This window comes from Balaenoptera borealis, assembly GCF_965194805.1.
Source record: "Balaenoptera borealis genome assembly, chromosome: 11".
Taxonomy (NCBI): domain Eukaryota; kingdom Metazoa; phylum Chordata; class Mammalia; order Artiodactyla; family Balaenopteridae; genus Balaenoptera; species Balaenoptera borealis.
The window spans coordinates 64,709,598-65,283,274 of record NC_138868.1 but is presented as its reverse complement, the minus strand read 5'-3'; the positions used below and the strand labels follow the sequence as shown (position 1 = coordinate 65,283,274).

The window sequence follows — 573,677 nt, the reverse complement described above, 5'->3', positions numbered from 1 at the left end:
GCCATGACATCCACGTGCTAGCCAGGAAGACCAGCCAAAGAGGAAGAGAGGACATACTTCCTCTCTTTAAGAAAACCTCCCAGGAAACCTATGCAAACCACTTCTCCTTACAACTCATTGCCCAAATCTTAGTCACATGGCCACACTTAGTTGCAAGAGAGGCTGGGAAATGTAATCTTTTTTTATTGGTTGAACAAATGCCCAGATAATATTTCAGGTTTTATTACCAAGTGAAATGAAAAGAACAGATACTGGGGGCAACCAGAAGTGTCTGCCGTAGTCCTATGCCTCTGGCTGCCCAAACATCTGGGCACATCCTTTTTCCCCAGATAAACATACCCTCTCCTTCTCAAGGGGAAGAACCTAAATTTCCATCCATTTACCCCATCTTGTTCAACATCCGGGATCTTCCGTAGGATCAAATACAGCTTTCATGTTCAAGTTATCTCCCTCGTTAACATACCCAATATACAATGGTAGGATAGGAACAAGATAATCACAATTAAAAAACAAAAATCTCCAAATCAAAATATGAGAGGATCAGAAACACAGCATAAACTTTTCCACAGAAATTACAGGAATAGTAATGCGTGCATAATGATAAGCATAATGTTTACCGTGTGGCACAGCAAATACATACCAAGAAATAAGGAAATTTTTTAATTAAAATTAAAAGCATGCAATTTCTTTTAATTAACTGTTAAGTGGAGACTTGAAGCATAAAGATATTTGAGAAGAACACAGTTATTGTTGTCACAGGTGCCAAAAGTGACAGTGCTAAAGAGTTGGATGGTGGAAGGGGCAATTTCAGGCAAACTCTCAGCTCTCGGATTCAAACAATGGAAAGGGTACTCTCTATCTTGACTGGTGCTGCTATAGAGATTCCAGAACAGGGAGGCATTAATAAATTCTCAGGGAGGATGATGTGTGCTTTAGGATTAAAACAAAAAAAAATGCAAAAGGAGCAGTTTGCAATAAATCAGTAGTTTACATTTGTAAATTCCTTTATATGGTATTATAAGATATATAAGGCTGTTACTCAGAAGAAAGTTTTCTCATAATGTTGCCAATAATTTTAAGGGTAAAGTTACACATTGTAACTACTTGGGCCATTTATTCCTTTTTTTAAAAAATAAATTTATTTATTTTTATTTTTGTTTATTTTTGGCTGTGTTGGGTCTTTGTTGCTGCGCGCGTGCTTTCTCTAGTTGCAGCGAGCAGGGGCTACTCTTCGTTGCGGTGCACAGGCTTCTCATTGTGGTGGCTTCTCTTGTTGCAGAGCATGGGCTCTAGGCATGCAGGCTTCAGTAGCTGCAGCACAAGGGCTCAGTAGTTGTGGCTCGCGGGCTCTAGAGCGCAGGCTCAGTAGTTGTGGCGCACAGGCTTAGTTGCTCCGTGGCATGTGGGATCTTCCCAGACCAAGGCTCGAACCCATGTCCCCTGCACTGGCAGGCAGATTCCCAACCACTGCGCCACCAGGGAAGCCCTGGGTCGTTTATTCTTTTAGGTTGTATATGACCAGTAGCTTGACTGGATACTCTCTTGGGCCTTCATTGTTGCTTCTTTTCCATTAAAAAAAAAAAAAAAAGGCTTTAGGGTTCATCAACAAGGTGAACAAGACTTTCTTCAAAGAAGATACACAGTGAATGAAGGAAACTAATATGGCAATCTGTGGCTGAATTCAAAGGCTTTGAATACATGCCAAGCTGAAAATTGTTGCTCTTGCAAGATTCTGGCTTTCAAGATGTCTTTGAAGAAGAATGGAAGAGCTCTTTAGAGCTCATGCAGAGGATTTAACCACACTAAATTGTTCAGCTTTACATGTATTCATTGTAGAAATGCATATCAAGGATAGTGTAATGACAAAGCATGGCTCAAACTAAGTATGATACTGTGGTACCTCCTAATTCCAGCAACATTCAGGTACACTTTCTCTTTGTTGATACTAGGCAAGCTTTTCAAAATAGCTACATACGATTTTGACTTTCTACCAATTTTGGTTGCAAAACCTCACATTTTTCTTCACATCATTTTATTTAAAATATTATATTCAGTTTTTAAGATGCAAATATAAATTTTTGCCCATATAAATGTTGAAAGCTGCTATATTGAGAGATACTTAGGCTCTTTCAGTCCAAGCAGGTATTGCTTCTACCAATACAGTTTTTTTTTTAATTTGGGGTATTCTCGTATATCAAACTCTAACCACTCCATTTTTTAAAAGCCACGCTCACTTTCTTTGAGAGTGTCAATCTTTTTGAGACAGACACTTTCCATCTTGAGCTGAGAGTCAGGAAGCTATTGGAAAATGCCCTTAAAGTATTTAGAAGCCTTCTTATCAAGCTGAGAAGATCTAGAAAGAACATTCTTAAATCTTTCTACAGTCTTAAAAAGTCTTACAGCTGCACCCTTGCTTTAACCTTTGCCTTAAAGCAATTCCTAACCTTTTACCATCTGGACAGGCTAGGAATAAACAACAGCTTGATTTTTCAACCCGAAGAGCCTAGGTTCTTTATATTTCCGCTAAATTCTGCCTAAAAAGTGAATAGTGCTTTCATCTCATCTCTCTCTGTGTCTTATCACACCTAGTTTAAAAAAAAAAAAAAAAATTAGTTGGTACTTTCAACATTCTGCCTGGAAATTTCCTTAACCAAATGTATCAATTTGTTGGAGATGTGTTCTATATTCCACAGTTCAGCAGGCAACAGTGTTGCCAAACTTTCCTCCACTACATAACAGGTACATAGCAGGGATCCCTTTTTCTCTAGGCTCTCATACCTATTTCCTCACTGTCCTTCAGGCCTTCAGGAATTCCGCAAAATGGCTCTCAACTCACCTTATGAAATATTCAGATACACTGCATAGAATTCCCAGTGTCTGTATCAATTTGATGATGTTATCAGTACTTGGAGAGGAGGGTTAGGACACCATTCTCCCCACCTCAAACTTCTACCACTCCCATCACAGAATTTGAAAGGAAAAGATTTATGATTGTTCTTTGAGAGGAAAATACATAAACTACATATAATAGATAGGAGTAGATATATAAAAAGGAAGGCTTCAGAGGCCAGACCAATCTATCTAAAAAATTAGAATGCAATAATATGCCTAAAAAGTAAAGTTAATAGGATTATAAGAAAATAAAAAGGAGAGCCACTGAGGCAACTCAGGTATATGCCAAGGGGAGTGGAAACTGCAGTCCAGGGACCTCAGGTATTCCCCAGGGACCCACTGACAAAATATCTTTACTATGAAATGGATTCACAAGCTCTGTTGGAAGGATAGCATTAAACATTTGATCCATCTAATTAATGCTCTTTTTCTGATAACACGTGCACCAGACAAATTTTTATTATGGTTTGACTTTCCATGCAGGTCTGTCTTGAAAGAATGGGCTTGATCATGGTAACACGGATATCCTAGTTTGAATGAGAGGGCTTTTTACCCCCTCCCTTTCATTAAATGAATTGGCATTTTAATTTTTTTTTTTTAATTTATTTATTTATTTATATTTTATTCTTGGCTGTGTTGGGTCTTCGTCTCTGTGCAAGAGCCTTCTCCAGTTGCGGCAAGCGGGGGCCACTCTTCATCGCGGTGCGCGGGCCTCCCACTATCGCGGCCCCTCTCGTTGTGGAGCACAGGCTCCAGACGCGCAGGCTCAGTAGTTGTGGCTCACGGGCCTAGTTGCTCCGCAGCATGTGAGATCCTCCCAGACCAGGGCTCGAACCCGTGTCCCCTGCATTGGCAGGCAGATTCTCAACCACTGCGCCACCAGGGAAGCCCGGCATTTTAATTTTTACATTCATTTATAAGCTTGTTTTGGGTCACTTAGCCTATGAAACGCAGAGCCTCCATTGGTGGGCTGACAAAACCAGGTTTCTGACCTTGGCAGTTTGTGGGTGATGAATACTGTAGTAGCCTAAAAACGTTAGGCTATGCTGTGATACCAAATACACCCCTAAATCTTAAGGGCTTAGATTAAGAAAGGTTTCTTTTGTGCTCACACAAAGTCCAAAGCAGGTTGGCCAGCACTTCAGGGCAACTTTCCTCCAAGTAGTGATTCAAGGTTAAAGTTTCCTCTATCTTTGAAAAAAAAGAAGTTCCTCTATCTTTACTGGGCTTTCAGTGGTCACTTTTTTTTTTTTTGCTTGTTTGATTTTTTTGTGCATAATTTTTAGTTGTTGTATATAGTAATGTGCAAAAGTATTTAAGTGTACAGCTTGATGAATTTTTACCTTTGCCTTCACTCCTAAGACAACTATCCTAAAAAAGAGTATTTCCATCATGCCAGAAGGCTCTTTCGTGCCCCTTTGCAGTTAATACACCTGCAAAGAGAGGTAACCACAATTCTGACTTATATCATCATAGCTTTTTTTCTGCCTTTTCCTGAAGTTTACATTAATGGAAGCATACATTAATATTTTTTGACATCTGGCTTCTTTCACTCAAGATTTTGTGCATGTTGCTGTGTGTAGCTATATTTCATTATTTTTTATCATTGTATAATATTCTATTATATGAACACAGGACAATTTTTCCATTCCAGGACATTTGGGTTGTTGTAAGTCTGGGGCTGTTATGACTAAACCCACTACGAACATTCTTTCACTTGTCTTTCTGTAGCATATGCTTTTGTTTCTCTTGGGACTATACCTGGGTGTGGAATTGCTAGGTCATGGGGAAGTTGTATGTTTAGCTTTAGTGGATACTCGTTTTTATTTTTAAGGGCCAGGACTCAAAGTGGTTTATGCCACTTCTGCTTGCATCCCATTTCCAGAACCTAGTTACCTGCCCCCAACCTAACTTCAAGGGAGGATGGGAAATGTAGTCTTCCTGTGGGACCAGAAAAGGAAGATTGAAACGAGATTTGTTAAGTATCTACCCCTGTCTCTGCCAAAACACACAAACACCTGTGAGACAACAGGCTAACCTTCTCAGCTGATTCTCCTTCACCCTTGTAGACTGCACGACCCTCCTTCTCAAATGAATATGTGTGCAGCTCTACAGCTTGTTTTAAATGAACCAAAGCAAGCTGATCATCCTCACTGACTGCAATGGACTGAATGTTTGTGTTCCCCCAAACTTATATGTTGAAATCCTAACTCCCAATGTGATGGTATTTGGAGGTGGAGGCCTCTGGAGGTGATTAGACCATGATGTGGAGCCCTCACTAAAGGGATTAGTCCCTTATAAAAGAGCCTCCAGAGAGCTCTCTCTCCTTTGGCCTTGTGAGAACATAGCCAGAAGGTGCCAGCTATGAACCAGGAAGCGGGTCTTCAACAGACACGGAATCACCTGGTGCCTTCATCTTGGACTTCCCAGCCTCCAGAACTGGGAGAAATAAATGTTTGTTATTTAAGCCACCCAGTCCATGGTATTTAGTTATAGCAGCCCAAACAGACTAGGACACTTACATTTAAATTTTTAATAAAACTCTCTCTCATTGTAAACTCCTTGAAGGTAAGATCTTCTGATTCTTATTTGTTATTTTCTGTACCATTTAGCACAGTGCCTTGCACATAGAACATATGTAATAAAATATTGAATGAATAAATAAAGATGTGGTGGGAGAGAAACTGTAAAGCACTGTATGTTCTCCTTAAAGAAGAAAGCAAGACAAATATTTACAACTTATTTTTTATTCATTTGTTTGTTTGTTTTTGGTTTACCTCCTTAACTCCCTTGTTAAACTCTCCATTCCTTGGAGGCAGAATCTATGTCCTAATTGTCATCTTTATGACACCCTCAGAACCTAGCATACTAGTCTGAAACTGCATATTATGAGGGAACAAGTAACTGATTCCCCTATAGAATTTTTGGTTGGTTTATCACCCCAGTCTATATAGTTTCTAGAAGGGGCATTTTACACTTTTTAAATTTGGGGACAATATTAGCCTGACCTTAAGCTTCTGGTCCTCTCAAACTATCCATAAGCTTCATAATTTTGCAATATTTACAAGTTAATATAGTTCCACGATATGAAATTTACTTAAGCCTGTACATTTCAATTCATGGAAAATAGCTAAATTCGTATTGTCTTCTCACACACCTTGGGCTTCAATGATCCTTAATTTTATTCTTTCTAATAAATGATAATTTTTTTTTTTTGGCTGCTTTGGGTCTTTGTTGCTGCATGTGGGCTTTCTCTAGTTGTGCCTAGCAGGGGCTACTCATTGCGGTGCGCGGGCTTCTCATTGCGGTGGCTTCTCTTTGTTGTGGAGCACGGGCTCTAGGTGTGCGGGCTTCAGTAGTTGCAGCGTGCAGCCTCAGTAGTCGTGGCTCGCGGGCTCTAGCGCGCAGGCTCAGTAGTTGTGGCGCACGGGCTTAGTTGCTCCGCGGCATGTAGGATCTTCCTGGACCAGGGCTCGAACCCGTGTCCCCTGCATTGGCAGGCGAATTCTTAACCACTGAGCCACCAGGGAAGTCCCCAGTGATAATTATTATTGATAGAAAATGTAAAGCAAAAGAAGAGTTAATCACTTTGTATTCTGCTTATCATCCACTTAGATTACAGTATTTTCCCCCAAGCACAGAGCCTACTCCTTCCCCTATGAGGCTAAACAGAGCTACAGTGTCCTATTTGTTGACCATAATGAGACTCAAACAATTGTTCATTCTGGGATTTAGCTACATCCTCAGAGTTCTTACTGCTACTTGTGTGTGTCCTTCCTTAATAAGGTGCCTCTTTTTCTAACTTTTCACAAGTTCTTTGAAAATCTATGCATGACATGTAGCACCAGCATTTTATTTCTCTTTGTGAAGATTCTACTGCTGTTCTTTAAACAATATTTTTTGAATCTCTGGTACTTAAAAACCTGCACGTGCTTTGAAGGCAGGAATCATTTCCTGTTATTTCTTTGTGTGTCAGATGTGCTCATAGTAGGTTGTCAGCATAATCTTTTAAAATAAATGCTTATCTCTCTGCAATTGATATTATTGTTTGTCTCTCCGCAATTGCTATTACCCATTTACAAAATGGAGCTATGTGTGTTTTTGCTTAAAGTGATTTAGAGAATTAATACATATCAAATGCATTAAGTTCTTAAAAACGGCAATATCCTCCATAACAGATGTAGTGTCTTTAGTGCCTAACCCAATATTTAGCACATAGGCACACTCAAGTATTTGCTGTAAAACACAATTTAAAATATACCTTTATAGCTAAACTTCTATAGTTAGCACTCTATAGTTATACTCTCATTTGAAGATGCAAGTGATGGACCATTTAGATATTTTTTTCTCTCTAAACTTTTCAATGTCTGTTTTACTAAAAGCCTTAAGTGCATGTCTAAACCTACCCAATAATTATATTCTTACATATTACAAATATTACAGATTCTAAGATGAACTGCAGATACTTCTTATTAAGGATCTTATCACTGCCACTGCACAAATCAGTGCTCCATGATGGTTAGAATTAAGTCCAAAGGCAGAGGTTTTCCTCATTAAAATTACCTTAAGAAAGATACAATTTTCTGCAAGAATTTATTTAATAGTCTGCTCTTTTTTTTTTTTTTAATTTATTTATTTTATTTATTTTATTTTTAGCTGTATTGGGTCTTCGTTGCTGCACCGGCTTTCTCTAGTTGTGGCGAGCAGGGGCTACTCTTCATTGTGGTGCGCGGGCTTCTCATTGCGGTGGCTTCTCTTGTTGTGGAGCATGGGCTCCAGTAGTTGTGGCTCTCGGGCCCTAGAGCACAGGCTCAGTAGTTGTGGCACGCGGGCTTAGTTGCTCCGCGGCATGTGGGATCTTCCTGGACCAGGGCTCGAACCCGTGTCTCCTGCATTGGTAGGCGGATTCTTAACCACTGCGCCACCAGGGAAGCCCTAATAGTCTGCTCTTAATAGAATAAGACCTAACTGAATAGTTGAGTTCCTTCCTTACTAAATCTCTTTGGATTAGTTTGTGATCAATTTTTTTTTGATTTATTGATTTTTATTTTTTATTAAGATATAACTGACATATGGCATTTTATTAGTTTTAGGTGTACAACAGAATAATTTGATAAATGCATATACTGTGAAATGATCACCACAATAAGTCTAGTTCACATCCATCACCACATAGAGTTACAAATTGTTTTCTTGTGACGAGAACTTATACAATCTACTCTTAGCAACTTTCAAATATACAACACAGCATTGTTAACTATAGTCACCATGCTGTACATTACATCCCAGAACTTATTTGTCTTATAACTGGAAGTCTGTATTTTTTGACCACCTTCACCCATTTTTCCCTCCTCCCCACCCCACCTCCCACCTCTGGCAATGACACGTGATCAATTTTTGAAAAGTATTTTCCAAGTGGTCCGAAGGACAAAGCCATCTGTCACAGGCGCTCAAAGTCATTCTTATTTTCTGTCTTTTTGTTTAAAAATTCACAACAAATTCTCTCCATTTGGTGTCTATTCTCATGTTTCAAGATTCCTTCCCTTAAAATACTGCCTCTCATGTACTTGTAGTCTGACTATAAATTAGCAATATTTTCAGAAGTAATTTCAGCAGGATCTATGAAACATTTTAAATACACATATTCTTTGACCCAAGAACTCTAATTCTAGGGCTCTATTCTCTAGAAATACTGACAAAAAATTCTCCAAGCATTATTTATAAGAGAAAAAATATTAAAACTATCTAAATGTCCATATCCAGGACATGTTAAATGAACATTGATACATCTATATTGTGGAATGTGGATAGTATAATGAGTAAGGTAGATCTGCGTGTACCAATATTCATGGATGTGCATGACATTCCATTGAATGGGGGAAAAAACCCACAAACTATTTTATATAGAGTGAGCTCATTGTTTAAAGAATAAAAAGTATCTTGTATATTTACATTTGTGTACGTGTTTCTACTGGCATTGAAAAAGGTATAGGAGAATACACAACAAATAAAGGGATCAGGACAGAGCTCTTTCACTTTTTATGTTTTATGCTACTGTATTATTTAATTTTTTCCCACTTAGTATATATTATACTTGCATTCCAACACTTCCTTCTGGATTATTTTTTTTTCTTGATACAGTTTATTTTAGGTCATGAGTGCTAATTGTTCTAAATCTTTACATGTCCAAACAAGGCTTTATTTTATTTTCACTCTACTCAAACTACTGATAATCTGGTTATAAATAAAACTGTAGATTCACAGTAAATTTTCCCTCAGTATTTAAAAAATATTTCTCCATTGTTTGCTTGCATAGAATTTTTCTAATCAGATATCCAGGGTTATTTGAATCTTCTTGCTTTGTAGTTCAGCTTTCTACTCTGGTAGTTTATAGGGTTTTCTCCTTATTGCTGATATTTTACCATATGTTTCAGTCATGTTTCTTTATTTCATTTTTTGTATTATTCTGCTAGAATTTAGTGAACTATTAATCTGAAGTATCATGTCTTTATTTTCAGGTCTAGAAAATTAAAGAATCACATTTCCTCTGTTCTTGGGAAATCTCCTGGAAATTCTATGAGACCAGAGTTTTTTAACCTGAGCTCTGTGGATAGAATTCAGGGGAGTCCATGAAACTGGATGAAAAAACTATTACATTTTAATTTTCACTAGCCTCTAACTGAAATATATTACTTTCCACAATTTGCATATTGGCAAAAAACCACAGTAGTATTGGCAGTATCTGTGACATTATCACCAACTGAAATCACAGATATTTTCATGTTATATTACAATTATGGTAGATATTTCAAAAATGATAATAAGCTGGCTGTAACATCTCATTATTCAATTTGTTAATATGTTAACACATGACAAAATTTTAACATTTTGATAACCGCATTTCAATATACTTGATATCTTACATAATTTTATATATTTTATTTTATGCATTTGAAGGTATTAATCTGAGAAGGTACTATGGTCTGAATGTTTGTGTCCCCCCAAAATTCATATGTTGAAATTCTAATGCGCAATATGATGGTATTAGGAGGTGGGGACTTTGAGAGTTGCTTAGGTCATGAGGATGGAGTCTTCATAAATGGGATTAGTGCCTTTATAATAGAGGCCCCAGAGAGCTCTCTCAGCCCTTCCACCATGTGAGGGCATAGCAAGAATACTGGCTATGGACCAGGAAGATGACCCTCACCAGAACCTGACCATGGCAGCACCTTGATCGTGGACTACTCAGCCTCCAGAACTGTGAGAAATAAATTTCTGTTGTCATAAGCTACCCAGTCTGTGGTATTTTGCTATAGCAGCCCAACTGGACTTAAGTCAGAAGGGATTCCATAGTCTTCACTAAGCTTGCTGAAGAGAGATCCATGGCACAAAACATTTTAAAAACACCTGCATTAGATTGATGATAAAATCTCTGTAACCTCAGTACCTCTTATCTTTTCTCTCAGTTTCAATTTTTTTCTATCTCTTCATCTCTTCGGTTAGATTAGAGAGAACCAGAAGGCCCCCAGTCAGGGCAGTATGTGACAAAGAGCAAGAGCTTTGAGGTGGCGGGAGCCTCAGCTCACCGCTCTGGTTTCCCATGTGATTACGGCTTCTAATCCTAAGAAAGTTCCTTCTTTGTTTTTGAATGTTTATTAACCTATTTTTTATCAGTCCTGCAATTATGGTGATGGAGGGTGAGATGACCAGTATGCAATCCGTCTGCATCTTAAAGCTGGGATGCATGTATTAATTTTGCATTTAGAAAAAGAAGGAAAAGATGCAGTGCTACATTCTTTCCCCTTCTATTAATCGTTTTTGTTTTTTACCATATATAATATTGTAATAATAAACCCTTACAAGGCTATTTTACAAGTGAGAAAACTGAAGTTGATACAGGATAATCATTGATTCAAAGTCAGGTAACTCATTAATAACAGGGCTGAGTCTAAAACTCAGGTTGTGGTTTCCTCTCTAGTGCTTACTCTTTTGAGCTTTCTTGGGGGAGTGCTTCCTTTCCAGGAGCTAATGGTGCTGATATTATAAACCACAATCTAGAAAAATCACTGTGTTGTTTATTTGTTATTGTACATGTGGTTCTCTCTGCCAAAGATAGTTTTAGTCAATAGGATCAACTAATATTTTAGAACATTTGATGTGTGCCAGGTGCTGAGCTGGGCTCCAGGCATACAATGAACAAGATTAATCCCAAACACACAGAATTTATAGTCAGTGTATTAAGAAGGCTAGACATCAAACAAACATTGAATTCTTCTCCCCTTCTTTGGTGACCTTCTACTCATCTTTCAGGAACAGATACAAATGCATCTGCTCTGTGAAGCTTTCTGGGCAGTTAGTTGTCCTTCTCTGTGCTTCTACAATGCATAATTCACCCCTGTGTTATCAACTGAGAACAGGCTTTTTATTTTAACACTTTAGTTAACAATGTTTCCTGCCACTTCACTCACCTCTATCCCCCAACTGGGTGGTAAAGAACTCAAGGGCAAGCTTCCTCATTTATCTTGATAGCAACTTCAGGACTAGCACAGTGCCTGGCACATAGGCGATAAATACTTGAATGAATGGAACTGACACCGAGAGGAAAGAATGGGAAGTTCTGTATGACTCCTTTCTATATACTGTATGTCCACTTGTGGTTTTGAAATTAAAAATGGCATTCCCTATTGATGATTTTTAGCTTTATGATTGGCAAAAATCCATTTTTCTTGTTTGGGCTAGTGGCCAATACAAATGGAAATAGACGTAAGCTCTTGCCAGCTGTTGTTAATTATACTTTAAGCCTATTCAGAAATATTGAGAAAATCCACCTTTTGCTTCAATTTATCTGAGTTGACAATCTCCACAACCTAAATCCACTAAAATCCACACCTCCAAACTCATTTAATTCTGCATGACCTATGACTATAGAAATTGAATCCCTAGAGTCTCAATTTCACAATTTGGCTAACTCTAATTCTTTAACCTTTATAAAATTCTTTTTGAATGACTGTTGACAAGCCGGGTATCTAAGGTTCAAGAAAAAGAAATCAAAATTAGTTCCATACTTATGTGGCAAGGAAAAGGCTGTGGCCCCTGGGAGGAGGAAGCAATTTCTCTTCTACCCTTACCTTAGAGATTGACTCTAAGCTTGACTACCTTAGAGTGAGACACTTGGGAAAAGCCACAATCTCTAGGGGTAGACAGGCACATGATGCTTGTAACCAGAGCCCTGTCAAAAATGGCCTGAGATTTTTGAAGGCTGGGGTGGGGAGAGTGGCTTGAACGTTGTAATTTCCGATCTTCAAGCAGTTTTTTTTTTCTTTTTAAAATTTATTTATTTTTTTATTTATATTTATTTATTTTTTTATTTATATTTATTTATTCATTTTTGGCTGTGTTGGGTCTTCATTGCTGCACACGGGCTCTCTCTAGTTGCAGCGAGCGGGGGCTACTCTTCGTTGCGGTGTGCAGGCTTCTCATTGCAGTGGCTTCTCTTGTTGCAGAGCACGGGCTCTAGGTTTGCAGGCTTTAATAGTTGCGGCTTGCGGGCTCTAGAGCGCAGGCTCAGTAGTTGCGGCACACGGGCTTAGTTGCTCTGCGGCATGTGGGATCTTCCTGGACCAGGGCTCGAACCTGTGTCCCCTGCATTGGCAGGCAGATTCTTAACCACTGCGCCACCAGGGAAGTCCCCTCTTCAAGCAGTTTTTCAAGGGTAGTTTTGGTTTAGGGGAAATGATCTAACTGGACAAGATGAGATATACTAATACTAAACCAGACCATTTTCTGGAATGGAAGTTTGACAACTCCAACTCCAGAGACCTAACCTTTTCTGCATCATAATGTCAAAAGTTGCCTTTGTTATGGGTGGAGCTACATCTCTGGAGTTTAAGATGCCTTTGGAGAAATAGTTTCTTTAAGGTGCGGGTATAGATTCCCTTAGCCAGTATGGGATTGTTTATGTTCGTAGAGATGCTTGTGCTTCCTGTTTAAACAGCTTCTCACAGGAGATGGGGAGTGAGCACTTTAGGACTACAGGGAAGCTACAGTTCTGGGTTTTTACTTCATGTGGATAAAATGCCACAAAAAGATACTGGACTGGTCCAGGCTTAGTACAAATAGACAGGCCTGTGATTACCTCACAGGTGGTAATACTCAAACACAGACATGGGGAATGTCGTCTATCGGATATTTTGCTTTTATGTGATGATCTCACAGAGACCATAGGAGCAGACCTGACCCCGTGAGTTGGGGAGGGCTGAAGTTTCCTCAGAGGAAGTGGACAGGAAATGGGGGTAGGAGGGGCAAACTTGAGGCTAGAAAGACTGCAGGGAGAAATGTGGTCTTCTTCTGGGGCCTCTGGAGATTGGGGCCTGAACTTTCAGTAGGGTGAACTCACTTGAGGTCACTCCCAAAGGGAGAAGATAAGCAGCCCCTGCCAGAGAGCCCAAGCCTGGGAACTAGGCAACAAGGCACCTCCACGGCCCTAAGACAGCCAGGGCTTTGCCTGTGGACTCTGAGAGCCTTCAGAACTCATAGCCATTTAGCAATTTGTCGGTTTTATCATTCCTTTCTCTTATCCTTAAACGTTTAATCAAATTTTACTAAGTGTTGCAGCCTAGTCCTGGTCAGGCTATGGGAAATTAAATGAAGGGTCTGTGTCCACCTCTGGGAACATTTAGTAAAAGGAGGAAAAGCCTTCCCTTGAGGCCAGCATGGCTGTGGTGGCTTCAGTCGCGGGGTTGCAGGAGGTGAGAGGTGACAGTGGGGGAGCTGTGATGAACAATCTGGAACCGCATCGGTGGCCAGGGCAGTATGGATTTGTGGAACACGTGAGCCACTGGCAAGTGCAAAGACCTCTGTGTGGAGAGGAGCCGCATAAAAGATGAGACTGCCTGTCATCAGATATGATGAAGTTTAAGCCACAGTAATTTGGCCATTACAAGGTAAACCTGACCTCATTTTTAAAAAATTATTTTATTTTATTTTATTTATTTTTGGCTGTGTTGGGTCTTCATTGCTGCTTGTGGGCTTTCTCTAGTTGCGGCAAGTGGGGGCTACTCTGTATTGCGGTGCACGTGCTTCTCATTGTGGTGGCTTCTCTTGATGCGGAGCATGGGCTCTAGGCGCTCGGGCTTCAGTAGTTGTGGCACACGGGCTTAGTTGCTCCGTGGCATGTGGGACTTTCCCGGACCAGGGCTCGAACCCATGTCCCCTGCATTGGCAGGCAGATTCTTAACCACTGCACCACCAGGGAAGTCCCAGAACTAACATTCTTGATCACTGCTCTCTCCTTCTTGAGATTCTTTAATACATTTCTTCCATTATTTTTCTTTTTATATTTTCTTTCCATCTATATGATTCCTCCTTTCTGTATTCTTCTCTGGATCCTCTTCCTTTGTCCACCCCTTAGATTTGTGGTTTTCTGAGAGTCTTTGTCATTGTGTCTGATTATAATCATGACTGTTCATTATCTTTTTTTTTTAATTAATTAATTAATTTATTTATGGCTGTGTTGGGTCTTAGTTTCTGTGTGAGGGCTTTCTCCAGTTGCGGCAAGCGAAGGCCACTCTTCATCACGGTGCGGGGACCTCTCACTATCGCGTCCTCTCTTGTTGCGGAGCACAGGCTCCAGACGCGCAGGCTCAGTAATTGTGGCTCACGGGCCCAGCCGCTCCGTGGCATGTGGGATCTTCCCAGACCAGGGCTTGAACCTGTGTCCCCTACATTGGCAGGCAGATTCTTAACCACTGCACCACCGGGGAAGTCCCTGAACTAACATTCTTGATCACTGCTCTCTCCTTCTTGAGATTCTTTAATCCATTTCTTCCATTATTTTTCTTTTTATATTGTCGTTCCATCTATATGATTCTTCCTTTCTGTATTCTTCTCTGGATCCTCTTCCTTTGTCCACCCCTTAGATTTGTGGTTTTCTGAGAGTCTTTGTCATTGTATCTGATTATAATCATGACTGTTCATTATCTTTTGAATAGCCTTTCTATAGTAGGGGAATTCCCATATTTATATAGTAAATTTTACAATGTAGTAGTCAGTCTCCTTTGCAACAAGGATGCAGGCACACAATTTTGGTACCATCAATCAGCTCATACCACATGAGAGTTAATTAGAAACCCAGTATCTTTTAGTTATCACCCTCCAGGTTCCCCATCTTCTCAAGCTCTAAGCAACAACTAATCTACTTTCTATCTCTATAGATTTACCTATTCTGTATATTTCATATGAATGGAATCATAAAATATGTGATCTTTGGCAACTGGCTTCTTTCACTTAGCATAATGTTTTCAAGGTTCATCCATGTTGTAGCATATATCATACTTCATTCCTTTTTATGATCAAATACTATTCCATTGTGTGGATACATCATGTTTTATTTATTCATTCATCAGTTGATGGACATTTGGGTTGTGGCAGCTTCTATTATTACAAATTCTACTTTATTTTAGAGATGAAGAATCTGAATCTCGGGGAAGTAACTTGACCAAGGTGAGACAGCTAGAAAGTGGCATAACTGAGATGCACACAAACCCTGGTGTATCTGATGCTTTCATTCTTATCTTAACCACTACACCATTGTCTCTTACCATGCTATACAGCCTTGTGAGCTTACACAAAAGACGATGGGGACAGACCAATAAAATTCCCATTGTAAATCTTTTTCAGAGCATGACTGAAATTTCATCCCGAAAATCAAGAAGGTGAAATTATCCAAGAAATTTTTGAGAAATAAGAATTTTTTTTTTGGCCGTGCTATGTGGCTTGTGGGACCTTAGTTCCCTGACCAGGGATTGAACCCATGCCACCTGTAGTGGAAATGCAGAGTCCTAACTACTGGATCGCCAGGGAATTACCAAGAAATTTTTTAAAATAGCAAAATATAACTTAACTTTATCAGATTTTAAATCAATATGTCTATGATAATTAAATATTAATAACCAACACTTACATAGCACTTACTGTAAGCGTCTAAGAACAGTTCTAACTGCTTTACATATATTAACTGATTAAATCGTCACAGCAACTATTTGTGTGTATTAGTGTCTACACTTTGCAGGTGAGAAAATCAAGATGCTGGGAATTTAAGTAACGTGCCCCACATTATAGAGCTGGTGGGTGGTAGAGATAGTATTTGAAATCAGGCAGTCTGACTCTGGATTTGGGGTTCTTAATCACTACCCTCATAAGCCAGACAAACAAACATAACAAACTAACTAATATAATCAAAGAAAACAAAGAAAAGAATGATTATCAAATATGTATGGGGTAAACTGTTTAAGTTTAAAAGTAACAGAAGATAACACAATGTTAAAAAGCAATACATCGAAGTACAAAAAATAATTTCTCTGTACCCAAGACAAACCAAAATCAAATGGAAAACAACAAATAGGAAGAAAGTATTCCCAGTGTATATGGAAGATAAGAATTAATTCACATGAAAACTAATAAGAAAAATAGTACAGAACCAAATAGAGAGGTAGAAAAAGGACATAAATATATTATGTCCAAAAAACAAACAAAAAAAAACTTGAGAAACATGTTTAACCTCATTAAATGAAAGAAATGCAAGTTAAACCCATGTTGATTTTTTTTTCCTATCAAATAAGAAAAATATACAATATTGAAGGAGAACATTTAGTCTTGGCAATGGTGTAATAAACAGGTATTCTCAAACATTGGTGGTAGAAGTGTAAATTAGTAGAGCCCTTCTGTCAAATCATCTTGCAAGATAAACCAAGAACCTTAAAAATTCATATTATTTGATTCCTCTCCTGGGAATCCAGGCTAAGGAAATAAGTGTAAATTTAGAAAAGGCTTTAAGTTCATTGACATTCAATTGACATTCATAACAATTCAGATAAAAAATATTGGAAACCATCTAAATACCTAACAATGAGGAAATAGTTAAATAAATTGTTCAATGTATACACGTTATGTGGCCATTGAAACTTTATTCACCTAATTATGTAGAGGTTTGGGGAAATATTCCTGTTATACTTTTACATGCAAAAAAAAAAAAAAAAAGGCAGAATACAAATTTATATTGATTACAAAATGTATATGATGGAAGATGGCAGAGTAGAAGGACATGTGCTCACTCCCTCTTGCGAGAGCACCGGAATCACAACTAACTGCTGAACAATCATTGATAGGAAGACACTGAAACTCACCATAAAATATACCCCACATCCAAAGACAGAGGAGAAGCTGCAGTGAGATGGTAGGAGGGGTGCAATCACAATACAATCAAATCCCATAATCACCAGGTGGGTGACTCACAAATTGGAGAACAATTATACCACAGAAGTCCACCCACTGGAGTGAAGGTTCTGAGCCCCACATCAGGCTTCCCAACCTGGGGGTCCGGCAACAAGAGGAAGAGTTCCCAGAGAATCAGACTCTGAAGGCCAGTGGGATTTGATTGCAGGACTTCGACAGGACTGGGGGAAACACAGACTCCACTCTTGGAAGGCACACACAAAGTAGTGTGCACATTGGGACCCAGGGGGAAGGAGACTGAACCACACCTACCTACTAGTGTTGGAGGGTCTCCTGCAGAGGCAGGGGTGGGGAGTGGGGTTGGCTGTGGCTCACCATGGGGACAAGGACACTGGAAGCAGAAGTTCTGGGAAGTACTCCTTGGTATGAGCCCTTCCGGAATCTGACATTAGCCCCAGCAAAGAGCCTGTAGCCTCCAGTGCTGGGTTACCTCAGGCCAAACAACCAATGGGGAAAGAACTCAGCCCCACCCATCAGCAGACAAGCTGATTAAAGTTTTACTGAGCTCTGCCCACCAGAGTAACACCCAGCTCTACCCACCACCAGTCCCTCCCATCAGGAAGCTTGCACAAGCTTCTTAGATAGCCTCATCCACCAGAGGGCAGACAGTAGAAGCAAGAAGAACTAGAGTCCTGCAGCCTGTAGCACAAAAACCACATTCACAGAAAGATAGACAAAATGAAAAGGCAGGGAACTATGTACCAGATGAAGGAACAAGATAAAACCAGAGAAAAACAACTAAATGAAGTGGAGATAGGCAACCTTCCAGAAAAAAATTCAGAATAATGATAGTGAAGATAATCCAGGACCTCGGAAAAAGAATGGAGGCAAAGATCGAGAAGATGCAAGAAATGTTTAACAAAGACCTAGAAGAATTAAAGAACAAACACCTAGGAGAACTAAAGAACAAACAAACAGAGATGAACAGTACAATAACTGAAATGAAAAATACACTACAAGGAATCAGTAGCAGAATAACAGAGGCAGAAGAATGGATAAGTGACCTGGAAGACAGAATGGTGGCATTCACTGCCATGTAACCAAATAAAGAAAAAAGAATGAAAACAAATGAAGACAGCCTAAGAGACCTCTGGGATAACATTAAACGCACCAACATTCCCATTATAGGGGTCCCAGAAGGAGAAGAGAGAGAGAAAGACCCGAGAAAATATTTGAGGAGATTATAGTCAAAAATTTCCCTAACATGGGAAAGAGCCACCCAAGTCCAGGAAGCGCAGAGAGTCCCAGGCAGGATAAACCCAAGGAGAAACACGCTGAGACACATAGTAATCAAATTGACAAAAACTAAAAACAAATAAAAATTATTAAAAGCAGCAAGGGAAAAAAGACAAATAACATATAAGGGAACTCCCATAAGGTTAACAGCTGATTTCTCAGCAGAAACACTAAAGCCAGAAGGGAGTGGCATGATATATTTAAAGTGATAAAAGGGAAGAACCTACGACCAAGATTACTCTAGGTGGCACAGATCTCATTCAGATCTGACAGAGAAATCAAAAGCTTTACAGACAAGCAAGAGCTAAGAGAATTCAGCACCACCAAACCAACTCAACAACAAATGCTAAAGGAACTTCGCTAAGTGGGAAACACAAGAGAAGAAAAAGACCTACAAAAACAAACCCAAAACAACTAAGAAAATGGTAATAGGAACATACATATTGATAATTACCTTAAATGTGAATGGATTAAATGCTCCAACCAAAAGACACAGGCTCTCTGAATGGATACAAAAACAAGACACACATATATGCTGTCTACAAGAGACCCACATCAGACCTAGGGACACATACAGACTGAAAGTGAGGGGATGGAAAAAGATACTCCATGCAAATGGAAATCAAAAGAAAGCAGGAGTAGCAATACTCATATCAGATAAAATAGACTTTAAAATAAAGAATGTTACAAGAGACAAGGAAGGACACTACATAATGATCAAGGGATCAATCCAAGAAGAAGATATAACAATTATAAATATATATGCACGCAACATAGGCACACCTCAATACATAAGGCAAATGCTAACAGCTATAAAAGACGAAATAGACAGTAACCAATAATAGTGGGGGACTTTAACACCTCACTTACACCAATGGACAGATCATCCAGACAGAAAATTAATAGGGAAACACAAGCTTTAAATGCCACAATAGACCACACAGATTTAATTGATATTTATAGGACATTCCATCCAAAAACAGCAGATTTCACTTTCCTCTCAAGTGCACACAGAACATTCTCCAGGATAGATCACATCTTGGGTCACAAATCAAGCCTCAGTAAATTTAAGAAAATTGAAATCATATCAAGCATCTTTTCTGACCACAACACTATGAGATTAGAAATAACTTACAGGGAAAAAGAACATAAAAAAGACAAACAGATGGAGGCTAAACAATACATTACTAAATAACCAAGAGATCACTGAAGAAATCAAAGAGGAAATCAAAAAATACCTAGAGACAAATGACAATGAAAACATGATGATCCAAAACCTATGGGATGCAGCAAAAGCAGTTCTAAGAGGGAAGTTTATAGCAATATAATCCTACATGAAGAAGCAAGAAAAATCTCAAATAAACAATTTAACCTTACACCTAAAGGAACTAGAGAAAGAAGAACAAACAAAACCCAAAGTTAGTAGAAGGAAAAAAATCATAAAGATCAGAACAGAAATAAATGAAATAGAAACAATAGCAAAGATCAATAAAACTGAAAGCTGGTTCTTTGAGAAGATAACCAAAATTGATAACCATTAGCCAGACTCATCAAGAAAAAGAGGGAGAGGACTCAAATCAATAAAATTAGAAATGAAAAGGGAGAAGTTACAACAGACACCGCAGAAATACAAAGCATCCTAAGAGGCTATTACAAGCAACAGTATGCCGATATAATGGACAACCTGAAAGAAATGGACAAATTCTTAGGCAGGTATAACCTTCCAAGACTGAACCAGGAAGAAATAGAAAATATGAACAGACCAATCACAAGTAATGAAATTGAAACTGTGATTAAAAATCTTCCAACAAACAAAAGTCCAGGACCAGATGGCTTCACAGGTGAATTCTATCAAACATTTAGAGAAGAGCTAACACCCATTCTTCTCAAACTCTTCCAAAAAATTGCAGAGGGAGGAATGCTCCCAAACTCATTCTGTGAGGCCACCGTCACCCTGATACCAAACCCAGACAAAGATACTACAAAAAAAGAAAATTACAGACCAACAACACTGATGAATATAGATGCAAAAATCCTCAACAAAATACTAGCAAACAGAATGCAACAACACATTAAAAGGATCATACACCATGATCAAGTGGGATTTATCCCAGAGATGCAAGGATTCTTCAATATATGCAAATCAATCAATGTGATACACCATATTAACAAATTGAAGAATAAAAACCATATGATCATCTCAATAGATGCAGAAAAAGCTTTTGACAAAATTCAACACCCATTTATGATAAAAACTCTCCAGAAAGTGGGCATAGAGGGAACCTACATCAACATCATAAAGGCCATATATGACAACCCACAGCAAACATCATCCTCAATGGTGAAAGACTGAAAACATTTCCTCTGAGATCAGGAGCAAGACACAGATGTTCACTCTCACCACTATTATTCAACAGAGTTTTGGAAGTCCTAGCCATGGCAATCAGAGAAGAAAAAGAAATAAAAGGAATACAAATTGGAAAGAAGAAGTAAAACTGTCACTGTTTGCAGATGACATGATACTATACATAGAGAATACTAAAGATGCCACCAGAAAACTACTAGAGCTACTCAATGAATTTGGTAAAGTTGCAGGATACAAAATTAATGCACAGAAATCTCTTGCATTCCTATACACTAACAAGAAAAGATCAGAAAGAGAAATTAAGGAAACAATCCCATTCACCATTGCAACAAAAAGAATAAAATACCCAGGAATAAACCTACCTAAAGAGGTAAAAGACCAGTACTCAGAAAACTGTAAGACACTGATGAAGGAAATGAAAGATGACACAAACAGATGGAGGGATACACCATGTTCTTGGATTGGAAGAATCAATATTGTGAAAATGACTATACTACCCAAAGCAATCTACAGATTCACATGCAATCCCTATCAAATTACCAATGGCATTTTTTACAGAACTAGAACAAAAAATCTTAAAATCTGTAAGGAGACAAAAAAGACCCCAAATAGCCAAAGCAATCTTGAGGGAAAAAAACAGAGCTGACTTCAGACTATACTACAAAGCTACAGTAATCAAGACAGTATGGTACTGGCACAAAAACAGAAATACGGATCAATGGAACAGGATAGAAAGGCCAGAGATAAACCCACACACCTATGGTCAACTAATCTATGACAAAGGAGGCAAGGATATACAATGGAGAAAAGACAGTCTCTTCAATAAGTGGTGCTGGGAAAACTGGACAGCTACATGTAAAAGAATGAAATTAGAACACTCGCTAACACTATACACAAAAATAAACTCAAAATGGATTAAAGACCTAAGTGTAAGACTGGACAGTATAAAGCTCTTAGAGGAAAACATGGGAAGAACACTCTTTGACATAAATCACAGCAAGGTCTTTATGACCTACCTTGTAGAGTAATGGAAATAAAAACAAAAATAAGCAAATGGGACCTAATGAAACTTAAAAGCTTTTGCACAGTAAAGGAAACTGTAAATAAGACGAAAAGACAACACTAAGAATGGGAGAAAATATTTGCAAACGAATCAACACACAAAGGATTAATCTCCAAAATATATAAACAGCTCATGCAGCTCAATATTAAAAAAACTAACAACCCCATCAAAAAATGGGCAGAAGACCTAAATAGACATTTCTGCAAAGAAGACATACAGATGGCCAAGAGGCACATGAAGAGCTGCTCAACATCACTAATTATTAGAGAAATGCAAATCAAAACTACAGTGAGGTATCATCTCATACCAGTCAGAATGGCCATCATCAGAAAATCTACAAACAACAAATGCTGGAGAGGGTGTGGAGAAAAAAGGAACCCTCTTGCACTGTTGGTGGGAATGTAAATTGATACAGCCACTATGGAGAACAGTATGGAGGTTCCTTAAAAAACTAAAAATAGAATTACCATATGACCCGGCAATCCCACTACTGGGCATATACCCAGAGCAAACCATAATTCAAAAAGACACATGCACCCCAATGTTCATTGCAGCACTATTTACAATAGCCAGGTTGTGGAAGCAACCTAAATGCCCATCGACAGACAAATGAATAAAGAAGATGTAGTACATATATACAATGGAATATTACTCAGCCATAAAAAGAAACGAAATTGGGTCATTTGTAGAGACGTGGATGGACCTAGAGACTGTCATACGGAGTGAAGTAAGTCAGAAAGAGAAAAACAAATATTGTATATTAACGCATATATGTGGATCCTAGAAAAATGGTACAGATGAACCGGTTTTCAAGGGAGAAATAGAGACATAGATGTAGAGAACAAATGTATGGACACCAAGGGGGGAAAGCGGGGGTGGGGTCGTGGTGGATTGAATTGGGAGATTGGGATTGACATGTATACACCGATATGTATAAAACAGATAACTAATAAGAACCTGCTGTATTAAATAAATAAATAAATAAATAAAATTCAAAAAAACAAAAAAATTTAAAAATAAAACAGTGAAGTTGTAAAAAAGAAGTATATGATGACAACTCTTAAAGAAATAACCTACCGAAAGGCTAAAGAGAAACATATCAAATATGCTAAACTGTTAAGGAATTTTTTTCTTTGCATATTTTGTTATTTGCCAAATTTTCTTTGAGCACTGATTACTTTTACGATGGTTAAAAAAAAAAAACAAAAAACCTTTGCTTTTAAAAAACAGTTAATGGCTTGTGTTATATGTGTTAAGTTGACTGATCCCAATTACTCCCGTCTCTCACTGGCACAGCTATCTGACCCAGGGGAGTGATGTGCATATATCTCTTTGAAGAGTCAGCTCTGGAGATAAGCCTCCATTGACTTGTGGGCCTGCTGATTTGCTAGCAATGCCAGATAAGGAATTTTAAACACCGAAGGAAACTTCAGAGCCACTGGCTGGTTCTCATCAGGAGAGCCCAATCAGTACAGCTTTTGTTTCCTCTGGTCAGTGGCCCTGAGAGAAAGTGAGATTACACTGTAGCTTTTGCACTCTGTCCAGGGCGCCAGGCTTCGCCACTTACAGAGCTGAGGTGGGCTGCAGAGGAATGCTGGAGAGACAGAGGAAAACGACACCCGGTGGTGAAGGATGAAGATAAGATCTCCAAACAAAGAAGCTCGTTCTGGTTAACAGTTTCCAAAGTCTGAGAAACAAACAGAAACCTCTAGGGAAGAGGAAATCAAATGTGGCTAGGAATTCCCTGGCCTGATCCGTGAGAAGGGTTAGGGGCCTTTGGAATTCTTACTCCTGTTCTCATTCTTTCACTGACCAGTAACTAATTGAGCACATAGGATAAGCTGGATGTGGCTCCTCATAGGTTTTACTTACAGACATCAAACAAGAGATAAACAGGCAGACAGGCAATTAGGCCCAGTGTATAGGATGCTATGGGTGTGATATCAGGGGCATCTTCAAATATTGAGGAAGGCTTTTTGGAGGAAAGTTGACTCTAAAGTAACATCTTAGGAGTTAGCCTGATGAAGGTGAATAGGGATGAGGAAGAAGGTTCTTGCGGGCTAGGGAAATGGCTAAGACTTGCAGGCAAGAGAGATAGAGAGCATTTGAAGAAGCTTAAGACATCTGGAATGGAAGATGGGAAGAGGGGAAGTGGTTTCTTCCTGTTCCCCTTAGACTGAGTTATGGAGAAAGGTGAGAGGACAAAGAAAAATAGATTTGCGAAAGCCTTCCTCTTCTTCATTTCAAAACTTTGCCCTTTTTATTAGTCCCAGACTACGCTGCTATTAGCTCTCTTAACCCTTGTGCTGTTGTTTCAAGGTTGCAGAGGAAATGTAGGGACGGAGGCAGCCCAAGGTTGAAGTCTGAGATCCATACAGAGGCTGCTGCCATCACACAGAAATGAGACTGAGCAGCTAGGACAAAGGTGATCCACATTGCCCTTAAACACGACAGCTGCAGTCATTTTCAGTTCCAAGAGGCCAGTGGTGGGGTGGAGATGTCATTCAGTCATTCTGCATATGTTGAGTGCACAGTGGGTATCCACTGATGTAATTCACAGACTCATTGGGGAGGTAATACATGCAAACATGAGTGATTTGTATATTTACTTTTTATAAGACAATAGTGGAGTGGGGAGTACAACAAACTTTTATTGAGTCCTTATTATGTGTTAGGCACTATGTGAAGTGCTAGGGAGTAAAAATGAAAAAAAAAAAACAAACAAACAAACCTCTCCTAAAGTAGATCAGGGTCTAGTAGACCCTGATCTACTAGCCCATGTATAAAGTGGGAAATGAGCCTTGAAATGCACTTTAAATGTTTCATTACCTTGTGAGCCTGTTGAGATAGATCCATTGGCTCTCTGTCCTTTTGTACAACATATTTAAGGGCTGAGTTGAATAACAGGTGAACTTATGAAGGGGGTTTGGGAAAAGTTTTTGCGTTCCTGATAAAATGGGGACTAATATGGCTGGCCCTACGTTTCCCTCTGAGTTCTATCTTGAATGTGGATATGATATCTGGAGTTGATGCAGCCATCTTTCAATCATGAGATGATAAGCATAAGGCTAAAGGCCAACTTCCTAAGGAGAGTGATGCAGAAAAAGAGACTATTCCTTGATGTCAATCACTTAGATGCTGAATCGATGCCAGCACCAGCTACTGGACTACTAAACCCCTAATTTGTTAAACCACTCAGGTTAGATTTTCTGCGTTTTGCAGCTAAATCGATCCTTAAGAAATTTCACAGGCTTATTGTGAATATGAGATTAATATGCAAATCATTTAATAGATGCTCAATAAACGATGTTTCTCTTCATGTTTCATTTCACAGAAAGTTGATACCATTCCTTTTGTGATCAGCAGACATTTGCAAACAAAATGCTAACATTTTGCACAAGCTCCTTTCAAGAATATGTCACCTAGAATGGAATATTTTTCAGCACCATTTTTAGTTTCACTCTAATTTTAAGTTTCTAAGGCCTCAGAAAGAGTAGGAAAGGGAAGGACTGAGAAGAATATCTAGTTTAGCAGGAGCCTGAGTATGAAAATATCCCAGGGAATTGTCAAACAAACTGGAGCAACAAACTCTCCCTGGTAACAATTAATGAAAGTATCCTTTTTCATTCCCTTCCTCTGTTGCTTGCCAAGGTTCCTCATACCTGCCTGCCTCTGACTTCAGATGTGAAGATAAGAAGCACACAGGGTGCTCTGCACAACGAGACCCTCAGTAGATGCTATTCTATTTTCCCTGCCTCTCTTTTCCCTGCCTTGCACTCTCACGGTCTGGGCTTATTAAAGAATCAGATCCAGTGTGCAAGGCAGCCCCAAGAAGAAGGCACTCTAAGCCTGAAGGAGGAGAAGACAGAGAATGATTAGTCCAGGGATTGGGAGCAACAAGGAACAAAGGTTTAGAAATGTTCAGAGTCAGGCAGTTCAGAAGCAAATTTCTGAGAAGCAGGTTTCTGGGAATCTCTCTCTCTCTGTCTTAAAATAGTGCCGTGTGTGTGTGTGTGTGTGTGTGTGTGTGTGTATGTGTGTGTGTGTGTGTGAGCTTAAGGTACCCATGCAGAGACAGACAGTATCCAATAAATGTTTTTGAAAGTATGGATCAATGGGTGGGTGGATAGATAGATGAATCATTAGAGAAAGGAACGGATATTGTGAACATTGAGCAGCAGTGGTCTGGCTGGCTCTTGGTTTGGCAAGCTCTGTGAAAACTTTTCAAATTCCCTGTTGCAACTAAATTCTATTATAAGGTGAAAGCAGCCACAGACAATATGTAAAGGACCTCAGAAGGATGTTTCCCAGTAAAACCTTACTTATAGAATCAGGTGGTGATTCAGATTAGGCCCACAGATCGTAGTTTGCCCATCCTTGCTCTGGACTACGTCCACATCTGGGAATGCCTCCCAGACCTGCAGTAGCCATTCTGCTACCTGCCTGAGGATGGAGATGGACAGGTGCAGATAAAGAACCTTGGTTATTTGGCAAAGCCTCTATCCTGATGCACCTGAAACCCATCCTCACTCTGTGCTTCTTATCTTGTGAGGCAGGTGGTTTTTGTTTTTATTATGTTCATTTGAGTGGACTTTTTTCTTACTTGTAACCAAGAGCAACCTAGCTGCCCTATTTCCCTAAGAGGAAAACTCCCCCTTGTCTATTTCCCTCACTAGGTTGTGAAATAGTAAATGTACTCAAGGCTGGTAGTGGTAGGAGAAAGAAGGAAAAAAAGAAGAAGAAGAGGAGGAAGAAGAAGAGGAAGAAGAAGAGGAAGAAGAAGAGGAAGAAGGAGAAGAAGAAGGAGAAGAAGAAGGAGAAGGAGAAGAAGAAGGAGAAGAAGAAGGAGGAGAAGAAGAAGGAGGAGAAGAAGAAGGAGGAGGAGGAGAAGAAGAAGGAGAAGAAGAAGAAATGTCTCCTTACTGAAGACTTCCCAGAGCAAGAATTCACTTCAATTTAGTCGATTTTAAAATCCTTTAGGAATTACTATACTGCTAAATACCCTGAACTATCACTGATTTGTTAGACCCTTGTTTAGAGAGATGTAAAGATGATTGGAATATAGCTCCTGCTCTTGTTTAGTGGGCTGACTTCACTGAACCACTCATTTTTACTGTCCTTCATTTGTCTCTTATTGTTTCATATGTGTAAATTTTATTTCTATCAATTTAGAGAGAAGTTCTTTTATGGCAGGAAACTTTTTATAAACCTCACAGAATTGTGCACTTAACAGGTATACAGTATATGCATTATTAACTCAATTTTTTTTAAAAAAATGTTTTCAACTTACTGCATTTTCTTTTTTCAGCTTTTTTTTTTTTTTTTTTTAATTTATTTATGGCTGTGCTGGGTCTTCGTTTCTGTGCGAGGGCTTTCTCTAGTTGCGGCGAGCGGGGGCCACTCTTCATCGCGGTGCGCGGGCCTCTCACTGTCGCGGCCTCTCAGGTTGCGGAGCACAATCTCCAGACGCGCAGGCTCAGTAGTTGTGGCTCACGGGCCTAGTTGCTCCGCGGCATGTGGGATCTTCCCAGACCAGGGCTCGAACCTGTGTCCCCTGCATTGGCAGGCAGATTCTCAACCACTGCGCCACCAGGGAAGCCCAACTCAATTTTTAAAGGGTATTTTCATGAACATATTACAGAGTAAGAACAATTTGGGGTTATTTTAAATGGCTCTAGTCTGATTTAAACTACCTATTGCAAAAAAAAAAAAAATTGTAATGAGTCTATCTGGGAAATTTTTTTTTTAATTGAAGTATAGTTGATTTACAATGTTGTTTTAGTTTCTGGTATACAGCAAAATGATTCAGTTACACATATATACATACATATTCTTTATCAGGTTCTTTTCCATTATAGTTTGTTACAAGATATTTAATATAGTTCCTTGTGCTATCCAATAGGACCTTATTGTTTATCTATTTTATATATAGTAGTTTGTATCTGCTAATCCCAGACTCCTAGTTTATCCCTCCTCCCCTTTCTCCTTCAGTAACCACAGGTTTGTTTTCTATGTCTGTGAGTCTGTTTCTGTTTTGTAAATAAGTTCCTCTGTATCATTTTTTAGATTCCAAATAAAAGTGATAGCATATGATATTTGTCTTTGTCTGACTTACTTTACTAAGTATGATAATGTCTAGGTCCAACCATGTTGCTGCAAATGGCATTATTTTATATTCTTACAGCTGAGTGATGGAAATGTTTTTTAAAGTCAGTTAATTTTGAACTATTTATTCATTCTTTCTCGAAGGGGAATATTTCCCCTACAGCGAAACTTGTATGGTATGAACTTGTACCACGGAAGCCCACTTGTCCAGCATGTGGTTGTTACAATTAACATATCCCAATATGCACAGGTTTACCATTCTTTTTCTGAAATTCACAAGACATTTATTGTTATGTACGAATATTGGAGGTTGGCCTGTAACTTTGGGGCAGTTTTCAAATACAGTTGGGTAAAATACATAAGAATAGTAAGTAACGAGATGAAACTAGGTTATTATGGGAAGCAAAGAAAAAAGAGAAAAGGTCAGTCTAGTTTAGACTTGCCTTAATTACAGCCTATATGCACTGAAATGTGGTAATTTGATCCTAGTTGATTAATGGGGTAATCCCTTTTTTGTACTAGTAAATAGCCCCAAATTGCCTTTTGTATGAATTATGTTACAAGAAATGTGTAATTCTATAAGAGAAATTGGTTAAACAAAAGAGGTAGAATTTTAAAGGTGGTGTTAAAAAAAACAAAACACCATGGGTTTTTTGTTTTGTTTTTTTTCTGAGATTCCTACAAACTCTAAGCACCTTTTAAAAAATTACAGATTTATTTTCTTGGCTGTGCAAATAATATGTGCACACTGTAGAAAGTACAAAGAAGAAACTAAAATTATGCATAAGCTCATAAGCAAAGATAACCAGTTCTTTCTCTCTCTCTCTCTAGATGTGTATTTTTTACAAGCCATCCAGGCAATTCTGATGCTCACTAAAGTTTGAGAACCACTGTCTTATGGGATCAACAATCTGCAGAACATCCTTTGGGAAACAATTTGCAAAATTGCCTTTCTGATGAGTATCTATATTTCCTGAAAGGAAGACGCAAATTGCTGGCTGCCTCTGTTCCCTCAAGGGTAAAACAGGGATATTAGCTGCCTCCCAGGTTAAGATTAAATATAATAATTAGTAAAAGTGTTTTGTAAACTATTAAGTGGTGAGGTGATACATAGATATTATTCTTATGGTGACCTTGAGTTTAAGCTGAAAGATTTCTATTACTTAGCTCTGGGGAAACCCAAATGGAATGTGGGCACAGATGGTTCTTAACTTTCACATATTCAACTTTTTTTTTTAGTAAATTTATTTATTTTATTTATTTATTTTTGGCTGCGTTGGGTCTTTGTTGCTGCGTGTGGGCTTTCTCTACTTGCAGTGAGCGGGGGCTACTCTTTGTTGTGGTGCCTGGGCTTCTCATTATGGTGGCTTCTCTTGTTGCGGAGCGCGGGCTCTAGGCGTGTGGGCTTCAGTAGTTGTGGCACACGGGCTCAGTAGTTGTGGCTCGCGGGCTCTAGAGCACAGGCTCAGTAGTTGTGGTGCACGGGCTTAGTTGCTCCGCGGCATGTGGGATCTTCCTGGACCAGGGATCGAACCCGTGTCCCCTGCATTGGCAGGCAGATTCTTAACCACTGCACCACAAGGAAAGTCCCACATATTCAACTTTTATACAACCCAATTTTCACACATGACACATGCCACCCCTAAAATGCCTTTCCCACACCAAATCTGGAATATCCTACACTTGCAGTTTAATGAGCAATTTGACGTATCCCATGGCTGCACCACCTGCCGACCCAAAGCTCTGTTTTGGCAAGCTCACCTCTTTTTATATTTCGCAGCTTTTGTGCCTATTTTATTGCATCTAGCCATTATCATTTACAAAGAAAACAAGAGAGAAACAGTAAGAGACACAGTCCTCAGCCATGTTTAGTTTCTATTACATTTCTTTGGCAGTCTTAGTCTGTGATTGTACGTATTTTTGTTTTATGCATGTGATAGCCTCTCAAATGTTCCTAGCTTCCCAAGTTCATATTTTTTCAAGTCCTCCTCTGCTCATTGAATTAGCTTTGCTTCCTCTGGTCAGTTTGTTCTCTTTGCTCCTTCTTTGTCTTGATGCTGGTGATCCTCAGATACCTGGTCATTCCTAGTTGTCTGTTCATATTTATATGACTTTTAGGTGCCTGGTATGGGCTGCCTCTGCAGCTGCTCATGTTCCTTTTCCCCAACAGACTTCTCGCCTAAGAGGGAGAGCGGCTGTGATCTTCGTGTAAGTGGGCAGGGCTTTGACCAAGAGATTCCGCTCTAGGGACTTAGCTGTCAGGCAGACAGACAGGCTAAAACCCCTTACCCTCTCCACTCCCACCTCCCCCTCATTGCCAGACGAGAAGGACTTTATTTTGACATTGGAGGATGTCAAAGAATTTTTCTCCTAAGCAAAGATGACTTAAGCTTTTTTTTTAATTCCTTCTGAGTCCATTTTGGAATTTTCAATTTACCTCTCTCAGCCCTCTCCCCCCACACATCCTATCCCTCCCCAGATAGGAAGTTAACATTATTTGCAGGAATATTCTACTGGGACTTTAACTCAGGGTCTAAGGCTGCTGCTGTTGCTGGCTGCTCAGTGGTGGCGGGGATGGGTGGTGGTGGGGTGAGGGACATGACTTTGCTGCTTTGGATGCAGGTCTGTGATTAGTTATCTGGATAATTAATTATGCAAATTATCTTGTAATTAATTATTCAGATAATTATCACAGGGCCCCTACTGCTCTTGACTTATAGTCACCCTTACTCTGAGCTGAGAGTTTCTTTCAATCTTATCTTTCTTTCTGAGCCAATCTATTTTTTACAGATTTTTCTACAATAGTAGTTCTCCAAGTATAGTATCTGAACAAACAGCATCAGCACAACCTGAGAACTTGTCAGAAATGCGAATTGTTTATCTATAATACTGCTGATGAGAATTTGGTTGTTTCTAGATTTTTGACTCTTATAAATAAAGCTGCTGTGAAATTCGTGTACAGGTGTTTCTGTGGACATATCTTTTCATTTCTATTGGGCAAGTACCTAGAAGTAGAATTGTAAGACAAATCCAATCTGATGTAATCCCAAAATTCTTCCTAACTATGATCTGCTAACAGTACAGTGTTATGGATTTATTCTTTTTATGGTTGCCAGATAAAATACAGTAAGTCCAAAATATTACATTTGGGACATATTTATACTAAAAAATTATTCACTGTTTATCTGAAATATAAATTTAACTGGGTGTTCTTTTTTTTGTTTTTTGTTTTTTTGCTAAATGTGCCAACCCTAATTCCTTTTTATTATCATTTATGTTATTTTAAGGGCTTCCGAAGGTGGGAGAAACAAGATTACCTTGTATAATTATTCCACCATCTTAATCCAAGATAAAAATTTGGCGGAAACTAAATAGCCTCATAATCCACTTACCAGTTGCCTCATTCCTCTGCAAAATAAACTTCCCAAGCCAGTGAAAATTACCATCAGACAGTCTTCCTTCCTAACCCTAAACCAATATCTTATGTCTACAAAATATCATTTCAAATAGGCTCAGAGCAGAATTTGAGATAAGCAATTACTTTAGATAAGAAATTTTATTTTCTGTATTTAATGTTTAATTTGTGTTTTGACCATTTTAAATAATCATACATATATATACATATATATGTTTATATGTATATATATAGTCTAACACTCAGATTTCTATTTTTAAACCAAGATTAAAACACTTATATACTAGGAACTCTATAATTTTTTTCATTCTTGGGGATAAAATTCCTCACATAGCATGTAAGTCTATTGCTTGATTTTTATATATTAAACTTTTCATATAAGTTTTCAGAAACTCGTTAAACACAAAAATGGAACTGACTCCAAAAAGACGTAATGGGCAGAAAAAAGTTTTAGGTGTAACCATGAGACCCTTCGGCTAGAAAAATAAATATCTAGGTGTCCTATTAGCTTTCCGGCAAGCTTAACCAATTTTGTTACCCAACGGTAAGTTTTTACTAAAGAGTCCTAGCGTAGTTAATTCTCTCTTAGCAGTTATGGATGTCATGAGATTACTATACATTCTGCATATGAATATTTTGGACTTGCATTTCTTTGTCCTATAATTTTTAAAATGTGGCTCCTTTTACCCCACTGTTTTGGTACAATCTCTTGTGGTGAGTTGGTGGCAGGACACCACCCTGGCTTTGAGGCTTCTGGCAGAACATCATTCTTGTAGGGCTGTGGTTGCTACTAAGTTATTGCTGAGGAATCCTGTCCGAGGCCTATCCCCAGTTTGGGTTTTGCCTATGCATTGAACACTGTTGGTGGTTTTAGTGCCTCCATTGTTCCTATTTGAATCAAATGAAAACTCCTGTGAAACAGGATTTCCGGAGGTAGTAGGAAAAGACCCAGGTCCAATAATGCCCAGGTTGCTCTGCACAGATTGGATTTACTTCTGTTTAATTCAGCCATTCTCTAGAGAGGCAAGAAAAATTCTACTTCTAAATTTTTTTTTTTCACATCTGGTAGAAACATCAACGATAATAATAATAATAATCAACATTTACCATATATCGGCTTAAGTACTAGTCTACGAACTTAATATGTGTTACTTGATTGATAAGAGTCATAATCATAAACAGTATAATTTAGCAAACCTTGTCTATAAGGTGGGTGCTTTACCTACATTATTCAATCTTCACAACTTTTTGCGAGAGGTATTCAGAAACAAGGAAGTTGAGGCACTAGCAAGTTAAGAAGCACGTCCAAGATTAGACAGGTGGTAAATCATAGAATTGGGATTTAAACCCAGACCCTCAAGCCTTCTTCATGTAATGCAGTTGAATCAATTTTTATTCTTTTTTCAAAAAATAAATTTATTTATTTATTTATTTTTGGCTGCGTTGGGTCTTCGTCGCTGCACACAGGCTTTCTCTAGTTGCGGTGAGCGGGGGCTACTTTTCGTTGCAGTGCGCAGGCTTTTCTTGTTGCGGAGCACAGGCTCTAGGTGTGTGGGCTTCAGTAGTTGTGGTTCGTGGGGTCTGGAGCGCAGGCTCAGTAGTTGTGGTGCACGGGCTTAGTTGCTCCGCGGCATGTGGGATCTTCACGGACCAGGGCTCGAACCCATGTTCCCTGCATTGGCAGGCGGATTCTTAACCACTGTGCTACCAGGCAAGTCCCCAATTTTTATTCTTAAAAGTATGGTCACTTATCTTATTTAACTTTGACCAGAACTCCTGTGGAAAGAAAAGAAAATACTATTATCTCCATAATGTTAAAGTAAAATGAGATATAAGAAGTTAAATAGTTTGCCCCACTTCCCATATTAATGGTAAAGTTAGCCTAGAGTGCCCACTTTCTGGCCGTTTAAGGCAATGCCTTTTCTACTATCCACCTACCCTATGACTGGGTGAGGTTACGTTAAGAAAATATATGTTTAAGTCCTTCCACTCAAAGCAAACCTTAGAGGGTCATCATCCTTGAATTCTTAGTTCCCACATAGTCATTGTTTATACCTAGTCTAAACCTGTTAAATATCTAAGAATCCAGAGAGCCTTAGTTTGTGCCAACAAACATTGATTTTTCAAAGGTAGAGACCTCTACAGTTTTACTCTCCAAACCACACTTCCCAATAAAAATGATCTTCCACAAGTTCCAAAGTAAACGCCAGGCCTGGATCCCAGGCCGTGAGTTCTATGAGAGGGCGTCATCTACAACCCACCGGAAATTTGGCAGGTTGTTTAGACAACCCGTCTCCATCAAGCTGCCTTCGATGGCAAAGCCAGATGAGCTTCTTTGCACCAGTTGACCTTCTCTACTCATCTCTGCAGGGCTCTCCTCTTCTTTTACCCTAACCCTCCAGGTCAGATCTCCCTGTACAAATGCTCCTCCTTACCAAGAAGATACGTTGGCTCAAATGATCCGATAAATATGCTGGTCATTTTTCTGGGCAAATCAATGCTGTGTCACTTCAGGTCTCTACAAAATGCCCTCCAACTGCTTGACAGCCCTATCCACTTACAATCAGAGTTCTTAAAACCTAGATGCAGGTTGAGCCCAGATTCTAATTTCAAATCTCTGTTGGCTCTCACTTGGGGTATGTCCTGTCTTCCATCTCCAGCTGGCCCACTATCATGCCCTTTCCTCTGGAACGAAGACTTCCCCACATTCATCTCCACGTTCCTCACACTTGGAAGAGTGGAATTTATAGCGTGCTAACTCAGCCTTGTCTCAAAGAGCAAGCAAAGGGGAACTGGGTTCAGGGTTTGCCTGCTAGGCAGGAAGTAGTCAAAGCTCCAGTTTTTGAACTTTTCGCCCATTTTTTCCTCCTTTCCCTTTTGAAAGACTTGCCTTCTAGAGGTCTCTGCTTAACTTTTTAAGCACCCAGCACTTGATCACTGCCTGGTTAAGGTTCAGCAAAAAAAAAAAAAAAAAAAAAAAAACCCTAATGAAAGTTTTTCAATCAGATTCTTTCCCTGTTTCAAGCTACTCCCCAGCAGTCCAGTGGGAAGTTTTTTTTTTTTAATTTAATTTTATTTATTTTTTTATACAGCAGGTTCTTATTAGTCATCAATTTTATACACATCAGTGTATACATGGCAATCCCAATCTCCCAGTTCATTCCCCCACCGCCCACCACCACCACTTTCCCCCCTTGGTGTCCATACGTTTGTTATATTGGAGTACAGTTGATTAACAGTGTATTAGTTTCAGGTGTACAGCAAAGTGATTCAGTTATCCATATACATGTATCTATTCTTTTTCAAATTCTTTTCCCAGTGGGAAGTATTTTTGAAAGATGCATTAACTCTTCTAGGCCACTAGGGTGTCATTAGGTAAATCACTGCCTATAAAATGACCTGCGAAATTATGTAAACTTCCAGTCAATTGCATTAAATTGCAGTGTGGATGCCCCTGAGCGTTCTCATGATTTTTAAGAGTTCCTGAAAGTGACATATACAAAGAGAGGACCTCATCACGTCAGTGTCCCCTCAGTCATTTCTTGTTTTACAGAAAGCAGACACCTGGACTCATTTTCTCATTCATTCAACAAACATTCTTTGCGTCCCTGCTCAGAGCCAAGTATGAGTTAGGTGTGGAGGGTACACCAGGTAAACACAAAATAACAAAAATCCCTGCCTTCAAAGAGTCCCAGGGCCTGAGGAGGGACTTAAGCCTCAAGTTGCATTTCTATTTCTGGTGTCTTGACTCGTCCTGAGAACTCCTGGAGGCTGTGAAAGTATTGCCCTTCTCTTCTCATTTAATCTCTCACCCCAACCACAGTGAGGTGGAAATAGAGACAGATCAGGTGCAAATTCCCCTTCCCTCCTAGAGTTCGTCATATCTTAACCTCTAGTCATCTCAGTTACCTTGTTCATAAAATAGTCAGTAATATTTAATGTCTCCTTCGCAGAGTTGCTGAAATTATTAAGAATAATATAAGTAAAGTACCTGGCAGACAGCGATTGTTTGATAAACAATGGTAGCTATTTTAATAAGAAATGGAAGGTGATACAGTAGTTGCCCAATAAGTTAACTGTAGCTATCACTATGGTAGTTCTTTGTCTTTAAGCCAAAACTCAAAGAGCTGATATATCAAGGTGAGGGTTAATGGATGTGGAGGATTATTTTCCCTGGCACCTGTCTCATCCTGTATCATGCAAACCTTGTTTGTGTAAACCTTTCTGTTCTGTCCTAAGGAGCTCAGGGTGTGTCTACTCACGCTGGCCAAGTTCTACCTGCTGAAGCTTCCTGGGCAGCCAGGGGTCAAGCAGTTGGCAAAGGCAGGCCAGCCAGCTGCTGTGAAGTGATACTTCTGAAGGAAATCCTGGATCGGTCCTGCAAGGGAGTTGCAAACTGCCCGGGGTTAATCCAGGCTGCTCACCAGTGCCTCAGCTGCTCGCCCACTCTCTGCCGGGCAGCTGGGCAAGAACTCCAGGACGGCCACTCCCCACCACCCAGGATGGCCAGAGGGAACGGTGGGGATTCCTCATCGGTACATGCTCTCTTTCCCAGAAAAGGGATTAAGCGTGCCCTGACAAAGTTTACCCTTCCATCAGTCTTTCTTGGGGAGTGAAGTGGGAGAGAAAAGGGACCTGAGAAGTCCATTCCCCCAATCCCCTAAAAACCCCTGCAAGGTGCTCCATTCTGCCATCAAACACTGGATCTGAGCAAGCAATCTACTGGCATCAAATGTGCCTGTGTTCTTGATAAAATGAGGAAAATAATGCCAACCTTAGCGGGTTGTTATAAGTACTAAATGAGAGATCACACGTGAAAGCAACTTACCCAACTGCCTGGCACATGGTAAGTACATAATACATGCTAGTTTTCCCTTTTCTGAATAATTTTGTAAGGAGGTATTGCATAATGTGAGGAAAAAAACCCATAAGTCTCTATCAGAACCCTCTCATTGTAGGTGATCAAAACCTGACTCAAACTAGATTAGGAAAAAAAAAAAAAAAAAAAGGAATCCATTGGCTCATGGAACTAACAGGCATGGCTAGGTTAGAGGCTCAAATGAAGTTTTCAGGGCTCTGTTTGTCTTTCTCTACACTTAGCTGGCTCTGCTTGGCTCTGCTTCTTTGTGCTGTTGGTCTCATACTCTCACAGGATCTCTCCATGTGGAAAGCAAGACAGCCATGGGAATCAGGATACAAAAGGACAAGGCACACACACTCTCTCCCGGTTTCCATGTATTAAATCTCATGACAGGACTTTGGCCGTTTGTGGGTCACATGCCCATGTCTTAGACCAGGAGTCAACAAACTATGGCCCATGAGCCAAATCCAGCCTGTCTCCTGCTTTTGGACAGTAGGCAAGCTAAGAATAGTTTTGTCATTTTTTTTAAATGTTTATTTAATTAATTTATTTATTTTTATTTTTGGCTGCATCGGGTTTCCATCGTGGCATGTAAGATCTTCGTTGGGGCATGCGGGCTTCTCTCTAGTTGTGGCCTGCGGGTTTTCTCTCTCTAGTTGAGACACATGGGCTCCAGAGCGTGTGGGCTCTGTAGCTGTGGTGTGGTGCGTGGGCTTAGTTGCCCCGTGGCATGTGGGATCTTATTTCCCCGACCAGGGATCGAACCCACGCCTCCTGCATTGGAAGGTGGATTCTTTACCACTGGACCACCAGGGAAGTCCCAGTTTTGTCATTTTTAAATGGTTGGAAAAAAAGGAGGATAGTATTTTTACAGCTGAAAATTATATGAAATTCAAATTTCAGTCTCCATAAATTTCAGTTTTATTGGACACACCACATCCATTCATTTATGAATTGTGTTTTCTGCTATCACAGTAGAATTGAGTAGTGGTGACAGAGACCTTATATCTCACAAAGCCTAAAATATTTCTATCTGTTCTTTATAGAAAAATTTTGCTGACCCTGCCCTAGACCAATCATGGTAAACATGAACATAAGACACTCTGATTGACCAGATCTGAGTCATGTGTCCACCCCAGTAGCTTGGAGACAGGTAAGGTATGGGTCTACTCTAGCAAAACAATGGTGGGTAGGATGGTTTGCCCTGGAAGGAAGGGTACTCGGGAAAAGAAACAACAGGTATCCATAACAGTGTCAGATTAATATAAGTTTGGAAATCTTTTACTTAACTTCTTAGGACTTCAGTTTTTTTAATCTAGAGTGAAGTAGATAAGCTTTGCCCTTTGGGAGGGTAGTAATGATGTTGGCTAATATTCATTGAGCATTTACTCTGGGCTAATACTAAGTACTTTATGTATGTTGTCTCATGGAGGAAACCAAAGCTTAGAGAGGATACACAGATTGCCCAGAGTTACGTGGTGAAGCAGGGCCAGGGCTTTGATGGGAAGCCATGTCTGTCCACCTGGAGGGCCCAGGCACATAACCACTATACCGCACTGCCTCCTATTCAAGAGGATGAAGGGAGATGAGATATCATATAGGCTGAGCAGAGAGCCTGATATACTGTGGGCACTCAGTTAAGATTAATTTCTTTTCTCCCTCTTTCCTGACTTTTCCCATTCACATTACGGAGATATAAATGAGCAAGGAATCCGTATGTACCATTCAAGTGTCCTGTTGCCTCTATCTTTTAAGTTAAAAAAAAAAGAAACCAAACCCCTCCCCTGCAAAAAAACTCCCTTTAATCAGTCTTGCTGTCAAAAAGGCAGAGTAAAAATAGTAAAAGTTCAGATAAGGGCAGTGAAAATAATTTGCAGCATGCATTGCAGAAGAGCATGGCATAAGAAGAGGAATTCCAAACCCTGGGATAATTTCATTTGAAAAGGAAAGCTCCCAGAGGCACAATGTTTACAGTATAATAAGCTGACGACAGGTATAGGAAAGACTAATCAGGACCTGGTATTTACTTTTCCCCCCAAATACAAGAACCAGACTGTTTCACGCATTGTATAATAGCCGTGTCACCTTCCACTTTGGAACACTATCAAAGTGAGCTTTACCCTCCCTTCCTACGGACTGTGGAGCCAAACCACACCTCCAGTCCCAATCAGTACACAAGACACTGCACTCTACACGTACTATTCAGAATCTGGAGGTTTCTAGCTGGAAGGTGTGTTGGGGCCACGTTATAGAGAAAGCTGAAGCCCAGTTAGGTGAAATAGTTTGTCCAAACTTGCACGGTGAACTCATGGCACATCTAGATTTAACTTGGCCTTGAGGTCAGAGAAACTGGATTGAGATCCTGGCTAGACCTAAATGACCTTTCTGAGACTCAGTATCCCCATTTTTAACCATTTTTAACATAGTTGAAGAATCAAATAATAAAAGTGGCCTAATTCTCGGTTCAGGGTATTGGGTATTGTGGCTTAATTCTCAGTTCAGTGCTTTCTTTCCCTAAGTCATTCTGCTCCTTGGATCGCCCAGCAGAGGAAAAAAGTGCAATGCTGGATTGTTGGAAAAAAAAAATTGGAAGATGCCGCACCACCCCCTCTTTACTTCCCCTTACCAACAATAAAGTACAAACTTCAAAAGAAACAAACTTGAAAATGGTGAATGCTGGACTCAGAGACCTTTCCTGGAGTGGAACCCTGTGGTCAGATATTGGCCAGGGCAATCCTTGAGCAACTTGGTTGCCATCCAAGTCTGTTTTCAGTGGGGAATAAAGTTCATGTTTTGGAGGCGGTATCCTTGACTTTTTTATCCTGTTATTCAAATATTTCCTAATAATCTTCAGCATTTACACACTCAAGAGACCTTGAAGGAAAAGGATGCAGGACTCCAATCTTTTTTCCTTCCTTTTGCTAATGAATAGCTGTTTTCTTTCTGAATTCACTGGCCCTATCATCCTATTTTTTTTTTTTTTCATTCAAGTAACCTTACAAGACAGAGGTCAAATAGCAAATGGAAAACTGTAAATTACCAATTTCTGGTTTGGGCTTAATGCTATGTGTGCCTTTTCAACGTGGAAAATCTAAGTAGAGAGGAATTGACGTTTTAGCAAATATATACATAATGCATAAATTAGTTGGAATAAGTGTGGGTGTTTCTGGTGCCACCTGTTGGTCACACTGTGAGATTGAACGATACACAGTATTGTTGGTCATGAAAACAAATATAAAATGGAATTTATGCTGTAGCTGTCACAGTTATGTATTTCAGCAGGCTGGCTGAATGTTGAAATAGGGTGACTGTTGCTTGAACATTATCTTTACTCACAGCTACTTGGAAGTGCAGGACTGTTTTGCTGTTGGTTTATTCACCAACTAAATGTGTAGAGAGGAATATATAATGAAGCATAATCTCTGGGAACTCCGAGATTAATGAACCAATACTCCGATTCAAATGATTTTTGTGTCTTGTGGTTCAGAACTGGTGTTGGTGCCCTGCCCAGATCCCTTTTACCAGCCAGCGCACCCACGCAGTTTCCCTGAGCTACTGGGAGAGTTGGCTAATACAATTCACAGCTACTCCCTTCTCTGGAGAAGTGCCCTTGGCTAAGAGCGAGCCACCTTGAGCAAATGGGAGCCACCTCGACCAGGAAGCTACGTACACAGGCACACAGACATGTGGCCTCCACGGCCAGTGGCCAAAAAATGACTGTTATGGGCATGCAAAGGGCCAGCCCTCCTAGCTTTAAGGCGAGATGAACCCTCTGGTGCAACTTGTGTTCCAGAGCTCCCCATGGGATCAAGCCAAAGCTAGACTCCAGCTGAAGCCAAATTCTTGTTTAGCCCTTTTCCCCTGTCATAACTGTTTCTCTCCTTCTGCTTGAAAACACGCAGTAAATCACTTGAAACCAACACATCTCAGGCTCTGCTTCTAAGGAACCTGACCTATAGCAAGAACTATCCCATGGAAAAATGTGTGTGTGTAATGATAAAATTCATGAGAGCAAAACAGGCCTTTGGGTCTGTGAATGTGGTTTTCCCAACATGTTTGGGAAGAAACACCGAACACAGCAGCCCTTCTCCATAGGCAGCAAAGCCCAGACGGAAGGACAGCAGCAGTGATACTGCACTGTGGGACAAAAGACCTGGGTGATGATATAAAATATATCCTTGCAATGGCACTATGCCTGAGTTTTCTCAGAAATGCGTTTAGTTTCAAAATAGTACGTCCATGCTGGCATTAGACCTAGTGCTCCCAGGGGCAATGAAAAATAACCCGGAATTGGAGGACTTGAGGCTTTACACATTTCTATATCTGCTGGAGGAACCAGACCTTATTGGCTTGTGCCAAAGGAGCACTTTGGGGAAAGGAAAAAACTCTGCCAGAGGACAATTTTGGAAATCTCAGAAGAATTGTTGGTTGATTTAATTGGGTTTTAGTTGTAGAAGTTCCAGCTGGTTCTCCAGAAGTGGCAATGCCAAGTAAGAAGTGGGGAGCTTTGGGGCTAGTCAGGCCTGGGTTTGAATTCTCCTCGACTTATTAACTCAGTTTCCTCATCTACAAAATGGGGATCATAATATTTATCTCCCCAAATTGTGGAGAGGTTAGATTTAGTGTCATTTCAGCACCTGGTATATAATGGTCAGTGAATAAAGGGTAAGTATTTTTTTGTACTCAAGCTGTAGCATCTACTGAGCAGTCTAACCTCTGTCACTAATAAACGCAATATTTTTAGTTTATTTATTCAGCGTGTTTCCAACCCAGTGGGAAAAAAAGATGCTGTTTATTTAGGGCCTTATTAGGGACCCCCTAAAAAGCTATTTTAATTTTTAAAAATTAACCCTCAGGTGACTGAGATCATCACTTGGAGAAAGCCAAGGGAAGGGTCTCATATAATGAAAGGCCATCCTGTATGGTTGAGAAGATTGTATACAGTGTACAAAGGCACCCCACTGTGGGCAAGTAGGGCTACAATCTAGCTTTCCTTCTCTCACCAAGCCATGAACCCCTTGGGCAGGGTCCACCTAGAGGGGATAATTTACTAATTCTCACAGAAAGTGGGTTGGAAGCAGCCCTGACATTGTTCATGCCCTTTGTCAGGGTTAAGGTCCCTCTTGTGAGTGGAAGGGACCATGAGCACCTCCTGAAGACAGTACCAAAGCATCATACTCTCTAGACTCAACCTCTTCCCACCTACATGCCCTGTGCTCAAAGATAAAGCCTACCAGTGACATTTGGGCCACAGTGATTAGCTGGCAGGGGTTACCTCAAAATAGGGTGCCTAGTTCGGACATTTCTCTATTAGTAATACTCAAGGTAAGGTCTGAAAAATTACTGAAGCCATCACTTGGGGTTCTTGATGGAAGATATTATTGCCTGAGCCATACACCTGACCTTCTAGATTCTAGACTGGCTAGAGGTTAAATTAGGGAACAGCTGTTGAAATAATATTAATAATTTCTTCACAGGCTTACTGACCATAAAGAAGGCTTTCTTGGTCAAGGATTCCCTTCATTCACAAAGTCTACATAGGAGTCATGGTGAAGAGTTGAATGTTCCTTGGAGAGGCTCTTCCTCTTGGAAGAAGCCCAGAGATACTGACAGCCATAGACTTCCTTTCCCTTGATAACCCCCTTCCACTCCACATCCCATTCCCCCAGCATGTACACAAAATTATCTCTCATGAGATTCCTCTTTCTCTCTCCCTTTCTCATTTATGGTCTATGATGTGTAGAAAAACACATCTTTCAGCAGGCAGAGGCAGCTAGGTGATGGTTATCTGTCCTTAAAATTCTTGTTTATCCTTCAGAATCACATTTAGCATTTTATAATGCTCTTCCTAGAGCCCTGGGTTACCCAAGCCCTTCCAAGTAACTTAAGTCTGCCCTTGGTGGAAATCCTGACAGTCAGGGAATGTTCACATGATGGGTTATAAAGTTAATGATGTCTTCAATATAACATAGGCCTTAAATAATAGTAGTTAATATTTAAACACCTTAACATAAGGTTTGCCAATCAAAGAACCAAATTGAACTGTCCTATAACCAACAACTATACCATGGGGTATACATCTAGAGTTGTGTCAAGTCACTTTACCCAGTTCCTAGGTAATTACTTCCAAGTGGGCTTCAATGTCACTGAAGAACAAATCCATGAAAAGATATAATCTAAGAAAGATTCAACACCTGTGCTAGGAGCTAGGGATAAAGATAAAGTAAACATGGTCTCAATATTCAAGAAATTCATAATCTAGGGAGTTCCCTGGCGTTCCAGTGGTTACGACTTGGTGCTTTCACTGCTGTGGCTCTGGGTTCAATCCCTGTTCAGGGAAATAAGATCCCACAAGGCTCATGGTGCAGCCAAAAGTAATTAATAATAATAATTATAATAATAATAGAAATTCACAGTCTAGTAGAATAATGACTATGGAAGCACCCTGTGACAAAAAGACTATACCAATTAAGGGATTACCATTATTAAGAAGAGAGTCTTGTACTATAATTTAGATGCTGAGAGGAAAATAAATATTTACTAACCACCATTAAATTTTCACAACAATCCTACTGGTTTGATTGCTGGATCAGTTATAGTGCCTTCATGGGCAAAAAATAAGAAAGAAACCCAACTAAAAGTGGCTTCCACAAGAAGAAAAATGTATTATCTCACTTAACCATAAGTTTAGCCATAAGGACTACTGGGGTTGATTAATTCAGTAGCTCAATCATATCTGTAAGAACCCAAGTTCTTTTCATCTTTCTGTTCTGTCATTGTATTAGGGCTCTTCAGAAAAATAGAACCAACAGAATATATATACATATATCAGATTGGGTATGGAACCTGACTAGTCCCAAGATCTGCAGGGTGAGTTGGCAAGCTAGAGACCCAGGAGAGTTGTTGGTGTAGTTACAATCTGAAGTCTAGCAGGCTCAAGACCCAGGAAGAGCCAATAGTTCAGTTCTAGTCTGAAAGGAGGAAGAAAATTGATCTCCCAGATCAAAGGCAGTAAGGCAAGAGGAATTTTCTCATTTCAGGGGAGGGTCAGCCTTCTTATTCTATTTAGACCTACAACTGACTGGATGAGGTCCACCCACATTAGGGAGGGCAATCTGCTTTACTCAGTCTATTGACTTAAATGTTAAACTGATTCAAAAATATCCTCACAGAAACACCCAGAATAATGTTTAACCAAATATCTGGGCACCCTGTGGTCCAGTCAAGTTGACACAGAGAATTAACCACATATTCATCATCAGCATTTGGTCTTCACTCTTCTGGGTAGCAAAATGGCAGCAACAGTTCCAGCCATCACATCCTCACTCAACATCCAAAAGCTGGAGTAAGAAGAGGCAGATGTTTTTGCTATACCCTTTCTAAGAGTTAGGAAAAACATCCCCAAAGATGAGCCCTCCATACCTACCCCTCATTTGTACTTCCATCTCATTGGCTAGAATTATGTCATATGCCCATTCCTAAGCCAATCACTTGCAAGGGGAGAGATTTACCCCCATGCCCTAGGACCAGGAAAGGGCTCGCTCGTCTTCCTCTGAAGCACTTGACAGTCTAATACATTGTTGTTAGAAAGGAAAAAAAGGTTTGGATGGGGCAAGTAGGGGTTGGGGGTAGCTACTGGCTAAACAACTAACAAACAGTGTCTGCCATAATTTCTATTATGCCATTTTAAAGATATGGACACTGAGGCTCAGAAAGGTTGAATTGATCAGCACCACCCAGCTAGAACTATCAAGTTAAAATTTCCAATCAGATTTCTCTGACTCTAATTTGCTTGCTCTATTTATAGGTCTAACTGTAGACAGACCTATCTCTGCCCCATACTGTAACCTTGAGCAAGTGCCTTAATCCCTCCAAATCTTCTGTCACTGATAAGTAGACACAACAGTAGTCCTGACCTTTTAGAGTATCATATTAACTTAGATCATGTATGCAAAGCACTTTAGCTGTTATTTATTGCCACTGCATAGTAAAAAGAACACACACTGTACAACTCCAGGAGGCACTATTCACCTAGCATATAAGACAAATTATGCCCCTGGAATTTCACCATAGCATCACACTTACTAAGAGGTATAGAAAACTTACCTCTAGAATGAGGAGTGGAGAATTCTTGGATTTAAGTACGACAACACAGGCAAGTTTTAACTCAGTGCCACAACAAACAGGTGAAGGAAAGACAACAGAATTTTCCAAGCCTAATGGTAAGAACCTTTATATATGTGTGCCTTATATTCTCACAAAAGCCCTAGGATGATAAAGAAATTTTGTTATTGCTTTTGTTTTTCCTGTAGAGAGTTACTATGGTAGGGCTTAATTCTAAAAAGGAAACAGAATTTCCTGATTTCCTTGCTGGAAGATATTGTCAGTCAGTCAACACCCTTTCCAGGGGGCTCATTGTGTCCCTCGTATTCTAAGTGCCAGGGCTTCAGCATGATGTAGGAGGTACTGGGCTGCAAAGTCAGAAGGTCTGGGTTCTAGCTTTGCTCTGTGTCCAGCTAGCAATATCAAAGGGAACAGTCAATGATCATGTACTTTTCTCTCTGTATCCACATTTATCCGTAAATAGGGTGACAAGGTAGACTCATTGGTCTCTAAGGTATCTTCCAGTTCTGACATTCTCTGAGCCACTCCCACCACTCTGGCCTCGTGGGGATGCTGCAAGTCAGACTTCATTAGCAGGGATATCTCAGCTCGCCCCTCAAGAGAGGCTTAAACAGTCACAGAAGCAGAAACGAGGAAGCCATTCAACACAGCTCTTCTTCTTTTTTTTTTTTTTTTTTTTTTATAGCTACTTTATTTATTTATTTTATTTTTTTTTTATTTTTGGCTGTGTTGGGTCTTCGATTCATGCGAGGGCTTTCTCTAGTTGAGGCAAGTGGGGGCCACTCTTCATCGCGGTGCAGGGACCGCTCTTCATCGCGGTGCGCGGGCCTTTCACTATCGCGGCCCCTCCCGTCGCGGGGCACAGGCTCCAGACGCGCAGGCTCAGTAGTTGTGGCTCACGGGCCCAGCTGCTCCGTGGCATGTGGGATCTTCCCAGACCAGGGCTCGAACCCGTGTCCCCTGCATTAGCAGGCAGATTCTCAACCACTGCGCCACCAGGGAAGCCCAACACAGCTCTTCTGAAACACAATGTATGGACAAGGAGGAAGGAGAGATGGGTCGGCTGAGGTAGAGGAGTGATTGGCTTCTCTGAAGGGCAGGCAGGTGAGGCAAGTCTAGTCATCCGCAGTGCATGAGTGGTCACGTGTGGCAGTGCTACTGAGAACGAGAAAGGGCCTGGTTTACAGAACAATCTATGACCTTGCTCCCCGTATATGCAGTCTGAAGCCTCGGGTCTGAGTAATGGGTCTGCTGCTGTTTACCCATAACCTGGTTTCCACAGCAATCCTGGTTTCTCCAGTAAGGAGGTGGAAGGAAGATGGTGTGGTGTGATGTGATGGGAGGAGTCCTGGAAGCAGGGTAAAGGATATCTAGTTTTAGCCCCATCTTGGACAAGCCATCTGCACCCATTGGGTCTCAGATTCTTTATCTGTTGAGTTCTGCAGAAGATGATCTGGAAGGTTCCTTCCAGGTCTCTGGTGATCTAACAGATGTTATCAACTGCTACTGTTTCTTTGCATGTATCTGAAAATTGTTTTCTTAAAATGTATCTCTTCTTGTTTTATCTTTATTTTTATTATTTTTTATTATTATTATTATTTTTGGCTGTGCCCTGCGGCATGTGGGATCTTAGTTCCCTGACTAGGGATCGAACCAGTGCCCACTGCAGTGGAAGCGCAGAGTCTGAACCACCAGGGAAATCCTCTGTCTCTTCTTGTTTTAGAACAGAAATGGTATAGTTTCTTGAAGGCAAAAGAGATAATGAAGAAAAACTGGGGCAGGGAGGTCGAAAATTCAGTCACATTCTTGAAACTGAAAAATTGAGGGCTATTGAAAGAAAATCAGATAAAAATGCAGGCATCTGTAAATTCCCAGGATGTGATACATGAGAGATCCTTAATGTCTGTCCTATTTGGGGGAGCAATTCCAATTACCTTATCAGTGCCCACAGGAAGGACTCGTAAATGGTTAACTGATTAACTTTAGTATCAATATAACAACTAGGCAAGGAGGTAGGTGATTATAAAAGTTTCCTTGCAGTTCTAATATCTGGATACATTTTGCACCCAGAGGACACTTGTGGAGGCAACAAAGCCTCAAAAGTAGGATGCATAACGGTCAGGTGAACCTGTGTTGGAATAATATCAACTAAGCTATTTACTGCGGGACCCCAGGCAAGTTTTTAATCTCGCAGGCACTGTGTTTCCTCATCTGTAAAATGGAGCGAATAACAGTAGGTACCATCCAGGTTTGTTCACTTAACAAATATTTACTGAGCATCTACTAGGCACCAGGGATATGTTAGTGAATAACACAGTTAAGACCCTGTCCTCATGGAGATTCTTTCTAGTTAGGAGAGAGACAAAGTTGATAAATAAGAAAGTAAATAACCAAGACAGTGATAGGCATCAATAAGTGCTGTGAAGGAAATAAAACAGAGGAAGGAGTGAGTGACTGAAGGGAAGGGTGAGAGACATGAGTGTTCAGGGCAGACCTCGCAGAGGAAATGACATTTATCAGGAAGGAGCAGCCATGGGAAGCTGGGGGAGAGTGGCTTTCTAGGCTGAGGAGACAGCAAAGCCTCTATGGCAGGAACTAGCCGGGTATGTTTTAGGAATAGAAGGAAGGTCGCTGTAGCTGGAGTGCGTTGAGCAAGGCAGAGGGTGTGACCGAAGCGGAGGGGAGATGGGGCCAGATCTTATGGGACTTTGTAGGCCTGATACATTTTAATCCAACAGCAATGGGAAACCACTGACAGGCTTTCAGCAGGAGAGGAAGCTGATGGTGGAAGCTGATGTGTAAAGACGGCCCTGTTTGCTGTATAGAGAGGAGACTGCCAATGAGCAGGCCTGTTAAGAGTCAGTTGTGAATGAGGGGTGATAAGGGCTGGGCGGTTGTTGTTGGTGGAGACGGACAGAAGTATCGATAATGCAATACTTTAGGATATATTCTGGAGGGCAAGTGGATTAAATGAGGTCATCTAGGCTTCCCTGGTGGCACAGTGGTTGAGAATCTGCCTGCTAATGCAGGGGACACGGGTTCGAGCCCTGGTCTGGGAAGATCCCACATGCCGCGGAGCAACTAGGCCCGTGAGCCACAACTACTGAGACTGCGCATCTGTAGCCTGTGCTCCGCAACAAGAGAGGCCACGATAGTGAGAGGCCCGTGCACCGCGAGGAAGAGTGGCCGCCGCTTGCCACAACTAGAGAAAGCCCTTGCACAGAAACGAAGACCCAACACAGCCAAAAATAAATAAATTAATTAATTAATTAAAAAAAAATAGAAAGCCCTTAAAACATTTCATTTGGAGACAAATCAGTAAGCAAATTAAAAAAAAAAAAAAATGAGGTCATCTATGTAAAACACCAAGCACCGTGCCCGATATGAAGGGGCTCAATCAAGTGCTTGGATAGATAATAGGATCTGGTGTAGCAGGCCTGTTGCAATTCCATAAGTCAAACAGGAATTTGGCAAATACTTAGGTCACAGAGCAGGTTAGCAAGCTGGTTCAACCACTCATTTATTATGTGCCACTTGGGCAAGTCACATTTGGGACCTCAGTTTCCCCATTCAGAAATGAGGAGTGGACCAGGTGAGTTCTAAGGCAGCTGCTAGAGCTTACGTCCTATGAGTCTTTTTTTATAGGATGTATCAGTCAGGGTTTGATCGAAGAAGCAGAGTCACTTTGGGTAAGGTAGAATCAAGAATTTATAAAAAGCATCAGACCTCACAAAACTGTGGAAGCCAGTGCAGTACTCTGCAAGGGTACTGGGCCTGAAGTCAGTACAGATCAACCAGGCCTGCAGTCAAGAAGGAAAGCTGGGCAAAAAGTTTGGGAAGTTGAGGGCACACTGGAACCACAGGGACAAACTGGATCCTGTGTCTGTCTCTAACCACCTCTAATCTTGAGGATGCAGGTGACCTGCAAAAGCTCGAGCCCTTGGCCACAGAATTACTCAAGCACCTGGCCCAGGACTCAGAGAAGCTGAAGGACATAGCGCAGGTCCAGATCCTGCCAGCAAGTGAGCCAGCAGTTAGGGACAACATCCATAAACTGCCACCGTACCTGGCACCCAACACTGACTTTCAGAGCATAAAGCGCTGCTTCACTTCCACCTCCCCAGTCTCGGGCTAATTTCTCTTGTGGCCAATCCCAATCTAGAACCATGCAAGAAAGGGAATTCTGGAAAATGTAGTTCTACTGTAGCTAAATGGACACAGTACAAAGCTACCAGAGTCACTCTCTGTCAACTTGGCAGTCACACACCCTTCTTTTAACCATACTTAACTTCTTATTTATTTATTTATTTGGTTGCACCTGGTCTTAGTTGCCACACGTGGGCTCCTTAGTGGCAGCGTGCGAACTCTTAGTTGTGGCATGCATGTGGGATCTAGTTCCCTGACCAGGGATCGAACCCGGGGCCCCTGCATTGGCAGCACAGAGTCTTATCCACTGCGCTACCAGGGAAGTCCCCATAGTTAACTTTTTTTTTTTTTAATTAATTAATTTATTTATATTTTTTTATTTTTGGCTGTGTTGGGTCTTCATTTCTGTGAGAGGGCTTTCTCCAGTTGCGGCGAGCGGGGGCCACTCTTCATCACGGTGCGCGGGGCTCTCACCATCGTGGCCTCTCCCGTTGCGGAGCACAGGCTCCAGATGCGCAGGCTCAGTAGTTGTGGCTCACGGGCTCAGTCGCTCCGCGGCATGTGGGATCTTCCCAGACCAGGGCTCGAACCCGTGTCCCCTGCATTGGCAGGCGGATTCTCAACCACTGCGCCACCAGGGAAGCCCAACCTCTTCTTCTTAAAAAAATTTATTTATTTATTTATTTTTGGTTGTGTTGGGTCTTCGTTGCTGCGTGCAGGCTTCATCTAGTTGCGGTGAGCGGGGGCTACTCTTTGTTGCGATGCGCGGTTTTCTCATTGCAGTGGCTTCTCTTGTTGCAGAGCATGGGCTCTAGGTGCACCGGCTTCAGTAGTTGTGGCTTGCGGGCTCTAGAGCGCAGGCTCAGTAGCTGTGGTGCACAGGCTTAGTTGCTCCGAGGCACGTGGGATCTAGTTCCCTGACCAGGGCTCAAACCCATGTCCCCTTCATTGGCAGGTGGATTCTTAACCACTGCTCCACCAGGGAAGCCCTTTAACTTCTAAATAAAAATAGCAAAATCATGCTTCTACTTAACATGACCCAACTGTCCCCCATGCAACTGAAAACATAACCCCATCTAAAGCCCCTTTATTCATCTTTGGGTAGTCATTCTTTCTCTAGCAGAGTCACACTCTCTTTTGATTATTTTGTTACTTACTTCTGTTGCGGTTATATGTTGCTGAATAACAAACCAACCTAAACCTATAGGCATTGCAAAAGACTGAATGTTTGTGTCCTCTCAAAATTCATATGTTGAAATCCCAATCCCCAATGTGTTCGTATTGGAAATGGGGATTTTGGGAGGTGACTGGGTCATGAGGGCAGGCACGAATGGGTTTAATGTCCTTATAAAAGAGACCCCAGAGAGCTCCCTTGTCCCTTTTGCTATGTGAGGACACAGCGAAAAGGCATCCATCTATGAACCAGGAGGTGGACCCTTACCACTGAATCCACTGGTGCCTTGATCTTAGACTCAGTATCCAGAGCCGGGAGAAATAAGTATCTGCTTATAAGACACCCAGTCTGTGGTATTTTGTTACAGCAGCTCAAATGGACTAAGATAGGCATAAAACAACAACCATGGATTTAGTGTGTCAGGAATTTGGAAAAGCACAGCAAGGATGGTTCTTCTATGCTCCACAATGTCTGGGCCGGGATGACTCAAACAGCTGAGGGTGAGAACAACTGGGGCCAGAGAATCCATTTCCAAGATGGCTTCTTCATTCACATTTCTGGCACTTGGCCTGGGATGGCTGAAGGACAGGATTATCTGGGACCATCAACTGGAAAGTCTATATGTGGCCTCTCCTGCATGGTGGTATCAAGGTAGTTGGACATTACAAGGCTGCTCACAGCTCTAAAATGAATTTCCCAGTAAATAAGGTAGAAACTGCAAGGCCTTTTATGACGTAGCTTTGGAAGTCACCTAGTGTCACTTACTCCATACTCTATTGGTTGAAGGAGTCACAGCCCCTTCCAGATTCAAGGAAAGGGAACATATACTTTGCCCTTTAATGGGAAGAATGTCGAAGAAATTGAGGCTGTTTTAAAACCACCACCTGGAACGCTGTCTAGTCTAGTTCTTGCTTATCCATAGCAGGTGGCTAGTTCACCCTTTGGTAATTATTTAACACCACTTTTATTCCTGTTCATATCTCACCTGTATCAAACGATGAGAGTGATGCCTGTGAGAATATTATTACAGGTGCCTTCTATTCTATGCTTCCCAAGGGCTCTTGGAAATTTACATATGCCTCATAGCTAAGCTCACATTCTAATTTTTCTACAAATGTATCATTTACAGGTGATCCCCTGACTTATAATTCCTTGGCTTGAGATCCCTGCTGACAGCCTGTGTTGTAGCATGTATGATTCCTAATGGCTTTAGCTGACAATAATGAAATGAGTGGTCAACTAGCCAATGAACAGTGATAAGAAAATGTCTTCAGCTGATTTATGAAGTAGAGAAACAGGCTTCTGAATCAAACAACAATTTGGTCAAGACACTTTTCTACCTTAAAAGACTTAGGAATTGGCACAATAAAATAGAAAAGGAAGATAAATGATTGGCAAAACAACCAAGTTCAGAGGAAAGCTGAAAGCTGTTTTGCAGGAGTGGCTTATAGAATAGACTTGACCATCATTCTGGGACCAGTTAGGTTGTATTTTGGTTGTCGCCTATACCCAGCACATAATAAAGGCTCTCTTTTTCTGAAGAACTAGAGCACTTATAGCCTGAACCATTCATTTATTTTATTTTTTTAAAATTTATTTATTTATTTATTTATTTATTTATTTATTGTTGGCTGCGTTGGGTCTTTGTTGTTGCGCGCGGGCTTTCTCTAGTTACGGCGAGCGGGGGCTACTCTTCCTTGCAGTGCGCAGGCTTCTCATTGCGGTGGCTTCTCTTGTTGCAGAGCATGGGCTCTAGGTGCACGGGCTTCAAGAGTTGCGGCACACAGGCTCAGTAGTTGTGGCTTACGGGCTCTAGAGCGCCGGCTCCGTAGTTGTGATGCATGGGCTTAGTTGCTCCGTGGCATGTGGGATCTTCACGGACCAGGGCTCGAACCCGTGTCCCCTGCACTGGGAGGCGGATTCTTAACCACTGTGCCACCAGGGGAGTCCCCCATTCATTTATTTATTCAACAAATATCTATTGAGAGCCTTCGTTGGGTCAGGTAGTGTTTTTCTTTGCTGTTCAGCACAGCCTCTGACCTCAGAGGATTGTGAAGGAGACTGAAAAAAACAAAACTAAAAAACAGAAACAAAGAAACCAAACGTATAATACAGTAAGAGAGCTCAAGAAAAAGCACTTAACTATAAACAAGCTTGTTTCACTCTTGGTCTCATGTCTTAATCTCCTCCAATATGACTATAAGGTCCTTGAAGGCAGGGACCTCCTTTTATATCTGCATACCACTCAGTACTCAGCTCAGTGACATGTCCACAATGGTTATTTGGACTAAACATCATTAAACATTTGCTAATGGCTTGACTGATAAATACTGAAATGAAACGAGGTTGTGTAGGTATAAAATGTTTGCATTACTTTTTGTCTCCTGCAAAGGTTATTGGTTGCCCATCTGTGCATTAAACCATCACCACCAACAAGTAAGAGTGTCCTCTGTACCATTTTATGCTTGGAAAGAGGAACAACAGGGCTTTGATTCCTTGATACCCAAGAGTTCTATGGTGACTTGATTCTTCTCTGCTAGCTAATGGTGCAACTGTGATAAGAAGGGGATTTGGCTCTGCCATTACTTAACCACTTGGGGCCTCTGATTCCTCAACTTTGAGCAAGATTAGTGTTCCCTTCTGCTTTATTCAGTACACATGTTCTTGTTTTATAATTAGTTCGGGTGCAGGGTAAGATGCAGCACCTAGACTGTCCATAAACCCATGGGATGGGGCATTGGCCTCTCCCTGTGTTTCCGTTGTCCCACCGTAAATTCCCAGTCCTTATGAGGTTTTAGTCGCAGTGAATTTTCCCCTCAAAAACCAAACAGGATAATAATGAACCACTTTCTTGCATTTTCTATCAAGACAGTTCTTTGTGAGTTTTAAATGTTCTGTTCAGATTCAAAGAAGCTGGTTTCTTCATGAGTGGTTGGAATAAGACTTTTCTTGGAAGCTATTGAATATGGATTAGTTGGATTGTTTCGCAGGAAATAAAAAGCAGGCTCTAGGGTGACTACTTCAGCACTTAATTGGGTTAGCAAAGAACTGCAAATGAGAGGTTTCCCTTAGGAGGGAAAGGATGTTTACAGGCCCCCCACCCCACCCCCCTAGGTGGTGGATTTTAACCTAAACGTTAGTCTTCAAATGCAGCCTTTAATTTAGGAACCATTACAAGAATCTATGAGAGCAGAAAATGTCAGGTTGAAAAATTAACACATCACAGGAGTTAATTAGAACCCAGCCTCTCATTAGATGCAAATGGAGAGCCCTCCAACTGCCCAACAGCCCGCTGAAGTCATGTTTGTTGCCGCTCCAAAGTGGCTGCATCCTTATTACTCAGGGAGTGGACTAAGAAGCTGCCCAGGCACTCAGGCCAGAGCCACTAGGGACCCATGGCCTGCCCTTTAGGTTAACAGAAGGTCTATTCCCAAGTCCCTACCTTCTACTCCTCTCCTAAACGCTCTGCGTGTCACAGGGTGGATAGCCTTCTGCCTGGAACTCCCTTGGGGAAGTGTTTTCTGCAACAAAGACAAACATGCCATGCCTGTCACCAGGCGCAGATTGTCGACTGTGTAAACCACTCTGTGAGAGGGAGGCTGAGGAGCTCCAGGCCATTCAGACTTAGTTCTAAGTCGTGGTCTTTGTTTTCTTTCCACATTCAGACTGAAATGTGATTCCCCTGGCTTTCTTTTTTGGAAAATACCTGCGATGAGTTCCATGCCGGGAAAGAAAAGCTGTTGACAGGAAAAGCTTCTGATGGGCAAGGGGCTTTTTCAAGTGCTCTCAAAGGAGACAGTCGCTTCAAGCAGGCTGAGGCAGGGATGCCCGGGCTCTAGGAATAAGAGGTCCAGATCACAAAAGTATCGTCTTTAACTACGGATTAGGCCAAGTGTCAAGCAGCTTCCTCTGTAAGAGCAGTGCCATGCACACAGACTTCTGGGCCAGGCAGATATGCATCTGAGTCCTTCTCTGTCACTTACTCTGTGTTCTTGGGCAAACTGCTTAACCTCTCGGAACATCAGTTTTCTCAGGCTGTTGTGTGAAATAAATGACATAATGCATGTAAAGTGTGTAAAACAGTATCTGGCACAAAGCAAAGGTTCTGTATGAGTTACTTGTTATTGACTTAATGGTATTCCTTCACCCAACACCAGTGGGTTCCCTCTGTGTGCCAGGCCCTGTGCGAGGGACAGCTCCTGCTCCTTGACCTCACGGACTCCATTGTTTAATAAACCATGTACACATATCTTTAGCACAAAGCAAGCTCCCCTCCCCTCCCCGCAAGTGCCGTAGGAGAAGTGCCAATCGCACATAGCTCTGCTTTGTCCAGTAGCTCAGAATTCTGCTGATCATCCCCCTTTGGGCAGCCCTCCAAACTCAGCTACCTCTACCTTCAATTTACCCACAATTCTCTCTGTGTGCACTTACACATCGAGTTACAGTTGTCATTTTTTTTTTTTAATTTATTTTTGGCTGTGTTGAGTCTTCGTTTCTGTGTGAGGGCTTTCTCTAGTTGTGGCAAGTGGGGGCCACTCTTCATCGCGGTGCGCGGGCCTCTCACTATCGCGGCCTCTCTTGTTGCGGAGCACAGGCTCCAGACGCGCAGGCTCAGTAGTTGTGGCTCACGGGCCTAGTTGCTCCGCGGCATGTGGGATCTTCCCAGACCAGGGCTCGAACCCGTGTTCCCCGCATTAGCGGGCAGATTCTCAACCACTGCGCCACCAGGGAAGACCCCTACAGTTGTCTTTTTATTCTTTGTCTCCTCCTGTGAGTTCCTACAGGGTGAGAATCATCTATTCATTTGATTCATTCATCTAATCATTTATTCATCTCTGTAGGCCAATGGTCTCAAGCATTACTCCGCAGAGATGAATGGGCACCACATGAGTGGTACAGAGCTCCTTCCAACTTGCATCCAGCCTCTGCCATATGCCAGACTTAGCTGAAATGGGAGGTTATAAACACACATTAAAACTTGGTCCCTGTCATCAAGTGCCTGGAAAACAGTGCTATAAGTGTTGGGCCAAAATACCTCAGGAAGAGAGTAGAAAGCTCTTAACCCAGATCCTCAGACCTGGGCTGCAGAAGATGTCCCACAACAAGAACAAAAACCAAGTTATTCGGCGCTTAGGATGTGTCAGTGCGCTCAACGATTTACACGCATTATCTCATTTAACTCAGAACAACTGTGTGGGGGGAGATATGAACTTCCTTATTTTACAGATGGCCAGTCTGAGGCTCCGAGAGGCACACTGGCTTGACCACAGTCCTGCAACGAGTAAATGGCTTAGGAATCCACCTGCTGAGGGTTTCCCTGGCCCGACTGGAAAGTGGAGAGTGTGGGCTAGCACAAAGCTCCGTCCAAGGAGGGGCGGGTGGGGAGAAGGGCTGGGAGTGAGAGGGAAAAGTTGGATCGAAAAACGGCTGGCATGAGCCCCAGGGCTCCCGCAGAAGCAGAATAAGTCAGAAAGAGATGCAGGCTGCAGGGGAGGGATGCCCGGGAGGCTGGGGAAGGGGAGCCCCGGCGGTTGTGCGCCTTCTCAGCCCCCCATGCACAGGTCAGGCTTCTCCCCTCCTGCCCTCTCACCCTCCCAACCTTATTTAGAAACCGTGTCCCCGAGACAGGAAGGGCGGCGGGCCGAGAAGCACGGAGCGTCCCGGTCTCATTTCCTTTCGAATCCCCCTGTGGAATTTCATTTCATACGGTGAGGAAATCGGAGCGCGAGACCGTTGGCTGGTCGGCTGCTCCGGGGCGCCTCCCCCATTCGCGGCTGGAGACAGACAGCTCCCGGGTGCAGGTCAGGCCGAGGCTGGGGGCGGGGAGAGGGGGGCGGCCTCCAACCCAAGCAAGTTCGGAGTGAAAATAGCTGCGAGCTCACGCTGTACCAGGCACGGTGCTTAAGCATTTTACGCGTTATCTCTAATCCTCCCAAGTCTCTTTACGGATGAGGAAACTGACGCCGAGAGGCTGAGCAATTTGCTCAAGGTCACACAGCCGGATTTAAAGCCACAATCTTTGTAAATCCAAATCCCGTGTTCTTTGTATACGTTTCTCTGCTTGATGGGGAAGTGGCCACGGGCTGAGGTGACAGCTGGAAGAAAAAAAGGAAAAGGGAGCCGACTCCTCTGGGAGCGCTTCTCACCTGGGACAGAAGGGGCAGGCTGGCCCGGCTGGAGCGTCTCGGCTCCATCCCCGCCTGGCCCCCGAGCGCCGAGAACCGGGTGGGAGGAAAGTGAGAGCCGGGAAGCGGGGCGGAGCGCTACGGGACGGGAGGGAGGGGCGGAGGAGGGGGGCGGGCGGGCGGGAGCCTGACCCTGCCCAGGGCAGAGCGGCCCCGCCCCTCGCTGGCCACGGCGCCCGGCCATTGGAGAGGGGCGCTGTCCGTCCCGTCCCGCCACCGCCCAGCAAACCTCCAGCGCCTCGGAGGGCTCGGGTGGTGAGAGCGGTGCGGCGCTGCGTGCTGGCGGGCTTCGCGGAGACGCTGAGCGGCCGCGGCCGGCGCCGGGTTGGGGGCTCGCCGCCTGTGGCCATGACCCTCGCAGTCTGTCCTTCGGCCCCGGCCGGGGGCGTCTAATACCCCATACAGTCGCGCGCAGCTGCTGGAGAGCCCGGCCGCTGCCCCCTCGTCGCCCTTGGCGCCTTATCACACTTCCTTTCCCGGAGCTGGGAGCAGCGCGGGCAGCCGGCTCCCCCGTGCAAACTGGGGGTGTCTGCTGGAGCAGCCTTCGCCACCGCCGCCGCTGCCCCCCGGCTCTGGCCATGGCCTGGCGGGGCGCAGGGCCGCGCGTCCTGGGGGCCCCCGGGGGCGTCGGTCTCAGCCTGCGGCTGCTGCTACTCTTGCTGCTGCTCCTGAGGCCGGCGCGGGGCTTCGGGGACGAGGAGGAGCGGCGCTGCGACCCCATCCGCATCTCTATGTGCCAGAACCTGGGCTACAACGTGACCAAGATGCCCAACCTGGTGGGGCACGAGCTGCAGACGGACGCCGAGCTGCAGCTGACAACTTTCACGCCGCTCATCCAGTACGGCTGCTCCAGCCAGCTGCAGGTGGGCGCCCCTACCCCGGGCGGGACCCCTTGGGCCGGGACGCCCCAAACTAACTCCGTGGAGCCCTTGCCAAGTCAAGCCCCCTGCCCCCTTCCTAAGTCTGAAGGGTATTAACTATCCTGGAGAAGTGGTTTCCATTCCCACCCCCACTTTTCTGTCCCTTCTCAGGGACTGGAAGCCAAAACATTGTGTAAGTCATCTGGCCTGCGAAAGAACCCACTCTTACACCCCGCCCTTCCGTTTTTCTCCCCTGCCCACCCGTGTCTGGCCAAGCCCCTAACCCCAGTGGAGCTGAGAGTTATCTTTGCCAAGGATTCTGGCCGCCGCTGCTCGGTGGGCGAGTCCCAGGCAGGGCAGCCAGCTGCAGCTAAGACTTGGAAGGAGAGATAAGGAGACGGGAACTTCTCCTCCCTCACCGACCTCCTTTCTCCCCCCATATTTTTTGGGTGTGTTATTAAATGAAACACCCCTGCCCCGTTTCTGCAGAATGGCCCCTCGCGTCGTCCTGCATGATTTTAGAGGTCATGCAGTAAGGAATGGCTGCGATGGCTTGAGTTCCTTCTTAGCCTCAGGGTTAAGGGCAGGTTTAGTACTTGGAAGGGGAGAAGATATCACTTGGGAAAAAGGCGTTAGTATGGTCAAGCTCCAGAAGGTAGTTTGTGTATTGGAAGTTTTTTTGGTTTTTTTTTTTTTTTTTTGCAGTCATTAAAAATGTTAAAGCTTATGTAATAATATAGATAATGTTCATCCTACCATAAAAAGTGAAGAATTTGCATATGCAGGGTGATTATATAATCTTATAACAACAACCAGTTCATTTAAAAAAAAAAAAAAAGAACCGAAAGGAAATTTTTAAAAATGTTAACACTGGTTGTGTTTTGATTGGTGAGGCTATGAGTGATTTTTAGAAGTTTAGAAAAGAGAGAAGTTGGGGGAAATAGAGGATAGTTAGCCAGGCTAAAAGCCTTAGAAATCTGTGGTTCTGGTTGTAACTTTTGAGAGATAAGAAACAGGCAGGCAGCTGACTTACTAGGTGCATGTTTTTACATAGGTCATTTGGAAAGTTGGATTGTGGTTTCAGAAAGATGGTTGGGATTAGACCTGTTGCTGGTAAAATGTCCCTTTGGAAGTTTCAGGACTTTAGAACTAGGTTATAAAAACTTGAGAGAATGATTCTCTAGCTCTCAGTTTGGAAACAGCACATATCCTGACATCAGTGACAATTTTGTTGGCGAAACAGCTTTTGCAGGGATATATATTTTTAATTACATGTATCCTGGGGAGGCAGCCAAGCTGTTTTGAAGGACAGGACTGGATCCCTTTACATGCTGGAAAATAGTTACTTGTAACTCTAGACTTCATAGACAACATCTGTAAGGAGCCAAGCAGACTGTTTATCAATGCTGGAGGAATTGAGGACAGCAACTGGACTCTCCCCTGCTGGTATTGCAGTTTCAGGGACTGAACATTTATATTTTCCTATTGTGCTTCATTATTATTCTTTGAGGAAACCTGGCCAAACAAACCCCTGGTATCCAGAGGCTTCAACCTGCATCCCATCCTTGGATTTAACAGTATCTCAGTGAGGACATTTTCTCTTTCAATATGAGACTGGTTAAAAAAATAATTTTAGGGGATAAAATAGAGAAAGGAGAGAATATTAACATGAGAGAAGCCGTATCTACTTTTTTTTTTTACATTTATTTTTACGGTGATAAAGAAATGGGGGTAAAAATAAATCACCCCATCACCCAAAGGACTGAGTCATTTGATTAGTCTGTCCAGCTCTTTCAAATAGTAGCTGAAAGGGGAGGGAGACTCAAAGTCAGCTTTTTAAGGTTTATTTCCCTAAGTGTTGTGCAAAAAGGGATTATGTAATTCTTCGAGTCCCTTTTATATATTTATTTATCTATGTTCTCCTGGAAAGGATTACTAGACCCAAAAGAAAAAAAGTGTGCAAGTGATGGATTATTAGGCACATTTGTTTGAGGTCAGAGTCAACAGACACCCCGTAGACTGATTTAAAAGTAGATGCATACTTTGCCCAGAAGCATTCAAGTCAGTTTTGTGCAAGCCTTTGGTCAAACTTCCAAGTCATTGTTTTCTTTGCTCGTTTCATGACTTTTCCAGTTCTTCCTTTGTTCCGTGTATGTGCCCATGTGCACAGAGAAGGTCAATATCCCCATCGGCCCCTGCGGCGGGATGTGTCTTTCGGTCAAGAGACGTTGCGAGCCTGTCCTGAAGGAATTTGGATTTGCCTGGCCGGAGAGCCTGAACTGCAGCAAATTCCCACCACAGAATGACCACAACCACATGTGCATGGAAGGACCAGGTGATGAGGAGGTGCCCTTACCTCACAAAACCCCCATCCAGCCTGGGGAAGAGTGCCATTCCGTGGGAACCAACTCTGATCAGTACATCTGGGTGAAGAGGAGCCTGAACTGCGTTCTCAAGTGCGGCTATGATGCTGGCTTATACAGCCGCTCGGCCAAGGAGTTCACCGATATCTGGATGGCCGTGTGGGCCAGCCTGTGCTTCATCTCCACCGCCTTCACTGTGCTGACCTTCCTGATCGATTCTGCCAGGTTTTCCTACCCGGAGCGCCCCATCATATTTCTCAGTATGTGCTATAATATTTATAGCATTGCTTATATTGTCAGGCTGACTGTAGGCCGGGAAAGGATATCCTGCGATTTTGAAGAGGCAGCAGAACCTGTTCTCATCCAAGAAGGACTTAAGAACACAGGATGTGCAATCATTTTCTTGCTGATGTACTTTTTTGGAATGGCCAGTTCCATCTGGTGGGTTATTCTGACACTCACTTGGTTTTTGGCAGCGGGACTCAAATGGGGTCATGAAGCCATTGAAATGCACAGCTCTTATTTCCACATTGCAGCCTGGGCTATCCCTGCAGTGAAAACCATTGTCATCTTGATTATGAGACTGGTGGATGCAGATGAATTGACTGGCCTGTGCTACGTGGGGAACCAAAACCTTGATGCCCTCACGGGCTTTGTGGTGGCTCCCCTCTTCACTTACTTGGTGATTGGAACCTTGTTCATTGCTGCAGGCTTGGTGGCCTTGTTCAAAATTCGGTCGAATCTTCAAAAGGATGGGACAAAGACAGACAAGTTGGAAAGGCTGATGGTCAAGATTGGGGTCTTCTCAGTCCTGTACACGGTGCCTGCAACCTGTGTGATTGCCTGTTATTTCTATGAAATCTCCAACTGGGCGCTCTTCCGGTATTCCGCAGATGACTCCAATATGGCGGTTGAGATGTTGAAAATTTTTATGTCTTTGCTGGTAGGCATCACTTCAGGCATGTGGATTTGGTCTGCCAAAACTCTTCACACGTGGCAGAAGTGTTCCAACAGATTGGTGAATTCTGGGAAGGTAAAGAGAGAAAAAAGAGGGAATGGTTGGGTGAAGCCTGGGAGAGGCAATGAAACTGTGGTATAAGGCTAGCCAGCCTCCACGCTTTCCAGATTTTGAAGGGGGCATGCCAGCATTGCAGTGCAAATGCTACTAAAAGCTTCATGCAGTGAATCTCAGTTTGAACAAGCTAGCAACACTTAAGTGACCCCCATAACCCTCCACCACTCTCCCCCATCTTCCCCCAGCATCATAAAAACTAATGATTTTGCTGCGGACTTTGGAATGATCCAAAATGGAAAAGCCGGTTAGAGGCTTTCAAAGCTGTGAAAAATCAAAACATTGATCACTTTAGCAGGTCGCAGCTTGGAGCGTGGAGGTCCTGCCTAGATTCCAGGAGGTCCAGGGCGATGCTGCTTTTCCCTGCAGGGTGGGATTTGAGCTGTGAGTAGGCAACTTGCAGGGAGAAAGATTAACTTTTTTAACCCTTTAAAAATTTTAAATACTAACTGGGTCTTTCAGATAGCAAAGCGATCTATAAACACTGGAAACGCTGGGTTCAGAGAAGTGTTACAAGAGTTTTATAGTTTGGCTGGTCTAACATAAACATTTTCTGTGGTGTACTGTCTGCTGTTTAGAACTTTGTGGATTGCTCTCCCAAGAGGTGGTGTCAGAATCTTTCAGTGCCTTTGTCATAAAACAGAATTGTTTGAATCAAACAAAAGTACTGTACAAACACACATAAGGTATCCAGTGGATTTTTCTTCTCTCTCTTCCTCTTAAATTTCAACAGCTCTGTCCTAGGCTGCTGCTGTTTTCTCCATTTTACGTTAATGACTCAAAAACAGGTATTTTTATAGGAATTTTTGCACTGCAGCATGCCTAATGAGGGGGAAAGGAAGGGTGATTCACTTTCTTGACAATCACTTAATTCAGAGGAAAATGATATTTACCAACTCGACTTACCTTACCCACCCCAGAGACCGACTGCATTGAGCAACGGGGACTTAATATATTTTACTTTGTGTGATTGCATCTATGCAGACGCCAGTCTGGAAGAGCTAAAATGTTAAGTTTCTTGGCAACTTTGCATTCACACAGATTAGCTATGTAATTTGTGTGTGTCAATTACAATTAAAAGCACATTCTTGGACCATGACATAATAGTTACTCAGCTGACTTTAAAGCTATGGTCAGCTTGCATTCTCAGAATGATAGTGCCTTTTTTTCCCTTTAGCATAAGAATGTTATCAGAGTCTGGTCTACTTACCACAATGGAGACTTTTTCAATTTTGTAAAAGGAGCTAAGGACAGCTAATCCAACTACTTGGTGCATAATTATTTCCTAGTAATTGGCAAGGGCTCCATATAAGATTTCCTTGGAGGCAGTGTGGCCTGGAGTATTTATATGGTGCTTAATGAATCTCCAGAATGCCAGCCAGGAGCTTGATTGGTTCGTAGGGAATAAAGTGTAGACCATATGAAATGAACTGCAAACTCTAACAGCACAGGTCTTAATTGCCTTTTGCAGAGGTATCCAGAGCTTTTAAAATTTATGCTTTATGTTCCTCGCAAGGGGGTACCCCCTAGCAGACTCTCAAAAGCTGCAATTCTTTTAAAATTGTAACTGGCCTTTCTCCTAACCCGCCTGAGGCCTTCTAATCACCAGATCTCTGGGACAAATTAATGACGATGTCACAGGTTGCTGTCCTTGAAGTTCATACCTGTCTTTGCTTCAGCAACTACCTTGCGATGACTCATTTATTTATTTATTCATGCTCCTCCCCCCTTTAAAACAGGTAGGAAAGCTCTTTTATCACATTTCTTTGTGGAAAAGTATTTCCAGGGACTCAAAATTCCAAATAGGAGTTCAGATTCTGGAAATAAGCATGTCTTTTTTTTTTGTTTGAGCTTTATGCCCCCTGGTTTGACATTTTCCTTTCTTCTTTCTCTGTTGTGGTGTGGTTCTTGAGCTGTCTGAGATGAAGATGCACGTAAGGTCTGTTGCATGTTTTGGAAGGCAGAGTCTTGGGGCTTTGGACACAGATGCTAAGTGGGCACCGGTGGCCCCTGCTGTGTGTGCTGAGCCTGAGTACCTTGGCTGGACTCTGGGTCAGGGCTCCAGGAGCATGAGAAATGATCCCCAGAAGGACCAGTTGAACTCCATCTGAGACTGCATCGCCTATGAAATGTAAAATGTGAACGCCCCGTGCTGCTTGCAGATGGTTCCCATAGCTGGCCGGGGCCCTGGAGCATGCACCCAGGGGCAGAGCCTGCCCTTACTCACGCTCCGCTCCAGTGTCTTGGGAGTTGTGCGGAGACTCTGGCCCAGGAAAGGAAAGAAGGACCAGGCAGGGGATTGTAATGCAGTTCTCTTTGTAATGTTTCAGTGATCGTGTGACCGACGCAGCACCTAGCAGAGGGCCCGGCATGGAGAGGGTGCTCAAGACATTTATGAATAGTAACAAATAAGTAACAAGAAGAGTACTTGGGTGAACCTGGACCCCCAAGTTTTGGAGCTTTCTGGGTTGTAACGTGTCTCTTCCATAAATCTCTTGCCTTCACAGGAGAAATATATATTTGATCAGAAGTCGTCATCGGTGCAGAATAGATGAGTAGCCTTGGCAATGTCACAGGCTTATAGGCCGTTCCTTTCACATTCCAGACGATGGAGAGTGTTTACGGTTTTAAGAAAAGAGCTTTGTGGCCGAAGAGTTAGATATCAGTTACCTTGAAACGAATCCATCACCTGTTAAGTTGGTATTGGTTTTAAACAAGTTAATTATCAGCACATTAATTGAGTGCTAACTGTGTGTAAAGCCCTGTGTTAGGCACCTTAGGGGATGTCAGGGAGGGTCAGCTCTGTTCTTCTAACCGACCTGCACTGGGATGCCCCTGGGTCTGCTGAACTTGGCCATTGGTTTCAGGAAGGGGCAGGGGCTACTGAATTGCCATCTGTTCCACTGTCACCATCCCATAAACCTCTTCCTGGGTCTTTCTCCCTTTAACACATCACTTATCCCTTCCCAGGATTCCCTGCAAATCGATTCACAGGGGTTTTGCCAGAAAGCATCAGCTCTGTTTCATGACAGTCTCCGTGGAAATCTCCTAGGAAGATCACAAACATTGGTTACAAGGACATGAACTCCCACAGCTACTATGGCTTCGGGAGCAGGCAGTTTAGGGCTTGGGGTGTTCTGGTGACTCGTACAGGTGAATTTGAGGACAGCATCTTGCTAGGGAAAAGGTTAGCGTTCTTTTTCTTTCTCGGAAATCTAGGATAAGTAGGTATAATTATAGCTTCCTACAAAATCCCTTGGCCTCAACAGGGACCAAGGGCACCTCTGTCCAGCCTCCTCTCTGGCAAACTCCTTTCTCCTCCTTCATAAAGGCCACACCTCAGGGCAGAGGAACATGGCAATAGTGGAACTGGCCAGGACCGCCTGATGGAGCTACTTGGTTGATTCATATCCTTTTTCCTCTATGGAGACCCGTTTCCTGATCTCTGAGACTGCTTCTGATCTGGCAGCTTACTCAGGGACCTGGAACAGGAGAAGCGGTGACACTTTTTATTTCCCTGAGATGCTCTCTGACTTTGCTTTCCCCTGGCCCTCCCTCCCCTGCATCCTCCAAACCTGGAACCTGGGAAACTTCTGTATCTAGGTTCTGAATTGTGATGTTACCAGCACCCCCAGCTCCGTCCTCTCTGGCCCCCCTCAGCCCCCTGGTCACGGAATTCAGTGTTAGGAACCAAGCTGAGGCCTGAGGGTGTAAAGAGAAACTCGACAGCCTCAGCCCTGGAAGGCAGACTCAACTTAAGATTTCACCAGGATGGTGCAAGCCTCGGCTTCTAGCAAGGTGGCCACAACCGCAGTTAGGGGACAGGGCTGTGGAGCCCAGGCTCTGGAAGGAGCCCCCAGAATCGATCTGTTATACATCCTGCATTTCATTCTGTGATGGAGGAGTTTGGAGAGAGTTGCTATTCCAGCCCAAGATGTCGAGTCATTGGACTCTGATGGTTCTTTTTGTTCCTTTATTATACTTGGGTTCAGAGTCCCCGTCTGGGTTTGTATTATATCTGGCAAAGGACCTGGGTTCTCATTTTTCTTCTGGGCCTAGGCTGTAGATCTTGGAAACTCCTAGGAGAGCATTTTGCTCCTACCAAGGATCAGATACCAGAGCCTTAAATAATGGATTTTGTTTGGCTGCGGCCTGGTTTGAGCTGTCTGCTGCTGCCTCTTGCCATGCACATGTGCAGTGACGGCCCACTGGGTGTTACCTGGAGGGAAGTGAACCCCGGATCTCCCCAGTAGGCCTCTTCTCCTTGGTACACCCAGTTGCCTATTCCTGATTTGCCTTGTTTCCCTTCTTCTTTGCATCAGCAGATTCCCAGTATTCACCCAGGCAACTTGTAGAGGGCCTGCTTGGGGTCCTATGAGCCGCGTCCTCCAAGCTTTTGTAGCTCCCTGATCGCCTACAATATTCAGTACATGACCACTGTCATCCCAGAAGGCTTCCGGGGAGGGGGCGGGAGCCCCTGCCCCATGGAGGCTGGGTCCATCTGCTCTCCCAGGTGTGCACCTTCCCCCATCCTGCTGAGGGCTCGGGCTGGTATGGCTGAGGGTTTGGGGAGGGGAGGCTGCTTTCCAGGTGTCTCCCCGTGGGGCATCTAGGTGGTCCTGAATTTTTTCCTACCTCACAGGGATGTTGTGAGACTTTAGAAGGAAGGAGGACAAAGGCCCCTTGAGCTCTTTGTAGGAAAGTCAGAATAAATATCAGGTGTGATCTATGCAGAGATGAAATTCGGCCTGCTGGTGAGGCAGACACGCTCGTGCTCTGCGGCTGTTCTCGGGCTCCCGTGCCACCCAAGCTCCGGCCACCTCGTGGCCTACCTGAGGGACTTTCAGATGTTCGACATAGAGGTACCAGGCAGACCCCTCCTACATGCCCTGAACGAATTGCTGAACGTCAGAGGAAATGGACCCTGCTTTTGAGGATGTACAAACGTATGTCTGCATTGATGTCTGTACTGTAAATTTCTAATTTATCACTGTACAAAAATAAATAAATAAATAAACTTTGCTATTTAATTTTTGTATCAAAGGAAAATAAAGTTTTGTTTAGTAGCTGGTGTGTGATTTGGCCTATTCCTGCAGATGTCTGAAAGCCCCTGGGAAGCATGCTTACCCAGCAGTGAGAAATAGAGAATTGGGTTTGCAGGGCAGAGGGAGAGCCTCTTTCTGAGAGCCTCGTTGTCTTTTTTTTTTTTTGCTGGTGCTATTTTCCCCCCCTGGGATTTCTCTTGGGTCAGCAAACCTCCGAGATCCAAAGTCAACAGACTTTATCACTACTGTGGTCCTCAGTAACACTCAAGTGGTCACATGATGCTTCGGATGTGACTATGGTTCTCAAGCTGTCACCCCATGACACCCCTTTTTGGCATTTCCAATACATGTAACCATTTTTACACACCTTCCCAGTCCCTTTGACTTAATCTGGCAGCCTGAAAAAAGTTTCCCTATCACTGCTAGAGCTTCAGGCCTCTTAAAAAGGGGAAAGAGAGCTTTTTCTTTTAACTTCAGATTTTCATTAAAAGATTTTTTTATTTTTCTGGTTACAAAATTGTTCTGTTTCGTGTAATAGACATGGGAATACGTTGTATCAGTCAGCCAGGAAAATGACTTCTTTAGCTAAATTTATAAGTTGGGTGGTCTGTGTCTCCATATCCAGAAAAGTCATCAGACAAAGCAAATTCAAGGCCATTAGCAGGACCCTGTCATGGGAGCAAGTAATATTAGGGACCACACAGACAAGGGGTAGGGCAGTCACTGCCATTGGAGACGGCTGCTGATGTCCCAGAGGAGAACATCAGCCCTCTTGGTTTGCCTTTCAATTGCTTTCCACCCCTTGGTCTCACCTGAATACCACCCTGTTTTGGTGTGAGTAAAAAGCCCAGGGAGCAAGAATCTGCAATGCTCTTCTCCTTCGCTGTAGATCGCTATTGTATTTTTTATCAAACCATACCTGAAGGGAGGCATGTAATTGAAATTCTCTTCCCTGTAAGACAGGCTGTGTTTCTCATTTCATTACCTACTCATTATGTAGTTATGACATTAAGGAAAATTCAACACAAGCTGGAATGAATTCATAATCCATTGCACTTGTAGAAACACTTTCCGTATAGAAAATATTTTTATTTACACGATTTCATTTTTTGCTTATGGCACCTCTCAGGTAAGCAGTGCAGGCACTACTTTGCTTTCGAGATAACTGAAACTTTTGCCGGGAGTACCTCTGTGGGTGACTAGCCTGTGGGCTAGCCTTGTTCTCTCATGCCTAGCCCAGGGTTTTGTTTTCGTTCTGCATTCAGTTGTGGGTTGAATCGTGTCTGCCCCAAAGACACGCTGAAGTCCTAACCCCCTTTACCTGTGAATGTGAATTTATTTGGAAGTAGGGTCTTTGCGGACATAATCAAGATGAGCTCCTACTAGATGAGTGTGGGGCTAATGCAATAACTGGTGTCCTTATAACAAGAGGGGAATTTGAACACAGACACAGGAGAATGCCATGGGAAGGCAGAGGCGGAGATTAGAGTGATACAGCTACAGGGCAAGAAATACCAAGGATTGCCAGCCACCACCTGAAGCCAGGAGCGGCATGGAAGATTCTTCCTCAGAGCCTCCAATAGGAGCCAACCTTGCCAAAACCTGGGTTTGGACTTCTATCCTCCAGAATTGTGTGAGAATAAATTCCTGTGTCTTAAGCCACCCAGTTTGTTTCGGTAGCCCTAGGAAACTAACACGCTCTATTCCTCTGATTTTTTTTTTGCTGCAAATAGTTCACTGAGAATGGGTAAATGTTTTGGCAGGCAACTCAATAATGAGACCTGGCCATGAGCTTCTGTTGTTTAAGGATTATGTAGCATAATCACTCTTGTAAGTTTCTTTATCTGTAAGCTGGACACCTCCAGAATAAACCCCAGGACCCTGGACACTCAACTGATCTGAACTGGTCTTAGCTGCTCTCCCGTCCACCCACCCCGATAGGAGCTCCATACGCAGGGCTGGGACCTTGACTGGAATGTGGCCTAAGGGTTTTTTAGCATTTCTGTCCTGAGAACTGATTTTTTCTCTTTCCCGTTTTAGCTTTCACATGCAATCATAATTTTAAAGTTGAGCAGACTCTTGACTAAAGAGGTCAGCCTTGGCCTCCTGTCTTCAGAGTTTCTGTGAACAGAAATAAACCACACTCGGAGAAGGGCGTTGTCCTCTGCTCAGTTTTCCTTCACCATGCAGCTGGGGTGTAGGACTGGGAACATCTCGCTAAATGTTTTGAAAATGTTGGACCTGCAAAGGTTTAGTCCAAAAAGTTTTCAGAATGGACCTTGGTCCCACCTGAAATTCCCAGAATCACCCTGTCCTTTTCCTTAGGCAGAGAACCCACGGATTCATCTGTTCTCACAGCAGAGGATTCCAACTTCTCAAACCCCCAGGGAGAGAGAATAAAAGGTAAGATTTATTACATTTCACATCAACGGCCTGATTTTCATCAGCCTCCCACATGGTTTCCTATAAGCACCCGATCTGGTGTTCACCCAAGAACGTGCTTAATCTCATAGATAGCCCACATTATCAATGCCTTTCTCTTTAAGAGATTAAATGATTGGCTATCTAAATTTTCCAAGATGCTGAAGGATTGCATCATTTCACTTGATATGAGGTGAATGTAGAGTATAAAGCACTGAGATGGGATTGATAAGTCACAGAGACTGTCCTAGTTCCATCGTTTTCCTTACTCTCCCTTGCCTTTCCACATGTGTTTCCCTTTGCCTGCAATGCCCCTTCCCTCTTTCTTCAACTAGGCTGTTTCTATTCTTCTTTAACGTTGAAATCTTAGGTCATGTCTCCTGGGAAGACGCCCCTGACCCTCCTGCTTGCCACTTCCTGCCTCTCTTTTTTTCTTATCATAGGTAAATTTTAGCCTCTGTGCTTTCAATTCTGGGAGCCTTCATTGAGCTGTTGGTAATAGACTATTCATGTGTCTGTCTCCCTACTAGACCAAGCACCCTGACAATGACTCTGAGCACCCAAAGGTGCCCATCTGTGGGTCCTCAAGGCCTGGCATGAGTTTCTGAAATATCTATGGAGAGAATAAGGAAGGGAGGATAGAAGGACAGGAGGGTTTTAGCTTGTTAGGCCGGGAAACTGTGGAGCTTTGGTGACAAATGTGGCCAGCATAGGAAAGAAACCAAAGGTCCAACAAGAGGCCTCACCTAGGCAGGACTTTCTGGAAAGATGCTTGGGCAGTAGCCGCAGAAAATACTGTAGTCTCAAAGATGGTTTTGAGACTGATCACCTACCTACTCACCGTGTTGCTTATTGTTAAGCTGTCTCTCTTCCCCCTTTTTTCTCCTCTCCCCCCAACAAATATTTGCTGACCGCCTACTATATGTAGAATACTGGGGTGGGCTGTGGAAGGGAGAGACGGAGTGATTGTAGAAAACCACAAAGACAAGGTCCAACTCAGAGTCCAAAAGTGCAGATGACGAAACAGAGAAAGAATTCATCTGTTATTAACAAGCTTAAATCTCCAAACCTGGAAAAACAAATCCTCTATTGCTTAGTAAATATTTGTGGAATAGCTGAATGAGGGTCCAGCATGTGTCAGCCTGGGAGGGTACACCAAGATAAATAAGGCACAACCTTTTCCCTCCAGAAGTTCATGACAACAAACCACATGCCTCAGTACCTGGTAAAGGATCTGTACCCACTAAGAGATCAGTGCTACTATTCCTATCACATTTATTAGGTAATTTCTTCCTAATCTGAGTCCCAGGGCCTTGTTGGTTTAGTTTGGGTAGAACAGCTTCTGAGTACTGAGTGCAATGGGAAAACGTTTTCTAACCCATTCTCATCCCATTTGATCCCCGGAAGGACACGTCTGCTTCAACAGGTAAATGTGCAGGGAGGGTGCAGGAATAGGAAAAAGGAAAGGGCAGATCCCAGCAAGCATGACTTTTCTAAATCTTTGTCTGCTACTCAAAACCACCCTCTGTTCAAAATGTAAAAAATAAAAATTAGGGACTTCCCTGGCGGTCCAGTGGTTAAGACTCTGTGCTTCCACTGCAGGAGGTGCTGGTTCGATCCCTGGTGGGGGAACTAAGATCATGCATGCCGTGCCCCATGGCCAAAATAAAATAAAATAATAAAAATTACAACTTACTCGCGAGGTGCCATTGGAGGCATTTAGTCATGAGATCGGCTGCCTCCATCTGAATATCTTTGCTGGCACACGTGATTTATGATACTTGCACCCAGTAGGTGTGTGTGTAGGCGTGTCTGCCCTGTGCCCTCTGAGACCCACTCTCTTGCTTCTCTCATGTCATAATTCTATAAATCCAAAGAGACTACTCTATAGAAATCAAGAGAAGTGCACATTCCACCCTTATCTCCTCATTCGCCCAGAGTGGAAGGAAGAAATGTGTGAATGAACTTGGCTGAGAGGGACGCCCCTGGTGGCGCAGTGGTTAAGAATACACCTGCCAGTGCAGGGGACACGGGTTCGAGCCCTGGTCCGGGAAGATCCCACATGCTGCGGAGCGACTGAGCCCGTGTGCTACAACTACTGAGCCTGCATGCCACAACTGCTGGAGTCACGCCCCTAGAGCCCGCGCATCGCAACAAAGAGTAGCCCCTGCTCTCTGCAACTAGAGAAAGCCCCGTGCGCAGCAATGAAGACCCAACACAGACCAAAAAAAAAAAAAAAAGATAGAAAAAACTTGGCTGAGAGGTGCCTGTGGGGCGGTGCAGGCGGTGAGTTGTTCAGTGTAACTGGAGCCTGAGATTCTTGGAGTGGGAGTGTGGGTGGGCTGAGGCTGAGTTACGAAAGGCCTTGGAGCTTGTCCTGTCTCCTGCGCTGGGCACAGGGGAGGTGGCAAAAGTTTGAGGGCAAGGGAGGCTCACACGCACTGTGGTGTTTTACAAAGCTCGCCCTGGCTGCCGCAGGGGCCGTGGGCTGGAGACAAGGCGGGGCTGGGGAGGGCAGGCAGACCAGTTTCAGAGACCATGAAGACCTGAATGAAGGGGGTAGCAGAGAGCTGCTGGAAAGGAGGGGGCGATTTTCAGGGAAACCACAACAAGCTGCGTCCTCCTTCGCACAGTTCAATGAGCCGAATCTGTGTTTTCTAAACGGCCTGTGTTTCAGAGGCCTGGAGCTTTCTGTTTGCTCTGCACACCTGCTCTAGCACACTCCCTGCGTTGCAAGTTCCAGATAAATAACAACCTCACCGAAGGGCTGTGGCAGATTGCGCCCTGGGGAGCTGGGGTTTCCCGGGTGAGACTGTCTCCCTCCAAGTCTGCAGGTCAGCATGACACCATTTGTTGGTGGCTGGAAGGGACAGGGTCCTGGGGAGGACAGCATAGTGCTTAGTTGTTTGTGTAGTGCTAAGGGGTCCCACCACCTCTTTTGGACTCAGAGTTCCCTGTCAAGACATACCTCCTAGAATAGCTGATACAAATTCCATAGTAAGCGCTTCATTTCGTACAAACTTAATCCCACTCACGTCTCCCATCTGATAGATTTTATTTCTTGACACAGTTTTCTCTGTGGGTTACTGTGATCAGTAAAAGTCTGGACTGCCCAACCAGATCCACGGCAGAAGATACCACGAGCACACACATTTTCCCTAGTCCTCTTCCTTTTAAATCAGAAATTCTGTATAACATTTTCCATAAGTGAAAGAGAGAACCACTTCCTAGCTTTTTTTTTTTTTGGTCCTTTTTTTTTTTTTTTTAAACAACAGACCTTCCTTTTGGATTTACATCAGCATTTAGCTAACTTCCTGAACACTTCACCCATTTCCTGAACTTATTCTGAGGAAGGAAAAACATCCTCCTTCAGAAATAAATGCAAATAATCGCAGAGATTATTTTTATTAAATAAATAGTGTAAATGCAATGGAATTTCCTGTGCGATGGACGTTTACCGTGGATATTTCAACAAAAATCTATTTGTTGTGATCCTGTAGGGACTATCTTATTTGCAGGTAGTCTGAGGAATTACAACCATTATGTAGCTACTCAAGAGATAAATTCTGAACATTTGCAAGTTTTGCTGTTGTTAAAAATATTTTTTCTTTTTTACTCAAATATCTGAACCCTAGGGGGAATGGTTTTCTTTAGGTCAGCAGTTTTGAAGATTTGTCTTCTTAAAAACAGGGGTCTCCTGACATCTAGTGGTAAATACGGGAAGGACAGCTTCAGAGCAGAGATTAACTTCATAGAGTGTCTCAGTGATCAGCATTTTCTGTCTATGCATTAGTTTGGGAGAAAACACACCTGTTCCAAGGACTTCTTTTTTTTTTTTTTTTTTTTTTTTAGTATTTACTTATTTATTTATTTGGCTGCGCCGGGTCTTAGTTGCAGCATGCGGGATCTAGTTCCCCCACCAGGGATCGAACCCGTGCCCCCTGCAGTGGAAGCTCGGAGTCTTAACCACTGGACCGCCAGGGAAGTCCCCTCTTCTCTTGATTAATATTTCTTCAGAGCCAGCCCACCACCTAGGACTAAACTGGTTTAATTTACAAATAAATGAAAAATGTGAGACTTTGCAGAGAGAAACACATCAATATATCCAGCTGGGGTCAGGTTCCCTTCAATTTTTTTTTTTTTTTTAATGAAAGCAATTTCTCTGCATTTGTAAGAAGGCCGATTTGGTCATCTTTTTGTGGAGAAGAATGGTACTTTTCTGGTGAGTAAATCTCACTGACACCTTAGAGATGTGTTTTAGGCTAACTGCCCCTGTCTTTTATGAAGGCTTTATAGGGCCCTTCCTTTGTTCTCCAGTGTTGGGCAGCGGCTGATTTTTAGAGACAGAGGTGATCGGGATGTGAGAAAAGCTTTTCACCCCGCATCTTGACCTCCACCCCATCCGGCAGAAGGCCGTCCGGGACAGGTGGATATCTGGCTTCTTGCACCATCTCCAGGAAGAGACTCCTTCATCCATCACCCAGGTTGACATTCTTCCGTAGGTCCAACCCCTTAGTGTGATATCCAAGGCCTCCAGAATTGGACCCCTTCCCCTCTCCTCCAGTCTCACTTCCTGCCTCTTCTTCAGACACAACGTATGTTCTAGCCAATTCTAGCTCCCTGTGTATCTCACGCTGTCTGAGTCTTTTCTGCCTTTGCATATGCGGATCCCCTCAGCCAGGAGATTCTGTCCCTCCATGGCTCTGGGCTCACTCCTCAAGACCCTGTGTAAGTGTTTTCTCTCCTGGGAGCCTCGAATGATCCAACCTGGCAGACATAGTGCACCCGGTATGTCACCTCTCAAACACCTATAGTTGCCTGTGTTATCTTACATTTTTTTGTCTGTGTGTGTGTCTCCCCTAGACGTCTGTGATCTTCTCAAGGACAAGAGCTGTCCTGGTGCCCAAGTCCCTGGCTTGTCCAGGCACTCTGCAAACGTTCACTGATGTCCTCACATCAGCCGTCTGTGGGGTTAGACTGTCCCACTGGGCTGCAGTGTTTTGATAGGAGCAAATTGGGGGGGCTGGGGCGTGCAGCTAGTTCAAGGGTAGAGTTGGCAATCAGCGGAGTAGGTCTTTGAAAATGTACAGAACCATTTATTATCCCCAAATGACCTCAACCTTCACCCCCTGAGAAATACGATGGTTTCACAAAAATGATCTCTAAGTTTCTGTCTGGGCCCAGCATTGTAGGTTTCTATAACTGGGGGATCTGTGATGGGTTTTGTAAAAATCTGGGGTCAATGAAGGAAGTCTATAATTGCATGCAAACTGTTTTTATGTACACATGTCTCTTTTGGGAGGGAAATGGTCCAAACTTTCATAGATGGGTCTATGATCACGAAAGATTAAACGTCACTGATTAAGAATTGTTCACCCAAAGGATGTTCATAATCTCTATTGTCTCAGTAGGAGCTGACACCTTCTTGCGTGCTTCAGGAGAGAGGCTTATAAACCAGCAGCCCTGTTGCTTTTTGCCCACTGTCCTTCATTAGGGAACCTACAGGTCTGGTCTGCGATTTAAAAAGAGAGGCTAAGGGGCTTTTGGCTGTGTTTCATTTTGTGTTGTATTAATGTCCCCCCTCCTTAGGTTCTAAAGGTAGGTGAGAGTGTAGTTAGAACCCTTGTCAGCCCAAGATTATGTACCTTTCCCCACATAAAAAATTCTTCCTGCTCTGGGAAATCTATGACACAGCGCCCACAAATTCTGCCCGCATGGTCCACGCTGAACCCTCTGGGTAATGTCAGGTAACCTGCACATGACGCATGATTATAAAACGTTCTGCCACTGTGGGCTGGGCCTGCAAATTGCTATGATGCTTTTGCTCCTGGATGGGAGATGCCATCTGTAAAGTGAATTGTGGCTGGCGGGGCAGGCTTCATGGGTGTGTGACCTGGGCAGTCTTTCAGGGCCCCATGCTTTGTTTAATGCTCTACTGTTGCTGTCTTGAAGTTCTTAATAATTTTTTGAAGAAAAACCTCTGTATTTTTACTTTTCACTTGGTCCTGCAAATTATGTTGCGGGTCCTGAGTGGCTGCACCTACTTGAAGGAGCAGCATTCAGTGGAAAGGGCATGAGCTTTGGAGTTGGCAGTTGGGGTTCAAATCCCAGTTCTGCAATTTCCCAGCTGTGTGAGTATGAGTAGGTTACTTAACCTCTCTGAGCTTCAGTGTTCTTATATCTAAAATGGTGACCATAATATCTGACTTTTATAATTGTTGAGATCATTAAACAGTACGTTCGATATAGTGATTGGCAATGGTTGATAACGATGACAATGATTTGAAGTTAACTAGTTAAGGAAGAATAAAATACATGAATGTGAAAAGGAGATCAAAACAAAACAAACAAATAAAGCCATACACACAGACTTTTAGAGGTGGGAAGAATCCTAAAGATGAGCTCCTAGGTTGAGTTGTTTTGACCTTTGTCCCTCCATAGCACTTTGTACATAATGTCATTTGAGCACTTAAAAATATTATGTTATTATTATTTTCCTTTATTATACATATTTTCCCCATTAAACTTTGAGACCTCTCCCGCCGCCCGAGACCTGGGACTGTGTCTATCCTTTAAAAAAAACTTTTCACTTGGCCTGTCACAAAGTAGATGTTTAATAGATATTTGTTGAAAGAATAAACTAGTTCGTTATTTTACTTTATGGTTGAGAAGCTGAGGCCCAGAGAAGTTAAGTGAGCTACGCAGGCTCACAAAGCTTGTCCTTGGCGAAGCCAGAACTGGAATCCCTTCTGTTTGTTTTGAAAGGATTGCCTGGGGGCCCCATGTGGACCCAGGCTTCTGAGCTACTAGGCACTGTCTTTATTGCTTGCTGAGTTGCAATGATCGGATTACCTGGGAAATGTTTGAGCCTTTTGTGTAAGTGTATATTTATTTATTTGGAGTCAAAAATCAGAGGGGAAGACCAACCACTGGAGCTGGAATATCCTTGTGTCTATCCCAGAGAACTTCTGGAGAAAGCAATCTATCAGATCACCTTTACTGCGCTCACAATCCTGGGACAGCTCAGGTTCCCCTCTCTCCTTCCCCAGATCCTCCCATTCATGAGATTATCTTCTGTGGTGCTGATGTCCTGGATGTGATTGATTACCCACCACTATCTTGGGGACCCGAGAGTGACCTTCTGGGTGCCTTTGTAAGGAACCAGCTTGGAAAAAACAAAAACAAAAACTTGAAGGCATCCTCCGGTTGGCCTGAGATAAGGGGACCTCAGAGTCATCTTTCATTAGCCTGGCAAAACAATCTAAACAATAAAAAAATCCATAAGAAAATATTCTCCTTCCAGGGACTTGAAAGATACTCCTCATTTCACCCACCCTGTCAACATGATACCACCCCTATGTAAGAAAAACAAATGTGTGTGTGACAGGAGGAGAGGAAGGGAGGAAAGAAGAGAAGAAAAGGTTAACAGAGAAAAGGAGGAGGTGGGAGGGGGAGGGTGGAGACGAGGAATGCCAGGAAAAAGATGAAGAATTAAAGACAGAGGGAGAGACTGAACATATTTGGAAAGAGATGCGGGACTAATATTTACCGGAATAATCCCAGGAGGTTAAATCAAACCATCAGGATGAATCAATCCAAGTCACCTTGTTAAGCTCACTTGGTGTAACGATAATTCTTGGGCTGGGGAGGAAGCGGTGGGATACTGCGGAAAGATCTGGGTTTGAGTTTTGGCTCGGATGATAATTTGTTATGTGAACAGGGATACGTCATTTCAGGTCCTGGACCTCAGTTTTCTCATCCAGAAGTGGGGGAAACAGATGAAGTGAGACATACGAAAGTAATTTGAGAAAATAGAGTGTGACACAAGCAAACACGGTCCTGAATTTACAGTCAAGCTGGATCCATTCCACTTAAATCAAAACAGGCTTGGACGCGCCCCCAGCTCTGCTCTTCATGGGCTTGAGAAAGTTTTCTACCTCGTGCTTCTTAAATAAATAAATACATGATCCAATGAGCTCGCTACATCATTATGCTCAGGTGAACTCATTCCAAATCATGGGTACAATTCTGAAATCATAATAAAAAGAGAAAAAAGACACATGGCTTACCCATCAGCTTTCAACACATTTATTACAGTGGAATGGGCACATCTTGTGAGGAATGAGATCTGATGCGAGCTCTGCCACTCAAGTGCTGTGTGGCCACCCACAAATTTCTCAGTCTCATCCAACTTCACTCTTTCCACTTCTGATGCGGAAACACCTCCCTCCCAGTGTTGTCAGCACAAGGACAACGCTTAGCACAGCTCCTGGCATCTGTTAGCGCCTCTGCCTGTATTGACCATCACTGTACCTTCAGTTCTAGCACAGACTAGATGGGAAATACGTGGTACTTTTCCTTCTCCCTTTCTCTTTTTCAGTCCTCTTACCTCATCCCCGCTCCCACTTACTCAGGTGTATTTCCATGGACCCCAAAGTAAAGTCTTGGATCTGAGTATCTGAGATACTGCTAGACAACATCTCTGCAAAGGCTTCAGACAGGAAATGAAACCACTATTTTATGACTGTGTATCTGTCTTCGGTGTCAGCAATGAAAACAGATTCTAGATAGCTTATTTGGAAGGGAATTTATTGGGGGGATATTGGAGGATGGAGAGAATTAGGCTTAGAAACTGGTGGAAATTAGGGGAGATCCTTGTGCTGGGAAGAAAGTAGTGGGGGAGAGTGAAAAGGTCTAAATATGAGTTTTGGCTGGGTTGGTAATGTGTTGTGTGAACACGGACACGTCATTTCACATCCTAGGCCTCAGTTTTCCCATCCAGAAGTGGAGAGTCAGAGGGTGAGGCCAAAGGTGTCACAGCAGTGGTGCCCTGGCAGGAGTGGTTTGGTCAGCGTGCCGGTTCTGCTACTTCCGAACAGTGACTTCCAGCTTTCTCCACGGACAGCAACCAACCACATCCGTGTTCTTGTATTGCTTCCCTGAGTCTCCCAGTTCAACGGAAGACCACCAGTGGGGCTGAGCCCAAGTCAGTTGCCCATCCTCAGATTTTGCCAGGGCCAGTGTGTGTGTGTGTGTGTGTGTGTGTGTGTGTGTGTGTATGCGTGTGTGTGTATGGGTGTGTATGTGCGTGAGATCCTGCCTACTTTTTTTTTTTTTTTAATGTCTTTATTGGAGTATAATTGCTTTACAATGGTGTGTTAGTTTCTGCTTTATAACAAAGTGAATCAGTTATACATATACATGTGTTCCCATAGCTCTTCCCTCTGGCGTCTCCCTCCCTCCCACCCTCCCTATCCCACCCCTCTAGGTGGTCACAAAGCACTGAGCTGATCTCCCTGTGCTATGGAGCTGCTTCCCACTAGCTATCTATTTTACATTTGGTAGTGTGTATATGTCCATGCCACTCTCTCACCCTGTCACATCTTACCCCTCCCCCTCCCCATATCCTCAAGTCCACTCTCTAGTAGGTCTGTGTCTTTATTCCTGTCTTGCCCCTAGGTTCTTCATGACCTTTTCTTTCTTTTTCCCTTAGATTCCATATATATGTGTTAGCATACTGTATTTGTTTTTCTCTTTCTGACTTACTTCACTCTGTATGACAGACTCTAACTCCATCCACCTCACTACAAATACCTCCATTTCATTTCTTTTTATGGCTGAGTAATATTCCATTGTATATATGTGCCACATCTTCTTTATACATTCATCCGACGATGGACGCTTAGGTTGCTTCCATGTCCTGGCTATTGTAAATAGAGCTGCAATGAACATTTTGGTACATGACTCTTTTTGAATTATGGTTTTCTCAGGGTGTATGCCCAGTAGTGGGATTGCTGGGTTGTATGGTAGTTCTATTTTTAGTTTTTTAAGGAACCTCCATACTGTTCTCCATAGTGGCTGTATCAATTTACATTCCCACCAACAGTGCAAGAGTGTTCCCTTTTCTCCACACCCTCTCCAGCATTTATTGTTTCTGGATTTTTTAATGATGGCCATTCTGACCGGTGTGAGATATCTCCTTGTAGTTTTGATTTGCATTTCTCTAATGATTAATGATGTTGAGCATTCTTTCATGTGTCTGTTGGCAATCTGTATATCTTCTTTGGAGAAATGTCTATGTAGGTCTTCTGCTCATTTTTGGATTGGGTTGTTTGTTTTTTTGTTATTGAGCTGCATGAGCTGCTTGTAAATCTTGGAGATTAATCCTTTGTCAGTTGCTTCATTTGCAAATACTTTCTCCCATTCTGAGGGTTGTCTTTTGGTCTTGTTTATGGTTTCCTTTGCTGTGCAAAAGCTTTTAAGTTTCATTAGGTCCCATTTGTTTATTTGTGTTTTTATTTCCATTCCTCTAGGAGGTGGGTCAAAAAGGATCTTGCTGTGATTTATGTCATAGAGTGTTCTGCCTATGTTTTCCTCTAAGAGTTTGATAGTGTCTGGCCTTACATTTAGGTCTTTAATCCATTCTGAGTTTATTTTTGTGTATGGTGTTAGGGAGTGTTCTAATTTCATACTTTTACATGTAGCTGTCCAGTTTTCCCAGCACCACTTATTGAAGAGGCTGTCTTTTCTCCACTGTATATGCTTGCCTCCTTTATCAAAGATAAGGTGACCATATGTGCGTGGGTTTATCTCTGGGCTTTCTATCCTGTCCCATTGATCTATGTTTCTGTTTTTGTGTCAGTACCAAACTCTGCCTACTTTTTAAAAATTTAATTTAATTTTTATTTTTGGCCACGTTAGGTCTTCGTTGCTGCGCATGGGCTTCTCATTATGGTGGCTTCTCTTGTTGCGGAGCACAGGCTCTAGGCGTGCGGGCTTCAGTAGTTGTGGCGCACGGGCTTCAGTAGTCGTGGCTTGCGGACTCCAGAGCGCAGGCCCAGAAGTTGTGGCGCACGGGCTTAGCTGCTCCACGGCATGTGGGATCTTCCCGGACCAGGGCCCGAACCCGTGTCCCCTGCACTGGCAGGCGGACTCCCAACCACTGCGCCACCAGGGAAGCCCCCCTGCCTACTTTTGATGTGGACGATGGGTCCTACCTCCCACCAAGAGAAACCACAACAAAGATCGATCCTTAGAAAGAGAGAGGGACTGGCTGACAGATACTAGATAATAAAAATACGACACATGTCCACTGCAGCTCAGAAGAGGATCTTCGGTCATCTTCCAGAGGTCATGGAGTCTAAGGCCCCGCTTCGTGCAGGGACAAAGGGCCCAAGTACAGCACTGAGGCGTTTAGCATCCATTGGTGTGAATAGGGAGGGCCCCGCTGTGTCTGCTCACTCAAAGTGGTTTTGAAAAAAAAAAAAAAACATTAAATGAAAATGAATAATTAGGGATTTATTAACAGTGAATAAAAAGCACATATAAAAAAGTTGAATTCAGTTAAATGGTGAGAGACCAGCTATTCAGATGGCTTTTGACTGATTTCCGCACAGCTGTTTCTCCAAACCTGTCTACATGCAGAGGCAGATGCTTCAAGCAGGCACGTGTGTTTCCCACACACTCTCAGCTCTCAACAAGCTCTCCTGAATGCTGGGTGGCCGTGTCACCGATTGTTATGGTCCCTGCCTCAGGAACTGACTGCTTCCTTCTTTCTGTATCTTTCAAGCCCTAATTATTCAAAAAAAAATAAAGACTCAAGCCCAGCAGCTGAATGCATTTTTTGTTTGGGAAAGTCCAGTTTTCAATAGAAAACTACCCCCGGCAAAAGCAGTTCCTCCCCCCACCTTTTTTTTTGCCCCAAGAACAAGTATTCTGATGAATCTCAGTAGCCATTGGATCCATTTCCTACCAAAAGGTGACAAACCAACGAGAAAATAATGATTAATCACTCCCCCAGCCCTTCATTGCAAATAAACAGGACTACCTTGGGCAATTCAGATGGTCAACAATCACCTCCAAAATTTGGTATGGATTTAGACTAAATCCTCACTTTTGCACAGGGCTTCACAGTTTATATAGAGCTTTATGGCTTGCATGGAGCTTTGTAGTTTGCCCTCTTATACACATTATTTTATTTGATCCCCATGCTAGGCCACTGGGCAAGCATCACCTTTCTCCTTGATTATTGTAAACACCTCTTCCCTTTCTCAATGTCCACTCTTTCCTTTTTCTTTTAAATTACGGTATACTTAACATATTATAAAAAGCACAAGTCTCAGTTGTTCACTTTGACAAGTTTTGACAGTTTTACACTGTGTAACTGCCAAGTACAAAAAGATATAAAACATTTCCAGCGCCCAGAACATTTCCTCATTTTTCTTTCCAGTCAATTTCCCTCTCCCCGCAGCAACTACTTTCTGATTTCTATCACTATACTTTTTTTTGTACATGGATTTCATTTCATGTCAATGGAATCATACAGTATATGCATTTCTGTGTCTGCTTTTTTTCATGGATTTAAAAATGATCCATGTTGTGTGTAACAGGAGTTCCTTTCTTTGTATTGCCAAGTGGTATTCCATTGTATAAATGTATCACACTTTGCTTATGAAATCATCTTCTGACAGAAGTTTGTGGAGTTTGAGGGGCACAATTTTTGCTTTTATAAATAACGGCTGCTATAAAAATTCTTGTACAAATACTTTTGCAAACATATGTTTTCATTTAACTTGGATAAATACCTAAGAATGAAATTGCCAGGTCATAGGGTAGATGTATGTTTAACTTTATAAAAAAAGCACCAAATAGTTCTCCAAAGCGGTTTGTTAGATATATGAGTTGTCAACATCCACTGGGCTTCCTCTGGTCATTTGTCCTCATAGACTCCAGAGCAGTCTATTCAAAACATAACCTTGATCCCATCACTTTCCTGCTGAAACCGTTTCAATGGCTTTCCACTGCCCTTCGGATAGAGTCCAAAGTTTTAAACAGAGCCTGCATAACTTGGCCCCTAACTTTGCATCAGCTACTGCTTCCCCAGTATCCCTGCCCCGTTGTATCTGCATTCCAGTCTGCTGAATATGTTTCCACTCCTCGCCTGTGAAGCTCTTGCTCTCCCCAGGGGTTTGTACATGGGGTCCCTTTTCCTGGATGGCCCTTGTTCATCTACTGGCCCCTCTGCCTATTTATCCTTCAAGTTTCAACTTACGACTTACTTCCTCAGGGACTTCCTCAGCAGACTAGGTCAGGTCACACGTTACCTGCTTCTGGAGCACCCTGGCCCTCGCCTTCTTAACATTCATTGTAGTGTTGTTATTTTTAAATTATGCATATTTATTTCAATTTCTGAATAGGTTATACATTCATGTGGTTCAAAAATTCTCAAAAGATATTAGGTGAAAGGTTTTATTCCTACCAGTGTTCCCTTTTGCCTGGTTTCCCACCTACCTTAAAAACAAATAATAACCCCTTACATTGGTTTTTAAATCTTTTCCAGAAATTTTAAAAAATGCCTATACAAAATTTTACACACATATACACTATACTAATTATTAGTATTACTCTTACTAATATTATTATATAATTTTATTATATTAGTTTGTAACTAACACTATTTGTACAACTATACTATCATTAGTATTACATTAATACACTCTATATACCATCCTGCACTTTGCTTTTTCCTCTTAGCAATATGTCTTGGCCATTTTCCTTGTCAGAACTTAGAAAGCTTCCTCATTCTTTGTCACTTATGCCCAGTGTTTCACTCTATGGCTGATCTAGGCCTATACTGATGGCCATTTCCGTTAGTTTTAATCTTTTGCTATTACAAACAATGCTGCAGTGATAACAATCATATACATATGTTACTTTTTGTGAAAGTGAGACTATCCAAAGGATAATTTCTTAGGAACAGATTGCCGGTACAAAGGGCATACAAGTTTGTATTTGAACAAATTTTGGCAAATTGCCTTCCATGAGGTTGTACCACTTTATACTCCCACCCACAGTGTATCAGAAAACTTGTTTCCCTTGACCTCATATGTGTTGCAGAACATTTGGATATTTGGCAATCTGAGAATAGAAAAATATTATCTTGGCATAGTTCCTTTTAGTTTGCATTTCTTACTTGAGAAACTAAGCATCTGGTAGGATTTGTTGTGTTTTTAATTACATAGCACAGTGACGGGCATGTGGTAGATATCCAATAGATCTATTGATACAATAAAAAACATATGTATTATATATTAATACATATACGATGTATTGTATGCCAACTATACAGGCCTTATTTATTAATGTATATTTAGCATATGTATTATACACAGATATATATAATGGTTAAATGGATGAAAAACTGAATGATAATCAAAGAGCTTAAGATAAAGTGATTTAGGACACACAGCTCATAAGTGGGGATTTTCTGGCATCAAGTACACTATGATTTCTATCAGCCCGTGCAGCCCCACATTTCTAGGGTGGTCCAGAAGGAGAAAGGAAAAGGAGAGGACACCAAGGGGCAGAAGGTAAAATCTTAGCTCTGTCTTGCTCTCAGTATTGCTGTTGAAATCATTTACATGATGCCAAGTGTACCACTTAATGCCAACTGGAGAATACCCAGCTCAGGGCCAGCTTCCGGGCTCCCATCACTCTGTGTTCGGTTAGGAGCGTGGTGGTGAGGGTCTATCAGACCTGGGCATGAATCTCAGCTCTGAGAGCAGCTTCTCCTAAGATGCAACTTTCTGCTGGTGAAGAGGCGACGACAACAGAAACCTCGAGGCTTCTGCTCGTCCCCAGTTCTCTTCCTCCAACAACTTTCCTCCCTGTCAGTACCCTGCGACTCCAGGCCCCCGGCAGAGCTGATTGGACCCAGCGTGGACTGGCCCAAGTTAGGTCCTTCAGAATCTCAAGAGAATTTGGGCATAGAGGCCAGAGGCTCTGTTAATTCTTGCTCTGGGAAGGGGGGTGAGGCCATGACGGGGCAGCCCTCTTTTTTTTTTTTTTATAAATTTATTTATTTTTGGCCTGTGTTGGGTTTTCGTTGCTGCGCGCGGGCTTTCTCTAGTTGCGGAGAGCAGGGGCTACTCTTCGTTGCGGTGCGCAGGCTTCTCATTGCGGTGGCTTCTCTTGTTGCAGAGCACGGACTTCAGTAGATGCGGCATGCGGGCTCAGTAGTTGTGGCTCGCGGGCTCTAGAGCGCAGGCTCAGTAGTTGTGGCGCACGGGCTTAGTTGCTTCGCGGCATGTGGGATCTTCCCGGACCAGGGCTCGAACCCAAGTCGCCTGCACTGGCAGGTGAATTCTTAACCACTGCGCCACCAGGCAAGTCCAAGGGGTGGCCCTCTTTGACTGCATGTAGGAATTTGACGGGGCCCAGGCAGTGGCCTCCCCTTCCTTTGCCCCACTTCAGAGCCAGATAAGGGATGGGCGAGGTTATGGCAGAGGAAGAGTTACACATCTGCCTTTTGTAGATGAACTTGGCTCAGTGTGGCAGTGCGGAACCCCATAGTGAGACAGACCGTGTAGGCAACCCTGAGCAGTCAGAGACCACCCCATGTAGATGCAGGAAGGGAGGTTGGGAGCTTTCTGAGGGCCTCCAAAGAAGAAAGGGGAGGGGAAAGGGCTGATCGATGAATTCCTGGTCCTTTCCCCAGATTCATCAATCAAAGGCTGGAGTCTAACCCTAATGGGGGCCCTTGTGCTTAGGCAGACGGTGGGTCACCCTAACATGGAGGTGCAGGGCTGAGACAAGGTGCTCATTGGAGAGGCAGCTTCCACTGTCTGGGCACTGACTGCCCAGCTTCTGCTTCTCGTCTCTTCTGAAACCCAGTCACACTTCTTGGTCTTAAGTTCTCTCAGACGCATGACGTTCTTTATAATGGTGTGTCCCCCTTTATTCAAATTCTTTCATGTGGGTCCTGTTACTGGTGCCCAACACCCTTTAATAAGGCTCTAAGTCACACAATTGTTGTGAGGTTTAAATAGAGAAATGACTATTGGGCATCTAACATGGTGGACTCAATATATATATTTTTTGATGGGGGAGGGGATGGGGCAAAGCTCTGAGCCAGTCAGTCAACTCGTTTCCAGTTTGAACATGACACCAAATGAACCCCAAAGTCTTCAAATGTCTACTTGAAGGTCAAAGAGCCCCCCAAAGTTGTATATTTGCTGTGAAAACATTGTTGAAGTCATGTCCGTCACAGGCTGGGGAGACAGTGTCGGGTAGTAGCTGGAGCCAGACATACTTGGGTAGCAATTTAGGCTCCAACACCTACTATCTGGGAGGCTTACAAAAGTCATCACCTCTCTGAGTCTGAATTTTCTCAATCATAGAAGACAAACCTAATTTGTGTGGTTGCTATAAGCACTAAATATGCCCCTGTACACAGTGAATGCTCGGTGAATGGTAGATACGTATTATTGCAATATTCTCAGTATTCCCAAGAAGAGTCAGCAGGACCCTTCTTTCTGATGATAAGAGCTACCTGCCTGGGCTTCCCTGGTGGCGCAGCGGTTGAGAATCTGCCTGCCAATGCAGGGGACACGGGTTCGAGCCCTGGTCTGGGAAGATCCCACATGCCGCGGAGCAACTAGGCCCGTGAGCCACAATTACTGAGCCTGCGCGTCTGGAGCCTGTGCTCCGCAACAAGAGAGGCTGCAACAGTGAGAGGCCCGCGCACCGCGATGAAGAGTGGCCCCCGCTTGCCGCAACTAGAGAAAGCCCCCGCGCAGAAACGAAGACCCAACACAGCCAAAAATAAAATATAAATAAATAAAAATTAAAAAAAAAAAAAAAAAAAAAGAGCTACCTGCCTGATTATGCTTCCCTTTTACCCTAGAGTCCAGAATCAAATGTACAACTTAGTCATGGCAACCCTGTTACCATTAAGGTTGTGATATTATAACCTTTTTCTAGCTCTTGATTTTCTACTTCTGAAGCTTATCAACCAATGAGAAGAACTTATCAACCTGACCAGACCAGGGCATGTGTATGTATGTGTGTACACACACATGCACAAGCTTCGAACAGCTATTTTTCAAGGCAATTCCCACTTGGGTAATCCCCTGCCAAGAGAAAATCTAAATCACTTTTCAGTCCAGCATCCAGGGGCTCTGCAAATCAGTCCAAGATAAATTTAATCTTGGTCTACATAACAGAAACTGGGCAGCCCGCCAGCTAACTTTTGTTTTGTGTTTTAAGACATATTAAGAGAAATGCAACGTGCTCTTTGTCAAATGTTGTCTATGGTGATCAAGCACGGCCCCACTGGGCTAAGGTGTAGCCCTGGCAAAGGACTGGGGTAGCTTGGTGGGTTGGGCTAAGGGAGGACCTTTGAGGGGTCAACTCCCCTGGGTAACTTAAAGGCTGCAGAAACCTCTAAGGAGGGAAAAAGTAAGAGCGTCAGCATTCAGGATGTTGCTTCTAAAAGTGTGGCAGTTCAGAAACTCCTAAGGGTGGAGCGGGGAGTTGAGGGTGAGAGGGAAGCAGGGAGAGGAGGTGCGACCAGTTCACAAAAGGGAGTTTGAACCTTCCCCTAGAGGCTGTGGGAGCCCTTGGACCAATTTAAACAATGACACTGTCTTGCCCACTCTTCAACTCAGCACTATTGAACTGGGAGTCAGGAGATTTCTCATTATCATGTAATTACTATAACAATACTTGGAGGTAGACTTTATTACTTTTCTTTTCCAGTTGAGTAAACTGAGACTCAGAAAGTAACTAAATTGCCTAGGATTACCAGGCTAGGTGGAGCCAACACTTGAAGTCCAAGAGCCTTCAGCACCACTCATTGAATTTTCCAGTTTGGCTCCAAGGCAAGGACAATATCTTAATTATGCATCTTTCTTTTCCCTACCCCTCCCTGCCTGGTCCCAGCTCTCCCAAATTTAGTCGACTTTGGGAGGTTGAAAAGTCAAACAGGACCTCGCCTTTTTTTTTTTTTTTTTTTCCCCTCCAGCAGGCCCTGGGAATGGCTGTAGGAGCTGGCAAAATAAGTGCACTTTGAGGCCAGAGACCCTTTTCTCCCCTTCGGAGCACATTCCCTTTTCCTGTTCCGTCTCTGAGAGAGGAATTTTGCCCGTGGGAGCTGTCTCAGGTGCCAAATGCTCCCCCTGACCTTTCCGTGCCTCCCTAACACATTCCTGCATTTAAATCAGAGCTGGTCAATGTTTCATTCCCTGCTACCCTCCCAGCCGTATCTTCTGAAGCTGGTGAACGATTAACCTCCAACAGCTCTTGATCTTCCTCCTGAGAAGCCTCCGAACACTTTACTACTGGGTGTCAATGATCTACCAAACCTCTCCAGTCTCTGAGGAGCCCATTGCATACATTTTTATAATGATTCTGATGATATACGATTCTTCCAAACAAGTAAATACATCTTAGGGGACAACTGAGCCAAAACACCCACATTAACTCTTGAATCACATTTTCTTGAAATTTATTGAAAATTGAAAATTACTGAAAATCATTACAAAGAACCAGAGAAGACGGGCGAAGATTCTAGCTTAGCTCTGCCACTTATGTCCTTAGCCAAATCTCTTCACTTACGCAGGTTTTCTCTTCCTCACTTATCAAATGAGGAGAATCATTCTTTTCTCTTACATTTAGTATACAGATCAAACATCAATGTAAAACAGTTTGGTTCCTAGTAGAAATATAATAAGTATTCTTACTTAAGAAGAAGCTGTAGCCTAAAGTTTGTAAAGGCATAGACTTCTGGAACTGGAAAGCACCTGATAGAGCTTGTGCATCTTTTACAAGTGAGGGAGCTGGAAGGGAGAAGTCAGAACTGTATTCATCAATCTCTCAGTCAGTCCGTGGTCTATAGTCTAGTTCAGCTCTGTCTAGTAGATATACAATATATAAGCCATACATGTAATTTTAAAAGTTTTAGTAATCACATCTAAAAAGTAGAAGGAATTGAGACTTCCCTGGTGGTCCAGTGGTTAAGACTCCGTGCTTCCACTGCATGGGGCACGGGTTCATTCCCTGGTCAGGGAACTAAGATCCTGCATGCTGTGAGGCATGGCCAAAAAAAAAAAAAAAAAAAAGTAGAAGGAATTGACACAACATGGCAAATCAACTATACTTCAATTAAAAAAAATTTTTTTAAAGTAGAAGGAAACAGGTGAAATTAATAACATATTTAATTTAACCCAATATATGCAATATATTTTTCATGTAGTCAACATAAAAGTTATAAACAAATTATTTTATATTTGTTGTACTAAATCTTCACAATCTGGTGTCTATTTTACACTTAGAGCACTGTTAAACGGACTAGCCACACTTCAAGTGCTCAGTAGTCACATGTGGCTAGTGGCTACCATATTGGACAGCACAGCACATATCTAGTTCAATATGTCAGCAAACATTTTGTGTGCCTGTTACTTTCCAGGCACTCTACTGATGCAGGGATATGAGGGTAAACAAACGCAGGAGAGGACCAGGTGGACAGCCTTGGAAACCACAAACCATAACCCAAGGCTGGGAGCCCTTCCTCAGCTAGGCTGCTGGATTATGCATGTGTATGTTTGGTTGAGCAAGTCAAGAAGAAAATTCTCCAGGGACCATATCTGTATCTCAAGGGCATTTTCCTCTCCTTGGGTATCAGCGATAGCAAAGTTTTTGTACCAGAGTTGCTATTATGTCCTAGGCATTGTACTCTGTACTCAATGGGTATTGTCTGATTTACTCCTCAGAGTGACTGTGTGGGGATATTATTTTGCCCATTTTAAAGAAGAGGAAGTAAAGGCTCAGAGAAGCTGAGTAAGTTGTCCAAGGGTCATACAGCTTATCAGAGGCAAGAGCTGTGACTCAATCTCAGAAAGGAGGCATGTTTAACTTGGTCAGTGTCACCCACGGAGAAGTGAGCAAGATGAATATTCCTTGGCCATTACTATTTTGGACTATTTAGAAACGTTCCTAAAGTTTCCTGAATAAAGTGACTGGAGGTTTATTTTAATAACAACTTTCCATCCCTGATGGCCAAAGTTCCCGCTGCTTGAAGGCTGTTTTCAACTCCTGCTCACACAGGAATTGTATGAGCTAGTAAAAAGTACCCAGAACGTGAATACCCACCAAGCTGGAACATGGGCTGCTGCAGCTCCAGTATTTCCTGAAAGAGTATCCACTGCCATAAGGGCCACAGATGAATAAGTTTATGAACCTGGAATAATCAAGGAGAATGAAATGTTCTGCTCGAGATCATCAGTGTGATTTCATGGGGACATCTCCCCCTAGAGGAGAATAGACAGTGTGTGTGTGTTGGGGGGAAATTAGTTACTAGAAAAAGGTGATACTTTGCATTAAGAAACAATTCAAAATTATATCACATCCTGAAACACAGAGCATATGACACCCTGTGAGACTCACCTGGCTGAACTTGAACTGGATTGACTACAGGATTAGGAAAAAAAAAAAAAATCAAAACCACAAGTTTATTCTGTTATTTGAAATGATTTTGTTTACTTATATTTCATTCACTCAGCAAATACTTTCTGAGTACCCACTAGGTGCTGGATCTGCATATATAGCAGGGAGGGTGGGAGGCAGACATATGAAAAATGCCAGGGGAGGCCACTTGACCCTCAGGTAGCCTTTAAGCTGAGCTGAGAAGTCTAGATTTCAGAGCTCAGGTTTGCATTTGCAAATCTAGGAGCTGATTCATGATGCTTAAAACCATGGGAATAATTCCCCAGATAGAAAAAAGAATAGAAGGTCCAGGACTGAGCACCAAGAAATAGTGACATTTCACGTTGGGTGGAATAGGAGGAGCTGAGAAGGGAGCCCGGGAAGGAGCAGACTGTGAACTTGGAGCATTCCTAGGAGCGTGGGTCTCACAGAAGCCGAGAGAGAGAGTGCTTCAGGAAGGAGAGGGTGCATTACTGTGCCACGTGCAGCTCGGAGGGAAATAAGATGATAACAACAGCAGGAGTAAAAAGGGTCATTTGGATGAGGTGTCATGGTGGCATTGGTTAGTCGCTGAGGGGTGGTGCTGAGACCGGGTCGGGTGAAGGGTGACTAGGAAATGCAGATATGAGGACAGAGCATGAAATTTGCTCTTTCGGAACATCCAAAATATGAAGCTGAGAAATTGAGTGATATGTGGAAGGGGAAGTGGTTGGGTCAAGAAAGTACTGGTTTTGATTTGTAGATAGAACCTGCCCATAGTCACCCTGTTCTTTCTTCTGGAGTTCCTCTGCAGGCAGATCTCTACTCATTCTGTAAGATCCAGATTTAAGTGTCCCGTCCTCTGTCAAACATTCGTTCCGGGGCCAGTTAGATGTCTGTCCTAGGTCCCCAGGCCACGCTGTGTATACTCTGTCTGCCTTAAGGCTTATTTCAGAAATTAGGAGGAGCCCTGGAAAACCATTAAATCTCAGCTCCTGCCCTGTGAGATGTTCCCAGGTCCCTCTCTAGAGCTGCACTGCCAGCCCCACAAGACACCTGGGGGTGAAACTCTCACATTCACATCAAGTTTCACACTTCACCACAGAAGCACAGGCCTTCACCCGTTGGGGGAGTGTGCCAGGGAGGGGGGTCTTGGCTGTCTGCGGATGAAATGCCCTAGGCTATAGGCTAGAAAACTGAACCGAAACCAAGGGGTACCACAAGGTGTCACTGTTGATCCTCAGTTAAACAAAAACTGTTTAGGGCAGGGACTTGGAAAAACACTTCAAAAACACTTATTCTGCAGATGAAGAAACTGAGGCACGGAGAGGTGACACGATTTAACAAAGATCATGTAGCCAGTTAGTGGCAGAGCAATTATGAGAATCCAAGTCCCTTAACTTTTGAACCATCATGACCACCTTCCCCCACTGCTCTTGGGCAGCGCTTAGAAGGGAGGACCAAGCTGTCTCTACAATCATTCACTCAAGACCGTAGCTCTGGATTGGAAATAGAATAGAGAAAAATGGAGGGGAAAAAAAGAACGGAAAAAACAAACCTTTAGCATTCACTTTCCCCATGTACCTTATGCAAAGTGTTCAGCTTAGATGCCACGGCCCACAATGAGAGTGTGGCACGCAGGGCCCCCATCTGTGACATGGTTTGAATAGCTGAATAGAAAAGTATCAGGTAATGGGTTTCATCCTTTTTATGGCTTCGACTTAAAAAGAGTCTGGTTCCCAAGGAAAACAAGAAGCCAAGTTGCTTCAGCAAAGAATTGGCTGAAACCTAAGTAGGAACCAGATAAAAACATTTGGCGGATAGAAGAATGAGGATAAATTTCTGGGCCCTTTGTTCGGGGAACGGGGCGCTATGGGGCAGGAGATCCTTTGTGAGCCAGTGACCTCTAGACCAGGCATTTATCCCGGTGTCTGAAAAGAACAAGGTAGCAGAGGAGTCTTGGGAGAGGGACTTTGTCCTCACCCACCAGGTGTCTCATGAGGTCTCCCCTGCTCCTTGGCCTGACTTCCATCAGCCCTTTCTTCTCCCCTTGTGGTTTCTACTGGAGTCTCCTTTTATTGCCTCCCAGTCACGTTTTTTAAAAAGTTAAGGTAATAAAATTAACGTGAGCTCATTTCAAAAATTCAGATACCAAGTAGCAGAAAGAAGAAAATAAAAAGATCTGTAATCCCTCCATTCAGAAATCATTGCTGTTAACCTATTGTCTGTAAGTCAGGCAGTTTGCTTGTGGAGCACCTGCCGTGTGTCCAAGGCGCTGGGTTTAGAGCCGGGAAACAACACACACCAATCCCGGCTCTGCCAGAGCCTCCATTATAGTTGGGGAGGCAGACAATCAACTTTAAAAAAAAGTAAAATACTTAGTGTCAGAGTCTGGTAAGTGCTATGAGGACAGAGAAACGAGAGAAGGGGATGGGGATTTTATTGGTGGTGAGGTGGCGACTTAAAATGGGATATTCTGAAGGTGCCGTCTGAACAAGGACCTGAAGCAGATGAGGGAGCAAACCATATGGACACCTGGGGAAAGGCTCCTTCCTTCCCATCCATTTCCTGTGCATATGTAATAATGCAATTATAGCATAAGTAATATCTGACTACCACCTTGATGCTAAAAACATAAACAATATGGAAACATATAGATGACGAGAGAACCACTTTCTCACCACCCATCACCTCCTCCTCCCTCCAATAAACACATTGGCCATGGTGTGTTCCCTACTGAACTTGGTCTCTGCATTTGTATTCATTTCTGTGTAACCCACCCATGCACTTAGCTTCATTTTATTTACTCCATAAATGAGATTATCCTTTGTGAAGGTGATGTCTTTTTTTTTTCTTAATTTATTTATTTATTTTTGGCTGTGTTGGGTCTCCGTTTCTGTGCGAGGGCTTTCTCTAGTTGCGGCGAGCGGGGGCCACTCTTCATCGCGGTGCGCGGGCCTCTCACCGTCGCAGCCTCTCTTGTTGCGGAGCACAGGCTCCAGACGCGCAGGCTCAGTAGTTGTGGCTCACGGGCCCAGTTGCTCCGCGGCATGTGGGATCTTCCCAGACCAGGGCTCGAACCCATGTCCCCTGCATTGGCAGGCAGACTCTCAACCACTGCACCACCAGGGAAGCCCAGGTGATGCCTTTTTATTTTCCACAGACAGTTTCTTCTAAATGTTTTCTATACTTCAGAAATATAGGAGAGCTATGGGCTTCATATAAAAATGAAATAGGTACATTTCACTGCTAAGTGTGGTTGGATGTTTCACTTCCTCCCATGGGCTATTAATCTAGGATTCATTGCATTATATTATAATAATTTGTTTCTGCCTCTGTCTCTTCTATTGGACAGTGAGTTATTTGTGGTCAGGGATTGGGTCTTCTCCCTGAACTTCCAGTGCCTGGTACAGTGCCTAGCACATGGTGGGTATTCTGTAAATGAATGGGCAGTTAATTACACTTTCCTACGTGACCCTAGAAAGCTTCCAACATTGGATGGGATACGCGCTGAGATCAATGTCATGGTCTTTCCTGATGGGAATCATTTATTCTCCATTGAAAAATCTGTGTCACTATTGGATATAGCCATTATTGGATGGCAGCCAGGACGCCTGGGGTCAAGTCCTTCAAATCAAATAGTCCAATGTTAGCTATGAGAGCTACCTTTCACTACTCTTGCTGAAAGGAAATGAACATTTAATGAGTGAACAAATGTGCTAAGCACTTGACAAAACACTGCTCATTCAAGGCACAAAAGAACTCAGTAAAGTAGATACTATTTTGGAGATGTGAGGAAACCAAGAATCAAAGAGATTAATATGGATATTACGTGGGTGCATTCATATACCACCATGCAGATTTATCTCACCATTTCCCCACATTTATTTTAGATTTTTTTTCCAGAAATAAACCATTGTGTATAAATATACCCTGGAGGACCATGTTCACAAATTTAATTGCCAAGCCTGGATGGAACATTTTAAAAGCCACTTATGCAACTTTGTCACTTAGCAGACTTTAATTGATCTTAGGCACTGGGCTAGGCCCTATGCATACAGAAAGGATTGAAGCATGGTCCCAGCCCCGAAAGAAACTCCCTTTCCAGAGGGAGTGGCGTGGTAGATACGAAAGCTTTTACAGTTGAGAAACTGAGGCTCAGGGAGGGCTGGTGACTCTTCCAAGGGACAAAGCCAGGTTTAGAGCCCAGGGGTCAAATGAAACTGACCTCTTAGAGCCCTGGGAGACCCCTACAGCACGTCCCTGCCCACTTGCAGCAGGGCGGCCCCTGAGTGGAGGAGTCTCCTCTCGGAGGGATGCCAGCCACACAAGAGAGCTGGTCTGACACAACCAAGCAGGATCCGTGAGAAACACTCATGGCTGTTTTTTTCTGTCTCCACTAAACAACTTTTTGCTGCAAAGAATAAAATTCTTGTCTGGTGACACACACTTCCTGTCAGGATGAGGCACACCCAGCCAGTGGAAACCACCCAAATCAAACGAAGAAAAATCCTTTTAATTCCTCTAGGTGCACATTTTTGGGTTGCACTGGATTGTTGCCATTTTCCCAGGGGCTATGCCAGTGGTGGGTTTGAGGAACAGCAAATTAGAACAATACACTAATAAGGGTAATAACCACAGTGACATTAAATCATCCACCATGTAATATCTCCAATTAAATTCCCATGTTCTATAAATCAATTCATTCTCATAGAACACTCAGAAACTGACAAAAATCTGTGTGCTTTTTTAAAAATTAATTAATTAATTAATTAATTAATTTATTTATTTTTGGCTGTGTTGTGTCTTCGTTTCTGTGCGAGGGCTTTCTCCAGTTGCGGCAAGCGGGGGCCACTCTTCATCACAGTGCGCGGGCCTCTCACTATCGCGGCCTCTCCCGTTGCGGAGCACAAGCTCCAGATGCGCAGGCTCAGTAATTGTGGCTCACGGGCCTAGTTGCTCCGCGGCATGTGGGATCTTCCCAGACCAGGGCTCGAACCCGTGTCCCCTGCATTAGCAGGCAGATTCTCAACCACTGCGCCACCAGAGAAGCCCTGTGTGCTTTTTTGATAAAAACAAAACCCAAATCTATATTTTCTCAGTTCAAACAACCACTGTTAACATTTTGATGTGTATAGTTCCTTTTTAAAAATAATATTTATGTACATTTTACATCCTGCTCTGTTCACATAACTTTATATGGTAAATATGTCCCCATTAATTATGTTCTTTAACACATAATTGTAAATGATATGTAACATTCTGCTATGCAGTTGCCCTGTGATTTAGGTGGTTAATCTATTTTTGGACATTTACATCCCCACCTAATTTTTGGTTATTATATTATTACAACTCTAAGCAGATTCTTGCCTTATTAAGAGGCACCACTGACTTCCCTGGTGGCACAGTGGTTAAGAATCCCCCTCCCAATGCAGGCAACGAGGGTTCGAGCCCTGGTTCGGGAAGATCCCACATGCCGTGCACGGAGCAACTAAGCCCATGCGCCACAACTACTGAGCCCACACACCTAGATCCCATGCTCCACAACATGAGAAGCCACCGCAACAAAGAGTAGCCCCAATTTCCACTAAGATCAGGAACAAGACAAGGTTGCACACTCTCACCACTATTATTCAACATAGTTTTGGAAGTTTTAGCCACAGCAATCGGAGAAGAAAAAGAAATAAAAGGAATCCAAATTGGAAAAGAAGAAGTAAAGCTGTCACTGTTTGCAGAAGACATGATACTATACATAGAGAATCCTAAAGATGCTATCAGAAAGCTACTAGAGCTAATCAATGAATTTGGTAAAGTAGCAGGATACAAAATTAATGCACAGAAATCTTTTGCATTCCTATACACTAAAGATGAAAAATCTGAAAGTGAAATTAAGAAAACACTCCCATTTACCATTGCAACAAAAAGAATAAAATAACTAGGAATAAACCTACCTAAGGAGACAAAAGACCTGTATGCAGAAAATTATAAGACACTGATGAAAGAAACTGAAGATGATACAAATAGATGGAGAGATATACCATGTTCTTGGATTGGAAGAATCAACATTTTGAAAATGACTATACTACCCAAAGCAATCTACAGATTCAACACAATCCCTATCAAACTACCACTGGCATTTTTCACAGAACTAGAACAAAAAATTTCACAATTTGTATGGAAACACAAAAGACCCCAAATAGCCAAAGCAATCCTGAGAAAGTAAAACGGAGCTGTAGGAATCAGGCTCCCTGACTTCAGACTATACTACAAAGCAAAGCTACAGTAATCAAGACAGTACGGTACTGGCACTAAAACAGAAATATAGATCAATGGGACAGGATAGAAAGACCAGAGATAAACCCACGCACCTATGGTCACCTTATCTTTGATAAAGGAAGCAAGAATATAAGTGGAGAAAAGACAGCCTCTTCAATAAGTGGTGCTGGGAAAACTGGACAGATACATGTAAAAGAATGAAATTAGAACACTCCCTAACACCATACACAAAAATAAACTCAAAATGGATCAAAGACCTAAATGTAAGGCCAGACACTATCAAACTCTTAGAGGAAAACATAGGCAGAACACTCTATGACATAAATCACAGCAAGATCCTTTTTGACCCACCTCCTAGAGGAATGGAAATAAAAACACAAAGAAACAAATGGGTCCTAATGAAACTTAAAATCTTTTGCACAGCAAAGGAAACCATAAACAAGACCAAAAGACAACCCTCAGAATGGGAGAAAATATTTGCAAATTGAAGCAACTGACAAAGGATTAATCTCCAAAATTTACAAGTAGCTCATGCAGCTCAATATCAAAAAAAACAAACAACCCAATCCAAAAATGGGCAGAAGACCTAAATAGACATTTCTCCAAAGAAGGTATACAGATTGCCAACAAACACATGAAAGGATGCTCAACATCATTAATCATTAGAGAAATGCAAATCAAAACTACAAGGAGATATCATCTCACACCGGTCAGAATGGCCATCATCAAAAAATCTACAAACAATAAATGCTGGAGAGGGTGTGGAGAAAAGGGAACACTCTTGCACTGTTGGTGGGAATGTAAATTGATACAGCCACTATGGAGAACAGTATGGAGGTTCCTTAAAAAAATAAAAATAGAGCTACCGTACGACCCAGCAATCCCACTACTGGCATATACCCTGAGAAAACCATAATTCAAAAAGAGTCGTGTACCACAATGTTCATTGCAGCTCTATTTGCAATAGCCAGGACATGGAAGCAACCTAAGTGTCCATCAACAGATGAATGTATAAAGAAGATGTGGCACATATATACAATGGAATATTACTCAGCCATAAAAAGAAACAAAATTGAGTTATTTGTAGTGAGGTGGATGGACCTAGAGTCTGTCATACAGAGTGAAGTCAGTCAGAAAGAGAAAAACAAATACTGTATGCTAACACATATATATGGAATCTAAGAAGAAAAAAAAAAGGTCATGAAGAACCTAGGGGCAAGACGGGAATAAAGACGCAGACCTACTAGAGAATGGACTTGAGGATATGGGGAGGGGGAAGTGTAAGCTGGGACAAAGTGAGAGAGTGGCATGGACATATATACACTACCAAATGTAAAATAGATAGCTAGTGGGAAGCAGCTCTATAGCACAGGGAGATCAGCTCAGTGCTTTTTGACCACCTAGAGGGGTGGGATAGGGAGGGTGGGAGGGAGGGAGACGCAAGAGGGAAGAGATATGGGGATATATGTATATGTATAACTGATTCACTTTCTTATAAAGCAGAAGCTAACACACTATTGTAAAGCAATTATACTCCAATAAAGATGTCAAAAAAAAAAAAAAAAAGAGTAGCCCCCGCTCGCCACAACTAGAGAAAGCCCGCGCGCAGCAACAAGGACCCAATGCAGCCAAAAACAAACAAATAAATAAATAAATAAATTTATTAAAAAAAAAAAAAAAAGAGTCACCACTGGTCTCTTTTCTTACATTATCTCATTTCCTCATCTTAAGCCTCCAGGGTAGGCATCACAGTGTTTTAGAAATGAAGGGACTGGGATTCAAAGAGGGTAAGGAACTGTCCCGAGGTCAGAGCCAGGTTTGGAACCCAGGTCCCTCTAACGCCTGAGCCAGACCTACCCATTATCACACCTTGGGTGTGCTGGGCTCTGTCTTCGCGATGTTGAGTTTTCTGTCTTCACAGAGCATCAATGCCTGGGATGAAAGAGTGTTCTTGTACTCTCCTCTGCCCAAACTCTTAATCCTGGTCTCACTCCTTTCATGTTCCCATGGATACCCTGGTCCCTTAGTAAGACTGAAGCCTTTCCAATGAAACACTCTCCATTCGAAAGTTCCCAGGCAGCTGGGCTGCTGCGATTGATGGTTCCCAACTGCTGCGCCATATGTTCTTGCCCTCCTTGCTCTCAGCTGTTCTCAGATAGGCCGGCTGCGAGGTTAATCACGTCTCACATTATAAAACTGAATCCTGATACACTCACGAAAGCCCTCATGGTTATTTGTGCCGCATTCAGATTCCCATTTATATTCGCAACGATTTCCAAGATCTGAGGTGACCTCAACAACTCAGCACATTTTAAACAGAACACTAAACTTAAAAGAAAATACGTGGAGCTCAAACCTCTCTTTTCATTCCAGACTTGTATATCCAACAGTCTAATCGACACCGTTTCTCAGGTGTTTTGAAACTTACTCTATTCAAATCAGAATTCTTGATGTTTTCCTCTCAGACCTGTCTCTGGTAGGCATGTGGGCTGTCTGGCCAGTAACCATTCGTTGCCTCCTTCTACTTCACAGAACCTTGATTTTGTTCAGGGACAATGTGCCCAGACCAAGGGTTGAACCGACATGGGTCTAAGCCCATCATAGCAATCTCAGCCCTGGGTGTTCCTGCTCCTGGCCTCCAGCAAGGGTGGGCAGTGGGATCGAAAGGAAGTCTGCTAGAGAATTTCTAGGTGTACATATTCACTGAGATAAAAGAGAGGTTGCATTAGACATTTCTCATGCAGCACTTCAAGTCATCTTGGATCACTGCTTACTTACTCTAGTCATCTCTGTGGAGATCAGTTACTTGCAAAATTCTACCAGCTTCCCACTGGTGCAACTTGGGCCTACAGCTGAGTGTCTCTTGCTTTCTTCCCTGGGGCTCCCCATCTATGCAACCACCACCCCAATCGAAGATGCCAATCATCTCTCACTTGAACTACTTCAACAGCTTCCTAATTGATCTCCTCTCTCCAACTCCTGCCCCCTCCCCAATATAATTCTCCACATCACAGCCAGAGTGAGCTTTTAAAAATACAATGGGAATCATACTAGTTCCCTGCTTCAAAACTTTCAAGGAATCTGCATTATATATATATTTTTTTTTTTTTTTAATTTTTAAACTTTTATTCTTTTTTCATTTTTTTATTTTTTTATTTTCTTGTTTTTTAATCCTTTATTACAAACCCTTGTGTCGAGGGCTGACTTTCAATAGATCGCAGCGAGGGAGCTGCTCTGCTACGTACGAAACCCCGACCCAGAAGCAGGTCGTCTACGAATGGTTTAGCACCAGGTTCCCCACGAATGCATTATATTTTGAGTAAAATCCAAACTCCTTACCATGGCCTTCAAGACTTTGCATGATCTGGCCATCTTTCCATGTTGCCAGACTTTGCTTATCTCAATTTGCCCTTGTCCAAATTGTCCCCTAGGTCTTACATGTTTGGAATCTTCACAATGCAGATCCTTCTGCCTGGTATACTCTTCCCCTATTGCTCCCCATGGCTGGATCCTTTTTGTCAGCCAGATGTCAGTTTTAATGTCTACCTTCTTACAGAGGACTTCCTTACCACCCAGGGTTAAGCAATTCCCCATTATTCTTTTTTTAAAATTAATTAATTAATTAATTAATTATTTGGCTGCGTTGGGCACGCGCAACGTCTTAGTTGCGGCACGCGGGCTCTTCGATGCAGCGCGAGGGCTTCTCTCTAGTTGTGGCGCGGGCTCCAGACTGCTAGGGCTCAGTAGTTGCGACGTGTGGGCTTAGTTGTCCTGCAGCATGTGGGATCTTAGTTCTCCGACCAGGGATTGAACCCACGTCCCCTGCATTGGAAGGCGGATTCTTAACCACTGGAAAACCAGGGAAGTCCCTCCCCATTATTCTTTGTACCACATCTTGTTTGTTTTCTCCATAGCAAGGCACAAAATCTAATGCCTTATGCATTAAGCTTATAGTTAAGTTGTTATTACATATTTATTTTTTTTTTTTCACACTTTAATTGCTTATCTCCCTGATCAGGTTAGAATCTTTTCTAGCAAAGGCCAAGATTTTACTCTCCACTATATATTCAGGTCCTTGTACATTGCCTGCCTTAGAATATCTGCTCAATAAATATTTATTGAGTGAATGAATAAACTGTGATAACAACAGTATCAGTTGCCATTGAATGAGGTCCTTGCTTGCGTGTTCAAATCTTGGTTCTGTCACTTATTAGCTCTGTGAGCTTAGGCAAGTATTTTAACCTCTCTGTACCACAGCTTTCTCATCTTAAGTGGGGATAATAATAGTACCTAGTTGAGTTGTCAAAATAATTAAATTATTTGTTATTATTATACATGTGAAAACTTAGAATAGTGCCTGGCAAGTAGTAAGAATTATGTAAATGCTTAGCTGGTCTTGTTGTTGTTATTATTATTATCTCTGCCAAGAAATTGAGGCTCAGGAAGACTAGAGTCATATAGCTAGTAATTGGCAGCCTGGGATCCCAACCAACTAGAGGTGCGAGTTAACAAAGACACCTCCACGTATTGCAGCATTGGTTGTACAGTGGTGAGCATAGCTGCCTTCCAAAGATACCTACTTTAGTGTAGGTGAAATTATGAAATCTTTTGAGGGGAAAGTTATTGGTGGACATTACTGGAAGTGCCTGCCACCATTGCAATCTCTTTGCCAATTGTTTGCTTCTAAATGCTTTTGAAAGCGTAACCAGATGGCAATTTTTTCAAGGATATTCACATAAAAAAGGGAACCAAAAATGGCTTAATATAATTACACTTTAAAAAAAATTAGGTGGTGCATGATTGTAAACTTTGTGTGTGGACAAAGATCACAGGAAAACAAGTGGAATGCTTCGAAGGCATCTATAGATGCAGAACAATCTGCGCTTCCTCACTTCCCGTTCACTTTTTAACCCTCTCCAATCTGGCTTCTCCAACCTCCACTGAAACTGCTCCACAAAGGTCACTGGTGACTTTCCAACTACCAAGTCCAATAGGAGCTTTCTGGACCTCAGCTTACTGGATTAATTTGAGTTATTCGATGTTATTAACAAACAACAACTCTCAGCTCTCAGTATCACCACTACCACTTTCCTGATTCTCCAACATCTCCTACTCTTCTTAGCCACTTTGCTGCCCATCACTCTCTGCATCTTCCCCAGGGTTCAACTTCTGGTCCCCTTCCCTTCTCGAACTTCCCACTCTCTCCTGAGAAAATACCATCCAAGATCATCGCATCAACTCTCACCACAGCCTGCATTCCCTAACCAGAAACTCTTGACATTTTAGTTCAGACTCAAAAGCTGGCCATTTTCCTGAAGAGTTGGGATTTTAGAGTCTGGAACTCTCAAATACAAACTTTCCTTTTCACCTAAATGCTGCTGCTATGAACTCTCATCCCCTTTCCCTGGGCATTTTACCACAGCATCCTGACTTATCTCCCTATCCCTAGTCTCACCTCCAATCCATTCCCAACACTCCTGTAGAGTGCTTTCTAAAACGTGGAAATCTGAGGTTCCACTTCTGATAATGGTAGAGTTGCTCCTGTAGATATTTCCCATAAGTAACAAATATAAGCTATAGAAAAAAATATAAAAGCTTCCCCGTGATTACGAGGAGGCAATTAAAGAGGAACCAAAGCTGACATGGTGGACAAGGGTCACGCTTGGAAGAAAGAAATGTCATGTGTGAGTTTTGCATTTTTTATGGATTTTTACCTGAGGAAAAACTCCAGTTAGTACTCAGCAGGACAGCTAAAACTCAGATAGAAGCATTCAGTCTTACTAGTTAGAAGAACCAGAGGAAAGCATTCAGTAACCCTAGCCGCTGTAAATTGGCGGGTGTGGAGGTGGGGTGGGAGGGGTGGGGGGATGAGGGGAGATCTAAGAAAGGAGAAAGCAACTTCAGAACTCACCATATAGTGATCCATATTGGTCACTCTTGGATCCTGTTACTTCTAAAACAACATTATTTTTATTTCCTATTACAAAATAATGCATAGGACATTTAGAAGATATAGGAGAGCAAAGGTAAAAATAATTCATTATTCAGTAATTACTCACTGAGCACCAATTATGTGCCAAGGATCATCCTTGGTACTGGGAACACAGCCTTAAAAAAAAAAAAAATCTTTGCACTTACTCTAGTAGGTGAGTCGCACAAGAGGAAAATAAACAAATAGATGTGTAATCTAATACCCAAGGTGGGAATTTTAAAAAAAAGTCAGTGTTTCTGGACAAAACAGAACAAGAGAGAGAATATTTAGAATGCTAAAAGTGGGTACTTACAGGAAATCTTTTTTTTTCATTGAAAAAGTTTTACCTCATTCTAGATACTTTAGAAATGACTTTCAAGTAGCAAAGTTTAAAGATATGAATATTTTTCTGGGTTTCCCTGGTGGTGCAGTGGTTAAGAATCCGCCTGCCAATGCAGGGGACACGGGTTCGAGCCGTGGTCCGGGAAGATCCCACATGCCGTGGAGCAACTAAGCCCGCGAGCCACAACTGCTGAGCCCATGTGCCACAACTACTGAAGCCTGCGTGCCTAGAGCCCATGCTCCGCAACAAGAGAAGACACCGCAATGAGAAGCCCACACACTGCAACGAAGAGTAGCCCCCACTCGCCACAACTAGAGAAAGCCCACGTGCAGCAACAAAGACCCAATGCAGCCAAAAATAAATAAATTAAATAAATAAATTTAAAAAATAATATATAAATATCTTTCATTTAGGCACTTTATTTATAGTTAAATATGTCTTATTTTTTAACCAGTAAAAGGCTAAAATATATCCTATGTAGGTTCAATCTATGGCTGGATCTCTCTATGGAGTGAAACAATTTTTGATCAATTTTTTAAAACCCTGAATTGACTCACTGTTTTGGTGTTATTTAGATACAGTATGAATTTACATCTCTGTCATGTGGAGACAGCACAAGGTATTATTACAATCAGAGAAGAGCTGTCATGAAAAGTGGTCTTCCATCATCTGTCATCTCCCTTTAGCCTAATGAGATACTGCCATTATCTCCTGATGAAATATTGTTCTGCAAAACCTTGTCCTGTCATGCAATTCCTGCAGATCTTACAGGGGCAATCTGAGCTCAAGTGATATTAATTACTATTCCATCACTCCATTTATCTCTCAGTAATCATGTATTTTAATGATCTTCTTTATTTCCTGTGGGTTGTATAGAAGTTACCTTGGAGACTAATTCAAAACAGTCAAATTTGTCCCTTCAAGGGCTTGAGGAAGATAGAATAAATAGATCATTTACCCAGGGGTCTGGAAATAAGTATTTTAATTGTTCTAAAAATATTTTAAAAGATTATGCATGAAAAATTACAATAATTGAGGAACCACTTGGTATGGTAGTGGTGCACGTGGCTGACATGGAAATGACCGGTAGGCATGTCTGAGGAGCTCAGTCCACGCAACATAGATGGCATGAATCAGGACAGGTGATGGCAGTTACCTTGTAAAACAAGAAGCTGGGATTCTTGTTTGCTTATGTTTTGGTGGATAGCACATCTTTTACATTTTTTAACTGTAATTGTGCAAATTGACATTAGACATTCATCCCTTCATCCATATAATAGATAAGAACAGAGAAAGAGTGAGAGAGAGAGAGAAGGAGGAGGAGGGGGAGGAAGAGGAGGAAATATATCTAAAAGATTCTGGAGCTGGATCAAACGGTAGCAAGAAAGGCTGTTTTGAAGATGAGGTATCTATACTTTGGAAATATCATTCATTCATCGAGGCAGGTGAGGTCTCAGACAGCTCAGTGAGTAATCTTCCTCTGTGCTGCTGTTCTCCGTATCTTGGCAATAAGGAGACAGAGACTTGAAACGGTTACATAGCTTGCTCACTCTACTCAGAGGTAGAACCAGAATTTCCATACTGTTTTCCCAGAATCCACAGTCCAAGCTCTTAACAACTATTATATACATCTTTTATCCTTGGAGAAAAGGGAAGAAATTTCCAACTCAAGCCTGAAAGCATAACGGGGTTGAGAGAAACAGTTTGGAATTAGTTAAGATCAGAAAAAAATAAGCGCCAATCTGTGCTTTGATGTTATTCTGTTTTGGGTAGTTTACTGTCTTTGTAGAAAAAACATAGGTAGTGGCATCATGTGCACTAATCTTTTTCTCCTTAGTCATTCATATCTGGAGGTAGTTTAATAGCTGGGCCTATGACACCAGGTCTGTTACCTGCCATCTGGTGGCAGCTAGCCAATTTATCCAATTTCTTTAATATTTCACAGAGGGCGTGGGCTGAGGGGAGGTAAGTGAACCTGAACTGGCTGGAGGTTGGATGAAGACTCTTATCCAAGTAGCCAAAGGTGGGAATGAGATAGCCTGAGTTACAGTAGTTAGGGAGTGGAAAATTGAGTACAGATGCCTTGTGTTAAGGGAGAGAAGACTCCAGCTGGGAGATATTGTCAAAGGTCAGGACACAGACTGAGTGTAAACAGAGCAGGAGAAGTTGGGAGTAAAGAGAGGGGATTCTGGGGATTGTGGAGTATGTCTCCACAGGGTCTGAGCACAGGTGGGTCAGGTTAAAGGTACAGCATCTTCTTAAATGGATACTGGGAGGGGCAGCTTCATCTCAGTGAAAGAAAACTCCGCAAATCGCGTAGACACACTCTCGTTCATCTGTTATTCAAGTAAACCTTAACTGATGATCTACTCTGTGCTCAGCACTGTTCTGGGCTCCAGGTAAACAAGGATCAGGAACATCCGGTTTCTGGCCTGGAAGGAGCCCCCAGTCCTGGTTCAGAAGAGGGAGACAGACATGAGTCGTGAGTTTCTCTCTTTATCTGCTTTTCCCTGGAAGTGTCCTGGTTTTCATAAATGACCATGGCTTGACATGCTATGCCTTTATAATAATATTTTACAATCAGTGGAAAACCAGAGGAATGCCTGGAAATTGCCTTTAGTTATGGGAACAGCTGGGCTTCTCGGGATAACACGGGCAAACTGCACCATGTGGGCAAGGGTCTGCGGGACCCAGGTTTCTCTGGAGGTGCAGCTGCTTCTCTTTCAAATATCAGCTTCATATTCTGACGTTTTGGCTTTTACATGAGTGACTGTGTGACCAGGTACCTGAGTGACCAGTTCTCCAGGAGACTTTTGATTAGGGGCTTCCTGGTTTTAGAAAATGGCCCTTATTTTTCTCAAAGTTCTTTATAAATTTTCAGACCGGTAACCTCCCTTGACCGTAGTTCCTTGGCTGGAAGGAGAAGACAGTCTACCAACCTACCATTTTGCCTTCAATTCAATTTCGTGACAAGCACTTATTTAAGGACGCTTTTTTTTTTTTTAAGGAATTCCTTTATTTTTATTATTTATTTATATCTTCATTTATTTTTGGCTGTGTTGGGTCTTCATTTCTGTGCAAAGGCTCTCTCCAGTTGCAGCAAGTGGGGGCCACTCTTCATCTTGGTGTGCGGGCCTCTCACTATCGCGGCCTCTCTTGTTGCGGAGCACAGGCTCCAGACACGCAGGCTCAGTAATTGTGGCTCACGGGCCTAGTTGCTCAGCGGCATGTGGGATCCTCCCAGACCAGGGCGCGAACCCGTGTCCCCTGCATTGGCAGGCAGATTCTCAGCCACTGCGCCACCAGGGGAGCCCGACAAGCACTTTTAATAATTGGATATTATGTTGTGAGCTGATTTTGGTCAGAAGCCACATTTACCCTTTCTGCGCCAGCTGCAGGAGCAGATAATCTGGTAGTTCTCATCAAGGTAGCCATTCACTGATTCTCCAAATGTTTGTCACACAGCAGTCTGAGCCAGGAGCTGTGCTATATTCATGGCATACAATACCCATAAAATAGATGTGGTCAGTACCCCCATCTATGAGGGGTGCGGTGACAGACATTAAACAAATAACTCCACAAATTTTAATAAGTGCCAATAAGGAAGAGACTGGGTTACCGTGAGTGTAAAAAGGGGCTGAGCTAATTGGATTAAGAGACAGGGAAGGCCCCTTTAAGAAAGAGACAATAATGCTGAGATTTGAAGGAGTGGGCACTAGTCAGCCAAAGAGTCCGGGGAAGAGATTCCAGGCAGAGGGAACAGCACGTGCGCAGACTATAAGCTGGAAAGAAGAGGGTGTCACCTACAAACGGGTCAGCCGGAAAATGCAGCCGTGGCATAGTCGTGCTGGGAAAGAGAGACACAAAACGAGCACGTCCAGGTGGCTCAGAACCAGACCCTGCAGGGCCTCGTAGCCTCTGCTGAAGAGTGTGAGTTTCATTCTTCTGGTGACATGGGAAGTTACAGAAGGGTGGTAAGCAGGGAAGGAGGGTGATCTGTTGACATTAAAAAATACCTGTGAATTCTTTGTGTAGAATGGATCAGATATACATTTAAGAAAAACATGTGACACAGCCCGAGTCATTGTGTGCCTGGCTTACCTGCATGGTGTCCTGGGCCAGTTGCTTTTCCAAGCTCTAGGGCCAGGTGGGCACGGGAAGCTGGGCATCACCTGGACACATACAGATCACTTTCTCCACCTGCCTGCCCTACCAAGGGTCCTGCCTGGGAGGCAGAATGTGGCTTCCAGACCCCGAGACAAAGTACAAAGTGTCTGTGTAGCAGCAGAGGAAGGCTTTGAGGGGGAAACAATAAATCAAGTTTTAAAGCTCTCACCAACTTAAGATCAAGATTCCAGTCTTAGGTTGATTTTCAGTGAACGGAATACATTTGGCTATAAGTGTCTCAGGAAACATGTCCTTAGGCCCCACTGATTTAGAAACATCTCTATTTTCAAAGTGGTGTTTAGTCAGTCCCTTCCCTTTTCTAGCTCAATTTCCTTGTTTTCTCCCTCACAGACCATGCATTCTTTGGTTATCTGATTTTCCTTTGTAATTTTTTTTTAAAGACAAGTAAAAACATCTCGATAAATCGGGTCTTTTTAGTGTTACTTGTCATTAGTTTCCCCTCCCAATTTACTTCATGGCTGATGCCTCCCTTGGGGTAATATTTTTTCTTGACTTGCTTGTTCTCCCTCAACTCCCCATCAGTGGGGACTGCGGTTGGGGTAGGAGTCAGCAGGGCCAGGGTTTGTTCAAGTAGGTGGGAGTTGAAGGGTGAGAGACAAATGCCTCCCAACTTCACACGGAAACCTGGTGACCACTCAGCTGGGACTTAGGTGTGTACTTTGTCTGCCGGGTGTGCCTGGAAGTGGAGTGATGCCCTGGAACATGTGTGATGTAGTGGTCAGGGTACCCGGGTTTGATTTCTTATCACTTCCTAGTTAATAACTCTGGGCCACAAAGAAGTTAATGGATGCGTGCCTGTTACCACCAGACAATGTGCATAAATGTTCCCAGACACTCAGAGAGGTGGGCACTGTTTTCTCCATTCAGAGGTAAGGAGATGAGGGTTCAGAGAAGTTAAGTAAAACACCCAAAGACACACAGCTGGTAAGCTTCAATTTTTCAATCTGTTAAAGGAGGATAACATTGGATGATAAAGCCTAGGGGAGCAAATTACACACTGTGAAACTTCCATGAAGACATGCAGCCTTACGTGGCTGATGAAAGCCTCCGTGAATACATTTGAGGGGTCTTTAGAATGGGCCTTGGATCTCACCCGTTTCTAGGAAGTTGTCTTGTTAAACACAAAAAATTGTGCTCTCCTTTGAGACAGCTGCCTCTGGCCCATTTCTCCCAGTCTCAGTCACCCCACTCCCCACCCAAATTCTGCATTTCCCCCCAGACCTACTCTTAGGAGCCCCAATCCCTCCCCATAAGCAGGTCTCTCTGCCTGGTAAGTCTCTGCCTGCCCCATCTCCCGCTGCTGAGGAACTCAGATTCTTTCTCCTGATCTCAGCATATAATGTCACGTCCTCAGTATGACATATCTATCTCCCACACAAGACTTAGGCCCCTAGGACAGGGACCCATGAGGGAACGACAGCAGAGGGATATAGATCCAAAAGGTGCTCAGCTCCATTTGCTTTTTCTCCAGATAACATGGAAAAGGGGCCCATAGCTACGGTCAGGATGGAATTCCCAATGGGACTCTTTTTCCTCATGATTACATTCAATGGAAAATGGAGTCTGTGGGACTCTGATCTCCAATAAAATCTCTCTCTCTATACCTCTCTCTATATCTTTACATATAGATATCTATGTACATACATAGATATTAATATTTGGTACCCTTACAACATCAGATTGGTCTTAATGAGTCATGGCAGCTTCCTCAATTTTTTTAATATTATACTTCATGAAGGAAATTAAAAAGAATAAGTCAGTTGCTCCATCTGGTTCTAGGGGACTTCTTCATTATTATCTTTTTTAACATCCATGGAAACAGAGGTGAAAACCCTTCTCCTCCTCCTCATTGCACTATTGACATTATAAACATTGACCTAAATTATAACCATTAGGTTCCCATTGAAATGAAAATTCTGCCCTGGGGTTTAAATTCCTAAGTTACTGTGTAAGATGAGCCCCCATTAAAGTCTTCTAAAAAGAAAAACAGAGATTTGGTGTTAAAACATCTTCAAATAAACTGTGGGGAGCTTTACTTATAATTTTATAGCACTTATCACAGTCTGATCTGAGCAGAGTGTAGGTCTGTCTCCCTCTACTAAGGAGAGAGCTCCTTGAGAACAAGGAATTTACCTGATTCATGTTGACATTTGACACGTAATTGAGAGCCCATAAGAGGCACTCAATAAATGCTGGTTGAACAGAAAGGAAAAAGACATGCTGAGAGCAAAAGAGTAAGGTAAAGCCATTCTGGTCTTTTTCTACTTTGATGATGATGATGATGGTGGTGATGATAGCAAGAGTTATCTTTGACTGAGTTGTTTCCTATGTGCCAGTCACAGTGTCAAGCACCTTACATGCAATGTACATGTACAATTTTAACTCTATAATCCTATGAGGTACCCATTTTTCCTATTAAGTAGTTGAGGGCCCAGGGTCATTAACTAAAGCAACAAAGGTTACCTGCCTTAGAGGTGACATTTCCTACATCTCACTTCAAGTCTTTCTGCATGCTTTTAACCACTGTGCTGTCTTTCCAAACGAGCCAACATTTCTTGTCTTTTCATGCAAACAGTTGGGTCAGGTATTAGAAAACATTTCATATGTTTTTATTTCAGTTAGTTTGCAAAGCAACACCACTAGGGCTTGAATAGGGTAAAAGATGGGCTGAAGTTAAAGATACACACATGTATAGGATGTATAGGATAATGTTTGCTAACCCCGAAGGGTTGAAGGGAATTAAAAGTTTTCAGTGTACCAATTTGAGGCGGAAAAGTGTTAGCATGTTACGAGGAATTTCCCTTCCTCTGAGCCATTAGGTTTTTGCCAAGGCTGTAGGGTAGATGCTTCGTTAGTAGAAGACGAATTTGATCAAGTAAGACATCTTCTCAATCCCTGCGTAAGATTAGTCTGAGTAGGAATCACTTGGTAACAATTTGGAATGGAGTGATAGAAGAACATAGCTTTGTCTGGGTTGAGCCTAGAAATGGGTGACAGATGTTGATGAGCGACTGAACAGATGTTTGGGGGAGAATTACAAAAAGCGTTTCTATCACACAGGATCTAAACCTTAACCTTTCTGGCTGATGCTGAAAGGAGAGCTTGTTTATGAAACACGCTCTTGCAAAACTGTTTGGCGGATTGTGACAAAGATGAATGACCGGATCCTATAATTTAAATTTGAGAATAAGGTAAATGGGGGTCCTTGTTTGTGTGCGTGTGTATATGTGTTTTCTTTGACAAGGGTCAATGCCTTATTAAAGGATAGGAATAGGAGGGCCAAGTAAGTAATTTCCCTCTGACTTCTCCATTTTTCTACCCCCACTGGAAGGAATGAGCAGAATTTGATACTATACCTTAAGGCGCAACAAAATTATTAAAATACCATCACTTATATCCATTCTGAAATATTTGCCCTATTAACTACATTTGGAAAAAATATTTTCTGTACAAACTTAATTGATAGTTTTAATTGGGGTCTCTGAGAAAGTTTTTTTTTTTTTAAACAAGGACAGTTGTTTTTATTTTATTTTACTTTTTAAATTTTTGGCTGCGTTGGGTCTTTGTTGCTGCGTGCGGGCTTTCCTCTAGTTGTTTCGAGCAGGAGCTACTCTTCGTTGCGGTGCGCGGGCTTCTCACTGAGGTGGCTTCTCTTGTTGCGGAGCACGGGCTCTAGGCGCGGGGGCTTCAGTAGTTGCAGCATGTGGGCTCAATAGTTGTGGCTCGCGGGCTGTAGAGCGCAGGCTCAGTAGTTGTGGCGCACCGGCTTAGTTGCTCTGCAGCATGTGGGATCTTCCCGGACCAGGGATCGAACCTGTGTCCCCTGCATTGGCAGGCGGATTCTTAACCACTGCACCACCAGGGAAGTCCTTGAAGTTTTAAAGAGTCTAAAAAGATCCTTTATCCAAAGTAAATAAGAAACAAAGGTAGAGTTTAAAAATTGTAGAGCTATTACAATAAACCAATCCCCACCTCCCCACCTTACCCACTTCACAGAAAGATAAACTGTTAGTTGTGTTATACAAATTATTGTGATACTTCCTGATAATTTGCCTGAAATGACTGATGGACGAAACAGAGGCATTTATTAATTCATCTTTGTATGTAGCCTATAACTGACATAATATGACTTTTGTTCTGCTAACTGTAGCTATATCTATATAATAATATCATAAATTTGGTTGAAAAAGATGAATGCAGTCAAAAATCCAAATACTCTCAGTTTAGTGTTAAAAAATAATAAATGCATCGAATTTATGATAGACACTGGACATACAATAGCCTTATATGTCACAATAACCATGCAAAGTAAATTTATTATCCCCATTTAATGGATGAGAAAGTAGACGCCCAGATAAGTTAAGTGACTTGCCCAAGGTCATATATGCTAGGAAGTAGCAGGACCAGGATTTGTACCTTTGTCTGTGGTATTCAAAATACTTTCCAATATGCTAGACTCTCCTGGGTAGAACAGACACTGAACTCTTTAATGAAATCTTGTGTGTTACTGTATATCAAAACAGAATCTGATTTAAAGCCATGATTTTCAAACTCAGGATCCGAAGTCTCACTTTTTTAAAAGTCATAACCAGTTTTATGAACTTGTACACATTTATCAATTCTAGTACCTACCCAACAAATTATTAACACACAGAAACATGCATCATGAGAAGCAAGAAATATCACCCATGCTTTCTGTGTATTAGCAACTTGTCACTTCTGAGCAATGGTGCTCCCTTCCATGACGTCTGTGACCAGTCATTTTCTGCATTCATCCTGAGTGCAAGATGGAAGGAGTACTGTTCAAAGAACACTGTTAACTCTCTGCCCTGTTGAAAGGGGAAGGGAAACACTAGACTCTTGCTCATACTAAAGAGAGAACAATAGGGAGGAAGGTGATAAATGAGAAGGATGTCAGCTTTGGGCAAGGCAGTATACTAGAAGTGGTGAGAGTTAGAAAGATAAATGAGATACTTAGAGCCTGCAGGAGAGATGAGACACATGCACAAATAGTCAGTGATGAGGAAAAAGAGCATATGTCAAGGGATATGGGAGTTAAGGGGAGAATGAGATTTTTAACCCTGAGGATTAGGCAAGGCTATATGGAGGGATTTGCTGCATTGGGAGCTTTCTAGTTCAAAAAGACCAGTGAAGGTTAGTCCTTCCTTCCTTCAGCCTGACTTTCCCTTCCTGTTCCTAGTCTACTTCTTCCTTTCATCGCCAAAGTTCTCAAAAGATGTTCTGTCTTCATTTCATTATTATTTACTAGTCCTTAAACCCATGATCCAGGCCACGTGGAATAAAGCCTACTTTGGCCAGCCTCCCTTGCAGCAAGGAATGGGCACATGAGTAAGGTCTGGCCAACAGAATATGATTGGAAGTGATGGGTGCGACTTCTAGGTTATACCCTTAAAGGAAAGGGGTACAATTTTCCCTCCGCCGCTTCCTGTTGATGGGAATGTGGTTGTGACATGGGTGAACTGTCGTAGTCCATGCAGATGAAAGTGTCACCCTAGGGATGGAGGAAGAATAAGTCAGATAGAAGGAGCAGGTCCCCTGGCACTGGGAACTGCCACAGTAGTTCTAGAATACTTGTTCTCATGTCATTATGTAAGAGAGTATTAGGAAAACTGTGAAAGGTTTTGGAGTGAGCAAGGAAAAGATTCGTGGGTGTCCTGAGGAGCTTACCCAGCCAGGTTATCTCTACCATTCATCGTCTTTGAAGTATTTTATAACTTTGTAACTTGTGCGTAAATGACAGCAGTGCAAATGATTATTTCTGTTCCATATGCAAACAAATTCTGTCTAGTGGAGGTACAATGGGTTCCCCTCTTTCTTGCTCCCCCGCTCCTGCCCCATGGAAAAAGCCAGTTTTACATCTATTTGTAAATTCATTCCAGCATTCGTGATTGACCTACATAAGTGTGATACTTTGAATTCTCTTTTGAACTGGTAGTAACGTCTTCCTGTTTCTTTCCTTACTTAATGAGTTAAAATCTTTGACATGTATTCATTTTATATTGGCATGAGAGTTGAAATTTTATCTTTTATTTAAAAAAATTATTCTTTAACAAGCGGAATAAACTTCTATTTTGTTTAAGCCACTGCTACATTGGGTCTTTGTTATAATGATCAAACCTCTATCCCAACTAACAGCTCCCACAATCTTATTTCCTTGCAAGTTAGCATTGATTTTTTTCCCTCTTTTCATTTGTGTCTATTTAATGAGGATCCAGCATTGACTCTTTTTTTTTTTTAAACATCTTTATTGAAGTATAATTGCTTTACAATGGTGTGTTAATTTCTGCTTTATAACAGAGTGAATCAGTTATACATATACACATGTTCCCATATCTCTTCCCTCTTGCATCTCCCTGCCTCCCACCCTCCCTATCCCACCCCTCTAGGTGGTCACAAAGCACCGAGCTGATCTCCCTGTGCTACCAGCATTGACTCTTAATCACTAAATCAAATATCTTTTCTCAGTCAACATTCATCCTCAATGAGAGAAAAAGTAGAACTGTGTTTTTTTCCAGCTGTAGGTGACAACCCATCAATGGGTCATAGAAGCGATTTAGTGGGTCACAATCAGCATTAACAGAAAATAATCTATTATTATTTTACATCTGTAAAATATTATCTGTACATCACACATGGTACAGATATTTTGTGAAGCTCTGGATTCAGATACATATATGTATGATGTTCCTGCTGTTATAACAAAAGACCAAAAACCAGGTGGCTTAAAACAAATTTATTCTCTCACAGTTCTGGAGGCTAGAAGTCTGAAATCAAGGTGTCCAGGGCCATGCTCTCTCAGAAAGCTCTAAGGGAGAATCCTTTCTAGACTCTTCAGCTTCTGGAGACTCTTGATGTTCTTTAGCTTGTAGTAGCATCGCTTCAATCTCTGCTTCCATCTTCACATCACCTCCTCTGTGTGTCCTTTTCTATCTCTTATAAGGACACATTCATTGGATTTAGGGTCCATTGTAATCCAGGATGATCTCATCTTGATGCTTACCTATATTACATCTGCAAAGACCCTATCTCCAAATAAATGGGAGACACTATTCAACCCACTATATATATATATATATATATATATATATATAATATATATGTATATATGAATGAATATTCTTGATCACTTTATAAAATGTTTTTCTTATGGGAAGGGGTTTAAAAGTTTAAAGGATAGGACTAGAAGACCCCCACTACCTCTTCCACTCTGACTCCAGAGAAGCATTTATCATTGTTAGCCAGCCCTTCCCATTTGCAGTAATAATAGTAATAATTAATTAGCATAAAATTTTTCTAGGTAGTTTTATATGCGATATATCATTTCAATCTCATAACACCCTAGGAAGTGAATTTTAATAACATCACTGTTTTGAAGATTATCATGTAGCCAGAAAGTGAAGGAGCCAGGATTCAATTCCAAACCCATGCTTTTCCACTACTTGTTTCTTTGGAAACTCACATCTCCCTTGGCTTCCACATTGGCATCGATGGCTTCCAGAGGCATCAATCTGTCTCTGACCTGACTCCATTTTTCTGGCTTCTATTTTCTTTTTCCCATCTCCTAATATTGTCACCCTATCAACTTCTGACTGTCGCCTGCTTCCTCCCAATCTCACTGGCTTCCTTGCTTTCTACTTACAGGGATGGAGAGGCTTAATGTTATCTGTAGGCAGAATGGAAGGAGCCAGTAGAGAGCAAAGCTTGAAGAGAGATGAAGGAGAGAGAATGACTGATGAAACGAGGCTCCAGAAAGATGACCAAGTGCCAGGAGGAGGAATTCTTTGTGGGAAACAGGATGGACACCTCTTCCTCTGAGACATTTGGTCATCGTGACAGGGTAGTGACAGCAGTAGAAGCAGGGGGTCCGTGTCCCTTTAATTGGAATAAGTTCTCCAGTTTCTGGCCATGAGCCTTGAAGTGAAAGGTGAGGCCTTGCCATGTGGATGAGATGTTCCATTTTACAGATCAGGCCAAGCCCCGCCTGGGAAAATAAGGAAGTAGTGCAGAATGTTTGGTGACATTGTTTAAGAAAGAAATGTGGGAAAGCACAAAAAGAAAAGCAGAAACACCCAACACCCAGAAGCCTTCCTCTCTTGTCACCTCACTAGCTGAGGTGACTCCCAGAGACTTAGAGAACAGGTCAGGAATCCAGGTTGGCTGTGTCCTTTGGCCTGGAGGAGCAGTCGACAACTACAGGAGCCTGAACCAGCTGCCATCTTCCCCAGATGATTAATGAGGTATCCTGCGGCAAATGAGGGCGACGCAAGCTTCCACAGCTCGTTTCTTCAAATCAGGACCTTTTAAATAAGAATGCATTGTTGCGGGAGCAATAAAACCATCAGAATGTGGCTCTGGCTTCTTTCCATCTTATTAGGGTTGAGGTAATTATCCAGGTAATTCTGGAAAAATAAACGTCATTGCCTGAATTACTCAGATAATTACCTCAATGTTCCAATTCGGTCCAGTGGTGGAGGGCCAGCTGTAAATGTCTCGCGGGCCTCAAATAGTCTGATAACTGAAAACAGACTTGGTAATTTCGGAGCCAGGGTGAAACAGTGAAAGGGGTTGAGCTCAAATAATTAGAAAACCTGGGTGTTTTAGACCAAGCTCTGCAGCAATGACCTGCTTATTCCCGGCTAATTTACCTCCCTGAGTCTAAGGCCATTTTAAGGAGGGTAAACTATAAATTGCTAGCCAGTACAGTTTAAGCAATTATTATTAATAATATTTTTTGTTGGTGGTGTTATCAATTGACGTAAACTTTTGTTCTGGCATAAAACTGGATAAAAAAAATGGTGCTTTATGCAAAAGTATGAGATTCCAGGGCAATGCTTTTCAACGTTAGCTGCCCATGGGATTCATCTGAGTAGCTTTTAAAAAACAGAGGATTTCCTAACCCCAGCCCAGACCAATTAATCTGAATCTCTGGAGTGGGGACCTTGACACTGGTTATTTTTTAAAAGCTCTCCAGCTGATTCTAAGGGGCAGAACCACTGCATGCCAGAGAAAGATTCAAAGAGGGGAGGCAGATTTCTGTCACTGGAGGGTCGTATCCAGGGTTGAAGGTGTCTGATGGATAAGCCTCAGAGTAACAGGTGAAGCCATCTGGCTGTTCAGCCGGTTCCCCAGAGTTCTAGGCAGAAAGGGCCCCAAATGCCCTCAACCCTGGGTGTCCAAGTGTCCTGGTCTGAACAGCGAGGGAGGAGCTCGCTGCACCTGTGAGCTCTCATCCGCCACTCCTGAGCAAAAGCAGGAGGGGTCAGCGGTGTCCACTCTCCACACCAGAGCTTGTTTGAGTAACTGAAGGACTTGTCAAAGCCACGAAACCACAGCTAGTTATTAATGGAGATGGGCAGAAAACATCATTTCCACCTATTTTGAATCCTTTAAAACTTTCCTTCCCAAGGATTAGGACCAGACACAATCCCCTCCACGAGTTACCAGGTCTTTCTAAGGTACAACAGTGCATCACACCAATGGTCATTAAAAATAACGAGACCGTAACTGCTAAAAGACGTTACTTCATCCTGGTGGCAAATGTTTCCCAAGTGCAAACCTGCCATCTGTTAGGCAGTACTGGGGACTAGAAAACTCCTCCTTCTGAAGCAATGCAGTTGGATCCTCTGGCTAAAAGCATCTGTTTGGTAACTCTGCTGTCAGCGCGAAGCTACCTTCTCGGTTTGGTTTCAAATGGCAAGGTGTCAGAGCCTGAGGAGAGAATTCCTGTGGTCTAGACACAAATGCTACCAGGGCTTACAGATGGGGCTCTCCTTTACATCTTAGGGGGAACACAGCTCAGAAATGACGGCGTCATCTCTCAGCAATCTCTCAGGAATGGTCAACAATCTCTCTGAACACAGCAAAAAAATCTTTTTCCTCCACTGAACCTAAGCTGCCTTCCCCACACACATGCTGCTCCTACAGGGTTTTATGACACGTGAATTCAAAAGACCATTTCTTTTGCCCCATGACAAGCTTTTCAAAGGGTGAAGTGCTTGGGTTTACAGTAATTCCCCCGGTTGTTGAAATATGGAAAACACCAAGTGCCCCTGATCTATTACAGGACAACGCAGTGATTATTCCTCAAGGAGTGCTCTCCACACCTTGGAGAAAAGCAAGTAAAAGCATGTGTCTTTTCTTCCCCTTAGAAAATAGTCTCGTCTCTCAAAATTCTCCATGACTGCAGAGAGCCCCATTACCCTTCAAGGCCCTGTTCAAATGTCACCTCCTCTGTGAAGCCTTCCAGGATCTTCCCGGGCAGAATTAACCACACCTTCTGTGGCAGCTCAGTCTTTCTAGTAACCGGACACTCAGCTGCTTTTTATAACAGTTAGTTGTTTAGTATGTGTGCTGCGTCCTTTCCACTCCCACCTCCATTCCCAGTAGGACAGATTGTGAGCTCCTCGAAGACAGGGATCATGTAGGGAGGTGCCCAGTAAATACTATGCGGGGAATTCAATTTGATTCCTGATTCAGGATCTTTTGTTGTTATTGTTTATTTGTTTTGTTTTTACAGTGGGTGTCAGGGCTATTTGACTTTTCCAGGCGCTTCCGTAAAGTTGTGTTCCAAGTCCTCTGCAGGGAGTATTTCTTGAACATTCTTATCTGCTCCCTCATATTTGCCTCTGGTGCTATGAAATCTTCCTTCTAGAACAGCCCTGGGTTTTCTCGCAGAAATTTCCTGTTTCTGGTTTCTTTTCCTGACTGTTTTTTGTCCCCTTCTGGTTGTTTCCCATTGGCTGTTTCCCATCTTGGACAGAGCTGCCACTTACTTGTAGTTCACTACCAATCCAGCCTGGTCTTGCACTTTGCTTGAACAAACCCAATCTCCATCTGCCATGTGCTTCCTCCAGATAATTGCATTTGGATAAAATCTCTAGAAAGATTACTTAAAAGAAAATAGGATAGCCTAATAAGGATGAGCACAGTTTGTTTGTTTTTTTTAGGAAAAATAATAATGTTTTATTTGTCTTTGCTAGATTCCATAAATTATCCCCAACTTCGCACCACAAAATTAATTTCTGTCCTTGGATTAGAACTTGGGAGTTTTAAACGAGGAGATTTTTTTCATGAAAAATAGCATTTTTAATAACTGACTTAAAAAATGATTTTAGAACAGCACCCATAAGAACATAAACACGGGCATTATAATTAATCTACAGCTGGACCAAGAAATAAACAACTGTACAGGGAACTGATTGTGCAAATAAGTACATTCTATTAAGAGGCCAGACAGATAGTTACATGTGGGTTTAACTACCAAGGCACTGTAGGAAAAGCACATTGTCAGTAATAACCAGAAAAAAAGTCATAAAAATTTGTAACTACTGAAAACAACTCAGTTTGATGAACATAAATTGAATGAAGGACCAAGCATCCTATTTTTTAAAGGACACTATGTAAGGATTTGTTAAGAGAAATGGGACTTAGTCACTCAGGGGCCAGACTTGTCTCCGAGGCAGGCAGAGCTGCGCTCTACCCTCTACCAGCTGTGTGACTGACCTCTCACTGGCTTAATCACTCTTAGACTCTATTTTTTCAAAAATATTTATTTATTTATTTATTTGGTTGCATCAGGTCTTAGTTGCGGCATGTGGGATCTTCATTGGGGCATGCGAGATCTTTCGCTGCGGCGTGTGGGCTTCTCTCTACTTGTGGTGCATGGGCTTTAGAGCGCACAGGCTCAGTAGTTGTGGCCCACCGGCTCTAGGGCACGCAGGCTTAGTTGCCCTGCGGCATGTGGGATCTTAGTTCCCCGACCAGGGGTCGAACCTGCGTCCCCTGTATTGGAAGGCGGATTCTTAACCACTGGACCACCAGGGAAGTCCCTCTGAGACTCTATTGACTTGTGTGGAAAATGGGAAAAATAATAAAGCTTGGATGAGCACAGTTTTGTAGTCAATCATACCTGGATTTGAATCCATCTTTAATTTTAATATGGAGTAATCTTGGGTGAGTTATTTAACTTCTCTGAAGTTCGATGTCTTCATCTGTAAAATGGGGGTAGCAATAGTACCTACTTTTTTTGGTAGTTAATAATAATCTCATTGTTTGACTACTTGCTCTCTGTCAGGCCTCGGGCAAAGCACTTTATATGGACTCTTTCATTTAATCCCCACAGCAGAATTGTTGCAGATTAGGTTCTTTGAGAAGGAGATTCTGAGGTGGAGATTAGCTGCAGGAAGTTTATTAGGGAATAATTTAGGGATTAACACCTGTGGAGAGGAGGGACGCATGCAGGATTGGGAAAAGGGAAAAGCTGAGCTGCAATATAGTCTTTTTTTAAAATTTTATTTTATTTATTTAGTTTTGGCCGTGTTGGGTCTTCGTTGCTGCATGCGGGCTTTCTCTAGTTGCAGCGAGTGGGGGCTACTCTTTGATGCAGTGCGCAGGCTTCTCATTGTGGTGACTTCTCTTGTTCCAGAGCACGGACTCTAGGCACGCGCGCTTCAGTAGTTGTGGCACGCGGGCTCAGTAGTTGTGGCGCACAAGCTTAGTTGCTCCGCAGCATGTGGGATCTTCCTGGACCAGGGGTCGAACCTGTGTCCCCTGCACTGGCAGGCGGATTCTTAACCACTGCACCAGCAGGGAAGCCCTGCAATATAGTCTTAAAGGCTTCAGCCAATCTTATAGGACAGCTTGAAGCTGGGATGGCCCTTCAGAATTGTCTTGAAATACAGGAAGGGAGCTGGGGTTTCCTGAACTGACCTGTTATTGGAAGAAGATTATCCCCCTCTCCCAAGGGAATGTGACCTGGGATGAGACAGCTCTTTCCAGCTGAGGGCAATTTTTGGAAAACTGTCACTGTGAAGTGACACTGTCAAAAATATCTATTACACAGATTGATTAACACTTAAACACTTAGCACAATGCCTGTCAAAGAGTAAGTACTCAATAAATTTTAGCTGCTATCATCATCATCATCATCATAATCATCATTCACCACCAGATATCCCATACCCACCATCTTGCCAGGAAGAATATAATAAATTGCTCTGCTTTCAGAGAGGAACCAATGGCATTTTCTGAATTCTTCCCTTAAAATAATCTGTGACCTCTCAGAAGCATGATAGAGCTAATGCATATGTCAATGGAAAAGATTCTTTTTTTAAAATTGAAATATAGTTCATTTACAATATTGTTTTAGTTTCAGGTATATAGCAAAGTGATTCAGTTATATATACATGCATTTTTTTCAGATTCTTTCCCATTATAGGTTATTACAAGATATTGAATATAGTTCCCTGTGCTATAGAGTAGATCCTTGTTGCTTATCTATTTTATATATGGTAGTGTGTATCTGTTAATCCCATACTCCTAATTTATCCCTCTCCCCCTTCTGTTTCCCCTTTGGTAACCATAAGTTTGTTTCCTATGTCTGTGAGTCTTTCTGTTTTGTAAATAAGTTCATTTGTATTATTTTTTAGATTCCACATATAAATGATTTGTCTTTCTCTGACTTATTTCACTTAGTATGATATTCTCTAGGTCCATCCATGTTGCTGCAAATGGCAATATTTCATTTTTTTTATGGTGGAGTAATATTCCATTGTATATATATACCACATTTTCTTTATCCATTCATCTGTTGATGGACACTTATGTTACTTCCATGTCTTGGCTATTGTAAATAGTGCTGCTATGAATATTGGGATGCATGTATCTTTTCAAATTAGAGTTTTTGTCTTTTCCAGATATATGCCCAGGAGTGGGATTGCTGAATCATATGGTAGCTCCATTTTAGTTTTTTAAAGGAAACTCCATACTGTATTCCATATTGGTAGAAAAGATTCTTTTGTATTAGTCAGTGTTCTCCAGATAAACAGAATCTGTTTATATATCTGTTTATACACATATAACAGATATATAAACATATAACATATGTTATATATAACATATAAAAACATATAAAAACATATAACATGTTATATATAACATATATAACACATGTATCTGTTTATACATATATCTCCAGATAAACAGACATCTGTTTATACATATATACACATATATCTGTTTATACATATGTCTATATATATATATATATATATATATATATATATATATATAAACAGAGAGAAATTTATTTTAAGGAATTATGGAGACTGACAAGTACAAAATCTGCATGGTAGGCCGGCAGACTGAAGACCCAGGGAAGAGTCAGTGTCATAGTTCAAGTCCAGATGCTGTCTGCTGGCAACATTCCTTGCTCAGGAAAGGTCAGTGTTGTTCTATTAAGGCCTTCAACTGATTGGACTAGGCCCATCCACATTATGGAGGGCAATCTACTTTACTCAAAGTCCACTGATTTAAATATCAATCACATCCAAAAAATACACAGAAACATCCAGAGGATGTTAACCAAATATCTGGGCACCATGGCCCAGCCAAGTTGACACATCAAATTAACCTCACAGGAAGTGGGTAGCAGATTTCACCCCTAATTTATAGAATCAGAATTAGACAAAGAGGGTTTTATGGTGTGTATAACATTATTCAGTGACAGTGCCAGAATAGGTTTCAGGTCTCTGTGCTTTGCTTTTGTTAATTTTGCCTGTAAAGTACTTGGGATGTAGTAGTTAAGTCAGTAGCATTCTTGAGTCACTGGTGGTGAAAGAAATTTAATGCTGTTATATAGTATATGGCAGTGTACTGGGAGATTCAATCACTGAACACCTGGTTTGGGCCAAGATGTACTCTAGCACTGGAAATACAGAGCTAAATTAAATATGTGCTCTGCCTTCAAGAAACTGTTTTCTAATTGGAACACAAACATCACAATGAGCACAATACTATAAAATAATTATTTTACTGGAGATGTAGATGCAGTATATTTTGAGCATAGGAGAAGCACCTAAGTTGTTCTAGGGGAACAGGGAATGCTCTCCAGGAGAGGCAGATCTGAACTGAGACTTGAAAGATGCCAGTTGGTAGAATGCCAAGTAGGGAGGAGATCACTGGGGAAGGTAACAGTATTTATGGTCTTGGAAGTGTGACAGATACAGCACATGTTCAATAATTTATACCTGCTCTGGGTGGATAGAGGAAGATGTGATGGTTTAGTGGGAGATGAAGCTGGTTAGGGAGGCAGGGGCCATACCTTGAAGCCTGTATGTCATACAAAGTAATGTAGAGATTATTCTACTGGGAATGAGGCTTTGAGCAGGGAACTGATGTGATTAAATTTGAGTGTAAGGATATTTTGTTGGCAATGTGGAGGGTGAGTGAAAAGTGTTGAAGACTAGAGGGTAAGAGATGATAGTTAAATAGTCAAGGAGAGAGAAGATGAAAGGACCTAGTCTAGAATAACATTGGTGTAGATGAAAACAGAGAACATGATATATGCCAAAATTTGGTGGTGGGGGGGGATTGAGAAGCAATAAGACTAGATGATTTATTTATTGGCTATAGTCATAAGAGAGAGGTGAATGACTCCAGGATTTGTCTCGTCTACAACAAGAAAATTAAGGAATGTAGGATGAGAAGGAAGGTGAGGTAGAAAAGGAAAACAAAAAAAAAGTTAGTTTAATTTTGATTGCTAAATTTGAGGTACTTAAAATTCATAAATATGTGGAAAGTAAACAACACACTCCTAAATAACCAATAGATAGAAGAAGAAACTCCTAAATAACCAATAGATAGAAGAAGAAACTCACACTCAAACTGACATTTGTGTCAGGTTTTTTTTAAACTGACACAAATGTTTGAAACAGGTTTATTTCCAATAGTCACAACCTAGAAATAACCTAAAGACCCATAAAGAGATGGATGAGTAAATCAACAGTGGCATATCCAAAGATAAGAATATTACTCAGAAAAAAAAAAAGAAGAGATGAGTTACCCATGTCTCAAAGTAATTACAGAACATGAAGGAAATCAGAAAAAAATAAACAGTTTATTATTCCAATCATATAAATACAAAAAGATGCAAAGGTTATCTATTGTAAGGGAAAGTAAACCAATGGTTACCTGGAGAAGTGGGAAAGGGAAGAAGAGATTATAAAAAGACATGAAGTAAATGACAGATATGGTCATTATCAGGACTAGCATGATGTTTTCAGAGGTTCATACCTATGTCAAAACTTATCAAACTGGGCTTCCCTGGTGGCGCAGTGGTTGAGAGTCTGCCTGCCAATGCAGGGGACACGGGTTCGAGCCCTGGTCTGGGAAGATCCCACATGCCGCGGAGCAACTAGGCCTGTGAGCCACAACTACTGAGCCTGCGCGTCTGGAGCTTGTGCTCTGCAACAAGAGAGGCCACGACAATGAGAGGCCCGCGCACCACGATGAAGAGTGGCCCCCGCTCGCTGCAACTAGAGAAAGCCCACGCACAGAAACGAAGACCCAACATGCCAAAAATAAATAAATAAATAAATAAATAAATAAATAAATAAATAAATAAATAAAAATTTTTAAAAAAAGGTTAAAAATTGACAAATCTTTACAAAATGCCCATCAACAGACGAATGGATAAAGAAGTTGTGGTACATATATACAATGGAATATTACTCAGCCATAAAAAGGAACGAAATTGAGTCATTTGTTGAGACGTGGATGGATCTAGAGACTGTCATACAGAGTGAAGTAAGTCAGAAAGAGAAAAACAAATATCATATATTAACGCATGTATGTGGAACCTAGAAAAATGGTACAGATGAGCCGGTTTGCAGGGCAGAAGTTGAGACACAGATGTAGAGAATGGACATATGGACACCAAGGGGGGAAAACTGCAGTGGGGTGGGGATGGTGGTGTGCTGAATTGGGCGATTGGGATTGACATGTATACACTGATGTATATAAAATTGATGCCTAATAAGAACCTGCAGTATAAAAAAAACAAACAAAACAACTAATACTAAACTTTCATTGGGTTATTTGTATGGAAATATGTTAATATAAATGTTTCAGACATTACATGAAATTTCTAAAAATCTTATATGTTCTGGTATAATGTTATAAGTCATAATCCTAGTTATTACTTTAAAATGTATATCTCAGAAATAACTAATTTTCTTATCAACTGCATTATTATGAACTTTCATCAAATCTTTAACTGTGGTCATTTTTAAGTCTTTTGTCATTTACAGACAGTTCTGGGTGTACTCTGATGCTTTTGCAAATATGTCCCTATAAAAGGGTTTCATCTACAAGAAATTCATGGAAAAGACTCTGACAAGTACAGGTTTCTGGTAACTGACTGTACTGCTGAACTGAATGAATAAGCATTTTCAGAACTCTAATGAAAAACTGATGAACTCATAAAAGTGCTAACAAAAGATCAAGATGAAAAAAAAATTAATTACATGGGACTGAGTGAACTGATGAGGATGAGTATAATTTTTGTGACTTTCTGTCTGAATTAAAAAAAAAAAATCCCACAAGGACTCAGAGGCAAAGAATATACAAATCAATTTTCACTGCAAAGTAAAGGAGCTGTTACAATGGAGGATTACTGGACTGAATATCAATATTATGACATAGTATGAGTGTGTTTCATGTTTGGTAATTGCAATCATTGTTGCTTTTGTTGTGGTCATCCATGTACAATGCTTGGTGTCAGTCTATTTATCTCTTGTAAAAATAAAATACAGTGTGTGTGTGTGAAAAAAAACAAAAAAAACACAAACTTATCAAACTGTACACTTTGAGGGAGTCTACACTCCCTCTACTCAAACTGTACACTCTAAGGGAAATTAGAAGACACTGTGAGATAAATGAAAATGAAAACACAACATACCAAAACTTATGGGACGCACTAAAGCAATGCTCAGAGGGAAATTTATAGCTGTAAACACCTATATTTAAAAAAAGGAAAATCTCAAATCAATAATGGAAACCTCCATCTTAAGAATAAATTTAACAAAATGTGCAGACTTGCACAAAGTTACAAATCATTGTTGAAAGAAAGTTTAAAAGTCCTAAATACATGGAAAGACATTTTTTGTTCATAAATTGGACATTTTAATATTGTTAATATTGATAATACTCCACAAAATGATCTACAGATTCAGTGCAATAACTGTCAAAATCCCAACATCTTTTTTTTTTTTTTTTGTAGAAATGGACAAGCTGGTCCAAAATTTCACATAGAATCGCAAGGAATCTCACCTAGCCAAAACAATTTTTTTCTTTTCTTGAAAAAATAAAATTGGAGAAAGCACACTTCCCAGTTTTAAAATAGCACAAGGCTACAGTAATCAAGACAGTAAGATATTGGCACAGGGTTAGGCATATAGATCAGTGGAATAAAATTGAGAGTCCAGAGATAAACTGTTACTTTTATGGTAAATTGATTTTTGACAATGATGCCAAGATAATTCAACAGGAGAAAAACAGTCTTTCCAATAAATGGTGCTGGGACAACTAGATATTCACATGAAAATAATGAAGTTGAACACTTCCCCTACCTCACGCTATGTACAAAAATTAATTCAGGACTTCCCTGGTGGCGCAGTGGTTAAGAATCCGCCTGCCAATGCAGGGGACGAAGGTTCGAGTCCTGGTCTGGTAAGATCCCACATGCCGCGGAGCTACTAAACCCGCATGCCACAACTACTGAAGCCCGCGCACCAACAGCCTGTGCTCTGCAACAAGAAAAGCCACTGCAATGAGAAGCACGTGCACCGCAATGAAGAGTAGCCCCGCTTGCCACAACTAGAGAAAGCCTGCACACAGCAACGAAGACCCAAAAATAAATGAATAAATTTATTTAAAAAATTAATTCAAAATGGATCAAAGTTCTAAATGTAAGAGTTGTATGCTATAAAAATCTTAGAAAAAAGCAGAGGCTTAAATCTTCATGTTCTTGGATTAGGCAATGGATTTTTAGGTATGACACCAAAACAAAAGCAAAAAAGAAAAAGAAGAAAGGTAAAGTGGACTTCATTCATACTAAAAAACTTCTGTGCTTCAAAGGATAGTATCAAGAAAGTGAAAAGACAACCAATAGAATGGAAGAAAAGATTTGTAAATCATATATGATATATAAATCCATACCCCAAATCCAGAATATATGAAGAACTCTTACAACTCAACACTGTAAAGGCAAATAACCTACCTTAAAAATGGCCACAGGATTTGAGTAGACATTTGTCCAAAGATATACATATGACAAGCACATGAAAAGATGCTCAGTATCATTAATCATTAGTGGTGTTAGCAGGTCTTTTGTAGCGCCTCATCCAAGAAACATCACCTTTCCCTTTACACTCCTCCAATTTTCCAGCAATTTTGTAATCTCAAACTGTATATTTAGACTCTTGTGGAAATAGAGTGTATTTTTTCTTAACCTAATTTTTCTTAACTGAACACTGAAAAAACATATGATTAAGGATAGAGAAGCCTCAGTAGTAATATGCTCATAAAATATTTGTGTTTAAAATGAATCCAGAGCCTTTGCACAGGTAAAGAATTAGAACTTTTTGAGATGAAGGGGATTGGAAGAACCGGAACTGTGTAAGGAGAAGGGAAGGGTGTGCACACTGGATCCCACCAGAATGGGGACCTTTCCTTTCCTTTAGCCTCCCGCTAAGGCTTCCTCTGGCACTGTGAGGAGAGCTGGGGATTAGAGAAAAGACAGATGTTGTCCTTGACCTCTAGGAGCTTACAGTGCTGTGGGGGAGACAAACTTGAACACAGATGATAGAGTAAAATGGATAAGGTTATGACTGGGGAGTAAATGAAGTACTGGGAGAGCTAGACACGCGTACTGCGCACTGTCCTGAACCAACACACGGGCGGCCGTCTTGGCGTGATTGCAACTGGTTGATTGCAATCGGCATGGGTGAGCCCACTGCTCTGAGGTGTCCTGATCACTGACGTGGCAAAAATGATTGTTTGGCCAAGGCTCAGATATGCAGGCGTGGAAGAGAGGTTATACAACTCCTTTTTTCAGACGGAGCCTCTTCAGGTTGGACTTTGGGTGATAAGACTGAAGCAGGTGTTCAATATCCCATGCCCCTGGGAATTCTTCCATATCTAACCCTGTTTGTTTTCTTCTTTTAACTGATATCCTTAGAAATCAGGACTTTCGTTTTTACTAGATCCTTTTGCATGTTGCCCATAGGTTGCTTTGCAATGGATCTTAAACTGCCTTGTTTTTATTTCATCAAAATGTATACTCTTACAGACCACTGCCTTTCAATCACTAACATGCATAGGAGTCACCTGGGGGTCCTGTTAACTGTAAATTCTAATTAAGTAGGTCTGGGATGAGGCCTGAGAGTCTGCTCTTCTAACAAGCTCCCAGGTGATGCTGGTTCTTCCTGTCTGTGGGCCACATGTTGCTTGTGAGCCAAGACCAATCTTTAATATTTTAACATTTACAAAGCACTTTAGTACCTACCATCTTAAGCAATATTTAAAATAACCCTGTGAGGTAGGGAGGGGGTGGTTATTATTATTCCCATTGTATCGATAAGAGATGTAAACTGAGCACATGCTGGCTAGCCAGAGGAATCTAGAAAGCACCCTACCTGGAACTCAGCCTCAGACTGTCTGATTCCTTCATAGCAGATATGGTACCCCCTTAATCAGCTGTGATCGCTGGTGACAAGAACCGTGCCTTGATCATCACTGTGTCCTCTGAAGTTTCTAATGTGACGTTTGGTAGATGGCAAGCATTTGATGATGGTTTATTCCACAATTCATTTTAATCTCCCAGTAGCAACTATGCAATGTTCTGGCTGCTTTGTTTCCTATGTATTATCATAATCCTCACACTAACTCTCTCAGAGTTATGATCTGCACTGTACAGTGGAGAAACTGAGGCTCAGAAGTAGAGTGACTTGCCGAAGACAGAAGTGGGGAAAAAAAAGGAGTTTAAATCCGTGCGTGCCTTCTAAAGGGGCCCATGGTGTTTCATTTTATTTTTAGTTATGAAGGTGTGCATGTATCATACAGTGAAGAAATGCTTCTCCATCAACTCTTTATTACTGATATCCAGGTTGTCAAAAATCTTTAGAAACTTGATCATGAGAATGAGAGTTGATCCGCCCAAGACCTTTGAAGATGAGCAGAGCCGTTGCCATTTTCCTGCTGCACATCCTCACAGCTGTTGCAACCTCTATTGGCAGCTTTACTCCAAGTGACAGAGAATGATTGATGGAGCTGGAGGTCTCTGTCTATAAAGGAAATACGCTTGTTCCGATGTCCCTGCTATGTCATGCAGTTGCTTACATTTTTAACCAAAGATTTAGTCAAGAAATAGTGCAGACAGAGCCCTGTTTGTGCTCCCCGAACAAAGTCTGAATAGATATTGGGAAAAGAATTTTATGCCATGGACTCAGTAAGTATTTGACTTTTTTTTACTTTGTGAATGAGCCAAAGTTCCTTACAGAGGAGGGTCTGAAGATGAGTTTTCTTTTCTTAAAAAATCTTAATTAATTAATTCATTCATTCATTTAGCTGCGTTGGGTCTTCATTGCTGCACGCGGGCTTTCTCTAGTTGTGGCAAGCGGGGGCCACTCTTCGTTGCAGTGCGCGGGCTTCTCACTGCGGTGGCTTCTCTTGTTGCAGAGCACGAGATCTAGGCGCGCGGGCTTCAGTAGTTGTGGCACGTGGGCTCTGTAGTTGTGGCTCACAGGCTCTAGAGCACAGGCTCAGCAGCTGTGGCGCATGGGCTTAGTTGCTCCGCGGCATGTGGGATCTTCTTGGAGCAGGGCTCGAACCCGTGTCCCCTGCATTGGCAGACGGATTCTTAACCACTGTGCCACCAGGGGAGTCCCCGAAGATGAGTTTTTGAAAATGACATTCTCATCCTGGTCAACTCATTAGTGTGGCCTGTTAAAAACATGACTGTAAATTTTTTCACATCAAAAGGTGAGGTCTAGGTCCCCTGTCCTTGAATCTGGGTGGCTTGTGACTGCTTTGACCAGTAGAATACAGCAGAAGGGAGGCTGTATGACTTCTGAGGCTAAGTCATAAAAGGCCATGCAGTTTCTGCCTTATTTACATGATCAATCCTGCTTGGAGCCCAAGCCACCAGGTAAAAAGTCCAACTACCCTGAGGCAGCCATGATGTGAGGAACTCAAGCCATGTGAAGACATGTATAGGCATTCTGGTTGACAGTCCCAGCTGGGTCCAGCCTTCAAGTCATCCCAGCCTGGGTACCAGACACATGAGTGAAGAAGCCTCCGGATGACTCAGTTCTCCAGCCACATGTGCATCCTTTGCTATTTGCATCCCAGATGAGGCCTCAGACATTGTGGAGCAGAGATAAGCTATCCTCCCTATTCTATGTCCTAAATCATGACCCGTGGAATCCACAAGCATAATAAAATGGTTTTTGTATTATACCACAGAGTTGGGGGTGGTTTGTTATACGTCAGAAGATAACTACAGCAATCAGTCAGAACTCTTCGGGTTGCAAGTGATAAAAGCACAACTCAAATTAGCTTAGGAAAAAGAGAATCTGATGGAAGGATACTAGAGTATGGTGGTAGCCATGAGCGTGTGCCTTGCAGATCACCTGTGGGAGCGTGATTGACCCATGGTCCCAGCAGCTGCACGCCGAGATCCATCACTGTGTTCACACTGAGTCCAAGCTCCTCACAAGCTTAAGGGTGCCGGATTTAGCAGATAAAAATATGGGATGCCCATTCAAGATTTGGACATATGTATATTAAAAATAACTCTTTGTATCTGAAATTCAAGTTTAACTGGGTGTCCCATATGAATTGGGCACCCCTACACAAGCTGTGTAGTGACTGGATGTGTGGGATTCTGTGGTGGGCTGTTCTTGGGAGACACAGGACCCCTCTGATTGGTGACTTTGGCTCAAGGATTCTCCATCAGACTTGCTGAACTTCCTTAGAGCTACACTGCAGTCCAAGACTAGCCCCCCCCTGCTTTTCTCTTCACAAAGTTTAGACTTGCATCTTGGTCTGATGAGGAGGTCTCCCAGTATCCTCTATCTCCCTCCACATTTTCCCTCACAGGCGTCTTCCCTAATCAGTGCCTTGCACTTCTAATCTCATTTCAGAACTTACTTCTCATAGGACTCGAAATAACACAGGAAACTTGCATGAATGAAAGAAGTTTGAGTAACCAAATCACAGGCAGAGCTGTGATGTAGCTGAGCGCCAGGAACCTGAAAGCCTCCATTTCCCTTTCTAGTGCTCTCTTCTGCTTCTCTCCGTCCATCCATTCATTCTTTCTCTCCACAGACCGGCTTCCTTCATGGAAACTCCCAAGTTCCACATCCTATAACTTTCACCATCAGAGAGATGTTTACTCTCTTCCTTGCTTTTAGTTCAAAAAACTGAGGGAAGGGCTCTGATTGGCCTGGCTTGGGTTAGGTGCCCACCTCTGAATCTATCAACGATGGCCAGGTGTGGGGTCTGTAAGAACAGAGATTCCTGTGCAAATCACATGGTTGCAATTGGGGGAAGAACTATTCCCCCAAAGAGAGGATTGGATAGACAATATCATAGGTGAGTGTCCACTTTACCCCCTGATCTACTGCGTAATGTCAGCCAAACTTACTGGGATACGTAAAACTCCAGAGTTCACTAATGGTTGATTGAATCGATTAAATGTTGGGAACTGAATTTCCACAATGTACCATGGAGAATGTGTGGTAGAGGCTTTAGGTATATTATTTCTTTATAATCTTTGTAACAGACCCAGGAGGTAGAGTTATTATTCCTTTCTTACAGATAATATTCTGAAGCTCAGAATATTAAGTAACTTACTCAAGGTCATTCACTTAGTAAACAGCCAGGAGCTAGGATTTAAAACCAGATCTTGATTTCCCCAGGTCTTTCCACTACTCTCAGCTGGTTGTTCAGTATTAATTGGAGCCAGTAAAGGGGTAATTGTATTTTCACCTTTACAAAACATTGCTTTGGTGTGGTATGTGCATAACTTCAATTTTTATTTTCTTGTGTGAAAAATTACTTTTTTCATTCCATTTTAAAAATTTAAGAATATTTGAATGAACTTACTATGTGCTCTGCCACTGTCTGTAAGAAAGACAAACAGGAATGAAACTGGTCTCTGGCACTGACCCAGGGTCACAGAGCTAGGAAGAGTTCAGAAGCAAAGGACATTTTATACCCTTGAATAGAAAAATCATTCAGGTAGATGCTTCCAAAGACTCAAATGTTTTATCAAATACACCAAATGCTTTATTTTGGACCCACCATTTAATAATTAATTCTTAATAAAATGATTTAAATAAGAATCCTTATATTAACTTTGATTTGGTATAAAAAAAAACAGCTGGTCTCTGGGCTCAAAGGCGCTTAACAGTCTAAGATGAGGGTAGACAGTGGGCATGGTGTATAGACATGTTTATAAATAAAACAATGAGAGGGACTTCATTGGTGGCACAGTGGTTGGGAATCCGCCTGCCAATGCAGGGGACACAGGTTTGAGCCCTGGTGCGGGAAGATCCCACATGCCATGGAGCAACTAAGCCCGTGCACCACAACTACTGAGCCCACGAGCCACAACTACTGAAGCCTGTGTGCCTAGAGCCCAGGCTCCGCAACAAGAGAAGCCACCGCAATGAGAAGCCCGCGCATCACAATGAAGAGTAGCCCCCGCTCGTGCCTCAACTAGAGGAAGCCCACACACAGCAACAAAGACCCAATGCAGCCAAAAATAAATAAATAAAAAATGAGAGGATATTAGGGTCAGGAGTGTGCTAAGTGTGGGATGGACATCAAACTCTCCATTGTTCCTGTTGAACCACTTGGTTTTCCAGAACTTTAAACAACTCAGAAAAATGATATTTATATTTGGAAAATATTTTCTGGTTTTTACACATGGCCCAGGATACTATCCATTATGTTCCATTCTCTGAACACTACTTAAACATTTGCAAAAGAATGGATAATAATAACACACCATATAGGATTTACTCTATTACCTTGCTTGATGCTTTACATAGTTATCACATGATCGCATTTAATCCCTATAGGGGTCCGGCTGGGTAGAGGAAGCCCAAACAGGAAACATAAGTCTTGTCAAGTAGAGGAAACAGATATTGGTGTTTGGGCTTCTGAGGTGGCTGGAATGTATGGGGCAGGGTCCTGGAGAGGAGGACACTGCAGAAAAGGAGCTTTAGAAATATGCATGGAGAATCTCTTGGGTCTTTGCCTGAATACCAGTTTGCTTTTGTGCAGGATAAGACTCCAGAAGGCCTGGCAGAGAAAAATACCTGAGGGGCAGAGAGCTGAACAGAGACTCCAGAGGTCACACAGTGCTTGTGTGACCTCTGGACATGTTGGACTTTCAACCATTCTGAGAGAAGTGATGTCATGAAAACTCAGGGAATTTAGTTGAGACATCAAGAGGCCATGTTTTAGGAATAAGGATTGCATCCTGTAGTTAGGTCAACTCCAGACAGATTCTAACAAAATGCAAAACCAAGTCTCAGCAGGATCAAGATGATCTGCTAGTAACTTAACCGCCTGCTGACACAAAACTCCACACTCTTTAAAGGAAAATACAGTAAGTCCCTTACAAACGAATGAGTTCCGAGAGCGTGTTTGTAAGTCCAATTTGTTCGTAAGTTCAACAAAGTTAGCCTAGGTAACCAACTAACACAGTCGGCTATATAGTACTGTACTGTAATAGGTTTATAATACTTTTCACACATATAATACATGACAAACAAACAAACACAAAAGATAAAGAAAACATTTTTAATCTTACAGTACATGGGAATGTAAATTGATACAGCTACTATGGAAAACAATATGGAGGTTCCTTAAAAAACTAAAAAATAGAATTACCATATGACCCAGCAATCACACTACCAGGCATACACCCTGAGAAAACCATAATTCAAAAAAACACGTGCACCCCAGTGTTCATAGCAGCACTGTTTACAATAGCCAGGTCATGGAAGCAACCTAAATGCCCATCGACAGACAAATGGGTAAAGAAGATGTGGTGCATATATACAATGGAATATTACTCAGCCATAAAAAGGAATGAAACTGAGACGTGGATGGACCTAGAGAGTGTCATACAGAGTGAAGTAAGTCAGAAAGAGAAAAGCAAATACCCTATAAAAACACATACATGTGTAATCTAGAAAAATGGTATAGATGAACTTATTTGCAAAGCAGAAATAGAGACATAGACTTAGAGAACAAATGTATGGATACCAAGGGGGAAAGGGGTGGGGAGGGAGGAATTGGGAGACTGAGATTGACACATATACATTATTGATACTATGTGCTAAAATAGATAACTGATGGGAACATACTATATAGCACAGGGAACTCTACCTAATGCACTGTGGTAACCTAAATGGGAGGGAAGTCCAAAAGGGAGGGGATATCTGTATGTGTATGGCTGATTCATTTTGTTGCGCAGTGGAGGCTAACACAACATTGTAAAGCAACCGTACTCCAATAAAAATTAATAAAAAAATCTTACAGTACAGTACCTTGAAAAGTACAGTAGTGCAGTACAACAGCTGGCATACAGGGTCTGGCATCGAGTGAACAGGCAAGAAGAGTTACTGACTGGAGGAGGGAGAGGAGGTGGGAGATGGTAGAACTGAGGGATCATCAGCAATAGGAGACGGAGGGCAAGCTGCAATTTCACTCACACCTGATGTCAATGTCACAGGTTCTGGTTCCTTGCTGGATTCAATTCTATCTACTCCCCTGGAAAAACGATCCAGTGATGTCTGGGAAGTAGCTCTTTTTTTCTCTTTATAGATGACACTGTAGCACTGGATTGCATTCTGAATGGCTGCTGCAACCTTCATGTACCGTTCTACATTTGAGACCCGTGCTTCAAAAACTAACAGTGCCTCCTCAGATAAAGCAAATCCCTTTGCCATTTCCTTCATCGTGATGCTCTTTGGTTCTTCAGTTACTTCTTCCTCTTGTCTCTCTTTGTCCTTTCTCTGGGCCTCCAATTCCACCAGGTCTTCATTAGTAAGCTCCATGTTCGCATCTTTGAAAGTTTGCAACTTGAAGGTTCGTATGTATATTACTTACTGTAATATAATCTGGACTGTCTATAATTTAGCAGCTAGGTGAATGTCCACCGTAGCCCCTGATCTACTGTGCAATGTCAGCCGAACTTTTCTAGTCCTCAGTCAAATGACAATTTTTAAGGTCCCTCCAGTTCCAATTTCTAAAATTAAAGATATGGTCACAGCTTTCTTTCCTTAGGACCAGCTAGTTAACCATGCCACTGCTTAGGCTTCAGGCTTCAGAATCTGTACACGGAAAAAGGAACTTGATTCCTGTAAACACTTTCTTCCGTTATTCACCTATTAAAGAGCTACTTTATTATTGACGACTGTCCAAGAAACGGGACAGGTGAAATTGACACAGGTGGGATAATTTGGGAAAGACCTTTAGCTCCGGTGTTTTTTCCCCTTCTTTGTAAAAAATCCATCATCTCTGCAGAGCCAAGGCACGGGTGAAGACTTGTCAGCAGGACGGGGATGCTCTGGCCATCCGAGCCCGCCCTCTGCTGGTTAGATGAAGCCATATCAGGCTGGGTGGAAACAACTAGGGTGGGGAGCAGGGAATCATTTGAATTTTGCCCTTTTCATATTTTTAAATCCTTTGATACTCCTCCCCGGGGCTCCTATAGTCTCTCTTAGGACCTCACCATACGTATATGTATATGATGTATATGTATATGTATACATATGTGTATAGAGAGAGAAACGGGGGAGGGAGGGGAAAGGAGGGAGAGGATGGGAGAGATGGGAAGAGAGGGGGAAATTGAGAGAGAGGGAGAAAATAAGGAGGGAGGGAAGGAAAAAATGAGGGGAGGCAGAGAGGTGGAGGGGAGGGAGAGAGAGAAGGAGGGGGAAGAGAGTAAGAGGAAGAGAATGAAAGAGAAAGCAAAGGAAGTGAGTTTTATAGAGAATGGGTATATGCTTCTCTTTTTTGACAAGCTCTAGTGGTTGGAAAAGAGGGACTCCAGGGCTAGGCGGGTCATTCACTTTTTGGTCGCTGATTTTTTTCCTTCAGTGTTGGAGGCGAAAGCCCAGGGCCAGAGTCAGAGAACTTGGATTCTGTCCCTGCCCTGAGGCTTACTGGCCAAGTGACCTTAAACAAGTCAATTGACCTCTCTGAGCACCGTTCACTCATTAATTCAGCATTCAATATTTATTGAAGACTTACTATGTTCCAAACCCTGAGTTAGGCTCTGGGGGAATATAAAGATGAAAGAGATGTGGCCCTTGTCTTCAAAGGGCCCACAGTCCGGTGGGGGAACCAGGGCTTATTTCACAGTGGCCAGTCAGGCAGGTGCTGAGCAAACATCCAGGAGACTCTTGGACCCCAGTCCTGGAGACAAATGCGGTTCATGGCAGTGAGCACTGTGATAGTATGAGTCTGTTGAGGCAGCTAAACCTCCACTTCCCAGAGGGGTTGCAGAAATTAGTCCAGTTGTGTGACCTTGGGCAAGTCATTTAACTTCTCTGAGCCTCTCTCTTTCTCCCACTTCACAGAATAGTCAAGCCCTGTCTTTTGAGGCCCTCAGGGACAATGCCGGCTCTTCCATTAGCACTCACCATGGTAGATTTCAGTGGCTGTCTGCCTCTCTCACTGGCCTCTGAGCAACGTGAAGGCAGGGCCATGTCGGTCTTATTCGCAGCTGTGTCCCCTGCTCCTAATGCAGTGTGTAGCACTTAGTAGGTGCTCAGTTAATGTTTGATGAAGGATTGAATATATGGCTGAGATGGGAAGCGGGAAATGGCTTCACTGGACGCCATGTGTTATGGCTGCTGCTCTCACATCAGCAGGAGTCTAAGGTCCCATCACGGCACTCGAATTTCCTTCGCGGTAATACCTGCCATTTATTGAACGCCTCTCACGTTCCAGGCAATGTTCTGTCAAATCTGATACATTTGTTCGTCTACTTTTCTCCGCGTAATAATCGTCTGCAGTAGCTGACATTATGTCTGTTTTACATTCCAGATGAATTTCAGAGCAATTTTAAAAACTTGTCCAAAGTCATACAGCTGAGAAATGACAGCAGGATTCCAACCCAGGTGTCCTGACTCCAAAGCGTTTTGCTTCCCTCTGTACAAGCTGTGTCCAGGGCTCTCAGAGCTAGCTGGATCCAGAGAGTACAAATGTGGCAGCTGCCAGGAGCTCCGCGGCACGGCACACAAAGACCTGTCGCCAGAGGGCGCTCAAGGGCGCTCCCTTGGCTGCCCTGGAGTCAGTGGGGACTGAGGAGCAGTCTTGGCAGTGTCTGCGACCACGACGGTACTAATGAGCTGGGGAGTGCCAGCGCCTGCTGTGGCTGGATGCTCACTTCTCCCGTTGGCATCAGTCAAGCCTCCTTATGTGGATGACTGTCATCTCTCACTTTTCCAACCACGTCTACAAACCCCTCTATGTCCTTAACCACTGAGGGTGGATCATTGCACTGCACCACCCAGAGGCTATCAGTGCATCCCGTGTAGAATGGAAGCCAGAAGGATGAGAAGCACAGTTTTTTTTCCTCTCATTCAAGGAACCCACCCAGATCCCACGCCAGTTAGGGAATTGGCAGGACCTCTTCTACTCTGCTCATCCCGCAGGGTGGCCGAGATTTGTCCCTCCCCCCCCCCCATTCATGATTCCATGAGAGTCTCTGGGGTGCCTCTTTCTTCACATCCTCTCCCACAGCCTCCTGTGATCTCAGACTTCTCTGCTCAGCCTCCCACTCTCCTCTCCTCACCCCACCAGGCCTCACCAGGCCTCACTTCTTTTCCTCTTTGGTCTTTAGCTCAAGTTGTCATTCATTACATACTGTGGAGCTGTAGGAGGGTCCCTGGGGTCAAGGAGGTGCTGAGACGAATAGTTTCTTAGCATAACTCCTCAGAGTTGTACTGAACCGGCCTCTGCTTTTCCGTACCTCACGTTGCATTGTAAAAACCTCCCTGTGTTTTCATAGCTGGGTGTGAAGGGCCTCAGAAGGAAGATGGTTATGTTCTATGACCCCAGGAGAGAACTAGGGGGAAAATAAACATCCTGCCATCCATTTATCAAACCCCTCCTCTGTATATACACTCTAGAAAGATGATAAAGGCAAGGCCTTGTCCTTATGATACTCTCTGCTCCTAAGACACTGGGGACCTGATCTAGGGGACAGTTGTAAACCCCAGTTCCCATGGAAGTCAGCCTTGATAGAGCCTAAATGTCAGGGGCAAGGCATTGTGAGAGCACAGAGGAAGGAGAGAATAGTTCTGAGAGCAGCTTGGGGAGGCTTTAAGGAGAAGGAGGCTTCGTGCCAGGCCTTCAAAGATGAAGGTGATTTTATCACAGAGAAGTTGTGGGGAAGGGGGTGTGAATGAAGTAAACAGAGGCGTAGAAACTTGCGAGTGCATGTGGAAACATCTCTGCTCTGGCAACAAGGGCAAATTAGATACGCTGGCTCTGTATCTGCCACACCACTGATGTACTGGGTCTCCTTCTCTAGGGCACCAATGACCATGGGTGTCTTGCTCATTCCTAAAAGACCAGAACTCAATTTTAGTTTGTAGTAGCAGTAGTTCTAAAAATAGAACTACCACATGACTCAGCAATTCCACTCCTGGGTATATATCTGAAAAAAAAACCAACAACACTTATTTGAAAAGATATAGGCACCCCAATGTTCATAGCAGCATTATTTACAATTGCCAAGATATGGAAGTAACCTAAGTGTTCCTCAACAGATGAATGGATAAAGAGGATGTGGTAAATGTATACAGTGGAATATTACTCAGCCATAGAAAAGAATGAAATTTTGCTATTTGCAGCAACGTGGACGGACCATGAGGGCATTATGCTCAGTGAAATAAGTCAGACAGAGAAAGACAAATACTGTGTGATATCACTTGCATGTGGAATCTAAAAAATACAACAAACTAGTGAATATAACAAAAGAGAAACAGACACAGATATAGAGAACAAATCAGTGGTTATCAGTGGGGAGAGGGGAGGAGGGTGGGGCAACATAGGGGTAGGGGATTAAGAGGTATAAACAATTAGGTATAAAATAAGCTACAAGGATATACAAGGATGTTGTACATCCTTGAATTTTGCCCTTTTCATATTTTTAAATCCAAGGATGTTGTACAAGGATATATTGTACAACATGGGGAATATAGCCAATATTTTATAATAACTATAAATGGAGAATAACCTTTAAAAATTGTGAATCACTGTATTTTACACCTGTAACTTACATAATATTGTAGAGCAACTATACTGCAATTAAAAAAAAAAAGACCAGAACTCAATGCAGTGTCTGCCATATAGAAGGTGCTCAATAAATATGAGTTGAAGGGCTTACTAATGAATGAATGGATGGATTTTAAACAAATGAATTTAGTTGTAGGGCAATATTGCTTAAATGTGCAGGGAATTCATTATGCAATTGTAACAGCCCAGTCTCTCCTAATCTCATCCCATACCTGCATGCACTAACCCTGACTCCGTTCTTCCCACTGACCACAGCTCCCATTCCTGTACTGAGAGCACTGTGGCCACTTTGTTCACATTTCCTTGGTCATATGCTTCTCTGGACAATTTGCTACTTTGAGAGGCTGGATCCCACCCCTTTGGGGCTCTGTTCTTAAATGCAAGAGAAAGGCATAGAAAAACATCAGACTGGTTCTCAACCTTTGGAATATTCCTGCTCAATTTAGATCTAGGAAGCCATGCAAGAGGTGAGGAGAAAAGGCTTCTCTCTTGTTCCAACAGCGTGGAACATGACTCCCAGACATCCTCGTCTGTAAAACGGAAGAAGTGATGCTTGTTGACCAAGTTTCCAGCCATGACTGTGGTTATTCAACACCATGTGGATTTCTGTAAGAAGCATTTGTGACTTCAATTCAAAGGACTATTGTAATCCATTGACTTTTTCCATTTGTCCCACGCACGGAAAATGAATTTGCAATCAGCAGTCTTCTCAGCCTGACACTGCTTTTTTCACTGAACGTGAGAACACCGTGGCATCACTTGGTGGGTGGGAGGAGGTACCTGAGCTGCCAGCGCTATTCATGGAGTCCTTCTGAGGCAGGAGATTGATGGGCCCCCGGCTGAACAGTTTCTCACCTGTGGACAGAAACTCCATAAAAGCAGGATGATGGAGGAGGCTGGGCCCTGCCCAGATAAGAGATAAAAGACCACATATTCCTCATTCTCAAAATCAAGGAGACCTCCCCTACTACATATGCGCAGAAAGGCTCCTTGGAGGCAAAAACAGAGGGGATGCCACCCCATAGTAAGTGATGTCAACTACCCACAGCCCTCTTCGCTAGAATCCATCTTGGCTAAGAGATGCGCACACACACAGGGGAGGACCCTGAGATATACCAAATACGGACTCAGAATCAGGCAAAGCAAGATGATCGGTCAAAGGAAACCCGGAAGAAATGCCCCATAAAAGTGATTCAAACTACCACGAGGGCGCGACTCTTTCTCTGAGCCCGCCCGTGTGTCTATCCACACATGCTGTACTCTTTTCTCCCTAATAAACACATTATGTGCTTCACTACTTTCCGTCTCTATGTGGAAATTCATTTCTACGCAACTAATGGGCCAGGGCGTTGTCACTGGCCACTGGTCCCTGGTCGTCTAGTGGCTAGGATTTGGTGCTCTCACTGCTGTGACCCCACCTCAATCTCTGGCTGGGAACCGAAGCCCAGCTTCAAGCCGCTGCAGGCCAAGGCCACCTGAGATCACTTCGTGGGACCCAAACCAGGAATTGGCTACCTAAGTAGAAACTGCCAACAAGTGGATGAGTGGAGACTTGCTAATTGATGGCCAGAGAGAGTCTGACTATATCCTGAGCTTTGTAAAACAGCCCACCACCTCCCTGCTGCTGCTTTGTCTGCCTGTCTTCTGGTAAAGAAAGGCTATAATGGCATATGGATGGAGGTCCAGGCAGGGAGCCATCCTGCCTCAAAGCATTTGCAGTTAGCATTTCCATCACTACACTCACAGAACTTGCTTAAACATCAGAATGACAATGACGAGGGCCCCTTATTTATTGTTATGCACTTTGCATGCATTATCTGCAAGCCACACCATAACTCTAGGAGGTAAGTGATGTAGTCATTCCTGCAAGAGGACACTGACACTCAGAGAAGATAAGTAACTTGGCCAAGACCATAATAAAGAGTGAAGTTGGAAATCGAATCTCACATCTGTCTGGCTTCAAAGCCTCTGGCCTCCTCACTGCACCATGATGCCTCCTTAGAGCAGGAGGGTCAGGTCCAAGATAAAAAATATCCACCGAGCCCCTGCTACTTCCCTTGTGTGGGAGACAGACTAAATGCTCTGTCCCCTTCCACCACCACTAAAGATGGTCACGTCCTGATCCCTGGAACCCTTGGATATCCTACCTTACGTGGAAAAAGCGAATTTACAAATGTGATTATGTTAAGGACCTTGAGATGGGAAGATTATCCTGGCTTATCTGGGTGAGCCCAATGTAATCACAAGAGTTCTTATAAGAGGGAGGCAGGAGGGTCCGTGTGAAAGAAGGCAATGTGATGACGGAAGCAGATCAGAGAGACTGGAAGATGCTAGGCTGCTGGCTTTGAAGATGAAAAGCAGGGCCGTTAGCCAAAGAATGAGGCCAGCCTCTAGAAGCTGGAAAAGGTAAGGGAATGGATTCTCCCCTAGAGCCTCTAGAAATAACACAGCATTACGGACACCTGGATTTAGTCTATAATACCCATTTTTGGACTTCTGATCTGCAGAACTGTAAGATAAGAAATTTGTGTTGTATAAGTCACTAAGTTTGTGATAATTTGTTACAGCAGCAATACGAAACTAATACACCCTGGAAGATATGACAAATTGTCAGATGACCCCTTTAGGGTCACTGCTGGGCAGGAGCCACCGTGAGAGCTGGTGATTATGAAAGGCAGCCCTGGACAGAACGATGACATTGACCAGCATTTGTGGCACCACCTGCCACGCTTCTCAGGCATAGCTGCATGACACTTCCTCTGGGTTATGGCTTCAGCCCCTCTGCTGCTCAGCTTTCAGGAGCTCCCTGTGTTAGGCTTGGCTCCCTCCGGTGACCCTGCTGCTGCATCAAGGAGTGAGCCTGTTGCAGCTGCCTGGTTTCCAGCCTTAGCCCTGCCACTCACTCTGTCCCCACCTTTGCCAGGCCCCGTGTCAGGCCAGCCACACCAGGCATTGGAGAAAAAAAAATCCAGCTAAAATAATCACCGTTACAGGCTGTGTAGTATGTGTAATGGCTGCAGTCACAGACTCAAGGCCAGACTTTTAATGTCTTAACCTTGGTGATCTCATCTGTAAAATGAGGATGGGAACACGTCCCTCATGGAGCTGTTGTGGGGGAAATTCAGATGACTTATGCCAAATACACAGCACAGCGTGAGGCACTGAGTCAATTCCCCCTCAGTGACAGCTGTATTGTTATGATTATACATTTTAAACATGAGTCATGGACATGAGCTCCAAAGCGACCTCGGGTTTAACGTCCAGGCAGGTATTTGGAAAGCACGTGATTCCTTGGTGTCAGGCACTGCAATATGAATTACAATGCAAGCTTGACTCCATAATCCAGAACTGAACTTGGATTTTAATTCTTCTGCCCACAGCTGGTGGCTTTATCTTTCTTCCTTTTGTGTTAATCATTAGGAAGTCAAAATTTTAAAAATATTTGGGAGGGATTGCTGAAGTATTTGAAGTCTATGAGGGGATTCTGTAGAAGAGAAAACAGGTCTAGGAAAATCTGGTAAGTGGAAAATCAAGAGAGAAAGGACTCAGTGTTGTAGGCATTTGAGCTGCTCTGGGAGACTCGAAATTCTGAAAGTTAGGATTCTGCCATATGAGAAATGTGACCTGTGACCTTCGATATTCAAAGCTCCCCAGGTGTCCCCTTTCTGAGGCAGCGTGCATGGTGGGCTGAGTTACCCCGATCCTTTCTACTTCCTGGCTTCCCATCCTGACTCCAGGCTAACCGATCAGGAAGCCTCCCATTGGCTTCTATGAGCACCTGGTGCATTTCCTGTATCCTGCTGGGTACTATGAGAGTACCAGGATGTTTGAAGCCAAAATTCTCTCCTCTAGAAGCTCCTGATCTAGGGAAGAAAAGGTTATAGGAAGGGAGGAGAGTTTAAAAGCATCAAAAGAGACATCACAAGGCATACTCTTAACAACATTTGTTGGGCGCTTACTAGCATTTATTAAACATCCACTCTGGCCCAGGCATGTTACCCCCATGACTTATTTTTTAAATTTATTCCTTTTTAAATTGAAGTATAGTTGATTTACAATGTTGTGTTAGGTTCTGCTGTACAGCAAAGTGATTCAGTTATACATATATATAAATATTCTTTTTCATATTCTTTTCCATTATGGTTTATTATAGGATATTGAATATAGTTCCCTCTGCTATACAGTAGGACCTTGTTGTTTATCTATTTTATTTATAGTAGTGTGTATCTGCTAATCCCAAACTCCTAATTTATCCCTCCCCCACTCCCTTCCTCCTTTGATAACCATAAGTTTGTTTTCTATGTCTGTGAATCTGTTTCTGTTTCATAAATAAGTTCACTTCTGTCATAATTTAGATTCCACATATAAGTCATATCGTATGGTATTTGTCTTTCTCTGACTTCACTTAGTATGATAATCTCTAGGTCCATCCTTGTTGTTTTATCTATTTTTTAAAAATGGTATTTGTGTAGTTTTTGTTTTTATTTATTTATTTTATTTTTTTGACTGCATTGGGTCTTTGTTGCTGTGCGCGGGCTTTCTCTAGTTGTGGTGAGCGGGGGTTACTCTTCCTTGTGGTGCGTGGGCTTCTCACTGCGGTGGCTTCTCTTGTTGCGGAGCACGGGCTCTAGGCGTGCGGGCCTCAGTAATTATGGCACGCAGGCTCAGTAGTTGTGGCTCACAGGCACTAGAGTGCCGGCTCAGTAGTTGTGGTGCACGGGCTTAGCTGCTCTGTGGCATGTGGGATCTTCCCGGACCAGGGATGGAACCCGTGTCCCCTGCATTGGCAGGTGGATTCTTAACCACTGCACCACCAGGGGAGTCCCCTTGTTGCTTTAAATGTCATTATTTCATTCTTTTTTATAACTAATATTCGATCATGTACATATACTGCATCTTCTATATCCATTCATCCGTCAATGGACACTTTGGTTGCTTCCATGTCTTGGTTATTGTAAATAGTGCTGCTATGAACATTCCCCCCATGACCTATTTATCTCACATATTTGCTCTCTGCCCATGGGCCATAACGAGTAAGTGATGGAACCAGAATCTGGAACCTGGTTGTCTGATTTCGGATTCTGTGCTAATGCCACATGCCAGCCACTAGGATTAAGTACGAATACACGGAACAGAGAGTGTATGCTCTTGGAATTCAGAGGGAGAGACAGACAGTTGTGATCTGAAGAGGTCAGTGAAGACTTCATGGAGCCCATGGTTTTAGTTGAGCCTGGAAGGATGGCTAGAATTTAGATAGATGGAGAGGAGGGCGATGAGGAAAGGCATGAATAACAGATATTCACCAGATTTAACAGAGTACCTGCTATATTCTAGGTGCTGGTCTAGGTGCTTGAATAGAGCCATGAGCAAAACAGACCCATATCTTTGCCATTGTGGGGTTTATATCCCAGTGGGAGGAGAAAGATAAGAAAGTAAAAGCACAACAAGTAAATGTTATAGCATAATATAAGGTGATAAGTGCAATAGAAAAAGGGAGAGGGAGGGAAGTGTGTGTTTCCTATGGTTGCTGTAACAAAGTATCACAAAACTGGGCTCTTAAAATAACATACATGTGATCTCCTATAGTTTTAGAGGTCAGAAGTCAGATATCAGTCAAATTTCACTGGGCTATAAAGTCAAGATGTTAAGAAATCTGGTTCCCTTTGGAGGCTCTGAGTGGAGAATCTGTTTCCTTGCTTTTTACAGCTTCTAGTGGCTGCCTGTATTCCTTGGCTTGTGGCCCCTTCCTCCATCTTCAAAGTGCATGATTCCCATCTCTGCTTCTATCATCACATTGCCTTCTTCTGACTCCCTGCCTCCCTCTTTATAAGGACTCCCGTCATTACGTCAGGCCCACAGAGATAGTCCAGGATAATATCCCCACCTAGAAACCCTTAACTTAATCACATTTGCAAAGCCCCTTTTGCCATCTGAGCTAACATTTACAGCTTTCAGGAATTAGGATGTGGACATATTGGGGGGTCATTATTCAGCACAGGAGTAAGGGGAGTTAAGCATGAAGAAGAAGTCGGATGGTCAGGATAGGTTTTTAGGATGGAATCCTTAGGAACAGAGCCTGAGACAGGAATTTAGGCGCACATGATGTATTTCAGGAGAATCCTATAAAGCGGGGAGTGAAGCAGGACAGGAAGAAGACAGCCAAGCAAGGATGGTCACATGATCTCGTCTCGGCTTGACCCACAGGGAGTGGCCTCTGGAGCATACACTGCACTGTAGACCACAGATCTGTCCTCTCTGGAGGCAAGAGACCTGCCCCTATTATTTTTAACTTTTTATTTTGTGATTATTTCAAATTTGCAGAAAAGTTGCAAGAATAGTACAGAGAGCTCCCACATATCCTTTAATCAGATTCATCAATTTAATTTTTTTTCTATATTTTAATATTTTCTTTCTTTCTCTGTCTCTAAACACACACACACACACATGCACACACTTTATTTTTTCCAAACCATTTGAAAGCAGTTGCTGTGTATGCTGCCCTCAACATTGTTCCTAAGAACAATGATATTCTCTTACATAACTGCAGTGCAGTTATCAGATTCAGGAAACAACATTTATACAACACTCTCTACAGTTTATATTCCATTTATATAAGCGAATCTATAGTTTATACTCCAACAATGTCAGTTGTCCCAATAGTATCATTTATAGCATTTCTCTCCCTCCAGTCCAGGATCTAGTATTGCATTTACTTGTCTCTTTAGTGTCTTTTAATATAAGAAAATTCTTCAGGGACTTCCCCGGTGGCGCAGTGGTTAAGACTCTGTGCTCCCAATGCAGGGGTTCCAGGTTTGATCCCTGGTCAGGGAACTATATCCCACATGCATGCCGCAACTAAGGAGCCCATGAGCCGCAACTAAGACCCGGCGCAACCAAATAAATAAATTAAATAAATATTTAAAAACAAATTCCTCAGCCTCTCTTTGTCTGTCTTGATACTGACATTTTTAAAGAATACAGTCCAGTTATTTTACAGAAGTGTTTTCAATCAGAGTTTGTCTAGTGTTTTCTTAGGCTTAGGTTCAGATTAGGAATCCCCTGCTGGCTTTCCTAGGTCACATGCTCTTCCTGGGTGTCCCACCTGGACGCACACACTCCCTGGCCGTCCCACACTGTGAGGTTCATGTTGGGGGCCTGGTCACAACGTTGTGCAGCGTCTCCACTGTATGATTATTATTTTTTTCTCTTGCAACTAATAAGCAATATGTGGGGAGCCATTTTGTAACCAGACAAATATTTTGTGTGTCATGAAACTTTTACTTATAGATTTAGAATCTATGGATGATCTTGCTTGAAATATACTATGATGTTGTAAAATGGTGATTTTTTTTTTCCTACTTCACCCCGCCTTCCACGTTGATCAATTGGCACTCAGCTTATGCTACAAGAAAGCACTCTTTTCTCCTATGTTTACTAATTGATTTGTTTGCTTATTATCTACTTATTATTAGCATGAGCTCATAGATTCCCGTTTTTAGTCAATGAATTATAAGCCCTTACTGTCTTTAGTTCTTGCGCTCCTCAAAGTGTCCCGGATTCGGTAGTTTGAGGACCATAATAAATGAGAGTAAAGGCTGTGATCCCTGTGCCTTTTTGGTCTGCTCCTATTATTATTTTGAACACATCCTTACTTTCTGGCCTCACAAGATATTCCAGGCTATCTTGTACTTTCCCTACCTTTGGAGTTTCTCCTTACACATGCATGGCTTAGAGTTGAGTAACAGATTCAAGGCAATCTTATACAGATTTGTACTTTTTTCCTGAGATCTTCGGGTTTTTTTGAAAAAAACCCCCAAAACCCAGATACATGTATGCTTTATTTTCCCTTATTACTTACACCAAAAGTAGTATACTACATATACCCTTGTGCCTTTTGCTCTTTTCACTTTAAAATATATCATGGAAATGATGACGTATCAGCTGATAGAATACTTCAGTGGGTCTTCCTCTACACTTCATCCAATGTTCTGGTACTTTGTCCCATAATTCCAGCCACTTCAGCCTCCATGATCTCTGTCTCTTCAATTCAGCATGACGGCCCTGCTTTATTTAGGCTTCCCATCAGGCACGATGGTCTGAAAGAGGCATGACAGCAGGGCTCATCTCATCTGTTTCCCTTTTTTTAGGGGTCACATGCCTTGTACCTATTACCCAATGTCTTACAACAGTTGGTTCATACACTGTGTCCAGGTTTCTGGTTGTTTATGGTGGGAGTTCAAGTCCATCCCCAGTTAACTCAGCATGGGGAACATGCCCAGGAAGAAATTTTGCATATACAATAGATTTTGCTCAACCGAATGAGGGTACCTTCTTCCAAACGAGCACTTTTTTGGACATATCCAGAATGCTGGGGACAAAATTTCTAAAAGCTTTCACATATTCTCTAACAACTTTAATATTATCCATTGCTTTAAGACCAGTCTTAGCTCAGATTCCTAACCTCTACTTGCCTCGTCCTTCCCGATCTGAATTTAACTGCCCAGCGTTTGTGGCCCTTATCCCCATTTCCTGGTGCCTGTCCTATTCCACCGGTCCTGATTTCTCTTTTAGCTCTGGTCTCTGCCCTGCTTAGCTTTTGAGGTTTCCTGTTCAGATCAGGGTTTCTCTATACTGTAGCACTTTTAGACCATCTTGCACTTATTAACTCATTTCAACCTTCTAATAAGCTCATGGGGCAGATATTGCTGTTTCCCTCACTTTACAGGTGAGGGGACCGAGGTACAGGGAGGTTGGTAAGTTGCCTATGATCACACAACCTGAAAGTGGCAGAGCTGGCATCCAAACCCAGGTAGTTTTCCTCCAGAATTCATGCTCTCGACCCTGTTTACATCATCTCTCAGCCCCAGAGGCATAGTGCTAGGCCCTGGGCTTTGGAGTGAAATGGACCTGCTTTAAATTTTAGTTTTGTTATTTAGCAGTTATGTAACTTTGGACAAATATCTTAGGCTCACTCAGCAAGCTTTAAGTTCCCCATTCATAAATCAGAGAAGATAATAGCTTCTAACATAGAGTGTTGCAGAGAGGTTTAAATTATACATTTTATAATGATATATAGTGATGTATATATATGTAATGATACCATTATACAGTGATCTATATCTATAACTATCATTAGTAAAATGCTTGGCAACAGCGTGCTCTTAATAAAATGCAGCTACCATTACCTCAGAGTCGCAGATTAAATCTGATTCTTACTTAGTGGTTCTGTAATTACTACCCTCCACCCCTAAACATACACAAAGGCCCCAGTTTAGGTATTGCTACACTTCATGCCAACACCTATCTCATTGTCTGGCACCAACTGGGCACTCCGTCAACACTTGGTGAACGTATTAATGAAGAGACAGATGAGTGATTTAGTGCTGGCCGTGCAGATTATGAGAGCTTTCTCATGGTTGACATCCTTGGCCATCCGGCTGGGAGTCAGCAGATGGGCGAACCTGGTCCTCTCAGAGGACGAGCAGGGGGGAGAGTGAGACCTCGTGCTATTGACAATGCACTCATTGTCTTTCACGGTCAAAGGACTTACCCAAGCTCTTGTTTACTCTGTTGGGTTGGATGTCCTCCAAGCAGTGATCACACAGGCATCTCAGCCAGTGTTTGGGGTTTGTTTTCTCCCCATGGGACACAATCGCTGTGGACTCAGTTTGCTAGCTTCGGTGTTAGACAGTCTTCAAAGTCGCAAGGGAAATCCCAGCTCCATTTTTCTTCCAAGGACTTTCTGGGTCCCTGCCATGGTACTCGAAGGCCGTTTCTCAAATAGTCATTTGGCCGCTTCTTGCTTTTCACTGCACATAAAATCACTAGAATTATGAGTTCACATAGCTGGGTTAGAACACTATTCTGCTACCCACTGGCTGTGTCAACTAGGGTGAGTTCCTGAAGTGCTCTGCGTCTCTGTTCCCTCATCTGTGAAATAGAGGTTGTAAAGGTTAAGTGATATACATGTGCAGTGTTTAGCACAATACCTGGCTGTATGAGTCAGTGTTCTCCAGAGAAGTAGAGCCACTAGGATATGTACATTACATAGAAAGAGACTGTTATGAGGGATTGGCTCATGTGATACGGAGGCTGAGAAGTCCCTCGGTCTGCTCTCTGCAAGCTGGAGGTCCAGGGAAGCCGCTGGTGTCATTCCAGTCCTAACCCAAGTCCTAAAAACGTATGTCCAGCTCAAGCAGAGATCACATTAATCCTTCCTCTGACTTTTTGGTCTATTGGGTTGGGTTGGTAACATCTTATGGAAAAACCCAAATGAACTTTTTGGCCAACCCAATATTTAGGGTTTGATTTAGGATCAAAGGATTGGATGATGCCCACCTGCACTGGTGAGGGAGATCTTCTTTACTCAGTCTACCCATTCAAATGCTAATCTCTTCTAGAAACAGACACACCTAGAAATAATGTTATACCAGCTATCTGGGCATCCCTTAGCCCAATCAAGTTGGCACATAAAATTAACCATCACATTGGCCATAAGTGATATTGAAGGTTAGAGTGCTTATGTCCCACTTTTTTAAGTGGGGTGAGTTAGCAAGGATTTTTCCATTTAAATACTGAGGGCTCTAAGATTTTTATCTCCTTACAGGGGTTGCTGCTTAAGATGGCCTGTCCTGCCCTCCACTCCCAGAAAAGTCCCTGGCATTGACAATCCTGCCTTGTTAGGGCCAAATGACCTACTTTTACTGTCCTGAATGTCAGAATTTTTAGCCACAACTCCTCAAATTCTGAAACATCCCCACTCACTCTCCTCATCATCAAGTTATATCATGAGAAGCATTAGGACTTGCTGAGTCTTTGCTCTCTTGCAATTGTGGATATGGAAGCCTCTGGGGGAGAATTCTTGGACACAAAGAGAAGTATTCACCATGTCCCCAGCCTCCAGCAAGAGGGTGTCCACTTTCTTACAAGAACCATTATTATCGTTATTATTGTTATTATCACTTATAGTAACAAACAGGTCCAATTCCCCTCTAAAAGTGCTTCAGAGCACTTTTTCTAGGAGCAAGGATATTCTCTATTAACATAAGTAAACTAACTTTGCTACAATGCTATAAATTATAGTCATTCAAATTTCATCAATTGACCTGATAATGTCCATTATGACTATTCCCCTCCCCCCACCATTGTGAGACACCAATCCAAGATTATGCATGGCCTTTAGCTGTCACTTCTTTAGCCTCCTTTAATCTGGAGGTTACACAGAGCTGATGATCAGTCCCTTTGCTCTTTCCACTACAGCCCTACTTCCTTGCTCTCAGTCATGGAGAAAGAACTCAGAGAAATAAATCATCCTGTGCAGCACCCTTTTGGGTATTGCAGTGGGGCTGCTATTTAGGTGCTGGATTAATGCCAGTGCCTATGAGGTGTCTGAATGGCCAGGGCACTGGGTGCTAGAGCTAAGAAAAGTAAATTATGGATTTGCCATACCTATTTGAGAACAAACCCATATCTTAGCAGCTCATTTCTTTTGACTTGGCAAAAGATATAGACTGCCACCGCCAGCAGCAGCCATGCCAAAGCCAAGTTTTAAAAATCTTTCTCTCTCTCAACTTCTTCCCCTCCTTCGTCCCTCCCTTCCTTTTTAAAAAAGTGATCTGAGCTCAAAAATCATCTTATAAATATTTTAACTGAATAACAAAACCAAGTGATTCTCTGAAGTGAGCTCATAGTTGGGCTGGTTCCACCAGTCAGGGCCTGTTTTCAACAATTGCAGAACCCAGGTTTCCTCATTTTTGGTAGCTGGTATCAAACATATTAATTTATTATTTATTTATTATTTTTATTTTTGGCTGTGTTGGGTCTTCGTTTCTGTGTGAGGGCTTTCTCCAGTTGCGGCGAGTGGGGGCCACTCTTCATCGCGGTGCGCGGGCCTCTCATTGTCGCGGCCTCTCTTGTTGCGGAGCACAGGCTCCAGACGCTCAGGCTCAGTAGTTGTGGCTCACGGGCCCAGTTGCTCCGCAGCATGTGGGATCTTCCCAGACCAGGGCTCGAACCCGTGTCCCCTGCATTGGCAGGCAGATTCTCAACCACTGCGCCACCAGGGAAGCCCCTCAAACATATTAAAATGCACATACAAACATGTAAGTTTTAAAAAATTTATTTGATTATTTACTTCCATCCTCCAGTTCCTCTCCTTGTTTAAAGAATTGAGGTAACATTAGTTTATAACATTATATAAGTTTCATATGTATGTTTTAACTTCTATATACACTACTGCATGTTCACCACCAAAAGTTTATTTTCCATCTGTCACCATACAGTTGACCCCCTTTAACCATTTTGCTATCCCCCCACCTCTCATCCTTTCTGATAATCACTAACCTGTTCTCTGTATCTTTGTGTTTGTTTTTGTTTGGTTGTTTATTTATTTATTGCACATATGAATGAAAGCGTGCAATGTTTGTCTTCTCCGTCCAACTTATTTCACTTAGCATAACACCCTCAAGGTCCATGTTGTTATAAAAGGCAAGATTTCATGAGTTTTATGGCTGAGTAGTATTCCATCGTATATATAGTCCACATCTTTATCCACTCATCTGTCGATAGACACTGAGATTGTTTCCATATCTTGGCTATTGTAAATGATGTAGTGATGAAAGTAGGGGTGCATATATATGTTTCAATTAGTGTTTTTGTATTCTTCAGATAAATACCCAGAAGTTGAGTAGCTGGATCATATGGTATTTCTACTTAATTTTTTGAGGCTCTCCATACTGTTTTCCATAGTGGCTGCACCAATTTACAATCTCACCAACAATGCACAAGGATTCTCTTTTCTCCACATCCTCTCCAACATTTGTTATCTCTTGCCTTTTTGTTAATAGCTATTTTAGTGGGGATGAAGTGATAGCTCACTGTGGTTTTCACTTTCATTTCCTTAATAATTAGTGCTATTGAACATCTTTTCATGTGCCTGTTGGTCATCTACATGTCTTCTTTGGAAAAATGTCTATCCAGATCCTCTGCCCATTTTTAAATCATGTTGTTCGTTTTTTGCTGTTGTTTAGTTGTATGAGTTCTTTATATATTTTAGATATTAACCTTTCATTGAATATATGATTTGCAAGTATCTTCTCTCATTCAGCAGGTTGTCTTTCCATTTTGTTGATGTTTTCCTTTGCTGTGCAGAGGCTTTTCAGTTTGATGTAGTCCCACTTGTTTATTTTTGCTTTTGTTTCTCTTGCCAGAAGACACATATCCTGAAAGATATCGCTAAGATCAATACCAAAGAGCATACCACATACGTTTTCTTCTAGTAGTTTTATGGTTTCAGGTCTTACATTCAAGCCTTTAATCCATTTTGAGTTGATTTTGGTGTATGGTGTAAGATAGTGGGCTAGTTTCATTCTTTTGCATGTAGCAGTCCAGTTTTCCCAACACCATTTATTGAAGAGACTATCCTTGTACATTCTTTATTCCTTTGTGGTAAATTAGTTGTCCATATATGTGTGGGTTTATTTCTGGGCTCTTTGATTATGTTCCATTGATCTACGTGTCTGTTTTCCTGCCAATACCATGTTGTTTTGATTACTATAGCTTTGTAGTATAATTTGAAATCAGGGAGTGTGATGCCTCCAGCTTTGTCCTTTTTCTCAGGATTGCTTTCGGCTATTTGAGGTCTTTTGTGGTTTCATATAAATTTAGGATTTTTGGTTCTGTTTCTGTGGAAATTGTCATTGGGGTTTTGATAGGCTTTGTGTTGAATCTGTAGATTGCTTTAAATAATATGGACATTTTTACAATGTTAAGTCTTCCAATCCATGAACACAGAATATCTTTCCATTCCTCTGTGTCTTCTTCAATTTCTTTAAACAATGTTTTATAGTTTTTAGCATATAGGTCTTTTGCCTCCTTGGTTAAATTTATGCCTAGACATTTTATTCTTTGTTGCAATTGTAAATGGGATTGCTTTCTTAATTTCTCTCGTCACTAGTTCATTGTTAGTGTACAGAAATGCAATAGATTTTTGCATATTGCTTTTGTATTTTGACAATTTACTGTATTTATTATTTCTAACAGTTTTTTTTATGGAGTCTTTAGGGTTTTCTGTATATAAAATCATGTCATCTGCAAATAGTGACAGTTTTGCTTCTTCCTTTCCAGTTTCAATGCCTTTTATTTTTATTTCTTGCCTAATTGCTCTGACTAGAACTTCGAATACTATGTTGAATAAGCGTGGCAAGAGTGGGCATCCTTGTCTTGTTCCTGATCTTATAGGAAAATCTTGCAGTTTTTCACCATTGAGTATGATGTTATCTGTGGGTTTGTCATATATGACCTTCATTATGTTGAGGTATGTTCCTTCTATTTTGATTGAGAATTTTTTTCAAAAATGGGTATTGAATCTTGCCAAATTCTTCTTCTGCATCTATTGAGATGATCATATGGTTTTGCCTTTCATTTTGTTAATGTGATGTATTATGTTGATTGATTTGTGGATGTTGAACCATCCTTACATCCCTGGAATAAATCCCACTTGATTCTGTATGATTCTTTTAATGTGTTATTGTATTCAGTTTGTTAATATTCTGTTGAGGATTTTTGCATCTATGTTCATCAGAGATACTGGCCTGCAATTTTTTTGTGCATGTTGTACTTAAGTCCATCTGGTTTAATGCTTCATTTAAGGCTGCTGTTTTCTTGTTGACTTTCTTTCTGGATGATCTATCCATTGATGTAAGTTGGGTGTTAAAGTCCCCTACTATTATTGTGTTGCTGTCAATTTCTCCCTTTAAGTCTGTTAATAATTGCTTTATATATTTTGGTGCTCCTATGTTGGTGCATATATATTAATAACTATATTAATAACTGATATCTTCTTATGAATTGTCCCTTTATCATTATATAATGTCCATCTCGTCTCTTGTCACTTTTTTTGGCTTGAAGTCTATTTGTCTGATATGAGTATGGCTACACCCACTTTCTTTTGGCTGCCATTTGCCTGGAGTATCATCTTCTATCCTTTCACTTTGAGTCTGTGTTTATCGTTAGAGCTGAGGTGAATCTCCTGGAGGTTGCATACAGTTGGCTCTTGTTTTTTTAATCCATTCAGCCACTCTGTCTTTTGATTGGTGAATTCAAAGCATTTATATTTAGGGTGATTATTGCTAAATGAGAGCTTAGTATGGCCATTTTATATTTTGTTTTTTGGTTGCTCTATATCTCCATTGTTTATTTTTTTTTTAAATTTATTTATTTATTTATTTATTTATGGCTGCGTTGGGTCTTCATTGTTGCGCACAGGCTTTCTCTAGTTGCGGTGAGCAGGGGCTACTCTTCATTGCAGCGTGCTGGTTTCTCATTGCAGTGGCTTCTCTTGTTGCGGAGCACAGTCTCTAGGTGCATGGGCTTCAGTGGTTGTGGCATGCAGGCTCAGTAGTTATGGCTTGTGAGCTTTAGAGTGCAGGCTCAGTAGTTGTGGTGCACGGTCTTTGTTGCTCTGTGGCATGTGGGATCTTCCTGGACCAGGGCTTGAACCCGTGTCCCCTGCATTGGCAGGCAGATTCTTAACCACTACACCACCAGGGAAGTCCCCTCCATTGTTTCTTTTTCCTGTGTTTCTGTTTGCCATTTTTGTTTGGTATTTTTCTATGATGTTTTTCTCTGTTTCCCCTTTTTTATGTTTCATGTCTCTGCTCTAGTTTTATGTTTTGTGGTTCCCATGAGGTTTGTATAAAATGTCTCATAGATAAAATAGTCCTTTTTCTGCTGATAACATCTTATCTTCATTTGTCTATATGGGTTCCATCCTTTTCCCCTTCTTTTTGTATTTTTTGTTGTCTCAAATTATCCCTTTTTATGTTGTGAGTTTGTTAGCAAATTGAAGTAGCTATAGCTATTTTTACTGCTTTTCCGTTTTTAACCTTTATGCTATAATTTAGTGCTTAATAACCTATTCTTATATGGAGTTGCAATTTTCTGATTCTGTCTATTTATCACATTTCTCAAAGTTTTGTGTACCTTTGCCTTTTTGTTTCAAGTAGAAGAGCTCCTTTCAACATTTCTTATAAGGCAGGTCTAGTGGTGAACTCTCTCAACTTTCACTTGTTAGGGAGATCTTTTATTTCTCCTTCATATGTGAAGGATAACTTTGCTGGATAGAGTATTCTTGGCTGACACTGTTTATCTTTCAATATTCTGAGCATGTCATTCTATTCCTTCCTGGCCTGTAGAGTTTCTGCTGAGAAATCTGCTGATAGCCTAGTGGGGGTTCCTGGGTTACCATGTTTGTTTTTTTTCCCCCTGGTTGCCTTTAAAATCTTTCTTTGTCATTGACTTCTGACAGTTTTAATATAATGTGTCTTACATTGAGGTAATTAGGTGTTCTCTTAACTTCATGGGCTTCTTTATCCAGTTCCTACCTTGAGTTTGGGAAATTCTCAGCTATTATTCCTTTCTTTCTTGGCCGAGCCACGCAGCTTGCAGGATCTCAGTTCCCCAACCAGGGATTGAACCTGGGTCACGGCAGTGAAAGTGCTGAATCCTAACCACTATTACTTCTTTAAATAAACTGTCTGCTCCCTTCTCCCTCTCTTCTTCTGCTGGCGTTTTCCTTATCTTGTCCTCCCTAATGGAGTCAGATACTTCTCTTAGAATTTCTTCTTCTTCTTCTTTTTTTTTTAGATCTTAGTTCTTTCTTCTCTTCTACCTGTATCATATCTTTGAGCTTGCTAATTCTTTCTTCCATACTGTCTGCTCTATTTGCAATGTTTTCTAATGCATTTTTCATCCAATTTATTGAATTCTTCAGTTCCAGAATTTCTGTTTGATTTTTTTTTAGAATTTCAATCTCTTTGGTAAACTATTCTTTCTGTTCATTAATTTTATTCCTGAGTTCATTGAACTGTCTTTCTGAGTTTTCTTGTAGCTTGTTGAGTTTCTTCATGACAGCTATTTTGAATTCTTTATCAGGTAAGTCAAAACATTCCACGACTTTAAATTTGGTTTCTAGAGAACTGTCATTTTCTTTCTGTGACATCACATCACTGGTGTTTTTCATGGTCCTTGAGGAGTTGCTTCTTTGCTGGCACATTTGAAGTAATGAACACCTGTCTTCTTTAGGTAAAGCTTTTTATCTTGATTCTAACAATTCAACAGTTAGTAATTAGAGGTCTTTCGTTTGTTTTTCAGTGGTGCTATAGCACAAGTTTTTGGTTCCTTTTACATGAGTTGCCTCTGGCTAGATTTGAAAATGGGCACTTTCCACCCTCCACCACCTCTGTCAGAGTGGTCAGCCTCATTGTCACTGCTTGTTGTGTCTGGAATTGCTGCTGCCTTGCTGCTGCCGTGGTTGCTGCCACAGGGGTTGCAGGTTGTTGTGTTCACCAGCACCACTGCTGTGGGTGATGGCAGCTGGAGTTGTGTGTGCCACCTCCCCTGGTACTGTATGTAGGTTTTTTGAAAGTCTTTTTATAATTATGCTTTTGAAATTACTTGGTTATGTTACTTATTTACTTTAGGATTGCTTGTAATATCTGGGAAATCTTTGCCTTATAAATCACACAGTTCACTTGTTTACATTTTTAAGGGATTGACATATACACACTACTATGTATAAAATAGATAACTAATAAGAACCTACTGTATAGCACAGGGAACTCTACTCAATACTCTGTAATAATCTATATGGGAAAAGAATCTAAAAAAAGAGTGGAGAAATGTATATGTATAACTGCTTCACTTTGCTGTACAGCAGAAACTAACACAACATTGTAAATCAACTATACTCCAATAAAAATTAATTTTAAAAAAAGTTTTATGAAAGAAAAATCTAAGTCAAATAAAGTCTGTCACAGCTCAAGTGTGGGACCTTGTTGATGTAGGGTGGCGTCTAAATTAAGTTAAGCAGTGAGAAGGTTGGGTTCAATTCCTAACTCAACCATTGAGCTTAGCAGCCTGGAGCAAATGATTTAACTTCTTTAGCTGGCAGTTTTTTCACCTGTAAAATGCGTATAATAGCAACTGCTTTACCGGCCTCCTGGGGCTTCTGGGGGGTTCATGAGATCATGAATATGTGTTTTATGAACCATGAAGAGCAATATATAGTTGTAAGAAAATATGATTATGAAAGTGATGACCAGGGCTGTTATGAGAAGGGAGCAAAAGAGGTGTTAAATTGTAAAGGATTCTATAAAATCCAGATACCAAGTTATGAAAATTAATGAATAGACTCAAAGAAAGGGAAGGCTTTATTTTTTAATTTTTTTTAAATTTTAAAATATTTATTTATTTATTTATGGCTGTGTTGGGTCTTCGTTTCTGTGCGAGGGCTTTCTCTAGTTGCGGCAAGTGGGGGCCACTCTTCATCGCGGTGCGCGGGCCTCTCATTGTCGCGGCCTCTCTTGTTGCGGAGCACAGGTTCCAGACGCGCAGGCTCAGTAGTTGTGGCTCACGGGCCTAATTGCTCCACGGCATGTGGGATCTTCCCAGACCAGGGCTCGAACCCGTGTCCCCTGCATTGGCAGGCAGATTTTCAACCACTGTGCCACCAGGGAAACCCTATTTTAAGGAATAAAGAGTGATAGAGACATAACCCTTTCCCCCATTTCAATAAATGTAAAGAATGACCCGTATGTGGGAGTATAAAATCAGGACATCGTTTATGATTTAACAGCCTTCCTAGAATCTCCTAAAGCAAATATTTAGATTCCAGATTCGATGACGCCATGGAGCTGTTACTCCTCGAAGAATTTGCACCACAATTCACAGAGACTGGAGAGGCTCGCACTTTCTCCTGTTTTGGAGACTCAGTGATGCCGATCTGTTTGCAGAGTTGTTCTGTTCATGTAGACATTTAGGTGGAATCTCAGCCCCATTTGCTCATGCCCTCAGAGGGAAGTGATGGCTTCCCACTACCTTGCTCGGCAGAGAGGCTCCTTTCTGGGTTGATTGCGTGAGTGGTACTTTGATCACAAACAGGGTTGAGGAGCCACATATAGTCAGATCAGCATCCTGACAGGGCTGGCGCCCAAGTCTCTGCCTCAGTCCATTGCTCATACTGAGCACCCACTGGTTCAATGTAGGAGTTGGGAGGGGAGATGCGGTAGAAAAAGGTGAGATTAAATCACAATGAAGTAAATAATCCAAGCACCTCTAAAATAGGGTCAGATAGCCACACGTGGTCCTTTGCCATAGCTCAGGGCGTCTCGTGGGCTTAAGCACTCCCGAGAGGAGAGTGGGTTCCTTCATAGTTTCAGAGCTAATATTCCCCCCACCCCAGCCCACTGTTCTCAATTCCCCCTCTTTTCTCTTGGACAAGGGTCCTCTTCAGCTTCACCCTCCCTTCCCCAAAGCCCCCTGCTCGGAATTCTCAGTGTAACTTTGTGAGTGAGCTTTGCTCCATTAAAATGAATCGGAGTGTGGTTTTTTTCTTCAAAATCTTTAAAAACCATTTTACTTGAAAACATTCATTGGTACTCTGACTTATTGACTCAAACCAATTATTGGCTTTTGGCTCATTAACGAAGGTTGTTTGAAGTCATGATGTGTGTGCACTGAGTTTCCTGGTTCTGGACTAATTGGCCAGGACCCAGCGTTCTGCAGAGGGTCAGGTCCATGACACGGGCCGGGCCTCACCCTTCTCATGCTATTTGGATGGTGGTCAAGTGGCTGAGCCAGCGAGTCACAGCCCCAGTTGCCCAGCAGGAGCCAGGAAGTCTGGGACTGACTGAGGCCCCTAGGGCCGGCTTGTTTATGTGGGTGAGAGGAAGGGGGCTCCCGCCCAGCAGCATTCAACGGGCTTCATTGGCATTTTCAAGGCACAGCGTTGCCTGTAAGTCATTTTCATATCCTTAGGCTAGCTGGCACCACTCCACTGGGATGTTGGCAAAGGGAAGAGAGTGAGGGGTGGACAAGTAAAAACATGGTACCATGGTACAAAGAGGAAAAGCAAGAGTACAAACTTGAAGGAAGGATTTCACCACCATCGGCGTCAATAGCGTCTTGATCATCACTGAGTGTTTGGGCCACTTTGCACATTGTACACTTTTCATTTCAAGATTCTGTCTTTGGAGGTTTCTCTGGGCAAAAGCAAAAAAGTGTGGAAGGGACAAAATGAAAAACACACAAAGCAGCCTATTAGTATCTGAGAAATAGTCATAAGTTGAATAAACCACTAGGGGGCGACCCAAGAATGAGCAAACGTTAGCCCAGTTGGCCAGGGAAAGTTCACTTGGGGAGAGAGGATTTTTTTTTTAGTATGTTTTTCAAAGCTTGAAGAAATCTGAGATCGTTTAGTATGAATCTGCAGACCAAGGTTGTATTTCAAACTGTCGTTTATTTTGGGAGGCTCTTTTCTGAGCTAGAGAGAAAGGTCTTCCTAAATGGTCAGAAACATTTATTAAATAAGAGTTGTTCAGAATCATGTTATCGGGATACATGTATATGTATAGCTGATTCACTTTGTTATACAGCAGAAACTAACACACCATTGTAAAGCAATTATACTCCAATAAAGATGCAAAAAAAAAGAAAGAATCATGTTATCATCACAAACAACAGAATTAGAATCACAGTGTATCTTAAAAACTTGAATCTCTCCTCTGAGGCATTTCAGAAACTTCTGAATGTTGGCCATTTTAAATAGATTTTAATGAAAGATATACATATAATTTGACAAGCATGTAAAAAAAACAGAATACTTCATTCACATATAAAATGAATGGAATCATGCATGATTTGTATTACACTTTTACTGATGTTACACGTTCTTAGGTATGTAATGCAGCTTTGCAGATAGGTCCACTTATTTTTTTTCTAGTGCATCTTCTTTCCAGATAACTCAGTATATGCTAACCAGTTGCTCACGGGGACTAAATTGATGCTTCATCAAAGATCAAACATCTTTTGCTCTGTGCTGCATTCCCTGAAGCCCCCTCCCCCAACCAAGGAGGTATGCTAAGTTGCTACATTCCCAGTAGTTCCATGACACCTTGCTATAAGTAGAACAAGTGCATGAGCTCTGGAGGCAGAGCTAGGATATGAATCCTAATTTTAAATGTGTGTTTTTGTCAAGTTAACTTCTCTGTGCCTGGATTTTCCCATCTCTGAAATGGAGATAAAATCAATGCCTCTTTCATAGGTTTGTAGTGGGAAGTAAATGAATTAATCTATGTAAAACACTTAGAAAAGTGTCTACACATAGGAGGTATTCAATAAATGCTTGTTGATTTCATGAATGAATGGCCTGATACTGGCCTCAATCCAATATAAATTCTTTTTGTTTTTTTTTAATTAATTAATTATTTATTTATTTTTGTCTGTGTTGGGTCTTCGTTTCTGTGCGAGGGCTTTCTCCAGTTGTGGCAAGTGGGGGCCACTCTTCATCGCAGTGCGCGGGCTTCTCACTGTCACGGCCTCTCCCGTTGCGGAGCACAGGCTCCAGATGCACAGGCTCAGTAGTTGTGGCTCATGGGCTTAGTTGCTCCGCGGCATGTGGGATCTTCCCAGACCAGGGCTCGAACCCGTGTCCCCTGCATTGGCAGGCAGATTCTTAACCACTGCGCCACCAGGGAAGCCCCAATATAAATTCTTTATAAGAGCAAATTCATGAGGAAATTGTAAGATCCTTGGATGGGTTTTCACTGGCTATAAAAAGTCAACAAGCTGATGGCAAAAAGGAGAGTTGAATGGTGAATACCCTCTACCAAAGGAACCCTAACTGATGTTCAGGTCTACCAGATAAGCCTCTTTGTTTCACCTCTACAACATGGTGACAATCAGTGAGCCAGAAATATAGGGCACTTTAATAAAAGTATAGAGTTTGTTTTAAAAATGCTGGCCAACCACTTAGAAAAGTTTGATCTGCAATCACAGGATTTCTTACTTTGTTTTTTATCTTTTCAATTGTAACCATCTAAAGAGCTTAAAATTTGACAAATCACCAGCTTGACTCTCTAGGCAGATTGATAACATTTCAAAAGAAAGAAAAGGTTTTTAAAATGGCATCTAAAACAAACACTATGTAAAAGGGTTATGGAGCTCTAGAGTCAAGAAAAACATAATTCAATACACTATAAATTAAAAAGAAAATGTCTAGTGAAACAGAGCTCACAGTTAGAAGGTCATTTAAAAAATGAAATCAAAGGCTCTTTCTTACTCCAAAGAGCTATATTTTCAACAAAAATGAGCCATTTGAAAAAATATGGACTGAAAAGAAATCTGATTACAATGTTAATGTCTGGATGTATAGACTCAAGTGTAATCATAATTATGTTTTATCCTTTCACACAGTGAGTATTATAAATAACTGGATTTCAAGTCAAATTATTTTTTATGAGTGACTCTCCATAACATTTTACCATTTTAAGTCCTCAGAAGAATGCAAATGAAGAGAATGTGGGACATTAAACAACTTGAAGAACTTAATGAGGCATAAAGAAGCTGATCAAAAAAAAGGGGGGAAATTGAATGAATTCTTCCTGATACTATGTTAGAGTCAATCAACAAACACATTTTCCCCATGAGGATAGGAAAAAAAATGGTGGCATTCCTGGGGGATCTTCTAAATCTGGTCTAGCAAACATCCTGGAGTGATTAAATGTGTCAATGCTAAAGGACAATGTCTTTATGTCCAAGCAAGGCTTATCCATGGAGGATATTAGTCATGCCTGAGTTATACTGGTTTACCAAACATGGCATTTTCCATCAGGAAACTGCATGCAGAGCAGTATTAAAAACTCCCAGAAAAGAAAGGCACTAACCAGGCAGGACGATCTAACTCAAAGATTTATTAAAATGTGAGGGGAACATTCAATTAGCTCAATTTACAAAGTGGCAATTCCATTTCACTGACACCAAGATATTCTTGTAGACAGGGTAGTGACTGAGCCTTACCTCTCTGGGGGGGCAGAGCAAGAGTCAGGACTACAGTGACCTCAAGAGGAGAAGACACAGGTACACCTTGAGCACAGGGATGTGTCTCATCTGTCTCTGCAACTCCAGTGTCAGCACAGTGACTGGCACCAAGAAGGGCTTCTTGCTGAATGAATAACTGAATGGCTGAATAATTGAAGAGAGGCGGGAAGGGCAACCTAGGCAGAGGAGGAGAGCTTGGGCAATGGGAGAGGCTTGAAAACACAGTTGCATTCAGTACAACTTGCTGGAGGCCAGGTTGTATGATTGCGGAGCAATGGAGGATAAACGTGACCACCATATTGATGGATGGTAAATCCACGGCTAAGAAAACTAAACTTTATCCTCTAGTGGCCACAGTCTAGTCAACAAGACACATAGGCGAGGGGCCTAACCAGGTCTTTGCTTTAGAACATGCCTTGGGCAGCTGTGAGTGAGCAGGGAGGAGATGGTTTGGAGTCTTCTATGACTGCTTAAAGAAGAGAGGGTAAGGGCCAGAATCAGGGCAGTGGTGGAGGAGTTGGACAGAAGGAGATGGACAGCACATCTAAAAGACAGATTGCCTGATTACATGTGAGATGTGGGAGAGGAAGAAGGCTCTGGGCCACAGGCCAAGTCATGACAGACATCCATTCATTTTCTCGCCATATATTTCTTAAGTTAGACCATGGGCTAGACAATGGAAGATACAGGGAAGAATAGGAGTCAGCCACGGCTCTTACAAGGCTCAGAGTCTAGAGACAGACACATAAATAACAATAGCAACGTAATATCTCCTAGAACAGGATAGAATACATAGAAGACTTTTATTCTGGGATACATTTGGACACAAGGAATAGCCAAGCCCAAGTAATCCTGAGTCATGGTGTTACAGGTTATATAAAGCCACCAGGATTGTTTCAATCATTCGTTTGAAAAACATTATGTATTGAGAACCCATGTGCCAGCCACTGGTCTAAGTGTGGGGATACAACAGACAAAAATCCCTGTCTTCACAAAATTATATTCTTACTAGTGGGGGACAAACAAGAGAAATTAATACAGAGTATGTGAGATATTGATTAGTGCTAAGCAGAGACATTAAAGCAGGGAAGGGAAGTCACACCTGTCTGAGGCGGGGGCTGCGGAGAGTTGACCTCTTAGAGAAGATGGTCAGGGGAGGCCTTCCTGAGAAGACAGCTCAGTTGACGGCAAGGCTGAGCTGCGGTTCCCAAGGCTGTTGCTCCAGTTTCACTCGTGCTCTCTGTTTATTTCATTTTCCGAGATTCTCCTCATTCTCTCCAATGCAAACAACTCAGTCTTGCTGCACTGGATTGGAACTCAACCTTCTCAGAACTGTCCTCACTCTTTATGAAAGAGAGTGCCTTAGTCCTTTTAAAGTCTGAAGATGAGAGACAGTGATAAATCAAGACTAAGAGAGCACTTGGTATTTTTACACACTTGATACACACACACACACCACACCAAAGAGTCACGCTATTAACTATAGTCACCATATTCTTCATAACATCCCTATGACTTATTTATTTTATAGTGGAAGTTTATACTTTTTAACCCCTTCACCCATTTCACCTCCTGAACGGAGCAAGTTTGATCCTGCCAGGGGCCCTTGCACTCCAGCTCCCTCAGCCTAGAATATTTTCTCCCCAGATCTTCAATGGGCAGCTCACAGTTGGGTATAGCAAGCCTGTGAGTTTCTCATGGGTAATGCCAGCCTGGAAGAATATGGCTGGACTTGGGATATTTTGCTGGTTAACCACTTGAGAGGCCTGTCTTCCGGGTAAGAGTGTCCCGGCAGCAGGAGGCAGAGGGTTACATCACCAGAGGTAAGAGCTAAGGGAGATGGAAGAGCTGGTATTATCTAAGAAGCAGCAACCACTGAGGAGAGGATCAGATGTTTGCCCTTTTCCTCTTCTTCTGTTCTACCCCAGCCCACTGGAGGAGTAGGAGCCCAGAGAGAGAGGATCTTTAAATCAGAGAGGAGGGTTTTAAGTTTTAAATGGAAGTGCATTGAGATTTATTCACCAAAAGGAAGCAGGCAACTATGGAATCAGTCAGCTCAACTCCAGGGCCGTCGTCCCCCTCAACACCAGTCTGTTGCCCCTAGCTCTCAGTCTTATTTACTCCTGTTCTGGAAGCTGGTTTATTCCCTTCTCTGGGGAAACAGAAGACTAAAAACAGATGGGTTGTTCATCTGCTAGAAATTGTTTGTGTTTACCACCTATGGACTCTAGACCCCATCCCACTGGAAGGATTTTTTTTTTTTTTAAACATCTTTATTGAAGTATAATTGCCTTACAATGGTGTGTTAGCTTCTGCTTTATAACAAAGTGAATCAGTTATACATATACAATATGTTCCCATATCTCTTCCCTCTTGCATCTCCCTCCCTCCCACCCTCCCCATCCCACCCCTCTAGGTGGTCACAAAGCACCGGGCTGATCTCCCCGTGCTATGTGGCTGCTTCCCACTAGCTATCTATTTTACATTTGGTAGTGTATATATGTCCATGACACTCTCTCACCCTGTCACATCTCACCCCACCACCTCCCCATTTTGGAAGGATTTTTAAATGCCCTTCCCCTACCAGAGGCCCTCAGAATGTTGATCCAGGCAAAGAAGGCATGCAGCCCCACTGCAGTTCCTAGGTTCACGAAGATGGCTGTTGGTCTGCATTCCATACGGTGCTTTGCAGGGTTTACCAGTTTAGGTGACCAGACATGCTGGATTTCCCAGTACCTACTGGTGGTGTGCCTGCTGCCCTAGCCTCATTATTAATAGAATTCCCTTTCAGTCAGTCTCAAAAAAGTATGATAAATTAAGTGGCCACTCTACCAAATATTCATAAAAATCAGTGGAGGGAGGCAACTTCAAGGCACCCTTGAGCTGGTTCATGACAAGGACTAAGAAAAAGGACAGACATGAGCAGTTGAACTCAGAGAAAGCAGGAAGGAAAGCCAGGCTAGTGCAGGGACTGTCCCCTAGCCTCCTTGGCCGCGAGCTCTGACCAGCCGTGAGAGAGGAAATGCTGAGGACTGCTGTCCAAATTGTTTCGGACACTCTGGATAACTGCCACTTACCCTTCAGCTAGCACAGGGTGGACAGACCAGAGTCTTTATTCAAGGCTTGTCATCCTTGACAAGTTCGAAACTAAAGACTCCCGGGGGTGTTAGAGAGACATCATTAAACATTGACCCAGGTGTCACCGCGGGCTCGTCCTCCCACTGAGTAGGTAGAATGAGTCACAAAGAGTGAAGACAATGATCTTGGGGTTCTGCTTTACTTAACAGGTTTTAAAAAAAAAATCCATTTTCTGGTCCAAAAAAGGTAAAGAGAGAACACAGGTACAACTCTGCCACTGGCCAGTTCATATTTCTGTATCTCTTTTAGCCCTATTTCCCCTCCCCCTGCTTTTTTTGGACTAGCTCCTTTCTGAAATTCAAAACTTTGAATAGTCTACGGAAAATATGTGTCCCCATTTCTGCCACAACCTTCTGATTCTCAACAACAAATGATGTTTCAAGTTTCTTCTCTCCTGTTTCACCTTCTGAACATTTCCAAATCTGGATACGGGGTTCTGGTGAACCCAAAAGGCACCGGTACCTGACACCACTCGGGACTCATACTTTCTGCAGCGCCACCTAGACCAAAAGGCTGTTACAGCAATCCCCAAAATGTATTCATTAGAACACTAAATCACTCATAGGTATTATATGAGAAAACAAGGTTTCCGTGATCAAAGATGCTTATTGAAATGCAGATTTTAAAACATGTCTCTTTATTACAGGACTTCTTAGAGCTTTTAATGTGCAAACATGCAAGTGAAGCCCCAATAAAGAGAGGGAATATTGTGAAGCAACCCCCTCCTCCTTGATGATGGTGCCATTTTTATTTTTGGTAGAAAATCTGGAAGGATAAGCGTTTAAGGCACACACTTTGGGAAACATTGTTCTACTAGCCCTACTAGGAGTATATCCTTACAATGTACAACTAATATATGTAAAGCACTAATTATATTAATAATATTGCAAGAGCCTTTTCTTTATTTCAACTTCCATGATATTTCAATATGATGCTTCTTTCTATTACCACTGAAAAGGTGGATACGTTGAACTATTATATAGTCTTCTTTTACAATTCTATGAATTATGCTGTATATAGACTGTGGGTAATATTCTTAGTAAATCACATCTACTTGTGAACTAAATATTGTATTATTTTGACTTTGTGCCATTGCCCACCCTTGTTGAGTTTCAACATTGCAAAAAATCAAAATCAAGAAATCAATGTGCTTCATAAAAGGAGCATCTATCAATATATTTTTTTAAAATCAGTTCTGGTCTAGGTGTCCAGCAACCTTCCTTTAGCACCAAGCAAGAGCAAAAACAAACAAAACCCCCAAATACCAGACATAGAGATGGAGACCCCCCTTCTTCCTCAGGCTAGATTCCTGTTAGATTCCAAAGCATATTGTAGTGGAAATCCGAAGGTTCCTGGTGGCCTTGCATCTCTGCTATGCACAGTATTTCTTATGTGATTTGAGGAACGCACTATGGTTGTAGTTTCTTGAGTGCTTTATCAGGATTATTCTTCTGAAGAGCTCGAGGAACATAAGCCAAAAGTCACCCGGAGAAGGTTTAAGCATCAGTGCTGTATTTCAGTGTCCTCACAAATAAATAGTCACAATGCAGGCTGGAAATGTCAGGGGTGCATGCACACCACATATCTGCCTTGTAATTGATTTGCTTTTTTTTCTCTACTGATACATTTAGAAAGAAGTGCTCGGGCTGAGAGGCATAGAATAAAAACATAAAATGAGTCCAAATCTTTTCCTTATATACTGTGATGATCATATTGATAAAACATTCATAAAGACATTTATTGAAGGGGTGATTCTGATCCATTTTGCATTCCCAATTTTCATTTTTTACTCTTGTACTTGATTATGGGTGTCTGTAGCCTGGAGAATTCTAGTAAAAGAGGCCCTTTTAAAGCTAGTAAAAAAAAAAAAAGCCATATTGGTTTTTCTTAAAGCATTTTCCAAATATTTTTACTATAAAATAAGTAAGAGAGAAAACTTTCCAAATTGCACAAGTCCACAGCTTCCTGAAAGCGCACTGAAAACTATGCAGAATAATTTTGATTAGGCTGGATGACTGTGCCAGTCTCCAAACAAGTGGTTATTCTGTTGTGACATCTGCCAAGCAATGTGTCCATTGTGCTCTGGAATTTAATTCATTTTAAATTACTCCATCCAAATGATAAAACATGAGATGTTCTACACTCCAGGGGTAAAATACAATGATTGTTTTTAGTGTGACCACAACTGTTAGCTGGGAAGCAATACAGCCTGTTCTAATTAGGCCCTGATTATTGTCTTCTGGAAAGCAGCTAGTTCAAGAAATGTGAGTGAAATCCTGTTAAATGGAAGGATTGGCATAAACAATCTTGCTTACTCTGGTGTGACTACAAAGCTGGCAGAGCCACATGCAAAGGCTTCCCAGAAAGTACAGCAACAGTCTTCAGAAAAGAAACTATTTCAAAACTGAAAGATGCTTGGGGTACTTACTATAGGATACAGTTTAATATGTGTACCAGTATAATCAACAAATTATTTTACTGATCCAGGACTTCTGTGCAAATGCCCCCAAATCCAAAATATTATAACTGCCTGTCTAAAAAGTATTGTGAAAGTTCCTAAGAGTTGTATGTGGTGGGGAACACTGCCATCTGGAAACATTAATGATTAGGCACTAAAAAAAACAAAACAAAGCAAGTTGAACCTCAGGAGAAAATACACACATACACACACATAAGAATTTATGTCTCCCATATGCCATGTATTTAATATAAGCTTTGGAAACAAGTTCAGATGAAATAAAAATCAAAGTTCTCAAAAGGTGAAAGATTAACTTAATCACTAAATCTTCCCTATTGACCCAAACATCAGTATGTTTTTTATTTCTATGCAAAAGTATGCCTTCAAACTGCTTAAATGATATATGATACACAAACCAGTTTTCAAATAATACAGCCAGTCATCTTGCAATTTAAAAAAATTAGGTGAAAGATATTATAACACATTTCTCACACACACACACACACACACACACACCCCAGTGACAAAATTTGGCCTCTCCTAAAATAGAAGACCATTAAGAGCGGCCAGAAAGGAACACCGTGTCACCCCTCCCTACAATCCAGGTAGTTTCCTTTAATCCAATAGCAAATCTGGGCATATTTGAGAGGGGTGATTCTAACAGCCACGTTGAAATCTTGTGGAGAACCGTTCATGTCTACCCACTGGTGCCCGGAAAAGATGCCAATAATTTTTCGCTCCCACTTCTGCTGCTGTCTCTTCCACATCCTCACGTAGACCCCGGACCCGCTGGCCCCGGGCTGGGCGTCACACTGCTGGTACAGCAGGTCATAGGTCTCATCTTTGACATCACAGAAGCGGTATACCAAGTTACCTGGTCGGTCATTGTCATAACCGGAGAAGTGGATTCTGCCCCCTGGCAGCTGCTTGGCGGGAGGGCTTACCCCAATCTTCATGAACTTTCTTTTGTGGGGTTTTTTGAGTTCCAGGAGGGCATAGTCATAATCCATGCCAATGTCATTGGCATTGCCCTTGATCCAACCCTTGGGCACATGGGTGCGCTTCACCCGGATCCACTGAAATTTCATCTTCTCGGGCACGGCTGAGCTCGAGTCGTTGGCCCCTCGACCACCATCTTTAAACTTGGGCTTCAGGAAGCCCACTCGAAGTTTCTGGGTTCCTTTCACGTAGGTTTTCCCATCGTGTATGCAGTGGGCAGCCGTGAGGACGTGCTTCTCCGCCACCAGGGTGCCGGTGCAGCCTGTTGATAACTTCACCGATGTTGAGAATGGGTAGTTGAGCAGGAAGTCCTTCCCAAAAATGCTGAATCTGCTGTCGTAGCCATAAATCTGCCGCTTCCTTCGAGACTTTCCCGAAGACTCACCCGCACCACTTCTGAGGACATAGATGCCCACCTGTGTCTCGGTGCGGCTGCCGTTGGCATAGAGGGTTTCATAGGACAGGTACTGCTTGGCCTCTTCATAAGTGGGCAGTGGACTTCCCTTATGACACTGCGGGCCACACGAGGAGGACACTTCCAATTTGGCTTCGGCCCCAAAGTGTGGCTTGGCCAAGTTTAAGGTGGATTGGGGTAAGACCACGGGGAGGCGGTAGGCAGGCCAGGTGGGTTTCCAGTGGGCGCCGTAGGGGCTCACCTGCCCATCAGCACAGAGGAGGACGAGGAGGAGGCGGAGGAGCCCTGGAGTCCCCGCCATGCTGAGCACCACCCTGCAGGAACAAAGACAAGCAGGTCAGGAGGGCGAGGGGCTGAGCGCTCCTTTGCTGGGGAGGCAGCCTGGGGGCATGCCTGTCATTGTTTTAAGACTGTGAACCCTGTTCATTAATCGGGGTGTGGAGAGGAATCCCTAGGTAATGGTCTCACTCACAAGGCAAGGGCTTGACCTTGTTTGTTCCTGTGGCTGGGTGCCCAAAATGAAATTGGGTATTCCTTCCCCTTGATGTTTAAGATGCCCCTAAGGACGGCCTGCTGCAGGGCAGGTGCATGGAGTCGTTAATACACAGATGAATTGCTTGACCAGCCCTGATAGCCATATAATTTTGAGCCTTCTTTGTGCTTGATTCTATACTTTCATCCTCTCTTACCTTCCTGGTCCCCCTGCCTTTCTTTCCTTCTTTCCTCTCAATCTCATTACAGCACGTACTTGCTCATCTCGAGGGTAAATTTAAATTACACAGTTTATTGAGTGACTAAGGCATCAAGGAGGGATGGGTCCACAGTGTCACACTTACTGGGACTCTGATTGCTTTTAAATCGTGAGTGATTGAGAAGAGGGCATGAGACTTTTTTTGTTTTGCTTTGCTTTGAATTTAGAACAACCTTAACTATTATAAGTTTAGTTTCAGAGTAACCAGGCCTCTGACAAACCAAATATTCCTTCATCCTTTGGATTTTGTTGTATACTACCAGGGTCTCTGTCAAAGATCTAAAGCTCTAATATTGCATCAAGTATCACACTATGACTATTTTCTATTCCTATTTCAAGTAACTATTGGTTACTTTTTCAGGTCTGTGCATCTGTGTTCCCAGCTAGCCTAAATGCCTTGAACTTGGGCCTATGCTAGCAACTCAACAAAGATTTATTGAAGGGATAGTTTGTATTTATGAAGAGTGAATGAATGAATGATTAGTGTGGCTCAAAATATATATATTTTTTAAATTGGGGTATAGTTGCTTTACAATGTTGTGTTCGTTTCTACCGTACAGCAAAGTGAATCAGTTATACATATACATATATCCCCTCCTTTTTGGATTTCCTTCCCATTTAGGTCACCACAGAGCACTGAGTAGAGTTCCCTGTGATATACAGTAGGCTCTCATTAGTTACCTATTTTATGCATAGTATCAATAGTGTATATATGTCAATCCCAATCTCCCAGTTCATTCCACCCCCCCCCCTTGGTATCCATACATTTGTTCTCTACATCTGTGAAAAAATATTTGAATGATGCATGCTGAGTGCTAACGACAGAGATGCACGTGGATGATGTGGTAGCTCAGAGAAAGGGCGTGGAATCCAGTTGTGGGGAGAAGAAGAACAGGGGAGGCATCCCGGGGCAGGTAATGCTTGAGATGGGTGTTAAAGCTGAACAGAAATTAGCTAAGACAGAGTGAAGGGGACACTTAGAAAGAGGGAAAAACAGTCTGTGCAAGGGCAAGGAGACAGGCAACAGTACAAGTCACTTCAGTAACACACTAAGCTCAGCAAGGGTGGAACAGAGGACATGGTGGAAGCAGCAGGCAAGAGCCAGGTTATGCAGGGCTGTGTATACTAGATGAAGGAGTTTGGATTTTATCCTGAAAGGTATGTTTAAAGACCCAGAACCATCATCCCACAAGAGAAACAACAACAACAAAGATGATTGGAAGTACTCTTACAAATATTGAAGCATCAGTTGGCTCAGACTGGCTCCGAATCTTCTGTTCAAGAGAAGCTGACTAGCAGGTAGGTTAATTCATTCACAATCAAGGACCCCGAAACAAGGACAAGGAGGGGTTAGGTCTTAAGAAGCTAGTGGGACATAGTGGGAGTGGGAGTCAGGAGGAAACTGTTTCACTATTCTCACGCTTCCTCTTTGAGAATACAGAGCTGCTAGCAACTTTTGGGTGCCTTTTGCTTTCTTTTACATAAAACTGGAAAATCCCATTGATCTGATCTAGTCCAGCTGAGCATGCCTAGCCGTCCTCCCAATATGCACACACTATGTTTTCCAGTATGTGCTTGCCCCACCTGCCTCTGGGATCTGTTTTGCTTGACTCTCTCTGATTCCACTTCTGTCAAGTGCGTGGCTGGAAAAGAAAGAAATGAAGTCCTGGAAAAGCCAATTCCTTGGGACTTCCTGATTCCTTGAAACTGTTTCTCTCCATTTTTCCAAATAGGAAGGGTCCCTGGGCCCTTTGGCATGGAGGAAATATATCTAATTATTTCTCTAAATCCTTGAAATCGTGGGGGTCATGTGTATGTGCATGTTTGCGTGCATGTGCATGTTTGTTTGTGCTGGTTGAGGGTATTGCCAGGACTAAAGGTTCTAAATGGATGAGGGAGGGGATGCTAATGCAGGTAGAGTCCTCTTCCCTAAGGGGGACTTTGGGGATGGATTAGGTGTGGTGAGGAAAACACTTCAGGAGACTTCAGGGGATGGTTCTCTCTGATTATTCCCATCTCCTGGCCGAGGACCCAGCCCTTGGACATACCTAGGGCTTGGACAGCCTTTTCTCTGTATAAGTTGCTGTGTAGGTGACGAAATGCTCCCGACACCAGAATCCCTGCCAAGTGTGATATGTACTAGGAGGAATCATGTATTTCCCACAGGGCTTCATCTTGGACCCCTACATACCACCCCCTCCTCACTTTGACTATAACATGGAGAACATTAACGCCTGTTAACACTGAGCAACAGATGTGTTAAGCCAAGTTTACTTCAGCTTATCTTTTTTTCCTTATAAATTTATTTATTTATTTATTTATTTCTGGCTGTGTTGGGTCTTCGTTGCTGCCCGCGGGCTTTCACTAGTCGTGGCGATTGGGGGGCTACTCATTGTTATGATGCACGGGCTTCTCATTGCGGTGGCTTCTCTTGTTGCAGAGCACGGGCTCTAGAACAGAGACTCAGTAGTTGTGGCACACGGGCTTAGTTGCTCCGCAGCATGTGGGATCTTCCTGGACCGGGGCTCGAACCCATGTCCCCTGCATTGGCAGGCAGATTCTTAACCACTGTGCCACCAGGGAAGCCCCCTGGATGGATTTTTAAAAGTGTATTTGAACTAGTTTCAGACTCGTTCCTACCATTCTCTTCCCTGACACCCCAGTCAATAGACAATGTCAACGGTTGGACAAATGGATAAAGCTAAAGACACGTGTCATTGGCACAGTCCTACAGAGTGCAAATTATTTACTGCAGTAAATAATTTGCACTCTGTACTCCTAGGATCCAATTAACATACAAGTTTCAGATTTAGGATTTCAAAAGGCATGTTCTAGTTGATAATATGAGCAGATTTTAACTGTCATGTTCTTCCTGCCCCTTGAAAATATCTACAACTTATGATAATATATAAGATCATACTATCTCATCTCCTCCTCTCTCTCTCCCAAGAATAATATTTTGAAAACAGGAATACTTGGCAGCTTGGATCTCTGGATTCTGTGTGTTCTTTCTTAAGATAAGCTGAAGTAGGGACTTCCCTGGTGGTGCAGTGGTTAAGAATCCGCCTGCCAATGCAGGGGACGCGGGTTCAAGCCCTGGCCTGGGAAGATCCCACATGCCGTGGAGCAGCTAAGCCCGTGCGCCACAACTACTGAGCCTGCGCTCTAGAGCCCATTTGCCACAAGTACTGAGCCCGCGCGCCTAGAGCCCGCGCTCCACAACAAGAGAGGCCACCACGATGAGAAGCCCGGGCACCATAACGAAGAGTAGCCCCCGCTCGCCAGAACTACAGAAAGCCCGCGCCCAGCAATGAAGACCCAACACAGCCAAAAATAAATAAATAAATAAATAACATTGTTAATGTACTAAAATTGCAAAAAAAAACCAACAAAAAGCCATCCATCTAGGAACCTTGTCTTAATGAATTAACCCCCTCTCAGGCAAAACTGATTCTAATTTCATCTTTCCAAGTGCTTTCCCTGTATAGTAAAGCCCTGTTTAAAAAATACTTTCCAAGACGTTGAAGCATGCCTCATTTCACATGTGTCACCACGGCATACCTTTTTGAAAAATGTCTGCCTTTCAAAAAGTAAACACTGTTTTTAGAAACCAGTTAGTGGGTGTGGAGACACAGGAACAAGTCTTTTCTGGGGTATGGGTGTTGGCTCTCACTGGCCACAGCTTCACTCCAGCCTCTCAACACACAGAATCGAATTTGTTCTTCAGCAAAATGAGGGCTGACTCTGCCAAGGGCCTCCCGGACCACTTACAGATCACAGGATGCTGTTAGAGGGCACTAAAGAGCCTACTGCAGACTATGGCTAGAATATTAATACTCTAGACGAATAGCATCTAATCTAATCCAGAGCCTTCACAACTGAAATTCTGGGCAGTCAGCCAGTTTAGGAGAAGCCAGCCATCTATAAGTAAAACTGCTAAACCAACAGGGCAGGGTAAAGCTCTAATCCCTTAAAAATAAACTTTTCAGGGCTTCCCTGGTGGCGCAGTGGTTGAGAGTCTGCCTGCTAATGCAGGGGACACGTGTTCGAGCCCTGGTCTGGGAGGATCCCACATGCCGTGGAGCGGCTGGGTCCGTGAGCCACAATTACTGAGCCTGTGCGTCTGGAGCCTGTGCTCCGCAACAAGAGATGCCGCGATAGTGAGAGGCCCGCGCATCGCGATGAAGAGTGGCCCCCGCTCGCCACAACTAGAGAAAGCCCTCGCACAGAAACGAAGACCCAGCACAGCCATAAATAAATAAATAAATAAATAAATAAAAAAGAATAAAAATAAAAAATAAACTTTTCAGATACCTCAAAAACACTAATTCTCTTAGTTTGAAGCATCGCTTATAAGTTCCCTATATTATTATTTCAACTCTATTCATTACTTTGTGTGGTAAGACCTTATTCTGAGAAGATTTTATATCTTCATTAAAGTTTCTAGGGCTTCCCTGGTGGTGCAGTGGTTAAGAATCCGCCTGTCAATGCAGGGGGCATGGGTTCGAGCCCTGGTCCAGGAAGATCCCACATGCCGTGGAGTAGCTAAGCCCATGCACCACAACTACTGAAGTCTGCGCGCCTACAGTCCATGATCCACAACAAAAGAAGCCACCACAATGAGAAGCCTGTGTACCTCAACAAAGAGTAGCCCCCGCTCGCCACAACTAGAGAAAGCCCACGCGTAGCAGCAAAGACCTAACACCGCCAAAAATAAATAAATAAATTTAAAATAAATAAATAAAGTTTCTATCTAACTCTGGAAGCTACAAAACTGTATTTTAAAAAAAAACAACTTTAATTCAGATTTAGAAATTAATGCAGGTCAAATTATTCCAAATTGATTTGGTTTTTAAATACCTGATCAGAAATTGGAAGAGAAAGTTGTATGTTCTCAGGTCCCCACCTGGGTTTAAACTGACAACTGTATTAAAGTTACAAGCTTCATAAGTTACTCACTCCTTTACCAAATGTGTGTTTAGGGTGATTTAGAAATTGTTATGAACAATGATCTCTTAGTCTTCTAGCTCTGGTCTTTCCAGGTCCAAGATTCTCTCATTTTATAATTTTCCAGGGTCACAAAAGTCCAGGTCAGGCAGTATGTTGTTTATAGACAGCGTCTGCACTGTCATTTACTGCTCAGGAGCTTTTACTCAAAGAATTGTGGAAGGCGGAGGCACAAGGGGAAAGGAAAAGAAGGCGGAGGCACAAGGGGAAAGGAAAAGGAAAATTTATCATGCTAATCTCTTGCCTGTCTGGATGGCAAGGTTTCCCTTATCTGTTTGCAAAGGAAACAAAGACCTCCAGCAGAGGGCAGCTTTCAAGAATGGAGTAGAGGATGGCTAGGTGAGAAAGCTCTTAGGAAAGTCTTGGGGCAGAGAGGAGGAGGGGGACACACCCTACTCCAGCTCAGGGCCCTTGCTAAGGCATTCACACCTTGCCCTGACCCCTTCCCCATTAATAAAACACTTTAAAATTAGGTTGGTGGCTTTGCATTAATTTCCCAATTCACCTGATACTAGAATAATTCCCCAGGAGACAATTATTGTTTCCATTTTTATAAACTCTTGGTAAGCCTTAGCTATGCCCATTTAAGTTTATTTAAACATAAACACTCTAGGATGAAAACAGTCATAATTTCACTACTGGAAAGGTAACTAATGGGTCACATAATTTTTAATTCTCTCCTGCCTTTAAATGAATCATTTTATCCTTATAGAACTGTCTGGAAAACTCACACCTTAAAAAAGGAATGCACATTTCCAAACCTTATCCTTATTATTAACCAACAAGGACCTACTGTAGAGCACAGGGAACTCTGCTCAATATTATGTAACAACCTAAATGGGAAAAGAATTTGAAAAAGAATGGATACATGTATAACTGAATCACTTTGCTGTACACCTGAAACTATCACAACATTGTTAATCGACTATACTCCAATATCAAATAAAAAGTTAAAAAATAAATTAATTAATTACAAAAAATCTGGACAAAAAAATTCAGGTCTACAACATTTCATTTCTAGGAATAAGCCTTTACTGGATAAGGAGTCCTTAGATACATAATTACCTTTTAAAGTTCCCAACTAAGTATTTTCATGCATCACTTCACCTAAATGACAAAGCCGAATGGAAAATGAAGGTAAGCAAATATTTTCTCACCATGCTTAGTAATATGGAAACAGTATTCCTTTTCCAGCTCTGTATATCTGACTCACAAGAGGGTTACACTTTCCATGTTCCATCACTCAACATGAGCCGCTGTCCCTCTGTCCACTGTCTGAAAATATTTATACCTTATGAAGATGCTGCCACTTCATAAGCCCACTAATAACCTTACAGTGAAGGGACATTGCACATTATCAGATGTGTAGACAACAATCACTGCTTGGAGACTAGCACTGAGATGGCTCTCTGCCAGTTCTACACCTTGAAAACTGCAACAACACAGGTCTCCTCAAGGGGGCAAGTGTTTGGGATAATGGTTTAACTCCTATAGCAAAGAAGCGCTGGCAGGGAAAATCTAATCCTCAGGATATAAGTTCTCTGTTGTACAACGTCTGAATTCCTGTGACCACTATAAACAGTAATGACAGAAAGAAACAGCAGGGAAGTTTGTGAGGATAAAAGTTTTGGACACCATTTGGAAGGATGGCAAAGGGTTTTTCCATGGACTCTCTGGCCAGGGATACTGAACAGTGAAACCATGCTAATTCCTAAAGCAAATAGCTAAAAATGAACAAAGCTCTGGGAATACTCTGCAGCCAGGCATGCTCTCATTTTCCTGACGCACAGAACCTGTTAAAGGGAAACAAACCTAATCACATAATGGTTTAAGAATTATAGTCTTGTACAGGAAAGAAATGCAGGGTATTTACAAGCCCAGCTACCCTAAACATAATCTTGTGGTCAAACGAAGTTTAACTTCTTCTCTATCAGATTTTAGGCAAAATGAACTACCCTAGTGAGCCTGGGACAAACCTGGCAGCAGAACAAGAGCAGAGTATAAAACTGTCAATGGTGAGACCATGAGAAACGAATTCCCTGGAGTTGGGGGTGGGGGAGGGGAGTTAGGCATGAATAATGGCTGGTGGATTAAATCCTAAGAGATCTATGAGAAAAGATGTGCAGGAGAACCTGAGACTCTTAAACACTGCAGACAGGGGCCAGAAGTGTTCTCAGACCCACTAATGGGCACTTTGGCACTTATACTACAGACAGAAAAATGCACCCACATTCACCATCTACCTGAATAAGTTGTCACTGTTACAAAAATGAGATCCATATTAGTTACCTTGGAAGAATGCTTCCTTTCCAGTTCAGGCAATGGAAAGGATGACAAGTTATCTCTTGACTTTAAGTGGCAAAAATACAAGTGAAACAATCTATTCAAATGCAGACGGTGTGCATATGATCACAAACACTTTCACAAGTACATATAGTGGCTTGTGTGGCAGTTTCTAAGCTTCTTTTCCCCACTCCACCTCCAATCAACTCCTGTCTGACAGACTTCTTAAGAGATGCAGTTATAAGGTCTATTTTAAATGCTCTTATGCACAGGTATGATTCTGAGACAAGTGCAATAAATAGCCTGATATTAATTTGGAATTCAGCTTTTGGCCACAGCTGACTTCAAACCATAAATTCAACTCCTTACCACAGGGCCTCGTCAAAATGATTCTGGCATTGGCCTACCTGCTCCTGAGGAGGGCACAGGGACCCCTCAAGTTCAGTTTCAGAAGCTAAGAGAAGGCAACCCTAAGCCAACACCGATCCTGAACAACCAGGAGCTTTCCACCAGCCAGGGGCTGTTTCTGAAGTCTCATGGATGTCACCCAAAAGGGAATTAAACAAACAGGCTTTTTATCAGCCACTTTCTCATGAGATGTTCGAAAGCAAACCTAATCTGTATTCCGGAGGGGAGTGGTGGTTTTCCTTCATCTAAATAATTCTTCTCCTTCCTCTTTTAAAACATTTTTGAAACTTTTTTCAAACTGTTTTTTTAAACGTTAACTAGTGATGAATGTCCACAGGCCCAGGAAGAAATATTTGCTTCCAGCAACTGTTGATAGTTCACGGACAGTAGTTTCTAGGGATGCGCAGGGTTATCAATCAAGGCACCAGAGAAAAGAGCCTCTTTGCTGCAGTCTCCTTGCTTGCTAAGGTTTGTTCACAATCACATGCCCAGGATTTAAAAATTAATGTTCAGATCTTGTTGGAATACGTATGTGCAAAACTCAAGGGAAAAAGTGAGGGTGTGCGTGTGTGTGTGTGTCTGTGTGTGCATGTAGGAGGTGCCGGTGTTGTCATCTTCCAGCCGGAGGACAGCGTGCCCAGAGCGGGCTCTTTCTTTACTCCCACCCAGCATCCGAGATGGTAGTTGCAAAACTTTCCTTCCCCACCCGATCCACGGGTGACACCGCGTGAATCCAAATGCCCTGCAGCTCCTGAGTCTCCGCGGAGCTCCCCCAGGCCGCCGGTCCCACCCCTCGAGCCCCGAGGGTAGCCCAGGCGAGGTCTCCGGTGCCGCCCCCCCCGCAGCCACGCAGCCCGCGGTCCCCCCGCCTCGCGCCCACCGACCCTTTGTTCCACGGCCCCCGCCGGGCCGGCGTCTTCACTCACCCGCGCCGGGTCGCCCGCCCGGGCCCCGGCTCGCCGCGCCGCTCAGACAGGTGTGGGGGCCGGGAGGGCGCGCGCAGCTCCCATGCCGGCTCGGCGGCGCGACTGAGTGCGAGCGGGCGGGCGGGCAAGCAGTGCCGGCGGCTGCCGGTTCCGCCCCCCGCGCCTCCCGAGCCCGCCCGCCCCGCCTCCGGCCTCGGGGAAGCCGCGCGGCCGCCCCCCGCCCCACCCCGCCCCGCACGCGGCCCGCGCCCCCGCCCCTCGCCGCCCGCCGCCTGTCCGAGCCGGGCGCGCAGTCGGGAGGACCCGCGGCCTTGCGGCCCCGCGCAGGTGGCCCCGGCGCCGCTCGCCTGTCCCGGCCTCTCCGCGCCAGCCCGCGCCGGCTCTCGGAGAAGGGCCCGCCCTGCCCGGGGACCCACGCAACCCTTCCTGAGCGAGCCTGCGGCCTTCGCTGCAAAGACCAGGGGCCCCTAAAGTCGACAGCCTAGATCTGGGGCCGCGGGCCACACCTGGTGCGCGAAAAGCCCCTCCGCAAGTTTCAAGAGTTGGAGAGAAACCTGTGCGCTTCCCACCCCACATGCGCTTTGAGAGTTTCCAAAGTTTTGAGGTGATGCCCGAGTTCCTTCCCGCTTCACCCAGTCTCTCGGGGGCCTCCAGGGGGCGGAAACCCGCAATCCGGTGGCAGGACCGCCAATGCTTTGCGTCCTCTGCAGCAGCACCCAGTGCGGTGCATGGGGCCCGGAGCAGGGCAGGGACTTGGCAGCTTCCAGGAACCGGCTGGGTGGGGAGCCCACCGGCCTCAGCTCTCTATCCGGTACCAGCGGGTGGAGCCACCTCCACACCCAGTGGGCAAGGGGCCCACAGAAGGGGCAAAGAAGGTACAGATTACGTCTCTTTGACAGGTAAGGCCGGGGAGGTTTTTCTCGGCTCAATGACTTGTCCCAATGCACTGAGGCCGCATTTTTTTTTTCTGTGAAGCCCTTTAGCCTGCCTGTCTCCCACCAAAGTCTGCTCTCGAAAAGAGAGGGCCTAACAGGCTGTTTCACACCAACGTGTTAATGACAGACCAAGGTGCTTGTGTTTGCCATCGATTTTAAATAGGAAAGCCCCAACACGTGTCACTGTGTGGTGATTCTTAAATACGAGGGCACTATTTTAAGGGCAAAATTTTCTTAAACCAGCCCACTCCTGGCTTAAATTATTTTCTTTTAAAACGTTGCATTACTATAAACATAAAACGAGATATAAACTTGCGTTATAGCTTTTGAACAACTCTGGAATAAAACCAAAACAAATTTATAAGTTAAATATAAAATTCCCCTCCCAGAACTGTAAAATTTAAATTACTAATGTTTACTCAACTACTACTAGCAACATGTGGTACTGACTGCTCAGGTGTGAGTACATTTGAGCTCTGCGAGGCTCTACCACCCTTACGGCGTGGGAAGTGCCCTGTATGGACTCAGTTTTCTCACCTCTTTCCTCCCTTCCAGGTAACACACCTCCTCTGCTCACACCCTATGTTATTGTAATAGTTGGCTTTCATTTGACTCTGATACATCATTAGAGATTAACTTTGTGCTCTTCCTTTCTTATTAGCATAATGAGTAAAGTGGTAAGAGCTGGTGGCAAGGCATAGCTAACACAGGCACTGAGATCACAAGGCAGTACTTGGTATCAGATGGTTATCCCAATGATCCAGAATGTGTTTATATTCATTTTTTAAATCATAACTGTGAAAAAAATAAATTGTGGATCTCCAGCTTCCATTTGGAGAAACACCATTAAAAGTCAAATACCTAACTTAATAGAGAAGCCGGGGGCGGAATTAGAAGGAGGGGAAGAAGGGAGAGACTTCCCAAAGCACCTATTACATGCAAGGCATTGTGTTAGGCACCAAAATAAAGAGATGGCCACGGGAAGACAGTCCGGCAACATAATTAAGAGTATGCCAGTGGCATTCAACTATGTGAGTACTATTCCAGGCTCTGCCTCTTATTAGTTGTGTAGCTTTTGGCTTGACCTTTCTGTGCCTCAGTTTTCTCCTCAGTAAAATGGCGACTACTTCATAGCAATGTTTGAAGAATTGAATGAATTAATACACATAAAACACTTAGCACATGGCCTGACACAACAGTAAGCCCTTAATATATATTAGCTATTGTTATATCTGTTATGTAAAAAGAACGTGCCTTCTCTCTGCTTTGGAGCACCATCCTTCAGGACTACCTCAACCTACTTTGACATTCATTGCTCATTTGTCCTGGTGGTTTTTGAAATTAGTGTCACCAATTTAGGGAAGTAGAATCTTGGAGAACAAGATGATTTTATTCCCATCATTCAGAGAGAGCAACTGAGGCACAGAAGGACCCACTGTGCCCTCTCCTAGCTCCACTCGCAGAGCCAGCCTCAGGCCTATTGCCCCTACCCAGACAGGAGCTCCAACTACAGATGACCTGCAGAACTGTGGGTTTGTACAAGCTCCACCCACTTCTCTTATTTCCTGGAGCTGTCAGTAGTAAAACGAGAGGATGCTATCTGGCTCTAAGGTTGTCACTGCGATTGCCATAAGGATAGCAACAACGACGGATCTGTAGAGAACTTTGACGTCAAAGAGAAATGCCCTGTGTAGCAGGTGTCCTCATGCTGAGCCTAGATATTTGTTTTTTTTTTTTGGTATTTGCCCCACTCGGCTACCTGAAAAAAAAAAATACCACCAGAAAAACCAGGACCCTCACTGCTTAAGAACTCAGTTCAACTCCATAATCGTAATTCTCAAATACTTTTCATGAGTATGGCACTTGAGTTGTTAAAAACTCATTCAGGGCAAGGCCCACACATTTAGTGAGTGCTCACTCTGTATAAGGTGACTGTACAGGGGCTGTGAGAAAGAAAACAAATATCCCTCATCTCAAGGAATTTATGCTTTGGGTAGAAACGAAACAAAGTCAAATACAGGAGAAAGTGAGATGTAGGCTTTATCAGGCTACAGCTAGAGAGCATGGAAGGGGGAATTGTTAATTCCCACTCTGGCAGGTGCTAAAGTCTCCCATGAGGTGGTAGAATTTGAGCTGAAACTCAGAGGATGAAGACTTGAGCAAAGCTTCAACAAGCATCTTGTTGGGTTCCTCCACTGTGTAAAAATGAGGGCAATCTGTGGGTGAATGAAGAGGGCAGAACTAGGATGGGATTGTAATAATTATAGCTGTGTTTGTTGAATGCATATTATGTGCCAGGTAGTGTGGAATATACTTTATTACATGTGAGACTGAGGTTCAAAGTGGTTAAATGGGATAGCCAGTGCTGTACCACTAAGAAACACGGCTGTGAGTTCTGCCCAGTCTGTCCTACTCTTTCAGCAGGCTCCGCTGTGTTATATTGCTTCCCAGACCTGCCTTTTCTTGTGCTAACAATCAGGAGGTTGAATCAGTGGCTGCTGTCGCTTGAGCTCAAAATATCCTTTTGATTCTATCTTGCTTTTGTTCCAGTTATGCAATCACTTAGTAATGACCTGTTACATGGCCTCAGTGCGGGAGACAAGATGGGACTGAAAGATAATTGGAAACCTAGGGTGTGGCAGGGAGGGGGAAGACCCAACGTCAACTCTATATAAACTGCTAAACTCAATTTTAGTGCTGATTTTCTTTTAATTGAAGTATAGTTGATTTACAACGTTGTGTTAGTTTCAGGTGTTCAGAGCAGTGATTCAGTAATACATATATATCTATTCTTTTTCAGATTCTTTTCCATTATAGGTTATTACAAGATACTGAGTATAGTTTCCTGTGCTATACAGTAGGACCTTGTTGTTTATCTATTTTATATATTAAATATAGTAGCGTGTATACGTTAATCCCAAACTCCTAATTTATCCCTCCCCTTAGTGCTTATGTTTCACGAGGCCGAGATCCACATGCAGCTTCAACAATTTGCCAGTTTGAAAGGTGTCAGTGAGGATTATTTCTAAGGAGATAAATTTACATATTTAAAAATCATTTCCATCTGGTTTCTTATTTCTGTGGTGATAACATGGCTCTAGGAGTTCACTCAGTAAGTGGAGGTTTCTAGCTCCGTGTAGTGAGTGGAAAGAGAAATGGAGTGAGAGACAACACAGGGTTGGGAGAGAGGCATTCTCAACCTGTCTGGGTGACTTTGGATAAATCACCTCACTTAACCTGGATTTCTCATCTGTAAAAAGAGAGCCTAGGTGACCTGCTCTTACAGTCTTTGAGTCTACAACATTGTAATTCTTATGGAAGGATGATCCACATATATTTTTATCTTTGGGCACCCAGCATGTGGTCCTAGGGTAGCAAAGCATGTGGAACTCTGGAGTCTGACTGGCTTGGACTCAATTTAGAATTCATTTAGTTGCTGGGTGATCCTGGGCAAGTTATGTGACTTGCTGCGCCTCACTTTCCTCTTCTGTACAGTGGAGCTTATTTCAGGCTGTTGTAAGGACTCAGTGAGATAATCAGTACAAAGCACATAGTACAGGGCCAGCACAAAATAAATTCTGAATTGGTATTACCTATTATTATTATTATTATTACTACTGTTCCTCTAAATGCTTAATAAATGTTTTTAAATTTGTTGAATGAGTGAATGAATCAAATTGTTATAGCATCAATGCTAAAAAGTTTAATCCAGGCTTTCCAAGAAAAAACTATCTCAAGACTTTTGTTCAACCCCAAGTCATAGGTTTGGTTTGTAGACAACAAAGAGTTTCCTAGTCCAGTCATCCCTTGGTATCCATGGAGGATTGGTTCTGGGACCGATGCAGATACCAAAGTCCAAGGATGCTCAAGTTCCTAATGGCACAGTATTTGCATATAACCTACAAACATCCTCCATATACTTTAAATCACCTCTAGGTTACTTATAATACCTAATATAGTATAAATGCTATGTAAATAGTTGCTGGTGTGGCAAATTCAAGTTTTGCTTTTTGGAACTTTATGGATTTATTTTTTTCAAATATTTTTTCATCCATGGTTAGGTGAATCTTTGGAGCTCATGGATACAGAGGGCTGCCTGTACTGAATTTAGGAAGAGTTACAGATTCAAATGGGAGCCAGGGTTAGGTTTTTGTCTCCTCTTCCAGTCTCCCTATGGCACCATCAGTTCATTTATTCAACGAACATCTACTGAACGCTAACATTATCAGGTCTATATATTTGTCAGTGTTTTAAGGGCAAAACCAGATTTTTCTCTCATGATGGTGGGATTTAAAATCTTGCATGGTAAAAAATAAAACCACAACAAACTCCTATAATTTAAGAAAAAGAAAAAGCTAACAAAAAGAGCCACTAAAAATAATCTTTATAGCACTTAATAAAACAAAATAAATGTATTTGTATTGCACTTAAAACTTTTTAAAAAATTCCTGTTTTTGTTACGTATAGATTACTCATTTTTAAGTATTTGGAAATATAAGTAATCAGTACACTATGAATATAAATATGTAAAGTTATAATATATAAAACCTTAAAATATAAAGTAGTTGTAGAGTTAAATTGTCACATTGGTACATATGGTAGCCTAAAAAGAAAAAAAACAAAAAAAAGCTGCACAGCAAAGGAAAGCTTTACTCTAATCCTACTTAAAAGAATATAGCAATCTAAAATTATTAGGAAGAAAAACAGGCTTTGGCAATTTCCTGTATACTATGGGCACTATTCTAAACTGAAAAATTGGAAACATTTTGAAATAATTGTGTGTTTCTCATTTTCTGTGTTCAAATTCAAAAAGTCTCCGGAGGCCAGTGCTGGACTTCTCTGATGTCCCCTAACTTGCATACCGGATCTCATGATCAAGAACAAAAGAGAAAAAAGATTTTTTTTTTCTTCCTTTAACTCAAGGAGAAGCAGCAGAGCTGCTGGCCTTGAAATAGACTTTAATAACCTTTTGATAGTCTCTTTACATTTACGTTATTAAAATTTCTCCCAAATCTCTATAACTTTAAAAGGCATTTTTGGAAAATCCTTTTGTTTTTAATTAATATTCATATTTATCCATATATATTGGATTCTTTCTTTTCTGTCTTATAAGGAGTAATCTTTTATGCAGTTAAGTATGGCGTCTGGATATTCAAATTCAGTGTCCTTGCATGAGGTTTCTCCTTTTACCTGGCAAATTCTACTCGTCCTTTAAGCTTAAACATCAGCTCTTTTCTGAAGGCTTCCAAACCCTTCATTGCTAGATAAGGAGTTCATTCTCTGTGTTTTCAGAGAATTGTATTGAAATTATAGCTTACATTGTAACTATATATTTTCATTTCATGTTCAACCTCAAGCAGTCCAGAGCTTCTTTTTTTTTTTCTTAAAGATCGTTATACGGTCTTTCTTTCCTCCCTCCCTCCCTTCCTCCCTCTCTCCCTCCCTTCCTCCCTCTCTCCCTCCCTCTCTCCCTCTCTCCCTCCCTTCCTTCCTTCCTTCCTTCCTTCCTTCCTTCCTTCCTTCCTTCCTTCCGGCTGTGTGGGCTCTTCATTGCTGTGCGCGGGCTTCTCTACTTGTGGCCTGAGGGCTTAGCTGCGGTATCTGGGAACTTAGTTCCCCGACCAGGGATTGAACCCGGGCCCCCTGCATTGGGAGCACGGAGTCTTAACCACTGGACCACCAGGGAAGTCCCGGTCCAGAGCTTCTGATGAGTGGGAACTCTGTCTTGTTCTTCTTGTCGCTATGGTTTCCCTCTGTAGTCTAACAGAGCCTGGCTCAGGATAAAGGCTCCATTAATTTTTACTTAATAAACGATTGAATGATGAATGAGTAAAATTCTTTTTTTTTAAAATTTATTTATTTAATTTATTTATTTTTGGCTGTGTTGGGTCTTCGTTGCTGGACGTGGGCTTTCTCTAGTTGTGGTGAGCGGGGGCTACTCTTCGTTGCGGTGCGCGGGCTTCTCATTGCGGTGGCTTCTCTTGTTGCAGAGCACAGACTCTAGGCGCATGGGCTTCAGTAGTTGTGGCTCGCGAGCTCAGTAGTTGTGGCTCGCAGGCTCAGTAGTTGTGGCACACGGGCTTAGTTGCTCCACGGCATGTGGGATCTTCCTGGACCAGGGCTCGAACCCGTGTCCCCTGCATTGGCGGGTGGCTTCTTAAGCACTGCGCCACCAGGGAAGCCCCTTTTTTTTCAATATGGTAGTAACATGTCATAGAACAGTGGAGTTCTGTAGGATACAGTTTGTGAAAAACCATCCACAAGCTTACCCCCACTTCCAGGAGTAAACCACCTCTGTTCCCAACATGTGGTTTGTGCTTTTTTGCCTCATTGCCTTTGCTTGTATTTGAAACTCTTTCCTTCATATCCACTTGTCTCAATTCTACTTTTTAAAAAAATTGAAGTATAGTCGATTTACAATACTGTGTTAGTTTTAGGTGTACAGCATAGTGATTTGGTATTTTTACAGATTATACTCCATTACAGGTTATACAAGATAATGGGTATAATTCCATGTGCTATCTAGTAAATCCTCGTTGCTTATCTATTTTATGTATAATAGTTTGTACCTGTTAATCCCATACCCCTAATTTGTCCCTCCTCCCTTCCCTCTCCCCTTTGGTAACCACTAGTTTGTTTTCTAAATCTCCTTCTATACATTTTTAAAACGCCTAACACTATGTCACATCCTCTACAAAGTATTTTTTTAATTGGTCTTTGATTTCCCATAACACTTTCTACAACTTTCTCATGGCTCTAATAATTTTATTTCTTTTATTATCAGTTTACCTCTCTTCTCCCCTACCACTGAATACTATGGGTTTGAATCTCTGGTCTGCATCTCTTTTGCTGGTGTGTCAGTCGGGATCTTGACAGAAACCCAATTTGCCCTTGATTGGTTCAGATGAGGAGATTTTATTGAAGTGGCTACTTATGGAGGTGAGGACAGGGTGGAGGGAACAAGCAAGGACAGAGCACCCAGTGTCTAGCAACAGGCGGAAACCATCACTGCTCTTGGGATGGGAAGTAGAGGGAGGGAAGGCTGTAGCAGAGCTGGGTGAGTGACCGCCCAGGTCCGGGACCTGCTGCCAGGAGCCATGTGTCTATGGAGCAATGCAGCTGCTGCAGGAAGAAGGGGGTGAGTGGGAAAGAAACACCCTGACCTCTTCTTCTCCTACCCTCTGATCTCTGGAGGCTGCCAAAGTCAGCTCACAAGGGAGCTGGGCTGTGCTGTCCGTAAGGCTCAGCCTCCTGGGCACGGGGCAGGGCAGGGAAGGGTGGAGAATTGCTGAGAGGCAGACAGAGAATAACCAGCACACTGGGAGAGGCTCCGTTTCCTCATCTGCAAGATAGGGTCGTGACAGTACCCTCCTCCCAGGGTTATAGTGAGGATTAAATTAGGAAATGCATCAAAATACTTCTCAACATATGTGGTACCTGATTCTACTCATTAACTACTTCTTCTTATTATTTACAATAACAATTCTTTGGATACTCCTAGTGTAAAAGCTAATTGAGGAAGGTATCATGTGTTGGTTATTTTGTAGCCCTTACACATCCAGCCCAAAACACTGTTGTAACATGGCCCAAAATAGATGGCATTTTACAGGTGATGGGGAGGCCTTTTTTTTTTTTTTATTTTTAAATTTTATTTTATTTATTTTTTTATACAGCAGGTTCTTATTAGTTATCCATTTTATACATATTAGTGTATATATGTCAATCCCAGTCTCCCAGTTGGGGAGGCCTTTTGGACAGGGGTAACAGGGAAGATTGTTTGGCTGTTTGGACGGACATCATCAGCCAATCTGACCTTGAAAACAGACAACAATGAGATAAATTTGAGACTTATTTTTAGTTTTCAGCAGATTTTTTTGGGCACTTCTTAAACCTAGTCCGAGGCCTCTAGTTTTTCTTTACCTCAGTAGAGGGGAGAGTTACTGAAAAACAAGCCAGCTCACCAGGACTGGCATTCCATAGCCATCCCTGGGAATGGTGGTGATTCCTCATATTTTGAAAGCAAAGTAAGGATGACCAGCCCAGGGTTTAATGCAGGAAGGTTTGTATCTATGGAAGCCATTTGCTTCCTGCTCTTTCAGACCAGTAACCTGGTTTATTTCAAACACAGGATCAAGTGGCTCCTGCTCCCCTTGGTACACACATTAGGGAAACCACAAGAATAGTCTTCCGTGTTCTTTTCACTTCAAAGCCTGCAGAACGCCTTGGAAAGCCAACTGACTCTCCACCTGAGACCAGAAAGGCCGATTCAAGAGAAAGTCCTTTCATAGGAGCTGGGGGTGGGGTGGGGTGTGAGGTGGGACTCACCCACACGGAGGCAAGTGGGTGTCGGAGCGGGTGACTGCAGCTTGTGCTCTTGGGGGAAGGGCGTGTTCGCAGGGTGGCAGAGCCATGAAGGTCACTCTGGGAGGAGCTTCCAGTACTGACACCAGCAGCTGCAGGTGGGGACTCTCTGCAGGGAGGAGTGACTTTATCCGGGTTTCCAGCAGACTAAAATTAGGGAGGACACTTAGCTCCTAGATCTTGTGGGATCTGTAAGTAGTTGCTCACATTATTGTCCCTGTGCCTGAAAAATCAAGACCCAAGCCAGAAATGTTAAGAAATGGCTCTAAAGCCGCTCCACTCACCAGCCTCACGCTGCCCTCGTGGTCCCAAGTGTGGGTCCTCTGGCTTTTCCTAGAGCACACGAGCGTTTTATCTCTTTACTCAAGGCTGGCTGAGGGCCTGTTTGGACAACTGTGTGCATCCAGAGCGAGGCCTTACTCGCCACATAAGCAGTCGGTTCACTCCATTAAACAGAGGGGTAATAGGTAGCAGAGTAGTTTGGGGATTATGCTGTCAATAAAAATTAGCTCCTCCTTTAAAACTCTGACGCCCTCCAATCTGCTTCTGACACTCATCTTTAGGTCATTATTGTCTCTTATAAAAATTTTAAGAGAGGCTTCCCTGGCGGTCCAGTGGTTAAGACTTCATCTTCCAATGCAGGGGGTGCAGGTTCGATCCCTGGTCGGGGAGCTAAGATCCCACAGGCTTTGTGGCCAAAAAAACCAAAACATAAAACAGAAGCAATATTGTAACAAATTCAATAAAGACTTAAAAAAATTTTTTTTAAATAGAAATTTTAAGAAAGGTAGAGTGTTTCCAAGTTGCTACAATGAACAATACAGTTTCCATTAAGAAGATCTTAGAAATAAGAGTCATATAATAAATCTCAAGAAACAGATTTGAAAGTTGACCTATATAATATAGTCTTTGTAACTGTGGCAAAAACAAAGCAAAATAAAAACAAACAAAAAATTGGCTCTTCTTAGCAATGTGACACCATCCCAAGATGACATGATATTTTTTGTTTTAATGTTGAAATGAAAAAGGCACTTGGCTTCAATCCAGGAAGACCCAGAAGGCCCAGCCCTGTGCTAAACCATTATGACCTCATGGTTGTATAAACTGCATATTGGTAAAGTGAGGTTATCCAAACTATCTTCTCTTTCAGAACAAGAGATGGCAATGTCTCTCTTTTTTTTTTTTAAACAATGCAATAAAATCAAACTATTTAATGCTTAAACCACTTCCTGCAGGAAAACTAAGAACAAATAAATGACAAGTCTTTGATTTGTTAGACCACTCTGAAAAGTTGATTGCTAACTTCAAGGCAAATTCCAGTCCTGGTAGCAGCCCTCCAGTCTCAGCTCCAATCATAATTTTATTATCAACACTTTCATTCCCTGCCCCATGATCCCAAATATTCAGGGAATTGAAGTTCACTCAGAGGTTGAGTATTCTTGATCTGAGCTTGTTAGGAATCAACCTTTGTATTTACTCTAAGACCTGCCTGACTAGAGTAGAAAGCATGAGTGAACCAATAAAATTGTTTTGTGTAAATTTAGAGTTTAAAAAGTTTTTTTTTTTGGTAAAAGTATTTATAGCATTGGTATAAAGTTCATTTTCACAATAATGGCTATTTATCATCTACCAGGTACCAGACACTTCCCACTACTTATTGTATTGGACCAAATAGCTCTGAGCAGTAGGAACACGTATCCTTCCTTTTACTGATAAGAACTCAAGGCTCTAAATAGTTCAGTAAAATTCCCAGTTTGAAGTGTTGGAGAGGGGATTCAAACCCAAGACTCTCTACCCCAAATCCATGTATCATAAAGTTTCCCATATTGTTTCTGTTAGAATGGTTTCAGATACAAGTAATGGAAACCCCTGACTTACGCTGGCTTAAATGACAATAAGGAAGTTGATTATCACACGTGTCAAGAAGTTCAAGGGGTAGGGTGATTTCAGGTAAGGGGAACTCAAGGCTCCAGCTCTGCTTCTCTTGGCTCTGCAATTACCATATCCAATTACATCCAGAGGGAAAAAAAGAGGAGCTTCTCTTCCTATGTCTCTCTCTTAGGAGCAAGACAGTAATACCACTTCCCAGACCTCTCTTCATATCACTGAGGTGGGGATTCAGTGGTCATTAAGTCCTTTGCTAAATCAGTCATGGGCAAGGGAAGAAGGTATCTGTTAGACTAAGGTAAGTAGCACAGAATAATTGGAAGAGCTCTGGACTAAGGCTCAGAAACCTTGGGTTTTAGTCCTAATTCTGTCATCTACTTGATTGTGGAAACTTGCTAGTTGCTGAGCCTCTCTGAGGCCTTACCTTTTCCTTATTGGTAGAACAGGGCTGATAATTCCTGTTCTACTGATCTCACAGGGTTGTAAAACAGGAATGAAGTAATATCTGTAGAAGTATTTTGTAAACTGTGCCACATGATATAAAACCATGTCATGGCTTCTATTAACATGGTTCAGAGAGAACTTCTGGTCGTGAGATACTTTTTCAGTTACACCCATGTGGTTCTTGATCATCATCAAGATGATAATTTAGAATTTTTAAGGTTTTGCCAAAGATTATCTGGATTTTACTTTTGTGTTAGAAAATTAACAGTGCAAAAATAGGGGGAAAGTGTGAAATTTAGTACTTAAGAAAGCCAATTTCCAAGCATCCTCGTAACTCCAATAGTATCTGTTTATATATGGATAGGTTGTTTATAAGTTATTTTTTATACTCATCAAAAAGCAAGTTTCCTAAGAATCTATTAAACAACCTTTCTCATTCCTTCCTTTATATCAATTCAATAAACATATATGGGGAGAGGGGATGGGATGCACACATAAGAGAATCCAAAACAGACTCTGTCTGAAGGAGAGTAATTACCTACAAGGGAAGAAGCCTGGAGAGCAGACTAGACAGAACATATCCACAAGTAGCTATAACAAAATGTAGAAAGATAAGAGGAAGTGATAGGTAAAGTCCCAAGGTGTGAAGAGATAAAGGGCTGTAAGAATTCAGAAGGTTCCCAGCTGTGGGGTTAGGGAAGGCCTCAGGACAAGGCTTCATTTGACCTGGGAGTTGGAAGATTTGGACATGGGAAGAGCTCGTTCACCTTGGCTCTACATCAAACTTGCTCTGAACTTGAATACTCAACCAGAATGCAATAATCCTTGAGTATAAATTATATGAGAGATACAGCAGAAAATAGTAGTTGGAAAGGTAAAGATTGCAGCTAGATTATAGAGGGGTTGGAATACCAGTCTAAGGAATTTGAACTTTATTCAGTAGGTGTGAGATAATAGAAAAAATGTATACATTGGTCTCTGCCCCTGGTTTCTAGCACTGAGCTTCTCAAACCCATGTAATTTCCTAAGTGATAAGAGCATTAGGAGCGTCTAGTTCTAATACTTGGTCTTTGATCCCGGTTCCTGATGCAGGGCTTCTGAACCCTTATAATTTCCTGAGTGTTAGGAGTGTCTTTTGTTCTAATGAGCTGACTTTGGTTGGGGTCCTGGATGGCTTGTGGATGGGGGCTGGTCACCAGAAACAACAAGCCAGGACTAGAAGCTTGGAGTTTTCAGCCCTGCCCCCATTCTCTGAAGGGAGAAGGACTGGAAATGGAGTTAATAATTGCTCACTGTCACGTGAGGAAGCCTCCATAAAATTGCAAAAGTGTGGGGCTCATAGAGCTTCCAGATTGGTGAACATCTGCATGTACTGGGAGGTTGACACACCTCACCTCCAGGAGAACAGAAGCTCCTGTGCTCAGGTCCCTCCCAGGCCTCGCCCTATGTATCTCTTGATCTGGCTGTTCATGTGTGTCCTTTACTGTATCCTTTAATAAACTGGTAAACATAAGTAAGTGCTCCCCTGAGTTCTGTGAGCCACTCTAGCAAATTAATTGAACCCAAGGAGAGGGTCACGGGACCCTCCAATTTGTAGCTAAATTGGACAGAAGTTGTAGGTAACCTGAGGAACTACTGCTTGCAATTGGCATCTGAAGTGGGAGGGGGGCAGTCTTGTGGGACTGACACCTGTGGGATCTGACACTATTTCCAGGTAGATAGTGTCAGAACTGAATTAAACTGTAGGACACCCAGCTGGTATTATGGAAAATTCCTTGGTGTGGGGAAAACCCCTCCACATATTTGGTGACAGGAAGTGAGGTATTCTTTGTGAGTAGTAAAGGAGACACACAAGAGGGAAAGACTGTAGGTTTTTTAATTCAGGGGGCAATGGGGGTCAGTGAAAGTTTTGGAGCAGTAGAGTGAGTGCCTTCATGATATCTGTGCTTTACGAGGATTAAGTGGGCAGCTTCTGGGAAGCTAGATAGGAGGGGAGAAAGTGGAGGCTGAGAGACAAAACTCAGAATTTGCATGTTCAAGTTAGAGGTCATGAGAATTTGAACTAGATTATGGGCATTGGCCTGGAGATAAGCCAATAGATATGAGATATTTTGGATGGAGAAACCATAGGTCTTGGTAATTGATATAAAGACCAGTTGGGAAAGGGGGAGTCAGGAGTCTTTTATTTGAAGATGACAAAATGTCAATGCCAACGTCTAAATAAAGAAGTGAATTTGGGATTGACATGTACACACTGTTATATTTAAAAGAGATAACCAGCAAGGACCTACTGTATAGCACAAGGAGCTCTGCTCAATATTATGTAACAAATTTTTATGGAAAAGAATTTGGAAAAGAATAGATACATGTATATGTATAACTGAATCACTTTGCTGTACACCGGAAACTAACACAACATTGTTAATCAACTATACTCCAATATAAAATAAAAAGTTAAAAAAAAAAAAGTAAATTTACCTGTTCACTTAACTGAAAAGTCCTGAAAACAGGTGTAGCCTCAGGAGCTGTTGAATCCCAGGTCTCAAATGATATCATCAAGACTTGGGCTTCTCTACCACTTAGTTTTTCTTCTGTGCTGGTTGATAAGGCAACCCCCAGAAGCTACTAATTTATATTTTTGGAGGATTAAGTCCAGTGGAAGAGAGAGCTTGTCTCCCCATCAGTTCCAACAAACATCCCAGATCTGGTTTCCATTGCACATTTCTGAAGCAGTCCCTCTGGCTGCAAGAGATGATTGCTGACTGGCTTAGACCTATATGTGGTCTTTTATTTTCTATTGTAATTTTGATAATTTGTCCACGAAGACAACCTAACTCTAAGCCATTATGAGACATTTCCCTGTGACCAAAATGAGATCTCACTCTGAGGAATTCTTGCTAACTGAAAGACACTGCTTCAGAAGAGTGATGGCTGTTTCTCATTCAATTACATCAACTGCAATAATTTTTTGAGGCAAGTTTCTTGAGGACCTGGTACCTATCTGAACTCATAAAATGAATAAAACCTAGACCATTTCTAGGGCAGTCTTCAAATTGGGCAGTGCAAATGCTACATAGGTGCCAGAAAGATTTCACCTCTGGGAAAAAGGTGAGTGTCGTCTGAGAGGGCTCAACAAAGGAGTAACTATTGATCTAAGTCTTGTAGCAAGTATAAGCTTTGCTTCAGCGCCATCTAGGCAGGGCACTGAATGCCAAGGAGATGTTGACAAGTCATTTGGATTCCATTTGAAATGGGGTAGTGGCTCTAGAAATAGCATGCGGCCATCTGCCTGATCTGAGCAGTCTTCTCTTTACACAGTATGTGTGATGTCTAAACCGTGTTTTTAAATTAGAATTTTACAAAGTGTTTAAGTACACTAGGAAAGCCAACTCCTTTCAGAGAACCGTATGGAGATTCCTTTGGTGAAGAAAAGAATCATGCTGTGAAGTGAATCCCTCAATCTGAAAGTGCCTCTCTTTCCCCTTGATGTGATGGGTATACATCCATTTTCACATACTGGATTTGCTTTAAAACCAGGTACATGCACGTCAACTGCAATAAGGAAAAATCTTAAATTCCATTAGAGGACTTTTAAATTGGGGGTCTGTTTTTATGAAGGAGAAAACATCAATTTGAAAAGTGTCAAAGGCTCAAATGCAGCCTGAATCAAGTTGTTACCGACAATCACACTGCTGGCGACACATTTTCAAACATATGGCTGAGCTGCTCTTTCAGCTTTCCCGAATGATCATCATCCCACGGATGCAAATTGCCATAACATGTAATTTGGAATGAGATCAAAAGTTTGAAAATTAGGAAAGACAATCTGGGTGGAACACTTGATTTTTGATTTTGCAAAGCAGACCAGAGCACTGGTCTAGCCTGAGCTGGTCGTCCGGCAGGCAATCAACAGATCCTGCCATCAACAGGCCCTCCGAGGCTGAGGGCTTGCTGCAATATGGCAGCTGGACTTGCAAAGCCCAGGGATCCTCTTGGCCCTTAGTAGGCTCTTAAGAGCCATCCTGAAACAAGCACAGGTGTTCACAACAACACTGAGAGGAGACCCAGGTTGGGAGAGAATCACTTTTACCTCAATTCTGCAGCTTTCTAACTGGGGATTGGGAAGCCTGGAGGCAGCTAGAGGAAAAAGAAGATGATTTAGGAGACCTGTATTCCCTGTTTTTATTTGAGTGCTTCTCCACCCTCCCCCTGACCAAGAAATAAAAGGAGGGGCCAGAGAAGGGAGCTTGCATTTGGTGATCTGTACTTCGCAAATTCCTGGCATATAGTATACACTCAGTAATGACAATCTGTTGAAAAAATGAGTGGATGAATGAGTGATTGGATGAATTAATAGTAGACTATGAAAAGTCCCCTCTTTGTGGCTTTTCTGGGAGTGGGCTACACTTGAGCTTTCCTTAGGACCAGGATGGAGACTGTCCTTTCGGTTATTGATTGGCTGGGAGACAAGGAGTTATGCAGAAAACGAACTCATCTTAAATCTTTACAGGATCCGGGCAACTCCTTTCCAAACTTATTGGGAAATGTTTCAAACTCTATTTCCCACAGAAAATAAATTCTGGGAAAAGAATTCAGAAGCCAAACCAAGTAAACAAACAAACAAAAAAAGCCCAACCCTCTGTTGAATGTACAACACTCGAAAAACATTTAAAGTTAGGGAAATTGTTAGTGACTTAACAACAGAAAACTAGAGAAACTGTTTAAGGTCTGATGCCAAAATGACTTCCCTTCTCTGCACAAGACCCCCCCACTCAACCGCCCCCATCTATGTCTATACCTGTTAAAAGGCGAGGCTTTGGAGGATGTTAGATGCTGGAGGAAAACTCGAGGTACAGCTTGGAAAACTCAGGCTGATTTCAGACCTCCACGAATCCGCTGGTGGGTAATCAAGAGATAACCAGGATAACGCCTTCTCTTCTTTTCCCATCACCAAATGTCTTTATTTTTATGGAGGTTCAGGTTCATAACTTCTAGTCCGAACATCAGGAATCAAAAAATTTTGAAGAAAGGAAAAAATAGGAGGAAAAAGACAGAGAATGAGTCTGACCCATAGTGAAAGACCTTAATTGGAAGCATGGGGAAGAACATTACAAAGCAAGCCTTGGTTGTGTGTGTGTGTGTGTGTGTGTGTGTGTGTGTGTGTGTGTGTGTGTGTGTGTGTGAAAGAGATTGAAGTTGAAATTGAAAATGAATTTTTGAAGGCCTCATCCATTCTGGTTCAGCTAGAACTCGTAGGAGGGACTCTCATCCTTTTGGAAATGGGTGACTCAATGGTTACTGTCCATGAAGTCCCTCTGTCTTTGCTCTGAAAGCTTGTTTGCTTTAGTGGCTTAATAACGTGAGGGCCTGAACCTGGCATCCATGGACTTCTTTCCCATTGAGTCTTCAGGGCTCCTCACCAGGTGCTGGGAGTTTATGAGCTGTGCTTCTCTTATATCCAGAAAGCCAGTTGGTGACTCAGTTGGCCTCTCCACTTCCCAACTCCAGGAGCAGTGCCACCTGCTGTGTCCCTAGGGGTTCTGGTGACCAACGAACAACGCTTCCCAGTTCTCTTGTCCTTATTATCCTCAAAGATGCACACATGGGCTGTTTCCATTTTAAGAGTTTTAGTGCTAATCACTCCTACAGTGTTTCTTGCTGTTCAGGGGAACTGCATGAGAATTACCAGGATTATATGTTTAAAGCTGCCAAAACTGTTCTAATAATATTCTTTTTCTTGACCTCAGTGCAGGGCGCATAGATACATTCAGTGTGTGAAAATTCAGCAAGCTGTACACTTAGGTACACTTTTCTGGTTGTATATTGCATTCCGGTAGACATGTTTTTAAAAACCACCTGAACCAAATGAATCAGAATCTCAGGTTCGAGGCCTGAGAATATGCATTCTTACCAAACTCCTCAGGTGACTCAAGTTTCAGGGCCTTTGCACTAAGCAGAAATAAACAAAAGATTCCAAATATTCAAAACCATTGTACCAGTGCTCGTTGTGGTGTTTGCGGGCCTACTTCATTACTCATTCATGAACATCTATTCCATAATGCATTGTGTCAGGCCCAGGATCACAGCAGTTCAGTGATGGACCATGTTCCTGCCCTCATGCTGCTGAGGAACCACTGAGCTCACCTAGACACCATCCCTGGAGGAACTCCCAGCCTCCTAGAGGAGATAATGGGCCAATAGTTAGGATGCAGGCCGGTTAGTGCTAGAGAGAGGGAAAGCGCAGGATGATCTGTGAGCCCTCAGAGCCACCAACCATATCCCACTCATTGGCAACTGTACCCAGACTTCTGGCTTCTACTTCCAATCCTAGAAGGATGCTCCCTGATATTCTCCCCTCCCATAGGGGAGGCTTCCTTTCCCTGTCCTGAGGGATGGACCCACCTCCCAGCACTTGGGACTACAGGCCAGGCAGGGAGGAATAAGAGGTGCCAGGAGAGGCCTTATAGAATATTAGTATGGTTTAGAGCATGGAGTGTAGAGCCAGAGTCCCTTGGTTCAAATCCCAGCCCAGGTGTTTACTAGTTGTGAGAGTGATTACTATAGTACCTAACTAGTGCTGTCATCTACTTCTAGGTGTGGTTATTGTGGAGAGTAAATAAATTCATATCTGTGTATTTCTTAGATCAGTGCCTGGTATACAGTTAGTGCTGTATAAATGTTGTTATATGATCCTTATTGGTGTTGTTGTTATTATTTAATCTACCATCAAATCTCAAGTAGATAAATTACATTCCTGAGAACCTCCAGACAGGGTGACACCCATCTCAGTGGGATCAGGCTGCCTTCTGGAATGATCCCCTTGAGGCAGTCCCTCCCAGCTTGGAGAGCAAATAAGCCAAATAGAAAAATACTTAATTCAAACAAAACAAAAGCACAATGATGACTGAACATGAGGAGGAAGGGAAAAATACTGGTCACAGCCATGTAAGGGCCCTTCCCACAGGCTACATCATCATGCTGGAGTGGAGGCCGCTTTCTTGCACCCCTGTCTATGCAACTGTTAACGTTACTCAGGGAAATAATTCACAACAACAAGAATCATGCAGTGTATTTGCTCCAAGACCTTCACTGGACACCCATAAGGACTGTTTCCTTCTCTCCCTCACCACCTGAAGGAAGTTACTAGAAGTACCTTCTGTTACTGTCCATATTTCATTGATGGGAAAACTGAGGCACATCCAGAGTCATTAAGCTATTGGCTCCAGATCACAAAGGTAGTGAAGAGTAAAGCCAGGCTTTGCATCTTGGCTCTCAACTCCTAGTCAAGTGTGTACCACGAGAGAACCAGACAAGCAATCCCTGGCCATGTATGAAGCGAGGCATGAAGAGGTTCAGGAAAAGGGCAGAGCTAAGGACCTGGAAGCAACATGGCAATATAATTCAGCAATTAAGAGTATGAGCTTTGGAATTGGACAAGTCTGGGTTTGAATCCTGGCTCTGTCAGTTTTATGGACTGAATGTTTTTATCCCTCCCCCCTCCAAGTTCATATGTTGAAGCCCCAACCTCCAGTATGGCTTTATTTGGAGATGGGGCCTCTAAGGAAGTAATTAAGATTAAACGAGGTCATAAAGATGGGGCCCTGATCTAATAGGATTAGTGTCTTTAGAATAGACACCAGAGAGCTCACTCCCTCTCTCCATGCACATATAGGAGAAGGGCCATGTGAGGACATAATAAGAAGGCAGCTGTCTGCAAGCTAGGAAGAGATGCCTCACCAGAAACCGAATCAGCTGGAATAAATTTCCGTTGAGTGTTCAGCCACCCAGTCTATGATATTTTGTTATGGCAGCCCAAGCTGACTCATACAGTTGCTACTAGCTGTGTGACTGAGCAAATAATTCTCCTGAAACTCCTTTTCCTCATCTGTCAAATGAAAATAATAGTAATCCTACCTCATAAGATTGTTATGGTGATTAAATGAGATAATGCATTCGAAGAACATAGCCAGAGGACGAGCACATGTATGTTAAAAACTCATTCATTCACCCTGTTTATTTAACAGATGTTGATTGTGTGTGTGCTTTCTGCCAAGCGTTGTTCTAGGTGCTGGAAATCCAGGAATGACCAAGAGAAGTAAGGTCCCTGCACTCATGAAGCTCACACTCTAGTTGGGGAGACAGATGATAAATGAGGAAACAATTAAGATAATTGTGGGTTGTAATAAATGTCATGAAGGAAATAATCAGGTAATAAGATAGAAAGCAATCTGAGGAGGCCACCTAAGATATGGTTGTCAGGGAAGTTCTCTCTGAATAAGATGTTTGAGTTGAGACCAAAAGAATGAGAATGTGCCAATCATCTGAGGAGCTGGTGGACAAGCATTCCAGGCAAAGAAAACAAGTGCAAAAGCCAGTGGGTGGAAAGGGCAGAGTGCTCCAAAGAAAGGAAGGCAAAGTGGCTGTGCTCTGTGAATAAAATGCCCTGGGATTGTGGAGACAGGCAGGGGCCAGAGTTTGCAACACCTTGTGGTTTTTTCTATGAGTAATGAATTGCTATCAACTGATTCATTTGGGGGAATGACATGTTCTGATACGGGTTTTTTTGGAGACATATCTCTGGCTGGTGTGTAGAGGATGGATTACAAGGGTTATGAGCAGAAGCAGTGAAGCTTGTCAGGTGACTATTAAACCAGTTTAGGGTAGAGATGATAGTGACTTAGATTAGAGATGGAGAGGAGAGTTCAGATGCCAGATTACGATGGAAGAATTGGCAAGTATTCATGATAGGCTTGAAGTAGCATGGGGAAAAGGGAGGAACAAAGGATGACTAGTAGGTTTTTGCTTGGTGCTGTTAGCTGATGGGTGGGTGGGAGGAAGACTGGGGAAAGACCAGGTTTGGAGTCTCAGCGATCTCCAGAGGTTGGCAGATTACACTTTGAGAACTGCTGATGTAGGGGACAACAGGAGTGCAGTCCTTCAGAGGACCAGAGGGAATGCGGGGGAACGCACAGGTAAAGGGGTTGAACGTTGACAGGAAAGTGACAGTTCTTCCATTTTCATAAGTGAGGAGGCGAGAAGATTGGTATACATTTTTTTTAATTTAATTTTTTAAATTGAGGTATAGTTGATTTACAGTGCTGTGCCAATTTCTGCTATGCAGCAGAGTGACTTAGTTATATGCATATATACATTCTTTTTTATATTCTTTTCCATTATGCTTTATCCCAGGATATTGAATATAGTTCCCTGTGCTGTACAGTAGGACCTTGTTGTTTATCCATTCTACATATAATAGTTTGCATCTTCTAATCCCAAACTCCCAGTCCATCCCTCCCCAACCCCCCTCTCCCTTGGTAACTACAAGTCTGTTCTCTATGTCTGCGAGTCTGTTTCTGTTTTGTAGATACGTTCATTTGTGTCATATTTTAGATTCCACATATAAGTGATATCATATGGTATTTGTCTTTCTCTTTCTGACTTACTTCACTTAGTATGATAATCTCTAGTTGCATCCATATTGCTGCAGATGGCATTATGTCATTTTTTATTGTATATCCATAAATATACATTATGAATATAATGTATATATCCATTCATCTCTTTATCCATTCTTTATCCATTCATCTCTCAATGGACATTTAGGTTGTTTCCCTGTCTTAGCTATTGTGAATAGTGCTGCTATGAACATAGGGGTGCATGTATCTTTTTGAATTATAGTTTTGTCCAGATGTATGCCCAGGAGAGGGTTCCCTTTTCTCCATACTTTCTCCAGCATTTGTTATTTGTAGACTTTTTTTTTTTTTAATTTATTTTTTTTTAAATTTATTTATTCATTTTTGGCTGCATTGGCTCCTCATTGCTGCGTGCGGGATCCCTCTAGTTGCGGTGAGCAGGCTTCTCATTGCGGTGGCCTCTCCCGCCGTGGAGCACGGGCTCCAGGCACGCGGGCCTCAGCAGCCGTGGCTCGCAGGCTCAGCCGCTCCGTGGCATGTGGGATCCTCCCGGACCAGGGCTCGAACCCGTGTCCCCTGCACCGGCAGGCGGACTCCCAACCACTGCACCACCAGGGAAGTCCCAATTGTAGACTTTTTAATGATGGCCATTCTGACCAGTGTGAGGTGGTACCTCATTGTAGTTGTTTTTTTTTTTTTTTTAATTTACTTATTTTTGGCTGCATTGGGTCTCCGTTGTGGTGCACGGGCTTCTCATCGCCGTGGCTTCTCTTTGTTGTGGAGCATGGGCCTTAGGGCACGCAGGCTTCAGTAGTTGTGGCTCACGGGCTTAGTTGCTTTGTGGCATGTGGGATCTTCCCGGACCAGGGCTCGAACCCTTGTCCCCTGGTTGGGCAGGCGGATTCTTAACCACTATGCCACCAGGGAAGTCCCCTCATTGTAGTTTTGATTTGCATTTCTCTAATAATTTGCCATGTTGAGCATCTTTTCACGTGCCTGTTGGCCATCTGTATGTCTTCTTTGGAGAAACATCTATTTAGGTCTTCTGCCTGTTTTTAGATTGGGTTGTTTGTTTTTCTGTTGTTGAGTTGTATGAGCTGTTTGTATATTTTGGAAATTAAGCCCTTCTCGGTCACATCATTTGCAAACATTTTCTCCAATTCCGTAGGTTGTCTTTTCTTTCTTTTTTTTTTTTTTATGGTTTTGGTATGCATTTTATTGGAAGTGATTTGAGGCAGTTCCTCTCTGATAACATGTATTTTCTCAATGAAGTATAAGTCAAGGTCTTCAGCTGAGAGGGAAAAGTGGTAAGAATGGATATGGGAAGTTTAAGGAGAATGAAAAATGTGTGAGCCAGTTGACTTGGAGAGTGGGAAGTGGATTTGCTGGAGAAGCACAGTAAGTTTTCCAGACAGTGCTCATTTGAGGTTTGTGAGCATGAATTTAAAAAGAAACAGATTGGCTTTGTTTTGTGCTTTTTTCTCCGGGAATATTCACCTGTTTGGGTGCAGGCACAGAAAAGCTGAGAAATTGGCTCACTGACTGCTGAGGTTTATAGGTGAGTATGATGGAGAGAGGGGGGGGCGGAGAGAGAAGGAGTAGACTTGAGCAAAGGAGTTGAGGGTGACTGTTGCCAGGGAGTGGCTGTTTAAACTGGGTAAAAAGAATGTGATGGAGAGAAGGATAGAAAGAAAGTGATGGGGTCAGTAGACTGCAAGTTTTGATAAAGCGTTGTCAGGGAGTGGGCTATTTGAAATCAGGGTGTCGCTACCACCGATGGCAAGGTCTAGGGTGTGACCGTGGGAGTGGATGTTTGTGGTTGAGAAGGTGAGAAAAGCAAGGAACAGAGAGGCCAGGGGTTTGGATAGTCCATTTATAGGCATGTTGAAAGCATCCAGAAGATGACAGAGGTAGAATAAGACCTAGAACCCATAACCAAAGCCTTCAATTAAGGAAGGGGGGTGAGTGACTGGTGACTGGAGGGGCAGACAGTTGACAACTACAAGGCATTTGTGTGAGCTGAAGGCAGGAACTTTAAAGGAGCTGCAGTTTCTGAGAGAGGAAGCGGAAGAAATGGTCTGAACTGGAGCATGTGCAAAGAGAATGCTCACCCCACCTCCGAGCACTGAGATGCACTTGGTGTGAGGGAGAACAGGGCCTTGAGAGGCTGTAGGGGAAGCAGTGTCTCGGGGAAAAGCCAGGTTTCAACAAGGCCGGGAGATGAGAGAGGGGTCAGAGTGAAACCGTGCAACCCAGATGGGGACTTTATTGATTGATTGATTGATTGATTGCTGTGTTGGGTCTTCCTTTCTGTGCGAGGGCTTTCTCTAGTTGCGGCGAGCGGGGGGCCACTCTTCATCGCGGTGCGCGGGCCTCTCACTATCGCGGCCTCTCTTGTTGCGGAGCACAGGCTCCAGACGCGCAGGCTCAGTAGTTGTGGCTCACGGGCCCAGTTGCTCCGTGGCATGTAGGATCTTCCCAGACCAGGGCTCGAACCCGTGTCCCCTGCATTGGCAGGCAGATTCTCAACCACTGCGCCGCCAGGGAAGCCCCAAGATGGGGACTTTTAATTGAGATCACACACCTGGTCTCAGGACTTGCTGAAGCTCAGGTTCTTGATGTCTCCTCACAGAAAGAATTCAGTGAGAGACAAAGTGATAGGTAAGAAGTGGATTTATTTAGAGAGAAACACACTCTGCGGTCAGAGTGTGTGCCATCTCAGAAGGCGAGAGGCCCCGAAATATGGGGTGGTTAGTTTTTATGGACTGGGTAATTTTATAGGCTAATGAGTGGGAAGATTATTACAACTATTTTGGGGAAGGGGCGGAGATTTCCATGAATTGGGCCACCGCCCACTTTTTGATCTTTGATGGTCGGCCTTGGAACTGTCGTGGTGCTGGTGGGTGTGTCACTTAGCATGCTAATGTATTACAATGAGCGTATAATGAGGCTCACTGGAAGTCAAATTTTCTGTCATCTTGGACCTAGTTGATTCTAACCAGTTTTTATCATGTCCTATGGCTATGTCATTCTTTTAAAGATTGTGCCCTGCCCCCTTTCCTTCTGTTTCAAGAGCAATGAGGACACAGGGAAGTTTGTTGATCACAGGTCTCTTTCCAGAGGGCTCTAGAAAAGGGTTTGGGAGGAAACTGAGGGGTGAAGGATTGGATTGGATGATGAAAAATATGCAGCAGGAGTCTTGAACTTCTGTGAGCTCCTGAGATGACCTGAAGACACTTCTCCCTGTGAACCTCAGTGGGGCAGCAAGAGAGAGAGACATGAAGGCAAACCTCTTTTAGGTCAGCCTGGTATTATTAGGTACAGTTACCATCACCCAGTTCATCTCCCTGCCTCTGGGCATAGCTAAATATAGACTGTCCTACTTTTTAAAGTGCCCCAGGAGAAAGTAATTTTTTATAATTTCTCTCAGTAATTCATGCCTTGGTTTAATGCTCAATAACAAGTGTACTACCTGACACATAGTCGGTGCCCAATCAATATTGTTTGAATTAATTGAGTGAATTCACAGTATCAAGATCTTCCTTTTACGTCTTTTAATTTACTCACGCTGTAGTGCTAGCCCATTGCACTACTTTGACACAATGGATCCACAATTAATGTCCCCATTTTATAATTTCCATTGTCACAGATAAACTGTTCTATATCATCTGTTACTCAGATGTTGATTCTATTCAATACTATTTAGTTGTGTTGTATCTGTATCCCGGATCTCCTTAGCTAGGTTTAAATTCCCTCAGTATATATGGACCAGTTTGCTAATTCTCTTCTCTATAGTATCTACTCTAGTGGAGGCAAAGAGTCAATATTTAGTAGGTGCTTTTTGAAAAAATGAATACATTCTCTAATTAATTCTTGAAATAATAAATACTTATTTGAAAATTCGTGCATCTTCCTAGACAGCCACTGACATGTCCTGTGAACTAACACCTAACATAACATCCAGATTGCCTGGGTACCAATTGTAGCTGTGTCCCTTACTAACTGTGTAACCCTGGACAAGGTACTTAATATTTCTGTACCTCAAGTGTCCTTGTCTGTAAAATGAAGACTGTTAACTAATCACATATTTGTTTTGATGAATAAGTTAATATGTGTAAAATGCTTAGAGTAATGCCTGGTACGTAGTAAGCACTCAGAAAATGTTGTTATTGGGCTTCCCTGGTGGCACAGTGGTTAAGAATCCACCTGCCAATGCAGGGGACACGGGTTCGAGCCCTGGTCTGGGAAGATCACACATGCCGCGGAGCGACTAAGCCCGTGCACCACAACTACTGAGCCTGCGCTCTGGAGCCCACGAGCCACAACTGCTGAGCCGCGTGCCTAGAGCCCGTGCTCCGCAACAAGAGAAGACACCACAGTGAGAGGCCCGCGCACCGCTACAAAGAGTAGCCCCCGCTCGCCGCAACCAGAGAAAGCCCGTGAGCAGCAACGAAGACCCAATGCAGCCAAAAATAAATAAATAAATAAATAAATAAATTAATTAATTAATTAAAAAAATGTTGTTATTGTTATTACTAGGCATGTAGTTCATATACATGGAATACTTTAATAAATGATAAATAACTCAGGCTGGATCACCAATAAATATCAAATGGTCTCTTTAATAGACTCTATTGTGGCTAAACACATAGGCATACCCTCTATAAATAAAATCTGATTAAATGCTTCACTTTTCAGGTAATTAAAACAGGACCATATGAGTGAAATCAGCATAAAAAAAGCAATGCTCTCACTTTATGAAAAGGAGAAATGTGAAAAATACCTAGTAACCTAAGTTGAAGCATCCTGAAATAAGGTCAGGGATTGCTGAAAACTGAGGGAGTCCATAGCATGAGGCTGACGGCTTTGAGAAAATGTTTGTTATATAGAATTATGGAGACAGAAAATGCTGCATTAAGTCCAATTCTACAGATGAAGAAATAGCCAAAATAATGGAAAGCACCATTATACAGATTATTATTTGCTTCCGTTCACAAGGAACCCAGAGCCGAGGAGAATTAGGAGGTAATAAAAACACTGTTATAACTTTTGATGGAAAGCAGGCTGGGAGCCCTTAGCAAACAGGAACTCCGCAGAATCTGCAGAGCTAGATGCATGTTCCCAGGGGTATTAGAAGTGGGTATTTGCATTAATGTGTGTAAAGAAAAACTAAGATAGTTCTAGAGGTCAGAATCAGAAAGGTGATTTATATTCAAGGTGGAATGTAGCTCCTCTTTCATCAAGTAGTAAAATTAATGAAACAACTATGAAATTTAGAAGGTAAACCCAGAGACCTTAAGGAAAAAGCATAATAATCAAAAAAATTCAATAAAGTTTCTTCTTCTTTTTTGAAAGAAAGTGTATCACACCAAAGAACTTGCTTTAAAAATACTGCGTTCCTAAATAAGCAAAGGAAGACATTATTACGCATTTCATGTATCTGTTTTTACAGTATTAGGTAATCCATAAGCTACCTTTAGGAGCATTTCAATTTAAAAGTCCTTTGGTTTTCTGGGTGATGGGATTAAATGTGATGTTCAATTTCTTTCTTAACAGTTGTGTTATTTTTGAGACAAAAAAGTAAATAAAAATTCACTTATAAAAAGTCATGCTTGGACTTCCCTGGTGGCGCAGTGGTTAAGAATCCGGCTGCCAATGCAGGGGACACGGGTTTGAGCCCTGGTCCGGGAAGATCCCACATGCCGCGGAGCAACTAAGCCCGTGTGCCACAACTACTGAGCCTGTGCTCTAGAGCCCGCAAGCCACAACTACTGAGGCCATGTGCCACAACTGCTGAAGCCTGCGTGCCTAGAGCCCATGCTCTGCAACAAGAGAAGCCACCGCAATGAGAAGCCCGCGCACCACAACGAAAAGTAGCCCCTGCTCGCCACAACTAGAGAAAGCCCGCGTGCAGCAATGAAGACCCAACGCAGCCAAAAATAAATAAATAAAAAATAAATTAAAAAAAAAAAAGTCATGCTGATTAAAAATTGACCAAAAGACCTTAAACAAAAGGGAGCGTGAGCCAGTTTGCCTGTGTTGGGAGGGAAGGTGGGACCCAGAGACTTAAGGAGCCGGCGTCAGAATTTGTTTCCTTCCTCATTTGTGTGTGTGTTCTAGAGAAGTCAGAGTGACACAAATGTAATTTGCAGCTGACCCAGCACTGAGAGGTGTGGCACGTATAATCAAGACAGAGAAGCAACCGAAATCTGACTCAGAGGTGCTAGAAATACTGCCTTGCAGTAATTTTAGAAAAGAGAGAGCAAGCCTGAGACTACACAACATTGAATTCGTCAGCATTGACTGGAACTAGCTGTGGTGTGGTGGAAAGAACACTTGAAGTGTTTTTGCAGTCAGGGATCCTGAGCTTAAATCTAATTGTGTCTCTCAGGGACTGTGTGAACTCAAGCATTTCAACTCCCTGGGCTTTAATTTTCTCATCTTTAAAATGAGGATAATAAAACCTGCCTCAAAGTGTGGCTGTGAGCATGAGCTGCTTTTGCAGGGCTGTAGGGATATCCGCTGTGATGACGCAAAAGTGGTATTTATGCAAAACATCATAAGTCAGTGGAAAGCGACACAAATTTAAAATCAGGCAGACCTGAATTCACCGAAAGTCAAATCATAGCTTTCCTTCTTTGCAGCTGTTGGACGTCGGGCAAATTTGTTTCACTGAGACACCTATAAAAAGGTATATATCTATCTACCCCATAGTGTTCTTAGAAGAATTAAATTCAATAATTAATGTGCATAGGGCCTGACACAAAAAAGCTCCACGCATCTCTGATTTCTCCTTCTGCTGCCTCTTTTCTGCCTCTAGCCAGAGAAAGGTCTCTGCTTTTGAAGCCTCATGAAATTAAATTTGGTCCACCCCGATAATTCAGGATAATCTCCCCATTTCCTTCTCAGGTGCCAGGCATTAGGATGTGGACAGTTTTGGTGTGGGCATTCTCCCTAAAGCTATACTTTCATGTGCCAGGTACTTTGCTAAATGCTTTCCATGTATTATCTCATTGAATTACCTCAATAACTCTATGCAGTTTATTTCTGTCAGTCACTCTATAAGGAAACTGAGACTCACAGATGCTAATCAGCTTGCCCAAAGTCACACAGTTAGGAAATATAAGAGGCGGAATTTGAATGTAGGTCCTCGGAGTTCAGAGCTCATACTCCTGTAGAGGACAAATGTCTAGAAGGAAAAGGCATCAAGTTGTAGGGCCTTGAGATGCATGGGCCTTTTTTGTGTGCAGCAATGCTCCATGTAATCATGTGAGGAGAAAATATGTAAAATATAAATTCTCTGTGGAAGATCAAGTGGTATTTGGAAAGCCTGGGTTACAAATACTTATGGGTAACAGAAGGCAGATTAAAATTTTAATGGGACATTGACTTGGTCTCAAGAAATTGTGTTCTTGGAAGGAATCCAATGTGGTCTGTCAAGGCACAGTATAGAACTGTGACCATAGACTACATAAAAACACAAACAGTTATTAGGCCGGATTCTGGGAGGTCTCCAGAGGATGTGATGAAGCCTGAGGGTCAATCTTAGTTCAGTTAATATCTACACTAGTGATCTTGGAACATGGGATCTTCATCCTTTTTTAATGAAATTCACTGGAGATAACAAAATGACTGGAGTTACAGTCACCAGAAAGAACAGAAGAAAAGTTGACAGGAAACATTTCCCATTAAACGTGGGTGGGAGGCGTGGGGGGAGGAAGAAAGGAATGCAAAACATAGATAGTCACTAAGATAAGGAGGTCTGGATGGAGCCACCATGATTTAAGAGGCCTACAATAGACAGAAAGGGGAGACAGGAAATTATATTGAAAGTGAAATATGGTAGCTGGCTTGAAAACTGTTTCCCAAATGTGCAAAATTCCAAATGTCACAAACTTCAGCGCTTTGGGGGCACAGCTGGAGGGAGGCCCCTGGTCATGCACTGAGCTGGCTTCCTGGGTACCAGAGAGCTAGGAGTGGTTTGGGAGAAGCAGAGGCAGAGCAGGCTGGGAGAGGGTTGGGAGAACAGGTTAGAAAAGGGATGAATATGTGTCACAAAGAGCAGCTGTACTTCCTCTTAACTTGCCTGCCCACCCTCCCCTTTAGTTAAGTTATTCTGGGCTGGCCCAAAGGGCAGTGTTAAGTGGCCTCTGTGTTTCTCCCTGAAGAATCTCTCAGGGTCTCCCATATCTTCATGAAGTCATTGTATGTGTTAGGTTGGCTGGTAATTACTGGGTTACTTGATTCTCCTTCTCCAAACCGTGAGCGCCATAAGGTCACTTGATGAAAACACAGGATAGGAAACCATCCCAGAGATGGCTGTTAATCTTTTTGGGAGTCTTAAAATTTGATAAAAGCTATGGTTTTTTCTTCCTAGAAAAATGCACAATCAGGCAAACATTTGCATACAACTCCAGGGGCTTTATGAAGCCTCTGGGTCACTTTGGAACCCCCAGGAAATCTCCTGATCTATATCCTCCAGGTTAAGAACCTCTGGTTATAGCAATGGCAAATGCTTGACTCCAGCTATAGTCTTTACCACCTCCCACTTCAGCCCCGGCCCCTCCCCCCCAGTGCCTTAGTGCATTGGTAAACATCGCTAATTGATCTCACATTCTCCTGCAGATCCTGGTTGTGGTTAGCTAAACATATTGTGGTAATCATTTCATGTGGTAATAAATGTGAATTAAACCATCATGCTGTACGCCTTAATCTTATACAGTGATGTATGTCAATTATTTCTCAATAAAACTGGAAAAAAGAAAGCACTCTCTTAGAAATAAATGTATGTTTATTCAATAGTCACAAGAAGTCAAGTGATTTTCCTAAAAGACGCTTCCACTCATTTTTATATTATTTTCCATTATATGTGAAATACATCACCTCTTCCTGACCAAAACAAACAAACTACAAACCCCAAACCACCTCAACCTAGTACTCCCAATTTTCCACCAATTTTTCTGAATTGGCATCCGAGTTCAATCCTGGAAATGAGAAAAGAAGATAAGGAGAAAGGCTCATTGAAGTCTAAGAGGATTTTCGAGGTGGAAGGAGTGAGAAAAGGCTGAATAGGATGAGGATGGAGAAAAGGATTATTGGAATAGGCAATTAAATGTTTGGTGACCTAGGAGAGGGCAGTTTAAGGAGAGCTGTGGGGTTGGAGCCAGATCACAGCGGATTAAGTTGATGGGTTTCTTTGACTGTATTCTAAAGAATACGTTCAAATGTGTTCTAACTGTATTTCCTTGAATGTTTTCTAAATAATCAGTCATATGCATAGGGATAGATGTACAAGGATGTTAACTATGGTCTTATTAAAATAGTACTGGTACAAATTGGAAACCATCTAAAGGCCAAATATTAACGAATTTGGTTAATTTGATTTTAATGCATCCATATGGTGGAATAATATTATATTAGTAAGGATTCTTTATTTTAAGTAACAGAAACCTGAATCAAACTAGTTCAAAGTTCAAGCAAAGAAAGGTAAGAGGAATTTATTGGCTCATGCAGTTGAAGAGCCCAGAAATTGCCTGGCCTTAGGCAGGTCTGGAACCAAATGCTCAGATGATGTCCTCTGATTTTAAGATCGATCTCTCTCTCCACTCCCCGCCCCACACCACCATGTTTCTCTCCTTTACTCTGGAATGGCTTCATTTTTACACAGGATCTCTCTTCATGATGAGAAGGATGGCCTCCTGTGGTTCCAGCATTTCCAGAGCTCACCATCTCCACAAGAGAGAACCTTTCCTGGTCTCCGCATCCAGGCCAGGCCCCTCCCCCAAGAATCTTACCAACTCCATTTGCATCGCTTGCCCATCCTTCAACTGCTGTGCGCAAAGGCGTGGAGTACTGTGATTGGTCAGCCCGGAGCACATGTACCTTCCTTCACAAACCCACCAGAATCACGTGCTGTGGGGGAAAGGCGTCTTCCAAAAGGAAGGAAGATGGAATTGACCAGAAAAGAGGTACCATTATAATTGTGAACTTGTTTTTTTTTTTTTTTAATTAATAGACTTTTTTTTTTTTAAGTATTTATTTATTTATTTATGGCTGTGTTGGGTCTTCGTTTCTATGCGACGGCTTTCTCTCGTTGTGGCAAGCGGGGGCCACTCTTCATCGCGGTGCGCGGGCCTCTCACTATCGCGGCCTCTCTTGTTGCGGAGCACAGGCTCCAGACGCGCAGGCTCAGTAATTGTGGCTCACGGGCCCAGCCGCTCTGCGGCACGCGGCATCTTCCCAGACCAGGGCTCGAACCTGTGTCCCCTGCATTGGCAGGCAGATTCTCAACCACTGCGCCACCAGGGAAGCCCTGAACTTATTTTTTTAAAAAGACTGTGTAGATCTACCTTTATGGGCATGGAGGCTTTGGGTGATGGGGAAACGCTGAGGTTTCATCAGACCTCTGCTGTTCCCTGTGCCGGAAATCCCCCCACCTATCACTCCAACCCTTCCCATGTTTCTGGGCTACTGACTACGTGGGGTGGGTAGAATAATGCCCCCCTTCCCCAAAGAAGTCCAAGCACTAATCCCTGGAGCCTGCGAATATGTTACCTTATATGGCAAAAAGGATTTAGCGGGTGTAATTAAGTTAAGAATCTTGAGATGGGAGATGATCCTGGATTATCTGGGCGAGCTCCGTGAAAAGACGCTCCAAGTACACTGTGAAATAAGAAAAGCAAGTTACAGAGCACAACATAGAATATGATTTTATCTTTAAAATCTGTTTAACTTTACTTACATAGATGCATAGGAAAAAGTTTGGAAGATGTACTCCAGATAATAATAGAGTTATTTCCGAGGTGTTGTGATAGTAGATTTTTTTTTCCTTTTTGCTTCCATACAGTTTCTTACTATTCTGCCATGAACATTGATTACTTATGTAATTCCAAGCCATAAGAGGTGAAGGAGAGGAAGCAACCATTAAAGAGAAAGGTGGGATGGTGTTTTGAATGAAGCACATAGAAAAAAAAAGTTGCTCGTTTATCCATTTATGTATGTATTTGTGTGGGGAACACTGGAGCCTCTTTTTAAGCTGAGGTGGTGGGCCTGGGGGAGCTGAAGAAGAAGATGCAGGAACCAGGAGAAGATCTGGGGGAGTCGGATCTCTAGGACTGGTTGGGGAGGAGTACCTCCTCAAGCCCAGGGCGCGGGTGTCCCTGAGCGGCCCGGAGGAGGGAGGAGAGGTTGGGAAGAAACATAGAGGTTTTTAATGGGAGAAGAAGGAAGTCAAGGACCTCAGTCTTCCAAGCAAAGAAGGAGCCGTGGGCAAGGGGGCTGGAGTGGGTTGCGGGGGCTTAAGAAAAATGGAAGCAGTTGGAAGAAAATGTGGTCTGAGGAACGTGATAGGAGTCAGCCAGCATCAGTGAGGCTTTCTGAGTGGCCTCAGAGCCACGGAGATTAGATAACAGGGTTCGTAGTCATGCTAAGCATAGCAGTGGCCTGACTTTTTCCTGTGACATGGAGCAACCTGGGAATAGAGAGCAAAGCCAGCAGAGAGAAAAGAGTGCTTGGCTGCATGGGAGGCTTTGGATTCTGGGGTCCAGGGTTCCCCGTCGGACCTCAGGGACTCCCACTGAGCTTCCTAATTCAGTTAATTGATTAGGAATCCGCTGCACTGCTCTGCCATGTGCCCCTTGTGCCACCATGTGGTTGCCATGGATCTCTCAGGCCTCATAGAGATGAATCCAGGAGCTCCACTGAGAGTATCTGAGAGGCCAAAACAAAAACAAAAACCATGAGAGTGTGACAAAGGACATAGACAAATGGTGCCATTGAGCTGTTGGGAGCAAAGGAGGGGGTGAGCTGAGGAGAGAAAGCGAGAGGGGACAGGCTAGTTTCCAAACCAGAGGTACAGTCCGGGTCACCTTTATAGGATGAGTAAGAGTGAGCCAGGCAAAGTAAGGGGGAAGGGCATCCCAGAACGGGGGAACTGCAGGAGCAAAGGCATGGAGGCCTGAGGCTGTGTGGTATGTACAGACAGACACATGCGAGTGAGTGTCTTTGCAGGGTCAAGTAGAACGGAGGGCCTGGTGGGAGATGGGGCTGGAGAGGTGGGCCAGGACCTCACCCAGAGGAAAAGAGGCCTCTGAAGGAGCTTGAGAGAACAGGATCAGAGAAATAGCAAAAGGAGAGAATACAGTCTCCTAAGTCAGGTTAGCCAGGAGGTTATTAGAAAAAAGAATGACTGACAGTGTTGGGTATCCTAAAGGTTCCCAATGAGACAATTTCAAAAATCTCACCAACAGACTTGGCAATTAGGAGGTCCCATGTGACTTTTGCCAAATAAGTTTTTATGGGCCAGTGAGAACTGAAGACAGACCACAGAGGACTGGAAGGTAAGGGAGAAAGTAAAAAGAGAATCTGGAAACTTTGGCTCAGTTAGAAAAGAAAAAAAAGATAAAAGCAAGAATGGATCAGAATTTCAAGAGAGACTATGTGTGTTTAAGGAAGGGAAAGATTCTAACATAGAGGCTGTCAGGTGAGGGACAGGTTTACATTTTAAGAAAGAAAAGATAAATTGTATGGAGCCCTCGAGATGGGAGGGGGTGGGTTTGGGTAGGAGGGGCAAGGAGAGCTGATCTTGTCTAATCGCCTCTATCGTCTTTATGAAGTATGCAGCATGGCGATCTGCTGAAAATGAGGAGTGAGGAAAATGGTGGAGTTAGAAAGAGGAGGTTACATGAAAGGGCCGTTGGAGAGGAGCTCAGGACTTGTGTGGGCTGCAGAAGGTACATGAGGTCATGCATGGACGATGCACTGCTCAGGGCCTGGGTAGTAAAGGCCCTAAACAAATGGTGAAAATTATCCATGTTCGAGGTGAATCTTGAGGAACATATTCAGAGCCTAACTAATCTCAAAGGGACGAAGTCCTGGGTCGGGGCAGCGATGGGTCTGAAGGTCAAACACCTACAGTGCAGGGGGGGTGGGGAGGGGGAGGGGGAGGGTGCGAGGGTGGGGAAGGAGGGGAAGGGGGGACTGGAAGGCAGATGTCTAAAGCAAAGAGTTTCTTAGTAGTTTGTATATTGCTCTCCAGCATCTGGGTGTTGAGATTTGGAAAGAAGAGCTAGTTCTACAAAGTAAGGAGAAATCGGGAATTCGGAGGCCATGTTATAATTCCAGAGGCAGAACTAACTCTGCTATCATAGTCTGAGCCTTTTGCTGCAGTGACTGCAAGTTAAGAAAGATTAAACTGATAAAGTGCAATCTGAGATGATGTGGTTCAAAATAGAAAAAATGATTCCATGACTGGGATTGGTTGGTTCAATCTATTTGTTATCTTTTCCCCATTTTCCTAAATAAATGTTTACTCAGTGTCCTAGTAGGTTCTCAAAGTCAACAGAAACAAAGTTTGGCATAGATTTTGTTGGCATGTCCCTGATTTTGTTGGTATTGGCAGGTATGGGCAGCATGTGCAAGTATTGTTTTGCTTTGTTTGCTTGTATAAACATGGTTGAGGTCAAGAGTACCTGCTCTTCTGTTGCACTAATGGGATTTGATCCCAGCTACCCCTGACTAAACACCATCACATCACTCTCCAAGCCTCAGTTTTCTCATCTGTAAAATGTGGATAATATCAGTATCCATTTCCAAGGGTGATCAATAAATGTTTATCCTTACTATTATTGTTAGCCTGACTTGCCTTAACTCCTTTTTAATGCCCTCTCACCTGCTAAGCTGCTCCATTGGCCCATGAGCCACAATCAGGTGTGGTCCCAGAAGATAAGGCAGCCATGTTGTTTTTACAATATGACAAGTTACCTAGTTCTGTGGGATGACAAATAGAGCCATTCAGACACAATGCCTTTCGAAGAAAAGCAGCTATGCGGGTCTCAGTTAGTAGCATCAGTGTCATAGGAGGAAAAAGCACAGCCCCTCCTGGGTTAGAGGTAAGGGAGGCCATGTGAAGCCAGATGAACCCAGCAAAAATCTCCCAAGTCCCAAGTCCAAGCCAGGCTGCAGGATTACTCTCTCTACAGTGTTGGGAATCGGACTGTTCTAGGCAAGGGCTGAGTAAGAATATCGCTCGTGATATGGACCGCTCTCTAGGAGCAGATAGAAATAACAATTATTTATTCATTCTTTTATTTACTCATTTATTTGTTTATTCAATCATTCACTTTTCAGCACTCACTGGGCATCCACTATGTGGCAGAAACTGCTTTCATGCTGAGGTACAGAGATAAATCTAATATTCTTGAGGCCAAGCACATGACAGTTCTAAAGGCTGCTGGCCATTTTGAAAAATGTCTGCGTTCGAGACATTATACTAAGGACTCAGCATATTTTATTTCAGTGCCCCTTGCCTCTTAGATCTTTACACATGCTGTTCCCTCCTCTCTTTCTGGACTAAACAGGTCTTCAGAACTCAGTTGAGCTGCCATTTTTTTCCCAAGAAATCTTCTTTGACTACCCCTACCCCCAAGTCAAGTTAGGTGTCCTTCTTAAGTGTTTCCCAAGCATCCTGGATGCCTCCAGTGGGCTTACCGTGCTATATAAATGAATCCTCTCTTTGTTGATCTATATCTACCTCTAGATTGGAAGATCCATGAGGGCAAAGAGTCTCATTTGTCTGGTCTACCACTGTATTCCACCAGGCCACCCAGCACACAGAAATCTCTTGGTAAATATATTTAGAGTAAATACATGCTGATACTCACAAATGAAGTAAGCATTATTACTTTACAAATAAAGAAAGTGAAGTTTGTTGTCAAATAATTTTCCCAAACTTAAAGAGCACTGTATAGGTAGAGGTTGGAACTGAACAAATCCATAGTGTTAAATTCCAGCTGTGTACTGCTAGAAGGTTCTGAGGCTGCAGTCTGCCCTCTTTGAATATTGGAGTCTTAGGAAAAGGAAGAGAAAAGTTAAAAAAAACATATTATCCCCAAACTCAGACTTTTCCCCTAAAGAATCAGAAAAATTTTTTTAATTGAATAGGGACTAACTTTTTAAAAAGTATCAGTGTTATTTAATGCTATATCTTTAAGCCACTTAAAAATCATCTCACATACTACCCGTTGTGTATCTCGCATGCTGGTCTAAGGCAGTAGATTTTACTCCCTACTCTGGGAGCCCTGGGTTCTTCTGGGGTGGAGAGTGACTGTGTCAATATGGGGAAGTAGCTAAGCAGGTAGGGCTCTGAGGCTGCACACGTAAGTTAGAGCAGCTCTGCTCTTATTCAGGGCTGTGAATCATTTCATTTTTTAAAGGGTTACCCTGCTAGAAAAGAAATATCTTGAAAACCACCAGCCTACTCACTAATAGTGTCCACTTACTTACTATACACCTACTATGGGCCAGTCCTTTACATACTTTAAAGCACCGGTCCCCAACCTTTTTGGCACCAGGGACTGGTTTCGTGGAAGACAATTTTTCCATAGACGGGGGGTCTGGGGGGAGATGGTTCAGGCGGTAATGCCAGCGATGGGGAGCAGCAGATGAAGCTTCACGCGCTCACCCACCACTCACCTCCTGCTGTGCGGCCCGGTTCCTAACAGGGGATTGGGGACCCCTGCTTTCAATTTCTCTCTACAAAGTAGCTGTTGTGAATGGATGAGGCAGTTGATACTCTGAGAGATTCAGGAACCTATCCAAAGTCTTCTGGCTGATAAGTGGCAGGACTGTCATTCCAACGTAGTCTATCTGCTCTTTTTCTGTTTTTGTATCCTGCTTTGGAATCCTTTCCATTCAACACATTATTTATTGAGATTCTACTACTTCATAAGCACTTGTTAGGTTCTGGGGTTAGAAACTCACAGTCTATTGGAAGTGAAAAGCATGTGAATAAATATCTACACAAAGCGTTTTGGATGCTATTCTCCAGTGAGACATGGAGTGAAGAGTGGTCAGATCTACCTGGTGGAGTGAGAGAGTGGTCATTTAGGTTTCTTAAAGGTGGTAATGCTGCAGGCTCGGTGACAAGTAGGAGTGCTGGAGAGATGACATTGGAGAGTTGGGGAGGCCAGATTTTAATGGGCTTTGTGTGTCATCCATACAAAGACTTAGAGCCCTGTGGTCTGGGACTTGCATCATTTAATTGATTTATAGTCCCCTACTACTTAGTTGTTTTGAAAATTGCAGTCTTAGCTAAAAAAATCTCTGTGGAAGAGATTTGTTGCCATTTTAGAAGGAAAATGGAAAGACAGCTGAAGAAAGAAAGTTATTTGGAGGAGTAGCCCCTCTCCCACCAAGGAGTATGGACTTTAGATATTGGGGATCAGTGAAGGATTACAATGCTAATTTATCACACTGTGGCTCTGAAATCACCTAGGGCCTCCTTGACCTACAAGATCCAGCTAAACTCGCCTCACAACTCCAATTTCACAGCCTGTCTCTCGCAGCACTTGTTCCCCGAGGACTTATTCTCTCATGGCCCATTTGTCTCTAGATTTTGTCTTCCTCCAACCCTGTGTTGCACCAAGGATGACCCCAACCAGACACGAAAGTCAATATCCAAAAGAATTCACTCACACCAAAGCACAAATGAGCATTGTAGATTTTACTAAAGATTTCTAAGGGGAGTTAGAGGAAGAATTTACAGCAGTCACACCAAAGTCCACTTTGAGACATTCTTGTTCTTTCCAAATTCCTCCTTCATGCAGTAACCAGCCCAGGGCACCTTTCCTCATTTCCTGGATTACCTGTTGAAACTTCAAATTCTTCTATTACTGAAAAGTGCATCTGTTACCCCAGCCCAGGAACAGACCTGGACTCAGATCCAGGGATTAAGATAAATTTCAAACCCCAAATATTTATAAAAGCTTTTCCACGCTATATCCCACAGCCTTCAGGCCAAAATACAGTGTTCTTCATAAGAGAAATCCTGGTGCATAATTTTTCCTATCTGGTTATAAAAGGATTAAGATAACAGTAGACTCTTTGATCCAAAAGTGTAAAGCTATACCATTGTTTGTACGGGGCAATCTCCCTTGAAGAATGAATCATCCCGTCAATCCTGGGGGGAAAAATATGTGTCAGAACCAAGCTTAGAAAGGTAGGGGGAGAGAATCTCTTTTGATCTTGTCAATGGAAAGAGTCGAGATGTTTAAGAGAAGATCCTAGGTGGTGGCCGTCAATACGGCATCACCCATGGGCAACAGGGGGGAGCTTTGAAGTGAGGACTTAGGCAAAGGCTCTGGGAAGTGATGTCAGCCCTTTGGATAGCTAGCTCATTGCCATTCATGGAACCTGTGTGAAATGAGAAGAGGTAAAATCCCTGAGACCTATCCAGTTCAAGTGGAATCAGAGCCTGTGCTTTGGAAGTTGCATCATTTAAATGATTTATACTCTCTGTTTTCCCCATTTGCTCTTCCCTAACATTCAGCTGTTTTTGAATGTTCCAGTCTTAGCTGAAGAATCTGTGAAAGTGACTCATTGCCATTTTAAGGGGAAAATAGAAAGATGTTTGAAGAAAGATAGAAAGATGTTGGGAGAGCAGCACCTTTCCTGCCCAGGAAGGTGGGGAGCCATTGAAGAATGGAGACAGTGGGCTTCCCTGGTGGTGCAGTGGTTAAGAATCTGCCTGCCAATGCAGGGGACACGGGTTCGAGCCCTGGTCCGGGAAGATCCCACATGCCGCGGAGCAACAAAGCCTGTGTGCCACAACTACTGAGCCTGTGCTCTAGAGCCTGCGAGCCACAACTACTGAGCCCATGTGCCACAACTACTGAAGCCCATGCGCCTAGAGCCCGTGCTCTGCAACAAGAGAAGCCACGACAATAAGCCACGCACCGCAACGAAGAGTAGCCCCCGCTCGCCGCAAGTAGAGAAAGCCCGCGCACAGCAATGAAGACCTAACACAGCCAAAAATAAAAACAAATAATTTAAAAAAATAAAGAATGGAGACAGCAAGCAAATTGAGAAAATCCATAGAGGAAGAGAATGCTCGGAACCCAGAGGGACAGAAGAAGAGTTTCTAGGTCCAACTACCATCCTCCACCTGGAGATTCTCCTTCCAGGCTAAATTTTGGAGGATTTGAGTTTTATTATATTGGGAGAATGTAACAGTAAATTTCTTTATCAAAATATGGTTGCTACAGCTGGGCCAAGCTCCCTCCTATTTCTGACCCATAGTAAAGATAGGCCTTCATGTCAGTGAAGTTCTGGAAACTTGTGTGCCCAACACTCACCTTCAACCCCAGCCATATACCTGCTGCCTCAAGGTCTGCCTGAGGACGGGGATGGGAGAAGGATGTTGAGATGCATCCTCTAGCTCAGAGGTTTCAAAATAATTTTTTCTAGCATTGGAATTCTGTCCTGAGTAAAATTTTACTTTCAACCCCAAAATAGAAAACATAAAATTAGATTGCTCTGGTTGAATTGCAACAGGGGGTTGTGATCCCATCCCTTATGCTGCTGCCCCCTTCCCCAACTCATGCCAATACTCCAAGTTTCCTCCTGGGAACTCTAGAGATTGAAGGAGTTCAGTATGAGGGCCACCCCTCTAGACCGTCATCTTCAAAGCCCTCGCCTCATGAGTCTGGCAATTGCATGTGGATAAAAGTTCATCTCAGTCCATTTGAGTATCCCCACTTTTCCCTGGAAACACTTGTATGTGCTATAGGGGAGGTACAGAGTGCATTTGATCCATGAGGTTATGTACCTGTGCTGGCATCTGCTGAGGTATCCAACAGCTCTTTGGGTTGTCAATCATCTATCCACACAGGTTGCCTTTGAATCATTCTTCATTCACACCTGAAAGCTTGTTTTGAGTCTGTGGCAGTCTTGGCCTCTCAGGAATGATTCTACAACTCCAGTGCCACAGAAGGACACAGGAAACTGAGTCTTTCTACAGCCTACACATAACAAGCAATCATTTCTTCTCAAACACCTTTCAAGATTTCTGGGCACGAGTTTTCTTTCTTCCTGAAGCCAACGAGCATCCTATTGGGGTATTTGGGGCTTCAGAACAGAACACCCAACAGAGAATAACTTAAAACATAAGACTATATGTTACTTACCGTAACAAGAAGTCTGGAAGTGACAGGGAGTAAAAGGATTGACTTATTTCAGCAATGTAACAAAGTAATCAAGGACCCAGGTACTTTCCACTTCTCCCTGTGTCATCCTCAGCATGTAGACGGCCATCTTCAGGCTTGTTGCATGGTTGGAGGTGACTGTCACTGTCTCAGACATCACCTCCTCACACAACTGTTCCAAAGGCAGGAAAAAAGCCTCCTATATCTTTATTTATTTTTTAAATTGGAAAGTGTAACAGACAAAACAGATTGTCAAATAAGGAGATGATTTTATTCAAGCTATTGCAATAGGGAGAATGTTCATGAATGAAAAAGTTCTCTAGGAAAGGGAAGGGGGCCTGGGATTTTAATAAAGGCAGGTCAACAAGGGGGTCATCCACAGTCTTACAAGAGTCACGAAGAAGGATAGAGTTGGGTCTTCTTTTAGTACATGGGAGAGCATTGCTGGTAGCTGTTTCTTGGAACACAAAAGAGAGGAGGGATTTCAGAGAACAAAGGTGTAGGGGAATTTCTTAGCCAGCTCTGCTTTCTGAGAACACAGGGCTCAGGTAAAGTTCAACATTGTCAGTCTGCCCTTTTGTTCAAAATGAATGAATATCACTTGTCACTGAACAACTCAGAGGTAATTTATAAACCCCTGAATGGAGTGAAGCAGGGTCTGAGAAATAGTCTCTCGAGGACGTTTTGTTGCCTCTATTCTTCCAAAACCAGTTCAACCATCTGCAGAGAAGTGGTGGCAAAGGTTGGTTATTTTAGAGTCCTGGAGATCAGGCATCTTAAAAGAAGTATGCTTAAAATGAAAAAAGGGAAACAGTAACATAAAAAGTTGTATTAAAGTAAAGAACCAGGAGTTGAACTCTAAGGGTAACCAGTCCAGTGGATTCCAACAGGCCAGTGGAGGAAAACATCCAGTTATGCAGCACAGCTCCTTGAGTTTCTTGAAGCTCTTGAGCTAGGATGTCAATGCTCTTGGTTGTGTTGTTGTCCACAGTCAAGGTTACCCCTCATATAAGGGCATGCGTGACCCAAGTATTTCATCGGCCTTACTTAGTAATCCAGACAGTGGCTTGTCCAGAGAGGATTCGGGCTCATGCATGGTCTGCTGCAATGGTGAGTCCTTCGAGCTTTATATCAAGCCGTAGAGCTTCAGCTTCCAGGCCTTCTTCAGGTCCTGGGGAAAATGGCCAGCTGCAAGGCAACCGAGAGTCCCAGGAAGGATACGGACAGTCAGGCTATAGTTCTCAGTAATGCCACCAGGCAGAAGCCAGATAAATTGGAAAAGTTAGTTTGGAAGGTTGTAGCCAGATATTGAAGGAATCTGGAAGACTGAAAAATTGGGGAAAATTGACAATTTGGGCAAGGTAACAGGATCTGGTTCAGTTTGCAGCTTAGGTACCAAAACTGGTTTCTCTAAGCGGAAGAAGGAAGTCAATTAATCTCTACCTGACAAGACAGAGTTTGCGTATTCATCATCTACAATTTATAGAGAGGTGTAAAATAGCTCAAAGACAATGAAAATCTCATAAATAAACCCAACAAATGTAGCCAGCTCTGACCGCAATTAAATCCCCTTTCAGGAACCTTCTACAGTTTTCTATAGCTCTTGCACACCCTTTATTACAACTTCTCAAAGTGGTAAAAACAGAAACACATTCATTAACAGACCCAAATATGTACATATACCCTCTCCATAGCATATAAAGGTAGGAAGCAAAAGTATACAATCTTAAATTATACTTAGTGACACTTTTTCAGTATTGTATCTCCTTAGAAATGATCTTAGTATCTAATATCTATTAATTAACTCAGTTTAGTATCAGTCCAAGGTTTTAAGTTACCTAAAGATCTTGGAAATTATCTTCAAGCTGATGTAATTTCAATTACTGTTGAAATAAAGTTTGTCAGAATAATGATCCGAAATGGTTAAACAAAAATTAAAATTTTTTAAAATTCTATATATTTAGTAGCAGTAATGCTAACCTGCTCTATCAGTAACTCTGGATAAGCTTAGGAAGAAGATACTTATGTAAAGTAAAAAACGTATGTTTGTATCATGCTTAACTTTAGCTCAGAGAAAACAGAGCTATTTTATTAAACTGAAATTATTGACCTAGTCTTGTCTGCCAAAGATTCACCTACATCTTGAGAACTTGAATTTTAAAAAAATTCTGAGTTTGTTTCTATAAGAATACCTTTTCTTTTCCACATTGAAAGTATTTCAGGCTCACTTTCCTTTATTCTTGAGAATTTTAGGAATATTCAGTTTATATATGAGCTTTTTTGTCTCTAAGCCAGTCAGAATACAATGAGCTCCTTTAAGATATTTTATAATATAATTTGGGAATACCACCCAGAGATGGGAAAATACTACACAATCAGATAATGAGAGGTTTTCTGAGGCCTTTCTGAATTAGACATATAAACATACAGAGAGAGAGAGCCACTTACAACTTCAATTCTAAATTTCAGCCATAGGTTAAACGTGGTCCTCCTTTTTATTCTCAGTCTTCTTTCCCATATTGCACTTTGAAGTTCTCCCCTTCCTCAAAGCTCATTCTAAATGCACCTCTCCCTTGAAGCCTTACCTTAACCCTCAGGAGGGTGGAATTTATTCCACAAGCATTGCTCCTCTCTGATCACTTGAATCAATCAACCTGAAAATGCAGTTATTTATGTATATTCCTCATCTTCTCTTTAAATCCAAACTCAGGGATGGCAGAGACTAGATTATCTTTCTTTCAACAAGCATTTATTTTACACCTACTGTGTTTCAGGCACTGTACTAGATATCTTTTAGGCAATGAGTGACAAAAAAGTGGGATCCCTGCTTTCATGGGGCTTCCAGTTTGGAATTTGATATACTTTTGTATTCTCTTTTTGTATTCTTTGCAGCATTTGCAGTGGTTTGTTGAATAAATTAATAAATGAATGTCTTCAGGCTTAGATTCACCCTGATACTGAAAGGGAAGAAAAAAAAATTTTTTTTTTTGAGGACCTATTGTGTACCCTGAGCTCTTAGGTACTTTGAACAAATTATCTACTTTAATCCTACTAGTATCCAGAATCTGAGCTGAGTGCTTTATATACATATTTCTAATCTTTACAGCAACCTTGTAAGGTAGATGATTTTACAAAGGAAAAAACTGAGGCTTAGTGAGGTTATCCCACTTGCCCTGAGTCATGATGCTAGTAGGTGTCATTATAGGGATTTGAACCCAGGTCTGTCTGACTCCAAAGCCCCGAGTCAGACTGCTGAGTATAGTTAAACTGCCTTGGAGAAAACTTAGGTCATATATCCCAGAGACAAGTCACAGGTAAGTCTCGACTTAGGGAGCCTGTGCACCTCGGGCACTGAATGGCAGGCTGGACCACACCAGTGACTTGAAGGCCCTTTCAGCCCTCCAAGTGAGAGCCAAGGTCAGCAAGTGGTGGCATGCTTTGTGCAGGTGGGGCTGAGGTTCCCAGGGGGCAGAGGGCTCTCTCACCTGGAATCGCACTCAGCCAGGCAGTCAGGAGTCAGGGGCTACCCGGGAACAAGAGCTGTTCATGCCTGAAACCCACTCCTCCCACTGAGGCCAAAAGTCACATTCCTTGCTTTAAGATCAGTACTCGGAGCCGGAGCCGGACCTTTCACGGAAGAGATGCTGTATGTGAATGAGCTCAGTGATAACCAGTACCAAACGCATTTTAACCCCTTGTTTGCAACAAGTGACTACAGTCAGTCTAACCCATGTAATGTTGGGAAGGAGGGGAATAAGGGTTGCTGCCTTGACTTGAGGGATGCAGCAGCTCCCTCACCTCCTGCAGAAAACCAGGAGCAGTAGCAAGAGCAGAGAGCTTTTAGGACACATTTACTGTGTGTTAGGGGCTTTACAGACATAATCACATTTATGTACCACAGTTGCCTTATGAGGTGGGCACGGTTATTTTCCTTGTCAAATTACCAGCGAGGAAACAGGCACAGAGAGATTTAAGTCTCTTGACCTATATCACAAGTCACTGGAAGCAGCAGGATTTGAAACCAGATTGTTTTGAGTCCAAAGACGGTGCCTTTAACCACTACATGATATGGCACCTCCAGGCAAAAATACCACAGAGGATTATTATGATAACGGCCACCCATGAATCATACTTCATGTGTCCATACCACTTTGCAACTTGTCATTGTTGCCTCTCTCATCAAGAGGTGGAATCTATTGCTCCACCCTTTTTAAAATTTTTCTTTTTAAATCTGGGCTAATCCTGTGACTTGCTTTGATCAATAATTATGGCTGAAGTGATCCAGAGCCTAGACCTCAGGAGGCTTTGCAGCTTACACTCTTACCACTCTTACCCTCTTGGAATTTTGAGACTGCCATGTTAGGAGAAAGTCCAGGCTATCTTCCTGGAGCATGAGATGTCGTGTGGAGCAGAACGAAGGCTCCCCAGCCCACAGCCAGCCCAGTTGGCAGTTGAGTAAACCCTTTTGGATGTTCCAGTTTCAGCTGGCTCCCCCTGCCTGCAGCTGCACCTGTGAGCCCAGGTGAAACCAGTAGGACCTCCCAGTCAATCCACCGAATCAGAAATCAGAAACCATTGTTTTAAGCCACTAGATTTTGAGGTGATTTATAATGTAGCAATATGTAACTGAAATAGGTAGGTTTTAAATTCATTGTCTATCTTGGACTCCCTGCTTTTTGGCAATCTAGGGTTACATGATAGGGAATGATGGGAAATTTGAGCTAGAGGAATGGCAGACAGCATCTAATTAAACCCTTTTATTTATTTATTTTTTATGTTATCATTATTTATAAATTACAAACAAGGCATATTGATCATCACTTGAATATGTTGTTTTTTGACATTTTATGTAATCTGTGAATTATATAGTCAGCCTTTGATAATGTCTGAAAAAAGTGTTTCTTTTTTTAAAAAAAATTTTATTTATTTATTTATTTATTTTTTTGGCTGTGTTGGGTCTTTGTTTCTGTGCGAGGGCTTTCTCTAGTTGCGGCGAGTGGGGGCCACTCTTCATCGTGGTGCGCGGGCCTCTCACCTTCGCGGCCTCTCTTGTTGCGGAGCACAGGCTCCAGACGCGCAGGCTCAGTAATTGTGGCTCACGGGTCCAGTTGCTCCGCGGCATGTGGGCTCTTCCCAGACCAGGGCTCGAACCCATGTCCCCTGCGTTGGCAGGCAGATTCTCAACCACTGCGCCAACAGGGAAGCCCCAACAGAGTTTCTTTAATTAAAGTTTTCAGATGAATTTTCTTGCATTTTGCTATGGCCTTGCTGCTTTTGTCCTGTGTCTTTTTTTTTAATTAATTAATTAAAGATCTTTATTGGAGTATAATTGCTTTACAATGGTGTGTTAGTTTCTGCTTTATAACAAAGTGAATCAGCTATACATATATATATATATATATATATATCCCCATCTCTCCTCCCTCTTGCGTCTCCCTCTCACCCTCCTTATCTCACCACTCTAGGTGGTCACAAAGCACTGAGCTGATCTCCCTGTGCTATGGAGCTGCTTCCCACTAGCTATCTATTTTATATTAGGTAGTGTATATATGTCCATGCCACTCTCTCACTTCATCCCAACTTACCCTTCCCCCTCCCCATGTCCTCAAGTCCAGTCTCTACTTCTGCATCTTTATTCCTGTCCTGCCCCTAGGTTCAACCCTTTTATTTTATAGAGGAAGAAACTGAGACCCAGAGAGGAGAAGTGACTTGTCCCAAATCACAGTTTTTACAGCCTGAGTCAAGACTAAACCTGTCTTCAGAGCCCCACGTCTAGAATTCTCTTTGCTACACGGCACTGCCCAACTACACTGCAGTAAGAGAGTGTAAAAGCTATTTCTGACTAATTTCAAGGATAAACACTAAAACCTGTTTATAGTACATAGCCTTAAATTTATAGTCTTCAATTGTTGTGACATCCATGCAAAGAGATCCATATGCCAAGTACCCATAAAATGCCAGGAAGGAAGCAATTACTGGAAACAAGACAGTGAATTGTCATAACTGAGTATATATATTGTCTCTGGTGGATCTGTGCATTTACGGATGTGCCAGCTCCCTGGTAGACCAGTTGTTCTCACCTTGGCTGCACCTTGGAATCTTCTGAGGAGTTTTAAAGACCATCTGAGGTTGGCCCGGGCATCAAGAGTTTTAAAATTGGCCCAGGGTGAATCTAGTGAGCAGCTGGGGCTGAGAACCCCTGCTCTGGACCGTGAATTCCTGGAGGGGCAGAATTTTTATCTTTGCACCCCTCTGGAGTGCCATGCCAGAGAACAATTGTTGATTGAAACTGGGGACACATGGCTGAAAGTACTTACAGAGAGCATCTATGGCAGAGTGGAAATTACATGGGCTTTGACGTCAAAAATATGTCTTTGCCTCTCAATTTTGCTATTTAGTAGCTGTGTAACCTTGGATACAACAGGATGTCTGAGCCATCTATAAAACGGATATAAAGATGATACTGACTTCCCAGGGATGTTATGAAATTCAGCTGAGATTATTTAGCTTTAAACACTCCTTGATAACAATAAAGACCTTGTTAAGTATTGTTATTTCTATTCAGAAAGGAAATAGAGAAGCTTTTTTTTTTTTAAATGGCAAAAGCAATGAAAGATGATTATAAGAATTTAAGCAATATGGAGAGTTATTTTAAAAAATCAAGTACAAATTACCTATAATTCCTCTATAAGTACACTTAAGCATTTTGTTATTTCTCCTTCCACATGTTTTTCTTGCTGTCTCTATGTGTGCCTGCACACATTCAAACACATGCACAAAAACATGATTGAAAAAATACAGGACTGTATTGTGTCCATTTTCCTTGTTAATAACTTGAGTTCTTCATATCCATGAATAGCAGTTGTGATGTTTTTCTAACCTAGGGATTTGAAAGCAATTGAAGGAGGTACTATGGCTATGATGAAACGGAAACGAGCAAAGCCAGCGCAAATTTGCAGAAAAATTACACATTTGGGGTGCCTAATGATTGCTGAAAATTATTTGCAAGGTTCCATTGTGGCTTACCCATTTTCTCCCCTGAAAAGACTGACGTTTCCCACAAAAGCTTGGGAATTGACATAGATGGTCCTTACCCAAGAGCCTTAGTCACAGCCCCCAAATCCTTTTGGCCAGCAACCTTTATTTACACATGGCTTCAAAGGTAGTGAGGAAGGGAATGGAAGGAAGAACAAAAGTGCTTATTCAAGTAACTATTAATTTGAGGAAAGCAAGTTTCATACCCGAGCCAACCTAGAGTTGATTCAAAAGTCAACAGTTAAAAGAGCCAGAGCAAACACACAGGTCAAATCTCTGAGGGTGATACTGTCTGGCAAGGGATCCAGCTTTGGGAAGGACATGAAGACGACTGAACCCTTTCTGGCTCAAGCCTCCTTTTTTTTCTGGACATAATTCCTTATAGCATCAGAGCCTCCATGCGCCTGTTGGCTGGGGGTCTTGCGCATAAGGAGGCTGTGTTTACAGAATCAATGAGAAACAGAGGAAGGGTGTCTGTAAATCTAAACAAGAGGCCCCTTTTAAGGATGCTCCGAGTACGGGCATGAGTGTGAGTGTGGCATCATCAAAATAAGGCCTTTGCCAGAGTGATGTCTTGTTCTGCCCAGGAACCACTGCTCAGAACAGCCTTGGAATTTTTCTTTGCAAATTTTCTTTAGAGGCCCACAAGGAAAATCTATTTCATTTTTTTATAGTACCTTCTGATTTTTTTTTTTGGTATGTGGACTTGTTTAGAATAAAAAGAACTAGATTTGGAGTTGGAGAAACCTGTGTTATTAATTCCAGTTAATCTATTTACTAGCTGTGTGTCCTTGGATAAGTCACATATCCTCTATATTTCTTGATTTCCTTATCCATAAAGAGGGAAGCATGATCCTTAACCTATCTCCCATCATTTATCACATGGGAAATTACCATGATGCAGTGGTAGCCTCTAAGGTCACTACCAGGCAAACTGGTACACCCTACCAGAGGTCATGGAATAGAAAGACTCGCTAACCAAATTAGGATGTTGAATCATGTGGATTATAAAATCAATGTAAAACACATAGTGGAAGTAAGAGGAAAGAGATGAGCACTCTGAGGTAGGGTGTGATCAGGGTGGAAGGACACACCGAATCCTGGGGTAGGCAATGTTCATTTGCCCTGTCTCTTTCTCTGACACATCAGCCTTCCCCGCTGGTGGTTTGGTTACAGGACCAGAGTTGAGATTTGAGCTAAGGGGCTCGCAAACGGAAAGTGCCCTGGCCAAGAACACACACTTAAACTATTGGAGAGATAGGACAAGTACACCAGGCTAATAGCTGTAGCTTGCAGCTCACCTGCTAAGCAGCCATGAGTTTCAGCCATGAGCTTGCAGAGGACACATGAGCCAGAATGGGTGTCAATCAGTGTGTGACTGAATTATGGTCTCACGAATATTGATTGCTCATGTATATGTAGTACACCCAGAATATTAGTTCCTCATAGGACTCATGCAGATTTATATATCACTTATATTCCCTTAAATGTAGTGTATAAGTACCTCATGAATATTTAGTGCCTCATAAGTATTAGATATCTCTTGATCCTTCCATCCCTTTCTATCTATGTTAAATATACAAATGCCATATTTTCTAACATATTTTATGAATTTCACTTATCTCATTTTTTTTTTCTCTGTTGCAGAATTGAGTATTTTCAAACCAAACAACAAATACACATTACAACATTCTGTCAGAAGTCTCAAGTGAGAAAACACCTTGTAAGATGTAAAGTCCTACATAATTTTAAGGGATTATTATTATTCCTGTTATTTTGATTATGGCCATTTATAAAAATCAAATCTATCTTCAAAGTGTAAAGAGGAAGCAGTTTAACCCAATGACTAAGAGCTGTGAACTCTGCTAATAACTGGCTTTGCTCGTCTTTGGGAAATTGTATTACCTCCCTGAGACTGTTTTCTCATCTGTAAAATGGGAATAACAATAGCAACTTCATAAGGCTCTTGTGAAAATCAAATGAGATAATGTGTGGAAAACACTTAGGAAATTGCTTGACCCACAAGAATGATGATACCTAACTTTGATTGAATGCTGGCTCTATGCCAAGCACTCACGGACTATATGATTATATAAGTATGATTATCATGCCCATTTTACAGATGAGGATTTTTTTAAAATAAATTTATTAATTTTAAAAAAATTATTTATTTATTTATTTATTTATGGCTGTGTTGGGTCTTCGTTTCTGTGCAAGGGCTTTCTCTAGTTGTGGCAAGTGGGGGCCACTCTTCATCGCGGTGCTCAGGCCTCTCATTATCGCGGCCTCTCTTGTTGTGGAGCACAGGCTCCAGACGCGCAGGCTCAGTAATTGTGGCTCATGGGCCCAATTGCTCCCTGGCATGTGGGATCTTCCCAGACCAGGGCTCGAACCCGTGTCCCCTGCATTGGCAGGCAGACTCTCAACCACTGCGCCAACAGGGAAGCCCCTATTTATTTTTTATTTATTTATTTTTGTCTGTGTTGGGTCTTCCTTGCTGCGCGCGGGCTTTCTCTAGTTGCGGGGAGCGGGGACTACTCTTTGTTGCGGCGCGCGGGCTTCTCATTGCGGTGGCTTTTCTTGTTGCGGAGCATGGGCTCTAGGCTGGCGGGCTTCAGTAGTTGTGGCACGCGGGCTCAGTACTCGTGGCTCGTGGGCTTAGTTGCTCCACAGCATGTGGGATCTTCCAAGACCAGGGATTGAACCCGTGTCCCCTGCATTGGCAGGCAGATTCTTAAGCACTGTGCGACCAGGGAAGTCCCACAGATGAGGATTTTTAAGACAAAACCAGAATTCAAATCCAGGCAATCTGACTACAAGCCCACACTCTTTACCATTGTGCAACACTAACTCTTAACGCAGCAAGTATTCAATACATGTCTCGTCAACATATTAGTAAGATTGTCCACTAGAGCAGATACTCAGTATCACGTGCCACTGGTGATGATATTTTGAATTGACTCTCTCAATGGCAATTCTACCTTCCATCTAGTTAGAGAAGTTGGAAAACTATACATGACATTTTCTAGAATACTTTGCAGCTGGGGTTATAAATGTAAATTGTGCTTTGCGATCAGATGCATTTGTGAATAACGTGGAAGGCAGAAAGAAGTGAGGGGAAGCCACCCTCCTGCTGCTAAGGCTGCAGGCAAACAAGGTGTGGTGGACAGACTGTCAGGTGGCCCCGTGATCCCTCCTCCTGGCATTCACACCCTTGTGTAATCCTCTCCCCTGCAGTGTGGGTGGTGGGACCTGTAACTTGCTTCCAACCAATAGGATGTGGCAAGGTGATGGGATTACATGTACATGATTATGTTGTATGAGATTGTAGCATCCATCTTGCTAGGAGATGCTCTCTCTCTTACTGGCTTTGAAGAAGCTAGTGGCCATGTGGTAAGGGGTTGAGGATGCCCTCTGCCTAATACTAATTGGTGAGAAGCTGAGGCCCTGCAAAAAACTGAATGCCGTCAACAATCATGTGAGCTTGGAAGCGGTTCCTTCCCCAGGCAGGACTCAGATGAGACTGTAGCCCCAGTTGACATCATGATGGCAGCTTCATGAGACACTGAGTCAGAGGATCCATGTAAGCTATGCCTGGGTTCCTGACCTACAGTAACTATGATATAATAAATGTGTGTTTTCAGCCCCTAGGTTTGTGGTAAAATTGTCATGCAGCAATAGAAAACTAATACATGAGGTTACAAATCCTGGAGATGATTTGGCCATTGTGGCAGCACATGTGATGGCAGCAGCCTCCTGACGTGAGCATGGCAGCTATGGTGGATGGATGCCCTTGAACTCAGTAGTCCAGTGCTGGGTTCTTGACATCCACTCTTCCAGCCTTTTTGGCAATTTTATTTCCCTAATTCCTTGCGTTAAATCACTTTCTTTTTGAATTACCCAAAATGATTTCTATTTTCTGTACAGAATCTGAGTTCATATCATCACCCCGCTTCAAAATCATGGCCTAACTATCCCAATATTTAATTCTTTCATCACCCAAAAAACATTTTAGGGGAGAACAGAATAGTTTCCTTTCAAAACGTCAAGGGAGAAAGGAAGTGATAATCATTGAGCAAGTGTAAGCTTTGAATAGCCACAACAACCCTTAAAGGAAGATTATGTTAATCTCATTTTATGGAGGAGAAAACTGGAGTTCAGACCCTACATGACTACCTACTGTGAATAGCACACCTGGGATGTAATTCTTGGTCGAATGGACACCAGACTGCACATTCTTTCTGCTGAATCATGTTGTTAAGAATATCCTGGGCTCCTGTATGTCCTTTCACTCATTCATTCCTCAAATTTCTATTGCATATCTATTGTGTGTTGAGTGCTGTGCTAAGCCCGGGGTGCATACAGGGCCTTACCTGGTGGAGCTCACAATCCACTGGGGCAGGTCAATGAGAAAATAGACTATTATAAAGCAGTGCATCAAGTCCCATGATGGAGTCCAGCTCAGAATGCTGAGGGGATAGTGAGGAGGGCCATCAAATGACCTGACTTGGGTCAGAGCCCCAGGAGGAAGGGACAGTGGCCTGGAATAGCCTTCCTTGCAGGCTCTTCATGGGTCACCGACACAGCTGTGGGAACCCCACAGCAATGGTGCCAGGCAGGGACACTGGCAGAAAGGTTCATATGACTTGGTGAGACCTCAGGCAGCCTTGACCGGACACAGAGCTGACCCTGGCGGCGCTCTGTCCCCGTTACTGAGCCACAGTGCGGTCCCTGGAGACCCCATGCTTGTTCTCCAAGGCTGACTGGCTGTCAAGCTCCAGCCAGCCACAGGCTTGTTTCATTTAGTTGTTTGCTTTTTGGAACAAATGTACTTCCCATTAATCGTGGTTTTCAAAAATTAAATTAAAAGCCTTTGATTGAGTCTAAAGATAGATCTGGCTCACTTTCATCAAAGCTTACCCAGCTGTCCTGTCAGGAGAGAAAACAAGGTTTGAGAGTTTAAATCTCAGACAGACCTTAGATTAGTTCGGATGCCAAAATATCTCAGCTCTAAGAGCCCATGGGCAATTTTTCTGAACCCTTATGAGGCTCAATTTCCTCATCAGAAAAATAGATTAACAGTGGTTCCTACCTGAGAGTGTGACTGTTTATGCGGGGACTAAATAAACTAATGCGAATGTTCTGGTCCCTGGTGTGCTGGTCCTTGACGATGTCCCTTCCGTGTCCTTCCCCTGCTTGACTCTGCATGGTGTGGACTGCGCCTGCATTTCCCAGCTCCCGTACCAGCTGGCTCCTCTCTGGGTGTAGTCAATGGGAGGTGCTGATGGGAGATTATAAGGTGGGAGGAAGGGAGAAGAGGGGGTATTTCTCCTCCCTCCCTCTTGGGGTAAAACCTCCAGAGCAGTTGTTTCGCCTTTGCAGCAGCTTCCTGCAGGCATGTCCACCATGGTTGGGGTTCAGCAGGTGGGCCCAGTACCTCGGCTTGGGGGACGTGAGCTCCTCCCTTCCTCCTCTCAGTTGAAGGTGCCAGCAGCTTCCTGCTGAGGTTAACCCCTGGACTGCTGCGTCACCCCTATGGTCTCTCCCATCTTCCATCTTCTCCATAGCCACTTCCTGGTATTAGATTCTCTCTGTTTTAAATACTCAGGGAGGTTCTGTTTTCTGGTTGGACACTGACTGCTGCGGTGAGTGACATGCACTTGTGCCACGGGGTCTGTTTTCTCAAGGAATGATTAGGCAAGATACGAGGTGAAAGGAGAGGGAGCAAAGCTTAAAACACAGAAAAGGTTGGTTATAGATGATGGGGTGTCTTCACTCAACGTCTGGTGAATAGGTGTTCAATAAACGTGGCGGTGATAGGAGGGTCGTTCCCTTTCTGCTTACGGAGAGTATAGTGAGAAGCATGCCTTTGACTGGAAGAGAAGGGCAGAAAGATCTGCCACTTCTGTTGGCACTTGGAGGCCCCCCCAGTGCCCTGGAGCCTGGTTCTCAGTGCTGGGAAGAGCTGGCCTGGCTTCTCAGCACCCAGGCTGTCACCCTGGGGTTGCTTGGAAGAACTGATGCCCCTGATGAGGAACGGATTTTTCCAGCCCCACCATCAGGGGTGAGAGCGCCTCTCACCCTAAGAACAGAGGGAGAATGTTTCAAGAATATTTGCCACAGCTATTCAACTAAGATTTTATTTTCACATTCCTGCTGCTGGCTTCCCGGCCCTGCACCAATCTGTTGTTTATGTCCGAGGGCCACTTTACTTTCATTCCCAACACAACACGAGTCAGAGGTATCCGGAATGGGCCCCATGCAGAGGCAGAAAGAGTTTGACACAGTCTGTGGCACCGGGAAGGAGACCAGACAGTCACTGGACTGAGCTCACTGGAGGGAGGACAGGAGGCGAGTGTCATGCCAGGACGATTACTGGCACACTGGGAATGAGGGGATACAAACACGGTCCTGTGATACAGGCTGTGAAATTAGCTTCCTTCTCTGGTACCCTAATACCACTAATTGCCTGAGCCATGACTGTGCCAGGCACCTCGCATACACTATTGCTAATCCTCACAACCACCCTGTGAGGCAGAGTTATGAAGTCCAGTTGACAGATGGTGACACTGAGGCTCAGAGAGGTTAAGTGATTTGTGTAAAGCTGCACAGCTGGTCAGTGTCAGAATTGGGATTCAGAGCCACATCTTTCAGGTTCCAAACTCTGCATTATTTCAGCAATTCTGTGCTGCCTCCCTGACATCTTTGTGGCAGAAGTTTAAGAATACTGTGGGCTGCCACACCACATATTCCGCAGCTGCCTTCACCAAATGCCTGCTTGGATCCCAGTTGGCAAAACAAGAGGGAGAATGCCTCTGAGCCCAGTGGAATCCACTGCAATCAATCCCCAGGGTCTCTCCTGCAACTCTGAAGCTAAACAGCAGCCGTTACCTGGGAAACCAGAAGCCATCTGAGAGGGCAGGGGCGCTAGAGAGGGAAGGTTCACTTGGATACACCTCCCATCACCCTGAGATTAAGGGACATAAAAAGAGATGACGGCTGTGAGTTCCTCAGTGGCTGGCATGAGAACCAGGCTTTTGTTTTGCAGACCAGTTACCGCTTGTAGGGAGTAACCACTAAACCAAGAGAAGCCTAAATAACAAAGCAACAGCCAGAGATTACCTATTAAATGAACCTTGTTCCCAATCTTATGTCTATGATCTGACCCTCCCAGGCGTTACCAAGGCAATCACGTTTACGTGTAATACCCAAGTCTCTAGGGCACTGAGCCTCAACCTGTTTGAAGGTAGGAGGAACAGTCTTTGACAGAAACCCCTCGGAAACATCTCTGAGAAGCCCCAGGGATGCTTACTGTATCCAAGAATCAGAGCTGATGGTTGTTTGCCAAACATTGCAGCTGCTACCCAAGGCGGGATGCTGCCACCCGCCTCGTGAGTTAGTACTTCTCCCCTTCACGGCGCCCCTCCTGACCCTGCTTATTGGAGGATTCCACCCATTCTTTCAAGTCCTAGCTCCCAATTCTGCCTCAGGAATGTTTTTCAGGACCACCCTCACCCTACTAGTCACTCCGTGGCCTTGAATTCCCCACACCTGAGCACGTGCTTGTTTTGTTATTCTGTGTGTGGACGACCAAGTTGTGTCTCACATAATATGGGATGCAGAGCTGTGTACATAGGTTCCTGATGAATGAATGTGTCCAGATACCCATGACATAAACTCCAAAAACGTTCAATGTGGACATACACACCATTCAGTCTTGTATTTATTTAGAGCCACTGCCCAAGCACCTTTAGCCAGGCCCTGCAGATACAAAATGGACCGAATGCGGCCCTTGTCTCAGGGGTTTGTGTGTTCCAACTTGTTTAGATCCCTCCTACTGTCTGATTTTTTTGCGGGGGAAGGGAGTATATTGGCACTTTTTTTCTGCCCCCAAATAAATGATAAATAATTATCTAACTCTGCAAGCAAATAGCAAATTTCGGAGGAAGAGAAATCATCAATGAAAACACAAATCCTTCGTAAATAACATAATGTTTATCCAGTTATAGCACACTTACTACATTCTGGGCCATTTAGAAACAACATCGCACTCATTCCTCCATGCAGCTCTTCAAGTGCACTATTATTTCTGCTTTAATGATGGAAAAAAAGGAAGCAAGTGGCTTGCTCAAGATCCCTTTAAATGTGATCCCAGGTTTCAAACCCAGGTTTGTGTAGTAAGCAAGGCTGTGTCCTCAGCTGCTGTTCTATGTCACTGCCCCGTCCCTGACAGTCCTTCTGTGTCCAGGGTCACAGGTAATGAAATGAACAGTGATGAGTCACTGAGAGCAGGCAGCAGACCTGAGGTGATTGATGAATTTGTTATCAGTAAGTGGGGTCGGAGCTTACAGAACAGCGTTAGAATCTATTGCGCAAAACCCCCAGCTCTCAGGGAGCCATGCAAAAAGCCAAGGCACTTCATTGTTCTCAGAGCAGAGTTTGGTGTCTCGACCTGCCTTCACACCTGTTTACTCTGGGGCCTTCTCTCCTTCAAGGGTGTCTCTCTAGAGGCAGTCCAGAGAATTCAGATTTAAAAAGATTGTCCCCAGGGCTTGTTTGCCTGACTCACTGTGTGCTTTCTCACTGGTGAGTCACCAATCTGTGACTCAGTTTTCACATCCTACTCAGGGCTCAGAGTTTGGCTGTTGGGATCCTGGGGATGGATTTACATGGAGGTGACATAAGGTTAGTGATGTGCTGGTGAGCCAGGGATCCTGGGCTCTGCTTCTTTCCTTTTGCTCATAGGAGCACCTTTTAACCTGTCAGAGACGCTCATGGAGGGGCCAAGACCAAGGTCACTGAAGTGGCCTCACCAGTGAGGTCAACTTCCATTTCTGATGCTGCTGTGTGAACTCCAAGTGTGGACCCTCCACTCGGTGGGTGGCCTACTGTGACAATGGTCTGTCAGCGTGAGACAACACCCCGTAGAGGAAGAAATCCTCCGCGTGAAGAAACATGGATTCACTTCATACCTGTTCTTTCTCAACTACGCTGTTCAAAAAACTTCAGTTTTTAATCCAGTCTACAACCCGACCCCATAGTTCCTCCAGGTAGACTCTAGGATAGAAAGAATTCACCTGGGTTGTGTGCAAGGAGCTCAGAAAGTTAGGTGATGAGGAGCATCTTGGAAATAACTGGGTCTTCAAGAGGTCCCTGCCTCCGCATCCAAGCAGGCCATTGCTTGGTTGAGCATTCTTGGAGATGCCGTACCCAGAACAGGCTGCTACAGTGATGGGACATTAACAAGATGTTGGAAGGGGATTCTTGCCACTGGTTCACCTGAGACCCCACTATGATGAACATGAAGATTCAAACATGAGTATGATAACACAGCACAGGATGCAGATTTTCCAGGGGAAGGGCTCAGGTATCTTCACTCTTCATCCAGCTCAAGGACAGGGAAGAGGGTCAGAGAGAGTGGAACAGGGAGACGATTAGAGAAGGGATTCCTTTGGGGGCAGCTGTTCCCGCTCTCTCCCTTCAGGGCAGGGGTGCAGGTGCTGCAGGAGAACACCAAAAACTATTCCTTACAGAGGGGAGACGCAGAGAACCAGTGCCCTAGTCATGCCCAAGAAAGCCAGCCGTGACTGGCACCTGGCTCCTTACCCCAAGAGGTAGAGGATGAGAGAGGGATGACTTGCTATATAGGTTCAGGAGCCAGAAGAGAGTGCTGTGGGGCTTTGGACTGAACCCCCAGGGTTTTTCAGGGTAAGAGATGCAGTTGTTTCCTGTGCACAAGATGTGGGCCATACCAAACAGAGAACAGTTGAGTGGTTGGGTCGTTTAGATCTTGTCTGAAAGAGCCTTCGGGAAGGGATTTTGGCAGGAAGACAAGATGTGCTGCTTCCCAGTGCCTCAAGTGCCTTCAGGAACGGAATCGCATCTGTCAGGGTCAAGGGAACTAGAGGACAGAGGTCTCAGAAGGGGATCTTGGAAGAACCCATGGCATGACCCCAGGAGAAGAGTCCTGCTCTGGCCCAACCAGGGCTGCTTTCTTTGGCCAAAGGCCAGGCTCAAATCAAAGCTGTCCTGTCTCTTTACCTTTCCTCTTGCTCATGGCTTTGACCTGAAACAGCAGAGAGGGAGAGTGGGGTGGGGAAGAACCAGGACAGGGGGAGTCAGTGATAAAGCTTCATTTCTAATGTGCCGTGAGTCATGCTTGTTCAACATACTAGTTACACAAACCAGAAAAGGTGTTACCTGTTTTTTGTTTATTTTTGTAATTAATAATAAACATCTTCACCTTTCTCTTGGAGCCTGCCCACATCCCTACCTTCCATTCCTTCTCTCTGTATCTCATAATATTTTGTATAAGCCTCTGTGATAGCACACCACCTTGTACTATAACTGATTATTTACCAGTATCCATCATATAAAAGATGCATTCTTTGTGGGAAGCAACTGTATCTTATTCATAGCAATAGTCCCTGTAAAGCAGCATTGTGATGTGGTACGGTTGGTTTGCAGTCAATTCTTGTTAAGTGAATGATGAAATGAATGTAAGTATGCTGATAGAAAGAACTTGGCAAAAGGGAGATTATTTAGATCTTTTGGACCTCCTCAAATCTCACCAGCTGGGCTGTGCCCATTGTTTCTACTTGTAGCTCCAATCATGTTCCCTGAAGACCCGGGTAGCTCTGTGCCCATTTGGATTTTTGAGGGAAATCCCAATTATCCCCATAAGACAGAATGTCCCTAAGGAGGGATGGAGATGTTGAAGAGAGCAAGATCTCCATCAGGGAAAATAAAGAATGGGAGTTGAGCCACGCCTGCCTGATTTCAACAGAACCCTCTGTTGTACAGGGAACAGAGGAGAAATTGTTCGTCCACATCTCATTGCTCATGGAAATATTCCGACTGCAAAGTCAGTGTCAGCTTTGATTTCCTGCCCCGGGAGGAGGCTTGGTCAAAAGGCATAAAGCTGGCCTGTGAAGAGTCAGAGGAATTGTGAGTTTGGGTGAGAGGAGACCCTCACACTCCATCTCTGTTTGGTGGTGGAAGTTCTAGCACTGGGGTGGTCAAGCCAGCCCAGCCCAGCCCAGCCCTCGCCTTAGGCTCTTCTGAGAACTCCAGCCCAGCTTGGAAGCACCACAAGATCACAGGCGGAAGTGTGAAGGTCAGACCAGGCCTGAGGGTCAGTGTCCCGGTCCTGCGCTTGCTTCCTTGAAAGGAACGAGCACAGAGAGGGTCTGGAGTGATGGGAATCTGAGGAGCCGAGGGCTGGAGAACCAGAGGCAGACTTCACCCAACCATTCCGGGTCCCCTTAAAGAGGACACCAACTAAAATAACCTGGGAAAGGCACTTACAGAGCAAAAGCACAGCCAGTTGCTGTCTCAAAGCTAATTTTAAGAATGTCCTTTTCTGTTGAAATTTCATCACCATGACTCATCGCACCACAGGCCAAGATTCTGAAGCTCTGAGTCAGACTGGGCCCTGAGAGCCAAAGCTCAATGGGAGTTTTACCTAAATAAAGCCTGCAAGTGGGCCTGCTGTGATAGATGCCTTAGAAATTTGCGAATTCAGCAGTGCACACACCCTTGCCCCTCTGCCGTTCACGCAGTTGCCCACAAGTTCCTGGGGCTGTCGGTGTGCAAGGCGTCTCTTAGGTGTGAGATCTTTCTTTTGCTTGAATCTTCAGTTAGTTTGTTTCCATATCTTCTCTGCCAATGTGGTTCCTTTTCTATAATCTGGTCAGTGCTACTATTGGTGCTTTTCTGATACTTGTAGCCAGAACAGGTGTGATGATTAAGCACAAATTCCAGAAAGGATCCAGGGTCCCCTTCTCTAAATGCCAATCAAAGGGAATGGCATTTAAATTGGGATTTTTGAAAGTCAGAGCTGGAAGGGGCCTCAGGTCGTGTCATCCACCCTCCGTGTCATTATATAGACACCCAAGTAATCCAGGACTCAGAGATGCCAACAACTTGCCCAAGGTGACACAGCCAGTTAGGAAGAGAATCCAGACTAGAAGCCAGGGTCTGCTCACATCTTTTTTAAAAATTTATTTATTTATTTATTTATGGCTGTGTTGGGTCTTCGTTTCTGTGCGAGAGCTTTCTCTAGTTGTGGCAAGTGGGGACCACTCTTCATCGCGGTGCGCGGGCCTCTCACTATCGCGGCCTCTCTTGTTGCGGAGCACAGGCTCCAGATGCGCAGGCTCAGTAATTGTGGCTCACGGGCCTAGTTGCTCCGCGGCATGTGGGATCTTCCCAGACCAGGGCTCGAACCCGTGTCCCCTGCATTGGCAGGCAGATTCCCAACCACTGTGCCACCAGGGAAGCCCTCTGCTCACATCTTAATCTCTTGACTGAACTGTCTCTGCTTTTATTTACTCTGTATCCCGATAAAGTCCTAGACTCTACAAAGCCCGCATCTGGGCGCTGGGGGAGGAGAGGACGTATAGGAAAGAGGAGGCAATGTTCAGGGCTGACCACCTGCCTTGGTGTCCCTCGAGCTCCAGGCCAGTGACCTGAGAAGATGCTGGCCGTAACCATGGTGGCAGGAGGCCTGGAGAGCAGCCCTGGAGGGGAAGCTGGGACTGGTCGGGAGTGGGCCGGAGGCAGAGACCCAGTCTTTACTCAGGGATGGTGGCAGCGGAAGGTTAACCAAAGCAACAGAGACATGAAACTCGGCCTCGGGAAACTTTGGCTTCTCGGCTGTCCTTGGGACACACACGGCGGGTGTCGCCCTTATTGAGAATGAGGGGGTGGGGGGCATGTAGTCAGGCGGAGTGAGAACAGCTTTGACATCAGGCTGTTGAAGTCAGAATTTTGGGGGCTGCGGCAGAAGGAAGGATTATTATGAGGCTCCAAAGACCTCTCAGGAACCCAGCAGTGCAGCCAAGACTCCTGGGGCCTCAAGTCAGGGCTCTGTCAGGAACCCAGCCTCCGTTCCCTTTGGCTCTGTGTCCCTGCCCTGACCTCTTCCTCTCTTTCTGTCTCTCCATGTCTCTTTCTGTATCTCTCTGCTTTTACACTCACTTTCTCTTGACATCTCTGCTTCTTTCTGTGTGTCTGTTCCATCTTCCCCGCTCTCTGCCTGTAGTTCTGCTCACTAAAGTTCGCATGTGACCCAGAATTGTCGCCCCTGTATTAAGTGCATCTCACCAATCTTCAGCTCAGCTTCCATAGCTCAGTGGCTGTGATTTTTCTAGATTCTAAAATCATAAGAAAGGAGCCAGATGGGCCCAGATCACATTTTAAAGCCCGGCTACACAAGCCATAGGCTGCTGGCCACCCCCTGAATTAGCTGCCCTTGTGTCAGATGTCCAAGCCTTATGTGATCAGCTGTGGCCACAAGTGCGGGGTCTCTAGGCTGCAGTCAATCAGCAGGGAGTGAGAGAGAATAGACTATGGAAGGTTCTTGACCTGAAGAGGATCTATCTATACATTCCAGCTGTGTCATTTCCAGGACATGTGACTTTGACCAAGGCTTCATACTTCTCTGAACCTTAGTTCAGAGGGAAATAATACCTACCTACTTCCCAAGGTTGTTAGGAAGACCAGATAAATATGATATGTAATCAAGCCATGCCAGGCACATGGCAAATACCCAATAAATTGTTGCTATTATCAACTAGTATTGATTTAAGAGAGCCAGAGTCTTGGGTATGCACAGGACATTCTGGCCTGTGGCCTTTTGAACTTCTCCCTCTTTTGTCTTTCTCCATTTGGAATTTTTTTTCTTTCCCCTCTTGATGTTTGTTAATTTCTCCCTTATTGTCAGTGCTGTAACCCAATGCTTGAGGATTTCACAACAGGGTGCACTGGAGCCAATGTTTTCCATTTGGATATGACTTACATGCTCTGCCTTGCTGTTGTCAATAACATTAAAGGGGTGGAAGGTGTGGTTTACTGTACTGAATAACGCTGTGATCTGTTTTTTAGAAAATTGCTCCAACAAAGGAATGAAGTTGTCTATGACGACACTGCTGGCTTTTACAACATAAATATGAAGCTCTGTGTTGTCGTTTGGCACACTCCCAAAATTTCCCTCTAGAAGCTCAGGCCAAGTTGAGAGTCAACTCCAGAATGCAGAGGTATATTTAACAAAAAGCAAAAATTACTCCGGATGCCAGAAATTGTTATAAACAAATACTTTGCCAAACATACACAGCCTTCTCTCTCTCCCCATCAGTCCCCTGTCTGTACACATTGCAGAGTCATTGCCTGGAAAGCTGAATGGGTAAACTGTGTTCTGGAGAATATCAGTGTAAAGGCTGGTCTGGGCGGGGAGGTAGGTTACTGGAGTCTTGGGAAGTTAGGGACAAATGGGGGAAGGGGCCAACAGATGGAGACCAAGTCCTAACAGCCATGGTGAAGGCAGGCCTGTTCTAGGTTAGAGCAGGGAGATGTGTTGCAAAAACAGAGGGGGAGGGACTTCCCTGGTGGCGCAGTGGTTAAGAATCCGCCTTCCAACGTAGGGGACGTGGGCCGATCCTTGGTCAGGGAAGTAGAGCCCGCGTGTATGCCGTAACTAAGAGTTCGCATGCCACAACTAAGGAGCCCACGAGCCGTAACTAAGGAGCACATGTGCCACAACTAAAGGAGCCTGAGAGCCACAATTAAGGAGCGCCCCTGCCGCAACTAAGACCCGGCGCAACCAAAATAAATAAATAAAAATTTAAAAAAACCCCCAAGAAACAAAGGGAGAATCTGTGGTGAAAACTAGGTCATTCCAAAAATTTCAGTAAAACCTCCAGGACCTGGGCTGACTTCATGAGCATGTGAGCTGTGAGGCTGCACAGGGTCCCACACTCAAAAGGGTCCCATGCTTGCCTCAGTGCTCTGCTGTTGATGTATTGAAATGCCTAAGATTTTTTTTTTTCCTGGCCGAACAGCATGGCATGCGGGATCTTAATTCCCCAACTAGGGATTGAACCCGTGCCCCCTGCAGTGGAAGTGTGGAGTCTTAACCACTGGACAGCCAGGGAAATCCCTGAAATTCTTAAGAATTTTTGAACATGAGACCCTATATTTCAACTTTGCACTGGGCCTTGAAAATTATGTTGCTGGTCCTGGCCAGGGAGGATTGAACCAAAGACTCATTTCCAGAAATACAAGCTGGCAAGAAGAACAAGGGAAGGATGAAGTGGTGACACCCCCCCCCCCCCCCCCCCCGGTTATCAGGGCAGGGAGCAGGGGCAGTCGTCAAGTGATTTTAGAACCTCATGGAACCAGGCAGAGGTCAGTGACCCAGCTTGAATAGACGAGGACCGTGGCAGCAACTGATACCCCAGTAGGGCTATGTCTTGAAGTGTGCCACGGGTGATAAGGCGCACAAAGCACTGGGCTTAGTCAGGAGAGGTGCCTGGGTATCAGGTGTCAATCCTTATCCAATCAAGTGTGGCCACAGCAGGATCTCCTGACCACAGCCAATCAACAGAGAGGAAGAGTAGTACAGGCAAAGGAGAGCTCTCCACAGACAGACCTACATGTGGATGCCAGCTTTGCCACGTACAGGTGTTGTGACTTCGGGCAAGGCTCCTTACCTCTCTGAGCCTTAGTTTCTTCACCTGTGAAATGAGGGAAACAATACCTATTCACAGCTGATGAGAAGATTAGATGAGATACAGTATATAAAGTTTCTACCACTTTGCCTGCACATGTAAATAATCAACAGTTGCTGTTATAGCCTACTGTTAATTTAAGAGAACCAGAGTTAAGAAAAGTAGGTTCTAATCCCACTGGCTGTGACCTTGGGCAAACCACTTTACATGTCTGAATCTCAGTTTCCTCATAAGTAACAGGGAAATAAAAAACCCAACACCTGAGGCAGTGCCTTGCACATAGTAGGTACTCACTAAATACATATTAAGTGTCCCGCCACACTGCAATAAAAGATAAGAGCTATTTGCAAAGCTGCAAAGGGCTTTGCAACTGTATTATCTTTTTGTTGACTTTAGAAAATCAGATTTATTACTTTTGGGGGTTGGGATCAAATAAGGTTGAGATCACCTCACTCTCAAAATAAAATAACTTTCTGAGTGCTTGCCTGCTTTGGGATTTGGGTCAATCTTTTGTTACGGGCATCAGCACATAGCTAACTAATCCAAATGTAACCGAACTGGGCTGGGAGTCTTTGCATTGCTTTTTTCCCCCAAGTTTTTCTTTCTAAAATAACAAGGAAATGCTATTATCACATGGGTTACCACAAAGCAAAAAGTATAATCAATGACAAGACATTCAATCTGCATGCACCTATATCAAATGGATTCAGAGAATGTCATTCCTATTCATTACAGCTCATGAAGCATGAAGAGTATTTATAGAGGATGAAAAGTCTCATTCATTAGCCTCAGAGATGCCAAGAGGGGAAATGACTTATGTACAAATGACACAAAGCACATATTTTTCTTGTTCTGAGTTTACATATCCCATATGGGATCAAAGGAAACCCAGTGTCACCATACTAAGCGCCTTAGATGAGAAGAGTTTCGGGCTTCAAGGATAGAATAACAACCTGAACACTGAGAGGCCAAAGGTCAGCTTCACCAAACTGGAGTGACCTTGAGATTGAAAGGATTCTTAAGGCATTACATACTTTCTGCCTCAAACGATGGAATAATATGATTAAAAATTGCTACTAAGGCCTATCTGGCTAAGTCTCCACCAAAAATCTGTGTTCTTCCTTTCATTGTATAGAGTTGTAGCTTTGCAATCAGGGGCTAAGTTTCCCTGGCCTCTAGCACTGTGTGACTGTGTCGATAAGTTCTGAACGATGGAATGTACTGGAAGTGTGTATATATCTTCTTTGGAGAACTATGCATATAAATCCTTGGCCCATTACTATTTGGATTATTTGTCATTTTCTTGTTGAGTGTAATAGTTCTTTATATATTCTGGTAATAGTTCTATATATATATTACTCTTCCCTTATCAGATATATGATATATGATATGTATATGATTTGCAAATATTTTCTCCAATTCTGTGGGATACTTTCTTGATAGTATCCTGTGAAGCACAAAGTTTTTAATTGATAAAGTCCATTTTTTCTATTTTTTTCTTTGTTGTTTGTGCTTTTGGTGCCATAGGTAAGAAACAATTGCCTAATTCAGGGTTACAAAGATGTACACCTATGTTTTCTTCTAAGACTTTCATAATTTTGACTCTTACATTTTCAACTTTGAGCCATTTGAGTTTATTTTTGTATATGGTGTGAGGTAGGAGTCCAAGTTTATTTTGCATGTGGATACCTGGTTGTTCCAGCACCATTTGTTGAAAAGGCTATTCTTTCCTTATTGAGTATTTTGGTACCTTTGTCAAAATCAATTAATCAGGTTTATTTCTGGACTCTCAATTCTATTTAATTGATCTGTATATCTACCTTATGACAGTCCGTGCCATCTTGATTGCTATAGCTTTGCAGTAAGTTCTGAAATCAGGAGTGTGAGTCCTTCAACTTTATTCTTCAAGATTGCTTTGCCTTTTCTGGATCCTGGCATTTCCATTTGAATATTAGGATCAGTTTGTCAATTTCTGTAAAAAAGAACAGCTAGGATTTTATTTTTTTAGAATTGTGTTGACTCTGTAAATCAGTTTGGAGAGTACTGACATTTTAACAATATAAAGTCTTCCAATACATGAACATGGGATGTCTTTACATTTATTTACACCTTTTTAAAATTCTTTAAACAGTTTTGTAGTTTTTAGTGCATATTTCTTCCACTTTTAAAATTAAATTTATTCCTAAGTAGCAATATTTTATTCTTTTTGATGCTATTATAAATGGAATTGTTCTCTTAATTTAATTTTCAGATCATTCATTGCTGGTATTTAGAAATACAATAGATTTTTGTATGTTGATCTTGTAACCCGAAACCTTGCCTGTACTTGTTTATTGTTTCTAATAGGGTTTTTTTTTTTTGTAGTTTCCTCAGGATTTTCTATAACCAAGTTCATTTTATTATGAATGAAGATAGTTTTACTTCTTCCTTTCTAATCTGGATGCCCTTTATTTGTTTTCCTTGCTTAATTATCATGGCTAGAACTTCTAGTGCAACATTGAATGAAAGTGGCAAGATTGGACATCCTTGTCTTGTTCTTGTTCTTAGAGAGAAAGATTTCAGTCTTTCATTATTAAGTCTGATGGTAGCTGTGGGATTTTCATAAGATGTCCATCATCAGGCTGAGGAAGTTCCCTTCTATTTTCAGTTTGTTGAATATTTTTTCATGAAAGGATGTTGGGTTTTCACAAGTGCTCTTTCTGCATCGATGAAATGCACACATGGTGTTTGGTCTTTATTCTATTAATATGATGCATGACATTGTTCAATTTTTGTATGTTGAACCAAACTTGGATTTTTGGGATAAATACCAGTTGGTCATGGTTTATGATGTCCTTTATATATCTCTGGATTCAGTTTGCTAATATTTTGTTAAGGATTCTTGCATCTATATTCGTAAGGGATATTGGTTGGTAATTTTCTTTTCTTGTGATACCTTTGGTTTTGATATCATAGAATAAGTCAAGTGTCTCCTATTTTTTTGTAAGAGTTTGTGAAGGATTTGTATTAATTCTTCTTTAAAGAAGTTTTGGCACAAATGAATCTATTCTGTTTGGACTTTTCTTTGATTACTATATCAACCTCTTTATTTGATATAGGTCTATTAAGATTTTTTTTTGTTTTTGAGTCAGTAGTTTGTGGCTTTCTGGGAGTTTGTTCATTTTATCAAAGGTTATCTAATTTGTTGGCATACAAAATGTGTTGCTCATAATATTGCCTTATTATCCTTTCTCTTTCCGTAAGGTTGGTAGTGATAGTCCCTCTTCCATTACTACTTTATTGATTTGGATTCTCTCTCTCTCTCTCTCCTTCTCTCCCTCCTTAGTCAATCTAGCGAAAGCCTTATCAATTTTATTAATCATTCCAAACAAACATTTTTTGGTTTTGTTGATTTTCTATTAGTTTTCTACTCTCTATTTAATTTGTTTCCACTCTGATATTTATTATTCCCTTGTTTTAGGTATAATTTGTTCTTCATTTTCTAGTTTCTTAAGGTAGAGTTTAGGCTATTGACTTGAGGTCTTTCTTCTTTTTTTAATATAGGAATTTACAGCCTTCACAAATTCTTGCAGCAGCCTTATAGAGGCATAAGATTACCCCCATTTTCAATGTAGAAACTGAAAGTTAAAGGGGTTAAATAACTTGTTTAAGGCTATACAGCTGGTCAGTAGCAGAGTTGGAATTATAATGTCAATCCTCTAAATGGGAAATGAGGATTAGAATTCAAACTCACCATACTTTCCTCTCTGCCACATTGCTTCTAGAAGCATTCAAATATTCCCAGAGAATTGTAGCACTCACATTTATGCCAGACTGTCTTATACTATTCTGTAATCATTGTAACCATTGTGTGTGTATGTGTGTGTTTGACAGTCTCTGTAATCAGTGTACGTGTGTGTGCTTGTATGCGTGTGTGTGTGTTTGACAGTCTCTGTAATCAGTGTATGTGTGTGTGTTTGTATGCGTGTGTTTTGAAAGCTCAAGGAAAACACATCTTCCTTGAGGGTAGCAAGTATTCTGTGAACTTCTGTATATGTAGCATTCAGAACAGTAGTTTAACATTTGTATACAGTACTAGAGTCTACCCAGTACCTCTTCTCATCTATCGTGCTATTTTACATTCACCAAAATCCTATAGGCAGGTGATACTCCAGGACCCAGAAGCTCAGAATTGTTAGTATGGCCCAGGTCACAGTATTACTAATAAGTGTATTACAGACATAAAATGACGTGCCTGATTCCAGATTTTGTGCTCTTTCTGTTTTACATATTTATTGCTATGGTGAAATGGATTAGGTGAAATGGAGTGCTTTAAAAATAGAGTTTCATTCATTTATTCATATATTCCAAAGATATTTATTGAGCCTCTGTTCTGTGTCAGGCATTGTGCAAAACACTGATGAGAAGTGGTGAGCAAAATTAGATGTAGTCCTTTTACCTGTGGGAGGGACAGATATTAATCAAGTGGTTACACAAATACACGTAAAATTAGAATTGTGATAAATGGTAGAAGGTGGACTTGCATCATTATGAGTAAATAATGAGGTGATCTGACTAGTAAGATAGGTCAGGCGAGGCTTCTCTGGGAAGTACTACTTCACTGAGATCTGAAGTTAACAGGAGCTAAATGAAGAACAAGTAAAGAGCATTCCACACAGAAATAATAGTCTGTGCAAATGTCCTGTGGCAGCCTCAGCTCTCTGAGAAATCTAAGGATTTTGTTTACTCCATTTAAAACGTATTAGTCAAAACAATATGATACCCATAGAGGAATTTTAACAAACTTTGCTCTGTGGGTATTGTATTGATTTGCAAGGCCCAGCAAACATTTGTTTACCAGACATTTGCTTTTCCATTTCCATGTAAATTGCCTTCCTCCCTAACATCCTCTTTCGTCTTTAGCTGAAGATGATATTTCAGGTGAGGGTTTCAGCCATTTGGGTGGGTTACTCAGTTTTCCTGGGTTTCTCCCATGTATACATGTTATTAAACTTTTGTTTGATTTTCCCCTTTAAAAAAAAAATGATATATCGCAACTGAACAGGAAAACGATGCAGTGTAAAAAAAAGACAAGTTAACCCTAGCTTCTTCAAGCCCTAATTTATCTACCTCTTTGCTTATAAGCATCCACATCAGAAGATAAAGAAGAGAACAAAAAAAGAAGTGATATTACTGTATATACGTAAACCCATGCAATTGATCAAGAAGCGTGTTTGTTGAGTATTTCAGGGAACTGAGGATGCTGGTCTCTTCTTTGGATTGGTTGTTAGTCCTCAGAAGAATAAGTATCATCATTCCTTTGGGGGCCCGTGAGGCCTATGAACCTGTAGGAGCCTTTAGAGCCACGAGGGCAGTCCGCAAGGTCTTCTTTCCGGGCAGAGTAAGCTGCTTTGCTCTAGGGTGTCAGGCACGTTCCCACACGTATTCATGCATTAATCAATTCAAGTTCTGGATTAAAGGCAGTGAATCACTTTGAGGATTGACTGTGGTGTTGGTGCTTGCAGGAGTTTAAACGGCCAATTTGGAATCCAACACCGTGTTGAATTTAGAGGGAAAAATATTCACATATGAGAAGCATGTTTCTCCCTCCCACCGAAGCAGGATTAATCATTATTAACAAGGAGGACATCTGTGGTGACTGGGAGGGAAGGAATGTCTGGGAGAAATTGTGATTTGCTAATTTACTTATTACCTGCACTTCTCTTTGATTTCCTTCTTTGTCTAGGAATTTTGTTTGGCATTGTGTGTGCTTAGCCATTTTGTCATGCGTCAAAGACACTACAGATCCAAGCACTGATGGGAACTGATGCTACACAGAAGCCTAAGAAACAGGTCCTTCCTTGTAAGGAGTGGCCAGCAGAGAATCTGATCCCAAGAAGTGCTTAATAAATATCTATTGAAATGAATAGGACTGGATAAAATTAAATGTGCTCATTGTTTGGGGGAGAGTAAAGAGTAAAAAAAAAGAAAGTAGTTATCCTATAATAGAGCAGCTTTTTTTCCCTTAGAGGTGCAGGGTTATATAGAGATTAAGCGTTCTAGATTTAGAGAGATTGACATGAAATCCAGGCTTAAATCCTAGCTCTGTCAATAATCACCAGTGTGACTTTGAGCAAACTGCTTAATAGCTATGTGTCAGTTTCCTCATCTGTCCAATGAGATTAAGGCTAGTGCTGACCTCAAAGTGTTAAAAAATTATAAGAGATAATATATGTAAAGCATTTAGTAAGATGCGTGATACTTATGTTCAATATTAAGGACATTTTGAGTTGCAAAGGATTCACAAGGGCTCAAGGAACACAGAAAAATGGAAGAGTAGGACGTTCTCCATTTGAGTGGCTGAAGATCAGGATGTGATTTGGAGTGGACATGAGGACGGATGGATGGATTGGTAGCAGGATAATGGCAGCACAGGAGAGGGGTTAGCCCAGGGTCTGTTGTTCCATCTGGCCTCAGCAGAAGCTGCTTGCATGTCCTACTGGCTTTCGTGTCATCCATAGGGTGGGTAGGGTGTGGCAAGGGACTGATGTGAAGACCTACCTTTCTTTACATTTCTGCACAACCCAACATGCATGATTCTGGCACAGTGAAGCATCAACACGCCAGGGTTTGGGGATTTGAGGAGGGAAGCAGGATAGTCAGGGAAGGCACTGGCAGTGGTGGAGACATTCAGGTGTCTTGGAGCAATGGACATCAGCAAGGAGGTTAACGCAGTAGGGCAATTTTGGACTTGTTCTTAAGTTCTGGTGAGATCTAGGGACTCCACCAAATAAGAGGGATCTTTGAGAAAGAGTTGAGATCCTGCAGGTGGGGCTGTGAGCTTGCAAAACTTGGGTACTAGTGAGAATTTATTCATTCTCTCAGCTTGGTGGGACTTTTGAAGACATTCGGGTTATACTAAATTTTAAGTATTCACAATTATTTCTTCCCTTTAAAGGTTTTGCTGTGAATTTTCATCATCTTATTCACCACTTTCAGTGATAATTCCAGAAGGAAGAAAACTAAATGTCTGTCGGGGAGGACAAACTTTTCCTCTTCCAACTTGGGTCCAGTGATTGGGGCCTGCAAATTAACTGACCATAGGCAAATTAACAGGAGAAAAGACAAGGTTTATTTACAGGGGGTTAATTGCAGCTGTATTTTTGGGAGGCTCTGCTGTAGTTAGATATGAGGCATTCAAATAAGATTTCTTTCTGCGTCTTTTTAGCTCAAATGTTTTCACTTTAAAATAATCTTTATACTAACTCTGGGGTCTGAGAAGTTCCCTACATGGCTTACCAGGTATTGTGCTAAATTTAGTCACATACTCTTACTTTTCAGGTTATTCTATGAGATGCCTCTTTTTTACAAACAAACCAAAAATTGGAGGATCACATAGGTCAAATGACTTACCCACTATTTATTCAAACGATGATGAATGATATTCGGTGTGTGACACGCTCCCATGAGTTACACATTTCTTGCCTACTATCTATGACACGACCCCTGTCTTTTTCTTCTTTCTTTTTGGCCACGCCTCGCAGCACGCGGGATCTTATTTCCCCAACCAAGGATCGAACCCAAGCTCCCTGCGTTGGAAGCACAGAGTCTTAACCACTGGACTGTCAGGGAAGTCCTGACAACCCGTCTCTTTTGACTGAAGAAAGCATATTAGTAAACAATGTGTGACAGTGATGTTATTATAAGGAGACACTTATATCCACTGTAATGTATTTTTAAAGAAAATAACTAGCAAACATTATTTACCTACTTATTATTTCTAATAGATGACTGGTGATGATTTCCACAGACCACAATCCACTTCTACGTCATAATACCTCAACTGAGAATGCTGCCCTGCCCTGTGCCCCTTCCCAAGGTGTGTAGTAAAATGCTGAGACCCACTAGGTTATCCACCCCATGATCTTGACCAAACTCCCAGGTACTGTTTGGAAAACATCCTCCACAGCCAGTGGACTGATGCCTTTGTCAACTGATGCCATGTTCACGTTTCAGGCCCAGGGGTGGGTGGGCTCCCACAGTGGATGGCTCATGGCTACCTTGATTGATGAATCCTCTCTGAGCAAAGGTCCTTAAAAGTCAGTTAAGTTAAAAAAACCCAACTCTCCATACATTACTGCCCAGAGTACAAGAGAAATAGATTTAATGTGTACATCATCCAATTTATTTCTGCCATAGAGCTATCCCAAGGAAAAGAATGCACTGCCTAAAAATGTGTGTTCTCAACCCTGGGATTTCCCTTTCTGGGTTCCTTTATCCTCACAGTGAGTGAGGAGCAGTGTAGAGTCTTCCTCCAATTTTCTCTTCAGTTTCCCACTCCTCACTCTCTTGGTCTCTTTCTCCCTCCCATCTTTTCTGAAAACATAGAAGAAATGTATCCATCATTGCATGTAATACACAAATCTATTCTTGCCACCTTATGTGTCTGTTGCCCAACTAAAGGAAAACACCTTGAAGGCAAACACTGTAATTTTCATCTCTACCTTCAGTATGCAATAGTATTCAAGAATAAATTATGCTGAATAAATAACCAAAATAGCTTTCTTTCCTCGTTGTATGAACAATCTCTCATTGCAGGCAAGGGCTTATTTATAAGTCATATAGTAATAATAGCAGACGTATATTAAGAACTAACCATTTGCCGAGCACTGATCTAAGGGTTTTTTATACATTGAGGAATCCTGGATTCCCAAGCCTCATACATGTCAGCCAAATTCTAGTTAATCTTGTCTATGAGAAAAGATGTGGAGGTTACGGGAAGCATGGGGGAGTTAACCACATCTGTTATCAAGCAACTTCAACCTTGACATGGAAGTCTGAAGGAAAAAAATGCCCAAGTATTTTATTTAAAATAAAAATTGTATATATTTAAGATAGATATACAACATGATGACTTGATATACATATATACAGTAAGGTAATTACTACAATCAAGCTAATTAACATATGTATATATGTGTGTGTGTATGTATGTATACTTATATACATACACATACACTCCTCACATAGTTACTGTTTTTCTGTGTGTGGTGAAAGCACCTAATATCTACTCTAAGCATATTTCCAGTATCCAACACAGTGTTATTAACTATAGTTATCATGCTGTACCTTAGATTTCTAGACTTATTCATCTGACATAACTGTAACTTTGTACTCTTTGACCAACATCTCCCCATTTTCCCCTACCCCCTTACCCCACCCCTGGCAGCAACGATTCTATACTCTGTTTCTCTATTTGATCTTTTTTTTTTAAAGATTCCATATATAAGTGAGATCACACAATATTTGTCTTTCTCTGTCTGCTTATTTCACTTAGTATGATGTCCTCCAGTTTCACCCATGTTGTTGTAAATGACGGGATTTCCTTCTTTCTCATGGCTGAATAATATCCCCTGGTATATATAGACCACATCTTTATTCACTCATCCATCGATGCCCAAGCATTTTTTTTTTTTATAAATGTATTTATTTATTTTGGGCTGCATTGTTTTTTCGTTTTTTTTAAAAAATTAATTAATTAATTTATTTTTGGCTGTGTTGGGTCTTCGTTTCTGTGCGAGGGCTTTCTCTAGTTGCGGCAAGCGGGAGTCACACTTCATCGCGGTGCGCGGGCCTCTCACTATCGCGGCCTCTCTTGTTGTGGAGCACAGGCTCCAGACACGCAGGCTCAGTAGTTGCGGCTCACGGGCCTAGTCGCTCCGCGGCATGTGGGACCCTCCCAGACCAGGGCTCGAACCCTTGTCCCCTGCACTGGCAGGCAGACTCTCAACTACTGCGCCACCAGGGAAGCCCAAGCATGTTTTTAAGAGTCTTGCTTCACTGCTGAGATCTGATTGCCTTGTTCTAGGAAGACATTTCAATTCTACAGATTCTGTGATCTCCCTCACTGTCTCCCCCATGAATTGATGAGATATTGAACCAATAAAGAGGCTTTAGTATCTAAATCAAACACATGGCAAAGCATGTCTTATGAATGGTTTTAACTCATCTGAACTTCACAGCACCCTCATGAGGCAAATACTATCATTATCCCCATTTTACAAGTAAGAGAACAAGAAGCAAAGAGGTGTTATTACTTGCTCAAGGATACAAATCCGTAATTTCAGACGCTGTGCTTTTAACCACATTACACTTTTTAACCCATTGCACTTCCAAGTTGGTTCCACTTTTCCAACATACGTTGCAAAAATAACTGCCTACTAGAATGATTAAGCAAAGGATTGTTATTATTATGTTTCTCAGGCAGATGATAGTGTTATGCCCAAAATCCTTAAAAATTTTAACTCTCATCAAAAATCTTGCTTTAGAAAGTACAGTGGGTATCATAGAATGTGCAACATTAAGAGTGAACCCTAATGTCAACTATGGACTCTGGGTGATAATCATGTGTCAGTGTAAGTTCATTGATTGTAACGAATGTACCCCTCTGGTGGGAGATGTTGATAGAGTGGCTAGAGGTATGGGGGAGGGGACGTATAGGCAATATCTGCATCTTCCCCTCAGTTTTGCTATTAATTTAAAACTGCTCTAAAAAATAAAGTATTTTTTAAAGTGAAAAAAAAAAAAAAGAAAGTACAGTGGGTATAATAATGGGTTCTCCAAAGAGAGACCAAGCTCTGACCACAACAGTTGATCCCTTTAGTTTTCCCATCCTTTTCCTTTCCCATGGTTTCTCTTCAGCCCCATCAGGAGCTCAAGTCCTGTGACGGCTCCTCAAGGCTTCACTCTTGTTTAGATCAGACCTGGACCCCCAGAGCGAATCACTAGCAGCGCTCTTGCTGTCCCCTCCGCATCCCAAAAGGCTTATCATTTTGCTGTCCGCATCTTCATAAACCCCAAGCTTCAGCTTGCTCCTATGTTTCACCTTCTCGGCTCTCCACCTAGCTCTCGAAGTGCTACTGGAGAGAAGCCCTTGACCACGCCGGTTGGTGCTATGATAGATCCACAGCCTCTGAACTTGGCTGGGCCTCAGTATCACTCTGCAGTGCTTTCCTGTGTTCCTGCTTTCTCACAAGGAATATCCAAACTCCACTCTGAAGTTTCTAGTTCTGTTCTTACTTAGTTGGGTGACTTGGACAAATCATTTAAAAGCTTTATATTTTACTGTCTTCATCTGTAAGAAGATTGGTTTCGATCAATATTTTTCAAACTTCATTCAAATGCATGAACGTGGTATGTCCTTTCTATTATTTGGGTTTTCCTTTGATTACCGTCTTACATTGTGTATTTAAAGATTTCTAAGTGAGCAGTTCAGTAAAATGCAGATTTTCTGCAATATTTTTTGTTTTCAGTGTATCACTATTGCACAGTTTCCATTAAATTCCCATAAATTTTCATTTGTTTCAAAGTATTTTGTATTTTTTGATACTATTGTAAATGTACATTGCAAAACATATGTTTGAATTTTATCTTCCAACTGTTTGTTGCTAATATATAGAAATACAATTAATTTTTGTATATCGACTCTGTGGCCTTGCTAAATTTACCTATTCTAGTAGGTTTTTGCAGTTTCCTTAGTCTTTGTGTTTTCTTTTCTTTCTTTTTTTTAGAACTAGATGCATTTTACTGAACAGCTCACTTAGAAATCCTTAAATATACAACTTAAGATGGTATACTTTTTTTTTTTTTTTTTTTATGGCTGTGTTGGGTCTTCGTTTCTGTGCGAGGGCTTTCTCTAGTTGTGGCAAGTGGGGGCCACTCTTCATCGCGGTGCGCGGGCCTCTCACTATCGCGGCCTCTCTTGTTGCGGAGCACAGGCTCCAGACGCGCAGGCTCAGTAGTTGTGGCTCACGGGCCTAGTTGCTCCGCGGCATGTGGGATCCTCCCAGACCAGGGCTCGAACCCGTGTCCCCTGCATTGGCAGGCAGATTCTCAACCACTGCGCCACCAGGGAAGCCCCTATAAGTTGGGTTTTAAAAGACACTTCCACCACTTCATCACTCAGGAACTAATGAAACCCCGTACAATACCAGTTAGTTTGAGTTTTTTTGGGTTTTTTTTGAGAGTTATGTTTTATTCAGCAGGGAATTTTTAAGACTTCAAGCCTGGGAGGCAGCATCTCAAGTAACCCTGAGAGAACTGCTCCGAAGAGGCAAGCGGGGGGCTAGGATATATAGGAGTTTTGTAACAAAGGGCATGTAGTCGGGAACATCAAAAGATTACTGTTAATTAAAGAAAACCAGATATGTCAAGCTAAGGAATTTAGTACTTTTCTATGTATGGGAAAGATGCGAGAGTCTGCGCTCACTGAAATCATTCCTTTGACGTGCATCTCAGCTCTCTGGGGCCAGTATCTTGTGTTTTCACATGCTGAGTTTCCTCAGGGCTCACCGTAGGGAGTGGCTGCAGTCTGATGGCTGCTAGATGGCAGGTTTTCTTTCCCTCCTGAGTTTCCTCAGGGCTCACCAGCTCATTAGTCTGAGTTCTGATGTGTGCAGTTTTCTCTTCTAGAATTGTCCAAGTTACCTCCTCTGTTGGTGGAGTACCCGTCCTTGCCACTTGCCAGTCTGAGATGCTGTTTCTTGCCTTCAGTACGCTGCACTGTGACGGTGGCCAGCTGGGTCTTCACCTTTCATTTGGGGATTGGCCTGTCTCACACCCACTGTCAGCCTCGAGAGCTGGTTGGGGTGTATCCTCTGGCCCAGCCAGTGCTCTGCACCATGCTTCACCCTCTGGTAGTCATGGAAAAGAAGAGTGTGATGGAAAGAGCAATTTCAGTGGCTGGGAGTGGAGATGAAAAAGAATCTGGCCTTGGGCAGAAATAAGTTCCTAAAACTTACTGTGCAAACTATTAACCTCTAGGATGCAGAGTCCAATGGCTTGTTTTCACCAGTTTTGACATCACTTATCACGTAGGTGGGGTAGGGGTGGAGGTGAGAATTGTGTTACATGGAAAATCACAATAGAAGGGGTCACAGTAGTAAAGCAGCCATTTTTATTTGATCCCACATCTTTGCAATTCTCTTCGTTGCTCAGTAATTGGAAGCTAAGGTAACCTAAACGCTATACACATGCATTCATAACATTGTTTGTTTTAAGATATGAAAGTATATTCAGGACTTTCATGGATCTTAATTGTTGTTCACCTGTATTAAAAGCTGGTTCTTCTTCATGCCTTTGCATGGTTTTTGATCTTTCACTGTTGTATTTCCTCCTCTGCAGAATCTACTATACTCTATCATAATTGTCCATCTACTACAAGACTGTGAGTTCTGAGAGCACGTTTTGCCTGACATGGTCACAGGTTATCCCTGTATCCAGCATTGCTTAGGACTTCCTAGGTAAACATGTTGTCAATGAATAAAGACAGTTTTTTGGGTGGTTTTTTTTTTTTTTTAACATCTTTACTGGAGTATAATTGCTTTTCAATGGTGTGTTAGTTTCTGTTGTATAACAAAGTGAATCAGCTATACATACACATATATCCCCATATCCCCTCCCTCTTGCGTCTCCCTCCCACCCTCCCTATCCCACCCCTCTAGGTGGTCACAAAGCACAGAGCTGATCTCCCTGTGCTGTGCGGCTGCTTCCCACTAGCTATCTATTTTACATTTGGTAGTGTATATATGTCAGTGCCACTCTCTCACTTCGTCCCAGCTTACCTTTTCCTCTCCCCGTGTCCTCAAGTCCATTCTCTACGTCTGCGTCTTTATTCCTGTCCTGCCCCTAGGTTCTTCAGAACCATCTTTTCTTTTTTTAGATTCCATATATATATATGTGTTAGCATACAGTATTTGTTTTTCTCTTTCTGACTGACTTCACTCTGTATGACAGACTCTAGGTCCATCCACCTCACTACAAATAACTCAATTTCTTTTCTTTTTATGGCAGAGTAATATTCCGTTGTATATATGTGCCACATCCTCTTTATCCATTCATCTTTCAATGGACACTTAGGTTGCTTCCATGTCCTGGCTATTGTAAATAGTGCTGCAGTGGACATTGGGGTGCATGTGTCTTTTTGAATTACGGTTTTCTCAGTGTATATGCCCAGTATGGAATTGCTGGGTCATATGGTAGTTCTATTTTTAATTTTTTCAGGAACCTCTATACTGTTCTCCATAGTGGCTGTATCAATTTACATTCCCACCAACAGTGCGAGAGGGTTCCCTTTTCTCCACACCCTCTCCAACATTTATTGTTTGTAGAGTTTTTGATGATGCCCATTCTGACTGGTGTAAGGTGATCCCTCATTGTAGTTTTGATTTACATTTCCCTAATGATTAGTGATGTTGACCATCCTTTCATGTGTTTGTTGGCAATCTGTATATCTTCTTTGGAGAAATGTCTATTTAGGTCTTCTGACCATTTTTGGAATGGAGTTGTTTGTTTTTTTGATATTAAGCTGCATGAGCTGCTTGTAAATTTTGGATATTAATCCTTTGTCAGTTACTTCGTTTGCAAATATTTTCTCCCATTCTGAGGGTTTTCGTCTTGTTTATGGTTTCCTTTGCTGTGCAAAAGCTTTTAAGTTTCATTAGGTCCCATTTGTTGATTTTTGTTTTGATTTCCATTTCTCTAGGAAGTGGGTCAAAAAGGATCTTGCTGTGATTTGTGTCATAGAGTGTTCTGCCTATGTTTTCCTCCAAGAGTTTTATACTGTCTGGCCTTACATTTAGGTCTTTGATCCATTTTGAGTTTATTTTTGTGTATGTTGTTAGGGAGTGTTCTAATTTCATTCTTTTACATGTAGCTGTCCAGTTTTCCCAGCACCACTTATTGAAGAGGCTGTCTTTTCTCCATTGTATATTCTTGCCTCCTTTATCAAAGATGAGGTGACCATACATGCGTGGGTTTATCTCTGGGCTTTCTATTCTGTTCTATTGATCTATATTTCTGTTTTGTGCCAGTACCATACTGTCTTGATTCCTGTAGCTTTGTAGTATAGTCTGAAGTCAGGGAGCCTGATTCCTCCAGCTCCGTTTTTCTTTCTCAAGATTGCTTTGGCTCTTCAGGGTCTTTTGTGTTTCCATACAAATTGTGAAATTTTTTGTTCTAGTTCTGTGAAAAATGCCAGTGGTAGTTTGATAAGGATTGCATTGACTCTGTAGATTGCTTTGGGTAGTACAGTCATTTTCACAATGTTGATTCTTCCAATCCAAGAACATGATATTTCTCTCCATCTGTTTCTATCATTTTAAATTTCTTTCATCAGTGTCTTATAGTTTTCTGCATACAGGTCTTTTGTCTCCTTAGGTAGGTTTATTCCTAGGTATTTTATTCTTTTTGTTGCAATGGTAAATGGGAGTGTTTCCTTAATTTCTCTTTCAGATTTTTCATCATTAGTGTATAGGAATGCAAGAGATTTCTGTGCATTAATTTTGTATCCTGCTACTTTACCAAATTCACTGATTAGCTCTAGTAGTTTAGGATTATCTATGTATAGTATCATGTCATCTGCAAACAGTGACAATTTTACTTCTTCCTTTCCAATTTGCATTCCTTTTATTTCTTTTGTTTTTCTGATTGCTGTGGCTAAAACTTCCAAAACTGTGTTGAATAATAGCAGTGAGAGTGGGCAAACTTGTATTGACAGTTTTTTTACAACTATTTTTTAATTGAAATATAGTTAATTTACCACGTTGTATTAGTTTCAGACATACAGCAAAGTGAGTCAGTTATACATATATATATCTATTCTTTTTCATATTCTTTTCTATTATTAGTTATTATAAGATATTGAATATATTTCCCTGTGCTATACATTAGGCTATATCTATTTTATATATAGTAGTGTGTAATATTAATCCCAAACTCCTGATTTATCTTCTCCCCCCTACTACCCCCAGTCATTATCCCCCTTGGTAACCATAAGTTTGTTTTCTATGTCTGTGACTCTATTTTGAATAAAGATAGTTTTACTTTGTTCTTTCCAATCTTCACGACTTTTATTTTTTTCTTGCCTTATGACACTGGCTAGTACCTTCTGAACAATGCTGAATAGAGGTGGTAAGAGCAGACAAGACAGCCTTACTTTGTCTTTCATTGCAGGGAGAAAACACTCAGCATTTTATCATTAATAATTACGTTAAATGTAGGTTTTCTCATAGATGCCTTTTATTATATTCAGGTAGTTCCTCTTTCTATTTTGCTAAGTATTTTAAAAATAAATGGGTGCTGAATTTTGTCAGCTGTCTTTTGGCATTCGTTACCTTGGCCACATAGTTTTTCTCCTTTATTTTCTTAATATGTTAATTATATTGATTGATTTTTGAAGTTGAACTATCCTTGCACTTCTGAGATAAACCCCATTTGGTCACAATGTATTACCATTTTTATACATTGCTGTGTCTTATTTGGGAATATTTTGTTAGAAATATTTTCACCTATGTTCATGAGCGATACTGATTTTCTGATTTTTTTAATGTAAGATCTTTTTGATATCAAGCCTGCCATGAATGGTTAGTTACTAAGCATTTAATGATGCTTAACTATATTAGGTCTGTCTAGTTGCAAGTAACAAAAAGTAACTTGAGCTAGCTTAGGCAGCTAGCTCAGATTCCAAGGTCAGACATGAGACAGGTAACCTAGCCTCTGGAAGGAACTGGAAGCACAAGCCACTGAGCCCTCTACCTCCCTGTCACTCTCCCTATTCCTCTGCTTCATTCCTCCCACTTTGCAGACTTTCTGTCTCTGCTTCTCTGATTCATATGGCAATTCCTAAGCTTATTAATAATAAATAAATAAACAAATACGTACATAAGGCCTAGAAAGGTTCAGGAACTTCTTTCATGCATCACTAGTCAAATGCATGCACAGTTATAAGGTAATAAACTAGTCTTAGTCTGAGAAAAAGGAACAATGATTGAATCAATGGATCAAAGCAAAAATTTCATTAGTAGAGCTACACTCACTAAGTACATACTATATGTTAGACCTTAGGTAAGCTTCATCTTATAAGATCTTGACCACACCCTTATGGATAGAAAGTTGTATTATCTCCACAGATGAAGAAAGTGAGGCTTAGGTGAAATAAGTTTACAGAGTCCTCTCTGAATGATAAATTTCAGAGTCAGTATTGCTGCATCTAAATGCATTGCAGGCCTCTGGGTGGGACACAAATCCTTTGAAACAAAAAAGAAGAAAGCAGAATGTAAAAACTATTAACCTTCATATTGTGTATGAGTTTGTATTTATTGCATTCATGCCAATATAAAGATGATTGCCAGCAATATGCTACAGGAAGATTTTTATCTAACAGTGCTCCTGTATAGTCAAAATGATAAGATCAGTATACATTACAGTAAAGAAGCTTTTGTATTCTCAATAGCCAACTGAGCACTGCTCTAGCAGAAGAATGTCAGAAAGAAAAAGGAAAATAACTTTGGTGCTAAAGAGGAATTTTAAATTAGAAAAATAAAAAACAGCCAATAACAATAATTACTGCTTTATCAAGAATTTACTAAGTGCTAGGTGCTCTGCTACATGCTTTACTTTTATTGGTTTATTTGCTAGTCACAACAACCCAAAAAGTAGGTATTATTAGCCCCACTTAGAGATTGAAAAACTGAGTTTCAGGAACTTTCCCAGGAATCACAGCAAGAAAGCAGCCGATCCAAGATTCTAGCTTGTGTGGTGGCAGAAGTTACAAGAACACCGATGGGCTCTTTGCTTTTGGATTGGTTATGGCCCATTCATTATGGTTATTTTGAAAAAACAAAACAAAACATTGGCACTTTCTCAGAATTCCTTGCTGTCCTCCAGAATACGACAACATTGTGAATCCAGAAGCTCTGAGATGCTCTCATTAGCTCTCAACCCTAGAAATTGCTGCATTTCCTTGACCACAGAAAAAAACAGCTTCTCTAGCCTAGAGGCCCAGGGCTCATAACCTTTTCCAGTTTTCTAGAAGTGCTGAAGACTAGAATGTAAATAGTCCTTCAGTGTGAAACAGAGCAGGGCAAATACAAGCATCCACAGGCTGGAATGTTGGCTCAACACACAGATCTCTAACAGCAAACACAGCAAAGCAAACAAGGTGCTGAGACGAGGAGAAGGAGATGGGTCTGAGGAAAGTCTGCCAATCACACCCAGATATTCATCCGCCTGAACCTCCGGTTCCCTGGAGAGGGGCAGGTTGGAACCCGGGAAACCCAGCTTTGCCTCCTTCCAGCCCTTGCTGCACTGATTTTGGCCTAGCCTACAATTTGAGCAGCGAAAGCCACTTGGAGAGGCCTTTGTTTGGTCATATTACAATTTGGCATCCAAGATGAAAACATCTAAAATGTTGACATTGATCCTGGGTGGGTTAAAAAAAAAAAAGACGAATATCAAATCAAAGCGCTCCTAACTGCTGAGGTCCACAGGCAACGCTCAGAGTAACTTGCTCTAGACTAGTGAAAACTCAGACTACTGAAACCTGGACAAATGGAAACTTGGGGACTCTTTGCCCAGGGGGCTTCCTTGGGTAAAGTCTGCCTCCAATAAAGGCTCTGAGATAGGGGGGAGGAAATCCTCTCCCCTCATTCACCAACACACATTACCTCCGTGACCTTCACACCCACCTAAGCTAATAAATGTGTTAATGCACAGATAGCTTCTTCAATGATTGTTCATTAATTGCACTAAAATTTTGAGGGTAGCTGGTTGATCATTGAGTTAGAACCCTCAATCCTCATGGTTTTCTGTTTGCTAAAACAGGAAAACATCACCCATGAATAGGTCAAATGCATTGGTAGGCAAGTCTGGAAAAAGCCTTTCAGGTGAATGGCCAATATTACAAAAAGGCAAATTCTGTAGGATACAACGAGACAAGGTGAAGATTAATATACAGAGCACTTTCCCCCAGTTCTGTCTGTCTGTCTGTCTGTCTGTCTGTCTGTCTTGAGAAGTAATGAGTCTCCAGGAAAAGGGTAGCAACATATTGTAGAGGGAGCCAAGCCGATGATAAGGTTCCGTGTATCCTGCCAGGTCAGGAAAACTGAGATCCAGTGTTTCTAAATCATTCCGAAATCTTTCTTGAGCTTCCTCTATATTCCAGGCACAGTGCTGGGTGCTGATAGCATAAAAATGAAGACAAAGTCCCTTCAGAAGCATAGGGATGGCTGGGGAGACCAACACAAAAATAGACCATTTAGATCGGGAGAGGTGGTGCTGCATCAGAGTTTATGTGCAGAGCACTATGGGAACCCAGTGCAGGGGGCTGCTTGGGTGCAGGCAAGGGAAGGAGTCAAGAAATGCTTCCTGGGGATGATGTCTGAGCTGAATCTCAAAGAGTGCATAGGAGAGGGCCGAGTGGAGATGTAGGGTTGAGGGCATGATACATAGTGTGGTCTTGCCAGATCCCACAGTGGGAGCTGGGGAGGATCTGGAAATGAAGCCAGAGAGAGAAAGGCAGGGGACTGGTAATACAGTAATATGAGTATCCCCATCCGCAGATGAGGGGAGTGATGCTTAGAGAGGGAAGATCCAGTGCCCACGATTTAAAGTCACACAGTCCTAAATTCAAGTCTCAAGTTGGCAACTTACTCATCGAGTGAACATCTAAGTTGTTTATCTTCTGAGTCCCGGTTTCCTGATCTGCAAACTAGAAATAAAGACAACACCCAGCCAATGGGGTGCTGTGAGGATTAAATGAGGCATGCAAAGCCCGTAACATGGTCTCAGCACATTGTAAGCACTCGATAGTGATAGATAATGATAGAAATGAACTTTTAGAAAATGTATAAATTTGCTCAAGATTGCACAGTAAATGGCAAAATGTGGATCTGAACCCACTGGTAGTGAACACCCAGGGTGACCGTGGGAATGACCTGCCCTGGATGCCAGCAAGGGGTGTGTGCAAGCTCCACAGAGAATTTTAAAACTATCATAAAACTGAATAAGCCATTGGTCTGCTTTCCATTATTGTCAAGCGTAGAGAATTCCAAACATTGTCAGTGATAAAATACTCCTCCCTCCAATGTTTTCTGTTGCTCTAAGAATTTCTAAACAATTGCTGCTTGGTTACAGTTGAGTTTTAATAATACCTATGAACGCCACGTGGTCCTCCGGCACACACTGTAAGCTAGAAACCCATCCTCCCCCGCATCCCATTCATCAGAACATAGTTTTCAAATGATCGCTCTGGCCACTTTGTTTCCCTGTTTTGTTAAACATTCCAAATGATTACACAGGGTGACAGAATTGAAGCGACTCAAGTTCCGTGTCTTTGCCTTTCAGTCACTGTGCTAACGTTGTTTATTCTGAATCTAATGTTTCAGCGAGGGAATATGTACTCTCACGGGGATGGGAGACATCAACCAAACCCAAAGTGTGCTTGAATGATTGTCAACTGTCAGGAAACTACGTAGACAAAATGTTTATTAAAGAATAAGGAATAAAAATGGGCTGATCTAAAGCTATTTACTGCAAATAATTTTTTCATACAGAAGAGAGTGTTAAAAAGTTATCTGCTCCGGATTTCATACCTGAGGGTACCAGCTCTGCAAGTCTGTCAGGCTCTAACACTTCTGCCCGTGTTTCTCCTCTTCTATCCTGACTGCTCTAGGGCTCTGACCGTCCCCATATCTCTCCTTCTTCGTTCTGGAACCCAGGCACTCCTATCAGAGGAGTTAGTTACTCAGGTTCAGTTGTGTCCCTCTGAGGCTTCACTGAAATGCAAACTCATCATTTGAGATGGGCAACACCTTAGTGCTGAGCAGCCAGGAATGCTCAGTGGGGTGGGTGCCCTCTGGGATAGAGAGCTCTAGATGAGGCATTAAACTAGGGGATGCTGAGGTGGGGGAGAGAGCTGGGGTTCAGAAGGAGGGAGCTGATCACCTGAGGGTGACATGGAGAAGATGGATGACCCAAGTGGGGAGACACCCCAGTTGAGTGAGGTGGCTCACAGGAAGGCAGCATCAACAATGGAGTTTTTCTACTTTACAGTTTTGACCAAAGCAGAGGCGTATAAATTTGCTCTTTGTTTTCTGCTGGGTTGGAGGAATTCCAAAAAAATCCCCAAAGCCTTGGAACTAATTACAGCAGATGATGGGCACTCTTGTAAACACACGAGGAGAAGACAAGGACAGCATGCTTTTGAAAAGAGAATTTGAGTCAAGTAGCCAAAAGCCTGAGAGTGACAAGATTGCAGTAGGTAGGTCTATAAACCCTCCTTGTCGAAAGCCTTTGTGTGCCTGTTCCTCCAAGTCATTGGATTTTAGCAAGTTTCACTGCTGAAAGATCACTGCAGAGTTTACAGACGTGATCTACAGAATGACAGTGTGCTCTTGAGATGGCCAAAGCCACCAGCTCTTTTCACTATCTCGTGACATGAAAGTTAAGTCCATCAGTTACCTTGTATTTGTGGGGCATTTACTTTGCCTCAGGCAATTTGTTTGACTGGGGATACAGTTATGAATGAGAAGAATTCATAAGTGATAGAGACTGTCCTTCTTTGGAAGGACAGTCCCTATCCTCACTGGAATTAGAGTCTAGCAGTGGTGACACCTTAAATTATCATACATACAATAGCAAATAATTTCAAGAGAGTGAAGTGCTGTGAAGGAGAAATACAGGATGCCATGGGAGTGTATGGTGCGGTGAGGGTCAGAGAAGCCTTATCTGACCACCCCATGATTAGATAGGACAAAAGCAGAATGGGTTGGACGAATTCAGCCATGGCAAATCTTAGTGGGAAATCAAGAGTAATGCTAATGCTAGGAGTAACATGGTGGGATTTCATTGAAATCCCTGACTTTTGCCAAGGGTAGCTATGGGAATCTTTCTGGCACACTCAGAATAAGATATATTTAAGAGTGACTTACACTCACATGACTTTATTTTGGGGAAATCAACATTTCTGGATAGAAAATACATTTCCAAATTGCACACAGGCAACTAATCCACTTATAGCAGCATATGTGGTAGAAAACCCAACACAGGCCAAAATACCCTCAGTGAGGACTAGATAAAATTGGTGCTAGCTTAGGAGCACTAGGACAAGCCAAAAGCACTTGTAGTGAAAAGAGACACAGTGAAGCAAAGCACTTAGCAAAAGGGAAGTTTTTCAAGGAGGAAGGGAAAGGATGCAGCCTGGGTCAACAATTTAACATTTGAAAAATGGATACAACAAACTCAACAAATAATTAGACAGTATGTTAGAGACAAAGATGGGCAAGAGTTTGCACCAGAATTCAAGAACTGTTAAATAGATTCATTCATATGGAAACAGAGTTTCCATTTGAACTTCTACATGAAGTTGGCGGGGATTTTAGCAGCAAAAGCACAGGGAATAAATCTATGAGAAGCCAATGGTTTCCCTAATGTGTGGCAAATTACAAATGGTGAATGCCCTTTACATAGGTCCTCTTTCACTGCCAAGACTCCTCATCTAAATAAAAATAAGAGATATTCAGTGGTACAGTTGGAGTGGGATATAGAAAGTTTATTTATTTTTGGCTGCGTTGGGTCTTCGTTGCTACGCACGGGCTTTCTCTAGTTGCGGCGAGCGGGGGCTACGCTTCGTTGCGGTGAGTGGGCTTCTCATTGCAGTGGCTTCTCGTGTTGCGGAGCACAGGCTCTAGGCTTGTGGGCTCCAGTAGTTGTGACACGCGTGCTCAGTAGCTGTGGTGCGCAGGCTCTAGAGCGCAGGCTCAGTAGTTGTGGTGCACGGGCTTAGTTGCTCCGCAGCATGTGGGATCTTCCCGGACCAGGGCTCGAACCCGTGTCCCCTGCACTGGCAGGTGGATTCTTAACTATTGCACCACCAGAGAAGTCCCTAGAAAGTTTATTAAATTTGATTGAGTGTTGCACCTAAATTGAAGATGGACCTTACTCGGAGGAGAGAGTGGTAGCTGTATCTCCAGAAACACTCATATCCATTGTGCTGATCCTTCTTATTGCTTTTCGTGGTCTGGAATGATTTTATTTATTATTTTACTTTTATTGTAAAAGTCTCCCCACTCTAGTGTATATAGTTTATGAGGTCCAAGACCATGCTTGTCTAGGTCACAGATACAGTTCCAGATCTCACAGTCCTTGGCGAGAGGAGGCAGTGACATAAACATCTAAGGAATGAATGGATGATGTGACATCAAGATTGGGACATAATGAACAGGCAGATGTGATCAGGCAGTGAAGGAAGCACATTCCAGGTCAGTGATCAGAGTGGACGGCAGTCCACATTGCTCCAACTGGAGAAACCTCTTATACTGAACAAGACGCACACTGCAATTCTAAGACTAAACAGGAGATGAATAAAACATGCCGATGCTTCACTCTTCCAGAATACAGGCTGAACCTTATAGAAAACTAAAAAAAAAAATCAGGAGTTTAATTTTCAACATGATGAGTTTGGGATTATCTATTTTCCATCCAGGTGACTTTATTAAAGTAGGCAGTTGGACATACAAGTGTGGAGTTCAGGAGAGAAATTGAGGCTGGGACTAAAATTTGAGAAGATAGATATTCATTTACCTGAACTGTAAAGTGTGGGAAAGTAGCAGTGGAATATAGGGCTGGAAAGGTAGGTTGGGGAGAGCATGTTAAAGGATTTAAAAGAGAAAGATACATTCTAAGCCTTGAGGAAGATGATGATAATGATGATGACTTATGTACCTGCTAGACCAGAGTAGATATGAGGGTTAGCACTTAGGGATGGGAACAAGTGCTTAAGTCATGTGCCTTCAGAGGTGGTATGTCCAAACCTAAGGGCTCCCAGATGCCTACATGTATCCCAGCTCCCTTCCACTGAGCCCCTCCCCCCAAAGGAAAACAAAAGGGAGCATCAACAGGTGAAGATGATGACATAGTGACCAGACTCCCTGCAGGGTCTATCTCCTGCTTTGAAGGAACTGAATGTGAAATTAATCATGTAAAGAAACAGCAGGTGATCTTAAGAGGAGTATTTTGATATTGTGATGTAATAAGAATGATATATTTGATCTTCTTCCCTGGTTCCTGACATAAAGCTCCTAAAACCCTTGGGATTTTCTGAGTGACAGGGGTGAGAAGAGCATATTTTGTTATTTATTGTAAGCCCGGCTCAAGCCTACCTGACTTTATGCTAAGGAGATGACTCTGGAGAGAGGGAGCTGATTGCCAGGGAAACCAGCCATGTGATTAGAGGGTTAGAACTTTCAGCCCTAAGCCTCACTACCCCCACCTCTGGGGTTAAGAGAGACGCTGGGGATTCATTTAATCACCAAGGGCCAGTGATTTAATCCATCATACCTGTGTAATGGAACCTCCATAAAAACCCTAAATGAAGAGGTTTGGAGAGTTTCTGGGTTAGTGAACACATAGGGGTGCTGGGAGGGTGGTATGCCCAGACAGGGTATGAAAGCTCTGCACTTCTTTCCACATACCTTGCCCTATGCATCTCTTAGATTTGGCTGTTTCTAAGTTGTAGCCTTTAATAATAAACTGGTAATAATAAGTAAACTGTTTCCCCAAGTTGACTTCTATGAGGTCGTTCTAGCAAATTATCAAACCTGAGGAGAGGGCTGTGGATACTCCCAATGTATAGCCAGTTGGTCAGGAGTGCCATAAGTCCAGACTTGGGATGAGCATCTGAAGTGTGGGCAGTCTTGTGAGACTAAGCCCTTAACCTATGGAGTCTGCATTAACTCCTGGTAGTTAGTGTCTGAGTTAAATCAAATCATTGGGCACCCAGTTGATGTCCAGAGAGTTGAAGGACTGGTTGCTGGCATGGCAAAAACCCCACACATTTGGTGTCAGAAGTGTGCTGTGAGTAGAGAAATAGTTTTTCTCTTAGGTATATAAACTTGTTCTCTCAACTAGGAGCAAGGACGTATAAGGCCCTGCTACCATTCTGTATGCTTCCTGCTATGACCAGATACCAAGGGGTATGAATAAATCAAGCATTAGAGTTTAGGGATTTCTTTGCCTCAGCCATGGGTCAGAGGCTGAATTGGGGCAGCCAAGCCACCAAAAATCCTCTGCAGTGGTAGTAGCACCTGTAGAGCAGCAGCAATAAAGGGCCCTGCTGCCTTAGGAGAGCCTGCTAACATGAGTCTTTATTAAGCCCTTGCTGAATGCCAAATCCTTGCTAAAAGCTTTATATACAGTATCCCATTTAAATCCTATAACAAACGTTTTCTGGTGGCAGAGCCAGTAGATACACATCAAGTTACACTTATGACTCCATGATTCTAAATGGAGAGCTATAAATTTCAACTTTATGAAGACAAAATTTTTTCATTAAAAAAACTTCTGTGCTTAAGTTCAGTTGGCAAAATCTAACCCTGCCGCTGATTTGTAGTTTGATCCATAACCCTAGAATTTGCTGAAGTGCTCCCTAAGGCTATGGAACAAAGAAATATGCATTTGAAAGCTTCAGTGAAATAATTAATTGCAACTTTAAAGATGCACAAATGTTATTTCATGATTTTTGGCCTGCTTCCTCTTTATGTGTGGGGTAGGGAAGGATGGCATGTTTTTCTTTTTCAATTATTTAGGAGTGTTAATGAGTCTCTCTTTGACTCCATATGTTACACCACTGAAAAACTGGTCCTTAGTTTAGTAGCATTTGGAACTGTGTGAGCAGCATTTCTTCTCACGAACTATCTCCTCTCTCGTGTATGACAGAAGAGTTAGGAGAGAAGAATCCCGTTGCTTTGCCAGCTTGTCTCATTACAGGACAAAGGCATCTCTGTTGCAGGCTTTTGATGTTTTAGAAAGATCTAGAAGTTTTTAAGCCAGTCTCCAGGAGAACCCATAAGGTTGCAAGTAGTATGTATTTGTTATGTATGTGCATTTTTCTAGGATGGGCCCATAGTTTTCAACTGAGTCTCAAAGATGTTCTTGACCTTACCAAAATTAAGATCACTACTACAGAAAGTTCTAGAGACATAACTAACTAAATACATGGAACAATAGAGAGACTCTTTATAGCTGGATGTATTATAGTACAGTTGTCCTCGGTATCCACAGATGATTGGTTCCAGGACCCCACAGATACCAAAATCTGTGGATGCTCAAGTCCCTTATATAAAATGATGTCATACAGTCAGCCCTTCACATCCACGGGCCCACGCATACACGGTTCATCCTACTGTGGATAATTCGATTCAAGGACGGTTGTATCTGATGCAGAACCTGGTATATGGAGGGCTGACGATAATTCTATGTAAATTAGTGCTGTAAAAGAGTATAAAAAAAGTTATCTGGTCCATGTTTGTGAGTCACATTTTTTTTTCTCTCTGAGATTCTCCAAGTTCAGCCCTTTGTCATTGATATTCTATCTATGCCTTTAATAGTATATGATAATTCTGCCTTTTGTTGCTGAGATATAGTGTAGAGGTGGTATTTTGATTTTTTTCTCCCAATAGAGAGAATGGTCTTGTTCTAACACGATCACTCTCACCTGGCAGTTCCCCTGGAATATCAGAAAGCAGTTATTAGATAGTCGATGATGTTAAATGATGCGTGTGTGCATGAAAGCTTATGGGTGTACACGCAATAGTTAATGTTGAAAAAAAAAATGCCTCTAATTTAACATTCAGTATGTAACCCATATAAGTTTCAACAGCCTAGTGACTCTTTCCATGGTTTCACATTCAAAGAAATTTGGTCCTACATCCATAATAATCGAAGAGAAATGTAAATTTGTATTGAAGTCTCTCAGCACCGAATAGAAAATAATCAAAAGCAAAAATTATTTGATATTCTTTGTTTCCCATCTCATGTCATTTTATCATCTCTCATGCGTGGAACCTGCTCCAAAGTATTTCTCCTCCCCTACTCCAAGCTCTAAAATTTCCCCCAATTCAGTGCATTTAAACTCTGATAGATCCATTCCTCTATCTTAATTCTATGTTATGGAGGTCAATTTAACCTCTCTGGTTTCTTTCTTTTGCCTGTTTTGTCATAACTCCAACTGTTCTCCCTTCCCCCTCCCCTAAAAAAGCTGATCCAGCAAGCAAGAGCCCTTTCTGGGGAGGTGAGGAATAAAGGAAGGAAAAAAATTTATATTTACAACTTAAATCATTTCTTTTGTCTCTGACACCAGTATAAAGGAAAACACCACACTCATCTGAGATCTAAACATAACTTCAATTTGGGATTGTAGCCTTTTTTTTTTTTTTTTTTTAGAATGACCCATCTTATGTAAACATAAATAACATAGTTTTTTTTTTTTTAACTTTGGGTTTTTAATTTATTTATTTATTTATTTATGGCTGTGTTGGGTCTTCGTCTCTGTGCAAGGGCTTTCTCTAGTTGTGGCAAGCGGGGGCCACTCTTCATCGTGGTGCGTGGGCCTCTCACTATCGCGGCCCCTCTCGTTGCCGAGCACAGGCTCCAGATGCGCAGGCTCAGTAATTGTGGCTCACGGGCCTAGTTGCTCCGTGGCACGTGGGATCTTCCCAGACCAGGGCTCGAACCCGTGTCCCCCGCACCAGCAGGCAGACTCTCAACCACTGCGCCACCAGGGAAGCCCGGGATTGTAGCCTTCTTAATTAACATGTCCAATTAAACCGTTCACACCTGATTAATTTGATAAAAAGAACTGTTCATACATATTAGTTAATACATAGTTGCTTTTTAGCCTCAGCAAGTTCATTCACTGTATGTAATACACATACACACACACACACACACACGCCTTCACCCATTTAATATTTAGCTTTTCGTTTTAATTGAACCAGTCTTTCACTCTAAGGGCCCTGGTTGAGAGCTCTGTCCAAGAAGGAAGAGCTTTAAACCAGGCAAATGGAAAATTGATTTGCATAAAAGCATCTCTTCATGAGTGAAAGTCTGGCTTATTCTAAATCCTGTAAGTACGTAGCCTCTCTTTCTTTCACCATTAAAACCTGGAAAACAAATCTTCAGGGGAAACATCCTGATGAGACACGTGGAGTGAGGGACATGGGTAACTGTAAGTGTAAACCTTTCTTTGTTGTTCCCACAGCAAGGGAACCCTATAGGCAGCTGACATGAGGCTGTGGATGTGCACACATGGATTTCACATGTGCCAGACCAGAGTCCCGGAAGCCAGAAATCCCAGGAATGATCGCTGCTGAAACCTGCCTGGGTTTCAAAAGCACAGGTCCATCAAACCTGCACGTATCTCTCTGAAAATTTCCATCAGTAGTAAAAAAAACTTGAACTTGAGAACTCAACAAGTGGCTTTGGGTGGTTGCATTACAAGTTTCCCATTTGGGACAGGAAGTTTATCTTGCGGGGAAGAATTGTCCCCCATTTCAAGGAAATCTACAGTCAGTCAACCGTGATAGGGAGCACCCAGGGAGAGAACCTGGGACCACGGAAGAAGCACCAGACTGGGAGTTGGGAGAGCTCTTTTCCTGGCTCTGTCATCAATGACTTGTGTGACTTTGGCTTTGAGGATGCCTTCCAGGTCTAATATTCTCTGATATGAGCACCTTCATAATCCATGATTCGGAAACAATGTGCACATGCAACTGTGTAAGAGACTGAACAATAAAGACAGTTCTGGCTCTGAGCCTTGGGCTCGTTATTTGTAAAATGAGTAGGGAGCAGAGCAGGGAGCAAAACTATCTCCCAAGTCCAGCTCAAATGTGTGACTGTTTTCACAAAGAAAACACTGTGACAAAGGCCCTGTATAAAGAAACATTTTTAAAAAAAGCCCTGCCCACAAGAGGGTTCCCATCTACCTAATGAGAGAAAATATATCTTCTCGTGTTTTTTTGTTTTTGTGTTTTTAAAAATTTATTTATTTTTATTTTTGGCTGTGTTGGGTCTTCGTTTCTGTGCGAGGGCTTTCTCTAGTTGCGGCGAGCGGGGGCCACTCTTCATCGCGGTGCGCGGGCCTCTCACCATCGCGGCCTCTGTTGTTGCAGAGCACAGGTTCCAGACGCGCAGGCTCAGTAGTTGTGGCTCACAGGCCCAGTTGGTCCGCGGCATGTGGGATCTTCCCAGACCAGGGCTCGAACCCGTGTCCCCTGCATTGGCAGGCAGATTCTCAACCACTGGGCCACCAGGGAAGCCCCCCTTCTCTTGTTAACTAGAATGGAACACTCCATATATATGTGTGTGTATATTGGTATATGTATATATACCAATCAAACCACTTATGAACAAGAATTTGACAATATGTCAAATTCTAATATATGTCATTATTAGCAACTATTTGATTGTTTGAAACAGGCTTTTAGAAATAATAGCAGTGTATTAAAAAGTGCTAAATGTGTAACATGGAGAATAGTGTGGAAGATGGTAATCCTGCATTCTTTTCCTGGCTCCCAGCCCTACTGTGCATTCGGGCCTCCCTAACTTTTACAGGTGTGAATCCCAGTTCTCTTGTTTTCAATAGCTCCCAGCACCGTGATCAATCTCCCTGGTTTAGGGAAATGTAAAATGCCGTGGCAGTGGTTCTCTGTCTTCGTAACGTGCACTCCTGTTGTTTGTCTTGAAGTTACCTTGGTCCCTTTGCCTTGTACGTCATTCATTCATTCATCAGAGAAGCTAAGCCCCTTGTTAGGCACTGGGGTGCACAGGAAAGTATATCTCATCTTAAGCGTCACTTCCTCAGGGAGGCCAAATTACCTGATCCCTCCGTGTAGGGTCCCACAGCTCCTGTATCTCTCTTGAAGCCTATCAAAGTTGTTGCACGTATCAAGAATTTGGTCTTTTTTTTATTGCTGAGCAGTGTTGCATGGTATGAATGCCCCAGAATGTGTTCAGCCATTCACTCCTTGAAAGATGTTTGGCTTGTTTTTAGTTTTTTTGCTATTATGAATAAAGCTGCTGTGAACTTGTGTGTACAGGTTTTTGTGTGAACATGAGTTTTCACTTCTCTGGGGTAGAATGACCAAGAGCGCAATTACTAGGTTGTATGGCAAGTGCATGTTTAGTTTTGTAAGCAACTGCCAAACTGCTTTCAAGAGTAGATGTACCTTTGTACATTGCCACCATCAGTGTGTGAAATCCAAGCTCTCTGCATCCTAGCCAGCCTTTGGTATATTCATGCTTTTTGTTTTAGCTGTTTTCATAGGTTTGTAGTGATATCTTATTGTAGTTTAATTGACGTTTCTCCAAGGGCTAATAATGTTGAAAATCTTTTCATGTGCTTTTTTTTTTGCCATCTGTATTCCTCTGTAGTGAAATACTGTTTATGCCTTTTTCCACTGTATAACTGGATTGTTTGAGTCATTTTACTGTTGAGTTTTAAAAGGTTTTTTAATATATTGTAAATATAAGATCTCTGTCAGAGAGACATTTTGCAAATATTTTCTTCCGGTCTCTAGCTGTCTTATCACCCTCTATTAAGAAGGTCTTTCACAGAATGAGGTTTTTAATTTTGATGAAGTCCAACTTAGTAGTATTTTCTTCTATGAATTATGCTTTTGAGAACATGTCTAATAACTCCTCACCTAGCCCTAGGTCCTGAAGATGTTCTTCTAAAAGTTTTGTAGGTTGAGTTTGTAGGTTGTATTTTACATTTAAATCTCTGATCCATTTTTGAATTAATGGTTATATATGATGTAAAGTTTAGGTCAAGTTTCTTTTTTTTTTTTTTTCTTTTTGCCTAAGGATGTCCAGTTACCAAACAATTTGTTGAAAATACTATCATATTTCCTCCAGAGTTGTTTTGCACTAGCAATTAACATTTTTTTAAAAAATTGAAGTATATTTGATCTACAATGTGTTAGTTTCAGGTGTACAGCAAAGTGGTTCAGCTATCTGTCTATCTATGTATGATAATCTTTTTCAGATTCATTGCAATTATAGGTTATTACAAGATATTGAATATTGTTCCCTGTGCTACACAGTAGGTCCTTGTTGTTTATTTTATTTTTTAAAATAAACTTATTTATTTATTTATTTTTGGCTGCATTGGGTCTTCGTTGCTGCGCATGGGCTTTCTCTAGTTGTGGCGAGCAGGGGCTACTCTTCGTTGCGGTGCGTGGGCTTCTCATGGCGGTGGCTTCTCTTGTTGCAGAGCACGGGCTCTAGGTGCGCTGGCTTCAGTAGTTGTGGCACACGGGCTCAGTAGTTGTGGCACACGGGCTTAGTTGCTCCGCGGCATGTGGGACCTTCCGGGACCAGGGATCGAACCGCGTTCCCTGCATTGGCAGGCGGATTCTTAACCACTGCGCCACCAGGGAAGTCCTATCTATTTTATATATATTAGTGTGTATCTGTTAATCCCAGACTCCTAATTTATCCCTCCCCCTTTCCACATATTTAAAAATTGACTTTCATGAAAGCTGTGGTTCATGGCCTTATGGAGCTGAAAATCTCCAGAGGGAAACAGTAAATAATAACAGCACCTTAAGAGAAAAGCTAGAACAGGGTGTGCATGGGTTGCTGGGGAAGCAGGAAGGCTGTGCTCCAGTGACTGACTTCCATCCATTTCCCTGCCTCCACACCTCCCTGTGACTGAGCCCCTGGGGCCCTGAAGTCTGCTTACAGACCTTCCTGGACTAGAATAGTCAGGTCTAACCAACTGCATTGGAACAAAGGCCCCAGAACTCTGCTCCCAGGTTTTCACCCCAGATCTCTGCTACCTCCCTTAGCCACTTGACTCAACTCTCATTCTAGGTCTACTGCAGTCTTGGCCATCCATGTTACCTGAGATGCTGTATTCCAATGTATGAAACCCCTTGTCTCTCCCCAGTTTTGTTTGGGGTTGCCTACCCGGACCAAAGATATCAGGATAGAGAGAAAGGATATCAGGAAAGCAGAGAACTGTATATTCTCCAATGAACTGGTGCTGTGCAGGTAACCAGTCAGGTATATGTACTCTGACTCCAGATTAAAGAGGTGGTGGACAGAGAGAGGAAAGGGGTGTTTCTTGCTAGACTGACTGCCTATTCTGTTTGAGCTCATTGGCCCTCAGTGTGTAAAAAATAAATTAATACAACCAGAATAGCAACAAAAGTAATCCATTGTGTGGCCTAAACTCTCTGGAGTGTTGGCCCCTTAGTTAATTACATTAACCACAGAATGGCTCCACTCTCCCCAGCAGACAGTTTGTTAGGAACTGGTCACATTGAGCTATCTCTGCTTAACTATTTAGGGCTTGATCTGTGAATCGAGGTCTTTGAAGAAAGCTCATGCTTGCAAAAACAACTAATAGGGGTCTTGGCATGGGGGTGCTTTTCTTCTATGGCCATAGTGACAGCTAAAAGCCAAGGGATAATTTTTTTCTTGCTGGAAATGTGATTAATCAATTAAGGGCTGGAACACTGGCCTCTTTCATCACTCAGATGCCCAGGATGCTAATCAACCAGAGTCATCCTATTTCCATGGCAAACCTGGCATGTAGTCAGGACTTAAAAGGAAAAATTCTAAACAGGGCCTGTTAGTACTAGAGAACTTTTCCTTTTTATAAGATCTATTAGTGAAGTTCTCCTGCCTTGAGATATGTGCTAATTAGTCATAAACCAAAGAGATAATCCCTGTTAAGCTAGTACTAGCTGCTATAACACATAAACTCCAAAATATTAGTAGCTTAGCAAAATGTGAAAGTTCAAAGGGGTTTTCCATCTTAGTGGTTGGTTCTGTTCCAAGTAATAATTAAAGATCCCAAGATTCCTCTAGCTTGGAGCTCCTCCATCTTCAAAACATGGGCTCCAAGATCATTGACTTGGGAGGAAGAGCACAGAGGATGGCAGTTAGGTGTTCTTATGGGCCAGGCCTGCAAGTAGTTCAGATCATTTCTGTTCACATTCCATTGCCTAGAACTTGATCTTATGGCCACACTAACTTCGGTGCCTGGGAAATGTAGTAAAACCCTGTGCCCAGGAAGAAGAGGAAACAGGTTTGCCATACTCCCTGAAGTCACTGCATGTCAGTGATCTAAAACCAGTGATTTGCAAAATATTTGGAGACCTTCCAAGGTATATGGTCCTATCTAGTGTAGCGTGCTGAATATAATGATAATGCTGATGATGAGAGTAAGGTTGTTGATGCATCAAAGAGGTCCTGATCAGCCAATGAACTCACCACCAAAACTTTGTCAGTTGTCTTGCTTCTTTAAATCTGTATATAAGTGGGTGTGTAAATTGGCAAAATCCTTCCTTTACCATTGAAATAAATTAATGGTAAGCAGTCATCAGCATAACCCTCATATCTTTGCCCAGAATTAATACACTGTCCATGAGTTAATCAATTCTTTGCCTAGAGAGGAAATATAATGTAGTGGCTATAAACATGGCTTGGAATTATACCTGGGTTCAAATTTTGTCATATGCTAGCTGGATTAATTAACACTCTAACTGAAAGTAACAAATATAAACTTGAGCTAGTTTATGCTAAAAAGGGGAATTTATTATAAAGGTATAAGGGTATCGTATGGAAATCATGGGTAGAAATACAGCTAGAGCTCAAGAAGAGATGGAAATTAGGAACTGGAGGGCTACCATGACTCTGTTTCTCATCTCTGCTTCTCTCTTTGCAGCAGCTTCATCCTAATTTTCTCTGCTTCCTATGCTTCTCTAAACATATTATTGGAATCTGCCTCCCCAAGGCTGTCAAGTCGATGTGTTCCAGCCACAAGCAGGGACTTGTGGTCTCTGAATTGCGATTTCAAATTTCTAGGAGAAAGAATCTGATTAGCTCAGCTTTGGGTCACATGTTCATTGCTGGTCCCAATCAAAAATGACAAGGGAGGCAAGATTCTGTCCAAAAAAAGTTTCCAGAGGCCAGCTCCTGTAGATGTGGGCTCAGTTCCACAGGGAGTGAGAGAGACAGAGAGATTGTGAGAAAGAGAGAGAGACTGTGAGAGAGAGAGAACTCTGCTAACAAATGTCTCACCTCTCAGCCTGATTCCTCATCTGTAAGATGGAGATAACACCACCTAACCCAAAGGGTTATTCTGAGGATTGAGGACTGTATTCTGAGGTCTGTATATAAATTCTAGCACGGTACCTTTCACAAAGAAACTGTTCAATAAATAATGAATGGATGGATGTATATAAAGTAACAATACATCACTCCATTTATCGAGCCTACAAGCATCAAGGCATACATCTGGATAAATACATAGAAATTCTGATATGAAGGTTATTGAGTTTCAATTTTATGTGACTATATTTTTTATTCTGCAGTCCTGAAAACCAAAGATCATTATGCATAAACAATGAAAATATTAGGATCTTGAACCCTAATATAGATCTGTGGACTTCCCAAATTCCACATCTAAGCTTTTTTTTTTTTTCTTCTTAACACCTTTATTAGAGTATAATTGCTTTACAATGGTGTGTTAGTTTCTGCTTTATAACAAAGTGAATCAGCTATACATACATATATCCCCATAGCTCCTCCCTCTTGCGTCTCCCTCCCACCCTCCCCATCCCACCCTCTAGGTGGTCACAAAGCACCAAGCTGATCTCCCTGTGCTATGCGGCTGCTTCCCACTAGCTATCTATTTTACATCTGGTAGTATATATAAGTCCATGCCACTCTCTCACTTCATCCCAGCTTACCTTTTCCCCTCCCCGTGACCTCAAGTCAATTCTCTATGTCTGCATCTTTATTCCTGTCCTGCCCCTAGGTTCTTCAGAACCATCTATTTTTTTTTTTTTTTAGATTCCATATATATATGTGTTAGCATACAGTATTTGTTGTTCTCTTTCTGACTTACTTCACTCTGTATGACAGACTCTAGGTCCATCCACCTCACTACAAATAATAATTTATTTGTAATAATAATAATAATTTCGTTTCTTTTTATGGCTGAGTAATATTCCATTGTACATATGTGCCACATCTTCTTTATCCATTCATCTGTTGATGGACACATAGGTTGCTTCCATGTCCTGGCTATTGTAAACAGAGCTGCAATGAACATTGTGGTACCTGACTCTTTTTGAATTATGGTTTCCCAGGGTATATGCCCAGTAGTGGGATTGCTGAGTCGTATGGTAGTTCTATTTTTAGTTTTTTAAGCAACTGCCATACTGTTCTCAATAGCGGCTGTATCAATTTACATTCCCACCAACAGTGCAAGAGGGTTCCCTTTTCTCCACACCCTCTCCAGAATTTATTGTTTATAGATTTTTTGATGATGGCCATTCTGACTGGTGTGAGGTGATCGATCCCTCATTGTAGTTTTGATTTGCATTTCTCTACTGATTAGTGATGCTGAGCATTCTTTCATGTGTTTGTTGACAATCTGTATCTCTTCTTTGGAGAAATGTCTATTTAGGTCTTCTGCCCATTTTTGGATTGGGTTGTTTGTTTTTTTGATATTGAGCTGCATGGGCTGCTTGTAAATTTCGGAGATTAATCCTTTGTCAGTTGCTTCGTTTGCAAATATTTTCTCCCATTTTGAGGGTTGTCTTTTCATCTTGTTTATGGTTTCCTTTGCTGTGCAAAAGTTTCATTTTAAGTTTCATTAGGTCTCATTTGTTGATTTTTGTTTTGATTTCCATTTCTCTAGGAAGTGGGTCAAAAAGGATCTTGCTGTGATTTATGTCATAGAATGTTCTGCCTATGTTTTCCTCCAAGAGTTTTATAGTGTCTGGCCTTACATTTAGGTCTTTGATCCATTTTGAGTTTATTTTTGTGTATGGTGTTAGGGAGTGTTCTAATTTCATTCTTTTGCATGTAGCTGTCCAGTTTTCCCAGCACCACTTCTTGAAGAGGCTGTCTTTTCTCCATTGTATATTCTGCCCTCGTTTATCAAAGATAAGGTGACCATATGTGTGTGGGTTTATCTCTGGGCTTTCTATCCTGTTCCATTGATCTATATTTCTGTTTTTGTGCCAGTACCATACTGTCTTGATTCCTGTACCTTTGTAATATAGTCTGAAGTCAGGGAGCCTGATTCCTCCAGCTCTGTTTTTCTTTCTCAAGATTGCTTTGGCTCTTCGGGGTCTTTTGTGTTTCCATACAAACTGTGAAATTTTTTGTTCTAGTTCTGTGAAAAATGCCACTGGTAGTTTGATAGGGATTGCATTGACTCTGTAGATTGCTTTGGGTAGTAGAGTCATTTTCACAATGTTGATTCTTCCAATCCAAGAACATGGTATATCTCTCCATCTATTTCTATCATCTTTAATTTCTTTCATCAGTGTCTTATAGTTTTCTGCATACAGGTCTTTTGTCTCCTTAGGTAGGTTTATTCCTATGTATTTTATTCTTTTTGTTGCAGTGGTAAATGGGACTGTTTCCTTAATTTCTTTCAGATTTTTCATCATTAGTGTATAGGAATGCAAGAGATTTCTGTGCATTAATTTTGTATCCTGCAACTTTATCAAATTCATTGATTAGCTCTAGTAGTTTTCTGGTAGAGTCTTTAGGATTCTCTATGTATAGTATCATGTCATCTGCAAACAGTGACCATTTTACTTCTGCTTTTCTGATTTGGATTCCTTTTAGTTCTTTTTCTTCTCTGATTGCTGTGGCTAAAACTTCCAAAACTATATTGAATAACAGTGGTGAGAGTGGGCAACCTTGTCTTGTTCCTGAACTTAGTGGAAATGGTTTCAGTTTTTCACCATTGAGAACGATGTTGGCTGTGGGTTTGTCATATATGGCCCTTATTGTGTTGAGGTAAGGTCCCTCTATGCCTACTTTCTGGAGGGTTTTTATCATAAATGGGTGTTGAATTTTGTCAAAAGCTTTTTCTGCATCTATTCAGATGATCATGGATTTTATCCTTCAATTTGTTAATATGGTATATCACACTGATTGATTTACGTATATTGAAGAATCCTTGCATTCCTGGGATAAACCCCACTTGATCACGGTGTATGATCCTTTTAAGGTACTGTTGGATTCTGCTTGCTAGCATTTTGTTGAGGATTTTTGCATCTATGTTCATCAGTGACATTGGCCTGTTGTTTTCATTCTTTGTGACATCTTTGTCTGGTTTTGGTATTAGGGTGATGGTGGCCTCATAGAATGAGTTTGGGAGTGTTCCTCCCTCTGCTATATTTTGGAAGAGTTTGAGAAGGATAGGTGTTAGCTCTTCTGTAAATGTTTGATAGAATTCGCCTGTGAAGCTGTCTGGTCCTGGGCTTTTGTTTGTTGGAAGATTTTAAATCACAGTCTCAATTTCAGTGCTTGTTATTGGTCTGTTTATATTTTCTATTTCTTCCTGGTTCACTCTCGGAAGGTTGTGCTTTTAATTTGTCCATTTCTTCCAGGTTGTCCATTTTATTGGCATATAGTTGCTTGTAGTAATCTCTCATGATCCTTTGTATTTCTGCAGTGTCAGTTGTTACTTCTCCATTTTCATTTCTAATTCTATTGATTTGAGTCTTCTCCCTTTTTTTCTTGATGAGTCTGGCTAATGGTTTATCAATTTTGTTTATCTTCTCAAAGAACCAGCTTTTAGTTTTATTGATCTTTACTATTGTTTCCTTCATTTCTTTTTCATTTATTTCTGATCTGATCTTTATGATTTCTTTCCTTCTGCTAACTTTGGGGTTTTTTTGTTCTTCTTTCTCTAATTGCTTTAGGTGTAAGGTTAGATTGTTTATTTGAGATGTTTACTGTTTCTTGAGGTAGGATTGTATTGCTATAAACTTCCCTCTTAGAACTGCCTTTGCTGCATCCCATAGGTTTGGGGTCATTGTGTTTCACTGTCATTTGTTTCTAGGTATTTTTTGATTTCCTCTTTGATTTTTTTCAGTGATCTCTTGGTTATTAAGTAGTGTATTGTTTAGCCTCCATGTGTTTGTATTTTTTACATATTTTTTCCTGTAATTGATATCTAGTCTCATAGCACTGTAGTCAGAAAAGATACATGATACAATTTCAATATTCTTAAATTTACCAAGGCTTGATTTGTGACCCAGGATATGACCTATCCTGGAGAATGTTCCATGCGCACTTGAGAAGAAAGTGTATTCTGTTGTTTTTGGATGGAATGTCCTTTAGATATCAATTAAGTCCATCTTGTTTAATGTATCATTTAAAGCTTGTGTTTCCTTATTTATTTTCATTTTGGATGATCTGTCCATTGGTGAAAGTGGGGTGTTAAAGTCCCCTACTATGATTGTGTTACTGTCGATTTCCCCTTTTATGGCTGTTAGCATTTGCCTTATGTACTGAGGTGCTCCTATGTTGGTTGCATAAATATTTACAATTGTTATATCTTCTTCTTGGATTGATCCCTTGATCATTATGTAGTATCCTTCTTTGTCTCTTGTAATAGTCTTTCTTTTAAAGTCTGTATTTTCTGATATGAGAATTGCTACTCCAGCTTTCTTTTTATTTTCATTTGCATGGAATATCTTTTTCCATCCCCTCACTTTCAGTCTGTATGTGTCCCTAGGTCTGCAGTGGGTCTCTTTTAGACAGCATATATACGGGTCTTGTTTTTGTGTCCATTCAGCTAGTCTATGTCTTTTGGTTGGAGCATTTAATCCATTTATATTTAAGGTAATTATCGATATGTATGTTCCTATTACCATTTTCTTAAGTGTTTTGGGTTTGTTATTGTACGTCTTTTCCTTCTCTTGTGTTTCCTGCCTAGAGAAGTTCCGTTAGCATTTGTTGTAAAGCTGGTTTGGTGGTGCTGAATTCTCTTAGCTTTCGCTTGTCTGTAAAGGTTTTAATTTCTCCGTCGAATCTGAATGAGATCCTTGCTGGGTAGAGTAATATTGGTTGTAGTTTTTTCCCTTTCATCACTTTCAATATGTCCTGCCACTCCCTTCTGGCTTGTAGAGTTTCTGCTGAAAGACCAACTGTTAACCTTATGGGGATTCCCTTGTATGTTATTTGTTGTTTTTCCCTTGCTGCTTTTAATATTTTTTCATTGTATTTAATTTTTGATAGTTTGATTAATATGTGTCTTGGCGTGTTTTTCCTTGGATTTATACTCTGTGGGACTCTCTGTGCTTCCTGGACTTGATTAACTCTTTACTTTCCCATATTAGGGAAGTTTTCAACTATAATCTCTTCAAATATTTTCTCAGTCCCTTTCTTTTTCTCTTCTTCTTCTGGGACCTCTATAATTTGAATGTTGGTGCATTTAATGTTGTCCCAGAGGTCTCTGAGACTGTCCTCAATTCTTTTCATTCTTTTTTCTTTATTCTGCTCTGTGGTAGTTATTTCCACTAATTTATCTTCCAGGTCACTTATCCATTTTTCTGCCTCAGTTATTCTCCTATTGATTCCTTCTAGAGAATTTTTAATTTCATTTATGGTGTTGTTCATAATTGTTTGTTTGCTCTTTAGTTCTTCTAGGTCCTTGTTAAACGTTTCTTTTATTTTCTCCATTCTACTTCCAAGAATTTGAATCATCTTTACTATCATTTCTCTGAATTCTTTTTCAGATAGACTGCCTACTTCCTCTTCATTTGTATGGTCTGGTGGGTTTTTACCTTGCTCCTTCATCTGCTGTGTGTTTCTCTGTCTTCTCATTTTGCTTAACTTACTGTGTTTGGGGTCTCCTTTTCACAGGCTGCAAGTTCGTAGTTCCCGTTGTTTTTGGTGTCTACCCCCAGTGGCTAAGGTTGGTTCAGTGGGTTATGTAGGCTTCCTGGTGGAGGGGACTACTGCCTGTGTTCTGAGGGATGAGGCTGGATCTTGTCTTTCTGGTGGGCAGGACCGCGTTTGGTGGTGTGTTTTGGGGTGTCTCTGACCTTATTATGATTTTAGGCAGCCTCTCTGCTAATGGGTGGGGTTGTGTTCCTGTCTTGCTAGTTGTTTGGCATAGGGTGTCCAGCACTGTAGCTTGCTGGTCATTGAGTGGAGCTGGGTCTTAGTGTTGAGGTGGAGATCTCTGGGAGAGCTTTTTCCATTTGATTATTACGTGGAGCTGGGAGGTCTCTGGTGGACCAATGTTCTGAACTCGGCTCTCCCACCTCAGAAGAACAGGCCTGACACCTGGCCGGAGCACCAAGACCCTGTCAGCCACACAGCTCAGAAGAAAATGGAGAAAAAAAGAAAAATGAAAGAAAAAAATAAAACAGAATAAAATAAAGTTATTAAAATAGAAAATAATTATTAAAAAAATTAAATAGTAATAAAAAAAGGAAAGAAAGAAGACAGCAAACAAACCAAAAAACTAATCCACCAATGATAACAAGCACTAAAAACTATAATAAAAAAAAAACAATGGACAGACAGAACTGTAGGACAAATGGTAAAAGCAAAGCTATACAGATAAAATCACACACAGAAGCATATGCATACACACTCACAAGAAAGAGAAAAAGGGAAAATATATATATATATTGTTGCTCCCAAAGTCCACCTTCTCAATTTGGGATGATTCTTTATCTATTCAGGTATTCCACAGATGCAGGGTACATCAAGCTGATTGTGGAGATTTAATCTGCTGCTCCTGAGGCTGCTGGTAGAGATTTCCCTTTCTCTTCTTTGTTCGCACAGCTTCTGGGGTTCAGCTTTGGATTTGGCCCCACCTCTGCGTGTAGGTTGCCTGAGGGCGTCTGTTCCCTGCCCAGACAGGACGGGGTTAAAGGAGCAGCTGATTCGGGGGCTCTGGCTCACTCAGGCCGGGGGGAGGGAGGGGTACAGATGCGGGGTGATCCTGCGGCGGCAGAGGCCCACGTGATGTTGCAACAGCCTGAGGCACGCCGTGCGTTCTCCCGGGGAAGTTGTCCCTGGGTCACAGGACCCTGGCAGTGGCGGGCTGCAGAGGCTCCCTGGAGGGGTGGTGTGGATGGTGACCTGTGCTCGCACACAGGCTTCTTGGTGGCGGCAGCAGCAGCCTTAGCGTCTCATGCCTGTCTCTGGGGTCCGCGCTGATAGCCGTGGCTTGCGCCCGTCTCTGGAGCTTGTTTAGGCGGCGCTCTGAATCCCCTCTCCTCGCGCACCTGAAACGATGGTCTCTTGCCTCTTAGGCAGGTCCAGACTTTTTCCCTGGACTCCCTCCTGGTTAGCTGTGGTGCACTAGTACCCTTCAGGCTGTGTTCATGCCACCAACCCCAGTCCTCTCCCTGCAATCCGACCGAAGCCCGAGCCTCAGCTCCCAGCCCCCGCCCGCCCCGGCGGGTGAGCAGACAAGCCTCTCGGGCTGGTGAGTGCTGGTCAGCACCGATCCTCTGTGCGGGAATCTCTCCGCTTTGCCCTCCGCACCCCTGTGGCTGCGTTCTCCTCCGTGGCTCCGAAGCTTCCCCCCTCTGCCACCCGCAGTCTCTGCCCACGAAGGGGCTTCCTAGTGTGTGGAAACCTTTCCTCCTTCACAGCTCCCTCCCACTGGTGCAGGTCCCGTCCCTATTCTTTTGTTTCTGTTTTTTCTTTTTTCTTTTGCCCTACCCAGGTACGTGGGGAGTTTCTTGCCTTTTGGGAGGTCTGAGGTCTTCTGCCAGCGTTCAGTAGGTGTTCTGTAGGAGTTGTTCCACATGTAGATGTATTTCTGATGTATTTGTGGGGAGTAAGGTGATCACCACGTCTTACTCTTCCGCCATCTTGAAGGTCTCCCCACATCTAAGCTTTTAAACAAGAATTTATGGAAGTGCAAATAAGCCTGTTACAATAGGAAACTATTATTGCTAACCGACATGATTTACTGTGCAATGATCAAGCAGATGGAGGTTTTATAAAAACAATTCATTCCCATGCTTCCAACCTGTCACTTAGTTGCAAGTTTATGCCCAGGGGCTGTCTTTACCACCATCTTTATTACTCTGATCTTCCATGAAATCAAAACAGAGTTAGCAGTGAAACTCTTCCAAATCCTACGCTGAACCTAATTTGGCTAACACTGTGGAGGGCCTAGGTTTTGATCTCACTGCCACTGTCACGCACAGGCTTCACTATTTTTCTCCAGGGTCAAAGAAATGGCTCCCATCTGTTATCCTTTTTCCATTCCACTGCCACAAACCTTCCCAGGCTGCCCTCTACAGAAAGAATAACCTTGAAACTCCTCAGCTGGTCATTCCTGGACCTTTACAATCTGATCCCAGAATATTTTCTTATAGAATTTCTCATCACTTTTCACTCAATTCCAATAGCCTCCTTTCCATTTTCTAAACACTCTTCAATGTTTGGACCTGATTGTTCTGTTCATGCCTAACTTCTCACTGGAATATCCTACCTACAAATTCTCTGTTTATTTAAGTTTCATCCATCTCAACTCAAACCTCAACCTCTCCACAAGCCTTTCCATAATCTCTTCAGGTAGTAATTCCTCTCCTCACCTGTCCAGACACTCATTACACACTGTGGCAAATCAGTTATTTGTATCAGTTCTTAAACTATTAAAATATTGAAACTAAAAACTTACCGTAAAAATTTAAATTTCATTCTACATTCATTGATAAGTTGGTATTTCAGTAAAATTCTGCATACCAATAACAAAATCTTGGTATGTTTTGTTGGGGGGTACAAGTCAATAAGACTTTGGACTACAACTTCTAAAGGTGAATTGCAAACGAACGTTAGACTGGTGTTGGATTTCTCATTTGCAACATCTAGTAGCTAGTAGAACAAAGTTCACAGACAATTTAGGCAAAATGATTATAATCTAGGAATCCTACAGATGTGATTGTTTAGTACAAGAGTACAAAATTTCTTAGCCATGCAGTGATTAAAAAGGTATATCACCTGTATTAATCTAAATCTTGGTTGGAACTAACAGAAGCTCAACTAAACTATTTCCATGTCCATTGGCAGACTTCAGTCTTGGATCAGTGATGTCATCTGGGCTCTGTTTCACCACCTCTTGGTTTTACCATCTCTCTATACATAGCAGCAGGAGGCCACCAACACCTTGACTCCCATTCTATAAGTTTAGAAATCCTCAAAGAGAAAGTGATGCTCTCTGATGCATCTTGAAGAAAGAGCCCAGGATTTGGGTCATATGCCGTTTCCTGGGAAGTTGAAGAGTTAGGTAGAGTTGGGTAGGGCCTTACCCAAATAAATGAAATGGATTTGTCACAGGGAAGCAGGGCTCTGAAACTATAAGAAGGGAAAAGGGATGCTGGGTAAACAAAAACCACAGTGGTCCACCATGTACAATTATGTACAACTCGTGTACAATTACTAAGGAAATTACTCTAGAAATATTCAAGACAGCTGAATATCAAATAACACCAAAAATGAGGAAAGAATAAGCAAAAAGAAATAATTCATCTATTAAAATTTTATAGCAGTTAATTCTAAGTAGTTTTTGGTAAAATATAATTGGGAACTGATCCTTGATACAGAGAGACATCCATAAGGAAAAACTTATTTGTAGCCTTGAAATAAATTGTAATTTATTTCAAGAAATTTTAAGCTATTTTTGGGTGGAGAGCTAATGAAATGGGGAAATAAAAAGCATATTCCAGGTTTCATTTTAGTTAGAGTAGGGGGAATAAGAGTAGGGAAGCTAAAGCATATAAACACTCTACTTTTGGTTGGGACAATAATATATATTTTTATCGATAAAGAAATATAGGTTTAATATGACTAAAAATAGAAAGGTAACCGTTATCAGAAAAAAACATAGTGAAACTCCCATATTAAATAACAGAGAAAAGAGGAAAGTTTTAAAACTTAAACTAGCAGAAAGAAGAAAATAAAGAAGTGGCAGCAAAATGTAGTAAATAGCATGTGTAAAATATAATGGAAAAAATAAAACTAAACATATAAATTACAATAATAAATTTAATAAATGAAATTATCCCATCAAATGACAGAGGGTCACAAATTGGGAGAAAAGTTAAAATCTGGCCATCCAGCTGTTTATAAGAAACCAAAGAAAACAAAAATGCCCTCAAAATGATTTTTAAAATAGTTAACTAATATGGCATGGGAACTAACCAGTCAGAACAGATATTTGTTATAAGCAATTGATAATTGAGCATCTGTGAATACCAACTTCCTATTAGCCCTGTCAGAGAAACACTGAAAAATGTACAAGACATAAAAAAACTAAACAACAACAAGGAGACAAAATTAATACTAAATAAAGTGGAATTCAGAGTAAAATATTCAATAAGACAGAAAAGGATATTTTTTTTTTAATATTTATTTATTTATTTATTTATTTATGGCGTGTTGGGTCTCCGTTTCTGTGCGAGGGCTTTCTCTAGTTGTGGCAAGCAGGGGCCACTCCTCATCGCGGTGCGTGGGCCTCTCACTATCGTGGCCTCTCTTGTTGCGGAGCACAGGCTCCAGATGTGCAGGCTCAGTAATTGTGGCTCACGGGCCCAGTTGCTCCGCGGCATGTGGGATCCTCCCAGACCAGGGCTCGAACCCGTGTCCCCTGCATTGGCAGGCGGATTCTCAACCACTGCGCCACCAGGGAAGCCCAGAAAAGGATATTTTGAATGGTAAAAGGAATATATCTCTGCTATAAACTCTTATGTGCCAAACAAAATAAGAGTGAACTGCATAAGATAAAAACTTTTATAAATGGAAGAATTTGATAAAACCACAATTAAAACCATGTTTGGGTTCTTTTCAATATGGAACTATTTGATTACTATGAATAAATCATCTATGAACATGCAAGTAAATATATTTGTGGACATATGTTTTTATTTATCATGGATAAATACAGAGTGGGATCGCTTGGTCATATAATAAGCATATGTTTAACTTTATAAGAAACTGTCCAACTGTTTCCCAAAGTGGTTGTACATTTTGTATTCCCACCAGCAATGTATGAATTCCTTTGTTCCTCTTCTTCACCAACACTTTGTATTGTCAGTGGTTTTTATTTTAGCCATTCTAGTGAGTGTAGTAATAACATGAGGTTTTTATAAAGATTAAGATAATATCCTAAAGCATTTAATCCTGTATCTGGCAAAATAAGCACTCAATAAATATTAACTATTAAAAGTATCATGTAGGGGACTTCCCTGGTGGCACAGTGATTAAGAATCCGCCTGCCAATGCAGGGGACATGGGTTCGAGCCCTGGTCTGGGAAGATCCCACATACCACAGAGCAACTAAGCCCATGAGCCACAACTGCTGAGCCTGCATGCCACAACTACTGAAGCCCGCACACCTAGAGCCTGTGCTCCACAACAAGAGAAGCCACCACAATGAGAAGCCGGCACACGGCAATAAAGAGTAGCCCCCGCTCGCCGCAACTAGAGAAAGCCCACGTGCAGCAACGAAGACCCAATGCAGCCAAAAATAAATAAATACATTAATTAATTAATTAATTAATTTAAAAAAGTATCATGTAGCAGAAAAGGGATTAATAGGCATACAATAAAAAGAATGACTATAAATTATTAAGAAAAGGATCAGAAAACTATGAATCAATGAAACAAATAGTTTACAGAAAAGGAATTATAACTAGACAATAAAAATATAAAAGATTCGCACCCTCACTATTGGTCAGGAAAGTAAAAATTAAGACAATAATGAAGTATTATTGTTTCCCACTTGATTAACAAAAATAGTGAAACTGATAGCATCAGTGTTTTGTGAGTGTGCAAAAAAGGACATGTTTGTATACCAGTGATGAGAATATAAATTGCTATAACTCTGAGGAGACTAATTGGGCAGCATCTATTAAAATTTTTAATGTAGATATATTTTAAACTGGCATTTCCACTTCTAGGGTTTTTGTCATTCAATGATAAAAGCATGAGAATATGATAATGCAGTTTATAATATAAATAATGAAAAATCTCCTAGTCACTCATTAATGGTATAGAATGGAGTAATAAATTATATCCAACCTTACTAGGGACTACTATGCAACTATGAAAGGAAAAATATAGGTCTATATATGTTGTCTGGGGAATTTTATATGATATATAGTTAAGCAAGTCACAGAGCAACATTTATGGTGTGATCTCGTTAACAGGAATGACCTGCATGGACTACAAACTCAGATATGCAAAAAGTATATAATTGTCTTTATTTTTCTGTGACTGAGCTTAAGTTCTATCTTAAGTCTCTCTTCTACCTGATGAGATGATGAAAACGGAATCACATTCAATGTAGTATTTCTACCCCCCTCCTCTTCTTTTTTTTTCCCTGTGGGTTTAAGGAGATCCATGCCTTAAAGTATGTGATTGGGGCAGGCACAGGACAATGGTCCTTGGTCATTATCTGCTACTGTGTCCTTCCCTCTAGACTACCAGGTCCCTTGGTAGTCTTGGGTCTGCCAGCAACTAGTGCCACCTCCACACTGATTGCAGCACAAGGGAAAACATTCTGCTGCTCTCAAAGGAACGTGGAGGGGCATACAGACTCTGTGCATGTGCCACAGTCCTATGCTACGTTGCTTTGCCTTTGAGGCATTTACTCATTCCAAAGCAGTGAGATGTGAAAAGATATGAGCAGAAAACAAGCAGAAAGCAGCAGCTGAGCAGAGCCTTTACAGTCTTAGGGAGACAGCATTCAAAAATTAGCGTTTAAGTTTATCATGTGCTATAGACTGAACGTTTGTATCCCCCCAAAATTCGTATGTTGATACCCTAATCCGCTGTGTGATGGTATTTGGAGCTGGCGCTTTGGGGCAGTAATTAGGACATGAAGGTGGAGGTTTCGTGATGGGATCAGTGCCCTTATAAGAAGAGACATGAGAGAGTTTGCTCTCTCTCTCTGCCATGAGAGGTTTCAATGAGAAGATGGCCATCTGTCAACCAGGGAGAGGGCCTTCACCCTTCTGGCACCCTGATCTTGGACTTCCAGCCTCCAGAACTGTGAGAAATAAATGTTTGTTGTTTAAGCCACCCAGTCTATGGTATATTTGTTATAGCAGCCCGAACTAAGACACCAAAGCATGCAGCACTTGAGAGGCCAAGAACCTCTCAGGAAGGAAAGTGCAGAGAAGTGAGTCCTTGAGGCATTTGCCAAGTCCTGAGTGGTCCCCAAGTAGAAAGCAGTTGATAGGAGGCTGAGAAGCCTAGATGAGCTTGCCCTAGTGGCTGACTACTTGAAAGACAAAAATTAAAGTTCAAGGCCCTCTAAGGAAGAGGGACACCAGTAGATACTCCAGATCTTCAGCTGGGGCTCCACAGGGCTATACTCTAGACACAGGGCTGAACTAGAAACAGCACAGCTCTTTTTAAAAAGATGAAATTAGGAATTTGTTGGTTTTCTTTCTTTTAGACCCTTAGCCCAAGAATTTGTATGTTTTCTGTTGTGGTCAAAATTCACCTTGAAAGCGTTCTTCTAAGTCTATTGTTTAGACTGTATAGACAAGAACCATATTCGTTTGATTCTCTTTTCATTTGTGTTGTAATGACTTTACCCTGTGGATAACCAGTGTCAAAGGCGAGTTTGAACAGAAGAAGGGCACCGGGTTTAAAGAAGAAAAATTGATTGCACAAAAATATAAATTTTTATATAAAAATATAAATCTCAGTATAAATTATATTGAGACAATAAAACCTACTATGCAAAGCTGTTGGTAGACTAGAGGTAATGAATATGAATTGCCTAGCACACAGTAGGGCTGCAATACATTATACCCTTATAATTTCTTTAAAGTTTATTTCTATGAGACTAAAGTTAAGAAGTGTTCCTTCCAAGCTCAGCCAAGTGTGTGTTTCGATAGACAGGACACTATAATTGACTCTAAGCTTTTCCCTTTAATAGCTCCTATTTGACATTTTGGATAGTCAGCTATGATCAATGTTTTTCTGGAACCAGAACCTTTGAAGTTACAGCAATGTTGAATACAACTGAAATTTGGTAAAAGAATCAGAGAGGCTTAGAATAAGAGTTCCTCATTCTCACTTTAGCCTCCCTGGAACCTTAGGGCTTTTAGACAGTAAGCTGAAGTTTTAAAAGCTATTTTCAGAATTAAATAAAGCTTTGCAGAAAGAGCAAGCTTGCCACACCAGCTAAAATAAAAGGTCAAGTTTCTTCAGGCTGCAATATTACCACCCCTGCATTAATGCTGCTTAGCTCATGCTCACCAGTAGCTTTGATCGCTTGTTGATGACATCACTGGAATTTCTAGGATGCAATCAATCGGTGGGTGACATGTCTTTACAGCCACATATTTGGTGATTTCAGTAGTCCAACGGAACACATCCAGTACAGGCATGACCTTGGACACAAGTATAGTGCAACAGCTGGAGTTAGGCCACTGACTGCTGAGTTAACTTTTCCCTCATTATTATAATTAGTGCCACAACCATGACAGTGACTCATGTGATTATGCAATTCATAATACTAAATTAAAATGACATTATTGATAGTTACACAATAACTGCCCAAGCAAAAAGCACTGATTGAATAGATGGATTTTTTTCTTAATAAATATTGTTTACTTGGGAGATGCACCTTTTCAAAAGGTGGCATTCATAGAAGGGAGAAAGGAGGTCTTTGGGGATCAAGATTTGGGAAATCACCCGCTTGAAGTGCAGACTGTGACCTTGAGTGGTGGGAGTTCAGAGAGGAAAGATGTACTAAGCAAGTACTAAGCAAATCTTGGAGACTTACGAACCAGGCCTTTCAAAATATCTGTGATTTAGACATTGATGAGTAAAAAGTGTTTCAGGAGGAGGGAACTGCTTGAACAAAAGCAAGAAGGCCCTTCAAAGTGCAAGGTGAGAGAGAGAGCACTTCTAGAGCAATCCAGAGCCGTAATCCTCAGTCAGCCAGTAAGACAGACCAGCATCAATGCATCCCTGATATTCCTGCCTCAGAGGAGGAACTCCACAACATTTTCCAGTATACACTTTTCTGACGAATCTAAATTGCTAATTATTAATGCCAAAGCAAGTAAAAGAGTATATCTATTTCCTATTCTGCGTCTTATGCCTATTTGTATGACAGCTACTATCAATACTTTGGGCTGTTAATAGTGTAAGCTATACCTACAACAAAACCAATAAAAAGAAACAAAAATAATATGCAGCTTGTTTATATATCATTTCTTTTTCTACATCACACACATTTGTTAGCTTTTAAACACTCTGTCACCAAAGCACTGATGTGTATATTTGCTCCAAGAAATAAACAAGCTGTACTCCCATTGTGATTGATAAACTGGGGTTAAATATATCCAGTGTTAAGATTTGGTTTTAGTCCTAAGCTTTAGTTTCTTCCTAAGCGTTTATAATATTCTAAAAACCAAGTAACTGTTTTAATCTTGTAAAGAGGACACCGTTTCCTATGATTTCTAAGCATAGAAAACATGCACTGCATTCCATTGTGGCAACCAAGGAAGTTGAGTCATTTTATGCTCATCTTTCCTGTTTTACTGATTTTGGCATTTGGGTGGTTTTGGCTTGTTGGGACTCGCCGCATACTGGCCCTAAGAGTCAGACAGGATCATGAGCAAATCTGCTTCAGGCTCCCCAAGGAACCAAGACTGTCTGGAAGAGGCTCTGCGGGACAGGATCCCAGGCACTGTCAGGGCGTCCAGGGCAGAGGCAGCCGGGAATTTTCATATGTCTGCGTGATGTTTCACTACTGACAAAAATGAGTCAAGATGATCCACGCTTGGCATGGGTTATTGCATGAAATTGCAGTGAGTCATATGCATAGGAAAGCTTATTCCAAGTCATTATTTCCTATACTGAATAATCCATTTTATTGCCCTGGTATCATGATCTAGTATTAATTAATGAAACCCGAGTTAGATAATAGCCTCCACTTTCTTCCTAATGATTAATAAATTAAAACCCGCTAGGGTGACATGTCTATACAATAGAGACCCAGACAGGGTAGTTACAGAACTCTGGCTTTCTAGTTCAGGTGTGTCATCTAATTAGGGAGCATTCTTTGTTTTGGCTAAAATTGTCTATCAGAGTGATGGTATTTGGTCCATGAGCTACATGCTAGATGCCTGTGCTCCAGAGTTGCTTCGTCTCTGAACTCTGTATTACCTTCTTCTCTTGTCAGTTCTTTCTCTTACTAAATTCTGTCTGCCCTCCAACCGCTTTCCCATCCTCAACCTCAACTATCACTTAAGGTAAAGACAAGGAGAATAGGTTGATTATACCAAAACTCAGAGAATAGTGGTAACTGGACAACTGATATTTCCAGTTACCTCAGGATTAAATGGATCCTTGTGGGTTTTCACATTTTACTGAAATGAATTCAACCACCTTTTTTGTTTTTGCCTTAACATTTTTGAAAGTCATTAAACTGAACATGAATTCTAACTTTGCAGACCAGTAACTATTGAGGTAGAAGTAGGAGGATATTGGGCAGAATGTGATTGAGTCCAGGCTTACCATGTAATTTTTTCCTTACTGACTTTGATATTTTCTTATTTTGTTGGTGTTTCTCTTTCTCTAAGAAGTCCAGGACTGCAAAAATAACTAAATGAAAGCTTCTGAGTGTTGACCTTATAGCTGACTGAATACTAGAACTGTGGTCTCCACTGGCTTACCACAGAGCTCTACCCTGTCCCAAAGTTCCTGTTCATGCAATCCCAGAACGCCAGTTTGCCAATGTGTGCATGATGCAAAACGATGAGTGAAACCTAACACATGAGTAACAAAGTCAACATCACAAAGATTGCAACAAACTGAAAACAGCTGAAATAAATAAAATTACAGTTAAAAGCCATGAAAGAACAGAGAGGTATTTAGGTTAGAAATTTTCCGTAATCTCAAAAAAACCAATTGTTCAAGTAGACAATTGCCTTTTTAGCTGTTCATCTGACCTTGAGGTTTCCCTTAATAGCAACTCAGTCTAGCCAGCATGGTGGCAAAGCTCTTACAAATTTCAAGTGATATGAGGCTGCATTATTAGAATTTTGATGGATGGGGTAGGTACTTTCCTGATCAGTCCATATCTGGAGTTGGTGGTCAGGTAGGTGGGTAAGAAATCTGCTAATAAGAGAACTGCTTGTTCTCATTCTTCCTGCTTCAGTGATTGATGTTTAGTACAATGTTATAGCTTGGGTTTCCATGGATATTTGTCCCAAACAAATAGTCTCTTCTTAATATGATGGTTACTGAGAACGTATATTAGCACACCCCACCTCTAAATTTTACTTTTCTTATTTAAAAAAAACTCAGAGACCTTATAATAGAAAAGCATAAACTACTTTTTAATTAATTTTTATTGGAGTATAGTTGCTTAACAGTGCTGTGCTAGCCCCTCTCGTGCAGCAAAGTGAACCAGCCACATGTATACATATATCCACTCCCTTCCAGATTTCCCTCCCATCTAGGTCACCACAGAGCACTGAGTAGAGTTCCCTGTGCTATACAGTAGGTTCTCATTAGTCATCTATTTTATACATAGTAGTGTATATATTGTCAATCCCAATCTCCCAATTCATCCCACCTCCCCTTCCCCGCTTCGTAACCATAAATTTGTTCTCTACATCTGTGACTCTATTTCTGCTTTGCTAAAAAGTTCATCTTTACCATTTTTCTAGATTCCATATATAAGTGATATTTTACGATATTTGTTTTTCTGACTTAACTTCACTCTGTATGACAATCTTTAGGTCCATCCATGCCTCTGCAAATGGCACTGTTTTGTTCCTTTGTATAGCTGAGTAATATTCCATTGCATAGATGTACCACATCTTTTTTATCCATTCCTCTGTCAATGGACATTTGAGTTAGAAAAGCATAAACTATTAACTAATATTAGTGTAACCACTTTATTGAATATGCTGATTTCAGTGAAGTATAACAGGAAACGCCCATTTTATCCCTTCCCATCAGGACCTTTGGTTCTATTTGGTCAGGTCTCCTTTTCATGACCCTTGAGAAAGTCTCAGACAGATCTCAAAACTTCAAAGTTACCTTGAGGTAATGAAAGTTTAGTAAAGTACAATTTAAAATTTCAACCTCATGTTCACTTCAAAGATTCTCCTCCCAGCTTGGGCCTGTTTCACATGCAGTGGGAAATCTCTGGGGAAGGAAAAGGCATATATAGTCTATTCTTCCCTCCTCTTCCCCCTCACCTTGAAATTTCTGGTCTCTACCTGGTTGGAGGAGGAAAGGGGGACAAGGAATGTAGTGAGTTGAATTGTTACCTCAAAGATGATATATCCATGTCCTGATCCCCAGATCCTGTGATTATGAACTTATTTGGAAAAGGGATCTTTGCAGATATAATTAAGTTAAGGATCTTAAAATGAGATTATCCTGGGTTATCCAAGTGGGTTCTAAATCCAATGACATGTCCTTATCAGAAACACAGGGAGAGAAGAGGAAGAGGCAGTATGACCATAAAGTCAGATAAGAGTGATGCAGCCACAAGCCAAGGAACACCTGGAGCCATCTGAAGCTGGAAGGGTCAAGGAATGGATTGCCCCCTTAGAACCTCTGGAGGGACCCCAGCCCTGCTGACACCTTGATTTCAGACTTCTGGCCTCTGGAATTGTGAGAGAATACATTCCTATTGTTTTAAGCCACCAAGTTTATAGTAATGTATTATGGCAGCCCTATGAAACTAATACAAGGAGCGAAAGCCTTTATATTAAGAGTGTATTCTTTGTAGTTCTCTCATGGTTGCTGAAGCCCTCTGTGTGGCAAGTGTCCCAAAGCTGGCTGTGTCATTAGACACAAGAGCAAGTTTTCTTGGATGCCCTTACGGGAACCTGACTTAGGTGAAGAGCTCCCTGGCTGACCTCCCACGACTTTCTGCCCAGTTCCTGACCAGGGTGGTAAACCTTACAGCCTCTTACAGCTACAGTCCCCTCCCTTGAACAGGCCACCCTCAGGGGTGTTATACCCTCAAATGACTCAGGCCCAGCTACTTTTTGTTGTATCTCTTCGGCCTTCAAGAATCTCCACTCATCCTGGTCAGTGTGAAGAGTGGAGATCACCCCACCATGCAACTGGTCTCTCTCCTCTCCCACCATCACTGACTGCTTTGGTCAGCCTCTGGCTACAGAATTTCCCACCTCCTGGGGCCACAGCTCAGGCTCTCTCATGAGCCACCGAAGCGGGCTGCTCAGTAAGCCTCTAGCCAGAGACTGAGATGCTAGCCCGCCCTCTTAGAGCAGCACTCATCTCCAGGTGTGGTCCCCTGGGAGGCTTCTTTCTTTGTCTACCAACAACAAGAAAGGAGCCCTGGGCTCTCATCTTCTGCCAACGGGGGTGATAGCTGGAGGATCCATTTGGATCCTTAGAGCACTCCTGGAGGCCATGTCTAATGGTTCCTTGGTTTCTTTACAGAATGAGGGGTACCACCTATTGCCCTTAGGTTGGGGCTTTAGCTGAAATCCTGACATAATAAGAAAAATCCCATTCAATATCCTGTTGTACAATATATAGGACAGTAAGCAAGATTTAAGAAATGTAAACATATTGTTCCAATTTGATATCTTCTCTACTAATTCTCATCTGTTATCAATCAATTCTTATTCTATCCAGGATTTTCATTTTTTTGGCTTGGTTAGAGCTAGTTGGAACTTGTGATTAGATCAAACATCCCTGACTTAGAGTCTGTTAATTGCCATGAATTTTCTCTCTGTGATAGCTCCAGTGCTCAGCATGTGGATTATGTATGAATCCAGTCTCTCACTTTCTTCTTATAAAGGAGACATTTTCTTTCTGAAACATGAGGCTTGATAAAAGCTGAAAAATAAGGCTGCTGAATGTCATCATTCTTTTTCATCATAAGGAATGGTCTTCTTCCTCAAAGGGGAAGGTTTTCTCCGTTTCATTAGAAATCCCTCTGCAGGGATGCTAAGTGTCTTCTCGCATCCAGAAAGCCCTTCGCAGAGAGCAAAGTTTCTATTCTTGGCACCATCACTGATTTATTATAAAACCTAGATGATCTCTAAGGTCCCTTCCAATGTGAGAATTATGTAATTTCATGTACTCTGTAATTACCAGGAGTTTTAGAAAGCTCCCAGCTCCACTTTGATAATTCTCCTGACTTGTAAAGAAATTCCAATTCCTCCCTTCATTTCTGTCACACATCTTGTTAAAGCAAATATTTTTAAGGACATGTGGCAGGGCATCTCGACTGGGTGAGAGCTTGGATTTGGAGGCTGTTCTGTTGAATTTACACAGCTCCTATTGGAGGTCAGTCCTCTGTATGCTCCAGACAGACAAACGTCTTAAATGTGACAGGATGCTCGGAACATTTAAATCACTGTCTGGGCACATTGCTGATTTGCATGTGGCCTTGGAGTCTCATGAAGAAAAACTTGAGCCTAATTACAACTGATTGATATACGTGTGTATTAAACCCGGTGGACCTACCGAAGCTTGAATATAGATAGGGAAAATGCCTTTCCTCCAGAAAAACTTAAACAGTTTCCAGGATAGGCTGGCCAGGAGGAAGCAGAGGTTCAGAGTACATATGAGGCTGTCCTGGAATCCACTTTGCCCCATCTCCCCCCAGGACCATCTGTGCGCCCTGAGAAGGGGAGAGATGTAATGACCAAATCTGTCGAGGTCCAGGGATCTGCACTCTTCCAAGGGAGTGGTAAATCTGAAAGAATCGTGTTGAGAGGTGTCCTAGACCTTCATCTCAACCTTCCCCTGCCACCACCGAGAGAGCTAGACTCTAGAAGACTCTCCAGCAGAAGAGAAAACGTGGGGAACCACAGAAATGCAGGGACAGGTAGAAATAGCAGAGTTTCAAGCAGTACCAGCCAAGAAAGCAGCTTCAGAAGTTACAGTGGTCAGTGTCACTCGCCAGGGATCTGAGCAGAGTTGCAGCAGTGCTGGGGACTGGAACAGATGGCCACAGCCCAGTGGGCAGAAGGGAAGCAGCAGAGCCATGCGTGTAATTCAAATTATAAAACCTGCCTCTCTGCTGGGCAGAATCCTAGATATGCACAAAGTTGGAGTGAGCTGAGGCCTTGGCATTTGATAGGTGGAGGGACGTAGATCTAGCAAACTAAAGGCTAGTGGTGCAAGTGACCTTACCTGCAACGTGAGATGGGGGAGCCCAGGAGACATTCAACATCCATTTAAATGGTATCTAAAAGCTTTATACTGTGTGTGTGTGTGTGTGTGTGTATTTTCTATGATAATTAAAATACAGCTAAAACTCACTGAACATTCAGCCTCTACTCTGGGTATTACCCACCTTGGAGATATACCAGTATTTCACATTGATTCTTTGAAAGCTGGATCTTTGAAAATTTAGTCAAGTGCAATTTAACCAATGTTTATTTAGCAATTATGATATACCCAGAATTGTTCTGTGGGAACACAGAGGAAGCATTGAAATAGCAATAATTACTATTTATTGCAGATTTACTGTGTACCAGGTATTTAATCCTCACAACCATTTTATGAGTTAAATACTGTTACTGTCATCCTCATTTTATAGATAAGAAAATTGAGGTTCAGAAAGATCTAGTAAATCTCCCGAGATCACACAGCTAGTGAGTATCCAAACCCAGATGTATCAGCCTCCAAAGAGAAAGCTTTCAGCTACTATACAAAGAAGTTGAAATTTATATTGGCAAAAATCTGAGACAACAGCCTGAAACGGTGACCATGGTTTCTATCCCTTATTTTACTGTGCAAATTAAAGTGTTAAATAACATGTTGTTGGAGCTCAAATCTCAAAACCTGCTTTGAAACAGCAGGGTCAAGCCTGCAAAAACATAAAACGAAGTGGAGCTAATTCCGATGGCTGAAAAGCAAAAAGGTGTCTCTCCTGTCCATATCACTTGGATGCTGCTGGATCAGTCTCCACTGTACCCTTTGTAAGCCAGTCTTTTAGATTTGAAACCAAGCCCCAAATTCAAGCTGAGGAGAACTAAATCTGCCTGCTCTGAGAAGCACGCATTTTCCTGATAATGAGTGGCTTGCGGGGAATAATTGGTATGACCTGGAGGGAGAAACACTGACCTTTTGGTCAGAATCCACATTTGGTTTCACAGCCCAGTGAATGCTTGCTCTGTGGGCTGCCTGATGACACAGATAACATCCAGTGCAATAATAAACCATACAAGTTGAAGCTCTAACCTGTGAATCCACAAAGGAAACAAATTACATCTCTTCGGGGAAAGGCTCAGTGAATTCAGCAGGGGTATTTAAGGCTGAATAAGACCTGAGGGGAGGGGTCGAGTGGTTAAGTCTTGTGAGAAGGGAAAACAAAAGCCAACTGAAGCGATAAGAGCTGAAGAGAACCTTATCACTGTTCACTAGGAATTGACTAGGTTTGTCAATCTCACTAATTATATACATAAAGGAAACATACTTGAAAAACACTGAAAGCAAAAATAAGCCAAACTCTAGTGAGATCCTTAAGATTCCTCCAGAAAGCTGAGGATTTTTGTCCCACTGAGAAATAAGACTGTCAACAGGGAAAACCATTTTCCCCCCCATTATGGAAGTATGTCCGGACTGTTGCAAAGTCAACGAGGAAGCAGGAGGCTATGCTCATTACAGTTTAACAAGCTCAGAGCCGAAGATGGGAAGGAGCTGAGCTGGTGAATCAGGGGTCAGCGGGTGCAGGGGATGCTGAATGGGCCAGATGGGCGAATCACACCGCGGACAAAGAGCCCGCCCCTCACCCCGCTGAGCCACCGCCCTGACCTCCGAACAAACACCCAGGGCAGAAATTTGTTCCCCTTTATCAGCTGCTTAGCCTAGCAGCTGCTGCCATGAATTTCTGTTTCCGCATCTTGCCTTTTTCAAACAGTTGCCTTTTGGTCTAACTTTTTTTTTTTTTTAACATCTTTATTGGAGTATAATTGCTTTACAATGGTGTGTTAGTTTCTGCTTTATAGCAAAGTGAATCAGCTGTACATATACATATATTCCCATATCTCCTCCCTCTTGCATCTTTGTCTAACTTTTGTGTGAGGTCGAGGGGCTGGGAGCAGAAGGGAAGGATGGCCTGCTGGCTGTCAGAGAACTGAGTGATTGAATAGAGTGTTTCAAGAGGGGCAGAAAATAGATTTTTAAAAGCAACCTCTGAGAAACCCAGAGACCTAGAGAATACACAAGAAGTGCTGGTTATTCGTTCTCTCCCTGGTCACCCTGATCAAGAGCATTTTCCTCTTGGCATTCTTGCTGCGGGACGGAAGCGGGGGCATGTATGAAATGGATTATAAATTGTTTGTGCCTAAACCAGCCATGAAAATAAAGGCTGGCCTGTAGGTCAGGCCAGGAAGGGAAGTGAGCCTGTTCAGGATTAGTGCAGAACTAGATGAGAATCACGCAAGGAGTCTGATGAGAAAAAAATGCAGTATGTTATATCCTTCTATCTGGAAGCAGTTATGTTTGGTACAACAATTGCTTGAACAGAAGGCTGAATGAGTTTATAAATAATGATTTCAGAGTGTTTTGTGATAACAGTACGCAGCCGTAACTGGATCTGGCAGCCACCTCTATTAGAAATGTGGTTAGTTCAAAGATATTCTTCTCTTGTTAAAATTAGCTATCACAAAATTATGGCACTGCAACAGAGGAATAGAGAAATAGAATGCAATGCAATAGAAAAATAAGAAATGCAATAGAAAAATTATTTTTCTAATGCAATGCAATAGAAAAATAAGAAACATGTTTTCTTCTGCTACCCAACAAAATTACTCTTTCATTTCTCCTTGTGACTTTTTCAGAATGTCAGAGGACTGTTTATTCCCACTTAAGGGACTGGGGGAGGGTGGCAGGGAGGTGGAGAGAGGGATAAGAAGAGAAGGAGAATCCGTTACCCTGGAAACAGCTCCAAAGGAGGGAGTCAGAGGGATCAGATGCAGAGGCTCTGTGGTCCCTCTATGCCACATTGTCCTTCCCTATTCAGGTGTATCAAATTCAGTTCCATGGGCATTTAGTGTACCCACCCTTGTGCTAGTTGTCATGTAGGATGCAACGGTGAGAGTGACATTGAGGATGATGATTGGAGATCAGATGATCGCTATCCATTTAGTGTTTGCCCACCAGGCCAGGCTAAGCATTTCCCAAATGTAAGCCCTTCGTGTCCCGGTCACCACCATGGCCTCTGGAACCTGGGTTTAAATCCTGGCCCACTTCAGTGAGTTATTTGACCTCTCCAGGTCTTATGTCCTCATCTGTAAAATGGAGATAATAATTGTACCAGTCAAGAAAACTCTAGTAGGTGTAGCTCAACAGAAAGAATTTAATAGAAAGAACTGGTTTCACAGGTGTTAGAGGGCTGAATGAGAAGGAAGGGCAACCACAGAGAGTAACCGTAGGAAGCAGCTCCCATTTCTAAGGCTGGAGAAAAGGGAAGAGGCTGGGACCATCAGAAGCTGGACCCATGGAGGAAGTGACCCACTGCTAAGTTTTCAGCAGCCTGGTGAGGCTGGTTCTAGAGCGTGGAAGAGGCTGGGACCAATGGTTGATGGTGGGTGAAAGGCTGTGGCTGGAGGGGATACTGAAAGGAAATAATGGCAAGCAAACAGAAAGGAGGACATCTCCCCTCTCCAGCCTCAGTCTCCCCCTACTGCCCCCTATTGACAGGAATTAATAGAAAACCCGCTGCTCCCAAAGAACTGGTTTGCAGAGTACCAACTCCAGCCATAAACCAGAGTGTAGAAAGGTAGATCTGGAGCCGAGGTAGATAGCTCACTAACCAGCTCAGTATTTCATAGAAACACAAAAAGAGTATTACTCATATTATTAACTATTAACTATTAAGTGAGTTTAATATTTATAAACTCCTAGAACCGTGCCTGGCATGTGGTAAGTGCATTACAATGAGCTTTAAAAAAAACAGATGACTACATTGCTCCACCAAAAACCAATGTGGGAAATAATATTAGAATACCAATTTCTAATCCAGGAAAATGATACGGTTTAAAGAGGTCACATAAAATGCCCAAGGTCACACAAGCTGGTCACTGGTGAAGTCAGGACTATCTGAATGAAAAGCTGTTGCTTTTACTTCTGGGAGCCTCCTTTGAGGCTCAGAGAAAAAGGGCACATAAATAAATCACTTCCCAGTGAGACGGACTATAAAAGTGCAAGAGGAGAGGCACAGATAAAGTTTGGGGAGCACGTGGGAGAAAGGCGAGCTGCTGCAGGTTGAGGAATCTGAGAAGACTTGCCGGAGGATGTGGTGTTTGAGTGAAGCTGAAGGGCAGGGCTTCAACTGGCAGGTGTTGGGAGCAGAAGAAACTGCTTGAGCAAAGACCCAGAACACAGGGCATGTATGCGGAGTGGCGAGTATGAGGACAAGGGGGAAATAAATGTTCTTCACCATCCTCTTTCGGTGTAAACAACAGAGTTGAAGTGTCTCCAAATATTCCTAGCAGCAATGTGAATTAAAGAGTTCACCACATTCATAACATGTTGCGTAGAATATTATACGTGTGTGAAGCAATGGGATTAGCTGAAAAATAATTATTTTAATGCACCTCCATTTTTAAAAACACATAGGGAGGCTCATTAAAATCTGCTTACAAGAGACAAGTGGTCTTGTTTCAAGGCAGTCAACTGAACTAAAACCCTAATTTGAAGCTGCTTTCCTGCCCTTTTACCAACGTACCAAATTTGGTTTCAACAAGTCCACTTTTTAGAAGGGTATGCACAAATTTGATTCATACCTGTTTTATTTAGTGCAACAAACTGAGGGCATTCTTGGTGCCAGGTACTGTCCCAGGTCCTGGAGATGCAAAGAATTGTAGATGGTGGTTCCAGTCCTCAAGGAACCCAATCTAGTAGTGCAACAGATACATGTGCAAATCTCTGCAATCACAATGATAGAGCAAAGGTACTAAATGCAAGGGGAATATGGGAACTCTGGCCAGGGAGGATGGGAATGGGATTCCTTTCCTGCCACCCCGGGAAGTAGCATTACAACCATAGCAGAAGTCAGTAAATAGGATGTGAAGGCAGAGAGACCAAGACAAATTATGGAGACTCATCAGTTCTATCTAGTGCTGGACCAGACCACAGGGCTGGCTTGCTAAGGAAGTCAGAGTAGTATGGAGCTGAAGAAGTTCTGCAATATTTCCATGGCTCTGAACCTGGCCTCTGTAATCCTATGTTGAGGTCTAAAAGTAAGGAATGTGCCAGGAAACCAGGGATGGAAACCACACCTGCCAATAATAATAGTTAACAGTTTCTGAGCATCCACTCTACGCCAAACACTTTCATATAAAATGAGTGTTATATCCAGACTGGTAGTTACTAGTCCCCAGGAATCATTCTCCCCTTCCTCCTTTTAGTAGTAGACTCCCCTATTGAGCTTTAGCAGAGGGTATATATGCCTTTCCTGCTGGAGAAAATACTTCCAGGCTTCCTTGTAGCTGCTGTGACTGTGTGACAGGTTTCACCAGCAGAACGTGAGTAGGTGTAATGTGTGCCACTTCCGCATCATTTCCCTAAAGGAGTGCCCTCCACTTCCTCTTCTCCCTTTCCGCTGGCTGGGATGCTCTTGTGGTGGTATTCGTGCTTCCATGGAGAGAAGCCCAACACCCTGGAGAAAGAACCTGGGTCTGTAGAACACAGCAGCCCTCTCCTCTTGTCACTGCCTTCTGCTGCTCCAGCTGGTGAACCTGCCTTCAGCACCTTTCCTTAACTTGGCCAAAGATCAAACACATGCGAAAGAAAAACAATATGGTTAGATTTACATCTGGGTTAAGAGAATATAGGCCACAGGTGAGAGAATCTTAGATGTAAGCTGTATGCGCTCTAGTGAATAGATTGTATAAAAATTATATTGGCTTATTTGGGAACCTTTGATTACATCCTGGTTTCTAGTTAAGTTTCAAATGACTGAGGTTACCTATTAAATGTGCTCCAGGTGAGACAACGGTCGTTGTATCGAGGAAGGGCAGACTATTCAAAAGTTCTGGATGATTTGTTATGTGTCAGGTACCAAAGATGGAAGCACACACATACATACACACAGGCACACACACACACACACACAGTCTACCCTCAAGATGTTTGTCAACTGGTGGGAAGTTTGGCAGATATAGAAACAGCATTGAGAGGAAAAGTATCAGTTAATACTCTTGGTTGTAAGCAACCAAAAATCTGACTCAAGCTGGTTTAAGAAAAAAAAAGGATCATTTATGTGTTTATGTAAGTGTACAGTCCAAGAGTAAACCAGACTTCAGGCATTTAAACCCTACTGAACTGGAATCTTTGTGGCAGGGGCCTGGAAATCTGTATCTTGGTCCTCATCCCATCCCCCCACCTGGTAATTTCAATTCTGTTTTGGAAAGTAATGTTTTATATAGATAATTGAGCAGCGCATTGAAGATTGGACTGGAAAGGGGAGAGAGTGAAGGAGGAGATGATTGTTTCTGAGGGAGAGGAGAGAATCCTGAATCCAGGCAGGGGCAGCCCCTAGTGCCACAATACCTGCTTTGTACCTAGAACAAAGCCGGAGTGCACATTCTGAAGGCTGCTTGCACGGGAGGTTTGAAGGGGAATGAGTAGAGGACCATGTCATTTGTCCAGCAGTCTGAGGGTTCACAATCCTTATGAAAGCGGCTGTCACTTCCGTTCCTTCACCCAACTACTATTTATTGTGCAACTATGCACGAGGCACCGAGCTAGATGTGAGGATACAGGTTTATAGGCAAAGAGCCTTTCCTCATGAAGCTTACATTCTAGGGGAAGACAGACAATAAACAATTAGAAAAACGAGCTAACTACTGGCTGTGTTAAGTTTTAAGAATGGAAAAAGATCCTTCACTACTTAGTCCCTAGTGGAGGCTGATGTTGGATGGAGTGGAGGAAAGGCCTTCGAGTTGACAACTTAGTGGAGACTTGAGAGCATGAGCATTCCAAACAGAGGCCATAGCAAGTGCAAAGGCCCTGAGGTGAGAGGGAATTGGATGGGGTGGAAACACAGGAAGGAGCAAGTGTGGCCAGAGCTCAGTGAGAGGGAGACTGGAGTGGGATAAGCCTGAAGAAGTTGGCAGCAGCCAGCCTACAGGATAACCTGTGGGCACCAAAAAGAGTCTGGATTTTATTCCACACACAATGAAAGGTTCGTGTTAAAAGGAATTTCCTGGCTACTGTGTGGAAAAAGGGTAAAATTAAAATTAAATTCAGGGCTAGATGGACTCCAAGGTTCTTACCTGGTCCCAACAATTCATGTCAGGCTCCGTGGGGTCCCCAGGAGCCTGCTTAGTAACTGGGGACCCTATATCAGCGATGTCTGATAGAACTTTCTGCAAAGATGGAAATGTTCCATATTTGCGCTATCCAGTCCCAAAGCTACTATGTGCAAGTGGCTCTTGAGCACGTGATATGTGGCTAGTGTGACTGAGGAACTAGAGTTTAAATATTATTCCATTCAAAGTAATTTGTTTAAAGGTATGGAGCCACGTGTGGCTAATGGCTGTTGCACTCGACAGCACAACGCAACACAACACAGCGCTGGGTGCCTGAGGGTTTCTACCCGTTATCCAGAAGCCAGGGCCTTCTCCAAATGGTGAGACTGTAAGAGGGTACCTTGATCCCTAAATGCTAAGCCCCCTCTGTGCGTACGGCTTGTCAAGACGGACAGGCTCAGGGAGTATCCTACGCTTCATTTTGTCACCGGGGAGGCAAATGCACACGGCTGTGAGGCGCTCCTCGCGCGCCCTCAGGGGAGGCCCCGCACTGAGAACAAGGTTTCGGGACCGCTCTTTCCAGAACGCACCAGCCTCGCGCTCTCGCGGCCGCCGGCGCGGTCCAGCCATTGGAAGGAGAGGTATAACGGCCCCGCTGCGTCTCGCCCCGCCTGCCCCGGAGCCCGGCCGCGTAGACATCAGCTCCGGGCGCAGCGCAGGTAGGCTGGGGAAGCAGGGGACCTAGGCGAGCCACCGAGCGGGGCTGGAGGTTCGGGGATCCCTCGGCGCGCAGTCGCCTCTTCTCCTCTTCGGGGATGGGGGCGTGGGTGGCGCGGGCTGTGGCCCGCACCAGACCGCTTCCTGAGGTTGCTTTCGCTTCGCCGGGGGCTTGGCGAGGCCTGTGCACCGCAAGCGAGAAGAGAGAGCCGCGCAGGTGGCCGCGCGGGAGGGGCGGGGGGCTGGCGCCTTAAACCCTGCGGGATCCCTGCCCTCTCCTGGAGCACGCGTCCCTGGCACTGGCTCGGTGCCCCGCGGCGCGCGTGGATCCTGGCTGGCCGGAAGGCGCCCCTGACCTTGGTGTCTCCCCGTGCCAGGTCTGCGCAAGGGCCATGGGCGCTGCGCTGGGCACGGGCGCGCGGCTGGCTCTCCTACCCGGCCGGGCCTGCAGCGCTGTCCGGCACTGGGAGCCCCCCGCGCCCGCCCGAGGCTGCCACTCCAAGGCCGGCCCGGCGCGCCCGGTGCCCCTGAAGAAGCGCGGATACGATGTCACCAGGAACCCGCATCTCAACAAGGTAAAAGTCTGGGAGGGTAGGATGGCCCAAAGCCACTATTCTGCGGCCCGCGGGATGGGCGCCCCGCCCCCTGGGCCCGGGGAGGATCCTTCCAGAGGCCCTTCCAGCGGCTTTACATTTTTGCCTTGGGGAGGCTTGGTGTAACTCGGTTTGGCTTTTTTACCACACCTCTTCTGCGTGGAAAGAGGTAATCAGTACTGCAGGAAGCCTAATTTCTTTCGTAAGAACAAATATAGGCTGGGTTAAGGTCCTCATGGCCAGTCTGACTTGAGGTCAGATCTCCCCTTGATGCTTGCTGATTCTGTTGATCTTGGGCAGTTCATTTAACCTCTGTCAGTCCAAGTTAACCTGTCTGTAAAAGCGAAACAGTTGTCTCGGGAGTGTTGTGAGATTTAAAGAGAAAATGGAGGTAGCGTTCTTAGCACAGTACCTGACATCCAGTGAGAACAAACGTCAGCTAAGGTTATAATTATTCTGAGAAAAAGATTTTTAATTTGAGCAGGGGCAAGAAAGTCTAGAATTATGGAACGTTTAGACCTTGAAAGGGCATCACAGATCCTAATTCAAACCTCTCCTTTTACAAATGAGAAAACAAGACAAAGGGAACTTGCCCAAGGTCACCAGCTAGTTAGTTCTGGCTCTGCCACTGGAATCCGGGTCTGGACCTCTGGTGCTTGGGTCAAGTTCAGCCCACTGCTAACACAGTGCTTAGGCGCGCATACACTTGTTTCTGGGAGTAGAGTTTAGTATCATTGGTGTTAAAACCAAGAGACCTGGATTTGAGGCCTGTCTCTCAACACCTCCTTGAGTTAGCTTGGGCATCTCCTTTAATTTCTCTGAGGTTCAACTTTCTCCTGTTTAAAGTGGATATTATGACAGACCCACCATTCCTACCACATTCTGTTATTGTGACAATCAAATGAATTACTGAACTTGAAATCAAATTTTAAACTATATAAAGTGCTTGGTAAATAAGTAATTACTACAAAATAAAAGTTTGAATAATTTCTTGGAGTCAGGATTGTGAAATTCAATGGAATTGTGGAAAAGGTGTTTTTGAGAAATAGGAACAATTATATAGATACTAGGTATTGTGATTATTTCCTGCAGAATTAACAGAAGCTAAGAAAGAAAATTTTCTCTCAACCTCCATCTATCACACTACAATCCCTGCTTCCCCCCAGAGAACCTAAATCCTTTGTATATTACTACTTTGGGATAGGTAAGGTGTTTTATGAATTTAAATTTACTTTGGTAGCAAGTGTTAGAAAACTCAGCTCAAACGGGCTTAGCAAATAAGAGATTTCTTTAGCTAAATATCTAGAGGAAGGAAGGGTTTGACCCAGCAGTCCAGATGGCATCCCTAAGGATGCAGGTTCTCTCTGGCTCCCTGCTCTGCTTTTGCAAGGTCAGCTGCATCCTCAGTCTCCATCCAGTAGAGCCTCTCACCCGGATTCTGCCACAGTCCCCCATCTCCTTTTTTCATACCACACCATCCAGGGATAGAAAGACATTTTCTTCTGGTAGCTCCTGTGGAAGAGAAAGGACACTTTCTCTGGAGCCTCAGAAAAAGAGTCTTTCTGTCTCATGGACTCTGATTGGATTCCCTTCCATCCCCAAACCGGTCACCATAACTTAAGTAAGTCAGGGCTCACCCCTGGATTTAAAGAGAGAGTTTAGGTTAGGCGCACCCATACCAACTGGCTTAGAATAAAGGGGATATGGCTCCCCACCCCGTCCCCCAGTAAATCTGTGTATTTTCATTAGAGGGAGGAGGGATAGATGCTGGAAAGCAAAATAATAAATTCCCACTACTGACTGTGATGGTTTGAACAATCATTGCTTTAGAAATACTGGCATATTACAGTTAGCACTTAATGCTTTATGAATAGTTAAAAAAAATAAAAGAAGGACTTGAATGTCTCATTTTTTTTTTTTTTAGCCCTAGGTTTATAGTTCCCTAAAAGCACTCTTGCCCCTTGCCCTTGTTCTTGATGTAATTTTTTTCCTCCTAAATAATATAAATGGGACATTTTCCATAAATCTAAGGGACTGACCTTTTCATGATGTTAAAGATTTTTTTATATATCCCTGAAGTCAGCTGACGCTGGTCTGGGGTGAGCAGGGTATCTGGAGTGCTGCTGAGAGAGGCTGTTGGCCTCCCGCATTCGCCCTTGGGGAGGGAGGGGGACAATGGAGGGAGCAGCACTGCCTAGGAGCCGCCCCTCACTCCCCACTGGGGTGCCACCCTCTCGCTGTCCTGCTGATCTCCAGCGCTCAGAGAGTCTCCAGGGAAGGCTTGGCGCTTGGCACTTTCCATCAGCCAGATGGGGAGACTTGCTGAGTTAAACAGAACAACTGAGGTTATCACTGAGAAAACAAGAGAAGGGCAGCTTTGAAAGGGACCAGTACTTAGTGGGTGGGTCTGTGGGTGGATTTTTTTCTGCTAGACTCTGAGCTCCTCCAGGGCAGGGACCGAGTTTCTTGCATTTGTGGCTGGCACTGGGTAGTTCCTGAAGGGTGTTACAAGGGCATGAACATGAAAGCTGACATTACATTCTTCGAGCATGTTCTCTGGGTTTGCCTCCCGCTTTTGACAGATCAGGAGAGGCATTTAAGTTGAAGCTTGAGGGCAGAGGGTCATCAGGAGATGGAATTCTCTGAGAGAAGAAGAGCTACTGAACAGGCCAACCATCACTGCTGGTGTGCAGTCAGGGTCTGGTCCCTGCTCTGCCATAATCTCGCCGTGCGATCTGTGCTGAATCTCATTAGCCTCTCTGCCCATGTCACACCACTGCTGTGAGGATCACAGGGGTGAAATCATTTTGAAAACTGTACGGCACTAAATATTAGATGATCGTGTTGACAAGTTCCAGAATCAGGGTTGGAAGCTCCCTTAGATATGACCTAGTCTGGAATTGTTGGACGTGAAATTAGCTTGGGTCTAACCAGCATTTTTATGTTAAAGAAATGGGTTAGAATAGAATGAAAAAATAGTAAATGTATTAAACTTAATAAAGATAAGTATTATACCAAGTCACCATGTGAAATACCAGTTTTCGCTGTGGATTGTCATTAAAAAAAAAAAAAAGTTTTTGAAAACCATTGTTCTCATCCAGCCTCTCATTTTCAGATGTAGAGGCAGGCTGAGAAAGTCAAGTGATACCACAGAGATTGTCATTTGTTGCAGAAGTAGGCAGAGGAAGCCCACCTCCAGATTTTCAGTCCACTGAATCAAACAATGACAATTCTCATTCATATCTGCTTTGACTGATTCAGGCATATTCAGAACGATGACAGAACTGGAACTGGATGATTCCAAGTTCCCTACAGGAGTCTAGATTTTCTGATTGATGCAAATTCAGCAATACATCAATTTCAACTTCCCTTTTTAAAAAAAACAAACAAAACTAATATTGTACCTTTCTTCTAAAATTTACATAATGACCTCTTCTGTTATCCATGTAGATTGTGGCAACAGAGTAAATCTTTGATTACATATTACAAGACATCAGACATATTTTACTTACATTAAACAGGCAATTATCAACCCCATTTTATAGAGTATCTTCATAGGACGAATCATCCCCATCCTATTCATGTAGTAGCAAGTGAGCCATCAAAACGTTGCTGGCCCCAGCTTATCTCTGGCCTCTTTTGGGAAGGGATGTTCTATTCCCACTCCCCAAACTAGACTTGAGTCCCCTCCCATTTGTCTGCTCACTCCATGTTTCTTTCCTTTTGGCACTGCGCACCCTCTTGTCATGGCTGGTTGGTTTGTCTTCCACACTAGATCCTGAGCACCTTGAGGACAGAGACTGTCTTGTCACACAATATTCTCTACGCCTGACTTGAGATGCTCAGTAAATATTTGCTCTTTGAATGATCTCAATCGAGTCCTAACCCCTTTCCTCTCAATTTTATGAATCTTAATGTGACTGCTTTACAGTTAGCCTCATGCTCTCGTTGCCTAGAGAAATGGCTACAAATAGCCTATTGGGAGGAAATACACCTACTTGACCTTAATCATCCTGGACTTCAGGGCATTTCACTGCAGGGGGGCATTGTATTTCCCAGAGTGGGTCAACCTCCTCCTTTGATCCACATGCCAACAATGATTTTTTGCCATAAGCTTCCACTGACTCTTCACCTAGTTCTTTGCAGTTTTTTGATCTCTTGAGCTTGATGGTCAGGGAAAGAGTGAATTAAGGGTGCTTGGTCCAGTCGCTGTGATTACGGACCAGCGCATTTCATGCAGCGGGGCCTTCTTAAACTGCAAGGCGTGGTGACCGCCTTCTCATGTGGACTAGATGCATCTAGATTAGTGAACGTGTAAAGGCCTGGGGGCCTGCACTACAGCGCTGGCTGCACATCTGAGGCCACGCAGGTTTTAGCTCAATCCTTCTATATGCAGTGGTAATTTATTAGACTCCCACACAGCTGGGATTTGCCTTTGACTAAAGTATGTCTTTGTTCGGTGCCAGTTTAGAACTTGATCTTGCCTCCTTTGGGTTGGGGGGGGGCGGTCTGTCATCACACACTTGGCTCACTGATCAATCAGGAGGTGATGGCTGGGTTGTACACCGAATTAGAAGTCTGTTGCAGATGCTGTTTTGTGTCCCAAAGGCCGATAACATAATGTGTCTTCCTGAGACCTCTGCTTGAGATGTGATGTTGGGTTGGGCCTCCTTGATTGATAAAGAAGCAATGCATTATTAAGTGAACATTATTTCCATAAGCAGCAGTTTGCTCTAGACCTAAGCCTCTTGTGCAGTGACTCAGGGCATCGAAGCTCAAATACTGTTCAGATATTTTAAGAACAAACAAGCAGAGGCAGGTTGGAATTAAATCCTTCCCTGTCAAATACTGTCCTGACTTCATGGGATTGATAACATTTGGTGTTAGGGCTTTGTGCTTGGAACAGCTAAAAGAACTTGTATTAGTTAGGCTAAAGGTTAGGCAACTTTAACAAAGTAAACCCCAGACTCAGAGGCTTAAACAAGATAGAAGTGTATTTTTCACATAAATATGTCTGGGTAGGCAATCGCAGGTTGGTATGTGGCTTGATTTTGTTGCTCTGCCATCCTCAGTGTGCATCTTACATTTCGTGGTCCAAGATGGTTGCTTCTAGGCTCTGCCATAATTCCATACAGAAGCCAGTTGGTAGGGAAAATACACAATTTGGATGTTGCAAATATCACTTCCATTCACATCCAGTTGTCCAGAGCTTGGTCATACACCATACCTAGCTGCAAGAGAATCTGGGAAATGTAATCTTTAGCTGGGCACCCATATATCCACTTAAAAATTCTGTACCACTAAGGGAAGAAAGAATGGCTATTGGGGAAACTGCTACACAATGCTTATCTGAAATTTTAATTTGATTTACTGTCAATTTTATCCCAACCTTTAAAATCCATCAGTTTCTCTACATCCCCTCTACCACCAGCCTTGTTCACTCCTTCATCATCTTGTGTCTAGATTAGGCAGGAGCCTTCCAATGGGTCTCCAACTTGCAGTCCTGTTTCTTTCAATCTGCTTCTCTGTGTCTGTTGACCACACCTTGAGAGGCTAAAACCTTGCACACATCCTTAACCACTCTCTTTCTATCCAATTCACCGGATAGTCCTGTTGCTTTGTCTTCAGACTAGATCTGGAATCCACCCTCTGCTCTCACCACGGGTCCCACCCTGACCTAAGGCGCCACTATTTCTCTGCTGGATGACTGCAGTGTCCCCCTAGCTGGTCTCCTTGTGTTCCCCTTGTTTGTTCTCCACACAACAGCCAGTGTGAGCCTTTTAAAACGAAATTTGATCACGTCACTCTTCTGCTCGAAACCCTGCAGAGTCAAAGTTCTTACCATGCCCTGCATGATTTGACCCTCTCTGACCTCATCTTTTGCTACTCCTCAGCCTCACTTGCTGCCCAAACATGCTGGCCTCAAACACTCCAAGCACGCTCCTCCCTGGGTCTTTGCCCGGGCTATTCCCTCTTGTAGAGCACACAGCCCCTACATGACCATGCGGTTAACTCTCTCACCTTCTTCAAGGCTTCTCACTTTCTCGATGAGACCTATCAGACCACCCCATGGGAAGTTGTAAACAGCCCTTTCAACCTTCTTGGTCTACTTAACATGGTCTACTTTTCCTCCATAGTATTTGATACTTCCTAACATACTATTTAATTTTCCTACTTACCATACCTCTTGGTTGTTATTTGTATTTCCCCACTATAAAGTAAGCTCCATTTAGGCAGGGTTTTTAGTTTTATTTGTGCATTGATGTATCCAAGGTACTTAGAACAGTGCCTGGTCCATAGTTTGGTACCCAGTAAACAGTCATTGGATGAGTGAATCATTCAGAGAGACATCTACTGAGGCTCCTTCCTCTCATCCCTTCCCTTCCCCCTCCTCCTTCACCAAAGCCCCCCCTTCTTTTCCTCTGGTGCTTTTCCTCCCCCGGTATCTCCCTCTGTGGAGTTTATATGCCCAAGATCACTTGTATCTGGAATGTGGATAAATCTCACATCAGACCTTTGTGTGCCCAGAGACCCGCTTACTGTGAAGACTGGAGAAGCACAACACAGATGTTCACCCTTTGTTATTTCCAGTTTTACCAGCCAAGCCTGGGGAAAAGGAGACCCTATTCTGGAGACACAGATGGTACCTTGAAAGCAGAGATGGATGGAGACATTCTTGAGGCTCACAGAAAAAAACAAAGGGTTGGGGATGTCCAGGCTGTGGGCCAGAGATAGGAAACCCCGGCTTCTGTCAGCATCTCCAACTTCCTAGAACTCCCACCCTCTACTTTGAGTCTTGGTAGCCCCCATCCCTGCTCTGAACTTCTCTGATTCCCCCGTGCTGCAGCACCCCTGCTGAAGATATGGGAAACCATGTTATAGATTCAGTGACCCCCCCACCCCTGTTCATATGTTGAAGCCCTATCTCCCTAATGTGATGGTATTTTGGAGGGGGGGCCTTTGGGAGGTAGAGCCCTCATGATGGGATTAGTGTCCTTATAAAAAGAGAAAGGACACTAATCCTCTCCCTCTCTGCCATGTGAAAGTAGAGCAAGAAAATGGCCATCTGCAAGCCAGGAAGATGGTTCTCACCAGGAACTGAATCGGCCATACCTTGGTCTTGGACTTTCAGCCTCCAGAATCGTGAGAAGTAAATTTCTGTTGTGTAAGCCACCCAGTCTATGGTATTTTGTTATAGCAGCCCAACTGGACTAAGACATCATAACAGGAAATGCCTCATATCTCAGGGGTCAGGAAATCAAGGAAGTGTGGGATAGGATGCCAGAAGCACAGGAGGAAGATTTGCTACTCCTAGAACCCAAAACTGATGCTCAGAAAGTATTTTCTCATAAACATGTTGTTATAAACAGTTGAATTGTTCTCCAAAGAAAGTATATTATGTGTTAGATTAGCATTTGTGTGATCATTATGAAGATTTCAGAAATGTTGGCTTATGTTTATGAATGCTTAATTCAAAATGCAAAATACTAAGTGGAATCTATATCCATGAGCATTACTGTAGAAAGATGTAGCTCTATAAAAAGACTTGGAACTAAATGTGTGAAAATTATCATGTTAGGGCAGTGGAATTATGGGAGATTTATTTCCTCGTTATATAATTTTCTTTTTATTTTTTTAACATCTTTATTGGAGTATAATTGCTTTACAATGGTGTGTTAGTTTCTGCTTTATAACAAAGTGAATCAGTTATACATATACTTATGTTCCCATATCTCTTCCCTCTTGCTTCTCCCTCCCTCCCACCCTCCCTATCCCACCCCTCTAGGTGGTCACAAAGCACCAAGCTGATCTCCCTGTGCTATACAGCTGCTTCCCACTAGCTAGCTATTTTACGTTTGGTAGTGTATATATGTCCATGCCACTCTCTCACTTTGTCCCAGCTTACCCTTCCCCCTCCCCATATCCTCAAGTCCATTCTCTAGTAGGTCTGTGTCTTTATTCCCGTCTTGCCCCTAGGTTCTTCATGACCTTTTTTTTTTTTTTTCTTAGATTCCATATATATGTGTTAGCATACTGTATTTGTTTTTCTCTTTCTGACTTACTTCACTCTGTATGACAGACTCTAGGTCCATCCACCTCACTACAAATAACTCAATTTCGTTTCTTTTTATGGCTGAGTAATATTCCATTGTATATATGTGCCACATCTTCTTTATCCATTCATCTGTTGATGGACACTTAGGTTGCTTCCATGTCCTGGCTATTGTAAATAGAGCTGCAATGACCATTTTGGTACATGACTCTTTTTGAATGATGGTTTTCTCAGGGTATATGCCCAGTAGTGGGATTGCTGGGTCGTATGGTAGTTCTATTTTTAGTTTTTTAAGGAACCTCCATACTGTTCTCCATAGTGGCTGTATCAATTTACATTCCCACCAACAGTGCAAGAGGGTTCCCTTTTCTCCACACCCTTTCCAGCATTTATTGTTTGTAGATTTTTTGATGATGGCCATTCTGACGGGTGTGAGATGATATCTCATTGGGAGATTTATTTCCTCTGTATATAATTTTCTTTAACGGTCCATTGTCTTTTCAATTTTAGGTTACGGTTTCTGTTGGAAATTGAGTTTCTAGAGCCAAGTAAATAACAGATCAACTTTTGGGAGTTGACCCATCTGTAACACAAGGGTGGCACTCTGATCCTGTGGAAATCCCTCTAAAGTAGTCTTATTTCAAGATTTGCTTGCATATATTTTCGTATCTTCTAGAGGCAATGTGTTTAGATTCATGTAATAAAATGTTAACATGGGAACCTGCCACCTGTCCTAAAAACAGTTGTAAACAGCAGTACCTAGAGTCTGTAACCAGCACCACTGGAGGGCAAATCCCACACAGAAATTCATGTTGTCTGGCTCAGACGGGCCAAATGGTGTCAAAGTCAATCTAAATCTGGACTCTCTATATGGAGTTTCTGTGGACGCTTTTTCAGGCTCATCTCCAGCCTCTGTTTCCAGTTTCTCTTGGTCCTCTTGGGCCTTTGTAGGCTCTGGGGGTTACGGGTTTATTTTACTTTGCATTTGTGTCATTTCTACCAAAGGTTTCTTTTATCATCTACTCTCTTCTTTCCAATGCCAGTCTTATAGTGAAGGGCAGGGGGGAGAAGGCCTTTTGATTCATGTGGCCATTGCAAAGGGATCAATGGTGTGAGGCACCTTTGTTTGCAAAGACGAGGTTATAGGCAGCTTCCAGATCTTCACTTTGACGTGTAGAAAGTATAATACATTGGGAAATCCTTGGGGTGGTGTCCCACTGCCTCTCTGACACAGAGCACAAAAGATGCTCTATGACTGTGTGATGAAAATCTGAGGGCTAGCCCATGATTGGGGGTGCCAGGGTCAGCAGTTAAAAGCATGCATTCATTCTGTACCCAGATGGTTGCCTGGCAGCCTGGTGAAAACACAGTTCCTACCCAAAGGACAAAGTAAAGAGTAAAGAGTACTCAGTCATTTGAGGAGAGGGTTTTTGGGTAGAAAGATCATCAGCTTTTGAGGAACTTGAATAAGAGAAAATCAAAGCTGCTTTGCTTTTAAAAGTGATATGAAAAGCTAGAGGGACCATAGGGGATAGAGTTGAATGATTAGCAACTTGAGAATATTTTTTTTTTTAAAGCATTTTGTCTGGATTCTGTATCGTTGTTTGGTAGTAATCTCCATGAAGCCCATAGCATAATGGTCCTGAAGCACACTCCCCTGTGGGGTGGAACTCTGGAGAAGGCAGGCCCTGTTTGTTCCTTTGTTTTGTTTTGCCTCGTTCTTTCAGAAAAGAGCAGGAGGGAGGCAGCATCTGCACAAGGTGGCATCTCTTCTGAGTTGTTGATCTGTGCAGTGACTTTCCCCATGAGACAAAGGCTGCCGTGTTCCCTCATGACTTCAGTGGAGCTGGGTCTCCATTCACAGTAGACGGTTCCCATCCCCACTTTGTCCGGTCTCTGAAGGAGGTGTGGAGGATTCCAACCCAGATTCAGATTATACTGAATTTCCTTCAGTAGCAGAATGCCTTATGGAAGGAATCCAAGTCGTAACGATAAGAGCTAGCATCTTTTTGGACGTACGTTGTGCCATGGATTGCTCTAAGCAGTTTCTACACATTAACTCATTTAATACAATATCACAATGCTTTGACATACACTGTCGTATTACAGATGAGAACCCTGAGGTCCAAGGAGGTTAGCTAGGTTAGCTAACTTGCTGGAGGTCTAGCAGCTCATAGTGGCAGAGCTGGGTCTTGAACCCGGACCATCTTGTTTTAGGGCCCACATCCTCACCCCTTCTGCTGTATTGCCACTTCCAGCGTGCAAGTGCCCTCTCACTTACACTGGTATGTAGAGTCTGATGCTCTGTGGTCTTGCCAGTTATACGGGGGACAGTCCCTGCTGTGGCCCTCTGATGGGCTATGACCATACCCGCTGGCTCTGTTAGAATCAGAATCTGGGACTCGGAGGGAACTTTGAAGATCACTGGATGCCTTCTCTTTGCCCTCTAAATTTGTGTAATTCTCCCAGGACTCATTTGTTTATTTATTAAATTTATTCATTAGACATTGGCTTAGAGTCTATTATATATTTTAGGCAGTGGAACCTCAGTGGTGAATGCAACACTTCTTTTGCCTTCAGGAGCTTATGTGTGAGGGGGGTGGAGGTGGGGACCAATTAGTAAGCAGACGGTTTCAATTCAGAAGGGCGGTGTGATGAGGAGAACATGTACTAGTGCGGTGGGAGCTTGGGAGAGGGGTGCGAAAACACTCTTCCCTCTGGCAGTTCTGTCATCGCTGACTCTGTGGAAGAGGAGTCGGCAGATGAAGGTGGTGGAGGAGAAGTCGTCTAGGTCAAACCATGAGAGAGAATGGCTTTCTCTCCGAGAACAGCCACCTTTTGTGGTTGAATGTGCGGAAATTGAGCAGTAGGTCCATACCTTGTAAGGGGCCCCGTTTTCAGAGAGCTAAATAATTTTACAAAACCTCTAATTCTACAAGTAGAGTTAATGATAGATCTCTAGGACCGTGACATGCCCTTTTATTTCGTTCTTTTCCTTCCTTTTGTGTTTCCCAACTCCTGGGGGTACCATTCACATTGGGTTCACTTATCAAAATCTTCAGCATACTTCAGGGCTCAGCTCTCCAGGGCCACCTCTGCCATGCCACCTTCCTTGATAATGCCCCATGCAAGTGGCTCGTTCACCCTCTGCGCTCCTCTGGCATTTAGCTTGTGTAGTCATGGCCCTTTTCTACCTTTGGTTTCAGTATATACTTACAACGCATGTGTCTGTCTCCATCTGGATGTCATCTTCAGAGCCAGGACCCCCTCTTAGGCACTGCATGGCTCGCACGATGCCTTCTTCATAGTATACTCTCAATAAAAGTTAGTGATGTGAATTACTTTCACATTGCCTCCTGGACACATCAGAAACCACTCTGGTGAACACTGACAATACACAACCCCATCTGCCATCTCTTCTAAAAAGATGGTGACAATATAATTATGCTTAGATCTCTCCATGGGGCTTGGAGGATTTTGAAAGCCAAGAGAAATCTTTTATTTTGGTCATATAAATTTCAGGAACCCATTTCTTTAAGAGAGTTTTCTGCCCTGATGCTGTGCCAGGTGCATTTCATCTAAAGAACAGCACCTTTATGATCAGATGATTTATTCTCATCCTTGAGGCTGCTTAAGACCCTAAATTTAGACCTCTGTAACTAGCAACAGGTTAGAGGATTCTGGTGGTGAAGGAAAGCTGTCAGGTAGAATCAACTGTGTGTGCCCCCCCCCCCACCCCCGCCTCCGCCGCCCACCACCAGGGCACAGCCTGTGACCAGATAGTAGGCAACAGAGCACACTGGCTATGATCTAGGGATTTGGAGTCAGAAAAGTCCAAGGTTCCAGTTCCAGCTCGGCCATCCACTATATGTGGGATTTTGGGAAGGGCACTTCATTTCTCTAAGCCTCAGTTTCCACATCTGTGAATGGGGATGATAACAAAATATACCCACTTCACAGGGTGCTATAATGATTAAATGAAATAATGTATGTAAGCGCATTGTAAGTGCTCAATTAATTCTCAACGAATCCACAGCTCTAAAAATTTTGCTCCATTCCTAACATAGTGTGAAGCCCTGTGTGGGCCTCAGAAGAGGTCACAGACCTAATAGGGTTTAGACCTGGTCCTTGCCCTTCTGGAGCATCCAGTCCAGAAGGAGAGGGGAAGACTGAGGGATCCAAACTCATTCTCCATGGGTGTGGATACATCGGATTTTGGCAGAGACTTGATAAGAGAGGAGTGAATTCAGGAAGAGGCAGGTTGAATAGAGACTTTAGAAATAATTTCTGGGTACTTGATGGATCTTAAGCTGGATGATCTAGACGTTTGTCTGAAAGAAAATGATATTAAAATGTTTTCAGCAGCAGAAAAGAGAGTGCCATTTGAAAACCTGGTACTTCCAGAATTTAAAGCTGGTGTCGAAGGGAGTGGCTGCCATCATACCCCGAAGGAATCTCAGGATTTTGCCCCAACATTTTGGCACATTCTAACCAAAGTTTTTAAAAGGAACATTGATCCAAATGTAGCTGGATCTTTTTATCCATCAACTTGTCTTTTTGTCTCTCATCCATCCATCCATCCATCCATCTATCTATCTATCTGTCTGTCTATCTATCTATCTATCTATCTATCTATCTATCTATCTATCTATCTATCTATCTATCTATCTATCTATCTACCAACCATCACTACAACACTTCCAGTCTTGTGAGATCATGATAGCAAGACAGCAAGACAAGAGAATGTCTGCTAGGGTAGTTTAGCATTAAAGTTAAAAAGTTGCTTCAAATCCAGCTAAAGAGGGCGTGGCTGGGCCCACCTCACCTAGCAGGGAGTTTAAGATAGTCCTCCAGCCTCCATACACTCTGCCTTGGGTAATGAATAAATAATTGCATATTCATATTTTAAATGAGCATCTCTCCTCTATAAGAACCCAGGATGAGCATTCCCCAAAAGACTATGAAGAGGTCATCTTGTCCAGCCCTTTGTCTTTGAGCAGATAAGATCCATTGATCTGTATGTCTGTTTTTGTACCAATACCACACTATTTTGATTACTGTAGCTTTGTAGTATTGTCTGAAGTCTGGGAGAGTTATGCCTCCTGCTTTTTTTTTTTCCCCCTCAGGATTTCTTTCACAATTCTGGGTCTTTTATGGTTCCATACAAATTTTTGGATTATTTGTTCTAGTTCTGTGAAAAATGTCCTGGCTATTTTGATAGGGATCACATTAAATCTAGATTGCTTTGGGTAGTATTGTCATTTTAACAATATTAATTCTTACAATTCAAGAGCATGGGGTGTCTTAACCATTTCTTTGAATCCCCTTTAATTTCCTTTATTAATGTTTTACAATTCTCAGCATGTAAGTCTTTTACCTCCTTGGTCAGGTTTATTCCTAGGTATTTTGTTTTTTTGGTGCTATTTTAAAAGGTTTTTTTTTTTTTATTCCCTTTCTGATATTTCATTTTAGTGTAAAGAAATGCAACCAACTTTTGAATGTTAATCTTGTATCCTGCTGCTTTGCTGAATTAATTTACTAGATCTAGTAGTTTTTGTGTAGAGTCCTTAGCGTTTTCTATATATAGTATCATGTCATCTGCATAGAGTGACAATTTTACCTCTTCCCTTCCAATCTGGATCAGTGGAACAGAATAGAGAGCCCAGAAATGAACCCATACACCTACAGTCAATTCATCTTCTACAAAGGAGGCAAGAATATACAATGGGAAAAAGACAGTATCATTAGCAAGTGGTGCTGGGAAAGTTGGACAGCTGCATGTAAATTAATAAAGTTACAACACACCCTCACACCATGCACAAAAATAAACTCAAAATGGCTTAAAGACTTAAACATAAGACATGACACCATAAAACTCCTAGAAGAGAGCATAGGCAAAACATTCTCTGACATAAATCATACCAATGTTTTCTTAGGTCAGTCTCCCAAGGCAACAGAAATAAAAACAAAAATAAAATGGATCTAATCAAACTTACAAGCCTTTGCACATCAAAGGAAACCATTAAAAAAAAAATGGAAAGACAAACTATGGAATGGGAGAAAATATTTGCAAATGATGCTACAGACAAGGGCTTAATCTCCAAAATATACAAACAGCTCATACAACTCAATAACAAAAAAACAAACATCCCAATTGGAAAAATGGGCAGAAAAAAAAAAAAAGAAAAATGGGCAGAGGACCTTAATAGACATTTCTCCAAAGAAGACATACAGATGGCTAAAAAGCACATGAAAAGATGCTCAACATCACTAATTATTAGAGAAATGCAAATCAAAACTACAATGAGGTACCACCTCATACCAGTCAGAATGGCCATCATTAAAAAGTCTACAAATAACAAATGCTGGAGAGGGTGTGGAGAAAAGGGAACCATCCTACACTGTTGGTGGGAATGTAAACTGGAGCAGCCACTATGGAAAACAGTGTGGAGGTTCCTCAGAAAACTAAAAATAGAATTACCTTATGATCCACCAATCCCACTCCTGGGCATATACCCCGACAAAACTATAATTCAAAAAGATACGTGCACCCCTATGTTCATAGCAGCACTATTCACAATAACCAAAACATAGAAACAACCTAAATGTTCATTGACAGATGAATGGATAAAGACGATGTGGTACATATATATAATGGAATACTACTCAGCCATAAAAAAGAACGAAATAATGCCATTTGCAGCAATGTGGATGCAACTAGAGATTATCATACTAAGTAAGTCAGAAACAGAAAGACAAATACCATATGATATCACTTTTATGTGGAATCTAAAATATGGCACAAATGAGCCTATCTACAGAACAGAAACAGACTCACAGACATAGAGAACAGACTTGTGGTTGCCAAGGGGGAAGGGGCTGTGGGGGAGGGAAGGACTGGGAGTTTGGGATTAGCAGATGTAAACTATTATATATAGGATGGATAAACAAACAACTGTATAACACAGGGAACTATATATTCAGTATCCTGTGATAAACCATAATGGAAAAGAATATTAAAAAAAAGAATGTCTGTATGTGTATAACTGAGTCACTTTGTTGTACAGCCAGAGATTGGCACAGCACTGTAAACCAACTGTATTTCAATTAAAAAAAAAAGATCCTAACGTGTTACCACCATTTTCCAGATGAGGTTTCAGAGGCCCAGAGGTGTTGAATGTCCCACCCAGGAAGTGAATTGTGGAGGGTGACTCTGGCCCTCCTTGGGTGGTGTCTGTCTCTTACCCCACTGCCTTTGACGGGTAGCACTGTGCCTCCTCTCTTGAAATAGTGCCTGAGTCAGCCTCCATCGACTTAAGCAGAGTGCTTTTGAGTCTCTTGTAGAAAGGAGACGTGTTCATGTTTGTTTGTTTATTTATTTTTGGCTGTGTTGGGTCTTCATTGCTGCACGCGGGCTTTCTCCAGTTGTGGCAAGCGGGGGCTACTCTTTATTGCGGTGCGTGGGCTTCTCATTGCAGTGGCTTCTTTTGTTGCAGAGCACGGGCTCTGGGAGCGCGGGCTTCAGTAGTTGTGGCTCGCGGGCTCTAGAGCACAGTCTCAGTAGTTGTGGCACACAGGCTTTGTTGCTCCGCGGCACATGGGACCTTCCTTGACCAGGGCTCGAACCCGTGTCCCCTGCATTGGCAGGCGGATTCTTAACCACTGCACCACCAGGGAAGCCCACGTGCTCATGTTAAACAATATATATTGCAAACCTAAACATCTGCTGACCCAGCTCGTGCTATCACTCCTGTGTGTCCATTTCCGATGAATGGACATGTTCATGATGCCCACCTTCATCTTGGGATTTCTATTTTTCTCTGCAGTAACATGATCTTGAAGACAGTCCACCAACCATTTGACAGAAAGCTCAGCCCTCCTGTCAGACCCTCCCTTATCTTTTTATTTTATTTTTGGGCTCTTCTAGCCCATAATTATTTGTTTTGACTGGTGAAATCACTTTGGTCACAGGACAGTGAATAGCAATGCAGTTGCCTCCTGATAAAGCAGGTGCAGAGAGAGATGGTGTGAAGAAAAGCCTATTAACAGCCATTTTTAGAAACAGGCTTTGAAATCCGCCTGTCAGAGCTGAAAGATTTCCCCTGTTCTCACACTTCAAGAGCTGGCAGCAGCTTCCCCTCGTGTCTGAGGAGCCTCGGAAGCTGCCTAGCCATGCCTGTGGGAGAGGATGGCATGGGTGCCAGTGGGGCAGCTGGCCAGGTGGTGCCAGAAGGAGGGGCATGCCAAGCAGGGGGACAGTCCAGCCTCCAGTAACCAGCCTTGGCTGTGGGGCTGCAAGGTCTTGAGTATCCTCAGCTGCTTTGTTGTTGACTGAGCTGTTCAATGTTCTGTGACCTTCTACTAGTCAAATGCACACAGAGTCAGCTGCCTCCTCTGGGACTCATAATTGCTGGAATAATAATATTAGAAATAATAAATTATTATAATAAATTAATTATTATTAATAAATTATTATTATAATAAACACTTACCTAATGCCTTGCATGTCAGGTCCTCTTATAGGTGCTTTATATTTATTATTCCCAAGCAGAGAAAAAAAGTATGAAGAAGGTAAACTTTGCCTATAGCTCCCTCATCTCCTGTTTCCATGGCTTCCTCTCCTTTACAGATCTCTATACAAGACATCCTGAGGGTCTTCATGGTATCGCTAGGATGTCTAGGGCTGCCAACCTAACAGACCTTTATATCACACAGAATCCTGCTTCCTGATCTCATCTCTTTCTTTACTTCCTTCTCTGCCTCCGCATCCAACCATCCATCCACCCATCCATCCATCCGTCCGTCCATCCCTTCATGTGTTCATCCATCTGTCCATCCATCCAACTATCAGATGTTTATTGAGCACCTACCATCTACCAGGCATTGTTAGGTGTTGGGAATAACATAGTAGATATGACAGCTACGATTCTTCTTCTTATCAAATACGTAACCTAGTGAGAAAGACAGTAAGTAAACAAAAGTGTACAGATGGTTATTAGTGGTAGAGAAGAAACAAACAGTGTATGGCATGAGGGAATAATAGAGGGTCTACTTCAGTGGTGAGAGAAGACCTCTTAAGAGGTGATATTTGAGAAAAGACCTAGGGAAAGAGGAGCCAGCTGGCGGAGAAGCCAGGGTAAGAGTGCTTTGGGCAGAGACAACAGCTGGAGGCCACAAACACCTTGGCATGGCAGGGTCTGGGAACTGACAGCAGGCAGTCCAGTAAGGGTGTGGTGAGCGGGGGGAATTGCCTAAAATCAGGGTGGAGATGGCTCGGGGATCTCAATTCTGTGCAGGACCTTGGCATCCGTGGGATGTGGGCTGGGTTCCGTCCTCTGTAAAACGGGACACTATTAAATGGTTCTAAGCAAGGAAGGGATGTGATTGGCTTTACATTCATGAAAGATCTCTCTGGCTGCCATGTGGAGAACAGACTGGAGGGGGCAGGAGTGGAAGCGGGAAGCCAGTTAGAGGCCCTGCAGCAGTGGGAGCATGAGAGGGCAGCGGCTGGGCTGAGGGAGGGAGCAGGGAGAGGAGGGAGGTGGTTGCACTGGGAATCAGGTTTGAGTGTACAATGAACAGGGCATGTCCCCTGCGTCCTTCACCTTCAGATTCACCCGGGCTCAGCATGTATTTTCCCTGCCGTGTCACTGCCCCACCCCCGGCCATAGTTATCACCACTGTTTATTTCAGTTACTTCCTGTCCTTCCTCGGCACCCTTCATAATAACAAGGAAATGGAATGTTTGTGTTTCACCTTTGGGGCTTCCTGACTGGTCATCTCATTTGATCCTCACGAGGCAGACGTTACTACCTTTATTTTATAGGGGAGACACCGGGACCCAGAGAGCCTACATGAGTTGCCCGTGGTCTCCTGGATAGTAAGGGGCAGCAACAAGACTCAGTCCAGGTTTCCTGAGACCATCTAGTGGTTTATTCAAAAACATCTATTGAGCACCTACTGTGTTCCAGGCACTGTGCTGGGTTCAAAAAATGAAGAGATGAATCAGTCATGGTCCTTGCTGTCAAGGAACCTAGAGTTCAGAGGAAGAGACAGATTTGCAAGCTCACAAGTGTAATGCAGTATAATAGGTTTTATATTGTATTAAAAGTGTGTTATTAATAACGTCCAAGTAATTTTTGTCTTGGTGGGGAGAAACAAGGTGACATGTCTTTAAGTGGGTGACCTTTGGTCCTTATATTAAATTACACAGATAATGTGTTGCATAAAGTAAAAAAAATTTGCTCTGACCTCTTTTCTGAGGTAACTACTTATTTTTTCTTGGTGCTAAGACCTAAAAGATATATAGGGATTCCCTGGGCGGACGAAGTCGGGGCAAGATGTTCCAAGCAAATATAGCAGAGCGGCATGGGATGTGAGGATGTGCGGTGATGCTGAAGGAGGGTAGGGTGTGTGGAGGGATGGCGCTGGAGAGCAGGCAGGGGCCAGACCTGCCTAGGGGTCTGGGGCTGCTCTTTGCCTGGGGGAAGACTTGGACGTTAGTCCTGAAGGTGACTGGAAAGGGACACAGTGGGATTCAAGCTACAGACAGATCACTCTGGCCCAAGGAAGGGGACAAGAGCAGAGTCAGGGAGACTAGAGAATAAGGAATTCAGCTCCCATGAGGGAGATGAGAAGGACCTGAGGTGGCCAGTGGTGCTGTGGACACAGATGTGAGAGGTGCTCAGGAAGTCGAAGACTGTGTCCCTTCCAGAATTCCTTGAGCTCCGTGGTAGCAGCAAAAGGAATCCAAGGTTTATTGTCAGTATTCTAAAAAAAACCCTAATGGAAACCTTATATGTTTCTACCATAAATTTATACAGCTTAATCACCGTGTCACATTCCTTTGTCTTCGCCTAGAATTAAACAAAATAAAACTATTAATACTGATGATCTCAGGCCAGTAGCAGAAGTTCTGTCTGCCAGTTATGTGTATCTTAAACATTGGAAAATAAATTTATTATAAATGCAAGATTTTTCAAAACATGAAATTCCAAAGGAGTTTCCCAAAGGAGTACTTTGGGACTGGTGAAAATGTGATGAATTACTGACTTGGGCTCTGGTTTTCCGAAGTGTTTTATTGTGAATATTGGTGTCATTGACCTTTATCTAACTAACCATCCTTGTTCTGGCTCTACTCTCACAAAGCAACACTCTGATTATAATTTTGTCTCCCAAAGTGGAGAGAATGCACTGACTCGCTGAGTATGAGCTCACGTTAGCTGGCGTTTTTATCATTATGGGGATATGGCCCAGCCTCCCAGGCAGTAATTAACATCACTGCCCCCCATCACAAAGACGCGGGTGAGACGCTATTTTAACACCTGTAGGAGTTTATGGGACTTCCTCCTTCTTCTGTGCTTTCTCTCAGTTCCCTGGAAAAACAGTAATTCCTTACATTGAAAATGGAAAGAATGTTCATGGTTTGGAAAGTATATTTTCTAGATGAGAATTTCCTTCCTTTAGGTATTTTTTCCCCTTCCTTCCTCTATTTTTTTTTCTGAGAAGACTTAGGTGGAATAGAAACAAGAATTTGAAGTTCATGCAATATGAACCTTTCACAAATTTGGCCTCCATAGACAAGTGCTGTCACTTTCTCTGTTGGATTGGGTTTTTGCTTGCCTTTCTCTTTGCTGAATCCTGGTTTGTCTTTATGAACCATGATTCCTGGAGAAGGAAAATAGAAAGTCAGAAGCTTACAGGAATGATTTTCTTGGCTAATTTGACCCAGTATCAGCCACTTGTCTAGGTAAATAACTATTGAAAGATTTTTAAGAAGAGGTAGAGTTTTAATAGAATCAGCAATAAGAATACCGTAGTAAGCCAACTCTTGTTTTTTGTGCATTTTTTGGTGTCATCTGGGCAAGATGATCAGTCACGTGATATGACTCTAACCATGAAGTCATGGACAACATAGAAAGTTCAATGATGAAAACAAGGTTCCCAGAATGAAAATTCTTGGGAGGCTAGTTGTCTTACAGTTCTTGCAAAATTGTAAAAAATCTTTGGTTTTACACAGTGGGTGTCCCAAGTCTTTGATCTTGTGTAACTTACCCTGTGTAATATAACTGCAGTGGCCATCTTTAATTCACTTCCTCTTCAAAAGTGAATTTTTATAAGGGGGGCTTAACACTGTAAACATTTCATAATACTGTAGCTTCAAAGAAAGAAGGCTGTAAACACATTTGCATCCATTTAGGTGGTGGTTTGTAGATCTGAGGGACTCTTAGGTCTCTGTTTTCCATGGAGAAAGCATTTATTCCATTGGCTTTGCCTCTGAAGTGTAGTTCCCACTAGCTCTCTCAGAGAGCAAGGGCTTCATTAGCATCTTTGGTCAAATAACCTTTTCTGAGGAATTTTTATTTGGTTTTTGTGTTTTATTTTGGTTTTGGTCTGCCTTAAACTGTCTTGTTAATTTTACTGTTGCTTTCTTATCTTCCTTACTAAGTGAGCGAGAAGACTTTTCTCCTGCTTTCTTCTTTTCTACGTGGTGTCAGGACATGGTATCCAGTCCATTAGAGTCGCATAAGGGTTATTGAAAATTATACTAAATTTAAATATATACTACACATTCATTCTTCTAGGATGTACTAACACGTGCCTTTCGTTTACCCCAGTGAAACAGAGTATATTGTGTTCACTTAATTGGATTCCCAGTTGTCGAACATGATGATGTTAAGCCTCTGGGGAGTCAGAAACACTTTCTCCCCCATTTCTTTCCATCAGCAGTAAGTGTTCAAGTCTGGGGGCTCTAATCCTGGAGGTGAGATCCTGCGGCTGAATTGAGAGGGAAGGATGCATCCTGAAATATCAGTGGTGGAAACCCCAAACCAAGAAGAAGAGAGGAGAACCTGACAGGGAGGTGGGCCAGTGGTGGAGACCAAGAAGAATTGGATTGTGTAGCATGTTGGAGAGCATGACTGAAGGTGTAACATGACAGATCAGAAAAGAGGTGAAAAGAGAGAATAGTGAGGATCAAGGTCTGCAGTAGGTGGGGTGAGATAGTTCAAGATCAGAATGCATGACTTCTGGGTACCTAGGGAACACTACTGTTTTGGTGGGTTTTGACACCTCTGCAGAGGTAAGGCAGTACCTTAAGAAAACCAAGCTGGGCTGGATGGCTGCCACCTGCCCAATCAGTGCGAGAAGCCTGTGATCCCAGCAGTGTTATTTGAGCATGTGGTAGTTACATGCTAAAGCTGTTGACCCAAACACTGGGATCACAGCCAGTGAGTATGAGAGGTGAGACCTCTGCATATATGGCAGTCACTCTATACATCTGCAGCTTGAAGGACATCAGGGCCCCTGGGGTTCAGGGATATCAGACTCAGAAGCCTTCTAGCTTAGGAAACCCCATACTCTCTTACTTTCCAAACTGGGGTGGCCTTTAGTACCAGAAGCTAATATGCTCTGTGGAACTGCACCAAGCCTGATCTCCTCCGTGGCAGGATCCAATGTACCAGGAGACTTCCTTGCAGGAGTCTGGCCTAAGCACCAAAGATTGTCATGCAGTCTTGGCTTTGTTGTCTCTTCTTCCTGTGTCGAGGACCTCTCAAATGGTTCTCATTTAACCATGGTTCTTACTGGTGGGGGAATAGAGGGAGCTGGGGCAGAAAACCTGTATGTGGCTAAGGTTTGACCTGAGGCCAAAGGTCGGTTCTGGCCTCACGTCCACTCTCTCTGTCTGATAGTAGGTGGTCAGATCATATGCCCAGAGGTGGGTTCTGATTCCTATCAGCTCTGCTCATTCAGTTCTCTACCCTCTCCAGTTAACCACACCCAGTCTCCAGTCACCCACCAATAATGCCAAGCATAATTGGTGGACTGTGTCCCAGTTATCTGCCCATCTTAGAGACTTTGAATCATGTGACTCTTAGAACAAACCTGTTTATCACTTAATTTGAAAGAATATTCAGGCTTCTCTCACCTTAAAGTTTAGTGCTTTAATGTGGAGCTTCACTTTTATTCCCTTTAGCATTTTTCTATGAACTCGTAGAAAAGAGAGATTTCTGGACGTCACTGAGATCAGCGTAACTGAGTTTATGAATTCTTTTTTCCTTTGGGAGAAAATTAGATTTGAATCCAGACGCAATAGAAAGCTTTTATATTCTGGATACGGGTGTTTAGATGTATGCTTTTGTGGCAGCAGGAGCTGGTCATGGCAACGTGTGGGGGAGATGTTTATCTTGGGATAAATATTTGGGTGGGAGGTTTGTGTTTCAAGACACTGAGCACTAATTGTAAATGAAACCATTTCGCTGTGATTTAATCACTTCTTACTCATTCTCTTGTAGGATCTTGTGGAAGCAGATTATGTACATTAGGGAGACACAGATCATGCTTTTCCATTGAGTAAATCTGCTAGAGGAAAAGGCGTTATTACTTACTTCCCTACCTCCTTTTTAGACACAGGCGAGAATAGAAATCTCATTACTAAAAAAACAAAAAGGACAACAAACTTTTGCAGGAAACCATTGACTCCTGAGACAGGAGACCTCAGCCTGATATAGCAAAGAGAACACTGGCCAGGAAGAGAGGAGACCTTAGTTATAGACTGATGGCCCTCCTCTCAAGCTGCGGGACGTGGGGAATTGATCCCAAAGTCTATGGAAGGAGGATAACAATTCCAACCTCCTGAGGTCATTTTGAGGATTAAAAGAGACGAAATATATCTAAAGTGCTTGCTTAACCCAGTATCTGACACATAGTAGGCACCCAGTAAATGCTAGTGAGCTTCTTACCCTTTTACTAACATTGACATCATATTCATAAGAGTTCCAGAAATTTGAAAGACAATATGTCCTCTACCTTCACCCTACCCTCCACAAGAGCTTCTGTCTTTTTCCCAGTAAGAGCTTTTATTTTAACAAAGGCACATTAAATACTACTTATTTCCTTTTGTGCATGCTGTGGGTTGTGATTTTTTTTGCATTTGTATATAAAGTCAGTAGTCAATGCCAGTTTCCCTTTCTCCTGAGGGCTGTAATTGCCATGTTAATTTAAAGTTCTGATTGTGGAACCGAGCTCAGCCCTGACGCCCTCCGTCCGCATGGCCCTGGCTGTGCTGTGTGTGGGTCCAGGCACGTAGTGCTCCCTGTACTTAACATCGTTTGGGATGAAGTTTCCAGGACCACAATCTCACAGACAGTGTTTCATAACCTCAAACTCTGGGTTTGAGGTTAGTCTGGAAATGAAAAGCTATTTGGGTTTCCCACAGCCGAGAAGTAAGAGGATGGGGCATATCTAAGGTAACCTGGCAGAGCCAGACCTGGGGGGCTTCTTTGGGAGCTGGAAGCCAGGTGTGATTCATGCCAGGATGTTTCAGTCCAGGCAGAACCAGCTGTGTGTGTGTATGTGTGTGCGTTCATGCGTGTGTGCGAAGTTCACGATCTTGTCTTTCTCATCTGGACATTTTTTTTTAAAATAAATTTATTTACTTTATTTATTTTTGGCTGTGTTGGGTCTTCGTTGCTGGGCGCGGGCTTTTCTCTAGTTGCGGTGAGCGGGGGCCACTCTTCGTTGCGCTGCGCAGGCTTCTCATTGCGGTGGCTTCTCTTGTTGAGGAGCACGGACTCTAGGCGTCCAGGCTTCAGTAGTTGTGGCATGTCGGCTCAGTAGTTGTGGCTCGCGGGCTGTAGAGCGCAGGCTCAGTAGTTGTGGTGCACGGGCTTAGTTTCTCCGGAGCATGTGGGATCTTCCCGGACCAGGGCTCGAACCCGTGTCCCCTGCTTTGGCAGGTGGATTCTTAACCACTGTGCCACCAGGGAAGCCCTGGTCATTTATTTATTGCCTTCTTTCCATTTTCTCCTACCCCCTAGTCCAACTTCTATTTCAGCCTCCACCAGATGAAATTTTTAAAACATGGACACTCTGCTTCTTAAAACGCTTTCTGTGGCTTCCTCTCACCTATACTACAAACGGCACCCTCGTTCGTGCAATGTCCATGGCCCCTGTCAGGGGGCCTCTCAGCCTAGCAGCCTCACCTCTCCTCCACCATGTGCTCTGTGCCTGCCTACCCCAAATGCGTCACAGATCTCCAGTGCACACCAGGCTGTCTCTCAGCCCAGGTCTTTGTGCCTGCTGGTCCCTTGCTCCTCTTAATTCTGACAGCGCCAGTGTCACTGCCTCTGAAAAGCCTTCCTGACAGCTCCAGACCGAATATAGGCTTTTTCCATTGTATCCCATTGATTATTCCACTGCCATGGCTCTTATCACACTCCTGATGAGTTATTTTTTGGCTTTTATTTTTACCTTACGCACTCTAATAGGATTCCCCACAGACAGTAACTATTCTGTCAGTTTTTTGGGGTTTTTTTCATCTTAGAACAGTTTGTTTTTTTAAATTTATTTTTTATTTATTTTCTTATTACTCATCCATTTTATATACATCAGTGAATACATGTCAATCCCAATCTCCCAATTCATCACACCACCACCCCCACCCCCCCACGGCTTTCCCCCCTTGGTATCCATACGTTTGTTCTCTACATCTGTGTCTCAGTTGCTGCCCTGCAAACCAGTTCATCTGTACCATTTTCTAGGTTCCACATATATGCATTAATATACGATATTTGTTTTTCTCTTCCTGACTTACTTCACTCTGTATGACAGTCTCCAGATCCATCCACGTCACTGCAAGTGACCCAATGTCGTTCATTTTCATGGCTGAGTAATATTCCATTGTATATATGTATCATATCTTCTTTATCCATTCGTCTGTCATTGGGCATTTAGGTTGCTTCCATGACCTGACTGTTGTAAATAGTGCTGCAATGAACATTGGGGTGCATGTGTCTTTTTGAATTATGGTTTTCTCTGGGTATATGCCCAGTAGTGGGATTGCTGGGTCATATGGTAATTCTATTTTTAGTTCTTTAAGGAACCTCCATACTCTTCTCCATAGTGGCTGTATCAATTTACATTCCCACCAGCAGTGCAAGAGGGTTCCCTGTTCTCCACACCCTCTCCACCATTTGTTGTTTGTAGATTTTCAGATGATGCCCATTCTAACTGGTGTGAGGTGATACCTCATTGTAGTTTTGATTTGCATTTCTCTAATAATTACTGATGTTGAGCAGCTTTTCATGTGCTTCTTGGCCATCTGTATGTCTTCTTTGGAGAAATGTCTATTTAGGTCTTCTGCCCATCTTTGGATTGGGTTGTTTGTTTTTTTAATATTGAGCTGCATGAGCTATTTATATATTTGGGAGATTAATCCTTTGCCTTATGATTCATTTGCAAATATTTTCTCCCATTCTGAGGATTGTCTTTTCGTCTTGTTTATGGTTTCCTTTGCTGTGCAAAAGCTTTTAAGTTTCACTAGGTCCCATTTGTTTATTTTTGTTTTTATTTCCATTACTCTAGGAGGTGGATAAAAAAAGATCTTGCTGTGATTTATGTCAAAGAGTGTTCTTCCTATGTTTTCCTCTAGGAGTTTTATAGTGTCCAGTCTTACCTTTAGGTCTTTAATCTATTTTGAGTTTATTTTTGTGTATGTTGTTAGGGAGTGTTCTAATTTCATTCTTTTACATGTAGCTGTCCAGTTTTCCCAGCACCACTTATTGAAGAGACTGTCTTTTCTCCATTGTATATCCTTGCCTCCTTTGTCATAGATTAGTTGACCATAGGTGCGTGGGTTTATCTCTGGGCTTTCTATCCTGTTCCATTGATCTATATTTCTGTGTTTGTGCCAGTACCATATTGTCTTGATTACTGTAGCTTTGTAGTATAGTCTGAAGTCAGGGTGTCTGATTCTTCCAGCTCCATTTTTTTCCCTCAAGACTGCTTTGGCTATTTGGGGTCTTTTGTGTCTCCATACAAATTTTAAGATTTTTTGTTCTAGTTCTGTAAAAAATGCCATTGGTAATTTGATAGGGATTGCATTGAATCTGTAGATTGCTTTGGGTAGTAGAGTCATTTTCACAATGTTGATTCTTCCAATCCAAGAACATGGTATATCTCTCCATCTGTTGGTATCATCTTTAATTTCTTTCATCAGTGTTGTATAGTTTTCTGCATACAGGTCTTTTGTCTCCCTAGGTAGGTTTATTCCTAGGTATTTTATTCTTTTTGTTGCAATGGTAAATAGGAGTGTTTCCTTAATTTCTCTTTCAGATTTTTCATCATTGGTGTATAGGAATGGAAGAGATTTCTGTGCATTAATTTTGTATCCTGCAACTTTACCAAATTCATTGATTAGCTCCAATAGTTTTCTGGTGGCATCTTTAGGATTCTCTATGTATAGTATCATGTCATCTGCAAACACTGACAGTTTTACATCTTCTTTTCCAATTTCTATTCCTTTTATTTCTTTTTCTTCCCTGATTGCTGTGGCTAGGACTTCCAAAACTATGTTGAATAATAGTGGTGAGAGTGGACATCCTTGTCTTGTTCCTGATCTTAGAGGAAATGCTTTCAGTTTTTCACCATTGAGAATGATGTTTGCTGTGGGTTTGTCATATATGGCCTTTATTATGTTGAAGTAGGTCCCCTCTATGCCCACTTTCTGGAGAGTTTTTATCATAAATGGGTGTTGAATTTTGTCAAAAGCTTTTTCTGCATCTATTGACATGATCATATGGTTTTTCTTCTTCAATTTGTTAATATGGTGTATCACATTGATTGATTTGCATATATTGAAGAATCCTTGCTTCCCTGGGATAAATCCCACTTGATCATGGTGTATGATCCTTTTAATGTGTTGTTGCATTCTGTTTGCTAGTATTTTGTTGAGGATTTTTGCATCTATATTCATCAGTGATATTGGTCTGTAATTTTCTTTTTTTTGTAGTATCTTTGTCTGGTTTTGGTATCAGGGTGATGGTGGCCTCATAGAATGAGTTTGACAGTGTTCCTTACTCTGCAATTTTTTGGAAGAGTTTGAGAAGGATGGGTGTTAGCTCTTCTCTAAATGTTTGATAGAATTCACCTGTGAAGCCATCTGGTCCTGGACTTTTGTTTGTTGGAAGATCTTTAATCACAGTTTCAATTTCATTACTTGTGATTGGTCTGTTCATATTTTCTATTTCTTCCTGGTTCAGTCTTGGAAGGTTATACCTGCCTAAGAATTTGTCCATTTCTTCCAGGTTGTCCATTTTATTGGCATAGAGTTGCTTGTAGTAGTCTCTTAGGATGCTTAGTATTTCTGCAGTGTCCGTTGTAACTTCTCCTTTTTCATTTCTAATTTTATTTATTTATTTATTTTAATTAATTTTATTTATTTATTTTTGGCTTTGTTGGGTCTTCGTTTCTGTGCGAGGGCTTTCTCCAGTTGTGGCAAGCGGGGGCCACTCTTCATCGCGGTGCGCGGGCCTCTCACTCTAGCGGCCTCTCTTGTTGCGGAGCACAGGCTCCAGATGCGCAGGCTCAGCAGTTGTGGCTCACGGGACCAGCCGCTCCGTGGCATGTGGGATCTTCCCAGACCAGGGCTTGAACCCATGTCCCCTGCATTGGCAGGCAGATTCTCAACCACTGCACCACCAGGGAAGCCCTCTAATTTTATTGATTTGAGTCCTCTCCCTCTTTTTCTTGATGAGTCTGGCTAATGGTATATCAATTTTGTTTATCTTCTCAAAGAACCAGCTTTTAGTTTTATTTATCTTTGCTACAGTTTTCTTTGTTTCTATTTCATTTATTTCTGCTCTGATCTTTATGATTTTTTTTCCTTCTGCTAACTTTGGGTTTTGTTTGTTCTTCTTTCTCTAGTTCCTTTAGGTGTAAGGTTAGATTGTTTATTTGAGATGTTTCTTGTTTTCTGAGGTAGGCTTGTATAGCTATAAACTTCCCCCTTAGAACTGCTTTTGCTGCATCCCATAGGTTTTGGATTGTCGTATTTTCATTGTCATTTGTCTCTAGATATTTTATGATTTCCTCTTTGATTTCTTCAGTGATCTCTTGGTTATTTAGTAACGTATTGTTTAACCTCCATGTGTTTGTGTTTTTTACATTTTTATCCCTGTAATTGATTTCTAATCTCATAGCATTGTGGTCAGAAAAGATGCTTGATATGATTTCAGTTTTCTTAAATTTACCGAGGCTTGATTTCTGACCGAAGATATCATCTATCCTGGAGAATGTTCCGTGCGCACTTGAGAAGAAAGTGTAATCTGCTGTTTTTGGATGGAATGTCCTATAAATATCAATTAAATCTATCTTTTCTGTTGTGTCATTTAAAGCTTGTGTTTCCTTATTAATTTTCTGTTTCGATGATGTGTCCATTGGTGTAAGTGAGGTATTAAAGTCCCCCACTATTATTGTGTTACTGTCGATTTCATCCTTTAGAGCTGTTAGCAGTTGCCTTATGTACTGAGGTGCTCCTATGTTGGGTGCATATGTATTTATAATTGTTATATCTTCTTCTCGGATTGATCCCTTGATCATGACGTAGTGTCCTTCCTTGTCTCTTGTAACATTCTTTATTTTAAAGTCTATTTTATCTGATATGAGTATTGCTACTCCAGCTTTCTTTTGATTTCCATTTGCATGGAATATCTTTTTCCATCCCCTCACTTGCAGTCTGTATGTGTCCCTAGGTCTGAAGTGGGTCTCTTGTAGACAGCATATATATGGGTCTTGTTTTTGTATCCATTCAGCGAGCCTGTGTCTTTTGGTTGGAGCATTTAATCCATTCATGTTTAAGGTAATTATTGATAAGTATGTTCGTATTACCATTTTCTTAATTGTTTTGAGTTTGCTTTTGTAGGTCCTTTTCTTCTCTTGTGTTTCCTACTTAGTGAAGTTCCTTTAGCACTTGTAGAGCTGGTTTGGTGGTGCTGAATTCTCTTAGCTTTTGCTTGTCTGTAAAGCTTTTGATTTCTCCATCAAATCTGAGTGAGATCTTTGCTGGGTAGAGTAATCTTGGTTGTAGTTTGTTCCCTTTCATCACTTTAAGTATATCATGCCACTCCCTTCTGGCTTGTAGAGTTTCTGCTGAGAAATCAGCTGTTAACCTTATGGGAGTTCCCTTGTATGTTATTTGTCCTTTTTCCCTTGATGCTTTCAATAATTTTTCTTTGTCTTTAGTTTTTGCCAATTTGATTACTATGTGTCTTGGCGTGTTTCTCCTTGGGTTTATCCTGTATTGAACTCTCTGCGCTTCCTGGACCTGGGTGGTTATTTCCTCTCCCATGTTAGGGAAGTTTTCGACTATAATCTCTTCACATATTTTCTCGGGTCCTTTCTCTCTCTCTTCTCTTTCTGGGACCCCTATAATGCGAATGTTGTTGCATTTAATGTTGTCCCAGAGGTCTCTTAGCCTGTCTTCATTTCTTTTCATTCTTTTTTCTTTATTCTCTTCCACAGCAGTGAATTCTACCATTCTGTCTTCCAGGTCACTTATCCGTTCTTCTGCCTCAGTTATTCTGCTATTGATTCCTTCTAGTGTATTTTTTATTTCAGTTATTGTATTGTTCATCTCTGTTTGTTTGTTCTTTAATTCTTCTAGATCTTTGTTAAACATTTCTTGCATCTTCTCGATCTTTGCCTCCATTCTTTTTCTGAGCTCCTGGGTCATCTTCACTATCATTATTCTGAATTCTTTTTCTGGAAGATTGCCTATCTCCATTTCATTTAGTTGTTTTTCTGGGGTTTTATCTTGTTCCTTCATCTGGTACATAGCCCTCTGCCTTTTCATCTTGTCTATCTTTCTGTGAATGTCGTTCTGTCAGTTTTTGTAGTTTCAAGAGCCTGGCTTAGGGTTTCACACACATAGCAGGTGCTTCCTAATATTTATTGATTGAATGAGTTCATGGGTTCATGCACTGAATGTGCATGCCTAGATATTAGTTGTGGATAAGACCCAGCCATTTTTAGTCTTGAAACCCCTTAAGGATACTGGATACAGATACCATTAGTGCTCATTTGGACTCCATTTTATACTTCTTTTAGTCCTTATGTAGATGCAAGAACAGTGGTAAACAGCAAATCCTTGACATACAGGATCTTGAGCTTCTCATTTCCTGCGTAGATGCACTCCTGTGGCCTCACGGCATCAGAAAGCCTAGATTTTAGACCCTCCTGTGCTGATTACCAGCCTCTGTGTAACTACAAGCAAAGCACTTAATGTAAAAACAGAAATTAACATTTTTAGGGACACCTTCACATACCTTTCCCGTTTAATTCCCCACAACACCCTTGGAGGTAGTCATTTATCTATTCACTTTGTTGAGGATGATGAAACTGGGATTGGAGAAGTTAAGTAACTTGCCCAAGATCCCATTCACAGCACACAGAAAAGCCAGAGTACGCATGCAGCTCTGGTTCCCGAACCTGTGTGTGTTCAGCTTGACAGCTTTATCCTCTTCGAGTCTCAGTTTCCCCATCTGCAACCTCCCAGGACTGTTGGGGGAGTGAGGAAGAAAGGAGGCTGTGCAGTGCCCTGCAGGTCGTCCCGGGCCTCCTGATGCGGGGAGAGTTGTTGCTCTGGCCTTTCATCTGGATGGTGCTCCCCCTGAACCAGGGCTGGCTGCAGTGGTTGGGCAATGCTCAGCCACTGCTCTTCAGTCCAGGCCATGACCTTGATCCCTCTCTTTATGAGTGTTTACTCTATTGCCAGGCAGCCTCCTAAAAGCGCTTCATAGTCATTATCTCAGTTTATGCTTCATAAAAATCCCTTAGGTAAATCTCTCAAGGTAAATACCATAATTAGCCCCATTTTATAGGTAAGTAAAACTGAGGCACACAGGATGTAATAGTCATTCCTAAGGTCTTACAGGGAATTAAACCCACGAAGTCTGGGGCCAAACCTCCCTCACCCTGCCCTCCAGCGCTCTTAACCCCCAGGCAGAACTGCCTCCTGTTCCTTCAACCCTCAGAAGCTTCAGGCTTCTGCAAGGACCCAGGTTTCTTCCCTGTGACCCTGGTAGGCTGGTAAGTGGTCTCTGCCACCACTGCCTGACACTGTGGGAACTTTAGCCCTGAGCCTTCCCAGGACGTGGGGACTAGGTTGAACAAAACAGCCCCCAAAGAACCAGGGAGGGAAATAATCCAGTTGAAAGACCAGAGTTCCAATAGTGGCTCCACCAGTTAACCAGGTTGTGCTGGTCCCTCCACCTCTAAGTCAGTTTCCTTTACCTGTAAAATGAGGTAGCAACATCTCTGAGTTGTTCTGGGAAATGACACAGGTTCTCTGTAATCAATAAACCCTTGTCTCAGTGAGCTTGGGCTGCCAGAACAAAATACCGTAGCCTGGGCGGCTTAAACAACAGACATATATTTTTCACAGTTCTGGAGGCTGGGAGTCCAAGATTAGGGTGCCAGCATGGTCAGGTTCTGCTGAGAGCCCTCTTCCTGGCTTGCAGACTGCTGCCTTCTTCTCTCTGTGTGTTCCCATGGCCTTTCCTGGGAGCATGCTCTTGTGGAGAGAGAAAACTCTGCCCTCATGATCTCATCTGAACCTAATTACCTCCCAAAGGTTCCACCTCCAAATACCGTCATACTGGAGGTTAGAGCTTCAATATATGAATTTAGGGGGGACACAAACATTCAATCCTTTGACAGCCGCAACCTGCAGTAGTCGTCATCATGATGTTAATGAGGAAGAGGAAGATGATTGTAGGACCAGTCACTAAGACCTCTGAGTTTGGGGGACATATTAAGGTCACCTGCAAAACCCTCATGCCTCAAGTCCATGGGCAGTTCCTAATTTTCTCACAGTGCCTGGGGACATCCAGGGTGGAGCAAAGATAGAATCTCACCTCTCAGCAACTGCCTCGGAGAATCTGTCTAAATTAACTTTTATTGTTCCTTATCATCCATCACAGTTTCAGTGCGTCCTAAGGGAGCAAGCAACAGATAGTGTTTAAAGAAACCTGCCGAAAGGTTTCCCAGAAACCTGACAATGGACAAATCAGCTGCTATCTATGCCCCCTTTTTTTCAAGAACAACAACAATAACAAAAACAACCAAATAAAAAACCACACAGAACCCAGAACCATTTTCCAGCCCATAAACGTGATCTTCTCTCTTTCTTGAGCTTTCACTCACAGTAGACAATGCCTCGGATATGGGACTAAAATGCCACTAGTCACCCTTTATCGTCTGGATAATTGTCTTTTGGAGGCATGACCATTTATTTCAAATCCAAAGCCACAGCTCTGCCGAGAGACAGGTAAGCACAGGATCTGACTGTGAGTTGAGAAAACTGGTAAGTCTGCCCTCCCAGAGGTCATGCTGCCAATTAACTGACACGATGGTCACCATCAGGAGGCAAGTGTGGAGCCTCATGGCTGCCCAGGCTGCTGGGGGTTAAGAGTAGGGAGAAGCCAGCCCCGGCACTGGTGCAGGTGACTCACATGTAGAGGCATGTGCCCTAGGCTCTGGCCCCCATATTCCTTGGTTCATCTGGGGCATTTACACCCGGGCCTCCACCTCTGACTGACAGGTAGAGACTCCCCTGAGCCCCCTCTCTCTGGTCCTCCACCTGTCTCCTCCCTCTCTTCCTCCTCCTGCTTTTCTTTTCCTTCCCTTCTTCATGCCCAGGATGGTTGTGTGTTGGAATGGAAGGAGAGGGGTGTATTTTGGATGGGATTTGGAGACTGAATTAGTGGAACATATCAGTCAAAGGAGAATAGGTGAAAGAGTTCTTTCTTTGTTCTTCTCTTCTGGACTCCAAAGGCAACATGATGGCAGAGTTAGCTGCTCCCATCTCAGCTCTGTCACTGTGGGTGGCCAGTCATGTAACTGCTCTGAGTCCCAGTTCCCCATCTGGATGGGGAGATGTAACCTCACAGCATCACTGTGATAAGCCGGTGAGATAGCCAATGTGAATATGGCTTGAAAGTGCTATTTATGATAACACTTACATTAATTATAACATCAAGAGTCATAGCACTTGCTGTGTGCCAAGTATTGATCAAAGCCTTTTACGTATACTGACTCTTTTATATCTCGTAATAACTTTTGGAGGTAGGTACTATTATTAACCCCATTTTACAGAACTTGAAACTGAGGCACAGAATTAAGTAACTTGCTCAAGATCACACAGCTAGTGGATGGTGGAGCTGGGATTCAAATCAGAGCTCTCTAGCTCCAGGGTCTATGCTCTTAATCACTCTTCTATAAACATTAGCCACAGTCTTACAAGGAGAAAGATGCACGGGTCCTGGTAGAGTAGACAATGTCCCACTCCTGTCTGCACTGTCCCTTGGCTTCCCTTTGGGCAGTGGCCTCAGTCCTCTCTACTGGGGGCCACCCATCATCCGTGCAGCCCATCTTGTCTGCCGCATTGCTGGGATCTGCTCCATCTCCAGGATTCTAGACTGTGTCAAGTGAAAATTCACCTCCTTCCTGTTCTGCCAGAAACTCAGCGTAGGCACCTCTGCGCTGTTGATTTCTTCCATCTCTACCCCCTAACCCTCCGCCCGCTGCCATACATACAAATGTTTCCTGTCCTGAGGTCCTGTTGATTCTGCCTTTCCAGTGTGTCTCTCACTTTTGGATTCCTGGTGCCACTGTCCCTGTGCAGGTCTCGTTGTGCGCTGCCGTCTGTCACGGCGCCGTCCTGACTACTTGCTTCTGTCGGCCACACACCCTGCACCAAGACAGCTTCCGAAGGCTTTGCTCTGTCGTGCGCTGTCCTATTTGGAAAGATTCAGCCACCCATTGCCTGACAGCTCAACCTCCTCAGCCTGTCGTTTAAGGTCTCCTGTGATCAGACCTCTCCAGCCTGGCTCCCCCCATTACTTCCCTTCACACATGCTGTGACCCAGGAAAACACAACTCCCCACTCTTCCTGAAAGTGCCTTGGCCTTCCTGCCTCTTTGCCTTTGCTCAAGCTGTCCTACCTCCTGAAAGGACCTCTCTGCACCAGCCTCCATCTTCATTTGTGCCTAGGAAACCCTGAGGCCTGTGGCAGATGCTTCTTCTTGAGAAACCTTTCGTGATGCATCTGACGGACATGCTGTCTTCCTCCTCTGGGCCCCTCTAGCACTGTTCTCTGTTGCCCTCTGGCCTAGGGAAGAGCATGCACACTTGGTTTCAGATCAACCTGGATCTGTGTCCCAGATACCTGTGCAAATACCTTCCTCTCCCTCACGTCCACCTCTCCCAGAGCAATGGAGTCTCAGTGTCCTGTCTGGTCCCCTTTTATTTCTCTTATTACATTTCTCCTTCATGCCCTTATTTTCTAGTTATTTTAATGTAGAAAGTGGAATGTGCCATTTAACAATAGGGGCTTTAGAACTAGCATTATGTGGGTTTAACTTCTGGCTTTGCCTCCCCTAACTATGTGACTTTGGGCAGATTGTCTAAGCATGTTGTGCTTAGTTTCCTAATCGATAAAATAGGGTTGAGTACCCCTCCTGTGGTTGTTATGAGAACGAACCGCATTAGTACCGTGAAGCTCTCGGAACAGTGCCTGGCGCACAGTAAGTGACTAAATGGCAAGTTGTCCTGGGTCACATCTGTACTGTGTCAACAAGCTGACTGGGGACCCTGGAGCCACCTCCTACTTTGCAGAGGCGAGTTTCTCTGGCCAAAGAATAAGCAACCAAACCCTCAGCCAGACCACACAGCACTTGGTGGTTACTCAGTGGTCATCGCTGGAATGCGGAGCTGAGACCCACAGCGTTCTTCTGTGGGAACCCTCGACATCCTGACTCTGCGTCCCTGGGCACTGGGCTCGTGTGGTGCTTGGGAAGAGAGTGACTAAGTGCTGCTGTTCAGCTGTGGTGACTGACTCACGAATGAGAGGGTTGAAGGATGGGGACTTGGAAAGCCCACACCTCCTTGTGGGTTTCCTCTCAGTACAGCCCTGCTCTGGGGCCTGGGGCTTCCATAGAGGAGCGATGCCTAAGGGGGGCTTCCTGTGACTGCACCTGGGTGCCCTGAAGGAAACCACCTGCCTCCACCATCACTCATACTTCCTGTGCCGGCCCGAGGCCCCGGAGAGCAGCTCTGCCCCCCTGATCTCCTCTGTACCCCCTTCGCAGTGGGACAGCTGGTTGTCACAGGGAATTGATGCCGGAAAGAACCTTGGGGACCGGGAGCTCCTCACTGTGCAGATATGGACACAGATGTCGCAGGAGAGTTAGCAGTGCAGTCAGAACTGGAACTCTAAGGACTGATTCCCAAGTCTGTGTTCTTTTCAGGAAACCTTGTTAAAGTGAAAGGATGAATCCGCTTGGCCTTGGTGGGAGGAGTGGGCAGAATCAGGTACAGGTGAGCGAGTCCCAGGAACACAGCTTAGCACAGGCTGCTCTGCCAGGCTCCAGCCAGCTGTCTGCTTTCACTTCCCAGCTCCTCTGTTTACTCTCTCCTCCGCGAGCTGTGAGGCTGGTGCAGCAGCCCTCCTGGGAAAGAGGCTCTGCCCAGGCTGCCCACTCATGGTCCCAGCGTCTCTCAAACATATCCCTGTTGGAGGTACCCCCGTTCACACCACGACCTTGGCTTCAGGCAGGCCCCTGGGGGGTCCGTGGACAAGGTGCTTAGCTTCTTGGAGCCTCCGTTTCTCCTTCTGAAATCTTCTGCACTACATTAAATGAATTCATGAGAGCCAGCCCTCAGAACAGCGTCTGGCGTAGAGTAGGCATCTAACGTGCAGAGTCTATTATTTGTTACTGCCTTTTATCTGTAAGATCTTCTCTCAGATTGTCTTTATTATGCCAGTGGTTCCAGATGCCTCAGAATCACCTAAGGAGCTCTGTAGATGATACAGCCTGATTTAGTAGGTTTGGGATGGGGCTGGGGACCTTTTTAAAGTTTACGAAGAAGATTCTGATGTGCGCTTGGATATGGGAACATAGTCCCCTCATTGCCCCCAATTTTCCTATCCTGAGTCTTGCTCTAGTTCTTTCACATTTTTTCATTCCCTACAAATTAAAGCCAGTTTTGTATGTGGGCTGCCCTTCGTTTTGGAAAGTTCTGACTCAGTCTCTAATTTGTCTGTCCTTCTTAATGAGCTACATTCCACCAAGACATTGATGCACAGAGAACAGGGCTCTGTTCTCTCCGGAGGCAGGAAGGAGAGCACAGGGATTGAAAACACTGGGCTTCGGAATTGGAAATCCCAGCGTTCAAATCCCAGGTCTGTCTTTTACTGACTGTGTGACCTTCGGCAAGTTGCTTTATCCCCCCAAACCAAGCCCCAGGACCACCATTTGCGAACTGGCTGTGAAGCGTTTTGGGCTGCCCAGCACCTGTAATTCAGTACGTAGTATCTTTCCCCCAAACCATCAGTTCTTGAGCATCCTGTTTCCCAGGGCCACAGCGACCTGGGCTCATCCGTGACTCGGTCGGTCCGTCCTCTCCTGCATCTATCTTGTCCATTCTCTTTTGGAATGGGGGCACCCACCAGCACCCTCTAACTGCCTGCAGTCCGTCACCCCGCCCCCTTCCAAGTTCTGGGTGGCCCCAGATCATTGCCCCTCGGGGGCTCCTTATCAACTGTCACTTCCTCTCAAACCCTTTGCCTGCAAACTTGTGCAGCGCTGGACAGACAGCAACCGGGGCCTGAACAGTCCTTTGAAAATCCTGACTCAGGTCTCCAACAGATTACTCACACGTATTAACAAGATTATTCACGAAATAACAACAGTTTCTGAGGAGAAATGCTGGAGGTTGGTATTCCGAGAAGATGCCAGCAAGTGTGTTTAATTCAGGCCAAAGGCCTGATTTGATGAAATCTGTTACGTCCTGTTGATTTTTCTTCGCATTTGGACTTGTTTGAGGTAAATACTGCGGGAGGTATGGTTTTTTACCTAAAATTGTAGTGTTGCTTTTGGGCTTAGAATCCTGTGTGTAAAGCACCAAGTCACTGTGTAAACTCTGTAACAAAGAAAAGGCCAGAAACACAGTCCCAGTGGCCTGTTTGACAGAAACCCAGGGAGAGCACCATCCATGGCATTATGGGGGACACGGGAGAGTCAGTGGGGACAAACCCACTCAGGTGTCCAGCTCAGGCCCCTGGGGTGGGAGGCATTTACAAATGCAAAGTCTGGCTGCATTTTTAAAACACTTCAACCAAACGTTCTCCATCAGGGCCTAGTGACAGACATCCATACTTCTGCTCCTGTGTTCTTTTTCCTTTATTAATAACAGAGGTGAATCCGTGTGGCTCAAACCTTTTGTTCATATGCTATTTGCACGGCCTTGAACTCTCTTCGTCAAAGAACTCTTTGGGGAAACCCTGTACAGAAAACAGATCAAAGCAATGAAAGGTTCATCAGGGGATTTAGACCTTTATTGCAAGCCATTGTTTGTGGACCCCGTGAAGTTCCCCGGGTTCTGCAGCTCTGAGGCAAGCACCCGTGTGGGCGTTGTTCAGACGCAGTTTCCTCTTCTGCATGCTTCATACTGTCTCACTGTCGTGCTGCAGGTTTAGCAGAATTAAACCTCAGCAGTTCCAATTTAGATTGTTATTCACATCCAGCTTCAATCACAATCCCTCACGCATCAAAGCTGGCTAGGGAGGCCCCTGACAGTGGTGGGTGGGTGGGTGAGAAGCCCAACCAGCAGGGTAATTTATGTAAGCTGCGTTCTTAGGTAAGAATGATTGCTTTGCTCAGAACCTCAGACACCCCTGCCCTGTGTCCGACAGGTCTGACAACCCAGGGCACAGCAGATACTCAGGACAGTAAGAATTGACTTTAGGACTGGAGGACAGTGCAGATGGTAGCCAATATTTTTTCTAACAGAGAGGAAAACAAAAGCTTTATTTATTTACTTATTTTAACATCTTTGTTGGAGTATAATTGCTTTACAATGGTGTGTTAGTTTCTGCTTTATAACAAAGCGAATCAACTATACGTATACATACATCCCCATATCTCCTCCCCCTGCGTCTCCCTCCCACCCTCCCTATCCCACCCCTCTATGTGGTCACAGAGCACCGAGCTGATCTCCCTGTGCTATGCGGCTGCTTCGCACTAGCTAGCTATTTTACATTTGGTAGTGTATATAAGTCCATGCCACTCTCTCACTTCTTCCCAGCTTACCTTGCCCCCTCCCCGTGTCCTCAAGTCCATTCTCTATGTCTGCATCTTTATTCCTGTCCTGCCCCTAGGTTCTTTAGAACCATTTTTTTTTTTTTTAGATTCCATATATATGTGTTAGTGTACGGTATTTGTTTTTCTCTTTCTGATTTACTTCACTCTGTATGACAGACTCTAGGTCCATCCACCTCACTACAAATAACTCAATTTTGTTTCTTTTTATGGCTGAGTAATATTCCATTGTATATATGTGACACATCTTCTTTATCCATTCATCTGTTGATGGACACTTAGGTTGCTTCCATGTCTTGGCTATTGTAAATAGTGCTGCAATGAACATTGTGGTACATGACTCTTTTTGAATTATGGTTTTCTCAGGGTATATGGCCAGTAGTGGGATTGCTGGGTCGTATGGTAGTTCTATTTTTAGTTTTTTAAGGAACCTCCATACTGTTCTCCATTAGCTGTATCAATTTACATTCCCACCAAGAGGGTTCCCTTTTCTCCACACCCTCTCCAGCATTTATTGTTTGTAGACTTTTTGATGATGACCATTCTGACCGGTGTGAGATGATACCTCATTGTAGTTTTGATTTGAATTTCTCTAATGATTAGTGATGTTGAGCATCCTTTCATGTGTTTGTTGGCAATCTGTGTATCTTCTTTGGAGAAATGTCTATTTAGGTCTTCTGCCCATTTTTGGATTAGGTTGTTTGTTTTTTTCATATTGAGTTGCATGAGCTGCTTATAAATTTTGGAGGTTAATCCTTTGTCAGTTGCTTCATTTGCAAATATTTTCTCCCATTCTGAGGGTTGTCTTTTCGTCTTGTTTATGTTTTCCTTTGCTGTGCAAAAGCTTTTAAGTTTCATTAGGCCCCATTTGTTTATTTTTGCTTTTATTTCCATTTCTCTAGGAGGTGGGTCAAAAAGGATCTTGCTGTGATTTATGTCATAGAGTGTTCTGCCTATGTTTTCCTCCAAGAGTTTTATAGTGTCTGGCCTTACATTTAGGTCTTTAATCCATTTTGAGTTTATTTTTGTGTATGTTGTTAGGGAGTGTTCTAATTTCATTCCTTTACATGTAGCTGTCCAATTTTCTTAGCACCACTTATTGAAGAGGCTGTCTTTTCTTCATTGTATATTCTTGCCTCCTTTATCAAAGAAAAGGTGACTGTATGTGTGTGGGTTGATCTCTGGGCTTTCTATCCTGTTCCATTGATCTATATTTCTGTTTTTGTGCCAGTACCATACTATCTTGATTACTGTAGCTTTGTAGTGTAGTCTGAAGTCCAGGAGCCTGATTCCTCCAGCTATGTTTTTCTTTCTCAAGGTTGCTTTGGCTATTTGGGGTCTTTTGTGTTTCCTTACAAATTGTGAAATTTTTTGTTCTAGTTCTGTGAAAAATGCCATTGGTAGTTTGATAGGGATTGCATTGACTCTGTAGATTGCTTTGGGTAGTAGAGTCATTTTCACAATGTTGATTCTTCCAATCCAAGAACATGGTATATCACTCCATCTGTTGGTATCATCTTTAATTTCTTTCATCAGTGTCTTATAGTTTTCTGCATACAAGTCTTTCGTCTCTGTAGGTAGGTTTATTCCTAGGTATTTTATTCTTTTTGTTGCAGTGGTAAATGGGAGTGTTTCCTTAATTTCTCTTTCAGATTGTTCATCATTAGTGTATAGGAATGCAAGAGATTTCTGTGCATTAATTTTGTATCCTGCTACTTTACCAAATTCATTGGTTAGCTCTAGTAGTTTTCTGGTAGAGTCTTTAGGACTCTCTATGTATAGTATCATGTCATCTGCAAACAGTGACCACTTTACTTCTTCTTTTCCGACTTGGATTCCTTTTATTTCTTTTTCTTCTCTGATTGCTGTGGCTAACACTTCCAAAACTATGTTGAATAATAGTGGTGAGAGTGGACAACCTTGTCTTGCTCCTGATCTTAGAGGAAATGGTTTCAGTTTTTCACCACTGAGAACGACGTTGGCTGTGGGTTTGTCATATATGGCCCTTATTATGTTGAGGTGAAGTCCCTCTATGCCTACTTTCCGGAGGGTTTTTATCATAAATGGGTGTTGAATTTCGTCGAAAGCTTTTTCTGCATCTATTAAGATGATCATATGGTTTTTATCCTTCAATTTGTTAATATGACGTATCACATTGATTGATTTGCGTATATTGAAGAATCCTTGCTTTCCTGAGATAAATCTCACTTGATCATGGTGTATGATCCTTTTAATGTGCTGTTGGATTCTGTTTGCTTGTATTTTGTTGAGGATTTTTGCATGTATGTTCATCAGTGACATTGGCCTGTCGTTTTCTTTCTTTGTGACATCTTTGTCTGGTTTTGGTATCAGGGTGATGGTGGCCTCATAGAATGAGTTTGGCAGTGTTCCTCCCTCTGCTATATTTTGGAAGAGTTTGAGAAGGATAGGTGTTAGCTCTTCTCTAAATGTTTGATAGAATTCGCCTGTGAAGCCATCTGGTCCTGGGCTTCTGTTTGTTGGAAGATTTTTAATCACAGTCTCAATTTCAGTGCTTGTGATTGGTCTGTTCATATTTTCTATTTCTTCCTGGTTCAGTCTCAGGAAGTTGTGCTTTTGTAAGAATTTGTCCATTTCTTCCAGGTTGTCCATTTTATTGGCATATAGTTGCCTGTAGTAATCTCTCATGATCCTTTGTATTTCTGCAGTGTCATTTGTTATTTCTCCTTTTTCATTTCTAATTCTATTGATTTGAGTCTTCTCCCTTTCTTTCTTGATGAGTTTGCCTAATGGTTTATCAATTTTGTTTATCTTCTCAAAGAACCAGCTTTTAGTTTTATTGATCTTTGCTATTGTTTCCTTCATTTCTTTTTCATTTATTTCTGATCTGATCTTTATTATTTCTTTCCTACTGCTAACTTTGGGATTTTTTTGTTCTTCTTTCTCTAATTGCTTTAGGTGTAAGGTTAGGTTGTTTATTTGAGATGCTTCTTGTTTCTTGAGGTAGGATTGTATTGCTATAAACTTCCCTCTTAGAACTGCTTTTGCTGCATCCCATAGGTTTTGGGTCATTGTGTTTTCATTGTCATTTGTTTCTAGTTATTTTTTGATTTCCTCTTTGATTTCTTCAGTGATCTCTTGGTTATTAAGTAGTGTGTTTTAGCCTCCATGTGTTTGTATTTTTTACATATTTTTTCCTGTAATTGATATCTAGTCTCATAGTGTTGTGGTCTGAAAAGATACTTGATACGATTTCAGTTTTCTTAAATTTACCAAGGCTTGATTTGTGACCGAAGATATGATCTATCCTGGCGAATGTTCCATGAGCACGTGCGAAGAAAGTGTATTCTGTTGTTTTTGGATGGAATGTCCTATAAATATCAATTAAGTCCATCTTGTTTAATGTAACATTTACAGCTTGTGTTTCCTTATTTATTTTCATTTTGGATGATCTGTCCATTGGTGAAAGTGGGGTGTTAAAGTCCCCTGCTATGATTGTGTTACTGTCAATTTCCCCTTTTATGCCATTAGCATTTGCCTTATGTATTGAGGTGCTCCTATGTTGGCTGCATAAATATTTACAATTGTTATATCTTCTTCTTGGATTGATCCCTTGATCATTATGTAGTGTTGTTCTTTGTCTCTTGTAATAGTCTTTATTTTAAAGTCTGTATTGTCTGATATGAGAATTGCTACTCCAGCTTTCTTTTGATTTCCATTTGCATGGAATATCTTTTTCCATCCCCTCACTTTCAGTCTGTATGTGTCCCTAGGTCTGAAGTGGGTCTCTTGTAGACAGCATTTATATGGGTCTTGTTTTTGTATCCATTCAGCTAGTCTATGTCTTTTGGTTGGAGCATTTAATCCACTTACATTTAAGGTAGTTATTGATATGTATGTTCCTATTACCATTTTCTTAATTGTTTAGAGTTTGTTATTGTAGGTCTTTTCATTCTCTTGTGTATCCTGTCTAGAGAAGTTCCTTTGGCATTTGTTGTACAGCTGGTTTGGTGGTGCTGAATTCTCTTAATTTTTGCTTGTCTGTAAAGGTTTTAATTTCTCTGTCGAATCTGAATGAGATCCTTGCTGGGTAGAGTAATCTTGGTTGTAGGTTTTTCCCTTTCATCACTTTAAATGTGTCCTGCCACTCCCTTCTGGCTTGCAGAGTTTCTGCTGAAAGAGCAGCTGTTAACCTTATGGGGATTCCCTTGTATGTTATTTGTTGCTTTTCCCTTGCTGCTTTTAATATTTTTTCATTGTATTTAATTTTTGATAGTTTGATTAATATGTATCTTGGTGTGTTTTTCCTTGGATTTATCCTCTGTGGGACTCTCTGTGCTTCCTGGACTTGAGTAACTATTTCCTTTCCCATATTAGGGAATTTTTCAACTATAATCTCTTCAAATATTTTCTCAGTCCCTTTCTTTTTCTCTTCTTCTTCTGGGACCCCTATAATTCGAAAGTTGGTAAGTTTAATGTTGTCCCAGAGGTCTCTGAGAAAGTCCTCAATTCTTTTCATTCTTTTTTTTTCATTCTGCTCTGCAGTAGTTATTTCCAGTATTTTATCTTCCAGGTCACTTATCAGTTCTTCTACCTCAGTTATTCTGCTCTTGATTCCTTCTAGAGAATTTTAAATTTCATTTATGGTGTTGTTCATAATTGTTTGTTTGCTCTTTAGTTCTTCTAGGTCCTTGTTAAATGTTTCTTTTATTTTCTCCATTGTATTTCCAAGATTTTGGATCATCTTTATTATCATTACTCTGAATTCTTTTTTAGATAGACTACCTACTTCCTCTTCATTTGTTTGGTCTGGTAGGTTTTTACCTTGCTCCTTCATCTGCTGTGTGTTTCTCTGTCTTCTCATTTTGCTTAACTTACTGTGTTTGGGGTCTCCTTTTCACAGGCTGCAGGTTCGTAGTTCCCGTTGTTTTTGGTGTCTGCTCCCAGTAGCTAAGGTTGGTTCAGTGGGTTGTGTAGGCTTCCTGGTGGCGTGGATTGGTGCCTGTGTTCTGGTGGATGAGGCTGGATCTTGTCTTTCTGGTGGGCAGGACCGTGTCTGGTGGTGTGTTTTGGGGTGTCTGTGATCTTATTATGATTTTAGGCAGCCTCTCTGCTAATGGGTGGGGTTGTGTTCCTGTCTTGCTAGTTGTTTGGCATAGGGTGTCCAGCACTGTAGCTTGCTGGTCGTTGAGTGGAGCTGTGTCTTAGTGTTGAGATGGAGATCTCTGGGAGAGCTTTCACCATTTGATATTATGTGGAGCCAGGAGATCTCTGGTGGCCCAGTGTCCTGAACTCAGATCTCCCACCTTAGAGGCACAGGCCTGACACACGGCTGGAACACAAAGACCCTGTCAGTCACATGGCTTTTGGGAAGTCTGAGGTCTTCTGCCAGCATTCAGTAGGTGTTCTGTAGGAGCTGTTCCTAATATAGATGTATTTCTGATGTATTTGTGGGGAAGAAGGTGATCTCCACGTCTTACTCCTCCGCCATCTTTAAGGTCTCCCAACAAAAACTTTAAATGGTTTATCTTCATACAGTGCCTAAGGCTCCAGTTGATGAAGGAAGTTGCATCCAGTCTAAGAATACCGGTTCCTTTAGGCAACAGGAAATCGGGTGTCCTTTATCTGTGGGGCGGTGGGTGGGGGGAGGGAAGGAGTCTTATCCAAAGCTTGACATTTGGTCAACCTTTTTTCAGCTTTAGAGAATCTCCCTCAGTTTTAAAAAACTATTTTCTAGAGTGAAAGCCTTCTTTAAGAAAACAAATAAATGAGTACAAGCCCTGCATTAGAGAAAGCCATGCCTCTGGGAATAGTCCAGCTGCTGTAAATGTTATGACAAAGGAATACAAGTTCAGGGACATGAACTCATGGTGCTAGACCTTCTCATGACCCCTGTGAGAAAGATAGTAGGGCTCCAGTTTCCAGGCTTGGGTTTTCTTTCCCCAAAAGACAGATCATCATTCAGGCCCATTGAATTCTCCGTATCACCAGTTAGCTCTTGCAGGAGCAAGGGGTATGCATGAGGCTTACTGGTTTCTCTCTACAGAGACTTTTTACTTGGGCGTGTTCATGCAGAACATCAAGGAAGGAAAGTGGACTGGCTCCATGCTTGGGCTAATCAGATGATGACCAGTCACCTGCTTTGTTTCATATTTTTCATCCCATATTTGCCAATGAGAAATACTAGATCTAGAAGTTTCTCTCAGGTGAAGTTTCTCCTCCGTCATCATAGAGAGCTTTCTATAAGTAAGACTGTGAAACTGAGGCTCAGGAGCCCATAATTTAGTCCAAGTCCACACAGTGGAGGGGTTGGAACACTGTTCTACATGAATCCAAAGTCTGTTTTTCCAGCTCCTGTCTTGGTTACCTAACGCATTACCTGAAAAGGAGTTGGGATCCTAGTCAGGCAACCAGAACAGAAACATTATTAAAACTTCCAGGCAGGACTGATCTTTGGATCAAGGAATAAGCAGTATTTTCAAATAGTCTACAAGGGCAGGGGCAGACCCACTGTAGGACACTGGTTCTCAACCTTGAGTGCATTTTATAATTATTTGGAGAATTTTTAAAAAATACTAATGACAGGTCCCATCTCCAGAGATTCTGAAAACATTTCTCTGAGGGTATGACCTAGGCATCAGAATTTTTTAAACCTCCCCAGGTGATTCTAACGTGTGACCAAGATTGAGAACCACTGCTTAGGAAAGACAGAAATGGTATCTTAGAAAGTGAGGCTGGAGCTGCTTGAATATCTGCTGCACCAGGGGCAGGACCCAGAAGGCATTCTAGTGACCCCAGCAGTACCAGGAAGAGGGATGGACATGGGAACAGGCAGTAGTGCTCAGCCAAGGCTGGGAACCAAACCGTCATGCTGAGCGCCCATGGTAATCATTGTGGGAGCCAAGGGGTTGACTCTTGTGTACTGGCTGGTAATTACTTTATGTACTTAAATCTGAACTCTCCAAATGGATTGTAAGCTCCCTTAGAGTTTCAGATGCCAGTACCCAAAAGAGGTCTACCATCTTCCCCATTAAATGCTATGCTCTGGAGGGCAGGACCTGTAGTTATTCTTCTTGACAGTCTCCCAGGCTGCAGAGCACAGCACGTGGTGACTGGACACAGAGGATGGTGTGTGGGGGGACTTTAGCTGGAGGCATGGTCATCCCTGGAAACAGTAATATTTTCACATTGATTCACTGCAGAAGCCGTTCTGCTTTCATGTCTGAAATTGGGGATGTGCTTATGCAGCATGTAACTGAAGCCGCCCTTGCCTGGCAAGTGCGTCGACCTCTTGCCACAAGGTTGGCCTCCTGTGCTTTCCCTTTGGTGCAGGTACACAGGCTTCTGCTGCCAGTGAGACTGGCCTTGGCCAAAAAGTGTGAAGGAGATTCACTGGGTCCTGAGGGTTGTGATTTTGAGGGTGGTAACTAAATCCTTCAGAGTGAGGAGAGGAGGGCAGATTTCACAAGTCAGCAGAAAAGCTGCCAAGAATATGCTGGCTGAATGGCTGTGTACATGATTCTCAGAACCTTGGTAATTTCACTGTGTCTGATTGAAAATTCGTATTTGTGGTCTTGGGCAAGACAAGAATAAAGAAATAATACACTTAATATTTGTATGCATATGGGCAGAGAAACTTTCTTTTTGTTTGTTTTTCAAATGTTTATGTATGTATGTATTTATTTATTTATTTAGGCTGCGCCAGGTCTTCAGTTGCGGCATGCGGACTCTCAGTTGCCGCCTGCATGCGGGATCTAGTTCCCCGACCAGGGATCGAACCCGGGCCCCCTGCATTGGGAGCCCAGAGTCTTACCCACTGGGCGACCAGGAAGGTCCCCAGAGAAACTTTCACAGTTTGAAAAAGTTGTCCTTCCAAAGTTGAAGATCACAAAGCGCAAGCAGATTTGCTCACAATTTGGTCAGAAAACCAGCAACAGGCCTTGTAGCCATGATACAGAAAGGGGATAGAAGTTAGAAATTGAAATTTGCCGAGCATCTATTTGATTTGTACAAGTTGTTTTGTAAAGGGTAGATCATTTGATACTTGCCACACTCTATGTTACCCAAGAAGATATTTTCAGAAACAAATATGAGACTGTAACCCATCTGCTTAAAGCCATTCAGTGGCTTTCCAGAGCTTTTTGGAATAGAAAACTGGAACCTTGACATGACCCATAAGGCCTTGCATAGGCTGGTCCCACGCTACCTGTGGTCTGTCTGCTCTGACCATGGCAGTTCTCGAGTGAGCTCTGCTCCCTCCCACTGCAGGGCAATTACAGCCGTGCTCCCCTGCCCTGGAACGCCTTCTCCCACTCTCCACTCCATAGCCTCCAGTCACCCTTTACCTCTTCCTTCAGATCCCAAGGGAAGTGTAACAGTCAGGGTCCAGGCAGGAGACTGAAACCATACTAGTTATTTGAACCAAGGGGATATAATATAATATATTATAAAATAAGTGCCGAGTTACTCACTAGTTAACAGAAAGGGTGAAATAGATAACAGAAGAGGGGTTGGAAACTACAGCGCATGGACCAAATCCAGCTCAGGGTCCGTTTTTGTGTGACCAGTGAGCTAAGAATGGGTTTTACATTTGTAAAGGGTTGTTTAAAAAAAAAAAAAAAAAAGCATGTGGCCCAGAAGGTTTGAAATATTTACTATCTGGCCTTTACAGAAGAAGTTTGACAGTCCCTGCTGTTTGGCAGCACAGAGGTAGCAACTGTGGGACGCAGCTACCCCCTCTGGGACTGCGGGAACACAAGTTGGAATTATTAAAACTTAGAAGCTTAAAGAAGGGACACAAGGGCCTGCAACCCAGACCTCTGAGGAGGGGGCACCAGCAGGTGGTGCTGCCGTCTCTGAGGTGCGTTGTGATGAAGCTGGTTCCACGGGTGGTAGCAAAACTGCACACAAGAAGGAACCACTGCTGCCCAGGTGAAGAAGCCTTGGCCTCGCACGGGTGCCACCCACGGGTACAGAAAGCCCACAGAAATCACTCAGAAGTAAACAGGAAGGAGTAGGTTCTGTCTCTCCCCTCCAGGCTTTCAGTCCCCTCCATTGGACCCTCTTGGTAGAGCCCAACGTAAAGGCAAGTTGCAAAGCAAAAATGTGGTTTGCAGATGCCAGTCCTCCAAATCACAACACACACCGTAGAGGAGGAGGTTTGGAGGGTGATAATTTTAAAAAAAAATTTTTTGGAGTATAGTTGATTTATAATGTTGTGTTAGTTTCAGGTGTACAGCAAAGTGATTCAATTATACATATACATATATACATTCTTTTTAATAATTTAATAACTGGCACAGGAAGACTTCCCTGAACTCCATGATGTGCTCAGCGCCCTTCATCATATCGTTATTGTGCTATGTGTCTTTTCTCTGTAGCACTTAGCACAGTTAATGATGATAATAGATGGCACTTACTATGTGCCAGCACAGTTCTAAGATTTAACCAGAGTTTCAAGATTTAATCCTCACAACAACCTTGTATAGATAGATACTCATATTATTCCCCCTTTACAGATAATGAAACTGAGGCATAGAGAAGTGCAATAACTTACTCAAGGTTACACTCAGCCAGTAGGTAGAAGAACCAGACTTTGAACTTCGACAGTTTTGTTCCAGGGTCTGGGTTCTAAACTACATGGTACTTGTCCTCGGTTTCAGCTTTGTTTGTGAATCTTGATTCAATGTGTGTCTTCCGAATTAGACTGGCTTCATGAGGGCAGGCGTTGGGTCTCTTCCTGATGACCATTGCATCCCCTGTGTCTGTCACAAGATCCGGCACACAGGAGGCTCTCAATAAATATTTCTTGAATGGATGAATAAATGGATGAGAAACTGGAGTCACAGAAAAGTTAAGCCAACTGGTAACTGTCAGAGCTGGGATTCAAACCCAGGTCTGTTTGACTCTGGAGACCATATTCTTCCCAGTCATGAGCTGGTGGATGAGTGCTTGCCAGCGGGTGATACACGATGATGGCCTAGAGGCACTATAAATTCATCACTGTTCTCTGTGTTTTGAACAAATGATAGTGTTCCTTGTGGTCTTTGGGTTATCCAGAATGTGTGAATTATGTGTGTGTAATTCCCCGTTCCCTGGTCATGCTGCATGAGAGAAATCACTGTGCTCTGTAAATATAGTCCCCAAACCCAGAGAGCTGGGTCTTCTAGTAAAGCTTTTTCAGATACATACCACGTTAACTAACTATAGTTATGTCTGGTGAGACATTTAGCAGTGCGGGTAGGGGATTCTTGTACTTTTTATTCCATATACTGTTCAAGGATTTGGATTTTTTTTTTACAACGAGCATACTAAAGAAAATATTTTTATTTAAAATACTGAAAAAACAGTGGTTCTTTTAGGAATTTGAACAAAGTTGAATGGTGTTCATGACTTCAGGACAACATTCTTGCCCCTTAGCATGTCATCTTTTTTTTTTTTTAATCTCCTGACCAGGAATTGAACCCACAGCCTTGGCAGTGAAAGCGTGGAGAATCCTAACCACTGGACCACCAGGGAACTCCCTCTTTTGGTGGGGGGCGGGGACGTGTCATCTTCTAACTCTCTCTACCCCACATAGCTCACATACTTGCTGGGCTCCACAGGCTGCATTTTCTCTTTTCTCTGTACTTTTGCAATACTGTCCACTTGGAGTAAACCCAACATCCCCACAATAGTATGTGAAGCGCTCAGTGGTGTGCCCCCAGAGCTGCCCATGTGCCCTTTCTCTGTCTGGTGCCAGCATGGAAGCTCAGAGGAATTGGAGGGAAATAACAGAGAAAGGGAGAAGGGCAGTAGATTTCACAAACATTCATTTATCCAATTCACCTTTTAACCAATCAATAAAATGTAATCACTCAACATAATCAGCTTAGTTTTCTACATGGGCAATCTTAGTTTCCTGTACTGGTTGTTTCAGATATTCCCATGAACAGTAGCAGCTCCAGAAATTCTATATTAAACATGGTCCAGGGCAGTAATCTGGTTGGATGGGGCACTGGGAGGGGGGAAATAGGGGAGTGGTCTCAAAGCTCTTTGTATGGTAAGCATATTATTTTTATTCAGTACTTGAGTCTATGTTTATTGGGTTGGAGGGATTCATCTGAGAATCTACAGATTTTACAGCCACTGCTAGTGAAAGGTGATGCTAGGTCTCTGCTAGTTAAGACAAGCAGAGAAACAAACCTGGTCTAGATTAAGAAAAATAGAGAATCGAAGGTTATGGGAGTGTCAGACAGAGCCAGTCAGTGGAATTCAGGCAGGCCTGAGGGAATACTGGAACCAGAGGCTGGGAGGTCCTCAGAATCCTCTAGCTTCTCTGTTCTCTTATTGCTAATAAACCAACTTCTTCTACTTCACGGTTTCTCATTGTGGGAAACATGACTGCTCCACAGCTCCCAAGTTTATATTAAACTTCCAGCCTCAAAGACAGAAAGCCATCTCTTAGTCTCAATACTAAGTTATGAGAGAAAGAATGGATCGGTCCGGCTTGAGTCAGGTGGCCAGTCAGTGACTGGAGGGAAGGATCACACTGTGCATCAGGGCTGCTGGGGAGTGAACAGGCATGTGTTGGTCAGGGGGTAATTTTGAGCTGGGCAGCATTTCAAAGATGTCTACTGTATTAAGAAAAAGGTATGTATAACCCCCAGAGGGAAACATATGTCCATGATACATCTGGATACACAGAATGCTTGATAACTGCCTGCTGTTGAACTGGAAGAGCCCTCAGAGGTACCTGTGAAATGATCTATTGACTGAGCTGTGGATTAAGTTGTTATTTCTATAACAATGCCTTGGTTATTTGACTCTTGACTGTCTGGTAGCCTCAAACAGTATGACGTTAATAATAATAATAATAATAGCAAAGACTTACATAGCACTTTAATATACCAGACCCTGGTCTAAGCATTACTTTTTGTTAATTCATTTAAATTAATCCTCACAACAATACCATGAAGTAGATACTGTTATTAGTTCCATTTTATAGATCTGGTAACTGAGGCACAGGGAGGTGAAGTCATGTACCCAAAGTCACACTGTCAATAAGAGGTAGAGTCAGGATTTGAATCCCAGGAGTCTACTTCAGAGTCTGTGCTTCCAGAGGGTGTGGTTGGGAGTCGCTGAAAGGCTCCACAGACAAAGCTGGGAAGACATCCTGGGATGGATCAATTTACCAAGTAAAAAAGAGGCTGATGATGGCAGCTGGAGCCAGGAGCAAGAGTAGCTGCACCAAAAAGTGAGGAGACAAGAAAACATCAAATAATGTGGATGGAAGGAGAAATAAACTAGACCAAAGAGGTGGTGGGAAGGACGGAGTGAAATGGAAAACCGTAGAACAGAATTGGCAGAAGGAAAACATACCATCTCATTGTTTTTCGGATTGTGGTGTATAGACCTTCTGAGCTCTTGATAAAAATGCAGTTGCCTAGACCCCACTCCGGACTGAATCAGAAATCTACCAGGTCTACCAGAAAGCCACTTGTTTTAACAAACACTGTTAGGCATTCTCAGCTCAGAAAAGCACCAAGTGAGCGGCACACAGCCTTGTGTACCCCTACCACCCTGTAGGCATCACTGGATATGGCAGTGTCTTCCTTTAATCTATTATTGACTAAGGCAGGAAAATGTGTAATGCATTTTTAATGACTTCCATTGATAGGAGGGTCTCAAATGAGAACTCAAACTGCTAAGCTTTAATTCTGGCTCTGTCACAAACTAGCAGTTGTGACCGTTGGCAGACACTTAATTTCTCTGCAGTCTTAGATTTCTCTTTTGTCAAGGTCGTAGGTTAGACTGGGTCAATGAAAGGTATCTGGAATATGTCCTTCCACACATGTCCTTTCATATGTCCTGCAACCTTCCACATCCTCCCCTGGCCGTGGCAGACATTGTTAATCAATCATGACACTCCTGGCTGAACTCAGATGGGACTTCCCAATATTTATCTCAGCACCCCAGGCACCCACTAACCATTGCTTGAAGTTGGCTTCCAGTTAAAACTTACTTGTTATCTCTAGACTAGATGATCTGCAAAGCCCTTGTAAATTCTTAAAATCCATAGCTTTCTTAAAGGAGAAAAGTAATTTCTTTTTTTTTTTTGCTTTATTCATTTTCATTTGTATAAAAATTCATTCAACAAATATTTTAATATTTTGATTTTTTTTTAAGTTTCGTGCAGATCTTCCCTCTCCCAGTTATTCCAATCTAGATTGTAATTATGATTTGAATGTTGCTTGTCCTGAAACCCTCTAAATCTTCATTATTAAATTATGCTAAGAGGTTGGACTAACTTGACCTTAAACATGTTTTAGGTCAACTTGAATTTGAATACATCCCTATTCGCAAATACAAGTTTAAAGTTTGGGAATTTGCTATTTTATTTTTAAAAAAATGAATAAATAAGGAAAGAAAACCCTGAATTTTAAAGTACTTTAGAAAAAAAAACAAGTAAAAACTTTCAGAAGTGATAAAACCACACCTGGCCTATTGATTACCCAAGAGAGATTCTCAGGCCAATTGTAAATAATTCAAAGTTCTGCATTTTTGTTTAAGAAATCGGAGAATCTTGCTTACAAATTAGCCAAGGCTAAGGAGAAATAAAGTTTGAAAATACGATGCAGTTGACCTTTATTGTTCTTAAGTCCCATGTATTCTGTGCCAATAAAAGCATTGTTTTTCTTTCCATTGGCACTGGGTTGAAATGGTTGAAAATGGTGTTTTCGCTCCTTTTATTAACCTCAGAGAACATTGTGTCAGGATGGGAAATGAATATTTCAAGTAGGCAGACAGTCTTCCCAAAGCGATTATGGAGAAATTGGGAGTTGGCACAAATAGGTGGGTTTTGATATCTTGAGCTGGACTCAAAACAGAAACATTTTGGTTCTGGACCCTTCTCTGTGAGGTCTGGAAGAGTTCCCTTGGCATCCACTGTGCCCTGGATCCTAACCCAGACCTTACTTCCGAGGAGGCCGAGTCAGGAGCTTGGACTGTGTTGCATTATTTAACCAATCACAAGGCCTGAGAAACCTCACACTCTGATGGGAAAATGTACTCAGACAAGTGGCCTTCGGTCAGATGGAGCCCATTATGTAAAACCTCAGGAAATTGGACTAAGGCCCTGGAGAGCAGAGATTGGCTGAATTAGCAAAATGTCTGAATTATAAAATATTTAACCAGAAGAAAGATGTATTATATTAAGGTACACAAGTAGCTGAATCTAACTCCTCAAAGGGCACTACCTGGTGGAGGTGCCTATAAGGTGACCCCTTCCTTTGTAGTCAGCAGCATTAATGTACAAATGAATCATGTGTCAATTTCCTTAAATGGTTGTTCACTTACATGTGATTGACATTCTTCCTGCAACTGTATGGCATGATAGGAAGAGGAGTGTATTTCTAATCCAAAGCTTTGACTTCAGACACTAGCTCTGAAGTCCCTTGCATAAAGCCCGACATATTAGGAAAGAGAAGACCTGTATTCTAACACATTAGAAAAGAGAAGACCCCCAAAGGGAAGCAGTGTGACAACGGCTAAGAGTGATCACCGATGCCTTAAATTGATGCTTAAATTCCCTGACCTTGAGTTGGTTCATTGTAAAATGGAGCGATGGCCTCTGCCTCATCTTCCTCACCAGGAAAATCCAGTGGCCTACAAGACCCTACTTGCTGTCCCTCCACAGCCCAGTCTCTTCTCTTCCTGGTCTTCTTCTTGCCCATGCCACTCTGGTCACACTGACCTCCTTGCTATTCTCTGGCTTTACGGGCTTTTCTCTGCTTTACCCCCTGCCTGGACCCTGGTTCCTCCCAATAGCTGCTCGGCAAACTCCCTTACCTTTTTCAAGTCTCACCTTCTCAGAGGCCAACCTTGACCAACCTTTTTAATACTGTGACCTGCTCTCCCTGCCATGTCTCTCTCCACATCTTCCATATCCCATTTGAATATTTTTTCTTAGCGTTTATTGCTAAGATATCTCTTTGCGAACTTACAATGTTTATTACTTTTTATCTGTCTCCCAAATGGAATATCCTTCAGAGTAAAGACCTTTATGCCAGTTTTTTAATTTAATGCTGCCCCTAGAACAGTGACTGGCACATAAAAAGGCACTTGATACATATTTTTTAATGATTAAATGAAAGCTGAGCCTCCAAGCAACCAGAAGGGCCCATGGAACACAACTTGTGTGGTTTATTCTGAAGGCAGCCCTAGAGTCCCTTGCAGAGAGCTTGTCGACTCTTATTTTTCGATGTCGTTCCTGACAAATAGACTCTATCATTTCCCAGCTCACAACAGATTGGAAAAGAGAAGACCCTGAAAGGTGACAATACGATAACAGCTAGAGAGTACACCTTGATGAGACAGGAGATGGAAGACTTTAAAACAAGCTGGAAAAATTAAAGATCACATGTCTGCAACCACTTTATGAAGGCAGATAGCCTCAGAGGACTTGACTCACATGAGAGGATGTACAGTTATTGTGTTTAGAATAATGATGGTAGCCATTAAGATAAGGTTGGATCATGTTCATTAAACATACTTAAGAAGGTGGGAATACATGTCATACACTGCAGTTTAGCAATACGTTTCTTGAACCTCTAGAAGATGCCAGGCACTGTGCTTAGTGCTAGAGAATTAAGGGAAGATATGTGTTTGTAGTCTGGAGTGTGAAACAGAAAACGTAAATAATTTTATTTTTAATTTTTGTCCAAAAATATTGAATTTTTTAGAACTTAAGAAGGTAGAATTAATTACACTGGAAAATCTACTTACATGGAAGAGCTCATTCCCTGGAGAAATGATTTGTTGCTATGAACTACTGTGAATCTCAAAGTTAGAAGAGGGTTAGTCAGCTAACTAGGCTTCCACCAAAGGGATAAATGTGCTGCCCTAATTAATGTATGATATTTAATTCAAACTCTTCCTTCTCTCCACTTCCAAAAGGTATCATGTTGACAAGTAAGGTTGAATTCAGCAGTGAAAAGGAAGCTGATGTTAGTACCATATTTTTTTTTTTATGGTGCGTACTATTTTTTTAACGTATAAATTTATTTATTTTTATTTATTTATTTTTGGCTGTGTTGGGTCTTTGTTGCTGCGCCTGGGCTTTCTCTAGTTGCCGTGAGCGGGGGCTACTCTTCGTTGCTGTGTGCGGGCTGCTCATTGTGGTGGCTTCTCTTGTTGTGCAGCACAGCCTCTATGTGCGTGAGCTTCAGTAGTTGTGGCATGCGGGCTCAGTAGTTGTGGCGTGCGGGCTCAGTAGTTGTGGCTCGCGGGCTCTAGAGCGCAGGCTCAGTAGTTGTGCCGCATAGGCTTAGTTGCTCTGCAGCATGTGGGATCTTCCCGGACCAGGGATTGAACCCATGTCCCCTGCATTGGCAGGCAGATTCTTAACCGCTATGCCACCAGGGAAGTCCAGTACCATATTTTTAAGAATCAAATTAACACTCTGTTAATGCAGTTTCAGTATTATTCTACACTTTTTCGTATGAACAGTTTTTTCACCAACCAGACTGCAGATTCCTTGACATTAGAAACAAGGTCATAAAGGTGTGACCAGGTTAGTGCTATGCATGTTAGTGCTATGCATGCATGATTTAGCTGATATTTATCCATTGTCTCCTATATGTGAGCTCTATGCAAGGCATTTTTCACATGTTAGCTCATTTAATTCTTATATTGTCTCTTAAAGAATCTTGTGATATAGATATTATTCTCACACTTTTGGGAGTGAGGAAACTGAAGCTAGGTGATTTTTGTTAGGAAATTGATGATTCCACATCTTGTCAGTGGATTTGAATTCAGGTCCTGGACATTAGGTCCAGTTGTGTTGAACCTTGGCTTTTAGCCATGCCCATCCTTAGTCTTCTCCTGAAGTCTAATATCATCTCAGAATATTTTTTGTATCTTGGATTATTTGTTTTCCTTTTGTCATTTGGACCCTAACTTGTAGATCAAGTTTCACATCTGTTCTGCAGTTTAGCACCCAAAAAAGAAGTTTTATATATGATAGAGCCAGAGTGCATTTTTCTTTATCCTTTGGTTATTTTTCCTTTCCTACTCACATAGCTTGTGGTTAAATTATTTTCCTTAGACTTTCGTACTAAAATAATTTGCCTTTGGGTAGAGGCCAAGCATGGACCATTTTCAATTCTCTACAAGACTGTTTTCTTAAGCAGTTCAAGTGAAAGAATTCCTGTGTCTTACAATGGACATTTGTAAGTTGGTTATTTTGGGCAATCAGTGCTAGAATGTAGTCTCTTTTCATAACCTTGCATCTTCTCACTTCACCTACCCTTAGGAAGCGACCCAATAACTACACAGAAAACAAAAGCAATGACCCAAAAGCGCACACCAGTTACCATTTCCAGATTCATGTAACAGTTTGTCTCCTTTGTGTTGAGTTTGCAATTTTAATGAGGCTGTTTAATTTTCCACTTTTAACATAACTGTGCATAAAAATTCCTTCTTACCTTAGAGGTAACAAAGAATTAGACAAAGAAGCCCTCAAACTAAATAAAATAATCATATGGCTTACATTTGTCAAGCACTAACCTTGTGTCAGGAATAGCTAAGTGACTTATCTGCATTATTTTAGTTAAGACCTATAACCCGCTGTGGTAAATAATTTTCTTCATACAAAATAGATGAACCTCGCTCAAAGAAGTCATTTGTCTAAGGTCACTCAGCTGTAACAAATGCCAGATCCAGGACTCAAAAACAAATCAGACTGGCTCCAGAACCCTTGCTCTTCATCTTTTTTTTAAAAAATAAACTTCTATTTTGAAATATTTTAGATTTACAGAAAAGTACAAGGCTATTGCAGAGAGTTCATGTATGCCTTTCACCCAGTCTTTCCTCATGTTGACATCTTACATTTCCATGGTACATTTGTCGAAGCTAAGAGACTGATGTTAGTACATTACTATTAGCTAAAGACTCCGGATTGTATTTGGATTTCACCAGGTTTTCCACTAAGGCCCATTTTCTGTTCCAGGATCCAATCCAAGGTACCACATTGCATTTGGTTACCATATCCCCATATTATGTCTGGTCTGTGACAGTTTCTTAGTCGTTCCCTATTTTTCATGACCTTGACATGACCTTGACATGGTCTTGAGAAGTCCTGGTCAGGTATTCTGTAGAATGCCCCCCAACCGGGTTTCTCTGATGTTTTCTCATGATTAGACTGGGGTTATGAGTTTTTTCTGAAAGAATATCACAGATGTAGAACCCTTTTTCTTAACCACTTTCTGTGTCATTTTCACACGTGCATATATTATAGGTGGGCAGAGTATTTCTATTTGCCATTCTACCAAAGAATGAACTGTAGCTCTAGTGTGCTAGTGGGAGAAAAAAGGGGGTGTTCATTTAAGAATATGATATAATTAAAAGTCTCATGATGACTTGCTTATTTCTATATTGACAGTTGACAGCTTGATAATTAATGTTAACACTGAGAAATTCCTAATGAAGTGGTGTTTCAGATGAAGAGAAGTTCCAATATTTTCATGTTGGAAATCTTTCCAAGAGAAGTAAGCCTAAATATGGTAAAAGCTCTATTCAGAAAAAATTCCTTTAGTGCTATTTATGATAAAACATTTAAAAAGAGCCTACATGCCTAACAACAGAGGAATGTTCACATAAATTGTGGCATATCCCCATAATGGTATATTATACAACCTTTTAAAATGATGTCTATAAAAGGTGGTAATAGTATAGACAGTATTTAGTGGAAAAAGCAAGGTACAGCACAGCATATTTGTAATAGTCACAGCTAACAATATATGAATTGTCCAAAAATGCCTAGAAGAAAATATACTAATTCACACGGATTAGAATGGGCATCATCAGAAAATCTACAAACAACAAATGCTGGAGAGGGTATGGAGAAAAGGGAACCCTCTTGCATGGTTGGTGGGAATGTAAATTGATACAGCCACTATGGAGAACAATATGGAGGTTCCTTAAAAAACTAAAAATAGAATTACCATATGACCCAGCAATCCCACTACTGGAGACATACCCAGAGAAAACCATAATTCAAAAAGACACATGCACCCTAATGTTCATTGCAACACTATTTACAATAGCCAGGTCATGGAAGCAGGCTAAATGCCCATCGGCAGACAAATGGATAAAGAAGATGTGGTACATATATACAATGGAATATTACTCAGCCATAAAAAGGAATGAAATTGGGTCATTTGTAGAGACGTGGGTGGACCTAGAGACTGTCATACAGAGTGAAGAAAGTCAGAAAGAGAAAAATAAATATCGTATATTAACGCATATGTGTGGAACCTAGAAAAATGGTACAGATGAACCGGTTTGCAGGGCAGAAATTGAGACACAGATGTAGAGAACAAACGTATGGACACCAAGGGGAGAAAGCAGTGAGGGGGGGGGGGTGGTGGTGGTGTGATGAATTGGGAGATTGGAATTGACATGTATACACTGATGTGTATAAAATGGATGACTAATAAGAACCTGCTGTATAAAAAAATAAAATAAAATTCAAAAAAAATAGAGACACAGATGTAGAGAACAAACGTATGGACACCAAGGGGGAAAAGCAGGGGCGGGACGTGGTGGTGGTGAGATGAACTGGACATTGGGATTGACATATATACACCAATATATATAAAATAGATAACTAATAAGAACCTGCTGTATAAAAAAAATTACATTTAATTTAAAAAATATACTAAAATGTCAACAGTGATTGTCTTTGGGTGGTGGGATTATAAGTTTTACTTTCTTCTACTTCTCTATACATTCAATGCAATTAGGATGTTTACGTTTTTTCTGTTTAAAAAAATATATTTTTTCAAAGGAATATACTCTTATACTACTAAAAGAATATTTTGTGACCTCAAAGAGGTGATTACACAGAAGAATCCTTGAGAGCAAGACATACGAATTAGGCTTCATTCTGTCTCTACCCCCCAAGTTATAGCACCCCTGCAGGTCGGAATGCTAACAGTCTCTGAGTATGGGGAGTTGAGAATAGAAAGGAGGTATTCCACCACTACCTACCTGACACTACCAACACCCAACACCCCCATGTACACACTCCCAGTTCCTCAACATCCCTCCAAAGGCAAAAGGCATACCTGTAGCAACTTGACTATAGACTGAGACAGAGGTGGATCCTTGCTAGCTCTGTGATCTTGAATCAAGAGATAGTATAAAGAGGTGGTTAAGGGTAGTCCCACTGCCTGGATTTGAACCTTGGACAGGTTATTTAACTATCGTGCCTCTGATTCCTCATCTATAAAATGAGAATAATAACAGTATCTACTTTATGAGACTTGGGAGAGGACAAAATAAGTTAATACCTGTAAAGTGCTTAGAACAGTTCATGGCTCATAGTAGGTACTCAGTGAATGGTATTTAATATGATGGCTTGTGATTGAACAGTTAATTTTTTTTTCACCATGAATTTGAGAATCCTCTACTAGATGATTTCTCAGGTAACCTCCAGCTCTAAAATGCCATGATTCCAGTTATCCAGAGGCTATAGCTTCTCAAATTGTGACTCTGAAAAATATGTACGGTCTAAATGTGGCTAAAAGCTGACTAACATCTATTCATGTGGAAGAATAGTGTATAAACTCCTGCTTTGACTTCTAAAAGTCAGAAAAGCATGTCCCAAAAGGACCTCCAGCTGAAGGCCGTAGCTCTTGGTTTTTCATGCTGGATCATATTAAAAAAAAAAAAAGAATTTGGTTCTGCCAGCGTGGATGAATTCTTACAAGCCAAAAACTCTAAAAGTTCGCCTGTGGCCACAGGTGACATGATTTAACATTTTGGACATTTTATAGAGAAGTAGTTCATTCATTTATTTGAAGTGGTAAGTGCTGTGGAACTAGGAATGCCAAGCCCTCAATATTTAATACAGTATTAAGAATAATACCAGTATAAGGGAAGTGGCTTGACCTGTTCATAGGTTAGTGGATACAGAGAAGCTATTGAACAGCTTAATCTCCAGAACACTTGATTCAGGGAAGGGTTTGGCAAGTGAACTGAATATTTGGGTTTGAGGACTTAGCTTTGGGATGCTACCAAAAAACATTGGTGACCATTGCCAAGAAGCTGTGAAGACAGAGAACTGAGGTCCAAGGTGAAAGCCCCACCCTGGAGACTGGGAGATTTGGGTCCCCCAGGGATGGTTGTTCTTGCTTTGGGGAGCCCTTAGTGTCTGACCTGGCCCACTGAGGGCCGAGACAGAAAGGAAAAAGTACCCCAGTCTGCGCCTATGGAACAAAGCGGGTCTTGGACTCACAGCAAGAATGTAATCCAGCCTATGTGTTTTGATTTAAATTAATCCCAAATCAAGTCATTTCAAGGGAGAACGTTTTAACCCAGTTGAGATGAGTTTATAACTTCTGCAGGAGCAGTGGAAACACCTTTGCAAAGCATTTTGCAGCTTCTAGTGCTGTACTAGTTTTTGGAGCCAGGCAGACCTGGGTTTGAATCCCAGATCCACAGTTTATGAATTTAAGACTGGTGCAGATTACTTAAGCTTTCTTCTTAGAGATTGCTGGGAAGCTAATGTGAGATTCTGTTTCAAAGTGCTAAGCACAGAGCCGGGCAGATAGTGAACATCAATAAATGGTGGCCAGCGGTGTATTGTCTTTGCTCCTCACAGCCACTCTTTAGGTAGTTGTTGCTGTGGCCCCTGTCTTACAGATGAGAAAAGTGCGGCTTAGAGAAGCCGAGTACTTGTCCAAGATCAGACATACAGAAGCAGAGGAAGTGCCAACATCCAAGGCCCATCTTTAGACTTAACTTCTAGGTCTTCCCATTGCAGGACAAGGTGCTTCCTTCCTTTGACTGCAACATCAACCAGATACTCATTTCTATCAGTCAAACAACAAGTGTCTTTTGAGCAGCTACTTCTTTTTGTTTTTTTATAAATTTATTTATTTATTTATTTATTTACTTATTTATTTATTTACTTATGGCTGAGTTGGGTCTTTGTTGCTGTGCGCGGGCTTTCTCTAGTGGCGGCAAGCGGGGGCTACTCTTCATTGCGGTGAGCAGGCTTCTCATTGTGGTGGCTTCTCTTGATGCGGAGCACGGGCTCTAGGCGCACGGGCTTCAGTAGTTGTGGCAAGTGGGCTCAGTAATTGTGGCTCGCAGTCTCTAGAGCGCAGGCTCAGTAGCTGTGGTGCACAGGCTTAGTTGCTCCGCGGCATGTGGGAACTTCCCGGACCAGGGCTTGAACCGGTGTCCCCTGCACTGGCAGGCAGATTCTTAACCACTGCGCCACCAGGGAAGCCCTTGAGCAGCTACTTTTTGAGCGTGTACTTGGGAAACCAGCTATTGCCCCCAGAGGCTCTGGCAAAATGGTCTAAGGCTCTGAGTTATGCCGTCCCAGGTTTTCTGATCCAGACCACAAGCAGTTAAAGAGCAGGTGAGAACCAGTCAGCAGTGTGGCCAGTCCCCATCGGCACAGGTGGTAGGGTGAGCAAGAGGCTGAGGCCCAGGTTCAGGATAGTGTCTAGCAAGTCCGCTTGGAGTTTGGGGCTGTCCAGACCCAGTGCCACAGCTGCCTGAAAACTGGACTGTCTGGGGTATTCCAAAGTGCCCTGGTCTTTCTGGCCAACAGTTGGTTCAGTTTTGTTCAGCAAAACACTTTTCCCTTATTGTCAGCCAGTCACTGTCTGGATTTTGAATTGCAGCAAGTTCCCATCATTTCTCCCCAAACTCCAAAGCAGACACTCTGTCGGTCATTATGCATGCTTGTGAACAGACTTCCGCATCCAGCCAATCTGCCTTTGAGAAGCAGGCAAGCATGCCCCCTCCCACGCCATCCAAGAGAGAGCCACAGGATGCCAGCAGATTCAAACATTTCCAGCCAGCCGGGTCACCCCTGGCAGAGAGGCTGGGGCCTCCCAGTTCCCCAGTTCTACAGCTGCAGAAAAAGGCCAAGTAAATGTTGGAACCACCAAGTCTGGAGTCTGAGTCCCTCAGGCTGGGCCTCCTGGGGCCCTCGGGATGGAAAGTGGAATGTCTTTCTAACAATCTGAATTCTCCTGCACCTCCCACCTTTGTGTCAGAGTCCTTCACTCTGCGCACGTTCTGATTTCCGCATTTGCTAGTGGTGCCCATAATGTTTAGGTCTCATGTAAATGCCCCCTTCTCCAGGCAGTATCAGGAGTCATGTTTCTTTCCTTTGAGCCCTCAAGGTATTTAGTTTCTTTTGGTTGATCTCTTTCTTTATTATGAAATAGTTCAGACATTAAAAAAAAGTATAAATATAAAGAGTATCTGTGTAACAATCATCCAGCTTGAGAAGTAAAAACATAAATACATTTGATGCTTGCTCCCCTCCCCTCCCTGATCATGGTCCCCTCCCTTTTGCTACCCCTAATGTAATCGCTATCATAATCTTGGGATTCCTATGCATGTTTTTTTTTTTTTAATTTTTATTTATTTATTTATTTATGGCTGTGTTGGGTCTTCGTTTCTGTGCGAGAGCTTTCTCTAGTTGCGGCAAGTGGGGGCCACTCTTCATCGCGGTGCATGGGCCTCTCACTGTCACGGCCTCTCTTGTTGCGGAGCACAGGCTCCAGTTGCGCAGGCTCAGTAGTTGTGGCTCACGGGTCTAGTTGCTCCGCAGCATGTGGGATCTTCCCAGAGCAGGGCTCGAACCCGTGTCCCCTGCATTGGCAGGCAGATTCTCAACCACTGCGCCACCAGGGAAGCCCCCCTATGCATGTTTTAATACTTTTATTACATATGGATATATTCTTATATTTGAGTCTTTTGCATATGTTTAAACATCTTAGTGTTATATCAAATGTAGGTATCCTTCAACTTCCTCATTTCTAAGATGGGTTTGGTGATAGTATCTAACCTTAAAGAGTTTTTGTGAGGACTAAATTGAGTTAATACATGCAAAGTGTTAAATAAATGTTAGCTATTATTATCATTATTTTTTCACTTATTGTGTTTCCTGAGTTATCTATATAATACATTTAGTTTTAGACCATTCATTTTAATTACTATATGTAACATTTCATTGTATCTGTAAAGTGAAAGTTACTTCTCCATGCCTCTGTTGATGAAAATTTAGTTGTTTCTAATTTTTACTATCAGAAATAATTTTGCAGTCAACGTTCTTGTATGTCTCCTTGTACATGGGCAAGTTTTTTTCTGGCTTCGTATAAATGAAGAGTGTGGAGTTGCTGGTTTATGTCTTTTATATATCTTAACTCACTTCTGGCTAGTATTATACTGGGGTGTGGATGTGTGTGTGTGTGTGTGTGTGTGTGTGTGTGTTTGTATGCACAAGTTTTATTTCTAGCAGATCGTAAGCTCTTAGAAGACAGGCAACGGCATTCAATCATTCATTGATTCATTTAACAAATGTGTACTCAGCACCCATTATAGGCAGCATACAGGTCTAGGTGACAGGATGCAAAGATTAACTGTCATGGACTATCTCCCAGGGGTCTCTGTGCTCTGGGAGACACAGGACACGTGAAGTCAGATTGGTGATCATTTCAGACGGGGAGGTTTTCCTGAATAGTCACAACGGGCCAGGTATTGTATGTACACCCTCTCAATCAAGCCCCTCATTAATGGCACCACTGCTTGTTGGGTGCCTGAGGCTAGTCATTAATCTTGATGCGTTCAGTTTCCTCCAATGAGAAAGCATTATTTTATTGTGTCTAAGAGCACAGACCAGAGTTCCAATCCCAGCATCACCACATATGAACTGCATGAACTTGTACAAAGGATTTAATTCCCATAAGTCCCTGCTTCCTGATCTGTAAATGGTGCTAATAATAGCATCTGTGTAAAAGGGGGCTTGTGAAAATTGCATGAGAAAATTCAGGGAAAGTATTTAGCACAGTGCCTGACACATAAGTTGGTGGCTGTAATGATGATCATCTTGATTACATCACCCGTGAACCAAAAGATACATGCCATTTTAGACATCAGCACATCTAGGAAATCATTAAAAATTTTTACGTTTTTCATTGTTCTGTGAACCATCAGCCTATTACCTAATTTGAAATTTTAGAATATTATCAGTTACTACCTCTTCTGTATGAATCTATCTTCACAATGTATTTGATCTCAGCCTTACTTTTTTCGGAGAATGGAATTTTGTTTTGTTTTCTAATTTGTTTCAGTCAATAGATTTGGCTCTAATTAAGAGAAAGGATCAGTAACTCCTTGTGTGTCTCTTGATGCTGCTCTGGGCACTGGGACAGGCTTCCAAACCCAGGAGCTCTGCTGGCAGCTGCACACTTGAACCTCTAGAGGGAGCTTAGAGGGTATTTGAGTCCATTGCTCTGCCTCTGGGCAAAACTGCATTTAAACCATGCCTGAAAACATCACTCTTGTGAGTGGATTCTCAGAGAAAAGTTCCAGGATCACTTCCCAAAATAGATTCAGACACTGCCCAGATTGTTTCCATCACATGCATACTTAATTTTACTAGAATTAACTTTCATTTCAGAGTGGTCTCCAGCTCCCCACAGCGGCCCCGCCTAGGAATTTTTTCCAAAGTGAAGCCAGCATGCGTGGACTCTGAGAAACCCATAGCCTTATCTTTTGGCTGCCTCTTTGTTCCTCTGCAAGAGACAGGCATAACATTTCACAAATAATGAGCTGCAGCTGAACTTCAATCTGCTAGCTCCACTGCAGAATGTTTGGAACTTTTTCTATCTAAGAAATACCTTCTGTTATTTTAAATATTTTCTTCATTTGTAACCTTATATTTAAAGGGTATACTGCTTATGCTTAAACTAATCAATTCTGAATACAGTGTGTGCAATATTTATGTTCCCCCCAGAAAACAACCTGGTGCCAAGCATTTGGGAAATAGCCTGACAGGTACAGTTGACAGGTACAGGGACAGTCAGGGCACGATCCTCATTCTAACATGCAGGGAAAAATGATTTTGGGACCCCAGTCTCTTTCTGAAGGACAGAAGGCAGATGAGAGCCCTCCTCAAACATCTGAAGGGCCATCAAGTACAGTGAGAAGTAGACTTGCTCTGCATCTCCAGAAAGCAGAAGGGCATATGAGCAGAGTTTACTGCGAGATCAACTTTTGCTCAGTGTAAAGAAAAACTTTCCAAAACGCACCGACTTCTCCATTTCTGGAAGCACTTGATTGGAAGCTGAAAAAAGCATCTATCAAGGATACTTCAGAAGGGTTTAGGAAAGACCCTCTTAGATCCCTTCCGAATCTAAGATTCTGTAAATCTCTATGGGAACAACGGGCTTTCCTAGTTTGTTTTTTTTCTGATGATACTGACTTCACTTTGGGGGGATATTTTTCCCTGTAGTGAGAAAACTATGTCTTATATAACTCTTTGGTGTTAGACAGTGCTGTGGAATCAGAGAGGAAGGAATAACTAACAATGTGCATGGTGGGAGAAGGGAGAGGGGAAGGGGTTGGGGAAGGTTTCACAACCTGAGAACATTGAAGGAGAAGAAGAGTAAGGGAAGGTTGGAGGATTCAAGGCAAAGGTTTGAGAAAATAAGAGATCTTGGTTTATTTAAAGCATGATGTGTTTTCTTTTTCTTTTTTTTTTAACATCTTTATTGGAGTATAATTGCTTTACAATGTTGCATTAGTTTCTGCTGTATAACAAAATGAATCAGCTATACGTATACATATATCCCCATATCCCCTCCTTCTTGCGTCTCCCTCCCACCCTCCCTATCCCAGCCCTCTAGGTGGTCACAAAGCACCGAGCTGATCTCCCTGTGCTATGCAGCTGCTTCCCACTAGCTCTTTTACATTTGGTAGTGTATGCATGATGTGTTTTCTATAATGGCTTGACTTAGTGCTGTAAAGGTAGAAGTAGAGGTTAATAAATAGAAGTAATATTAAAAATATTTAATGACCTGTATAGCATGGATCTAAAAGAGTCAAAACAAAACAGAGGCCAGCCATTTCACAGTGCTGCTGGTATACCAGGTAAATATCAGCCTGATCAATAAGTCTGAAAAGTAATTTCTGACCAGAATATGCCCAAAAAGGAGTAGCACAATCATATTTGCAACTTAGAAAGATCACTCTGAGAGAGGGGTGGATTGCTAAAATTCTTAATGGCTGGGAATGTACATTGAATAGAATTTGTTCAGCAAGTTTCAAGAAGCAATGCTACACTAAGCTATAAACCCAGCTATGAAAAATAAGCCTGTCCCTCAGTCCAGAATAACAACAACAAAATCCACAATGTGCAAAAATGAAAATCAAGCTGCTGGTTTACAAGAAATGTAACCCTATCTCCTTTTCTTGTTGTCAGTGCCAGACTGGTTTTCAGGCAAACCCTGGTCTGGCATTGATTACTGAGTGAATTTGCTGAAAACAGCAACCTCACATGTTTACACTGCTTCCTCCTGGTGACACTTGGATTAGAAAAAGAAATAGGAATGATTAAAACAGGAAGGGTAAACACCAGATAATCTAAAGCCAGACAAATGACCTCCAACTCAAAACCACTCAACCAACAAAAGTCACTACACCACTCCACCGAAATCGCTCCATTTTTCCTTATGGGAATAGTCATCCGCACCAAGGACTGTCAGTTCCCATTGGGTAATGGTGGATTTTTCCATCATCCCCATGTGAGAATGTGAGGCCTGAGCAGCTTCTGGTGAACATCAGTCATTGGGGTTGTCAGGGATATTTTGGGGGACTGTCAAGCTCATGGAACACAAGGGAAGCCTGTGAGGTGGAACATGAGAGCACTGAAAGGGCCCTGAAAATAGCTTTACCAAAGACCACCACTGACTGATTCTTTAGGATCGAAGCCAGGGTTCCATCTGAGTGGCACTTGGGTGTGTAGCTATAAGTGGGCAGAGACACCGTCTCCCCTTTTCTGTCCACAAAGAGAGCCTTAGGAAGGCATGTCCCTGAGATATTTCCCCAAACTCCAGCTTAGCCCAGGAGGGAAATGGTGTACTTGGAGCTAGGTATGTTACCATGGGCAGATGAACTCTGTGACCCTCAGTCTCCTCATCTATCAAATCAGTCCTCACTTAACTTATGGAATTGCTGTGGCAGTCTCATAAGATAATAGATAGCAAGGGATAAATTGATATTTGTTATGTAAGGGTCCCATGATATTGCCGTTATTGTTCTTCTCAAATGAGCTCAGATAGCTTTGGGGAGCAGATCTCTGATGCATGGAGTGGACTCCCAGATCCTTCTCTGGGAGGGACGCCTGTGGGCTTTGGAAGCCCTTAGAAAATTGGTAGAGTGGAGAAATAGTCAAATGTTACTGGGCAGTTGTGGGAGGCCCATGAAGTGGGGCAGGGAGGCAAACTCAGAGAAGAGAAAATCATTCAAAGAGTCCTGGAGGAAGGGACTTGACCTGAAAAGACTATGGGCTTTGGAGTCATACTGTCTGGGTTTGAACCCTAGCTAGCTCCTCCCTTTCTGGCTGTATGATTCAGGCAAGTTACTTGTCCATTCCATCTGTAAAACAGGCATGATTTTTATATATCTATTTTTAAAAGGTTGTTACAAAGATTTTAAATAATGTAGTTTAATAGAGCCTAAATAGTAAATGTCAGTGAATAATGACTCTTATTAAGGATCACTGACTTCAGTATAATGCAACAGAAAATACTTGTTCATACAAGTACTGCATGGGATCACTTACACGTGGAATCTTTAAAAAAGTTGAATACATAGAGACAAAGAGTAGAAAGGTGGTTTTGCCAGGGGCTGGGGATGGAGCAAATATGGAGAGGTTGGTAAAGGGTACAAACTTTCAGTTATAAGGATCTGATCTAATGTATAACATGGTGACTGTAGTTGATAATACTGTATTGTATAATTGAAATTTACTAAGAGAATAGTACTTAAGTGTTCTCACACATACTTACAAAAGGGTAAATATGTCAGATGATGGATATGTTAATTAATTCAGTGCAGAGAATCCTTTCACGATGTGTATGTATATCAAATCATCATATTGTATACTTTAAATATGTTATAGTTTTATTTGTCAATTATACCTCAATAAAGCTAAAAAAATTAGTGGTCATAGAGGAAATGCCAGGTCATAGACTGAAAGGGACTCTGAGCTCACCTAAATTAATGGAAATGGAAGCTGAGGCCCCCAGAGGCTGGCCCAGAGTCAAACAGCTATTGGTGGCAGAATTGAGCTCCCAAAAAAAGTCTTCAAAGGGTAGAGTCATTTCTTCTCCATCACATTTCTAAGACACTTCCCAGGACCGACACCTGGTTACAGGTCTCAGATTCCGTGACCCAGAGGCATATCCAGCCTTCGAACTGTGTGCTTGTGGAACAGCATGTGCAGATGCTCCAACGGTGGCAGAGGGTGGTACAGACTGGAAGCCAGGTTGGCACTGCCGGACTTAGGGGCCTGTGGCTCAGAGCCAGAGAAGAGGCCAAAGGGTCAGATCACCAAGTCTTTCTTAGAAGAGGGGGAGACCGTAGTGTTTTAGAAGACAGAGCAAGCAACTCAGTCAGAATTGTGTTTTAGAAAACTCACTCCAGCAGTGCTGTGAGGATGCCACCTGGCCTGGCCTGCCCAGGACAACACCCATGCATGGATAACAGTTTATGAAGTACTTTTGTGTGTATGTGTTGTGGGTCGGCAAGGCTGTTCCACTGGAGTCTCTGATTCCTTGGTGCACGTTCTCATTCTTCTCATTTGATCCTCACAACAGCCCTCAGAGGGAGGCAAAGAGGATATTATCACCCCCCTCCTACAGATAAGGAAAATGAAGGGGCAGAGGTAAAGCAGCTTGTCTGAACTTGACTGAGCATGAAGCTGGGTGCTAATTCCAGTACTTTCTTTGTACATCGCACTGGATTATGTATGGTGTAACCATGTCAGTAGTAAAAGTCTTCCGCTCCAAATTAAATCAAAATACATTGAGGACAAGAGACACAGTAGATGCTTAAATACTTGTTATTTTTTTCTACTACAAACCACAAAGTTTAATAATGATTTCTGTAACCAATTTTAACAAATGTAGTTTCCCATAACAAATATTTATAGTTTCAAGGGTATAAGACAGCTGTACTTAGAAATATGAAAACAAACTTTTTAGTATCATAAGAAGTCTCTGAGTAAGCAACAGACACTGAGCTTTAAGATAAGAAGATAAGCTATAGAATGGGAGAAAATGTTTACAAGTCATATACCTGATAATGATTTAGTGTCCAGAATATATAAAGAACTCTTACAAGTCAACAACAAAAAGACAAAAACAAAACAAAACAACAAAAAACATAAACCAAAAAGCTAACTAAAAAAATGAGCAAAGTACTTGAATAGACCTTTCTCCAAAGAAGATATACAGATGGCCCATAGTGCAGGAAAAGATGCTCAACATCATTAATCATTAAGGAAATGAATATAAAAATCGCAATGAGATACCACTTCACACCCATTAAGGATGGTTTGACCCATCCCATCATCATCCAAGACCTAGTTCTGATGGGGGAAATAGAAAACATAAAGAAAAAGGAGAGAAAGTACAGAAAATGAAAGCAGAAGAGAGAGGCAAAGTGATATAATAAATGAACATTGCACTCAGAATGAAGTTCAAGTCTAAACTTTGCCACTTCCTACACACATGATCTTGGCCACATCATGGAACCTTTCTGAAACTTCAGTTTCCTCAGCTATAATGTGAAAGAGGTAGACCAGATGATCGTTGAGGTCCCTTCCATCCCTGGCATCTTACGATTCTACATTTAGGTAAGAAACTTTCTTAAAGTCTCTCAGGCTCTTTTGAGAGTAAGAAAGAAGGAGGTCAGAGCATAATCATGACTGGGAGGTATTATGGGATGAATTTTGAGTGGGAATTACTAGGAGTAAGCCAGTCCTTCTGGTTAAACATTTTCCTGGGCTTTACTGAGTAAAGCCCGAAACCTGTACTTTCAAAATGGAGAAAAGGGAGACTTGGCTTTAAATATATTTCATTTGACTATGATGAAAGTATTAAAATTGCACAAGTAGGAAACTTATAGGGCACTTTACATTCTGCTCATTTTTACACTAGTCAGAAGAGACTGAAATTCAGTATGTTCTCAAATTAGCTAAAGAAACCCCTTGTCAAAGAGCCCTCAATCCATCTGGTTATCATTATTAAAGCATTATGGGGTGTGTATGCTTTCCATAGGAAAAAAAATGAATAATCCCTTCAAATATGTAATTTCATAGGTTTTAAAATGTGAAGGCAACCGTTAAGGGAGCTATCAAAGCAGTCTGGGGCACAGAGTGAGTTGTCAGGGGAAAAATATAAGAGAGTTTTCAATAACTGAAGGTCCAACCATTTCTGATGCCAAGGCCCAGGATTTTATGAACACTTCTTGGAATTCTAAAGACTGTTGTTTTCATTGCATGGAGGGATCTGAACCAAAAAGATAAATTCTAAACCGTCTGGACCATATTAGAATATCTGGGGCCTCAAAGGTATAGAGAGGGGCTCACCCAGATCTGCCTTTGAACATGACTGCCCTCCCAAAGCACAGCACAGCTGAGCTTCTGTTCCTGTAGCTGTGGCATTTTGTTCCAAGAGCACCGTGCCCTGTGCCAGCCTCACCTCTTAGACATCAACCCAAACAAGAAAACATTTTCCCTTAAGCAAGATGTAGTAGAAACAGTGAGGGCCTGGAGTCAAGACAGACCTTGAGCCAGATGCAAGCTCCCAGCCCTCGCGCTCGTGAGCTTTTGACCTTGGGCCAGCACAGTGTGTGGTTCATAGAAGGCATTCTGTAAATCCCTCTTGACCTGAACTGTTGAACCATGCTGATTACTTACTTGATTTGATCATCAGTTTCCTTCTTATAAGATAGTGTTTAAGAGCACAGGCTTTAAAGGCAGAACAACTGGGATCTGATCCTTGCTTTACAAGTGCTTAATCTCTCTACGCCTCAGTTTCTTCATCTGTCAAATGGAGATGATAGTATCTACATCATAAGCTGATTATGATGACCACAGGAGTCAAAAGTTCTTAAAACAGTGTCTGATACAGAGTAAGCACTATGTATGGATGTATTGTAAAAAGAGAATTCTGAAATTTTCTAACACATGATAAACACTCCGAAAATATTATGTATATAATATTTTCACTTTCTTTATGGATATTTTATTGACTTATTTTTATATATTTCCATACATGTTATAAGGCCCTGCCAAAGTCTTCAACATCCTCCAAAGGCCTCCATGAAAAAGAATAAAACTCCTTTCTACTGCTCCGTGCTTTGTAGCTTACCAAGTGCTTTGGTGACAGACTCCCATTTGATCCTGACCCTAACCCCTACCTGTAGGGATCCCACCTGGCTTGTTCTGGCTGATCCCCCAAAGAAGTCTGGCCTTTGGCTGGAGAAACTCACTGCTGACTTTTCTCCCAGACACATCAAGCCCTAACAGAACACGGATTTGTCATCATTATTTCTGGCTACCTTGCAAAGTATAGGAGGTGATTCCGCTGTTGCCATCCCTGACTTGGGGCTGGGATTGTTTTTTCACTGGAGGGAAAAAAAAACTTTGAAACTTACCATTTGGATGGGAATTTAAATGTCTCTTCAGTTTACTTGTGTTTTGTGAGGTGGTAAATAAATGGGGGAGAGAGTGAAGGGGAAATGTCCTTAAGGAATGCAACATAGCCATGAACTGTTATGAAACTGTCAAAAAATTTTTGAACCAGAATACTCAGTGCTGGTGATCATGCAGTAAGACAGCTACTGATGTACTGCTAGTGGGATTGTAAGTTGCTCCAGCCTTTCAGAAGGTGATTTGGCAATATGCCTAAGGAGACTTAAAAATGTTTAGATCTCTCTAGAACATAAGATTCTTGAAGGCAAGGGTTTTCGTCTGTCTTTAAATTTTTTGCTTATTACTGCATTACCAATTTTGAATGTTGTCCAGCACCTAGTGGGTGCTCATTAAATATTTGTTGAATGAATGAATGAATGAATGAAAAAGTCATCAATCTCTTAAGTCCAGTAGTTCAACCTAAAGAAAAATCAGAAATACAAACAAAGTTTTAAGTGTGCTCATCACAGCATAATTTATAATAGGGAAAGTTTGGAAACAATTATATTATACAAAACAGGGGAATTATTAGATAATCAGTTGGAGTTGTTTTTCAATTTTTAAGTGATGTTTTAGGTTGAAGTTTTAGTATGTGGGAAAATGCTTGTCTTATAATTTTAAGAGGAAAAAATTTCATATATATATATATATATATATGAAATTTTATGTATAGTATAATCTCAACTTTGTTTATACCAAGGTTTTTTTTTTTAAGCACAGAAAAAATAAAGGAAGGAAATAGAGCAAAACAATGCAGTGGTTATCTCTGAGTGATGATATTAGGTGTGATTTTTATTTAATTTTTCTTAACTCTTTAGTGTACAATAAGCATATATTACTTTTAAACTTAAAAAAAAAAAATAGTTACAAAATCCTTATTGAAGTTAGAGTCAGATGGAGACCAGGCTTGTGACCCAGCTCTACAACCTGCTGGGTGTGTGCTGATGTTCCAAAGACTTTATGTGGTTCACGTGATATATGTAAAAGTGTTGTCTTACAAAATGCTAAGCATAAAACTAATGTATGAAATGATAGCTGTTGTTCTTACGACCATTGTAGCAAAGTAGCATCTTTTGAGAAAGGTGTCCAGAGCGTTGCAATATCCTTTTGTGACCGGTGTTAAAATTCCCAGCAGGTTGGGAAAGGCATCGTCAGTTCCTAGAGTGGAGGAGACACCGTCTGTTTTGTATGTTATGGTGCCTGGCAATTCAGGTGCCGGCTGACTTCTACCGTGTGAGTAAAGAAAGGTTGAGGAATTGCTGACCTGCCGCGTTAACTTGTCAGGGTAACAGTGACCTGTACTCTTGTGTACACAAGTGAGTCATTTTCCTGGATGTGAGCCTAGCCTACCATCATCATCTCCATGCAGCTTCTTTGTTCTCTTTCCACACACAGTCACGCTGAATCCTCGTAATAACCGTGTGCAGAGGGGTCTGTATCATGCCAGGTTTATAGATGAGAAAGCTGAGGCCAATGGAAGGGTAAACAGGCTGCCCAAGGTCACAGACTTAGCCATCCATGTAACCAGGATTCAAATGCAGGTCTCTTTGGCTCATAATTTCTGTACTCTTCCCCCTCCTGGACTTCCTTCCAGAGGAGTGACTAGAAAGTATATTCTCCAGGTCGTACTGAATTGGGGGGACTTCCTTGGACATTCCAGATAGCACTGCTCTAACCTTCTCTGTTTTGTTGCTAGCCAGAAATGGAGAGAACCTGACATCTCCAAATCTGGAGAGGAACTGCATAAAATGCTCCTTTGTTACCGGTTTCAGTAGCAACCCTTAGATACATGGCTTACGTCAGATGTCTGGGCTGAGCTAGCCACATCCAGCAATTGTCTAGCAAAACCGTGTCACCCCATCAGTCACAGTAAAATGCCCTGTGTTTGCCTGCTGAAGGCCACAGGCCTCCCACTTCTCTCTCCTCGGATGTAGTGAGGAAGTCACCGCAGTTGGGGAAGTGCTCCTTGACCTCTACCAGAGCCTTTACCTCTTGAAGATGGAGTCCATTTACGTTGTTCTTCCAAGTGGTATTTGTTCGACAAAACTCAATAGTCATCCTGGTATAAGTGGAATATTCTCCCTCCTAATGCCTGAGAAGCCAGGTCTGAGCATATGCTGAGAGCTGGGTTATTGTGAGCTTTGCGATCCAATCGACTGACTCTTTAGAGAAAAGCAGCAGTCCCCTGCGGGCCATAACCCAGTGCCATTCTTGCTCGAGTGACCGAATTCCCTGGACTCACCTGCCCACCCATTGTCATGGTGACTGTAATAAAGGGATGGGCCAGTGAAGAAGTTGGACTGGCTGGAGAAATAAAAAGAGGGAACGTGGTCCCAGGTCCTGCCCAGGTGGGTTCAGGCAGGCTTGGACCCTGGGTGAGATTTTGTTCACAGGAGGTGTATTAGTTTGCCGGAGTTGCCATAACAAAGTGCCACAGACTGGATGTCTTAAACAACAGAAATTTATTTTCTCACAGTTCTGAAGAGTAGAAGTCCAAGGTCAAGGTGTTGGCAGATTTGATTTCTTCTGAGGTCTCTCTTCTTGGCTTGCATGGGGCCGTCTTCTCCCTGTGTCTGCATATGGACTCTCTCTTCTGAGTCTGTGTCCTAATTGCCTCTTCTTTAAGGACACCAGTCAGAGTGGATTAAGGTGCACCAAAACGACCCCATTTTAACTTAATTACCTCTTTAGAAACCCTAGCTCCAAATATAGCCGTATTCTGAAGTACAGGGGTTAGGACTTCAACATATGAATTTTGGAGGACACAACATAACAGGGGGCCTGCAGAAAATTGGAATAGAACAACCAGAACTGAGCAATCACTTAGCACATTCCGAGCCACAAGGGCTGATGTCAATAACTCTGATGCTGGAGTGGCTTATCACACCCCAGGGACAGAGCAGCATCGTAATGACTGTAAGGACCCCGGCCTCATGGATGCCCACGTGGCGGTGAGCAACAGACATGGGGGCTGGCCCCAGTCTCCCAGGCCTGGGGAAGGTCTTCTACCTTTCCCCGCATGGCTCCGTACACTGGGAGGCTCCCGTCTTGCCTCCTCTCCTTCTGAAATGTACCTGGACGCTATCCCTTCTCTTCCACTTCGTTTCCTCCGCTCTGCTTGGTATAGAGCATCTTCCTTCTTCACATGGACCACGGCCTCAGCCTATCACTGCCTCGAGCCTCCAGCCTCTGCCCCTCCCCAGCCCTCCACTCAGCTGCCAGAGGGCTCTTCACTGTGAAGGTTGGGTCGGTACTCGCGGGCTTTGCCTTCCCCATCGCCTACAGGATAATTAGCATTCCTTAACAGGGCACATGAGACCATGCTTGAAAGCCCTCAGTGGCTCCTCACCGCCCGCGGAGTAATACAATTAGCAAAGCTTGCGAACCCCATTTCAGTCTGGTCAGCTCTATCCCTCCAGTCTGACTGCCCCTCAGTCCCACCCCCCATGTGGTCCAGCACCCCACATCTGCTCCTCTTGCCTCAGGTGCTCCATGCCTGCCCTGCTTCCATCTCCTGCCTCCAGGCTTGAAGAACTGTCCAAAGTCAAGGTCTAATTCAAATGTTGCTTTTCAGTGACGCCTTCCCCAGGGCTCCCACAGCCCTCAAGGAGAATTGTTCTCTCCCCGTTCTGTAATCCCTTAGCACTTGATACATTTCTGTGTCTGTGCTTAACATCTTGAATTGTTTCATTTTCTTTACTTTGTCTCCATTATTAGGACGGGAGCTCCTTAACAAAAGGACTTTCTCGTATCCATCCCTATATCCCCACAGCCCCGCACATAGTAGGTGCTCTATAGACCCTTGCTAGTGAGTAAATAGACGAAGTTGTAGGGTGTGTGTGTGGGGTGTCTCTCTGTGACCTTATGACGGTCCGGGCTTGTCAGGTTCTCTGATGATGTCGTTTTCAAACTTGAGTGACGAGCTCTTCCAAGACAGTGTCCATGACCATCCCGTCTGCAGCAGCACTTCTGTCCTCTGGGGGCTGGGTTCCCTCCCCATTTGGGACAGTCAGCAGAAGTGCTATGAAGTGCAGTGTAAGTTATGTTAAAATTAGGTGTGAGAAAATGGAGCTGGAGATAGAGGCTGCAAACACCACTCACCTCGAGAGCCCCATCACTGCGATGTGATGTGTAAGGAGAACCAGGACGTGTGGGGACCAGGCAGCAGCAGCTTACCTGTTGGAGCTCTGGCCCAAGTAGAACACAGTGTGAGTACTTGGCAAGTGAATGCCCTCATCTGTGTCGTTCCTCCTGCCTTCCAAGAATAAGATACAGGAGAATGTTCTACCAGTGGTCAGAAGCAGAAGAGATACAAGTACTTGCCTTGTCACGGAAAAGAGCAAAGCAGGAAGAGATGTAAGGGAGAAAAATTTAGCCCAATATTCTTTTCAGACAATTTTCTTTGCCACAGAACCTTTTATTCACCCAAAATCTCAAATAAGGAAGCTCAATGAATATCATAAAAGCTGAGTTAAGCTGCATGGGAGAAGCAAGACAGACACCTATTCTCACGACACTCCCCACTCAAGACCTCTATGGAACCTCTGAGGACCCACTAGGGTCTTCAGAGTCCAGACTGGCATCTCCTAATCTAGTTGTCCAACCTCGGAGACTAATATTTATTAATTCATCCATTCGCGTGCTCTCTCTCTCTCTCTCTCCCCTTTCTCTCTTTCTCCAAACATTTATTCAGCTCCTACTACAAGCCAAGCACTAAGGTAAAAATAAGTAGGACACAGTACCTGCCATAAGGAAACCTAGGCATCTAAATGGGGAGACAGACTTGTAAACAAACACCTGCAGCAAATTGACAAATATTTTTAGAGCTCCAGGGCGGTGCAGGGGACAGCGAGGTTACCAAGAAAGGAGAGAGCAATTGATCTCCAGTCAGTGCCCAAAATAAGGTTGCCTGAATTACCAAGCCAATGAGATTTATGCCCTACCCCGCTGCCGCTAAAGGAATAAAAGAGGAAGCTTTTCTGTTAAGAGCCTGTGCACCGCCCCCGGGCCGCCCAGCTCAGCACCATCGGTGCAGAGAGCACAGGGCAGGCGCTGGGAGGGGAGGGAGGGCAGGAGGAGGAAATCTCTCTCCAGCCTCAGGACCCACAGCTGCTGCTTCACAATGAGCAGGGCCAGTGCCTGGGCCCTGGTTCTTTTGTCCCAGGCCGCTGGGGAGTTAGGAAAGCCATTGTGCCCAGAGATCTTTAAATAACATTGTCACTCACAAGTAAACCTTAGGGAAGCCCAGGCTTTCTTTCACCAGAAATGAATTGAGCCCATTAGTAGAGGAAAGGGCCCTGCCCTCCCCTTCATATTTTAGTGCCTGGACGGGCTGTGGAGAGGGCCAGGCTTTCACACTCAGAGCTGCCGTTTTTGCCTGCACACAGCCCGAGTCCCAGGACGCTGCTCACCCTGGAACTTGATGTGTTTGCACTTTCTGCTCTGCTGAGCCACAGGTTTTGAGGATGAGATATGTGACTTCATGCGGTCATTTTCTACTGGTCTCCTATGATTTAGGAGCCTGGAGAGGACACGAACTTAGTCACCTGGGGTTTCCTCGGCAACCCATCTATGTTTATGTGGGACTGAGATAGTACCTACTTATAGTGGGAGCCCCTGAAAATTTCGGAAATAAATAATTAGCATATACTAGCAAGCAGCACTTGTTAGATTATTTTGAGAGAAGTTAAGAAAGGGAGGGAGTTATGTAATGTGTATGAAGGGTGCATTCTGAGCCAGGCACCGAGCGGCGTGCCAGGCTCCCTAGATTATTATACTAGCAATTACTGAGATATTATTTATGCAATGTTTCTCTCTCTCTCCCTGTGATCTGCAAGCTCCAGGAGGGCAAGGACTGTGCCCCTCTTGGGCACTGCCGCAGTCCAGCTCCTAGCACAGTGCCTGGAACACAGTAAGGCATGCAATACATAGGTTGAACGAATACACGAATGATCTTATATAATCTTCTGATGATCTTGTGGAATTGGTATTATTATTAACCCCTTTTACAGATTAATAAACTGAGAGTCTAAGAAGTTGAGTAACTTGCTTAAGGTCACACAGTCATTAACTCTGACAGTATTAACCCAGGGCTTTCAAACTGAGCCCTTGTCTATACTTGAACCTGAAAGTACTCACTTTTTTTTTTTTTTTTTTTTTTGGATAGGAAAACAGAAAAGAGAAGGAATCCTTTTTTCCAGTGCTCTAGGAACGACTCTTGTTCTGCCTTCTTTCTAGAAGAGAGAGGTTACTCTCTCATAATTATTATTTTATGTCTTAGCAGGTCTTTCTCTAAATGGGTGAGGAGGTCACTTGCTAACACAAATGGTGAAAGGTGGCCTTTTCCACTGCCTTTCTTTTGGGGTATGATTCTGACTATAACAATGAAAACATTCGTGGAAAAGGAGGAAGGTGTGGACTGGAGTAGTCATGAAAGGCTTTATTCCAGGGCTAAGACTTGAGTTAGTCCTCAGGGATGAGTAGGATTTACCCGGAGGGTTGAGGCTGGACTCTCCATGAACAGTATGAGCCAAAGCATGGAGGGGGCAATGAGGAGAGCGAAGAGACCCACTCGTCTGGAACAGACGTAACCAGGGATCATGCCTTGTCCCCACTTAAAAGCCTGCAGGAGCTCCCTAAGTCACAGGGCCCTCAGCTGGACCCCAAAGCCCTCCATGACCTGGGCCTGCCTGCCTTGTGCCTGCCCAGGTCTCTGGCCTGATCTCCACCACTCCCAGCAGCCCCACTGAAGCAAGCTGCACCGGCCCTGAGCAGCACACCTCCCAGGTCTCTGCATCTTTGCGCATGCTGATTCTCTTACCTGGAGTACCTCCCCTCCCCTTGCCCATCGGCAGAACTTCTACGTGATCTCAACTAGACATGACCTCCTTTGCAAAGCCCTCCTGTCTACCTCCTTTGTAACCCCAAGCGATTAGCCCCCTTCTCCTCACACTCCCAGCTGCTCCTTTATTTGCGTCTCTTTCTCTGTCAAACTGTCACATCTGTACATCCTTGCCCCTGACCCAGCTTTCCATTCTCCACGCCATACCCTTCCACTTGGATTTCAGGAATAATGACCTTCTCTTACATCTTCAGTCCCTTCCAGGACGTTATCTCCACCTCCATCTATTAACTTAAACCTACCCCCAACCTGAGTTGACTGTTTCTCCCAAACCCTTCTCATGCTACTTTCACACTCCTCAACCTTCCAAGTCAGGACAAAGGTAGGTAGCCTTTTATTCCTCAAGAATAAAAACTTTTAGAACTGCCCTTTCCCATCCTCTTATTTAAACAAATAACTTCCACAGCAACAAAAACCGCTTCTCTGTGCCTTTTCTAAGAGTTGCGCTATTTAGAGAGACTGACCTTTTCTCCTTTTCATCACTGTCGTTTACCACCTTCCATTCATTGAGGACCTTGGCACCAGCTTATAGACTTTCTCCACCCCAATCCTGCCATCATCTTGGATGACTTCAGCATCAAAGGGCTGGTTCCTCCAAAACCCAGGCCTCTCCCAACTGGAATACCTTCCCTCTGCATTTCCCCTCAGCCATTCCCCCAGTCGCACCCTGGACCTTGGCATCATGTGAAATTCCTCTCTGTGAATCACTGAAATCATAGAATCATAGAAATCAGTGATTCTGGGCTTCCCTGGTGGCACAGTGGTTAAGAATCCGCCTGCCAGTGCAGGGGACGCAGGTTCGAGCCCTGGTCCGGGAAGATACCACATGCCGCGGAGCAACTAGGCCCGTGCGCCACAACTACTGAGCCTGCGCTCTAGAGCCCACGAGCCACAACTACTGAGCCTGCGTGCCACAACTGCTGAAGCCCGGGCGCCTGGAGCCCGTGCTCCGGAACGAGAGAAGCCACCGCAATGAGAGGCCCGCGCACCGCAACAAGGAGTAGCCCCCACTCGCTGCAACTAGAGAGAGCCCGCACACAGCAACGAAGACCCAACACAGCCAAAAATAAATAAATAAATTTATTAAAAAAAAAAAAAAGATATCAGTGATCCTAACAACACTCTCTGACCAGAGATGCTGCCTGGTCAGCCACGCCCTCTGAACTCACCGCAGTCTCCAGGCCACTCAGCCCTCTGCCTATGCCGGTCGTCACTCTTGCCCACGGACCTAGTCCAGTCCTGCTTCAAGTCCATGGTCCATCATTCCTGCTCTTCCTGACAGTACCCTCAACTTTTTGCCTCTATGTCTTTTCACTGAACTCTTTTGAGAAAAATCACAACCCTCGATAACATAGCATGGCGTGGAGAAAGCAAACAATTCAGTTTTGCTTTCTCCATGCCATGCTAGAGGAAAACACGCAGCAGGAAAAAGTGTACAACTGTATATTTATTGTCACCAACCTCAGCTGAGCCCTTTTTAGTGCTCAGAAGTCTCCTGTTTCTCTGACCACCTTGCTCTCACCCTCTCACAACTTTTCTTTCAAAACTTCCCTACTCCGAAATCTCCAACCCTCACTCCAGGCAGATAATTTCCCCATTGAGCCTGTAAGCACACAGCACCTTCACGTGTCCATCCCTCCTTCCCTTCTGCTACAGCTGCTGAGGTGGCCTCCTCTGTCTATGGCCAGTCCCCGCCGGCCGGGCTGTGGGTCCCATTCTCTCCCTTCCTGAGGAATCCACCCCATCAGCATCTAAACATGCTCACGTCTCTCCACCATAAACCACTCTTCATTAGTAGCTGACCTTCTTGTAAGAATTGTGTGCATTTGCTGATTCCCTTTCCTACCGTCCTGCTCTCTCTTCAAACCACAGAAGTCCAACTGCAGCCGACCTTCACTGGCTTACAGGGAACCTCCACTTGGCTAAATCCAGCAGACAGTTTTCAGTCCTCGTATTACTTGACCTCTCAGAGAAATTCAGCAGAGTTGACCACTCCTGCCTTCCTGAAACACTGTTCTCTTGGGCCATCTTGTGACAACCCATCTTCTGGTTCCCCTTCTACCTTTCGGCTGCTTCTTCTCAGTCTGCTCCCCTGGCTTACCCTCCTTTACCCAGCCTTCAAATGCTGGAGTTTCTCAAAGCTTAGACCTAGGATTCTTTCTGCCTCTGAACTCTCTCCGTAGAGGAATATATCCCCGCTGTGGTTTCAGATACCACCGATTTGCTAACAATTTTCAAATTCATTCTCTAGCCCTCTCTCTAAGACCCAGATTTCTAGATACCCAGCTGACTGCCTGACATTTCCAGATGGATGTTTCAAAGGTTGTCAAACTCATTGTGTACCAAGTTCAATTTGAGATGCGTTCCTTTCCTTCCAGCCCCTCCTCCACCCCAAAATCCTCATTGCTTATCATCCCATCTCCCAGCCACCACAGTCACCCACCCGGTTACCATGGCAGTGATATCGCCCCAATTCTCTTCGCTGTAGCCATAGTGATCTTCCCCCGACACACACACACACACACACACACACACACACACAGAGAGCAAATTATGTCTCTTCTGTTTAAAACCTTTCTGTTCTTGAGGTTGAAAACCTAAGTCCTTAGCAAAGTTGCCCACACACTGTACCATCTTGGCCCTGCCTCCTCTTTCTGAGCCTTGAACATGCTGTTTCTTCTCCATTTAGGATGTTTCTCTGCTCAACTCCATCCTGGCACTTGACCTAATTAACTCTTTGTTTGTCTTTCATCTCACGTCTCGAAGGTTGCTTCCTTAGGGAAGGCTCTCCTAGTCACCCTTCCCCCGAAGGAAACTACATCAGGGCTCCCAGTTCCCTCCACGCTCTCACAGCATCCTCTGCATCTGCTCTGTAGTATTTCTTATCATGAAATAATTAGGTGGTAATTACTTATTGACTACTTGTCTTCCCTATGGGGATGGGAACTTCTCTTTCACACAGCTGCATCCCCACGCCTAGCACATTACCTTGCACAAAGTAGCTACTTAACAAATTTTTGTCAAATGAATGGCACCCCCTCATTTTGTTACTTTGAATGAATGATGAATCACTTTGTCTTGTGTCATCTGTGTTAATTTTCCCTACTGGAAGGTGAGATGGGCTTTGCCATCTCTCATCTGTGCCTAGAATTATGTACGTCACACAGTACCTGCTAGTTGAATGAGTGAATGATGGTTCGGTTGAGTAAGAAGGGTGGACCACGTGGTGGACAGCTCAGCAGAGGCAGCCGTGAGAAAAGCTTCCTAAGGTCCTTATCTTCAAGCCTCAGGTTATCTGGTTTGCATTAACTTTCATCCATAAAAATGCTTCAGAGATTTGTTCCCTATAAAAGCCAGTCACTGGTTTTGATTTCTCACCAATGTTTAATGATCTTGATTTCTCACCAATGTTTAACTGCCCAGAATGCCCAGATACTTAACTTGAAGCTTCTGTTCTCTCTCTCTCTCTCCCTTTCTTTCTTTCTTTTTTTCTTACTAGGGAAAATAACGGAGAAATCCCTTTGATTCAGACCCAGTGGAAAGAACTCGGCTCCTGTCTTCTGCATAGGTGTGGCAGCCGATCTTCTCTCTGTTATAAACTTACCCAGTGCCAGGACTCTCGTCGGGGTTTTCCACTAGGGACAAAGAGAGACCTTGCTAGACAACAGTGTGTGGTGATTAGTGCCATCGTTGTGCTTTGGCCGTATGCAGTCTTCGTATTTTCAGGCAATAACATTAACAGGTAATTCTATTAAATAGCAGCATTTTCCTTCTTGTCTTTGCTGCTCATCCCGAAAGATAAATCTTTACTAATAAGTCAGCATCCTACCCACCTCACCCCCACCTCCTTCAGAAATTCTCCTGACTGCGTTTCTATTGAGATATTTCCCCAGGACAATATACTCACCTCTACTCCTGAATTCGTGTGCGGTGGATTAGAATTTGGGCAAAACTTTTGTCTCCTCTTCTGGGGCAGTTCCTCATTATCACCGGGGATGCAGGTGAAAAGCCCCGACTTTGCAGGAATCAGCATTCACAGGTACAGGCCTAGGACTTGAATTTTAAACCAGCACCCCAGGTGCCCCCCAGGTACACTGAATTTTGAGAATTGTAAGTTTAAGTCAATAACCTTTCATCCTTCTGTGCACTAGAGTGATTAGTGGACAGGCATAGGAGAGCGTGCTCAGCAGAGGAACCAGCACGCGTACGAACACAGGCATGAAAATGCCCACTTCCTCTGGGAGTGGTGGAGGAGTTTGCTATGTTGAGGGCTTCTCATGGAGGTTGGCAGGAGATGAAGCCAAGGATGACGCACAGCTTATGAAAAGCGCTGCAGGCTTTGATAAAGATTTTTTATTGAAGTATAGTTGATTTACAATATTTCATGTGTACAGCAAAGTGATTCAGTTACACACACACACACACACACACACACACACACACACACACATATTCTTTCTCAGATTCTTTTCCCTTATAGGTTATTTTTTTTAATATATAAATTTATTTTATTTATTTATTTTTGGCTGCATTGTGTCTTTGTTGCCGCGAGCGGGCTTTCTCTAGTTGTGGCGAGTGGGAGCTACTGTTTGTTGCGGTGCGCGGGCTTCTCATTGCGGTGGCTTCCCTTGTTGCGGAGCACGGGCTCTAGGCGCGTGAGCTTCAGTAGTTGTGGCACGTGGGGTCAGTAGTTGTGGCTCACGGGTTCTAGAGCGCAGGCTCAGTAGTTGTGGCGCATGGGCTTAGTTGCTCCATAGCATGTGGGATCTTCCCAGACCAGGGCTCGAACCCGTGACCCCTGCATTGGCAGGCGGATTCTCAACCACTGCGCCACCAGGGAAGTCCCTCCCTTATAGGTTATTACGATATATTGAATATAGTTCCCTATGCTATGCAGTAGGCTCCTGTTGTTTCTCTATTTTATATATAGTATTGTGTTACCTGTGAGTCCCAGATTCCTAATTCATCCCACCCCCCTTTCCCTTTTGGTAACCATAAGTTTGTTTTCTATGTCTGTGAGTCTATTTCTGTTTTTTAAATAAGTTCATATCATTTTTTTAGATTCCACATATAAGTCCTATCATATATTTGTCTTTGTTTTACTTACGTCACTTAGTATTGAATATGATAATCTCTAGGTCAGATAAAGATGTTTTAAGTTAGAGAGTGAAATTATCAAATTTGGTTTTTGGAAAATGTCAGTCTGGTAGAAGTTCTGAAAGCTGTATTCCAGGGGTGGGACAATGAGAGCGAGGAATGGGAGGGGTTGAGACTGGAGGCCAGGACTTGCAGAACCATTCGTTTATGAGCAGACCGGGGATGATGTCGATCTTAAAAAAAGGAGGATGAGAATGAGGAAGGTGGATAAAAGAGGAATCTCAAACTATTCAGGAGATAGAACATCACCTAGATTTGGTAATGACTGCAAATTTGGGCTGAGTTGTGAGGAATCCAGGATGACTCAAATTTCTAATGAGCTACCGGGTGATACCATTGCTGAGTAGAGAGTGTGGGAGGGAGGTTTGGCCTGGAAGATGAGTTTGATTTGCAACATGTGGTGTCTGACAGGCCTATGAGACATGTAGGTCGGGATGCCCAGGAAGCAGATGGATGTCTGTGTCTGGAATTGAAATGACTCTGGAGACATAATGCAAAGCATTGCTTTTGCCAACAAATTATCACCCAACCTGCTTTGTTTGAAATAACGATAGCTGACATTTACTTAGTGAGTCCTTACTAAGCATCAGATACCCTGCTACATGTGACACACATTATGAAGTGCATACTGTTATCAGCCCGGTTTTACAGAGGAGGAACCTGAAACCTGAAAAGTTAGATAACGTACCCAGGTGTGTCTAGTAAGGGTCAGAGCTGGTATTCACTCTTTTGCAGTCAGACTCCATTACTCGTAATCATTATCCTGTGCTACGGTGTTTCTCAAAACGTTTAAACCACAACCTTCAGTTAAAAATACACTTTACATCACAAGCCAGTACACAGATACACAATATACACACGCACACACGTGCACACACATACACTTGAAATTAAGCAAAAGTTTAGCAAAACAAGACTTGTCCATGCTAAATGTGATACAACCTGGTATTTTCTGCTCAAGTGTACATCATTTTTAAAATATTGGTTGCTCCCTATTAAATTGATTTCACAGTCAGAGCTGGTTTGATAAACTCAGCCGTATTTATTTCTCCTGGGGTGAATATTTCCCTTCTATTCCCAGCCCTTGTCATTCTCCCACCTTTGGGGAAAGAACACTAAATGTTGCTGAATGCTTTTCCCCTTTCCCTCTAGAGAAGGTATTAAAGGTAATAGGCTGGGGTCTAGTGGGATAAGGCCAGCCAAGAAAGTCTCACTTTAGTAGACTGATCAAACTGTCTTTAATGTGGCTGACAAACGTTATTGCAAAATGTTCAAATCACAACAAAGGATGCAAAACAATGTGTGCAAAATAGTGATTACAAGTATGGACTTTAGTGGAACACAGACCTGAGTCCGTATTCCAGCTCCACAGCTTATTAACTGTATAACCTTGGGCAGATATTTTACTTAATATGGGTATTGTAGAAGGATAAAATTCAAATAGTGCATTGGTTCATTCAGTATCTACACAGCCTGTCCTTTAGTAGGCACTAAAAAATGGTACTAAAATCTTTGTTAATGTAATAGAAGTTATAAAATATAAACCAACCCACAAACTGAATATTCATCTGTAAAAGCAAATTAAATTTCCAGACTATTCAACAATGACCCAATCAGTCATTCAGTGGTGTATTTAGTCAATCAGCATAAATTTAGAATAAGCTGTTCATTTGTCCTTTAAAGGAGACTTTAAATATTGACTGTACTTATCACAGGATAGAGGTATTACAAGAGCTTGGTAGCTAATGGCACTAAATATAGCCTTGGGCATAGAGCTGTTTATTTTGAGACATTTGGAGGAGAGGTCACCCTGCAGTTCTCTGTGAATGTCAACATCGCTTCCTTCAGAGGACACAGTGTCACTCTAGAATAGCCGAGCCACAATTGTAGGAATTCCAATGACCTTTTAGGAAATCACCAATGGAAAAGAACGATTTGATTAACTAAGTACCTGTGGACCCTAAGCACAGAGGTCCCAGAGCTGATCATGTTTCTGAGCTGAGAAAATTTTTAAGAGACTCTCAAATTCATTAAGTGCAAGGATTAGACCCTATCTCAGGAGAGAATAATGAAACCATTTAATGTTGATGATGTAAACTAAGCACTGGTAAAAAGAAAAACTCACATGGTTTGAGGTTCTACATTTCTCCTTTCCCTTTCTTTTAATATAAATCTAATTTAAAAATGGAAATACAGTTCAGAAAGCATTCCCAGTACTTCAGCTTTTAACTTTCAGCCCCGCCCCCTGCTGTCACCACAGAGAAGGAGACTGGTTACCCTGATCCCCTGTATGCACATCGGTCATCTGTCTCCTGGGCAGAATGACCTCCTCCCCGGTTCACCTGATGGGGGGGCGGAGTTGGGGTCAAGGCCCAGGAGGAGGAGGAATTGGTTAACATCAGGGCTGGAACAGGTTAACAGCGATCTGCTGGACAGTTGCCCTGTAAGATGAACTTGTCCTTGGTCGGCCTCACGTCCAGTGCTGGACCCCCATCCACTTGACGGCACGCACCAGGCATGCACGCACAGTGCCTGTTGGGTGTCTGTTTGCTTTATTCCTCCTGGCCATAGTTCACCTTTTGACCCAGTCCTCCCAGGCTGGGCCCGTCAAGGAGCCGTCTAGCTGTTGGAGGAAGGAAGCGGTACTCCCCTGTCCTCAGCGGCTCCCCTGCCCATCACCTTCCTGTGCCATTACCCTGTGGAGGTTCAGCTGAGTTAGAGGGCCATCAGGGTGCCAAGAACAATATTATTTCAATTTTAAATCATAGCCTCTTGGGAAGAGAGGGCCATGAAGCATTCAAACCGCCGCAGGGAATTTTGCCAACAGAATGATTCATAAGCCTTCCAACTAGCCACCTCTGTTCCCTTGTTCAGTTAGGACAAAATCCTAGAGTCACCAAGGATTTCAGGAGCAGACTCCTGCATTTCTCCTCCACGTTGGTCCTGATCCAACAACTTTGTGTAAACTAGTCTTCCAATGGCAAAACAATTGAAAGAGCCATTATTCTCACATGCTTTTGATTGGCTTGTACTAGCCACACACCCTCAGCATGACATTGACCCACCTGGGTCTCAATTGCCTCTTCTGTAAATGGGGATAATAACACCTGCCCTGTTTGGGGTCAAATGACGTAAACCACGTGAGGCCATTTTAGAAACAATAAAGCAGTAAAAATATGCAAGACGTGCTGGGCAGAGGGGCACACAATTCATTAGACATCGTCCCTGCCCGCAAAAATCTTATTGTCTTGCAGGGAAAACAGACAAGAAAGGAAATAAATACCATAAAGTGCAATTGCTAAATTGCTTAGTCGCAGCCTTTTAAAAATCTTTTTGCCACATCTTTGAGTTTACAAAGAGATGCCAGCATCTCAATGTTCTTACTCGACTGACACAACCACCCAGTGAATGCAGCAGACTCAGAGAGGGGAAGCCACTTTCTCCAGAATCACACAGCCAGAAAGTAGAGGGACAGAATGTAGAGCTTTTTCCTTATGGTTCCCTTTCCCCATACGGGCTGTGGGAGGGCAGCCCCTCGGCATCCTGCTTGTTATCCCATGGAAGGAAAATGGAAGTGTAATCCCACTAGAACAGAACTGTGCACATCATAGGTGGAACGGTTACAGGCAGCCTCCGTACATTTGCAGCACCAAAGCCCAGTCTTTGAGCCCAAAACTTGTTTCGGGTTGGTTCTGGGCAGGAAGGAGTAGCGTATCGTCCACTCTCCTTTCGGGAATTTACAGTGTGTTTCTGGATCTGTAATTTTGCACCTGATCACAGAAGTATGTGATCTGGGAGGAAGGCCATTCTCAGGGCTGTGTCTGGCAAGACTTCCCGATGCCTGTGTTTCTAAGACCCCCATATATCCATCCCAGAAGTGTGCTCAGGGGCCCCCATAAACCTGGGGTTCAGTCAGAGAACAGCAGCCTCAGTAATCCCACTTCCTGTCTCCAACTGGAGTCCACGTCACCCTAACTCATAAAAGTCCCAAACATTGAGTCCTGAATTACTGTGCAGAAGGAGGAGGAGATGCCTTCCGGTCCCCTAACAGCTGGTCAGCTTCCATTGTACAGTTTCGGAGCTGACTGCCCCCCAGCTCTGTCCTGGCAGCGGCTCCTCTCTGCTGTTACTAATGGAAGAAGCTGGCCAGCTGTAGCATAAGCAGTCAGCTCAGAGCATGACATAACGGTGCTGGAACAGAAACCTTTACTGGTACACGTGTGCCTGCTGACCCTTCCTTCCAGTACCGACGCTGCTCTGAGGAAACATGGCTACGTGTATGTCATGGGCCAAGTACATAATCACAGATGTACAAACACTCCTGTTTGCAGATAGGCTGACCAGCCTGGTGCTAATACAGAGGAGCACCTAGCAGTGGCTGAACCATTAAGGTAACTGGCTCCATTTGCAGAAGCAGAATTATTCTATCTCCAGTCAAATCAAAGCCAGCTCAGTCAACAACCTGTTTAATCTGTCCACTCTCAGCAGCAGCTGATTAGCACAGAGGAAAGAGTGTGAACTTTGGAAGCGTATGGATCTGGGTTCTACTCCTGGTTTTCCCATCGACCTACTGTGTGACCTTGGGCAAGTTACCCCTCTGGCCTCAGTTTCCTAGTCCATAAAATGGGGATAATAATCCTCGGATTGTTTACTCAGGGTTGCCATGAGGGTTAAATGAGATGACCAGTATGAAGTGCCTGACCCAACCCAGTGGATGCTCAGTGAAAGTTAACGGTTGCTCTTGTTATTGGTGATGATATTTTTCAAGTTTATTATCTGGTCATTAACGGTCAAGAAATCAAACAGGAAATGCCCTTCATGTGCTAAACTGTATGACACTGACTCTGAGAGAAGATGGAGAGCTGCATGAGATGGGGCATCAGGGAAGGCCTCCTGGAGGGGCAGCCTCTCCTGGGGATCGGAAGATGGATGGAGGGGGGAAGCGGTCAGAGCAAGGTGGACAGGGGTCCTGACGTGAGTCAGAGCATGGCAGCCAGAGTGAGTGTGCCTGTTGGGTGGGGTGGAGGACGGGGTGAGTGCATGGAGCCTTGCCTGGGCCATCGGACAAGCGGTTACGCTGGATGTGGTGACGTCACTTCAGCCCCTGTTCCTCCAGCCCCCTTCTGCAGGATGAGCCCCTGACCACCCTTCAGGGCTTATCTCATGCATTGCTAATGAGCTCTCTTGTGTCACCCTGCCCCGTGAACAAACAGTAATGGTAATAAGGAGAACAGTTGGCGTTCACTGAGCACTTCCTGTGTGCCAGTACCCGTGCTGAGCATTTCACTCACGTTATTTCATTTAATCCCACTGACATGAAACAGGCAGCATTCCATTTCATAGGTTGGAGAAGTGGCCTGCCCGAGGCGGAGGCCCAGGATCACCAGTACATGTTAATCCACGTGTCTTTGCCAGTTGACTCAGGAGCATAGTCACCGGATCCTCTTCCTTTCAGGACTCCCTAGTGCCTAACAGGGTACACCTAGCACAAAGCAGGAACTCATAAATGTTTGAAGAATGAATGAGAAGAGATTGTCAAGCGTACAGCAAGGCTCTGGATCCAGAGGCAATAGGCAGATCACCAAGAGGGGCTTGGGAGACCTCAGGTTGGGAAAGGTCAGTTTTTGAAGAGCACTGGGAAGCCTGGGTCTCTGGACAGCAGGAGGCTGATGGGCTCACTGCCTTTGACCCCTGCCATTTGATGGTGGGATCTATTCAAATATCTTCTCTCTGATGCCAGTAAGTTTTGTCCTGGGTTGAGCCCACGGGTGGAATTTAGTGGCTGAGCCAGAGATGCTCATTCAGGGAAGATGATAAAATAGGTTGATGGTTAAAAGATTAACACTGGTACAGCATAGGCACTGACCAATCAAAACAGTCCCAGGCCTTTAGTGCTGGAGCAGGATCTTGAAGCCACCTGCTTTGCCAAACATTAACCCATTGGTTGTTGGATCTTGGGGAGGTTCCAGAGGTTCCCTGGGAGAAGCCAGAGCAGGTTGGGAGGGGCACCTGACTGGGGGGAGTAGTCAGAGCAGTGGCTCTGTAACGATTCAAATATTTCAAAAGAGTCATAACTAGTAGGTCCTTACTGGTGTGTCCTGGCTGAACACCACAAGGTTGCTGTCTGCTAAGAAAGTCAGCCATTTTTTAAAAGCCATTTGTCCTATTTTGAGGACTTTGTTAAAACTAGATAATATGACCCCAAACTCTGTTTAACCAGGCATACAGAAACTGTAGATTCTCAATGTAGTAAGAATGATTAAGGACCCCCACTGTCAACTCCTCCAAGTTGTACAAACCCTACTCTTACCGTAGGACTTCTGGTATACCTTATGGGAATTGTGACTTTTTGACATACAGACCAAGAGCCTGAGTGCCAATTAGTAAAGTTTATTTCTTTCGTAGAGAAATGTAAGTTCTAATACTTTTCCCTTACACCCTCGTGAATCGTCTTGTGCCTATCCTATTTTGGAAGCCATGGTAAAGCTAAAGTGCCTGCATTTCTGCTTTGCAAACTTGTAAATCTGAAGTTGCCTTAACATTAGCTTCAGGATGAAAAGAAGCTTCTAGAAGTATTTTTTTTAATCCCTGAAATTACCAGTTGCTAAACAGTCATACTGTTTCCTGAAATACAAAAGAAGTTGGTGGCGGTCAGACAAGAGAAACACTTAGCCTTGTAGAAAGAAGCGGACTCTTATTAAAAGCCACAGTGGTCATTAACAAAGATGATGTCATAATTAAATGTCCGGGCCTGCCTGGGATCCTACAGCCAAGGAGAGACAAACCCAGTCTTTACTAAGCCAGTGAAGACTCACCTGCTTGATGGTGTTTAGTGAGAGTTCCCAGCCTCCAGGGCAAGCTGTTTCCTGCAAAAGGATCAGGGACCTAGGTGTCGTACCATGCTTGCAAAGCTGGTAGCCAGCACAGGGAATTTATGAACTGGTGACTTTGGGCTTTGATGAAGAAAACGTTGGGAGTTTTATGTGCGGAGAGTACTTTGCAGAGTCTCCGTGAGTCATACTTTCAAAGAGAGTCGAGCATATCCTGATAGGTCTTTCTAACAGTTCCAGCAGTTCTTCTGAGAGGAGGAACAATTCCTCAGGCTTTTCATAAGCTGAGTCATCGTTATTACTTTATAAAAGCATAATAGGAGCCAGAATTCATAGTTTCAGATATTCCGAGGTTACAAAACAAAAACGAAGAGGAAATAGGGAATAGCCAATATTCGCTTTTTTCACTCTATTTCGCTTTTTTTGCACTCCTCTTTCACCCCTCACCATCCCAACTCACGTTCTCTGAGGTCCATCTCACCAAGGTCCTGGCAGGGTGTATACTATATAAGTGGCGAAAATGGAGCCTGTGATCAAATGTTGACTGTCCCTTACCTCTAGTCAAAGAAATCATCAGGAAAAAGATTATCACACCGAACGGACTTACTGATTATAAGATGCATTCTGGTTTAGCAAGCAATAAAATATGGGGTAATGACTATGCAACTTCAGGCGCATCATATAACCTCCCGTGCTCAGCCGTCTCATCTGTGCAGTAGAGGCTGCAAAACCTCCTCACAAGGTGATTGTTAGGGATGGACTGAGATTGGGTATTTATTAGTCCTTTTCTTAGAGCTGATGATAGCAACAGCTAGGTGGGGATGATCAATATATGGGCTTGAATCGCCCTGTCATTGTTAAACTCCCTGTAAAAGCACTTGTAATAATTGTAGATGAGGTATCTTTCAGCTGGTGGAGGAATGAGCGGAGCTGATACTCCCTACCTTTTCAAGCTTCGCCTCCCCATAGGAGTCTGGGGAAGCTAGACAGCCATCAGCGTCATTTAGTTCTCACTTATCACGCACACAGCCTTCACTTCTAGGAGGAACCTTGCGTTACTTGGGGCTCATTATGAATAGGGAGCTTAAACAGGGTTGCCCCAGGTATCATCAGCCTTGACTACAATGGGGGTCATAATAACAGTATTAATTAATGAATTAGTTAATTAAAAACTGTTCTCAGCCCCCTACACAATCCCCCCATGGGGATTCTGGTCCCTTCCTTGTTGATGTCTGCCACCCGTGGAGCCACTCTGGGGCTTGCCACTGTGGCCATTGCCACAGTGAGAAGGTTGGGGAAGCTGAGGAAGCCTCGACCAGGAGCTTCTAGGCAGTGCTAGGGCAGCCCTCATTCAGCAGAGCCGCCCAGAGTTCTACACAGAAAAGGTGTCTCTTTTTCACAGTGTGTTGCACATTATCATTTCAGGATAAAGGCAGGGCAGCTGGGGTCCCCATGTCCCTCAGTATCCCTTATGAGAGCAGGTCCTGCGACTTCTGCCAGCAGACCCTGTCTCCAGAGGGCTTAACTGGGCCAGGGAGCAGATTCCATGACGTCCTACGTGTCCCCCATCTCTCCCTGCCAGTGCCCAAACCAGAAAATGCTGTTCAGTGAAAGACACCAGTCAGAGAATGAAAAGACAAGCCACGTACTGGAAGAAATATTTACAAAACACATGTCTGATTCAGGACTTGTATCCAAAATATGCAAAGAATTCTTTTAAAACAGCTTTATAGAGTTATAATTCACATACCACACAATTCACTCATTTAAAGTATACAATTCAGTGGTTTTGGAGATAATCCATTATTAACTTTTTAAGTTGTGGTAAAGTGTATATATATATATATATATATATACACACAACAAAATTTGGTTAAACAATTAAGTACATTCGTAATGTTGTGCAACCATCACTACGGTCCATTTCTGAAACTTTTTCATTGCCCTAAATAGAAACTCTGTAACCATTAAGTAATAACTCACCCACCACTTCCCCACCGCTCAGCCTTTAGTAATCCTAATCTACTTTCTGCCTCTATGAATTTGCCTATTCTAGATATTTCATGTAGGTGGAATCATACAATATTTTTCCTTTTGTATCTGTCCTTCTATATCATAATGTTTTCAACGTTCATCCATGAAGTAGCATGTATCAGAATTCATTCTCTTTTATGTTTGAATAAATTTTATTGTACATATATACATTTTGTTTATCTGTTCACATGGTGGTCACCTGGGTTGATTCCACCTTTTGGCTATTGTGAATAATACTGCAATGAACATTGGGGTACAAGTAACTGTTCAAATCCTTGCTTTTAGTTCCTTTGGGCATATACTAGGAGTAGAATTGCTGGGGTCATATGGTAATTCTGTGTTTAGCTTTTTGAGGAAATGCTAAACCATTTTTCCATAGGGACTGCCACACTTTACATTCCTACCAGCAATGTACAAAGGTTTCAGTTTCTCCACATCCTCACAAGCACTTATTATTTACTGGGGTTTTTTTGGTTTTTTGTTTTGTTTTCTTTTTGGTTTTTTGGTTTATAGTTACAGCCATCCTAGTGGGTGTGAAACGGTATCTCACTGTAGTTTTGATTTGACTTTCCCTAATGACTAATGATGCTGAATATTTTTTCATATGCTATTGGCCATTTGTATATCTTCTTTGGAGAAATGTCTGTTCAAGTCATTTGCCCATTTTTTTACTTGGGTTGTTTTTGTTGTGTTGTAGCAGTTACTTAGAGACTGGATATTAAACTGTTATCAGACCTACGGTTGCCAAATATTTTCTGTCATTTTGTATGTTGTCTTTTTTTATATATAAATTTAATTAATTAATTTTATTTTTGGCTGCATTGGGTCTTCTTTGCTGTGTGTGGGCTTTCTCTCGTTGTGGCGAGCGGGGGCTACTCTTCATTGCGGAGAACGAAGCCATCTCATTGTGGTGGCTTCTCTTGTTGTGGAGCACGGGCTCTAGCTGTGCGGGCTTCAGTAGTTGTGACTCGTGGGCTCAGTAGTTGTGGCTCGTGGGCTCTAGAGCACAGGCTCAGTAGTTGTGGCACACGGGCTTAGTTGCTCTGTGGCATGTGGGATTTTCCCGAACCAGGGCTCGAACCCGCGTCCCCTGCATTGGCAGGAGCGTTCTTAACCACTGAGCCCCCAGGGAAGCCCCTGTACATTGTCTTTTCACTATCTTGATAGTGTCCCTTTATGCACAGAAGTTTTTAGATGAAGTCGATTTATCTAATTTTTTCTTTGCTGCTGGTGCTGTTGGTGTCATATCTAAGAATCCATAGTCAAACCCAGGGTCATGAAGACTTACCCCTGTGTTTTCTTCTAAGAGTTTTATGATTTTAGCTCTTATATTTAGGCTATTGATCTATTTTGAGTTAATTAGGAGTCCAGCTTCATTCTTTTGCATGTGGAAATCCAGTTGGCCCAGCTGCATCTCTTGAAGAAACTATCCTTTCCCCACTGAATGGAATTGGCATCCTTGTCAAGAATCAACTTGCCACAGATGTATGGGTTTATTTCTGGACTCTTATTTCTGATTCTATTCTGTTGATCTATATGTACTTATGCCAGTACCACACTGGTTTTTTTCCCTTTTTTTAAAGCACCACACTATTTTGATTGCCAAAGTTTTATGTTAAGTTTTGAAATCTTTTTTTTTAAAAAATGGTTTAGGTTGTTCAGCAAGGAGCCCCTTGCTATTCCATGTGAATTTGAGGGTTGGCTTTCCTATTTCTGCAAAAGAGGCCATTCAAATTTTGATAGGGATTGCATTAAAACTGTAGATCAGGGCTTCCCTGGTGGCGCAGTGGTTGAGAATCTGCCTGCCAATGCAGGGGACACGGGTTCGAGCCCTGGTCTGGGAAGATCCCACATGCCACGGAGCAACTGGGCCCGTGAGCCACAACTACTGAGCCTGCGCGTCTGGAGCCTGTGCTCCGCAACAAGAGAGGCCGCAACAGTGAGAGGCCCGCGCACCGCGATGAAGAGTGGCCCCCACTTGCCGCAACTGGAGAAAGCCCTGGCACAGAAACGAAGACCCAACACAGCCAAAAATAAATAATAAATAAATAATAAATAAATTAAAAAAAAAAACAACTGTAAATCAAAGGACTATTAAAACTCAACAATAAGAAAAAAACAATTAAAAAACAGGTGAAAGATCTGAACAGTACCTTACCAAGAAGATACACAGGTGAAAAATAAGCATATAAAAAAATGCTCAACATAATATGTCAATAGGGAGTTACAAATTAAAACAATAATAACATGCCACTACATATCTATTACAATGACTGAAATTTTTTAAACTGATAATACCAATTGCTAGAGAGAATGTGGAGCAACAGAAACTCATTCGCTGCTGGTGGGAATGCAAAGTGATACAGCCACTTTGGAAAACAGTTTGGCAGTTTCTTAAAAAGCTAAATGTAATCTTACCATATGATCCAGCCATTGCACTTCTGTGTATTTACTCAACTGTTTTTATAATTTATGTTCACACGAAAACCTGCACATGAATGTTTATAGTAACTTTATTTATTCACCAAAAACTGAAAGCAACCAAGGTGTCCTTTAGGTAAATGGAGAAACAAGCTGTGGTACAACCAAACAATGGAATGCCATTCAATGATAAAAAAAAAAAAATGAGTGATCAAGCCACAAAAATACATGGATGAACCTTATGTGCTTATTGCCAAGTGAAAGGAAGCCAGTCCGAAAAGGCTACATAATGTATGATTCCAATTGTATGATGTTCTAGAAAAGGCAAACCTGTAGAGACAGTAAAAAAAAAAAAAGAAAAAATCAGTACTTGCCAAAATTCAGGGAGTGGAAGGAGGGATGAATAGGTAAAACACATGGGATTTTAGAGCACTGAAACTGCATAGTATTGTACTATAGTACAATACTATCATGATGGATACATGATATTATGCCTTTGTCAAAACTCATGGAACTTTACAGTACAAACAGTGGACCTTAATGTATTCAGATTTTTTAAAAAATATTTAATAGGTTGGAGGATCCCAGGAAGGAATGCAGACTGTGATAAGAGAATCTAACCGTATTACAAATATGTGATACCTCAGTGAAGGGGGTTCAAGGAAAAGTGCTGATCTAAGTGACTTCGGAAATGAGTGGAGTTTATAAAAGTAAAGGCAAAAACAATGACACATAAGCACTATACTCCAGCTCATAAAGTTGTTTCCCACTGTAGTACAGGTTAACAGTGTTGATACTACTATATGTCAATAGGGAGTTGCAAATTAAAACAATAATAACATACCACTACATATATATTACAGTACTGAGTAATTAAGCATATAGATGGCAGGTGATGGGAGCTAAGTCTCTCACTGTTGGAATCAGAATTCACAGACCAGCAAGGTGATGAGGCTAGAATGATCCATGTGGTAACGGGTTAGAGTTAGAGACATTAATATGAACTGATATTTAGCTTAGTATAGATTCATTTCCTTACTCTGTCAGCTGAGAGGGACTGAAAACAAAGAAACTCCAGTAGCAAGGAGCACAAGGAATAAGTAGAACCCAGATTGTGGTTTCTAATACCATGCTCCAAAAAGGAATCCAGCCTCTTTGAAAAAAATGGCTGATTCTAGGACTTGGGCAGGCAATGTACAAGATGAGCCTGGAGTATCTTGTAGAGCCAGAAAATAAGAAGTACTAATGAAAAAGAGAAAGGGAGGAAAGGAAAGGAACAAGCAAAATTATAGGAGTTAAAGGGACACAGAGCCAACTGAAAGAGTTTCCAATGGCCAAAGCTAGAACAATTTGAGCAAAAAACAAATACATAAGACAGTATTGGATTATAACCCAGAGTATAAAACAAATACCCATGAGTTCATTCTAATATAAATTAATGATTGAACAAACAAATGAGACAAATATCCCATGCAGAATTCCAAGTAACTTTACAGTGGAGAGACCTGACAAGCATTACTTCAGCCAAGTGATTCATGGTCAACATCGACAGTGGTGAGTCATGTTGCTAGTATGTGCCTTGATCTGATGTGGTGAAAATGGCACTTCACCTCTGTGGTCTTCCTCCTCAAAACCCATTACCCCACTGCAGTCATGAGAGAAACATCAGACAAATTCCAGTAGAGGCATAGTGTACAAAATACCTGACCAGTCCTCTTCAAAATGCTCCCAGGTCATCAAAACCAAGGAAAGTCAGAGCCAAGAGGAGCCTAAGGAGACATGATGACTCCATGTAATGTGGGATCCTGGATGGGATCCTGGAATAACAAAAAAAGGGCATTAGGTGAAAACTAAGGAAATCTGAATGAACCATGGACTTTACTTAATAATAATGTATTGGGGCTTCCCTGGTGGTGCAGTGGTTGAGAATCTGCCTGCCAATGCAGGGGACACGGGTTCGAGACCTGGTCTGGGAAGATCCCACATGCCGCGGAGCAACTAGGCCCGTGAGCCACAATTACTGAGCCTGCGCGTCTGAAGCCTGTGCTCCGCAACAAGAGAGGCCGCGATAATGAGAGGCCCGCGCACTGCGATGAAGAGTGGCCCCCACTTGCCACAACTAGAGAAAGCCCTCGCACAGAAACGAAGACCCAACACAGCCATAAATAAATAAATAAATAAATAAATAAATAAATAAATAAACCCAAAGTTTAAAAAAAAATAATAATAATAATAATGTATCACTGTTAATTCATTAACTCTAACGAATGTACCGTACTGATGGATGATATTAATAATAGGGGAAACTGGGTGAGGAGATATGTGGGAACTCTCTGTACTATCTTCTCAATATTTCTGTAAATCTAAAACTGTTCTAAAAATAAAATACATTTTTAAAAAAATAAACAAAAATAAACCAAAAGAACCCCTGACGATATAGCTATTTTCCATGTTTTTCTAAGAGGAAGCTGGAGCCCAGAAGAGTCAAGATAACTGGCACAGATTGCCCAGCTACTTAAATGGCAGAGGTGGGATTTGAGTCCAGGGTCCTTGCTGTTGAGTCACAGTGACTTTGGCCTGTCTGTGGATGGAACTCTTCTGTTCCTTGGTTTCCTGCATATCCATTTATGTGTGTGTGTTTCTTTCTTGTTCTCCCCAGGGCATGGCCTTTACCCTTGAGGAAAGGCTGCAGCTTGGGATCCATGGCCTAATACCCCCCTGCTTCCTGAGCCAGGACGTCCAGCTCCTCCGGATCATGAGATACTACGAGCGGCAGCAGAGTGACCTGGACAAGTTAGTACCTAAAGTCTGTTCTCTCTCCCCAGAGCCCCGGGCTTAGCTGTCTGTTTCCTGTGGTCCACAGAGGGTTTTCTGGATAGGCTGAGAGCCTTGAGAGATCCCAGATCCAGCCCTGCCTTCCATAGGGTGATGGTCTCCTTGAGGACCAGGGCTTGTTATGATCAAGGCACAGTCAGTGTGTCCTGGGAGGACTGGGAAGGGAGCCTGAATTCCAACCAGTGAAATCTGGTTGGGCCTCCGGGAAGTGATGGAATCAGGGTCAGCCCAGGAAGCACCAGTAGGACTTCAGCATTCAGCAGTGGGGTTCACGGAAGGCATTTTACTCAGCGGGAAGAAGTGGAGCAAAAATGTAGGGACAGGTATGTTAAGGAAGTGGTACATGGCCCAGGTTCCTGGAATAAGGGGAATAGGGTGGAGAAGAGGGGAAATGGACAGGGGCACCTTGGGAAGGACCTGGGATGTGGTATGTTGGAGGTTTAGGAGGAGTAGTTAACAACCCTGCCGCCCCTCTGGTTCCTCCCCAGTGGGGATGTAGACATGAAGAGCCAATGGGGGATCACAGGGTCAGCTTTATCAGTCTTACTAAAGAAGGTAGTGACCTCACAGGTCACATGGCTATGAATTGGCACAGCCAGGATTTGAACACAGGTAATTAGCTCCAGAGTCCGTGCTTTCAACCTCTCTGCTACACCGTAGCTAAGAGGTGTTGAAGTTTAGTGGCTACAAGACTAGACTCTAGTACTAGACTGAGTTCAAATCCTCATTTTACCACTTAACAGCAAAAGTTCTTTAGCCTCTCTGGGTCATTCCCCATCTGTACATTGAGTATATCAGTGGTGTCTAACTCATAGGGTTATGATGAGGATTAAATACATTAGTATTTGTGACGTGCTTAGAACAGTGCCTGGCCCGTAGTCGGCACTATGTGAGAGCTTGTTAAATAAATGTGTCATCTTCCCATGGGCTCCAGCAGAAATGTAGGGAGAAGATAAGTGTTCCCCTTACATATCCATAGAGCTTAATGGCCAAGACTTTGGGTCCTTGAGACTGTGGCTATCCCCCTAGGGGCTGAGCGCAGCAGCTTGTCAGGATCTTCCCATGCCCCGCCAGTACCATCCATCACTTCTGAGTGGTAGTGAGTAAGGAAGCCTCTGCCCCCTCCCCCGCCCTCCCCTGCAGCACTAACCTCTATGGTCATTACTCACAATAACTCCAAGGCCATACTGCAGCCCAAGCCAAACATTCTCTCCCTCTTGTTTATTCCACTCAGATTGGGTCTAGCCTCGTCACCCTGAAGAGCAAACCAGGAAGTACACATTGATTCCAGCTAACAATATTAGACGTGCCCGAAATTTGAACAATCCGAACTTCTCTCGTTTGTTAAATTCGCAAAGAAGAATTAAAGTCCAAAGCGAAATCCTCTTTCCTAAAGATATTAAGCCCTAAAAATCAAAACCCAAAATCCTTCCCTTTCCAGTTCTTTCCAGCTAGATGGGCCTCACTCACATGCCTGGGAAGATGTGCCAGGCTCAGGGGGCAGAGGCCTGATGCTGGGAGCGCTAGGGGGTTTGCTCCGGACACTCGCCCTGTTGACTACTCTGACCCACTCATTCCTGGAGTCCCTCATTTCAGCAGGTGCTTAGGGGGAAATGCTAAGGACGCGCCCCAGCTTCTTACGGGTAAGGACAGTGGTGTGCTGGTAAATGTTTAAGAACTGGCTCTGGGGCCGTTGGGTGGGGATTTAGAGCATTTGCCAGTTTCCATGGTGTAAATACTCCCACCATGGCCAATGACAACTTACCAACTTGACATCACTGAATGCAGAATTGAGAAGTGATGTGTACAAATGGCTACTGAGTAAGGGAATCCTTACACTAGTGCTGAGCTGAGATCCTGGCTATTCTAAGCATAAATCCTCCCTTCCTAAAAGTGCCTCCTAAAACACGTTTTTTAGTTCTGAACCAGTGTCTTTGGTGAAGAAGAAGAGGCTGACACCCCACGAAGTCACAAGGTTTCCTCACAGTCACACAGCTAGTGAAGAGCAGAGCTGCGATTCACACCCAGGACCCTGACACCACACCCAGGGATCATTCCCCTGTCAGAGCATCTCTGTCACCCCACTCCATGCCAGGACCTCACGTGCCTTCAGTATCTCTCCCAAACTGTTGTTCCGAAAAGTTGCAATATCAGCAGTCACTTACACCTCATTGGGAATTTCAATCCCTTGGTTTTTTCTCCCAGACTTTTTTTGCATTTTTAGGAGTGTGAATGAAAGGCTCTTTTCCTGGCTTAGTGATTTCAGCCTTCAGGAACTAAGTAAGAGAGAGATTTTTGGGGGGACATGCTTCCTGAGATCACTTGGTACTCAACTACTGGTGAACACTGCTTGTGACAGGAACCAGCCCTGTGTGGTAGAAAAGGCCAGTTCATATATCACTGGTCCGCCCAGTATTTTCCTCGACCCTCCCCCATCCCCAGAATGCCGTTATTCTGTTGTCATGCATTAATGTCCACATAATAATAGTATAACTAACCACCTTGCATCATGGTTGAGAGCGCAGATTCTGGAGTCAGATTGCTTAGGTTCAGATCCCTTGGGTGAATTATTTCATTTCTCTGTGCCTTGATCTCCTTGTCTCTAAAAATAGTCAGAATTATAGTACCCACCTTCCAAGTCATTGGGAGGCATGTTCCCCATGTTAAATGAGTTAATGAAAAATATTTAGAATAGCACCTACACCACGTGTAGTAATAAGCACCATAAGGCAGATACTATTCTCCACATTTCATAGATGATGAGACACATGCTTAGAGGAGATGGTGACTTGCCCATGAAGGTGCCATTGAAAGTAGCTGAGTGGGAGCCCTGGGTCTTTGCATCAGCGGCCTTCCGTGCTGCCACAGATGGTGCTCATGTGATCAGCTTGGTTCTTGTCTCGCCTCCCGAGGTACATCATCCTCATGACGCTCCAAGACCGGAACGAGAAGCTCTTCTACCGAGTGCTGACGTCGGACGTGGAGAAATTCATGCCCATCGTGTACACGCCCACCGTGGGGCTGGCCTGTCAGCACTACGGCCTGACCTTCCGCAGGCCCCGGTGAGCGGTCCTGGGGCAAGGGCTCAGGGAGGGGCTGTCTCATGGAGGGGAATCAATCTTCCCGCTGGCCCTGCTTGTTGGGACTCCAGAGGTGCTTTCTGATTGGGGCAGCGGCCCAACGAGACATTTGTTTTTAAGCAGTTGCTCAGTGAAATGACCCCATGTGCAGAGAAATGAGCTGAGAGAGTATCTAGCAAGGGGATAGTGGAACTTCTTCACCTCAGAATAATAAATGCCCGACATGTTGTTCAGAGTTGGCCTGAGAGGTATTTCAGATTGTTTTTCTCTCCTTATCTGCCTCCAACTTCCTCCCTCCCTCTCTCCCTCCAAACCCTGCTTTCCTGGTCATCTCCAATGTGGCAACAGCTCTCCAGCCAATTCAGGCCCATGAATAATGGAGTGTTGGATGCCAGAGACTGAATTCTTTTGCTGATTCAAAGAACCAGTATTCTTTCGTTTGGGTTTGACTCAGATTCCACTCAAATCGTCATTTTATTAGGCAAAAATTTGGCACTGCATTTTCTTTCAGAGCCAAAGAGTTTGGGGGCAGTTTTCTAAAGAGATCACCTGGGTTTTTTTGCGGTGAGTTCAGCATATACATTTTTTAAAAATTAAAAAGGAAAAACTGGGAGGATTTTCAAGTCTTTGGTGCAAGGTAATTGTCCACACATAGTTCTAGCACTGATGATTCAAGAGCTCCTGGGTTTATTATATGTCATGGAACATTGTTTCGGTCTGTGTTAAAATACGTAAATTTACAACATACTGTGCACAGATGTGTAATTTACGTTTACATAGAATTTATAAATCTGTGTTTATAAATCATGCACTGTGTGGGGAACATGTAATCGTGGATCCAGAACATCTTTTGTTAATTTGGAAAAACAGTCTTCCGGTCCTGAAGGCAGCATTTGGGATGAGCATTGCAGGCTGAGCCCGGGGAGTCCCCAGTGTTACCCTTGGCAGAGGGCAGCGTGTCACACCTCGTCTGGGGGAGGGTATCCGGCTGTTGCAGCAGACTCGTCCTCACTCAGAGCAGCCACGCTTCTGCCATTCTGGGGCGTGGGGTAGGGGTGGTGTGTGGCGAGCGAGGCAGTGCACCAAGGCCCCGTAGCAGTTCTGGTCTTTGACCTGCCTCTTTCAACAGGAAAAAGACTCCTGTTCTCTTATTCTCATCCCTAAAACCAACACTGGCAGAGAACTTGGAAGCTGATGGTACATATCTGAAGGATGCAGGACCCTATTTACCTCCCAGTTCCTACTCAGAGATGGTCCTTGCAGGTCCTTCCTCTTGCACAGTGCAGCTCAGCTCATGTCATTTCCCTCCTCTGAGGCTGTCAGCAGCCACCTGGGGCTTAAAGAAACAAGTCGAACACTTTGACAGAACTAAGCCTGGCACAGCCCAGATCGTCCTCAAAAATCCCATGTTCTGGTTCCCCTGATCTAGGCTCCTTGCCCAATTATGCCTGGCATTCTCTGCATGCCTTTGCACATGTAGTCCCCTCTGCCCCAGACTCCTGCATTCTCTCCTTTCCTCATTCTCTACCCGTCAAAATTCAAGTTATCCTGCACCGCCCCCCTTCCAAGAGTCTCTGTGGAGCCCTCCTTGATCCACGCCGGCCTGAACTGACCACTCTGCTCTCAACCTCCCACACAATCCATTACACATCTTTCTATTCCATAGTTCTATTGTTGGTGCTTTATGTTTTTAATTATTTGTGTATCAGCCTCCTCTACTGGAACACAAATTTCTGGAGGGGGCAGGAAATGCATCAGATCCATTTCTCGAGTAATCGACCCTCAGATGGGAAGGTAGCATTGTGTACTGAGTGAGAAGAAAGAGCTAGGTATTCGCAGTCAGCCCCATGGTTTAGTCTCCTTGACCTTGGGCAAGTTTCTTAACCTCTCTCAGCCTTAATGTCCACATTTATCAAATGGAGGTAATAGTGCTGCCTACCTCAAATAATCATTGTGAGGGTACAGTGTGATAGTGTGGTCAGGTACCTGGCATAAATGTTAGGGTCTGTTTCCTTCAGTAACTACTGGGAGGAAGGAAGGACTGATAAATGTAGAGTTCTACTATATGTCTGCATTTTTAAATTTTTGCAAAGAAAATTGAATCGTTGAACATGTAATGAACAAACATGTGTAACTACAGATGCGATTTGGCTCTTCCAGACTCATTGTTTCCTGAAGAGGTCCTTTAATCCTTAAGGCATGTCTCACTGCTGCCACTGGCTTGCAGCTGAGATGGCATGGAAATACACGGCCATCCCACTCCCCTCTCCCACTCCCAGGCTGTGTGGGAGCCCTTCTCCATAGGCGCTGTGGGCTAGATTATGAATTCAGCTGTTGGCTTCAGATAAACTAGTATCAGGCTGGTGATGGTAGAGTTCGCCTCCAGGGTCCACTCCAGAATCCAGGAAACACGCAAGACTGAATTTGAGTTAATGAGCAATTCTGGAGCAGTTACTAGGTGCTGAGCATCATGTTACACACTATGAAGTGACCCCCAAAGAACAAAATACAGTTCTTGACCTCAAGCCATAATAATGTAAATTGAATACAATAAAAGTTAAAAGGAAATAACAGATTTAATAGGGACAAAGGATTACAGGAGCACAAGGGAGAGGAATATTTCTTTTCCCTGAGGGCAGCAGGAATGCTTCACCTCGAAGGCTGAATAGGAATTCCATGGGTGGAGGAGGAGGGAACGGCCATTCCAGGAAAGGGCTTGGTTTTATCGGCTTTGTAGACATCGGGGCAGTCAGCTCCCTTGGGTATCTCCCCACCTCCTCTGCCTGGCAAGGAGGGCAATGGGAGGGGACCTAAGCCTTTACATCCATTGGCTTATAATGGATCTTCCCAAAGTCCTGGAAGGTTAGTTTGTAAACAGTGTCATTCATTTCACAAATGAGGAAACTGGGGTGGCCAAAGCAAAGGAACTGGTCTGAGATCACATTTGGCAAGCAATTTATAAAGTGACAATTCTGACAGTGGGAATCAGGGGAAAGCCACACCAAGGAGATGACATTTGATCTGGGCCATGAAAGATGAGTGCAAAGAATTGAGACAAAAAGTCTTTGTCACTCTCAGATAGCCTCATCCACCAGAGGGCAGACAGCAGAAGCAAGAACTACAATTCTGCAGCCTGTGGAGGAAGACCACATTCACAGAAAGACAGACAAAATGAAAAGGCAGAGGACTTTGTACCAGATGAAGGAACAAGATAAAACCCCAGAAAAACAACTAAATGAAGTGGAGATAGGCAAGCTTCCAGAAAAAGAATTCAGAATAATGATAGTGAAGATGATCCAGGGCCTCGGAAAAAGAATGGAGGCAAAGATCGAGAAGATGCAAGAAATGTTTAACAAAGATCTAGAAGAATTAAAGAACAAACAAACAGAGATGAACAATACAATAACTGAAATAAAAAATACACTAGAAGGAATCAATAGCAGAATAACTGAGGCAGAAGAACGGATAAGTGACCTGGAAGACAGAATGGTGGAATTCACTGCTGCGGAAGAGAATAAAGAAAAAAGAATGAGGGCTTCCCTGGTGGCGCAGTGGTTGAGAGTCTGCCTGCCAATGCAGGGGACACGGGTTCGAGCCCTGGTCTGGGAAGATCCCACATGCCGCGGAGCGGCTGGGCCCGTGAGCCACAACTACTGAGCCTGCGCGTCTGGAGCCCGTGCTCCGCAACAGGAGAGGCCGCGATAGTGAGAGGCCCGCGCACCGCGATGAAGAGTGGCCCCCACTTGCCGCAACTGGAGAGAGCCCTCGCACAGAAACGAAGACCCGACACAACCATAAATAAATAAAAATAAATAAATAAAATTAAAAAAAAAAAAAGAAAAAAAACACAGAGGCATAAAACCTCAGGACCTGTGCAAAAAAAAAAAAAAAGAAAAAAAAAGAAAAAAGAATGAAAAGAAATGAAGACAGGCTAAGAGACCTCTGGGACAACATTAAATGCAACAACATTCGCATTATAGGGGTCCCAGAAGGTAAAGAGAGAGAGAAAGGACCCGAGAAAATATTTGAAGAGATTATAGTCGAAAACTTCCCTAACATGGGAGAGGAAATAACCACCCAGGTCCAGGAAGCGCAGACCAATCACAAGTAATGAAATTGAAACTGTGATTAAAAATCTTCCAACAGGGGCTTCCCTGCTGGCACAGTGGTTGGGAATCTGCCTGCCAGTGCAAGGGGACACGGGTTCGAGCCCTGGTCCGGGAGGATCCCACATGCCGCGGAGCAACTGGGCCCGTGCGCCACGGCTGCTGAGCCTGTGCTCTAGAGCCCGCGTGCCACAGCTACTGAAGCCCGCGCGCCTAGAGCCCGTGCTCCACAGCAGGTGAGGACACCGCAATGAGAGGCCCGCGCACCGCAACGAGGAGCGGCCCCCGCTCGCCGCAGCTAGAGGGAGCCCGTGCACAGCAGCGAAGACCCAACGCATCCAAAAATAAATAAATATTAAAAAAAAAAATCTTCCAGCAAACAAAAGTCCAGGACCAGATGGCTTCACAGGTGAATTCTATCAAACTTTTAGAGAAGAGCTAACACCCATGCTTTTCAAACTCTTCCAAAAAATTTGAGAGGAAGGAACACTGCCAAACTCATTCTATGAGGCCACCATCACCCTGATACCAAAACCAGACAAAGATACTACAAAAAAAGAAAATTACAGACCAGTATCACTGATGAATATAGATGCAAAAATCCTCAACAAAATACTAGCAAACAGAATCCAACAACACATTAAAAGGATCATACACCATGATCAAGTGGGATTTATCCCAGGGATGCAAGGATTCTTCAATATATGCAAATCAATCAATGTGATACACCATATTAACAAATTGAAGAATAAAAACCATATGATCATCTCAATAGATGCAGGAAAAGCTTTTGACAAAATTCAACACCCATTTATGATAAAAACTCTCCAGAAAGTGGGCATAGAGGGGACCTACCTCAACATAATGAAGGCCATATACGACAAACCCACAGCAAACATCATTCTCAATGGTGAAAAACTGAAAGCATTTCCTCTAAGATCAGGAACAAGACAAGGATGTCCACTCTCGCCACTATTATTCAACATAGTTTTGGAAGTCCTAGCCATGGCAATCAGAGAAGAAAAAGAGATAAAAGAAATACAATTTGGAAAAGAAGAAGTAAAACTGTCACTGTTTGCAGATGACATGATACTGTACATAGAGAATCCTAAAGATGCCACCAGAGAACAACTAGAGCTAATCACTGAATCTGGTAAAGTTGCAGGATACAAAATTAATGCACAGAAATCTCTTGCATTCTTATACTCTAACAATGAAAGATTGGAAAGAGAAATTAAGGAAACAGTCCCATTCAGCATTGCAACAAAAAGAATAAAATACCTAGGAATAAACCTACCTAAGGAGGTACACGACCTGTATTCAGAAAACTGTAAGACACTGATGAAGTAAATCAAAGATGACACAAACAGATGGAGAGATATACCATGTTCTTGGATTGGGAGAATCAATATTGTGAAAATGACTATACTACCCAAAGCAATCTACAGATTCAATGCAATCCCTATCAAATTACCAGTGGCATTTTTTACAGAACTAGAACAAAAAATCTTAAAATTTATATGGAGACACAAAAGACCCCAAATAGCCAAAGCATTCTTGAGGGAAAAAATGGAGCTGGAGGAATCAGACTCCCTGACTTCAGACTATACTACAAAGCTACAGTAATCAAGACAATATGGTACTGGCACAAAAACAGAAATATAGATCAATGGAACAGGATGGAAAGCCCGGAGATAAACCCACACACCTATGGTCAACTAATCTATGACAAAGGAGGCAAGGATATACAGTGGAGAAAAGACAGTCCCTTCAATAAGTGGTGCTGGGAAAACTGGACAGCTACATGTAAAAGAATGAAATTAGAACACTCTCTAACACCATACAGAAAGATAAACTCAAAATGGATTAGAGACCTAAATGTAAGACCAGACACTATAAAACTCTTAGAGGAAAACATAAGAAGAACACTCTTTGACATAAATCACAGCAAGATCTTTTTTGATCCACCTCCTAGAGTAATGGAAATAAAAACAAAAATCAACAAGTGGGACCTAATGAAACTTAAAAGCTTTTGCACAGCAAAGGAAACTACAAACAAGACAAAAAGAGAACCCTCAGAATGGGAGAAAATATTTGCAAACGAATCAACGGACAAAGGATTAATCTCCAAAATATATAAACAGCTCATACAGCTCAATATTAAGAAAACAACCCAATCAAAAAATGGGCCGAAGACCTAAATAGACATTTCTCCAAAAAAGACATAAAGATGGCCAAGAAGCACATGAAAAGCTGCTCAATATCACTATTAGAGAAATGCAAATCAAAACCACAATGAGGTATCACCTCACACCAATTAGAATGGGCATCATCAGAAAATCTACAAACAACAAATGCTGGAGAGGGTGTGGAGAAAAGGGAACCCTCTTGCACTGTTGGTGGGAATGTAAATTGATACAGCCACTATGGAGAACAATATGGAGGTTCCTTAAAAAACTAAAAATAGAATTACCATATGACCCAGCAATCCCACTACTGGGTATATATACAGAGAAAACCATAATTCAAAAAGACACATGCACCCCAGTGTTCATTGCAGCACTATTTACAATAGCCAGGTCATGGAAGCAACCTAAATGCCCATTGACAGACGAATGGATAAAGAAGATGTGGTACATATATACAATGGAATATTACTCAGCCATAAAAAGAAACGAAATTGGGTCATTTGTAGAGACATGGATGGAGCTAGAGACTGTCATGCAGAGTGAAGTAAGTCAGAAAGAGAAAAATAAATATCGTATATTAACGCATGTATGTGGAACCTGGAAATATGGTACAGATGAACTGGTTTGCAGGGCAGAAATAGAGACACAGATGCAGAGAACAAACGTATGGACACCAAGGGGGGACAGTGGTGGCAGGTGGGGCGGGGGGATGAATTGGGAGATTGGGATTGACATATATACACTAATATGTATAAAATAGATAACTAATAAGAACCTGCTGTATAAAAAAATAAATAAAATTCAAAAAAAAAAGTCTCTGTCTACAGTGACCCAAGCACACCCACCTCCCCCTTGCTAGAATGCAAGGCCTCTGGGACCTCATGGAGGGTGGAACAGGAGACTAGAGGGGCTGGGTAGGAGAACTGACCAGTGGTTCTGCCCAATACTTGGTCTCCTCCCCGCCGCCCAATGGGGTTGGATTAATGGGGAGCTGTTTCACACTCTGATCCTGGACTCACTGGTGGTTCTCCAGTGGGTCTGCAATGGAGAGGGTCTTGACAGCAGAGTGAAGGTTCATGTGGGTGGAAACAGGGCCCTGCCAGCCACCTGATCCCAGAGAGCCAGGTCAACCCTGAGTGGGTGTAGAGAGGGTGCTGTAGAAGCTGGACACGTAGCATGGAAAACAGATGTGTGATGGTCCCGGCAGGAGACCTGCAATTGTACTAGAACCAGGAGAAAAGCATCATCATAATAACTGCTCGCTAAAGGCCAGGTGCTATCCTAAAATCTTTATATAGATTACCCGTTTAATTATCACAGACCCCCTAAGAGATAGGTACTATTATCATCGTATTTGTAGATGGGAAAACTGAGGCACAAAGAAAACTTGCCCAGAGTCACACAGCTCATAACCAGCAAAGCCAGGACCTAAACCCACGCAGTCTGAACCAGAGTGTGGACAGATAACCTCCACACCACGTTGCTTGCTAGAGTTTGGGGCTGTGCACATTTGGTAGGTATTCGGGATGGGGCGCCCTTGCAGCTCCTGGAATTTGATTGCCCGGGGGTCTGAGGTGAGGGTTGCTATATACTGTTTCCAGAGCCTCTCCTGGGAGGGAATGAACCCCACGATCAGGACCACTGGGTGGGGCTGAGGCAGGCACCCGCAGACTGAACCGTCCTCTTGGATTCGTCCCTCATGCTCTTGGTACAGACTTCACTTCTTCAGGTGATTACCCAATTAAGTTATCTGACACGTGACATCCTGAGCTGTTGCTCCAGGTGTCCATTTGGCTGCTTTCCTGGTGTTGACTGCATACCTGCCTTGCTCCTTAGGGAAAGGAGAGTTTGGGCTCCACCCCAGCCCTGAGCTTCATCTGAGGCCTGGCTGGGAATGGCTTTGTGGATTAAGATCCGAAGGGAGGGCAGCCCCAGGGCCAAGAGGGAGAGAGCCAGCTCCTTCTCAGTTTCTGAAATGATAAACATTCCTGCCAGGTTCTTGGGAACAATGGAGTCCTCTGTGAAAGGGCCTGGCCCCCAACCTAAGCTAATTAGATCTAGCTGAGGCTAAAATTGACCCTTCGACACCCCTGGGGCTCTGCATCGCCTCACAACCCTGAGGGAGATGCCAGAGTATCTCAAGGACGCCTGAATACCCCTGGGCAGATGAGACACAGCAGAAGGTTCTGGGCTCTGTGGAGCCTCCTCTGCCCCTTCCTGCGTCTCCCCGGACACACCCCCTGCGTGTGCCTCCATGGGCCTTGGGTCCTGGCTAGCCTAGCTTGAAGGAATGCACCCAAGGTCATTAGTGTATGACTCGGGAGAGGTGGACGCCAGAGGAGAGGCCAGGCGAGAGGAATACAGTTCAGCCACGGAGCAGGTGTGGAGAGGAAGCCAGCATGGTGTGGTTTTGCTGTCCAGCGTGAGCGAATGTTCCCCCATCAGGAGGCCGCCTCCCGTGCACCAGCCCGGTCCTCACCCTCCTCGTCCTCTCGAGCTCCAAGTGCTCTGCACACGCATACGTGTACACCTAACACTTCCCGGCCCCCATGGGGTCCCAGCTGTGTGGGTGATGAGGGCTGGGTTGCAGGTAGTGGAAGGAGCACGGCCTTTGAAGCCAGGCAGACTCGACCTCGAATCCCAGTTCAAAAAGATGATTTCTGACAATTAAGTTAGCACCCCCTCAGCCTCCTCATGTATAAAATGGGAATAATGCCCATTCACGTGGCTGCTTGTGAGGACCGGGTGAGATGCCACACGTAAAGGGCGCTTGTCAGTGCTCGGCAGCTGTGATCCGCCCGACCCATCTCCGCTAGGATCTGTCATCTGACACAGTCACCCCACCCAAGAGTCTCAACTGCAGGCCTCGAAATGCCACCCACTCTGTTGTTTGATTCAGCCCTGCGTGATCTGTACTTGTGCTTAACTGGCAAATCCACCAGCAAGTACTTGTGCAGAATTACGGGGCCATGATGAGTTAGAAAGGTGAGGGTAGGAAGTGGGACTTAGTTTCCCCAGTCGAGGCTCTGTGGCAGATACCTGAGGACAAATTCGCATTTGGACAAAGCCAGCAGCCCCTGGCCCTGCGCCAGGCTCTTGTCTCTCTTATCTGCAGGTAGATGGGCTTCTGTACACAGGCCAGTAACAGGTACACAGGATAGTAACAGCTACTGTTTATTGAATTTTACCAGGCTCCTCGAGAGCCCAGGTTAGGTTCTTTGTGTACTTGATCTCTGAGCCCTACCACAACCCTGCAAGGTGCTTGTTACTTTACCCAGATGAAAACTAAGTCGTCTAAGACATCACAGCGGACCCAGAGCCAATTCCCTGTATTTTTCCTGTGTTCATAGTCCGGCTTCTTGTGGCCCTGGTAAACATGACGCCTCACAGACAAACACTTGCATTCCTGAGGGACACACGTGAGGGACACACACACACACCCGGAGGGCAGGATACCATGGTGGTCAGAGCACCGGAGCTGGAGTCTAGAAAGAGGGGGTCAGCGCCCCCAGTGACAACTGTGTGGCCTTGAAGCCCGGCTGCTCCTGGTCCTTTAGCCTGGATCACAGGCACCGTGCACCTCGTGGGGGTGTCGTGCAGGTCCGATGAGCTAAATGTGTGTGAAGGTGCTTTATCAATTGCAAAGCTCCTCCAAAGCTAGAAGGGGGTTTACTTTTTCATCTCTTCCTCTCCCTCCCCAACCCCCATAAAAGGATGTGATTAAAGCTCACACTCACCCCCTTGGGGTTTCCTGCCTGCCACCCTCAATGTCTGGCGAGCCCTGGCCTCATTTTTTTACACTGGGACCCTTTTATCTTCAACCACCTCTACTGTCTACACACACACACACACACACACACACACACACACACACACACACACACACCCCTCTCTGCTTCTTAAATGCTTACTGAAGCCATTTTCTAGCCACATACAAGACTGATGTTGCCGACACCTTGACCAAAGCCACTCTGGAAAACAAAGACAACTTTATCTCAGCCAAAGTCAGAAGACCGCTGACACCCAGGACACCGTCTTGGATCACATTGCAATCTGGACTCAAGCCCATCTGTCAGTTCATCAGGAACACACACACACACACACACACACACACACACACACACACACTCCCAGCATAATTGGGAGGCAGGCAGAAAGCAAGGATTAGCCTCATCAGACCAGCTGTCTCCTCCCCATCCTCAGGGCACCCAAGTACTGATTCCTTTGCCAGAGCCTGCTCCACGTCCAGTTATGCCCAGGTTCCTCTGCCAGACTCTCCCAGCTGTGACGCTGGAAAGGCCCCCTGGAGCAGAGCAAGCACAGGGCTGCAGCTGGTTCTGCTTCACTTCCCATCTGGCCCTTTTAGTCCCCCAGCCTTGGTGTTCTGAGCAGAGCACGGGGTTAGGCATCAGGACACCTGGGTTCTAGCCCTTGCTACCCTCTTTCTGGCCATGACTCCTTAGGCAAGTCACTTAGCTCTTTAGGCTCAAGCAAAGGTGGTGGCGTTGGATTGTATGGCTTCTGTGATCTCTTCCAGCTCTAACCATGTAGGATCTAATAACTCAAACTCTATAACCAGGTTACAAGTGAGATCTTCAAGTGAGCCATGGTCGCATTATGGAGCTGAGCTGAAGTTTCTCCACCTGTAAAATGAAGAGGTCAAGTTAGAGCAGTAGTTCTCAGTGGCAGCTGTGACTAAAAGCATCTGCAGTGGTTTAAATCAGAATCCCAGAGGTGGGGCCCCGGCAGCTTTAGTTTTCAGGAGCTCCCCAGGGATTCTCTTGGAGAATTGCTGAGAAGGGTGATCTCCGAAGTTCCTTCCAGCTTAGATCTTCTCTGACTTGTCAGGAGTCGATAACCTGCAGCCCGTATCTTCCAGGCCACCCCAGCCTGGCAGTGTACTGACGGTTAGGGTCATGATAATGTAACAGAAACTTTATCTCCAGCTCAACCCTCAGCAACCAAACTGTTGAACCTCACTGCCAAGTTCCCTCATGTCTCATTCACACGGTTAGTGGAGGGGGGGGGTAGTCTCACATGTGTTTCCCCCGCCCCCCAATTTCCTCCTGAAGCCTCTATCACTGCACAGAAGTCACCCGTCTCCCAAGCTGCAATTCATCCTATGTCAATAGTTCATTAGACAGGAAAAAGCATCGGACCAAAGGTGACTGATCATTTGGAGGAGGGCGTGATTCAGGGCAGCCTGGCTCAAAAGAGGAAATGGGCCAATTGGAGTCCTTTCCAGGAATTTGAACTGACAAATGGGAAAAGTTATATGGAGAGAATTTTCCAGTTAGGAAGGGAAATTAGGGCAAATAGGCTGCTATGGTTTAGATTTTAGAGTTGGGTCATGGTAGGTCAAAGGCAAATGCCAGCTATGATGGGGCAGAAAAAAAAAAAAAAAAAAGAATAGGGAGTAAAGGATCAGATCTGTGTAGAGAGAACAGGGCAGATGGGAAAGAAAGAGGGAAAAATAGGCAGAGCGAGTGACGGTCCCCAGAACTGCCTCAGTTCATGATCATTTTCCACTCCAGTTCCTGTTCACGAATTTACAATGAACTCTGTTTCTCCAGAGGTAACTTAAGTGAGCCTCTGCTTTAGGTCACTGGAAGAGCCAGACTGAAAAAGAGCTGTGAAATTAGATGGATCTGATTAGTGCCCCAATCCCCTTGTTAACTGGGTGGATGGAGCTCACAGATTAAAGGAGGGCGTCTCAAACTTTAGGGTGCACTAAAATAACCTGGAGGGCTTGTGAAAACAGACTCAGAGAGTTGACTTAGCCACCAAGTTCCAGGCGCTACTAGAGCTGCTGGTTCAGGGACCACACTTTGAAAACCACTGAATTAAAGGCTGGTGAAAAGTCACTCACTGAGAAATGAATCGAGACTATCTGAGGGAAGCAGCAGAAGTAGATATTTCCAGGCCCCACTGTGCCTTAGCAGAAAAAGCTGGGAGTCCTGAGATGGAGGTGCCGGTCCCAGTTTTAGCAGTGTACCCTTCGGTAAATCCCTCCCCCTTTCTAGGCCTCAATTTCCTCATCTATAAAGGAGAGCATTTTATTAGGGGATCTAGGGGGCTCCTTCCAACCCTTATAGTCTGTCAGTTTTGTGCAGATTAGAGCACTGTGGCTGTAAATTTGCCTCTAAAGTTCCTGGCATTTAAGGCAGATAAATGCAAAAGGAGATGAAAACACATGGCTTTCATTTTCTGACAAGACAAAGCTTGCAGGCTTATCTGCAGAAGTGTCATTTTGATGAGAGTTCTGACTCACATGTGGGCATCTTCCCAGACAGACCAGCTGGGCAGTCCAGGGTCTGTCATGGATTGCTTGGTGCCAGTGATTGGGAATTGATGCTGGAATGGATCTGAGGAAGGTGGCACGGGAGTCCTTCCAGAGCGTGAGGTTGTTCAGCTGTCATTTGACGTGAATGTCATGTGGTGTAAGTTAAATTGTATCTGGATCCCACATCGCAGAAACACTTTTGAGACACGGAGACGGGGGAGAGAAGAATCTTTTTTAATTTTTATTTTTTTTTTAGTAAAGACTTTGTTTTTTTAGGAGCAGTTTTAGGTTCACAGCAAAATTGAAGGGAAGGTACAGAGACTTCTCATAGACCCCCCTGCTCCCACACATGCACAGCCTGCCCATAATCAACATCCCTCACCAGGGTGCTACATCTGTCGCGATTGATGAACCTACAGTGACACATCATTATCACCCAGAGTCCATAGTTTACATGAGGGTTCATTCTTGGTGCTGTACATTCTATGGTTTGGACAAATGTATAATATAGTATCATACGGAGTATATTCACTGCCCTAAAAACCCTGTGCTCTGCCTATTCATCTCTCCCTCCCCTACTCCACTCCTGGAAACCGCTGAGGGTCGTTTATTTTTGTGTCTGAATTACATGGGTTTCAATCACTGAGGGAAGTGGCTTCTTTTTTAGAGGAAGTTTAAAGATTTACAGAAGAAAAAGTGAGTTTGTACTTCAATGCATGTGACCTGCCTTTAGCATTCAGAAAGAGCAGCTTGCTGTGTGGGGAGGATAGAGAACCCTCACCCGCAACCGTCACCCATGAATCTGGGTGTAGGGGGCTCAGAGTGAAGGTAGAAAAGGTTGAGCGGCCTCACACAGATGCAAAGATTTTATTTTTCTGTTCAAGCTGGAAGCAGATGAGCTTTATTAACTAGAACAGGATGTTCTGAGTTTGACTTCCTTTAGCCGAAGGCAGATTTCCCTGGCAGTTTAAACAAACTGATTTTTGTTTCTTTTTTATCTGACTCTGTACTTTTCCTCCTTTGTCTCTGGCAATCCCAGCCATGGTGATCAAAAGAATAGGTGTGGGAGAATTTCCTTACTGAGAAGGAAATCCGTACATACAGTCAGGAGTTGAGTAGACCTTTCCGCAAATAACCTTGATCTCTCATTAACCTGTAAAATGCACTAAAGCTTGTGTTTGCTCACAGAAACAGACTCACAGATACAGAGAACAAACTAGTGGTTACCAGTAGGGAGAAGGAAGGGGGAAGGGATGAGATAGGGGTATAGGATTAAGAGATATGAACTACTATGTATAAAATAGATAAGCAACAGGGATATCTTGTACAGCACAGGTAAATGTAGCCATTATCTTTAATAACTTTAAATGGAATATAATCTATAAAAATATTGTATCACTATGTTGTACACCTGAAACTAATATAATATTGTAAATCAACTATACTTCAATAAAAATAAAAGCTTGTGCTTGCTCAAGCTATGTTTAGTCCCCAAAGAGCAGCTTCTTAAGAGATGCTGCAAATAGTGCAAATATTTTGAAAGGTTCTAGACTAGAGGAGGAGTAAAAGATCATTGTTGTAGAATTTCTTGAAGAAAAGTGAAGGCTGTCTTGCCGGAAAAGAACCCACCACCAGCTGGCCAACCCCCAAAATCCAGTATTATATGTCCTTGCACCCACAGGAATCCCCCAAATTCCTCACGTGCCCTGGATGGGTAACATTGAAAACTTGAAAACTTTATCTATAAACTAGTTTCTTAGAGACTAATATTAAACCAACATTCCCCTAGATCATAGGGACCGGGACTTAGGAAGGAGAGGTTTTGTGTGAATGGGAAGAGGAACGAGAAGGAACAGATCAGGAAGAGTGTGTCTGGGGTGCTGGAGATGGGAACAAGGCTCAGGCAGGGTGCCCCAGTGTGGCATCAGCAGTGTCCAGAAGGTTACTGGAGGCGAGCAAGTGAAAAAGCTAAAAGGACAAAAAGTAAAGTGAATGGTAGACGATGGACCTCTCCAACTTCACACAGTTTCTCATATGAGTTCCTCTCCTGCACCACAAGCTTCAGGGGGGAGATTAACTGTGTTTTGTTCTGCCCTGTGTCTCCCATGGTGCCAAGCATGGTACCTTTGGGCACCTACCAGAGAGAGCACTTAAAAAGACCGTCTTTTGATTTGGTTCCATTCAACAAGCATTGATTAAGTGCCATCTTTATGGTCTGCCACCATAAGTACATGGAAGGTCCAAATGGAATAAGACAGTTTACTCATGGTCCCTAACCTTCAGGAGTTTACAGCCCACATGAGGTGAGGAGCAGCTCTAAGGTGATACAAGCCAGTTACTAAAGTGTGGTCTGGATTGTCTAGTTTATTTTGAAAGTATGGAGGTAATTCATTATGGTAAGAAATCCCTCCGCTGAATTGTTGGCTCTTGATCTAAACCTTGAGAACAGGATTTTGATTCATGGTGGGAAGGTGGCCCAGCACAGTCACTGACATGCAAAGATTTATTGGGTGAGTTCCAAGCAGGAGGAATCGCATAAGCAAGAGGTGTGGCTAGAACAAGCAAGAATCACAGACTCTCAGGACTGGGAATGTAGGAGACACTTCTTCCTTCTTAACAAAACCCCCAGGTTTCTTTCCAGTTCTTTCTTCCCCCAGAGGGCCATGTGCTTTGACAAGCCTTGGCCCTTCCCAACACCAAGCAGTGGGTCCTAATTAATCCCAGCCAGTCACAGAGAAGTTCCCTTACCAGTGACAATTCTGCTTGAAGAGCTGTGAGGGCAATCTGCCCAAGGATTCCGGGAAAGGTTTTCTCATCACAGGAGAGCTCCTTGTTTCCCGGATGTTCACATGTCTGCCTGGGAACTGTGACGATCATCCTACAGTCGTGAGGAAAACAGTGCAGGGACAGAGCTGTAACGCCAAGGATGGTCATGGAGGGAGCCTGCGTCCTTGGTGACATTTTGAGCCAGTAAATAAACAAATCCCGAGTCCCCTTCTCCTGGACTTCTTGTTATGTGAAATAAATTTCCTCCTTCCAGCCAGTTGAGTCAGTTTTCTGTTACTGACAGCTGCAAGCAATGCCCCTTCCTGATGGGATGTTTGAATCACTTCTGTCATATAACAGTGGCTCATATTTATTTATTCAGAGCTTGCAATGCACGAGGCACTCTCCTAGGTGCTTGACTCAGACCCACAACACCTCTTTCAGTTTTGTGATGTTAGGCCCATTTTCATGAAGAGGAAACTGAGGCACTGAGATTTAAATAACCTGAAAACAGTTACATATCTAGTACACAGTCAAGCCGCGATTCGAACCCAGGCTCCAAAGCACACACCCTTGGCTACTGCCCATCATGTCCTTCTGAGCCTCTTCTCCCTGGTGATGGAGCTTCTCCAGGACAGAGGACTCACCACCACCGTGTGCACAGCATGTGTGAGGAGATCACTCCATCAAGTGGGTGGGGAAGGTAAGGCCAATGTGAGGCCAAGTGAGGACTTTGGATTCGCTCATCAGGGATCACAGTACACTTCTGAGAGGGGGGCTACACCGAAAGCATTTTCCAAGGAGGATATTTCTCGGAGGACTAAAGAGGAGCGTCCACAGAGCACTGCTGTGTTAGCTGAAGGACAATGAGACAAGAGCCTGACAGAGTCTGAGATGCAGAAATGAAGGGTGAAAATGCAGGACATTGAGAAAGAGGAGCCTGCAGGACGTGAAGACTAGTTGGATGTGAAGGTGAAAGAGAGAAGAAGAAACGTCAGATGTGAACTGGATCGCAGTGCAGTGACAGGCATGGAAAGTTGAGCTTGGGCTCCAGAACTGGAACAGTGAGCTGGATAAGAACAACAGCTGCCACTGCCTTCTGTTGAGGGGTCAGGACCACGATAGTCACGTGACCTTTATTCTTTGAGTCTCACAACAGCCCTGAGAAATCAGAATATGTTACTGTCCCCATGTCACAGAGGAGAGGTTCAGAGGTGATGGGACACTTGCCTGGAGCCAAAGGGCTAGTAAGTGGCAGGATTCAAACCCGAGTCTATTCTGTTCCAGGGCCTCTCCCTCCTTACACATTGGAACTCCCTCTAGTCCTGCATTGCTCAGCATTTCTGAGTCATGTGTCCCACACATATGTCCTCCTCAAAGTGACAGCTACGGGACTTCCCTGGTGGCGCAGTGGTTAAGAATCCGCTTGCCAAAGTAGGGGACACGGGTTCGAGCCCTGGTCCAGGAAGATCCCACATGCAGTGGAGCAACTAAGCCTGCGAGCCACAACTACTGAGCCCGTGAGCCACAACTACTGAGCCCGCGTGCCACAACTACTGAAGCCCGCGCTCCGCAACAAGAGAAGCCACCGCAGTGAGAAGCCCATGCACCGCAACGAAGAGTAGCCCCCGCTCGATGCAACTAGAGAAAGCCCGCGCTCAGCAACGAAGACCCAACGCAGCCAAAAATAAATAAGTACACTTATAAAAGAAAAAAAATGACAGCTAAGCAAACACGTTCCTTAGACTGAATGAAATTAGCCACAGGGACCTGCAGGAGCCCGCGTGCATCAGTCTCGGCTGGAGTCCCCTGCGGGGAGACGGAGGACATGGGGCCGTGTCAGGGTGCCCGGTTAGAGAGCCACGGGAAGAGAGCCAGGGTTTGCACCTTGGCAGGATCTTCACACCCGCACAGGCGGAGCCCTTCAGGCACATAGCAAGGACACGCCAAGCACTTCATGGATCCTGCTCCCATGATATGTCCTTGAGTTGGTATCGGGTTATTCGATGGCTCCACGTTTAAGCCCGCCCCCTGCACAGCCAACACAGATGCTACCTGTGTGCCCCCGGCAGCGCCCTTCCCACAGCTCCCAGACAGCTCCCTGCTCCACGTTCCAAGACAGGCTGAGACGTTTGCCTCCTAAGAGGACTTTGAGAAGAGTCACATCTCTCCAGGAAGTCTTAGGTGAGGCCTTGTCCGTAAAGAGATGGAATCGATTAGCTCTTAAGAGACCCTTGAACTCAGCATTTCTGTCGGTTTACCTCTCTTTGCATCCTACGGTGACAGGATCATGGAGCTCAAACCGAGGCCAAGAGGGGACATGACACCCTCCCCACCGGGGGTACAAATCAGTGGAAACAGTAGGACTAGAACTTAGGTGTTCTAACTCTTTATTCCCTTAACTACTGTGCAGAGAGATAGGTAGGTGTTCCCCCACCACTTGAATCAAGCTTAATTCATAATTACTATTTACATTTATATAACACTTTGAAGTTTGAAGGTGAATTCAAATATAATCCTGCCAACTGCTCTGTGAAACACAGGGCAACCCCTTTCACGTGACAAAATGGGGGATCCAGAGGTTGACTCCCCCAGGCTGTACAAATAGTAAGAGAGAGAACTGCACCTAGAGTTGGCAGCTTTCTGTTTGTCATTCAGGACTCTTTCCACTGCTGGACTGACTATAAATTTCCAACTGGCAGGAGCCATATTTGTTTAGCTCATCGTTGGATACCCAGCACCCAGCACAGAGCCTGGGTACACTCCTTGTTAGATGGAAGGAAGGATGGATGGAAGGATCAATAGATAGAAGAATAGGATCAATGGATAGAAGAATAGGATCAATGGATAGAAGAAACTTAGAGTCTTATTTTCCTGATGACTTCTAATAGATCTTTGAGGAGTGAGCTTCTATTATTAATGGCTCCTTACTTAAAAACAAAGAGCTTTAACTCTGTAATTTTGTTTAAAATTCATTATGTCCTAATTTTTTTTAATGTTAATGTAAATTACATTTGATTCCTTTAAGAATCTTCAGCAGGAAGACTTGCCTAGGACTTGGGACATAGTAGGCATTCGATAACTGTTTCTGGAATTTAACTGAATTTAAAAGCGTGGCTGGAGAGGTAAAAGTAATTGCAAAGAGTCTCTATGTTACTGGTATAATTAAAGAACAGACTATCTATTATTTGCAAAATAACTTTATCCCCAAATCCAGGCCTATCAATGGGGAAGAAATCAACAGCGAGAATGGAATGAGATCATGACCTGTATTTCCAGAATCTTTGGTTCCAAAGGATTAATAACGATGTCCAGTCCTCACCACAAATAGGTGCAATAGATTGCCCTTGCCTGCCGGTGCAGGATGGACCCTGCGTGAGCCAGTGGTGCTTCTTGTGTGCAACCAAGTGGAGGGACGTGGATGTGAGGTTGTCATGGTAACTTTTTCACTGACTGGAAGAATAGATGAAGCTGGAGTGAACCGCCTTGGCTCATATGGGGGTGGGAATGGGGTAACCAGTAGTGAGGAGCAGAGAAACTTCTCTCTCTCTCTCTCTCGACAAAGACCCAGGAAATTTTAATTCACGTAATAGTAGAGCAAAATCAGGTAAAGTGCTGGCTAGAATTAGGGTAGATAGGTAATTAAATGATTTTGATGATCAAACCAGAAATGGGGGGTGGTGTTTGAGAGTAAACCTCTACCCAGGCCAGTGGTTTTAAACTTTCATAAGAGTCCACTTTAAAAAATTACAGGCTCCAGCTCCCTTTCCCAAGATTCTGTTTCATTGTGTCAGGAGTGGGGCACAAGAATCTCCATTTTAAAACTACCCAAACTCATTATCCTGCAGGAAATTTATGGACTATATTGGTAGCACATGGACCATAATTTCATAAACTCTCCTCTGGGTAAGCAGAGTATCAGAAATCAAACTCAAGCTGGAGCTGACAGCTGTTCTCATCTGATGGGAAAACTTAGGGGAAAATAAAAGCTGTTTTCTACTTAGTCCTAGTTTTAAAACAAAACAAAAACCAGAGTTTATTTATTCCATGATTGATAACAGTTGAGTTTCTGAAATAAGCTACTTTAGTTTATACATTATACTTTCTTTTAAACTTACATTCTACCAAATGCTTCCCTCATTGACAGAAACCAGCAGATGTTCGCTTTGCCTGATGGCCTTTCCCCATCTTACCCAATGACAAATTCCCACGTACCCTTTAAAATCATCCCAAATGTCTTCATCTCTTGCCACCTCCTTAGTCTCTGTACCCACACTCTTGCTTGCAGAATATTTTGATCCTTCTTCTATGTCTGTCCACAGTGGCCTCTGCTAATACTCTACTAGTGAACTTACTACATTGTTATCCAGTAGTTACTTACAGATCTGCTCCATCACTCTCTCCTCTATCTGACGGAGCTTATCAGACGGTGTGTCTCATTCATCTTTGTAACTTTGCCCTTTCCCTTTCTTTAACTCCTAGTATGGCAGTTCCCATATACTAGAATGAATGAATGAATGAATATATGTTCCATAAGGGCAGAGATCTTTGTCTGTTTTGTTAACTGACGTGAATATTCCAAGTGCCTAGAACAGGTCTTGTCACAAAGAGGGGTCTAATAAGTAATTGTTGAAATAATTCATGAATGAGTGCTTAGCTTACACAGCCAATAGAAAAAGAAGACTGGACCTGCTGTGTTTCTCAGCATAACAGTAAAAATTTTTCATAGTGGCACAGTCTCATGAACAGGTCGTGATTGAGCTCCCCATTTGATATTTCTGGCATCTAATAGTTCGGGGTTTAGCTATATAGACCCAGGGTATTCTAATAGAGAAACAGAAGTAATATTGCAAGCATATAGCTCATACCTACATAATCGGATCGAGTCAACTTTTTTCAGCCTTCCTCATTACATTCTGCTACTAATGGTAAGCCTCGGATACCAATGATTCTCTAGGAGAGTTTACATGGAGTAATAGTAAAAATAGCTTCTATTTATTGAGCACTTACTAAATGTGCCAGGCATTGTACTAACTGCTTTCCATATATTATCTCTTTTCATCGTTTCAGGCAACTTGATTAGAAATGTTTTATTATCCCTATTTAACAGATGAAGAAACTGAGGCTCAGATGTAATCATTTGCCAAGGTCACTCAGCTACTAACCAGAAGACATGAGATTTGAGCCTAAGTCTGTCTGAGCTTCTGCTCTTGAGCTTCACAATAACTCTGGTGTTTTGAATTCAGTGGGTCCAATTGGAACACATGTCATTTCCCAGTCATTTCAGAGCAAATACTTTCTTGGCCTTAACCTTCCTGATCTTGAGTTTTCTGAGACTTCTTCCTTTAAAGAGATTTATAGTTTGGAGGCTAAACTCAGTCAAAATGACAAATTAAATCAAATGCCCCACACCCATCTTACCCCAGCTTAATTATACCTGATGAGTAGCCCTTTCATACATTTGGTTCCAGGCACTTGACTATCTCTTGCATTTGTTCCCAGTGATCAGGGTCCCTGAGGTTTGCACGTATGTTTTCCCAGTGAACTTTTGTCCTCTCTGAAAACTGCATTCTGTTCTCTTTTATTAAATTCCAGCTTTCATGACTAATATACGGTGATAGCTCCAGAAATGTTTATACGATAAATTAAAGTGGGCAGAATCTTCCGCTTACAATTGCTTCAAGATAGGGCTCACATGTCTACCCATAGAATCGTCTCATAAATGCTAGCATAAAATTGATCCGAGCTTTTACAACTTCAGCTTGCCCTTGGCTTAGGGGCCTGTTGTTTCAGTGGGTCTCAACAGGGTCCTGCGCTCCTAGCCTGTTTCTCAAGCTGAGGCTACAAAGATTTATGACTCAGTTGGAAAAAGTATGTGGGACTACTTCTCAAACCTGCTTCAGGAAAACAGGATGTTTCTCTCTCCCGATCTTGCACATACCTGTAAACAAACGAGTCATTGGCAGGGCCTCTGAGTCAGAGGTATAGCATTTTCAGTCTCTCAGGTTTGACGATTATTTGCTTGGATAAATCAGAAGTTCATGTTAGAACAGAGCCACGTTCCAAAAACTTATTGCCCAGAGACCCAGATTAAGTAGAGACCTTCTAGACGGCAGGAAGGTGTGTGTTTGTTTTATAAAGTGGAGGCATGTGTGGGTCTGTGCCATGTTCACAGCCATAAAAGAAAGTGAAGAGTGTTAAGTGTGACTTCTCAGGGAAAACGGGGCCTGAAGCCTCTGTGATTATTATTGTTGGAGGAGTAAATATTTCAGTAGAAAAAGAAACTCCTTTGTACCATCTCTGCCTGAGTTTTCTTGGCATGTTTTAATATTTTCAAGTAGCAGCTGAAACCACACTTACCTTCCCTGTTCTAATTGGAAGCATCTGTGAGTTGCAAAATTAGAATTTTCAGATTCTGAAGTGATTTGCTATTTGGACAGGGGTGTCAGTTTCAGCTGAAATTTTCATCTATGCGACCTTTTTTTTTCCCTCCCAATTATAAATTGTTCAGTCAGCTAATGATGTGATGGTAACCAGGGCACTCTTCATGAGCTTTCCATGTACGGACGCTTTCTTAAAAATGAAAACCACACTTTCTTCTACAGCTGTTTGTACACCTTATCAGGCTCCTTCTTATTCGAGGAGAACAGCTGGAAAAATTCCCCCAACCCTTGGAATTCGACTCGAACAATTTTCTCCTGCCAAAAGGCATCTCATAATCAAAAACACTAGAGCAACAAGTGATATTTGCAAATTCCAGGAAGAAAAAAAAATAGTTGAAACAATTAGAAACCTGTTCCAGGTTTTCTCTATGTTAGTAGGAGCCTGTCTTCTGAAGAACTTTAGTGTTTTACAGGTATCTCCCGAAACTTCAACAAGAGAGACGTGAAGGCTCGGTGGCTTCTTACGTGCTTGCCTGTACTTACTACTTACGCTCCTTCCTGTCTCAGCGCTGCTACCTCATGGAGCCTCAGTTCTCCCGGGTGTAAATGAGAATTTCCTAGCTTCCTAGACTCGTGGTGATGAGTAAATGGTGTAGCATTTGTAACATGCTCCCAGTGGGAGCTTTCTGAGTCCATTCTGGCTGCTATAACAAAATACCACAGACTGGGTGGCTTATAAACAACAGAAATTTATTTCTCCAGTTCTGGAAGCTGGAAGTCCGAGATCAGGGCAGTGGCATGGTGGGATGAGGGCTCATTTGTGGTGGCAGACTTGTCCTCGTACCCTCACATGGCAGAAGGGGTTAGGGAACTCTCCAGGGCCTCTTCTTTTTTTTTTTTTTAATTTTATTTATTTATTTATTTATTTATGGCTGTGTTGGGTCTTCATTTCTGTGCGAGGGCTTTCTCTAGTTGCGGCAAGCGGGGGCCACTCTTCATCGCGGTGCGTGGGCCTCTCACTATCGCGGCCTCTCTTGTTGCAGAGCACAGGCTCCAGTCACGCAGGCTCAGTAGTTGTGGCTCACAGGCCTAGTTGCTCCGCGGCATGTGGGATCTTCCCAGACCAGGGCTCGAACCCGTGTCCCCTGCATTAGCAGGCAGATTCTCAACCACTGTGCCACCAGGGAAGCCCAGGGCCTCTTTTATAAGGGCAGTGATCCCATTCATGAGGGCTCCACCCAAAGGCCCCTCCCAAAGACCCCACCTCCTAATACCATCACATTGGACATCAGGATTTCAGCATATGAATTTTGGAGGGACACATTCAGACCATAGCAGGAGCTAAACAAACGTTGGCTTCTCCTCTTTCTCTCTTTCCTACATTTTACTTGTCGCAACTGAGGTAAAAATGACATGACTTACTTGAGACCAAAGATCAGGCCCTCAAGGAGCCAAGACAAGCCTGAAATTTACAGGTCTAGAATCTTCAAGGCTCCATCCTCTGTCTGGGTTCAACACCAGCTCTATAGAATTTGGCACAGGGTACGTTGTAGACTGTTCCAAAAAGTCATAGAGAGCAAAAGACTGTGGGTGCTACAAGCCACTTCACAGATACTTTGTGTGGCGAGTAGGATTAAAATTAATGACTACACAGGGGAAGGGCTCAAAATGATGCCGCCAAAAAGACGACCCTGGCTTTCCATACTAGGCTCCCAATAGACGTTTGCAGTATTAAATTTAATAGGCTGGACCTGCAGATCAGTAAGTTTTTGAGAGTGAAAAAGAAAAACAAATAACAGTTGTGTCAAGACACAGGCAAACCAGAATATGTAGTCACCCTACCTGGGAACCACAGCATGAATTTCTGTGTCTCTTGGAGGGAAACCGCCATTCATTCCTTTGAGAAATACATCTTATGTTCCAACTTAAGATTTTTGAAGAGGCTACTTGTGATCAACATTGTGTTATTTTACTTAACGCTCACACCAGCTTAGTGAGATGGATTTAATTATTAAATTAACTATTAATTAGTGCCCCATTTTAGTAATGAGCAACTGACACTCAGTGAGGTTAGTAATTTGTTAAGGTTGCACAACAAATAAAGGTAAGATTTGGGATTTGAGCCCAGGTCTGTCTAGCTGTAAATTCATGCTCTTGCAACTGTTCTAGGTCTAGTCTGCAGGTCTTGCTAGATTATGTCATAGGATCATAGATTTTTAGAGGTTATCTGACCTGCCTTCTACATTTTTCAGATGGGGAAACAAGCTCAGAGAGGTCTGATAGCTTTTTCAAACTCACATAGCTGGATATAGTAGCAGAAATTTTCTAGTGCCCTTTTCCCAACCACTCCATTCACACACAGGGAAGGAGAGAAAGGAATCTATTCAGAGATTCCCTTCTGAAGTGGACACGATGTTTATAGGGCTGTACTGGGGACCCATGAAAATCAGTGGAGGTGGAGCTGCTCTTAAGATGCTTCAGGTCTTCTTGGGGAAAACTGTCCAACGGCAGCAAGAGGAGGGAGGGTGAGAGGGAAGGGCCAAAGTGCCCTAGAGTGGAGGCTCCACGCCCAGCTCTGCTGCTCTTTCACTGTGATTTAGCCATCCTAGTACTGCTTGTTCCATGGTTCTCCCCATCCTCCAATCATGTCTCCATTATACCCCATTATACTGTTGTTTTTTTTTTTTCCAGTCTGCCTAGAACAAAAAACTCCACTGGATCAGAGGTAAAGTCCTCTGCTTCCTTGTTTCCCATGTGCCCAGCACAGTGCTGGATGCCTAAAGCAGGATGCAAGAAGCCCGAGCAGGGGACAAGGCAGGCAGTACTCTCAAGGAAACCCCGCCCACTCCGAGGCCCCGCTGCGGGAGTCACGTGGGCGGAACCACCGTCCTCACCTTTACATCTCACTCCAGAGACTGGCACGCTCGACCTCAGTGTCATCTGGGAGGGTCGGAAGGAAAGGGGGCCTCCTCGGGGTGGGAGGGGCCATGTGCCCACCTAAGAGGGAGACAGAATGGGAAACAGGAGGGGTTGTCCGAGGTCCAGGAAATTAGCTATGGTTCAGTGGGTTAAAAATAATCAAAATGTCCCTCAAGATAGAAACTAAGGGGCTTCCCTGGTGGCGCAGTGGTTGAGAGTCTGCCTGCCAATGCAGGGGACATTGGGACATTCGAGCCCTGGTCTGGGAAGATCCCACATGCCACGGAGCAACTAGGCCCGTGAGCCACAATTACTGAGCCTGCGCGTCTGGAGCTTGTGCTCCGCAACAAGAGAGGCCGTGATAGTGAGAGGCCGGCGCACTGCGATGAAGAGTGGTCCCCACTTGCCACAACTAGAGAAAGCCCTCGCACAGAAACGAAGACCCAACACAGCCATAAATAAATAAATAAATAAATAAATGGATTATCACGTTTAAAAAAAAAAAAAAAAGATAGAAACTAAAACCAAAGAAGGATTGTGAGTGACCTACCACTAACAGGTGCCTGCCCCGCTTCATTCACATTCCCCTGAGGACATTTCACAGAACCGGGGGAGAGCGTGATCCCTAATTTCTCCCAGGCACGATGGGTACCTCGCTGTATCCTCAGGCTCTGCCTTCCCAGGTGCTGGGCAACCAGGCCCTGGGACTTCTCAGACCTACTTTCTCCTGCTGTGCTGTTGAGTCCCGGAGGCTGCTCCTGGGTTTTAAATATAGCCTCTTGCCTGTTTTCAGAGGACAGGTCCCCTGGCTGCCAAAAATGTGCAGAATGGTGGTTCCGTGGCAACAGCGAGCCTTTGTTCCGAAGTTGAAAGTTCACGTCCCTCCTCCTGAGCCCGGCCTCGGTGGTTTGCCTGATGTCACTGACCCTGTTTTAATTAAGCCCTCCTTTTTTGTTCGACTTGGTGCCAAGAAGCTTGAATGAATCTTGTGTTGTCGAGTGGGTTTTGTTGGGGGTTTTTTCTCACTTCTATTCTAGGAAACTTCTAAGGGTCCCTCCTCTGCAGGCGGAGATAAGGGTTAAGAGTCTTTTTCTCAAGAAATAACATTCTCCTAAGTGAACTGTTATCTTTGTTTTTCTTTCTCTTTTGTGTAACTGAATTCTAAAATTCAAGAGGGTTTTCTGGCTCCTGATGGAAACTGGAGATAGTATGTAATTTACAGGCCTCTGTGGGAGGGAGGACACTTCACCAGGGCTTGTCCTTCTGAAATTCCAGCAGACTGAGTTTTAAGACAGGTTCAGGGAAGGAGTCGTGATCACCACTGCTCATGGCCACAGCACACAAATTGGATGTTGGTGTACTAGCTTCCTAGTGTTGCTGTAACGAAATACCGCAAACAGGGTGGCTTAGAACAGCAAAAGTTTATTGTCTTACAGTTCTGGAGGCTGCAAGTCTGAAATCTAGGTGTCGACAGAGTTGAGGTCTCTCCGAGATCTGTAAGGGAGAACCCTTCCTCGCCTCTTGTAACTCCTGTTTGGCAGCGGTCCTTGACATTCCTTGCCTTATAGATGCCTCACTCCAGTCTCTGCCTCCATCACCTCGTGGCCATCTTCTCCCTGTGTGTCTCTGTCTTCACCTCTTCTCATAAAGACACCAGTCATTTTGGATGAAAGCCCTCCCTGATGACCTCACCTTAATGACATCCGCAAAGACCCTATTTCCAAAGAAGGTCACAGGTAGCAGGGGTTAAGATTTCAGTGTATCTTTTGAGGGGGACACAATTCAATTCAGAGTCGTTTCATTTTCTTGGCTTGGAATTTTCTGTCACCCAGAAAATATTTGGATATGTTATTGCTCTCTAGCATAAGTAACCAATATCAGCTACCACTTATGGAGCATTTACCACACGCCAAGCACTCTGCCAGGTACCTGATCTATTATTTCATTGAATCCTCACAGAAGCACGTTGAGGTAGGTGTTATTATATGCCCAGTTTATAACTGAAAACATAAAGGCTCAGCTGTGTCTCATTTCAGCACCCATGTTCTGCACCACTCAGCATACCCAACATGTATGTTGCTTCTAGAGCACCTGTTGTGTGCTTGGTGCTATGCTGGACCCCAAGGTTACAGCAGTGAACAAGACAGATGTCGTGCTGCCCTCATAGGACATATAGTCTAGTAGGAGGAGCTATGCATTAAAGATATACTTTTCTAAATAACAGTCACTAACCCGCAGTGCTATAGCACCGTCTCCAATCAGGAATTCTTTTCCTCTGCTGTCATTGCCTGAGGTCCGTTGTAGGAACAGTGACTACTGAGATAAAGAGTAGTGAGAAGACCTTCCAAGAAGGAAGGCTCTCACCTCTGCTTTAACCAGAGCGCCAATATCTCGTTTAACATAATGGGCATCTCTGAAAGGTTTTGTGGAACAGAGTGTACCATGGCTACATGGTGCTATGGAACAAACATCCCTGAAAGCTTATTCTGTGCTTCTGCATCACGTCCCGTGGGTCAGCTGGGGGCTGTGCTCAGCGTCTTCCTCAATCTAGAACCAGGTCCTGAGGCAGCCTCGTCTGGAACAGTACAGGTGGCGGCGGCAAAGGAAAAAGAGAAGATGGTGAATCACATACTGGCCTTTAAACGCTTCTAGCCCAATGTGTCAGGTCAGCCCTGTTGCAGGATGAACAGCCTGTAACAAATATGTCTTTTAGGCCAAATGAGTTACGTATGTGAAAGAATAAAGTAGGTGTTTAGTTTTTGTTAAGCATGAAGCCATTCCCTTCCCTGGCCACACATTTACCCCAAAACTCCATGTGAGAGGGGGCTGCCCCCTTCTCTGGTCCCTCCTTCTCAGGCCCTGATGTCCACGTATCACCTGAGAAGGAACCTAGGTTCTGTTTCTAGAAACCAAAATAGGAAAGTCCAAATTTGTGAAAGCCATAAATCGGGGGACAGTGATTTATGTTCCTGAACAATTTTCTGCAGCCTCCCTTTAAACAGCAACCTCCCGAGTACACGTACGGTATTATTTTAGGTATATTTTATTAACTCACAACTTTTCAGGAATGTTCTGTAAAGCAGGGAATACATTCATTTAAGCCCTGCTTCCATAGGTTGGCAGCTTGTCATATTTACTATATATTTTTTTTCTTCCCTCAAGTTCCAAAATTGCTTCCCTGAAGTAAACAGGAAAAACTTGGGGGAAGGTATCAGTAGCTACAGTTATTTCTGGTTTTTTGTTTTTTCCTGTTCCGGTTAACGGCTATTAACAATGAGAGATTCCCACGACAGCCTCTCACCCAGAGGCCCATCTTCACAGCACCACGAGCGCCAGGGGCGATCCGTTCTAATTACTCAGAGGATACATTAGCCTGGATGAGTGCTCAGGTTATGTTAGCTCACTGCAGGCTGCTCAGTGCCTCGGGATCCCCCGGGGCAGCCTATAATTGACTCGGAAGCTGGAAATGCTTCCACGTCTCAGCGAAGCCAGGCCCAGCACTTCCTGGAGCTTCCCACCTTCCTGCCTCCTTTTGTGCCTCAGGACAGGGTGGTGGAACATGACACCAGCTGTCAGAGCCTATGTCTCACAGAGCAGCCTTCATTTTGGGGGTTGGGGGGAAGGGTCTGACTCCTTCTCATGGAGAAAAGGTTAAAACAGACCCAGCTGTGGAATACAGAGAGCTCCTCGGCACCCAAATTACTACCCCATTCACCCAGAAAGGGCCGTCAGGAAACCAGAGAGACTAGCACACTTAACAGGCCCTCTCAGACTTACCATATTGGTCAAGGTCAGATAGATATGAAGATTCACATGTCTACAGGGCTTTACAGTGTGCAGAGTGTGTGTGAACTTGCCTTGCTTCCTCCTCACAGCCACTCCGTAATGGAGAAGCCATTGTGCCCATTTTACTGAGGAGAAAACTAAGACACCGAGAATTGAAGAGACTTGTCCCAAATCCCACACCTAAAGGAGCCACATTTCCATGCTCCAAGAGACGTGTGTTTAAATCTCACCTCTACCTTCACACCTCTTCCGTCTTAATCTCATCTATAGAATGGGGATGATGCCTGTCTGAGAGTGTTGCATGAGAATTAAGATAACGTGCGTAAAGGGACAAACAGGGTTCCTGAGATGTTCAAAAGCCTGATGGATGGATGGATGGATGGATGGGTGGATGGATGGATGGATGGATGGGTGGATGGATGGATGGATGGATGGATGGATGGATGAGTGAGTGAGTGAGTGAATATTGACCTTTTGTGACTTGTATTCCCTTTCAGGCTGCCCTTGATCTCACCCTATTGAATACTAGCTCTTGCAGGGAACATGGAAAACTACTAGTCCCAACTGTACATCACCAAAGAACTCTATTTTGCCCTCACTCAGTGACCCTCATACTGCAAGATTTTCTACCAAACTTTGACTGCCTTCCTGTTTCACCAAAAGCACATATAACTGTAAATCCTAGTTCCTGACAAACATGCACATTAACTTGGTATAAGTCTTGGTATAAAATACAAATTAATAATTAGCTACTAGTGTTTACTGAGCACTTACTATAAGCCAGGTTCCTCACTGGACATTTTGCTTGCATTTGGACCCAGGCGGTCTGACTGCCAGGCCTGCACTCCTAACCACGAACTACACTAACTCAGCAACGCTAAGAGCTGCCATTTGTTGGGCACTAACTACATGCCAGCAGGCACCACAGTGAACTCTTTAAATATGCATTGTCTTAGTTGATCCTTATAGCGAAGGCATGAAGCAACTGGTGTCAAGTTCTCCATTTTACAGATGAGGAACTGAAGCTTGAAGAAGGGGTAACCTGTCCACAGCCATACAGCCAGCGAGGGGCTAAGGCAGGCTTTGAACCCAGGTCTGTGGCTGCAAAGCACGTACATTTAACCCCCAGTCTATGCTCCCTTCCCTCTGCCACTTCTCTAAAACTTCACTTGAGTCACTTGCAGCTTTATCACTTTCAGTGATCTGTTTTATTGGAAGTAGTCCCTGAAAATCCCCACGCCAGCCTCAGGGACTCCTGTGGGCCTGAGGTCTCTGGTGAGACTAAGCAGGTGTGGGTAGCTGCGCCTCCCATGGCACCTAGATAGTCTTCCTGAAGCCACTAAGAAGGAATACAAAGGAGTGAGTGTCTGCATTTCTCACTTGAGACATGAGAAAGTGAGATAAGAACCAACCATGGCAGCAGAGATAAGAACCAACCCCATCACCATGTATTGCTGGAGAAAATAGCAATAGCACTCTTCGAGTGGAAGTGGTTAAACCTGAAAGTAGATTGCTGAGGGCATCTAAGAAGTTTTCTTCCCTGGAAGTATCTTCTTCTTTTTTAAATTAATTAATTTATTTATTTATTTTTGGCTGTTTTGGGTCTTCGTTTCTGTGCGAGGCCTTTCTCTAGTTGCGGCAAGCGGGGGCCACTCTTCATCGCGGAGTATCTTCTTTTTGAGCTGGTCTAGATACAGTTCCACCAGGAAATTTGGCAAGCGACCCCCTAGGATCCTACTGGAACCTGCAGTCCATTTGTTTATCATCATAATCCCTCACTCTGCACATTTTACTTCCTCACCAACATGCATCAGAGAAAAATATTTCATTAGTGGCCCCAGTGCGCATCTCTGGTACATTTCAGTCCATATCCCTAGCTGTCTGTTGGGAACTAGATCCATGGAGAGAACAGGCAGTCTGGGTCAGTAGAGAGAGCCCTGGACTCAGGACCTTGGTTCAAGCAGGTTCTGCTGCTTATGAGCTGTGTGACCTCAAAGAAGTCACTTCACCTCTCTGGACTTCAATGTCCTTGTTTATAAAGTGAGGTCTTTGGACTAGATATCTCAGAATCCTCATCCAGGGCAATCCTTTTGGGATGATTTGTAGCTGCAAGTTATGTAATAGATGGAAGTGCACTTTGAGAAGTGATTAAAAGCTGTTAATACATTTCAAAAGGTTTTATTTTTGCAGTATGATCTCTTCAGAGGATAAAATGATATATGCAAAAAAGAAAGTAGTCTTTTGAAATTTTAATAGCTCAAATTTAACTGTAAAATATTCATTTGAAGTGTCCCTCAGCCCTCTTCTTATCTTCAGCAAAGAGAGCCTATTTTGATGTACCAGATTATTTCCACAATCACACTTTTCCTGTGTTTAGAATTAACTGCATCAGAGCTTTGCTAAGGTCTAAAATGGTGCCTGTGTCTTACCCCTTAACATGTGAGCTTTTTTTCTAAATATCATTACTAAGCCTCTATCTGGTAAAGACAAAGTTGAGAACAGGAGTTGTTTGGCTGAGGGACATTTCCAAAACAGGTCAGGGTCAAGAGCTGCTAAAGGCCAGGAATGCGTCATTGGGATTAATTAATGTGGGTAAATGACTTCCCCAAGGTCATTCCGATGAGTCATCAGTGAGCCTTGGGCTGAGACCTGGTTTTTCCAGCTGGGAAGAATTGGCCTCTTTGTTAACATTGTTGTTCCATGTGACTAGCTCTGGATGACCTGAGGGGAAGTTGCTTATGAATATGAGAGCTGCAGCTGTGGAAAAATAGAAGCTGGTGAAGAGTCACAGCCCTAACAAGACCACCTCAGGCCACACCTCAGAGCAGCAGCTGGTTTGGAGGTAGAGGAGGTGGTTCTTTGAAAGGGTCCAGATGTATAGGCTCACCTTGGCCCACTTACCCTTCTACCGACACCAAGACAGGTACCACTATTTAAACTTCAGGATGGCTTGAAGCATCCTGAACTTCAGTCCTTGGAGTTCATTATTATCAACACAGTGTGATTTTTCCAAACTCAGACTGCCTAGAGATGATCCTTAGCGACAAGTTCCAAAAAGCCAATCCGATACTTGGTTTTGTCTTGATTGATACAACTGAGTGCCCCATGATCATTTCAGAATGGCACAACAAACTCCTGGAACTTTTTCTCAAACCTAATGAAGAAGTTAATTCGAAGACCCACATCGCCCCCAATCAACATGCTGGAAAGAGCCCAGCAACTCCCAAGTCTTAGGCTCTGGGGTTTTCCTCCCCACTGGCCTGTCCACTGCCTTCATACATGCATTTCCCCACTCTAAGCCACAGGCACAGCCCAGCACCACCCAGCCCAGCACACTGATCCCTTGAGCATGATACAACAGCACACACATTAAAGTTTCCTTCGCTCCAGCTTTATTCAGCACCTTTCATCTTCATCCCTCATAGTTCACTTACTCACTTCTCCACTTATTCAGAAATTATGTATGAGCATCCATTATGGACTAAGTCTGGGCATACAGTGGTCAACAACAACAGAATAAATGTTCACCTTGCCCTGATGAAGCTTACAGACTAACGGGGGAAAGATATTAACCAAATAGCCACACAAATAACTGTAGTAGGTTTGTGTATGTAGGTATGGGGTACTTTGAGAATATATAACAAGGAGCCCCAGCTTTGACTTGGAAGTCATCAGAAGAATAAGTAGAAATTAACTAAACATAGAGTGAAGAGAAGCAGGGGGTACCAGGCAGAGGGAACAGTATGTGAACTTGCCCTAGAGTAAGAAAATCATGGCACATGGAGGAATGGAAAGAAGGCCAGTGCAGCCGATGACTGGAGAATGAAATCAGGATGAAGAAGTTGACAAATGCTAGGCCACACGGGGCCTTGCAGGTAGACCATGCTAAGGACTTGGGTCTTCATTCCAAGAACCATGGAAAGACATGAAGGATATTTATCACAAGGGATAACACAGTAAGGTTTTGGAGTTCCCTGGTGGTCCAGTGGTTGCAACTCAGCACTTCCACTGCCGTAGCGCGGGTTCAATCCCTGGTCAGGGAACTAAGATCCCACAAGCCACGGCCAAAAAAATCACACGGTAAGGCTTTGATTTCAAGAACATCACTCTTTCTACTGTGTAGAAAATAGATTAGATAGAGACAAGAGAGGATGTTACGAAGTTATTTTGGTGCTTTAAGGAAGAGCTATTGGGAGCCTGGACCAGGTAGGTGGTGTCGTGGATGAAATAAAGTGTATGAACCAGGAGCTAATTACAGAGTAGAAAGGAAGGACTTGGCAAGGGGTTGCATAAAAGGGGAGAGGACAGTGTCAAGGATGCTTCCAGGGGTCTGGGGTTGTTAAACTAGATGTATGGGGGTAATAGTCACTGAGAAAGGGAGCAAGAGAAGAGAATCAAGTTTGTCTTGGGTTTTTGTTTTGTCTTGTCTTTGAGTCATAGTGATGCAAGTTTAGATCATAAATTTGGTTTTGAACAGGTTAAGTTGGAAGTGCCTTTGAGACATACAAATGGAGATGTCAAGCAAGCAGTTAAATATAAAGGTCTAGAACAATGGCTCTAAAGCCAGGGTCATGTTTGCTCCCCAGGAGACATTTACCAATGTCTGGAGACATTTTTGGTTGTCACAACAGGGCGTGGGGTGCAACTGGCATCTAGTGGGTAGAGACCAGGACACTGCCAAACATTCTACAGCACACAGGACATCCCCACCCCTTGCAGCAAAGGGTTATCCAACCCAAAATGCCAACAGTGCCCAAGGTGAGAATCTCTGGTCTACAGATACTTGAGAGTCACTGGCCAAAAGCCTTGGGCACCGATGAGATTATATAGAGGAAGAATAAGAGTAAGGAGGAGAATGGGATAGTGCAAGTTTTTGAGGAACTGTAACACCTGATAGGGGGATGACTCAGCATGAGGGACTAAGAAGAAATGGCCTGAGAGGCAGAAGAAAACTCAACAGAGAGTGGAGTCGCAGAAGCCAGAGGTTGGGTGGGGAGTGCTTTAAAGTGTCAGATGCTGCTGAGAAGCCACAGGACATGGGGACTAGAAAGCTGCTGCCATTTAGGGACGTGGACGTCATCGGTGGCCTTGGCAAGAGCAGTGTTGGCAGCACGATATTAAGAAAAGACATGTTTCAGTGGAAGATGAAAAAATGGAGGTGGCTAGTGTAGACAATACTTTCAAGAAGTTTGGCTATGGAAGGAAGGAGAGAGAAAGAACAGTCTTGGCAAGGAACGTGAAAGTCAAGAGTACTTTGGGCTTTGGTGGTGTTTTTCTTGTTTTGTTTAAATTTTTTATTGTGGAAAATGTCTAACGTGTATAAAGTAAGCAGACTATTATAATGGACCTCGCTGTACCCTAGATTCTGTGAACTGTGGATTGTTTTGTTCCTCAGAAGAGTAAGTTTTGTTCTAGGAAGGAATTCACTTGGCCAGACTCAAATTCCAAACTCTGTCCCTACTGGTCTGCAGCAACGGAAGTCTCTGCTGGGTTCTTTCAGCATTCAGCTGCAGCTTTTTTTTTCTTTTTTTTGCCAGGCCCTTGGGTATGCATAGCTGAGTGGTCAGCCAGTGATTTGGGCAGGTTTTACACACAGACTTGGAAGTTTATCCTCTCTGCATCTCCTTCCCTTCCAGAACTTTCCCCTTCACTTCCTGACTGCTCTTCCAGCTCCAACTCACTTCTCTGACACCTCAAGCTAGTAAGACTTTGGCTTTCTGCTGCCCCAAGTTGCTTGCAGATTAGACTGCTCTCAGGCAAAAGCTGCAAATTTGCAGATCTCAAAGGATATAATTCCTGCTTTCGAAGGTAGATTCCCGTCCAGTGTCTGCCTGTTTTTGGCCAACTTCCATTGCCTTAATTTAAAATAATTTTGTAACATAACAATAACATAAATTGTTTAACAATTAACCATCTCATCATTGTTATCTGCAGAAATGTTATTCTGTCCAAGTGACTCTGTCACTACCAGAAGCCAGAAATTTTTAAGATGATAGACTTGGGCATATTTTAGGGCTAATGGAAAATCTAGTAGAGTGAGAGATTGAGAGACACAGAGAGAGGGAGGAGGGATAATCAAGGATGTGAGGCTCTGTAATTTTCACTGGAACAAGAGGAATAAAGAGGTTGGCTGTGGATGCATTCGTTTGTAGATTCGCTGGTGGGAAACTGACAGAGATGCTTCCTGTGACATCAGAGACAAGGTCACTAGGGCAGTGGGGGGGAAAGGTGAGGCAGTTGGAGGTTTGAGAACAGAGGATTTTGAAACAGTCTTTGCAAAGAGTGAAAAGAGTGAATTTGACCAGAGAAACTCCGTAGGCACAGAGGCTGGTCAGTACTGAGAGTCTATGTGGGTTGACAAGGATGAGTGGATGGTGGTGCCGATCAGTCTGCCCTGTAGTAAGATTGTTTCCATCTGCCTTCGGCTGCCTGGGTGGAGATGCACAGGGAGCGGAAAGTGGGTTTCCTCAAGGGGTGAGAGTTTTACAAGACTGATGAGACCAAAGAGCAGGGCCATGGGTGTTTACAGTATTGACGAGGGCATGACTTAAATAATGAGTCACAAAATTCAAGCACCTCTTAAAGCCATGACAAGCGTTTTTTGGAAGTGCTCTCTGATTTAGCCAAGGCAAGTAGAATGGGGAACTGTTCTCCCACACCTCCCCAACCTACTCACACTGGCAAAAACAGACCGAGTATTTGGCCCTGGGCACTTCACATGTCAAAGGAGTCTCTCTCTTGGGTGCGTTGGATGAAAAAAGGAAAAGAAGGAAGTGGTACAAACTACTTGCCATCCTCTGCACCATTCCCCACCTCCCCTCCCCAGGTACATATTCTCTCACCACTGATCCCAGGACAGAAGATTCAGATCCACAGACTTAGGTCTAAACCTTAAAAGTTCTAAGTCAGGCTAATAAACTGTTGAGTAAAATATGTCTCATCCTCCTACCCTTACATATATACCTTCATGATGGTCTGGAAGGCCAAGTTTGAATTTAGAATTCTCAGACTCTAAAACTGGCTCAAGGCTGGCAGCCCACCCCTCTTCCTATCCCCAGCTCCATCCCCCACTGCAAGAGGCCATGTGTACGTGTGTCTGGACATCACAACCCACACGGCCAAGTACCAGTCATAGCCCCAGGCTTAGGGATCCACCCACTGCAGTGTAGTCTGTACTTGGAAGGAGGGACCCAGAGAAAAGGCTCACAGAGTCCCTAAAAGCAGCCTTGAGACCACTCAATCAGAGAATTCTGCGGTCCTGTGTGCCTGATCTAGAGAGAGGAAGGAAGGTACAGGCTCTGTGAACACAGGCTCCAGGTGGGTACATCCCTCGGCCCCATGGACCTCTTTGCCCTCTGGAGGGGAAGAGTTGGAGGAAAACCAGAGCAGGGCTCTCTACATTGCTGGGGCTTTGGGCAGGGACCCTTTTTGCCCAGGTCTATGGTTAAAATGAACTGATGCAACGATACACAGTACTTGTGGTCTTTGCTCTGTTTCTAGGCTGACCAGTTTCTCTGTGTGTATGTGTTTTTCTTTTCCCAGTGGGCTGTTTATCACCATTCATGACAAGGGCCATCTTGCAACAATGCTGAACTCTTGGCCAGAAGATAATATTAAGGTATGGCCCTGTTTTCTTTGCTATTGCTCTATTGTTGGATGAATCCTTTCCGCCGGGGCTAGAGTCATTCTCAGCTATGAAATGGGCCATTACAACACTGAAGGCAAGACACTGCATCCCTTCCCGAGGCCCAGACCATAGACCAGTTACAGCCAAGCACAAACGCACCACGGAGTAAAGGCTTGCATTAACCAAGCATCCGTGTGAAAATGTCTATTATTATTATTATTAATAGTAGTAGTAGTGCATGTATTGAGTACCCGCTGAATATACACTGCCAGTTTCCATGGTGGATTCAGGGAAAAATCCAACACAGACCCTCTTCTCAAGTGGCTGACTTTTCATGAGGAAAATAAGACAGAGCCACCAAAGATTAACAGGTGGAAGCTGACCAGAGATAAACAAGGCACACTGAAGAGCTGGGGGTGTTCAAGGAGGCCGAGATTACTTTTAGCCTGAAGGGGATCTGGGAAGACTTAGTGGAAGAGGTGACATTGGAGCAAGGCCTTGAGTTGAGGGGTAGAGTTTGGACGGTCAGGCGTTGGAGGGACTAAGATGGAGAGCAGGGACATTCTGCACCAAGAGAAAAGGTTTATGATGAGTGATGTCTTCACACGTGGCTGTACACCGCAGTGTATGTGTTGGGTGGGGGGGAAGGGACGCATATGCAGAGTGACATAATGAACCTGGCACTGTTTCCTGGAGCATCAATTTTACTTGAAACATTTAAGGAAACTTTTTTATATGTAACAAACAGGATGTAATATAGAATGCAAAATTGGTGAAGCTTTGTAGAAACATGTTAGCCTATGGCTGTGTCCCCAGATCTCCTCCTGTCATGGGGACTTCTATGGAAGAGTTTCAGGGACTCTGGATTCTAAGATCATTGTCACTTCTGCAAACAAATGGGTGAAGCAAAATTACAGAACATCTGCTGGCTGCTTGTGAGGGCATCTCTGGCACTCGAGCAGGGGAGGGGTTGGACCTGACCAAGCCCAGTATATGTACCTCTTGGGGCAATGCTGGAAGGCTGAGAGTTGTTTGCTCTCAGGCCCTCCCTCCCTCCGTCCCTGCCCCTTCCCTGGGCCACCTCCCTCCACCAGGCACTGAGCACAGCTTCTCTTTACCTACCTCTCCTTGTGTCCCACCCACTTCTGGCCCTCTCGGGGGTGTGGCAACATTCAGAACCAGAGCCAGTAGGGCAAGACCTTGGCTCTCAGGAGCCAGGCCTGAGCCACAGCTGAGGCCCTTGGACTCCAGTCCTGGACTCGGTGAAGAGCTCAATTCGTACGTCTCTGTCTGGGTGTGATGTGCCCTGTGTTCTTCTTTCCTGCCTATCTGCTTAGACTCTGGTTACATGCAGGCCTTGGCCCTGCAAGTTGTGGTCCCAATCCCAGAAGAAGCAAGTTTCCAAGATGTGTTTAGGATGAATCTATAATAAAATCTTGAGCACATTAAGAGAAACCAGCTCACTCGATGGGAAGTTAACTCCAGCCTTCCCTGTGAGGACATGCTCTGAGGTCCTACAGACTAATCTTTCCTCCTTCCTGGACAGTTCAGCCGTGGTGAAACTTGTCCACAGTAGGCACTCAGTAGATGCTTGCTGAGTTGAATGAACTCAGTAGAAGGACACGATGAACATCTTCCAGGTACCAGGCCCTGTGCCAGGAGCAGGGAGATGGGGTCTGCACTAACATCTATGGTGCCTCTGTGCAAGCTATGAGGAATTAAAAAATAAGATGAAAAGACACCCCCTTTTAACCAGTAAGCGAAAAGCGCTGCTTCCTCCAGGCTGGCACAGGGCCTTGGTGAGGGGCTCATGGGCTGGATTTCAGGTCCCCATCACTCCTCTTGTCAGGGTGTAACTTTACAAAACTGCACCCGGGGCTCTGCTTTGAGGAGTGTAGAATGAGAAAAACACAGACCCTGACCCCAAATTGCTTCACTCTGACTGGGAAATCAAGATATGAATTCAAAATAGAACCTCAGCTGCTAAGTATCCATGGACTTCAACCAACATATTCTGAGAACCTTCTAAGTTCTAAGTGTCTCCAGAGAGATGGAGATGCACTTGTGGTGATTTTAGAGAAAGAGAAATGAGGGCTATGGGGTCACCCTGGGAGAGGTGGAACTCGGCAGGCCTCAAACAAGGAGAAGCATCCAGAGCTTCTAGGAAAAGCATAAGTGACACGAGTAGATATCTGGGCCAGTGCATCTGATTCAGTTGCATTCAACAGCCATTTAGTAACATCTGTTCTGTAAGAGTTCCCTGGGGGTTCAGGGATAAAGAAGGTGCACAGGCCCAACCTCAAGGACCTTGCAGGCTAGTTAGAGAGACTGACCTGGAAACAATTACAGTAGACTGTCTGTGCTGCCGAAGACAGGAGCCCGAGGATGAGGAGCAAACAGGGTGACTTGTTGGCCCCTCACCCTGCGGTACCCCTGAGTGGATGGCTGAATGCCTGGGGCCACCTCTCCCCCCTCCACCCTATACTCCTGTTTCACTTTGGAGGAGCCCAGAAGTCAGTCTCAGAAACTAACTATGTAGAAGAGTCAGCTCTGGCTTTGCAACCAGGCAGACCTGAGTTCTCGTCTTGAATCTTCCATTTACCTGCTGTGTGTGCGGATAACCTCTCTGATCTCATAACAGGAAATTGTGAGGATTAACTATTGATAAAGTCTGTACAACACTGAAGGGCACTTGAATGGACACTGTCATTGCTGGAGGTGGACAAGGCAGCTGTAGCACACACAGCAGTGCAGGGAAGAGACTGAAGATGCCTAAGGGTGGCCGAGGAGGGGGTCCCCTTACCAGGGAACCACAGACCACAAAAGGGCAGCCAGTCGATTTGGTCCCTAGAGATGTTTGATTTAAAGTGACTTTTGAAAATTTTGAATTCGTGGACAACATTTTAAAATTAAGAGACTTCTGGGGCTTCCCTGGTGGCGCAGTGGTTGAGAATCCGCCTGCCAATGCAGGGGACACGGGTTCGAGCCCTGGTCTGGGAAGATCCTACATGCCGCGGAGCAACTAGGCCCGTGAGCCACAATTACTACTGAGCCTGCGCGTCTGGAGCCTGTGCTCCGCAACAAGAGAGGCCGCGATAGTGAGAGGCCCGTGCACTGCGATGAAGAGTGGCCCCCACTTGCCACAACTAGAGAAAGCCCTCGCACAGAAACGAAGACCCAACACAGCCATAAAAATAAATAAATTTAAAAAAAAAAGACTTTCTCTCTATAAAATTAAGAGACTTCATTTGAAAAAAAAAATTTTTTTAAACCCTGGATTTCTGACTTCTCTAGAAAAACCGGGAGCTCTGAATTGGCATGTGTACAAGTCAAATAGGACTGATCAGGTTACCCCTAGTCCCTACCCTGCCCCATCACTGGCCTTTTTCTGGACGGTCCTTCCCTCTCACTCCAGGGCTGCCCTTTCAAAGGTTCAGAATGTTCTAAGCCACAGTTTTTCTTGTTTATTGGTGTGTTTTCTCCAGTTACCTTTAAAAGAGGAGATGGAGAACTCCTTCCCTAAGTAGGGAATCTCTGCTCGTTATCCCTTTCATGGTACTTTGGTGCTAACGGAGACTCCCCTTCAGTGTTTCATTTGATTTTCACACTGTGATCAGAGTGGAGTAAGGAGTGCTTCTGAAACCCCCCAGGGGGGTCTTGAAGAAGGGGTAGGGTAGGGGCGTGACTTTTCTCAGATGAGCAAGCTGGTGTTAAGTGGTACCCGCAGTCATCCACAAGTAAGAGATGATGTCACCCAGAGCCCTGCTGCTGAGCCATTGCTTCCCCAGCCTCTGAGTAGCGCAGGCAGGCAGAGCTTTTCAAGGCACAGGTATCTCTGGACCCTGATGTTGTTGGCTGGAGGGGAGGGGTGGTTCAGAGAAGCTTCTGAAACAACTCAGAAGATAAAAGCTGAGTTTCTCTGGCTTCCCAGCCAGAAAGCGGAACTGCAAACTGAGATGTAATAGGAGTAGGCTGTGAGGGGAGTGAGGCCAAAGCTCAGGTCTTGGGGACCATGAAGTTTTGTGGGCCCCTCTTGCTCAGGGAGGACGGGCCAGCCTGGCCCACCCAGAGCTTTCCAGCATAAATCACAAAGGGGAGTGAGAACTGCTTTTCTGACTCTTTCCCACAGAGGCCATTTCCCGGAGCCAGGAGGAATGCCCAGCTCAGAAAAGCCCTCCTCCCCAAGAGCTTTCCCAAGATCCTCAATCTCTCCTTCATCCCAGTCCCAGCAGCTCTGGGGAGGAGGTGCTGGGAGGTGGCCGAGTACTGGAGCCAAAGGAGCATCCCCTGCCTCTGGGCACCAGCCACTTGGGCCTTTAAACTTGGACCAGACGTTAGTGCTGAGTGCCTGGCTGTCATGCGCACGCCCACCATGGGTTAAACCCCACTCGGCGTCCGCAGTTGGATTTCCTGGGAGACATTCTCTGAGATGGAGATTGGCATATTAGGGAGTGCTCTTGGGATCAACACCTCTAGACGGAAAGGAAGCAGGACAGGGAAGAGGGAGAGAGGTTGGGCTAAGTGGGAGCCCCCGGAAGACCCAGCTGAGTGCACGAGGAGGCTCATGAGCAGGGATGGTCCTTCAGAGTCATCCTGAGTTGGGCCAAGGGATCTGGGCCTTGGTACCTACCCCTGCATCCATCATTCATTGGTTGTGGGCTGCTGCCCTGGGAACGGGGTCAAGGTGGCTCTCTTCAGTCGAGGAAAATCCCAGAATAGGCTCATAGCTGAGGGTACCACTGGGGGGAATAACCCCTTCATTCCTAAAAGGGGAATCTGGGCGGCACAGCACCCTATCCACCTCACCAGCATTCTGCTAAGTGCTCTACACAGACTAACTCACTGACTTCTCCCAGTGACCCTCCAAGAGGCAGGGGTTGTTATCCTCCCCATCTTATAGACAAGGAAGCTGAGAGGTTAGCTCAGCTTTGCTCATGAGGGATGGAACCAAGATTTGAGACCACGGACTGTGCATTATTTATGTTGTGGAGAGAGAGAAAAAAAGGAGGAAGAGGAGGAGGAAAGGGAAGGATAAGCGGGAAGGAAGGAACAGCAGGAGGAAGGAGAGGGCGTCACACACAGTGCTATGGGCAGCCCATGCCCAAAACTCCAAGTCCAGGGAAACCAGAGCCAGAGCAAGCAAGGAGGCATGATCCTCTGATCAGTCCTGGGTCAGCCCCATTGGGTCCACCTAGGCTGAGGGAGGTGGCGGTAAGTCAGAAGCTAGGCAGACAGAGAAAGAATGGGCCGCACCATCCCTCAGTCGTCTGAATCTCCTCCTCGCCATCTGAAATACTACAGAGGGGTTATGAGTTGTAAAAGCCATCCTAACAAGGAAACTGTGATCCAGTCCACTGGTAACTATTGCTGGGCTCTAAAACCCCAGGATGCTGCTCAAGTTTGTCCTCAGTCTTTTGACCCCGACTTCTCCAGTGACCCACAGCTCTAGCTCCACTGACGTCACGAAAAACAGGATGCAGCATCTTCTCTCTGAACTTGTTCATCTACTCCAGTTCTGAATTCAGTCCCATGGAGAAGAGCCTTTGCTCTCTGTGTTGGATCTATGACATTGTCCATCGGTTACTGAGTTCATATCACATTGCAGGCCCCAAGCTAAGTGCTAAAGAATCAAAGAGGACAAGACCCTTTACTTGCCCTTAAAGAGTTGCTATGAAAGACAAGGAAATATATATAACTATAATACAAGGAAGAAAGGAATAGATGCTCTGGGAGAGGAAAATGCTATAGGAATGCAGAGTTGGGAGTGATAACTTCCAGAAGGGAAGCTTCATGGACGGAAGTGCCTTTTGAACTGTTCCTTGAAACATGCAAGGATGGTAGGGTTTGGATCAAGGAGATATACGGATTGAGGTGTAAAATGGCGTGTAGTCAAGAAAACACACACTTTATAAAGATTAACAGCATTTCAGTTTGGATGCAGCATGGAGTGGATAAAGGGGAAATTCAAAGAGCAGATTGGGCGTAGACCACGGAAGGCCTCAAATGTCAGTTGAGGATGTTTGAGCTTTATTTTATAGGCATCAGGAGCCATTGGAGGTTTGGGAGCAAGAACGTGACAAATCTGGGTGTGCTTTGGAAAAATGAAATGGAGTAGGGAGAATCCAAGAATAGAAAGACCAATCAGGGGACCACTAAAGTGGTCAAGTGAGATGCGGATGGGCTGGTCTAAGGTTAGCAATAGGGATGAAGATCATGAAACAGGTGAGAAAAATTGAAGCAGGTCAAATCAGCAGAACTTGGTGACCAATTGACTGTGGTTGACTGATGACAGAGAGAAGAACTCAAAGCAGATTGGACAGTTTTGAGCCTGGGAGATAGGAGATAACAGAGTGAGGGAGGAGAGCAGAAGTGGAAAGTTGAAAAGGAGAAAAAGGGAAAAGCAGATTCATTTGGTAAAGGACTTGGAGGATTGGAGAGGACTATTGGACATCCAAGTGGCAATCTCTGGCAGATGGTGAGCTGTAAGTATTTGCTTAGAGATGACAGTATTTGCCATTGGAATGAATGACAATGTCAAGGTTAGAATGCTGTTGAGTTTCTCATGGCCGGACTTTCTTAAAAGCTGCCAAGGTCTCCCCTTGGTTTCCTTTTCACTCACTCATTTAACAGATATAATTGTTGCATGGCCTTTCTATGGTGAGGCTGAACTAAAGAGAGATGAAACAATTAAAAATTCTACTATGTAATCTTTGCCCCAAATAATAACCAACAATATAATCATACAAGCAGTGACCATTTGCCAATCACTTACAAGGCACAAGGCACCTGGTTAAAATGAGACACTTATTATTTCATTTCATCTTTACAACAAGCTGACGAGTTGGACATTATTATTGTTCCCATTTTATGGAAAATTAAAACTCAGAAAAGTTATCTGATGACCCAAGATTACATATTGGTGGGTTATCAAGGAACCTAGATCCAAATACTGGTTATCAGATGCCAAAACCCCTGCCATTAACCTTTAGGCTGTTTGGTGAGATTAAATGTACATTTTTTAAAATGTTAAATGAGAACCCAAATGCTATCACCATCAGATTTTTAAATCGCACCTATGCAGGGCTTGGCAAGCAGTAGGTACTTAATAAATGTTTGCAGAAGGCAGGCAGGCAGACAGGAAGGTTGAGCAGGCCAGGTGCGTGGTAGATACAGCAAGTGCCAGGAGAAATCACACTGGGTTGTAACGGGCAGGATTTGCACTGCTGGAGAAAGAGCAGGAAGAGACAGGAGTATAGAGGCTGAGAGGCTAGAGATTATTGGTGAATTCGGAGTGTGTCTGATGGGAGTGAGGCCAGTTCTGCTAGAGGGGGCAATTGTGTGTAGAGTTTCAGAAGGTATGTTGGGTTCCTGTCATTAAAGAGATAAGCCTTTTGGACTCTTATTTTATGGACAGTTAGAAGTCACTAAAGGCCTTTGAGCCTGGTTGTGAAGCTGTTGCAGTAATCCAGCCATTAGCACTACAGGATGGAGAGTGGATGACAGGTGGAGGTGAGACATTCCCTCAGAGGAGTCAGGAATGTAGTCAAGCACCTTTGGACATCCCCAGGCTGGGAGGGTGGCCCTGCAGAGCCCCGCTACCATCTTTCTTTTTTTTTTTTTTTGGCCACACTGCACGACATGCGGGATCTTAGTTCCCCAACCAGGGATCGAACCCATGCCCCCTGCATTGGGAGCGTGGAGTTTTAACCACCAAACCGCCAGGGAAGTTCCCCCGCTACCATCTTGAAATGCCCCAGGGTTATAAGGAGAACACCCTGGAGTCGTAGCTGATTTCTTCTGTTGAACTCCGTGTCACTCACTGCCCCTCAGCAGAGAGAAATCTAAGAGAATGGGAACCAGAATAAGGAGGCTTTGTTTAGGAGAGGTGGTAGAGAAATGCCCAGAGTTTGGGCACTGAGGGGCAGCATGAAAGCACAGGCTCCACTGGGGAGAGCTGCCAGCAGGGGGTCAGAGGCTGCAGAGAGGGTGGCACCAAGACAGGACAGGACTTTGCCAAGAGCACAGGTGCTTTTTCCCAGCCCAGCGGGGTTGTAGAAGGAGCCCTGAACCAGGTACCCAAAGCCTGATTAGAATCTCGACTTGCCACATACACAAGCAAGGTGCCCTTGGTAAGTCATCTAATATTTCTAAGATAACTGATGTGGAAACATCCAGCGCAGTGCCTGGCGGTTGGCTGATACTTAACAAATATGTACAGAACGTGAAGGTCCAGGAGCTTCAGTTTGTTCACCTGTGAAACACAGATAACTATCCCAGACGGGCCTCCCTGCCAGGGCGGGGGAGGAGCAAGTGAGATGCAGGACGGGGACACTCACCCTAGAGGCAGGAGACCAAGCTAAGGGGGACAGCACGACCTTCATGGGTCCGCTGCTCTCTCCGGAGCCCCCTTTCCAGCAGTGAGGTGTGGTTTTACGAGTCTCTACACCTGTTTCTACCAAAAGGCAGCACAGCCCTGTGTGCTCTCACCCTGGGAGAGAGAAGATTCCACTGAGCCTGTGGGTGCTGGATCATAAACCCTCCCCAGTAGGAGTGGGTCTTCGTCTCTTTATCTCCGGTGCCCACCACTGTACCTGCGTGGAGTAAACTGACCTCTACGGTGATCATGGCACCACGCTTGGGGCCAACCAGGACATCCACAGCTCAGAGCTTGTCCTAAGTCCTGACCCAAAGCTGGTTCCAGTGGAGGGCTGGGTGGCCCCATAAACTCCACTCATTTAGAGATGGAGGGAACCAGTGCTGCAGAGCCAGTTGGGGTGACCTATAAACAACTTCACTATCACCCTGGCGGGTTCTTCTTGGCCTGACATTCAGGGCCCCTCGCAGTTTGACTTTCCATTCTCTCCTTTCGTGGGACCTGAACCCACACACACAGCCTACATTCCCCCCACTTCTACCCTGAAACTTAATTTCCTTTTTTTAAAGATTTTTTTGATGTGGACCATTTTAAAATTTATTTATTTACTTATTTATGGCTGTGTTGGGTCTTCGTTTCTGTGCGAGGGCTTTCTCTAGTTGCGGCAAGCGGGGGCCACTCTTCATCGCGGTGCGCGGGCCTCTCACTATCGCGGCCTCTCTTGTTGCGGAGCACAGGCTCCAGACGCTCAGGCTCAGTAATTGTGGCTCACGGGCCCAGTTGCTCCGCGGCATGTGGGATCTTTCCCAGACCAGGGCTCGAACCCGTGTCCCCTGCATTGGCAGGCAGATTCTCAACCACTGTGCCACCAGGGAAGCCCCCTTAATTTACTTTTGCATCAAATACCTTTCTCCCAAGCTGCACCCCTAATGGATAATCTCCACCTGTCCAAGGTGTGGCACGTGTGTCCCCTCATCTAAGAAGGGTTATCCTACAGGAAGTACCTCTCCCTTTTCTCAATCTCTGCTGCCCTTGAGCTGTTCCACTGCCCTCACACTTTCCCCCCAGAGTCAGTATAACTATACATGTTCCATCTCTCTTTTGCCCATTAGTCCTTTAGAGGGCTGGGTCCACGCATTCTTGTTTTTATAGATGAGCAAACTGAACCTCCATTCCCCAGGATTTGGCACACTGTCTTTTACAAAGTAGGTGTTTCATAAAGATGTATTGAATGAATGAATAGCCATCATTATCATATGATTATTTCTGTCATCACTCTCAGCTCCATCAGCATCTGTTAATTCACAGTAGGTAAGCCTGGAACTAGTACTATGTCTAGTACCTACTATGCCTTCGGTGATTTTTTGCCAAAACACAAAGATAATCCCAGTACAGCTTGAGAACCCTCCTGGTTTCACGTGGAATAGTGACCCTAGCAGATGTCACAAGGAGCTCTGTTTTTTTGCAGATTGGATTTATTATACCCCGGAACAGGGCGGAGAGCACATATATGGGTCTCTAAACCCTGGGGCTGTAGTAGCAGCATAAACACTTGTTTTATTATCTCCTTTCATTCTGCCTTCCCTCCCTGTCCCCAACCCCAGATCTCAAGCTGAGAGAGTCTGCTTAATTTCTTTGAGGGAGAATGACTCGGTGTGGGTTCCCTCCAGCTGTTCCTGCAGGAACAGAACCTCGGAATGCAGGCCGGTGTCCTTCCATCATCTCACCTCGGTGGGGTTTCTCTCCAGCCCTGCCAGAAAGGGGAGGGGATGGGGGAAGGACCCGCCACCTACAGTTGAAAGAATCCTTTGGCTGTATCCCAGAGAAGCTGTTTTCATCCCGCAGCAGAGGCGGTGGGCGTCCAGTCGGCAGGCCTGCCATGCTGTACAAACGAGCACTTCGTCACAGGAGGTGCTGTCCCGGATTGATGGCGTCCTGCTTTGTCTTTCAGGCTGTGGTGGTGACTGATGGGGAGCGCATCCTGGGCCTGGGAGACCTGGGCTGCTACGGCATGGGCATCCCCGTGGGCAAGCTGGCCCTGTACACGGCGTGCGGAGGCGTCAACCCGCAGCAGTGCCTCCCTGTCCTGCTGGACGTGGGCACCAACAACGAGGTAATGCGCTGCCTGGGCCGGGAGCCAGAGGGTGGCAGCTGGGATGGCGTGGGGCGCACCTCTGCGTGGTGGTTCTGTTTACAAAGCATCAGGCCGTTTCATTCTGGGGTCCCCGCTGCCAGGACACCTCCCCTACATGGCTGTGACGCCAGGACCTCTCTCCTCCCTGGTTGCCCACCCCACTCTCCCAGTCCCATCCTCTTCCCCCAGCCACTGCTGGGTCTTCTTGCTCCCCTACCTCCTGCCAAGGTACCCGCTGCGCGGGCTTTCTGTGCTTCCTTGTCCCGTGTCCCTAGGCAGCTTCCATTGCCCTCATGGCCCCTCTCTGATCCATTAGTGAAGAAAGCCGCTGAGGCGAGAGTGGCTGCTGGGCTGTGTTTTTTCAGCATTTTAGAGGCCAGCTACCCCTGTAAAAGGATTAAAACTCAAAGCACCAGGACCAAGGGCTGAAATGTCTGGATCAGGCAGATGAGCATCCTGCAAGCCCAGGGAGAGAAACTGACCCGAGCTGTGGCTGAGGGCCACCTGCAGGCTTCCAGGAGGTTTAGGATTTAAGGAGCTCAAAGCCCAGCCAAGAGTTTGTCTGCTCTGGGTACCACCACGCTGGGTCACGGTGTTTGTGCATGTCTGCTGTTCATTGAGAAAACTCCAGAGAAGTATTAAAAATAAAATATTAGTCACACAGCCAGTAATAATCATTGTTTACAATTTGGGATATTTCTTTCTAGCCTTATCCCTCTGAAACGTTTATAAAAATGAAATTAAGGGGGCTTCCCTGGTGGCGCGGTGGTTGAGAGTCTGCCTGCTAATGCGGGGGACGCGGGTTCGAGCCCTGGTCTGGGAAGATCCCACATACCACGGAGCAGCTGGGCCCGTGAGCCACAACTACTGAGCCTGAGCGTCTGGAGCCTGTGCTCCGCAACAAGAGAGGCCGCGATAGTGAGAGGCCCGTGCACCGCGATGAAGAGTGGCCCCCGCTTGCCACAACTAGAGAAAGCCCTCGCACAGAAACGAAGACCCAACACAGCAAAAATAAAATAAATAAATAAAATTAAAAACGAAATTAAGTTTATATTGCATATACAGTTTTGTATCCTGCGCTTTTTTTTTTTAATTTTATTTCTTTATTTATTTATGGCTGTGTTGGGTCTTCGTTTCTGTGTGAGGGCTTTCTCTAGTTGCGGCAAGCGGGGGCCACTCCTCATCGCGGTGCGCGGGCCTCTTACTATCGCGGCCTCTCTCGTTGCGGAGCACAGGCTCCAGACGCGCAGGCTCAGTAATTGTGGCTCACGGGCCCAGTTGCTCCGCGGCATGTGGGGTCTTCCCAGACCAGGGCTCGAACCCGTGTCCCCTGCATTGGCAGGCAGAGTCTCAACCACTGCGCCACCAGGGAAGCCCTGTATCCTGCTTTTTAAAGTGTAATGTATGTCATGAGTTTTCTCCCAGGTCACTAGCCATTATTCCACAATGTCATTTTCATAGCTGCCTGGCGTATCACAATTCACGTAAGAAACCCTCCACTCTTGGACATTTAGGTTGTTTCTGGTCTTCTTGCAAATATAATTGTGCTCTGATACCTGTTTTTGCAGATCAGTCTTTCCATCTCTGATGATTTCCCAAGGATAAATTCCTAGAAAAGGAAATATTGAAGCAAAGGGAATGGTCATTTTTTAGATTCTCGATTCATATTGTCAAAAAGCTTATACTTATTTGCGTTCTGAGTTGATCTTTCTCTAGAAAACTTGTTGTGACTCTGCGTGGCCTCCTTCCTCCCTGGATGCCACACAACATCCTCATTTCTAAACAAGAACAAGCACTGTAGCCTCTAATGAGAAGTGATGCTTATTCAGGCTTCATCCACAGATACGGTCAAATGAAGGAGCAGCAGACAGACCTGGCTTCAGAGCTGAGAACTCACGGGGGTGGGAGGGGGATGAGGGAGGACAAGGGGAGCATGAGAAGTGCTGGCCGGGGAAGCAGGGACCCTGGTCCTGGTACCCCTGACAGCCGGGTGAGTCCCTGTACCTGTCTAGATACCATCCCCTTCTGGTACAATTAGGGCCTGGACCAGGAAGTTACTAGGTGTTCTCCCACCGCTAAATCTCTCCTCCATATGCTCCCCGCCAGCCTAGGAGAAGGGAGGCTGCATGGTGGCACAGCCTTACAGCTGCTCATCAAGACCCATCTTCAAGGTCTGCTCTGCACTGTGGTTCCCCTCCCCAGCCACACGCCTGGGTTTTGCTGAAATTGTCCCTCAGCCACAAAGGACATGTGTGGAACCGCACAAACGTGGATGAGTATAGCAAACTTTGTGTTAGATACTATTCCCATCCATCACCTCCTGCCGTGTTCCAACTGGATTTGTTTGAGACCGTCTCTCTCTCTCTCTCTCTCTCCAAAAAGCTGGCTCTAGGCAAGAAGTGGAACGGCTTGAGACTGATTCTGAGGCCACTGCATCCCTTGGAAGGGTGTTGGTTGCCTCTAGCAGATGCCTTAGATCCTTTATCACTGAAGGTCCAGCACTCAGCAATGATGTGCTAAAGTTTAGAGTTAGTGCCAACTTGTAGCAAACCCACCAGAAAAGATGGTGAGAAACTATGAGTAATCAGGGCCAGGCCCTTTTCACAGACCACCCTGTTTAAGCTTGACAATAAGCCTGTGAGTGGAGCTCAGTTATTACCCTCTTTTTACAGCTGAGGAAACTGAGGCCCAGAGAGATTAATTGGCCCAAGAAGATCTGCTAGAAGTGGCAGGAGTGGGGTCCTAATGCACATGAGTGTTCCTCTCCCCACACCATACCACACTGCCTGCCCGGGTTTTTGGTGCTTTATGAGTAAAGATTATGTCTTGACTTTTAGAATTTTTATTACTAAAGTAACTTTAAAACATTATTCAAAATTTTAAGAGGAGAAGGAAATGGCATTTCTCCCACTCTGCTACGTTTGTGCTCCTGTCCGATGTTTCTCTGTGCGTATACATAGATGTAGTTACAGTATTACCTAATTAATCATACTGTGCCCCTAATTTTGTTCTGATTTCTTCAATGAAGATTATTTTGTGGGCACTTTCTCTTTACTTTTTTTTTTTAAAGTTTATGAAGTGTTTAGTAGGTGTCAGGCATTCTGCTATAGGCTGAGGGAGATAAATGAGAGCCAGGCGTGGGTGGAATCTTTTAGTTGTCAGTGTTTCAACACTGTCACCTAATTGATCATTTTAATGGCTCACGTGTTACGTCTCCTCAAAGTGTCTGCTTCTCCCCCCCCCCCGGGGCTTTCAGCCTCTGCCTCAGCTCTCCCTCCTGGGTGTGGAAGGGAGAGAGTTGTGGAAGGACCAGAGGATTCCCCAGCTGAGGGGACAGGGCACAGCCTGACCTGCCATGCAACACCACAGACGCGAGAGAAAGCAGTTCTCACCACGTCCAGTAAGACCTATGCCAGCACCTGCAATGGCCAGGCATAGTTCTGGGCCCTTGTATATTTCAATCTCATTTCATCCTCTCTCTTTTTCTTTTTATATTTATTTATTTTATTTATTTATTTAATTAATTTTTTTAGCTGCGTCGGGTCTTAGTTGGGGCACGCAGGATCTTCGTTAAGGCAGGCGGGATCTTTATTGTTGAGGTGCATGGGCTCTTTGTTGCGGCGCTCAGGCTTCTCTCCAGTTGTGGCGTGCGTGTTTTCTCTCTCTAGTTGTGGCACGTGGGCTTAGTTGCCCGACCAGGGATCGTACCCGCCTCCCCTGCATTGGAAGATGGATTCATTACCACTGGACCGCCGGGGAAGTGCCTCAATCTCATTTCGTTCTCACACCAACTGTATGAGATACTGTTCTCCCCTTTTTAAGATGAGGGAACTGAGATTGACACACATTAACTACTTACTTCAGGTCACACGGCTCTAAGTGTTGGAGCTGGGATTTGAACCCAGGTCTCTCTGGCACCAGAGTGGCCTTGTCTACTGTGGCACACTGCTCCAAGATGTCAAGTATTTGTGTCACAGACTGGGTAATGAAGACTGAGAAAGTAGGTGTTTCACACAGTCTGTGTTCCATGGACACTCAGGATCAAACTAGGGCACACCGATGCCATTTTCACAGCCCTCCCCCACAAAGAAAGGTGAACTCCCGCCAGTGACCTTCTTCAAGAAAGTTACAAAGAGGCCAACACTGGGAAGACCGAAGACAATGATTTCTCTCTTTTCAAATGCATTGACTATGTGATCTCCCACACTAGAGTTCTTTTTTAAAAATAATCAGTTTGCAAGATTTTTCCCCTAGAAGTCTGGGGGCGCGTCTCTCACCCAGAGCAAGCCACAGCAACAGGAGAGGGAAGCTCCGCCTCGCAGCTTCCGTCTCTTGTGGCAGTGCAGGGAGGGTGCTGCTGTGAAGGCTTTGGTTTCAGAACAACTAGACCATCTGTGTGTATGTCTCTATAAAAAACTCCTGAGGCAAAAGGAGCTTTAATCAGAGTCAAAGAAAACACCCCTCCAGGTTTCCTGTTGAAGGAAAACATCTGCTATCTACAGCCCTGAAACTCTGAGTCACTTTTACCTGCCGATGCCAGGAGGTTTGGAAAAATAAATATGTGAGACATGATCCCATGAAGGAGGGACATCCCGTGATGAAGTTCCAAAGGGCCAGGGGGAGGGAGCCCCGCCCAGTTAGACAGGGCACCTGCTCCAGCCCTCCCTCCCTTGTGTCTGTGTGTGGATTGGTTTGTACATCTTGTTTCATACACACACAGCAGAGTCACAGACTGTTCACATTAGATATCATACTTACCAGATATTACATATAAATACTTGTCACTCAACCCCCTCGTTTCACATGGGTAAAGGGGCCCCAGGGCAGAAATGGCTTCCCCCCAGGTTTGAGTCCAAGCCTAGTGCTTGTCCCACTCTGTGCTAAAGGTTCTGTGGGACAACCCAGGGCTTGGCTTCTCCTGCGGAAGTCTTGATCCTCAGTGGAATTTTCCTCTCAAGGAGATGCTGCGAAAGTCTCTGTGAAAATGACTAAAGAGGGGGATGGAGGGGACAGATTATCAACAGAGCCTGGTAGACTGTGCCTTGGGTGTTACTGGTTGCTGAGGCAGCGTGGGATCGCCCACAGAGCTGGGTATGGAAGGATTCCTTCCACCTGGCAAGATTGTCTTTATTGCAGCTCATAAATAGTCAGCATTCACCCGTGGTACCATCGGGCGCAGGCTCTCTGTGCACATGTGACCAGTGAAGGGGCCCTTCCTAGGATCTTTGTAGCTTACCCTTGGGCTTAACTGAGCATCCAGAGAAATACATGGTGGGCATAACTGTCACCCAGAGGAGGAAAGTGCACCGTGTCCACACTGTGAACCCAATCCCATGACCTCCCCAGACCCCCAGATGCTCTCTGAGTAACATCTTCATGTGCCCGTTGCTTTGCAAGATAAATATTTTTCCAGACCAAGAGGTTCGTCTCTCTTCCAGCTTACACCCAGTGCTCAATGATATGGCAAGTGAAGACGAACCAGCCATTTTGCTTTCCATGACGTTTAGTCTACAAGATTTTTCACCTTAGAAAGAGCCAGGCACACAGCCATGGAGGGTATATTCAACTCACACAGCAGAGGAGGAAACTCTGGTTCATCTGCTTTGGATAGAGCCTTAACCTGAAGGCTTACTTAGTGCCAACGGGAACTTGGCAACTACCTAGCAGAGGGGAAGCAGCAGGCTCAGAGGTGAGGAAGCTGATCCCACCTGGGAAGACCCCTGCTCTAGAAGCTGTCATTTCCACCCTGTTGCTTCCACCAAATTCGTTTTGTGACCTTAGGCAGTTCATTTAACCTTTCTGGGTCTCAAAAACTCATTTGGAGGAAGCCGAACCAAGTGATTTCTAAGACTTTCCTAGTTCTTAATTCAGCATCTCCTTAGCCCAGTCCTAGAATAAATGCAACTCACATCAGTAAACACTTTTTAATGGCCTGCGATGCGCCAGCACTGTAAAACATCACTAGGGAGATGCACATGAATAAGGACCCTTTCCTCAAAGAGCTTGCATTATGCAATAGAGATCATTACTATCCCTATTGGACAGAGAAGTAAAATGAAGCAGGGACAAGTACCCCAAGTCACAGAGCTAGTTAAGTGACAGAGCCTGAATTCAAACCCAGGTGTGTACGATTCCAAAGCCCAGAGCCCCTTCTGAGTCTAAAACCACGCTGTCCTGAGGGTGCTCCAGGAGAGCATCTGACCAGGGCCACTAGGCCAGGCAATGCCCTGTCCTCTGCAGCACACTGCCTCCCAGCTTCAAGACTCCTTCTGCCTCTCTTGATGGGGTTACCAGATTTAGCAAAGAAAAATACAGGATGCAAGTTAAGTTTAAATTTCGGATAAATAGCTAATCATTTTTTAACATAAGTATGTTCCATGCAAAACTTGGGGCATATTTATACTATATATATATATATATATATATCTCCTATCTGAAATTCACATTTAACTGGGTGTCCTGTATTTTATCTGGCAATACTGCCTTCTGAAAACTTCTCTTTTTAACATTTATGTGAGAAAGTCCAGGATAGAGGAGGGCTGCCAGGGGAGGGTCCAGGCCAGTTCATAGTCCCACACCTTGCTGGCAGTCATTCTTGTAACCAATCACTTGGTGGGACACAGGGCAGAATGTGGATTTCTTGTTCCATGTGGTACCAAGACAGTGTGGAAGCTCCACCCTCTGCTGTTTTTGAGAAATCATTTTCCCGCCTGCCAAAGGAAAGCCAGCTGACTGGAGATGTGGACACGGTCTTTCCCCAGACCCCATTCAGGCTGTCACTGCTCCCCAACGTGGTCTACAGGACCAGCTGGACCTTCCAGCCACTACTGGACTCTTCCAGGAGGACCGGGAGGGTCAGGAGCCGAACCCACATTCCCTGGTCCCCACAATGTCAAATGATGGGGTGAAAGGGCGCTGTCATGAGACCCAGTCAAAGCAAGGCTCAGTTTCAGCTTAGATACTTTCTGGCTGTGTGAGTTTGGGCAATTTATTTAAACTCTTGAACTCCACCTTCCTCATCTGTAAAATGGGCATGAGAGTATGTAAGACAGAAGGATCAAACTACTTTTGATTCATAAGGAGTGAATTACCAGAAAGTTCTGTACAAGTATAAGAAGCTATATTTTCGTGTCATCTCCATATAGAAACTTTCTTCCCAATTTTTTGGAGTACTTAGTTTTGAAGTATTTCAGACATAAAACATTTTATTATAAATAAAATAAATATTATAAAATATCAGGACTTTTTTTTAAAGCTTCTTATAGTCACCTTTACATCTCAGTAGAACCTGATTAGTGTTGACCTTTCATCTTAAGTGCAGATATACTGAGAAATTTTTGGAAAATCCTAAAATTCTTCAGTACCACTGGAGAAATGGACCTGCCCCAGAAACTGTGTATGCAGCCCTGAGAAATCCACTCTTGGCAGCCTAATGCACTACTGAACCAATCTGTGATTTGGAAACATTACAGATTATAATTTACCGTGGACCCGTTCACCTCTATAAGAACTAAAAAGTTAATATTTTCTGCAAGTGCCAAGAGTTAGACTATTTTTATCATTTATGTGTATGCCCTTTGCAGGCTGTTCGTATGTTTCAGACAGTTGAAATTGTGGTATCTGTGCAATTTTGTATCCTGCTTTTTTCATTTTGAATAATCTCATACACATTTGTCCAGGTGGCTGCATAGTCTTAAAAGCCACCAATTTCAATGGCTGCCTAGTTGTCCATCTAGTTGTTACATCATCATTTACTTCCTTGATCCCCCTTGGCTGGATGTTTGCTGCCTCTAAGTGGCTTTTAGATGATCACTTTGAAAGTGGCCTGTGGAAGGGTAGGCACCATATATGTCCCACTCTCATCCTTTGGTCACACACACACACACACACACACACACACACACACACACACACAACTGCCAGGGCAGGGTCCTAAACAATCTCAAGGATGCATAACCCAGGAGGCAAAGAGATTGAGAAAAGAAGTTTAGACCTCACTGTCTTTCTGATGTAGCCGTGTGGTTCCTTGGAGAAAGCGCTAAACCCACCTCAGATTCTGTGGACCCAGGATCGGGGGTGAGGGGTTGAGAAGGCAGATATTTCCTGGTCTTTTCTGTCCACTATACCTTTGCCCTACCACCTCCTACAAGACAATATGGAGCTAGAATGGTGTCCTAAACAAGAATAAGCCACCTAAGCAGCCTTGCTCCGTGGTTAAGACCATGGGCTCTGGAGCTGGCAGCCGTGAGTTTGAATCCGGATTCCTCCACTTACTAGCCCAAGAAAGAGGCAGCTGTTTAACCTTGCTGTGGCTTCCCCTCCCTCAGCAGTACCTGACACATTAGCAAACGCTGTGAAAGTTAAAGCTGCTGCCATTACTTTACAGCATATGTTATGATTCACAAAGCTCTTTCACGTGTATTATTTCATTTCCTCATCACGATCACCCTGTACAGCTGGTATTTTATCCCCATTTGACAGATGAGAGGAAGGCTGTGAGAGGTCACGTAATTTGCCTGAGGTCACACAGCTTGTCAGTGGTGGAGGTGAGACTTGACTCTGAGCCCCTTGAGGGCAGGACCCATGATATCCTTGCCTCTGAATCCTGCCGGAGCAGTCCAGATGGAGATGACGATAACACAAAACCTTGACCCCAAGGAGCTCATATTTGTGGCGGCGGGGACACAAAAATAGATAATTTCCAAATACCCGAAAACATAAAATTACTTCCTGTTTCTTAAACGCACCAGGTCACCAGGTACTTCTTCCTCCTTCTACCTCCAGCCCCCAACCTTTCTTTGTGCTGATTTCTAAGCCTCGAGAGCCCAGCCCACCTGGCAACATCTGCCCATCTTTTAAAGCCTGACCATTTCTTCCATGTCACCATCCCCACCCGTCCCCCGGTGGGAATTACTGCACTCCTTCTCTGTGCTGCCAGGTGCCATGCTTTGTGCCGAAGAAATGTCTCTACTCTGTAATAAGAGTTTGCTTACTCATCAGCCACCTGCATTAGGCCGTGAGCACCTCAGAGGCAGCGACCATCCCTTACCTACAAATTCCCCGACAGGCCTGATGGCAGCAGGCGTAGAGGGTCAGTAAATGTGTCGTGCACGAATGAGCCCGCTGATTTCTGCGTAGGGGTGTGTGTGAGGGGTAAAGAAGAGGCGGGAGTGGTCATCAGACCAGGGCAGACAGAGAGGATGACCAAACAGCGTGTGAAAGCTGTGACAGGAGAGCTGCAGGAGGTGGAGTGGGGGGTCACCTAACACAGGCAGGCGTTAAGGTGGGCCTCTCTCTTGAATGGAAAGTTCTGGTTGTATCAGTCTATCCTTGTATCCCCAGGGACCAACACAGTGCCAGGCACATGCTAGGTATTTAGTAAGCTTTCACGGAAGGAAGGGAGAGAGGGAATGTTTTCTAATTTGAGTCTAGATGAGTGACTTTGGACAAGACCCAGTACCTCAATCCAGATGTTGCCTGGGGCGATTCTCAGCACAGGCCGTTTTGTCCCCCAGGGAGACATTTGGCAAAGTCTACAGATCTTTTTTACTGTCACAACTGGGGGTGCTACTGACTTCAAGTGGGAAGAACCCAGAGACACTGCTAAGTGTTCTGTCAATACAATATGTGGGTCAGCCTTCCCATCAAAGAACTGTCCAGGCCGAAATGTCCATAGTATCACTGTTGAGAAACCCTGAAATGAACCCAGAGCTGCAGCTAGAGGTTGGAAGACTGTATCAGAGAGTTTTGCTTATTCAAAGCATCCTTGATTCCTAAAGTGTGGACCCCTGGGGGTCTACCCTCCATCAGTGGCTTGGCTTCCAGACCCTTCCAGAGACAGCACCTGGGGAGTGGGAGTGGGGAGCTGCCTCCTCCCTCCCCCCTCCCCCCCTCCCCCCTCCTTCCCGCTAACCCAGGACACTTGACGAGATGGATGCTGTCCGTTGCAGGAGCTGCTCAGGGACCCTCTGTACATCGGCCTGAAGCACCGGCGCGTGCGTGGGCAGGAGTACGACGACCTTCTGGACGAGTTCATGCAGGCCGTGACGGACAAGTAAGTGGGTCAGTCTGTCCCTTGTGAAAGAGGACTGTTAAGAGATAGCATGACTAAGTCCATGCGGGTTTTGGCAGAGATGCGTGCTTTTCCGGATGGTCCGAAAATTCCAACTTGACGCCGTGTACTCGGAAATCTCAAAGCCAGATGGGCTTGTTCTCTGGGAGAGTCTTTGGGAGCAGAGAAGGGAGGGGAGGGGATGACGGCTAGTTAAGTATCTGATGTCCCGAGAGGAAAACCCCCCTTGGCCGAGGTCTCCTGGGTTCCCGGCAGGAATAGGGATGCTGTTAGCAGTGGGGGAGAGAAGTGTGCCCTTCTGACGCAATGGCTTGGAAGGCAGCTGGCCACCTTAGTTGTCATTTTCCGGCTCCAAGGACCAGGCAGCATTAATGGACCACCACCGCAGGCCACACGGGCTGGGCCTGCGAGATTTACGAGGTGTCGTCTCTGCACGGGGGTGCACCACGCTGGCAGCTCCTGCCCCCCTGGCCTGCCCCATCTGTTTGCCATCATTGCCCCCCGCTCTCCCACGCTGAGTCTGACAGGCAAGTCAGTCAAGACTGTCTCAGCAGCTCAGCAGGCCCCTGCAGACCCAGCAGGTCCCCTTTTCGCTTGAAAACCTCCAGCCTTTCTTGCTGTCCCAAGAGTGCCCAGGTAGGCAGAGCTGGTCTGGATGTCCTTGGCAAAGTACTTCCTTGTCTGAGTTCAGCCACTTGAACCAGAGCGGTGGGCTGGAGAGAGAGCTGCTGTGGCCTCTGCAGCCCAGGAAGCCTCATCTGGGTGGGCTTTGGGGGTGGGCAAACCAACCCCACACTTCCTGGTCATTGACCTGGGGCAGGTTACTAAACTTTAAAGTCTCCTTACCTGGATTCCTTATCTGGGGCTAAGAAGAAAGCATTCGATTGTTGTTGTGTTTTTTGTTTTCATCTGTTAAGATGAGGGAAAGTAATACTGAAGTTATATGGGATGGGGATGATCCTAGAGGGAAGATGAAACTGGTAATGGAGTGTGGGGTGTGGAGGTAGGCATGCTGATAAGCAAGCGGCCAAGAGTCTAGTGCACACCTGGGAGCTTCGTCTTGGGTGGGAGCACAGAGCCCATCCACACAGAGGGAAGGCCGCGCCCTGGGCACAGATGCCGGCAGGTGGGTAGATGTTGAGGGGGTGTGTGTGCGAGCCCCGTTGGAGGACAAGGTCATCTGCTGAGAGCGAGGATGGGGACAGAGGTTGTGGAGGTTTAAGGTGCAGGAGGTAAGAACTGGCACGTCCAAACGAGAGGCTGGTTGCTGGGCGGCTCCGTGGGCCTCCTTGACGTTACTGATCATGAATTTAACTTAGGTCAATTAAACCTTTTCTGTGAGTTTCTCTAGCCAGTTTCCACTGTCTGGATGCAGAGAGTAGGATTTAATCAGGGTTGGGATTTTTGCCAGGCAAGCGAGAAAAAGAGAGAGAAAGGAATTGAGAGTGTATTCAAGGGGATGATTATAATGATGCATCATGAGGCCTAGGCCGGGTAAGAAGGGACAGATAAGGCCCTGCTGGAGAGGAGGGGTGAGGAACAGTGGTATGAGCAATGGACAGTAGGTCCTGATGAGGCTTGAGAATTATTGAGTTGGGTACCAGATGGAATAAGCTGGAAAGAAAAGAGGTAATCAGAAAGTCAAGGGTTGGAAGCTGAGACTGTGAAGGAAGGGCTGCTATTGAGACATGACCACCAAAACAGCCAATTCGAGGGTCGGCCTACGTGAACAGAGGCATATCATCTAGAACACGAGAGGTGATTGTCCTGCTTAATTCTCCCCCTTTTAGATCATCCTGAATATGACATTCAGTTCCAGACAAGATACCTTGAGGCTGGTAAATTACCTAAAGTGCCTTTGGAGAACAATAGCCGCGGCAGTGACAGGAGCCAAAGGCTCAGCCTAGTGGGGAGAAGACACAGGGACTGCTCTGTGGGTACCGGGGGTGCGGTCCTCCCTCCAGAAGTCTGAAAGCTGTTCTTCCAGAGGAGGGACTGGACTTGTTTCTGTATACCCAGCCGGAGAAGAACCCATTGGTAGAATGCTAAAGGAGGAGGCTTTCCGCTCAAAGTAAATCCGAGCTATCCCACAATGCAGGGGACTCTGTGAGAACAAGTTCAAGTTCAGGTTGAGTGGCTTCTGGGGGGCACTGTCACAGGAGAAAACGTAAGCATCAGTTGTCCTTTAAGATGCCTCCCTGCCCCAGTGTTCTCTTCAGACCTCTTAAGATCCCTGCGTGGCTGGCAGGATAGGTTTTATTATTCCCATTTTGTAGAAGAGGAATCTGAGGCTCTGAGAAGCCAAGGAACCTGTCCCAGGTCCCGCAGCTTCCGACAGGACTGCAAATTGACCCTGAGTCTGCAGACTCCAAGGCCAGACTGCTTTCTACAATTACCTGTGGATGACAAGAGAAGGGAATGAATTTGGCTTTGAGAGCCAGTTTTTTCCTTCCTGTTTCCAGGGCTCGTTGCGTATCTAGTGAGTCAGTAGTCATTCCATGATTCCCCACAGAGAAGCCTTGCTATTCGTGTGAGAAGGTTAAATAAACTAGGATGTAAGAGGCTCTTCAAATCATCATTAAAATCAGTTCACAGTCTCACAGACACACTCACAGAATCCAGGGGTGAACCCTTGGGCAGGGGTGTGCGTCAGCCAAGAGGAATGTGTCCTTAGGTGGAAAAGACAAGGGGTTGACCCTTGGTTGTTTTAACTTTCTAATAAGCTAAAGCAGATGTTTCTGTGGATACTGTAGTTGGGGAGTGAGCCAGTCTCCCAGGCTCTCTTGGGAATATAGTAGCCCCGTGATGGAATGCCCGGCCTGGGCAGCGCTGGGTGAGTCAGCAACCTGAGGCCAAACACGATGTGTTTTAAGAAAGAACCTTGGGAAACGTTGACTCCTGCCTTCAACATCCTGTCTCTTTCCAAATGTCCTGCAAATAAAAGCTCCGCCTTCTTGCCCCTACCTGCTAATCGGGTGTTATCTTAAGATTTTTGGGGCCTGAAAAAAAGAGTCAGTGTAGCTCAGTTACTACCCTGGAGTTTGGCCACTGGGGAGAACCCACCGAGGCAAAAGGAATCTCCAGGCGCACCTGTGAACCACAGCAGTAAGTGTGTGTGTCCAGCTCAAAGCTAAGACACAGCCTGATGTTCCCGTGGCGAGGACCAGTCATTCCGTGCTTTCTGCTCTTTCCCTGCCATGCAGTGGGACCTGGGGCATTGCACCTGAGGGATAAGTTTTCCCTGATGGTTTCCACGTATAGTTTTCATTTCTATTACTTACAGCAGAATGGATGGGAATGGTTCATTTTAAGTTTGCACCTGGAGCCCCAGCTCTGTCTGATGCTTGGCCTGGGCTGGACAGAAGTTTGACGTCAGCAAACTTTAGGCAGGCCATGAGAGGAAGCCACCCCCTTTCTCTAGTTCACCAAACCCTAAATATAGAGATTGCTAAGCTCCTGAGATAAGAGTGATAAACAACAAGGGAGATAATAGTTTTTTTAAAACCTGACTTTTAAAAAAAGCATCTGCATTTTAGCTCCAGGAAAATTTCTTTTTGAGTCTCTCCATCTTTCTCTGATTTTCTCTCTCTCTCTCTCTCTCACACACACACGCACACACACACACACACACTCACGCACACAGACACACCATCCTACACCAGATACCTGAGGTTTATGCCATAATGGAACTGGCATAGTACAGTTTCATCACATTCTGGTGGTTAAGGCAAATCAGAGGTGCATACCAGATTCCAAGAGAGAAGATAACACAAGGGTTGAAACCCCAGGAGGCATGGTTCATTGGGGAGCCACCAAGGTAACAGACTACCACACACCATCCAGCCTGGGAGGGGTAAGGAATGGGGCAGCCAGCATTACAGGAGGATGTGCTCTGAAAATGCAAGAAGGGTTGAGAAAACAATAGCGTCATTGCACATGGAAACAGGGAGATGCATCAAATACAATTGATAGTTATTGAGTATCTGTTGGTATATAAGATGCTGTGTCAAATGTAGGTGGCGGGCTTCCCTGGTGGCGCAGTGGTTGCGAGTCTGCCTGCCAATGCAGGGGACACGGGTTCGAGCCCTGGTCTGGGAGGATCCCACATGCCGCGGAGCAACTAGGCCCGTGAGCCACAACTACTGAGCCTGCGCGTCTGGAGCCTGTGCTCCGCAACGAGAGGCCGCAACAGTGAGAGGCCCGCGCACCGCGATGAAGAGTGGCCCCCGCTTGCCACAACTAGAGAAAGCCCTCACACAGAAATGAAGACCCAACACAGCCATAAATAAATAAATAAATAAATTTATTTATTTAAAAAAAAATGTAGGTGGCAATCCACAGAGAAATAAACAGTCCAGCTCTCAAGGAACTGTTCATTCAGAGACATTTTTTATCTACCTACTGGAGTTCAGACCTGACCTCTAAGCTTTCTTAGCCTCGGAGTCTCTTTAAGAAGAATTCTAGGGAGAAAAACATAAAGTTGGGAGTTACCAGTTCACAGATGGTAGGTAAGGTCAAGGGCATGATGGGGTTCACCTAGGGAAAGAGAGTAGAGAAAGAAGAGAGAATGACTCACCACCACTTTTGGAACCATGCCCTGTGAATAACTGCAACTTAAAGTGCTCAACAAAATTTAGGATTAGACTAGGATATTGTTGGTAGAAATGGCAAGGAGGGTGAAAGGTTTCATTCCTCGTACCAGCTCTGATTGCTAGGATCCTAAGGCCTCTCTAGGTGCAACAGGAAATGATGATTGATTAGCAATGTCTGCCCTGCAGGGGAGTGAAGCGTGGCGGCATGTGTGCCATGCTTTAGCCATCCTGGATCTGTGAAGAGCCTATGGCCTAAGCATCTGCAACTTCATGAGCCCTCACACTCGCTGGTCCTTCTGCAACTCCTACAGTCAGCAGAAACTCAGAGGCCAAAGGAACCTGAAGCCTGAAGATTTCTCATATCTAGCTGTTCAGGATATTTCAAGAGCTATACCAAGCCTGTCTGTTGGGTCCACATGAAACTGCATCTCCTTCTTCTGAGTTACAGAAACATGCAGGAATATGCTCCCATGGGTACACTCCACCCTCACGCCCACCCCAGTCCACTCTGGAACAAAGCAGTGGATCAAATAAACATAAGCATATGAATACTGACCTGTGGTTCCCAAACATGGCTTGATATTGGACTCATCCGGGGAGTTATCAAGAATATAGACTCCAGCCTCCTATGCCATAGTAGGCCTGGGCTGAGGCCTGGGCATCTCTGTTTTTGAAGCTTTCTTGATGCTTCTGTTAGAGCCACACAAAGGTTGAGATCTAGAAAGCTCAGATGGACTACATTCCCAGTAGAGGCATGTTTCGAGCAGCCCCAGCTCCCCCTACTTTCAGAGTCAGACTGGAGCCTGAGGCAAGGGTTAAGGACCAATACACATCGTATACAATTGATAGTCAGTATTGAGAGTCTTTCCACACATCTTCCCACCAGGGACCTGCATGAAGAAAGGCCCAGCACGTGCTCTGGGCTCACCCTGCCACGCAGTCTATCTTGACAACACACCTGCAGCTCTAACAGTTTCGTTCTGGTCTGAAAACCTCCCAAGCCGGGCTGTGCCTCCTGCTTCTGCTGGTATCCCCTTCGCCCTGGAGGAACTTGAGCTGCTTTCAGGCCTGACGTGATTGCATTTCCACATATGGGGAAAGCACACACACACATCTGGGCACCCCTTCCCAGAAGACTCGTCATGGGGAGGAATCAGGCCCGCCTTTCCCCACCAACTAGGTGCAAGCTAAAGCCTGATCCCCAGGCCTCAAGCCTTGACTCTGTGAGGGCTGATGAGCGTGGAAGGGGGAGATGGCAAATGCACTGGTAAGGTAAAGGCAGTCATGACTGTCTCATTCAGGGGATTTCTTACAAAATGCTTCCCATGGAAATACAGAAAGTCACATCACCCTCCCAACAAATATGTCTATTTTTTTTTTTTTGGAACTTGACTTTTCAAACTCGTTCCATGAGGGAATATATTTTTCTGGCAAAGAGATAGGAGCAGCAGGTACTACATCGAGTGCTCCTGGGAAATGAGCTTTATTTCATCACTGAGGTGAGAAAACTCATTCTAGAAGCTCCAAGAAAGCTAAGAGCAGCACAAACAAACAATGTATCTAGTCATGCTTTTCCAGGGCTTTTGAGTAAGGACTACACGCCCAGCACTCTACTAAGCCCTGTAATGAGATTCAAAAGAAATAAAAGACATGCGCTGTGTCCTCATGAATCTTACAGACCTTCCAAAAACACAACATTTTGAACAAGGACTAATTAGAGAAGTGTTAAGTACTCAACTGTTTGGTATTGACTTTCAGTTCAGTGGAAATTCAGAGAAAGAAGCAATCAGGGATCACTGGGAAGAGATGGAAAGTAAACAGATTCAGGACCAAATGTGAGTAAGCAACAGGAGAAAGAGCACATTCCATATGGATGATACATCATGAGAAAAGCAAGGACACAGCAAAGACAAGGAGTACGCAGAAGCCTCTGGAAGACTGGCCCCACTAGAGGTGAATGTTTATTGGTTCCAAAAAAGGTTAAGTAGGAATAGAGCAGGCTATATGATAGGCCTCGAAACCCAGGCAGAAGGTTGTAATTATTAGAGCTCAAAAATGGAAAGGGCTTCAGTTATCTAATCCAGTGGTTTTAAACCAAGTTGCCCCGAACCCCAGGCATTTACAGAGGTGCATCAGGAGTGCTAGAAATGAATATTTTCCACCAACCATACAAGATTGAAACCACTCGAAGAAAAACATCATTTTTAATCACTTTCTGTATCAGCGTTCTGCTCAAGATTTCATTAATTAAAAAATTCTTCTACTAAAAATGTTTGAAAACTATCAATCCACACAAAACCTTATTTGGGACTTGATTCAGAGAACAATAGGGAACCATGGTAGGTTCTTGAACAACAAAGTATTGAAATTGACAGGACGTGGGAGAAGATTAGAACAGCAGCCTTAGCAATGCCCCAACTCAAATTCTGCCCTCCCCAGAGAGGTCTGCCCTGACCAGCCTGGCCTGAAACTCTTTTACTGTTTGTAGTCATAGCATAACTTATTGGCTGTATAATTCCTTTGCTAATTAATCATGCACTGCATCATGGCATCTTTTCTATAATGGTCTAGAGCTTTTCTTTAAAGCCTTTTTGTTCTTTTAACTTTTCATCGTCAGAGCAGAGATTGGGCAGAGATTGGGCAAAGATGTGCCTGGACTATTGTAGTGGGGTTCAAGTACCAGCCTGGCCCAGACTAGATGGACTTTGAAGAACATTCCTTCCTCAGGTCCTGTAACTCTGTAACATCTCTACCAGACTGGTAGTTCCTGGGGGGCAGGGAGCATGATTTTACTCATGCTGGACCCACCGTAAATAGTAAGGGTGGGAGTTGGACGGTTGGTTGGTTGGCTGAGGGATTGAAAGCCTTCACCAGGCTAGCTATCAGTTAGAATGGACTGAAGGTTATGAATTTGATGGCATCGGAGGAAGCTCAGAGGAAGGAATGTTGGGACCCATTCTAGCTTGTCTGGCCGCTGAAAAAACAGATCAGCTTCCCAGTCTCAGCCTGACGTGGCTAATTGTTGACAGTCCAGCTCCTACATGTTCCCATCAGAATAGGAGCCAGATGCTGCAAAATGACAGTCTCTCAAGTCTGTGAAGACTCTGTCTTGGGTCACAGAAAGGGCTGGAAGGCTGTAGAAAAACACAAACCAGCACTCAACTCTCTAGGACCTATTTATTTCCATCGTGACCAAGCAGACTGAATAATTGAGAGGCCAAAATGTGATGGAGGAAGGTCACTAACGGGGGAGATGGATTCAGTGATGCCAGCTGGCTATTTCCATTTCATTTTTCCCCAAGAGGCAGATTGTATCACCTGGTATCAGAGTAGGAACAAAATCATGCCCAGACCTGAAAGTTTCATGTTGTAGCAGAGGAGAGGAAGGAATAGAAGTGGTTTTTCCCCTGATTTTTCTCAATGGATTAGTAATAATAATAATAACAACAACTCTTTTTTACTTAATTGCCTGCTATGCACAGACTCTAATATAAGCGCTTCATACAGTATTAATTCACTTAATTCTCATAGCAACCCTGTGGGATGGGTACTATTATTAGCTTCATTTTAAGGGATGAGGAAACTGAAGCTTATAAAGTGTAAGTAACCCCCCTAAGAACGAGAACCCTATTAAGACCCCACCTACTACCAACAGTTGTTAAAAGCACAAACTCTAGAGCTACACTGCCTGAGTTTGAACCTCTCACCTGCCACTTATTAACAAGCTATTTAATTTTCTTTGCCTCGGTGTCCTCATTTCCAAGATGCGTTTTTAGTATTTAACTTGTAGAACGCTTCTGCTGAATAAATGAGACAATCCATGTAAAATGCTTACCATTATACCTGGGTAATAGTAAACATGAATGTTTGCTATTATTAATAATAATAATAACTTAGGCAGTTTCCAAAGCCACTGTCCTTTAAGCAGTGCTTTAGTACTTCCTCCATTCATGCAATCAGTTAAATTAGCCATTACTATATTGATCTTTTCCTTCCATAGTCCCCCACTCCTCCATCCCTGCCATTCCAATAATAGCTTCCTTCTCTTACCCAATTCTTCTTCCCTGGTGCTAATCTGAAGAAATAAAAAGAACAGTTCTGGAAGCACTGGGTATGTACAATTAGTAAATGTTTGGTCCTTGCCCTCTACACCTATTCAGTTAAATTCTGCCCACCACCACCCTCCCCCAAGGGGAGAGGCATTGTGTGTATCTGTGTATACATGCGTGGGTGAGATCTCATATTTTCTGTAGTTGTTTCAGCTGAGCGTTATTTGGGCCTTACAGACCCACCGTTCTGAGGGCTAAGAAGCTAATTTCCCAAGTGAAGAAATGAGTATAAAAGTGTCCCCTACCAGTGACATGGCTGGAGAGCCTGGCAGAGGGAAAACTAAAACTCCTCTATAGGGTCACTCCCACAACCCATGCCGTGTGGAATTCCTTGAAGGGAAAAGCAATTCCCTAATGAAAATAAATTCATGATTCACAGTAACCCACACAGAAACAGTCCACAATGTGGGAAAATCAGAAACTAATAGAAGAATTAGAAACCCAAGGAAAAGGAATATTCTGAGAGAGACTATAAAGCAGTTATACTTAGATGTATTAAAGAGCTATTTTTTATAAGAATGAAGTAATAAGGAAAGTACCTAACACTTAAAAAAAAAAAAGTAGCTGGCAAATTTGAAAAAGAAACAGATAAAATTTCTGAAAATGAAAAACAGAGTCATGGACATTCAGCAGAGTGTACTAATGTTAGCTCAAGACACAGTCAGAAAACCCAACTCCTTAAAAATCACTGCCTGCGGACATTTCAGAGACCCTCCAGTCCTACTGATGATGATCCAGAAAGAATTGGGACACAGGTGTTTTAATCAGGAAAGATTTCTCTGAGCTGCTTGTGAAAAAGAGCATTTCTCTCAAGGGAAAGAAAGGATGGATAAGACCGCAGCCCCCAAATCCAAGCCTCATCATTCCATGCCAGAGAGGATGTAGCAATTCCAGGCAACCCCATGTTACATTTACTCTCATTTTCTCTGTCTCTCTTTTTCTGTGTCTCACTCATTCATACACACATATTATGCAGTCTCTTCTTATTCTACTGCGTTCATTTTATTAGGCTCAAGCACATTGTTTTTTAATGTGCTTGAGCCTAATAAAATGGAGAAAAAAATCCTAAAAGCAAATGATTCTGTCAAGATAAGTTATGTAAAGAAAAAATGTCTGGATGTATATACACCACGCCGTTAACAGTGATTCCAGTTAAGGCATGAGATTGCTGGGATTTTTGCTTTCCAAGCCAAGTCATTCCTATAATGTTTGATTGTTTGTATGCAGGCATTTCTTTTGTAATTAGAAAAAAACAATGGATTTTTAAAAATAATGAGTTAGGCAGCAGTTCTTTCCCAGAGACAGTTCCTTGCATTTTTTTTTAAACCCACTAAAGATACAAAGAAGGAAGCAAGCATCCCAGGCTTCACCCTCTGGTGAATTGAGTACTGGTCTAACCTAGGCTCCTACAGACAATAAAGTAATTCACATCCATCCACTCAGGTAATACTCACAATAATCCTATTAAGTAGATACAATTATTGTCCCATCCCACTAAAATATAAGTTCCAGGGAGAGATCTTTGTCTCTTCTGTTCACTGCTGTATCTCAAGCGCTCAGAACAATGCCTAATGGCAGCATGGATTCTCAATAAACATTTATTGAATGAATGCACACTTTACAGATGAAACTGAGGCACAGAGAGCTTAGGGATCTTGTCCCAGGTCACACCATTAGCAATGGTGGATCCAGGCTTTGAACTCAGGTGGTCGAACTCCAGAACCCACCTTCTAACTTGGATGCTCTCTATTTCTTTTCTTCTACATGAAAGAAAAGACAGTCCAACATACTCCAGACACCTTTTTGATGCAGCAGGCAAGGAGAACAAATGGCAGGAAGGTCTTATGGAAACTATTCTACTTCACATACTCGTGTCTCCTCTCTCCAGCTTGTTCTAGGGTGGGGTTAGTGACCCACCAGTCCTCACCATTAGGAGGCTATGGAGGGACCAGCCATCAACTCCCATTTTCAAAACTCTCTAGCCTTTCTCAGCGAAGGACACATCCTCTTTTTAATTTTTTTTTATTTTTATTGAAGTGTAATTGACATATATCATTGTGTAAGTTTAAGGTGTACAACGTGTCGATTTGACACATTAATTTTTTTTAATAGATCTTTATTGGAGTATAATGGCTTCACAATACCGTGTTAGTTTCTGTTGCACAACAAAGCGAATCAGCCATATGCATACACATGTCCCCATATCCCCTCCCTCTTGAGCCTCCCTCCCATCCTCCCTATCCCACCCCTCTAGGTCATCGCAAGCACCGAGCCGATCCCCCTGTGCTATGCTGCTACTTCCCACCAGCCAGCTATTTTACATTCGGTAGTATATATATGTTGATGCTACTCTCACTTCGACCCAGCTTCGCCCTCCCACCCCATGTCATCAAGTCCATTCTCTATGTCTTCCTCTTTATTCCTGCCCTGCTACTAGGTTCATCAGTACCATTTTTTTTTTTTTTTAGATTCCATATACATGCGTTAGCATACGGTACACATTAATATAATGCAATATGATTACCACCACCGCGTTAGCTAAGCCGTCTATCACATCACATAGTTATCATTTCCCTTTTTTGTGGTGGGAAAATTCCCCAGCATCTGAGTCAGTTGGCACTTGGTTCTTCCTTCTTAACTACCTAACAGTGGTCCAGCTGCCCCGTCATTCACCAGAGCTGGGCGCCCCCTGCAGGCCTCTCCACAAACTGCAAACCCAGCCAGTGTTACCGAGCCCCAGGGGAAAAGCTGAGGCTCATTGGCTCCAAGCTTCTCCTGGTGGTTTTAAACAATACAAACAAAGGAAAAGCCCTAAGCTTATGGCATCCAGACTACAAGGCAAGTTTCAAGATTTTATTTTAATTTCGAAAGATTGTAAAGAGTGTAACCATTAGCTCTAAATCTTGATTGTAATGTTTCACAGGAGCGTTCACATGCTGAGTCCCTCTCAGCAGAGACAGTCACTGCTCAGTATTTTCATATACACTGAATTTTAGGAATGCCTTTTGCAGTTCAGCCTGTGTCTTACTTTATTTTCCCACCTGGCCCTCCCTAGGACTGTAAGCACACAATCTTAGAATACCTGAACAAGAAACAACCTGCTCGATGATCCAACTCCATCACGTTATAGGTGGGGAAACTGAGACCCAGAAAGAAAGTTCTTTCCCCAGAGTCAGATAATGATAAAAAGCAGTGGGAAATTAAGGGGAACTTATCCAGTTGTTTGCTCCCATTCACATAATTCACGAAATCTCTTTCAAGTTTCCATTTAGCCTGTATTTATCATATGCTTTCTCTGGGCCCCAGAGTGTGGCCAATACAAAAAGACCTGTCCTAGAGTTCAGTTCTCCCTTGAGCTTGTAATATGGACACATAAGATAATCAGAAAATAGTTCAAGGCAGCATTCAATTATTCTTTTATCTATTTATTCTTGTATTCACCCATACTTTAATTCATTCAATGGACAGATATTTATTGAACATAGCAATAAGTCAGAAATAGACTTTGCTCTCAAGAAGCTTATAATTGACTGGGAAAAATTTAAATATGCTTAAATAATTACTGCTGAGTTTGTGTAGATTTAATGTCTACTTAGTTAATGGCCCTGCCTGCAGCATCAGTCGAGGCTGATGGGGGAATACAGTGGTCAAAGGCCTGGGGCATTTAGTTGGAGTTCAAAGTCATGGCCTCCTTCCCAGGAAAGAGCTAGCAATTCACTTTTACAAAGAACTTACTCTGTGCTGGGTGCTTTACTTTTAATTATCACAGCAGCCCTTAGGGATAAATAAACTGCGGTTCAGAAAGGTTAAGTAACTTGTCCAAAATCACCCAGTTAGAAATGGAAGAGTCTGGGCTCACCCCAAATCCATCTGACTTCAAAATCAGAGGTGCTTTCCTACAGCCTCTGCTGCCTGCTCTCCCAGCCTAGCTGGAAACCCTTCCCTGCTTGCGGCCTCATTTGTGTTGATTCCTCGGGGTAAAGGAAAGGGACTGAACTATTGTGATACAAAGATACTTTGCAGCAGTTGCCTCTAGAAGAGGCCGGGGGGCTTCCAGGGGACGGGGACATCACGTGGGCTGTGTGTGACTGGTCACCCCTATAGAAGGACTGTGCTCTGGCAGGCATTCATTCCTGCTTCCGTTTGTTCACCAACGCTGGTTGAGCTGGGCAAGCACAGGGCCTTGGGCATACGGCAGCAGGTTTGTTTTGGTCTTCTAACTTGGGTGTCTGAAGCGGATTTGTCCAGAGCAGGGGGCAGGAGAGGGGGTCAGTTAAAACTCCTTCTTCAGCTGTCGTGCCCCACATGGTGAGTGAGGGTCCCCTGCCCTCAAGGACCCTGCCTAGTGCCTGCTTTAACCTAGTCTGTCCCCTAGCCTGGCTTAGTCTTTCCTTTCTTCCCCTCCCTGACTTTGACTCACTTTGGTCCTGAAAGGCCACAAACACAGACTGTGATTTCCAGCCTTATTGTCTTTCACCTGAATGTCAACATTCAAGGTGGAATTTAGCCAGTTGCACGAGAGAGGGACAGTTTAGATGCTGAGGAAGTCCAAGGTACAATTGTATGACAGACTGTATGGTACAAATACTACAGTTGCACACCTGAATAGAGAGATCAGAATAGGCCAAACTAATCAGAGAACATGTCACCTCATGACAGCTAAAACGTACAATCTGTGGGCAAATCAGAGCTGGTGTAAATGCCAATGCCCCAGGTCAGCCAGTGGGTTGGAGGCTAGGAAAAGCGCCCAGGCTTTCAGAGCTGAAGGTTGGGGTGTGAGCTGCTGTGACCTAGAGGAAAAACTCAGTACTGGCCTCTGACCTTTGAGAGGTCGAGAGGTCGGCAGATCAGCCACCATCCTCTTCCCAGCACTGGGATTTCTGGCGCCATTTGCGTGTTTGCCCAGGAAGTCAGACAAACGGGGAAATTGAGGAGGAAATACATACTGTTCCTGGAGTGTTTTCTGTCTGGCCTGGGATTGCCGTCAGAGCAGTGACTGAGGAATGGCCACATTATTCTGGTACTTTTGCTTAGAAGTCCCTGCTTCCTGTGACTGTCTTGTTACACGATGGGAGTTTTCCCCCATTAGGCCGGAATGGCAGCCCCAGGAGCCCGCCAGTCTGGCTGCCAGAGCCGGCACACCAGGGGAATCTCCCAGTGTGGGACCTGGGAAGGGAAGGGCCTCAGAGGTCCATACACCACGTCCACCGTGGCTGGAATCCTTTCCACAACGTCAATGCCAAGTGAGGTTCTGGGGACCCTGGAATCACTGCCAGTGACAGCCTCTTCCATCCAGCGTTCGAGATCTCTGCTTTATATGGCACAGAAATCCCTGTCCTTCTGACTGCCACCTGTTGGCTCTGCTTTTCTCTTAAGGCCACATAAGATCAGTCTACCTTAATTCCCTGTCCACGGAACGGTCCTTCGTGTCTTTGAAGATAATCATTACGCCTCATTCCACTGAGATTTCTTTTTCAGGCACAGTATTCCCGCGTTCCCCAATCCGTGGTTTCCGGATTCCTCACCTACAGAAGAGTTTCCCTGTCATCCTTGTGAGTCCCTTCCCAAGCACCCCTCCCGCCCCCCGCAGAGTGAGTCACTCCCTCTACATATGTGTGGTGTGAAGGCTGCACATCTGTCCCTCCGCTAGGCTGTGACGTCCCAGAAGGAGGAACCATGTCTTCTTCACATTCCATCTGGACTTTGGCTCCTGCCTGCTCCCATCTCCCTAGGACCTCGATCCCCCATCATCACTCCTCGCATCTCCCCTCCTTACTGGCTTCTCTATCTCATACACACACCTCCCATCAAAAACAAATCCATCCTTCAGTCCCACATCCACCACCAGCTGTCTCCCTACCCTTGTTTCATAGCCAAGCCTCTTCTTTAATCCCCTGCAGAATGGTTCCCTCCCCACGACTCCACCGAAAGTACAAAGTTCACAAATGATCTTCTGACCGTCAGTTCCCCGCCCCCCGCCAATACTTCCAGATCCCTGTTTCAGTTGACATCTCAGCAGCATCTGGCACTGCCCACAGCCTGTCCTGCGGCTCCTGTGGCAGCTGCCACCGTCCACCTCACCGGTCCCCCTGCTCACTTTCCTTCTCTAGACTCTCTTCCTCCGCCCCTTGCTGCGCCCTGGACACAGGTGTGCGCGAGGTCTGTCCTTGGCCTTGCTCCCTGCTCTGTGCACACGCTCTGCCTGAGACCCTCACAACACCCTGAACTCCCTGTTCCTCTCTGCTGAGCCTCATGTAGCGTCTGCTCTTCGTGAACACGTCCACTTGGACATCCCAGCACCTCAGACTCAGCACGGGCCAAGCCCGTCTTGCGGAGTGAGTTTACCTGTCCCTCCCTGTCCCTAGCCTTGGGGACCAACAGATGCCACCACCCCCATCCTGGGCTCCTCCTCCTCCTGCAGCTTCCACATCCTGCCCGTGATTAAATCCTGCCCTTAAGAACCATGGCCTCCATGGACTCAGTGCCTACGACGTGCCAGGCTTTTTATTTGCATTATCTCATTTAATTCTCACAGCAGGACCGCAAGAGGTACTATCATCCTGCTCTCTTATCAGCAAAGACTGAAATTTGGATTAAATAACTCGCCTGGGGTCACACGTTTAGTAAGTGATGGCTGCAGACCTGCTCAGCCCCAAAGCTCCCTCCACTGCCCACCCTCTGCCTTCACATCTGTCAGCCCGCCCTCCTCTCACTCGTGGTCCCTGTTGCCTCGCCCCAGCACTTCACGATCTCTCACCGGGGCTCCGTGCCTCCAGGGTGTCCTCCCAGCTAGCCCATCCCATCACCCACTCTGCTGCAGAGTGGACGTCCTAAAACTCAGGCCACTTTCCTGCCCGAAACCCCTCGGTGGGTCCCCGTCGTCCCCCGACTGTGTAGGCTCTTTTTTTTTTTTTTTTTTTTGTATTTATTTATTTATGGCTGTGCTGGGTCTTCGTTTCTGTGCGAGGGCTTTCTCTAGTTGTGGCAAGCGGGGGCCACTCTTCATCGCGGTGCGCGGGCCTCTCACTATCGCGGCCTCTCTTGTTGCGGAGCACAGGCTCCAGACGCGCAGGCTCAGCAGTTGTGGCTCACGGGCCTAGTTGCTCCGCAGCATGTGGGATCTTCCCAGACCAGGGCTCGAACCCGTGTCCCCTGCATTGGCAGGCAGATTCTCAACCACTGCGCCATCAGGGAAGCCCTGTGTAGGCTCTTTTACACAGGCATGTAAAGGGGTGGCCCCTGGAATCCGCCTAGCCTCAGCTCTCCCCACATCTCCCCTTCTTCACCCCTCTCCCAGCTCTGGTTATTTTCCTGCAGCTCCAGGAAGGCCCCCCATTCTCATTCCAGATGCATGTGCCGTTCCCTCTGCCTGAGGCGCCCTTCTCCCTCCCCGCCCCCCGCCTGCACAGTCTGCCCCTGAACCTCTGCCCTTCCTCAGGCTGAGCCTCGGTCTCCTGCTCTGTGGAGCCCTCAGTGCCTCTTCCAGAAGAGCTGATTGCCCCCTTGGAGGCCTCCCACATGCCTAGGGCATACCTTCATTATTACCCTTGTCACAGTATGTTGCAACTGCTTTTTTCATTTTGCTGTGTCCCCATCAGACTTGAAATTCTTGAACTTGCCTTTGTAATCTAGCAGGGAAGACAGTCCCTTGTTCACAGTGGACACTTAGAAATGTTTGCTGAATTGAACATTTATGTCATACCTAGGAGAGTTCCTGGCACAAAGGGGATACCCTGCCCGATACATTTCTTTAATAATTAAAACAGAAATGTCAATAAATAATTGTGATGCAATGTGATGTATCCTAACAGAGATATGCCCAGAGTAGCAAGGCAGCCCAGAGAAGAGAAGAATTACTGTTACCCTGGGTAAGGAAATTGATGGGTCAGGGAAGCCTTCCTAGAAGACGTGACATTTCAGCAGGGCCTTACCATTTAAGTAGGAGTTGGCCAGGATAAAAGGAGGCCCCCTGGGCACCTGAGCAAAGACATGGAGCAGTGCAAGGGCCCACAGTGGTTGGGAAGCAGCAAGATATGCCCAGGGCGACAGAAGACATGAGAAGGGGGTGAGCATTAAGGTTGGGGCCAAAGTGAACGCCATCTAAGGAGTCTGAACACAACCCCAAAGGCAGTGGGAGCCCTGTAAGGATTTTAAGAAAAGAACTTGCACAGATTTGTGTTTAGAAAGATACAGTGGATGGATTGGGGGAAGGGAAATAAAGCTGGAGGAGGTGAGATCCGTTATTATAGGATCCTGGCCAGAAGTAACAATTGCAGGAATCCCAGGGAGAGATGGCCTTGCCCTGAGTCCACCCAGCCCCTGCAAAGTTCTTTCTGCAGAGAGCTGTGTCTGTCAAACTGTGCTCTATCATATAAACGGAGAGGGTGGGACACAGAAGGGTGAGGTCTCTAGTCAAATAAGTTTAGAAAATGCTGAGTTAAACAGGTTTCTTAATGCAGGACTTTTCAGAATCTTTCGTATATACATTGTATATGTTATATGAACGTTCAGAGTTTCCCAAATGGTTTGAGCCATGGAACCTCTTCCTGAGAGCATCTCAAGGGACTAGAGTTTAATGGAATGTGTAAAATAAAAACAAAGACCTAGAGCTTTCAGGATTCTGTCAGCTCTAATTCCTGGAAGGACAAAATAAACAAAAGAACTAGCTTTCCACTGGGTGTAACTGATGTCCTCACCATACACTCTGCTGGGGTGTCTTGTGTGCGTGTGTTTTGTTGGGGGCATGGAGTGGGCTGCCATGGAAATATGAGTGGTAGGTTTTTGTTGTTCTGTTTGGAGGCAGGCTGAGCAAATTCACCTGCTCTTCCCAGGTGCCCTGTGTTTGTTCAGGCCTGAAAGAGGTCAGATCCAAGTGTTTGAAAGAATGGCAGGTCCTGACCTTCAGAACAAAGAAACCAGGTCTGCAGCCCATGGAATGTTCTGGTCTCACCACATCTCTCACGCAGCCTTTGGTCAGCTTGCTGGGGGGAAGGGCAGAGCAACCATCTCAGAATCTCTTTACCCTGGGGAGGCTGCAGCCCAGGTGGCAGGTACCCGGCTCCGTGGGTCCTGGCTTGGTCTCGTCACATTGTCACACACAGCTCCCTAGGGCTCCCAGGCACAAGTCGCCATTTTCAGGCTTCCTCTTGCCTGAGGGCTGGAAGAAAAAAACTTTTAACATCCACCCATCGGCCTTGTGTCTTTAAGTGAGCCCCGGCCTTAGAATGCCTCCTGTGGCAGCGCCAAGGCCATTTCCCAGCGGAGTCCCCAGGGTGGAGGAGTCTGGGCAGCTCCGTGTGCAGCCTGGGAAGGTGCCTCTTTCTCCATTGCAGGAATTCTCCCCTGAGAAGCAGCAGATAGTCCCCAGCCCCTGCCAGGAGTTCAGGGTGAAGAGTTCAAAAGTGCAGAAGGGGACAGACAAACAGGAGCCGCCCCGGTGAGGGGCAGCTTCTGGCAGGATGGAGGGTCAGCGATGAACTGCCGGCACTGAAATCAGGAAACTGCCCAGAGCCCTGAGTAGGAGGCCTGAGCGGGGCCCCTCTGGAGGGGCTGCTGCTCCAGCTGTACGACCTGGACAGTGGCCGCCTCGGCCCTGCTCGCTCAGCCCGTCTGCTCTGGGTCAGCTCAAAAAGGACTCGAAAATACTGATGTTCCTGTCACATGTTGCTCTTACCAGGAATGGTCAGACATCCTACTTTGGACTTACATCTCAGTGAAGCTCCTAGTGTATCTATTCCAACCCTACGTTAAGGAGCTCCTGCTTCTCCCCTAAGGCTCTCAGATCAGGAACTAAGACCCAGAGAGAAAGGGGACTTACCCAAGACTCAGAGCTTATATCAGAGACAGAAGGAGAACACGATTTTCCTGTGCCCCAGTTCAGCGTTTTCTTCACCACATGGCACTGTCTCTCTCGTTGGAGAAAGAAACCTAACTTTAACATCGACTTCACTTTATGTTTTACAAAATCATATTGTTGTTAAACCTAAACTAAGTTCTGGCGTCAGATAGAGCTGGATTCAGATTCCAGCTCCACCACTTTCCAACTGCAGGAGAATAAATAACCCCGGGGGCAAATAACTGAACGTCCTGTAGCTCAGGATTCCTTCTCTGAAATGGCACCTACCTACTTCATAAGGTCATGGGAAGATTAGTTGCGATAATTCATGCAAAGAACTCAGCCTGATGCCCAGCACCATCGATAACCATTAGCTGTTTTTGTTACTGTTGTCATTCGTAGAAGTATTTTCATGAATATGTAAGGCAGTTATAATTAACATTTAAATTGGTGTTATGATGAAAGTCCAACATCCTGTATTTGGATATACATGGATGAATTGAGAAAAGGTTTTTTGTAACCTAAGCTTTTAAAATTTTCATTTTGAAATTTTTGTTGTTCTTAATTGGCTTTTTTTTTTTTTAATTATTATTTATTTATTTATTTATTTTGGCTCTGTTGGGTCTTTGTTTCTGTGTGAGGGCTTTCTCTAGTTGCGGCGAGTGGGGGCCACTCTTCATCGCGGTGCGCGGGCCTCTCATTGTCGCGGCCTCTCTTGTTGCGGAGCACAGGCTCCAGACGCGCAGGCTCAGTAATTGTGGCTCATGGGCCCAGTTGCTCCCTGGCATGTGGGATCCCCCCAGACCAGGGCTCGAACCCGTGTCCTCTGCATTAGCAGGCAGATTCTCAACCACTGTGCCACCAGGGAAGCCCCTTAATTGGCTTTTAATTAGTTTAACAAGTTGGCAGGAAAACTCACACTAAATTTCCACCAACTCCTTCATGTACCCAGCTCTTCCTAAAGCATTTACTGAACAACTGCAGTATTGGCTTATCATAGGTGCTCAGTAGCTGCTTTTGGATGGATGGATGGACCAGCAGATGGATGGGCAGAGGGAATGGATGGATGGATGGATGGATGGATGGATGGATGGATGGATGGATGATGCAAATAGAGCAATTGAAGTAACCACCCTTGGTTCAGACTGGATAGTTAGTGGTGTGGTTTCGTGAAAAGCCATAAGTCAGGAGCCAAGGGACCAGGAAAAAATGGTAAAGGGCCCAAAGGTCTCACTGGAGATGACGAAGAGGTATAGTGGAAGTAAGGGAGGTGGAAGGAGAGGCTGTGGTCAGAGACTGAAATGCACAGTGTGAATTTTTAGTAGGAGTGGCTCCTGGTGACGATAGGTCCAGGGAGCAGCCATGGGGAGGGCATCCAAGGTGGGTAGGGGTCCTGGAGGTCATTAAATACAAGGAGGTCAAGAAACTCTGAGTCTAGGTTATTGGATGGGAGATTCACATAGCCTTTTATCCAATTCCAAGTTAGGATTAAAGTGACTTGAATGAATGAGATTTTACTCTGTATCTCATCAAATTGCTCCCTGGGAAGGTTCTCTTATGTGAAACTGAATTTGACATGAAAGAATAATAGTGCACTGAACAAAGGTATTTATTTATAATCCTTGCCTTATTTTTTAACCTAAGAGTGGTGTTGCTTAAAGGTCAAGTGTGTGTGTGTGTGTGTGTGTGTGTGTGTGTGTGTGTGTGTGTGTAAGAGACAGAGACAGTGAGAGAAACGAGAAACAATGTGCATCACAGTGTTTTGCCGTCTGACCTTTTCAGCATTTTAGCTCCAGGCCAGTGCGGGAGCGACACTGGGAGTCTTGTGAGGATTCTGTATATCAAAATGTCACCAACAACCAAAGACATTCTGTTCCTCCCTCCCCATCCAAATACTTGAAATTCACACCCTGAACAAAAATTCACAGTAAATGTTGGTTTGGTGAACATAGCATTATAATTGTGCACTGAAGGGTTTTTTTTTTTTTTAACCATTTCTATTCATTGTACAAGGAGAAGAGGGCTGGATGGTGGGTCAGGAGACACTGCAAGCTCCCTACACCTACCCCCACCAGCACTTGCTCTGTGACTGGGAATAAGAATTGTGGCCAGGATGACACGTGTTTAGCACTTTACTATTTAAAAATCACCCCCAGCTTTTAATCCTCACCACAGCCGCAAAGTTGGCCAGGCAAATATTGTGCCCATTGACAGATGGAAAACTGAGGCAGAATAGAGAAGTGAAGTGACACTCGCTTGCAGTGGCAGAGCCAGGTCAGGCCCACGAGCCTCCTGACCCAAGCCCAGAGCTCAACACTGGACTGAGGCAAGTTGCTGCCTCTCCATTTCGGCCCCTGTGACATGAACCTGTCTCCAAATCCCCCCACCAACGGCTCCGACTGGAAGGACCATGGTAGGAGCAAATATTTGCCTGCCCACTGGCACTTCTACTGTACGTTTTTTGCTTCCTCCTTTTTCTGGTGGTGCGCTTGCTTTTACAACAAACCTCTATAAACAGTTTCTGAGAATTACTGAGCTATGTTTGCAATGCAGATGTACTCAGGGAGTATGTAAAGTAATCATTTTAACAAAAGGAATAGATATTTAAAATTTAATACTAACTACGGGAAAAGTGTCCATTGTGTAAAACATAGTTTATCTTTGGATTCAATGTTTGTCTTTGGTTTTACAAAGTAGTTTGTATTTTCACTATTTTCTACATAATGTAGTCAAATGCAGAGCAGTTGCAATGCATCCAAAAAATGGGTAAATTTTCTGAAAAGGAAAAAAGGATATGCCATGCACAAAATTCAGAGGTTGGAAAAAATGTGTTCTGGGCCACTTCAGGGCTACTCACCCCCTCACAGCCACCAGCCTCATCAGACAGATGTCCCGACAGCACAGGAAGCCCACCACACATGGGCCGCAGCCACTTTTTCCAACAAGGTCGTACATCTTTCTTTCCACAGCTGGTCCCAAGCTGGTCCCAGGCCTCCAGTTCACACAGTTGGGAATGGCAGGCACTTCTCCCTACCACATGCCCAGACACTCCGTGCTGATCAATCAGGGCATTTTTTTCTCAATGAACGTGACCGCAGATACTGTGGGTCACAAATTGGTCCATGAGATGAAATCCTTTTTCTGCCCATGGATTAAGTAATTTTTAATAATTCACATCACACTTGCTTCCAGAAAGACTCCAATAAGAGACACAGTACAACCCACAAAAGCAGGATCAAAGAGCCAGAATCGAGTCAGGGGAGGGTGCGTGCAGAGAGCCTCGGCTGAGGGAACCTACCGTTAAAGGGCAGAAGACAGCTCTCAGCTTCCTGACGCCCAGTGTTAACAGGAAACGCAGGTTACCAATCCAGTCATTTTTTAGGAAACACAAACTTTTTCCTGACTTTGAAATCTAGAAGGCAACTCTACTGTAGATTTTAAATAGGACAACTCAAGCCGCTTAATGGGCCTTGTCTTTACCCACCAAGGCAGTGTTTCTGAGTTCTCCAGACAGGATCAGAACGATCTGAGGTGCTCACTGAAAATGCATTGTACAGCATGGTGACCAAAGTTAATAATTAATACTGTATCAGGTACTTGAAGTTTGCTAAGACAGTAGATCTTAAACGTCCTCACCACTCAAAAAAAAAAAAAATGGTAACAGTGTGAGGTGATGTGTGTGTTAATTAGCTTGATATTGTGGTAATCATTTCAAATGTATACGTGTATCAAAACATCCTGTTGTGTTCCTTAAATACATACAATTTTTATTTGTCAATTATACCTCAGTAAAGATGGAGGAAAAAATACAGATTCCGGAGCCCCACCCCTAAACTCACCGAGTGACCCTTTGGGAGATGGGCCTGGTGATCTGCATTTTGAACCAGCTTAGCAACTGATCCTGCTCTGCCTGCACATGGAGAACGCCCTCACCAAGGTGTTAGTGGATGACAGTGGCTTCATGCAGTGGCCTTTCCCAACCTTCCCTGTATCTTATCAGGGAATAATGCCTGAACCCAGAAGAGTCTCTGGTGGAGGGACTCGAGACTTCAGGATCCACCAAGGGAGATATTTGGAGGCTGCAGAGGCTCCCCAAGCCTGAGTGGCAGAGGAGCCGGGCTCTCTGCACGCACTTGCGTTTGGAGTGATCTTTCTGCTGGGATTTCAGACGGCCACAGGCCACAGAGAGGCGGGGCCCCATCTCAGCCCTTCCAGCACCCCTGGGGTCTGCCATCCAGAGCCCATGGGAGCCACCAGCCCACATTAGAGACAATGATGTGGGCTTGGCTGACCACCAGGCTCCGTACCCCTACTCTCTGCCCCATCCTCATCCATAATGGGGCAGGCAATTTGCAGCAATGTGGATGCAACTAGAGATCATCATACTAAGTGAAATAAGTCAGAAAGAGAAAGACAAATACCATATGATATCACTCATATGTGGAATCTAAAATACGGCACAAATGAGCCTATGTATGAAACAGAAACAGACTCACAGACATAGAGAACAGACTTGTGGTTGCCAAGGGGGAGAGGGTTGGGAGAGGGATGGACTGGGAGTTTGGGGTTAGTAGATGCAAACTATTACATTTAGAATGGATAAACAACAGGGTCCTACTGTATAGCACAGGGAACTATATCCAATCTCCTAGGATAAACCTTAATGGAAAAGAATATAAAAAAGAATGTATGGGACTTCCCTGGTGGCGCAGAGGTTAAGAATCCACCTGCCAACGCAGGGGACACGGGTTCGAGCCCTGGTGCCGGAAGATCCCACGTGCCACAGAGCAACTAAGCCCGTGCACCACAACTACTGAGCCCGCGTGCCACAACTACTGGAGCCGGCACGCCTAGAGCCCGTGCTCTGCAACAAGAGAAGCCACCGCAGTGAGAAGCCCATGCACTGCAATGAAGAGTAGCCCCCGCTCGCCGCCACTAGAGAAAGCCCGTGCGCAGCAACGAAGACCCAACACAGCTAAAAATAAATAAATATATATATATATATATTTTTAAATTACATGGGAAGTATTGTCAAATGAGTAATAAATCTTCAAAAAAACAAAGAATGTATGTATGTGTCACTGAGTCACTCTGCTGTACAGCAGAAATTAACACAACATTGTAAATCAACTCTACTTCAATTAAAAATAAATAACTAAATCATAATGGGGCAGGCAGAGCCAAGAGTCCAGAAGCCAGCCAGGTGGCATAAACCCCAGTGAACGAGCCGTGCCACACCCACACCCACCCCTGGCCTGCACCTCCCTGCTCCCCAGTTCAGGCTGGGACCTGCCAGGCATCAGCTCGGGGAGGCAGTCACGTGCTCTTTCCTCTCCCTCTCCACAGGTTTGGAATAAATTGCCTCATCCAGTTTGAAGACTTTGCCAATGCCAATGCCTTCCGCCTTCTCAACAAATACCGCAACAAGTACTGCATGTTCAACGATGACATCCAAGGTAAGTTTCCACCCCTCCTGACAAAGCCCCTGGGGACTAATGCCTTCTCACAAAGGCTCACCTGGGTGCCCAGGTGGGGAGGGGCCACCTCATAGCCGGTTTGCTGCCAGCAGCTGTTGAAGAAAGAGCAGTAAATCCAGATTCACTTTGCTAATTCTCAGCTCTGTGACCTTGGACATGTCCCATAACTTTGCTAAGTCTCAGTTTCTTCACCTATAAAATGGAGATGATTACTGCTTCAGAGGAAAGTAAGAATTTGGTCATTAGATATACGATAGAAATTTTAAACAATGCTGTGATTTACTAGCTGGTTGAACATGGGCAGATCACGTCTCTGAGCCACAGTTTCATCACCTATTCATTGGGAATGATAGTAACTACCTTGAAAGATTATTGTGAAAATTTAAGGAGCTAATATATGGAAAGTACCAGCACATAGGACTCATCAGACCAAAGCATCGATCACCATAAAAGTGGCCTTCGCCAGCCACAATAGCTCGCTCTTGGATTTTCCAAACACAAGGCATATCACTGTCAGGGAATCAGGATAAGGCCTTCTCTTAACTTGGCTGGAATGAGTGCTTCTCACAATGATAACCAAGGCCCCAGAACATTCCAAAAGTCAATGGGAAGCATCTTCTAGTTCAGGGTCAACTTGGCTCCCTGTTCTGTGGACCAGAAATACCTGAAGGCACTTGCTTCTTGCTGTGGAGATGCCAGCATGTGACACTGGAGTAGGCGGGGTGGTTCCTCAGCGATTATCTCACCTGATCCAGGAGTTCTCAGTAAGGAGCATTGCCAGTTATTCCTAGTATTTTATAAAGCCCAAGGGAAACCTTGATGACATGTAGGTTATTATTTAACGAATGAAGTTTGGCAAGCAAGATCTTTTCAAATCAAGGAACCATGTCATGTAAAAAAGAACAGGTTGGTAGGGGACAGGTATTGGTCCCTGGGAGTTAAAGATGGGCCAACATTTTGCAGATGAGGCCCAAAGAGGTCACAGTTTTCATCAAGTGAGTAAGATAGACCTAGGAGGATTCAAGCCCAGGTTAACAATAGCTAAGGTTTAGAGCTGAATACTTGTTATTCATCAGGCACGGTTCTAAGCACTTCACAGGTTAATCCTACCAGATGGTACCAACCCTGTCTTATTTGTACTCCTATGACCTCCCTCTGGGTCAGTTCCCTCTGCACATGAAAGCTCTGCTTCTCAGCTTGGGACACTCTTCCCCATCATCTTTGGCTCAGTAACTCCTACTCACCCTTCAAGGCTCAGCTCCAGGGCCTCCTGTCCCAGGGAAGGGACAGCCTGATTTGGATGCACACCGGGTGCCTCCACAGCCTCCTGTGCCCCCCTCTGTCAACTTTCTTACCACACTGTACCCCACATGCCTGCATTGAGTTGTCTGTCTCCCCAGGAGACAATAAGCTCCCAGAGGCAGGAACCACATCTTTTCTCTTCTCACTTCCCAGCCCCAGCACAAGTGCCTGGCGCACTGTAGATGCTTCGTTAATGTTTGAAGAATGAACGAATGAGGTCCACCTGCACAAATTGAGATTCTCATAAGCACCCACCTGTTCATGTGGGTGTGTCTACACTGGACACCTGCCCCCGAAGCCTCTCTCTTGTCCAGGTCTTCATACATATACTCACCCAGAAATGCACCCCACATGTGCTCACATGCAGACATATATACATCTTCACGTGTGTACACCCTCATGTATACACACACAAAACTTCTCAAATTAAATCAATTTGTTAGTTTTTATGTCCTGCTGATACCCAGTTCCAGTAGAGTCTGTTTCACTCCCAGGCAAAGCCAGATGGAATGGTTTTCTGGGTCCCACGGCAAACAGAGGAGGAATTTCCCATTCTTTTCTCAGAAATGAGACTAAAGTCATTAAACTAAAATGCATGAGGAGAGCTGGCAAATCGTACTAGAATGGCAGGAGCCCTGTAATATCGAGTCTTTGATCGGGACAACCTGACCATTAGGCGTGGCCGTGTGATTAACAGCACCGCCCAGATCTTCCTTCAAGAAAGGACTTGTTGCCCCAGCTGGCGGCAGGGCTGGCTGGAGCATCAAGCAGAGCCGCAGCTGCAGAGAGCCGTCTCGCCCACGGTCCTGCCCTGCCAGGACGGCATCACCAGGTGATCAGGGAATCTAGAAGCTCAACCATTTTGGCCCAGTGCAGGACAACTCTGAGGGGACATGTAACTCCAGAGCTCCCCACGGGGTTGGCTGAGGCCCTGGGGACCGCATCGCAGCTCAGCTTCTCCCGCTTCCCCATCCTCAACCCCATCCTGCTTCCACTCCCTCCCTAGCACAGGTGTGCTGATCCCCAGGGCACTTCTTGATAACATCCTGAACACTTCACATCTCTCTGAATCTGCTTCCCAGGGAACCCAAACTGTGCCAAGTAATCCAGTTGGCATGAACACAGAGCTTTAGGCTAGAAAAGTGTTTTCCATCCACACTATTTCACAGCTTCCTTGCCTCGCCCCCTCCGCCTGTGGGGAGGACGGACATTGCTGTTCATGTCACCGATGAGGCAACTGAAGTTCAAGGACTTAAGTTTTGCTCCACGTCCCACAGCCTAACAGGCATAAAGCTGGGGCTAGAACCTAGTTATTTCTAACTCGGAATTCACTGTCTGTCCAGGACGTCAGGCTGCCCATGCTTCCTTGTGAGTGAGGTGGTGCCGTGAGTCTCCTTGGTGAGGATTAAATTCCAGACCCCACGTAAGTGTGGGTGTCACCGCTCTCCTCACCCCTCCCATCCTCTCCTCTAACTCCCACAGTTCACAGAACCCCCCCCCCAGATGAGGCCTGGGGACGGGGAGGGGCTGGCCCACAGTCGCCAGCTGGTTAGTGATGGGTCCAGAACCAGAAGCCTATGATGTGTACTCTCAGTGCTGGGTGGGCAATTAGCAGGCTGGTGAGGAATTCCGGGATGAATGGGGCAACGTGGAAGATTAAGCTCATGCTAGAATTGACCCCCTTACCTCCAAACACAAGGTAAAGAGAAGAGGAAAAAGAAACATGAAACTACATAGCCACGCTCAAAAATAGAAAGGAACGCCTGCATGCACAGAATTGGAGAGAGTTGGGAGAAGGGGGAGGGTGGGAGGAATCACAGTGGTAAAACAGAAACCAAAACCAAGCCCCATGTGGTTGCTGGGGACAGGCCCGGTCCACCGCAGCAGGACTCGTGGTCAGAATCTTCTGGAACACCCCAGAATGGCGGGGGATGGAACCAGGCTGCCTGCATGAAATGAACACCAGCGCAGCCTCACGTCCTCAGTGGAATAAGGAAAGATATGACTAAAGGCCTCAGGGTCCCCACCAGACTGAGCTCCGTGAGGGCCGTGCCGTGCCTGGTGCTGAGCAGGCGCTCGGGCACAAGATTTGAACCCCAGCCAGTCCTGCTGCACCACACTCCTGGGAATCACCAACCCCACGTGGCCGACCACAGGGTAGGGTTGGCCCCAGCCCTGGCAGGGTAAAGAGCTCCCCAGGGCTGCCATGGTCTCCTCCGCGCGCCCCCCGCCCCGGGCCCGGCCCCACTCCCAGCTCAGACCGGTGCAAAGCCTCAGCCTCCCCAGGCTGGTTCTCGGTGAGCAGGGCTGCCCGTGCACTGACTCGTCGCTGGAAGCCTCTTCAGGAGTTGTGGAAAAGGCAGAGGCTCAGGTGACTTTTGTTGTTTCAGCTGGGATCACAGAAGCATCCCGGCTCTTAGCGGAGGAGAGAGAGACCTGGAAGGGGAACAGCGCTAGGAATGGTCCTGCTGGAGGACTGGCCAGCTGTGTCCTTCCCAGGAAGCCAGGTCCAGGATACTGCTGGCCTGGTGAGCACAGGCCCCCGGGCTCCGCGGCTAGCTGCCCGCAGTGTGGCTGGGGACAGCAAAGGCCAGCTGGCCTGTCAGCTCCAGAGTGTCCTCCCACCCCACCAGGCCTCCCCGGACCTGCACTGCCCTCAAGTCCGGCCACATTCCCGAGAGCAGACGGCCAGTCAGGGTGCCTGTGTGGTATGTCAGGCCATGGTCACCCCTCATACTTTCAAGTTTTCATCTGTGAGCCAGAGTGCTTAGCAGTCAGATGTTGGACTGAGACAAGCCTAGGTCTGAATCCCCACTTTTCTGCTTTGGGGCTTTGGCCAAGCGGCTTAAATCCTCCCAGTCTTCTTTTCCTGGTCTGTAAAATGGACATGATGGTATCCACAGCCATGAGGGATCCTCAGCCAGTACTGCCAGAAAGATCAGGACGCCTTCCTAAGGCCAGCATCGATCCTGGCTGGACGCGGACTGTGCTAGCTCATCGTTAAGCGTGCTCATCGTCACCCTTGCTTATGGCACCAGGTAGTTTTAAGGGCTGCAGTGACGTAGCGCAGGAACAGGCATGTAACCGTACTCAGCTCTGGTACCGGGTACTGATACCTCTGGTGCACAGGAAGCTCCCAACACAAGTCCCAGAGGGAGGGAGGAAGTGTTGAGACCCAAAACAGAGAGGCTTTGGTGAAGGTGAGGAGAGGGACCGGTGTGAGCGCAGGCCTGGGAAAGCCCGAGAAGGGAGGCAGGGGCCCACCTCACCTCTTTTCCTCTTTCCACATCCAGCCTATTCTTCCAGCCCATTGCATTAGTCAGTTCTGTGAGTTTTCTGCCGATTCTGATTCTGAATGTGCTGGTCCCTCTGCCTAGAACTCTCTTCTGCTCTCGGCTAATTCCTCTTTGTCCTTAACGACTCAAACCTCACCTCCCCCAGGATACCGCACCCAGGGCCAAACCTGTTCCTCAGGCCCCAGGACGATCCCACCCTTCCCCAGGGCCTGGGAGTGACACTGGGCAGTGGTCACCCGCTTTGCAGAATATTTCAAAATACCCCGGGGCTCAGATGCCACGGTAGGAAAGGGGCAGATGGGGAGGAATGGCTCAGCTCTGAAGTCTGTCCAGCTGGTTTGTCCTGTTTACAAGACACCAGGGGTTATTTCCAGCTGTCAGCGCTCTGTTTCTCCTTCCCGTACCACACACACTGAGCAGCAGTTCCTGGCCTTTCCCGTCTCTCTCTCCCACAGTGAAACCTCCCCCGGCTGCTTCAACCTCATCTCTCCCCAGTCCCCAGAACCTTCCTTTTCACTAAGTCCTGTGTTCTGAGGCTGTTCTTCCCGGACAGGGTTTTCCCAGCCCTGAGATTCTCGTGGGTCTCTTCGTACGTCTAATCCCGGCTGCTCTGAGACCTCCCCCTTAGCCTGTTGCATCAGTTAAATCCCCAAAGAAGCCAAGAAGATGGTAATTATTCCCTCCGGTGGCAGAATAGTCTAACCCTGCCTCCTTCATGGGCCGGGAACTGCCTTCTTGAGAGTCCAAGGGCTCCAGAAAATTCCCTTCATGACACAGAAACAGGGTTGAAGTCATCTAGAAGGCCTTTGCTTGGTTTCCAATAAGGGGAACTTGAATTTTCTGAACAGTTATGCTGCTAACCCCTGTGGTCAAGACTGTTGTATTCGTCTTCATAAATCTAAGGCTTCATATACCCATATACCCAGTGGAGCCCCAGAACAGGCTCTCAGTACACGCTCATGAACAATTGAAAGGCGGCCGCTGGCTGCCGTGGGAAGGTAATTCTGCGGATCATGAAAGTGGGCCAACCTAATCCTAGAGGATGCCCAATCCCCCATGGCCCCAGGCCTCCAAAGCCACCTTGGCCGGACCCTGCCGAGCCTAACTCCCTGTCCTTCTCGCTGCCTAAGACAGCAGCCTTGTCTCACCTGAGAAACAGCTAGTTTTTTCCCTTTTCTCTGATAATGTGTGGTTTAGAATGGAAACTTCTTTAACTTTGTCAAATGTGACTATGAAAAGCAGAATAGAAACTACATTTTCAGTCCTTTTGTGCTATTTCCTGAACCTACAACCTCCAGTACTCAGTTTGCAGGAAATGCAAGTATGGAAAGCTCCCTCTGAAAAGGAAAATTTGTTTTTCTTTCATCATGAATGAGGAACAAGCAGTCATGCTTTCAGCTGCCCTCAGCATTTACGGGCACGTGTTCTAACACATCCCTAGACCCCCGGGCTTCTCCAGGTGGTTACCTCCAGAAAGCTCTGCAGCTTCCTTCCTCTCTATTTTTAAATCCTTAATACATTACCCAAGACCCTCCTCCTCAAAATGAAAGTTAATGATGGGGATAACTTTCTTTGCCAAACTTTATAATATGGGATTTAAGAACTGCTGTGTTCCCTCTTGAGTTCTGGACTGTGAATAGGGCAACTTGGCACTTCAGAGGATGGCCTCAGAGAAAGATCCCAGAAAGGAGAATGAGAAGTAACCAGCAAGGTAGCCAGTGAGCATGGGGTTCCAGAAGCCACATGCAGAGCTTCCCAAAGGCAGGAATGAACACCAGTATCAAATGCTGATGAAAGGTCAAGGAAGAGGAGGGGCTGAGGACTGACCACTGAACTTGGCAAGATGGAGGTGCTGGGGAGGTTGACAAGAGGTGGGGCAGTCGCTTGATGGGACTGGGTTTCAGGGAGACCAAGAAGAAAGGAAATAGAGGCAATGAGTATATTCAGCTCTTTAGAAGAATTTGGCTATAAAGGGAAGTAAGAAATAGGGTGGGAATGACATAGGGTCAAGAGGAGGCTTTTTTTTTTTTAACCTTTTATTTATTTATTTATTTATTTATGGCTGTGTTGGGTCTTCGTTTCTGTGCGAGGGCTTTCTCTAGTTGCGGCGAGCGGGGGCCACTCTTCATCGCGGTGCGCGGGCCTCTCGTTATCGCGGCCTCTCTTGTTGCAGAGCACAGGCTCCAGATGCGCAGGCTCAGTAATTGTGGCTCATGGGCCTAGTTGCTCTGCAGCATGTGGGATCTTCCCAGACCAGGGCTCGAACCCGTGACCTCTGCATTGGCAGGCAGACTCCCAACCACTGCGCCACCAGGGAAGCCCCCAAGAGGAGGCTTTTTAAGGATGGGAACTTGATGACATACTTGTAGGCTGATGGCAGTGATCCACTAGAGAGGGAGCAGTTGAGGATGCAGAATAAAAAGGGAGAGAATTACAAAACAAATTTCTTGAGTAGGTAAACATGGTGGGATCCAGCACACAGCTGGAGGTGGCTTTAGCTAAGAGCAGGGACCATTCATCCACGTAACAGAAGAAACAGCAAAGTATATGGACTGGAGACAGGTTTTATAGAGTTGGTGGTGACAGGATTCACTTCTCTCCTGGTTGTTTCTACTTTCTTTGAACTTCACTTTCCACTTCTGAAAGGGGAAAAAATGGGAGCTCAGTAGTACCTATTTCCTAGAGTTGCTGTAAAGATTAAATGAGCAAATAAATGCAGGCAAGTGCATACATAGCACGGAGACAAGGTCACGGGGAGAGCAATCAATAAGTGGCAGTTGTTGTTGTATCCTTTTGAAATTTTCAACTCTTTTCTATCAGATTTCCCAATGCTTTGTGTTTTCCACCGCTTCCAGAGTCACAACTGAACAATTACATCCACCACCTAAGTTCACTTCCCTCCACCTCCACTACCACCCGCTCCTCAGGTCTCCCCCAGGGAAACCCCATAAGGCCACTCCTGCTGCCTTTAACTCCAGAGTCAGGAAACGCTGTCTGAGCTGCATAGACCAGGAAGGGGTGGAAGCAGCAACCCAGGTTTACCTGCTTTACTTCTAACTTGGTGACTAACAGGCGGAAGCCACTGCCTCTCTCTGGCCTCAGTTTCCTCATCTGTATAGTTGTTGGATGTCACGCTCTCCATCCAGCACTGAATTTCTGCAGGTAAGCTGTGATTCAGCTTGTAGGTTCTAACCACAAAAGATACTTGACATCCAAGAAGGAAAAGACCCATCAAGAATGCAGTGTCTTTGGGAGGTTCTCTGATGAAATATCTTTGGCGCCACCTGGTGTCGTATGCTTTGTACAGCTCTTTTCAGGAGGCAGAAGGCTGTCGTGAAATACAATAGAATCAGGTGAGCGGAAAACGTGCTCTCTGTCCAATGGAAAACTGGAAACAGAAAAGGGAAAGTTCACTCCTGCTCCCACCCTGCAACCATTAGTATTTTGTAGCTCCTTCCAGATTCTGTGTGTATAGTTTGTTACAATCAGAATCATAGTATGTAGACTGTTGAATGTTCTCTTCCTTCCAACTAACTCAGTGAAGCATGATTTAGGGGTTAAGAGCACATGCCCTAGAGCCCGATTCCCTGAGTTCAAAGCCTCACTCTGTTGTGTGATCTTGGACAACTCAGCAAACTGCTCCGTACCTCATTTTCCCAATCTGTAAAATGGGGATGATGATAGGATTAAATAAATGTCTTTACATTAAGACATATAAAGCACTTAGAACAACATGTGATGTTAGTTACTAACTTCATAGCATTTTCTGTGTTGCTACACCATCTTCATAATGAATATTTTTAATAGCTTAAGTATCCTACTGAGTGCCTACACTAGCTCATTTACTTAACCATTACTCTTTTGTTAGGTGTTTGTTATTTCCAGTCATTCTACGTTATAAATAACACTGTCATAAATATCCTACCACATACCTTTTGGATTTTTTCATACATAGATTCCCAGAAATAGAAGCATGAGGTCAAAGGGCAAAAACATTTTATGCCTTTGGTCTATACTGGGAAATAGTTTTCCAAAAAGGGTTGTAGCTCTTTAAAATGGAATGTGTGCTGAACTTTGCCCTTTTCATTGCTCCCTCACCAGCCATAGATAACATCAGTTTCTTTGATTTGCACAATTTTAATGACCATAAACAGTCACACTTTAATTTCCTTTTCTTTGACCATCATAGAGGCTTAGCGTTGCCAGTTGCGATTACTTTATTGTGACTCTGTCAGGGTCCACACCAGTCGTTTTAACAGAGAAAACTCGACATAAAGAATTGTGAATTCTGCATTAAAGAACTGAAAAGCCAGAAAGAAACACTAAGGATCTGCTACCACCCCTGAAGCTGGGAGAACACAGGGAAGACGAGGTGACAGCTGGGTAGCGTTCATGCCTCTGAGGGGCGCACGCTGCGAGGCTAGTTCTGTAAGTGACGGACAAACAGCAAACTGGATTCAACTGCTGCTTGTGGAACAAACTGCTGCTGTAAGATTAAAAAACCAAGGCTGTGGAGTTGCCAGATTTAGCAAAAACAAAATGCAGATGATCAGCTAAATTTGAATTTCAGACAAATAACAGTTTTTAGAATATTTATGCTAATATTGAATGGAACACACACTAGAAAATTATTTCTTGTTTATCTAAAATTCAAATTTAACTGAATGTCCTACATTTTACCGAGCAATCTTACAAAGCAGGAATGATGCTGGAAAAACTGTTCTTTCCCTGCCCATCTAGTCTTTCAGTCGCCCTCTGGCGCCGCCTATTGGCAGAGCCCACCATAGAGCCAATTGGTAAAGCTGAAAAGTGGTTTGCAGACAAAGGAGAAACGATTACCCAATAATCGGCACAGTCCACCCTTTTGGCTGTTCAGCATCCATACATACCGTCCTGCACATTGGTACTTCCAGACAACAACAACAAACTCTAACAAAATGCCTAATAAAATGCAACTATCTTTCCAACAAATGAAGACATTCTCACCTTCTCCCTGAAATGGGGAGAGGCAAAGTCTCTACAGTTATTTGCCAACTAAAGAATGTTGCTCATCATCTGGTTCTACAAGAATGAAGTCGCTAGCCACTGCAGTCACCGACCTTCAACACACCCTGAAAGGAGTTCAAGGCAGAGATCAGGCATGAGGCACTCTGTGCTCTGGGAAAAACTGGCAGAACAGGCCTTCAGATACATAGATATTTTCAGAAGATTTTATGAGCCCAGTTTCTTGCATCTTCTCATATCTAGGAAAACACTAAAATCATTAACGGAGACATCCACTCCTCGTGACGAGCAACAACCTTCTTGTAACCAGCAGCAACCTTCTGCCAAAATGTGTGCTTGATTGCACGTACCCCCTTCACCAAAATCACATATACATTGACACCCACACCCCTCTTCAGAGCAGTTCCTCAGAGCTATCTGAGGGGCTGTCTCCTGGGCTATAGTTCTCATTGTGCCCCAAACAAAACTTAACTCACAACTGTCACACTGTGCTTTTTTTTTTTTTTTTACACTGCATTTTTTTGACATATTTATCTCTGGAAGATAGTCACACCACCCATCTCTGGGCAGGACTAACTACTCTTAAATCTCAGTCACAGTCACATTTGAAAACTCTGTTATCTAAAGGCTAAATTGTAGAATTAACCTCCAACAAAACTTCTATAAAATAATAAGAGGAAGGAGAAGGGAGAATAAATTAGCAATACGAACCATCATCCGTAATCACATGATAATCAAGGAAGAAAATTTGCAAGGCTGCTACATTCCTCATTTCTGTAACCAGTCATGAAGCCATAGTTGATGTTTATGCATTTCGTCCTCGGTCTCCCATTCCATGTTTTCTTGTCCTCAGACAAGACCTCAGCTTGCCAGGGTTCCTTAGTAGGATGACCCAAACCTTCATTCCTGAAGGAGCTGCAGCCTCAGCAGCCCTGCCTCTCTTTAGTTGCAACAGTGTTTATTAATATTTACTCTTGAGCACAGGAGTACTAAGACACACCCCAGAGGATCCCCTAGGCTCAGATACAGTCTTCCCTGTCCCTAGTTTCCCCTTGGTTCTCAGGATGAATAACCACAGCCAGTAAAGTAACCCTCTTCTTTGCCCACTGGTTTTGTGGCAAATGGCCAGGTGGCAATCTCAACTTCCAAGTCAATAGAACCATGTTGCGAATGCTAATGGAAGCATTTTTCTCTTGGGAACCAAGACCTCCAATCCAGAGAGCACAGAATTGAAGAGACAGGAAGCAAAAACCCTGCAAGTGATTCATTAGGTGAAATGGTGAGAGGAGCCATTCTCACTTCAACACTTTGATTTCCAGACCCAAGTATTCTGGCTGTGGAGAAAGAGCACAAGGTATTGCTTGCTAAGTCAAATCACATATTGCATCCTATAAGATAGAACTTCACCATCTCCTCAACTAAGTCTTAAGTCTTCAGGAGCCCATCCTACTGATCTCTTAGGTCATCTGCTCCTGGGTGGTAGAGTACATGTTAAGACCACTGAGTTCCGTGGGTGTGCGCCTATTGCTGCACTTCTATTACTATGAAATGAATTCCTTGATTAGAAGCCTTGTTGCCTGGAACATATCAGGGTGGTGACTAGGCATTCCAAACATGCACAGATGATGGCACTGGCAGAACATTATAGACAGGGAAACTCAAGCCATATCCAGAAACTATGTTTATTCCAGTGAGGACACATCTCTTCCCTGTCGCTAATGGAAGAAGTCCAGTGTAATCAAACTCCTGCCGGCTGGATAGTCCTCCCAGAAAATGGTGCCATAGCAGGAGCTCCACATTGGTCTCCGCCATTGACAGGTCAGTCATTCAGCAGTAGCAGTAGCAGGCAGCCTCCGTGAGAGGAAGTCCACGCAGAGCCTCCATCCTTGCCACCATGGCTACTCTATATGGAAACTGAGCAAACCCTAGATGGCGTGGGAAAGATGCTGACTGACATGCACAAGCCATGCCATTTTGTCCACCTGATTACTGAGAAACTATTCTCATTCTGCCCTTTGGTGAGCTTTCACATGGGGCACAAATATCTTCACACCCTGTACCTATTCAGGGAAGTCCATTCGCAAACCCTTCCCTAGACTTCCTCATCACCAGTCTTACTATTTTGTTCTTTCTAAGTCCCTGACCATCTAGCTAAACCATTAGCAACTGCCCACGAATCAATGTAGGTCTAGCCATCTCTTGGACCAAAGTGGACAACAAAATTTACAACGGGAGGTCATGTCCATTGGGAAGATTCACTTCACTATTTCCCTTTAGGGTGACCTTTTATTGGGGCTGTGAAACTGCAACCGTACGCTTCTAGTTGATGCCAGCATACTGTTAAGAATAATCTGTAAACCAAGCCTGCTTTTTCCTCCTTGGTCAGCTGGTCATAGGAATTCCTAGTGAGGCCTTAGGTGTGGATTGAGGGAGAGGAAGAATAGTTGTCAAACTAGTCTGAGCCACCTGCTTGTGCAGCTTACCTGTACCTTCAGATGTATTCAAGCCATTTGATGCTGGTTATGCTACTGGGCACACCCAATCTTATGACTTGCTGGATAAGACAAGCAGCTCAGGTCACATGGTCATGTAATGTTTCACGGTTAGTTTGTGGCCTCATTTTTAATATGTTTTTATTCATTTACCCCTTAAACAAATCATTCTACGAGGCTCACACTTCTTTTTGGCTTCCCTTGTATTTGTCCTTGTTGTTTCATTTATGAATGATGGTGGTAGCAGCCCCTTACCCTCTGATCCTCTCTCCCAGGGTAACAATCCAGGAGCTATTTCTCAAACTAACAGTTATCTGCAAAAGAGTGCATGGAAAAGAGTATCATGCAAAAGAGGGTTGCTCGACAACCTGCATGCCTACAGGGCTGACCTCTGTAAGGGCGAGGGAAAGTTGCCTGTTCCATCACAGGTTCTAGGTGTGGGGAACTCTGCCAAGGGTCTTGGGGGTGGGAGCCGGTGGCCAGGGGGTTATCTCAGTCCACTCTGTTGCAGGCACAGCCTCTGTCGCCGTGGCAGGGATCCTGGCCGCTCTGCGAATCACCAAGAACAAGCTCTCCAATCACGTGTTTGTTTTCCAAGGTGCTGGTGAAGTAAGTGCCATCGGGGGCTCTCTGCTGTTGCTTCAGTAGGAGAATAAGAATGAGTGGAGGAGCAGCGAGGAGGAACGGTGCTCTGGGCTTCTGAGGAGAGGAAACAGCACAGATGCGTTGTGATCACTGCAGCCGCCTGGGCCCCAGCATTTGGGTGTCTCAAGGCAGGGACTTAACTGGGCCTCCTGGGAGTAGTGGGGGAAGAAGCGAGGATCTTGGTGAAGCATCTGATAAAATCCTGAGCAGCTTTTGCCTTTTGTCTAAACACCCACCTCGCAGGCAGCCATGGGCATCGCCCGCCTCCTTGTCATGGCCCTAGAGAAAGAAGGCGTACCCAAGGCAGAGGCCACAAGGAAGATCTGGATGGTGGACTCCAAGGGGCTCATTGTCAAGGTACTGTCGGTCTGGAGACCTGGAGGTTACCTGATATCTACAGCTATTGGACTGGAAGAGATCTCAAGGGATAAACTGCTCAGACAGAGGAGAGAGCAGAAAGAGGGCAGTGTCCTAACCCCCAACGCAAAAGATTCATCCCAAAGTAGCCTGAATTGCTCTTGTCCAGAAGCTTTGAATCACGTCCTGCCTTGTACTCACCTCTAGCCATATTGAATCATAGCTGTCCAGAAGTAACATGCTCTCTCTCTTCTACATCTTTGCATATTTTGTTCCTCTGCCTGGAATGCCCTCCTCTTTTTCCACACGCCCACTCACAGCCCTCAGCCCCATCTCTTTCCTGTCTTCTGTCACCTCCTTCAAGCAGCTTCCCTGAGCATCTGAGTCTCAATTAGTTCCCTGTGTTTATGCTCATGTAACCTTCCGCCCTTCATCTATTACATTATCCCATGATAGGGCTCTTGCCCCTTTACTTGCCTCCCTCCCCGTGAGGCTGTATAGTCTTGATGTCAAGGTCCTGCATGTGATAAGTACATAATTGATGTTTGACGTATGAATGAAGGAATGAATGAGAGAGACAGTCCAGCTTCTGACTGCAGTGTGGTGAGGGGCACAGTTGGATGACCTCTTCCCTCAGGACTTCACTCAGAGCTCCATGTTTTAATCCTGAGATTCCACTAACATAGACTGTGACAGTAAGAGACTAAAAATAGACAGAGATAGGAAAGCGAGGCTCTCAACCAAGAATAATGGAGACCCCCCTCAGAAGCAACAGACCTTCCTATTGTTCCCTATAAGGGCAGATTCCCACTGGAAAGAACTGGGACCTGGAGGTTCCTCCTTCTGCCCCAGATCATTCCAGAGCATGGTCCAGGCACAGGTGGAGGCTGCCACACTTGCCTCTTTCCCACACTTCAACATCACCTTTGCTCACCCCATTGAGCTCACCCCTCCTCAAAGATCTCTCAAAGCTGGTGTTTTCACTCTGCTTCTCATGAGGCCAGCTGACCCAAAGGAGTCATCAGAAACGTTGACCAGCCTGTCACCCACTGACTCCTATTTGAAGAAATGGAAGGAATCTGGACCCCATTGGGAGCAGCCAGCCATTACAAGCCTGTCCTGGATCTCAGCTTATTATTATTTATCGGGAGCTTAATGGCTCTTGTCAAATACATTCAAATTAGTGCCCTGACCCTGGGTGACTCAGGCCCCCATCCCTCAACTGGGCCTCTGTACTATATGTCTTGGGGCCAAGAGTCTTGGTCCAGACTCAGGCATTTCCTCAGAGCCTTTCTGTCCTGGCCCAGGAAGCCATGACCCCAGCAGCTCAAAGAAAGGCCTTATGGGTTCTCCATATGTGGTTTGGATTAAAGAAAGAAATACACACACACACACACACATTTAAAATTCTTAGGTTGCGTCGCAGATTTTGATCAAAAGGACAGGGCCCAAGGTTCTGACAGCTCAGACCAAAGCACAGGGCTCTGCAGGGAATGCTCTCAGAGTACACAAATGCATCCAGGCACTGCCCAGCGGTTCTCACCACCACAGCTGTATCACGTTCTTCCTTTCCCTGCAGGGGAGGAGTCACCTGAACCATGAGAAGGAGATGTTTGCCCAGGACCATCCTGAAGTGAACTCCCTGGAGGAGGTGGTGAGGCTGGTGAAGCCCACGGCCATCATAGGTAGGAGGAGGGGGCGACCCACTGCCCAGCCCAGCTAATCCCCTTGACTTGCACGTGAAGACTGAGGCTCAGCGAGGAGGCATAAGCAACCCTTGGAAACACAGCTCTTTCCCCTCATTTCCAATTCAATGCTACGAACTTTTATTGAGTTATTACTGTATAAGAACCGTAGAACTAAGGCACCAAGCTGGCCTGCGTGATGCAGAATTATACAGTAAAGTGGAAAAGCACAGGCTGGTCTCTCTAACCAGGATGACATGAGCGCTCCTCCCCCAAGGAGGGGACCCTGGCATCACTCCCTGTCCTGCGGGAGCAGTCCACCCTAAAGGACAGTGGCCAGGCATGCTTCACAGGTGCATCTTAACTGGGCTGGGGCCTGAAGTGGACCAGTGGAATTAACAGGGGGTCTCAGCCAACTCAAGCAGGGAGACCCTTTTCTCCTATCCTCCCCCATCCCTATGGCGGATGCCATCCTCAAGACTCCTGAGCCTTCCATGTTGTACCTAGTTCCACCACCACCACCAGGAGAGGAATGGGGTGTATATAAAGAGTAGGCACCCCACTACCTCCCCCTTTTCCCCGTAGGTGTTGCCGCCATCGCAGGAGCCTTCACGGAGCAGATTCTGAGGGACATGGCCTCCTTCCACGAGCGCCCCATCATCTTTGCCCTGAGCAACCCCACCAGCAAGGCCGAGTGCACGGCTGAGAAGTGCTACCAGGTCACCGAGGTCAGCGGGGAGTCCTTCCTTCCCCGGGCTGAGAGGACATAGTAAGAGTAACCATGAGCAACCCTACAAGGGTGAAAAAAATCCCCACGTTGCTGATAAGCAAACTGAGTTTCAGAAAGATGAAGTAACTTGCCCAAGGTCACAGAGCTAAAAAGGAGTGGAGCTGGCCCTCAAACCCAGGTCCGGCTCCAAAGCCCAGGCTCTTACCAGTAGGCTTTACTGCTCAGGGTTCCCCTAACGTAGAGCTCTGACCAGAACTCGAGACGCTTGTGGACTCTAGGCCATTTGCATACCTGGCCTGCCCCTGCGGGGAGGTGACAGGTTAAAAGGTACACCTTCCCCGTTCCGTGGTTTTGTGGCTGCCAGGTAACTCAGTGGGAGCTGAGCTTTCGGTCAGATGAACAGGTGTGCTTTCAGCACCTGCAGTGTCCGCAGCACAATGCTGAGCATTTAGCAGAAGATGAGGAAGGGGTCAACTTTCGGGAGATAAGACTAGGCCACCACGACCCCTGAAACCTAGCTCCAAGCTCCGTCTCTGGTTTTCTCCCTGCCCCCAGGGCCGAGGGATCTTTGCCAGTGGAAGTCCCTTTAAAGGCGTGACTCTGGAAGATGGCAGGACCTTCATTCCCGGGCAGGGAAACAACGCCTACGTGTTCCCCGGAGTGGCGCTGGGAGTCATCGCAGGCGGGGTCCGACACATCCCAGACGGGCTCTTCCTCCTGACAGCAGAGGTATTGCTGTCCCCGCTGCCCCGAATACACCCCAGAGGGCCTGTGAGCTCCACCAGCTCCTACACCGGGTCCCCAAAGATTCCTTCTCTTGTTTCTTCTACCTACCTGCCCCAATCCTTCCGTGGTTCCCCAGAGCGCTTGAATGTCAAGCTTCTCTCAAGATCGCCTGGAGGCTTGAACTTCTCTGAAAACACACACAGGCTTTTTAAGGCAGGGGCGGCGGGGGAAGGAATAGTCAGTGGGAGGGGTGTTGGCAGGAGGCGCTGGCAGTGAGGGAACATACCTTGTACTGCACCCTGCCTCCCAGCAGAACCCGTATGCATGCCAAGGACGGAGATGCCATCAAAACCACCTGAAACCGTGGGCTCACCGACCATGACAAGCAATAGATTCTCCCAGCCATGGGTCTTGGCCACGTTACTGGGTAACTGGTAGCAAAATAAGCCCCGCTAGGGCAGATTTCTGTAAGGAAGGGAATGGGTTGCACGTCAGGTTTGCCTGCTCTGAGTACCCATATCTTGAGCACAGATAGGGGGTTGTGGGTGTGCACCTGCTCCAGGTATCTTATCAGAAAAGCTCCCACAAGGGTTCTTTACTGGGCATGGTGAATTGAAAACAAGGAAAGAATTTGTTAAGGATGACAGCCCACATTCATAATAATGGTTGTTAATAATAACAGTTACAGTGGCTGCCATTTAACAAGCGCTTACCAAGTGCCAGGCACTTCACATTTATCTTCACTCTGAGGAACCCAGGCGTAGAAATGTTTCTGTTGAGAAGTTAAGCTAATCAAAACTATAAACAAATATTAAACATATTTGTCCCCAGCGGGCTGCAAAGGCTCTACTGTGAGTTCTGACATGTGCCTGCATTTCCCCCTCACCACGGCACTGGTGAGAGCCCCAAACCAGCAGAGCCGCAAGAAGGGCTTCCACGCAGCCGTACCCAGCCCTGCTTCTCTGAGTCCCACGAGGAACTAACTGCCTCATGCACCAACTTCCTTCTTCCTATGTCTGCTGAAGTTTTGTCAGCCTCCCCCAAGCCTTGTGCACACCAGCTCTGGCTTCATGCTGTAGTTCTCTGTCCCTCTTGCTTGAGTATTCTGTGTTTGATTGGTGGTGCTGTTGTCTTGTGGCCATGGGCGGAGCTGTCTGAAACCCCCATTGGATGGGAAGAGTCACTTCCTGCTTGGAGTTGACCCGAAAGCAAATTCCCCTGTTGTGCAGAAACAAGGTTGCTAAAGCCTTCCTATGCAGCCCCCAGAAACATCTGCACAACCCACAGCCTCTGCTATGGGACATTTCAGCTCCCTCTTTTCATGAACCGTGTCCATGAATTAAACAGGAACCTCTCCTCCAGCTACTTCTCAGTCACTTGCTCTGAGCAGCATAAGGCCCCTCCCCTCCGGGAGCTGACAGTCTGGTCTTCAAAGGCCTGGCAGGTTATATTTCTGAACAGGGTGTTTGGTTTGGTTTGGTTTGGCTGTTATTTGTTTTTTTTATTTATTTTTGGCTGCATTGGGTCTTAGCTGCGGCGCGCGGGCTCTGCATTGTGGTGCACGGGCTTCTCTCTAGTTGTGGCGTGCAGGTTTTCTCTCTCTAGTTGTGGCGCGTGAGCTCTGTAGTTGGTGGCACACGGGCTCTAGTCGAGGCACGCGAGCTCGGTAGTTGTGGCACGCGGGCTTAGTTGTCCCGGGGCATGTGGGATCTTAGCTCCCTGACCAGGAATCGAACCTGCGTCCCCTGCATTGGAAGGCGGATTCTTTAGCACTGGATTACCAGGGAAGTCCCTGAAAAGGGTGTTTTTAAATTAAGATAATTTAAGTTGAAACTGATTTTCCTGTGGAAAAAGTAATATAAGTTTTAGGAGATGTACATGCACTATCTCATTTCACCTTGACAACCCTGTAAAATACAGTGATCATCCCTATGTTACAGACAAGGAAACTGAGGCACAGAGAGTTTAAGAAGTTACTTGCCCAAGGTCACCCGGCTTGTGAGGGATGCGCCAGGATGGCCCCAGGCCATTTGACTCAGAGACACAATAGAGCATTAGCAGTGCCCAGTGTCTCAGAAGTAGCCACACATACCATAACTCGTCACTCTGCAGGAGAGCCTTTCTAGCTGCAGATCTAGCCATGGAAATTCTGCTTCCCTCTAGTCAGTTCACCTTCTATACATCCACAAAGAGAGTCCCTTAAAGCCCGGAACAGGCCATCTCTCTCCTAATTTCAGACCTTTTATGGCTCGTTGGTGCTCCCAGGAAAGGCCAAACTCCTTCACATGGTTTCCATACAAGGCACTTCATCCAGGGCCCTCCTTTCCTCTCCAGCCTTTTAGCCTCCCCCTGCCGTCAACCTATCCCGCCTTCTTTTTACAGTCGTGCTCTCTCTTCCCTCTAAGAATTTGCATGTGCTATTCCCTCTCCTCTCTTCAAGTAATTCACACTTTGTCCTTCAGGTCGTAGCTTCTGTCTTTTCTTCTGGGAAGCCTTTCCTGTACATGGCAGACTGGGCCCTGCCTTCCTCTGTGCCCATATGCCCCCTCTCCTCGAAATCACTATAATCGTTACTATTGTTTGTTCATTGTCCACTGACACCAGTCTCCAGGAAGGAAAAGACTGTGGCTTCTCCACCATGGCTCTTCAGCACCTAGCACAGAGCCCAGCATATCACAGAGCTCAGTGGATGTTTGACTGAATGAACAGAAAGGAGAGAGAGGAATTTGAGAACAGGGTAGCAGAGGGGGGAGCCCAGGTTCCTAATGTCTGCCAAACTCTGAGGCAAGACCAGCTCCTTTCCCTGTCTGTCCCGGGACACAGAGCTCTCAGAGGGCACTGTGGCTTTTCCCAGATTTCAATTTGACACGAGAAGACTGGGTGGGAGTGCATTCCGAGCCCCGTTAAAGAGGCTGTTCTGCAAGGCTGGCTGAGCACCAGTGCCTGAGGCTACAGGATGAGGCTGGCTGCGGAGAGCTGGCCCTTAGAGACGGGCTCTGAAGCAGGGAGGGAAGCTGTAGGAGAGCCTGTTCCCGGGCTGAAAGTGCTGTTAGGGCAGTTATTCAGGTACCACATAAGGCCCATTCGTGGTGTCCCTGGAGAAGCAGCCTTTCTTTCCTCACTGGGGCCAGGGCCGGAAAGGAGAGCCCAAGGAGCCCTGAATACAGAGACACGAGATGGCCTAGGGGGATAGCCGGGATGCTCCCAAGCATGTGGGAGAGGCTGGAACCCGGGAAGCGAGGGACTCAGGGATCCCCATACAACAGGCTAGGTCAGCCGGGGCGGGGGAGACCCCAGAGTCTGCTTTGCGAGTCACAGGTTTATTCATCTTGGCCTTAGTGATTCTCCTTTAGAATTCAGACAGCTTCATGTTGTTTTAAGCCTCGGCCAGTCTCACGGGACAGAAAGGATGTGTCCTTGCTTAAGCCCAAGCATTAAGCGCCCCTGGGGCCACAAGGTGGCAGAGACAGGAGTAGAAACTGCACTTACGGGCCACGTATGAGGGGCGAGTTGAGTTTCTGGTGCACTGGGTTGGGCTTGCTCCGGGAAGGCGGAAACTCAGCTTGTTCCTCTCTGTCCTCTCTCCCCAGCAAATCGCCCAAGAGGTCTCTGAGCAGCATCTGTCACAGGGGAGACTGTACCCCCCACTCAGCACCATCCGAGACGTGTCTCTGAGAATCGCCATCAAAGTAAGGGACGTCTCACCCCCTTACTATGGGGAGTGGGGCTCATCAGCTTCCTCTCTGTGTGACTTTAGGAGGACGAAGGGGGTGGCAGCTACGGAGACAGGCTGAGCTCCCTGGGCTACACTGCATGCACCCCCGAGGCTGCGTGACACACTCTTGCCTGTAGCTCGAGCCCCACCTCAAGCCCACTCAGGGCAGTTCTGGGAAAGCTCCTGGATTTCCCCTCAAACACCAGGCAGAAAGGTCACCAAAGGCCCTAGTTTTGTGGACCAGAGTGCGGGTGGAATTTAAAAATGAATCATAAGTGCCCATTTACACAGAAAGGTCAACTTGTATAGCATCATGGAAAGAGCTCAGGCTGCGGGGTCCTAGCTCTGCCAATCAGCGGCAGAGTCACCAGAGCCCAATCACTTCACTTCTCTGAGCCTCAGCAGTTTCCTTCTTCTACAAAGAAGCCAGTAATTCCTCTCTCCCAGAGTTCTGGAGGACATTAAAAGAGAACAGTGGAAAAGCTCTACACTCGGCACCTTTCTGGCCAGAGGAGAGGCTCATGCCTCCCCTTTCTCCCAGAATGGCTGGGCCATGGGTGATCAAGTTCTTGGGATATTCTACGTAAAAATGTCACCCAATAGACGATGCAGAGATGATGGGTTTTCAAAGAACCAGAACATGGGGCAGTAAAGACTGGCCTGACATTGATAATTGTTCATCTGGATGATGAATTCATGAGAGTTTATTATACTGTTATTTCTATTAACATATATTTTACATTTTCTATACGTTTGAAGAATAATTTCAGAAAACGCACTGCACAAGAGCATGCACTGCCCATGAGCTGTCCGGTGCGGGATCCAGAATCAGCCCTCAGGACCAGCAGCGCAGCTTAGGGTCCACGTCCACCCTATCCAGTTCCTTCCTTTTGGGGATATTTAGATTCATGCTCTTCTGAAGCCGAATCTAATACCCAGAGAACAATGTCCAATTCAAGCCACGTTTAAGACAGAAAAAAATATCAGATACTGAACACTTATACCTGCTACCTAATTTTATCCTCACACCATGCCAGAGAAAGCTCTCATGACCCCCACTTTACAGATGAGGAAACTGAGGCTCAGCAAGGATGATGTCACTGCTGAGGACCCACAGGCAGTTGGAAGCAGAGGCAGACTTTGAGGCCTCTTGACCCTGGCCCAGTGTCTGTTCCACAGTGTCACAGCTTCCTTACTAGGCAGAAAGCTCAAGATCCTTCCTCTCCAGTGGCTTCCTGGGCCTCAACTCATGAGAGGAACACATCTGCTGCTTCAGGGTATATTCCCCTTCCACAAGCTCCCAAGCAAGGGCCTTTAGACAGGTTCCTCCTTAGATCCAGTTCCTCAGTCAAACGTGTTTTTCCCTAGGTCCTCGACTTCGCCTACAAACACAACCTGGCCTCCTACTACCCAGAGCCCAAGGACAAGGAGGCTTTTGTAAGATCCCTGGTCTATACTCCAGACTATGACTCCTTTACGCTGGACAGCTACACTTGGCCCAAGGAAGCCATGAATGTTCAGAATGTCTGATGCAATCTCAGAGGCTGGTGTGGGGCTGAATGAAGCCCAGAGTAACACTGACAATATAAACGGGTTCCAAAATGACCATCCTTGTCATTGTGTTTTTCCTTTGAACTTTCTGGTGTGAGGCGAGATGCCCAGGCATATGGTGAATGAGAGCCTTGTCCCTGAAGGCCTTGAGTTCACTTTTCTATAACCCTCCTCAGGCTTCCTTCCCAAGAATTTCTTCATCTGTGAATTGCCAACTATTGGCTAGACTTTGTGGAAATCTAGAGTCCTGCCTGGAACTCTGCCTTTACAGGGTCCGGGGTCTAGAAGAGGAGATGAGATATGCACACGATTCATTTTGCCACAAGGGAGAAAGTAGTAAGTCCATGGAAGAACTGCAGAAAAAGGTCAGGGGTACTCAGAGAAGGGAGAGGATACTTCCTATGAGGACATAAAAGAAGGCTTCTTGGGGGGCAGTGTTTGCAGTGAGTCCAAGAGTGAAGGATGGGTAGGGTTAATGGAGAAATGAGGAATGTAAGGGCAGCCACTGGCCAGAAAGCATGGCCCACCCATCAAGGAGTTCAGTCCCCATTGGAGGAATACACACCCTTTAAGACTCAGATGGGCATGAGGGCTGAGTGGCTGGAGGCAACTCGCAAGTCAGAAAGGGTCGCTGCCCTGTGGGCTGTTGAGTGTTAGGCATTCCTTTGTGGTCATTGCTAAAAGGAAAACCAGAGAAGCGTGGGTGGAGAGGGTCAGCAAACCCAGAGGAAAGAGGAAGAGAGGCTGTGAGGGGAAGAGCACCCTGGGGAGTTTTAGGGAAGACTTGATTTCATGTTCCTGGCTCTAGAACACTCTCTCTCTTCCACCCTTCACTCTCTGAAGTAATAAAGCAAACTGGAGCAGTTTTCTTACAGAATGATGTCAGTCTGTCCTGAGAGTTTCTTAGACCAAGTTCAGTCGTAGCCTTCACCTCCCTCATGTCCAGCGAGCCCACACCATGGGGCTGGGGAGGGGGGAGACGAGCCTGCAGCTCTCACAATCAAAGACCCTGCTAAATTGCTAACATCTGCTGGCACGGCAGCATCCAGCCTCTAATTTCATTGTATAACACAAGAAACAACAATCCATGCCCAGAGACCTACCACTGCCCACCCCTGCTGCCAGCTCAGCCTCAGGTTCCGCACTGCCCACAATGAATAGGTCCTATACGACCACCTCAGTGACAGGCTAGGTGGATGACTGGGATCCTAGAAGAGTAATTAGCAGAGCCATCAGTCACCCCTTGCCTAGGTCTTATTCTTCCAACATCTGCTTCCTTGGTGCTGGTGCTCAGCCAAGAATATCCTGAGGAAGCATCCCTGTTCTGTAAATCCGTGGACTCACGGATAATGAGAACCTCTTCAGAAGAGGGCTTGAAGAGTGAAGCTGGAATCTGAACACCAGGGAGCCTTTTACATGATCTTTTCTACGTCCTGTCCCACAACTTCCTCTGTACCCCAACTATACCTCCTTTATACTCAATGTAACAGAAAAGAAAAATAGTAGAGAAAATTAATGAAACCAAAACAGGTTGATGAGATCAACTGAATTAACAAGCTTTATCTGTACTGACTGACAAAGACGAAAAGAAAAGATAAAAATTACATTTCCTTTGTTCCAAGCGCAATGAACATCTTGCTGGCACTTACACAGGCCCTTACACATGCTTGGTCTCTACCTGGAAAGCCCTTCCCTCTGCTTCTCTGCTCTTTACCAATTAAATTTCAGTTCACCCCAGCTTTCTGCCTGGAGACATCATTCATCATTGGAGTTCAAATGCACTTGGCTCCAGGAAGTCTTCTTGGACAGAGTTAATAATTAAATTAGAAATCAACAACAGTAAAAGAGAAAATGGGAAATTTCCAACTCTTTGGAAATTAAACAATATATTTCTAAGTAAGTCACAGTTCAAAGAAGAAATCACAAGATAAATTATGTATGTTGAGTTGAATAAAGAAAAATCAAAATTAATGAGCTGTAGCTAAAGTAGTGCTTAGAGGGAAATTTTATAGCTTTAAATGCCAATATCAGGGGGAAAAAAAGAATAAAAGGTCTCAAGGCAATAACATAAACTTTCTCCTTAAGAAACTAGGAAAGAAAACTAAAAATAGAATTACCATATGACCCAGCAATCCCACTACTGGGCATATACCCAGAGCAAACCATAATTCAAAAAGACACATGCACCCCAATGTTCACTGCAGCACTATTTACAATAGCCAGGTCATGGAAGCAACCTAAATGCCCATTGACTGATGAATGGATAAAGAAGATGTGGTACATATATACAATGGAATATTACTCAGCCATAAAAAAGGAATGAAACTGGGTCATTTGTAGAGATGTGGATGGACCTAGAGACTGTCATACAGAGTGAAGTAAGTCAGAAAGAGCAAAACAAATATTGTATATTAATGCATATATGTGGAATCTAGAAAAATGGTACAGATGAACTGGTTTGCACGGCAGAAATACAGACACAGATGTAGAGAACAAACGTATGGACACCAAGGGGGGAAAGCGGGGGGTGGAGGGTGGTGGGATGAATTGGGAGATTGGGATTGACATATATACACTAATATGTATAAAGTAGATAACTAATAAGAGCCTGCTGTATAAAAAAATAATAAAATTCAAAAAAAAGAAGAAACTAGGAAAGGAAAAGCAAACAAAATTCAAAGTAAGCAAAGATTAGAGTAGAATTCAATAGACCTATAACATATAAAGAAATTGAATTAGTAATTAAAAATCTTCCCACTAAGAAAAGCCCAGGCCCAGAATTCTTCATGGGTGAATTTTATCAAATATTTAAAGTATAAATAATACCAATCCTTCACAAACTCTTTCAGAAAATAGAGGAGGGAACACTTCCAAAATCATTCCATGATACTGGTATTACCCTGATATCAAAACCAGATTAAAAAAACAACACAAGAAAACTAAAGACCAATATCCTTCATGAATATAGATGCAAAATTCTAAACAAAATATTAGCGAGCCAAATCCATCAACATAAAAGAATTAAACACAATGAACAAGTGGAATTTATCCCAGGAATGCAAGGTTGTTTCAACATTTAAAAATTGATCATCGTAGTACCTGATATTACTAGAATGAAGGACACAAACCACAGGATCAATGGATGTGGAAAAAGCATTTTAAAATACCCAACACCCATTTGTGATAAAACTTTCAACAAACTAAGAATAGAAGAGAATGTCCTCAACCTGATGAAGAACCAACAGCTAACATCATACTTAATGGTAAAAGAATGAATACTTTCTCCCTAAGATCTGGAAGTTGTTTTCACCACTCCTGGTCAACATGGAGGGTCTAGCCAGTTCAATAAAGAAAGAAAAGTAAAGTAAAGGCATCCAGACTGGGGGGGAGAAAAAAAGAGTAAAACTGCCTTTAGTCACAGATGACATAATCCTGTAAGCAGAAAATGCCAAAGAATAGAATAGCACTTGCACTGCTCTCACTCTCACCCTCCCTCCCTATCTCTCTTTCTCTCTCTCCTAACAAATGAGTTTAGAAAGGTCATAGAAAGTAAGGTAAATATACAAAAATCAGTTGTATTTCTATAGACTAGCAAGCAGCAAACGATCTAGAAATAAAATTAAGAAAACATTCCATTCACAATAACATCAAAAAGAAAAAATAAGCAATTCAAGAGGTGCAAGTCTTGTACAATGAAAACTGCAAATCATTGATGATAGAAACTGAAGATTTAAACACATGGAGAAATGTTCCATGTTCATGGAATTGAAGACTCAATATTGTCAAGGTGGCAGTTCTCTCCAAATTATCTATAAATTCAACACTATACCTATTAAAATCCCTGCAGGCTTTTTTTTTTTTTTTTGTAGAAATTGACAGGATGATCCTAAAATTTATATGTAAATGCAAGGGACTTAGAATAGCCAAAATTTTTGAAAAAGAATGAAGTACATGATCCAATTTCAAAGCTTACTATAAAGCTACAATGATCAAGATAGTGTGCTCATATAGATCAATGGAACAGAGTTGAGAATTCACAAATAAGTCCTTATATTCATGGTAAATTGATCTTTCAACTACCAAGATAATTCAGTGGAGGAAAGAATTGTCTTTTGAACAAATGATGCTGGGACAACTGGATATCCACATGCAAAAAATATATATATATATATAGACATTTACCTCACACCATATACAAAAATTAACTCAAAATGGACCACAGATCTAAATGTAAGAGCTAAAACTATACAATTTCTAGGAGAAAATATAGCAGAAAAATCTTTGTGACTGATTGAGGAGAGTTCTTAGATACAATTTAAAAGCGTGATTCATAAAAAAGAAAATTGATAAATTGTACTTCACCAAATTTTTTAACTTTTGCACTTGAAACACACCAATAAGGAAAAAAATGACAAGTAACAGACTGAGAGAAAGTATTTGCAAATTATATATCTGATAAAGGCATTGGATCCAGAATATATAAAGAACTTTTACAATTCAGTAAGATGACAAAAAAACCCAACTGAAAAAATGGGCAAAATATTTGAATCGACATAGTACTAACAAAGATATGTGAGAGAATGTACACTAAAAGATGTTTAACAACATTAGTTGTATTAAAATTAAAACTACAATGGGGGCTTCCCTGGTGGTGCAGTGGTTGAGAATCTGCCTGCCAATGCAGGGGACACGGGTTCGAGCCCTGGTCTGGGAAGATCCCACATGCCGCAGAGCAACTAGGCCTGTGAGCCACAACTACTGAGCTTGCGCGTCTGGAGCCTGTGCTCCGCAACAAGAGAGGCCACGATAGTGAGAGGACCGCGCACCGCGATGAAGAGTGGCCCCCGCTTGCCGCAACTAGAGAAAGCCCTAGCACAGAAACGAAGACCCAACATAGCAATCAATCAATCAATAAATAAAAAAAAATAATAAATCTTAAAAAAAAAAAAAAAAAAACTACAATGGGGGGCTTCCCTGGTGGCGCAGTGGTTGAGAATCTGCCTGCCAATGCAGGGGACGCGGGTTCGGGCCCTGGTCTGGGAAGATCCCACATGCCGCGGAGCAACTAGGCCCGTGAGCCACAATTACTGAGCCTGCGCATATGGAGCCTGTGCTCGGCAACGAGAGGGGCTGCGATAGTGAGAGGCCCGCACACAGCGATGAAGAGTGGCCCCCGCACCGCAATGAAGAGTGGCCCCCGCTTGCCACAACTAGAGAAAGCCCTCGCACAGAAACGAAGACCCAACAAAGCCATACATACATACATACATACATAAATTTAAAAAATGTAAGCAGACAAGAATAGCATTAAAAAAAAAAAAATTAAAAAAATAAACTACAATGGGATAGCACTCCCCATTCACCAGAATCGCTGTAATAAAAAAGACAGACAGTAAGTGTTGGAGAGAATTAAAACCTCTTCTAGCAGGGCTTTGTCTCCTAAGCACTATGAGGTTAAGGGAAATTTCCCTCTGTCTTTTAAAAGTCTTCATTCTAACTCCCCAGCCTCTCGTACATAGTCCCAGAACTCATTTAGTATAGTGGATGCTGTGGTTGTACCACCCAGATCCCTCTAAAGGTCTGAAACACTTATTCAGGGCCAGCTGCCAGTAGTATTATCAGCTGAAGGCTCACAGTTGCATCCCCCGCTGGAAGTTGCAGTTGACTGAAGGAAGATGCTTCATCCAAGGTTATGCCCTCATCCCCAGGGACAGCCTGCATCCAATGACTGGTTGATTCGAGTCCAAAGGTCCAACCCCCTTGCCACAATTGCAGACATCTCTAAATGGCCATCCCAGCTTCAGAGCTCCCTGGGAGATTGGCTAAGGTCACTGTTGAAACTGTATGTATCACCATTCAACTTCTGCAGCATCCTGGTTCTCTTGCTCCCTCTCAAGTGTTGTTGAGATGACTCCCCAGTAAGCTTCCAAAGGCAAATCTCAGATTCAGTACCTGTTTCCTGAGGAACTCAACTTGCAACATGAAACTAGCCAAGCTTCTCAATTTTCCAATCTGTTGCACCAGCCTCACATGACCATCTAAAGCCTTGCTGGGTTTCTCTTTCCCTCAGTAGAGACCCTCTGCAAGAACAAAGCCAGATCCTTAGTCTATGTCCAGAATCGGTAAATACCCCCAGCAAACAAAAAGGCCACTCACCTCAGGAGAGCTCCTTCCTCTCTGGAATTTCTATTCATCTAGTCCTTGCTGCTTTCACAGCTCTCATATGTCTTTAAACATATGATTTTTGTAATTTATCCATATTTTTCTGGATGTTGCAGGGAGGGTGTTGGGCTGCCATGACCTACTACATCCTATCTAGAAGTGGAAGTCTCTAGACACAGATTTTCAAAATTCCAAATGATACTAACTTTTTTTCCCTAACTTAATTGTAGTCAGAAAACTTACTTGTGTTATTCAAATATTTTAGAATTTTGATGAAATTATTTATGATCTAATATATAGTCAAATTTAATAAAATATTTCATGTACTCTTAAAAAAATATGGATTCTCACTGTTGGATGCAATGCCCTCTTATGTTCATGGGATCAAACTTGTTAATTGTTTTGTTCAAATCTATAGCCTTACTGATTTTTGTCTACTTGATCTGCTTCTGGAAGAAAAATAGTAAAACTTAACACTATGGTAAACTTGTCTATTTTCCTTGTAGTTCTCTCCATATTTGCTTTATGGATTTCGAACCAATGTTATTTGATACATAAAATTTAGAATTGTTGTAACTTCCTGGTGAATTGAAACTTTTGAAACTTTAAGTAATGATTTTCTTTATCTCTAGTAACGCCTTTGCTTCTACTTTTACTAATATTAAAACAGCTATACCATCTTGCTTAGTTTGTCTCTGTCTCTCTCCTATAATTCATGATTTAGATGTTTAAGTTCTTGTACTAGTTGGAGAATGGTATACTGACAAATTATTTCTCCCAGAGAACTACATTCCCAGACACTATGAATATATGGTTGAACTAACACAAATACATACCATTTTATCAATTACATAATAAAACAAAGTATCAAATATCCAACTATTAAGTTACACAGTTCAAAATCATATAAAATATTAGATGTCTGATCAGTTCATTAGTAGAAATCCTCTTCTGTTTTGGTTGGAAAGACAAAGAAAAAAATATCACACTTAAAACAAAAATAATAGTTAATAACTTCCAATAGGTATGGCGAAGAATTATAAGAACTTCAGAAATTTTTGAAATATTTTTGCTACAAAGTATCTTTACCTTTAAAGTTTACTAAATAAAAGCACCTATTCTGTACATCCTGCACAAGACAAAGAGAACATGGAATTTCTAGTATGGAATCCTAAAAATATTCCATAGCCTCTTTCCATTCTGTCTTCAGGCCCTCCCCTCTAAAACTGCATCCCAAGTGTAAACAAAGTAACTGTTAGGCTTTTTTGTCTGAAGATATTACACACATATGCTTCTGTAAGATGTATATTTTACATGAACTTTCAACCAGACGTGTGATTTTTTTCAAACTGGAGGTTTTCATAACAGCACAAAATGAGATTTATAGAAAGGCATTAAATAATCACCATAAGTCTTGGTAAGAATTCAACAAAATCGAGGAGAGAAGATGGCGGAAGAGTAAGATGCGGAGATCACCTTCCTTCCCACAGATACAGTAGAAATACATCTACACGTGGAACTGCTCCTACAGAACACCCACTGAACGCTGGCAGAAAACGTCAGACCTCCCAAAAGGCAAGAAACTCCCCCCGAACTTGGGTAGGGCAAAAGAAAAAAGAAATAACAGAGACAAAAGAATAGGGACGGCACCTGCACCAGTGGGAGGGAGCTGTGAAGGAGGAAAGATTTCCACGCACTAGGAAGCCCCTTCGCGGGCGGAGACTGCGGGTGGCAGAGGGGGTAAGCTTTGGAGCCACGGAGGAGAGCGCAGCCACAGGGGTGCGGAGGGCAAAGCGGAGAGATTCCCGCACGGAGGCTCGGCGCCGACCAGCACTCACCAGCCCGAGAGGCTTGTCTGCTCCCCCGCCGGGACGGGCGGGGCTGGGAGCTGAGGCTCGGGCTTCAGTCGGATCGCAGGGAGAGGACTGGGGTTGGCGGAGTGAACACAGCCTGAAGGGGTTAGTGCACCACAGCTAGCCGGGAGGGAGTCCAGGAAAAAGTCTGCAGCTGCAGAAGAGGCAAGAGACTTTTTCTTCCCTGTTTCCTGGTGCGCGAGGAGAGGGGATTCAGAGCGCCGCCTAAACGAACTTCAGAGATGGGCGCGAGCCGCGGCTATCAGCGCAGATCCCAGAGGCGGGCGCAAGCCGCGGCTATCAGCGCGGATCCCAGAGGCGGGCGCGAGCCGCGGCTATCACCGCGGATCCCACAGCAACAGGGGCGCAGAGGAAAAAAAGGAGAGACTCCCGCACAGAGGCTCGGCGCCGAGCAGCGCTCACCAGCCCGAGAGGCTTGTCTGCTCACCCGCCGGGGCAGGCGGGGCTGGGAGCTGAGGCTCAGCTTCAGTCGGATCGCAGGGAGAGGACTGGGGTTGGTGGAGTGAACACAGCCTGAAGGGGTTAGCGCACCACAGCTGGCTGGGAGGGAGACTGGGAAAAAGTCTGCAGCTGCCGAAGAGGCCAGAGACTTTTTCTTGCCTCTTTGTTTCCTGGTGCGCGAGGAGAGGGGATTCAGAGCGCCGCCTAAACGAACTCCAGAGACTGGCGCGAGCCGCGGCGATCAGCGCGGACCCCAGAGACGGGCGTGAGACGCTGGGGCTGCTGCTGCCGCCTCCAAAAATCCTGTATGCGAGCACAGGTCACTCTCTACACCGCCCCTCCCGAGAGCCTGTGCAGCCTGCCACTGCCAGGGTCCCGTGATCCAGGGACAACTTCCCCGGGAGAACGTACGGCACACCTCAGGCTGCTGCAACGTCACGCCGGCCTCTGACGCCGCAGGCTCGCCCCGCCTCCTCTGTACCCCTCCCTCCCCGCGGCCTGGGTGAGCCAGAGCCCCCGAAGCAGCTGCTCCTTTAACCCTGTCCTGTCTGGGTGGGGAATAGACGCCCTCAGGCGACCTACATGCAGAGGCGGGTCCAAATCCAAAGCTGAACCCCAGGAGCTGTACGAACAGAGAAGAGAAAGGGAAATCTCTCCCAGCAGCCTCAAAAGCAGCAGATTAAAGCTCCACAAACAACTTGATGTGCCTGCATCTGTTGAATACCTGAATAGACAACGAATCATCCCAAATTCAGGAGGTGGACTTTGGGAGCAGGATATATTAATTTTTCCCCTGTTCCTTTTTTTGTGAGTGTATATGTATATGCTTCTGGGTGAGATTTTGTCTGTATAGCTTTGCTTTATAATAGCTTTATTTTACTTCACTATATTATAGCCTCTTTCTTTCTTTCTTTCTATTTTTTCTCCCTTTTACTCTGAGCCGTGTGGACGAAAGGCTCTTGGTGCTCCAACCAGGCATCAGGGCCGTACCTCTGAGGTGGGAGAGCCAACTTCAGGACACTGGTCCACAAGAGACCTCCCAGCTCCACGTAATACCAAACGGCAAAAATCTCTCAGAGATCTCCATCTCAACATCAAGACCCAGCATCACTCAATGACCAGCAAGCTACAGTGCTGAACACCCTATGCCAAACAACTAGCAAGACAGGAACACAGCCCCATCCATTAGCAGAGAGGCTGCCTAAAATCATAATAAGGCCACAGACACCCCAAAATACACCACCAGACGTGGACGTGCCCACCAGAAAGACAAGATCCAGCCTCATCCACCAGAACTCAGGCACTAGTTCCCTCCACCAGGAAGCCTACACAACCCACTGAACCAACCTTAGCCACTGGGGACAGATACCAAAAACAACAGGAACTACGAACCTGCAGCCTGTGAAAAGGAGACCCCAAACACAGTAAGATAAGCAAAATGAGACGACAGAAAAACACACAGCAGATGAAGGAGCAGGGTCAAAACACACCAGACTTAACAAATGAAGAGGAAATAGGTAGTCTACCTGAAAAAGAATTCAGAATAATGATAGTAAGGATGATCCAAAATCTGGGAAATAGAATAGACAAAATGCAAGAAACATTTAACAAGGACGTAGAAGAACTAAAGAGGAACCAAGCAACGATGAAAAACACAATAAATGAAATTAAAAATACTCTAGATGGGATCAATAGCAGAATAACTGAGGCAGAAGAAAGGATAAGTGACCTGGAAGATAAAATGGTGGAAATAACTACTGCAGAGCAGGATAAAGAAAAAAGAATGAAAAGAACTGAGGACAGTCTCAGAGACCTCTGGGACAACATTAAACGCACCAACATTCAAATTATAGGGGTCCCAGAAGAAGAAGAGAAAAAGAAAGGGACTGAGAAAATATTTGAAGAGATTATAGTTGAAAACTTCCCTAATATGGGAAAGGAAATAGTTAATCAAGTCCTGGAAGCACAGAGAGTCCCATACAGGATAAACCCAAGGAGAAACACGCCAAGACACATATTAATCAAACTGTCAAAAATTAAATATAAGGAAAACATATTAAAAGCAGCAAGGGAAAAACAACACATAACACACAAGGGAATCCCCATAAGGTTAACATCTGATCTTTCAGCAGAAACTCTGCAAGCCAGAAGGGAGTGGCAGGATATACTTAAAGTGATGAAGGAGAAAAACCTACAACCTAAAACTACCCAGCAAGGATCTCATTCAGATGTGATGGAGAAATTAAAACCTTTACAGACAAGCAAAAGCTGAGAGAGTTCAGCACCACCAAACCAGTTTTACAACAAATGCTAAAGGAACTTCTCTAGGCAAGAAACACAAGAGAAGGAAAACACCTACAATAACAAACCCAAAACATTTAAGAAAATGGGAATAGGAACATACGTATCGATAATTACCTTGAATGTAAATGGATTAAATGCTACCACCAAAAGACACAGGCTGGCTGAATGGATACAAAAACAAGACCCATATATATGCTGTCTACAAGAGACCCACTTCAGACCTAGAGACACATACAGACTGAAAGTGAGGGGATGGAAAAAGATATTCCATGCAAATGGAAATCAAAAGAAAGCTGGAGTAGCAATTCTCATATCAGACAAAATAGACTTTCAAATAAAGACTATTACAAGAGACAAAGAAGGACACTATATAATGATCAAGGGATCGATCCAAGAGGAAGGTATAACAATTGTAAATATTTATGCACCCAACATAGGAGCACCTCAATACATAAGGCAAATACTAACAGCCATAAAAGGGGAAATCGACAGCAACACAATCATAGTAGGGGACTTTAACACCCCACTTTCACCAATGGACAGATCATCCAAAATGAAAATAAATAAGGAAACACAAGCTTTAAATGATACATTAAACAAGATGGACTTAATTGATATTTATAGGACATTCCACCCAAAAACAACAGAATACACATTTTTCTCAAGTGCTCATGGAACATTCTCCAGGATAGATCATATCTTGGGTCACAAATCAAGCCTTGGTAAATTTAAGAAAATTGAAATCGTATCAAGTATCTTTTCCGACCACAACGCTATGAGACTAGATATCAATTACAGGAAAAGACCTGTAAAAAATACAAACACATGGAGGCTACACAATACACTACTTAATAACGAAGTGATCACTGAAGAAATCAAAGGGGAAATCAAAAAATACCTAGAAACAAATGACAATGGAGATACGACGACCCAAAACCTATGGGACGCAGCAAAAGCAGTGCTAAGAGGGAAGTTTATAGCAATACAAGCGTACCTCAAGAAACAGGAAACATCTCGAATAAACAACCTAAACTTGCACCTAAAGCAATTAGAGAAAGAAGAACAAAAAAACCCCAAAGCCAGCAGAAGGAAAGAAATCATAAAGATTAGGTCAGAAATAAATGAAAAAGAAATGAAGGAAACAATAGCAAAAATCAATGAAACTAAAAGCTGGTTCTTTGAGAAGATAAACAAAATTGATAAACCATTAGCCAGACTCATCAAGAGAAAAAGGGAAAAGACTCAAATCAATAGAATTAGAAATGAAAAAGGAGAAGTAAGCACTGACACTGCAGAAATACAAAAGATCATGAGAGATTACTACAAGCAACTCTATGCCAATAAAATGGACAACCTGGAAGAAATGGACAGATTCTTAGAAATGCACAAACTGCTGAGACTGAACCAGGAAGAAATAGAAAATATGAACAGACCAATCACAAGCACTGAAATTGAAACTGTGATTAAAAACCTTCCAACAAACAAAAGCCCAGGACCAGATGGCTTCACAGGCAAATTCTATCAAGCATTTAGAGAAGAGCTAACACCTATCCTTCTCAAACTCTTCCAAAATATTGCAGAGGGAGGAACACTCCCAAACTCATTCTACGAGGCCACCATCACCCTGATACCAAAACCAGACAAAGATGTCACAAAGAAAGAAAACTACAGGCCAATATCACCGATGAACATAGATGCAAAAATCTTCAACAAAATACTCGCAAACAGAATCCAACAGCACATTTAAAGGATCATACACCATGATCAAGTGGGGTTTGTCCCAGGAATGCAAGGATTCTTCAACATACGCAAATCAATCAATGTGATACACCATATTAACAAATTGAAGGAGAAAAACCATATGATCATCTCAATAGATGCAGAGAAAGCTTTCGACAAAATTCAACACCCATTTATGATAAAAGCCCTGCAGAAAGTAGGCATAGAGGGAACTTTCCTCAACATAATAAAGGCCATATATGACAAACCCACAGCCAACATTGTCCTCAATGGTGAAAAACTGAAACCATTTCCACTAAGATCAGGAACAAGACAAGGTTGCCCACTCTCACCACTATTATTCAACATAGTTTTGGAAGTGTTAGCCACAGCAATCAGAGAAGACAAAGAAATAAAAGGAATCCAAATTGGAAAAGAAGAAGTAAAACTGTCACTGTTTGCAGATGACATGATACTATACATAGAGAATCCTAAAGATGCTATCAGAAAGCTACTAGAGCTAATCAATGAATTTGGTAAAGTAGCAGGATACAAAATTAATGCACAGAAATCTCTTGCATTCCTATACACTAATGATGAACAATCTGAAAGAGAAATTAAGGAAACACTCCCATTTACCATTGCAACAAAAAGAATAAAATACCTAGGAATAAACCTACCTACGGAGACAAAAGACTTGTATGCAGAAAACTATAAGACACTGATGAAAGAAATTAAAGATGATACCAACAGATGGAGTGATATACCATGTTCTTGGATTGGAAGAATCAACATTGTGAAAATGACTCTACTACCCAAAGCAATCTACAGATTCAATGCAATCCCTATCAAACTACCACTGGCATTTTTCACAGAAGTAGAACAAAAAATTTCACAATTTGTATGGAAACACAAAAGACCCCGAATAGCCAAAGCAATCTTGAGAACGAAAAATGGAGCTGGGGGAATCAGGCTCCCTGACTTCAGACTACACTACAAAGCTTCAGTAATCAAGACAGTTTGGTACTGGCACAAAAACAGAAATATAGATCAATGGAACAGGATAGAAAGCCCAGAGATAAACGCACACACATATGGTCACCTTATCTTTGATAAAGGAGGCAAGCATATACAGTGGAGAAAAGACAGCCTCTTCAATAAGTGGTGCTGGGAAAATTGGACAGGTACATGTAAAAGTATGAAATTAGAACACTCCCTGACACCATGCACAAAAATAAACTCAAAATGGATTAAAGACCTAAGTGTAAGGCCAGACACTATCAAACTCTTAGAGGAAAACATAGGCAGAACACTCTATGACATACATCACAGCAAGATTCTTTTTGACCCAGCTCCCAGAGAAATGGAAATAAGAACACAAATAAACAAATGGGACCTAATGAAACTTAAAAGCTTTTGCACAGCAAAGGAAACCATAAACAAGACCAAAAGACAACCCTCAGAATGGGAGAAAATATTTGCAAATGAAGCAACTGACAAAGGATTAATCTCCAAGATTTACAAGCAGCTCATGCAGCTCAATAACAAAAAAACGAACAACCCAATCCAAAAATGGGCAGAAGACCTAAATAGACATTTCTCCAAAGAAGATATACAGATGGCCTACAGACACATGAAAGAATGCTCAACATCATTAATCATTAGAGAAATGCAAATCAAAACTACAATGAGATATCATCTCACACCGGTCAGAATGGCCATCATCAAAAAATCTAGAAACAATAAATGCTGGAGAGGGTGTGGAGGAAAGGGAACTCTCTTGCACTATTGGTGGGAATGTAAATTGATACAGCCACTATGGAGAACAGTATGGAGGTTCCTTAAAAAACTACAAATAGAACTACCATACGACCCAGCAATCCCACTACTGAGCATATACCCTGAGAAAACCATAGGTCAAAAAGAGTCATGTACCAAAATGTTCATTGCAGCTCTATTTACAATAGCCAGGACATGGAAGCAACCTAAATGTCCATCGACAGATGAATGGATAAAGAAGATGTGGCACATATATACAATGGAATATTACTCAGCCATAAAAAGAAATGAAATGGAGGTATTTGTAATGAGGTGGATGGAGTTAGAGTCTGTCATACAGAGTGAAGTAAGTCAGAAAGAGAAAAACAAATACAGTATGCTAACACATATATACAGAATCTAAGGAAAAAAAAAAAAAAAAAGGCCATGAAGAACCTAGTGGCAAGACGGGAATAAAGACACACACCTACTAGAGAATGGACTTGAGGATATGGGGAGGGGGTGGGGTGAGATGTGACAGGGTAAGAGAGTGTCATGGACATATATACACTACCAAATGTAAAATAGATAGCTAGTGGGAAGCAGCCGCATAGCACAGGGAGATCAGCTCAGTGCTTTGTGACCACCTAGAGGGGTGGGATGGGGAGGGTGGGAGGGAGGGAGATGCAAGAGGGAAGAGAAATGGGAACATATTGTATATGTATAACTGATTCACTTTGTTATAAAGCAGAAGCTAACACACCATTGTAAGGCAATTATACTTCAATAAAGATGTTTAAAAAAAAAATTGAGTAAGGTAGGTAAGAAGACTTAAAATAAATATATTACAATAATCATAAAAAAAAAAAAAGAATTCAACAAAATCACTTGTTACACAAACCTGATGTATACTGGTACACGTGTGGGGTGGTAAACATAAAGGAGCAAATAACCATATAGGTCTTACTTGCAATGTTTGAGATGACTGGAGGAATAAACCACATATGGTTTACAGTGCTGTTCCTAATTCCTAGGATTTTAATTCTGTATGATACTAAAAATATACAAGTACTGTGCTGAGTATTTTGGCACCTAATCTCTCAATTTCTTATATATTGTTTCTGGCATGGGGATAGTAGTAAGCCAAACAGAGAGGCTGCAATTCTGTCAAGCTTGTGGCTTTTCAGTATTCCTATGGAAGCTTCGTTAGACTTGTCATTCATTAAGCCTATTATGTTGGCTAATATGTACGATAAATTAAGTCCTGCCTCAAGTTTGACTTCCAAGGCAACAGCATGAGGCAGCCAAGTTTTATTGAATGCAACAGTTGTTTCTATGACCACTAGAGTCTTTGAAGCGCAGCCGCACTTTAGAACGGTATTTCTCCAAATACAAAAGTTGCTTACCGTTAAAAGCTCCACGCCGCTTTTGTCTTATAAACTGTACTGCATCTTCATTTTTCATTCCACCTTCAATTAGTGCCAGGGCAACAAGCACTGGAGTTCTCCCAAGACCTGCAACACAGTGAACAGCAATGCAACAACCAGGTTCTTCATGAAATTTAATGTTTAAAAGACTTAACCAGTCATCAACAATCTGGTTAGAGGGTGATGAACCATCATCAAAGGGCCAATCCAGAACCTGGATACCTTCTTTCTCCACAAGAGCAGTGTCATAAGTTGCTTCACATACTCTTACTGTTGTGGTAACTCCGTATTTCTTAAGGTCCTCTATAAATTTGTTTAAGGTTGCACTGGTTGGATTGTGTGTAATAAGAAATCTCATGTTCCTGTATGTGACCTCCACAGGGGCTGGGCCGTTCAGTGGAGCCATGTTAATTTAGTTTTAAAACAAAACAAAACAAAACAACTCGATACGGTTACGAAAAAAAAAAATTAAATTTTTGAATTCAGAAATGATGTAAAGAAACTGAAATCTACTCCAATATGCCCCACTCGAAATTCTCAATGCTCTGGATATGCAATTGGGAGTAACAGGAAATGAAATGAACCTCCTAACAAGAAGCCATCCTTCAGTTCAGTAATACTGAGTCAATGGAAAGAAAGAGCACAGAGGTTTACCCCATCCAGGTCGTAATTCTTGTAAAATGCTCTGATGATATCAATCCCACACTTCTGTGTCCAGGATGACCGCACCTATGGGGGCTTCCTGGTGGAGTAGCAATGAATATCTACAGTTCACTTGTCCTCATAAAGGTCGTGCTGTGCCTGGCAGTACTCTCCGGGGCCCTTCAGATACTCCATAAATGCGTGACCAAGAACACCACAGGAAGGAGTTAGCTTACTCATTAAAGACTGTGGCCTAATCATACAGCCGGTTCCGTGGCACAGGCGGCGGTGGCGTCGGCTGCTAAGAAGGGAGCTGTAGTGATCGTCGCGGAGCGGCGGCTGCGACGGAGCTCCGAGCTCTAGCGAGCGCCCGCCTCGGGAGAGCCAATCCGCGCGCGCCGAAGCTCTCTTGCGTCACAAGCCCAGCCTTTTATAGCCGGCGTGACGTGCGTCCTCTTCGCCAATCGCGGCGGGGCGGGCCAAGAACCTGAGAGCGAGGGCGTGGGGCCCGCCCCTCGCAGACGTCACCACGGCCGCCGCGGGGAGTGAGGTGGTTGGCGTAGGGAGAAGGGCTGCGGCTTGAGCCTTCTCGTCTCCCCGCCTCCTGCTGGGGAGGAAAGAGTCTGAGGACGTACTTGAGGATGGGAATGGTGGGGGGACAAAGCCTGGAAGAGGCTGAAGAGAGACGGAGGGGAGCCAAAACGGGCGGGAAAGGGAAGGTAGTGGAAGAATCCCGCCCATTGACTCTGCTATGTCTTCCTCCACCGGCTTCGTGTTTTAGACGTGTCATATTGCTAGGCTTTTTTTCAATTCGGTCTGACCAACTTTGTCTTTACTGAAGAACTTCGTCCATTTACATTATTTTATTACATTATATTGTGTTATTATTTTATATTACAATGTTATTGCTATCTCTGCATCTGTTTTTGCTCATATTTTGTGCTAGTTGACCTATGTCTATATTTCTTTTTTTATCTTTTGATTTTTTTTGGATTAAGATTTTTCCTCCCCTAAATCCAAATTTTCCTTCCACTGTTTTGGAAATTTGTAATTGTGGTTAAAACTTCTTAGCAGTTATTATGGTTTAGACACTGTTCTAAATCTAAATAGGTTTACATAATTTCATTTGATACAACAACCCTATGAATTAGATACTAGTATTATTTCCATTGTTCTGATGAAAAAAACTTTTAAACCCTGGGCACAGAAAAGTTATTTGCCCAAGGTCACATGGCTAGTGATTGGCAGGGCTGAGATTGGAATTCTGGAATTCTGGATCTAGAGTCTCTCTCTAATATGTATGTCTTATTATATACCTTATTTCTATACTTTCAGTACTTAAATGGCTTAGAAAAATTCAAACATTCAAAATCTTTTCCCGGGACTTCCCTGGTGGTCCAGTGGTTAAGAATCCACCTCCCAACGCAGAGGACATGGGTTCAATCCCTGGTCGGGGAACTAAGATCCCACGTGCCGTGGGGCAACTAAGCCTGCGCACTCTAGAGCCCACGCACCGCAACTACTGAGCCCACGTGCTGTGGAGCCCATGCACCAGAACTAGAGAGTCCCACATGCCACAACTACTGAGCCTACGTGCTCTAGGGCAGCTCGCCACAACTAGAGAGAAGCCTACATGCCTCAATGAAGAGCCCACATGCCACAACGAAGATCCCGCATGCTGCAACTAAGACCCAACGCAGCCAAATAAATTTTTTTAAAAATCTTTTCCCACCTCTTGAAGGAACTCAACATGCTTTAACTATTAATGTTGTCAAGTATTTTTTAACCCCACAAATTACACTGTTTATAAAAATCAGTGTTTGTTTAAATTTGCCCAATATGTCAGCAATTTCTTTGCTCACTATTTCTTCTTGCATCTCAACTCTTTCTTCTAAGATTATTCTCCCTTATCTAAGAGCATCTTTTGGAGGTTCCTTTAGTTCCTATTACATGATCAACTTTGATATTTTATATAATCTTGAAAATATGCATTCTCTCACTGTTGAAAAATACATTTTATTGTTGGTAGACTTTTTTGCTTTTTCTTTTCTTTTAATAAACTTTTTTTTCTGAAATTCTTTTATTTTGCTTTCATTTCTAATAGTTCCACTGAGTACACAGTTCTACATTGACATTTATTTTCTCAGCCCTTTGAAGATATTCCTTGTCTTCAGATTTCCTTTCTAACAGCTTTAGAATTTTCTAAAATGTCTAGGCTTTGTTTCCTGGCCTATACTTGGCCCATAACAATAAAGCCCTATTTCTTCCTTTTTTCCTCTTCCTTCCTTCTATGCTCTTCTTTCTTCCATCCTTCATTTCTTCTTTAATAACTCAGTCCACTACATGGAGGGGAGCAACGTAGTTGTCTGTGCAGTAGGTGCGGATACAGAAGATACTGGAGTTGGGGGAGAGGGTGAGGAGGACATTCAAGCAAGGGGCGGGGGTGGTAGTTGCAGCCTAGTACCAGCTGTCAGAGCCCAAGCAGGGTGCAGAGGACACGTACATAGAGGGACAGCAGTGGTGATCAGAGATTACATAAGGGTTTAATCCAGTAAGATTACATAAGAGTTTATCCAGTAATACATTGAGAATAATGGGAATCAGGCACCTCACTGTCAGACAGGAGTTACAAATATGGAAAGGGAAAAAATGTACAATTAGTTGTAGGAGTTTGGGTTGGAATTGGTTGTATCTCTGTGAAGTCATCATTTCAATATATAGATATAGAAATATAGATGAGTATGAGTGTGTGTGTGTGTGTGTGTGTAAATTCCTCAGCTTTATCTACAGAGAGCAGAGAGGGCCTGAAGCAATGACAACCCAATAGCAAAGATGAGAACAATAGCACTCAGATCATGGTTTGTTAATACCATTCTCCATTAAAAAAGTCTCCTTGGGCACAAGAGGGAAAAGATATGGGGATATATGTATATGTATAACTGATTCACTTTGTTATAAAGCAGAAACTAACACACCATTGTAAAGCAATTATACTCCAATAAAGATGTGAAAAAAAAAAAAATCTCCTTGGGGAAATGGCTGATTCCAGAGGTAGGGCAGAAAAAAATATGAGTAGCCTGGAACATCTTAATATGACAAAGTTATGGAAGTGTTCAAAAAACGATAGAAATATGACAAAAGGACATAGACCAAAAAGAGCACAGACCAAAGGAGGCTAAAGAAACCTGACAACTAAATGAAATACGGTATCCTAGATGGGATCTTGGAACAGCAAAAGGACATTAGGGTAAAACAAGTGAAACCTGAATAAAGTGTGAAGTTTAATTAATGGTAAACTACCAATGTTGATTCCTTAGTTATGAAAGATGTATCATAGAAACAGATGTTAACAATGGGGGAAACTGGGTGAGGAGTGCACAAGGAACTCTCTAAAACCATTCTAAGTTTTTTTTTTAATTATTTAAAACAAAACAAAAAATATAGAAGCCAGCTTAAAGAGCTCCCACTGATCACGATTTTTATATCAATGATAGGACTGGATTATTAGTCATTGAATAAGTAAGTAAATAAATAATAAGTCTATACTGCTATAAATAAATAAATAGGGAGAAGAAGACACTTTGCCTTATAGTAGAATGCCAGCTAATAAAGTAGCAGCAATGGTGAAATTAGAAAAGTCTATATTTAGCAATCATCATCATAATTATGCATTTAGTAAAGAAACATCAATAGATGCTAAAACTAGTGGATGAAACTCGATGAGGAATGGGATATTACTTTCAAAATACCTACCATGAAATGCCAATTAGTTACAAAAGAAAAAAAACAACTTGATAGTGGTAAACCTGGCAAGCATCACTTAATCAAATGATCAAAGTTATCGTGACCAGTAATGGGACAGACTGAACTGCGTACCACCTGATATAATGGAGTGCAAGGAACCTAGCATCACATCTGTGATATTCCTGAAAAAAAAAATACATTACTGGAATTTTATCATGATGGAAAATCATACGTCCAAATGGAAGGACTGAAATCTTCAAAAGTGTCAGCCATGAAAGTCAAGTAAAGGCTGAGGACTGTTCCACATTGAAGGAGATTAGAAAATAATATCAGCTAAATGTTACACATGATCATAGATTGGATCTTTTTGCTTAAAAGGACATTACTGGGACAACTGGCAAAATTTTAATTGAGTTTTTGGATTGTATGGTAAATGAGTGTTAATTTTCTGATTTGGGTGGTTATATTGTGGTTTTATGGGAGAATATCCTTATTTGTAAGGCATTATGCTCTAAAGTATTCAGAAGTGATAGGGCATATGTCAGCAACTTGCTCTTACTTAGTTCTGCGGATGGGGGGGGTGATATTTTTACCATTCTTTTATCTTCCCTGTAAGTTTGAAATTATTTCAAAAATAAAAATTTATCTCTAGCATTAATTTAAAAGGCTTTGATCATAGGTAATTGGCTGATGCTTGCTTCTCTGAATTCCCACTTTGTGTTTGCCTCTAGAGACTTCTTTTGCAGCTTTACATTTTTTTAAGATTTTAAAAATATCTTAGCTAGCATTGTTAGGTATTTTGTAGATTCTTCCCCCCAAAATTTCAGGATATGGCAGACTGGCAGTTGTCCACTACCATCCATTTCCCTCATATTTAGTACCAGCATTCCCTGAGTATTTCACTACACACACGGCCACCAAGCTAGAGACTTCATTCCCCAAGCTCCCTTGCAGCATGGTGTGGCCATGTGATTAAATTTTGGCCAATGGGACATGGACAGAAATAATGGTACCACTTCCAGGTTATACTACTTTAAAAAAAAAAAAAAAAAAGCACACTTGCTCCCCTGCCCTCTTCTTCCTACTTGCTAGTTAGGAGATGATACCTGGAGCAGTTGCCTTGACCCAGTGGTGGAAACCACAGGAGAAGCTAGTAGAGCCACCCTACTGTCTGGGTCTATGTACTTCTAGACTGTTTCTTGAGAGAAAAAGGCACTTCTGTCTTGGTTAAGCTACTAGTATTTGATCTCTGTTAAAGTGCTATCCTAACTAATAAAATATAAATGAAAGGACTGAGGTACCACCTGATTTGGGGAAAAGGGGAAATGAAGAAAAATAAAGACTCAAAACCAAAATAAAATGCTTCTGGTGCTGGCCAAGATGGAGTAAGGGCACTACAGCATTTCTCTTCAACTGATGTAACTGAACAGATTATAAAAAGCAACTACCTGAGGACTCTGAAAAGGAAACACTCGCAGGGGGATTGTATAAATAAATCAAAACCTGAAGAATGACTGGCATAGTGACGAATTTACTGGTGAATTTATTCCTCTTCTGGTTTGACCTGAGGGCAACCTAAGATCCAGAACGACACAGAAAGCCTAAACTCAAGAGAAACCCCCTCTTGCTAGCCAGAGAAGCAGGAAAAGGGTTCCGTATGAGGTAGAGTATAGAGGGAAAGCCCTTTTTTCCCTTTTCTCCCCCTCCCTGGTATGCCCCAAGACCAACTGCAGTCACAAAGCTGCACAGTGGCAGCAGGAATAGCAGTGGTGGTGGCATTCAAGCACCATATTTTCCATCAGATTCTCAGGACCCTGAGAGGTCCTGTCTTCCTGGCCAGAGGAAGCAGGGAAAGGGAACCCCTGGTCAGATGAGTGTGGGAGGAATCTCTGTTATTTGTTTCTGTCTTGTCATCCACTAGCTCCCCTTTGAGAGAGTGAAGGGAGCTAAAACTCCAAGAAAAACTCTGGCTTTAAAGCCAGACGACTGGGAGTAAGAGACTGGAGAATGTGAAAGGAATTCCAGAGAGGAGAAAGCTGGAGAAAGAGATCCCCTAATTCTGTGTACGAATCACTACAAGTCTCGGGTTTACTCCCAAGCGGCACACATGAAAAACAGATCCAAAGAAACACAGACTTTGAGAATTGAACTGACATCACAACTACTACCCACAGAAGGTGAGATAGCACTTGCATCCTGAACGTCAAGATTTTGCTTGCTCTAAATAAATACTTAATAAATAAATAAATAAAAGATCAACATTCTCCAGCAGATTTTAACAAGGTGGGGCAAATAGTTACCTTAGTTTCTTGGGGTACCTCAGAACAAGACGGTCTGGTTACGAAAAGATCGGGCCTAAACATTCCTCAATCCCCTGGTCGAATAGCATTATAATACTATCTTAACCACTAATGAATTCCAGCAAACTATGAAGTACTGTGAGAGAGAAGAATTAGGTTAAAACTGTGTTTATCAAACTGAAAATTATCTATTTACACTAGTAGATTGTTAAATCAATTTTGTTCAGTCTAATCAGAAATTATTTTATGAAATAAAATAGAAATTATCCAAATGCATTGCTGATGGGTAAATATAACCCTGTAAAACTTTTGTCTCAATTACACGTGTGGGCATAGGTCCTGTGTTTCAGTATGAAATGTATTTCCTTTACTGAGTCTTACTCAAAAAGTTTTGAAAACTACTGGAGTATGTGCTTTCTAACAGCCATTCCAATTCTCATCTCACTATTTTTATGAAGAATCAAAAAGGAAGGCAAAAGTGGACATAGTTCTCTAGAACTGAAAGGGCATTTTCAAAAGCAAAAAGTCCTTCACTTTGCTCACTTTTGATAACTTGAGCTTGTTATAACATTGAAGGAAAGCCATCTAGAGCAGGAGTTCTTAACCTGTGGTCCAGGTGATCTAGGAAAACAGTAATTACATGCAAAATATTGTATATGAAAATGTGCATACTTTTAGGAAAGAGTCCATATTTTCCATCAGATTCTCAAAAGAGTCCATGACTGTCCAAAACATTAAAAACCACTGAAACTGGGAATCCTTTGATACATTAACCTGGTCTGGCAGTGCCGTAGTTCCAGAAACGACAGAGCTTGCTGATAGTAATTCAAAGTGATTTAGAAAAAGACATTCTAATTTGAGTCTGGCCTCATAACAAGTTTGAGCTAAAACAATATTAGCAGTTAAGATCAGTGAAAAAGATATCAAATTAGGAAGACTTGCTCAAAAAAAAAAAAAAAAAAGACTGCATTCTTTATTGTATGAAATCAACTGTTTTAATGAAAGACTGTAATAAAATTTGATTCTTAAAATGGTTGAATGATTTTTTAAAATTAGGTTTTATAACCTAACTCACATAACCATGTCTCCATCTTAGCGTTAATAGACAGGAGCACAGGGCTTTTTTTTTTTTTTTTTTTCTGGCTGCACGGCATGTGGGAATCTTAGTTCCACAACCAGGGATCGAACCCAGGCCCTCTGCAGTGGAAGCATGGCGTCTTAACCACTGGACCGCTGGGGAAGTCCGAGCACAGGGCCTTGACATCTGTTGCCACGACCCCTTGTCACTCTTCACCTAGCTATTTCCTATTTCTCCGTAAAAACTCAGCTTAGGCCTCATCTTTTCCAAAAGCTTTCCCTGTCAGGCTAACCTGACTGCAAGGACTCCACCTTACTCTTCCATAGCAAGAAATGCAAAGCACTATCAGGTATCTACCTTGTTACAGGGAGATTTTCTAGTCACATCTCCCCTCTGCACCACATGGTGAATGCTCTGAAGGCAGGCAGGGACTGATGAGGTCTTAATCTCCAGGTCACTAGCTTGGTGCCTGGCACACAGTAAGAGTCAGTACTGCTACCCATGGTAATAAATTATAAGGTCAGTTCCTACGGTAAAAATGTCTATGAAGTTAGATCTTTTCACCACCTAAACATATCAAAATTGCCTAAAGTCTTTTTTTTCTTTGACAAGGCAGTCTATATTTTTAAAAAATATTCATACAATACTATTTTAGTGATTTATTATATATTAGAGACAGAGAAATACTCCAAGGATGTAGCAGGGATGAATTTCAAGCAAGTCAAGCAGTCCTGAGGAAAGGCTATTGTTTTAAATATTGCTTGGTGGGGATGGGACCTGCATGGAGGGATCTTCTGAGGAAATGGAAGGAAGTAGTAATGTAGGGAGTGGTGGGGGAAGGTTCCAGACAATTCCAGTCACCAGAGAGCATACTTGTTTCCATAGAAAAAGATAACATTAGCAACAAAATTTGCCCAATATCAACTTGAGTAGACTACTTTCCCCTTAACCATTCAGGGCTCAAAACATTCCTATTTTGTACCTGGACTAGGGCAAAACAATGTCTCGATGTGGCAGGCAGAAAGCAAAGTGTCTAAGGGACTTTCTGCCCAGCTTTTATATCTCGGAAATCTAGACATCACTCTGCTTTGTTAATTGTTGCACCTGAGGTGGTAGGACAGGGCAAGGAGAGGAAAGACAAAGGGTGAAGGCAAATGAAGCAAGTTGTGGTTGAGAACACATATACCTAAACTGAAAATCAGTCCCTCAACAGGAAGCTATTCCTCTTCCACCGCACATACAGCTTAAGAATGGATGCCAGGGAAGCAATGAGAGAAGAAGATGGACCCTGGTAAGGCAGCCAGACTCCCCTCACAGGACACAACAAACCTACAATCGATCGTGGTGCAGAAATGCCTGGATGGCGGAATGGTTGGCCGGAAGATCACCAAGGGAAAAATATTCCCTGAGGTCCCAACAAGTCCCGGGTGTGTTATCAGCTAGAAAATTCAAGAAGCATTGCACTGGCCACTGGAGGCAAATGGCCTAACCTACCTTTGGGAGGGTCAAACATCCCCAGCCCCAGAAAAATCGAGGAAAATCGAGGAAAAAGTCACCACTATGAATCGTTATGCCCAAACACGTAGAAAGTATTTATTACGACACTTCATTATAGGTGAGGAAAAGATGAAATTTCTTAGACAAAGTCACAGAGGCAGTGGCAGGGCTGGGTCAGCAATACCCCCTCAACCAGAATGAAGCTGGGTGCGACTCCCAGCCCTGACTGCGGCAGGGTTGTCTGGGGCGGGATGGGAGGAGGACAGGTGGGGAGAACCTGTCCATAGGAATTCCCTCTACCCCTGAAAGCACCAAAATGGCACAATAATTTTTTTTTCCTCTAAAGTACAAATATGTAGTTTCACCATCACCCCTGCACGTTTAAAAAAGAAAAACTTTCTCTAGGAAAGGCAGGCCCAGACGTTGGGTTTTATACAAACAGCTGCGAGCCGTGCATGTACTTGTTCAGGGGCCACAGGTTGCTCTTGCCCACGTTGGAGGGTCGCCTCTGGCACTGCTTGCAGCGCCGATACTTCTCACACTGGTCCAGGAGGAAGAGCTTGCTGGAGGCCCTGTGGAGAGGCAGAAAAAGGGGTCATTCGCTGGCGTCCCCGAGTCCTTAGTGGGTGCCTGGCCTGGAAGCCGGTGCAATGGAAGGAATACAAAAGAAAAGTCACACCTGGTCCCTGCCCTCCAGGAGCTTACAGCCCACCTGTGATTTCCCGCCTGCAGTCTCTCCCCTCCACACTGCTACCTGCTGCTCGCCCCAGGCAGGGCATCTCCTGCTTCTCCTCCTTCCCTAGTGAATAAAAGGCTCTGCATGGTGCCTTCACAACAGTCTGAGCCCAGCCCTCTCCCCACACCCACCTAAACCCTCAGAGAACACAGGACTTGCCCAAGGTCACTCAGTCAGCGTGAATGGGATGGTGACTCCAAAGCCTCAGTATTTGCGGCTTTGTCCCATGGATGCGCCTTTACCTGTCAGGCTTCCCCGGGAGACAGCATTTGAGAGGGAGATCAAACCATTAAGCTGCTGGTTAAGTTAACACCCCAGCAGACAATGAAGCGTAGACTTCAATGGAAAGTCCCAGGGGGGCCAGAGGCCTCTGGAGAGTTTAGGGCAGGAGAGGAAGTGAAGACGTAGAAAAAGAGGACGAAAGCAGCTAGAAGCAGAGATGAAGGGATGACAGTGACTGGTTTTCCACTTCAACAGTTTTTCCTGATTGTGCAGGATGTGCACAGTCCCTGATGTGTTCCCCTACGTTGTCAAAATTTCTACACGGTGGGGTTCTGTAAAAAGGAGCATCGATGACAGCCTTCAAAGGAAAAAGGACAATCTTGGGAGACTGGGATTGACATATATACACTAGTATGTATAATATAGATAACTAATAAGAATTTGCTGTATAAAGAAAATAAAAATAAAATAAACTTCTAAAAAGAAAGAAAGAAAAAGGACAATCTTGGCTGTAGGCAGGGGAAGACCTACCTGGCTTGCCTTGGCGATGGGACTGAGTATCATGAACTAACTGCATACATGTGAACCTTGTTTTTGCTTCTGCTTTGTTTTCTTTTTAACGCCAATCAATTCCTCCTTCCTACGTGCTGTCCACTTGAGTCCCTGCCCACAACTTGGCCTAGGTCTTCAGGTGAGAGGTCTGCTCTGCCGTGTCCGTGGAGCACCTGGGCTATCCTGCCACTCAAGGTTATGTCATGTCTCCTCTACCCTTTATCACCATGTTAGCCAAGCCTTCTTCCAAAATCCAACTAAAATCTCCCTGACACTAATCTCATTGCCTTCTACCTGCTTTCCCACAACACTGAGAAAATGGCTTGAAACACCCAATTCCCCTTTCCCTTCCTCTTCCCTAGGCCAAACAACCTCACTTCTCCTTTGGAACTTATTTTCCACATCACCTGTCATACTTTCATTGTCACAAAATAGGGTTCTACCCATTAGAAAGAGAGGTGAGAAATGCCTTAAAATTTAAAAGGAAAAGGAGAGTTTCAGATCAAGATCCACTATAACAATTTTTTTATGATAAAAATTCATTGATAATTGGCAATTTAAATATTATTTTGGTATATTCAGGTTTTAATAACATTTGATTGCATAGACTTTGTTTCTTCAAGTTTTCAACATTCTATGAAATCATACCTTCCATTTGTAAAGTATTTTAATTTTTTAAAGTGTAATAATTTTCCAACTCTTTATTTGATCCCCCAAACTCCTGTGTTAGCCAAGCCAGGCAAATGTTTACTTTCCCCATCTTAGAAATAAGAAAAGTAAGGCACAAAGATTAGCTGCCTCTCCAAAGTTAGTGTTAATTCTCCAAAACATCTGGATTCCCCAACTCTAGATTGTAAATAGATAGCTGGGGAAAGTGAGCATGGATATAATACATGTCAGGAAGACGTTCTTGGTTGGGCATCTCACTTTTCCAATTGCCAATCTTACCCACAACCCCTTGACTCTGCTCTTACGAGACCATCCCATAAGCCTCAGATGTGTTCAGACAGAAACACTTTCTTCCTATTTCCAACTAATTATCTCCAAAGAGAATTCCCACCCTCCTCCCCCCACACCCCCAGGCCTCCCTAGCCTCCACAAAGCGAAAATAAAGCTACTACACAGAGGCAAAGATTAGGGCAGAGATGGCAAATATATAACGTGCAACACAGCATTCTCCATCCCATGTCCACAACAGACATTTCTAACATATCATAGCAGTATTTCCCACTGAACCCAGAATTCTTCTCTCACAAAGGTCTCTAGGCAGCCACCCCTAATAAACTGAAGCTGACACTTAAAACCTATCTGCCATCCCAGGATTAGAGGAAACTAACAAGATGCAGAGGGGATTTTCTCTGCGAACAAAACTTCAGGTGCAATCAGGTACTACCGCTCGAAAGCCTTCTCCTCCAGGTCCCGCTGCTTCTTCATGACAGCACTCCTTTCCCAGTCATCCTGTAAGTTTTGGTAGATTCTGCTCACTCGCTCAAGCTCAGCATTTCTGTCTGCCAAGTGCCTAGAGAGAACAGAAGAGTCTGAGATTCCATTCATTAATACCGGGAAGGGCATGCACCAACCTTAGGAGCCCCATTCCTTTCATGCTAAGTTAAACAGAAAAGCTTCTGGTTTTGTTCACCACTCTTTGAAATAGACTAAGGGGCATGAACACTGTAAAAACATAGTGAAACTCCTAGCAAATAATTTGTGGGTCTAGGACCTTTCATCTTCAATCCTGGTTTAAATTAGCAGGATTAAAACCTTTTTCCAATTAACACATTCAGCCTTTAAAGCCATCAATTTCCTTTGAGGCTAATTTAACTGATCTGAAGATTCATCTCGAATGGATTTGCTACACTTTGCTTCCTTCCTTTTAGTCCAGCCTCTCAGCTGTCAGTAGTCCATCCACCAGTTCTGCCAGATGTTTTACAAGACAAAGTAGACAGGCATATGAATGAATGGTTAGAAAGGGGGAAAGAAACAGAAATGACTAAGCAAAAGAAAATGAAATCGAGAAAATATCTAACATTGTGAAGAAGGGTAAAAAAAAAAAAAGTGTTTGGTGAAGGTCACATCATCAAAGGCATGACTGCAGTATAATAATCTCTCTTCAAGCACAGTGTTCCAGCATTCCCAATGTTAAGTGTTTCTATTACTGGTCTCTAAACATGTAGTCACTGCTGTGTGAATCACCTTAAACCTGGTTCAATATAAATGTGTCTACTTCTTGCCAAACTGAAACTCTTACAGTCAGTTCTCATTAAATTCTGCAAGGGACTTCACTAAATGTGACCCTTGATTTAGCCTGCCTACTCTGAAGGGTCTTGTGTTACAGGTACCAACCGCCACTAGGTGTCAGGACCCGCCGATAAAATACTGTAATGTGCTCTGTGCTGGTTCACTTATTCTAAAATAGCGTGGCCCCATTATCCTCTAACAAGCGTTGATTCAATAGTTATTGTGCGGTCATTATAAAGATTAAGTAGGATAATATACAGAAAGCGCCAATGCCTATCACAAAATGGGAGTTCAATGACAGAATGGTACCTATTATATATATATTTTCATAACCTTTTTTATCTTTTCACGGTTTTTTAAAATTGTAGTTAAAAAAAAAAACAAAACGCATAGGGGCTTCCCTGGTGGTGCAGTGGTTAAGAATTGCCTGCCAATGCAGGGGACACAGGTTCGAGCCCTGGTCCAGGAAGATCCCACGTGCCGCGGAGCAACTAAGCCCGTGCGCCACAACTACTGAGCCTACGTTCTAGAGCCTGTGAACCAAAACTACTGAGCCCGCGTGCCACAACTACTGAAGCCCGTGCTCTGCAACAAGAGAAGCCACCGCAATGAGAAGCCCACACGCCGCAATGAAGAGCCGCCCCCGCTCACCGCAACTAGAGAAAGCCCGCGCGCAGCAACAAAGACCCAACGCAGCCAAAAGTAAATTAATTAATTAAATTAAAAGAAAAAAAAACCGCATAACATAATATTGACTATCTTACCCATTTCTAAACATGCAGATATATAGTGTTAACTATATTCCCACTGTTGTGCAATCAATATCTAGAACTCTTTTCACCTTGCAAAACTGAAATTCTAAACCCATTAAACAACTCCCTATTTCTCCCTCCCCCAACCCCTGTCAGCTACCATTCTACTTTGTTTCCATGAATTAGACTACCCTAATTACCTTATATAAACAGAGTCATACAGTATTTGTCTTCTTTTTGTGGCAGGCTTATTTCACTTAACATAATGTCCTCAAGGTTCATCCACGTGGTAGCATGTGTCAGAACTTTCTTTCTTTTTCAGGCTGACTAATATTCTATTGTATGTGTATACTGCATTTTGTTTATCCTTTCATCTGTGGTTGGACATTTGAGTTGCTGCTATTTCTTAGCTATCATGAATTATGCTGCTATGAACATAAGTGTGCAAATACCTCTGAAAGATCATGCTTTCAAATCTTTTGGATATATACCCAGAAGTGGAATTATTGAATCACATGGTAATTTCACTTTTAATTTTTTGAGGAACTACCACTGTTTTCCATAGTGGTTATACCAATTTACATTCCCACCAACAGCATACAGGGTTCCTATTTCTCCACATCCTTTCCAATGCTTACTATTTTCTGTTGTTGTTTTTTTTTTATAATAGCCATCCTAACACATGTGAGGTAGTCTCCCTCTCTCTCTCCCTTTCCCTCCCTCTCTCTCTCTCTTTCCTTGCCAGTTCTAGTTTCCTTTATCTTTCCTCTTTACATCATATATATTCACATCTTAATGGTTTTATCTAATACTGAATAGACAATTTTCTTCCTTCCTCATCTTTTGAATGGTCTAAAAGAAGTACTTGTTAAATGTTTCATGGTGTATGTGGTGTAAGAAAAATATATAATTGTTCTTGTTTTGGACATTTCACAAGGACAATTAAACCACAGATATTATAATCCAAGATAAATGATAACACATTTTATCTTTGCATTTACGAAATCTTATTACACTATTCTGCAAATGTATAAATGTTTTCTTTTCAGAAAAAAACATAGAAAAAAAAGATAGCCATCTTATCCATGTATGTCACACTGATATATATATCCTAAATAGTGAAAGACATTTTCTTACATCTACATAGGTGTTTTGCAGGGGAAAACATGAACAATTTGCTGACTGCTTACTCCATTCGGACTTCCATAGAGTTGGCATTCCAGCATTCTATATTATTAGAATTAAATTATTAAATTGTGTAATATAAAACACAGCCGTATTTTAAATCTCACATTCCTACCTTGCCACCTTTATTCACTGGAGTAGAGAATCCCTGTGTCGAAGGTTCACATAAGTAAATATTCAATAAAACACGGAATACCTCTTATCTTGGAGAGGCACACATAGAGTTAAATGTTGAATGACCTCTAGTTCCAACAGGGTCACCCCCACACTCTCACAGAGCATGGAAACCATTTGTAAAAGAGCAGCTACCTCCTTGTGGTTTTGATTTGTATTTCCCCAGTGATTACTGATGTTGAGCATCCTTTCATATGCTTTTTGGCCATTGTTATACAATTCTTTAAAGGATAGGTTAAAAGTCAGTTTACTTTAAATGCCTAGAAAGTAAGAACATGAAGTAAGATTAGAGGGGAAGCAACTAGGATTCTCCCAAGACTGCTGGTGGAAGCAAATTGCTGTACCTTTTTAGAAAGCAAAGTGTCAGTATCTGGTAGTATTTAAAATGTGCCATACACTTGATCCAGCAACCCCACTTTTAGGTATTTATCCAGTAGAAACAAAACAACCAGTATAAGGAAAAAATAAGAAAAATGCTTAATGCAGAATTGTTGTAATAGCAAAATACCTGGAAACAAAGTGAATGTTCATCAAGGGTGCAAAAGTTAAACTATATAATCCATATTATAGATAGTATGCTGTTATTAAAGAAAAATGAATTTCATATATAGGTACTGACCTAAATACAAATTCATGACACATTATTAGGTTAAAGAAAGGTTGGGTTGCAGAGTAATATGTAAGATCTCATGGGCCTCATTTTCATTTACAAAAATGGAAGGAAAAATATATGTGTGTGTATTGTTTGAATATATTTATAAAGAACAGGAAAAAATGTAGGAGGCTAAACTTAACACTGACTACTTGGTAGGGGAGATTATTAGCCTTTTTTTTTTTTAATCTCTCCACTAACTGACTTAATGAGCATGAATTGTTATATTTTTTTAAACAAAAGCAGAAAAGTTTAAAGAAAAAAAAGTAAAACAAGTAAAAATACTTCAGCAGGCCTGTTTGGATCACACAGACTAAGTCATTCCCTCTGAAAGAAAGTGACCTTCTAGTTGCCACAGGAAGATCTAAGATCACATCTTGAGATGGACCAAGGATGGGGAAGTTGGAAAAGAAAAGAGAAGAGAATACGGAATAATCAGTAAAGGATATAGAAACAAAAGACAAGGATCTAATCCATATAAAAACGGGGGTTTACAACCAGAACTCCAACAAAAGAGATAACCAGATAACAGCCATAGTTTGTATTTGATCAGAACTCTGAAGTTTCCAGAAATGCTCTCACATACATAATCTCATTTAATCGTCATAGTGAGGATAGGCAGGGCGGGTGTGACATCCTTATTTTTTCATATGAGGAAAAGAGAGCTCAAAGACCCCATGTGTGATATGGTCCAGGTCACACAGTCTGGAAGTGACAGAGTTTAAACCCTCCTAACTCCATGTTCAGGAGAACAGCCAGAGAAGCTAAGGAGCAGAGGAGGAAACTGCAATGATCTCCGCAACACATGCAAAGGGTCCCAGATCTGGCTGTGGCAGCATGAACGGAAAGGCAGAGCCACTGGGGGGCAAGGGGCAGCTGTTTGCTATGAAACAAGCTCCTTACAAGAACTTCTTCATTTGACCCTTAACCACCTTGGAGGTAGATATTAGTGTTCTCCCTAATAACTGATAAGGAAACCAATGCCCTCAGGGGGCTGTAACCTGCCCAATCCCACACAACTAGTAAAATGGCAGAACCGCATATCAATCAATCAGAATGGAGACCGGAAGTGGTCTTGGAGACCCCAGGTATTCATCCATTCGGTGAAAGGTCGTGGAGAGGAGGGATGGGGGATCCCAGGGAGGGGCAGGAGCAGCCTGGGCAGCAGGTGCACCTGTGGGGCTTGGGGCAACAGCTGTTAATCAAGAAGTATGGAAATACTTCAGTATTTTAGCAAACAGTACAGACATACAAGTATACGTTGCCCTGGGCTGATGCAAGACTCAGTCCCACATCTGATTTGACTCCAAAAGCCATGCTTTAAACTACTCTCACCTCTCTACCCCAATCCAACCCCACCCTTATCACAATACCCTCCCACCTTCACCCAATTATTCTACTCATATATTCCTGTCTGAACCTACTTGCTATAGAACATAACAGATCTTTGCACCATCCCACTGACCATTTATAAAATTTATAAAATTTTAATATAATAACTTTTTTTCTTTTTATAAGTACAACTGCCTTTTTAAAAGAGGAGATTCCTTTGAAGAGAAGCCCTCTTGGAACTCCTGAGAACTTTGATCAAGTATCTGAAAATTGCTGAACATCTACAAAGAAGAAACTGTAGTTCTCTGTGGCAATCAGGGGGTGAAAGAGGGAGAGTAGGAAACATGGGAAATGGGAAGACAAAAGTAGCCAAGGAGATGTTACAAGGCTGAGGGCTGGTCAGGATCTTAAAAAATTCCCCATTTGTGGGGTAACCAATGGGTACTTTAAAACAGCGGGTGTCTGATGTTTGAATTTAAAGGTATTGTGCATTGATATGGCATAAAGTCCTCCTCTGCCTACCCTGACACCTTCAGCACCCCTGCGCCAGCAAACATCAGCACAGCTTACTACATGCGCGGTTCTCTGAAGAAGGGGTTTAGTGGAGGTTGAGAAAGGGCCTCAAAGTTTCATGTTTGTGTCCACTTGAGCAGGACAGCACATTTGTGGCTCACATTGTATTTCCAGTGGCCAGTGCTGGGGTGGACAACTCTTTTCAGACATTGTCCTGTAAAGGGAAAGAAAACTATGGAAAGGTAACTAGAGGGAGAAGTGGGATGGAGAGAGTTTGTTTGTAACTTATGGTTAGCAAAGGGGAAAGGGGGTGGGGGAGGGATAAATTAGGAGTTTGGGATTAGCAGATACAAACTGCTATAAATAAAATAGATAAACAACAAGAGAACTATATTCAACATCTTATAATAAACCATAATGGAAAAGAATATGAAAGAAGATAACACATTTGGAATTAATTATTGTTTATCTTACATTATGTATGTGTATAAATATGTTTATATACACATGAATACATAATATTCTTTTAAAAATGAGTTTGTTTTTAATTTAATAACTTTTCTTCATAGGGTGAATTGTGGGGATGAAACGAGATAAAGCACATAATAAGCTTAGAACAATATTTTGCACATAGTAAGTCCTCAATGTGTTCACTATCATGACTGCTTCTCTGGAGGGGAGGGGAGGAGGAGGAGGAGGAAAGATCCAGGGTGTCTTACTCTTTGTGTGTCCTCTGAAGCATCAGCAGATCCCACTTTTGGTCCACCAGCTGGTGCAAGATGGCTGTCCTCTTGTGGTTAGCGGCTGCCTCCAGCTGGTGCCTCATGTAATTCTGTTCTCTCTTTCGCTTTTCCACCATCGGCTCACCCTCTTCCTTACCAAAGATGGGCTCAGAAGAGTCTGGCTCAAACATGGGCAGCTGGGGGCGTTTGTTCTTTATCTGAAGCAGGGACACACATGATGCAGATGATAATTATACCAGGGAATAGACTTAATGCACAAGGCCGTAGCATAGTAAATACCAGCACCTCAGAGGAGAGAACAAGGGCCTCAGAACCACCAAATGGATAACACATAAGAGTATTCGTAACATTACAGGATTTATGCATATTTTTAGAATGCTACTGAAACCCTGCAAAAGTTTAAAGGAATAATTGGCCCCTTACCTGTGCATCCAAAGCTCTCTTGTAACACTGTGTTTCTTCCATCTTATCTTTTATATATTTGGCTCTTTGCGCAGCAAGTCTGGCAGTCATGAATAAGAGAAGGTGGGGCCACAGTTTGTTATGGAGTGTTTAGTAATACAGATTAACATCAACAAAACATGTTTAATAAATATTAATAGGAATAAGAGCCTGATGAAAAGTGATATTTCCTTCTAGGAACTTTCATTTTAAGAAAGAAAAGAGTAATTCAAATCCATAGGCTAGTGGACAATGCGTTGGACAGGGATGGATGGGCAGGTATAAGCGAGTGACCAACCATATAGTTCAAATGCACTACCATTAAGACAGGCACCCCTCCTCCCCCCATGCTTAAAGAAATCTAGATAGGAAAGCAGGAAGTATCTGTGCATGCAATACAATGACTCATCATAAGAGTCCTTTTTAAGAAGAGTGGTCTTTCCTATTATAAAATGAATCTATTATATGCAACCTCCACATGATCTGTAAAGTGAATATAATGGAACATATGCATTTTATGGAAATAGTTTTTTGGTCACAGAAATTAGACACTTATTTGTTTTAGGAGTTTCTCTCACACCACAGTAGCCTCCTTAATTGCTCTCCTGACCTCAGTAGCAGAAGTATGGCGCACTTAGGCATGTTTGAACTCTGTGGCCCTGACCCTATCCCAGGCCTCAGATAACCCAAGCAGGACCAATCAGATTCTCTTTCCTGAAAATTTGGAATTGAGACTGAAATTCATCCAACTGTGAGCTGGAGTACAGACAATGTCAGCTAAGGAGCTGGGGTGTGAGCAGGTGGAAAGCTTTTTTTACATGGATTTTAGTTCCTGGTTCCCGTCTTCCTGGGTCCCCCATACATTCCTGCCCTCAGGTTCCATAGGACACCCTTCATACTTATAATACAACTCAGCTTTGCCTTGAGGTTACCTGGGAATAGCTGGGAAGGAAGCCCGCTCAAGACAAGTCCCTTCCTCCATCTACCAAAATTAGTGATCACAAAACAATACAAAATGATACTCTGTAATTAAAAGGATTATAGACAGCAATCATTACTCTAATGATAGTTATAATCATGCTGGCTTTTCCATGTTTCTAATGAAGTGTTAGGCTATGGTACTGGCTGCAAGCTGGGTTAGTTTGCTCAGTTGGTTACAGATGTGCTAATGAAACTACCAACGCTGATCCAATCCCACATGGAAAGAAGCATCACGTGAATATTCCAAATCCATTTTTCAGAGCATGTCTAGCTAGACTCACTCCTCTGTCAGCTGCACTTGTTCCAGGCGGTCCATCAACTCTCTGTTTTGTCTTTGCTTTATGTCCTTTTCCCGTCTGTGACCCATTTGTTTCAGGAGACTTTGGGAGTATTCCTCTTGCTTAAAAGCATTAATCTCAGGACTGAGTGGCCGTTTATCAAACAAGAAGGATTTCTAGAATGAAAGAGAAGCAACTCATTTATTCTAGAATACCAAAAAGCAATAAAGAATAAGGGTAATCATTCAGAAGACTAAAATCAATCAGAAAGCCTTGATTAATTTATAATATGTGTCCAGTCCTCAACACACTGACCAGCTAGTGACCCACAGAATCACATGAGTACACTCAAGGATGAATCTGAGCAGAACTGACCAAAGCCCCATAACTGAGAGGGAGATGAAAAAGGACTTCACTGAGTAGGTCCTCCGCTAGTATTTACAACTTGCATACTGAAAGGAGGAGGAATTCTGAGTGAGTACAGAAGCATAAGCAGGGACTGCGAGGAAATGGAAGAGGGAAAATTGAGCTCCTGCTCTGGGCCTAGCCACGCTTGACACTGGGAACCCAGCCGTGATCAAGAACAGAGATCCACAGGGCTTCCCTGGTGGCGCAGTGGTTGAGAATCCGCCTGCCAATGCAGGGGACACTGGTTGGAGCCCTGGTCTGGGAGGATCCCACATGCCGCGGAGCAACTAGGCCCGTGTGCCACAACTACCGAGCCTGTGCTCTAGAGCCTGCGAGCCACAACTACTGAGCCTGCGTGCTGCAACTACTGAAGCCCGCGTGCCTAGAGCCTGTGCTCCGCAACAAGAGAAGCCACCACAATGAGAAGCCTGCTCACCACAACGAAGTGTAACCCCCGCTCGCCGCAATTAGAGAAAGCCCGTGAGCAGCAACAAAGCCCCAACACAGCCAAAAATAATAAATTAAATAAATAAATTAAAAAAAAAAAAAAGAACAGAGATCCACAGAGAGCCTCACTCTCATTGAGCCTGCATGCTGGTGCAAGAGACAGCCAACGAGCAAACCACACACAGATAATTTAGGATAGTGATAGGTACTATGAAGCCCTTCTCATAGCGAGTGTCTGGGTGGGAATGGGCTAAACTGGTTATTAAGGAAGGCTTTTATTAGGGAGGTGACTGAATCACCTCCACTGCAAATATCAGGGGACCGGTGCCCTATACAGAAGGCTCAGCAAGTGCAAAGACACTAGATGGAAACAAGCAGAAAGAAGGTCTATGTGGCTGAGGCAGAGTGAGCGAGGGGAGAGTAGAGCAGGTGAGCTCAAAGAGGGAGATGGGCCAAACCAGGAGGACTTGATAAGTCAAGGTAAGGCGTTTGGATTTTATCTTAATTCAGTGGAAGGCCATGAGAGGCTTTAAAGCAGAGAATGATCTGTTTTGGTGAACAGTTTTAAAAGATCACCCTGGCTGCTGTGTGGAGAACAGATTGTAGGAGGGCAAGCAGCAAGCCTGATTAGGGAAGTAGTGCCAAAAGTTGGGCCTTCTGGGACTTCCCTGGTGGCAAAGTGGTTAAGAAGACTCCACGCTCCCACTGCAGGGGGCCTGGGTTCGACCCCTGCTTGGGGAACTAGATCCCACATGCATGCCGCGACTAAGAGTTCACGTGCCACAACTAAGGAGCCCACCTGCCACAACTAAGACCCAACACAACAAAATAAATAAATATTAAAAAAAAAAAAGTTGGGCCTTCTAATGTGGGTTGGATTAGGGTGGTGACATTGAAGATGAAGAGACATAGAGAGATATTGGATACCTTTTAGAGATGAAGGCAAGTGGGCTTGCAGATGGTTGGATGTGGGGGACTGAGGAGGAGGAGTCTAGGATCACTTTTAGGTATGGGGTTCATGCAACTGTCTGGCTGGTGGTACCACTTGCTAAAATGGGAAGACTGGGAGAAGAACAGGTTGAGAAGGGGGATCAAAACTTCTGTTTTGGTCTTTTTCACTTTAAGGTATCTACGGTTTTAACAAAGAGGAGATACAAAGTAGGCAGTAATAAATATATAATGTGGACCTTACATCTATCTAAGAGGAGAGAGAGGACCTAAAGCTCAAAAGCATGGTGCTCCCTCTTCCTCCTTCCCTATTGCCCCTGCCTGGAAGGTTTTCCCTCCATTCACTTCTTTACCTAACTCCTGTATGCCAGGAAGTCTTCTCAGATCTCTGGTCTGGGTTAAGTGATTCTTCTCTTTGCTCTGTTCAAAGATTTATCATAGCATTTAGTATATCACACTCTTGTCTCTTTAAATCTCTTTCCCCCACTATCCTGAGACTTTAGAGAGGGACCTTGTGTTATTCATCTTTGTATTCCTAGCCACTAGCAGAGTGGCCAGCACAAAGGAATTCAGTGAATGCTTGATGATGAATAAAGAAAATCTATTTTATTAGGTGTATGTCCCGGAGTGTCACACTGCCTAGATAGTGAGGTGAAAGAAGGAAGATTCAGACAGAAATAAAGGTAGGCACATCATGATTGGAAACATTAAATCAATGGCAAAACAGGTGGCTCACGTCCCTCTGAAGCTGGGGTTCTCAAACTTTAAGGAAACTACAAATCATCTAAGCATCTTGTTCAAATGTAGATTCTCATTCTGGAGGTCTGAGGTGGCACCCTAGATTCTGCATTTCCAGCAAGCTCCCAGGGGAGCTCCCTGATTCTCTACTTAGATCATCTGATCCTGGGGCAGGAATTTAATATACTGTCCCTATCCCCACCTCTCCCAGGTCCTGGTTGAAAATTACTATCATTACAAGTGCTCTCATGACTAGTAGGAACTGTATTATGAATGTGAATGGTGTGGAGGCAGATCCTGGACCACTCCTGCCCTGGAAGGAAGCTTCAGCCTTGCACAAGCCTCTTTTTACCTCTACCACTTTAAAACATTGGCGCAATACGGAGAGTGGATCCAAATGCTCACAAGTAGGGCAGGTATCAGCCCTAGAAATTTCGAAAAGACTCTTACATAAAATTCAGGTTTCTCATTCTTGTGGATTCTTATGGCTTCAGCAACTCCAAGATTATAGGCAGCATTTTTTTGATTCTGTTCTCTACTAGCCAGACTTCGCATCTTTGAGAAAAAAAAAAAAATCACATATTGAAATAGAGCTTTTAAAAATTTAATTCTACTGTATTAAAGTAACCCAACCAAGGTAGAAACCTGCCTTTTGGAGGCAATGGTAAATACTTTCTGATGTGTTCATAGATTTTTTTTTTTTTTAAGTGGGCTTTTGTTTCCTATTCTTGGGCTCCAGGCACCACCTCTACAGGGATCGTAAGAAGGAACGGAAGATTTCATGAGTGGTTACCTCTGATATCACAAATGCAGGAGAGGACAGTAAGGCCAGTTATTGGAGATCACAGAAATTGGGATAAAGCAAATGCAAAGGTGCCATTCTGTCTTTACTTGAGATAGGTCATGAATTTGAAGGGAAAAGCCCTGACTGGGATTATATTTTATGAGAAATAAAAAATAAAGCTATATAATCCAGGAATTCCACCTTTAAAACTCAGTCTTGGGAATTCCCTGGTGGTCCAGCGGTTAGGACTTGGCCTTCCCACGGCTAGGGGCCCGGGTTCAATCCCTAGTCGGAGAACGAAGATCCCACAAGCTGCACGGTCTGGCCAATAAATAAATAATAAAACTCAGTCTTCATGGGGGGGTGGGAGGGAATCAGTGACACGTACAAACATCAGCTGCACGGATATTCATCCCAGGACTGTTTACTATTAGAGAAAACTTGGACACAACCTAAGTTTTAGTTCAGCAGTGAGTAAATGGTTCAATATGTTACAGTACAGACACACGATGGAACTTTTTAAATGGTGTTTTATAATCACGTTCTCCTGTCCCGTGTTAAACACTCCTTAACCGAGGTGTTGATCTACCTGCTCTTTGAAGAGAGCCTCTTGATCTTTCAGCATCTGATACTGCTGTAGGAGTCGTTCATCTTCCACCTCTCTCCTCTTCCTCTCCTCACTGTAGTACAACGGGGAATTCCGCTGTGCTCGTTGCAAGCATACATAACACATTTCCTGTAACACCAAGTTTTAGGACAAATTGACTTTTTTTTTTTTAACATCTTTATTGGAGTATAATTGCTTTACAATGGTGTGTTAGTTTCTGCTTTATAACAAAGTGAATCAGTTATACATATACATATGTTCCCATATCTCTTCCCTCTTGCACCTCCCTCCCTCCCACCCTCCCTATCCCACCCCTCTAGGTGGTCACAAAGCACAGAGCTGATCTCCCTGTGCTATGCGGTTGCTTCCCACTAGCTATCTATTTTACGTTTGGTAGTGTATATATGTCCATGCCACTCTCTCACTTTGGACAAATGGACTTTTACCTTTTACCTTTTTGCCTGTGCATTCCCTTCCCAAGCTCTCCAAAAGCTAGGTGTATCAAGAAGTACACTTCATAAAAGGAAGTATTAAAGATATTAGCCAAGGGAGATTTTCAGAGAAGGCCCCACAAATATTCCAGAGGATTTAATAAGCTCTTGCCTCAACAGATGTGTTTATAGCAACTGGAAAGTGGAGATTTCTCAACCCTATTTCTGTGAACTAGTAGATTTTGACTAGTAGATAGATTTATCACAGTCCAATTATGGGTCCTGAGTACCTGAGCCATACCCATATATTAAAGAAAGAGCAATTCCCAGAATTCTCTCTGAGAAACAGAAGTCAGAGGAAGATTCTGACTGGGTTTCGTTTCTTTGAAGACACTGTACCTGTCCTGCCCTATTATGATCCTGGCAAGAAGTGGCTGGAGAAATTTTAGGCTTCATTTCATTGTCATTTTTCAGACCACCCAGAGATGGTAACCTATAAAAAACAATGCAACATTAATTAATGTTAATGTAGTCTGACATCAATTATCATCAATTATTAATGATAATTTTAGAAACAAGTATAAATATAAGAAAATGAAAAATATCTCAGTGGTTTTCTTTAGAGCATCTACATGTATAGAGGTTAAGAACCCAGGCTTTGTATCAGATAAACCTGGGTGGGTTCAAAGCCCAGCTTTCTTTATTAGAAGCTGACTGGCATTAGACAAGCTGGGTAATCTTACAAAGTCTCAGTTACCAATTCAGTGAAATTGGGATGAAATGTATTCATTCTCCAAAAATTTATTGAGTGTTTAATATATGTACTGCTCTAAGCATGGGAGAGGTAGTAAAGAACAAAATACACATTAAAAAAATCTCTGTCCTCATGGAATTGACATGCTGATGGGGGTAGACAGCCCATGAACAAGGTAAATGAGTGAATTCTATAGTCTGTTCAGTGATGATAAATGCCATGCAATGCTGGAGGAATGGAGTATTAAATCATGAATAGAATGGCTAGGGAAGTTTTCACCAAAAAGGTGAAATTTGAGCAGATACCTGAAGGCAGTAAAGGAATAATAATCATCAGATATCTGATGGAAAAGGACCTAGCAGAGCAAATGAGCACTAAGGCCTTGAAGTGGGAGCACGCCTGTGTGCAGTATGGCTTGAGGAAGATGAGTTCGTGGGCGAAAAGTCGGAGAGAGGTCAGAGATCAGGCAGGACCTTGACGGCCACAGTAATGACTTTAGCTTTTACCCTGGGTGCGTGGAGGGTACAGTGTCCAGTATTAGCAAAGCTGTAGAGAACACAGCAGTCCCTCACATTACTGCTACTGGGGAGATAATTTGGTACAATCTTCCTGAGGATAACTGGTAATGTGTATCAAAAGCGTGAAAAATGGGCTCATCCCTTATCTCTGAAATTTCACTTCAAAGTTTTTATCCTACAGAATACGCAGGTGTGTGCAAAGCATTATGTGTGATTATATTTGTTACAACATGATTCATAATATAAAAAACTAAAAACCATCTAAGTATCCCACAGGAGATGGGCTAAACAAAAGGTTTAATCAATGAGATAATGAGAAACCATTTGTTCATGTTTTAGAATATTTAAAGCCATAGCGAAATTTTCACCACTGTTTGTTGTGTAGCAAAGGTTCATATGATATGATCTCAGTTTTGTTTCAAATGTATCTATATGTTTCAAGTACAAATATATGTACATATTATATATGCATTGAAATGAAGGATGTACACCCATAACATTACAGAAAGTTTCCTCTATTTAGTGGGGTTATGGGTGATTATTTTGTATCTCTTGCTTTTCTCATTTCTTCCAAAATTTCTGTGATAAAGATGTATTACTTTAGTAATCAGAAAAAAAAAAAAAAAAACAAAAGCCAAATAAAAACATTGGTCAACTTCTATAGGAAGCCTTTATTAGGAATCCCTAATAATTACTCCCTCCTCTTTGCAGCCTCTGTACTTTCTTTTGTTATCTTCATCACATGCATTATTTCTTTAGCCTCAATCTCTCTACAAGACTAAGTTTATGAAAGTTGGTTTATATGTCTCATAGCTCTATAGCTTCAGTGTCCAGAATAGTGCCCAGCACACAGTGGTGTTCAATGTTTGTTGGATTGAACTAAATTCCAAAGTACTAGACATTTAATTCTCAATTATCTTTCATAACGAGATTACTCAAAAGAAGCATGCCTAAGGTTTTGAACATGACTTTAGGAATCCACAAAGCACCTAAATTACACATAAGATAGCTGATATATTGTGACATTAATAAATTGAAAGTTGACAGCACAGTGCAAGATATATAGTAGATGCTCAATAGATACTTATCAGAACCATAAGTTCTGATCTGAGGTCTTAAAAAGTATCCTACACAAAGGGAGAGGAGAAAATAGAAATCTTCTGATATAAGAAGAAAACAGGACCATCATAAATTGTAATACATTCATTTGCTCGAAGAACATTTATTGAGTGCCAGCCACGTTTGGCAAAAATGCTTTCCAATTTGATCTAAATATGAACCTGTGTCACATCATAATATCCACACACTCAGAAAACAAGACAGGTTTTCCCAAATCCAGAAGGAAAGTTAGATGTTTCCTCCTCTATGCTATTTTGTTTCCACCTCTGTCATAGCATTTATCATGCTGAATCATAATTTATCACTCTGGACTTCCCACAGATTGTGAGCCCTGGTCAGCTTGATTATCCCCAGCACCTAGAATGTAGCATCAAGAATAGTGGATGAAGGAATGAATCAATGAACACTTATTTAAAATTCCCTGCATCAAGATAGGACTTGAAAAGATACTTAGTAAAGTGCAACACAAAAAAATACCCAGGGACTTCCCTGGTGTTCCAGTGGTTAAGAATCTGCATTCCAATGCAGGGGATGCAGGTTCGATCCCTGGTCCGGGAACTAAGATCCCACATGCCATGGGGCAACTAAGGCCACGCGCCACAACTACTGAGCCCGAGCACTCTGGAGCCCACGTGCCACAATTAGCACTAGAGAAGCCCACACGCCACAACAAAGAAGAACCCATGTGCCACAACGAAGACCCAGTGCAGGAAAGAGAGAGAGAGAGTGAGAATGGAAGAAAGAAAGAAAGAAAGAAAGGGAGGGAGGAAGGGAGGAAGAAAGAAAGAAAGAAAATACCCAATGCATTACCTTTCAATGTTTGTATTCTTCCCACCACTCCCATTCTGCTCCAATTTCTGCGGGAAACTGACATTTGTCGCTTTGGTGGGGGAGATAGCTTGTCTATCTTGAATTACCTTGGGTGATAAGATCTCTGTAGAATGAATGAAAGTGAGTTTCCTTTCAACTCTACATAGGCGGTTTGTACTTAACACAGATTTTTTAAAACTCATAATTTTACTAGGGAAATTGTTCATATAAGATACACTTTCTTATCTTTAAATTATTGTCCCTTGCCCTAGTGTAGTTAAAATATATATATACTTTTGCTGTATATTTATTACATGCAAAGCTCTGGCCGGGCACTTTAGAAAATACAAAGAGGCAAGTCTCTGCCCTTAAAGATCTTTCAATAAATACAGTTGAAGAGGAAAAATAAGATATAAACAGAAAACATGAGAGCTGTCATTTGTGGAGGTCTTACCACCTGCCAACAGTACTAAGTGATTTACACACATTATATAAATAGCAACTCAGGACAATGATGCAGAATGTCTAAATCTCAAATAAATGGTGCAATCTCTAATGTTCAGAGAAGAGAGAAGCCACTTCAGAATCCACTGATGAGAGAAGTTTTCATGGAGGAAGTGAGATGTGAAAAGGGTACAAAGAGGAGAGTAGGATTGGGATAGACTGTAAAAAAAGGAAGGGAATTCCAGGCAGGAGAAAAAGAGTGAAGAGAAGCATGAAGTTGAGGAAGGGCAAGGCATGTTAGAAGAGCATGAATAGACAATTTTGCTCAAAAAAAGAGTCTGTAAGGAACAGTGACAAATGAAGCTAAAGAATGAAAGCGTGTATTAGGCTAAAAGTTTGTATATAATCCTGTAGGCCACATGTCACAAAAACAACATTCACAAGCCAATGTTTACGCATTGATATATATTTTGTTTGGCCCAGTTAGCATTTTTGTTTCAATGTAAATTGGTTGCCAAAATTTAACGGTCAATAGATTTCATATGTCAGGATATCTGCTTCTCTTGAAGAATCAGAAAATTTGCTACCACTTGGCCCACATTTCCACAAATCAATAATCTGCTAGACTACCTTATCAAAGGGTAGTTTGGCAACCCCTGGGGATCCCTAGGACCCTTTCAAAAAGTCGTTGAAGTCCTAAGATTTTCTTCACATGCTTCAATCAAAACAACATATCACACCAGATTATATGAAGACGCAGATATAAGAATCCACTATCTTCTATAAAGCCAGATATCAAAGATATAAAACTACCTCTCTTCATTTTTCATAAAAATTATTATTTATGCTAACATGTCTCCCTATCATGTGACATCCAGCCCAGTTCATGCATTTACGTTAGCTGCCTGGACCTTGCAGGCAGCTGAGTTTTGAGCCGTGCAGAGCCAGCAAAGAGATCACAGTTTAAGAGTCTGAGAGTCATAAAGTGGTTAAGGTAAGATACAAGATTCCAGGAATAGAAGATGTTTGTTAGAGAGAAGAATACAGTGATTATTCATGAAACTAACTTTATTTATTTTGGCCATAGGAGTCGCTAAGCAGTATGGCTTGGCTCATAAGTAGTAAAGAGTGACAGATTATACCCAGAAATCATCGACCTACCTCGGACACCTTCTTCTTTGTCTGACTGGTCTTTTAACTTGCTCTTCCTTTGTCCATTCTGTCCACCTTCTTCTACAGTGGTCTCCATAGGCAGTTTGTTCTCCATCTCCTTGAGCTCAATCCTAGGAATGAACCAAGATATTTGTCCATAGGTGACTATGTAAACTCTCAATTCTGAGAAGCAGCCAAGCTTGCTCACTGCTTCTGAATGAAATAAGCCTACTTCTCTCAAGGGGGCAAGTGCTTTTATTTACTAAGTTCAAATCATGGACTCATTCTCTTTGGGAGCCAACCATGACCCTCCCCCTTTTTATATAGATAAATTGCTTTGAAGGCCTGGATTTAAGTTTTGTTTTTTACATCAGCTTGAATTTGTCTTTTCTAGTTCTGTAACCAGATGCCATAGGCCTGAAACAGTGAAAGGTAGTCATTGGATAGCTTGAAGGCAAGGATTCATAGCCTGGTAGGCAGGGTGTGCCCACAAATAACCACTCCTCTCCTCCCTCTTTCTCCTCCCCACTTCTCCATCCTCTCCCCAGGCAAAAATGAGGGACTTGCAAAGGCAAGGGAGGAAGGGATTTGTTTAGTTGGTGTGTGTAGTTGTAGATTTTCTTTTCAAGAGGCGATACTTGCAGTAAATTCAAGGGCCAAACTTCAAATAAATGAAACACCTACAGCTGTTTTGAATATTTGAGTCCTCATGTCCAATTCCAGGCTCTCTATTTGACAGGAACTTCCATCTCTGTTCCTTAACTAACTGCAATTATTTCCCTCCTGGATTGCTTAAGCCAAACTATGTCCAAGAGGACAGCCAAATTTGCCTTCCAAAATATAATCAAAATAAAACTATTTGTAAACCACTGATTTATATTTAATGAGTAAGGCAACATGCTACAATGGAAACAACACTGAAACAGTCAGGAGCCATGGTTTTATTTCTGGATTGGCCCCTCAGTTTTGTAACCATTTCATCTGTAAGATGAATCTTTAAGGCTTATTCTCCCCCTTACACTGATTTTGCTGAGGTCTGTGGCATACAGTTTTTCCAGGAGGGACTTGTTCCAAACCAACAAACACAAGAGGATGTCACAGACTCAAAAACATGAGAAAAAAAAAAAGAGAGAGAGAGAGAAAATAATACTTTGGGAAGCTGGTTACTATTTCCCAAACTTCCTTTACCCAAAATGCATAGTAGTTAATGGCACAGCAATTAAGATTAAAAACATGATTAAGAGCTAATAATGGGTAAGTAATGAACAAACTGGAAATAAAACCCAAGTCTCCTGACTCCTATTCCAGTGCTTTTAATACTGCATCCTGTCACTTCACTTGTTAAAAAAAAAAAAAAGAATTACAATTACATGCTGTACACCTAAAACTAACACAACATTGTAAATCAACTATACTCCAATAAAATTTTTAAAAAAAAAATTTTTTTTTAATGCTATTCTTGTCTGCTTACATTCTTTTTATTTATGTATGTATGTATGTATGTATGGCTTTGTTGGGTCTTCGTTTCTGTACGAGGGCTTTCTCTAGTTGTGGCAAGTGGGGGCCACTCTTCATCGCGGTGCGCGGGCCTCTCACTATCGCGGCCTCTCTTGTTGCGGAGCACAGGCTCCAGACGCGCAGGCTCAGTAGTCGTGGCTCACGGGCCCAGTTGCTCCGCGGCATGTGGGATCCTCCCAGACCAGGGCCCGAACCCGCGTCCCCTGCATTGGCAGGCAGACCCCCAACCACTGCGCCACCAGAGAAGCCCCAAAATTTTTTAAATTAAAAATTAAAAAAAGAATTAAAATTACAATTAATTTTGCTCCTCTATAAAATGAATAAAATTATAATATGCATCTCAAATGGTTGTAGTAAAGATTAAATACAGGACTACTGAGAAAGTGCTTAACAATACCTAGCATCTAGTAAGTGCTCCATAGATGATAACTATTATTGTTATTGTTATCATTATTGTTATCATTATCATTATTATAATCATTGTCAGCAGCAGCCGCTGGTAATGCCCACTATGCTCTTGGAGTGAAGCTGTACCTTGTCTTTCTAGCTGCTTCAGTGGTAAAAAACAGAGCTCAGAGAGGAGGTAGTCTAGACTGCACGACAAGGAAGAAGCTAGGTCAGAGGAAGGGGTGAAAGGTAGAGCAAAGCCTAGCAGGTGAGAAGAATTTTACTAACACTGCAAGGACTAAGGTTGGTGGGAGGTAGTATGAAAATTTCCAGGGGACCAAGAGTAGTTTAAAAGAACAGTATCCTAAGTGCCGTTGTTTTTTAACTTAACTACAGAAAGTGTATGCAATAAACTCTTATTTGTTGGAGCACTGAGAGAGCAACAGAGAGAGATAAAGAGAGAGAGAGAGAGAGAGAGCATGAGCTAGAAAACTCAAGTGTGACACACTGTCCAGTTCCATCAATAGGTCCCCAAGGATTGCTGTGCCTGGAGGAACCTGTGGAGGAAAGCACTGACCTTGGAAATGAAAGCATGCTGTTGGGCCGCTTCCCCAAGGATTCTCTGCTAGACAACACTGAGTCCACAGTGTCAGGCCTCTGGGGACAGGGACAGAGACAGGTTATACTTGGGCTGTGGTCCAGGACACAGGGTGCTCAGAAGCCTCAAACTACCATGATACTCTCTACTGTTATTTTTGTTTAGTGCTCAAAACCTAGAGCTTAAAATGCAATGAGGAATGATCTCATTTATCAAAGTAGTCACCCTGCATGGTCGCCTACCAATTCCATTGATGCTGCCTTTTCTCAACCCATTTCCTCCTTGGAAACTGCCCTCAGAGTTGACAGCTCCTTTCAGACATCTTTAAGAGGACAGCCAACTTGCTAAAACTCTCAGGAAAATGAGCAAGCTGGCTAATTCCACTCTTGACCCAAATAACTCTAAAACTGGGTAGTTAAGAGAAGGGCTTTGGAGTCAGTCATCCTCATGTTTAAATCCTCTCACTGCTAACAGCCACATAGCCTTAGACCCTAGGTACGTGGGGATAATAATAGGATCAGAGTCACAGGATTTTAATGAGGTACTGTATATAAGTGACTAGCACATATAAGCATTCCACAAATAGCGGCTATTATAATTATATATAATAATATTCTAATATATAATATTATATATGATTTAAATTATAATTATATAATTATAATATATAAGTTATAAAATATATACTAATGGATAATAATCACATTATTAAATTATACTAGTATAGAATGATATATAAAGTTATTCTTTTTGGATTAATGATATGGTTTATAAAAGGCTTTGAAGGGGATTCCAAAAGTAGAAGTTTTAAAAATATTTCGAGCAAAAACAGCATCAGTGAAGTTAGCACACAGCTTCCCAAGAGAACTCTTCTGCAGGACAGCACTCAGGTTTACGTTATGGAACATTTGGGAGAAAACCAGTCACTCTCACAACTTTATAGCAGTTTCCCAAAATGTGTTTTATAGATGTTAATGAATATTGACTCAACCTAAAGTTCCATGATTAAATACATTCGGGCGGTTAAAGCAGCTTCTTTCCAGCCAGACCTCTCAGATCCTTTAACATGCCCCTGTGCTTTGGCCTCCAGACCATTTTTTCATAGAATATTTCTCAAGACTAGTTCTTTTGGAAAATGCTCCTTAAAAGGTAGGTCTTAGAGTGCAGCAGTCCAATTAAAACATTATCCTTTCTTTTAAACACATATTGAAGCTTACAAATTTCTGTAGAATCCCTGAGGGTGAGAGATGAAGCAGCACTTCGGCCTTGCTTCTGGTTTTGCAAATCTTGCCTATGTTTTTATGAAAAAGAGAGGGTGATACTTGTGTGTGTGTTTCCACTTTGCACACACAGGGTTGGCATCCCTCTTAGCAATCCTGTATGAAGCCAGAGTGTGGAGAAAACACCAAGAGCTTCATTATGCACAACTCCATCTCCTAAATACCCATCCCAGAGCACCACGAAAGGAGAAATTAGAGGGTAGAATTAAACCATATTTATAACCTTTCCTTTCATAGCTTTTTCATTTAAAAGTCTGGCTTTTGCTCTATGGGACACAGGATTATATAACATTCATGATAATCCAATTCGCTCATACAAACTTAGTACATTAAGATTCAGTGAGTCCTGTTGATTGACTGTTTAACTGCCTCCTTAAAGTCTGCTATGTCCAACTTAGCATGAAGGTCACACCAGCTACTTAACGGTTAACAGCGATGGGTCAATTATGAAATTTCTTCTACAACAATGCAAATTAAAAGCTAAAGATACATTTCCATGACTTGCATGTGATTTTTCTGTAGACTTTCATTGAAATAAAATAGTGTAATCAGCACAAAAAGAGTAATTAGGAAGTCTGGGCTTGAATTTCAGTTCTACGGCAGGGCACCCTGACTTCAGGTTCCCACATAACCTCTCTGAGTCCCCATTTTTCTCATTGGTAAAATCAGGATAATAATTCTGGTTTTATAATGTTTTGAGACTCAAATGAAATAATATACGAGGAAGAATTTTTTAAACCATAAGGTATTATAAAATGTTCAGAATTATAAGAGTTTCTATCACTATATTTTTCAGGTGGCATTGAATTAAAACTTAAAGTTCCTTAGCCCCTCTAATTTTTTTGTCAGAGAGTTAATCATCTATAAAACAAGTACTTCTTTGACTTGGGGTAACTGCCATTCAAAATATGTCAACCTTAGTTTTTCTTAAAGATGACCCATTTACAGATGATTCAGAGTTACAATCAGGAAAGGGGTTAGGAGAAGGAAAATATTAATTTACATTTGCTAGGGCTCTCGCCAAAGCCCCACTTCCATCCATTGTACAAAGGAAGTCCTTATAAAATCTCATCTTCACTTTGCCATCTTTGATCACAAGGACCCCAATTCCTTTGAATGTAAACTCCACGTTTTGTTTGGTGGAAATGGATCGTGATAAAAAAAGCAACGTCTCCTTCACACATCTTTCCACCGTATCTCTGTTAAATGGACCCTCTAGAGATATCATGACAAAATTAAGTGGAACAACTGGGATATCACCTAGAGGAGAAAAAGACAGTTGGGGTGAGGGGAAAGAAGTGGAAATTACAATAAGGACATATACACACTCACAAATAATTATCTGATTCTCACTTAATACTCAAAAATAGAACTGTCCATGTGAAGCCTTTAGTTGTACCCTATAAATAGATATTAATCAATACAATTTTCCCTAAAAGTAGAATGTTTTTTGCTCAGAATAAGAACAAATAGCTTCCTAAGCAATACTCCAGACAAGATTTTTATTTTCTCTTGGAGACATATTTATAACTAACTGTTCCTCTTCATCAGAGGGTTTTCTGAAGTTTTCAGTCCCCTTTCAGGACACGCTGCAGCAATATTTGCCTCTCTCCTCCAGTTATCTTATCATTTTTAAATGATTATAAATATCTACAAACATTAAGTGTTTTGAAAAGATAGTTATCTCCACTAGAAGTTACCTTTCAAGCAAAAGTGGGTCTTATCAGAAGGTATCAGTCTGAGTGACTTGCAGCCAGCTTTTCCTCTCTAATGAGTCCATAAATGGCAGTGCAGGGGAATATGGTTATATCTAGCATGAAAGTAAGCACAGGGTCTATTCAACTAGAACAGATATAGGAGCTATGCACGGTCCACAAGTCAGAAAAGAGGGAAAATAGGAAAGATGATCAAGATGATAAATTGAAAGAGAGACAGTAGGCAAGGTCCACTGATAGAGGACCAGGACAGAGAGAAGATAGGGACATTCTAAACATTCACTCGGCAAAACATTAATTTAGAGCCTTTCCAATGTTTACTACTGCTGGATGATGAGAATTACCAGCTCTACAATACACAAGCTTCCCTATATCAGCCCACAGCCTCCTGCACAATTTAATGGTGATTCTATACCATCTCCCCCTAGATTCTCCCCTCCCATTTGCCCAACGCCTATCTGCAATCTGCCTTCCAGCCCATTTATATAAGGATGCTGTCATCTCATGATGGACAAGACAGCAGAGACGTTGCAAATCTCATTCTCATGACTTCTCTGTAACTTCTGTGGGCTATACCCTCGCTTTTCTCTTGTATCCATGGCACCACTCTTGGCTCTCCAATTTCTTCCTCCTTGGTCTCTTTTGCTGGCTTCCTTCCCCTTCTGCTTCTTATAAGATGGTGTTTGTTTGTTTTAACAGGATTTTGTCTTTGTAGGTCTCCTCTTCTTACTTTATATTGTCTCCTGGGTAAATTTATCCTAATCCTGACCTCTAGTCTCCACCCCTCTCCTGACCTCTGAAATTATCTATACCTAAACATCCTGATAGGAATCTCAAATTCAACATGTCCAAAAGCAAACTCATTATTTTATCCACCACCACAGCCTGACTTCCCCTTCATTCCCTATGGCAGTTAATGGCATGAGTATCCATCTATTCTCTGAGAAATCTGAGTCATCCTAAATACCTTCCTTCCTCTTGCTACCCACCGATCTCCACTGGTAACCAAATCCCACCAGTTCTACATCTGAAATATCTCATGAGTAGATTCCCTCATCTTCCTCCTGATTGCCACTGCCTTCATTCAGGCTTTCACATATTTTACCAAACTACTTTACTTAAAAGAGCTACCTTCTTAAACTAAAAGCTGGACCAGTACAGATAAATCCCTGCTCAAAAAATTTCAGTGGCTCCTCAGTGCCTCGAGGATGAATTCCAAAGTCCTTATCAAACCATATAAGGCTCCTCACAATTTTACACTTACAAACCTCTTACTTCCCTCTATTTGCCTCCATAGTCAAATGCCCCGGCCACACAGAAGCATCTGTTATTCCCTTAACAGGCTTCACTCTTTCCCTTATGCTTGAATTGTTCATACTGTTCCTGAAATGCCTTCCACTGCCAGCAAAATCTTATCATCCTTTAAGACCTCCTGGCATGTCATCCTCCTAAATCTCCCCAAGCAGAGTTAGGCATCCTCCCCTCTGGGCTCCGCTGGCATTGATCCAGTTCTGCTCAATGACCCAGTTCTGATCAATGTTGCTTTTACAGCACTTAATCATGTTGCATCATTTTCTTATATATTTATCTACCATGCTAGATTCTGAGCTCTTCAAAGCAAGGACCATGTCTTAATAATCTTTAAGAATCACTGTACAATGTTTGATTAGTTACCTAATTAATGATGAAGAATCGTCACCCCAAAGCTAAACTGTCGGGAATTCCCTGGCGGTCCAGTGGTTAGGACTACGTGCTTTCACTGCCAAGGGCCCGGGTTCGATCCTTGGTCGGGGAACTAAGATCCCACAAGCCGTGCAGCATGGCCAAAAAAAAAGCTAAACTGTCTCTGTTCTTATAAATGAGTTCAATCATACATGTTTAATTCTGAAATTTCCTCCACCTCATAAAAAAATTAATTATAAATCTAAAGTACTTTTTTGGACCACACTACAAAATCCAAGGTGCAAAATAAGTCCTGTTCTAAGGCACAAATGTTTTTGCAAAAAAAGTTGGCTTTATTTTCACTTCATTTGGTAGGTTTTTGATGAATTAGGATATTACATTTCTTCTGTCATAACATTCTAGATTAAAAAATAGGCTGGAAAATCCATCAAACTCACCATACAGAATATATGCATAATGAATTCTAAGTATAGTTTGTTGGTGTTTGTTTGTTTTTCCAATATATCATTTTTTTGGTGGAAAGTTACTCTGAAAATTAACCTTCAGGGATGTTAACATAAAGGAAAGTTTCAGCCTTTTCACCTGTTGGCATTGGGGGTAGACGATCTCTCTTCATCCATATTTGAGTCTGATGCACGAGGGCATGATAACGAAGATCAAAAGGAACACAACCAGAAATTAGGAAGGAAGCCCCCAAAGGCCTCTAAGTAACCAGGGCAGGTGTCAGAAAGCCACACATTAAAGTTGGAATTCAAGCATCCTGTGGCAGGCATCATATCTCCCACTATGCCTCTAGCACCTGGAACAAGGCCTGGCACATAGTTGGCCCTCAGTAAATATTTGTAGAAGGAAGGAAGGAAGGAAGGAAGCAAGGAAGGAAGGAAGGAAGGAAGGAGGGAAGGGAGGGAGGAAGGAAGGAAAAGAGGGAGGAAAGGAGGGAGTGAACAAGGAAGGGAAGAAAGAAGGAAGATTTTAGGGTGCAAGAGGTGTATACAGTATTAAGTCTTTACGGAATTATTAAGCTTCTAATAACTTTTAAATTTTAATAGTTTAGATTATATATGATAGAAACACAGTAATCTTTTCTGAGCTGATATTAACTGCGATTCTTCCAACCTGTGACCCTAACTAACTTTCTCTTCTTTATAACCACTTTTAATTTCTTAGGATCTGAAATATGAATAAAAATCTGTATGACTTGGTGATGTGGCTTTTATGTAAATTTGCCTTGATGTCACATCAGGTTTTAAGCTACTGAGATTTAAAATGGCCCACAGGAAGACTGTATATAATTTCCTACCTTGGCCGCTCCCTCTGCCAAATGTACCACGTGAAAAGAGAGCTCCTCAAATAAGAAACCAATAAAGCAGCAACTGGCCAAGCTTTGCCCTTTCATTTTTATCCCCAGGCTGGTCACCTTCTGGGAAAGTCTTAAAAATGAAATATATTTACCAGGAGTATATACTTTGTTTTGTTTGAGTCCATGGATCTGTACTAACTTCTCCGCCATGATAAACATGGGCCTCTGAATTAGAATAAACTTGTTGTTTCCCACCTCAAGTTTTTGTCTCGTGAAAGTGAAAGTTCCAAGTCCTGGAATCTGAGCTCCCTGAGCAGACAAAGAAGGGGGAAAAAAACAACAAAGAGAATTCACTGTAAATGTAAAGAAAAATAATCCTTAGCACTGTTATCCCAAAAAACATGAAGAGAATTAAGCTTGGGCCTTAAAATTCAATGATCTTTATGATTCCTTACAGCTTTAGTATTTTATGACTCTAAGTTTTCAAATCAGTATAAAATATATCAATCCACGATGCTTTTCTGATCCTTCATCTCCATATCATTCAAAGGCTATGAGGACAAAGAAAACTTGTATGGATGCCATAGCTTCTTTTAATCTATATCTAAGATTACTCTTGTCCTAAATTGTGTGGCATTTTAAATTTTAATCCCTTGCCATAGGAGGGGGATTTAAGGGGTCATGAGAATCTCTGCTTTCTCATTCTTTTAGGTTTTATGTCCCTCACTTAAAATCAGACAACACAAAACATCCAAGACACATGCTGCAGTGTGGTGATCTTGGCTGAGGGTAGAAGCAAACACTTCTGGCTCTCACACTGGGTCTCTGTCTCCCTGGAAATATCATACATCAAGGGGTACAAACTCAAATGCCTGCAGGAGCAAAGAAAGAATGCAACGGAGTGAAGGTATCAAGCCAGAGAATGTGATGGCTAAGGAATGCATGCCCCATCTAAAGGGGAAAGCCCCTTGTCAGCTCCAGCCAAGTGTCACAGGTAGGGAAGGAAAACCGGTATCATTAATCTGCTGATTTTTTGAGAAAATAAATACAAATCTTTGTATAAACTCTTCCAATTTTAAGTGCTCATGACTAATTCAAATTATCAGACCAAATAAAATAGGTTTCAAGGATGAATTCAGCTCAAGAGCTGTCATATTGGGACCTCTGAGCAGGCTATAAAACTTTCACAACATCCCAGCTCCCTCCAAACTCCCCAGATCTCCAATCAGTTCTTTGGCATCCAAACAAGACTTGATGGGAGGAAATAGCCCAGCCCTGGGCAAAGTTTCTCACTTTTGGCAAGTTGAGTTCAGTTCCTGACTGCCTTCTTATATTTCAATTAAAATCCATCCCCTGCAAAGAGGCAAAACAAAAAGCATCATATCCTTCTATAGCCACGCCAGGAACTATCAGATCACAGATGAACAGAATTCACCTAGTTCGTCTACATGCACCCGGGCTGACCAGCGATACACTTCCTATCACCAGGGGAGCAGAACTTTCAAATTCATTACCTAAGGGTGAAATCCGTGTTTGTTAAATCTACTACCCACAAGTCCTAAGTGTGTGCATCATAAAATCCCAAAACTGCAAGTTAAACTGAGTGGCTCTAAAGTCTGCTATCCTGCTCCCAGCAAAACTATATGAGACCAAGGAGGAAAGATTCTTTGACTTCCTACATTAAAGTTAAAGTATAAATCCTACCTTGTGTAGGGATAGCTGCCGTTCCACGAATTCTGACACATGCCCCCAGATAGTAGAGACTTCTGAAATTCAAAGGAAACAAAAAATAATTTATGAGAGCACCCCTGTGATAGTATCTTAGTGTTAATAAATTAAAATGTAAATGCAGAATACAATAACAGTAATTTCTAATTAATTTAGAATTAACAGAAAATAAGGTCATTCTCCAAAGTTAATTTTCCTGGTAAGTAAAGCTTACCCCTTTAAGTTCCCAAAATGTGAAGGAGGAGGAGGAGGGAAAGGATGGGGGAAAGGGAGGAAGGGAGGAGGGGGAGGGGAAGAAGAAGAAATTTCTGAAGAAAATCTTCCTAGAATAAAGAGAAATCTGTCACTCCTTTCCCTTTATTCTATAAATAGAGTTAACCAAGTATAATATAGCCTTTTATTAATGACCCATTCAACAAACCTCTAAGGGTCTACTCTAGTATCTGATTAACATGAACATTCATTCTTGCACCATTCTATAACACAGGAAGACGGCCAGGGGCCACTAAGGCATGAAAGGCTGTTGTCTGTACACTGTTTCTGTACTTCTATTTTGGCTAAATTCTTGACTCTGCTTTTCACTCTCATTTGTCACCGTTGGACTCCAGCTATTGCTTCTCTCTGCTACTAGTACTTTGCACTTTCTGCTTTTGAATGGTCAAAGGGAGGCCTTCTAGGCTTATTTTCTTGTTCTGAGCTGTGTTCCCAAAAAACTGTGGTAGAAAAATAAGTAGTTACCAATAACTCAAGTGTTAATGTACGATATGAAGGTATACTCTAGTTATAACTAATATTCATAAATATAGAAAACTATGTCTGTGTTGACATTTCCATTCCAAACCTAGTCAGGAGTTTATTACAGATACGTTCCACTGATGAACTCTTGACAAATGAAAAGAGTGTTATGTTTTAATTCTCAAAATAAAGGATCAAGAACAGTGGCATTTACCAGGTTGCCACCTCAGGTCATAGATGCAGTTGGGGACAAAAACCAATTCTTTCCCCATTTTAGAAACTGCTTGATTTATTGGTATAACTGTTTTTCCTAATGGTTTAAACCACTACCTACAGCAGCAAATTGCAGTCTTTTAATCCAGTATATCAGGGTTATAAATATTTTTAATATGCCAGGGAAAGAGCAGGTTAGGCAACAAGAAGTAGCAGTGACTCTTATGAGCATCTAGGAACAAGTTGGGTGATGGAAACTTACTCAGTCACCAAGAAAACTAGGGCTGCATGCTACAGTGAGCCAAATGCCAAGATTCTGCCCTTCACTCCAAACCACGGATATACAGTTTACGATAATCAGGTATTTCTTCTATTCTATCCCATCCTACTGCATTTCCCACTGCTCCTCACCCCCGCAGACAAAAGGATTCTACTGCTGGCTGCTAAGAACTAAGAAGGGCTTTCAAACAGTCCCAACTGTTTTCTGAGTTCAAATTTTCATCATGACTAAAAATATTATTAATTCACTAATGATACAGAATCTCAATATCCAGACTTACATGGAGACTTTTCAAAGCAAAACTGTGAAGCCTTTCACCTAGACTCGTGATATGAAGCTCAAATTTCAGGAAAACAATCTAACCAAAGGAAATGATTTAATTAGGGCCAGGAGAAACTAGATAGCTTGCAACCAAACCCTAGTAGAAAGACTTGACTGAGCTTAATTAGAAATTTGAAGATTGTCTTTCCTCATTTGAATGATACATTCAAGTCCCCTGTGTCGTTTTACTCTATAAAATCTAATAGGCAAAGTCATATAAGAGCAGGGTTATTATTCTGAACTGAAATTTGATATTTTTCACTGAAGGAAAAGGAAAACATGTACAAGATTTCCTTTAAGAAGTTTTAGACTCCTGCAATTCAAATGGAATAGATTTGGAAATCTTACAGACTGTGATTTCTAACTTTGATGTTTTCTATATCCCAAAGTGTCAGAAAAGGTATAATTAAATCTCAAAAGAAAAATAATTTTAATCCAGTCTAAAAAGCAAATTAAAGAATATGCTACTTTTATATTTTTAGGAAAGCTGAGGTTATTATTTATTTTAATCAGATACTGAAATACCAAGAATCACAAGAAATAATCCCTGAACATACGTTCTATATTCAATTCAACCTTCATCTGACTTCAAATTCTAAACATTTTGTGCACTCAAAACCATATTTTTAAACACAATGCCAAGTATATTCCAAGCAGGAATACTGTATCTTAGTTATAATCATTATAAAAAAAAGGGCCAAGTGCCCATTATGTAATTATAGAATAATATATACTTGAAATAGATATTAATATCAAAAGACAAGCCCCCTGACTTTATAAAACACCTTCTAAAATTAAAATACTGATATACAAACACAGCAAATTATTACAGAGTGATTTGCACAAGGAAACATATTCCCAGAGCACAGTACAGTGGAAACACCAGTGTGCTGTGTGTCTGAAGACCTACAGCCTTCCTGTCTTCATGGATTGCTGGCTGTGTAGTCTTCAATACTTTCAACCAGTTCACATCTGTAAAATGATGATGGTACCCTCTAAGTACTATAACTACATAATATTAAACTTTGGTGAAACATATGAAAGCAGCAGGCCTTAACACACACAATGATGAAAAATTAATTTGTGTGTTTTGCTGATACTGGGAGTTTATCTTCATCTCCTTTACAGTGGGTCATTTGTGAAAGTTAAGTAAATAGTCATTTGACTTCTGCTTCTGTCATTCAATCAATAAAGCTCTTGCTGAAATCACCAATGGTCTCCTTGTCAATAAATTCAATGGACTTGTTTAATTGTTCACCTCTCTGACCACTCCCTCCTCCTTTAAGCCCCTGTCTTTTTGGCTTTTGTGACACTACTCTCTCCTGGGTTTTCTTCTTACCTCTCTAGGTATTTCTTCTCAGTCTCCTTTGCAAGCCTACCTTCCTCAACCCAGCCATTAAATGTTGGAGTTTCTCAAGACACAACCCTAAGCCGCCTTCCCTTTTCACTCTATACTTTCTGCCTAAGCAGTCACATCTATGCCCAGGGCTTTAATGACCACCAATATGCAGATGACCCCAAATGTTTATTTAGAAGCCCAGACACCCTCTGGTCTTTTGAGGTTGCAGACCTGTGTACCCAACTGCCTTCTTGGATATCTCACGAAGGCACTTTAACTTGGATTTTCCTTCCCTTAAATGTTGTCCTTTTCCCAGGGTTTCAATCTCAACAAATGGTCCCATCATTTACTCAGTTATATAAGCCGGGGACTCAGAAGGCATCCTTGAAACTCCCCTTCTCTGTCACCTCTATATCCAGTCCATCACTATAATTTGTAGAGTTTTTCTCCAAATAGCCTTTCAGTCTGTCCACTTCTCTCCATTTTTACTGCTACCAATTCAAACCAAGAGTGAATTCAGATGACTCATTCCCACTTAGGTTACTGTTATAGGCATTCTTGACCCTCCAATTCATTCTCCACATTGCCACCAGACCAGTCTCCTCAAAACGCAAATTTGACCATGCCATTCAGCTCCTCCTTTAGCTCCACTCAAAACACTTAACAGCTTCCCCTCAGGCTGAACATAAAAGCCAACATCCTTAACGTGACTTATGAGGCCATGCCTAATCTGACCCCTCCATTTCCCTCCCGCCTCCTTTACGAACACATTCCCTACTGCAGCTATAGCACCACAGAGCATGTTGACCTTCTTTCAGCTCCTCAATCACACCATGCTCCCTCCCTCCAGAGCTTTTGCTCTTGCTATTCTCTCTGCCAAGAACACTCTCACCTCCCCTCCACTCCCTATTCAACTGATCCATTTCACCTACTAAATTCTGAAACCTAGCAGGACGCTGTGGGGCCTTCCCAGGGACAAACCCCCCACCCTCTGTGTCCCCTGCCTATTGTTTGTAGGAAAGCTTTAGCCTCCTAGGCCTTCCCCGAGTTCCAAAGAGCAAATTTAATCAGAGAAGTGAGAAAATGCAAAAACGAAGGAAAACAGTCAAGCAAGACAAAATAATAAGAGTTTAGCCATAAAGCAAAGTCAAGAACCTTCAGTTCCTCTTCAAGGGATAAAGATAATGTCCTGAGCCATATCCTTGAGTTGTTTTGTGGATACTAAAAGCCCCACCAGGTGGAGGAAGTTAACTGCATGCAGACCACAAGCATGTAGATCCCAGACAGGTTGGAATTAGAAGGTTGGTAACTGAGATTCCTGAAACGTCACCCTGTTACCTCAACATCACGCGAAGCAGAGAATCATACATGAGCTGATCATGCACCCTGCAACCCTCTCCCTCACACTGTTTTTAAAAACCCTTCCCTGAAAGCCATTGAGGAATTCGGTTCTTTTGAGCATGAGCTTCCCATTCTCCTTGCTTGGCCCTGCAATAAAGGCTATACTTTCCTTCACCACAACCTGGTGTCAGTAGATTGACTTTGCTGCACATTGGGCAAATGGACCCAAGTTTGGTTTCATAACAATTCCAACTCATTCTTCACATCTCAGCTCAAATCTTCCCTTCTTCAGCAAATCTTGACACACACCTCCATCCTCACCCTCATTAAAAGTTCTCATTGTACCATGCACCTCCTTAGTAGCACTGACTAAATGTAAATTTATATTTATTTCTGTGACTACTTGGTTAATGTGTATCTTCCCCATTAGATTGTAAATTCCAAGGTTTTGCTCAACATCAGTTCTCTAGTGCCCAGCACATAGTAAGTTCTCAAAATACTTGAATTGAAGAAATTATATATAAATTTATAAATATGGCAAATATTTAAAAATCCATAAAACCATTATTTTAAACACTTCTTTTAGAATTAACAGGAAAAATAGGAGTGATGCAGGGGAAAGAGAAAGAAGAGGCATGTACTCCTATTTATTTTGTCTCCTAAAATCGTTTGGTTAAAGCCTAGGCATCATCCCTAAGTTACAATGACTTAATAGCAATAATAGCTTGCATTTCTGGAGCTCCTTTCTTCCCAAGGGCTCCTGTTGCTTGTAGACAGATCTCAGTGTCACTTTAGGGTCACTTTTTTAAGAAACTATGTTTTTAACCAAGCCTAGTAAGTTTTTTATGAGAAGATGTCAGGTCTTCTTCCAAACACCCAGTTTTTTTTGTTTTTTCGTTTTATCTCACTTTCTTAACACAACCCCAAGATACCACTGGCAACAAAAGTAGCCTTGTCTTTGCATGAATTCTGAGAAGGAGCCCTTTGGGGTGGTTGTTTTAGCTAACGTTTATTGAGCACTTACTCTGTGCTAGTCCCTGAGCTAATCCCTATGTATACATTATCTTGTTTAATCAAAAACTCTCAGCTGGGGCTTCCCTGGTGGCGCAGTGGTTAAGAATCTGCCTGCCAATGCAGGGGACACTGGTTCAAGCCCTGGTCCCAGAAGATCCCACATGCCACAGAGCAATTAAGCCCATGTGCCACAACTACTGAGCCTGCGCTCTAGGGCCCGCCAGCCACAACTACTGAAGCCGGTGCACCTAGAGCCTGTGCTCCACAAGAGGAGAAGCCACCTCAATGAGAAGCCCATGCACCGCATGGAAGAGTAGCCCCACTCACCGCAGCTAAAGAAAGCCCACTGTCAGCAACGAAGACCCAAGGCAGCCAAAAGTAAAATAAATAAATTTATAAAAACCCTCAGCTGGCCCTTTTCTCTCATTAAAGAAGTCAATAAAGAAAGTGTATTTGGACATCCAGCGTGAGGCTGCCAAGGCAACACGGCCAGTCAAGGCCGGCCAGAGACAAGGGATAGGGAAGAAGGTCTCCGCCTTGACCCCCAAGCAGGTAAAGCTTCGTTCCCAGGGCCCCCTGCCCCATGTCGCTTACCCTCCTTGCTCAGCGAGGGCAGCGTGTGCAGTACGTGCCTGCCTAGGTCCTGCAGGGAAGGGACGATGGTATCCAACATCTCCAGTCCCCAATCGTCTGGGTCTTCAAAGGGTCTCTTTTCTTCCTTCTTTATATGGAGTTTACACAAATGTGGTTTTCCCACTCTCCTGGGAAATTTGGATGTGTCTTAAAAATAAAAATTATCAAATCTTGATTTTTTTTTTTTTTTCTTTCTTAAACGTTTTTTCTCGCCGTCCCTCCCCCACTCTGGCTCTCCCGGAAAGGCTCCCACTACAGGAACTCAGAGCGCTGTCTGGCGTTTGAATCAGAAAGTGCAAATCCAAGCCCTCGGGACCACCAAGTGGCCCAGTGAGAGTGTATGCCGGAGCGGTGAGCAAGGTAGGGGGACTGAGGGAGGGCAGGCCAGCCAAGGGGAGGGAGGAGCGCGTTGCTAGGATGCGACAAAGGCTTGCTCCGTTGCCAGGGAGTCAGAGTAGGGCCTCGGCCCCGCCCCCTTAGGTGGATCGGGTCCCAGGTGGCCCGGGTGATCCCGGGAAGAGATTGGGAAGTAACTTAATGGTTTTTAACTTTGTTTTTTCCTTACCCTCTTACCCTGAGCAGCGAAGAGTCTTGGTCACTTTTGTAATCACCTTGGACAAAATCTGGGAATAACCTTTTGCCCCGAGTGATGGACTTTTGGGTCTCTGGATCTGTTTGAGGGTTTGAGTGTGAGCCGGAATTTGTTTCTCGGGTTTGATTTTTCCTAGGCTCCCCTCATAGGAAATGGAGGGCAGTAGGTTTGGGGAGGGAGTTGACTTTTTTTTTCATTACAGTCATTTTCCCCCCTTCCTTTTACAGTTAACCAATCTCATTCTGTAGAATCGTTTTCATACTCTCTCCTCTGCTGATAATGAATTATCACAAAGCAAACACACCCATGTAAACCCCATCCAGATCAAGAAATAGAACTCCATCAGTACCACAGAAACACACTTCATTCCCCCACCAGGCATTATTCCAACAAATACTATAAATTAGTTTTACCTGTGTTTGAACTTTTGGAATCATACAGTATGTATTCTTCTGTGTGTGGCTCTGTCACTAAACGTTGTGAGATTTCTCCGTGGTTTCTGCAGTAGCAATTTGTTCATTTTCAATGTTGCATGTTATTCCTTTGTGTGACTATGGCACTATTTATCCATTCCTCTGTTGAGGGGATGTGAGTTGTTTCCATCTGGAGCCATTAGGAATAATGTTGCTGCAAACATTCTTGTACACAATTTTTGATGCACATATGTACACATTTCTGATATGTATATAACTAGGAGTAGATGACTGGGTCATGAGAAATGCAGATTTTAACAAATAATGCCAAGCGGATTTCTAAAGTGGTTGTCCCAATGGTGGTGGGAGGGAAGAACTTCTGGCACATAGTGTGGGCAGAAACCAGAGATGCTTTGCAGCCTGCAATGCACAGGGCAGTCCTGCACAGTGAAAATTGTTCCACATTCTGCATCATTTTTCATATCTCATCAGATTTCCATGTAAGAAGGAAAAAAAAAAAGGCTGCTTATGAGCCTAGAAAAAAATCCACTTTACATGTAAATACAAAGAAATCTTTGTTCAATTTCAATATCACTTAATTTCCCAAGAATTTAAAACCCAAGTAAATTGGGGGGAGACTATGCTCTTTTTCAGGATTTAAGAAGAATTCTTCACCAGTTAGGAAAATTATATCATCACCATCAATTAGGCTGGTGGTAGCTGAGTAGCCAACACACCTGAACTAAGTTGAATTTGTAGCTATTGCATTCAAAGTGATTTTTCCTATAGATAAAGCATGTGGTAACTTTATTTGCCTTCCAGCATAGTCATGCCTGGACGTATATGTGTTAAAATATGTATTATTTTACTATACAGTACTTACCTTTAATTTCTCTGATATACTAGAGTTATAACTTTATATTCATTTTAAATGGTATGCTGTATTATATGGTGTATTATACATAAACCTCATTTCAGGATAATAAGAAGGCATTACAAAATATTTGTTATCAAAAAGAGGGCTTCCCTGGTGGCTCGGTGGTTAAGAATCCGCCTGCCAATGCAAGGGACACAGGTTTGAGCCCTGGTCCGGGAAGATGCCACATGCGTCGGAGCAACTAAGCCCGTGATCCACAACTACTGAGCCTGCGCTCTAGAGCCCACGAGCCACAACTACTGAGCCTGCACGCCTAGAGCCCGTGCTCCACAACAAGAGAAGCCACCACAATGAGAAGCCAGAGCAACACAACGAAGAATAGCCCCAACTAGAGAAAGCCCGCACGCAGCAACGAAAACCCAATGCAGCCAAAAATAAATAAATTAAATAAATAAATTAAAAAAAAAATTTTTTAATTAATAAAAAGAAGAATTGTTCTATCTAATAAAACTGAGAACCTCTGTGTTAGAAAATGGCAAGCTCTATAACTCAGCCTCTTTCTCTCTCTACCTTGTTTACTAAGAAGCTCAGAACTAAGTTCTGGGCCTTTCTTAAGCTAGTTTCTTGGAAAAATAAGTTCCCCTCACCCTCCCTTTTACCATCTGCCTTTTTAGTCTATTGATGGTGTTGTGTCTTGAAGCACTTGTCCTTGCAGCATAGATGTCTCAAATCTTTTGGGGAAATAAGCAGAGAAGACTGCTAAATGGCTCAGCAGCAAGCAAAGGGCAAACTCTTTTGTGACATTTGAACAGTTGCCCAGCCAGCTATTTTTAGTGGCAATATCAGCATTATTGTTCTATCTTAAGATAATAATGGAATTGTAAAAATATATTAGTTTCCTAGAATAATAGATTAGATTTTGAGTGAATTATGGTGATGACAATTTTAGTCTCTAGAAAAGCTGTCTTCAGTTTCAGAAGATGGTTATGAATGACTGCTAATTATTAGTGACTTGTAGATGGCCAAAGGAGGATCTACAAAAGATGAAGTCCTTTCTTTCAAGGTCATCTTTTCCTTTTGTCAAAGGTCTCTTGACAAAAGAGGCTGTGGAAACACACACGACCCTGTGTTTACTAGCAACTTCCAATGAGCTGTTCATATCCTGAAACTACATACACTTCAGCTGAAAATAAAGCTTGAGCAAACTGTGCAATTCCACTGCTAATAATTCACTCTTTGGATATACCTGCATGATACATTAAAAAAAAAATGTGTATGCAACATTGTTTGTAATGCTAAATCTTAGAATTAACCTAAGATAACCAGCATAGGAAACTAGTAAAATTATAAATCTGTACTTTGAAATACATTTTTAAGAGTTTGCTTAAAAGAAAGATTACACTTATGTGCTGATATTTTAAAAGTTTCAAGATTATTAAGTAAAAACCTGTTGCAGAATAGTATTTATAATATGATCCTATCTGTTCCAAAAACACATATATATGTAATTATACATGCATATTGATATATATGTTAGTAAATACATAGAATATTTGAGAAAAGATACACAAAAAATATTAGCAATGGTTATTTTTGGATACCGTGAAATTGTGTGTAGAAGTACAAGAGTTCAGAGAACCTTTCACTTTTCTCCTTTATTTACTGTTTACCAAGAACATGGATTACTTTAATAATATTTTAGAGATAATTTACCAAAGAAAGAGAGACAGAGAGAGAGAGATACAGGCAGAGTGCAGAGATTCATGTAAACACTGAAACAAACAAACTGGGCCAAAGTTTTCCAAAGTGTTTCAATGTACGTATAATTTTCTGCAAGCTCCAACTTGCCTCCCAAAACCCACACTGAATGAGCAGTCGCTTTTACCCAGGTCCCAAAGCATACACAATATTCAGTGGCTCATATTCAGGGCAACTTAGAAACCTACTGAAAAAGAAAACATTTACAGTACAATTTAAAAAATTGACAGCACCAAATGCTGGCAACGATGTAAAACAACATACATTGCTTGTGGAGTTTAAAAAGGTACAACCACCTCTGAAAATTAGCAGTTTCTTAGGAATTTAAACATACACTTACCACATGACCCAGCAACTCCACTTTTAGATATTTACCCAAGAGAAAAGAAATTTATGTCCACACAAAACTTGTCCACAAATGTACATAGCATCTTTATTCATAATAGCCAAAAGCTAAGTACAACCCCAAATGTTCATCAACAGAAGGATGAATAAACCATTTATGCAATGTAATACAATGGAACACTAATCCACTGACACATACAGTAACATGTATGAATCTCAAAAACATGTTGAACGAAAGATGCCAGACACAAAAAAGTACATTCTATATCATTTCATTTTTTTGAACTTCAAGACAGATCAAACTACTCTACAGTAGTAGAAATCAGAGCAGTAGGTGGTTATGAATGGTAAGGATTCACTGCAGTGTGACACAAGGGAACTTTCTGGAGTGATGGAAATGTTCTATATCTTGACTGTGGTGTTGGTTCCAGGTGTATATTTTTGTCAAAACTTACAGAATTGTACACTTAAAACATGTGCATTGGGGCTTCCCTGGTGGCGCAGTGGTTGAGAATCTGCCTGCTAATGCAGGGGACACGGGTTCGAGCCCTGGTCTGGGAAGATCCCACATGCCGCGGAGCAACTGGGCCCGTGAGCCACAACTACTGAGCCTGCGCGTCTGGAGCCTGTGCTCCGCAACAAGAGAGGCCACGATAGTGAGAGGCCCGCGCACCGCGATGAAGGGTGGCCCCCACTCGCAGCAGAAATGAAGACCCAACACAGCCAAAAGTAAATAAATAAATACATTAATTAATTAATTTTTTAAAAAAACTTAAAAAAAAATGTGCATTTCACTGAGTGCAAGTCTTACCCCAATTTTTAAAAATGTAAATATAGACACTATTTTCACTGAAAAAAAAATACATACTCTTGTTTTGATATTACACAGCACCAGAATAAAAATCTGCAATAAATAATTTAATCCACATCTATTGAATATCTAATTTGTATCAAGCACTTTGCTATTTGCTAAGAGAAATACAGCAGTAGAAAATCCCTACACATGAGAAGTATACAATTCATTCACATTTAATAAATATTTATTGAAGATGGTTCTAAAACCAGGATTTGGTTCCAAAGACAAAGCATAAATTGAAAACTGAATATGGGCAAAATTACTCTAGAAATACCTTTTTAGGAAAGTACCATGTTGGAGACCCATATAACACCTCTTGGTTCATAAACCCAATACAGCCAGTCTTTCTCTCCAGCATTGGATCAGGTCACTTTCTTCAGGTGAGCATGTAATGAAGCAGTTGGCTGGTGATTAGGAAAGCAGTCTTGTTTGAAAAATTCAACCAAGTAGTAGAATTGAACTCAGCATGGTGAGATGCTTACACTATGAAAGGTACTTGGGAACTGAGACAGATTGGAAATTACCAGATGTGGGACTCCACTGGTGGCGCAGTGGTTAAGAATCTGCCTGCCAATGCAGGGGACACAGGTTCAAGCCCTGGTCTGGGAAGATCCCACATGCCGCAGAGCAATGAAGCCTGTGCACCGTAACTACTGAACCTGCGCTCTAGAGCCCTCAAGCCACAACTACTGAGTCCACATGCCACAACTACTGAAGCCCGCATGCCTAGAGCCCATGCTCTGCAACAAAAGAAGCCACCGCAATGAGAAGCCCGTGCACCACAATGAAGAGTAGCCCCCACTCACCGCAACTAGAGAAAGCCCGCATGCAGCAATGAAGACCCAACACAGCCAAAAATAAAAATAAATAAATAAATAAATTTATATTAAAAAATAGAACGAATGTCCTTATACATTAAAAAAAGAAAGAAAGAAAGAAAGAAAGAAAATTACCAGATGTATATCTTCAACCCTTTGCTAACTCAAGGGTTTATGGTGACTTTGTACTATGTCAAGTTAGCTAAGATGGAACTGCATTTCTCAGAATCCCCTTCCCTGTATGACTCTAGGTTAGGGTTAGTTAAAAGAGAAATTTGTGTGAGATTTGGAAGGCAGAAGTAAAGTAGAAGACTTTTTTTGCTCTGAAAATCACTTTAGGGCCAGGCACTAATCATGGCAGCTCACCGTGTTGGCATGGGCAAGCAGCCTGTACTGCAGCTCTCCAGCTCCCGCCAGGTCTCTCCTTCAGCTTTTCTGAATCCTCAACTAGGTGCATGTTCAACAGTGTGGCCAATGGTACCACGTTATCCTACAGGTCATTCATATCACTGAAGTTGGATGCAATGAGAGACACATGCAGGTTCCACTTTGTCCTTGTGGTTCCAGCTTGTCCTCACCAGTTCCAATCTTTCCTTACTCTATCCCATTTTATGACCACTTTCCTTCCTGACTGCTGCCCTGCTGACTTTAAGCCCAACACCAGACACAGCCTGCTTAACCAGGTCTTACATAATTGTAAGAGCTAATGCCCATGATAAATCCCATATTTTCTATCATTTATAGAGGTTCTGTTTCTTTGATTTAACCCTAACTGATAAAGGACTGGTGGTTAAAACTGAAATATTTAAATCAAATTATTCTCTTTCAGCTTTACATAGACTTGAATTCACATAAATTAAGTGTTTATGCACTGCAACTCTATTGTAAAGCTATGTTTAACTCTCATGTTAGAGGTATAAAGACAATGTAATAGGAGTACAAGGGGAGGGAGGTTACTTCTGAGATGATTGGTCTGAATGCTTAGTAAAGAGGTTTGGGGTTACTTGGAAGGTGTAGATGGTTCCTGAAAGTTCTGGAATAAGAGGATGACCTGATCACTCACACAGACTATTATATTCTTCAGTACTGTATTAAAATGGAGTTGGTATTTCATTACATGGCATAAAGAATCCATATGTCAGAAGGCAACTAAACAGTTGATCCTCAAACAGCACGAGTTTGAATTGCCCGGGCCCACTTGCATGCAGATTTTTTTTCACTAAACATATCCTATGGTACTACAGATCCTGGGATGGTTGAATCCACAGATGCAGAACAGCAGATATGGGGGTGGGGGGGTGGGGGCTGAGAGCCAACTGTAAAGTTATAGGGGGATTTTCCACTGCAGGGAGCGTTGGCACTCCAAACCTCACCCTCTCCCCATTGTTCAAGGGTCAACTGCAATCAGAGAAATTTCTGAGAGAGATGAGGGGAAGCTACCAAACAACTAAAAGGATAAGTGCTAGTCTTGGGAAGACTGGCCCCAGAATGATTAATGTCATTGGGAGTGACTGCTATTTATAAACTTTTGACAGACAAAATGGCAAAGATGTAACACAACTGACCAAAGATAAATTAGATAATATGACAAATGAGAATACTTTAAGACTAAGCTATAGAATGATATCCCAAGGAAGAAATGTAGGAAAATTCATCAAGTCAGACTATTTAAAAAGAAAATATTTCAAGTAATAGATAGCACACTGTCACCATTCTACCTGGCCTATCTGCAGGATAAAAGTCATACAATAGGACTTTCCCATGTTTAATAGATGTGACCTCAATGAATAATAAATATGATAATGATACCCATGTATATAATATTATCTATTTATGAATACTAAGTTAATATTTATGCTATACTCATCTGACCTGTCATTCTTATAAACATTTTGCACCTTTTTTTCCATTTCACATAAGCTAAAATAAAAAATTTTGCAATTGAAGACCTGAGTTTACACCTGATGTTAGCATAAATAATTGTATGGCTGAAAAAATGTTAATACTTCAGAGCTTCAGTTTTTCATTCATAAAATAAGAATAATGATGATAAATGCTAATAGAGGAAATTCCAGTATGCTTAAAGAAACAATGGGAAAAGTTAAATGAGAAAAAAATTTTGCTTCCAAAAATACTAAACTCACAGTTACTCACCCAATTTTACCATTATATTGTACCATTCTGCACACCAAAATAAAATGTAATTTCTATAGACAAAAGAATACTTCTTGACTGTTCTTTAAATGGAGACTACTGATAAATGAACATACTCTGAAAAGAACTGAAATGTAGTTGATTTTGGCATTGTGTGATAAATTGGTCAGCCAACTCACTTCACACAATACACAAAGATTAACTGAAAATGGATCATAGACCTAAATCTAAAAGTAAAAACTATAAAACTTCTAGAATAAAATGTAAGAGAAAATCTTGGGGTTAAGCAAATATTTATTAGAACACAAAAAGCATTAATAATAAAAGTTTAAAATTTCATAAATGGGACTTTATCAAAATTAAAAACTTTTGCTCTTTAAAAGACGCCATTATGAAATGAAAAGGAAAGACATACCAGGAAAAAAATATTCACAATGCAAATATCTGACAACTGGTATACAGAATATATATTTTTTTAATATTCCTAAAACTCAATAATAAGAAGACAGCTCAATTTTTTAAATGGGCAAAATGTTTGAACATATATTTTACAAAAGTAGATATACAAATAACCAATAAGCAGATGAAAAGATTCTCAACATAACTGGTTATTAGGGAAACACATATTAAAACCACAGTGAGATACCACTGCAACATTAGAATGGCTACAATTAAAAAGGCTGGTAACACAAGTGTTGATGAAGATATGGAGTAATTAGAACTTATATTCTGCAGGTAAGAACGTCATGTGGTTCAATGTACTCTGAAAAACTGGCCCTTTCTTACAAAGTTAAATATACATCTACCATATGACTTATCCACTCTGGTTCTAAGCATTCAACAGGAAAAAATAAAAACATATGTTCACACAAACTGTTATACATAAATATTCACAGCAGCTTTATTCACAATAGCCAAAACTGTGAAATGACCCATATGTCCATTAAATGGTAAATAAATAAACAACAGGTAGTATATCCATACAATGTAACACTATTCAGTAATGGAAAGGAATGAACTACTGGTATAGGCAACAACACTGATGAACCTCAAAATCATTATATTGATTGATAGAAACCAGATACAAAGAGTACATACTGTGTGACTCCATTTGTATAAAATTCTAGAAAATGCAAACTAATTTAGAGGGATCAAGCAATTCAGTAACTGGCTGGGGCCAGGATCAGAAGCAGAGATGAACTGCAAATGGGCATGAGAAATCTTTTGGGGGTAATGAAGATATTCAGTATCTTGAGTGTGGAAATACTTTCACAGTAGTATACAACTGTCAAAACTCATCAAAATGTACTCTTTAAATAGGTATAGTTTGTTGTATATAAAATATATCTCAATGAGGATTTTTTAATAAGAAGTAGCCCAGAGTTCTGGGATAAGTAAGCTTATATAAATAATTCATAAGTAAACTCAAAATAAAGAACTCATTGGGGGATCTTAACAGCAGACAGAAAACAAAACAGCATATGTCAGGATTAATGAACTTGAAGAAATTATCCACATTGAACCTCAAAAAGGAAAATGGGTAAAAAGAACCTCACATAGTATGAGAAATGTTAGACAAATAAGTTCTAGGAAGAGAGAATGAGAAAGATGAAGTTATTTAAGAAACAATGGGGACTTCCCTAGTGGCGCAGTTGTTAAGAATCTGCCTGCCAATGCAGGGGACACAGGTTCGAGCCCTGGTCCAGGAAGATCCCACATGCCACAGAGCAACTAAGTCCATGCGCCATAACTACTGAGCCTGCACTCTGGAGCCCGCGAGCCACAACTACTGAGCTCATGTGCCACAACTACTGAAGCCCGTGTGCCTAGAGCCTGTGCTCCACAACAAGAGAAGCCACCACAATGAGAAGCCCAGGCACCGCACTGAAGAGTAGCCCCTGGTCACTGCAACTAGAGAAAGCCCGCATGCAGCAATGAACACCCAACACAGCCAAATAAATAAATAAAAGAAAATTAAAAAAAAAAAAAGAAGAAACAATGGCTGAGAAATAACCGAACTGATGAAAGACATTAACCACAGCTCCAAGGTTAAGGATAAATACACGGAAACCATACCTGATGAAACTAAAGCTAAAAAGACAACCTTGAAAGCATCAGTCAAAAAAGACAATAGCAAGAAATACCACTGATTTCACAACAAAAACATCAAAGCACAAAACAATGGAGTGGTAGCTTTAAAGTGCTGAAAGAAAAAACTGCCAAACTAGAATACTATACCTAGGAAATATCCTTCAAAATCAAAAACAACATTTCAAAAGTTTCTCAGATAAAATCTAAGAGAAAAAAATGAGGATGTACTTCTGATTAAAGGAAAATTATCC

General features: G+C 43.2%; 7 protein-coding genes across 36 annotated transcripts; 2 read left to right on the top strand and 5 right to left on the bottom strand.

Moving 5' to 3' along the window:
- Nucleotides 1-48,868: 48,868 nt before the first annotated feature.
- LOC309605122 (uncharacterized protein) lies at nucleotides 48,869-56,208 on the bottom strand (the record flags this gene model as incomplete). 2 transcript variants are annotated; one of them, XM_082340512.1, is made up of 5 exons in its annotated part: nucleotides 48,869-51,749; nucleotides 53,116-53,194; nucleotides 53,380-53,508; nucleotides 53,657-53,708; nucleotides 55,820-56,208. In XM_082340512.1, the coding sequence occupies 5 exons, from the start codon at nucleotides 56,206-56,208 to the stop codon at nucleotides 51,715-51,717; spliced, it is 684 nt and encodes a 227-aa protein (XP_082196638.1). In that variant the 3' UTR covers nucleotides 48,869-51,714. The 2 variants fall into 2 exon arrangements, with proteins under 2 accessions (XP_082196638.1, XP_082196637.1); XM_082340511.1 differs by lacking the exon at nucleotides 53,116-53,194.
- A 228-nt stretch (nucleotides 56,209-56,436) lies between these two features.
- On the top strand, nucleotides 56,437-65,219 carry FZD4 (frizzled class receptor 4; the record flags this gene model as incomplete). Of its 2 annotated transcripts, XM_082340470.1 has the most annotated exons (3): nucleotides 56,437-56,721; nucleotides 58,852-60,114; nucleotides 60,887-65,219. In XM_082340470.1, the coding sequence occupies 3 exons, from the start codon at nucleotides 56,437-56,439 to the stop codon at nucleotides 60,977-60,979; spliced, it is 1,641 nt and encodes a 546-aa protein (XP_082196596.1). In that variant the 3' UTR covers nucleotides 60,980-65,219. The 2 variants fall into 2 exon arrangements, with proteins under 2 accessions (XP_082196596.1, XP_082196597.1); XM_082340471.1 differs by having other exon boundaries at nucleotides 58,852-65,219.
- Nucleotides 65,220-164,520: 99,301 nt separating this feature from the next.
- Nucleotides 164,521-175,247, bottom strand: PRSS23 (serine protease 23). The gene is made up of 2 exons (XM_082342304.1): nucleotides 175,090-175,247; nucleotides 164,521-166,028 (listed from the first exon to the last, which is right to left on the bottom strand). The coding sequence occupies exon 2, from the start codon at nucleotides 166,013-166,015 to the stop codon at nucleotides 164,885-164,887; it is 1,131 nt and encodes a 376-aa protein (XP_082198430.1). The 5' UTR covers nucleotides 166,016-166,028; nucleotides 175,090-175,247; the 3' UTR covers nucleotides 164,521-164,884.
- A 192-nt stretch (nucleotides 175,248-175,439) lies between these two features.
- ME3 (malic enzyme 3) lies at nucleotides 175,440-502,587 on the top strand. 3 transcript variants are annotated; one of them, XM_082340456.1, is made up of 15 exons: nucleotides 175,440-175,988; nucleotides 205,797-206,097; nucleotides 397,122-397,255; nucleotides 400,210-400,359; nucleotides 436,352-436,427; nucleotides 446,762-446,923; nucleotides 456,895-456,998; nucleotides 480,899-481,008; nucleotides 493,635-493,732; nucleotides 494,012-494,125; nucleotides 495,705-495,810; nucleotides 496,396-496,538; nucleotides 497,096-497,269; nucleotides 500,857-500,955; nucleotides 502,350-502,587. In XM_082340456.1, exons 1-15 carry the CDS (start codon nucleotides 175,780-175,782, stop codon nucleotides 502,509-502,511), a joined length of 2,142 nt encoding a protein of 713 aa, XP_082196582.1. In that variant the 5' UTR covers nucleotides 175,440-175,779; the 3' UTR covers nucleotides 502,512-502,587. The 3 variants fall into 3 exon arrangements, with proteins under 3 accessions (XP_082196582.1, XP_082196583.1, XP_082196584.1); XM_082340457.1 differs by lacking the exons at nucleotides 175,440-175,988; nucleotides 205,797-206,097 and adding exons at nucleotides 299,852-300,000; nucleotides 300,376-300,573; XM_082340458.1 differs by lacking the exons at nucleotides 175,440-175,988; nucleotides 205,797-206,097 and adding exons at nucleotides 300,032-300,050; nucleotides 300,376-300,573.
- On the bottom strand, nucleotides 409,077-518,865 carry LOC309605123 (protein tyrosine phosphatase type IVA 1-like). 25 transcript variants are annotated; one of them, XR_014231234.1, is made up of 4 exons: nucleotides 518,197-518,865; nucleotides 448,501-448,553; nucleotides 447,162-447,330; nucleotides 446,942-446,997 (listed from the first exon to the last, which is right to left on the bottom strand). XR_014231234.1 is itself a non-coding variant. In XM_082340516.1 (3 exons), the coding sequence occupies exons 1-3, from the start codon at nucleotides 518,621-518,623 to the stop codon at nucleotides 447,325-447,327; spliced, it is 486 nt and encodes a 161-aa protein (XP_082196642.1). In that variant the 5' UTR covers nucleotides 518,624-518,865; the 3' UTR covers nucleotides 446,935-447,324. The 25 variants fall into 25 exon arrangements, 20 of the variants coding, with proteins under 20 accessions (XP_082196658.1, XP_082196653.1, XP_082196656.1 ...); XR_014231232.1 differs by lacking the exons at nucleotides 446,942-446,997; nucleotides 447,162-447,330; nucleotides 448,501-448,553 and adding exons at nucleotides 409,077-411,315; nucleotides 415,704-415,833; XR_014231233.1 differs by lacking the exons at nucleotides 446,942-446,997; nucleotides 447,162-447,330; nucleotides 448,501-448,553 and adding exons at nucleotides 411,332-414,923; nucleotides 415,704-415,833.
- On the bottom strand, nucleotides 518,198-519,302 carry LOC309605132 (uncharacterized protein). 2 transcript variants are annotated; one of them, XR_014231241.1, is made up of 2 exons: nucleotides 518,872-519,297; nucleotides 518,198-518,304 (listed from the first exon to the last, which is right to left on the bottom strand). XR_014231241.1 is itself a non-coding variant. In XM_082340544.1 (2 exons), the coding sequence occupies exon 1, from the start codon at nucleotides 519,118-519,120 to the stop codon at nucleotides 518,989-518,991; it is 132 nt and encodes a 43-aa protein (XP_082196670.1). In that variant the 5' UTR covers nucleotides 519,121-519,302; the 3' UTR covers nucleotides 518,237-518,304; nucleotides 518,986-518,988. The 2 variants fall into 2 exon arrangements, 1 of the variants encoding a protein (XP_082196670.1); XM_082340544.1 differs by having other exon boundaries at nucleotides 518,237-518,304; nucleotides 518,986-519,302.
- A 5,117-nt stretch (nucleotides 519,303-524,419) lies between these two features.
- On the bottom strand, nucleotides 524,420-570,446 carry CCDC81 (coiled-coil domain containing 81). The gene is made up of 16 exons (XM_082340459.1): nucleotides 568,303-570,446; nucleotides 563,484-567,994; nucleotides 557,623-557,684; nucleotides 556,071-556,227; nucleotides 552,224-552,480; nucleotides 549,920-549,999; nucleotides 547,447-547,568; nucleotides 545,842-545,965; nucleotides 543,040-543,133; nucleotides 542,192-542,338; nucleotides 541,269-541,373; nucleotides 538,281-538,453; nucleotides 537,001-537,079; nucleotides 536,554-536,774; nucleotides 530,382-530,507; nucleotides 524,420-528,050 (listed from the first exon to the last, which is right to left on the bottom strand). The coding sequence occupies exons 2-16, from the start codon at nucleotides 563,560-563,562 to the stop codon at nucleotides 527,909-527,911; spliced, it is 1,968 nt and encodes a 655-aa protein (XP_082196585.1). The 5' UTR covers nucleotides 563,563-567,994; nucleotides 568,303-570,446; the 3' UTR covers nucleotides 524,420-527,908.
- Between the last annotated feature and the right edge of the window lie 3,231 nt (nucleotides 570,447-573,677).

What these genes read in the sequence shown, in the direction of transcription:
- PRSS23 (XM_082342304.1), bottom strand. Translation starts at nt 166,015, where the DNA reads ATGGCGGGGACTCCAGGGCTCCTCCGCCTCCTCCTCGTCCTCCTCTGT.
- ME3 (XM_082340456.1), top strand. Translation starts at nt 175,780, where the DNA reads ATGCTTTGCGTCCTCTGCAGCAGCACCCAGTGCGGTGCATGGGGCCCG. An exon ending in AGATTACGTCTCTTTGACAG is followed by an intron (nt 175,989 to 205,796) that starts GTAAGGCCGGGG and finishes ATTTTTACACAG; the next exon opens with GATCTCTCTTCATGATGAGA. An exon ending in GTTCAACGATGACATCCAAG is followed by an intron (nt 481,009 to 493,634) that starts GTAAGTTTCCAC and finishes ACTCTGTTGCAG; the next exon opens with GCACAGCCTCTGTCGCCGTG.
- LOC309605123 (XM_082340513.1), bottom strand. Translation starts at nt 518,623, where the DNA reads ATGGCTCCACTGAACGGCCCAGCCCCTGTGGAGGTCACATACAGGAAC. An exon ending in GCGGCGTGGAGCTTTTAACG is followed by an intron (nt 497,732 to 518,196) that starts GTAAGCAACTTT and finishes CCTTCCTTACAG; the next exon opens with AAATCTGCCCTAGCGGGGCT.
- LOC309605132 (XM_082340544.1), bottom strand. Translation starts at nt 519,120, where the DNA reads ATGATTAGGCCACAGTCTTTAATGAGTAAGCTAACTCCTTCCTGTGGT.
- CCDC81 (XM_082340459.1), bottom strand. Translation starts at nt 563,562, where the DNA reads ATGTTGGATACCATCGTCCCTTCCCTGCAGGACCTAGGCAGGCACGTA. An exon ending in AGGCTCTCTTCAAAGAGCAG is followed by an intron (nt 541,374 to 542,191) that starts GTAGATCAACAC and finishes TTTTTCTCAAAG; the next exon opens with ATGCGAAGTCTGGCTAGTAG. An exon ending in CTTCAGAGGACACACAAAGA is followed by an intron (nt 530,508 to 536,553) that starts GTAAGACACCCT and finishes TGTTCTCTCTAG; the next exon opens with GCACTTGGCAGACAGAAATG.